We start from the raw sequence: 576,716 nt of genomic DNA, 5'->3' as shown, positions 1-576,716 counted from the left end.
GTGTTTACGTCTAGATCGAGGTAGCGATGCCTCTGTTTTCAAAGTTACGACAGATAGGAACTAGGAAAGGGATTCTTGAAGAAGCAGTTCCCATCCCACCTAGGGACACTCCTGGATATTTTATGTACCACAAGCACGGCTTAGATGCCATTCTATACTTAGACTTGTGGGTGGACTATACCAAAGACTTGGGAGAGAATCAGAGATGGCCCGTTACAGGGACATGGGATGCCGAGTGCATCATGAGAGTAGAGGAAGCGTTATGGAAAAAGAAAGCCAGACAGTCACAGAAAGATGCCATTGAATTATGGCGTAAAGAAGCACATAGACGGACAGAGAAAGCACTCAGAAAAGCAGAGATAAGTAGAGAAGATTCCGAAAAAACTAAAGAAAAAGAACTGCTAGAAGAAGGACAGCGAGTCAGAATGGAACAACACGACAGACAGAGCAATGCAATTATAACAGGACTGTACCCAGTTCTGGCCGAGGGCCTGCCCAAGGCGACCCCGGAAATACCGAAAGATCTGCCCCCTCCATTGGTTCCGACTAAATTACGTCATAAAAAGACCGCAGCAGACATTTTCCTTTCTTCTTATTTAGATGATGTAGCTCCCGCATATACCAATATACCCGTACAACCTATTAATGATAATCTGCTTCCACCTGCTAATAATCTGCAACAGCAGATTCCTGCTGATCAAGCCACGACCCCTCCACGTCAGCAGATTCCCGCACCTGTTGTCACTTCCCCTCCTGTTCCCCCTGTTATTAATCCGCTTAATCCCTTTGGGCCCGCTGCTACTCAGGGCTCAACCCCGTTACAGATACCGACCCTACAGTCAGGTTATGCTCAAGCTTCCGCCTCAGGAGATGCTACAGGAGGTTATCGCACCCCGCCACATTTACAACGAATGACAATGAGAGAATTAGCAATGCAGCGTACACCTAAAGCAACCCCAGCCGAAAAGCTTAAGGAATATCTTACAGATTGTAGATATGATACAGTGCCTGGCAAAGTAGGACCCATGATGTTAGCCTCATTACGTTTAAGACGTGTTACAGATTATTTGATGTTATTACCAGAAATGCCAGAACATCTAGACAATATATATCATTTTATCAGAACAGGAGAGAGACCAGAGAGTATTCGTGAAGCCATGGCACATCAGAAAGTTGAGACACAAGGTTTAATAATGCGATTTTTGATTAATTGTTTGATAAGGGAACAAGACCAGCCCAACTTTCCGCAAGAAGAGATGGAGGGATTGTCTAAATGGAGTCAGAATATTGCAGAGTGTAAACATGATAAAGAGAAATGTATAGAGGCTATGACTAGAAAAATCCGTAAAGTAATAGTAGCAATACATGCCCGACGAGAATCTGAAAGGCATCTCGAGTCAGACGATAAAGAAACCTCAGATGAGGAAGAACCAGAGGATACCGCAGAAACTAGAGACCTGATAGCGTACGTAGGTAGAGAGAAACTCCCTAGACAGTATCCTCTTGATAGGCCCTTCGACAGACCCATTCGTTTAGAAAACAAGAAACGTTACCTTTGTCCGATACCAGAGCGATGTTCCCTCGAACATATTTTCCAAATTACTGATAAAATCCTGAAAGAAAGAGTAGGTTATCACGAACTCAATACTTTACGAGATCAGGAACTAGCCCGGTCCGCAGTCCAATGGGCCGGGGATGACAGTATATATAAAGACGATTCAGTAGTGCAAACATTTTTAAGTCTTACTCCAGAAGAACAGCGACTAGCTGGTATATACATGACCCAACATCTCATTGTACAGTATGAAAACCAAGCATCTGATCCAGGTCCGTTATATAATCTATTACAAGACTTACTCCTGAGAAGATGGAGAGGTCTAGGTACCGATTTAATTGACATCATTTTAGAACAACGTCACAAGTACAGAACTTTCCTTACTCCACATCTTGTTACCGTTCCACCCCCAGTAAGACAACCATATCACCTAGACAAACAGAACCCTTTACGAGAAGTACATCCAGTCAGGAAACCAGATAATACATTTGAGCGTGTGTTTGTATACACGCCCATAACTAAAATGGAATTATTGGAAATGAAGAAAATAGTGCCAAGTCATGATAAAGACCCTGCAGGTTTTCACCGCGAAATAAAAGACATGTTACTAATGGGAGATTACACCTATCCCGACATTATGAAAATATTGAAAGTGTTATTGCCTGCCGGTATTTACGAGAAACTCAAAGAAAAAGAATGGGAGGTGGGAGATAAAAAGATCAATTGGGCTGAATTAGAAAACGAAGAAACTGGTCGAACCCCAGGTTTAGGTCTTGGGGACAAAACTAAAGCATTACCAGGATTATTAGTACAGGTCTTGCCAAGATTGTTGGCAACTAAAAAGGAGGACTGGGATGCAATCTCAGCCTGCAAACAGAAACACGACGAAGACACTAGTGATTTTTACTCCAGATTCGAGAAATGTTTTATTATTAACAGTGGCCTGAAAACAAGTAGCGAGTTATACCCACATCTTTTTGTAACCAAATTAGTCGAGAATTCATTGCCACAGGTTAAGAACCGTGTATTAAAGGTCGAGAGCACATGGCAAGCAAATACGCCTTCCCAAATGTTACAGATGTTACAGTATCACCAGAACAGAATCAGGGAGGAACATGATCACGAACAGAGACGTATGAAAGACACGAAAATGAAAGTGCTAGTTGCTCAGTCAGTTCCAGCTGATGGTCATAAAAGGGGTACGACACAGTCCAATAATTCAGCAGCTCCTGTTAAAGGGACATGCAACTATTGTAAACAGCCAGGTCACTATGTAAACGATTGTACAGTTTTGAAACACAACATAGCCACAGGTAAAACTAAGGAGAGACCGCGTCCTCCCAGACAGGACCAGGTCCAACAACACGTTCCGCAGAATATCCAGCCTATGCAGATCCCACAACAGACCGTAGCGGTACCACAGCCTCAGCCCATTGCCGCAACACAACATGTTACACAGCAGATGTACCAGTATGCACAATCCGACTACCCTGATTATCAGCAGTACACATGAAACAGCCTAGAGAGGGAGGTTGGCTTGCCTCTTATTGAGGTTCCTGTAGATCAAGAGGGTCCTTATGTACATAGTCAGGTATTAGGAAAGGATAGAAAGTTTTTGATTGACACAGGGGCAAGCAGAACTACCATCAGTCATGACGAGGTCCCAGGGGCACCCCTCTCAGGCTCACAGAATGTTTCCCTTGGATTTTCAGGAAAGCCTATAGTCAATGAAGTATCGAAACCAGTTCCCCTTGCAGTTGGTCCATTATCCCGTACTACAGATTTATTGCTCACGAAATCATGTCCAGAAAACTTGCTTGGTATAAAGACACTGAAAGCTCTAGGAGCTGTAATTTGTTGTTCTCCGGAAGGAGTAAGGTTGTTCCTTCGTGATTTTAAGGGACATTATGTATTGAGAGATTTTGATCCTAGGTTACAGAATGTACCTGCACATTTATGGGCAAAAGGCCCCACTGATGTAGGTTGCATGCACATTACTCCATACCGTGTCACACTCAAACCAGGAGTTGTACTACCACGTATCCGACAATACAAGTTACCACCTGATGCTGTAGAGGCTTTACTGAAAATCATTGACCAACTCATTGCACAAGGAGTGGTTGTAGAAACCGACTCCAATGTTTGTAACTCCCCTATCATTCCGATTCTTAAACGCACTGATCCAAATGCACCTCCAGTCTATCGATTAGTAATCGATTTGCGAGAGTTAAATAAATGCATTGTACCACAGTATCCAGTGGTCCCAGACATTTCGTCACTATTGACAGCTATTGATTCTGAAGCGACGTTCTTTACTGTAATAGATCTCAAGAACGCCTTCTTTAGTGTCCCCATTGATCCAGAAAGCCAATACCTTTTCGGATTCTGTTTAAATGGCCGAAGCTTCAAATTTGCACGCGCACCTCAAGGATTCACAGAAAGCCCCAGCATCTACAGCCAAGCATTGAAACGACAACTTGACAGTATTCACATGCCTGCCAACACTGCCCTACTCCAATACGTCGATGATCTATTGATCACCGCCCGTAGTGAACCAGAATGTGAACAAGCATCACTGACGGTTTTGCATTTCCTGGCGGACAAGGGACACAAGGTGTCTCCTTCGAAGCTACAATTCTGTGCCCAGCAAGTGGTGTACCTTGGGCACTTGCTGTCCAAGTGGGGTAGGCAGCTGACACCTGATCGTATTCAGTTAATTGCACAATTACCGCAACCCAGGACACAGAAAGAATTTAGAGCTTTTATTGGACTCACTTCCTACTGCAGACAATGGATTCCACAATATGCATTTCTAGCGAAACCACTTATACAGTTGACAACACAGGAGGCAGCGTCTTCGACTGTCCTCCCTTGGACTCAGGGACATACACAAGCTTTTGACGAATTAAAGAAAGCCTTATGTCAAGCACCGGTTTTAGCAACACCATGTTACAGCAAACCTTTTACACTTTTTGTCACAGAACGTGATGGCACAGCGTTGTCAGTTCTCACTTAGCTTCAAGCAGACAAACACAGACCGTGTGCTTATTTTTCGAGTACATTGGATCCAGTAGCCCAGGCCTTGCCTGCGTGCTTAAAGTCAGTTGCAGCAACAGCTCTAGCAATCAGACAAAGTGACTCCATTGTATTAGGACATCAATTGACAGTACAGGTTCCACACTCTGTGGAAGTTCTCCTAAACAGAACACAGACCTAACACTTGACTATAGCACGACTGACAGGTTATGAATTGACATTATTCCAACCACACATAGAAATCAGACGCTGCAATACACTAAATCCTGCTACACTTCTACCATCGAGCACAACAGATCCTACTCCACATGATTGCGTGGATGTCGTTGACAAAATTACGAAACCTAGACAAGACTTGACAGATGTTGCATTATCCGATCCAGACCTGACACTTTATGTGGACGGTTCATGTTTGAGAACAAGTACAGGAGAGTTAGTGGCCGCGTATGCAGTGACCACTGGAACTGAAGTGGTAGAAACACATCGCATTGACACCCTGTCAGCTCAAGCGGCAGAGCTCATCGCTCTGACCCAAGCTTGTATACGAGCCAAGAACCTGAAAGTAAATATATACACAGATTCCCGTTATGCATTCGGAGTCGTACACGACTTCGGTGTCCTCTGGCAAGAAAGAGGTTATCTGACCTCTCACGGAGCATGGCCCCCTCATTCAAGCTCTGTTGGAAGCAATACATTTGCCTACAGCCATAGCCATCATGAAGTGCAAGGCACATACGAAAGTCACAGACACTATTTCTCAGGGTAACGACTTTGCAGATCGAACTGCAAAACATACAGCATTGACTCATACTCAAACGACGGACATGACAAAGACTGACGTAACCTCACTGACACATTGCATGACAGTTAGGGACCCCACACAAGATGTCATCGACATACAGACACATGCTACTCCAGATGAAATAAAGAAATGGGCTGAACAAGGAGGGGTCCAGACAGATCAGGGATGGATGACGAAGGGAAAGACCACATGGTTTCTCCCCGACTCTATGGTTCAAGTTATCATCAACACAGCACATAGTCCAGCACATTTAGGAGAAAAAGCCATGTTAGACAGTTTACAGAACCTTTGGTTCAACAAGCATTTACGAGCAGCAGCAAAACAGAAAGTGCGTACCTGCATGATCTGTTGTCAGTTCAATCCAGGAAAAGGGATTCCCGTAGAGCAAGGTGGATTTCATCCTCCCGACCATCCTTTTGAAGTCCTCCAGATGGATTATATCCAGATGGAAAGATGCCGAGGATTCAAATATGTCCTCGTAGTTGTATGTGCCCTAACCCGATGGACAGAAGCATATCCCGTCCCAGATTACACTGCCCCGACCACTGCCAAGCAGTTGGTTCGTGAGTTTTTCCCTCGATACGGTTCACCCCGTGTCGTGTATTCAGATAACGGTCAGCCATTCTCATCTGAGCTTATGAAGCAAGTTTCACTTCTCTTGGGGTACCAGTGGAAGTTTCACTGTGTCCGACATCCCGAGGCAGCAGGTCTCGTGGAGCGACACAATCAGACTCTGAAAACTCGCCTTGCCAAAGTGTGTAAAGAGAAAGGAGTAGATTGGATTGTAGCTTTGCCAGTTGCCCTTTTTTATATGAGAATGGTAGCCCATTCTAGGACAGGGCTATCCCCGTATGAGGTGGTCTTCGGTAGACCTCCTAATATGTGGGGGACGCCTCTGCCGCGCAAAATAACCGATGTTGATAGTAATATGCTGACAGATTACCTTGCTTCCTTGATGTCTGCACTACAATCATGTCGTTCACAGGTTGCGGCAGCCTTCCCAGACAACACCGAGGTGAAGCCACATGAACTGGTCCCGGGGGACGTCGTTGTAGTCCGAAATTTCGACAGGTCAAGCCCTCTGGAGCCCCGCTGGAAGGAGCCGAAGATTGTTTTGTTAACAACCAGGACTGCAGTTAAATTAGAGGGGAGGAAGGGCTGGGTACACTCCAGTCACATGAAACGTTTTTATGGACTTCCGCCAAAGACTGACTCCCAGAACTCTCACATTCCCGAGACTGATACCAAACTCCCCCTTTTAGAGAAAACTCCCCAGGAGGAGTTTCGAATGAAATTGAGGTCTAGTAAGTCAGACAGTTTAATTGTTTAAGTCCCCTCCTGGGTGAAGCGGTAGGCAGTTTCTGACATGTACAAGTTAGACCCAAATAGAGAGAGAGATAGACAGGAGATCAAGAAACAGAAATATTGTAAAAATCTCCGAAGCAGATGCGTCTGCACACTACTTATTATGCTTTTTCTGAGTCTTACGGTTATTATTATGAGTTGGGTGTTCTACATGTATTTTCCTCTTGCACATTCTTTTTCTAATGACACTGCCGAGCACACGTTTAGTGCTCTACCTCCACACGAATTGTCTTATCGACTTGCGCTGCGCAACAATACATTCATTCGTATGTTACACCATTCTCACCAGATCAACAATGCTACTAATTGTTGGATATGTGGCCGACTCCCTCCCTATCAGAACTACGAGGGAGCTCTGCCCCTTTTTCCTTACCCATTTACACATAATGGTTCCTGTGGTGCATGGTTGAGTTTAATATCTTCTATAGACACCGAATCCAGAGTTTCCCAAGGCAATCGGATATGGGGAAATCTGAACACAGTCATGAACAAAGCATGTTTCCCAGATGAGGAGGGTCTTCCACAAATGACAGGGACAGATCTCGAAAATGAAGTGTATGGATTAGGCAATTTTACACTTAACCTTATGATTCTAAATGTCCAGTCAGAAACCAGTCCAGATTTGCCATCCATATCAGTTCTACCAGCGAAAGGTGTATTATGTGTCAGAAAGAATGGTTCAGTACATCTAGGTCACAGTGACTGTACTACAGTTGTTGAGTACAGTGATAAAGGCAAGTCTACATTCAAAGCTTCCCGACATTCCTATTTTATATGTGGTCAGACAGCTTATGTCCGTTTACCTCCAGACTGGGATGGTACCTGTTTCATTGCATTTCTATTGCCACCACTTTTCCTAGCCCCATCTGACTATCACAGGAATTCCCGCCTTGATCTCGTTAGACACAAGAGAGGTCTCCCAATAGTTGATCAGACTGAAACTACATGGGAACAATATACAGATTTCAATAAAGGATTCTTTCCTTATCTAGGCACTGTCTCCAATAGTAAACTGATACGCAAATTAACCAGAATACTTGAAGCGGTAGTGAATGAGACTACTTCTGCTTTGGGCAACTTAACAGAGGAGCAGTCTGCTATGAGACTTGTTGTTCTTCAGAACCGCCTTGTCCTTGACGTCATACTGGCCGATAGGGGCGGAGCTTGTAGAGTCATCGGATCCAGTTGTTGCGTGTTATTCCTAATAACGCGCCATCAGTCTATAAGGCCATTACCCGACTTCACAAGATTGCCCATCTGATACACCAGAATCCAGGCTCTTGGACTTGGTCCGGTTGGCTCTGGAGTGTAATCACAGCCTGGGGATGGAAGCTACTGTCATTCCTAGGAATCATATTGGCCATAGTATTCAGTTGTTGTCTATGTCTACAATGTGGGCCAGCGATTTGCGGCTTGTGCGCCACAGCTTGTATTCCCCATCCAAGTTCACGTTCCCATTCTCGAATAAAGAAAGAAGAACAGATGATGTTATATGAACAGATTGATGGTCCCATGAAAATCGACATATCCTGAAGGGTCCGTAGGGGACAAGGAGGGAATGAGGTAATTGAAATTTTTATGGTCAAATGTGTCCCCTAATGTGTACCCCAACGGCTCCATGTACGAGTTTTAAGTACATGTAATTTCCCTCTACAACCGAATCTGAAGACGCAAATACATTTGCGTCCAACGTTAACATGTCCTCTATCAGATCCGCCATGAATGGATCGATAATTCAGTTCCAAAGTATGCCGTGCCACCGTCTTTACATGGTGCACTTTCACGTTTTTTTCTGGCTCTGCCGAGCTAGGCCCTGATTTCTGCCTTCGAGCCACTTCTGTCTCTGCCTCTGAAAGCTGCAGCATGGAGATGCATCCCTGACCTCTGCCTTACTTCCTGCCAAGCGAAGCGGTGCCTGGCTCGGCCTGGCCTGCCTGCCAAAACAGTATTTTGCCTTCAAGTTATCTGTCCAGCTTCCTCGAAAACACATTCCTGTCTAGTGATTTAGGTAAACATATCCCCGGCTGCAGAGCAAAGAGCAAGTCTTCCTGTCTCCGTGCAAGTAATTTACAGTTCCCGTTGCCATAGTAGGCCCATGGCCCCGCACGTAGACACGCAGACACCTATGCACGCACTAGCATTCAGTGTAGTACAGCCTCTGCCCGAGAGACCTTTTACTCCAGATTAAACATCCTCCAAATACTAGATATCAGATATGTTATAGGAACAGGTCAATCTGACATGCCAGACTTCTGTCTCCCTTACTAGTGTTAAAGTTCTCCCCAGTTACACGTCTGTGTCACGTCATGCTAGTTGCGCGCGCATCCGCACTTCCTGCTGACTTTGCAGAATTCTCTATGCATCCACCCACTTATGACACTTGTCTGTGACGTTTCTAGTACACGCCTCTGTGCACGCCCTTGTACACGCCTTTTCTGCTACGCACATGTGTTCTTATCATATACATTTCACTTGTCATGCCTACTGTATTCACTGCCATTGTGTCATTTTACTATATATGTCATGTACTGTTAATAAATCGTTGACATCTTTCTGCCATCATTGCATACCCGACCCCTTGCATTGATGGAATTGATTTCCATGACTCGAGTCATCATTTTTGATTAAAGCCCTTATGACTCAGACACCACGGACTCTGCCTCTCATTTGATTGAGCTATTCTTTACTTGTCTGAATTATATGGCAAACTCGTATACGGTAAAATATTTACCACACACGGACTCATGCTTTCTAATTGCAAAACCTTTTGCTCATTCACTCTTGACCAAAAACCACAGAGTCTATTTAAGTTTTAAAGCTTTATTGAAAGTAAAAATATTTATTAAAATCAAGCTTATCATAAAACATAAAGTACAGTTGATTAAAAACGGAAAAGTGCTTATAGTGATTTATTTCACACATTTATTGTGGGCGAGCCGAGCCCTCACCTGGTTTGAACTTTAATTTTTCTTTTTGGTGCTAAATCGTTGGTCCCTCTGTGCTAGTGGTGATGATGATGATTTGTTCTTAGAAGTGAAGCTTCTGTCTGTTATGAGAAAAATGGTGCATGTTAAAAAGCAAGCATTCATCAGTTGTGCCAAAAAGTGCAGCAAGACAACACCCTTCCCTGGAAAAAGGGACATTTTTTACTTTAGAGTAGACAGTCACAAATTATTAGATTGGTTTCTGTATTCACATTTCTGCATTCCTAGACAAAATACTAGTGAGTGGTATATGTCTATGACATCTAACATTCTTAAATGTACTTTGTAGATTGAACATCTGGTGCTGGGCCCAGCGCGGAGGTGGAGGAGGAAAGCTCTGGGGAGGAGGCGGTGCAAGTGCCAGACCAAACTGCTGTGCAGATTGCCACTGTATTAGCACGCAGTGGTAAGCTCTTATATTCCTTACTTATTGAGATTGCAGACTGCATAGTGTGCTCCCCGTGAGAAAACGTAAGGTTTGTCCAGATGAGAGACATGAAGAAGAATGATTGACATATAGTTTGAATGGATGGATGCCTGGATCATGGTACTACTGGCTCTTGGATAGCATATGTGTATCTAGAGAGATTAGACGGTCACTGGATGAACTAGGTGTTACTTTGAAGAGCATGTAACACCGCACCCGCACGTCCGTCCCAGTGTTGAAAAGGCAAGGAAAAGAAGTTGTAATTTTGTCCGAATACTACCATGAATAGTAGCAGTAGTTTGTATTGCAAGCACAGCATATATCCGGCTATTACGATGGCCACTCACTACCTCTGTTAATAGGTTTAGTAGAACTTGGTCATTCATGTGTGGATGTATCACTGTTCACGCAATAAAAAGCAAAGCACCTAAAGTCATGCCATAGGTAAGCAAATACATACCATGTGCAGTGATAGATAATCAGATTATTTATCTTCTTCATTTTCCTTTTCTAGTATTCATTGGCACTGTAGGGTGAAAGTTAAATTAATTAAGCAGTAGCCCTTGTAACAGAGTATTCTCAGTGCCACCCATAATAGAAAAGTAAGAGCATCACCACCTGCATGTACTGGACTGGTACAGTAACGCAAGTCTGTCTCACTCATCATGGCGGGCGTCTGTTTTTCTCGGGTGCAAGTTGACTGCGCTGGCATTATGACGGCTTGCAGAAGTTAACGTACCAATTTTGCTAAACAAGAGAGAAGAAGAAGAATAAGACTGGTGTATTGTCATAGTCGACTCTAATGGAGTGAGCCCATAGTGCTCGTAGAATTGATTCCTTAAACTCCCACTAATGTTAGAGCAAGGATGAAGAAGTGGGAGGTTAGATAGATACTGGCCACAATATTTATGTACTGCGCTTGCAAGTTGCTAGTTCTACTGTGACACAACTTTCTGCTGAATCATTTTGTGTTAATGCTAAAGAGCATTGGTTACAGACTATGTCTTTCTTTCTTCATATAGATGCTCCTTCCAAACCAACACGGAAGGAGCTGGCTAAAAGGGCCCGGCAACAGAGGCTGGAGGCCACTGTCGCCGAATATCGGCGGCTGGTGGCCCAGGAGAAGGAGGACACGCAGACTAGTACGTCAACGACATCGACGGCGACACCTGCATCCTCCTCCGCGCTCCCTGGGTCAGCCAGTCTGCGCAGCAGGTCTACAGCGGTACGGAGCTGCGGTACCGCAGCCACCCGCCACCGCCGAGCAGCAAAGAAATCAGCTGCCCCCCACAGCAGTACCAAAAAAAGGATGCACCGCCTTTCCCTGAGGGTTTCCTACCTCGAGCAGGAGCTACTCAACACCAAAACCCTGCTCAAGACCCTCCGCAAGGAGCATGCCGACCTGGCCCAAAAAGTCAACAGCAGCCAGCAGTAGGAGGAGACTGTCCCTTGCCCCTTTTTTAAAGACTTCTGGGGGGTGGGAATTGGGAGTTGGGTTTTCTATTTATTTGGACTTCGTTTTCAGGGACATTCGTTGGGGTTCAGGAGGGGGGTGGGTTGGGTCTTGTGGGAGAATATTTATGTTAAGGATATATAAATATACTTTAAAATTTATCTTAGCATACGTGTTTTTTACTGCTTTTGAGGCTGGTGGGTGAAACTTAAGTGGCATCTTGATTCAAGTTGTGTAAGTACTAATGGCCCAAATGTTTTCAAAACTAAGTGCCTCTCACAGAGTAAGTGAATTCAATAGTCCTAGGACTGTCAGTCTCTCGTCTCTCCTAATACTCCATTATAGTACCTCCCCCCAAACGCTTATCTTACCTGTTATTTGTGTTTGGAAATAGGGCTAGGCACAGGGCTGGCTGCACGCGAAATGGCGATTAAGGTTTGCAATCCTTGGTGGATGAAATGTCATCATTGCGCTGGTACTTGTGGTGTTACACAGTGGCAGTTGCAGCATCTGAAAAAAAAGAAAATGAAACCTTGTTTGTCCTTACCATAGCATTAGAACGGTACGATAGAGAATATAGCAGGTGACAGTACACTAGAAGAGTGCCACAATGTAGCCTAACAAATGGTAAAGTATTGAAAGTATAACTAGTACTTGCATTGAATTTCTTTGACATTGGCTACTACTACAAGAAATAGTACCGAAGGTGAAGGACACAACAGCGTAATAATTTGCCACGTCTAGGAGGAGGATGTTCTTGATGACCAATCAAGTTGATGGCGCACATGAAAATCTGCTTTCATTTGCCAATAGTGACTGAGTGTCAAGCTGAGTAAGAATAGAATATATCCTCGGATTCCTTCACCAGCCTGTTGCTATGACCTTATCCTCCCCAGCAAGTGTGTGGAATTATTGCTGTCATTTAGTCACACATCAATCAAAACCACACAGCTCGGGGGAAGAGGGTTAGGGTTTGGAAAATGGATGGGAATGGGGGATTTTGGGAAAGTTTTGTTGAGAGAAGAAAAAAAAGCACAGCATGGACAAACAATAATTGAAGATAAAGAAATCTTTGGGTACAAAGCTAACCATAAATCTTTTAAGTGACATAAAGGAAGTGCATGCACTACTGCATGCATGGTTACTGAAAAGTAAGTAGTACTTTCGACAACCGTGAATGAAAGAATGCGACAGTACAGGTCTGCAGGGTTTTCACTTGCCTATCTCTGCACTCAGAGAAACACTTCTTACATTAAATTAGGTTTAAAAAATAGCAGAAGTAAAAGCTATAGAATGGCTGTAGGGATGAATTTAGAAGCAGAGATCAAAGAAATGCAGAGTCACACTGATAGAAGTTCACAGCAATAACATTACTTAAAAGATAATTAGAAAAGAACGGATACTGTATCTGCATGTTGTTGTAGTTGTCCTGTTGAATTTGGTAAGTTGCATGCATCAAACCATTCCTCTTATTAGCGGGACTCCTCCATTCCAGCTGACGCTCCGTCCATCAATGTTGGTGACCAGAAGACACCCTGTCCACTGCCTGCCTGGCGGATTCTGAATTGCGGCTCGCTAATGTGAAGCCTGACTTCATCCTTTTTTTCCCATTGCACAGGCTGAAACCCGGCCTGTAATTATTGATGGAAAAACAGGAAGTGATATTAGAAAACCAGTGACAAATAAATATAAGGTATGTATGCTGTGTAGTGCAAAAAGTCACACTTTGAGTTTCCTATTAGACAGTACAATACTTTTGAAAGTGTGTACTCTGTCTGAGTCTCCTTTTGAAGGATAAATAAGTATGGGCAAATTAATTTAGCGGATCTTTCCCCTTAAGCTAGGTGTACTGTAAACTGTGTTTTAGCACAAAATTAGACCTTCCCAGCAGTGCTCCCAGACCCTTACTAAACCCAGTCACAAAAATGTAGAAGACCCCCAATCAGATCTCAAAAAATGAGGCCTAGTAGAAAAATGGTGACAAAACGTACTTTGAAAGTAAAGTAGGCCCAAATCCCCCCTTACCCACCGTGGATTGTATTCAAACCACTTGCAAGCAAGGAAAAGTGTCCATACTCATCATCGCTCCAAGACTCGCAAACCCCCCACAAACAGTCCCACACCCAAACACATGCAATACAATACTGCTAACCTAACGAGCCCTAAGTTAAGAATAGTGGCAAACACTTTCTTTAACTCAGCCAAATCCCCTCTTTCCCGCCATGGATTTTCTTCAAATCACTTGTAACCAAAATTACACATTCCCACGAGTGCTCTAAGACCCCAGAACTCAGTTGCAAAAATCTAGAACACCCCGAAACACATGCAATCCTGCTGCTAGTGCTAACCCTAACGAACCCTAAGTTACAAAAAGTGCCAAAAGGCTTTTCAGCATGGATTTTCTCCAAACCACTTTTATCGGGTATTAGACCTTCCCAGCAATGCCCCAAGACCCGCCAACCCACCCGCAAAAAATCACAACACCCCCAAACAGGCAAAAAGCAAAAATGGAAAATCTCATACTTACAATATTTTTCGGCCTTCTTTCAATTCTGTCCAAACGCGCTGTGCAGCTAGGCCCTAACTCCCCTTTTCCACCATGGATTTCCTGAAAAACAAATGCAATCAAAATTAGACTGTGCCAGCAGTGCTCCCAGACCCCAAAACCCACCCACAAACACCCGGAACCCCCCCAAACAGCACCTCAAAGACAAGCAAGTCAGCAAAAACGCAAAGAAAAAAAATCGCCTCCGATTTTGTCCAAACCACTCTTATCCGGTATTAGACCTTCCCAGCAATGGCCCCAGAGCCATCAACCAAGGCGGAAACTAGAAGAAGACCCCCAAACAGCCAAAAAGCAAACCTTCAAAAATGGGCACTTAGAAATGTTCAGGCAAATTTCCAGAATCACTCCGCGCGCGCTCTGCAGCTAGGCCCTAACTCCCCTTTGCCACCATGGATTTGCTTCAAACATCTTGCAATCAAAAGTATCCATACCCAGCAGTTCTCCCAGACCCCGAAACCCACCCACAAACACCATTAAGCCCCCCAAACAGGCCCACGAAAACATGATAGTGAGCAAAAAGGCAAAAACTTTTTCAAGTCTGATTTTGTCCAAACCAGTTTTATCCGGTATTAGAACTTCCCAGCAATGCCCCAAGACCCGCCAACCCACCCGCAAAAAAGCACAACACCCCCAAACAGGCAAAAATGTAAAATGGAAAATCTCATACCTACAATATTTTTCGGCCTTCTGTCCAAAAGCGCAGTGCAGCTAGGTCATAACTCCACTTTTCCACCATGAATGTCCTAGAAAACACATGCAATCAAAATTAGACTGTGCCAGTAGTGTTCCCAGACCCCAAAACCCACCCACAAACACCCGGAACCCCCCAAACAGCACCTCAAAGACAAGCAAGTCAGCAAAAATGCAAAAAAAATTTTGCCTCCTATTTTGTCCAAACCACTTTTATCCGGTATTAGACCTTCCCAGCAATGGCCCCAGAGCCGTCAACCCAGGCGGAAACTAGTAGAAGACCCCCAAACATCCAAAAAGCAAAACTACAAAAAAGGGGACAGTAATTTTCAGGCAAATTTCCAAAATCACTCCGCGCGCGCTCTGCAGCTAGGCCCTAACTCCCCTTTGCCACCATGGACGTGCTTCAAACCACTTGCAATCAAAAGTATCCATACCCAGCGTTGCTACAAGACCCCGAAACCCACCCACAAACACCAGGAAGCCCCCAAACAGGCCCACGAAAACATGATAGTGAGCAAAAAGGCAAAAACTTTTTCAAGTCTGATTTTCGCCAAACCACTTTTATACGGTATTAGACCTTCCCAGCAATGCCCCAAGACCCACCAACACACCCGCAAAAAATCACACCACCCCCAAACAGGCAATAAGCAAAAATGGAAAATCTCATACTTACAATATTTTTCGGCCTTCTGTCCAAAAGAGCTGTGCAGCTAGGTCATAACTCCACTTTTCCACCATGGATGTCCTAGAAAACAACTGCAATCAACATTAGACTGTGCCAGGAGTGCTCCCAGACCCCAAAACCCACCCCAAACACCAGGAACTCACCCAAAAAGACCCCCGAAAACATGATAGTGAGCAAAAAGGCAAAAACTTTTTCAACTCTGATTTTCTCCAAACCACTTTTATCCAGTATTAGACCTTCCCAGCAATGGCCCCAGAGCTGCCAACTCACCCGCAAAGAAGTAGAACACCCCCACAAGTGCAGAGTCTTTCTTCATTGGGCGTAATCCAGCCATCTGCTTTGAGGGAAATAGGAGTCTGGAGGAGGATGATAGAGGAGCATGTTCTTGTGAACTTGTGAACCTGAGGAATGCAGACTGTGGCACCTTCAAATAAATAAGCAAATAAGTGAAGACAGTTCTGCTGATGAGCTTCTTTTTGTGATTAGGTGATTAAAGTTTTTATTTATATTGACTTTGCAAAACAAAGAAAGATAGACACACAGGAATAAAAGTGAATAAGGACGAAAAAGAAAGTTATTGATTCATTGGCTCAAATCACAGGGCTCGGTGTCAGGGAAGAAGAGTTCGTCCTCATACTCTGCGAATTCAGGCGGGAGTAGGTCACCTAACAGAGAAGAAATTCCCTCATCTAAGTTGGTGTCCTCCTCGTCTTCTTCCGGCGTGTATTCTCGTACTTTATAATCTGGTGGTATGAGGTGCTGATTCACCTTGATCATTGTTAAACTCTCCACATTTTTGGGCGAGAGGCGGGTCCTTTTGCAAGTTATAATGCCACCAGCAGCACTGAAAACACTTTCAGAAGACACGCTTGCGAGTGGGCAAGACAAATAATTTATAGCCAGGTTGGAGATCTCTGGCCACAATTCTTTTTTCCCATGCCAATACGCCAATGGGTCATCATGAACATAGACCTCTGTTGAGTCATTCAGATAGTCCTGCACAATCGACTCAAGGTTCTCCACGGTTCCTCCACTTTGCTTACTTTTTGCTGGGACCTTTTGAGAAGCAAACCCAAGCTGAGTTAGCCAATCCTCTTCTTCACTCAATGTTACTGTTGTGACTGGTGCAGATGATCCAGTTGCTGGTGTCTTTAACGGCTGAGAGGGAAAATCACTCACTTCTGTCACAGCCACAGGTGCAGAAGTGGATTCTTTTGACTCCGGATGGCCTGCTGATGCTGATGTACTGCCTTGTCCTTCAATTTCCTGCCGTTCTCTTTCAAACCTCATGGCTGAGAGAGCTAGCCAACGTTTTTACTTTGAAACTTCTGCGTCACCAAAAGGAAACAATTCTCTGCCTGCTTTTTTGTAGCGTGGATCCAGAATAGTAGCACAAATGTAATGCTGTTCTGCGTGGATCTTTTGAAGACGCTGTAATAATTTATCCGCCACATCAAAAGCTTCTTGCTTTTCTTCATCTATTTGAAACGTAGAAGACACCGCCTTCAGTTGGTGCTCTAGCATGCGCAACAATGGGATAGCTTTTCCCAAATGACAGTCCTCACTGCTGACTGCACGCATGAAGACCTCAAAAGGACGAAGCATGTCTGTCAGGCTTTTAACTAGCTTCCATTGCTCCGCATGTATCCTCAGGTCCTTCATAGCTGTACCCTGTGTAAAGAAATACTTATCGACTACCGCACACTGCTCATACAGACGCTCAAGCATGTAGAAGGTTGAGTTCCAACGTGTTGCCACCTCCTGGATGAGTGCTTTCCCTGCCAGTCGACGTTCATGTAGCAAGCCCCTCAGATGCTTCCGGGCCTTAAAAGAATGGCTGAAATGTGTGCACATTCTTCGGCAGGTGGTCAGTAACTCGCACACTGGACTTTCTTCACTCAAGAATTTTTTAACAACCAGGTTTATACAGTGCGCCAAACACAGCACTCTGAAATAGTTACCCATATCCATGGCTTTAACTACATTGGCGCCATTATCCGTGGAAACATAACCAATCTTGCATTTGTTTGGGGACAGCCATTGAAAGACCTCCTGCAAAATGTTTTCTCCTGTATGACTTGTCTCCATGCCAAGCATGGCTAGTGTTGCATGTTTCCGAGCAGCTTTAAAAACGTTGTCCGGGTCAACACCTGCCCTTAGCTTTGCTGTAACACCTGAAAAAAAGGGGCCCAGTGTGCAGTGATGCACATGTAATCAGTGCCTGTTCCACTGGTCCACATGTCTGTTGTGAGATATATAGTGTGAACAGCACTCTTCTGCAAAGCTGCCCCAATCACCTCCAGCACATCTTCATGTAGTGCTGGAACCGCAACTCTGGCAAAAATAGAACCGGCTAGGAATCTTCCATTTAGGGCAGAGCGTTGCCACTAATTCAAGAAAACCAACCCCTTCCACAAAAGAAAAAGGGAGAAGGTCCAGAGCTAGCATTTTAGCCAGCTTAGTGTTATACAGACGTGGCATTGGGTGGTTGCGTTCAAATGGCACATCTGAAAACAACATGTGTCTAATGGTGGGCTGGACCATGATTTTATGGGATGATGATGATGATGATGACTTCTTTGACCCAGTTACGCTCGGTGATGATGAACTTTTTCGCATTGGTGTCTCACTCTCTCCCACACTCTTAGTGTGGCTCACAGGGGGTGTGCTGCTGACAGGGTTACAGGGTGTAAGTGAAGTGTTTGATGCTTCTTCCTCCTCGTCATCATCAGATGAAACATCAACGGATAGAGTTTGTTGACTTGCAATTCGGGGTTCCTTGATCTCCTTTAGGTGCACATGCCACTGGACAGTGTGCTGTCTCTCAAGATGACCTCTCTGGCCTCCGGTACCATAGTTAGTACCAAGCTTACCACGACTAACTGCAAGTTTACAAATGCTACAAATGGCTATGTTTTTCCTTGTTGTGCAAACACTAAAGAAGTCCCAAACTGCGGACTTCAAATGTCTGTGGGGGGCGGAGGAGGCGATACTGGTCATGCTGCTAATGCCAGAAGAAGTGGAGGATGTGTGGTGCCGAACTTTACTATGTTTTGCACTTGCAGCACCACTAATTGAGGAAATGGAGGTCGAGGTGAAAGTAGGTCCCTTCTGTCGAGAAAATATGGAAGCAGTAGGTGGTGGTGTACTAGTTAACTCCAATGGTGGTGGTCCCATTGCCTCCTCGTCAACATCACGCTCAGCAGGAGTAGTATACGCCACTGCTTCAGGGTCATCATCACACCCCATAACTATGAGACCTTCGGGGACCTTCCTTTTACGCTTAGCTACCTTTGTCAGATCATGGTGTGCCTCACTCTCAGACAGCAGTGGTGGTTCCCAAGTTGGATCCATATCATCAGAAGGAAGGGGGATTGAAGAAGATGTAGACACCATCCTTGATCTTTTCTTTGCTAGGGATGTGGAAGACAATGAATGATCAGGAGGAGTGGCTTCCTCAAATGATACCTCGGCTTGAATGTCGATTTCCTGATGTGCCCCTACTTCGGGAGGAACAACTATTGTGGGCACTTGTGCCGCTCCATGCACCTCTGCTTGCGCATCTCCTTGCACTGCCTCTCCTTCCACATGTACTTGGTGTGGTTGTTGTTGCGGCTGTGGTTGTTGAACACTCGTCAGATGAGTAACAACAACCTGTGTTGATTGAGGGACATTGCTGCTACTTTCTTGCGATGAGCCAACATCACTGGTTGATGGTGATTGAACAACTAGACTGGCTGCCTCTGTAGCACTCAAGGGCTTGGACTTAAGTTGGCGTGGTGGTGGTGGCACTGAGCCCAATGGAGCGGGGTGCTGCTCCCAGCTTGGTCCCCAGCAGATCCCGCTGCTGCTGCAGGCGTACTTTTTTTTTTATTCCCCAAATATGTGGCGGGCGGCACACCAGTCTCCTTGGTAAGTGGCGCCACTTGCTTCTTCTGCTCCTTACTGGCAACTTTCTTGCTAGAGGAGCTACGGGGAATTTTTTTGGGGCCATCTTCTTCAGATGTCATAACAGCAGGCCGCAGTTGCACGAGTTGCAGAGTTGTCTTGTCTGTGGCCACACGTGATGTCGCGTGACGTTATGCTGCACACACCGCTGCAGGACTTCTTCCTGGCACTGGTCGTTCTCTTGTGCACATAAAACCAATGGAAGACAGAGGAACATCAGTTATACACCCCAAAAAGTTGAAAAACACACAAAAATCAGCAATCCCATGCCATCCATGCCCTCAATGCTGTTTAAATTCAAGACACACGACAGAAAGTCTAGGCACATGCACCACTGAGTACCCCTGGGTATATTGGATGAAAGCTAGGCTAAATGGGTGCAGGCCTGAGAACACTGCCTGCCTTCAAAATGGCCCCTTGCCCCCCAGCACATGGCCAGGGCCTGCCTGTACCAGCGCTCAAAATGGCCCCCACCCACATGGCCAGTCCCAACAACACCCCCAAAAAGTCGAAAAACACATAGAAATCACCACAATCCCATGTCATCCATGCCCTCAATGATGTTTAAATTCAAGACACCCCACAGAAAGACTAGGCCCATGCACCACTCACTACCCCTGGGCATAAAAGATGAAAGCTAGGCAAAATGGGTGCAGGCATGAGAACACTGCCTGCCTTCAAAATGGCCCCTTGCCCTTCAGCACATGGCCAGGGCCTGCCTGTACCAGCACTCAAAATGGCCCCCACCCACATGGCCAGTCCCCATCAACACCCCAAAAAATTGAAAAACACACAAAAATCAGCACAATCCCATGCCATCCATGCCCTCCATGATGTTTACATTAAAGAGACCCCACAGAAAGACTCAGTCAATGCACCACTCACTACCACTGGGCAAAAGGCCCCAACAGCAGCCAACAAAATCGAACAACACACAAAAATCAGCACAATCCCATGCCATCCATGCCCTCCATGATGTTTAAATTCAAGAAACCCCACAGAAAGACTCAGTCCATGCACCACTCACTACCCCTGGGCAAAAGGCCCCAACAGCAGCCAAATAAATCGAAAAACACACATAAATCAGCACAATCCCATGCCATCCATGCCCTCAATGATGTTTAAATTCAAGACACCCCACAGAAAGACTAGGTCCATGCACCACTCACTACCCCATCGGCATAAAGGATGAAAGCTAGGCAAAATGGGTGCAGGCCTGAGAACACTGCCTGCCTTCAAAATGGCCCCTTGCCCCCCAGCACATGGCCAGGGCCTGCCTGTACCAGCACTCAAAATGGCTCCCACCCACATGGCCAGTCTCCAACACTAGCCAAAAAAGTCGAAAAACACACAAAAATCAGCACAATCCCATGCCATCCATGCCCTCCATGATGTTTACATTAAAGAGACCCCACAGAAAGACTCAGTCCATCCACCACTCACTACCCCTGGGCAAAAGGCCCCAACAACAGCCCAAAAATCGAAAATTCCAAAATTGTAGTTGCAGCAACTGTAATGCCCCAAACAAACTTACTTGTGAAATTTCTAATCTAAAAGTGACCCAAAGAAAGTCAAAAAGGCCTCAAATCCAAATATCCAGAAGCATCCACAAAAAGTAATCCTTCCAGGTCAAGTTCCAACTGAAAGTGACCAGCACATGAAGAAAGCACTGGGAGGAGCCTGCTGGACAGGAACAGGAAGTTGGAGACTGTGGGGCACTTCCTTCCTCCCACCCCCCCAAAATGGACTCCTTGCAAAAAAAAGTGCAGGCAAATGTCAACCTGAGGAGTTATTCTGATAAAAATCATCATTTTCAGAAGGTTTATGCTGCTTGCTGGTGGATTTCTTGTGCAGAATTGCAAATTTTGCAATTTCGCGAGTGCGAGATTGTTGCTGCCTGCCGCATCTACGTGTTCGCAATTGTGAACTCTTGCGATGAGTGCTCTGCAAGGTGGCAAGCCTCGATGACGTAATCGCGGTCGCCAAACTCCCGCGGGATCCCGCAGCAAGATCCAAAATGGCGCAGCACATGCAAAATATGGAGAAAAACAACTCTGCAAACGCTGAATGACGGTAAGTGAACGCCGCGCACCGCAATATTGTATCACCAAGCAAAAAAACCTGCTGGGTACGAATTTGCGGATTTTCGGCAAATTCGCAAGAGTTCGCGGATTGCAAATTTGCCGAAAATCCGCAAATTCCGCGAGCGGAACGGATTTTACGCCCATGCTTAGAGTGGATCTCCTCGACAGGAGTCCTCAGATAAGTAGTACAATCTGCCTAACCGTGATAAAACACCGTATCAACACAACGAGCAATTTCTCAGAAAAGAACAGATTAAGTATAAATTTAGAAAAATCAAAGGTGATGATATTAAATCAAAAACTCAAAAAGCCACACCCACAGTGGTTTCTGCGAAACCAGAAGATGGAAATAGTCAAAGAATACAAATATTTGGGCATAATTTTCGACACGAAAGGCTCTTTCAAACAACAAAAAACGGTAATAAAGAACAGAGGGATATCATTGGCCATTGCACTAAAGAGTATTAAGAACAAAATAGCAGGACCAAACCTAATCCCTCTGTTAGACGTTCTACAGCAAGACTATTGCCATCGATAACCTACGCCAGCAAATGTATGAGAGGGAGAGATGAGTCCACCTTAGATAAAGTAGTAGCCAAAGCAATGCGAATACTTTCCAGTCTCCCGCCGTACACCTCGCCAGCTCAACTAAGGCTTGAGTTCGGCCTGCAGAAACAACAAATAGCACGCAAGGGTGCTTAAGTAAAATGCTGGCACAAAGTAAAGAGTGCTGAGATAGGCACCCTGAACCGTTAACTTTGGAAAGAGATGGAAAGAAACATGGACAGCCCTGCAATGGTCTATCTCCAAGCAGCAATATGCACCATTGTGCTAAAAGACCTTTGAGAAGCGAGCTGCACACATAAATGTTTTAAGCGGCTCGTTAACAAAACTGTGAAGATACAATCCCTCGAAGAAGATAAAGTAGCATTAGCCAGGAGGACTCACGGGTGGTTCGTGATCCAGAGCTACTCCAGGCTCCAACCACAGGCTTACCTAGGCACTGGCTTCTCAAGTGCGGCAAAGGAATCCTTTCTGCAGTTGAGGATGGGAGTAATACCATCAAAAGAACATCTTCCACCGTGGAGACGCTCGGAATCCAACACAAAGTGCAGACTTTGCGAAGATCCAAAGGAGGACATTCTCCATTTGCTATGCAGCTGCAAAGCCCTAGATAACGAACGAAGGAGACAATTAACACAAATTTTGGAACCAAAGACATCTGCGAACCTGCCGACAGGCACTATTGGCAAGCTTTAAGGAGGAAGACATTCAATTAGCCTGCAGACTGGTTCGCTTTATGAAATTAGCAAACACTGTGCTAAACCCAGCTGTTAGTCCATGAACTGGAAAGACTCTGATCTGTGAAAAACTCTTACCTGTAAAGAACTGGAAAAACTCTGATCGGCGAAAAACTCTTACCTGTAAAGACATTTCTCGTGCCAATGTTTGACAGAGTTTTTGCTCATTATTCCAAGAACAAAAGCATATATTGATAGTGTCTCACAAGAACCTCTGGGTTATTAACTTGTTCTATTTAACCGCATCGCTGCTGCGGTTATTTTTGCGCTGTGCGGCTGTTTTCTAATAACCGCGTCACATGACGAGCTCAGCTCGTCATCCGCACACGTCACCCGTGGCTGATGACGAGCTGAGCTCGTCATCAGCATCGAAGGGGTTAAGGAGAACATAGGATTCCTTTGGTACATATTTATATTTTCATATTTATCAATATTGCAAATTTTTAAATGCTTTTACATTAATGTGATTGTTATGAAATGTTTTCTTTTTCTTTTTTGCCTTTTTATGTGCTTTGCAAAAGTGCACAATTATGTATTTTTAGACCAATTGCAAAGATTTTTATTATTCATGCAATAAAGAATGTACTTACTTACTCGTAAATGCCCTTTGTGAATTACGACAGTCAAAAAGTTAGGACTTTGTCTCAGTTAAACTTAAGTTTTGGTCTTAAAATGCTAACTTTACAACTTTTAGTATTACAAAAGGCATTTAGGAGTAGTCAAGTTAGGATTCCTAACTTTACTACTCCTAAATGCCATTTGTGAATATCGAAAGTTGTAAAGGTAGGATTTTGTATCAGATTACTTTTGTGAATTGTCCTCACTGTCCCCAGTCACTTATATTATTTGTAACTCCAAATGGAGCGGGATATCTCACGTATCATAAATGCTCTCTTTTGGGAGAATTTGTCATTCGGCTATGACATTCTCTTGACTGAAAAGAATTGGCCATCTGAGTTTGTTATGGATTGCCCCAAAGGGGAAAAGGTCATTTTACCTGCCTTTTCTGACCTTGTTCCGGATTGAGTAAAACACACATATGCCAAGGAGTGGGCCTTAGCCCAAGCTCCAGCGTTATACCGCAACCTTGTGGTTGTAGATGCTGGATCCCCTTATCACATCATACCTGTGATGTTTCCTCACACAACCACAAAGACAATACCCCATTAAACATGGGGCTAAAAAACAAGTTAGAGAAATACTAACACAACTTGAATACCAAGGCATAATAGAAAGTTAAATCTCATATATGAATAATCCTTCATTTCCAATAATGAAACCAGACCATTCATATCATTTAGTCTTAGACTATAAACACTTGAACACTGCTACATGCACCTTCCTGTACAAAACTCACATAGTATGGCACTAATGAACAATATAGTGAGTAAAAAATACAAAACCACATTAGACATATCAAATCGATTATTCTGCCAAAATGTAGCACCTGAAAGCAGGTATTTGACTGCATTCAGCGTTCTAGGTTTTCCAAAACTGGTCTAACAATTGCCTCAAGGGTATACCAATAGCACCTATTACAAGATTTTGATGATCAGGGGCTGTCGTTTGTAGATGATATATACTTGACTGATGAAAATCTATCAATCCACTTGACTTAGGTAGATCATATAGTTTTTTAAATTTGCTCACATGGACTACAAATTTAATTTTAAAAAAATAAAAATTTGCCTATCTCAGTGTCCTTTTTTGGGATACAAGCTGTCAAGTGAAGGCAGAATCCTTGCAACACATTTTCTAGAGAAGTGTGCGCTGTTAAAACCACCAGACACATTGAAGAAACTCCAATCAATATTGGATTTCCTTAATTTTGGCAGCATTTACATTCCAGATTATGGAGAATGGGTAAAACCATTCTACCACTTGACTCATCCAGATTTTTTAAGCAAACATTGGACATCTGAACACACACAATTCTATGTTCAGTACAAGCTGAAGCATTAGCTTTAAAACATTTACACACATGTGAAAACACCACAAACCTAGTAATCAATATGTGGCAGGTGCATCAGGATATACCTCTGTCACATTCAATGAAGGAGACACTGTACCTATTTCAAATACATCACATTTACATACAAATGCAGAAATGCATTTTGCACCAACAGAAACAATTCTGATGGCAGTGCAGACAGATGCAGTGAAAGAAAGATCATTGGCTCAGGGGAAATTAATAATTGTTGTGACACCAGTTCCAGCCTTAGAGAGTGGTACAAAGACAGCGTTCCAAATGCGAAAGCTTTGCATTCGAGATGGATACAATGGGCCAACTCACTTACAGCAACAAATGTAGATTACATATTTGAATCTACATTACAAACACAAGCATATCTCCAATATTACAAGAATATCCTCTGCCCAATTAAGTCATGCCTCTAGATCAGTGTGATTACACAAATCTACACTGATGGTTCTGTTCAGTCTGCATTAGAGACAAAGCCCAAATACTCTGCTGCTTGTGCAGTAGTAAAGATTAGAATGCCGGACGCAGAATTCCAAACTTATGAAACATACATACAGTCACTTGGTCATTGCACTGCACAGCTGGCTAAACTGAAAGCTCTAATTCTGGCACTTAAGAATATGGATCCTGGATTCCCCACAATAATTATGTGGGATTCATAATATTATGTCCAGTCTTACAATGAGTACTTAGACTATTGGAGCCAGAATGGTTTCAGAGATTCCAAAGGGTCCACGATAAAGCACAAGATGCTTTGAGGACAAGTGGCCAAACTAAAAGCATGTTTGCCACAAACTCATGTGATTCACACACTTAGTCACCAGTGTGTAGAAATATACCTTAATTGGGAACTCAATGGCTGACAAAGCTGCAAAACAAACAGTGCAAACTGATTAAGTTGTTACTTGTTCTAGTACGAGGATAGATGGAGACATCATGACAGCTGTCAACACTGTGCGCAATAGTCCTAACTTGCTGAAAGGCTTTCCAAATAAATACTCCTAACAATTAAGTGCACAGAACATTCCATTTGCTCATATTCCCAGAATAAGAGATAGAGTAACACTTAATTCATATCGCACGTAAGGATTGACCCTAGTAGCACTTGAGGGTCTAGCATTTGCTCACACAGGGGTGGTTGCTACAATTTCGCTATTGCACAATGCTATTGGAGGCCAGGTCCCTACAAACAGACCAAGGACTTTGTCCTTAAATGTGACATCTGCTAGCAATTATTCTTTTCACCATAGCTCACCCACCGAAACACCGCTATTGAATGCAGACAAGCCTCTGCCTTGTTTCTATTTGGAACACTATAGACGCTTACACTCAGATGAGTCTTACAACTATGTTAAGGTAGCAGTGGATTCATGCTTTCAATTCCTATGGGTACAACCACAGCAATCAGCTGCCTCTTGAACTGTTATAAGCGACTTGCAAGCCTTCATCCGGACATATGCAGTAGCCATATTCCATTAGGACCAGGGTCTGGTTTTCGCCTCTAGTGCTTACAGAGACACCATGGGAACATTTGTGTGACTGTGCAGTATTCCTCCCTCTATCATCCTGAGGGAAATGCAGAAGTGGAGAGGAAGAACCAGGACTTAAAGCTGTCAGCTAGAGTACTAGACTCAGGTTGCAGTTGGGATTACCACCTGTATGGGGCCCAGAGAGCCCTCAATGATCTACCAAAAAATTCCTTGGGTGGTTTGACTCCCTGAGATCCTGTTCAGGGTTTAGATGTGGGTTCCAGACCTTGACAGTCCCAGTGCAGTGGTGGCTGAATACCTTTTGAAATCAGTGAATGTTTGGATGTTTTACAGGAACCAAACAACTTCTAAGACGCTCAGAGCAACGTCTAACAGAAATATTCTGCCACTGGTAAAGTAAAGGAAGCGCTAGCCACTCTTGGTTGGATTTGAAAGATCGGTGATCTGGTATGAGAGAAAACTGTGGACGATAAGGTATTTAGGCCTGTACCTGTCCTGGCTGTTAAAGGTACCAGAACTATACTTTTACCTCCCTTTGCTGGTAGCAAACACAAGAGATTTATGTCTATATATCTCATCAAACCACATCAAGAGGCTGGCTCTACAGAGTAGTCCAAAAGGGATCCTGGCAAGTTACCTGTCTCCTCTCACTACCCTACAGGAAGTCTTGTTGGAAGAAGTGACGAATGATGAAGCTTCTTCTCCTTGGGTGAGGACAACTAACACTGAAGAATCACTTCTTCCTGTTACATCAACAAATACCATACAGTCATCATGTACGGAAACACAGATTTCAATTCTGCAAACAGAAAAGGATGCTGTCTACCACAACGTACTGCCATCAGAGTCACAGAGAGTTATTTTCGGATTCATCAGACCAAGATCCACCTCCACAAAAGGGAGTACATGAATTTTACATTTGGCTCAAAATGAAATACTTTATTCCTCCAGGACTATTAATTTCGAGTATACTTTCATTGTTGTTCCTCTTCCTTTGGATTGGTTTTGAGGGCATCTTTTTTCTTGCTTTTGAACAGACACTATCTCCCAGAATGCTCTGCTGTTGAACTGATAAACAAGGTTATGAAACCCCATTCTTCATCTTATAAAGAACGAAGAGACCTTTAACTGGTGAACAGTTCAGCTGCTCCAGCTCCCAATGGAATTGTTTGGGATAAGGTATCACTTGATATATTTCGACCAACTGAAACTTTACAAATACCTTATGTATTCCTTATTTCTTTAAATTATGTTCTTACTCCTGTAACTATCTCTGATGACTGGGATATGCATACAGTACTCGAAATGCTTGCTGATGTAGAGCATTATACTGTTTTCAATATTTACAAAATGTATGCTGGTACATATAAGTATGATGAAATGGTCTATTTTCTCCATTATGGTCACCATTAGTTACATAAAATAGGTACTCCTTGTGCAGTATTTAATTACAAACAATGGGAATACTGCCCTACATCACCACAAGGTAGCTCAAAAACATTTGCATAGAAATATGCATATTTTTCTGGTCACAAACAAGCAAACTCAAAGTCATAATAATATAAACCAACACCAACTCCTGTGAGGAAAACTATGCTCACTGATACAATGTTGATTTATTCTGCATCTTTTTTTTCAAATGTCGACACAAGGTGTGACTTATGGAGAGAGACTATTTCATAAAAATATATATGGGGTCAAAAGATTGTCAGACTCAGGGGAATGAGGCTTTATTTAGAGTATGGTGTATACCACACCAACTGATTTTCCTGAATAAGACTGTGCAGTATACTTCCTGTCTTGGTCTAGCCAAGATAACGCATTTAAATACACAAAATATTCTCACATTTGCATGTTTTTAGAATTGGTCGTAGTTCACAAATTATATAGAGGATACATTTGACAACATGCTTAGGAATTGGACATAAAATTCTTTTCGTTCCAGTGCAGAGGGATGGTTATTGTGGCCGTTAGATACTAACGGATGGCAGGCATGTTTTCAACACAACACAAGGGGGTTTAGGATTAATAGGCCAGACCTACATTACATGCAGACACAACATGCATACAAACATACAGCTTTGGAAAGTTATGCCTAGAGCGGCTAAAACATTCAACATTGCCTGAGGTGAAACAACACTTGTCCATTTTTTCTGACAAGAAGTGTCTACAGTATTTTTTACTAGGACCTCGAAAAACATGTCAAAAGCGCTTTCTTTTTGCAATATACAATGAAGCATGGAAAGTTTCATAGCAGGAAGCTGCTGAGACACTGTGTGAGATTGCCAGAGCTTATTTGGAAAAAGCTCTAGCAGTAGTAGACAATTTCATGATTACCTTATCCACTAGGATATATTCTCTGGGTAACATTTTGTCATCTGCTATCCACATCATACAGAGTGACATATCCTCTTTGCAACATGAGCAATCACAACATAGGTCAATTATACTACTAACTTGGACTCCTCAGATGGTACGTACTGGTCGCGTTACGTGGAACACCTAAATGCCAGTAGCTTGTTTTCGCAATGCAATCTGACTAAAGAAAAGAAGCTATGGCTAGGAAAGAAGTAACATACAATATGTTACACATAGACAAATTAGAAAAATTACCATTCACTATTGCAGAAATTCCATCAGCAGATTTGTTAATACCCAGATTTATTTCTCTGTCAATCACAATGTTTCACTTTGAATATTGCTTACAACACCAACAATTGGGCAGATATGAAGCGCTAGGCGAGGGGTTTGTACATGATTCATGGGTCTTACCTTTCAAATACAGATGTAGGAATGGTGACACTGATATTTTTCTCAGCAGTACATACTGATAGAATACTCTAGGCCATTCTCTAGTTTGCAAGCAGGTTATAATCCACAGCACATGTAATTCATCCTAGGCAAACTTGTGTTATCTGAAGGGTTCTCCAGCTGCTGTGATTCATCCGGCATTCAGATTGCTTTCCAATGGTAGTTATTTGGTTTTGTCCTTCAACTCAGGTTTCTAATATGAATGTTGATGCTTTAAGCAGACTGAAAGCCTCTTTATTTTAGAAGGACATCTGCAAGGGAGATGTTTGATCGACAAGTTGTAAGGCTTTCCTCTGAGATACAGTTGTTACTCCCCACCAATTTCCACACCATTTTGGAGAGTTAGTGCACCACATTTTTAACATTTTAAATACTGTGGGGGTAACCCATTTTTTTAAGTCTTTGGTTCTGGGTCGGTTAGCACCTTCCAGATGGTCTTTGTAGTTATTCCATCTTTTATACACTCCATGCTTGGAAGCATTTTTGGAGACTCACAACTGGTCCTCTTCCTGTCTGTCAGGTCACTGATTTGATTTTATCTGCTCCGCAATGGCTGTTCTGTCACGCAGCCAAATGGAAATGGCACTGTTACATGTGATCCTGTGTCATGAGACAATAATACAGTCCTTTGGCGCACCCTTGCTCATGAACTAAACCACAACAGTTTTTAGTTTTTTTTCCTGTCTGGCTGCACTGCATGCATCTCATATTCTGCTGTCTGCTGTGCGCTTAAGAGTGTGCCCTGGACATATGCTTGGGAATGGAAAGCATTTTATGAGCCTTCCTGAGATGCTTCAGCTCCTGGTGATTTGAAACCTGCCTGCTTAGAGGGTGGATTTGAACATGTTTGCTCTAAGCAGCTGGTGTGATGGGTGGCACCAGGACATCATCTGCGGTTGCTGGAAATAGCAATGTTTTGTCTACTCCTCTAAACATTTAAACAATCTTGCAGTTTCGAGCAGTGCAGATTTTTTAAAATTCAGCCTTGTTTTTTTATTGACTCAATTGTTTTTACATTGTACCTTATTATTCGCTTTTATATTGATTTTACCACAATTTGTGTACTGTATGCTTTTATTATTAAAGAGCACATTAATTTTTTAGGATCCTTAGGTTTCCATGACTGTAATTAGCATATATTTTAGGAAGCTTTTTAGTCACCTTAAGTCGAAGGAGTGGGTGTCATGTGGTCCCGTTTAGGCCCGATAGGTACATCACCATTTTACATGGTTACGTTTTAAAGCTGAAATCTTTTCTTAAATGCTGACAAATACACACATTTGCTTGCGCGCCTGTGGGGGGCAATATTCCCTGAAATGGCCTTGCTTATATTTACACTTCTTCATAATAATATTATTGAGTGCCATGAATATTCTGTATAAGGGCTAAGTTCTCTACACAAAATGTTGTTTGTTATTGTCCGCTCTGTGGCTGGGCTACAACAAAAGAATCAAAATTACTGGCCTGACTGAGTCTCAAACATGATTATATGAGTGCAATTTATTATATAAACAACAACACTCCTTTGTTAAGACCGAGGAGCATTTCATTGATACTGCTGAGGTCGCCTCTATGTTAGATTTCCAGCCAAGCAGATTTCTGTTTACTTCTTGCTAGGGATGAAGCCCTACTCTCCACCAAGACAGGCTCCCTGATGATACTTTGCCACAGGTAACATGGAGTTAGATTATCTTACAGGGATTCTGGAAGATTCACCCATCCTAGACACACTAGGCTAGGTAGCGCTAGTAGAAGCACAAAATGTAACAGTACTTATATACAAGCATATATACTTGTAACAGCACAATGGTCGAATTGTTTAGTTTCTTTACCATTGTCGTAATGCTGATTACACTGTTCTGTTTCCTTCTATTGATTATTCCAGCACACATTTTTTACATAATAATCCTAATTCTTCAATAAATATTGGAAACCATGTTGTCCATTTCTTGTGGATCCCTTTGGGTATGCATCAGTTACCAAACTAAAGTGTTGTAGATCTGTTTCCATGATTTCCATAGGGAGTCAGAGTTGTCATGTTCTGAGGTTGCACAATCCACCTGCTACCTTGCCAGGTTAGGGGTGCAGATGGTGCACTGTGAGCTAGCAGGACTAAGACCAATATATATCTCGATGGTGTGCGGGGAATTAGTCTTGCACAGTTTTGACATTTATGTTGTCCAACAAACGCACAGTTGATAGAGAAAGTTTGAACCGTATGACAGTGCTATGAGTTGACATAAGCCACGGATTCCTTGGAGAGTGTGCAGATTGCTAAGCAGTCTTGGCCTTTTTCAGTAACCACAGCTGGTACTTTGATTGTGGTGTGGTAGTTTCATTTGACACAGAACCTGGGGCTTAAGTGTTTTTGACTATTGCATGTGGCTGCTACTGCATTTGTTATTTAACTTTTGGTTGACGTGAGGCCCTATTAAATTTTTTTTCAAAAAGAACATAGTCTTTGTTTTGCTCATCAGTCCTACTTCAATCACCCATGCAGGACTAATACCAGCATGTTCATCATAATAACTAGTGATAACACACTTTTTAAGGTTTCCTTTATTGATGTCTCCCATGGTTCTCAGGGAACCAAAACTGATCACAAGCATCATCATCGGAAACACGATTTGGAGATTAAGGACTTGGTGGACATCATGAAAGTGAATGACTGTCACCACTGCTCCCACAAACTCCTCTCCTGATACAACAGTCATACATTTTTATCTTGTTCTACTTAGGGTAGGCCTTTCCCGTGTCAACAAAGACTGACTCCACCACAGCTTTGTCATCAAAAAGAGGCACATTTTGCCAGGAAGTTTTGGTGATACATTTGTTCCTGCACTTTTTACTACTGATGTTCCTGATGCTGTACCAAGAGTACCACTCCCAAAGAATGCAGCAAGCATGATTCCACCCATAGTAGCATTGACGGTCTTGGAAGCTACTGGGCACTCTTGGCAAGCATGGCATTTTGTGGTACCATGAGTTTCATGGACATTTGCTAAGTTCTTCTTCTTCTACCTGCAAGTAACGCAAAATATGAGTTTAGTCTTGTTTGAGTACTGTGCTACTAACAACCTTTAATAAACATGTTAGTTATTAGAGAGTTTTATATTTTCATCCTAAAATTCCCCATAGCGGTGGATCTAGTCAGGACAACCTGAACTCATAGTTAGCTACCCAATCAGATATGCAGATGGGCATTTAAAAGCCAAGTACTACATCTACAACCCATATACCTATTCTGCTACTTAGTATCCCATTAGCCTACCCACACAAGCATCAGGTTCATGTCATCAACAGAAAAAATAAAAGGAAATGTCATAAGTAATATATCATGGCCGATAGCTTGCAGTAGCCCCCTACCCACCCTTCCTTAAGTCATATACTGTAGGAGTGAAAGTAAATTAAAGAATACATAGTGGGTGCCCTTCTCCAGTCTTTAACACTCAACCTCCCTCCCCTCCCCATGTAACCAACAACAGAGAAAATGGATGAACACCCCCCACAACCACCACCACTTGACAATAGTAAACTTCTCCTACAACCTGCCATGTCTCCAAAAACCCCTTAAATCCAAGTACAGTTACAAAGTATTGTTCCCTTCCATGCTAGTTGCAAAGAGTATAAATGTCCCTATGTTGCCTCTTTCCCATGCAATGAACAAGGGCTCTGAATGTGTACAATATGATCCGCAAAGCCATTTGGAAACTGCAACAACATTTGTGCATTACAAACTAGTAATGTCTGTTGCATAGAATATTCATATGAATCTGGCCCGATAGTAGCAGATGCTTACATGCTTCCACTCGAAAGGATGTTCTAACAATGACCAGAGATGAGGTGTTACAGAAAGTAGAATTTGTCATACTGCTTATACAAGAAAGTACCGAACTTGCGAGTCGAGATGATGCTTTTTTAATAGTCTTGAAAGGCAGTGTGATTTCAGAAGAATACAGTTTGCAAGTTTATGGAGGGGAAAACCTTAAGATAACAATATTCTGCAGAAAACTATTGCATCAGAGAACATTTTTAGAGAACAAATAGGAAGGACAATCAATTTCATGCACATCGATTTTTTTCCCATCCTGGGTTTCAGCAAATGTAAGCACCTAAAATGATGATTTTGGGAACACATTTTTATCCAGACCTATTAAAAACATATTCTTACCTATATATGTAACATAAGAGTGCTTGATTTATTATTCACCTAAATATGGCACCCCAGGTTGTTTCCAGAACGTTCTGTTCATGCAAGATCAATGTTGCTCAAGAACTACAAGATTATAACTTTGTATCTACATACCTAAGACCTAGGAATTCATTGAGACCTAGTAAATATCGTGTGAGGTATTACCTCTGAAATCTGAGTTCCTTAACTCAGAAATCGAAAAAAAAGATCAATTTCACCCGACAAAATAAAATGTGTGTAGGTGAAAAAGTGTGGTATTTTTGTACTACTTCTAATCCTAATTTGAGCACAGATTTCCAGATCAGGAGTGCCATGGCACTGGAGAGTTGAAGGCATTTTCCACAATATAAGGAGCAGATTTACAATAACTGGTGCATCCCTGCATATCAGCAGGGATGCACCAGTTATTTTGAGTGACGGTTAAAACCCCTTGCGCCACCATGGATGCGCTGTGTTTGCATGCGGCGCACCGTGCTGCAAGGATAGAGAGATGCGTGACGCATCTGACAGCGTAAAGGTGACGCAGTGCTGGAGTTGTGTCACAAGGGCGATGCAACTCCAGCACTTCTCAGGGGTGCCCTATACTTGCTGTGCTGCGTCACTCCTTATGCCTACTACAAGTAGACGTAAGGCTTTGACGCAGCAGGGTCGCAAAAGTGACTCAGTGAAATCTTGCAACAGCCTTGACCTCTGGTCCAGGCCAGCACTCTCCAGCAGCTCCAGCTTGCAGCTCGTTCCGCTTCGGTCCAGGGCCCCCCTCTGCAGGTGGTCTTTTCCTCTTCACCTACCTACCGTTTTGCGTCTGCTTTCTAAACCCCCTCACTCATTTTTATTTTATTTTTAATTGCCTGTGTGTTTTTATTGTTTAACTGTATTTACTGTATTTTACTGATTTCTTCTCTTGTGCATTCTTCCCGCCGCTGCCCCATGTGGCCCGCCCCCTGACACAACCCCGCTCCCGCCACACTACCTCTGATCCCGCCCCCCCTACTTAATGCCGACCGCTGCGTGGTTGCGCCGCTGGAGCACCGAAGGTGTGCCTAAGGCAAGCCCTTCTGCGCCCATCCACGCCTAGACTGCACCCAGCGCCCTGGCCCCCACAAGCACCACAATGCCAGACGTCACTACGACGCCCACCTCCTCCACGCACTCAACACTGGCCGATCTACCGCCTGCTCCCAGGTCACCTCAAAGCGCACCCACGGACCCTTCACCTGTCGAAACTGCAGCGTCAACAGCCAGCTTTCTCCAGCACGCCCTGCCCGCCTCACCAAGGCAGACCACAACCCTCTCAGATGCATACAGCTAAACACCTGATCCGTCCACAGGCACTCCGTCGAACTCTGGGACCTGCTCGTCTCATCCTCCCCGGACTTCGCCTTCCTGACGGAGACCTGGATGAACTCCTCATCGGCACCCGACGTTGTCATAAACATCCTGGAGGGCTACAGGATCACCCACAGGGACTGCACCAACAGACCGGGAGGAGGAATCGCCATCGCCCACAGAAATACCCTCAGAATCTCAACCAACACCAAAGACACCCTCAGCACCTCCAAACACCTGCACTTCCAGATCCAAATCGATCCCAACACCATCCTCAGAGGAACCCTCATGTACAGATCCCCCGGACACCGGCCACAGTTCATGGACTCCATCACAGACGTCAGTCCGCTCACCTTGTCCTCCACAGACTACATCCTCTTTGGAGACCTGAACTTTCACCACGAGATCACCAATGACAGCAACACCACAACATTGCTGGACAACCTCGCCAACCTAGGCCTCAAACAGCTCATCATGACACAAATCCACTCCGCCGGGCACATGCTTGACCCCATTTTCTCCGCCAGCAGCCACGTCACCCTCAGCCACACTACTAAACTCCACTGGACTGACCACCGGTGCATCCACCTCTCCTTCAAGAAAACCACCGCACACAACCACCAGCAAACACACCCCCACCACAGCTGGAACAAGGTCAACGAAGACAGCTAATCACCACCCTCGCCTGAGACCCACCAACTGACCATACCAGCACGGACACAGCCGCCCGCAACCTCAGGTAATGAATCAACAACTGCGCCAACACTCTCGCCCCGATCAAAAACCCTCGAACAGATGCGCCGACAGAAGGGCCTTCTGGTTCACCGCCGACCTCCAGACATCCAAGCAGACCTGCCAAAGACTAGAGAAGAAATGGCGCCATGAGCAAACACCTGACAACCATGCAGCCCTCAAGAACGTCAGCCGCAGACACCACCAACTCATTCAAATGGCTAAAAGAACCTCTTTCAAGGAATGCATTGACAACAGCCCACACAACAGCAAAGAGCTCTTCAACATCATGAAGGAACTCGCCAAGCCCATCTCCAGCTCCAACGACATCCCACCGCCACAAGACCTCTGCGACTCTCGAGCTACCTTCTTCCACCTCAAGATCACGGACATCCACAACAGCTTCAACACCCAGACCTCTCGATAGCCGCCGACACCCTAGACTCACCGTCCCCCAGTCACACAGGCCGCCTGATCTCCTTGGAACCACATCAACGATGGAGACACCATCAAGACCATAATCACCATCGACTTCATCTCACCATCAGACCACTGCACTCACCACATCTTCAACAAAGCAAACTCCATCATCGCACCCCAACTCCGTAAGATCTTCAACGGCTCAATTGAGAGTGCACCTTCCCGGAAAGCTGGAAACATACAGAGATCAACACCCTACTCAAGAAACCCAAGGCAGACCCACTGGACCTCAAGAACGTCCGTCCCATCTCCCTGCTCCTGTTCCCGGTGAGAGTCATCAAGAAGATCGTCAACAGACAACTGACTCAACTCCTTGAAGAGAACAACACCTTGGACTTGTCCCAATTCGGATTCCGCAGCAACCAGAGCACCGAAACAGCCCTCATGGCTGCCACCGATGACATCAGGGCCCTGCTGGACCATGGCGAAACCGCAGCCCTCATCCTCCTGGACCTTTCGGCTGCCTTCGACACCATCTGCCAACACACCCTACGCACACACCGCCACAACGCAGGGATCCACGACAAAGCCCTGGACTGGATCACCTACTTCCTCACAGACATAACTCAGAGAGTCTGCCTCCTTCAATTCCGATCAGAAGCCACCAAGATCACCTGCAAGATAACCCCAAGGATCATCCCTCAGCCGACCCTCTTCAATGTCAACATGATACCGCTCGCCAACATCGTCTGATCACACAACCTCCACATCATCTCGTACGCCGACGACACCCCGCTTATCCTCTTCCTCACCAAAAATCCCGCCACTGCCAAAACCAACTTCCACTAAGGAATGAAGGCTGTCACCAGATGGATGAAGCGCAGTCGCCTGAAACTGAACTCGGACAAGACAGAGGTCCTCATCCTCAGCTCCACCCCCTCCACCTGTGACGACTCTTATTGGTCGGCCTCGCTGGGAGCTGCGCCGACGCCCACCAACCACGCACGCAACCCAGGGTTCATCCTGGACTCTTCTCTGTCAATGACCCAGCAAGTCAACGCCGTCTCCTCCTCCTGCTTCAACACCCTCTGCATGCTTTGCAAAATCTACAGATGGATCCCCACCGGAACCAGAAGGACGGTCACCCAGGCCCTCGTCACCAGCAGGCTGGACTACCGCAATGGCCTCTATGCAGGAACCGCGGCCAAACTCCGGAAGAGACTCCACGCATACAGAATGCCTCCGCACACCTCATCCTCAACATCCCCCGCCACATCACCGCCCACCTGAGGGGCCTGCACTGGCTCCCCGTCAACAAGAGGATCACCTCCAAGCTCCTCACCCACGCTCACAAAACTCCATGACGCTGGACCAGCACACTTCAACAAGTGACTCACCTTCTACAACCCCTATCACCAGCTCCGCTCCGCTGACCTCACCCTTGCCACCGTTCCATGCACCCACCGAACGACCACCGGTGGTAGATCCTTCTCCTACCTCGCCGCAAAGACATGGAACACCCTCCCAATCCATCTACAACAGACCCAAGACATGCTGACCTTCAGGAGACTCCTCAAGACCTGGCTGTTTGATCAGTAGCTGCTCCCCTCCCCCTCAGCGCCTTGAGACCCTCACGAGTGAATAGCGTGCTTTGCAAATGATTGATTGATTGATCACTTCATCATTTTTACAGGGCTTCCTTGTGACGGAATGCCAAGCCTGCATACATTATACCTGACGCAGGTATAATGTGGCACAGGGCTTTACAACGTGACGCATCTCATTAGATGCATCACGTTGTAAATATGTCACATAGTTGCGCATTATTTTTGCTGTCGCTGTGTCACAAAAGTGACGCAAAAGCAGCGTAAAAATGTCGCAAGCGGCTTGTAAATCTGCCCCTAAATATTTTGGGTTTTGGAACAAAAAAGGTGGGGCACTGTCTTATTCATCTTCGATGTCAATTTTATAATGCACTATAAGAGTTATGCCTAACATAAAAGAAAAAAAAGGTACATTTTAGCAAAATGCAAACGAAATTGATTTATACATGACGTTTCTCTACTGAATAAGCTACTTGAAATAATTTCCAATAGAAAGTAGACCAGGGCTCCGTTTAGCTTTGCAATCTAATACCTACATCTAATACATGGATGTCTGTGTGCTGTCACAATGCCTCTCCCACAGCATTCAAGACATCTACTTTCTCCTTTGTGCAAACAACACAATACAGTGAAAGGCATCTTCTCAATGGAAGGCGTGGCGAAAGTACTTGATATTTGAGGCCAAAATAAGGAGCTTAGAAATGTTGGGAAATAGATTAAATGAAGGGCGACGCTTTAAATATCATTCTAAGAATAGTTTTCCAAAAATAGCAATGATCCAATGTGCATTGCGCGTGGTTGCAGTTTCCATTTCCGTTTCGAAGTCTAGAATTGTTTCACCTCTGCAATTTTTTTCAAATGACGAGAGATGTTCTAGAACTAATGTTATTTATTTCTAGACCAAATGAATTGATATACATACCTTACACACACAGTTGAGCTTTTGGAGTCAGAAAGAACGCTTTTTATGATAGCAGACCACCTGGATTCATGTGGTAAATATTTGAAGCAGGTGTTGTGAAAATAATTAATTACCTTAAGGAAAGGTAAGGTGGTTTAGAAAGCAAATGCCAATCAGTGGGTTTGCTATAAAAGAATTAAGTTGAGGGATTCTCTGCCATTAGTCTCCCTTCTCCTTACCAATCTGCGTGTTAGTGTGGCTTACTGAAAAGTCGGGGTCTGCTGAACACATGCAAAGTGGAGCATGTAGTACAGTTTTCATATTAACTTAATGCCTAGTTACTTAATGATCAAATAACAGAATGTCATGAAAGATTATACCACAAGGTTAGACATAATGTCCAAACAGTATGAGAGCGAGGCATCTTCAAGAAACATAGAGGGAGCTGCTGTAAAGTCAGTTAGTTGGACCTGGTATGTTTTTAGCCAACCAATTACCAAGGTTTGTATTTTTTAATATCTGGAAAACTTTCCCATCACTTCCAAGGGTCCAGGAAAGAAGGGGCATCCCTTGCACGGCCAGGATTTACTCAGGCTGTGTCCAGGTGCAGATTCAAGAAGGTTGGGCGCTTTTCTGTCCCTGATGCTCTCTCCAGGAGGCCAGCTAACTAGCCCTTGCAGTCACTCTAGTAATCAGGGCTTCAATAGGTAGAACTGGGATCAAGCAGCAGGGCAGGCTTCTGAGTGTTCAAGGCAGGCTTCATGCAACAGAGCAGTCCTTCCAGGTGCAGGAAAGCAGTCTTCTGAAGTACTCAGCAGGCCACAGCAGCAAGCAGTCCTCTGAGAGTTCTTCTACAGGTCCAGAAAGTGAGCTGAAGAGTGGCTCTGAGGGCCTTATTTTTTGCACCTGGAGCATTCATTGAAGTTGGAAAACTTCCTAGAGAATTCCCTTTGAAGTGCTTGGGGTTTCCTGCTTCCCTTGCCCTGGTTCCATGAACAATGTAGTGGTGTCAAGTCCTGTGTGTGAAGGCAAGGATCAGCCTATTGGTTTGCAAATGTGGCTGTGCCCAGCTCCGCCCCCTCATCCTTCAGAGTGATGGACCCATCATGGCACACCTAATCCCTCTATTGTGTGGATGTCTGGGAGGAATATTCAAAGTCCAACTGCCAACTACACTCAGTCGTGTGACCCAGGAACAGGCTACAGGCACCAAATAGTTAGGGCCTGAATATTCTAACTTTCTAAAAGTGCCATATTCAGAATTGTAACAACTTAAAATCTGACACACTATGAAAGAAGATTTTAAATGACGCCAAACATGAAGTCTGTACCTGTTCCCAAGATTAAGTTGTCACGAATTACATGTAATAAAACAGCCCAATGTCATCCTATGGGAGAGGTAGGCCTCACATTAGTGAAATATACATTTATGAGCTGGTCACTGCCAGGGCATGTAACACATGTCAAACCTCTTCATTACAATGTATCCACCAGACCTATGGGCTACCTAGGGCCTACCATAGGGGTGACATATATGGAATAAAAGGGGAGGTTAAGGCTTGAAAAGGAAGTTATATTGCCAAGTCAAATTGGCAGTTTAAACTTGACAAGGACATCTTTTAAGGGGCCACTTAAGTGGGTTGCAAAATATGTGCTGTAGGTCCACTAATAGGATTTCATTTACATTCCCTGAGTGTATGGGATACACTTTACTAGGGACGTATAAGTAAACTAACTAGTCCAATCATGTGCAAGCCAATTTCAAGATGTTTAGGAAGTGAGCACAAGCACTGGTTAGCAGTTGTAAAGTGCACAGAGTTCTAAAGTCAGCAAAAACAAATTCTGAATAATAGGCAGGTGAATGCAAACAGTTTGGAGAAGACCACCCTAAGGCTGACAGGTCTAACAACAGTGCATCAAAAGAGTGAGGAACTTAGACTGCTCATACAAAGCCTTGTGAGTTTTGCTCCTTGGTTACTGACACTCTGGACAGAAGTTGAATCTCAGCTAATGTAATCCCTGCAAATGTAGATGACAGTAGACATCTAGTCTTGCTCCTGAGTCATACTGTGGTGTCAGTATCACCTTTGACCTGCATAAAGTAACTGTTGATAACTCTCTGATGTTGAAACAGGTGTAGAAGCATGTACAAAATTGAGTTCTGAATCAAATTTAAAAGAACTTTATTGTTTCAGTCGAAAGAGCTATACAATAAAAATTACAATATCATTTATATAGTGCAAGTAGTTGTAACAGTTGTCACGATGCAAATGTATAAAATCCATTTAATGCTGCGCTCAAATAAATTATATAAGTACAATTCACAAAATATCTAGAAAACGCAATCTTAATTATTTAAAATCCCAAGTTCATGTTATGACCTCACAGTGTATAAAACACACTAGCATTAAATAAATTGCTCATAATTTAACAGGGACAATCATACTTTTCAAAGCACAAGCCAGGTAATCCCAGCTCATTTCAAATGTGTTCTTGATACTTTCCATGCTGAGTAAGTGCATGCTGCTACTGCGCTAGAATCTGAAATAGAATTATAGAAATAGTGCCACAGATATACTCCTTGTCAGCACAGAAGATAGCAGAATTTATTGAAGACCATCAAACAATGCAAATACGTGTGCACGGATACACCAGAATAGTTACTGAGTGTCCAAAGATGTGACATTTCTGACAGCTTTTATAGACACAAACTACAAAAGGATGCAGCATCATAATTCATGTAACACAAATTAAGCATGAGACGGAAGCCGGGAAAGATAGACACAGATTACCTTACCTGTTCTTAAATTTGTTTTTAATATTGTTATTTGCACTCCGCCTACCTATCATTTTTTAATACTGCTATTTGCACTCCGCCTTCTTACTGCTTTAGTACCCTGGTCCCTTGCAGCCGAATAGGCGCTGCCGCGGGATGCACTGGGGGTAAGCCGCCATATTAGTGGTATTTTCTGGGTGCGGACTAGTTGATTGGAACCTCCTGCCTTCATTCTGTATGAATGACATTCGTCATCCGACCGCGCAACGGGTGGCCCGTCCGTGCCCACATGGGCCCAGGGGCCATACCCCCCTGTCAAAATCTTATGATGCGGGTTACATATTCTGCTGATCGACCGTTCGCTCTCAGACCCTCTATGAAGCAGGGCTGCATCATCCTCGATATGCAAGATGAAGTCCCTAGGTAATGCCTGCACTGCACATTCTTTGTGGAGACTCCTCAGCCATGTTGATGCTGTATACCACGCACTTTTCCTTCCTCAAAGACTACTTTTATGTTCCTCAGTCTTAACTGCCGTTCCTTAGCCAAGCACAAACGTGAGATCTTCATTATTCTGGTTGAAGAGCGACCTGACGCCTTGTTTCTCACTAAACTTACTTAAAGTACATACTAGTTCATGTACAAGTAAACCACAACTAGTTAGTTTACAAGAAACAATTTATGTTTTACAATTTGGTACTCAGTTTAAAAAAGAAGAATTCACAACAAACAGAACAAAGATCACTATCAACCTCATGTCTGAGCCATATAGAAAATTCAAAACAATAAATACGAATGTGCAATGAACCCAAACATGTAGTGAACAATTAGAAAAACAGTGACTTGTAGACATATACACACATCACATTAAATACATGGACCAAGAAACTTTTTGCATTTGTGAAACAGGGGCTCTTACAAACATTTAGGAACCCGGGGAGAAAAATGGAAAACAGTGTTTACAGTATTTGAACTCCCAAAACCTGAACAGGAACTTATCAATTGAATATCAGGAATAGTCCGTTTCTACAACAAATGACAATGGCCAACCGGTCAAACAAGGAAAAGAGAGTGCCGACGCGTTTCGAATCCTGATTAACAATTTGCAGAATTCTCATCAGGGCAGACTGGATCTAGTCCATGGGCACTATTTAAAATGAAACAAAACAGAGTGTTTACTATCTAGCGGATCCTCTAGCCATTAATCTCGGGACAGTGCGATTTACAAAACAATTCGTACCTTGTGTAAATCCTGCCCACAGTCAATTCTGGATAAGGGGAAATGTCGTCTAGGCATGGAGGCCTACACTGCAACAGAGTAATGGAGTAAATAAGTACTGGCCAGGTGCACAGGAAGGGAATGCTTGAAAGCCATTATAACTCAGTTACCTGCGTTTTTAAGAAAGCTGAGCCACATCTTCGCCACATGGGGTGAAGTTCCTTTATCTGAAATATAGGTGACAGAGTGCGAATTAGTACACTGCTTGTTGGATGACTAGCTAGTCGCGTGTAGATTTTAGTGCTTAAATTGGTCCACTTACTTGGGCACCGATCCACAGTTACCTCAGGGGGGGTTCTGCTTTGTGACAACGTTTCGCCACGCAGGGAGCAATTAATTATCTGTAAGAATGAGGAAAGGGGCACCGTGTTATCGCGCTGCTATTTGGATGATAGGTGGAACACAAGTTTGCAATTTTCAAGTCTATCCGCATTCGCGCTAGTCGCGTATGGATTTTACACTTTTGCAAGTGGTCCACTTACTTGGACACCGAGTCGCGGTGACTTCAATGGGGGTTCTGATGTTAAGACCGCATTTCTCCGATCAATTAACACTTGAGTGAATGTCTGCGAGGGGAAGGAGAGGGTACACGTTGCCGCGTTGTCGTTTCTGTGCATACCAAATACAAAGTTGACAGTTATGGAAAGTGGCCGCTTCCGTGCTTACCGCAATATGTCTAAACCAAATCCGATCAGTGTGCTTGCTCCACAGCGATAACCAAGGGATGTGAATGTCCCTGGGCGTCGCCGGCATTGTAGCCCAAACCATGTAGTTGGTAACGGGCCAATCAGGAAAAAGACCAGATAATGATGCATGCTGGGACCTGTAGTGTCAAAGAACCGGTCAAGGTTACTGAGAACCCTTGAGGTGCATTATGGGACATGTAGTGTCAGCCAGATTATTTAAGCCCTGTTTATTTCACTGAGGCTATTCAGACCCTTGTTTACGCTGTCAAACTTTAAGATTAGGTACGCCTCCTTGCGCAACAGCATTGTATCCACATCTAAAAAATGTTTAGGGTCGATCCATGCCAATACGGTCCTTTTGAAGTCCGTCTCAGAATGGCCATTACTGATAAAATGTTCCACCATGGGGGCAGTGATAACTTTTTTCTTAAGCCGGGAGCGATGCTGGGTAATGCGAGCATTGATGGGCTGATTTGTTTTGCCTATATAAACTCTGTTGCATGGGCAAACCACCGCATAGACGATAATTCGAGTCTTGCAATTCGTGAAGCAGTCATGCAACAGTTATCACTGCCCCCATGGTGGAACATTTTATCAGTAATGGCCATTCTGAGACGGACTTCAAATGGACCGTATTGGCATGGATCGACCCTAAACACTTTTTAGATGTGGATACAATGCTGTTGCGCAAGGAGGCGTACCTAATCTTAAAGTTTGACAGCGTAAACAAGGGTCTGAATAGCCTCAGTGAAATAAACAGGGCTTAAATAATCTGGCTGACACTACATGTCCCATAATGCACCTCAAGGGTTCTCAGTAACCTTGACCGGTTCTTTGACACTACAGGTCCCAGCATGCATCATTATCTGGTCTTTTTTCTGATTGGCCCGTTACCAACTACATGGTTTGGGCTACAATGCCGGCGACGCCCAGGGACATTCACATCCCTTGGTTATCGCTGTGGAGCAAGCACACTGATCGGATTTGGTTTAGACATATTGCAGTAAGCACGGAAGCGGCCACTTTCCATAACTGTCAACTTTGTATTTGGTATGCACAGAAACGACAACGCGGCAACGTGTACCCTCTCCTTCCCCTCGCAGACATTCACTCAAGTGTTAATTGATCGGAGAAATGCGGTCTTAACATCAGAACCCCCATTGAAGTCACCGCGACTCGGTGTCCAAGTAAGTGGACCACTTGCAAAAGTGTAAAATCCATACGCGACTAGCGCGAATGCGGATAGACTTGAAAATTGCCAACTTGTGTTCCACCTATCATCCAAATAGCAGCGCGATAACACGGTGCCCCTTTCCTCATTCTTACAGATTATTAATTGCTCCCTGCGTGGCGAAACGTTGTCACAAAGCAGAACCCCCCCTGAGGTAACTGTGGATCGGTGCCCAAGTAAGTGGACCAATTTAAGCACTAAAATCTACACGCAACTAGCTAGTCATCCAACAAGCAGTGTACTAAGTCGCACTCTGTCACCTATATTTCAGATAAAGGAACTTCACCCCATGTGGCGAAGATGTGGCTCAGCTTCCTTAAAAACGCAGGTAACCGAGTTATATTGGCTTTCAAGCATTCCCTTCCTGTGCACCTGGCCAGTACTTATTTACTCCATTACTCTGTTGCAGTGTAGGCCTCCATGCCTAGACGACATTTCCCCTTATCCAGAATTGACTGTGGGCAGGATTTACACAAGGTACGAATTGTTTTGTAAATCGCACTGTCCCGAGATTAATGGCTAGAGGATCCGCTAGATAGTAAACACTCTGTTTTGTTTCATTTTAAATAGTGCCCATGGACTAGATCCAGTCTGCCCTGATGAGAATTCTGCAAATTGTTAATCAGGATTCGAAACGCGTCGGCACTCTCTTTTCCTTGTTTGACCGGTTGGCCATTGTTGTAGAAACGGACTATTCCTGATATTCAATTGATAAGTTCCTGTTCAGGTTTTGGGAGTTCAAATACTGTAAACACTGTTTTCCATTTTTCTCCCCGGGTTCCTAAATGTTTGTAAGAGCCCCTGTTTCACAAATGCAAAAAGTTTCTTGGTCCATGTATTTAATGTGATGTGTGTATATGTCTACAAGTCACTGTTTTTCTAATTGTTCACTACATGTTTGGGTTCATTGCACATTCGTATTTATTGTTTTGAATTTTCTATATGGCTCAGACATGAGGTTGATAGTGATCTTTGTTCTGTTTGTTGTGAATTCTTCTTTTTTAAACTGAGTACCAAATTGTAAAACATAAATTGTTTCTTGTAAACTAACTAGTTGTGGTTTACTTGTACATGAACTAGTATGTACTTTAAGTAAGTTTGGAGGCATAGGCAAACTTTCTATTTTCTTATTGTGAGGCCCTGCCTACCCTCTTTCCCATTGGGCCCAGCCACCCTTGTGTTTCTTGTTTCTCACTGAAACATGGCTTCATGACAGCTCTGGCCTGGACATTGCTGAAGTGTTGCCCTCCTGCTAGGTGCGATAGGCCTAACAGAACTGGAGGAGGCATTGCGATCATTTTTAGAACAATTTTCCGTGTCTGTTTGGCGCTATTACCTTGAGCGATTTGCAAACTTGCTCTCCATCCTCACGGGACTTTTGGTTTACCGCACTCCCCGTCCCGCAAATACTTGTTCATCAAATTTCTCAGATTACATAGCCACCATACTTTTGAACTCCAGTAATTTCCTGATTCTTGGTGACCAAAATATACACATGGAAGACTTGAATAATAGTGCTGGCAAAAACCAAATTGCTGACCTTGCGGCCATAAATGTTATATTACACAATTGTGGCCCCACACATAAATGTTGTCATTTACTTGACCCCATTTTTTCCAACCTTCCCCATGTACAGTGTCTCCCTGCATTACCTGTCCATTGGTCCGACCATTTTCTAATTAGATTCACCCTTACATCCATGGGCACTCTGTTCCTTCCTAGAGTTTCTGTGACCACCATTAAAAGGGACTGGAAAAAGCTTGATATCGCTTTTTTTTAAAAAGATTTTAGACTTACATCTCCCCACTGACTTGTACAAGTTGGAGGATATGGAAGCAGCAGCCTCTACAAATAATTTGTGGCTCTCTGAAGCCATCAATATCTGCCTTCCTTCGTCTCATAAGAAACTGGCCACCCATAAAACGCCAGCCCCGTGGTTTAGAGAACTATTAAAGGTTGATAAGTCCAACTGCAAAAAACTAGAACGGATCTGGAGAAAGCACTATTCTCTTACGGCAGGCCTCGCCTATAAAATAAAAGAACTGAAGCGTTATCATAGAACGTGCGCCCAGACTAGGGCCAACTACGTCGCTAAAACTATTACTGAAGCAAAAAACAACTCAAAAGTGCTCTTCGGTCTAGTCAAGGATCTTGCTGGTTCTTGCACCGTAGATAAAACCCCACCTCTTAATAGCAAACAGTGTGATGAACTTGCACAGTTCTTTACCACGAAAATCGAAAAGATTTATCAGGACATACTTGATCAAAATTGTGGCAGCACTTCTCCTACGCTGGCCACTAGTCTTAGTGACATGAGTCATTTTTTCATTCTCACTCATGCTCCTCTACTCTCCTGGCCAGAACTCAATCCTGTAACCCTCATGGAGACTTTGTGCAAAGTAAAATCAGGCTCACCTACTGATCCTCTCCCCATTCCTATTCTTCGACTATTAGATACACCGCAGCGCTCCATGATCTGTACAACACTCAACCTCTCTATAAACAATGCCACAGTCCCAGCTTGCTGGCAGCATGCTATGGTGACTCCCCTGCTGAAGAAGCCGGATGCCGATACTAAAGTCCTCTCAAATTTTCACCCTATTTCGCTGCTGCCTGCCTTTTCTAAAGTCTTGGAAAGGCATATTCATCATCACTTAGCTCAGTTCATTGCCACCAACAATCTTTTGCACTTCTCTCAGTCTGGTTTTCGCCCAGGCTTTTTGACTGAGACTACGCTTTTGGGCATTACTGAGAATCTTCGTCTTATGTTAGGTAGAGGAGACACAGCTGTACTGATCCTACTCGATCTTAGTGCGACTTTCGACACTATTTCTCAAAACATTCTCCTCAGATTCCTTGCTGCTATGGGCATTGGTGGCAAAGCCCTAAAATGACATCTTTCTTGACCAACCGGACCTTTCAGATTTTCTCACATTCTTCGACCTCCAAAACCTATTCTTCACCTTATGGAGTCCCCCAGGGCTCGATTCTCAGCTCTCTCCTTTTTAATCTATATGTCACACCCTTGGCTTACATCGCGGACCGTGCGGGGTTTACTCTGTTCACCTACGCTGACGATTCTCAAATCGTCTTTTCCCTATCTCAATCTGACCAGGCCTCTTCCTCCCTCCTTCAGCCAGAACTTAAGGAAATATCGACTTGGATGAACCTTAACCTACTTAAACTGAATGGAGGGAAGACTGAGGTCGTGGTCCTCGGGCAAAAGCAAGACCTTTGGAACTCCAAACACTGGCCATCTGAAATGGGCCCCCTTCCATCTCCATCCGAGCACGTGCGCAACCTGGGAGTGACTATAGATAAAGGGCTGTCAATGCAAGCGTAGGTAAACAAAGTGGCGGCCATCTGTTTCACAATTCTGCGCTGGTTGAGGAAAATTTTGGGGATGCTGCCAAAGGACACCTAGAGGTCTGTAAATAACGCCTTGGTGGCCTCTCGGCTGGACTATGGAAACATACTCTACCTGGGGGCCACCAAGTCAGTCACGAGGCGCCTCTAACTGGTTCAAAATGCTGCTGCACGTTTACTCTGCGGCTGCAAGAACACCGATCACATCTCTGGGCGCCTCCGAGATCTCCACTGGCTTAGAGTGGAGAGCCGGGTAAAATTTAAAGCTTTAAGTTATATGCATAAAATTAAGACTGGAAGTGCACCCAGCTATTAGCAACCTCTTGTATAAAACCTACTCTCCTGCCCGTCCTCTCCGCTCTTCTTCACAAGGTTTTTTCTGCGTGCCCAAATACAGACTCTCAAGAATGGGCAGCAGGTCCTTTTCCTTTCCAGGTCCCAGACTCTGGAACTTTCTACCTATTGAAATCCGTTCTGAGAGCTGTTACGGTCGTTTCCGTAAAGCCATTAAAACCTGGCTCTTTAATCAATAATTTACTGGTTCTCTGTGTCATGCAGCTCTTGTCTTTCATAGGGCCGGGAAACCCTTTTTGGGTAGCTGTCGCGCTCTACAAGCTTAATAAATAAATAAATAAATGGGCAACTTGACCAATTACCAAAGGCCTAGGCTGCACTATACCATTTATGGTCCGAAATATGCTGTTCCCGACCACGTGTCCCAAGTAGGCAACTTCTGGGACTTTCCACTGTAATGCAATGTATTAGCCTTGGCACTTTTACATGTAACAATTTGTACAAACCAGAAATATTTCTAAATGTGATATGCTGAAATACTTGTGACTAAGCTAGCATCTTCCTCTTTTCTTGTATCTTTCTTGAGCAAGCCTTGTGTTACAAAAGCAGTTTTACAGAAGCACAATGGAAGCACAATGGAAAAGTACAAGCATCTTGTGCAGTGATCCTTATGACAACTTAACAGGGCCTAAAGCTTCAAGCATTTGAATCATATAGAAAAAGGCTTCAACATTGCCCCATCGGATACCAAATCACTGCTTCGCATCCTTTCTGTACACCATCTCCTGTCCTTCCTCTCTTGGATCAGAGTCATAATTGTGACGTCCATGTCTATCGTGTTGTGGTATACAGTGTGTACAGCTGGAAGTGAAAGCTGTGTAGAATGCTGGACAAACCTGGATCTTTGTGCACCAGGTGATCAATGCTGGCATAATTACAATTATCACCTCCAATATCCATGATCCCCAGCTTCCGATGGATAGCATCAAAATTTACCACATGCCTCCTGTGTGTTTGTTGTGTACTTCGTCTTTAAATGTTATGTATCATATTGTCAATATAGCGGCTGTTGTCAGGTATCCAGGAACAGCAAACCTGGTGGATGGTGTGGCATACTCCACCCTCCTTGGCCAAGATTATGTCTAATGCAACCCTGTTATGTATCACTAAGGCTCTCATGGCAGTGAGTTCTTCAGTGATGTTTCCCAGAGCTGCTGCTGTTGAATCTGCAAGATCCTCAATCATCCTTGCTAACTTCGATATCCATATGGAGGTATATATTACTCCTACACCAGGCACTATTGCCCCTAGCCCTGTGGAGGGCAAATATTAATAGGTCAGCCAGCCAGTCCATTGTGGATGGGCTGCAAAATTGAAAAACATTTGATTAGGGCTGCAATAATTATTAAATGGACATTCAGTCAGTTGTCAGAGAGGTAGCAGCATATTAATGTCAGTCACATAATGTCTACAATACCCAAGTCAATCAGAGCCTGACAACTACAGAGAAAACCCTGCAACAATATGTCGGTGCAACCCTAACTGTATCCTACCACCATATAGGAGAGACATATCACAATAACAAAGTAAAAGAACACAATAAAACCCAAAATGATAGCCAATAAGACATAAAAACTCCCTCCCTGTTGTGCCTGGGTAGAGCCCTAGGCACAGATAGAGACCACCTCTGGCATCCAGCAGGAGGTAGCGCCCCACTGAGTACCGGTGGCCAGCAGTGCTGAGGTGAGTTGGCTGCAGCCAAACCTGAGTTCATGGATACTTAAACATCGGTGGCAACCAGTTGCAACTAAAGGAGGAGGCCACCTGGCTACAACTCCCATGAATTTTTGTCTGCACAACAACTGTGTGCGATCTCAGTGGAGCCCAAACTGCTACCACTTGTGCCAGGGGAGCAACAACTGCTGCAACTCTAAAAGGATGGGCTACCTGCTACAACCCTCTGGGCAGCAAAACTGCTGCAGCTCTAAAATGAGGGGCTACCTGCTACAACCCAACACAGAGGATGGAGATCCCCCCAACAAGACTCACTGATGGGTGCTGATTTTGGCAATGCCTACCAACCTCAGCTCCAATCACTGGGAAGTAGCTGTAAATGTACACCACCCCCATAGGCCGGGGACTCTCCGCAGACAAGGGACTGCAGAAGTTCACCCTCAGTGGTACAACATCAGCCAAGTGCTGCCTAACACCAGGGAATACTAATAACCAACAGAGGAGCCAAAACTGGGGTTCCAATAAAAGAACTGGTTTCAATGAGGGTTGTTTTGATTAAATCAAGTAACAACCGGTTGACTTGTTAAACCGAGCAAATTTTATTTATTGCAAGCGGTCTTGTTTTAAATTTTAACACATTGTTTTTTGTGCGTGGAAAATACAAAAGTTAACAATGAAATACGTTTTATATACAGCATATACAAACATATAAATGCAACATATCATACACACTTGGCCATACATTCATACACAGACAATACAAAGTGAATGAAAACACAAAAAAACGCTATGTCCAAGCAACTGGCAAGAAATCAGTAGAAGATAATATTTTCTATTTTACAATGTCGTTGTGATTATCATGAGATCCCTCATGAAACCAAATTTATGAACACTCTATTTCGACAAAATAATGGTAGCCAGAAGCGGGACAGAAAAGCTGGTCGACGCGTTTCAAACCCCTAAGAATAAGTGGGGTTCTCCTCAGGACCGGATGTTGGTTCTGAAATGTTAAAAATAACTAGCTTTAGCAAAGTGTTATAGAGCAACTATCAAGAGAATAAGACAAGGTCTCAACTACCAGAAAACAGCTGGCACTCCCTACCTCAATCCATAGGTTCAATCGACACCTTGAGAATGTCTAATCAATGTTGTATTTCCCAACAGGTTTTTAACAGCAGCTGTGTAAGACAACAAAATACGTACAACAACGTTTTAGTGTGGTGCGCAACTCTCAAACATCATTCATCTTGCTTGCAGAGGGGACGTTACCTTACCTGCGAGCGGGCGGTTTCAATGGCGCTGCTTTGTTATTTTCTTTAAGCGGCTGCTCCTAATCTGTAGGGCGGGGGCGAAAACGTATGTTAGTAAAAAGACGGTAATCCATGGGCGATTTGGTTCTGCATCAAACGGGTTGGCATACCGAGGCTGGAGCAAGGCAGACGTCCTTCTCCCTCACTGGTGTGTACGGATCCACCGTCTGGAGTCCTCGAGTAAGGGTGTGGCTTCAGTGCTTCCTGGTTGGTGTATAGGAAGGAGAGAGGCCCAGGAATTCTGGGACTTGTGGTCCAGCGACAGAGCGCTGAGAAACGGGAGTCAGAAGAAAGCTGGTTTACACAATCGGCTTATAAATTTCAGAAATTTCGTTAAGTCCTCTTGTTGCAGTGTTAAACTTCATGATGAGCATTGCTTCACGTTGTGCTAATCTTGCTTCAATGTCCCCTCCTCTAGGGTCATTTTCAATTTTGGACACAACGGTCCAGCGTAAATCAGTAATCACATGTTTGCACCTAGTCCAATGATTTACTAAGGGGGCATTCTCTACCCCTCTGCGAATACGTGATTTGTGTTGCGTGATCCTGGTCCTTATTTCCTGTGTTGTTTTGCCAATGTATACTGAAGGGCAAGGGCAGATGATTGCATAAACAACGTTTTTAGATTTACAGTTCGTAAACGTTTCATGTTTCCAGTGGGTATCCTCGAATGTAAAAACTGTGTCTTCAATAGTTTCACTGCAGCAAGTGCACGTTCCGCACTTGTGGTGCCCTTTTGGTGAAGGTAAACCAAAGATGCTTTGTAGTGTGGGAGCCCTCGTCATTGGTAATGCTGCCCTGACAACGTAGTTGGCAACACTTTTGTCCTTTTTATACGCAAAGAGTGGTGGGGCTGCAAGATCCTCATGCAGATTTTTTAATAAGTGCCAGTTAGACAAAATGAGCTTTCTGTGTGCGTTGGCTGCCGTACAGAAAGTGGTAACACACACTATCCTTTTAACTTCGGGTCTCAGTCTTTTTTCTAGCAATGTCTCTCGCGTTGTCCACCACGCTCGTTTGAGTGAGTTTTTTAGTAATTTTTTAGGGTAGCCTCTCTGGATCAAACGATTCATTAAACGTTCAGCATGAATGAAGTACTCTTCTTTACTTGAGCAATTTCGATGTATTCTTAAGAATTGTCCAAAAGGAAGGTTTTGTTTCAAGCTGCGGGGGTGGTTGCTATTAAAATGCAACGCTTTATTCCTGTCCGAAGGTTTTCGGAAAAGTGTTGTACTTAGGCCACCCTCACAGGGTGCCACTTTCACAAAAACAAATTCGCACAGACCTACACGGTCATTTTTTATTGCAACACCTTAGGTCCGGCACCATTCCGGCGGGCCTGGTGATTCGCAATATACCAGTTGTCTTTACGGACGATCCAGTATACAGAAAGGCCTTTAGCGGAGTGGAAACTAAGTGCAGCAGGGATCTCATGGTCCTTACCATTGAGACTGCTCACAGGATATCACTTAAGGAACTAGAGGAGATTGAAACACTAACAAAAGAAATTGAAACTAACCAACTAATCACAGACTCAAAATCCCTCTTGGAAAAAATTGATAAAGAAATATCAGAATTCAAGGATTTTACAGTGACCCAAAAAAACAATAAATTTGAATTAGATAAAAAGAACTTCTCATTGGAATCCATATACCCATTTCTCAATAAGGATTTCTACACATACTCTGATTCACGACGTTATTTACAGGACAACCAAGGACGATCACGCCGTAAATTTCTAACGTTTTCAGACACTACATCTTCCTCTGGTAGCGAACCTGACAACAGTAATCGCCAAAACCAAAACAGATCAGGGAGTAGACCAAACCAGTATCAACAACAAGGCCAAACTCAACAACCTTTTTTAGGACGGGGCCAACAGAAAAGAGGCCGAGTCCGTTTCACACAACCATGGCAAATGAGGACACGCCAGAAATCGTACAACAACTAGAAGTCTCACCAATCTATAACCTATCAGATAGGACACTATCGGCGGCAGAGATCTCTATTCTTACTAAAGGACTGAACTATGTCCCATCAAGACCGACGGATTTCACTCGAATGAAACTAGAAACACTGGAGTTCTGCCGTAAAATACGTCTTAAAACATTTTTTCAAGATACCATGGAAAGTACATATGAAGAAACCACAGGCCTAAGGAAAAAGTCTACATTTTGCCCCAAAGGACCCAAAATCCCAAAGGAAGTTTCAACGTTTGAAACGACTGTGCTATCAGGAATTTCAGCAATTGAAAAAAAGAAGTCATTTGTCAAATTCAATCTTTCCAAAGCGGAAAAAGATGCACTCATAGCAGTCAAGAATGACACCACCATCGTGGTCAAGCAGGCCGATAAAGGCGGGGCGGTGGTCATATGGGACATCAACAAATACAAGTCCGAAGTACACCGTCAACTTAACGATCTGAACTGCTATAGACGCATAGGGAAGAACCCTACATCTGAATTACAAAATCAATTATTTGACATCATCCAAAGGGGCTTTGCAGAAGGGTTTATAGGTCCCAAGGAGTTTGCATTCTTACAAAACAAAAACCCAAGGATGCCCGTATTTTATGTACTCCCTAAATTACATAAGGATGAGAAAAATCCTCCAGGACGACCTATCATTTCAGGCTGCGAATCTTTGTTTGAGCCTGTGGCTAAATATATTGATCATTTTTTGAAACCCTTTATTAAAACCATTCCGGCCCATCTCCAAGATACCACTGCTTTCCTTAATCGCATTTCCACCATTAAATTCGATCAAAGTAGTCAACTTCTGGTGACACTCGATGTGGTGTCTCTATATACACAGATCCCCCAAGAGCAAGCACTGGAAACTCTGACAGTTTTCTTGGACAAAAGGGAAAGACCAATGCGAGTCCCCACCAAGTTTATCCTTGACCTGGCAGGCTTTGCGCTACAGAAGAACTTTTTTTCATTTGACTCGGAGTTCTTTTATCAAATCAAAGGAGTGGCAATGGGTTGCCCCTTTGCCCCGGAGCTAGCCATCATGTTTATGGGGCTATTTGAAGAGAAATTTATCTACCAGACCAATCCTTTTGACAAGAGTATTTCGCATTATATGCGTTATATTGACGATATATTCATGGTTTGGACTGGAGGACATGAAGATCTGGGTCAATTTGTCAGCTGGCTCAATTCGAGAACAATAGACATTCAGTTCTCTGTCTCAGCATCTAATGTATCCATCAACTTTTTAGATGTGAAAGTGGCACCCTGTGAGGGTGGCCTAAGTACAACACTTTTCCGAAAACCTTCGGACAGGAATAAAGCGTTGCATTTTAATAGCAACCACCCCCGCAGCTTGAAACAAAACCTTCCTTTTGGACAATTCTTAAGAATACATCGAAATTGCTCAAGTAAAGAAGAGTACTTCATTCATGCTGAACGTTTAATGAATCGTTTGATCCAGAGAGGCTACCCTAAAAAATTACTAAAAAACTCACTCAAACGAGCGTGGTGGACACCGCGAGAGACATTGCTAGAAAAAAGACTGAGACCCGAAGTTAAAAGGATAGTGTGTGTTACCACTTTCTGTCCGGCAGCCAACGCACACAGAAAGCTCATTTTGTCTAACTGGCACTTATTAAAAAATCTGCATGAGGATCTTGCAGCCCCACCACTCTTTGCGTATAAAAAGGACAAAAGTGTTGCCAACTACGTTGTCAGGGCAGCGTTACCAATGACGAGGGCTCCCACACTACAAAGCATCTTTGGTTTACCTTCACCAAAAGGGCACCACAAGTGCGGAACGTGCACTTGCTGCAGTGAAACTATTGAAGACACAGTTTTTACATTCGAGGATACCCACTGGAAACATGAAACGTTTACGAACTGTAAATCTAAAAACGTTGTTTATGCAATCATCTGCCCTTGCCCTTCAGTATACATTGGCAAAACAACACAGGAAATAAGGACCAGGATCACGCAACACAAATCACGTATTCGCAGAGGGGTAGAGAATGCCCCCTTAGTAAATCATTGGACTAGGTGCAAACATGTGATTACTGATTTACGCTGGACCGTTGTGTCCAAAATTGAAAATGACCCTAGAGGAGGGGACATTGAAGCAAGATTAGCACAACGTGAAGCAATGCTCATCATGAAGTTTAACACTGCAACAAGAGGACTTAACGAAATTTCTGAAATTTATAAGCCGATTGTGTAAACCAGCTTTCTTCTGACTCCCGTTTCTCAGCGCTCTGTCGCTGGACCACAAGTCCCAGAATTCCTGGGCCTCTCTCCTTCCTATACACCAACCAGGAAGCACTGAAGCCACACCCTTACTCGAGGACTCCAGACGGTGGATCCGTACACACCAGTGAGGGAGAAGGACGTCTGCCTTGCTCCAGCCTCGGTATGCCAACCCGTTTGATGCAGAACCAAATCGCCCATGGATTACCGTCTTTTTACTAACATACGTTTTCGCCCCCGCCCTACAGATTAGGAGCAGCCGCTTAAAGAAAATAACAAAGCAGCGCCATTGAAACCGCCCGCTCGCAGGTAAGGTAACGTCCCCTCTGCAAGCAAGATGAATGATGTTTGAGAGTTGCGCACCACACTAAAACGTTGTTGTACGTATTTTGTTGTCTTACACAGCTGCTGTTAAAAACCTGTTGGGAAATACAACATTGATTAGACATTCTCAAGGTGTCGATTGAACCTATGGATTGAGGTAGGGAGTGCCAGCTGTTTTCTGGTAGTTGAGCCCTTGTCTTATTCTCTTGATAGTTGCTCTATAACACTTTGCTAAAGCTAGTTATTTTTAACATTTCAGAACCAACATCCGGTCCTGAGGAGAACCCCACTTATTCTTAGGGGTTTGAAACGCGTCAACCAGCTTTTCTGTCCCGCTTCTGGCTACCATTATTTTGTCGAAATAGAGTGTTCATAAATTTGGTTTCATGAGGGATCTCATGATAATCACAACGACATTGTAAAATAGAAAATATTATCTTCTACTGATTTCTTGCCAGTTGCTTGGACATAGCGTTTTTTTGTGTTTTCATTCACTTTGTATTGTCTGTGTATGAATGTATGGCCAAGTGTGTATGATATGTTGCATTTATATGTTTGTATATACTGTATATAAAACGTATTTCATTGTTAACTTTTGTATTTTCCACGCACAAAAAACAATGTGTTAAAATTTAAAACAAGACCGCTTGCAATAAATAAAATTTGCTCGGTTTAACAAGTCAACCGGTTGTTACTTGATTTAATCAAAACAACCCTCATTGAAACCAGTTCTTTTATTGGAACCCCAGTTTTGGCTCCTCTGTTGGTTATTAGTATTAGTTGGACTCAGCCTCACTGAGTAACGAGTCAAGGCCCTCTTTTGATTCTTTGCCTAACACCAGGGAGTCACTAAGTGCAGGGAAAAGTGTGGATGGTCGCCATCACCAGCCTGGCAGGGTGGGTATTAGGATCAGATACTGAAATGGTGAGCCAGAATGCACATTAGAGAAATTTAGTAGAGGTCGGCAGCAGTGCCAGAGGTCAAATACCGCGAACGGTTCAAGGAAACAAGGCACTATCAGCACCACGTAGTGAGTGCTAACCTTAAACAGAGGGACAGTCTTCAACAGAATGGTGACAGACTGAGATATGAATTATTAAAGCCACAAAGAGTAGTTAGAAGAAATTTATGAGAATGGCTGCTATGATAGCCATGTAATTTTGAAGGCAAGGGATGTATATATCTCCAGGACACAAACACACCGTCATGGGATGTGCAAAGCAGAGGGAGAAAGAGGAGCAGAACAGCTCTGTAAATTTGTCAAACAATGTCCATTCAAATGTGTTGAGAGAAAAAAAGAAAAGCAGGCCCCAGAGATATGACAAAATCAACTCACAAGCAGAGACCCCCAGCAGCCACAGAGTGGAGGAAAAGACAGAGATAAAAGTCATCAAACCTCAGGCCCCCGAACTCCGAAGGAAGCTGAAGTCCAGCTGCCCTGTGGCTGTTGAAGTCAGTGATCCTGGGGCCACATTCTCACACCAAATGTGGAATCTGAAATAGAAATATAGAAATAATACCACCGATACACTCTCTGTCAGCACAGAAGATAACAAAATTTATTGGAGTGGAGACCAACATACATTGCAAATACGTGCAGCACGGAGACACCAGTTTAGTCACTGACTGTCCAACGATGTGACGTTTCTGACAGCTTTATAGACATAAACCACAAGAGGATGCAGCATCATAATGCACGTAACACAAATTAAGCATGGGTTACTTGACCAATAAGTAAAGGCCTAGGCTGCGCTATACCATTTATGGTCCAAAATATGTGTCTCAAGTAGGCAGCTCCTGGGTCTTTCCACTGTAATGCATTGTAATAGCCTTGGTACTTTTGCATGTAACAATTTGCACGTACTAGAAATATTTCCTAATGTTATATGCTGAAATACTTGTTGCTAAGCTAGCATCTTCCTCCGTTCTCGTATCTTTCTTGAGCAAGCCTTGCGTTACAAAAGCAGTTTTACTGAAGCACAATGGAAAAGTACAAGCAACTTGTGCAGTGATCCTTATGTCAACCTAACAGGGCCTAAAGCATCAAGCATTTGGGATCTTATAAGAAAAATGGCTTCAAGTACTGCAAGGTATATTTCTCTCAAGTCCATCCTACAGCATCGTTAGACGGCTTCATTGCAGCGCCCTGTGTTAGATTTTAAAAACAAGAGACGCAAAAAATACCTTCTGTGCTGCAAGGTTTTGGTGCATAAAAGCATGAAGTGAGCTGTTGTCTCTGGACCTTCCAGGTCAGGCATACAGGTGTCTGAAATGTTGCTAGCAGTCTTCAACCATTTTTAGTGAGGGACAATACCTGCAGAGTCCCAAGTCTGAATTTGATGTATGGTTATCTGCTTTCTTCAGGAAAGTTCATATTGATGTAAAACTCAAAACTGGGCTCTAGTTTATCATTTGGATAAATATTGCAAATAGATTTTTCCCCAGCCACATGGCGCCAAAATTGATTGTTTACTATTAGTAGGGCAATCTTATTCATCTGCTCAGGTTTCATGTTCACACCTATTCGTGGTAAGCATGTTCTTTGTTTGCTCAAACCATGGTAGGGAGGTATGTTTCCTGGTTCTTTGTTCGTTCTGTATAGGCTTTCCAGAACACTAAGGGGCATATTATCAAGGGGGTTTATCTCCGCTTTTTTGGCTTTAAAAGCCAAGAAAGCGGAGATAAAATTATCTCCCTATTACCAAGCTGTCGCTAACACCAGTTAGTGACAGCTAATAGGAGATAGCGACCATCTTGGGCCCCGCTTTGCATGTCAGTGATATTTATCACTAATGACATGCAAAGTGGGCGTGCCAAGATGTTAGCGACTGGAAGCAGTCCCTAACATCGCTATCTCCTATTACCAACTTTTGGAGATATTCGCGCTAAGCGCGAATATCTCCAAAAGCTTACACCTGCCCTGAGCAGTTCTTAGCCATGTTATCCAATGGGAGGTGGATAACATGGCTAAGAGCATTTGCTCGATAATGCATGAATATCGCTGACTTTTCAGCGATATTCATGCATTGCGGCCGTTTTTTATCGCATTTGCGATAAACCTTGCTAATAGCAAGGTTTATCTGCGATAAAAATCGCCGATGTGCGGCGATAATTTTTGTCTCTAAACAAGTTAGAGACAAAAATTATCGCTAGTTGTTGGTAATATGCCCCTCTGTGAGTAGAGTTGGTCTACACACGAATCCAGTAACGAACCGGGCTAAGGTCTATGTGATCAACTACTTTAGTCATGCCAAATTCTAATGTGAATGCTGCCAAAAGCATTCCTAGCCCTGAACAGAATATTTGTCGCAAACTGAAATCTCAGTAGTTTGTTAAGTCCAACATCTTCATGTAGGCCCATAAATCTGCACCATACATACTTGCTGCCAATCCTTTTATTTATAGGTGGTTATAGCTGGATTAAATAAATGATGACCAGTTTTATTTAGAAATCTTAATACTGCACCTTCATGTTGTCTCAGGATCACTTTACTTTTTGCTAATTGATTCAACCAGTAAAGGTGGTCTTTATGGCGGATACCCCAAAAATCATAGACACGTACTCATTTGACTAGTTTCCCATATGTATTTTAAAAGTGGATATGAGCTTCACTTTGGGATTGATAATCATACACATATTCCTTTCTGTATTGATGTTTCTTATTAAAGCATAAGCATCACCCAAAGTCAGATAGTAAAAAATGCATCGAGTTTTTTGTGTGTGCGATGATTAGGATTACTATACAATAGTCCTCTATGTTTGGCACATTGACATTAAGATCAAGGGTGATTGACATATCCCAGGAATATAGATGTTGAAAAATGCTGTAGCAAGAACATATCCTTGTCTTACTCCAGAATGTATTTCAAATTAATCTGGACATACTTCCTTTATTCCATATTTTTACTCTCACTTTATTACCATTATTACCATTGTGGTAATTCAACAGTAATGTAAAATATTTGGGGCCAGATGTATTACCCATTTTTGCATGCGCAAACGGGTTTGCGACCTGTTGGCGCATGCAAAAACCTCATGGGCCATGTACAAAGCCTATTTAGCGAGTCGCAATTTATTAAACACTCGCAAATGACCACCATCTTCAAGAGGGTGGTAATGCAGTCGCAATTCGGAAGGGGTGCCCAGAAGACCCCTTCCACTTTGTGACTGTCTCAAAAAATATTTTTAAGGACAGGCAGTGGTCCCAGGGACCACCACCTACGCTTAATAAATGAAACAAAAGGTTTCATTTTTCTTTTTTTTAATGCATCCCGTTTTCCTTTAAGGAATACGGGCTGCATTTAAAAAAAATGCTTTGTTTAAAAACAGTCCCAGACATGGTGGTCTGCTGAGCCTAGCAGCCCACCATACCTGGGAAGGCCTGTCCTTCCCAATGGTCTCGCAAATTGGAAGAGGCTCATTAATTTGAATGAGCCTCGCAATTTGCGACCCCATTGGGAATCGCAAATAGTGTTAAACACGCTGTTGTACATGGCAAATTGCACCTCGCAAATTGCGACTTGCAAATGAGTCACAATTTGCGAGGCACAATTTTGCTGGTCGTACATCGGGCCCTTGGTCAATAAACTTATTTTGTTCAGGATATGCTACAATGGAGGTCTATCAACATTGTCAAAGGCAGGCTTTCCAATGAATAAAGACCATATGTAATGTAGATCTTTGCAGGACCACATACTTTATGCATATCAGGTACAGCCTCATTACCTGATCTATTGTACTTTGCTTTTCGAAGAATGCTGCCTGTTTGGGATATAATACGTTTGACATCCATCTAATCATCCAGATGCTGCAGGAGCCAGTTCTTGAAGTTTTTTCCCATGTCCTCCAGGAGCTCCTTTTTTGTGGATTGCCACTTTGATGGAGGCTTTTCATGAGTCATGAACTATTTCTTGGAACCAGGTTGCATTGAATCCAGCTGTTAGTACTGTTAGCCAGATATCTTGATTGTTTATATACACCTCAAGGAGGATTCTATCTGGGCCTGGGGCTTTATGTGATTTTGGGCCGTGATAACTCCAGCTTCTCCATTTTCCAAAAATTCTTCCTAAGTGCCATTTGGTACAGTAGTCCTAGGCTTTGCTTATTTTCTACCTCCAACTCCTCCACAACATTCTGGTTAACTGAACTGAGTTCAGACATTTTTTAGTGCATGGCAGAGAACTACTGGACCCATATTCCTTGACTCTTATATGCTTCCAAATTTCTGGACAAGCCCTCGCTGCCCCATGTTATGATTTCATAAAGTTTTCTAGTGTTTTTCCCAATAATTGTTGTTAATTGGGCTTGCCATGCCCTGTGACATTGGTTCTTTTTTTTTATTTTGAGTACACGTTCACAGGTTTTTTTGACTTTGCACAAGGCTGCTTTCTGCTTGCTCCTACATGTCAGTTTTTGTGCGCTGCAGCCGTCTCTTCTTAATTTTACACAATCCTCATCATACCAATACATGTATGAGGAATGAGCTTTTTTGCCTGCACTACCCTTCTGTTTTCTTGAGCTACAGCTAATAAATGCGAGCAGATTTTCAAAGGTTGAAACATTATAGGTCTGATCCCTTTATTAGGGATTGTCAAAATCGATAGAAGAGTTTACCATTTTGTTTTCAATGGAAAATCAATTGAATTTCAGTGTCCCTTTATTATATGGATGTTTTATCTTATTAATGTCTAGATGTGTCTTACACCAGTAAGTATCCTGGTCTGGTGGCTCAGTGGACTACTGTGTCCACTTCAGGGGGCTGTGTTTGACCTCATGTTCACAGGTTCAAATCCTGATGGGTCCACTCAGCCTTTCATCCACCTGAGGTTGGTAAAATAAGTACAATTGAGTTGGATAGCAATAAACATCTGTTATTCAGTGCTAAGATACCGACGGGTAAACGTGTGCTTTACAAATACACATGTGTAATAGTCTCTATTTTAAATCTATGGCCATGTTCCTTTTATGAGCTACTTATGTCATTATCTTAGTAATAGAACCTTACAGTTTGAATCCCAAGGACTCTGTTGTCAGTTCCTGGAAGCTGTGGAGACATACAGTCCTTAAAGTCTATGTTCCTGTATTCACCTGTGTTGGGTAATTACTTCAAATTGGCGACGAGCACTGTCCCTGTCTCCACCCACACGTGCATGTGTGAAGCATTTCCTGTGTGTCAAGTGGTTATTTAAAAAATAATCCAAAAGATATTCTTCAAAAAAAAAATTTGTCACCATTTTGGATCGACGATCTCTAGAACTTTGGGAAAATAATGGACTAAACATCTACGCTGATCTGCCTGCTTAAGCTGTGGATGTGATTTAAGTGAGCAAACTCTTTTTCTCACCATTTTTCCCGATGTATGTCTGGTGAAAGAAAAATACTGTTTAAAAGAAGTATGGGAAAATGTTTATTTCCTTACTGGGTGTTCTACACAGAGTAGATTCAGCCCAATCTTGAAAACATGTGTACATCCCTTCATTTGTGTGCACTTGTTTGTTAATCGGAACGCACTGGGTTGGTAATCGGCACAGTGTAAGTATGGGCGAAATTTGCGAATTCACGATCCGTGAATTGGTGCAAAAGCGAACTTGCAATTCGCAAACTTCACGAATTCGTGCAAATTTGTGAATTTGCTGTTTTTGCCAGTTCGCAAGAGTTTTGTACAAGTTCGGGAACGCAAACTTACTTGTGTGGTCGCAACGGTCGCGACCACGTTGTTTCTACGTTTCCAGCCTGTTTGTGACCCTGTGGTTCATCGCGGTGACCCTCCAGTTCATCACTGCCACCCTCTGGTTCACCAATGCCACCCTCTGGTTGGCCACTGCCAACCTCTGGATCATCACTGCCAACCTCTGGTTCATCACTGCCACCCTCTGGTTCATCACTGCTATCCTCTGGTTCATCACCTTGTGGTTCACCACTGCCACCCTCTGGTTCATCACTGCCACCCTCTGGTTCATTACTGCCACCCTCTGGTTCGCCACTGCCACCCTCTGGATCATCACTGACACCCTCTGGTTGATCACTGCCATCCTCTGGTTCATCCCTGCCACCCTCTGGTTCATCACTGCCATCCTCTGGTTTGCCACTGCCACCCTTTGGATCATCACTTTCCCCCTCTGGTTTACGACAGCACCCTCTGGTTCATCACTGCCACCCTCTGATTGATCACTGCCATCTTCTGGTTCATCCCTGCCTCCCCCTGGTTCATCACTGCCACCCTCTGGTTTGCCACTGCTACCCTCTGGATCATCACTGCCACCCTCAGCTTCACCAGGGCCACCCTCTGGTTCATTACTGCCACCCTCTGGTTGATCACTGCCACCCTCTGGTTCAAGGCTGTGGATTGGGGCAGGGAGGGCTGAATGAAACTAGACACTGCCTGGGGCACACAAGGTGTCCCATGCAAAGTCCAGTTCAAACCGGTGCTGGGGCTCTCCAGCCCCCAGCTCTGGCGCGAAACTGGACAAAGGGAAAGGGGTGTAACCACCCCCTTCCTGGGTCCCACCCATAGGAGGGACCTAGCAGGAGATCCAGCCCCTAGATTTGGAATAAAGGTAGGAGCTGTGCCAATGCAAACCAGATCATCCTGACTGAAACTTTTAAATGAAACTCTGGACCCTTCGACATCCCACTCGATGTGGAAGACTGAAGAATCTCCTTTGTGGTCAAGGAGTGGCCACCCTGTGCAAGCAGGCACCATCAGCGCATCAAGACTTTCTTTGCCGTTGCTCCCGCCGGAGCTCGAACGACAGAGATCAACAAGATCCAGACTCCCAGACATCCAACAGCCCGATCCACAGTCCTTGCAAAGCTGAGACCCGTGGAGTCGACGAGAGATGTGGGACCGGCCATCTTGAAGAGTGGATGAAGTGCTTCCTGTGCAGCTCCCGAGGCACCCTCGATGCTGTGCTTTGGGGTTAGAGAAGCCCTAGCCCCGAGCAGCCTGTTCTCCAAAGACCACCCCTCCACACTCACCGAGTGTCGCTTGCCCGTTGGCTAGTGGCCTCTGTGACAATGATCCATCAAAACTACACTGCTGGTCTGGTTGCTCCATACTTGCCCTAGCTCACCTGAAAAGGAGCCATCGATCTGACCTTCCCGGTCCGATTCAGAAGACATCTTCGAGTCCTGCTTGGGTTGCATTTGCCAAGGTTTGGTGACTCCAATTCGAGAACCGACACCGCAGACAGCAAGAACCTTTGTGGGACAGCTCGTGTCCACCAGCTGGTCATCTTCGATCCTTCCTGGTCCACATGGCAGCAGAGACAAACTACTCAACAGCACCTGATCGCAACCCGACACTGCCCGGTTCCGTCCTGGTACCATCCTGGTCACTGGCTAGTGACCTAGACTCTGTCCCCTCTGCTTTCAGGTACTCTACATCTTCGATCCACCCTTGGATCCAACCGGACTTTTCTCTCCTGGCTGCCTGCAGCATCTTTACCTCCAGGCTCAATAGAACTCCACGAAGAAACCTGACGCACTTTGGCACTTATGCACCCGCTTCCTGTGGGTGAGGTAACGAGATTACACTGGTGCTCCTATAGTGGTTTACACCTCTAGTATCCTACTTTTTAGTGGCTAAGTTATAGTCCAGTCGGAAGACTCCTAAACCTATAACTTTCTGATTTTTACGCACCATTGACTTGTATGGTAAACGCGGTTGCCTATAGAAACTACACCTGCATCCTGTGGGCCTCCTATGTCCTAACCTTTGTTAGTCCAGTGTAGGCCCAGTGATTCCCTAGGCCCTAGGCCTGTTCATTGTTCGTGACGTGGTACTTATACCACTTTCTTAATATATGGTTTGAGGGGCCACCCGGCCTATCCATAATTGTGCATCTTATTGTATGTTATACTGTGTTCTTTGTTTAACGCTTGTGCTTATGTTCTCATGAAGAGTCAAGGGGCTTATTCTAGAAATAAATACATATATTTTATAATATATAATTTGTGTGGTGTCCTTTCATTTTTTTTTTTTAAGTAATTTTTATTGTAGACATACAACGCACAGACCAGGATAGATACAGTTACATTGTTTCTTTGACTCATTAGCAGCAATCATTCTTTGTCGTGGTATACACAGCCTGCAGGCCCACAACCCGAAGGTCGGGCGGCAACAAATGGTCGATCTTAGTTTTGTCTGATTGCGACGTTTAGGATCCTTTGTTTTCGCATTAAAGTGTGCATGTCTACTTTTCTTTCCTAACTTAACTAATCTACGTACCCTCCCCCCTTTACCCCGTCCCTAAATAATGCTATACCCCCACCTTCCTCTCCCCCCTCCACCATCCGCTCATAGGGTCTCGTGTTAGAACAACCTAGGGTGTGAATTTCCATCTGTCAATGTCTAAGTGTGTGCTACGCTTGGTAACTCTTGGGTACTATTCCCGTCTGCGCTAAGGGTCTCCTCTTCTTCCGTTAGCATGCTATCCCTAAGGTCCTGTACTAACGCCTCCCAGGCTGTCGCCATCTCCAACGCTCTAGGGTCAGGGTTTCTACGCGCTAGCTGATATCTGTGCGTGCTGTCTCAAGCTGCCCATTTGAGGAATTCGTTGTACCATCTCCTGTGCGTTGGACCTGTTCTCGTCTTCCACTGTCTCGTGATTTCCCTTTTGGCTAACATCAGTTCCATATCCACGAACTTACTGGAGGTTTTATTTTTGGGCGTATGAGGGAACCAATGCAGAAGGCATACCGCCGAGTCGAAGTCAATGGCTATTTCCGTTACTTCATTCAGAGTCTCTCCTATGGCCTGCCAGTACTCCCGGAGGGCCGGGCAAGACCATAGCATGTGTTCCAGCTCCGCCCCGTCCATTGTACAGCGAGGGCACCCCGACTCAGCCACCCCGAAATATTTCTTAATTCATATAGGCTCTGTGTAGCACGTAGTAATGGATAAGCTGAAATCTCGCGTTTCTCGTACTATTACGGGCTCGGTGCACAAGCCGGGCCCAAGTTGTGTCAGGAATATCTTTTCCTAGGTCAGTTTCTCATTTGCTCTTCAGCGCACTGAGGGGCAACAGTTGTTCATGGAGCATTCTTGCGTACAGGCACGTCACCGCCTTAACCGTCCCAGCCGCCATCATCGAATACTGATCATGGACGTCTCGGGCTCCGTTAGGCCCCCCCCAGTGTGCCTGCATCGCTCTGACCACAGCCGAGTGCAGAAGGAATCCTCCTCGTGGCAGGTCAAAGCGCTCCAGAAGGTCCTGATATGGGAGGAGCGCCCCGTTCTCGTAGAGGTCTCCTACAACCTGTACACCCGCTTCTTCCCATTGCTGCAGCTGCGACCAGTCGCCCCGTGGGGCAGCGCCGTCAGCATGCCCAGGGGAATTTCCCGGGCATACGGATGCCTTATCCCCGCCTGCCGTTGAGAGCGGCTCGAGCAAAGCCGCAACGTCTGCTGCTCAAGTGTCCGGTCTCAGGTAGCAATCTTCTGCTGTAAGGTTATATAGGCCAGGACATGCCTTGGCGTACCTCTAGTCTCCTCACCTTCCGGGCCTCGGTACACTCACGCCACCTCCTGCGTGAATGTCTGTAGTTGGGCGGCCAGGTAATAAAGTTTAAAGTCTGGTACCGCTAACCCACCCTCATCCTTGGGGCAGGTGAGCGTCGCCAACGCCACTGTGCACCTGCCCGCCCCCCCACAAGAACGAAGTCAGCTGGGATTTAAGTTGGCGGAAAAAGGAACTGGGGATCCAGACCGGGAGTGTCTGGAAGTAATATAACAATTGCGGTAGAGAAATCATTTTTAACAGGGATAAGCGGCCAGCTACAGAAAGCGGGAGCGTAGCCCAAAAGGCCACCCTTTCGGTATCTGTTACCCAAGTCCGTCCCCGGGTCACCGTATCATGTTTGGCGGTGTTATCCAGATCTGGGGTTCTGGCTCCTTCAAGGGGAAAGGCGGATCCGTTGCTGGCCAACTATTATCACACCTCGGCCGCCATTTTGGGAGCGTCTTTGCTTCGCTCCGTTTTGAGATGGATCGGCACTCCGGCGTCAAATCTCTGGCAATCGGCTCTGTTGGCAATTCTCCGTGTGCCCCTTGAGTTCATCTGCCAGAGCCCCCGTTTCTCCGGGGTCGTCGTGGGCTTTTCTGCGCCGATTTTCAGGATTTTTGTGGGGATCGGGCACGGAGCTCCGAGCTCCGAGCTCACACCGCCATTCCCTCCGGCGTCCAAGCCACGCCCGTGGTGTCCTTTCATTTGGTATTTCAAGGATTGCATATGGTAAAACAGCTGACTTCACATGCCCTCTTGAGTTTAGCCTAAGACTGCTTTTGTCCATGCTACCAATAGGATAGCTGGTCTATAAGGTTGACTTACAACCAATCACCATAAGAGTCGTTTGGACTGGTGCAAGGTGCTCACTAGAATAGTGATCATCATATACCAGGCCAACTTTTCACATACAGCACCCTCTGGTTCGCCACTGCCACCCTCTGGATCATCACTGCCACCCTCTGTTTCATCACTGCCACCCTCTGGTTCATCACAGCACCATCTGGTTCATCACAGCACCCTCTGGATCATCACTGTCCCCCTCTAGTTCATCAATGCCACCCTCTGGTTCACCACTGCCACCCTCTGGTTCATCACTGCCACCCTCTGGTTCATCACAGCACCCTCTGGTTCACCAGTGCCACCCTCTGGATCATCACTGTCCCCCTCTGGTTCACCACTGTCACCCTCTGGTTCATCACTGCCACCCTTCTGGTTCATCACTGCCACCCTCTGGTTCACCACTGTAGATTAATGGCGGAAAGCACACCTGCCCAGCCTCAACTGAGATGAATTAATTTGGGGCTGGTTAATGTGTCACTGAATTTGTGCTTCAAGTCTGGCAACTGCCTCCTTAGCTGTAAGAGCTTCCTGTTGCAGTTATTTTTTTTACAGGAGCATTGTGCCATACTTGTAACTATTCTCTGACCCTGCTTTGAGGGTCAGAGCAGGGTCAGAGAATAGTTGCAAGTAAGCAACTGAACTCTGGAGGGGCCCCTCAGGAAGCACTACAGAGAACGGTTACAAATTAGCTTGAACTTTTGCACCTGCTAAGTGCTTTCAGTTTTCCAAAATTCATGTTTCTGCCATTTCGCGAGATTCGTGGGGCGCAAATTCATGCGGAATCGAACTTGCAATCCGCAAATTTGTGCGAATTTGCTGATTTTTTTTTTACGTGTTTGCACGTTTTTTTGCTTATTCGCGGACCGCTTGCAGCGTACCGACCCCGAGGTTGCCCATGCGGTCGTGTATGGGCGCAGCCATCTTGTTTGCGTGACGTGTTTCCGTTTCCGGGCGCTAGTTATATGCCCACGTCGTATGCGGCGCGCGATTACATGTTCGTGGGCGTTTTTGCGTGCTCGCGGGGGAAATATCGCGCAAACTTACCCACGCGGTCCTCTATGGGCGCGGCCATCTTGTTTTTCATTCACTGCTATGGTTTTGGGCATGCTACCTTTCTATCCATCTTACATCTTTGTAATCCTATGTTTTTCTGAACTTTATTTTGTTTTTTTTGCTTATTATCTCTCTCTTCAATTTCCTACATCTATATTTTGTGTTTTTTTTACTTTTTGTTACTTTATTACCTACTTTATTTCTTTCGCTCTCTCTCTTTTTTTCACACCTATTCTTCTTTCCTTCTTCTTGTGCCCAGGACCATGGCTAAGGGAGGCGACAAGGGCAAGGGGAAGGGCCCAGCACCCCGTACCCGGCTCCCTTGCGGGCGATTGAGGGGGTAGGAAGTCCAGGCCAGGGAAATCTTCTCTGTGGTGGAGGTGGCCGCCTTGATTGTTTTTGTACAAGTCCACCTCCCTAAGACCGTGGCAGCAGATGGGGGGTTTGCTCCCTGTTACGGCCTCCGGGAGCCTCGCCAGCTGTGGGAGAAGGTGTGCCGGCGCATGTATAAGGAGTCTGGGGTCCGGTGCACCTACCAGCAAGTGACGCACCTGTGGAGTGACATCTTGGACCGGGAGCATGACATGCTCGACCTGCTCATGTGGAGATCACTGGCCTTGGTAAGTAGCTATTTAATAACTACTTTTTTTCCTTCTGCTCTGTTATATTGCTAATCTATTTTTTTCCTGAAGAGTACGAATGCTGCTGATTCGATTACATTGCAGGTAAATTAATGTTTAAATAGCTTCTGTCATTGCAGGTGCTCACCTGGTTATTGGCGTTGCTACTATGCTTACTTGTTTGCAACTTTTTAGTCATTTGAGAGCATTACTGCGTAATGCTAGAGACAGTACACTCAAGTCTAGTCCTTCTTTGTACTCCTGCTGCTTCCACTTTGAAGAGATAGTGGTGGATTGATACGTTGAGTATATTATTTATTACTTGTTATAGGACATTTGTTAGTGGTCTGCAATCATGATGACGGACTGTGTCTGTCACACGACGTCTCGTGCTGCTGAGTGATGGCAGTCGTAGTAGAACCTTTTTGTTGTTGATGTAGTTAGTGAATTACATAACTTTCCTATTAGACGGTCTGCGAATCCTGCAATACTGTACTACTATCCTCCTAGTTGACAAGATCTGATGCAATTGATGTTAATTTGTTTCCCCAACATAATTTTAGATTGAGTACAAAGAAATCAAATATTTCCCAAAAAACAGTCATCCATGTTGTGTTTCTTTATTTCATGATCACCAGGACCTCCCAGGGGCAAGGCGCCGGCGGTGACAGAGACTCCGGTGGCAGAAGGTGGACGGGAGCAGTCCCTTGCAGGCTCTTCTGCTGGCCCGAGTAAGTTGTTCTATTGTTATATTAATACTTATACTTCTCTAACTTTTAATGCTCCTATTCATTACAAACTGGTTCCTATTAATTCTATGTTTTACAAAATAGTCTTTGATCTTCTTCTAATGTAGACTACTTTCTACATTCTTATCCTGCCTCTACCATCACTCTCTGTGCTACTACTATTTACAATTATGAGTCGATCTGTGTAGGTAGCTAAGCTTGCCCATTCGGCAAACGGTGTGAAACAAAACTCTGATGCAGTAATAGCTCGAGGCACTGAGTGCAGTCCTCTGGGTTGCCCTTGCTGTCTATTCCAGTCTTCTTAATGTAAGTGCTTTCACAATTTCCAACAACAAAATGTCATTGTTTACACCAAGTAAAAGGTAGCAGTTGCCTTTTTGATTTGAGAAGAGCACATCCCATACCGCTAGTGTTTCAGGGACTATTCTGCACACAAAGAAGTATGGAAAAAATGATAGGTGCAGTTCAACTTTCGACATACCTCAGTCCGAACAGAAGTTGAACCCCCAATCCCCTGACCGACTATCTAGAATGTCTGACCAATAATTTTACGACCCAGAAGAACAGAAGAAGACTACCTACGAGTCCCGGCCTATCTGAGTCACTGAAACATGACTGCCAAGTGCATTAGTTCAAACCTTTCCACTCACTCACTCGTAAACAAAAACCACACAGTGTTTGTTAGTTTTAAAGTTTTATTTTCAATTAAGATATGAAAACATTATTTCTTTATTTTTAACAGCGTAGTATTCTGATGGATGAAGATGACGTTAAAGTTTAAACAACATTCCCATGAATGAAATTATTATGACTCAAACTTAATAATAGTTAACAGACACATGAAATTATTAGAATAACTGTGCGGGAGCCCCCACCTTCTTTAAAGTACTTAAAGTACTGCTGGTGATGACTTAGTAGTAGTTGGTGAATCGTCTGGCAGAAGGACAATGGAATCCTCTTTCTGTAATGAGAAAAATGGTGCATGTTAAGCAAGCATTCATCAGTTGTCATAAGAAGAAGTATAGCATTTAATGGAATAAGCATATAAAAGGTTAACACCCTCCCCCAAACCATTACTTTTTTTCAATCCCAGTAATAAAAAAATGTGTTATGTAACATTTTCTTCCATTACGAGACAAAATAGGGGGTTGTGTATGGAATCTGAAAATATGACATGTTTTTCCTAGACGTCGCAACATCTGATGCGGCACAGATGACCACCAGTGCCGGGGCCAGCAGTGCGGAGGGGTCCACTCTGGATGCGGCGGCGCCAACAGGAGGAGCTGGGGGGGAGACTCAGCGGCGGCGGACCCTGGTAAGTTATTATACTCCTTACTTATTGAAATTTTTTTGAGTAGGCTCGCAAAGGAGTGTATGATGTACTGTCCGGTAGTACACTGTACACTAGTATAAGTACACTGTACTTTCAAGAACATTTAGTAATTTAGAACTACTCTTTGGGCTATCACGGAGAAGACAGTCAACCTTGACTTTTAATAGCATTAGCGGCGGTACTTCTCTGGTAACCAATGGCCCCCTCTATTTCACTTCAACTCAGCTGGCAAATTTTTATTGTGAAGCCAAGTCATATCAGATGTAGTTTAGGGATGTGAAGAACGAAAAGTTAAAGAAGGGTGAAACGAAGGACGAGCGAGTCTTAATATTTATGACTGTGAAGAATGGTTTTGTTGAATGCAATTCAACATAAGAAGACGGCGGTTTCCAAAATATAATGAAAAGGATGTAAGTTGGTTTTTGACAAAAATAAATGTTGGTACATTTGAGACATTAAGAAGAATCATAGACGCACTTTGGAAGCCTGGATGTTATCGTCTTTATCCTCCTCGTCGATAGCAGAGGTGTATGATGTAGTAGAGCAGACGCTGAGTGGATGAAGTATGGCCAGTGGCAGTGCCACCCCTATAGAAAAGTAAGACATTCAGATCCCCACTTGCATGCACTGTTTAAAGTACTGCGAGTCTGCACCATCATGGCCTGTGTCTGTATTTCTTGGGTGAAAGCTGAGTGAGCTGCCATTATGGCGGCTACCACAAGTTTACGTACCAGGAATTTTCTTTTGCAACACAAGAGAAAAAAGTAAAAAAGGCCTTTTTTAGTACTCTCTGACTATCTATGTAGTAGTGAGTCCACCCATAGTGCTGCTAGTGGAATTCCTGAAACTCCCAGTAATGTTACAGGCTTACAAAGACGGCAGAAAGATACATGCCAAAATGTTATACTGTTACAACAGGTATCTGTGCACACGTCGCCTTTTACAGAGTAAATGCTGTAGGTAATCAAACAACACAACCAATAGACAAACAATGTGGAAGTAGTCTTGATAGAAGTTTTTCTTGAATTCAGATTTTATCCACCACGCCAAGCCAACACATGTTTTGTCAGGGCTAGTAGCCCACGACTTCAACAGGGCTCCCGCGGGCAGCGGTTCCAAAGCTATTGCCACAATGGCTATGTGCTCTCAGCCGCTTCTAATTCCGACCCGGCTACTGGGTACTGTGGAGGTTCTCGCTGATTCGTCTCAGCCGTCCGTGTGATGGTTATTACCAAAGATGCGACACACCATAGGAGTATCCGTGTGAGCGGCAGGTTAAGCTGTACTGCTTTCCAGCGTTTCCGCGTGTAAATGCGGAAGTCATTTATACGCGGAGATGCTGGGAAGCTGAGACGGCTGAGACGAATCAGCGAGAACGTCCACAGTACCCGGTAGCCGGGTTGGAATTAGAAGCGGCTGAGAGCACATAGCCATTGTGGCAATAGCTTTGGAACCGCTGCAGCGGGAGCCCTGATGAAGTTGTGGGCTACTAGCCCTGACGAAACACGTGTTGGCTGGGCGTGGTGAATAAAATCTGAATTGAAGAAAAACTTTCATCAAGACTACTTCCACATTGTTTGTCTTTTGGTTGTGTTGTTTGATTACCTACAGCATTTACTCTGTAAAAGGCGACGTGTGCACAGATACCTGTTGTATCAATTATGTTTGGATCTTGGTCCTAATTGGAGGTTTAGGTTCTTCCTCCTATCTGGGGCACCCTCAAAATAGTGGTTAGAAATTATAAATAACGTCACACACGGGAGGCGCCAGTTGTGGATCGACAATCAAAAAAAACCTGGTCCGTTATCTTCAAAATGTTATACTGTGTTTGCTACTTGCTGGTGTTACTGATGCTGGTGTTACTGAGTGTCAACTTTCTGTTGAATTATTTTGACTTTATGTTAAAGACTATTGGCTACAGTATTTTTCTTTCTTTCTTCATAGATGCTACTCCAAAAAAGCTCACCCGTAAGGAGATTGCGGTCCGGGCCAGGGCCCGTAAGCTGGAGGCTATTTGTGTCGAGTATCGCCGGTTGTGGGCTCGGGAGCATGAAGACACTACAACAGCCACCAGTACATCCTCCTCCACGGGCCCCGGGTCCACCAGCCACTAGCCTCCAGCCAAACGGAGCCATGGCCCGACAGCCTCCCACCACCGCCACACAGCAACAAAAACAACAGCTGCCCCCCCCCCCCCAGAGCCTGGATGGCACATGTGCGCCGCCTCCGAAAGCGAGTGGACTACCTGGAGCGGCTGTGCGAGAAACATCAGCGCCAGCTCCAGGACCTCCGCAAAGAGCAGCGGACATGCAGCAACAGCTTGCCTAACTACGCCACCGGAGGAAGGGACTGTCCCTTGCCCCTTTTTAAAGACTGTTGGGGGGGGTGGGAATTGGTTGTTTGGGAAAGGGGACTTTTGGATTTTGGTCGGGTTAGGGAGGAGGGGTGAGTTTGGGTAATTTATTTTATTGTTGTGCTGAAAACAACACGAAGATATATTTCTTAATAATTATTTTTCTTACAAAAAACACAGTATACACGTTCATATATTATTTTGTGTGGGGGTTGGCAGTGGTTACTGGACGTTTGTTTTCTTCAAACTTATCAGCAGGAATGAAACATCTAGTACTGAAATCTACCAAAATGCAAGTAACCGCGTTAGTAAATTTAGAAGCCCTACTACTGTACTTTACTAGTAGTACTGTCAGTCTCTGCTCTCCTCCCAACTTAGTCCTCCTAGCCCATTATTCTACTACCTCTCCAATATGCTTATCTTACCTGTGATTTGTGTTTGAGAATCGGGGTAGCCCCAGGGCTGGCTGCATTGCAAATGGTGATTAAGGTTGGTTGTTGACTTGAATCCTCGACGGATGCAATATCATTGTTGTGCTCGTAGCAGTAGTGGTACACACTGGCAGTATCACCATATGAAAAAAAAGGAAATTAAACATTGAGTGGCCTGAGCGTAGCATTAGAAACAGTACAATAGATAGTACGGTACAGAACAGTGCCCTAAATTGTAGCCTAATCAGTGCCAACGTAAGGTAAGCATTAAGCATTTGATTGTTCACGTCATGTAGGAGGAGGATGTTCTTATCAATCCACGATGGCGCACATGAACTTCTGGTTGCTTTGACCTTATCCTCCCCAGCAAGTGTGTGGAATTTATTGTTGTTGTCAGTCACACCTCAATGAAATACCACACAGCCCGGGGGAAGAGGGTTAGGGTTTGAAAATTGGATGGGAATGGGGGTTTTTGGGAATGTTTGGTAGAGAGGAAAAAAAACACAGCATGGAAAGTCAAACAACAAATGAAGAGAAACAAATCTTTGGATTAGAAGATATTGATAAATCTTTAAAGGGACATAAAGGAAGTGCACTACTGCATGCCAGAAGTTGCTTACTAAATGGATGGTTAGGTTACTGAAAAGTAGTACTACTACTTACTGCAACTTACTAGTAACTACGAAGAAACAAGTTGACAGTACAGGGCTGCAGTCATTACGCAATTTCACTTGCCTCTCTGCCCTCAGAGAGAATAAACACTTGGAACATTAAATTAGTGTTAAACATAGCAAAGACGCATCAAATAGCTGGAGGGATGAATTTGAAGCAGAGATCAAACAAACGCACACAGTCACACTCGTAGAAGTAAGTTCAAGTTCACAAGAATATCATTTCAAAGATAAGGAGAATTGTGGATACTGTTAATGTTTTTTGTAGTTGTCCAGTTGAATTTGTGAGGTTGATGCATCCAGCCATTCCTCTTATTCCTCTTATTCGCAGTACTCATTCATTCCATCGGATGCTCCGTCGATCAATCTTGGTTACCAGACACACTGTCCACTGCCTGCCTGATGCGGATTTGCGGATCGCTAATTGTAAGCCTGAGTAGTACATCGAAGGAACAGGGTAAAAGCCTGCCTGGAATTGATGATGGAAAAACACAACAGTAAGTGTTAAAGACACCTCAGAGAAAAAAATATATAAGGTACGCTGTGTAGTGCAAATATTATACTTTCACTTTCAGAGATGACAATCCCCAAAATCTAGAACACCCCACATTGACCTTCCAAAAACGTGCAGAATACTGCTGCTACCCCGCAGAGGCTTAATTTCAAATCGTGCCAAAACGCACTCAGAAAGTATGCCCAAAACACCTCTTTCCCACCATGGATTTTCTTCAAACCACTTGCAATCAAAATTAGACATTCCAACAAGTGTTCCAAGACCCCGCCCAGTTGTAAAAATCCAGAACCCCCGCCCAAATACATGCAATACAATACTGCTAACCCTAACGAGCCCTAAGGTAAGAATAGTGGCAAACGCTGTCTTTGACTAGGCCAAATCCCCCCTTTCCCAACACGGATTTTCTACAAACCACTTGCAATCAAAATTACACATTCCCACGAGTGCTCTAAGACCCCAGAACCCAGTTGCAAAAATCTAGAACACCCCCAAACACATGCAATACTGCTGCTAACCCTAACGAGCCCCAAGTTAAAAAGTGCCAACACGCTTTTCAGCATCGATTTTCTCCTAACCACTTTTATCCATTATTTGACCTTCCCAGCAATGCCCCAAGACCCGCCAACCCACCCGCAAAAATCAAAACACCCCCAATAAGGGAAAAAGCAAAAATGGAAAATCTCATACTTAGAATATTTTCGGCCTTCTTTCAATTCTGTCCAAACGCGCTGTGCAGCTGGGTCATAACTCCACTTTTCCACTGTGGATTTCCTGAAAAACAAATACAATCAAAATTAGACAGTGCCAGCAGTGCTCCAAGACCCCAAAACCCAACCCCAAACACCAGGAACCCCCCCAAACAGCACCCCAAAGACAAGCAAGTGAGCAAAAACGCAAAACGCAAAAACTTTTTCACCTCCGATTTTCTCCAAACCACTTTTATCCGGTATTAGACCTTCACAGCAATGCCCCAAGACCCATCAACCTAGGCGAAAACAAGTAGAAGACCCCCAAACAGCCAAAAAGCAAAAATACTAAAATGGTCACTTAGAATTATTTTGCCCTCATTCCAAAATCACTCCATGCGAGCTCTGCAGCTAGGCCCTAACTCACCTTTGCCACCATGGATTTGCTTCAAACCTCTTGCAATCAAAAGTATTCATACCCAGCGTTGCTCCAAGACCCCAAAACCCACCCACAAAAACCAGGAACCCCCCCAAACAGCACCCCGAAAACGCTAAAGTGAGCAAAATTCCTGAAAATTGAAAAACTTTTTCACCTCCGATTTTCTCTAAACCAATTTAGTCCGGTATTAGACCTTCCAAGCAAAGCCTCCAGACCCGTCAACCCAGGCGAAAACAAGTAGAAGACCCCCAAACAGCCAAAAAGCAAAAATACAAAAATGGGCACATAATTATTTTGCCCTCATTCCAAAATCACTCCATGCAAGCTCTGCAGCTAGGCCCTAACTCCCCTTTGCCACCATGGATTTGCTTCAAACCTCTTGCAATCAAAATTATCCATACCCAGCGTTGCTCCAAGACCCCAAAACCCACCCACAAAAACCAGGAACCCCCCAAACAGCACCCCGAAAACGCTAAAGTGAGCGAAATTCCTGAAAATTGAAAAACTTTTTCACCTCCGATTTTCTCCAAACCAATTTAATCCGGTATTAGACCTTCCCAGCAATGCCTCCAGACCCGTCAACCCATGCGAAAACAAGTAGAAGACCCCCAAACAGCCAAAAAGCAAAAATACAAAAATGGGCACAGAATTATTTTGCCCTCATTCCAAAATCACTCCATGCGAGCTCTGCAGCTAGGCCCTAACTCCCCTTTGCCACCATGGATTTGCTTCAAACCTCTTGCAATCAAAATTATTCATACCCAGCGTTGCTCCAAGACCCCAAAACCCACCTCCAAAAACCAGGAACCCCCCAAACAGCACACCGAAAACGCTAAAGTGAGCGAAATTCCTGAAAATGGAAAATCTTTTTCACCTCCGATTTTCTCAAAAGCACTTTTATCCGGTATTAGACCATCACAGCAATGTCCCCAGACCCGTCAACCCAGGCGGAAAGAAGTTTAACCCCCCCAAACAGCCAAAAAACAAAAGCGGAAAAATGGTCACAGACAAATTTCTGCAAATTTCCCACATCACTCCGTGCACGCTCTGCAGCTAGGCCCTAACTCCCCTTTGCCACCAAGGATTTTCTCCAAACCACTTGCAAACAAAATTATCCATACCCAGCGTTGTTCCAAGACCCCCCAACCCACCCCCCTAAACACCAGGAACCCCCCCCAAGCAGGCCCCCGAAAACGTTAAAGTGAGCGAAATGCCTGAAAATGGAAAAAACTTTTTCACCTCTGATTTGGTCCAAAACACATGATTCCGAAACTGGACCTTCCGAGCTATGCCCCCATACCCCTGCAGCCACCCGCCCAAAAGCAGAACACCCCCAAACAGGCACAAAGCAAGAATGGGCCTACCTTCAATTCAGTCCAAATACGCTCTGCAGCTAGGCCCTAACTCCCCTTTTTCACCATGGATTGCATGAAAAACAAATGCAATCAACATTAGACTGTGCCAGCAGTGCTCCCAGACCCCAAAACCCACCCACAGAAACCTAGAAGCCCCCCAAACAGCCCCCCAAAAACATGCAATACTGGTATATTCAAAACATGGCAAATTGCGCTGTTTACAAAACATTGCTGTTTTCAGCACTGCCACTACTTCGATCCTCTTGAAACTCACATGGACAGTCACTTGTTCCAGCGATTCACAAGAATCTCAGCAAGGCAGAACAAAATTGAACCACTGCGCTCTTTGAAGAAGAAGAACAAGAAGGAAGGTCTACGACTAGTTTTCACTTACTTTTCACCCAAACACACGCGCCGCAAAACACCTAAAAAGGCAAAAATTCTGCCAATTCTGGACCAAAGAACATCAAACCCCCCTAAAACATTGCCAACATCATTATGAACGAGACAATGTTAGAAATGGGATCCCTGGCTGGCAAGGGCTTGCGCCAAAGTCAGTCAGAGACCACTACTTCCACGTCTGGGGCTGGGCAATGGAGTTACGCGCCAAAATAACCCGTGCTCACCCCCTTGGTAACGTAGCACGAGCAGTAAGGCTGAACTCGGAGGCAATGTGAGTTAAGTGTTTGCGCATGTACCCCCAGCAACAACACCCAAGGCCCACCACAAAGGAAACTCCACACAAGGTTATGTATAAAAATAGCCTTTGTATTACACCAAAACACATTAGATAAAAACACTCACTTCACAATGAGCCAACAGGCACAGGCAGAATTTACAGGGGATATGTACAAGAAAGGGCCACCTGTACCACTGTCAGGAATCAGCACTTTTATAACTAGAAATACTGTTAGAATTAGCACTTAGAGCATAGAGTATAAATCACTTTAGCACACAACCAGTAACTACTGGTAACCGGTAAGTACCACCTACGCAACCCTAACCATCCTTAGGAGAATATTACGCAGGGAACCAGGACCTCACAGGGAACACCTGTAGTAGGAGAAAACAAACAACCAAATATGACCATACATTTCGGGGTATAGGCCTGGGAACGAAAACACATGATGCATTAACATACATTCAGCAGTGTAAGAACAAGGCACATGATGCATAAAACACATTCAGAGGTGCAGCACAGGAGAACACATGATGCATAAACAACACATTCAGAGGTGTAAGAACAAGACACATGTTGCATCAACACATTCAGAGGTGCAGCACAGGAGAATTCGCAGAAATTACCTTAGCACAGAACTTACATCAAAGTCTAGGTTGCACCACTGCAGCAAAACCTAAACGTAGCAGCTGGCCACTACTTGCTGGGCAGCTGAGGACATGGACAGTACAGGGCCTAAACGCTGAGGGAAATGGATAGGGGGAGTCTGGAGGAGGAGTGTAAAGGAGCATGATTGAGTTGTGAACTTGTGAACCTCAGGAATGCAGTCTGAGGCACCTTCAAATCAATAAGGAATATAAGATGAAGACAGTGCTGCTGATGGACTTGTTGTGATTAGGTGAGTATAGTTTTGTTGTGGTAAAAGTTGCAAAACAAAGAAAGACACACAGAAATAAAAGCGAATAAGGACAAAAAAAGGAAGTCATTTTCAGGGCTCGGTGTCAGGGAAGTAAAGCTCGTTCTCCAACTCCATGATTTGAGACGGGAGTAGGTCAGGTAACAGAGAAGAACTTCCGTCACCTAAGTCTGTGTCCCCTTCTTCCTGCGTGCATTCACGTACTTTGTAATCTGGTGGTATCAAGTGCTGATTCATCTTGATCAGTGTTAACCTCTCCACATTTTTGGCCGAGAGCCGGGACCTTTTTGAAGTTACAATGGCACCAGCAGCACTGCAAACACGTTCAGAAGACACACTTGCGAGTGGGCAAGACAAATAATTTAGAGCCAGGTTGGCGATCAGTGGCCATTTGAGCCATTTTCCTGTACCAATACAGCAATGGGTTCGTATGAACAAAGACCTGTGTTGCCTCATCCAGATAGGCCTGCACCATCAACTCAAGGTTCTCCACGGTTGCTCCACTTTGCGTACCATCTGTGGCCTTCTCAGCACTGGAACTAGCAAACCCTTGATGAGTTAGCCAATCCGCTTCCGACAATATTATGGGTGGGCCAGGTGCAGGTGAGGATGATGATAGGGTCGCTGCTGGTGTCGTTAACGGCTGTGAGGGAAAGTGACTCCCTTCGGCCACAGATTCAGAAGTGGAACTTGCTGCTGGATCGCCTGCTGATTCAGTTAGACTTCTGATGGCTCCTTGAATTCGCTGCCGATCTTTTTCGAACCATCTGGCTGACACAGCTATCCAATGTTTGTACTTTGAAACATCTGCCTCATCAAAAGGAATGAATGCTTTGCTGGCCACTGCTTTTTTGTACCGTGGATCCAGAATAGTGGCACAAATGTAATGTTGTTGTGTATGTATCTTTTGAAGCCTTTCATTGGCAACTAGGCGGCTTAATAAGTTCTCCGCCAACAGATATGCAGCTTGCTTTCCACCATCATCTCTCAACGTTGAAGACACCGCCTTCAGTTGGTGCTCTAGCAAGCGCGACAATGGGATAGCTTTGCTTAAACAACAGTCCTCCCTGCTGACTTCACGCGTGAAGACCTCAAAAGGATGAAGCATGTCTGTCAGGCTTTTAACTAGCTGCCATTCCTCCAACTCTAGCCTCAGGTCAATAGAACCCACTCTAAAGATATAGTCATTGAATACCATGCACTGCTCATGCAGACGCTCAAGCATGTAAAAGGTTGAGTTCTAACGTGTTGCCACCTCCTGGATGAGTCCTTTGACTGGCACTTTACGTGCATGTTGAAAGCTCCTCAGCTGCTTCCGGGCCTTAAAAGAATGGCTGAAATGTGTGCAGATTCTGCGGCACATAGACAGTAACTTCTTGACTTGGGGTTCAGTTTTCAGAAATCTTGAACAACCAGGTTTATACCGTGCACCAAACACAGCACTCAGAAATAGTCACTGTCCTGCATGGCCCTAACTATATTAAAGCCATTATCCATGGAAACATAACCAACTATGCGATTTCTTGGTTCCAGGCATTCAGAGACCTTACTTTTAAACTCATCCAAAATGTTTTTTGCAGTACGACTTTTTGCCATGGCAAACATGGCTAATGTTGCATGTTTCCGAGAAGCTTGAAAAACTGTGCCCAGGTCAGCAACTGCACTTGACTTGTCTCTACCCCCTGCAAAAGACCCTGCAAGAGAGACCCAGTGTACAGTGATGCACATGTAATCAAGGGCTTGGCAACTGGTCCACATGTCTGTTATCAAGTTAATAGTGTGAACAGCACTCTTCTGCAAAGCTGCCCCAATCACCTCCAGCACATCTTGATGTAGTGCTGGAACCGCAACTCTGGCAAAATAGGACCGGCTAGGAACCTTCCATTTAGGGCAGACTGTTGCCACTATTTCTAGAAACCCCACCCCTTCCACGAAAGAAAAAGGAAGAAGGTCCAGCGCTTCGCGTTATACAGACGTACCGTTGGGTGGTTGCGTTCAAATGGCGCCTCCGACCAAAGCATGCTTCTAATGGTGGGCTGGATCATTTTACGTGATGATGATGATGATGACCTCTTCAAACCAGTTAGGCTCATTGACGTAGTTTTTCGCTTTAGTGTCTCTCCAGCACTCCTAGTGTGCCTCATAGATGTTGCAGGGGTAGAGGGTGTGAGCGATACCACTGCAGTGCTGCTGCCAGGGGTACTGGGTGTACCAGAAAAAATGTCTGTCACTTCTTCACTTCCCCCCTGCACAATCAGATTCTCGTCATCATCAGATTCAATATCAAGGGATACATTTGGATTTTTTTTTTCTTTTGGCTTCCTCGATCTTCCTCATGTGTGTTTCTCACTGGATATGGTGGTGTAACTTGAGATGACCTCTCTGGCCTCCGGTACCATAGTTGGAACCAAGCTTACCCCAACTAACTGATGTTTTACAAATCTAACAAATGACCACGTTTTCCGTCTTTGCGCTAACAGTAAAGAAGTCCCAAACTGCGGACTGGTGATGTCTGCTGGTGGTGGAGGTGCTACTGCTACTTTGACTTTCAATGCCAGTTGAAGTGGAGGATGGGCGTGGCTGAATTTGTTTCAGTTGTTCACTTACAGCACCACTACTTGAGGTCGAGCTGGATGGAGGTCCATGCTGGCCCTTCTGACTAAAAAAGATGGGAGCTGTAGGTCGTGTTGGTGTTGTAGTTAACGCTGGTGGTACCAGTGCCATGCCACCCATATCCCGCACAGCAGCGATCCGGGCTAGGGTTAAAATGTCTGTCTGCTGCATGCCTGCTGGGGCTGGAGTGACGACTGTGATGACTGGGTCATCGTCAGACTGTTCATCAGCAGCAGAACTGCTTCTTGTTCGTCGTCATCACCCATAAGTGGAAGCTTTGCGGGAGCCTTCCTTTTAGGCTTAGCTACCTTTGTCAGCTCATCATGGGGTGACTCACTCTCAGACTGCATTGGTGGGTTCCAATCAACATCAGCATCATCAGAAGGAAGGGGGCTTGAAGAAGAACTTCTAGTATCCCTCATTCACCATGTTCTTGCTGGGGATCTGGAAGACAATGGATAATCATCATCAGGAAGAGTGGCTTCGTTGGATACCTCCTCTTGAATAGCAATTTCCTGATGTGTTCCTACTTCTGGAGGAACATGCGTTGTAGGCAGTTGTGCCGCTCCATGAACCTCTAGTCGCACCTCTCCATGCGCCTCTCCTTGCGGCTCTCCTTGCGGCTGTACTTGCGCATCTACTTCTACCTCTCCTTGCGGCTGTACTTGCGCCTCTCTTTGCCCATGTACTGGCGCTTGTACTACTTGCACCTGTGTTTGTGGCTGTGGTTGTTGAACACACGTCAGCTGAGTTACACCCGGCATTGATTGGATGGTGCTTTCTTGTGATGAGCCAAGATCACTGGTCGATGGTGATTCAACAACCAAAGTGGCTGCTGCAGCAGCACTCATGGTGGTGTTGGACCTAACTTGGCGTATTGGCACTGAGCTCAATGAAGCGGAGGTGCTGCTTCCAGCTTGGTCCCCTGCGAACAACGCTGCTGCTGCAGGCGTAGTTTTTTTTCTCCCAAGAAAGGTGTCGGTGGGCACACCAGTCTCCTTGGTAGGTGGTGCCACTTGCTTCTTCTGCTCCTTCTTACTGGCAGTGGCAGTGGCAACTTTTTTCGCTGAGGCGCTACGGCCAACTTTCTTTGGGGCCATCTTCTTGAGATGTCCGAACAGCAGGCCGCAGTTGCAGGAGTTGCAAAGTTGTCTTGTCTGTGGCCACACGTGATGTTGTGCTGCACACACCGCTGCAGGACTTCCTCCTGGCACTGGTGGTTCTCTTGTGCACCTAAAAGCAATGGAAGCCAGAGAAACATCAGTTATACACCCCAAAAAGTCGAAAAACACTCAAAAATCCCACAATCCCATGCCATCCATGCCCTCAATGATGTTTAAATTCAAGACACCCAAGAGAAAGACTAGGCCCATGCACCACTGAGTACCCCTGGGCATAATGGTTGAAAGCAAGGCAAAGTGGGTGCAGGCCTGAGCACACTGCCTGCCTTCAAAATGGCCCCTTGACCCCTACCACATGGCCAGGCCCTGCCCGTACCAGGTCTCAAGATGGCCCCCACCCACATGGCCAGGCCCCAACCCCACCCCCAAAAATAAAAAAACACTCAAAAATCACCACAATCCCATGCCATCCATGCCCTCAATGATGTTTAAATTCAAGACACCCCAGAGTAAGACTAGGCCCATGCACCACTGAGTAGCCCTTGGGCATAATGGTTGAAAGCAAGGCAAAGTGGGTGCAGCCTGAGCACACTGCCTGCTTTCAAAATGGCACCTTGACCCCCACCACATGGCCAGGCCCTGCCTGTACCAGGCCTCAAGATGGCCCCCACCTCTGTGGAATCCGATACCAGGAACGCACATAGCTAAGCTACAGATGAGATATCTCGGAGTTCTCTTGACACAGGATATCTCAGAGATATCAAAAACTAACTTTAGCAAAGTGTATAAAGAGGTATGTGGGCTCTTACAGCGTTGGTCTGGCCTTCCGCTAAATATCTTTGGAAGAGCAAACCTGATAAAAATGGTTATCTTGCCTAAAGTGACCTTTCTGTTTAATTCAATACCACTGAGTTTTAGCCCAAAGGATATTGCGAACATTCAAGGGAAAATAGGTTCCTTTATATGGAATTCAAAATCGCATTTCCTGGAAAAAATTAAGGAGAAAACTGAGAATGGGAGGGCTGGCGTTGCCAGATATATTAATCTACTGTCATTCATTCCACTTGAAAAACTTTAGGTCAATGGCAGATAAAGCAGATACGTCCTCAATGGGTTGGCTATTTCAGGCGCTATTGCAGGGTATTCCCCAAGGTCATGAATATTTCCTGTTTAAATTTGGAGATCCTAGATTCTATAAAAAAGTGAGGTTGACGATATTGGACACAGCCCTGAAGAATTGGGTATTCCTCAGGAGAAAGCTAGGAATCCCGTATTATATGCCTCAGGCTCCAATATGGGATTCCCCAGGGACACCTGAATGCTTTAAAGATCAACTATCAATTCCCCTTAGAACAGCGAGCAATCTACAATGGCAAGATCTCCAAAAAACTCACAGCTCCTAGACTGGGATACCATTTCTAATTTGACAGGAGGAACCTTAACCCGATTAAGGTACTACCAGCTGTCTAGCTGGTGGGCCACAATACCATGGGCTCCGGAAGATCTAGTATGTAAGTTGGATTTGGGAAAAAGGAAGGGGAGGTGGAAAAAAGAGGTATCCTATTGGTACGAGGCCATGTTGGAGATCGAGGGAATTACACAACAAGAACTCCATAAACTTTGGGGTGGGGTAGCGGCTTTGGACTATAATAAGTTAGAAGACTTGTGGAAAGATTCATTTATTATGTTACATGCAATAGTGAAGGCCGCATCCCTTGAAAGGAATCACTTATTCACTCTATATAGAGTATACTTTTCTCCACAAAAACTTGCCAAGATCGCAAATCTAGAATATCTTTGTCCAAGATGTAAAGTCCCTGATGCAGATGACCTACATATGATTGTAGAATAGCCTAGGCTCCTAATTTTTTGGTCACAAATAGAAGGGTTCATAGCAGATGTGTTGGACATACAATTTCATTTACTACTGAGTCGGTTATGTTCGGGCTGATTCCAGAGTACCAGCTTAACGATTTGAAGACCAAATTTGTTTTCTATGTAATGGTCTTGGCAAGAAGGGAAATATGTAAGACCTGGAAAAACATCAATCCACCTGTCTTTGCTGAATGTCTAAAATATATTATTTACATCTCGGAGTTGGATATAGCTTGTGATAGCACCAGCCATGATAAAATCTGGGCAGCCCTAGTGGCGTGGCAGAATAGATGAGATAAAACTATATTCCGATGATTTCACCTGGGCTCTGTTGGTGCTTAGCCTCCAGTTAAACCGAGGGACATGGATACACGACGGACTGGAGTGGAGCAAGCAAGCAGTTGTGACGAGTGGGGTTTCCCCAATCTCTTTTTCTCCTATGTTGTGAATAGCTGAGGGCGGAACATCGTTACATTGGAGAGAGGAGAGAGGTTTCCCCATTTGGTTTGCCCATCAATGGTATATGAGGAATAAAAAAAGAAGAAAAAAAATAAAAAGAAAAAAAGATGGCCCCCACCCACATGGCCAGGCCCCAACACCACCCCCAAATATCGAAAAAGACTCAAAAATCACCACAATCCCATGCCATCCATGCCCTCAATGATGTTTAAATTCAAGACACCCCAGAGAAAGACTAGGCCCATGCACCACTGAGTATCCCTTGGGCATAATAGTTGAAAGCAAGGCAAAGTGGGTGCAGGCCTGAGCACACTGCCTGCCTTCAAAATGGCCCCTTGACCCCCACCACATGGCCAGGCCCTGTCTGTACCAGGCCTCAGGATGGCCCCCACTCACATGGCCAGGCCCCAACAACACCCCCAAAAATTGAAAAACACTCAAAAATCACCACAATCCCATGCCAGCCATGCCCTCAATGATGTTTAAATTCAAGACACCCCAGAGAAAGACTAGGCCCATGCACCACTGAGTAGCCCTTGGGCATAATGGTTGAAAGCAAGGCAAAGTGGCTGCAGGCCTGAGCACACTGCCTGCCTTCAAAATGGCCCCTTGACCCCCACCACATGGCCAGGCCCTGCCTGTCAAGGGCTCAAGATGGCCCCACCCATATGGCCAGGCCCCAACAACACCCCCAAAAATTGAAAAACACTCAAAAATCACCACAATCTCATGCCATCCATGCCCTCAATGATGTTTAAATTCAAGACACCCCAGAGAAAGACTAGGCCCATGCACCACTGAGTACCCCTGGGCCTACTGGCTAGTGAGGCTTTACAGGCACCCCAAAAATAAAACAAAAAACAACATATAACAGTGAGCTTAAATTCCATGACATAAATGAGAATTAAGTTTTTAAAAAAATCACAGAAACAGTTGTATCATGCACCCATGACTAACCCTGGGCCTACGGGATATTGTGGCTAGCTACCCACCACAATATATATTTTCTTAAAGTTGTGAAAAAAGTTTTAGAACTGGAGTTGCCTCAACTGCAATGCCCCAAACAAACAACAGCAACTTACTTGTAAACTCTCAAGTCCAAAAGTGATCCAAACTCCAAAGTCCAAAAAGTCCTCAAATACAAATATCCACCATCAGCCAGAAAAAGTAATCCTTCCAGCTCAACAGCCAAATGTAAAGCGATCAGAACATGGACAAAGCACTGGGAGGAGCCTGCTGGACAGGAACAGAAAGTTGGAGACTATGGGGCACTTCCTTCCTTCCTCCCACCCCCTCAATAAATGGACTCCTGCACCAAAAAGTGCAGCCAAATGTCAACCTCAGGACTTATTCTGATCAAAATCATCATTTTCACAAGGTTTATGCTTCCTGCGGATGATTTCTTGTGCAGAATTGCAATTTTTGCAATTTTGGGAACGTGATCTGTTCAAACCTCCTGCCGGAAGTCAGCTGCGCGCCGTCGCGGGTCTTTATGACGTACTTGCGTTGTTAAACTCTCGCCGTGCAAGATGGCAAGCCGCAATGACGTAATTGCGTTAGAAAAACTCTCACGCGATCACGCAGCAACATCAAAAATGGCGCAGCACACGCAAAACCGGGAGATAAACAACAAGGCAGGCTAAGAGTCAACGCTGCGTGCTATTTTTCAAGAGCGACCAAACAAAATAATTTGCAGCTTACGAATTTGCGGATTATTGGGTAAATTTGCGCGATTCCCGAATCGCGAAATCGTCAATAATCCACAAATTCGCCCGCAAAACGGATTTTACGCCCACGCTTAGCACAGTGAGGGTTAGATTACATGGAGAGAGAGATCCTTCCTCAGCCGTCTCCGTGTACGAATGATGACGTCTTAGAATCTTCTGTGAGATTCAGCGCAGGGTACACGTCGCGCAGGAGACAGCATCACGAAGATGAGAGTGTTTATTCAATTCCATTCTCGTGCGCATGGACGGAACAGCACTTCGAGGGGTCAAAGAACAGTCTTTCCACTTCAGCATTCTTTTGGTGCACATGCGCTAGTCGCACAGAATCTCTGTTTTCACTAGCTACTCAGGAGGTTGAAGGAAGATTTCCGCATTTGAAACAACCTTGCACAGAGCAGCTTCAAAAGAATCCGGCGCAAGAAAGGCGAATACGGTTAGCTTCGTTTTTTTTCTTTCTTTTTAGTTTCATTTACTCTTTTCTTTTAAACGCAGGAAGGTGTACCACTATACTTTGTGGAACAAGGAAAACAGTCTCTGGATTATTTTGTGCTCGGAGATATTGTAGAGTTTTCCACATATTAATCTTTCCAAGGAAATTTGAGTGCCACGTATTAACATCTAACTGAATATCTATTTTATGTACTGCAGCACATTTCTGGAGTCTTCAATTTTTATTGCAACTTCTGTGAGTAACATTTTACAATTTGGTACTTTTGAACAATTATTATATGTACTGCAGCACAGTTCTGGATTATTCAAATTTTTTTTGGTGTAGTTAATATTTTTGCAATCTGCTTGTTTTTTTTTTTTTGGGTGGTTCCCGATCCAAAGTGTATCTGCTAATTATCAAGAACGTTTATTGTATTAGTTTTACTTTTTGCTGCTGCAATTTGTAGTGTTTACTAATCTAATTTTTTTTTCAGGTACTTGTAGAAAATATTGTTGTTTTCTAAAGTTGCAGTATGCAAAATGTACAGGTCTCCCTTCTTACAACTTCCAGGTGATCCTCCAGTGAAATGAAAGGTTTGGCATAGACCATTTGAAAAGTATATAGGGGCCATAGGGGGTTTGAAGTTCAGTGCAGAGAGGAAACGTTTTATTTTGGAACACAACTTGGGTTTTGAAGCACAAGCTGTCCTGGAACACTTACCTCCTATTGTTGTAGAAGCAGGGGAGGAAGAGCTGAATGTTTATGACCAACTGGTGAAAATGTTGGAGAAACAATTTGATGTTGAGAGTAGTCTTTTAGTTTCCAGGCATAGGTTTTTCACAAGAAAACAAGAGTGTGATGAGATTAAAGTATCCTATGTTGCTCTTAGAATTTTAGCGTCTGAGTGTGAGTTTGAACATTTTTGTTCGCAACTCATTCGGGATCAAATAGTAGTGCACTGTTGGGATAGTAAAGTTCAAGAAAAACTTCTCACTTTAAAGAATCCGACTCTTGATGAAACGATTAGTATTGTAAAAAGTATAGAAATATCCCAAAAATCCAAAAAAGAGCTCAAAACAGAGAAGAACCCAGTTGGTGTGGTCAAAGAACAGAAAGAATTTGTTGAAGAAGAAACGCAAGCAGAAAAAGTCAAATCTAATGTTGAACAAAAGAGCAATACGTTTTCCACCAATGAAATAGGGGGGAAAAGTAATTACTTTAAAAATGCATGCAATAAGTGTGGTTTTCCAAAACATTTTCCAGATTCAAGAATTTGCCCAGCAAAGTTTGCAGCATGCCGGAAATGTGGGAAGCAAGTACATTTTGCGAAAATGTGTAGCTCCCGTGGTAGGGTTAATGTTGTATACTCTGAGGAATCATAGAATGATCTTGGATAGTAGTTAGTTCTCTTACTGATTTTGTAGTTGTAGTAAAGGATGAGTCAGAAGTTTGTGTTGATCCTATTATTGATATCCATGTGGATGATAAATGTTTACAACTTCTGGTAGATTCAGGGGCAAGAATGACCATGATTATGGAAGAACTCTTTGAGAATACTTGGAGAAACAAGGTTCTTAATCCTCCGGCTAGAAGTCCAGTCTCATATGAAGGCAGGCTTGTTGAATTATCTGGATTTTTTTAAGCTAGTTTAACTTTTAAAAAGAAATGTATTCAGAGGAAAGTTTATGTTACAAAAAAAGGACTTAACATTCTTGGCTGGCACCATCAAGGCCTATTTGGCATGACACTCAGGCCCGGTACTAAGGAACAGGTTTCAATTGCAAATGACCTACCCGTAGAGGAGAGTTTAGCTCATTGGTCAAAGAAATTCCCAAAAGTTTTCAGCAAAAAACTAGGGTGTATCACTGGTTTTAAACATTCGATAAAAGTTAAAGATGGAGCTTCACGAGTTAAACACAAACTAAGGAATGTAACATTTAGAATAAGGGATGACTTGTCACTAGAACTTAAAAAAATGTGTGAAAGTGGGGTTATTGAACGCATAGAGTCATCTCTCTGGTTAAGTCCCTTGGTGGTAGCAGAAATAAAATGGCAATCTTAGAGTATGCATTGATTTGCGCAGTGTTAACAGAGAGATTTGGATTGACTCACACCCCTTGCCATGAATTGATGACATCCTTTCCAAATTTGCTGATTCAAAGTATTTTTCAAAGATTGACCTAGCATCGGCATATCATCAAGTTGAGCTTGATCCTATTTGAAAAAATTTGACTGCCTTTGTATCACCAGTTAGAACTTTTCAGTTCAGAAGAATGCCTTTTGGGCTAGCCTCTGCGGCCTCAGTTTTTCAGCGCAATATGGAGAAAGGTTTGGAGGGTGTTCACAATACGGTTGTTTTCCTGGATGACATATTGGTGGCCGTAAAAACTATGCTTGAATATGACATTAATGTTGCTATTGCTTTGAAAAGTTTGGAATCTAAAGGCATTGTGGCGAACAAACTCAAGTGTGTGTTTGGAGTGGAATCTATAGAATATTTGGGTCATTGTATTTCAGGCAAAGGTATTGTGCCAAGAGAGGGTCTCATTCAGGCCACTTCAGATGCCCTGTGTCCTAATTCTAAAGAGCAGGTTTCTTCATTCTGAGGTTTGCGTGAGTTTTAAACTAAATGTATTCATAATTTTGCTGCAAAGACTGTGCACATGAGAGAGCTGCTTAAAAAGAGGACAGTATTTGTGTGGAATGAAGAATGTCAGCAGGAATTTGTTCAAATCAAAAAAGAGCTAGGTTTGTGTAAGATTCTTACTCCTTTTGATCCCTCTATTGAATGTATTCTATCTGTGGATGCTAGTATTGATGGTCTTGGGGGAATGATTTCTCAAGTGAAGCAGGGCAAGGAGTATACCGTGGGTTTAACTTCTCGTGCCTGGCGACCAAGTGAAAAAAACTACTCGGTTATTGAGAGAGAGTTGCTCGCATGTTGCTGGGCAGTAGAGCTTTTTAAGTGTTTCTTGTGGGGAAAATCTTTTTACTGATCATAAACCCCTTATTCCCATTCTGGAGGGAAGAATTGTAAAGGATCATACTCCCAGGATTGCGAGACTGAGTTTGAAGTTATTGCAGTATAATTTTCGGCTTGCTCACAAACCAGGTGGGAAACATACAAGGGCTGATTATCTTTCTAGATCTCCTTTATCGACAAGGAAGCGTGAATGTGATAATGAGATTGAAGATGAATGTCTCATTGCAACTGCGGATGCTTGTCATTTGGGTTGTTTTTCAGAATTAGATTGGTTGAATGGTATGGAATCTGATGTTTTGCTCAAAAAAGTGAAAGAGTTTATTGTGTCAGGGTGGCCAAAAGAAAAACATCTTGATGCTGATCTTCATCCTTTTGCTAAGATTGCTGAGGAACTTACGCTTGACGGAGAGGGTATGATTCATTCCTCCAGAGTCACTTAAGAGTCAAATCATTCGCTTTGGTCACGAAGGGCACCTTGGACAAACTAACACAAAGAGAATACGTGCAGTTTATTGGTGGCATTCTATGGATCGCCAAATAAATGATATTGTGGAAGGGTGTGTCACGTGTTGCATCAGTGATAAAGTTATTAAAATAATTTCACCACCTGTACAATGTGTTGATCCTCCTGAAGGTCCATGGCTGAAGTTGGCTATTGACTTTGTGGGACCCTTAAATGTTTTACCTAGTAAGTACAAGTTTGCTTTAATTGTGGCAGATTATTTCAGTAAGTGGTGGGAAGTTCATTTCATGACGGATCCCAATTCACAAGAAGTAGTTAAGTTTTTACAAAGTTTATTTGGGAGAGAAGGTTTTCCAAAAGAAATTGTGTCTGACAATGGGGTACAATTTACATCAAAGGAAATGTGTGAATTTTTGAGTCAATCTGGGATAGTCAACGGCGTGTTGCGTTATATCACCCACAGGCCAAAGTTTTTAATTGAGCGCAATAACCAGATTTTTGTTGAATGTGTCCAATGGGCTGTGTCTGCTAATTTTGACATCAAAGAAGCGGTACATAGCATGTTGTGGGCGCATCGCACAACTCCAAATACTGTCACTGGTTCAAGTCCTTTTGCACTTCAAAGAGGAAGGGAGGCATCTTTTCACATGTGTCCAGCATGGATGAAAAACTGGGGCATGTTATCTGGATTACGTGAAACCAATGTGGTCAAGAACATGCAAACTTGTTCAAATCTTGGTACGAGCAGGGAGCGTGGCCAACAACATGGCCAGATAGGACGTGCTCCTCTGCGGCTCCGAATAGCTGATCAAATCCGACATTCTAAAATGCCCCAAATGTCCCATTCTTTTGCCCGATAACTGTTGGATGGTCCTGCTACACAAGGCAGGCCAAAAATCGGACTGCTTGCTCAGCGGAAGGGGGTGAAAATCAGCTGAAAGGAGGCGGCCGGCTCTGCCCGTACCTCAAGATGGTGGCCGGGGCTCCGCGGATATGGGACACTCCAAGGTGGAAGTAGAAGTAGACGGCGAGCCGCGGATGCAAAGGGCACCAAGCGGAGACCATTGAGTGCTGGGAGAATGGGGATGTTGCTGATCCCTGTGGAGGAGTCTAGTACCAGGAGGTGAGATGCTGGTCTGGGATTCCTGCGGCCGAAACGGAGGAGACGACACGCCAAGGGCCGGAGCCCGGACGGCGCGGGAAGAGGAGGCATGTGACTGCAGGGGTGAGCTGCCCTGGGGGAGCTCTACATCGGGGGAAAACGGGGTGCGGATCTTGGCTTCGGCACCAGGTCATGGACATCCCCCTCCTTGGGGGAATCGCCAGTGAGGGCCATCGGAGCTGGACTTCGGCGTGAATGGCTGACGACGCCAGGGCAGGCTGGTACCCCCCCACGGGGTAGAGGTGAGATCAGCACCTTGCCACAACGGGAGGGCTACCCCTCCCCCATAACCGATCCACCCCAGGCTGATACAGAGGCCCGTGCGGGCAGTAGCTGGAGCCCACGTGTAGAGGGGCCAGAGATGCTGGCTTGTAGGCCGGAAGGCCCCCACGTGGAGGCAGCCCTGTCTGCGGTGCTGGGGCAGGGAGACGAAACAGACAACTGACCAGAGGAACGCGAATCGGTGGTACCTCTTCAGGCAACGAGAGCTCCTGTCCACCAAGTCACCCCCCTTCGGACGTAGCGGAGCAAAGGGGATCTCTGGGGGGTGCCGGCCCGGGAGGCTGGAAACCAGGGGCAGACAACACGGGCAAAAGGGAGGCCACCCCCAGACCGCTGCCCCAGGGGACGATAGACCGCTACGCCACCGCACAGGCTCACAAGGAGGCTGCCGTCCCGGCCCCCCAGTCGGACACAGAGCGCTTAATGGGAGCAATACAAGCCTCCAGAGAGGATATACAGGCATCACGAGCGGCCCTAGAGGTCAAGATTGGCGAGGTGGGCACGGAAGTCACACTGCTGAAAGATCGGAAGGGGAGGTTGACACAGGGGTCATTCCTCTTAGGACGAAGAGTCGGACGCCCATTCGCTACACCCTCTGGTAACAGCCATCCACAAGATGGAGCAGGACAAAACCAAGCCAACAGTAGGCTCCCAAGTTGACACGCAGGATTTGCATTCCTGGGACAGTTTGGGGAACGGTATTTCCAGTTCATATTCGGACAGCACGCAAGTAACATTCACTCCATTATTTACTGTGCCTGCATATTACCAAGTCACACTTATATGTAATATTGCTGGGAATATTGTTTTCTATGTTTCATCACTAGGTGTTTGAACTAGTTTGTTTGTGGGGGGGATAGCCAGAGTGGGCAACAGACCTTCCTTCGCTAAAAAGTCCTAAAGTCGATTTTGGTTGCTGATGGGGCCAGAAAGGGAGGGCGGTAAGGAGGGGGAAGTTGGAAAATTGCTTATGTTCTTGGGGGGGGGGGGGGAGACACGGGGAAGGGGAGGTTTGTTCTAGCATGTCCTGATGAGCATACACACGCATGTCTTGATGACCCCCAGTATAGGACACTGGATACGGATCGGTACCATCCCATTATAGGATGATGAGTAGCCCAGAGGGGGATAGTAGGTCCCATGGAGGTCTTAAGGTTCTCACCTGGAACGTAAACGGCCTGGGCTGCAAGATTAAGCGCAGACTGGTCAACACTTATGTAAAGAGAATGGGGCGGACGTAATACTTCTTCAGGAAACACATCTACAGTGTACCAAATGTGGCTTCCTTGCTAGGGGGCAATATAGAGTCCTGGCTCATGCAGGGTTTCCGAAAGGTTCTGGAGGGGTGGCAATCCTGATCAAAAAACATCCACCTATGAAAATAACGCAGACCTGGACGGACCCGCAGGGGACATATGTGGGGGTGAGGGGGCAGTGGAGATGGAATGAGTACACGATTGTCTCGTCTATGCCCCACCCAAGATACAAGCAGGCACACTTAGGGGAGTCACGGAGATCATTCTCAACACAGCGGGCACAATCCAAATTCTAGGGGGTGACTTTAATGACATGATGAACCTAGTAATGGACAGGATGGGCGACCGTGCCAGACCCCACGGTCCCACATCGCTAGACAAATCAATGACTATGACAATGATGTCTGGAGATGGCTCCATCCGGAGACCAGGGAGTACTGCTTCCTCTCCGGAGCGCACAAGGTGTTCTCTCGCTTGGACTATATATTTATGACACGACAAACGCTGCAGGTCTCAGACACCACAGAGTATCGCGCACAAGGCATATCCGATCACTCACCACTGTTATTAGAGGTAGGGGGGAGAGAGAGGAGGGGGCCCGAGACTCTCACACTGTCCTCGTGGGGCCTACAAAATACAGAGATTCTGAGAGGCTTACGAACAGATGTGAAGGTCTACCTGGCCGAAAATGTAGGGTCGCTGGAATCCCGGGTGGTCCCATGGGAGGCACTCAAAATGGTACTCCGAGATAGAGCCCCATGTAGACTTGCAGAAGAAAGGAGAGAAGTCCAGGGTGAGGTCCAAGATATGGAAAGCAGAATATTGGAGCTAGAGAGAGAACACCAGGCTACCAGAGACCCGGGGACGCTTAGATGCCTCTCCGATCTACAAGCCCACTACAAACACCTGGTGACGGGCGAAGCTAAAACCCAGGCTCTGGCGACCCTTCATCGTATATACGATATGGGGGATAAATCTGGGATGACGCTATCGTGGCTAAGCAGGAAGGAGAGGGATGAAAGATGGGTGAAAAAGGTGAGGGACGTCAAGGGGGGATGGGCCTGAACAGATGTTAGAATTGCAGATACTTTTGCAGGGCACTATGAAGCCTTCTATGACGCACAAGAGCTAGGAACAAGGGAGGACGCGTTGCAATACATGGAGCACATTAATCTCCCAAGGCTTGAGGAGATAGACCAAAGGAACTTGGAGGCTGATATCACGGAAGAAGAAATTAGAGAGGCACTGACCAAACTCCGCGCGGGGAAAGCCCCAGGCCCTAATGGCTTTCCGGTGGAATTTTTTAAGAAAACGGCGGACCTCCTGATCCGCGACCTGCTGGGCCTCTTTGTAGATGCCGAAGCAGGGGGGCAATACCGAGAAGACCTCCAACAGGCCACGATTACCCCGATTCACAAACAGGGTAGGCCACCGGATGACTGTTCGTCCTACCGACCCATCTCCCTCCTTAATGTTGAGGCGAAGCTCTACGCAACGATTCTGGCCCTCTGCCTAGGAGGGGTCATCTGATGGCTTGTCCACCTCGACCAAACGGGGTTTCTCCCGGAAAGGGCGACCAGATACAACCTACGGCGAACCCATAACTGGTTAATGGAAGTGTGTCATAGAAAGGATCCCCATTGGTTCCTCTCCCTAGATGCTGAAAAACCATTTGACGCGGTCCACTGGCCCTTTATGGAGGGGGTGCTGAAGCGTCTTGGCTTTGGACCCAAATAAAGACGTAAAATTAACCTGCTCTACACGGACCCTAGAGCGAGAGTTCGGGTCAATGGGACGCTGTCAAGGGATTTCCCTGTGAGAAGAGGCACTAGGCAGGGATACTCCCTGTCCCCCATGCTGTTTGCCCTTACTATCGAAATATTTGGCATGCGCAGTTAGGCAAAATGTGGGAATTACCGGCTTCCGGATAGAACAAGCAGACGACACCGATGAAAAACTGTCACTGTACGCAGATGACGTTCTTCTTTATATCACACAGCCAGAGGTTACTATACCGGTGCTGTTCTTGGAACTGGACCAATACGGGGCCAAGTCTGGCTACCGGATCAATTGGCACAAGTCGACGTTATATGACCCGCAGGGTGGGGACGGGTGGCCCATGCTCCCTGCAAGCTTACAGACAACTAGAGAGGGATTTATGTACCTCGGAATATTCATAACAACTGATGCAACTCTGTCCTACGAACGGAATATTAACCGCATACTACGAAACATTGCTCAGGACACAGCTAGATGGCAACTGCTCCCACTGACGATGTTGGGAAGGGAAGCAATGTTTAAAATGATCTCACTACCTAGATTTCTATATGCCTTTCAGAATTAATATTTCCCTGTGCAGAGAGGCGTCTTCCGTGACATTCATGCGGCGCTGCGGTCCTTTCTATGGCTAGGAAAACAACCTAGGGTAGCGTTATTGACCCTACAGAGACACCAATATGATGGGGGATTTCACTGCCTGACCTAGAGGCCTACTATTGGGCGGAGCACCTGGATCCTGTTAATGAGTGGACACAAACACCTGCGACACACCCTACTTATGCGCTAGAGATGTACTTCATGGGCACACGCACGTGCATATACTTCCTGAATGGGAGCAGGGGACAGGTCAGACTACTACCTTCTACAAAAACTACGCTGGGGGCATTGAAAAGGGCAACTAAGACAATTGGTTAGGAACACAAACCTACAAAACAAACCCCCCTATGGAAATGTGCCTGGATGAGGGAACTAAGCAAGTTGAGAGGGTTTCAGCATTGGGAAGCAATTGTCGTCTCTACTCTGGGAGATGTGATCAAGAGGGGGGGTGCTGCAATCCTTCCCTTCATTGCAACAGGAATATGGGCTCCACTGCTCTCAATATTTTAAATATTTACAATTGAGGCATGCATGGAGGGCAGAGGGGCCATTGATGGAGGCACTCCCAGAGTATGCTCCACTAGAGGGCCGCCTGCTACAGGAACGGATCCCTGGGAAGGCAGTGTCCCTGACATATAAAACAATAATGAATATTAGACCAGATAAACTCCGGGGCCTTAGGGCCACGTGGGAGCGGAAGGTGGAGGACCTGGATGAAGTAGACTGGGGTGTAATCCTGCTGCATCCTCGGGAGGTAGCAATTAAATCACGTCTTAGACTCGTCCAATTTAAGATACTCCATAGGACCTATTTTGATAGAGTGCGCCTGCATAAGATGGGGAGAGTGCTTGATCTATGCTGCTTACGCTGTGGGCATGAAAGGGGGGACTTCCTGCACACGCTCTGGTCCTGTCCGAACATTCAAACATATTGGAGGGCAGTCCTTTCAGAACTGGGAGAGGTGTTGGAAACGGCTATTCCGTTAGACCCAAAGTTGGTACTCCTGGGAGTGACTAATGATATAGACTTGGCCCGGCCACTGCTGATTTTTCTGGTGCTGGCCTTGGTTGTGGCCAAAAGAGACGTGGCCTGGAGATGGGGAGTGTCTGACATGCCCCAGCTGGAGGAGTGGAGGAGGGGACTGGATATATATATGGCGGCCGAATGGGTCATGTACAAAACAAGGGGGTGCCCAAAGAAGTTTGGTAGGGTGTGGGGCAAATGGCGTTGTTGCCATGGATTAGATGGAGGGATTTAAAGGGACATGGAGGTCTGAGTTTCTGATGGACATGGATGGGGCGGTGCCACAGGTCCCAGCGCTGCTACTGTTAAGGGCCTGGAAGACAATGCTAGACGAACCAATGGAATTAAGAAACTGTGTCCTGGAACAAGGGATGGGATGGAAGGGAGGGGGGTCGAAAATGGGAATGTGGAAGTGTTGCTCGATACTGACGTGCTTATTGTTTGTTTTCTGTGCTGAAAAATTTATAAAAATGTTTTTTTTTTAAAATCTTGAAACAAGCAGTGAGTTTTCTCAAGTAAACAGCAAGAGTTTAGAATGTTATGACTCTAAAATTAAAGTAGGGGATTGGGTCAGGATTAAGGGCCTGATGTAGGTGGCAAATACCGGTTGAAAACAGCCAAAATCGTCCGTTTCCGACCGGTATTTGGCACTTTGAGATGTAGGGGGCCAGTATTTACCTATTCGGTATATTTACCGAATCGGTAAATTTACACAATCTGTAAAATACCGAATCAGTATTTTTACTGATTCGGTATCTTCCAGATGTAGGTGGGACTCTTCTGAGTCCCACAGGCCTTTCAGATTCGGTATTTTAACACCCAATCCAATTGGGTGTTAAAATACCGAATCCAGGTGTGCATGCACACCTATGCCATGTGACAGACAGACATGCCCCTAGGGCATGTCTGTGTGCCACATGGCACACAAGCCAGTATTGGGGGTGCTAGAGGGTGTCAAAGTGACACCCCCTTCACCCATGCAGAAATCGGTAATTACCGAATCCGTAAATACCGATTCGGTAATGCCCATTGATTCCTATGGGCTTCAATGCCCACAGGAATCAATGGGCATTACCGATACGGTATTTACCGAATCGGTAAATACCGATTCCTTCCGATTCGGTAATTTTTAAAATAAAATTACCTACATCTGCCCTTCTCTTTTTTACCACTTCTTAAATACCGATTCGGTATGAATCGGTATTTATGAAGTGGTAAAAAAGATTTACCTACATCGGGCCCTAAATCTCCTCACAATGTCCCTAAAGGTTTGTCAAAATTTGGTCCACCTGTCAAAGTGGATGCTTCCTTGCGGTTTGCGATTAGAATCAATGGCAAGAATTGGTGGAATCTTTCGAGAGTTTATGAGATACCTTTAAAAGTTGTGTTGCTGCTGGGTCTCAATTCAGTGAAAAATATTCAGATTCAAAGTAATGAAGATAACAAAAATCCCATGAAATATGTTCCTTCAAGTAGAACTAGCAGGAATAGTGTCCCACCTGATCGTTTAAATTTGTAATTTTCTTTTATCTAGCAAAGTCTGGACTTTTGTCCTTCTTGTCTCAAGTAATGGTATTCTTTGCCGTTGTGTTATTCTGTTTTCTTGTTCACTTTCATTTCAGTGTTATTTTCTTCAGTTTCTTTTAGTTTTCATTTTTTTATTTTCTCTTTCTTATTTGTTTCTTTCAAGCTGCAAGTTTATTGAAAGATAGGAGATGTTGTAATAGTCTCTATTTTAACTCTATGGCCATGTTCCTTTCATGAGCTACTTATGATTTCATTATCTTAGTAATAGAACCTTACAGTTTGAATCCCAAGGACTCTGTTGTCAGTTCCTGGAAGCTGTGCAGACATACAGTCATTAAAGTCCATGTTCCTGTATCCACCTGTGTTGGGTAATTACTTCAACATGTTATGTTAGTATGGCCTACAGCTGGCTAAATAAGGAGTTTGGGATTCCTTTGCTAGTAAAAACTAGAGATCTATTGGGTTGTGATCACTTTCCACGCATTCCACCACCTTCGTATTGATTATTTCATGGCAGGCTTCCACGCTAAGTGTCAGATAGTCGATACTGCTTTCTCGATTCCGCACACTAAATGTGGTTTTTGGTGGAATGTCTGATTTTATGCAAACTTTTAAAGGTCCTAGTAATGTGTCAGCGAATATGTTACATAGGTACTTACCTTTGTAATTGGCTTGTAAGTCAATTGCACCATTGGTGGTTGACCTCAGCCTTCATCTTCATGCATAACTGATGGTTCTAGCAAGAGCAGGTGACGGCTGGCTTTGAAGACTCCGTAAGTCAGGATGGCTTTGTTGGAAGATGCTTTTGTTTTAAGGATTTCATTTGGCTTAAAATATTTTCTCTTTCTACTTAGATATTCTCCAATGCTAATTAAAGAGATTTATGAGCCTCTTTTTGGCCTCTTGGGGATAAGTAGACATTGAAGAGGTCCAGTTCCCAGTTTTGTTTTCTCAGCTTTAAATGCTGGATATTATTGTTTAGATTTTTATAGGTACATTCTGTTTGATCTAAAAATGTGGTTCCAACTCAAATGAATAGCCCACCGTTGGGCATACTTTTGGGCTGTCTCTAAACTGATAGTGCAATGTATGTATAGATCAAAATTATCCAAGGCTCATGTCTCCTGAAAATAATATTTATTTATTTATATATGTTGCCTAATCTTTGTTTGCCAGCTTTTTCACCAGGCCTGCTGGGATATATGACGTTACCTGCGTGGTTATGGTATTGCGTTGTAAAAAATGCGTTGTAACAGTTGTATACCGGCCTGCTGTATTGCAACTTATTAGCCTCACTTGTTCCAGGGAAGAGCAACAGCTTCAGCTCCTATCATATGGGTGGTCGATGCAGCCTTCACAGCAGCTTCTCCCCCAAGTCAGATTTTAGGTTTTAGATCCATTTTCAGCGATGTTTAGAAGTTACTGTTTGTCCTTATGTAGGGTTGTGGAGGTTTTGAAAAATACTGAAGCATTAGCCTATAGGTTGTAAGAACTTCTTTGGCTGGGAGATGAAATTCAGGACTGCATGCTGTTTTCAAACAGGAAGCCGTCTTATTTTTAGGCAATTGCTTGGAATTGGCAGAGTTACTCTCAAGGAAGATCACAGGGTATGGTTCTTGGCTGATTGCTTCAACTATTATTCTCCAGGATGCTAAAATGGTCAAATGATGAAGGGTTTTACACAGCAGATTGTTGTTGCGCCAAGATGTGATCTTTTTCTCCTTTTAGTGAGTGGTCCTTGGTGGGACAAAACATATGTTGCCTGATGTTATGTAATCTAGGCCCGGGAGAGATTTGACCAATCTGAGAATGTTACCCCTGTTTTATATATCATGATCCCCCTAGATTGGTAAACTGGGGTAAATGAGAGAACATTCTCTTTGCTTGAGGTTATTCGCCGTTTTTGGGGTTCATTGGATTCTAAGAAGCCTCTGACTGCAATAACTTTGGTTTCAGCCCAATATTGAGTATCCATTGTTGGATTAAAATGTGTTATTATATTTGGGTTATGTAGTTTCTTGGGTTCAATCTGGATTTCCTATTGGCCCTGCTGTCATAGGGTTAGCAATAGTCTTGATTAACCTCTGACCTTACATGAGGCGTAAGAAACCACTTGTCAGCAAGATAGTCACAAGGAGCTAGATGCCCCCTCCTGTCCCCCATCACATGCAGGATCGTAGGCTGAGCTCCAGTTCTCTTGTTACTTCTCCCATGGTTGCTAGGGTACACTAGCTCTGGCATCATTGTTGTCTGGGTTTTAGCTAGAATATGATTAATTTCTGATTGTTCCTTGGCCATATGCTCCTTAAAATATAGCCGATTAATGCAGGTAAACTTATCCAGTTGTAGCCATGATGGTCTCCAGGTTCAATAGCGACCACAATCCTTTCCCCAGTAGGTACTATATCTCCAATAGAGACTTGGTCTGCTGTCTCTTGGGATGCAAACTTGGGTGATTACAAGGATCTGAGTCCTGTTGATACTCTATTCCTATATGTCTGGATTAAACATTGATTGTCACTTAAAAGGCCTGCATTAATATCAGTAAAGGGAGGGGAAGATGCTTTCCTTTGCAAAAAGATTGAGGTACTTGACTGGGTTGGAGGCGCTGGTTTCATTTTTGCTAGATCTGTGTCTGAATCTGAATTTAGATGCAACCAGGATTCCTTGGTTAATTACCTTATGGTATTCTATTTATTAGATTAAATTCAGTAGGATTATTTTTTTCAATTTCTATGTCCGTATGTTTCTCTCTCAGTTTTCCCAGATTAAGTCTTCTGCTTTTTTTAGTAGATCCTTGGGACGTTCATTTGTAGACTAGTTTGCAGTCTGTGCTTCTTTCTCATCTGAGCTTTTGAGTTAAGTGTTATTTTTATGGGATACTTTTAGTCAGCTTTTGAACCAAGTTTGAAAATACTCTCACACACTAATTCCTCTTCTTTAAAGTCAGATCCATGTTGCTTCAGGGATAAACTACTTGCAATGCACACATTTTCCCCTTAGGAACTTTGTCTTAGAATTAATTAGAATTTTGTTTATTGTTTCAGGCACCCCCTGAAGTTTATTTAATATAGGCGAGCAGATGCAACGGCAGGAACAGGTGCCGTTTTGTGGCACAGACTGGCTGATTTTGTCTTTCACCAATTCTTCTACTACAGCCATTCTGTGATCAATAATACTTGTTAATAGTAAAGAGTCTCTGAGAATCCCTATCTGATCATCTAATTTCTGTGACTATAAGGTTTAACCTCCAAATATTGCATCTTAACCCCTTCGCTGCAGGGGTAATTCCCCCGCAGTGCTGGGGGCGCGCACAGCGCCCCGTGCTCGAGACACACAGCACGGTGGCGCTGTGCTCATGACGAGCTGAGCTCGTCACGGCCACACCGGTTTCCTCAGAACGTTCAGCACAGCGGGGGAATTATCCCCGTGTGCGAGCATTGCGGCCGTTATGACGAGCTCAGCTCCTCATGAGCACAGCGCAACCATGCCTCATGACGAGCTGAGCTCGTCATGAGCACGCATGAGGTTAAGTTCTACACATTACTTTCATGATTCCTAATATCGGTTGCGCTGGAGGTGTTTCAAAACGTTCGGCCATCTATTTGTTCCTTCTTTATCTGACCTTTCAATTATAAATTCTAGCACCAGAGTATTCCTTACTATGCCATCTTCTTGATGCATGTAGAGTATTGAGACATCAGTGTCAGTAGATGTTTTCATGTCTTTAAAAGCATGGGTTTCTATTGGGTAAGGACCTCTAATATAAAAGAACTCAAGAGAAGGTCATTATCTCGCTGCACCTTTTTTCATCTTCTGCTTGGCTTTAAATCTATCACTGAAAATACCACAAATTCTAAACAATATGACCATTAGTTTTGGAACCTGTTTTCTATTGCATTGGCAACCAAGACCAACATGGGTCTGTGAAACTGTGAAGAGTGGTAGTAAAAAACTACACTCTACTTACTACAATTCATTAGCATAAATGGCCTCAATAATTTCACAAAACCCCTCCCCATCTGGTTATGCGCCATTATTCTAATCAGCCTAAATTTGAGTAAAAATTGAAATTGAAATTGAAAATTGAAAATTGAGTAAATGTCAGAGGAGGATTTCGGTGGGACTTAGGGACTTTTCTTTCAAGAGGGCCTGATACTTGCTTATGTATTTGTTGAAGTCACAATTAGTTATTGCTGGCAATAATACCTAATATGAAGTAAAGATCAGTGGTGATATGTCTGTGTCCGTTTGAAGAAGTTGATCCAGACAGGCAAGGGCTTCTTGCTCTATCATCTACTTGTGGTGTGCTATCTTGTGCATCATCTTCATTCTCTTTGCTGTCAGAAGAAACACCGGGCACCCAGAATTTCTTCTTCAATTGGTGTGCATCCCATATATCTTTTTATTTGCTAAAGCATGTGAATCTTTGGGCTAATGGTTTTAGGAGTGGACATCAGCCACATTTTCCGTGCAGGGTGTAGAGATTGCTACGCTGTCTTGGCCTTCTTCAGTAACCACAGATAGTACTTTGAATGTAGTGTGGTAGTTTCATTTGCACAGAACCTGGGGTTCAAAGGTTTTTAGTCTACTGTATGTGGCTAGCACTGCATTTGTAATTTTACTTTTAGTTAGCCGGGGGACTGATTACATTTTCCTCTTCAAGAAGAGCCTACTCTTACTGAAGGTGTTGACTATCTTCAAGTTTATTTTTGTTTAACAGTCCCATTCCAATCAGCCTTACAGGACTAATACTCGGATTTCCATCTTGAGAACTAGTGATAACAACACATTTTTAAGGTTTCCTTTTCTGATGTCTCCCATGGTGCTCAGGGAACCAGAACTCGGCACAGGCATCTTCTTCTGAAACATGATTTGGAAATTGGGGGCTTGGGGACATGATGAAGGTGAATGACTCTGCATTTCCTGTCACGACTGCTCCCTCAAACTCCTCTACTGCTACTACAGCCATACATGTTCATCTTGTTCCTCTTGGGGTATGCCTTTTCTGCGTCATCAGAGATTGGAGCCACCACAGCTGTGACATCAAGAGAGACACATTTTGCCAGGAAGTGTTGATAATACATTTATTCCTGCACTTTTTACTTTTTACTTTTGTTCTACTGATGCTGTCTGTACCAAGAGAACCTCTCCATAAGAATGCAGACAGTGTGATCCAACCCACAGTAGCATTGGCAGTCTTCTTGGAAGCTACTGGGCACTTTCTTGGCAGATATGTCATCTCATGGTGGTATGGGTTTCATGGAAATGTGCTCAGATAGTCTTCTTCTACCTGTAAGTAAGGCGAAATATGTATATAGATGTAACTTATTAGAGCGTTCTGTATTTTCACCCTAAATCTCTGCATTGGCATGGCTCTAGTCAAGACAAACTGAACTCATAGTTAGCCAACCAATTTGATATGCAGATGGGCATGTAAAAGCCAGGTTCTACGTACATAGCCCATCCAGCTATTCTGCTTCTCAGTATCCCATCGGCCTACAAGTGCATCAGGCTCCTGTCCCCAACAGAAGGAATGGAAGGAAATACCAAAAGTAATATCTTGTGACCCCCCAGCTTGCAGTAGCACCCTACCCACCCTGCCTCATAAACATACAATAGAATTGAAACAATGTTAAATACATAATATTTGCCCCCCCCCAAGTCTTTAACAGTCACCTAACACCTCCGTCCAATATTACCAACAACAGAGAAAGCCCCCCAAACCCTATTCTGGGTGCCTACACACTCTCCCCACCACTTGCCAAAAGCAACCTTCTCCTATAACCTACCGTGTGTCGAAACCCCCCATTAATACAAGTAAAGTTACAAAGTATTATCTCTGTCTTGTTAGTTGCAAAGAGTAAGAAATGTCCCCACGTTGCCTCTTTACCTTGTAATTTACGAGGGTTTAGAAAGTGTATAATGTGATTCTCAAATCCAGTTAAAATTTGCAACAGACATTTGTGCATTGCAAATTAGTACAGCACATCACAATGTCAGCCCCATAGACTACTTATATGAATCTAACCTGATAGCAGCAGATACTTGCATGCCTCCATTCTAGAGTATGTTCCAACAATGACCGGAGATGAGGTGTAACAAAAAGTATAGTGTGGTACACTGTTTCTAAATTAAAGTACAGAGCCTTCTCATCTCTATGATCCTTTTGAATTGTCATAAAAAGGTTTCCGTGGGATTTCTTAAAAATAACGTTTGTAATTAGAGTTTAACAAGGGGAAAACCTTAAAATAACAATAATCTGAAGAAAGCTATTGCATCAGAGAATGTGTTTAGCAAAAAAATAATGACAATCTATTTAATGCACGTTGAAATTATTTCCATCTTGGGTTGCAACAAATTTAAGCAGCTAAAATGATGGTGTTGGAAAAAAACTTTACCCAGACATATTGAAACATATTCTGATCTTTATATATAACGTATAGGTGAGTGCTTGATTCATTATTCACCTAAATATGCCAAGCCCTCTGTGTTCCCGGAACGTTCTGTTAATACATCTGAATATATTTCTCAAGAACTACGAGATTACAACTGTGTATCTACATACCTAAGACCTAGGCCTTCATTGGCACATGACACATATCAAGACCACAGGATGCAGTCTTTATCGGGTGAGGTATTACCTCTGAATTCTGAGTTCCGTACCTCAGGTGGGGCATTGTCTTATCCATCTTCGTTTTCTGTTTTAGGTTTCACTGAGTGGATTAAGATGTATGCCTAAAATAAAAGAATATAAGGTACATTTAGCCAAATTCAAACGGAATGGATGTATACATGACTTCTCTGTACTGGATGAGATAATGAAGATCATTTCCAATAGAAAGTGGATCAGGTCACCTTTTAGCTTTGCAATCTAATACATGGATGTGTGTGTGTGTGCTGTCACAATACCGCTCTGACAGCATTTAGAGCTCCTACTTCTCTCCTTTGTGCACACAACACAATACAGTAAAAGGCTCCATCTCAATGGAAGGTGTGGCGAAAGTACTTGGACATTGGAGGCCAGGATGACAAGCTTAGAAAGGTTTGTTAATTAAATAAAGGGCAATGCTTTAAATAGCATTTTAAAAATAGTTTACCTAAAAATAGCAAGTTTCCATTAATAATGCCACAGGGTCTCTCAAAAGGGGCCTGGGTTTAAACCACTCAGGTTCATCTTTTAGGCACTGACATCATGGGGGTTCAGCTTGGTCCACAGACAGTGCATTCCTTCTGATCATGGAATATAAAACATTTCGGAGCCTATAAGTGTTCCACCTAAGATATGTTTCTTCAAAATACAGTAGATCATCTGGAAACAATCCTATCGTTGACTGGACCAAATGAATTTGTATACATACCTTACACACACAGTTGAGCTTTTGGAGTCAGAAAGAACGCTTTCTATGATAGCACAACACCTGAGTTTATTTGGGAAATATATGAAGCAGGTTTTGAAAAATAATTAAAGTCACACCGATAGTCCTGGGTTTAATTGGTGGAACAGGGCTCAAGCAGCAGGACAGGCCTCTGAGGATTCGATGAAGGCTTCAGGCAGTGGAACAGTCAGCCTTTTGTAGTACACAACAGGCAGTCACCTGAGAGCCCTTTTACAAGTCCAGAAAGTGAGGTGAAGAGTGGATCTGAGGGTCATATTTTTTATATCTGGTGCCTTATTTGAAGGAGGAGAACTTTCTAGAGAATTCCCTTTGAAGTGCTTGGAGTTTTCTGACTCCCCTGCCATGGCTCCTGCCTTACTAAATGAACAATGAAGTAGTGTCAAGTCTTTTTTGTGAAGGTAAGGCTCAGCATATTGATTGGCAAGTGTTATGAGCCACTCTCCTGAATCCCAGGCAGTTCTGATGGGACAACTCTAAGGGCCAGATGTAGGTAAATCTATTTTACCGACTCATAAATACCGAATCATACCGAATCGGTATTTATGAATCGGTAAATTAGAAGGAGGGAGATGTAGGTAATTTTTTATTTTGAATGACCGAATCTGTAAGATTGATTCCTATGGGCTTTGGAGCCCATAGGAATCAATGGGAAATACCGATTCGGTATTTACCGACTTGGTAAATACCGAATCCAGCAAGGGTGCAGGGGGTGTCACTTTGACACCCTCTAGCACCCCAAGTGCAGGCTTGTGGCACACATACATGCCCTAAGGGCATGTCTGTGTGTCACATGGCACAGGTGTGCATGCACAGATGTGCATGCACACCTGAATTCGGTATTTTTCCACCAAATAGGATTGGGTGGTAAAATACCGACTCTTAAGGGCCTGTGGCACTCTATGGAGTGCCACCTACATCTTGATTTACCAAATTCGGTAAAATTACCGATTCAGTATTTTACAGAATCGGTAAATTTACCTATTCGGTAAATTTACCGATTCTGTAAAATAATGGCCCCTACATCTCAATCACCAATTACCGGTCGGTAACGGCCGAATTCGGCCGTTACCGACCGGTAATTGGCGACCTGCATCTGGCCCTAAGTCCCTGAATTCCCCCTAGGGTCTGTCCTCAAGGGCAGAGGGTGACACTGTACTGGTGACAGGCCTCATAGGGGAAAGACGGTGGGGATTTGGAATAGCAAACGAGATGCTGTGATACTCCTCCGGGACAGCCTCAGGAAGACCAAAAGAAACCTGTCACTGATCTTATGTGTACTCCCACGGTTTGCGGAGTATCTGCGGATTGCACAACAGTGGTTTAATACACACAATGTATTTGGTACATAGCATCGACAAATCTTATTTATATACTGCTGTTCATACCCCAAACTGACAATCTCTGTGCTCAGCATGTCTCTTCATACGTGCAGTGTTGACTTCTGGTGGTTTGTTTGATGATAGTTGTTATGAAGATCAAACAAACCGACTATTGCAGCGCGATTATTAAAATTTTTCCTAGATCACTACTTTTACATGCTAAGCTAAGATGCCATCAAAGTCACTACTTGTAGTCTAGCCTAGTGATCCTTCTGAGAACATAGGGGCAAAAGTCTGGGGGATGTTAGTCCGGACATAGCCCTGCCAGTGATAGAGTCTTTAGCGCACTTTGTCAAAACAGCAGTAGGCAATTCCTACATTATTGTGTTACTGAGCTCAGAGCATGAGAGTTGTGGTACAAATACCGGCTGTTGAATTCTTCTGAAGTGTTGCCTTTTCCGTTTCTTTAGGGAATCCAGAGTGATCTTTTTGAGGACTGGAACCACACTGTGACATTGACCAGATCGGAGGCTTAATCGAGGGAATTCAGGCAAGTGAAAAGCAAAGAGTCCAAGCAGGGAACCAGGGTGGGCACGGACTTTAAATAGAGGCTGACTGAGTGCTTTTAGTGCACCTGTCAGGGTCATGGAAAGTTCACTGAGAGCCAGGAGCCAGATTAGCAAAAGCACAGAGTCATGGAAAGGTCTCTGTGAGCCAGGTGGCTGATTAGCAAATGCATCTGCCAGGGTCATGGAATGTTCAAGCAGGGTTTTTAATTTTGAAGGTGATACCTCGTGAGTTTAATTGGCAAGAACACCTGTTACTGCTGTTTGTTCTGGAACATTAGCACTAAACAGAGCAATTCGTTCTCACAGTTACTCAGCATTAGTGTGACTGAGTGGTGCAGCTGCCAAGAACTTTCACAGCGATTGTAAGGAGCTGTTTATTTTAGTAAGCAGTTAATTTCGTTGCCTGATGGGGTCAATAATTCCCCTATATCACCCCGAACGTAGCACACAGCAAACCAAATCAGAATATGGGCACACTAAATGGATGGGGGTGAAAAGGGAACAAAATGACTCAAACTTATAGGCTCCTGGAGGGTTGCGCAGCGGCTGGGACTATGGCAGTCTCTCCGCCCAAAGGCCGCCCTAGAGGCCTTGGTTTGTGGGGTTGAGAGCATGAAAATGCTGTGTGAACAAAGGAGGATGGTTCCCATGAGCGTTCCAAAGGTTTGTAGACTTTCCAGGCAATAAGAAAGTATAATGTAACTCAAGAGCGTTTGGAGTCCAGAATATGTTGGACTTGATTTTCTGTCGCCCCTTAACCAGGACTAGTGGAGGTGGGCTCTCTTTTCGAGTGGCAGAGTGATAAGGTGTGATGAGGTTAACATGAAATGCCGGGTGAATAGTCCCTCTGGGAGGTAGCTGTAATTTCACAGTGATGGTATTGATTTCATAGGGGCCCATGCCCCGTGATTGTAGCTTTCATGGATTGTCTAATAGGAGATGACATGTTGAGAACCATACGAAATCTCGGCATGCTTCTTCATGGTAAATGTATCTTTTTCTAAACTATTTCAGGCATGTTCCTGACTTTCTCTGTGCGTTCTAAGTGTGTAGTTACTGAAAGTACTGAGATTGAAGCACTCAGGTTTCTATGGCGAGAGCCCTGGGTTGGTATCCAGTAGTAAAGAAAAAAGGTGAGCATCCTATGGCCAAGTGTCGGCTGTTGTTGTAAGTAAATTCGGCCAGTGAAGGGCCTGATCCCACTGCTCAGTAAAAGTGGATAGCAAACATCTAAGTATGGTTTCTAAGGATTAGTTGACCCGCTCGGACTGACCGTTCATTTGTGGGTGCAGGGTGGAAGACAAAGAAACCTCAATTCCCAGTTTGGCACAAGTGTCTTCCAGAATTTGGAGGTTAATTTGGTCCCCGGTCCGAGATTATTTTAAATGGCAGACCATGCAACTTTACTATGTGTGTGATGAATATCTGACTGAATTCTTGTGCTGTAGGTAGTTTATTAAGTAGAATAAAATGAGTCATATTGGACAGCATATCAACTATTACTTGGAGAGTGGCGAAAAATGTTGCTGGTGGGTAGGTTTATGACAAAATCTAAACTTATGATGTGCCAAGGAGTAGGTAATATAGGTAGGGTTAGGAGGAGACCTGTGGGTGCTGTATGGGTGGGTTTATTGCAAGCACAGACTGGACATGTAGTTACGTACGCTTGTATGTCTGCACATTTTTCCACCAGAAATGTTTTTACAAATTTCTAGCATTTTTCTCGTACCAGGATGTCAAGCTAATGTGGAGTCATGGTTCCATTGTATTACTCTGTGTCAGAGTTTTGTGGTGGGACCAAAGGTCATGAAAAAAAGATCTTTGGTAGTATGTTTTGGTGTCTTAACTTACTTTGGATGATTTCGTTTTTGATGTTTTTTATGTACGTCCGCCTTGAAAGTATTCACCTCAGTGGTAGCAATCAATTTTGCTAATGAGATAATACTGTGTGTTTTAGACCATGTGATATTATCACCATTCTATAAATACTAATTTAATAGCCAAAAGCTCCATCTCTGCTAAAATGTAATATTGTTCTGTGGGAAGGAGTTCTTTTTAGAATAGAAGGCCGTAGGATTCAAATTACCAGTTTTGGAGTTCTTTTGTGATAACATTCCTTCTACTGCTATCTGTGAGCGATAGTCTCTACATGAAAAGGGTTGTCTGGATCTAGATGGTGGAGAATAGGTGCTGTGGTGAATTTTGTTTACAAGCTTGCCAGAGCACGGTCCACAGCTTGGGACCAACTAAAGGATTGACCTTTATTTAGCGGATGAGTGATAGTAGTCACTATCTCTGAGAAGTGTGGAATAAATCGTTGATAAAAGTTGACAAAGCTGTGTGCCTGTTAAACATCTTTGATAGTGGTTGGCGCTGACCAAGTCATGATTGCCTCCACCTTCGTAGGGTCCATTGTTATTCCAGCAGGTGACAAATGATAACCCAGGAATTCCACCGATGAGACATGAGAAGAGTGTTCTTTAGTTTAAGAAATAGGAAATATTCTCTGAGTCGTTGCATGATAGCACATGCATGTTCCACGTGCTTCTGTTCAGATTTAGAATAAATCATGATATTGCCTATATAGACGATTGCGCACACATTCAATAATTCACAAAGGTCCTCTTTTATGAAAAACTGAAATAACGCCTGGGCATTGCACCGCCCAATAAGCATGACATAATATTCAAATAGTCCAAATTTGGTCCTAAAGGCAGTTTTCCATTTGCTGCCTTCTTTTACTCAGATTAAGTGATAAGCTCCATGCTGGTCTACTTTAGTGTAGATGGTGGATTTCTCTACTTGGTCAAATAGGACAGGAATTAAAGGAAAAGGATATCGATTTTTAATGGTTGATTTATAGTCCACACAAGCCAGTAACCCCTGAAACAGATGAGTGGCATATAAACCCTATCTCTAGTAGTTAGTTCAAATACTTTCTCAAATATTAGATTTCAGGTTCTACTACAGGGAAGAGTTGCACTGGAAAGGAGATCTAGTCAACAATCATACACCCTTGTATGGGGGCAACTGGGTAGCTCGTACAGGGTCAAAGACATCCTGGAAATCCAGATATTCCTTGCGCAAATCTGGGGCTTCTGTTCCATGGGTTAAAATGCAATGTAGAGGTATCCTAAGTTGCTGACCTTCCTGATAACAAGTGGTTGTACAGAAAGGTGAATCTTAAGTCACTGTATGGTGTACCCAATCTATCTTTGCATTATGATGTCCCAGCCACAGGACTCCCAGAATCACACCAAACGTTGGGGTGTCAATTATATCAAAAAACAGTTTTACTATGTGCTTATTATCAGATCCAGGGTCAGAGATTTAGTGCGAAAGTAAATTAATCCTGAGATAATTCGGAGCAGACTACCAATCGTAATGGTGTGGGTTCCGGATAAGTCAAAGAAATTCCCTGTAGCACCGAGTCAATGAGCATGGGCAGAAAGTGTCTTTGTTGCATTAATTGAATTATGGTCATCCGGATGGTCAGGTGATGAGGAACTCTAGTCCCTACGTTAGTCAGGTATTGTGAGATCTGTGTACCGTCTCTCAAAAAGAGTCCTAGTTTCCCTGTTCACGCTCAGAGATCTCCACACTAGCCACGGATTTACTCTTCCTGGGTTTGCTAGTGCAATCCCGAGAGAAGTACCTGGCCTAGCCAAAATGTAGGCGTTGTTCCTATTTTTTCAGTAGAAAGGTATCCTTTTATGCCTACAATTTGCATGGGTTTAGCGTCTTGAATTTTATTATCCGGTTCTTTCTTTTCTTTCTAGGGATGGTCATTCTTTTAAGAATTACTATCCCTGCATCATTACGGGATCTATCTCCTTTCCATTTGTTTAATCAGTGTTCTAATATAACCACTAAGGGCCAGATGCATTAATAAACAGTTTTGCTATTTCCTAATTGCGAATCCTTGCAATTCGTAAATAGGAAATCGCAAAACAGCATTCTGCGATTCCTAATGGGTCGCAAATGACCCACCTCATGAATATTATTAAGGTAGGTCACAATTTGCGACTCATTAGGAAGCTCAAAAATCACAGGGATGATGGCCTGCTGAGATCAGCAGACCGCCATGTCTGTGATTGCTTCTAATTAAAGAAATCATGTTTTTGTAAAGCAGTTGTTTTCCTTAAAGGAAAATGGGATGCTTTACAAAAAGTAAAATGAAAAGTTTCCCTGGGACCACTGTCTGCTCTTAAAAAAAGTTTTTGCATACATTCACAAAGGGGAAGGGGTCCCTTGGGGACCCCTTCCTTTTTGCGAATGGGTCACCTCCAACTTTAAGTTGGTGGTAAAATGAAAATGTTATGCAATGGCATTCACGATCACAGAATATTCATACATACTGTTAGAAACGGGATCCCTGGCTGCCCAGGGCTCACGCCAAAGTCAGTCAGAGACCACCACTCCTAAGTCAGGGCAAAGGAGTCACACGCCAAGATAACCCCTGCTCACACTCTAGGCAACGTGGCGCGAGCAGCAAGGCTAAACTTGGAGGCGTTATGAGCTAAGTATTTGCACACGTATCCCAGCAACAACACCCAAGGCCCACCACAAAGGAAACTCCACACAAGGTTATATAAAAAAAAAACCTTTGTATTATAGTAAAAAACACATTAGATAACACACACAAACTTTACAATGTGCCAGAGGCACGGGCAGAATTTACAAGGGGAATTATGTACAGGACAGGGCCATATGGACCACTGTCAGGGGTAGGCACTTGTTAGAAATAATACTTGTAGGTATACAACATAAACATATAATGATTAGCACCAAAATAGTACATGTAGCACACAACCAGTAATCACTGGTACAGAGTAAATACCTCCTACGCAACCCTAAAACACTGTAGGAAAATCACGCAGGGAACTAGGACCTTATCATCAGGACCTAAGGAAGGAATACCATCACCTAAGCAGGTCACTTTTAGCAAAGGGAAGGAAACCTAAACATAAAATGGGACATCAACAATCCTCTAATCAGGTCACTCTTAGCAAAGGGGATAAACATAAAATGGGACATCAACAATCCTCTAAGCAGGTCACTCTTAGCAAAGGGGATAAACATAAAATGGGACATCAACAATTGCACATGAGGCATTAAAACACATTCAGAGGTGCAGGTTAGAACTTTTGCCCAAGAATCACATATATCAGTAACTTACAATGTGCAGGGTGCACATAGCACAACACTAGAATTGTCCCTCAGGCCAACTGGCCTCGCAAGGGGCGGAATGCCCTGAGCCTCAATGTCAGGGGGTCTGTGCAGGCAGCACAAACACAAAGCCTAAACGTAGCAACTGTCCACAAAGTGCTGGACAGTTGTGAATAATAGCTGGGCACACGTTGGAGCCTCGTGGGCTCAAGAACACAGGTGACTGGCACCTAAGAGCTTCAGCGCTCTAAACAAATGAAATGCCCCCAGAGCCTCTCTCAGGGCTCTAAATCAATGTGGCCGGGAGCCTCGTGGGCTCAAAGAATAGCCGGCTCCTCAGATCCTCGGGGCTCTGCGATAACTAATGCCCCTCGAGCCTCTGTGGGCTCGAAAACTCGTGGGGGGCGTGGAGCCTCTCGGGGCTCGCAAACTCGTGGGGGGCGTGGAGCCTCTCGGGGCTCGAAATGCATAGGTTGCCCCCAGGAGCCTCGGGTTCCAATCTCAAAGAAATGCGGCACGGTGGAGTCCCTCACAGGGGACTCGGAATCAGACAATGCCCCCAGAGCCTATCTAGGCTCTAACTCGAGAATGCAGCCTCGCTGGGGTCTCTCACTCTTGCGGGGAGGGGCGGGCACCGGCAATGTGCCCGGACGCCCTCCTCCCGACCGACTAGCACCGGGCCCCACTCACCGGATGGTAGGCTTCCTCCGGACTCTTCTGGCGGCTGGAGGCCATCTCCTTGACACGGCCGTAGGCGGGGAGCTCCTCTCACTCTCCGGGGCTCCTCGGCAAGACGAGGCAGGCTGCTTCCTGGTTCCCTGGCCTGGCCCCGTCACGCTGCAGTCCGCCTGACTTCCTCTGGGGCCGCCAATGGCAGCGCGGCCCTGGGGTTCAGGAGGCGGGACTTCCGGGTCGCACTAGGCAGCGGCCCGGCAACGGTTTTCAATGCTCCTGGGCTGCGGCGGTGATCATGGGGCAATGCCGGGTGGGCTCCGGCTTTAAATAATAAAGTAACACGGGCAGATGCGGCGTGGGCAGCCGCTAAATAATTAAACAAAACAGGGTGGGCACCTGTTCTTGGGCACAGCAAATTCGTCGAAATACCGGTACCGGCTTGGCAACCACGAGCAGGCACAGCAAGCAAAGTGCTCCTAAGCGCTATAAGGAAAATTAAAGCGCTTCCAGGCGCTCTGGCAAAAGTATATCTCCAGCAAGGGTCTGGAGGCAGGCAGGGGGGCAAGGCAGGGCCAGAGCCAGCTCACTGGGTCTTCAGGCAGGGAGACAAGCCAAGTGGCGGTCCTTCTGGCCAAAGCAGCAGCAGCAGCCCCCTCTGGCAAGGATCCACAAGCAGAATCAAGGACCAAATTGTATGGGGACACAGCCCCTTCTTATACAGTAAATTCCCTTTGTCTGTAGGTGCAGGGGGGGGGAAAACCAGTCGCAGCTGGTTTTGAAGTACCCTTGATAGCTCAACCACCCATTTCATTCACTGGCAGGGCTAGGGACATCAGTCGCACTACAGGGGGTGGAGCCAGCACTGTGTGGGGAAAGTCCAGCCCCATCAGGGACCAGGTGCACTCCTCCCAAGCCATCAACATGCTAATCTCACACTCACCACCGGGCAGACCCATCCAGCCTTCCTGGAGCCAGGCTCACCAGCCAGCTCCAGCCAATCACACGGCAGGCATATTTTACATTAATATGCCAAGTCCTAGAAGTGGCATTTCTACACATGACACACACATGCCACATACACCATTGCGAAGCATTCATTCTCACGAGCTCGCACATACCAAATTCGAGCATGCACCCCCCACGCATCAGGAACTACTAGGGACACAGACATTCCCCATGCATTCCTATGGGAGAGCAGGCCAGCCTAACTACACGCACGCACTTTACTCTGGGACACAGGGAAAAAGTGCGCACAGACCAGAAAATCATCCACATAGATCACAGATTAAAAGCAAAAAGATTAGGGGTGAACCTGCCTTAAGGGCCAAGTCCAACACATACCATTACGATTTGAAAGGGACACCTTAAACAATCCCCTACCAAATCGCAAATCCATTTTGCGATTCGGTAACAGGTTACCGAATCACAAAATAGGGTTTGATACATTTAAAAAGCAGTATTTGCGTTCACAAACAGGCCAATTCTGAGAATTTGCCAATTTGCGAAAGCAAAATTTCTTGTTACATGTGACCCTATGTCAATAAATTCTGAGCAGTCATCAGGGAGGTCTACAATGTGCAAGAAGGAATCTTTAAGATCATCCCTTAAATCTCAATAAAATAAGGATGTTTTCTTGTCTTCCCGCCAGTGCGTTCCCATTACTAAATGATTGACAGTGGTCATGTAAGTTAATATCTCTTTATAACTCTTTCATAGATTCAACAGTTCTTTGACGCTAGAGTGAATGAATACGTACTTAGCAAATAACCTAGTAATTGCTGTCTTAAAGGCAGTGAAATTATATAAAATGGGGTTGTTGTTTTCTACCAAGGGAATAGACCAATTTGCTCCTACTCATCCTAGATATGAAATTACAAAGGCAACCTTAGCTGCATTATTGGTGAAAAACTAGGGGTTTACACAAGGAGTGCAATTAGCACTAACTCATAAAGGCTGCAAATTTTGTGCCGTTGCCATGAAAGCGTTCTGCGGGGCTAAAGGCACCAGACTAGGTGTAGTGACTGATATGTGTAGATTCTGGTCGGGGAGCAAGGAGGCACTCTAGTGGAAGGGTTCCCAAATGCAGGAGGAGTTAGTACATGATGATTTTCTTTAGGTCTAACATCCCTCCACTGTGTAAACTTCAAGTTATACCTTTGTAACTCATTTTTTAAGAGTTGTATTTTCAGCTTTTAATTGTTCTATTTCTTATTTACAGATTTTACACCAACCCTATCAGATTGACAGGGTTAGCTATATGTGGTCTAAGTTGCAAATTTGACTAGCTGGTGTTTGCGGGTCAGACCCATAACATGCCCTGTGACATTTGGTGTTATGACTTTGCCGATACTTGCATGGTCATTTTAAAAGTTGCTGCATAAACCGTCTTGATCGGTTGCAGCATAATGGTGACATTGTTTACATTTAGCAGCATGATTGTGCCAACACTCACTTACTTTATGTAAACTTAGTTTAATATAAAACGTAACAGCGCAAACGTTTTTCCAACACACTGTAGCATATAGCTTGGAGATACATGCAGGGTTATTTGCTCTGCAGGGTTTGGTGACATTGATTTTATTTAGCAGCATGATTTTACTAATACTCACATAGTTTATCTTGATGATGTCATACACACAGTTTTCTGACCTATTACAATATATAGCTTGAATACAGAGATATGACTCTTTGTTTTGTAGGCTGTGGTGACGCTGCTTTCATTGATTGCCCTCTATGGGGAATGTAAGCTGTTGTAGCATACCCTCTGCTTGTCACTAAGGCCTGTTCTTTAACAACCGAAAGGACATACCTTAATTTCTCTGTCTCTGATTTGAACAATATATCAGGATCTCTTGACTTTTGTTTGCCATTTGCTATAGTCAACTGCATACTCTGTGTGAGTTCTGGACTATACTATGGCTCCACTGAACATTTGAAAATTCCACATTTGTTTAAAATTTCTTTAAATGATTTCATTACCCCCAGTACACTATCTGATGATTGGGACATTGAAACAGTAAATACTATGCTTTCAGATTTAGAGCAGTCTGCTGCATTGTCTTACGGAGAATTGTATGAAAATGCAACTGATTACGATACCATGTTTTGTTACCAGCATTATGTCCATCATTTTTTGCATAGAGCAAGTGAAGCACACACTGCTAATGTGTACCATCAATGGGAATATTGCCCGACACCACTAAATGGTAATTCTGCCACATTCACACAGAAATAGGCATACTTTTCAGGGTTCAATACATCAGACCTAGAATTGTTTTTCTACAAACTTGGACAGACTAATGCAACTGTGAAGAAGATTATGCTGACTAATACTAAACTGATATATTCTGCACCTTTTATCTCCCAACTGTCTATACAGGGTTTTGACTTCTGGAGAGAGTCCATAGACACAAAATCTATCTGGGCGATAAGAGAGTGGTAGGTTCAGGGAACTGAGGCTTTATTTCAAGCTTGCCTTATACCATTACAGATGATTTTCCTGGACAGAACAGTGCAGCAGACTGCCTGTTACGGGGTTGCAAAATTTAAAGACCTGAGAACACCGAGCATCCCCTTACCCGCACCTATTAAAGGTATCACACATAACACAATAACAAGTGAGGGGACACATGGTACAAGTTCATCAGTTCTCGATTGGAAGGGTTGGTTGGTTTGGCCCGTAGACACACATATGTGTAACTCAGAATCAAGGGTATCACCGAAGGGTTTAGTATCCATAGACCCGACTCACCCTATTTACACACAGACTACCCAGACTTCTTACATTGTCTGCAAGTTGTGCCTAGATTGGCTAAAGACCTTGACACTATCACAGGTGAAATAACACTTGACCCTTCTGTCAGACAACATGGGTCTTAGGGATTTCTTGTTAGGTCCCAAGAAACCACAGAGGAAACGATTATTATATACTATCTATAATGAGGTTTGGAAAGTCTCCCATTAGGAAGCTGCAGGTAGACTTAGAGAAATAGATAGAAGTAACATAGAAAAGGCCTTAGCTGTGGTAGACAATGGCATGACCACACTCTTGTCTCATACTTATTCACTGGGCAACATTGTGTCCTCAGCTATTGACATAATGGAACATGGGCAAACACAGCTATGCGCTATTATGCTTTTAAGCTGGATGCTTCAATGATTGCGTTCTGGCCCCGTTCCATGGTGATAGATTAAAGACACAAATTAGTTTTCGGCTTACAATCTGACTGATAGACAATTGACCATGGCGCGCAGAGATACGAAGTACAGTATGCTGCTCATTGAAAAACTAGAGAAATTACCTTTTACTGTAGCAGAGTCACCGTCTACAGAATGGTTAATCCATGGCTATATCACACTGCCAATCACAAAATTCCAATTCCAGTACTGCCTGAAATATTGCCCAGTAGGCAGGTAAGAAGTGTTGGGCGAAGGGTATAAATGAGAAACCTGGGAGTTACCATACACATATAGGTGCTGGAACAAGGAAAATAAGGTTTTACTTAAGTGGTTCAAACTGTGTGTAATGCGTCAATATCAAACTTGTCCTGCTACCTGAATCCAGCTGCTGTAATTCATCTAGTTTTTGAGGTACCTTCCAATAGGAGTTACTTGATGCTGAATGACCAAGCCTTCTGTGGTATGACTCCTGGTATTTCTTATCTAGTGATCTTCAACTCCAGGGTTATTTGTTGTAAGCAAGAATTGTTTCCCCCAGCTCACACAGTTAGGGAGGCAGCACTGTGTCCTTCACTGATTTTTCCAACATAGGGTTTGATTCTCTGAGCAGGCTGAAAACCATGCTGTTTCAGCAAAATGTGGCCTTAACTTCAACCGAGAGATCTTTGATCTCCAAGTGACAAGGTCCCCGGCAGAGATACAGGCTCTGGTCCGTACGAACTTCCCACTCCATTTCAGAGAAATGGTCCATCATATCTTTATCATGTCTGATACGCAGAGGATAGTACACTTATTTGAGAGCATTGGATCAGGTCTGTTAACCACCTTTCAAACAATTTTCGGAGTGATTCCATCATTCATATACTCCGTACTTGGAAGCATTTTTGGAGCGCTTCCTTTGGTCCTGCTTTCAGTGGCAGGCATTGTTATTGTTATTGTTATATTAGATTTATATCGCGCCAAATCACCTACAGGTCTCTAGGCGCTCGGAAATCGATGGAATTTACACAATAACTTCATGCGACACAAAGAGGCAGTGCAGCAGCCAACTTACATTGCACCCAGAACCTTTCCAAACAGCAATGTTTTTAAGGACTTTCATTCCGCGGGAGATTCGCTTCTCTGCGTAGCCCCTCAGGCAGCTTATTCCATAGCTGAGGGACCAACACTGAGAATGCTCTTCCTCCCTTGGTTACCAGTTTGTACCGAGAGCAGACCAGCAGCTGAGAATCAGAAGATCTGAGTGTTCTTTTTGGGCTATAGACTTCCAGACGGTCTCTGATGTAAGCAGGTGCATGGCCATAAATTGCCTTATGGGACGTGCATAGACTCTTAAACTCTACCCTCTCTTTTATGGGGAGCCAATGCAGGCTCTGTAGTAGGGGAGAGGCCTTGGTCCTTCTGGGGAGTCTAAAAATCAGTCGCGCCGCGTCGTTCATCACGACCTGTAGTCTATTAGTCAGAGTTTTGGGAAGACCTAGATAAAGGGCATTCCCATAATCTATTCTTGAGATAATTGTTGCTGCTACAATTGAGCGCAGCATGGACTGAGAAAGAACGGGAGCTAGCTTGCGTAACTGCCTGATGATATTCGTGAAGCTCCCAACAACAGAGGAGATTTGGCTGCCCATTGACAAGTCACAGTCCAGCTTAATCCCCAAGCTCTTTACATTTGTGCTCGACTTCGGAGTTGGCCCTAACTCCTATGGCCAATAGGGATCGCTCCAAGGTGAGGTGGTAGATGGAATTACCAGTACCTCGGTCTTGTACGGGTTGATCTTCAGCAGATTGTCAGTCATCCACCCAACTGTATACCTCAAGATATTCTGCGCTTGGGACTGCGCAGCTCCTGTGTTATCGATACTCAGCACAAGCTGAGTATCATCAGCGTAGTTAAAAACTCTGCAGCCCATGTTGGCCAGGGATGCAATCAGAGGTTGTAGGTAAAGATTAAACAGTAGTGGGGACAATGCGGAGCCCTGTGACACCCCACACTCTAAAGTCCCCACATCTGATATCAAATCCCCCAGTTGTATCCTCTGTGTCCTTCCCAAAAGAAAGAATTGCAGCCAATTAAAAGCCAAGCCTTTGACCCCAAAGTCGTCCAGTCTTTCCAGGAGCAGGGCATGGCTGACAGTATCGAACGCCGCTGACAGATCTAAAAGAATCAGGGCGCTCGATTTCTTAGTGTCAGCCATGCCTCTTAATTCATCCAGCACCGAGAGCATCACCAACTCGGTGGTGCTCGAAACCCTGCCTGTCGCTCATGGAGTAGACAATGAGACTCCAAGTGAAGGGATAGGGGCTTTAGGACATGCTGTTCTAGAATCTTAGAGAGAAAGGGCAGCTGGGAGATTGGTCTATAGTTCTTCAAGACCGCAGGGTCCGCACTGGGTTTCTTCAACAGGGGCCTAACTCGCGCTTCCTTAAATTCAACAGGTAGGTACCCCGTTTCTAGTGATCTGTTAAGGAGAGAGATAATACGCTCCTCCAAAATGGGGCGTGCCACGCGAAATACACTAGGGGGGCACGGGTCCGCTGGGGAGCCAGATTTAGTTCTACCCATCAATTGCTCCAAACTCAGCGCATCTATCTCTGGGAACTCCACAATGGTACAATCAGTGGTATCATAGGGGTCAGGGTGTAGGGCAAGTCCATTCATCGTATTACTTTTTATTTCCGAGATGATGTTCTCCACTTTCTCTAGGAAGTATCACTGAAAGGTGTTACAATTTATGGTAATTTCTGAGCTTTCCGGTTTCTTGCTCAGCTCAGATAAGATTTTAAAGGTCTCTTTCTGGATATTCCCAGCCTTGTTTAAGCGAGACTCATAATGCTCCGCCTTTGCTTGCAGTATAAGTTTTTTATACATATGAAGGGAAGCTTTATACTGATCCCTAGCTATGTCATGTTTAGTTTTCCTCCAGGATCTCTCCGAAGCCCGGAGCTTTCTTTTATGTTCTCTCAGGAGCGGGGTGAACCATGGAGCTCCTTTGCCTGGTCTTTTAATGAGCTGTGTCATTTCAGGTGCTATCTGATCGATAGCTTGACACAAGCTCCACGTTAAATCCGTGTATTCCAGGTCCAAGTTGCTTCCAGCACCAAAAGGTCGGGCCACTTTCGGAAATGTCTCAGTCATAGTTTTTAAATCAACCTCATTCCATTTACGGGTTTTCCTAACTCCCAGACACAAGTGGCTTAAATGGCCATCAATATGGACTTCACAGTTCACTAAATAATGGTCAGACCATATACATGGTAGAACATCTCTGAGGATCACGTTTGGATCCGAGGTCCATACAAGATCAAGGGTATGACCCTTGATGTGTGTGGGTACTTCCACGAGTTGTTTGAAGCTCAAAGAGGACATTATGGTATCCAATTGGCATGTAGCCAAATCCTTATGAGGATTTTCCCAATGTAGATTAAAGTCTCCAGCTACCACGATTTTTTTATATCTCGTGCAGAGGTCAGACATAATGGGAGCAAATAGATCATTGAATAGTGGGGTAGAATTAGGTGGACGATAGACCGACAAGACTACAAGGCAAGAATTGTTCAAGGTAATCTTTACCCCTAGCAGGTCAGCTAGGTCCACTGTTTCTGACAAAAATCTTCCTACTGACAGATTATTTTTGAATAGGATCGCTACTCCCTCCCCCCCGTGCACTTCCTGCACAGTTGTGCCATATCGCATCATAGTTATTTTGGAGAGCCGCAATAATGTCTGGCATGGAGTTATCACCCATCCAGGTCTCGGTGAGAGTCAGAACATCAATGTCATTATCCTGAAGCAGAGTATAAATCTCCACATGATGTTTATGGAGCGACCTAGTATTTAGACTGGCTAGCTTTAAAAGAGAGAGCTGGTCTCTAGGCTTGCCATTGTAGGGTCGTTTGATGGCATACTTATTCAGCTTTGCCAGAACTGCGGGGTCTGATAGCAGCTCACCGTTATCTAGTTGGAACAGCTCCTCCGACGAGTAAACTAGCCGGTGGCCAGAAGTCCAGGCCCCGGGGCCCGTCCATGCGCGGACGGGCGCAGACTGGCTGGACTTTGGCGTGACTTCGGCGATGCTCAGGTGAGCCCGCAGCGCGTGACCGCTGTGTGTCAACATGACCGGTTTAAGTACCGGTCTAGCGTCCTTGTGACGACTATACCGTGCAAAGCTTCTGGCCCTTCACCCCCCACCCAAGATGTCCGCCGCAGTGCTGCTCGAGGGAGAAAAGGACCCGCACCAAACGCGGTGTATTTCAAGTATTATAGTGCAAGTGAGTGGCCGATTTAAAAACAGGGTAGAGGTAGAAATGAGCACAAAGCAAAATGACAAAAAGGGAATTTAAAAAGATGCTTGCAATAGCTCCTGCAATATCGCCCCTATGAGCGCGCTACGCTCTGCGCTGCTCCTTGTAGTTGCAGAGTAGTTTCCAGTGGCAGGCTGCCTAGTTTACCCGGTTTAAGTACCGGTCTAGCGTCCTTGTGACGACTAGACCGTGCAAAGCTTCTGGGCCTTCACGCCCCACCCAAGATGTCCGCCTCAGTGCTGCTCGAGGGAGAAAAGGACCCGCACCAAACGCAGTGTATTTCAAGTATTATAGTGCAAGTGAGTGGCCGATTTAAAAACAGGGTAGAAGGTAGAAATTAGCACAAAGCAAAATGACAAAACGGGAATTTAAAAAGATGCTTGCAATATCGCCCCTATGAGCGCGCTACGCTCTGCGCTGCTCCTTGTAGTTGCAGAGTAGTTTCCAGTGGCAGGCCGCCTAGTTTACCCGGTTTAAGTACCGGTCTAGCGTCCTTGTGACGACTAGACCGTAAAAAGCTTCTGGGCCTTCACCCCCCACCCAAGATGTCCGCCGCAGTGCTGCTCGAGGGAGAAAAGGACCTGCACTAAACGCGGTGTATTTCAAATATTATAGTGCAAGTGAGTGGCCGATTTAAAAACAGGGTAGAAGGTAGAAATTAGCACAAAGCAAAATGACAAAACGGGAATTTAAAAAGATGCTTGCAATAGCTCCTGCAATATCGCCCCTATGAGCGCGCTACGCTCTGCGTTGCTCCTTGTAGTTGCAGAGTGGTTTCCAGTTTAATTCTATTGCTTCGCAATGGATGTCAGCATCACTCGAGACATGGAGAGAACACTGCTGGAGTGACGTTGTCATGACCGATTGGTGTTCTTCGTGGGTATACCTCAGCTACTAGAGTTGAGTGAGCATTGGTTCCTGTCTTTGAGACCGGCCTTGCTTGACTGCATCCTGCCAGTATTCCACTGCCTGTTTTGTGGATTCGGACGCATGTTGGACCTCTGTCTGACACTTCCATCTGTTGTGCCGCCGGACATAGAAATGATCCTGGCGTCTTTGCGGGCCCATGTGTACAGTTGTCCACAGAGTATTTCCATGTTATGGATGGCCTTCCTAGAGCCTCCACGGGACGCTTCAGCTCCTGTCGGAATGGAGATCTTCTCCACCGCGGATGTGCAGGCACCAGTGTCAGGCACACAGGCATCTAATTCTTTCATGAAAGCTGCCGTGGGAACCAGTGATGACCACCTCTGCTCACTTGATATCATACTGGAGGTGCTAGAAGAACTGCCTTTTGCAGATGAGATGTTCAGTGATGTTGAGTCTTCAGCGCAGGATCCTTAAACAATCTGGCCTCTTCTTTGCTGGGAACCATTTGGCAACTTTTTAAACATGTACCAAATTGAAGGTCGAACTGACTGTTTTTCTTCTCTGCTCTTTCTGAACATAGTGGCCTTCAAGGTACTCAGAAAAACAATAACAATATATTCAAGCACATAAAGGACTTTTTATAAATGCATTTTAGAGAATAATGCTTTCACCATGACCTAGCTTTTAAGGTCATTATTTAAGACTTTTTTACGTGCTTTTTCGTATATTTTAATATGCATGATTAATATGCCTTATTTAGTTTGGCTATCATTACCTAGCTGACCTTGTGACCTTTTGATGAGGAGTGGGTGTCCTGTCCTTTAGGATAACCCCATCATGTACATGCCAATTACATACATTTTGTCTCATCCACACAACATAACAGCCCTAACACAGGTGCCCTTTTACCTAGTGGCTTACGTTTGTCTCTCTGACATCAGGCTCCTGGTACCCTATCTAAATCCCAGTACTTGACGTACCTAAACATGTCCCGAGGCACCGCAGATTTATTCTGTGTAATGGTCACCACTTTTTTTTATCCATGGTCAACAGCCAGCTGTGCATGAGTGTTTTTGTTTAGAAAAGGATTAGCAAAGGATCAGTGAATGTTTTAAAAACCTATTGATTCTGGAAGAAACCCTGGGTGACCACTTTAGTATATAAGACCCTCACTCCCCCTTACAGACGAGAGGAGAGTTCCTTCCAGGCTGGACTGAGACTCTGCAGGCTGATCCTTTGACAGGCAGAGGCCTGACATCCCTTGCGGGGTGCCATCCTCGATTCATTCAGGATCATCAGATGAGGGGTTAGCACTTCCTCAGGGGATTCTTGGCTTCATTAGGATCTATTATGACATTTACATGCACATGCTTCACCAACATATCTAGGCCAGATACAGTTAGGTAGGTTACGCATCGTTGGAGTACACCACTGTTATTGTTTTACATAGTCTGCTTTTTTTTCATCTTATTAGCACTATAGTAGAAATGTATCTATTTTTAACGATATTGGTACTAGCGATCACATTTGTCTGCTACTGTCTTTTGATTGTGGCAGCGAATATGTTTCATACTAGACTGACACTTGATCAATAAATAAATATTGAACCATTCCAACTGTAATTCTATCTGTATTCTGAGAAAAGTAGCACGAGTGACTGAGCAAAAGATACCGTATGTTTCCACAATACCTAAGGAATTAGCGTTGCCATGTTCAGTGGTTGCCAGAAACTACCTACACCACTGTAGAAAACAGGGGTTGGTAGTGGCACAGAAGAGCTAGCTGGTCTAATGGCTGACTCATCCTGTGAGGTGTTCAGAGTCTGTCTGCACACCAAGCCCCCAGTTTAGGTCATCCAAAATGCACAGATCCTGGGGGGCCCTAGGAAGTACATGACAGTGTGACCCTGCCACACCCCGGGAAGAAGGCCTCCTGGGAAGGCCGCACCCCAAAGTGCAGCCAGCAGTCCAATACAAGGCACTGTTGGCTGCATCAGCCCACCTCACAATCGTCAGCACGCAAATGCGGCAGGTCTCCACATGGCCATGAGCACCTTGCTCCCCAGAGTCTAGCCTCACACCTCAACAACTCAGCGCCCTGGTCACAGGTTTAATCCAGGTCGGGCTGTGCTGACACCATGCCTGCATGGCCACAGGAGCCGGCCCCAGTCTTCCAGAAGCACCGGCCAGCCAGCGGCACCACACCAGCCCCAGCACCGTGAAGCCGTAAACCACTGCTACAGCTTCCTTAGAAGGCCAGGCATCGCCAAGCGCACCAAGCGCCACAGCCACATCACCGCCCACCTGAGGGACTTGCACTGGCTCCCCATCAACAAGAAGATCACCTTAAAGCTCCTCACCCACGCTCACAAAGCACTCCACGACGCTGGACCAGCATACCTCAACAAGTGACTCACCTTCTACACCCCCAACCACCAGCTCCGCTTCGCTGACCTCGCCAACGTTCCACGCATCCACCAAACGACCACCAGTGGCAGATCCTTCTCCCACTTCGCCGCCAAGACGTGGAACACCCTCCCTATCCTGCTACAACAAACCCAGGACCTGCTGATCTTCAAGAGACTCCTCAAGACCTAGCTGTTCGATCAGTAGCTGCTCCCCTCCCCCTCAGCACCTTGAGACCCTCACGAGTGAGTAGCGTGCTTTACAAATGATTGATTGATTGATTTATCACTGCGTCACTTTTACGGGACTTCCTTGCGACGGAATGCCCACCATACATACATTATACCAGACGCAGGTATAATGTAGCGCAAGGCTTTACAACGTGACACATCTCACTAGATGCATCACGTTGTAAATATGTTGCATAGTTGCACATTGTTTACACTGCCGCTGCATCGTAAACAATGCATAACATAAAAGAAAATAAGGTACATTTAGCAATATGCAAACAAATTTGATTTATGCATGACGTTTCTCTACTGAATAAGCTAATTGAAATTATTTCCAATAGAATGAAGACCAGGTCACCGTTTAGCTTTGCAATCTAATACATACATTTAATACATGGATGCCTGTGTGCTGTCACAATGCCTCTCTAACAGCATTCAAGACATCTACTTTCTCCTTTGTGCAAACAAAACAATACAGTAAAAGGCATCTTCTCAATGGAAGGCGTGGCGAAAGTACTTGATACAGATCCTGTACTATTGCGAGTGATTGATTGTACGCAAGGTGGCGATCGTGTACGCGGTACCGAACTGCAGAAGCAGCAGAGCAGCAGCACAGCAGAGCAGAGTGGAAGCAGCGCCGGAGCGCCGGAGCCAGAGCCGAAGTTGCACAGAGGTAGTGTGCAGTGCGTTGCGGGCGGGCCCCTAGGACCAGGACTAGGGGAGCCCTGACCACTTTACCAACCAACCGACCACGGCCTCCCTTCCAACTCAAGGTTGAGGTGTTTAGCCGAGTGGCCACACGGCAGAGGTTGGCTCAAGCTCCGGTCTGCATTTACGGACTCGCCCGCAGCCAGCCTGGAGCCACGTGGAGCTTGGAGCTGCAAAAGAGTGGCGAGGTGCGGCGTGGAGGGCGCCTCGTTACTGGAGTCCGGCGTCCAGCTCCAGCTCCAGCTGGGTAGGCAAGTAACGAGAGACCGCGGTGCCTGCTGCCAGAGCCGCTGGTGGTGGTGGAGACATCGGGCGATAGCTAGTGTCAAGGTCAAGCCTCCCGAAGTATTAGAAGTCTGCACAAACTCGCGGGGAGAGAATCCAAGCCCCAGGCGAGTGTGACAGGCAAAGCAGGCGAGGCGGAGGGGAACAGCGCAGGGCCGGAGCCAGAGCCGCTCGGAGACCAAAAACTGCAGCAGAGGAGAGACAGGGGGCTGAACAGAACAACTGTCTATTCCGCCTGCACCGGGGCGAGGGCGGCAGGCGAGGAGGTGCATGAGCACGGAGACCGCTGCAAGGAGAGACGCTGGGTCAGTTGAGGTCGGGTGCCAGCTGACGTCACCACTGCCATTGGTGAGTAAAGCACCATAACACAGCATAGCTATAGCCTCCCAGCCCTCTCTGTTTTTTTGCAGCGACGGGTGAGAACTGCAGATTGCAACACGAAATACATTGCCAGCCGTCCTCCTGCCTATCCTGCCCATCCGCCAATCACCTTCACCTCTTCCTCAGCACCCCCCTTGCGTGGTTACAGGCGCGGCTGTGCGGACCAGACACACAGGTCATCTTGGGGGCTGCATGGACATGATGGACACTACGGATAGGGCGGTTTAAGAGGTACAGGTGTAGCACAGGGGAGACAGCACAACGGGCAGAGGACCCACGCCTCCCTGCAGTGGGTCACGGGAGCGGTGGTGCGGTGGAGCAGTGGAGTAGCGCACCGCCAACGACACCCCCACACGATACATAGTGTCGCAAAAGAGGAGAAGGGACGAAGCGGCGAGCGGAGGAAGCAAACGCTCGAAGCCCGCCAGGAGAAAGCAAAACGGGGAGCCAGTAGAACAAAGGGACAGCGCACAAGAGCAGCTGAGGACATAGAACTTTTGGGAGCCCGAGAGAGTCCAAGAGAGCCTGTGCGCCAGGCCCAGGGAAGCAACTTGCCTAGCTAGGCTGGGCCACTCATTTAACTGAGCAGTTGTTCACACATCCCCCGACCTCGTCAAGACCACATCGTAACAATTACCACCAACCACGACCAGAGTCTCGACGGGGGGTCAAAGGGACCCAATTGGGGAAATGAGATCAGGAAAAACGCGACAACCTGTGGAGAGCAAAAAACCCCCAAAAAAGCTAAGAAAGACAACCACGGAACCCAATACGTCATCAGGTATAGGGCCTGAATTAAATCCCAGAGAGAGGCTGGTATCCGTACCAACCCCTGAGTTAAAATCAGACCCCAGAAGGAAATCCGGACTCCTAAAATTCTTTTATCTCAAGGATCCAATGGCGGCCATCTACGCACAGACTGCGGAGGCGGGAAAGTTACCAAGCCCCATTGCGCCATTGAACGCACCCTCCCCCCGGGCCAATATTCTGCAGAATACGCCATGTAGCGATACAGCGTGTGTATCCCAACCACCGTTTTTGGGCTCCAACTGTCAAGGCAAACAAGAGTTAGTCATCGCCCAGGTGCATGGCCCCAACATACCCGCAGCTACAAACGAAACAGAGGGAGGTAGTGCAGAAAAGAATACCACAGATAATTGCCTCAAGAAGGACATCAGGTCGAGCGAGAACAAAAGTGAGGCAATCAAGGAGCCAACAGAGAATAGAGATCACGGAATGGCGAGCAAGAGCGCGCAGGAGGTCAATACAGACCACAAAAATCAATCCATCACATCTGGGCAAGAAGGAGACCCATGGTTACAGCCTCTTTTTCTATCCAATGACTCCCAACTTGAGGAACTCTCAGAGAGAATTATAAAGTATATCGATTCACAAGGAAGAACGTCACGAGAAGAATACGGTTTTGATGGCCGACACCTGAGTCCGGTTATGCGGGTCTCAACCCCGCGTGGCCTAGGGCCAATAAGAGACCAACAAAAAGGAAGCGTAAATGACAGCATCATCATGCAGGCAAATCAACCATACCACGCCCATACCGACCCAATTACAATCTCATCAGGGAGCGCGTCGGACTTAGAGTCCAAGGACCCAAGTAAAATCCAAAATGCCGAGCCCGCCGCATCATGGACCCAACCTTTGTTAAGCACTCTAGAGCAAGCAATTAGGGTGCTGAACTTTCCATCAAACAAAATGGAAGTCCAGATCGACCTCATCACTTTGATGGCTGGGCATATCTCAAGCATAAACACAAAATTGGACTCCCTTTCATTGCTCCTGTCAACCCAGGGGAAATTAGAACCCAAAACCAGCTGGAGCAACCAACAACAAATCTGCGGATGTGAATGTATTATTGAAAAGCTGGCAAGCCTCCCGGCCATTTTGATGGACATTTTAGGGGAAGTAAAACTATCTCGTGGCCACAGCCAGATGACAGAAACTAAGCCAACCCCGGAGAACTCTCAGTCGCGCAAGAGAAATCTCTCAAACGGCCCAAAGAAAAGCGAACAAATAATGGATAAAGTACCATTACTAAAGGAATGTGGCCCAGATAAAGGAGACCCAAATATTGAAGAAATCGAACCATCTCACCAATCCACATTTGAGGAGCATCCCACAAAGAGACAAAGGAAAAGGGCAAGGAAGGCAAGGCTCAAATACAAGAACAATCAACATATAGATCAGGGCAAAACTTTCCCCATCTTTAACACCAATACCCTCAGAGAAAAAAAATCTAACCTTTTGAATGGGCCGTCAGTGAGTGAGGAAATCCACATAGACCGACTCGACCACTCAAACACTTCATTCATATCAAGGGGTGATGGCCCCCGGTCAGGAGCCAAATTAACCAAATCCCCTTCCACAATGGAAATTAGTAAAACGCTCACAATATTGAACCACCAATCACAAGCTCCAGAACCGGGAAAAGAACAAATAAAGCCAAAACAGGTGGTCAAACAGGGAGGCATCGAGCAACATGAGCCGACCACAGCCCGGGTAAAAAATAGTTTGGATTCTAAATGTGACTCCAAAGAGGGCCACAATGTCGGCACAAAATCTACAATTGAGCAACAACTTTCTACCATATTGGAAAGTAATGCATATGAACCTCAAGGACCAGCAGCAATACCCGAATTTCAAACAGCCTCAAGCCCCATACAAATCACAGTTCTAGCAAAGGAACGCAAATGTTCGTTATTACAAAGGGAGCAAAGAACGGCCCAAACGCAACCCTATAACTCACTACTTTGCAAAACCGGAACATCACAAATGGAGCCAACTAATTACCCAGAGTTGTTTGATTTAAAGCTAACTTTTATCCCCGAATATGTAACTAGGGGGCCACAGGATTTCTTAAATCGAGGCAACTTGTTAAAATTGTTTAGCGAACTACCGGCTTTAAAAGAAATCAGTTCCCAGGATCTCAACTCTGTTGAATTTCAACAAAATGCTAACAATGGGGCGATTGAGGAAACAATTACAACTTGGGCCTCAAAGGATCTGGTAGAAAGAATATATCTTGAAAAATCGCAGTTTGAATCATGGGGAATATCTATAATGAGGCACAAGCGCCCAAGGTACCCACATCCCCTACAATCAAATAAAACTGTTCAAGACAAGGGACAGGGGAGCAGAGGTCAAAACATCTCTTGTCTACGTGGCGCCAGGGCCTCCACGATAGAGCCATCAAGCGAAAGTTGTAAAGCGCAAAGAAACGGTTTTCACCACGCTGATAGAACGGATTGGTCATGGATACCTAATGTCCTCGGCAATAAAGCTACCTAACCCAGATCCAAACTTCCCCGTAAACCAGCAGAACGAATTGCTCCCCCAGAACCTAACAAAGAACTCATCAGTTTCAATTTGTTCATGGAACGTGCATGGTTTTCGAGAAATGGCCCATGATAGTGAAACCAGAGGCTTTTTCCAACAACAAGACATAATTCTGATTCAGGAATCTTGGAAACTGCAATCAACCCCAGTCCAAGGTTTCCATGAACATCAAATATATATGCAGAAAGACTCTCCATGCACGGCCATCCCCGTGGTGGACTATCAACTTACGTAACCCATAAATATAATTGGGTATCTGAGGAAATAGACGTTAGCCTGAAGTGGGCCCAAGTGATCAAAATCACCGAAGTATCGCCACCGGGGACTGAACCATGGAAATTGTTAATATTTAACGTCTATATCCATCCAGACAAAAAGGTACAAAAAGAAAAACACGCAACGTTATTGTCACTTATCAAGTCCATGCAAAGAACCTACTCGCAATACCCAATGGTAATTTCCGGGGACTTCAACAACGCCCTTATTGATCAAAACAAGGCAAAGGTGAAGATGATGGGAAATGATAGCGGAAAAAAATTTGCATCCAGATTAAAAGACTATGGTCTGGCGATTATGAATGGCAATACTAAGGGGGACATGCCGGCAGCAGTTACATACCTGAGTGAGCGGCAGGGTACACTCAATAATCGACTACTCCTTCGTAAGTGACGAATTAACTCCTAACATCAAATCATTCCATATAGAACATCGGGTAGAAAGCGACCACTTCCCACAAATACTAACCTTGAATATTGCACCAAGTATGGCGCTAACAACGACCGCCCTTCTGTATCAGGCATCAAAGTTCAACTTGAAAAAATTGAAATGGCACGGAGAGGGGTTGGGCAAAATTACGGACACAGTAAAATCACATATAGCCAATTTTGGAATTCAAAATGAAGAGGACCTCGTAATAAGCTGGGAGCAAATGATTCGAGTTCTGCAGCAAAAGTTCCCAGCAAGGGAAGGGAAGCACAGTAACTTTAACATCAAGAAGGAGCCCTGGTTCAATATGGACTTAAGAGCCAAAAAAAGAAAGGTCGCTAAGGAGGTTCGGGCCGTCGCAAACCAAAAAATGTCGGGGCTAGTGGTAAACAAATCCAACTTGAGGGGAGCAAGGAACATCTACAGGAAGGCATTGAGAGCCGCAAAGTATTCATACAAAGAATCTGTTTGGAATAAACTGCTAATTGCGGGAAAACAACCTAATAGCAGGGTCTTCTGGGGCATCATAAACAAGCTTAACCAAGGGGCAAAAATCCTACAAGAAGCCGGGGTTGGAGCAGAAACCTGGATCAGACATGTGCAAACCCTATATAGCAATACAAATACAGGTCTCGTTAAAGACTCAGGGGCAGTTAAAGCCAACATGGAGGAACCAAAAGGAGTGACGAAGAAGGACAATTGGAAATCCAACCAGGAAAAACCCCTTAAGGGGTCAACAGACCCGGCTGACTTAATCACCAAAACTGAATTAAGAGGTATAATTCCAAGACTAAAGTCAGAGGGTGCAGCAGGACCAAACGGTCTACCGAATGCGATATTTAAGCATGACCCGGATCTGTGGGCAGAAATTCTAACGCCACTGTTCAATCGAATATACAATCTCGCAGAGATACCCGCCTCTTGGGAGGGAAGTATCATCCACCCAATTTTTAAGCATGGCGATCATCGCAATCCTGCAAATTTTAGACTGATATCCTTACTAGATGTAGAGGCTAAACTCTACGCCTCTTGCATTCTACGTGAATTACAACTCTGGATATCAGAAACAAAGATCATGCCAAAATTTCAAACAGGCTTCAGGCAAAGAATGGGAACAACAACTAACCTAACCTGCCTGTCTATCCTAACGGACCAAGCAATAGCAAATGGCACTCGCTTGTATGCCTGTTTCATAGACATCAAGTCTGCCTTCGATCGGGTAAACAGAGTGCGCTTGTGGAGCAAACTAGAGAGTTGGGGGATGCCTTACCAACTCCTAAGAGCCATCAAAGCTCTTCATTACCATACTTGGGTAAGAGTAAAGTTGGGAAATGGTGGCAGTACCACCAGTAGCATCCAAACGCCCCAAGGCTTAAAGCAAGGCTGTGTACTAGCCCCTACCCTTTTTAACCTTTTTCTCTCTGACCTCACAAGCGGGATCGAATCAGCAGACAACCATCCTCCATTTTTGGCAAACAATCCAATATACTATTTACAATATGCCGACGATATTGTATTATTGAGCAAGACACCTATTGGCTTACAAAGAGCTATTAATAAATTAACTCTGTACCTAGAACGGGAAGGCCTAGCACTTAACAAAGAGAAAACTAAAGTGGTCCGCCTAGTTGACCGGCAAAACCTAAAGTACAAATGGATGGCCCAAGGGGCACCAGTGAAAGAACAAGAACACTATAAGTACTTGGGCATTACAATAACAAAAGGAGCAAATTATAAGGACCACAAAATAGCACTCAAAGCAAAAGTACAATCTTTAATCTTCGCGTATCGCTCTCTAAAGGAAAATATGGACTGCCCCAACTACAATCATTTATTAAAAACAATGGCTGCACAGATTATGCCCACTTTATCTTATGGCTTAGTCACGTGGTGCGGTAAGGAGGTGGACCTTTTGAATGAACTACAAATTAAAATGTATAAAGCGGTCTTCAATCTTCCCAAATCTGCTTCAGCCGCACAAGTCAGGCTCGAATTTGGACTGCAAAATCAGAAGTTCCGGAGCATGAGCGGCTTCGTGAACTTCTGCCACAAACTTAGATCTGCAGATCCAGACTCCTTGGACTGGCTAAGCTGGGAGGAAATTAAAAAACGAGGGGAAACTGAATCCATGAACAATTGGGGAAAGTATTTGACATTCTGCGTGGAAAAGTTAGAGCTAGCAGTCGCTTGGAAATCAGGGACAGATAAAGTAAGTCTAAAAAAATCAGCCAATACGGCAGCAAAATGGAAATCTTTTTTTGAGGACAAAGAGTTATTGGCAAAACGGCGGCATGCCTGGACCATCCTGAACAGCTTCACAACCCCAAAAACACACACATATCTAACATCCCACTTCAGTGGTCACCTAAAAAAGTCTTTTACAGCCTATCGGATGGGGATGCATGTCACAAAGGATTTACTACCGTCCTGGAAATCATCACACCAGACGAATCAATGTCGCCTTTGCGGGTACAACACCGAAACACTAGTCCACCTTTTCTGCTTATGTCCGGCCCTGATAAGTCAGAGACGACTCTTATTGAAACCCATCTTTAAAGCTCTCAACATTCGATCCTGCAGACACGCAGTCACAAGCTGGCTCGGTGGTTCCAACATAATCCTAGTATGCCGTGGAGTCAAATTCTTGGCAGAAGCAAGAAAACTTTTAGACCTAATAGAATATGAGGACCATCCAGTTCGTGGGCAAACAGGGCCAGCTTAACCCTAGGACCTCACAAGCCCTGCCCCCAAACAAAACAATAGCCGAGAGACAACAATTTTAGTAATTTTTTAAAATAAATTTTGTATCGTTATTTTATTATGCGAATTTTGTAATAATTTTAACTAATTATGCAAATAAAAAACCTTTGAACCTACTTGATATTTATGGCCAGAATGAGGAGCTTAGAAATGTTTGGAAATTAAATAAATGAAGGGCGACGCTTTAAATACCATTCTAAGAATAGTTTTCAAAAAATAGCAATGATCCAATGTGCATTGCGCGTGGTTGCAGTTTCCATTTCCGTTTAGAAGTCTAGAATTGTTTCACCTCCGATATTTCTTTCAAATGACAAGATGTTCTGGAACTCATGCTATTTATTTCTAGACCAAATGAACTGATATACATAACTTACACGCACAGTTGAGCTTTTGGAGTCAGAAAGAACGCTTTTATGATAGTAGACCACCTGGATTTATGTAGTAATTATTTGAAGCAGGTGTTGTGAAAAATAATTAAAGTTCCTTAAGGAAAGGTAAAGTGGTTTAGAAAGCAAGTGCCATCAGTGGGCTAGCTATAAAACAATTACGTTGAGGGATTCTCTGCCATTAGTCTCCCTTCTTCTTAATAATGAGCGTGTTAGAATGTCTTACTGAAAAGTCAGGGTCTGCTGAACACATGCAAAGAGGAGCATATAGTACAGTTTTCATATCAACTTAATGCATAGTCACTTAATGATCAAATAACAGTATTTCATGAAAGATTATACCACAAGGTTAAACATAATGTCCAAACAGTATGAGAGTGAGCCATCTTCAAGAAACATAGAGGGAGCTGCTGTGAAGTCAGTCAGTTGGACCTGGTATGCTCTCGGTTCACAGAGCACTTTATAGCCAACTAATGACCAAGTTTGGGATATTTTTATATCTTCCCACCACTTCCATGGGTCCAGGAAAGAAGGGGCATCCCTTGCACGGCCAGGATTTACTCTCTTCAGGAGGTCAGCTAACTAGCCCTTGCAGTCACTCTTGTAGTCCTGGGTTCAATTGGTAGAAATGGGATCAAGCAGCAGGGCAGGCTTCTGAGAGTTCAAGGCAGGCTTCATGCAACAGAGCAGTCCTTCCAGGTGCAGGAAAGCAGTCTTCTGAAGTACACAGCAGGCCACAGCAGCAAGCAGTCCTCTGAGAGTTCTTCTACAGGTCCAGAAAGTGAGCTGAAGAGTGTTTTTTTTTTTTGCACCTTGTGCATTTTTTTAAGTTGGAGCACTTCCTAGAGAATTTCTTTTAAAGTGCTTGGAGTTTCCTGCTTCCCTCGCCCCGGTTCCATGAACAATGTAGTGGCGTCAAGTCCTTTGTGGAAAGGCAGGGATAAGCCTATTGGTTTGCAAATGTGGCTGTGCCCAGCTCTGCCCCCTCATCCTGCCAGTGATGGACCCACCATGGCACACCTAATCCCTCTATTGTGTGGATGTCTGGGACAAATATTCAAAGTCCAACTCCCAACTACACTCATTCGTGTAATCCTGGAACAGGCTGCAGGCACCAAATAGTTAGGGCCTGAATATTCCAACTTTCTAAAAGTGCCATATTCAGAATTGTAACTTAAAATCTGACTTACCATTAAAGACAATTTAAATGACGCCAAACTTGAAGTCTGTACCTGTTCCCAATCTTAAGTTGTCACGTATTGCATGTAATAAAATAGCCCAATGTCATCCTGTGGGAGAGGTAGGGCTCACATTAGTGAAATACAAATTTATGAGCTGGTCACTGCCAGGACATGTAACAGATGTCAAACCTCTTAATTACAATGCATCTTCCAGCCCTATGGGCTACCTAGGGCCTACGATAGGGGTGACATATGCAATAAAAGGGGAGGTTAAGGCTCGAAAAGGAAGTTATAATGCCAAGTCAAATTGGCATTTTAAACTGGCCAGGGACATCTTTTAAGGGGCCACTTAAGTGGGTTGCCCAATATATGCTGTATGCCCACTAATAACATGTAATTTACATTCCCTGAGTATATGGCATACACTTTACTAGGGACTAATAACTAAATTAACTATTCCAATGAGGTGCAAGCCAATTTCAACATGTTTAGGAAGTGAGCACAAGCACTGGTTAGCAGTTGTAAAGTGCACAGAAATCTAACGCCAGCAAAACCAAATTCAGAATAATAGGCATATGAACGCAAAAAGTTTGGGGAAGACCACCCTAAGGCTGACAGGTCTAACAACAGTGCAGCAAAAGACTGTGCAACTTTTACTGCTCATACAAAGACTTGTGAGTTTTGCTCCTTGGTTATTGACACGCTGGACAGTAGTTCAATCTCAGCTACTGTAATCCCTGCAAATGTAGATGACAGGAGCAATTTAGTCTTGCTTCTGAGCCATACTGTGGTGTCAGTATCACCTTTGACCTGCATAAAGTAACTGTTGATAACTCTCTGATGTTGAAACAGGTGTAGAGGCATGTACAAAATTGAGTTCTGAATCAAATTTAAAAGAACTTTATTGTTTCAGTCGAAAGAGCCATACAATAAAAATTACATTGTAATTTATATAGTGCAAGTAGGTGTAACAGTTGCCATGGTGCAAATGTATAAAATCCATTCAATGCCGCGCTCAAAGCAATTATATAAGTACAATTCATAAAACATCTAGAAAACACAATCTTAATTATTTAAAATCCCAAGTTCATGTTATGACCTCCCAGTGTATTAAACTCACTAGCATAATTGCTCATAATTCAACAGGGACAATCATACTTTTCAAAGCAGCAGCCAAGTTATCCCGGCACATTTCTAATGTGTTTTTTATACTTTCCATGCTGAGTAAGGGCATGCTGCTACGGCTGTGGAATCTGAAATGGAAATATAGAAATAGTACCACAGATATACTCTCTGTCGGCACAGAAGATAGCAGAATTTATTGGAGACCATCAAACAATGCAAATACGTGTGCATGGAGACACCAGTATAGTCACTGAGTGTACAAAAATGTGACTTTTCTGACAACTTTTATAGACACAAACCACAAGTGGATGCAGTATCATAATGCATGTAACGCTAATTAAGCATGGGTAACTTGACCAATTACCAAAGGCCTAGGCTGCACTATACCATTTATGGTCCGAAATATGCTGTTGCTAACCACGTGTCTCAAGTGGGCAACTTCTGGGACTTTCCAATGTAATGCAATTTATTAGCCTTGGTACTTTTCCATGCAACAATTTGTTCAAATCAGAAATATTTCTAAATGTGATATGCTGAAATACTTGTGACTAAGCTAGCATCTTTCTCTTTCCTCGTATCTTTCTTGAGCAAGCCTTGCATTACAAAAGCAGTTTTACTGAAGCACAATGGAAAAGTACAAGCATCTTGTGCAGTGATCCTTATGTCAATTTAACAGAGTCTAAAGCTTCAAGCATTTGGTATCATATAAGAAAAATGGCGTCAACATTGCCCCATCTGATACCAAATCACAACTTTGCATCCTTTCTGTACACCATCTCCTGTCCTTCCTCTCTTGGATCAGAGACATAATTGTGACGTCCATGTCTTTTGTGTCATGGCATACAGTGTGCACAGCTGGAAGTGAAAGCTGTGCAGCATGCTGGACAAACCTGGATCATTATGCACCAGGTGATCAATGCTGGTATAATTATAATGATCACCTCCAATATGCATGATCCCTAGCTTCCGATGGATAGCATCACATTTTCCTACATGCTTCCTGTGTGTATGTTGTGTGCTTTGTCTTTAATTTTGTGTATGATATGTATCTCATTGTCTACATTGTGACTGTTGTCAGGTATCCACGAATGGCACACCTGGTGGATGGCGTGGCAAACTCCACCCTCCTTGGCCAGGATGATGTCTAATGCAACCCTGTTCTGTATCACAAATGCTCTCATGGCAGTGAGTTTTTCGGTGGTGTTTCCCAGAGCTGCTGTTGTTGTATCTGCAAGATCCTCAATCATCCTTGCTAACTGGTGTATCCCTATGGAGGTATATATTACTCCTACACCAGGCACTATGGCCCCTAGCCCTGTAGAGGGAAAATTTAATAGGTCAGCCAGCCAGTCTATTGTGGATGGGCTGGAATATTTTTTTTTTTTATTAGGGCTGCAATAATTAAAACGTTGTCAGAGAGGTAGCAGCATATTAATGTCAGTCACGTAATTTCTACTATACCCAAGTCAATGATAGCCTGACAACTACAGAGAAAACCCTGCAACAATATGTTGGTGAAACCCTAACAGTATTTTGCCACCATATAGGAGAGACACATCACAATAACACAGTAAAAGAACACAATAAAACCCAAAATGATAAACAATAACACAACAGAAACTCCCTCCCTGTTGTGCCTGTGTTGACCCCTAGGCACAGCTGGAGACCAACTCTGGCGTCCAGCAGGAGGCAGTGCCCCGCTGAGTACCGGTGGCCAGCAGCTCAGAGGTGAGTTGGCTGCAGCCAAACCTGAGTACATGAATACTTACACATCGACGGAAACCAGTTGCAACTAAAGAAGGAGGCCACCTGGCTACAACTCCCACAAATTTGTGTCTGCACAACAACTGTGTGCAATCTCAGTGGAGCCTAAACTGCTACCACCTGTGCCTGGGGAGCAAAAACTGCTGCAACTCTAAAACGATGGGCTACTTGCTACAACCCTCTGGGGAGTAAAACTGCTGCAACTCTAAAATGAGGGGCTACCTGCTACAACCCAACACAGAGGATGGAGATTCCCCCAACAACACTCACTGATGGGTGATGATTCTGGCAATGCCTACCAATCTCAGCTCCAGTCACTGGGAAGTAGCTGTAAATCTACACCACCCCTATAGGCCAGGGACTCTCCACAGACAAGAAAAGGTACTGCAGAAGTTCATCCTCTGTGGTACACCATCAGCTAAGTGTTGCCTAACACCAGGGAGTCCCTGCGTGCAGGGAAAGTGTGGATGGTCGCCATCACCAGCCTGGCAGGGTGGGTATATGAACCAGAAACTGAAATGGAGAGCAAAAATGCACATTAGATACATCTAGTAGAGGTCGGCAGCAGTGCCAGAGGTCAAATACCATGAATGGTGCAGGGAAACAAGGCACTATCAGCACCACATAGTGAGTGCTACGCTTAAATAGAGGTACGGTCTTCAACAGAATGGTGACAGATCGAGATATGAATTATTAAAACCACAAAGAGTAGTTAGAAGAAACTGATGAGAATGGCTGCTATGATAGCCATGTAATTTTGAAGGCAAGGGACGTATATATCTCCAGGACGCAAACACACCGTCATGGGATGTGCAAAGCAGAGGGAGAAAGAGGGGCAGAAGAGCTTTGTACATTTGTCAAACAATGTCCACACAAATGTCCTCAGAGAAAGAAAGAAAAGCAGGAGCCAGAGATATGACAAAATCAACTCACAAGCAGAGTCCCCCAGCAGCTGCAGAGGAAAGACAGAGATAAAAGTCATCAAACCTCAGAACTCCGAATGAAGCTGCAGTTCAGCTGCCCTGTGGCTGTTGAAGTCAGTGATCCTGGGGCCACATTCTCACACCAAATGTGGAATCTGAAATAGAAATATAGAAATAATACCACCGATACACTCTCTGTCAGCACAGAAGATAACAGAATTTACTGGTGTGGAGACCAACCAACATTGCAAATATGTGCAGCTCGGAGACACCAGTATTGTTTAAAGATGTGACGTTTCTGACAGCTTTATAGACACAAACCACAAGAGGATGCAGCATCATAATGCACGTAACTCAAATTAAGCATGAGTTACTAGACCAATTAGCAAAGGCCTAGGCTGCGTTATACCATTTATGGTCAAAAATATACGTGCCTCAAGTAAGCAGCTTCATGGACTTTCCACTGTAATGCAATGTATTATCCTTGGTACTAATCCATGTAACAATTTGCATGTACCAGAAATATTTCTAAATGTGATATGCTGAAATACTTGTTGCTAAGCTAGCATCTTCCTCTCGTATCTTTCTTGAGCAAGCATTGCGTTACAAAAGCAGTTTTACTGAAATAATAATAATAATTAAGGAGATTTATAAAGCGCATGGTTACGCCATCCCGGCGTGTCCCCGCGCTGAGGTGAGAGAGAGGTAACGTCCCAACCGCAGTCTAAGGCCTCCTCTAGGCTAACCGGAGAACAGATACGTTTTAAGCGCCTTCCTAAACTTAGCTTCAGAGATCTCCATCCAGAGTTTTACAGGGAGTTTGTTCCAGTTTTGAGCTGCCAAGAACCTGAAGGATCGGCCTCCGATTCTGGCCTTCTTTACCTTCGGCACTTAAAACAGACCAGTCCCACTAGATCTAAGGGACCTTCCAGGCACATAGCTGGTGACAAGGTCCCTCGGATATGAAGGACCAACGTTCTGGGTGATGCGGTTGCAGGTGCATAATACCTTAAACATCACTCTTTTCTTCACTGGAAGCCAGTGCAACATATCCAGGGCATTTTTTGAAGCAGCCCTCCTAGGCTGCATAAGTACCAGCCCTGTGGCGGCATTCTGCAAAATCTGTAATCTCCCAAGACCTTTAGCTGTGGCGCCCAGGTAGAGTATGTTGCCATAGTCTAGGCGAGATGTAATAAGAGCATGCACCAACGTCTTCCTAGCCCCTATCGGGAGGAGATCTAACGTTTTGCGTAGATTTCTGAGGACTCCGAAACATTTCCCCATCACGTGTCTGATATGTACTTCATAAGAAAGAGTGGAATCCAACCAGACCCCAAGATTTTTCGCCTGGGTGCATGGTTTGGGGGTAGGGCCCAGACTCGGAAGCCACCAAGCCGACGTCCAGCCAGACGAATCCCCCCCACCACAAGCACCTCTGTGAAGCACAATGGGAAAGTACAAGCAACTTGTGCAGTGATGCAAAAAGTACCTTCTGTGCTGCAAGGTATTGGAGCATAAAAGCATGAAGTGAGCTGTTGTCTCTGGACTTTCCAGGTCACACTTACAGGTGTCTGAAATGTTGCTCTCAGTCTTCAACCATTTTTAGCGAGGGACAATACCTGCAAAGTCCCAAGTCTGAATTTGATTTATGGTTATCTGTTTACTTCAGGAAAGTTCATATCGAGGTAAAGCTCAAAACTGGGCTCTAGTTTACCATTTGGATAAATATTGCAAAGAGATTTTTCCACAGCCACATGGCCCCAAAATTGATTGTTTACTATCTTATACATCTGCTCAGGTTTCATGTTCACACCCATTTGCGGTAAGGATGTTCTTAGTTTGCTCAAACCATGGTATGTTTCCTGGTTCTTTGTTCGTCCTGTATAGGCTTTCCAGAACACTAAGTGAGTAGAGTTGGTCTACACACAAATCCAGTAACAAACCGGGCTAAGGTCTATGTGATCAACTATTTTAGTCATGCCCAATTCTAATGTGAATGCTGCCAAAGGCATTCCTAGCCCTAAACTGAACATTTGTCGCAAACTGAAATGTCAGTAGTTTGTAAGTCCAACTTCTTCATGTAGCCCCATAAATCTGCACCATACATACTTGCTGCCAATCCTTTCATTTATAGGTGGTTAGAGCTGGGTTAAATAAATGATGACCAGTTTTATTTAGAAATCTTAAAACTGCACCTCCATGTTGTCTCAGGATCACTTTACTTTTTGCTAATTGATTCACCCAGTAAAGGTGGTCTTTATGGCGCATACCCTAAAAAATCATAAAAACGTACTTGTTTGCCTTGTTTCCCATATATATTTTAAAAATGGATATGAGCTTTACTTTGAGATTCATAATCATAAACATTTTTTCTGTGTTGATGTTTCTTAGTAAGGCAGAAGCATCACCCGAAGTCAGATAGTAAATAATGCATTGAGTTTTCTGTGTGTGCAATGATTAGGATTGCTATACAATCGGCTTTTATGTTTGGCACATTGACATTAAGATCAAGGGTGATTGACATATCCCAGGAATATAGATGTTGAATAATGCTGTAGCAAGAACATATCCTTGTCTTACTCCAGTATGTATTTGAAATTAATCTGTACATTCTCCCTTTATTCCATACTTTAGCCTCACTTTATTACCAATATTACCATTGTGCTAATTCAACAGTAATGTAAAATATTTGGGGCCAGATGTATTACCCGTTTTTGCATGCACAAACAGCTTTGCAACCTGTTTGCGCATGCAAACACCTCATGGGCCATGTACAAAACCTATTTAGCGAGTTGCAATTTATTAATCACTCACAAATTACCACCCTCTTCAAGAGGGTGGCAATCCAGTCGCAATTTGGAAGGGGTGCCCAGGGGACCCCTTCCACTTTGTGTCTGTCTCAAAAAATATTTTTAAGGGAAGGCAATGCTCCCAGGGACTACTTCTACCTACACTCCAAAAATGAAACGAAAAGTTTCATTTTTCTTTTTTTTCATGCATCCCGTTTTCTTCTAAGGAATACGGGCTGCATTTAAAAAAATGCATTATTTAAAAACAGTCCCAGACATGGTGGTTTGCTGAGCCCAGCAGGCCACCATACCTGGGAGGGCCTGTCTTTCCCAATGGGCTTGCAAATTGCAAGAGGCTCATTAATTTTAATGAACCTTGCAATTTGCGACCCCATTGGGAATCGCAAACAGTGTTAAACACACTGTTGTACATGGCAAATTGCACCTCGCAAATGAGTCGCAATTTGCGAGGCACAATCTTGCTGGTCGTACATCTGTCCCTTGGTCGGTAAACTTATTTTTTTCAGGATGTGCTACAATGGAGGTCTATCAACATTGTCAAAGGCAGGCTTTCAAATGAATAACGCCCATATATAATGTAGACCTTTGCAGGACCACATACTTTATGCATATCATGTACAGCCTCATCACCTGATCTATTGTACTTTGCTTTTTGCAGAATCCTGCCTGTTTTGGGATGTGAGAAGTTGGCCTGGCATATGATGTCCACTATTCTAGTGGGCACCAGTCCAAATGACCCTTATTGATGGTAGGTTAAAGACAACCTTAAAGAAAGCTATCCTAGCGGTAGCTGTGGAGCGCTGCCTTCAGGCTAAGTCTTGAAGGAATGTAAAGCAGCTTGTTTTACCAGTCTATAATCTCTTGAATTATCAAGGGAAAGTACACCACACAAGGTATATATATACAATATATGTATTTATTCTAAAACACATCCCTCTCGTCTCTTTATGAGGCTAGAGGCCAAAGTACAATACAAGAACTTAAAAAGCACACAGTAACCTGGCACATTATACGTTTTGCTCTAGGTGCCTCACAAACCATATACTACCATATACTAAAATCGTGGTATAAGAAGCATGTGAGGGATAGAACGGAGGCCTAGGGCCTGTAGAACCGTTGGGGCAACCAGGACCCACCGAAGGTAGGGATGCAGGAGACCCACGGGGGACGCGTGCAGTGTCTAAGCACAGCCGCAAATCACCATTGACTTCTATGGAGGAAATTAAAGTTACAGTTTTTAAAGTTTTAGGACACTTAGGAGTGGACTGCGGTGAAACCCCTTTAGAACTAGACACTTTGAGAGTCAAGACCTCACCCAGGGAAGCCGGGTGCATAGGCGTCTTTTCATGTCGTTGTTTCGTTGTCGATTCCAATGGAGAGCTGCGAAGAAGGGCTGCCGGCGACCAGAGGAAAATTGTCCGGATGGATCCAAGGGTGGATCGGAGATCAGAAGAACCTGAAAGCAGAGGAGACAGAGTCTGGGTCACTAGCCAGTGACCAGGATGGCGACAGGAAGATACCAGTCAATGTTAGGTGCTTTAAGCTGAAGTAGGTGAAGCTTGACTCTTCATCTACGAGATCCAGGAGGCGTCAACGACAACCAGAAGCTGGATACGAGCTGTACCATGTTGGATGTTGAGTGCTGCAGCGTCAGTATCCGGATTGGACCCAACAAGCCCTGGCAACAGCAACCCACGCAAGATGACAAGATTGGTTTCGGTGCAGGCCAGCAAGGTCTGATGGCCTCACCCTTTGGAGGGGAGTCAGGGCACGTCTGGAGCAACCAGGAAAGCCCACGAAACAAAGGATTGTCCTTCGTGGGGACCCACTAGCCAACAGACTAGGGATCGCAAAGGGGCCTCAAGCTGCGGTGAAGGAAGCGGGCCCACGGAACACTCGTGGAGTGTAGGCCTCTCAGCTTTGGTGCAAAAGGTGCTCGGGCGAGGGCAACAAATAGCCCAATGCACAACTTCGAGAAGCTTCGGGAAGTAGGTGCTTGCAAACTTGCAGGATGTCCAGGAGTTCCGGTCCTAAGTCTCTCATGATAGCTACATGTCTCAGCTTCGCTGGGGACTCGTGTCAGCCTCAGAGATGTCTGGAAGTCGATGTCCTGTGTCGCAGATTCTTCGGGATCCGGCGGGAGCCTTGAAAATGCAGACCTGCAAGATGCTTCTTTGGTGCCTGTTTGAACAGGGAGGTGACTCCTTGACCCCGAGGGAGATTTCTTCCGTCTTCCAGTCGATATAGAATGTTGAAGGTCCAATATTTTGTCTTCAGAGTTTTGTCCGGGGTAATCTAAAGTCCTAGTGACTGGGTTCCTATACTTATAATAAGTTTAGGGGTTGAACTAACTCTAGGGTCCCACCTATAGGGAGGGGGTGGTTACACCCCTTCCCCTTTTTCCAGTTTCGTGCCAGAGACCGGCAGGTGAGTGCCCCAGCAACCGGTTTGAACTGGGAAATGCATGGAACACCGTGTGTGCCCCAATCAGTGTCTGAAAAGCATTCACTTGAATGCAACCCACCCTGCCCCAATACACTAAAGCCTGTCTGGGGAGGTGCTGGCACCTCCCTGGACAGGAAACCTATTGTCCAGGCCTCCCCTGCCGGAGTTTCATCCAGAAACAGGAGGTCAGACTCGTGTCTGTGGCAGCAGCATCCATGTTGTGATGCTGAGGCTCTTTTAAACATTTACCTGGTACGTGTGTACATGTCATCTCCCTCTAGAAGGGTGGAATGCTACCACCGCCGCCAGACTTGGCGGGGGGGGGGGTGGTTTTCCAAAGTGTTTGACACCAAACACGAAATGTTTTGATAAAGCCAAACCAAAGTTAGCATTAACCGCAAGGATTATAATGCACTTAAGAGTATATGGTATGGCCATATCACAGAGCAGCTATATGGCAGGGATTCCGAAAGCTGAAGAGGTAGCTCATGCTAGGGCGCCCTCTCACACAAAACCAAGCACTCTGCCTTCAGGATTGTCAAGGCCTGCCATAGGAGTGACTTATAGGTTAATATGTGTCTGTTTTAAATGGTGTGCTTACATCACCTACCCAAGCTGCCAGTGCAGACCCTGGTGACATTTTGGATGGCTTCCCAGGGGTGTCATAATACATGCTTCAGCCCCTGGTAGGCCTCGGGGGTACCTATGCCCTTGGTACCTAAGGTACCATATACTAGGGACTCATAAGGGTGACCCAGTAACCAATCTGGTATGTACCTAAAGTACATGCAATCAATTTAGAGAGAGAACAGCTAGGCTGCGGTCCTAATTTGCAGGGACACAGCCAGACTAAAGTCGAAAAACCAGTGAAACACAGCAAAAAGTGGGGTTAACCATAGGAAGCAGATCCTACTCTCCTACATGGGATATAATACGTTTGACATCCATCTAATCATCCAGATGCTGCAGGAGCCAGTTCTTGAAGTCTCTACCATGCCATCCAGGAGCTCCCTTTTTTGTGGATTGGTACATTGATGGAGGCTTTCCATGAGTCATGAACGATTTCTTGGAACCAGCTTGCATTGAATCCAGCTGTTAGTACTTTAGCTAGATATCTTGATTGTTTATATACACCTCAATGAGGATTCTATCTGGGCCTGGAGCTTTATGTGATTTCTGGGATGTGATAACTCCAGCTACCCCACTTTCCAGAAATTCTTCCTTAGTGCCATTTGGTACAGTATTCCTAGGTGTTGCTTGTTTTCTAGCTCCAACTCCTTCACATCATCCTGGGTAACTGAACTGAGTTCAGACATTTTTAATGCATGGCAGAGAACTACTTGATGTATCAAAGATGAGAGGAGCACTCTAATTTTCGGTATAAAAACTCAACTGCTTTTAAATTTTTATCTTACTTTGTACAAGCGTGCTGCCGAGGTGGCACGTTTGTCCTAACCGTGCCTAAACTTGAAAAACTTATCTTAAGTGTGAGGAACACTTAACCTCTGCGCACTGTTGCTATTGCGGTTCACTGAACTGAACACCGCTGTTTTTTAAAAAACACATTTATAAACACTTCACTCACTTGTGATTTTTAGCTCAGAAGAGCTTCAAAAATTGTTTATCAAAGAAACATTCAATTGAAAATCAATCCTAACACTTTACAATTCTAATAGAGTGTTTTTACATTCAACACATAATTGAGCAGATACACAAAATCCAAATGCATAAAATCCAGAGAAACGAAATTCAAAACTTTGATGTAGACGACTTGTCTTTTATGCCCAATGCATTTCAAGCTCTATGAGCTCTTCGTCAGGGGCCTGTGGACTGAAGTAATTATCAATTAATAAACTGAAAAGTATCTACAGAACATCAAAAATCTCATATAGTACAGAGCTTAAGTATTTACAATGATTTAGTAGGCAACCTTTAAGAATAATGAAACCCAAGTTACAACACCACTGTGTATGTGAAAAAAGCGAAAAGGGGACAGACTCACTGATGTTGCTGTGAAGCAGACTCATCAGATCTAAATCATGGAAAAATCAAGTCATTGTAAACACACGCTCCAACTTGAGTGTGCTTCAATATATTTACACAGCAATAGCAACAGTGCGCAGAGGTTAAGTGTTCCTCACACTTAAGATAAGTTTTTCAAGTTTAGGCACGGTTAGGACAAACGTGCCACCTCGGCAGCACGCTTGTACAAAGTAAGATAAAAAATTTAAAGCAGTTGAGTTTTTATACTGAAAATTAGAGTGCTCCTCTCATCTTTGATACATTTTGAGTCATTGTCTACACAGAGTTTTGAGCACCAAATAATGGCTTTCGAACAAATTTCGAGTATCACAGATAATAGAGCAAAAGCGCTAGCATATACAAGTGAACAAGCTGATGATATCTATGCACTAATTTAGGATGTCAAATCTTCTAATGTACAGGGTAATACCATTATTCAACAGTTAAACAACTTGAGTATCTGGCTAAACGTGAAGTAAATCAAAAGTTGCATGCATCAACCTTGGTGCAGTACCATAGGGTGAAAAGGATTCCACGCGGCCTAAGGATGTCTATAAAACCGATGCTGTATAGATTTCACCTTAACAAGGAGTTTATGGAGAGGTGGTATTCTATCTTAAATAAATGTTCCTTGGACTTGATTCTTTTACTGATAGAGGAACTGGCAAAGGTTATTCATGAATTATCCAATGAGATAGATGAGATTAAACACAACTTGGAGTCTCGGATGGATAAGGTAGATTGGGATAAATCACTTGAAGATATCAATACAAAATTAGACAAATATTCTAAAGAGCTACAGGAAGGCAAACTACGAAAGTTTAAATGAGATACGTTAGACTATAAATTGAACGAGGTCTATACATGGGCTGAAGTCTACGCCCAGCGAAGAACATACCCAAAGAAAAAAGTAGTTACTACATCGGAGGAAACCCTAGTTTCTGATAGTGATTTGAATACCAACAGACCTTCTGCTCAGACCCAAATAGTTGAAGTTCAAACACCATCAAACTTAACCTCAACCAACTCATCAAAAACAGTAGGTACCAGACAATCTTTTTTAGCCCAGGCAGGGGATTCAAGTCAACCACCAGGGAAACAACAAAAAAAAACACCTGGACAAAAACAAGGAGAGGAGGTAGAAGGAGCTCGCATAAGGAGCATGAGATAAATTTGGTCTTGAACATTTCGAAAACCCAACTTACCAAAGAAGAACTGAGAGTCTTAAACAGAGGTTTAGGGTTTGTTCCCACGTATGATACCAACAAACTGGAGAGTGAGGTCGCTTTCTACAAATTTATGCGTGTTCTGAAACTCAAACATTTTTTACCAATGTTGTTCCACCTCAAACTGACAAAGAGGAACCAGAATTCCTGGAATTTAGACCAAAATCAAAATTTCAGGCACCAACATCACATAAAATTCTTGATGCGTTTGAAAATTCAGTCATCAATGATTTAGAAAGTCTAAAAATGAGGAAATCCAAAATGAAGAACCTATCTGTATACGATAGGTCCATTGTTAGAGGACATCAAGAGAACCAAAGCATCTTGATACAGAACGCGTATAAAGGTGGAGCCATAATAGTGATGGATAGATCTATGTACAATCAAAAAGTGGATGAACACGTGGCAGATACTTCCACCTATTTTGAGCTTGACAATGATCCAATTGGAGATTTACAAATCACTCTCAGTGAAATTCTGACAAAAGCCCATGAATTAGGCCATATTTCGGCCACGACCAAACAATTTCTCACAGTACAATATCCTAGAAGACCTCTATATGCTCCCCAAGGTGCACAAAAATCTCCAAATTCCACCCATGCGTCCTATCGTGACTGGATGTGGTACAATCTTTGAACCACTGGGTCAATACGTTGACAAATTCCTTCAGCCATTTGTTCAGAAATGGCCGTCGAAAAAAAAAAAAATGTGAAGAGTAATTTGGCGAAACACTGGAATGAGAATAATCACAGCATAGCCCAAATCAGATTTTCCATTTTGGAAGTTGTGAAACCATACGAGGGGGTAGATCTAACCAGATCCCTCCTCCAAAGAGAAATACACTGGATAAGGTACCTTGTCACACAAGAACCTAAAGGATTGAATGATAAAGTTGATCTATCGTGCTTTATTTGAGACTTTTTCACCTTTAATCTGCAAAAGATCGATGCATGCATTTTTGTAATTGTGGTATTCTGTATTAATTGGTCAGTACTTTGAGGAAGTTGGCAACATTATCTTCTTTATACTCACTAAGTGAGTTCTTTTGAGCACATCTATTCACACTTTTCATTTACACCTCGCCGAATAAACCCTTTTCAAGATGGCGCCCGTGGTTTTGTTTATTTTCCAGTCTGTTGTTAGTTTCTAGTATTCTTCGTGGCTTTGTAACGAGCATCATAGCGGCTGGTTGTTGCGGCTGGTTGTGAACCTAGCACAAGACTTTTTGCAAGAACGGGAGTGTGAGCTTTTACACGGAACTGTTGTCCTGACTTAGAGGTGAGCGCCGGGCATATTCTGTTTTGACATATGAGATCAGTAGAGGAGCGCTGAGGGGTTACAGAACCCGGTTTATAGTGCAGGAACAGGAGAGCGAGTTTGTACTCAGAACTGTTGTTCTCACTTAGAGGTGAGCGTTAGGCGCATTCTGTTTGGTAAATGGAATCAGTAGAGTAGCGCTGAGGGGTCAGAGAACCCGGATTATAGTAAGACTTTGGTTTATACATTCACAGGAGGAGGGTGAGGCACGAGGGTGCAGAAGAACCATTTCTTAGCACATACAGTTGATTCCAAGGTAAGGAGATCCAATGGGTTTCATACTGTGTAAATATATTGAAGCACACTCAAGTTGGAGCGTGTGTTTACAATGACTTGATTTTTCCATGATTTAGATCGGATGAGTCTGCTTCACAGCAACATCAGTGAGTCTGTCCCCTTTTCTTTTTTTTCACATACACAGTGGTGTTAGCACTTGGGTTTCATTATTCTTAAAGGTTGCCTACTAAATCATTGTAAATACTTAAGCTCTGTACTATATGAGATTTTTGATGTTCTGTAGATACTTTTCAGTTTATTAATTGATAATTACTTCAGTCCACAGGCCCCTGACGAAGAGCTCATAGAGCTTGAAATGCATTGGGCATAAAAGACAAGTCGTCTACATCAAAGTTTTGAATTTCGTTTCTCTGGATTTTATGCATTTGGATTTTGTGTATCTGCTCAATTATGTGTTGAATGTAAAAACACTCTATTAGAATTGTAAAGTGTTAGGATTGATTTTCAATTGAATGTTTCTTTGATAAACAATTTTTGAAGCTCGTCTGAGCTAAAAATCACAAGTGAGTGAAGTGTTTATAAATGTGTTTTTTTAAAAACAGCGGTGTTCTGTTCAGTGAACCGCAATAGCAACAGTGCGCAGAGGTTAAGTGTTCCTCACACTTAAGATAAGAGAACTACTGGACCCATATTCATGGACTCTTACATGCTTCCGAATTGCTGGCCATGCCCTTGATGCCCCATAATATGATTTCATAAAGTTTTCTTGTGTTTCTCCCAATAATTGTTGTCCATAGGGCTTACCATACCATGCGACATTGGTTCTTTTTTTTTTATTTTGAGTACACGTTTACAGACTTTTCTGGCTTTGCACAAGGCTGCTTCCTGCTTGCTCCTACATGTCAGTTTTTGTGCGCTGCAGCCGTTTCTTGTAAATTTTACGCAATCCTCATCATACCAATACATGTATGAGGAATGAGCTTTTTTGCCTGCACTACCCTTCTGTTTTCTTGAGCTACAGCTAATAAATGCGAGCAGATTTAGAAAGGTTGATAACATTATAGGTCTGATCCCTTTATTAGGGATTGTCAAAATCGATAGAAGAGTTTACCATTTTGTGTTCAATGGAAATTCAATTGAAATTCAGTGTCCCTTTGTTATATGGATGTTTTTCTTATTAATGTCCAGATTTATCTTACACCAGTAAGTAGCCGGGTCTGGTGGCTAAGTGGAATAAGGCATCCACTGGAGGGGACTGTGTTCGACCTCATGGTCACAGGTTTAAATCCTGGCGGGTTCACTCAGCCTTTCATCCATCTGAGGTCGGTAAAATGAGTACCATTGAGTTGGATAGCAATAAACATTACTTATTCAGCGCCAAGATACCTAAGGGTGAACGTGCGCTTTACAAATACACATGTTATGTAGTATTTCCTACAGCTGGCTGAATAAGGAGTTAGGGATTCCTTTGCTAGTAAAAACTAGAGATTTAGTGGGTTGTGATCACTTTCCACGCATTCCACCCCCTTCGTATTGGTTATTTGATGGCAGGCTTTCACGTTAAGTGTCAGATAGTCGATACTGCTTTGATGGAATGTCCAATTTTATGCGACCATTCAAGGGTCTTAGTAATTTGTCAGCGAATATGTTACATAGGTACTTCCGCTTGTCGTTGGCTTGTAAGTCACCTGAGCCATTAGTGGTTGACCCCACCCTTTATCTTCATGCATCACTGATGGTTCTAGCAAGAGCAGGTGCAGGCTGGCATTGAAATATCCATAACTCAGGATGGCTCTATTGGAAGTTGCTTTTTGTTTTAAGGATTTCATTTGGCTCAAAATATTTTCTGTTTCTACTTACATGATCTTCAATGCTAATTCAAGAGTTTTTAGGAGCCTATTTTTGGCCTCTTGGGGATAGGTAGAAATTGAAGAGGTCCATTTCCCAGTTTTGTTTTCTCAGCTTTAAATGCTGGATATTATTGTTAGGTACATTCTGTTTGATCTAAAGATGTGGTTCCAACCCAAATGAATAGCCCACCATTGGGCATGCTTTTGGGCTGTCTTTAGACTGATAGTGTAATCTCTGTATAGCTCTCTAGATCAAAATTATTTAAGGCTCATGTCTCCTGAAGACAACAGATATCATATTTATTTATATATGTTGCCTAATCTTTGTCTGCCAGCTTTTTCACCAGGCCTGCTGTATTGCAACCTATTAGCCTCACTAGTTCCAGGGAAGAGCAACAGCTTAGGCTCCTATCCTATGGATGGTTGATGCAGGCTTCACTGCAGTTTCTCCTCCAAGTCAGATTTTAGGTTTTAGATCCATTTTCAGCAATGTTTAGAAGATGCTTTTTGTCCTTATGTAGAGTTGTGGAGGCTTTGAAAAATACTGAAGCACCTCTTAGCCTACAGGTTGCAAGAACTTCTTTGGTTGGGAGATGAAATTCAGGACTGCATGCTGTTTTCAAGAAGGAAGGCGTCTTATTTTAGGCAATTGCTTGGAATTGGCAGAGTTACTCTCAAGGAAGATCACAGGGTATGGTTCTTGGCTGATTGCTTCAACTATTTTCTCCATGATGCTAACATTTTCAAATGATGAAGGATTTCACACAGCAGATTGTTGTTGCGCCAAGATATGATCTTTTCCTCCTTTTAGTAAGTGGTCCTTGGTGGGACAAAACATATGTTGCTTGATGTAATGTGATCTAGGCTGGGAAGAGATCTGACCAATCTGAGAATGTTCCCCCTGTTTTATATATCATGATCCCCTAGATTGGTAAACTGGGGTACATGAGAGAACGTTCTCCTCGCTTGAAGTTACTTGCCGTTTTTGGGGTTCATTGGATTCTAGGAAGCCTCTGGCTGCATTAACTTCAGCCAAATATTGAGTATCCATTGTTGGATTGAAATTTGTTATTATATTTGGGTTATGCAGTTTCTTGGGTTTAATCTGGATTTCCAATTGGCCCTGATGTCATAGGGGTAGCAATAGTCTTGATTAACCTCTGACAAGGAGCTAGATGCCTCCTCCTGTCATGCATCACATGCAGGATCGTAAGCTCCAGTTCTCTTGTAACTTCTCCCATGCTTACTAGGGTACACTAGCTCTGGCTTCATTGTTATCTGGGCTTTAGCTAAAGTATGATTACGTTCTGAGTGTTCCTTGGCCATATGCTCCTTAAAATATAGCTGATTAACGCAGGTGATTTTATCCTGTTGTAGCCATGATGGTCTCCAGGTTCAATAGCGACCATGATCCTTCCCCCAGTAGGTACTCTATCTCCAATAGAGCCTTAGTCTGCTTTCCCTTGGGATGCAAACTTGGGTGATTGCAAGGATCTGAGTCCTGTTGATACTCTATTCCTATATGTATGGATTGAACATTGATTCTCACTTAAAAGGCCTGCATTAATATTAATAAAGGGAGGGGAAGATGCTTTCTTTTGCTAAGAAGATTGAGGTACTTGACTGAGTTGGTGGTGCTGGTTTAATTTTTGCTGGATCTGTGTCTAAATCTGAATGTATTTGCAACCTGGATGTCTTGGTTAATTACCTTATGGTATTCTATTTATTAAATTACATTATTAGGATTATTGTTTTCAATTTCTATGTCCGTATGTTTCTCTCTGTTTTCCCAGAGTAAGTCTTCTGCTTTTTTTAGTAGATCCTTGGGACGTTCGTTTGTAGACTAGTTTGCAGTCTGTGCTTCTTTCTCATCTGAGCTTTGGAGGGAAAAGTTATTCTTATGGAATACTTTTAGGCAGCTTTTGAAACAAGTTGGGAAATACTCTCACACACCAATTCTCTACTTTAAAGTCAGATCCATGTTGCTTCACGGATAAACTACTTGCAAAGCACAACTTTTCCTTTAGTAACTTTGTCTTAGAATGATTATTGTTTCAGGCACACCCTGAAGTTCATTTAATATAAGCGAGCAGATGCAAGGGCAGGAACAGGTGCCCTTTTGTGGCACAGACCGACTGATTTTGTCTTTCACCAATTCTTCTACTACAGCCATTTTGAGATCAATAATACTTGTTGATAGTAAAGAGTCTCTGAGAATCCCTGTCTGATCATCTAGTTTGTGTGACTAAAGTTTAACCTCCAAATATTGCATCTTAAGTTCTGCACATAACTTTCATTATTCCTAATATCGGTTGCGCTGGAGGTATTTCAAAACTTTGGGCCATCTATTTGTTCCTTCTTTATCTGACCTTTCAATTATAAATTCTAGCACCAGAGAGTTCCTTACTGGGCCATCTTCTTGATGCATGTAGAGTATTGAGACATCAGTGTCAGTAGATGTGTTCATGTCTATAAAGGCATGGGTTTCCATTGGGTAAGGACCTCCATTATAAAAGAATTCAAGGGAAGGTCATTATCTTGCTGCACCTTTTTTAATCCTCTGCTTGGCTTTAAATCTATTGTTGAAAATACCACAGATTCTAAACAATATGACTATTAGTTTTGGTACCTGCTTTCTATTTCTGTGTAAGTGAGAACTAAAGAGATGTAGATAATATATAGGAGGACACATCAAAGTAAACTGCGTCCGTGCATTGGCAACCAAGACCAATGTCGGTCTGTGAAATTGTGAAGAGTTGCAGTAAAAAACTACACTCTACTTACTACAGTGTTGAATTACTTTATTCGATATGTTTACATCATAAAAGTACATATATTCCGAACCTAAAAACACTTTTAAAATAATATATCCAATTCAGAAATATAAAAGACAATAAAAGTACTATATACAATTTTAAAAAACCTGATAGCAGGAATTAAAGTGCAACATCAGTGGTATACATATGGACTTTCTATGCAGGCAAGATCTATGCTTTGTTTGTATTTATCAGCATAGTACGTGTGAGCCAGGCACTTGTTAGATACTTGCAACCCCACATACAATAAACAGAGATGTTGTGTCTGATGAGAGGATGCGTAGGGTAACCCTATAGTCACTGCATCCCAGCTCCCTGCATACTGGTTTTAACTATCTTGATCTAGCCCTCTTGTATGTTTTACAGGCGAACAAGAAGTGCGGTAAGGATTCAGTCACATATGAGCAGCTTGGACAGGTAGGATGTGGAACCCGCGTTTCTTTCCAGCCCTCAGTGAATTTGTTAAGGGGGAGTGATCCTCCTGATCATAGAGGAATTATCGGAAATCTTAGAGGAACTGACAAAAGAAATAGCAGAAGTATCCACAGAACTATCAGGCCTTATGACTAAAGATGAAGTAACAAAAACATTAGAGGATATACAAATACAAATGGACAAACATACCAGGGATATAAACGAGAGAAAGATTCGCAAATATAAGAGAGACACCCTGGATTACCGCTTAGGAGAAGTATATACCTGGGCAGAGGTTTATGCCCGCAAACGAGCAAATAAACCTTACACATCCCACACGGAGACTTCATCATCAGATCGTGATACTGCACAAAGAACCAGACAAACACCTCTACCAACTAAACACACTGAAAGACCCACAACCAGTGGATCACAACTAGCATCAAGAACAGAATCTGAGCTATCAGAACAACCAACCGCAAGCGCACAAACTGAACCAAGTCATTTTTTAGAACAAGGCCAAGCACAAAAAGGAGACCCAGGCGAGGACAAAACAAAAGAAAAAGAAAAAGAGAAGGAGAAGGAAGCGCCAACCACGAGGAGCGTATCTGGTGCCAACAAGGACAAGAAGAAAACACCGAAGATCAATTAGTCATCAACATCAGTGACTATCCATTAAACCACTATGAAAAACAACTACTACAAAAAGGAACATCATTTGTGCCAACACACAATACCAATAACCTTGAGCTAGAGGTCAGCTTTTTTAAGCTAATGCGTAAACTTCGGCTACGACACTTTTTTGACAATGTGCTACCCAAACCTACAACCCAAGAAGCAGAGCAATTACAAGGATTACGACCACCTAGTTCATTCCAGGCGCCCGTCAGCCATAAAACAATTGACATTTTCGAAAAAATGGTCAAACAGGACCTCACCAAAGTCAAACCCAACCAATGTGGTACAATAAATATCACACAAAAGGATCTAGAAATTATCCACCAATGAAAAAATAATCTGCACCAAAGCGGATAAAGGAGGAGCAATTGTTATAATGAATCGTAGCATGTATGAACAAAAAGTATTAGAACATATCATGGATACCAACACATACATGAGACTAGAACAGAACCCTACCAGGGAATTCATGCAGACGCTGAAGAACATTATCGAAAAGGCGTATGATATGGGTACCATCAACGAAAGAACAAAGAAATTTCTCTTAAAAGAAAATCGGAAAGGCCCAACACTACACATGGTTCCCAAGATACACAAAAATCTAAACAACCCTCCTCTACGACCAATAGTATCTACCAGGGGGAGTTTGCATGAACCTATAGGACAACTGTTAGACAAGTACTTACAACCATCGGTGAAGAGTATGGGTACCTACATTACGGACACCACATACTTCTTAACGAAACTGGAAACTATAAACATTCAGCCAGAGGAACAATTGATATTATGTACTGCTGACGTATGTTCTCTATACACCAGCATACCCCATTCGTTGGGCATTGCAGCTATAGAAAGAGCCCTAATGGACACAGACCTTGATGTTTCTTTTGAAACATTTTTAATGGAATTGATGATCTTTTCCTTATATCAAAGTTATTTCCAACACAATGACACATGGTACCAACAACTGGTGGGTGCCGCCATGGGCAATTCGGCAGCGCCGGTATACGCTAATCTCTTCATGAAAAATTATGAAGAAAGACACATATTTTCCAAAACCAGATGGAGAGACAATCTAAAACTATTCATCAGATATATCGATGATATATTCATCATTTGGACTAGCTCAAAAGAAGATCTGCACCTAGCCTTGACTGAATTTAACAACATTGATGAGAGAATCCAACTAACGTGGCAAATATCAGATACAACAATCATCTTTTTAGATGCAAAAATCAGCCGTACTAACAAAGGACTTGTAATTGATTTACATGTTAAAAGCACGGATAGAAACAACATGCTGCATTATACCAGCTTTCATGAACACAACCTCAAAAAATACCTACCTTTCTCCCAAATGGCCAGAATAAAGAGGATTACATCAGAACAAACCACAATGGAGCAAAGAACATTGGAAATTGGAAACAAATTCAGACTTAGAGGATACCCCACACATATCAATGAGGAATCCAAATCCAAACTCACACAGATAAGCAGGAGAACACTGCTACAACCAAAGGTTAAAAAAGAGCAAACCAGAATTGTGGCAATTTCAAAATTCTCAACATCAAGCAATAAGTTCAAGAAAATAATACTTAAGCATTGGTGCATGCTCACCTTAGAACCAGACTTTAATGAGTGTTTTAAGGATCCTCCTCTATTTGCCTACACTAGAGCAAGGAATTTGGGAGAAATAATCCAACCGACTACGCAAACAATGGAGATTTTCAAAGGGACAAAACCATGCCTCAACTGTGGCCATTGTAATAATATCCTCAAAGGCAACACCATTAACCATCCTATGCAAGGACATCGAATAAAATTGAAAGTAAATGCCACATGTGACACATCCAATGTCATATACGGAGTGAAATGCCCGTGCGGCAAACTTTATATAGGAAAGACTGAACGCTGCATCAAAGTTAGAATAACTGAACACAAATCTAACAATCGACTTAAAAACACCAAATCATCGCTAGCAATGCACTTTACGGAAGAAAAACATAACATTGCTCAGCTTAAATATCTGGTCTTGAAAAATGTTAAAAAAATGGAAGGAAGAGATAACACCAAACACCTCCTTCAAAGAGAGAATTTTTGGATGTATAAACTATGTACCCACAGACCGAACAGTCAAGTCAAGTCAAAACCACTTTATTCGATTTAGTTAAAAATCATAAAAGCATTCTACAATCACAAAAAAAAGGGGCAGTACAAATTCATGAGAAGTTAACGAGATCAATAGATCAGTAGTATTTACATATTCACAATATTAAAAGTAATTAAAAACATCAATAGTAATTAATATATTCACAATTTAAAAATACAACTAAAAAGGATTAAATACCTAGCAAAAAAAATTCTTTTTTTTTTTCAAATACAAAAAAAACATTTTCCATTTCAACCTTCCGTGCAAATCCCTTATGTTACATTTTAAGTCTTCTCCTCCTGACCCTAACAGCAGCAACAAGATAATTGGCCACGCTAAACATAGCCAAAGCAGAGTCCAATAATTGGAGATACAGGAGGGCAGGTTTTGCCTGATGGAAGGCTTTATCCTTCAGTAATGGAACCAGGTATTTCTGTCTGGGCTCAGTACAAAAATGACAAAACAACATAAAGTGCATATTATCTTGCGTTGAAAAGTTGTCGCAATTACAGACAGGGGCGTCCTCCTCCTTATACCAGCCTTGACTATCACAAAGAACCGTATAAATCTGATTAAACCGAAGTTTAACCAGAAGCCACCTGTGAAAGGGGATGTTGACAATGGTAAGGTACGGTTGTATAGTAAGGCGGGTAATGGTCAGGTAGTGGGCTCTGACCGTGGACTTAATCAGTTGGCGTTCCTCCCTCTCCAAATTTTTCAATTTAATAAAGTTGAGCTTAACCCAATCTAAATCAGATTTCTTTAGACCTTGAGGGACCGAAAAAATATCGGGACGTCCCAGGTCCGAAGAACACTTTTGAATGTATGATAGCCAAGCAATATTTTTAGAATTGTCCAATTTTAAACAGTCCACCAGTATTTTATGATTCAGGCCTAGATTGTTATTGGTCCAGGTCCTTATCCATAGCAAGATGGGAGCCATTGGAAGGGTGTCAGAAATATACCCTAGACCAAGTTCCTGGTGAACTGAGAACGTGGCTGTAGATTGGGGAAGCCCTAAGATGGATCGAAGGAACTTGTTTTCTTCCCTTTGAACGGATTTGCCATTCACATAACCCCACAGACCTGAGCCATACCTGGCTATTGCCACAGATTTTGCCCTGTACAAATTTAATAAAGCACCAGTTGGCTTCCCACCCAGTCTCCTGGAAAAACTTAAAATAGCATTGGCCGAGCTCCTAACCGCTTTAGTTTTAGCTATAATTTGGGGAGCCCAGCTCCCCTTGGTGTCAAAGATTACACCCAGGTAAGTAAAAATTTTGACGTTAGTGATCACGTCACCATTGCAGTAGAACTGTTTAGAATTATTTTTGACAGCCCCAAAAGCCATGACGTGAGATTTAGAGTTGTTTATCACTAAGTCAAGTGAAAACATGAAATCATTAAAAGCATTTAAAAGTCTTTGCAAACCTATGGGGGTCCGAGCTATCAGAGCTGCGTCATCCGCGTACAGGAGAACAGGAATACGAGTATCCCCTGCACGCGGAGTGTCCAAGGTAGCAGTTAAAAGAGTCTTCTCAAGTGAATTTATATATAAAGTGAACAGCATGGGAGCAAGAATGCAGCCCTGCCGCACGCCCCTACTCGATTTGAACCAAGCTGTACGGTTACCTTCTTGGTCCATTCTAATGGAAGCTTTTAAATCCTTATGTAGTTCTGCCAAAAAATATACAAGGGGAGGATCAAGACCCAATTTTAACAACATGGTCCACAGCCGGGCTCTATTAACCAAATCAAAGGCCGTGGACAGGTCCATAAAAGCAACAAAAATTGACCCCTTTTTGGCAATAGTGTATTTCGAAATTATCAAATGAAGATTTAAGCATTGGTCCTCTGTCCCTCTGCCTGCACGAAACCCGTACTGGGCATCTGCTAGAATATCATTATCTATGGACCAGGTGTTAATTCTAGCTAGCAGGACTTTGCCCAAAATCTTCATAGAAGAATCCAATAAAGAAATTGGTCGAAAACACTTGGGGTCACTTCTTTGGCCCTTTTTAAAAATGGGTACTATAATTGAACATGCCCAAGTTTTTGGCAAACCCCCCTTATGCACACAATTAAAAACATTAGCTAAAATCTCGGCCCACAACTCAGGGTTAAGTTTGTAGAGGTCTAGGGGTACCCCATCTGGGCCCGGAGCTTTGTTCGCAGCAGAGCCTAAAATTGCCAGCTCTACTTCTGATTTGCTGAAATTTAACTTAGTAGGAGAGGACGGGGAGTAGGGTATTGCAAACGCCTCAACTATTTCATTTGAGCCATAAATATTAGAAAAATGATTAATCCAGTCTGTTTCAGGGATATTTATTTCAAGATCCATGTTATTAGTATGAGCAAATAAAGGATTATTTATTATAGCCCAAAATTTGGAGCTTTGTTTAAGGGTTGTAGAATCCATCAAAGAATCCCATGCTTCGTCTTTGATGGCTTTTTTTTCGTAATTTAACCGCCAAAACATATTCTCTTCTCAACTGTGCCACCAAAGACCTGTCTCTAGGGGATTGTTTAAGGGCTTTCAGCAAAGCCGAGTGTGCCTGCGAGCAAGTGCGGTCAAACCACCTAAACACTGGTACAGGACCCCTCCTTGGTTTTGCTCTGAGCTCTATTTCTACTCAGACCGAACAGTCTTAATGACAGGACAGAATTTTCGTGTTACCTATAAACATGCTCCCCTGATGCCACTTGGCACGACTGTGACTGTTTAGAAGTCAATATCACTGTTTTTTTATGTATACATGTGAAATTGTCATTGTAATCCATACCAACCCATAGCTCACCACACTAAGGCATACATAGTATTCCGACCACAGGGTTCGAATCCACTATTTTCAACCATATTTTTTTATTTTGTATTTTGTATTTTTTATTTCACTTTATTTTTATTTCTATACCACTTGCACACTGAGTTGAGATTAACACCACCAGTCTTTCATGCAGATAAGGCTAGAACACGTTTTTTAACCACCTCAATATTGACATTACCGGCAAGCCCGAGGCAACATCTATAACACAGTCTGTTTTCTATTGTTGCGCACCACGTGAGCGCTAACAACCCCGATCGGGCTGACTTAATGACGAACACTCTACTGAGTGGTGTCTTTGAACAGAAGGAACCAGCATCGCTACAACTGAGAGATTTAACAACACGCAAGAGGTTAGTTAACCACTAAACCATATTAGAGGGGTAGCTTATATAATCTCAGTCAGTTACCAACGACTGTTTCTTTATCTTCACCCATAGCGCTTAATCAACTACGAGTGAAGGCAGGCATGTAAGTTTCACGCTGTTGAAGCGTTTTTCACTTATTTTCCGTACTCCGAATGTTTACCGAGTTCTAATTGTGCACATTCCCAGCCACGCCATGATTTAATGTTTCATCCCCCATGTAGCATGCAAAAGAGTGAACAGATGGTTATCGCAATACTATGTACATTTCTGTAATTGACACAATGACTGTAAAACATGCTATACCGTTATTTATTTATTTTTTTACAGCGTTTTTCCCTGATGAAGGGCTATGCATTAGCCCGAAATGCATTGGAAATGATAACAATATATTACATGGGGGCAAGATGGCCGCTGACCGATTGTAGGGAGAGGACGTGTTCTCTCCTCTCTCTCTGTAGCTGATTACCGTGTTAAAGGTGATGCGTTTTTTTTTTAACTGTAGACGACGGGTTCTTATTTTTTTGGCTTCTAATATCAAACATTGAGAGAAACAGGGATATGTTACAGATCTCGAAGGATATCTCCGTGATCTCCGCGATCCTTCCAATAACGGAGTACAGATTGTTTGCGAAGGCACTAACCTCCCTGTCAGTGGGTTCGGCGCTGGAGTGGACATTTGCTCACACGCGTCAGCTGATGGTGAGAGCTACTGGCTGGCGGCAGCAGCGTTATCTGCGGGTTTGGCAGTCAGTAGGCGCCGCATCTAGTCTCTGGCGTTCAATGGCTCCGAAGATTGTGAAGAGCCTGAGGGAGGAGAAAGCTGCCTGGAGCGAGTCAGATGCTCCGGCGGCCAACCTACGTACGAAGAAGCCGTTTCGCACGCATGAGGAGCGGGAGCTGTCACATACTGCCGAGCAAGGAAAGAATAACGGGAACAACGGGAGAAGCAAGGAAGCTGGCAATGCAGCAAGGGAAAAAAAACAGGAAAAAGGAAAAAAGCAAGACAGCCTCCAAAGGAAAATTACTAGAACAGACAAATATGAGGCAACCCTTGGTGTCCGAGGCATTTCTACCTGTTGCTGCCGCCAATCCTCGCGGGACATCAGCTGTTGAGGTACTCCCAGCAGTCCCCATTGTGGAAGTATTAAGTGATGGCGCTCAGCATTTGGATCAAGATTTGCTTACAACGAAGGATGCTCAGAAGGGACGCTCTGATATAAATGTACAGGTAACTGTTGGAGATAACGGGCAGGTGGTTGCTGAGACGCTGGAAGGGGTAATGTTGCAGGAGCAGGTGTACGCTGAGGGTGCAGACCAAGGGAAAGACTCTAGAGTTCCTGCTGCTCAGGTGGAACAATCAAAAAATATAATTGACTTTGACTTTGAAGAAGGGGTAGACCAACGTGAGCATGAAAAGGAGAAGGAAGTGGCAGCTGATATTGACAGTGTTAGTCAGCAGGCTGAGGAAACTACTTTAAGTGCCTTGAGAATAGGTCCTGATAAGATTTTTGAGTTGACAGAGGCACTATCAGAGGCAATAAGAGAGGAACATAGAAATGTCAATATGTATGATGTAACCACTTCAAATTTGGTAGCTACAACAGGAGAGGTTAATACTGGTTTCAAAATGAATAGTTTGATTACAAAGGAGGTTAATACGGCTACTACTATCAATGATGGTTTAATAGCTCTACCAGGCTCTCCAGCTGATGAGTGTTTTTTCTCTGTAAACGAAGGAGAGGGCGAGGACGAGGGTGAGGATGTGGCTCCGGGAGGAGATGGGGGAGGTGAGTCAGAGGATTCTTCGGATGTTGACGAGGCAGAGAGTGACCAAACAATGTCAGGTTTGGTAACGGAAACAGTAGCCACATCAGGGTCTGGAGAGGTTTCAGAACAAGAACCGTCTGTAAGGCGTAAATCCAAAGTCTTGACAAAAAAACGAAGGAAGTCAAAAGGTGTTCTGAGCCCTGTAATCTCTAACGTTGTAAAGAGACTTGACTGGGATTACTCAGCCACGTCGCAGATGTACCATGAGGCTGTTGAGGGTTCAGATAAAAACCTGGGCACTCTAGGGGTACTTGAGCAAAGGCATGGGCAAAGCCAAAGCGAAAATCAGAGCCAGAGTCAATCACAAGGGCAAGCTTCACCAATGGGGTTTGAAATGATGTTTTCAATGCTGTATCAAATTCAAACTGAGGCAAGGGTAGAAAGTCGCAGAGCCAGGCAGGAGAGCAAAAAGATACAAGGTTCTCTCCGAAAAGTGAATAAAGTATATGCAGATTTGGCAGGGAGAGTAACGGAGGTAGAAGAAAGAACTGGGGTCCTGGAAGATGAAATGAGGGGCTGGAAGGAATTTAGACAGGAACAAGAGAAGACTAACGCTGATGTGTTATGGAAATTGGAGGATTTCGAGAATAGGCAGCGCAGAAACAACATTAGGCTTTTGGGCATTGCGGAAGGAAAAGAAGGGCAGGATGTTAGAGCCTTTGTTATAGAACTCTTCAAGGGTGTATTTCATGATGCAAAAGGCTGGGATTGGGAGTCAGAGATCCAGCGTGCACACAGATTTCCATTTACGCTGAGGAAGGGGGATGTCTCAAATAAGCCTAGAGCGATCCTCATATATGTGGGTAACTATCTGCTGAGAGAGGAGATAATGGCGAAGGCTAAGCCACAGGCCAAATGTAGATATAAGGATGTCGAATTCTTTGCTAGGCCGGACTTCTGCCATACAACGGTAGAACGGAGGTGGAGACTGCGAGAACTGATATCCCCATTTCAAAAAATTGGATGCGAGGCATATCTAATGTTCCCCAGAAGATTGAAAGTGGTAAGGGATGGTCAGTTTAAAATTGTCTACTCTGAAATTAAAGCAGCAGAGTTTCTGACATGGTTAAAAGAAAAGAACCCACAGAGTCAGTCACAGGCTGACAGAGAGCGAGCAGTAGCTCTGGTTGCCAAAGGAAAATAAAAGATGAAATGTGTATACGTATACGTATAGGGTTGTATAAAGAATAGAGAAGAATAGAGAAGAAACACAAAGAATAGAAAAATGTATCTATATGGAAGTGTATATATATGTATGATGTAAGAGGTTTTCACCTTGTTTGTATAATTTGGTAAAAGGGAAGGGGGAGGGGAGGGGAGAGACACGGTGGTCCCGATCAGTCACAGCTGTCACATATAGGTCCTACGGACCTATTTGCCTGTAGGGGGGGTGGGACAGTCAGGGTGGGGGTTCAGGGGGAAAAGGGGGGGGGGGAACAACAAAAAAATTTGTACACCTGGAATAATAAATCAGAGGAAGTGTATGAGTTGTATATGGTTGTCAGCCTAATATGTTTTAAGAAACAGTTCAGCAATTGTAAAATCAAGGGTAAATTGCCTAAAAAACCAGGATGAACACTCGAATAATGACGTGGAATGTTTGCGGACTAAATGATAAATTAAAAAGGCAAAAGGTAGCTGTCCTGATCAAAAGTCTAAGACTAGACTTTTTAATCCTGCAAGAGACACACATACAGGCGTCCGAAATTCAACTGCTTGACCAGTTAGGCCTTACTGTCATAGCATACTCCAGACAGGGGGCTAGAAATAGGGGGGTAGCTGTAATGGCAAGACAAAGAGATATTACTACTAGGAAAAAATGGGAAGACGCTTGGGGAAGGTGGGCTCTAATAGAGTGCTTGATAGGAGAATGTTGGGTAACCCTTGGCTCTATCTATGGGTCTACAGGAGACGACTCGGAAATTTTTGAAGAGATCGATATTGAGTTGGCGACATGGGCCCCATATGTAGTAATAGGAGGGGATTTCAATATCAACGGAGCAGGGGGATTGGGCCTGGGGCTAGGACCTCCAGTCAAATACAAAGGAAGGAAGAAGAGAGTGTTTCAAGCTGTTTGCTCCTTAGCTAGGAATAATGGGCTAATGGATGTGTGGGATACCCTTAAACCAGGACAAGACGGGTACACGTACTACTCAGCACCACACAAAGTAAGTGCGAGATTAGATTATTTTTTAATTAGTAGTCAAGGCATTGATGATGCAGAGATTGAGAGATTACCACGGCTACTAGCGGACCATAATCCCCTAATTATCACTTTAAAGGGATTGGTAATGGCAAAGAGGGTCTCAGAGTGGACATTTGAAAAAGCAATGCTGGAGGATGAGGCATATATTCAACACATGAAAAGCTGGATAATTGAATTTATGACAATAAATAGAGATACGGCAGATGCGGGTATAGTATGGGATTGCTTTAAGGCAGGAGTGAGGGGGGAGACTATTAGTTTTGGGGCTAGGAGAAGAAAACAGGAGAAAGATAGAAGTGATGCCTTAAAGAGGGAATTGATATTAGCAGAGGAAGTAGTAAGTAGTAGACCAGATCAGATCTGGTCTACTACTCTGATCCTGCCTGTATGAAGCTCGGGAAGTTGCAAATGGAAGCAGAAGAGCATATAGCAGTGAAGGCAGCAAAACAGTTTGTGGTTAATAGGGAGAAAAGTTATGAGATGAGTGAAAGAGTTGGCAAAATGCTAGCAATTAGAGCAAGGCAAAAAGTATCATTTGGAGAGATAAAAGCGATAAAAGATAGCTCAGGAGGAACTGTAACAAATGTGCAACAAATAAGAGAAGTCTTCAGGAATTTTTATACGAATTTATACCATGAAAATGAGGTAAAAGATCCCAAAGATATAATGGAGTATCTGAATAATTATGAAGGGGTTGAGCTGAATGAAACAGAGAAGCAGAGGATAGATAATCCATTAGATCAAGAAGAAATAAAAGGAGCTTTAAAGAGTTTACCATCTGGGAAAGCGGCCGGGCCTGACAAGATTCCGTTAGAATTTTACAAGGTGTTTTGGGAGGAGATAGGGGAAGATATGGTACGCATTATGAAGCAAGCACAGAAGGGAATGTCAATACCAAACTCTTGGTCCGGGGCTGAAATAGTCGTTATTTTAAAGAAAGGAAAGATACCTACAGATCCGGGGTCGTACAGACCTATTACGCTCATGAACACCGATACAAAGGTCTATTCAAAAGCACTGGCAATAAGATTTGCCAGTGTAATAACACCATTAGTTACTCCTAGTCAACACGGATTTATACCAGGACGAGGGACCACGCACCACATACGAAAATTAATAACTCTTATAGATAAAATGGAGGTTAGTGGGGAACCGTTTTCAGTTTTACTGTTAGATGCTGAAAAAGCATTCGACCGGGTATCATGAGTATATCTGTGGGGTGTTCTGGAAAGAATGGGGTTTGGAAATGGTTTTCTCACAGCGATAAAGACTTTGTATAGAGACCCAGTAGCTAAGATTAGAATAAACTCGGGAACAACGGAACAAGTGAAAATAAATAGGGGTACTAGGCAGGGATGCCTGTGCTCCCCGCTACTTTTTGCAGTGTATTTAGATCCGTTAATATGTAGATTAGAAGGTAATGCGAGCATACCTCCACTTGCCACACCGAGGGGGGTTTGTAAGATACTTGCTTATGCCGATGACGTGGCTGTCGTAACACCAATACCCACAGAGGCTATAAGACATGTGGAGCTAGAGGCCAAAGAATTCGGTACAGTGTCAGGATACTCTTTGAATACTGGAAAAACACAAGTTATAAAAAATAATAAGGCTACATGTCAAGATCCACGGGTGGTACAGACAGGAACGTATCTGGGTATAGTTATAACTACAGAATTAGAAAAGTTAGTAGATATAAATATAGACCCCATTATACGAAAAGTAGAGAAAGAGCTAGATAGACTTAATAACTTACATCTTACATTGGTCGGCAGAGTAAATATCATAAAAATTTTGATATTGCCGAAATTTCTATATCTCTTCAGGACAATTCCGTTGGGGTTTGATAACTTTTGGTTTAAAAAAATTGAACGAATGATTAACAGATTCATTTGGTCCAAAGGTAAAACCAGGAGAGCAGCAAGATTTATGTCACTCCCACGGGAAAGAGGAGGATGGGCACTACCGGACCTAAAACTTTACTATTGGGGTGCAGCCTTACAATACATGGTAGGACTAATAGGTGGAGCAGAAGTAGAAGGAGAAGACGATTTGGGTTCATTAGCGGTATATGGCATATTGATGGGAGAAGAAATTAAAAATATATTTTTGAAACACTTTGATACAGCTTATTTTAAAAGAACACGATTTAAGACTATTTTGGGTGCACATAATATTTGGAAGATGTATATTAAGAAATTTGGATTGGGGAAATTTAATAGATACACGAGGATAAAAGACAATACGTTATTCCCTGAAGATATATTTTCTGATTTAGTGTACGCAGAATGGCACCAAAAAGGGATTTTAAAAATTGGGGATTTGATGGCCCCACAGGGGATGAAACAATTTGCAATTTTACAGGTGAAATTTGATTTGCCAACAAGGCACTTCTTCAAATATTTGCAAGTAAGAAGCTTCCTGCAAAATAAGAGGGGGGGATTGAGAGGATTTGGGAAAAATGGTATACTAGAGGCAATACATAATGGAACATACTGCACAATTAAAAGGTTTTACGCAGACTTAATTGAATTTAAAACAGATGATATGGTTAAGTGGGCGGAAAGTTGGTCGGCGAAGTTGGACATAGAGCAGGAGTGTTTTAATATCTCAGTAGAACTAGGTAAGAATATCTTGTGCTCTGCGTCTCTGCAGGCTCAGCATTATAAAACCATCTATCGGTTATACTATACTCCAGCAAAACTTGCACAATGGGGGGCGACTACTGGTATAAACTGTCCTAGATGCAGAAGTCTAGAGGCAGATGTTATCCATATTTTTGCAACTTGCCCATGTTTAGTGACAATAGTGAAAGAGATAGAAACATTTATTCAAAGGGCATTGAAATTATCTATTAATTTAACACCTGCAATCATTTTACTGGGGGTAGATCCGGGTAATGAACATGAAGAGGGTAATTACTTTATTTTTGTCGCCATGGCAGTCTTTAGATTATGTATCGCCTCAGCTTGGTTAGAACAATCTGCACCAGCATTCCAACAATGGTTAGCCAGGCTTCTTAGTATATATAATCTGGAGAAAGAAATATATTCAAGAAGAGGGAAGAATGCAAGGAAATTAGGATTGAAAATATGGGAGCCAATATTGAAATGGAAGGAAGAAGTGTAAAATGTATATAAAGTGTAGATAGTATGTAAATAGTGCATAAAAAGGCATAAGGATTAGGGGGGTATAAGGGAGGGGCAACGGTACTAATAAGAAATAAAGTGATGTATAACTTGTTTATAGTTAAATATGTAAGCTTAATGGATTACTTGTCCTTGTGTTAACTAAGGTTTGTGTAAATACTAAGGAAGGAGAGTGGATTTTCAGGGGTAATATAAGTTATAATGTGTTATATGGTGTGAACACTTCAAGATTATGTATTTGTTTTTTTACACTTCTATGGTGGAACTATTAATTTTTTTTTTTAGTAAATTCTTCCTCACCCCCTCTCAGTTCCAGAGGGGGTAAACTTTGTAAAAAACCTGCTAATAAAAAGATTTAAAAAAAAAAAAAGGAAATGATAACAATATAATGATGCCTCATGCATAAAAGTATGGAATAATTCAGTATGAACTATTTTGAAATACGAGACAAAAAATAAACAGACTTTGTTTCACATTCAAGGATTAAACAGAGTGGAATACTCTTATTTTATTGAGAGAAAAAACAGATGTTCCCCCAGGGATGGTCCCAGTGACCCACTGGAACCACGTGTATTTGTTTTAAGAGGGAGTGTCCCATACCTCATTTTCAGGAAAAGTGATCTGTCTTTTGGAATTTGGATGAAATCTAAGAATGGTTTAAGCTTCCTAGTGGGCTTATGTTCCAAAAATTGAGTAGTCAGGGTTCCCCACTTTGTGCTCTTTAATTCTTTGGCATGTACCCACTCCCAATAGATTTTTTTAACAACTTGCTTGGGAGGTGGGGACTAGGAGATCCAAAATTCAGCCAATCCCAGCTTCATGACCAGCTGCCTCAGTTTGCTGAGCCACTGTATCTTATTCGCACTATTCAGAATGATCAATTCGTCCATCACCAAGGCGTAATTTGCCAGTTCTGGTGTCCTTCTCAGGCGCACCCAGAACAGCAAAGGGTGGAGGCGAACTATATCTGAAATCGAGCGTTTGCCCATGTCATGAAAAAGAGGCTTCAATGGAGTCGAGGTAGGGAGGGAAACTAAGTACCTCAGAAACTTATTCTTGGCTCTAACCAAATCAACTGTATTCTCACAGCCCCATAGTTCAGACCCGTAAACTGCAGAGGCTAACGCCTTTCCTTCATAAACAGCAAGAGCCGGGACTATAGGCCTGCTGACAGACATTCGCTGGTTCCTCAGAATTACTCCAGATACTCTTTTAAGGTTTAGGAGCATTTTCACAACATGGGAGTCCCATTTTATTCTGTTGTTGATCGTGACTCCCAGGTAGTCAAATGCCTCCACCACCTCTAGTGGCGACCCATTGAGAGTGATATGAATTCTCTTGCTTGTTTTAATGGGATAAGAGGAAGGGGTCCCAGTAATCAAAGAACAGTTTACTAAATAATAACAAATAAATCAACCAAGAAACAAATCTGTCCACATTGTTTTAATCACAATGTGAAATGTATATAACAAATATATAATTTTGTCTCAGAACGTGAACATGGTTTCACAGTGCCCCAGGTATAGTAAAGAAACAAGGGAAGGGGGAGTGATCCTGTGAGGAGGAAGTGGAGGGAAGGAGGAAGAAATTCTCAAGTGACAGTTTAATCAAAATATATACATCATTTGTCCTCACTACACAGTGTGTGTAGAGATGGGGACCCCAAGGTTCAAATAATTATTTCCACAGAACAACATACTCCACAAGGTTCAAAAAATGAAAACAATGGGGTGTGGAGTTGGTAATGCGAATAGTTGTCGACGTTTCGACCCCCTAGTATGCAGGTAGAGTTGCTATCCTTGCTGTGGGGTCTTCATCAGGACAGGGGTGGGGACACACCACGAAGTGGTATTCAAAAGTCAAACCCTTTTAATGGGGGCAGCACCATCAACTTTGTTTTAGTGGTATTGATGGTCAGCCCACGTTCATCTCAAAACAGACTGAATCTGTCCAACAATTTCTGGAGTCCCAAGGGAGTTTTGGACATCAGGATGGTATCGTCTGCGAAGAGGAGGGTGGGTGTTTTCTCCCCTTCCAGGACCGGGGCATCGGCAGTGTCCTCCCTCAAATGGTCTACCACCCCATTAATAAAGAGGGAGAACAATGTTGGGGCCATCACACAGCCCTGGCGCACCCCCCTGTTCACAGGTACCCTCCCTGTTAACTTCCCCTGACCCCCCCAATTCTGGCGTAATTGTCCTGATGAAGTTTAACAGTAAACTCCAGGAGGTATCGCGGGAACCCCATGTCCAACAGCACCTTCCACAGTTTATCACGGGGCACCAGATCAAAAGCGCTCTTCAGGTCTATAAAGGCCAGATATAAATTCCCCTTCATGATGGTCACAGATTTCCAGTATATTGCGCAGAATCTGAAAACCTGGTCCATCGACAATTCATTAGCATAAATGGCTCGAACGATTTCACAAAATCCCTCCCTATCTGGTCATGCGCCATTATTCTAATCAGCCTATATTTGAGTAAATGTGTAAGAGGTGGATTTCGGAGGGACTTAGTGACTTTTCTTTCAAGAGGGCTTGATACTTGCTTATTTATTTGTTGAAGTCACAATTAGGTATTGCTGGCAATAATACCTAATACAAATTAAAAATCAGTGGTGATATGTCTGTGCCTGTTTGAAAAATTTGATCCAGACAGGCAAGGGCTTCTTGCCCTATCAGCTTTGTGGTGTGCTATCTTGTGCACCATCTTCATCCGCTTTGCTGTTAAAAGAAACACCGGGCACCCAACATTTCTTCTTCAATTGGGGTGCATCCTATATATCTTTTTATTTGCTAGAGCAAGTGAATCTTTGGGCTAATGGTGCTATGAGTTGACATCAGCCACATTTTACGGTCAGGGTGTGCAGAGTGCTATGCTGTCTTGGCCTTCTTCCGTAACCACAGATAGTACTTTGAATGTGGTGTGGTAGTTTCATTTGCACAGAACCTGGAGCCCAAAGGTTTATAGTCTACTGTATGTGGCTAGCACTGCATTTGTAATTTTACTTTCAGTTAGCCTGAGGCCTAATTACATTTTCCTCTTCAAGAAGAGCCTACTCTTACTGAAGGTGTTGACTATCTTCAAGTTTATTTTTGTTTATTAGTCCTATTTCAATCAATCATACAGGACTAAAACTTGCATGTTAATCTTAAGAACTAGTGATAACAACACATTTTTAAGGTTTCCTTTTCTGATGTCTCCCATGGTGTTCAGGGAACCAGAACTGGGCACAGGCATCTTCATCTGAAACATGATTTGGCAATTGGGGGCTTGGGGACATGATGAAGGTGAATGACTCTGCATTTCCTGTCACGACTGCTCCCTCAAACTCCTCTACTGCTACTACAGCCATACGTTTTTATCTTGTTCCTCTTGGGGAATGCCTTTCCTGCATCATCAGAGATTGGCGCCACCACATCTGTGACATCAAGAGAAACACATTTTGCCAGGAAGTGTTGATAATACATTTATTCCTGCACTTTTTACTTCTATGCTACTGATGCTGTCTGTACCAAAAGAACCTCTCCCTAATAATGCAGACAGTGTGATTCCACCCTTAGTAGCATTGGCAGTCTTCTTGGAAGCTACTGGACACTTTCTTGGCAGATATGTCATCTTATGGTGGCATGTGTTTCATGGAAATGTGCTCAGATATTCTTCTTCTACCTGTAAGTAAGGCGAAATATGAGTGTAGTCAAGTTTAAGTACTGTGTTACAAACAACATATAATACAGATGTAACTTATTAGAGTGTTCTGTATTTTCACCCTAAAACTCTGCATTGTCATGTCTCTAGTCAACAGTAAAAGAGGAGAGAGGAACCCCTTAAAGAGACCAGGGGAAATAGGGTATTTCTACCAACAACAAAGAAATAATTCCCTTGGCCAAAACTCACATACACATTAGTTATGAATATTCAACACAGAATGTATGCCCCAAACGTTACGTTCTGACAATGTTTATTAAAAAAAGGTTTAAAATGTTTTTGCTAAGTACACAGACTATCCTACAATACATTTAGGATTGCATGAGAAATAGCACATAATGTAAAAACATTTTTCAATGTGTTATCTTTAGGAGACACATACATGAACAAATTATCTAAAAAAACAGCCAATACATTAACAAATATTCGATTATGGCCAGCATAAAAGAGACAGATAATTGTAAGACCCAACCCTTGTCGAATTCAGTGGTACATTCAATCAGACTAAAAACACAACATTGCTACATAGATCCAATCAACTATTATGCTTGTTCGTATCAGTCCTTGAATTTAACAACAGCATCAACGCGTTTCGATGGTTTGCGTAATTTCATTCCATCTTTATCAAGACCACGTATTTTCTGTGTCTATGTTTGTGACAATAATATATTCTTTATCCCTTGTGTTTAAAAAATGTGTTCTACCATGTGTCGGCACAACCCTATTCGATCCTAAAACTGGGTATTTTCCTGGTTCTTCTGTGGCATACACTACACCCGTTTTCACGTGTCTTGCCAGTACATGTATTGCCTTGGGCGTAGGTAATCCTCTATTGAGCAGTGTTTCGGCGCATCAATCACACCGGCTTTGGTATTCCAAATCTCCCCTCTCCGGTGGAGACTTCCTTAAAATTTAATTCCCCACTTCCTTAATCTTGTGGGCTCCAGACTGCTCTCTTGGTTATTTGCCCTGTTCCCGGTTTCTTTTTGGTTCGCGTATCCTGAAATTCGTTCCGTGATGCAGAGAGTCTGGAAAAGTTACGTCCCCTGAACTCATAGTTAGCCACCCAATTGCAGATGGGCACGTGAAAGCCAGGTACTACGTCCATAGCCCATCCAGCTATTCTGCTTCTCAGTAGCCCATCGGCCTACAAATGCATCAGGCTCCTGTCGCCAACAGAAGGAATAGAAGGAAATATCAAAAGTAATATATTGTGACCCCCAGCTTGTAGTATCCCCCTACCCACCCTGTCTCATAAACATACAATAGAAGTGAAACAATATTAAATACATAATATTTGCCTTCCCCAAGTCTTTAACAGTCACCTAACACCTCCATTCAATATTACCAACAACAGAGAACTGTCCCCAACACCCTTTTCTGGTTGCCTACACACTCTCCCCACCACTTGCCAACTGCGACCTTCTCCTATAACCTACCGTGTGCCCAAACCCCCCATTAATACAAGTAAAGTTACAAAGTATTATCTCTGTCTTGTTAGTTGCAAAGAGTAAAAAATGTCCCCACGTTGCCTCTTTACCTTGTAATTTACGAGGGTTCAGAAAGTGTATAATGTGATTCGCAAATCCAGTTAAAAATTGCAACAGACATTTGTGCATTGCAAATAGGTACAGCACATCACAATGTCAGCCCCATAGACTACTTATATGAATCTAACCTGATAGCAGCAGATACTTGCATGCCTCCATTCTAGAGTATGTTCCAACAATGACCGGAGATGAGGTGTAACAAAAAGTAAAGTGTGGTACACTGTTTCTAAATTAAAGTACAGAGCCTTCTCATCTCTATGATGCTTTGAATTGTCATAAAACGTTTTCCGTGGGATTTCTTTAAAATAACGTTTGTAGAGTTTAACAAGGGAAAAACCTTAAAATAACAATAATCTGCAGAAAGCTATTGCACCAGAGAATGTGTTTAGGACAATCAATTTCATGCACGTTGAAATTATTTCCCTCTTGGGTTGCAACAAATTTAAGCAGCTAAAATGATGATGTTGGAAACAATCTTTACCCAGGCATATTGAAACATATTCTGATCTTTATATATAACGTATAGGTGGGTGCTTGATTCATTATTCACCTAAATATGGCAAGCCCTCTGTGTTCCCGAAACGTTCTGTTAATACATCTGAATATATTACTCAAGAACTACGAGATTACACCTGTGTATCTACATACCTAAGAGCTAGGCCTTCATTGGCACATGGCACAGGATGCAGTCTTTATCGGGTGAGGTATTACCTCTGAATTCTGAGTTCCGTACCTCAGAATGCGAAATAATGCAACACAAGATAGGTTTTACCTGACAACATTTGTGTAGGTGAAAAAGTGTGGTATTTTTCTACTACTTTTAGTCCAATTTTCACTCTGACTCCCAAATCTGGAGTAGCATGGCACTCAGAATGAAGCCATTACTGAAAAATAGAATGGGAAGCTGGAGAGTTGATGTAGTTCTCCACCATGTAAACCTTGTAGGGCACTGGAGCATAAGAGGTGGGGCATTGTCTTATCCATCTTCGTTTTCTGTTTTAGGATTCACTTAGTAGAATAAGATGTATGCCTAAAATAAAAGAATATAAGGTACATTTAGCCAGAAGCAAAAGGAACGGATGTATACATGACTTCTCTGTACTGGATGAGATAATGAAGATCATTTCCAATAGAAAGTGGATCAGGTCACCTTTTAGCTTTGCAATCTAATACATGGATGTGTGTGTGCTCTCGCAATACCGCTCTGACAGCATTCAGAGCTCCTACTTCTCTCCTTTGTGCACAAAACACAATACAGTAAAAGGCTCCATCTCAATGCAAGGTGTGGCGAAAGTACTTGGACATTGGAGGCCAGGATGACGAGCTTAGAAAGGTTTGTTAATTAAATAAAGGGCAATGCTTTAAATAACATTTTAAAAATGGTTTTCCTAAAAATAGCAATGATCCAGTGTGCATTGCGGATTTTAGCAGTTTTCATTAATAATGCCACAGGGTTTCTCAAAAGGAGACTGGGTTTAAACCACTCAGGTTCTTCTTTTAGGAACTGATATCATGGGTGTTTAAGATTGCTCCACAGAAAGTGCATGCCGTATGCTCATAGAATATAAAACATTTCAGAGCCTAGAATTGTTCCACCTAAGACATGTTTCTTCAAATTACAGTAGATCATCTGGAAACAATCCTATCGTTGACTGAACCAAATGAATTGGTATACAAACCTTACACACACAGTTGAGCTTTTGGAGTCAGAAAGAACGCTTTCTATGATAGCACAACACCTGGATTTATTTGGAAAATATATGAAGCAGGTGTTTTGAAAAATAAATAATTAAAGTTCCTTTAGGAAAGGTAGGGTGGTTTTGAATGTCAAGTGCCATCAGTGGTTTAGCCATAAAACAAGTAAGTGGAGAGATTTTCTGCCATTAGTGCCCCTTCCCCTTACTAATGTGCATTTTAGTATGGCTTACTAACAATTCGGGCTCTGCTGAACAAAACCAAAAGGGAGCAAGTAGGACAGTTTTCAAATTAACTTCTTGGATGATTACTTACTGCTCCAATACCAGTATTTCATAAAAGATTATACCACAAGGCCATACATAATGTCCAACCAGTAGGAGGGTGGGTCGTCTTCAGGAAACATAGAGGGAGCTGCTACGAAGTCAGGCCAATCGGCAATGTACCTTGGGGGGATAGCTGATCTGGTTGGACCTGGCTTGCTCTAGGTTCAAAGAGCAGATTTTAGTCAACTAATTCCCAAGGTTTGGATTTATTTGCTATCTGGGCACCTTTGCAACCGCTTCCAAGGGTGTAGGACTGAAGGGGCACCTCTTGAAGGGTCAGAATTTACTCAGGTTTTGTCCAGGTGGGGATTCAAGAGATTTTGGGCCTTTTCTGTCCCCGAGACGCTGATCAAGAAGGCAGCCAACAACTCCTTGGAATCACACTGATTGGGATTTGGAATAGCAAACGAGATGCTGTGATACTCCTCTGGGACAGCCTCAGGAAGACCCAAAGAAACCTGTCATTGATCTTACGTGAACACCCATGTTTTGAGGAGTATCTTCGGATTGTAAGACAGTGGTTTAATACACACAATGTATTTGGTACATAGCATCAACAAACCTTATTTATGTACTGCAGTTCATACCCCAAATTGACATCTACTGTGCTCTGCCTTTCCGGTCAAATTCAGCAGGTCTCTTCATGCTTTCGGTGTTGTCTTCCGGTGGTTTGTTTGATGATAGTTGTTACGAAGATCAAACAAACCGACTATTGCAGCGGGATTCTTTAAATTTTTCCTAGGTCACTACTTTTACATGTTGAGCTAAGATGTCATCAAAGTCACTCCTAGTAGTCTAGCCTAGTGATCCTTCTGAGAACATGAGGGCAAAAGTCTGGGGGATGTTAGTCCTGACAGAGCCCTGCCAGTGATAGAGTCCTTAGCGCGCTTTGTCAAAACAACAGTAAGCAATTCATACTTTATTGTGTTACTGAGCTTAGAGCATGCAAGATTTGTGGTACAAATACCGGGTGTTGAATTCTTCTGAAGTGTTGCCTTTTCCATTTCTTTAGGTAATCCAGAGTGATCTTTTTGAGGACAGGAACCATGCCGTGACATTGACCGGATCGGAGGCTTAATCGAGGGAATTCCGGCAAGTGAAAAGCAAAGAGACCAAGCAGGGAATCAGGTGGGCACTGATTTAAATAGAGGCTGACTGTGTGCTTTTAGTGCACCTGCCAGGGTCATGGAAAGTTCATTGAGAGCCAGGAGTCAGATTAGCAAAAGCACAGAGTCATGGAAAGGTCTCTGTGAGCCAGGTGGCTGATTAGCAAATGCATCTGCCAGGGTCATGGAATGTTCAAGCAGGGTTATTCATTTTGAAGGTGATTCCTTGTGAGTTTAATTGACAAGGACACCTGTTACTGCTGTTTGTTCTGGAACATTAGCAATAAACAGAGCAATTACTTCTCACAGTTACTCAGCCTTAGTGTGACTGAGTGGTGCAGCTGCCAAGAACTTTCACAGTGGTTGTAAGGAGCTGTTTGTTTTTGTAAGCAGTTAATTTAGTTGCCTGTGGGGTCAATAATTCCCCTATATCACCCCTAACGGAGCACACAGCAAACCAAATCAGAATATCGGCACACTAAATGGATGAGGGTGAAAAGGGAACAAACATGACTCTAACTCAAAGGCTCCTTGAGGGTTGCGCAGCGGCTGGGACCATGGCAGTCGCTACCCCAAAGACCGCCCTAGAGGCCTTGATTTGTGGGGTTTAGGGCATGAAATGGCTGCGCTAACAAAGGAGGAGGGTTCCCATGAGCGCTCCAAAGGTTTGCAGACTTTCCAGTCAATAAGACAGTATAATGTGACTCAAGAGCGTTTGGAGTCCAGAATATGTTGGACTTCATATTCTTGTTGCCCCTTAACCAGGACTAGTGGAGGTGGGCTGTCTTTTCGATTGGCAGAGTGGTAAGTTGTGATGAGGGAAACATGAAATGACGGGTGAATAGTCCCCTCTGGGAGGGAGCTGTAATTTCACAGTGACGGTATTGATCTACTCAGTGATTTCATTGGGGCCCATGCCCCGTGATTGTAGCTTTCATGGATTGTCTAATAGGAGATGACATGTTGACAACCATATGAAATCTTTTTTTCCTGTATATGAATGCTGGGATCCTGTGTTTGTCGGCATGCTTCTTCATGGTAAATGTATCTTTTTCTAAACTATGAATTTCTCTGGCCGTTCTAAGTGTTCAGTTACTGAAAGTACTGAGATTGAAGCACTCAGGTTTTTATGGCGAGAGCCCTGGGTTGGTGTCCAGTAGTAAAGAAAAAAGGTGAGCATCCTATGGCCAAGTGTCGGCTGTTGTTGTAAGTAAATTCGGCCAGTGAAGGGCCTGATCCCATTGCTCAGTAAAAGTGGATAGCAAACATCTAAGTATGGTTTCTAAGGATTGGTTGACTTGCTCGGACTGACTGTTCGTTTGTGGATGCAGGGCGGAAGACAAAGACACCTCAATTCCTAGTTTGACACAAGTGTCTTCCAAAATTTGAAGGTCAATTAGGGACCCTGGTCCGAGATTATTTTAAATGGCAGACCATGCCACTTTACTTTGTGGGTGATGAATATCTGACTGAATTCTTGTGCTGTAGGTGGTTTATTAAGCAGAATAAAATGAGCCATATTGAACAGAGTGGCGAAAGTGTTGCAGGTGGTTAGGTTTATGACAAAATCTAAACTTATGATGTGCCGAACAGTAGGTGATATAGGTAGGGTTAGGAAGAGACCTGTGGGTGCTGTATGGGTGGGTTTATTGCAAGCACAGACTGGGCATGTAGTTACGTACGCGTGTACGTCTGCACGTTTTTCCACCAGAAATGTCTTTGCAATATTCTAGCATTTTTCTCGTACCAGGATGTTAAGCTAAAGTGGAGTCATGGTCCATTGTATTACTCTGTGTCAGAATTCTGTGGTGGGAACAAAGGTCATGAAAAAAAGATTATCTTTGGTAGTATGTTTTGGTGTCTTAACTTACTTTGGATGATTTCGTTTTTGAGGTTCCATGAAAGTATTCACCTCAGTGATAGCAATCAATTTTGCTAAATAGATAATACTGTGCAGCTCTGATGGAGAACAGAGAACATTGGTGTGACCTAGTCTGGATGGAATGTCTGACTGTAATTGTTTGGCCCTGGGGCTGTAGGTGATGATAAAATTATAACTGCTGAAGAAATGGAGCCATGGTGTTTGGCACGGAGTGAGAGCTTTAAAGGGGCAGAAGCAATGCAGGTTCTTATGATCAGAGACTATTGTGACTGTGTGTTTGGCCCCTTGTAAATATTATCACCATTCTGTAAAGACTAACTTAATAGCCAAAAGCTCCATCTCTGCTAAAATGTAATATTGTTCTGTGGGAAGGGGTTCTTTTTATAATAGAAGGCCATAGAATTCAAACGACCAGTTTTGGGGTTCTTTTGTGATAACATTCCTTCTACTGCTATCTGTGAGTGATAGCCTCTACATACAAAGGGTTGTCTGGATCTAGATGGTGGAGAATAGGTGCCTTGGTGAATTTTGTTTACAAGCTTGCCAGAGCACGATCCACAGCTTGGGACCAACTAAAGGATTGACCTTTATTTAACGGATGTGTGATAGGTGTCACTATCTCTGAGAAGTGTGGAATAAATTGTTGATGAAAGTTGACAAAGCTGTGTGCCTGTTAAATCTCTTTGATAGTGGTTGGTGCTGACCAAGTCATGATTGCCTCCACCTTCTTAGTGTCCATTGTGATTCCAGAAGGTGACAAATGATAACCCAGGAATTCTACCCATGAGACATGAGAAGAGTTTTCTTTAGTTTAACAAATAGGAAATTTTCGCTGAGTCGTTGCATAATAGCACATGGATGTTCCACGTGCTCTTGTTCAGATTTAGAATAAATCAAGATATCGTCTATATAGACAATTGCGCACACATTCAAGAATTCACAAAGGACCTCTTTTATGAAAAACTGAAATAACGCCGGGACATTGCACAACCCCGATAAGCATGACAGAATATTCAAATACTCAAAATTTGGTCCTAAAGGCAGTTTTTCCATTTGTTGCCTTCTTTTACTTGGATTAAGTAATAAGCTCCATGCAGGTCTAGTTTAGTGTAAATGGTGGATTTCCCTACTTGGTCAAGTAGGACAGGAATTAAAGGAAAAGGATATCGATTTTTAATGGTTGCTTTATTTATGACTTTATAGTCCACACAAGCCAGTAACCCCCGATTCTTCTTGAGGATGAAGAACAGTGGGGAGGGAACAGAGGAGTGACATATAAACTCTATCTCTAGTAGTTAGTCCAAATACTTTCTCAAATATTGGATTTCAGGTGCCGTCAGGGCATAGACTCTACTACGGGAAAGAGTTGCACTGTGAAGGAGATCTAGTCAACAATCATATGCCCTTGTGTGGGTTAACTGGGTAGCTCGGACAGGGTCAAAGACATCCTGGAAATCCGGATATTCCTTGCGCTAATCTGGGGCTTCAGTTCCATGTATTAAAGTGCAATGTAGAGGTATCTTAAGTTGCTCAGCTTCCTGATAACAAGTAGTTGTACAGAAAGGTGAATCTTAAGTCACTGTATGGTGTACCCAATCTATCTTTGCATTATAATGTCACAGGACTCCCAGAATTATACCAAACATTGGGGTGTCAATTATATCAAAACCCAATTTTTCTATGTGCTCATTATCATTAACCAGAGTCAGAAATTTAGTGCAAAAGCAAATTAATCCTGAGGATAACTCGGAGCTGTGTACCAATCGTATTGGTTTGGGTTCCATCTTGGGGATTTTCGTAAGACCTAGTTTAGTAGGTAAGGATAAATCAAAGAAATTCCCTGTAGCACCGGAGTCAATGAGCATGGGCAGAAAGTGTCTTTGTTGCAATGATAGTATTATGGTCATCCGGATGGTTAGGTGATGAGGAACTCTAGTCCCTACGTTAGTCAGGTATTGTGAGATCTGTGTTACTTCTCTCAAAGAGACTACTAGTTTCCCTGTTCATGCTCAGAGATCTCCACACTAGCCACGGTTTTACTCTTCTTGGGTTTGCTTGTGCAATCCCGAGCGAAGTACAATATAGGCGTTGTTCCTTTTTTTCAGTAAACATGTGGCCTTTGATGCCTACAATTTGGATGTATGTCTTTAGAACGCGCGCGTTACCACGACCTACTATTACAACGCGGTCGTAACAACGAAAGTTGTTACCACGCATTGCGCTGGGGGGGGCGCAAAATTAAATAATTTAATTTACTATTCCAACACCAGTCCCCGTGGATAGTAGGGAAGGTGTTGGGATAGTAAATTAAATCATTTCCTATCCTTGAGCGCCCCCAGTGCATTGTGTGGTAACAACTTTCGTTGTTACGACCGCGTTGTAATGGTAGGTCATGGTAACGCGCGCGTTGTAAGCGTTGCATACCCTACAATTTGCATGGGTTCAGCGTCTTGAATTTTATTATCCGGTTCTTTCTCTTCTTTGCAGGGATAGTCATTCTTTTAAGAATTACTATCCCTGCATCATTACAGGATCTATCTCCTTTCCATTTGTTTAATCGGTGTTCTAATACAACCACTAAGGGCCAGATGTATAAATAAACTGCTTTGTGATTTCCGAATTGCGATTTCCTAATTGCAAATCCTTGCAATTCGTAATTAGGAAATCGCAAAACAGCATGTATGAAAGTGTGTTCAACACTTTCTGTGATTCCTAATGGGTCGCAAATGACCCGTCTCATGAATATTAATGAGGGAGGTCACAATTTGCGACTCATTAGGAATAGCAAAAATCAGAGGGATGACGGCCTGCTGAGATCAGCAGACCACCATGTCTGTGATTGCTTTTAATTAAAGAAATCTTTTTTTTGTAAAGCAGCCATTTTCTTTAAAGGAACATGGGATGCTTTACAAAAAGTAAAATGAAAAGTTTCCCTGGGACCACTGTCTGCTCTTAAAAATTATTTTTTCCTACATTCAGAAAGGGGAAGGGGTCCCTTGAGGACCTATTCCTTTTTGCGAATGGGTCACCACCAACTTTAAGTTGGTGGTAAAATGCAAATGTTATGCAATGGCATTCATGGCCACAAAATATTCATACATACCATTATGATTTGGAAGGGACACCTTAAACAATCCACTACCAAACAGGTTACCAAATCACAAAATAGGGTTTGATACATTTAAAAAGCATTTTTTGCATTTGCAAATGGGCCAATTCTTAGAATTGGCCCATTTGCGAAAGCTAAATTTCTTGTTACATGTGGCCCTATGTCAATAAATTCTGAGCAGCCATCAGGGAGGTCTACAATGTGTAAGAAGGAATCTTTAGGATTATCCGTTAAACCTCAATAAAATAAGGATGTTTTCTTTTCTTCCCGCCAGTGCGTTTCCATTACTAAATGATTGACAGTGGTCATGTAAGTTAATCGCTCTTTATAACCCTTTCATAGATTCAACAGTTCGTTGAAGCTAGATTGAATGAATACGTACTTGGCAAATAACCTTGTAATTGCTGTCTTAAAGGCGGTGAAATTATATAAAATGAGGTTGTTGTTTTCTACCAAGGGAATAGATCGATTTGCTTCTACTCATCCTAGATATGAAATTACAAAGGCAACCTTAGCTGCATTATTGGTGAAAACTTGGGGTTTACATAAGAAGTGCAATTGGCACTGACTCATAAAGGCTACACATTTTGTGCCATTGCCATGAAAGCATTCTGCGGGGCTAAAGGCACCAGACTAGGTGTACTGACTGATGTACACCTGTGGGCAAGGGGGCACTCTTGTGGGAAGGGTTCACAAATGTAGGAGGAGTTAGTACATGATGCTTTTCTTTAGGTCTAACATCTCTCCATTGTGTTAACTGAACTTTATACCTTTGTGACTCATTTTTAAGAGTTGTATTTTCAGCTTTTAATTGATCTATTTCTTTCAAGTGTTTTCCCCTAAAGCAGCTTCCACCATCTGCCCATCTACCCGCGGCGTTCCCCAAGGTTCAATCCTTAGCCCTTTATTATTTAATATTTATGTTAAACCCTTGGCAACCATAGTTGAACAGGCTGGGCTAACCTTGTTCTCTATGCAGATGACACCCAGATTGTCTTCTCCCTATCAGGGAGAGACAAGAACAATACCTCCGCACTCAAGTCTGGCCTCATCCTTGTGGCCGACTGGATGCGGAGAAATTGTCTCAAGCTGAATGGGGAGAAGACCGAGGTGGTCATTCTGGGTCAGAACAAACATCTCTGGGGCCCCCGTCATTGGCCCATTGAACTGGGAAATGCGCCGACACCATCCACTGCAGTTCGTAACCTGGGCGTCATTATTGACGACAGGCTAACTATGAAGCAACAGGCCACTAAGGTTGCAGCCATTTGCTTCTCAACGCTGCGGTGGCTTCACAAGATTCTGTGGATGCTCCCCCTCTCCTCTCGCAGAACCGTAGTCCAGGCACTTGTAACATCACGCCTGGACTATGGCAATATTCTCTACCTGGGCGCAGATAAAGCTACCATACATGTGCTTCAGGTTGTACAAAATGCGGCTGCGCGCCTGTTAAAGAACGTCCCAAGATGCACTTCAGCCGCTGCCGCCTTGCGTGACCTTCATTGGCTGAGCGTCCCCGAACGTGTTAAATTCAAGGCACTCTGTTACATGTTCAAGGCCAAGCAGGGTAGCGCTCCAGCTTACATTCAAGGTCATCGGACACTGGCAATTTCACAGTGCCAAGATGTAAGCTGACAAAAATGGGAGGCCGCTCCTTTTCTATTTTGGGCCCTAAATATTGGAACTCCCTCCCACTGGCACTAAAGTTAGAGACCAACCTACTTCGCTTCCGCAGGGCTCTGAAGACACTAATTTTCACTAAGCGTAGCCAATAGTTGGTTGTGGCCTCAAGTCAGGTGCTGCACCGTCCTTTCTTCTACAGTCTATCCCTGGCGCTGGGAAACCCACTGTGGGTAGCTGTGCGCGATAAAAGCTTAAATAAATACATTTACAGATTTTACACCAACACTATCAGATTGACAGGGTTAACTATATGTGGTCTAAGTTGCAATTTGGCTAGTTGGTGTTTGCGGGTCAGACCCAAAACATGCCCGGTGACATTTGGTGTTATTTTTCTTAAGTTTGATTTATTAAGGAAAATGATAAAATATGGGAAGGGAGGGAGGGGGGGAGGGGGAGAAGAGTTACAGTGAGTGGATGAAATAAACAATATAATAAAAAATACACATTGCATAAAAAGTAAGCATTACAAGTATGAAGAAATATGAGCACATCATAAGGGTATTAATTGCAGTAGATAATATACAAGATAATGAGATATAATAATCATAATAAGTAAAGAAAAAGGTAAAAATATGAATAAGAAAATCACGGAGGTTTGCGAACTTCAACTGTATCAGGATCAGGAGAGGAATGGGCTGGAGCAGAGGAAGAGAGGTATGTTGTTAAAGGGAGCCAAATCAGATCACGTTTGATAGCTAGGGAGATGGGGGATAAATAATTGGTGTCTAAACGATGATTAAAACAGATTGCATTCCACCAAGACTGATATGAAATATTAGTAGCCTGTTTCCAGTTTGAGGTAATAATATGGAAGGCAACAGCAATGAAAAGGTCTAGTAAAGGATAATGTTTGGGGGAGAGAGGAAGCTCTGATGAGAGGGAACCAAGAAATACTAGAGATGGTGGGAAAGGGACCTGAAAATGGAAAATCGTTTGTATTTGCCGCCAGACCAACTGCCAAAACTGAGAAGTAGGGGGGCATTCAAACAACATATGTTTAAGATCGGCAGAAAGGCAGGGACAGGACCAACATGTAGAGGGAGTGTCTGGTGAAAAGCGGGACATGATAAGTGGTGTAAATAAAGTTCTGTGACAAATGAAAAACAAAGTTTGGGTGGTGTTAGCAGCTCTAGAGGTCTTATGAAGTTTAGTCCAAAGTTTATCCCAAAGAAGTACAGGCCAATCCTGAGAAAAATCCAACTCCCATGCAAGTTCAACACGAAACTTCATTCTATTAGTGATGAAACGGAAAGAATTATATAGAGCGGATGCAGAAGGAGAAGACTCCAACAAAAGGGATGTGGATCTGCGGTCTATGGGAATCTCATTGGTGGGTAGAAGAGAGTGAAGATAAGAGATCAAGACTGGAGAAAGGGAATTGTATTGCGAACGAGCAGAAGCAGGTAGAGAGAAAAGAGATTGAAGATCCTTGAAAGGGAGAGGTGTACCTTGAGAAAGAAGTTGAGAAATCCAACAAATTCCACGAGAATGTCAAGTTTTCCGAAAAATGGTACGGTTACGGATTTTTAGAAGGTTGTTATTCCAAATTGGCTGCTCGTGTATGGAGATGAGTGATGTATAAGAAGAAGTTAAGTAAGGAGAGAGAAGAGTACGAGAATGCGAGAGAATAGGTGAACGAAAACGGGTTAGAGAGGAAGTAAAGGATAAGAATTCGCGAAAAAGTGAAGGGAGCGATGAAAAAAGATTCCATGCTTAGCCATACAGGGGGATAATGAGGCTGAGAAGACGAAAACCAACGGATCGATTGCTTAAAAGAAAAAGCACGGTGATACTGTTTGAAATCTGAAAAACGTACTCCAGAGTGATTTTTGTCTTTACGTAAAGAAGCAAGAGCTATTCGGGGACATCTACCGTTCCAGAGGAATTTGAGTATTAATGAGTCAATCTTTTTGAAGAAAGAGAGAGGGATATGTAAAGGAAGCATGGAGATAGTATAGAGAAGTAAGGGGGATAGCATCATTTTAATAGAATTGAGGCGACCCCACCAGGACAAAAAGAGCGGATGCCAGCGGGAAATAGCTGTGTCCATTTTCTTGTAAATATAGTCAAAGTTTAATTTGAGAGTGTCGGATAAAAGAGGAGCGAACCAAACCCCTAGGTATTTATTTTAGATGGTTGCCATGAAAAACCTGTAGAAGAAAAAAGATGTTTCTGACATAGAAGATTCAAAGGTAAAATTTCACACTTGTCAGTGTTCAAGCGATATCCGGAAACTGCAGAGAAAGAAGAGACCTGATGAAAAAAAGAAGGAATGGAGATGGCAGGGTCGGAGCAATAAAAAAGAATATCATCAGCGTAAACCGAAAGTATGACCTGTTGGGAACCAAAATGGAAGCCAGAGATAGTATCGTCTAATCGTATTTTAGTAAGGAAAGGTTCTAAGGCTAAAACAAAATGCAAAGGAGACAAAGGGCAACCTTGACGAACCCCTCTGTGCAAAGAAAAATAGTCCAAGGACATTCCATTAACAAAAATAGAAGCTTGAGGATTAGAGTAAAGCAAATAAATAATGGAAATGAATTTAGTAGGAATACCAATCCAACGTAAAGCCTGAAACATGAAATCCCACCCTATCCGATCAAAAGCCTTCTCCGCGTCTAGGGAAATAGCCGCAAAGGGCAGAGTCAAGGAGGAAGATTTGCTAAGAATATTAGGAAGAGAGTTATCAGAGGAGAGACGTCCTTTGACAAAGCCGGATTGTTCTGGACCAATTAAATCAGGCAAAAGAGGATCCATTCGAAGAGCTAATATCTTTGCCAACATTTTGTAATCAGTGTTAACTAAAGATATTGGCCTGTAATTTTTGCACAAAGAGTGATCTTTATCTTCTTTTGGAATTAGGCAGATTAAGGCTTGTTGAAAAGAACCGCTAGAGGAACCAGTAGCAGAGAAAGATTGAAATAAGAGTAAGAGTTTAGGAAGAAGAAGAGAAGCAAAATGACTGTAGAATTCAATGGTAAACCCATCAGGGCCCGGAGATTTACCGTGACGAAGTTTGGATACAGCATGGGAGATTTCAGAAAGTGAAATATCTTGTTCCAAAGAGTGGAAGTCAACATGTGAAACCGAGGGAGATGGAAGAGACTGAAAGTAAGAAAGAAGATCATCAGACGTTGGGACCTGTTCAGGGGTATAAAGAGAATCGTAAAATTTGACAAATTCAGAAAGAATATCCTTATCTTTAAATGTGGATTCACCGGATAAAGTCTTGATAGATTGAATCTTTGTACGTTCCTTACGAATCTTTAAATAGTCGGCTAAAAGTTTCCCTATCTTGTTCTTACCCCCATAATATCTAGAATTACATTTTAGCAAAATGTTAGATGCAGCATCTGTTGTAAATTTGTTAAACAAAATTTTGGCGTCAATAAGAGCTTTAAGGGAGGTGTCGGATTTAGAAGTATAATAAGCAAGCTCTAGAGCCTTAATGTCAGTCAAAATTTTCTCCGACTTGGCCTCTCGAAGTTTATTTCGCCGGGACACAAAATTAATAATAAAACCTCTAGAGGCTGCTTTAAATGAATCCCAAACTAAGACAAAAGAGGAGTCAGGGGATTAGTTTAAAAGAAAAAATTCTTTGGCAAAGGAGGTGAATTCGGAACAAAAGGAGGGGTCCAAAAGTAAAGTATTATTAAATCGCCACCTTCCAGAGTGAGGGAAGAATGGGAGTAGATCAAGGTCTACAAAAACTGGGGCGTGGTCAGAAAGTAAGATAGAGCCAATTTCAGAACGGATGGCATGTTGGGAAAGGGATTTACTAAGAAAAATGTGGTCAATGCGGGATTGGGACTGATGAGGAGGGGAAAAGAAACTGTACTCTCTAAGATCTGGATTGCATAGTCTCCAAATATCTACTAAGGCATTATTTTGAAGGGAGTTCACAAACTGTGTGTGCATTCTAGAGGGAACAAAAGGAGCTTTCGAGTGACAATCGAGAAAGGGATCAACAACCTGGTTGCAATCTCCTCCAAGTAGTATATAATCTCCAGGGAGGGAGGATAATTTAGAAGAGATAGCAGGCCAGAAGGATTTATCGATTCCAGTAGGAGCATATACATTAAAGAGGGTGATGGGAATGTTATCAATAAGTAAATTAACAATGAGCCAACGGCCATCAACATCACATTCAGAGGTAATCGAGGAGACATTTAACTTTTTGTGTAACAAAATAACAACACCATTCTTTCGAGAGCCTAAGGGAGAACAAAAAACATGACCCACCCAGCAACGTTTAAGTTTCAAAGCTTCTAGTTCAGCGAGGTGAGTCTCTTGAAGAAGAGCAACATCAGTTTTAAGTCTAGCTAAGTGTGAGAGAACCCTCTGTCTTTTAATTGGATTTGTTAATCCCTTAACATTCCATGTGGTTACACGGAATGGAACAATTCAGAAAAACAACTGAGTGCAACATGCACAGTAATGCATAAAAAATACAATGGAGAAAAAATAAGAAAGATGAACAGGATAAAAGAGAAAAGGAAGAGGAATATAAAGAGAGAGCAAGGGAAGAAGGAGTAGATGTATGAGGAAAAAGAAGTGCAGATGTGATAGAGAAAGAAAGGGACATCAGAAAAAGGGAAAGAAAAGAGAAGAAGAGTCCAGGGAAAAAGGTAGAGGAGAATGCAAGAAAAGAAAAAGGGAAAGAGGAAAGGGACAGAAATGAACATAAAGACAGGACAAGTTCGAAACGAATGACTGAAAGACATACTTACGAAAACGGAAAAACCCAGACAGGAATGGGGATGGTGGTTGCGGGAGATGACGACGTCAACAACCAGAGCGAGTAACCAACCAGTGATATGTAGAAATCCAATGGGCCTGACAGAGAACATTAGGAAGCATAAAGAAGGGTCGACGAGGGAAATATCTAAAGGAAGGAGATATACATTAGGGAATAATGTAGGAAATCACAGTGAAAACACGACTCGACTAAGGATAATAGTATATAAAACAGTAGAATAAAGTAACAAAACAGCTATTAGAACAAGAAACGGCAAATAAAATAGAATAAACAACATTAAGGAAGAAAAGTAGAACCATAATCAGACGTGATCAGGAAGACATATCAGACAATGGACAACAAGGCTTTCAGCCAGGTTTGGAGGTATCCATAACATCCGGATTCAGCTGAAGTAGAAAGGCTTGCAGAGCCGCAGGTTCTTCATATGTGGTGGTTTTGTCTTTATACGTAACCTTGAAGAGGCAAGGGTGTAGGAGACCGTATCTAGCATTAATAGCTCGTAACTGAGGTCTCAAGTCTAAAAACTTTTTCCTTCGATCTGTGGTGGCCTTGGAGACATCTTGCGAAAGGTAGAGACGGTGACCTTCCCATATGATTTGCTTCTTGAGTTTGGCGGCTGAGAGGACCTGCAGGAGATCAGTATACTGCAAAAATAGCATGATAACACCTCTAGGCTTGGTAGCAACCCTGGGGCCAAGACGATGCGCTCGCTGAATATTAATGGAGGATAAGGCCGGAGCATCCAGTATTTTCGCAAGGAAAGATTGGAAAAAGATGGTAGGATTGGACCCCTCTGAAAGTTCCGGAAGGCCGTACAAGCGAAGGTTGTTCCTTCGATTTCTATTTTCCAAATCCTCAGTTTGACCCCTGAGGAGAAGAATTTCAGCCTCTATTGAAGGAATGCGGGAGCAAGAAGAATGTAAAGAGTCTGAGGATTGTTCCAAAGTCGTGACACGTGAGTCCAAAGATGTCCACTTCTCCTGCATAGCCTGCATGTTTTTTGTGGTGGCTTCCATAAAGGGCTTGAAGGCACGGAGTTCTTCCAGAATGAGATCCATGGAAGAAGAAGAAGAGTTACTCCCAGGAGATGGCGGATCTTTCTTCAGACGCTTGGATGAGGTCAGCGAAGGTTTTTCCTTACCTACAGTTTGAGCTTTAGGAATAGCCCCATGGGCTGAATCAGATTTCGAGGGTTTGCCCTCCTCCATTTCTTGGGTAGGAGAATCAGAATCAGATCCAGGTGGTAGTTTCGGCAGAGAAGTGAGCTTCAAAGTACGGAGTTTCCCCATAAAAGGAAATCAAAAACCAGGAGCAAATGGAGGATAGGAGAACTCCGTAACATCAATGATGTGATGAGCAGTGGTTATACTGCGTAGGAGAAATAATCCACAGAGATAAAATCAGCCAAGAACACAGAAATGAAGGCAATTGTTGAGAAGAAGAGTCCTGACAGAATGTTCAATGCATGGAAGAACAAAAGCGTCAATTAGTGAGAAATAGCGCTGCAGGAGCGCAGCGCACAGCAGAGGTGATGGGAGCAACGACCGTTGAGGTTGAAAGGAGGCACAGTAGATCCAAATAATTCTTAAATGTGTCACTGACAGAGCATGAGAAAAGAGGGCGCCTCAGAAAAAGTCAGTAGAATGTCACCATGAAGGGCGAACACTGCAGAGGAGCATAGCTGAGCATGAGAGGACAAGGACACGTATAGTGAGCAGCCTTTGTTGAGGAAAACACTAGTGACACACAAAGTGTTGGCAGAAGCATGAACACAAGACCTCATGCAGCTTGCGCAGAAATTGGTGACTGAAGGTAAAAGATTGAAACCTTAACATAGCTTGCACCGCAATTGAAAGACTTCCTGAGAAGGCATTGGGAGAAATAGCACAATAGAGGCGTAAATGAGAGAGTTATGAAGCGCTGCTGCTGTAGGTCACATAATATATAAGTCTAAAAATGCCTCATAGAGTAATACAGGCGAAGCTTGAGGAGAAGGGCACTTCCAAAGCTTGCTGCAAATACAGAAGTCTTACCGAGGAGCGTATTTGCAAATTCAGCTCTTCTTAAGTCAGGGTTGAACTTCTTGCCAGATGAGCAGAGGAACGTCTGAGGGGAGAGATGTGCAGAGGAGCCGGCCGCCGCTGTGTTCCGCGGCCGGCGCACAAAACGGCGGCAGCCTCCACGAGACGAAACCCTTCAGCAACTCCTTCGTGAGCGTGCAAAAACGGAAACAGTGAGGGCGCCGGGCTCTGCTCACGTTCCGATTTGCGGGACGATGTTCATGATGGAAAAATTTGCTGGTGTAATGCCCTTTGTGAGGAAACGGGAGCCGGTCGGTGACGGAGCGCTCGGTTTATGCCGCCATCTTGGCCGGCATCCAAGCCACGCCCCCGACATTTGGTGTTATGACTTTGCCGATACTTGCATGGTCATTTTAACAGTTGCTGCGTAAATGGACTTGACGAGTAGCAGCACAACGGTGATATTGTTTACATTTAGCAGCATGATTGTGCCAACACTCACTTACTTTATGTAAACTTAGTTTAATGTAAAATGTAGCAGCGCAAATGTTTTCCCAACGCACTGTAGCATTTAGCATGGAAATACATGCAGGATTGTTTGCTCTGCAGGGTTTGTTGACATTGATTAGATTAAGCAGCATGATTTTGCTGATACTCACATAGTTTATCTTGAGTATGTCATACACACAGTTTTCTGACCTATTACAATATATAGCTTAAATACAAAGGTATGGCTCTTTGTTTTGTAGGCTGTGGCGACACTGCTTTCATTGATTGCTCTCTGTGGGGATTGTAAGCTGTTGTAGCATCCCCTCTGCTTGTCACTAAGGCCTGTTCTTTACCAAATGAAAAGACAAGCCTTAATTTCTCTGTCTTTGATTTGAACAATATATCAGGATCTCTTGACATTTGTTTGCCATTTGCTATAGTCAACTGCATACTCCGTGTGAGTTCTGGACTATACTTTATAGGCATATCTTTTTCACCACTTCTATGTGTTTACATAGGTATTGGATGCCACCCTGAGTCTTTTATACCGAGGTTCTAGGTACCTATGGGCACACCCAACATTTTAGGTAGGTTTTTTATACTATTTTGATATCCAATCAGATTATTTGGTGTGCAGGTCAATCAGAGTCATGCATACTCGGGTTGTGGGCTTTGCTAACTCTTGTTAAAAGCACTTATTTTTTTCTCTTCGTAGGGAGGTTCCTGACCCGTGCTACCCATGTCTGAGTGACATATCACTCCACCTACTGGTTTTGTATACACATTTTTTCAACTGTTTCAAGGCAATACAAGTGGTCACTGGTTTATTCGGACACTCTGTAGATCCTGATGAAAGCTGCTGCATCCCTACTGGGAGAGTCAAGATGAAACATTTCAACCTCTCTCAAGCTTTGACAGACAGAATCTCTACCGAAGCTATATCTTTTTAATCCTGACCTAGGAATGCAACATTAAAATCGTCAAGCATATCATAGAGTTAGTTTTAATCACTTTTACCTTTTCCACTCACCCCCTCCCACACCATGCTCTTCTAGAGGTTTAGTATATCTCGTCATCTCTATTAAAACATCCCTGAGCTCCTCCCTCTCAGAGAGGGGGTTGTAGCCCACACTACAACTAGGTTCCCCTATTATGAAGCATGCCACCTATGGGTGGGTGAGGGGAATCATCCTAAGAAAGGGATTCCCCAACACCTTCACATTAAATTAGACCCAGGGGCCATCTTTTGTGTTATTTTGTTATATCCCTGGCCACAATCTGGGCTAGATCATCCTTGCTGATCTGATCTTGGTCTGTCATGGCATCGCCTGAAGCGAACACTAAATGCTGTGGCTTGCTCTTCTCTGTTATGGGCCACTCACCTAATTCCCATGTGGTTTCTATTAGGCAACGCTAAGTCCCTGAATTTGCCCTAGGGTCTGTCCTCGAAGACAGAGGGTGACACTGTACTGGTGACAGACCCCAAGGGGAAAGGTGGTTGGAATTTGGAAAGACACACGAGATGCTGTGATGCTCCTCCGTGGCAGCCTCTGGGAGACCTCAAGAGACCCGTCACCGATCTTATGTGACACCCAAGGTTTGAGGATTATCTGCAGATTTCTCCAGTATTGTATCTTCTATACATTCCAAGCTTGATTCTTCCCCGTCATCATGGTGGGAGTCCCAATTGGGTGTGTGGCTACGGCAGCGATGGCGAAGGACGTGCCTGGGTAGAGCTCTGCCGAGGGCTTCCCTACCCAAGCCTCAAAACATCATCCACATGAATCCGGAGGGGCCATCACATATGCCTGCCCTGTCACGACTGTGACCCCCAGCTTCGTTGTGAGTCTCTGTCTGGGCTCCGCATGCAACACTGAACACCTTGGGCAGATGGGGCTGCCTGGCGGGCTGCTGCTGACCTGGGAAGACTGTAGACGCGAGGCCGTGGCTTAGCCCCGCCCACAAGGCCGCAGGCGATGGCACAGCTAGTGCGAGGTGGCGCTGTTGTCAGGGTCCTCTCTGCGGTGGAGAGGCTGGAGGACACGATCAATCAAACCAGGACCTCCTTGGAGAATAGAATAGACAAGGTGGCGATAGATCTCACCCATCTACACGCAGACCACAGGGAATAAGCTGATCGCACCACCACCTTGGAAACCATCCTAGCTGATGTCAAACCACAAGTGGTGCAAATGGACAAGCAAGTACAGAACCTACCGAACCGAGTAGAGTTGCTGGAGGATAGAGCCGAGGATGCCAAAGGGAGAGCGCGACGCAACAACGTCCGCATAGTGGGGTTGTCGGAGGGCAGAGAATGCAGAGAGCCCATCAAATATGTGGAAACTTGGCTGCACAATATCCTACCAGAAGGCACCCTCTCACCCCACTTTGTAGTCGAGCGTGCACATAGAGTTCTGGCTAGGTCCTCTCCTACAGGCTCAAACCCGCGGACCTTCCTCATCCGATTGTTCAACTATAGAGACCAGAATGCTATCTCACAGGAAGCCAGAAAGTTGCAAGATATTCAAATTGACAATCACAAAATAATGTTATTCCCGGACTACACTATACAGGTACAGAGATAGAGATTCGTTCATGGCAATGAACAAGCGTCTCCGGCAAAACAACCTCCAGTACTCCCTGCTGTTTCCTGCACGCCTTCGGGTAGCTGTCAATGGCAAAACACACTTTTTCTCTACATCTGAGGAGGTGGAGGACTGGCTGGACTCCCTCAAAATGCCTGGAGGGGGAGATCCTGGCAACAGGGTTAAGACATCGGGACTGGCAGCCCCCTCTCGATGCCGCAGAAGGGATCGGCGTTCAATGAAGAAACGCCCTCCACCTGCTCTGGGACCACACACAGATCAGATACTCAGTGGGTAACGGGAGGCCTGCACGCTGTGCTGAAATCAGTGGCTCCTTAATGACTGAAGATGCCTCCAATTCAAGTCATAATGAACAGACGAGCGATGACGACCGAGCGTATGGCCTGCCAACCTCACAAGACTCGAGTGACTTGCCGGATGTGACTCCGCAAATGGCAGATAACATAGTATGAACACAGTAAGACATGACTATCGTCCACTGCATTGCAGTCTGAGGTACCGGGGTTTGGGAACAACAAGGTACAGTTTTGAATGGCGTGGTTCCCAGTGCTGGCCAGTGGGGTGAACTTCTACGACAGATAGACCACAGGTTGTGGAAGGGGACCGGGCTGGGGGAGGGAAATTTCGCTGCAATATGACCTGTTACCCACAATGTGACCACAATAGAGCATGGTAGAATATTGTTGTTTTGTTATTGCTCATGGTCCCATATTTCTCGATACTTTGAGTGGTGAGGGGGAGCCCCTGAGCACTCATCCCCATATCTGGTCATATATTTTAGGAGCGTGCATAGTGTACCACCCCTGGTCATTCTTTAAATGTCATCTCTGTTTAAAGTTTGGACGATTGCCAGTTTCAACTACGCCCTTTTGGTATTGGTTCAAGGACTGTTATTGTTGTTTCATGGGACATCGACAAGAATAAGCCGTAACATGATGGGTACAATATTACACGACGAGCGTTCAGGCAGACCTCTGGCTCTTCCTATTCGCGCGACAGGTGTGCATACTGAATGACAGTTGTTCACTCTAGATGTCAGTGGATTACAAATGCTAAGGCTTTGTTTAAAATTGGAATGTGGAATGTGAGAGGCAAACACACTCCAACACGTAGATGCCAGATATATTCATATCTTAAGCGACACCAAGTACACATTGCCCTTCTCCAGGAGGCACATTTGGCTAGGGCTGAAATTGAACACTTACGCCGTGGATGGCGTAGCCCGCTGTATGCAACGGGGTATTCAGTCTTTGCCCAAGGGGCCCTCATATGGATCAGGCCAGGGGTTCCATTTAAACACACTGATACATTGATAGATCCTGAAGGCAGGTATGTTGCGGTCAAGGGCACACTAGATGGCAGGCAACTTGTCATTGCGTCAATCTATGCCCCTAATACAGAGCAGGCTACTTTCATAGACAACTTATCACGCGTGCTGGCGCCGTGGCATGATGCTCCCATGATCTTGGGGGGATGCTACACAGTGTGCTCTACATCTCCCTGGACCGCTCCTTTCCGCCCCTTCCAGGCACAAGAACTCATACTCTATGAAAGCGTTGAACAGCTGGGCAGCGCAGTGGCACCTAAGGGACGTGTGGAGGCATCGCAACCCCCACAATAATCTATGCTCTTATTACTCAGATGCCCATGGATTACTTGTGCGTCTGGATCACTATATGCTCTCTGAAGAGCTGCTCTCGTATACCTCTACGGTACATCACTTGGGCAGGACACACTCTGATCACAACCCACATGTGCTGGAGATGGAGTGGGCGTGCTTTAGGCCACTGATCCCCATTTAGTGATTGCAACCTGATACTCTGCTAGATGACCCGTTTCGTAACCTATAAGCCACTAATATCACACACCACTTTGAAGAAAATGTAGACACGGCCACATCTCCACAGATAGAGTGGGATGCTTTCAAAGTGATGGTTAGAGGCGATTGTCTGAGCATGCAGGTGGGTATGCGTAGACAACTGGAGGCGAACCTGACAGCAATTGAGAATGGATTGATCGAGAGAGAGGGTGAGCCACTACAGGGTTCCAAAAACTCTTTAGCAGGGGAAAGAGAGAACCATTTTAGCCTGCTGGAAAGACTTTGTCACTTAAATTACACAGCGCACTCGGCGCGGACACACCACATGGGGACAAACCGGGTAAATTACTCTTGTGGCTAATAAAACAAGAAGCCGCGACGACCCCTGAGACATCTATCTCCACGATACGGGGGCACGTGCATACACAATGGGAAATACATCACGCTTTTACAGAGCACTACACTGGGTTGTACAAGTCGCATCTGCAGACCACGGTTGCGGAGATACAGGCCTTTCTTGCTGATGTGGCGCTGCCGCAGCTGACGCTGCGGCAACAGGAGGAACTAAATAGCCCTATTCTGTCAGAGGAAATCAGAGAAAACATTTTCCCTCTTTCCAATGGCAAGACACCAGGTCCAGATGGACTACCGGCCGAATTCTAAAAGGCATTTTCGGATATATTGGCCCCACAGTTGCGACGAGTGTACGCAGCAGCAGTAGAAGACTCAGCGCTTACGCCCACGCAGAATGAGGTGCTGCTGGTCTCCCTTCTAAAACCGGGAAGAGATCCAGAATCTCTGGGCTCCTACCGCCCATTGGCGCTGCTCAATACCGATTACAAAGTATTTGCCTGCATCCTAGCCATTAGAGTAGCCCCACTGGTGAAAACCTTAAAATACATCAAGATCAAAATGGGTTTGTTCCGACCAGAAGCACCTCCCTGAACATACGGAGGCTGTTCAGAATCCAAAACAAAAAAAATGCCCTAACACAATGGCCAAGCTCTGGATGCCTGGTGTTGGATCTGGAAAAGGTCTTTGACTCTCTTAAATGGCCCTTCCTCGGTGCAGCACTATACAAGTAAACCAGCCAGAAACCGGTCCTAGGATGCTTGATTCTGGTCCAGGGAAGACATGACTTGGCAGTTCAGGCTGTACTGTTCCCATGAGGCACAGGGTCAAGGCTGATTTGCATTTGGCCATGTCTGAACTGGGTTGGTGTGGTGAGCAAAAAAACAATGGATTTAGGCCCAGATCTCTGTACTGGGGTGAATGTATGACATTGTTCTGCATTCTGTCCATCAACTGTTGTTTTTGCATTCGTCACCCCGAGTGGGATGGGTATGCTCAGACGTGAGTCCTGTGCTCTCCACACCATTGGAGTGAAGCTATCCTGGCTGTAGACGGCTGATAGCCAGAAACCGGTCTAGGATGCTTGATTCCGGTACAGGGAAGACATGGCTTGGCAGTTCGGGCTGGACTGTTCCCATGAGGCACAGGGTCAAGGCTGATTTGCATATGGCAATGTCTAAACTGGGTTGGTGTGGTGAGCAAAAAAACAATGGATTTAGGCCCAGATCTCTGTACTGGGGTGAATGTATGACATTGTTCTGCATTATGTCCATCAACTGTTGTTTTTGCATTTGTCACCCCGAGTGGGACGGGTATGCTCAGACGTGAGTCCGTGCTCTCCACACCCCTGGAGTCAAGCTATCCTGGCTGATGATGGCTGATAGCCAGAAACCAGTCCAAGGATGCTTGAGTCTGGTCCAGGGAAGACATGGCTTGGCAGTTCGGGCTGGACTGTTCCCATGAGGCACAGGGTCAGGGCTGATTTGCATATGGCCATGTCTGAACTGGGTTGGTGTGGTGAGCAAAAAATTGATGGTTTTAGCCCCAGTTCTCTGTACTGGGGTGAATGTATGACATTGTTCTGCATTCTGTCCATCAACTATTGTTTTTGCATTATGCAAGTACGCACTGGGTGACGGATATCTGCTAATGGTTCAGTTATTATATCAGTTCCCCACTGAGCGGGCTCGCATGGGTAAGCTGATCTCGGACACCATTAGGGTGAAATAGGGCACTCGGCAGGGCTGCCCGCTATCACCGTTACTTTTCTCCCTCGCAATGGAACCATTAGCAGCTCTGCTTCGAGAGAGTGGAGCAGACTGGGGCATTCCTTTGGGGGACGGGTTACACATGATCTCCCTCTACATAGATGACCTGCTTTCATATGTTAGAGATCTGCACAACATCCCTCCGACAATATCCAAGCTTTTCAGACATTTCGGGACTCAGGGTGAATTGATCTAAGTCGGGGGTCTATTCCTTTGCTGCAGATGTGGCAGAAATAGACGTTACTATCAATGTGACAGCCCTTACCTGGTATCCAACTGCATTCAGATATTTGGGTGTTTATATATACAGGTCTCCATTAGACATACTGGATGGCAATCTGATACGGGACATCTCTTCAGTTAAAGCACAACAGAAGACCCTCCCTCTGCATAACGCTTGTCAAAATGACAGTATTGCCGAGGTTGCTGTACTATTTCGCTAATCTCCCAGTATATGTCCCAGTCAAACTATTTCGGGAGTTGGAGGGCCTGATACGCAACCTGGTCTGGAACAAGGGAAGGCCCAGAGTTGCACTGCAAAAGCTGTACGCACTGGTAGAAGGGGGTGGCCTGGTGGTTCCACACCTGGAACTCTACTGTTCGGTGGCTCAACTGCAGTGGGCCACAAAATGGATGAGGGGCAATAACTTGATGGACACGGCCCCGTAGACGCAGTCCCAACTCTACACCCTGTTTCACCCACTCGCGAAACTACCTCGCCCGCAGCAGATTCATATAGAGCTTTCTCACTGATGCTACCATAGATGCTTGCAACTCACTAAAGACATGGTCCCTTACGCCCTGATATTGCAACTCACTGGGACACCCAGAGGTAAAGGTGCACTGACCGACACACTGTTGACACCCTGGCACAAGGCAGGCATAGACACAATTTGGCATCTGTATGTGGAAGGCACTCTCTCCTGATTTGAAACTCTGGCGGCTGACAGCGGCTTTCCTTTGGGCCAGTTCCTTTTACACAGGGCCATAACAAGGACTGTATCACAGGCATGGGGAGATATGACAAGTGAGCCACCGACACACCTGGTGATACAGTACATGCATGTTATGGGGGAGGGATCACATGTGATCCACTGGTTGGTGCAGGCACTGAAACCATTGACGAACCTACGCGCACGCTGGGCTGAGGACTGGGCCGACCCTGGACAGACACGGAAGGGAACCACATATTAGCTAGCTCTACTCACATCCCACACAGCTCCAAGTTCAAGCGGATACCAACATACATAACACACAGAGCGTATCTCTCGCCGGAAAAACTAGATAAGCATTTCAACATTAATACTTCCGTTTGCCCACTTTGCCAACTTAACAATGACCCCTTCCTGCACATGCTGTGGTCTTGTCCCTCACTTCTACCTTACTGGAATTTGGCCACAGTAACACTTACAAATTGCACTGACACTCAGGTGCCCAGCACATGGGAGGTCTGTATTTTGGGAGTTTTCACTTGTACCAAAGAGAACAAGGTGAACTCTAGGTTTTGCGATCTTGGCATTATCACTGCAAAGAGACTAATCACAAAGGGATGGAAACATGCCCCCCCCCCCCAGCGGTGGCTAGCTGGGTGAAATTCTTAGAGGTGTGGGTGCACAGGCGGAAAGCACGGTTCTTCATAGGGAGGAGACGGCAGGGTTACGCAAATTCCCAATAGCACAATCCTGGGACAATATTTTGAGGGCACTGATACAGTTCACTGCTGGACATCAAATACCTTCCACATAGGGGACGAGAGATGGGAATGAGATCGGTGTGCAGGGTGCTAGTCAGGTCATGACAATTGAATGATAACTTGCAATGCACCTATTGAAAAATACTCCTTATTCATAAACTATGGAGACACCTAGTGACGACGGACCCAGTAGCATCTTACAGTGTAGGCCACTAGGCCGCGAGCAGAACAGTGAGCATATTACACAGTGAATTCACACATCTGACGATGAGCCAAAATGTAGCCCTGCGGCACCTCTAATGATGTCTTCAAACATAGGTCTCACCATGATTATTTTATCTTTCTTTTTTGTTAAATATAAATGCATCTTTATTGATATTTATTTTCTTCATTGTTATTCAGTCCCAAGCTCCAGCATGATGGTACTAAGGTTCATTATTTGTGAAGATGTCCAGATATAGCAACCCCATGTCAGTATTGGAGATGATCAGATCCGTGTTACATACGAGGCACATAACTGCTAGTTGAAATGGACAATTTCAGAATTGGACTATTCACTAGCTAGTTGTAATCACATGATGCAAAAACAGGATATCTTAGAGGAAAAGGGGGGCCCCCTCTGAAACACTTACTTTCTGGGTCAGGGAGAAGAGGGGAAAAACAACACACAGACCTATAGATACTCTCCCTCACAACCCATTTATTTTAAGGATCTATGTAAAAGATTCCATCTAGGGCACTTCAAATCACGAAAAAGACCAATTATTTATTTTTACTTTCTTATTCCACACAGGATATCAACAGAGGTGGTGACTCCGCATGCAACGAGGATGGCAGTTATGTCCTGCATATGTACACAGTGTTTATCATTACAGCATAGGTTGTTACTGTTTGTGTTGGGTAAAAATGTACTTAAGCACATGTATGTTTGCTGTGATATTCTCCTTCTGTGTACGATGCTTATGCGATCATTTGTTTAAATGAATAATATCAATAAAGATATATTTTTTTTAAATGGTTGGAGTCCCAATAAGAATACACTAGCTTTTAGCAACCTATTACCATTATTATAAAATATCCAAACTCCAGTCAATCAGAGCCTAGACCATCGAGACTCCCTCCCCTGCAGGGCCACCATACCTCAGCTTTCTTAACGCACGTCGTGTGTTAGGGAGTCTCCCTGAGCTCTGCTCAGTCACAGTGTTTCTACTGTTGCCGTTTTGAACTCCAATTAGCTGTTTATCTCTTCTGTTCATGTATCTTCTGAGGTACATGCCAGGAGTGTAAGTACCTATTTTCCTTCATAATGTAAGAGTCTAAAAAAGAGTTGCCCTTTAAGACTTGTGGAAAGTCCAGACTTTAATCTGAGGACACACATAAAGAGTGTCTTTACTGTCTGTATCCAGACCACAAGCCCAGAGAATGCAAGTACAGCCATACTTTCACCTCAACAACTCTCAAGGACCGTGAAGGGTAGGCTGTTTCTCTAGATACTAAGTTAAATAAAACAGCAAAAAGACTCTAAGGACAATCCCCATACATCCTCCAGAAAGAGAAAAGAAGAAGGGTCTTCCTCATTGCTGAAGGACCCTACAAAATCCAGCCCTCAAAGTAAGGAGAGGATTGAGGTGAAAAGAGCCAAGAAAGACCAGCTCTGTCCTTCTTCTTCTCACCAGAGGTCGGGCTCTGCTCCTCCGCCTTTTTCTCCTTCCGGAGATTCTTCTGCTGACTTGTCGATGGCCCAGTCAATGATGAAATCTCTGTCTACGGCCTCCACTGCAACTGGGGCTCTGTCGAACGTTTCGCCAGTGACGCCTACCATGCTGACGGTAAAGACGATGACGGAGGCTCTGTTGATGACGGCAGTGGTGGTGTCACCGTCATTGGCTGCTGTTAGGCCATCTCCGTTAGTGAGGGTTTCTCCATCAATGGTTCAGCAGGTTTGTTCACCGTTGATGACTCTTCAGCCTCTGCAGTTGGTTGAGCCGTTGACGACCCAGTCAACAATCCTGTTGATGCCCCCGTCGAGGAGGGAAAAATTCAGTCTACTTTCAAAACAGGTGCCTTCCCTTCTGCCGGACTTTTCAAAAATGTCTCCTCCGCCACCTACTCGTCTTGTGAATTTTCAGAGTCTGAAAATGATGGGCCTTATGGTCCTGCTTACAGTCCTGCACAACTCAGGGTTAAGTGCCAGGACTCGGAGGAAGTCTATGGATGATCCTTCAACTTATTTGGAGGGGGACCATTCACGTTTGGGCACATTTTAGGAGCACTATCCTTATGAGAAACTGGAAGAACAAACTCAAGAACCCTCCGTAAATATTCCAGTGTCTTTGGTAACTAATCTTCGTTTAATGCTGAACGGTTATTATAAGTGATTTCCTGAAGTGAATTCTTATCCACAGCTGCCCCCCGTTCAGGAGGCCCCTACTCCTGTATCCCTGGCTGTACCACTGTTGCAGAAAAGCAAGACTGTTCCGCCAACCTTGGAAATTCCTACGCAAAGTCAGGATGACGATGATGAGCAACTAGAGGAGGGGGAACTGCAAGTGGGCCTGGATGTCCATGATGAGTGGGCCAACTATGTGGCCCCTACTCCACCTTCTCCTACTCCGCCTCCAGCCCAGTCTCCGCCTGCAGATATTGGCAGGTTCCATGGTCTTTGTAATGCGCTTCTAGGCGCTTTGACCTTCCTATGGCTGTCAAGCAGCCAGAATGCTTTTTATATGATTGTAAGTCTACAATGCAGCTCTCCTCTTGATCCATTCCCACTGTAGATTTCTTATGGCAAAAAGGTCTAAAATTGATGAAGACGCCAGCTTCTATTCCAGCAGTGGTGCCAAAATTGGGCATAAAGTACAGCGCACTAGAGGACTCTCCTTCATGCCTAATTGGACACCCACAACCTGATTCAGTCATTATGCAGGTGGATCAAAAAAGATCAAAGTACCCTTCCTCTCTGTGTGAGGTTTCATCTGACAAGGAAGGGCACCAATTGGACATCATTGGTAAAAGGTTCTCCGCTTTGGTGGCTACTGCCATCAGAGCCTCCAATGCAATGGATATCCTCGGAAGATATGACCTCCAGATGTTGTCTAACATCTCAGCCTTGCTGGAGCTCCTTCCGGGGGATAAGAAAAAAGAAGCAAAGGAGGGGCTGTTGGAAGGAGAGAGGTCCTCTTCTGAAATGATTGATCTAGCTCTGGACATTTGTCAACGGCCTTCAGACGGATGGCGGGAGCAGGGATATTGAGACTGCAGGGGTGACTGAAAGCTTCAACATTCCGTCCGGCAGTTCAGGCCAAGGGTTTGGACATGCTATTCAACTGCGAATTTCTCTTTGGAAAACATGTGGATGAAGCGCTGTGGTCGATCAGATTGGATACTGAGATGGCTAAGTCTTAAACTAATCTGCAGCAGAAAAAGTTTACTTCCTTTCGGGGCAGAGGTAGAGGTCAATAACTCTCTCACCCCCATCTTCAGCAGCTTTTTCAGCCGTATTACAAAGTAAGGGATTTTGTGCTCAGTACTTTTCGCAGCCCTTTCGGCAGACCTCCACTCCAGCCTACTCTAGAGCAGCAGCACCTAAAATGCCCACCATCAGGAGGAAGGGTTCACAACTCTAATAAGAGGCAAGGAGAATCCGCAGGCCCCTGCTACCGTAGTCCTGCTTCAATTCAGCCCGATTGCTCCAAATTCTTCAGTAAATGGAAGCTTATATTTTCTGACAAGTGGGTGTTAGAGGTATTTTGCCTTGGTCACACCCTGGAACTTGTTCAACAACCCCCGAATTTGCCTACGCGAAGAACCTCCCGTCGCCATCTCCAAATTCTCCAGAAGGAAATCCAATTGCTCCTCGACAAGAAGGCAATCGAAGAGGTGCCACCCGATCAGCGCAATCTGGGGTTCTATTCTCACTTCTTCTTGATAAAGAAAATGAAGGGAACATGGAGGCAGATAATGGATCTGATGTCATTGAACAAGTTAATCAAATCTCAACCCTTCAGAATGCTGTCGCTCCAGAAAATTCTCCTTCTCATGGATGCAGGGGTCTATATGTCCTCTCTGAAGCTTCTGGATGCATATTTTTTGCCTGGCGATACTCATCGTCTATCGCCCTCCTAGAACTCCCCCAACCTTTCTTGAGCCTTTTCTGGGACTGGTCCACGACCTTCGCACAAGGTATGAGGGTCTTGTGGTGATGGGAGATTTCAATCTCCACTGGGAGGAGTCTACTAGAGACGCAATGTCCAAACAGCTTGAAGAGGCTATGTAAGCTCTAGAACTAACCCAGATAGTGACAGGACCAACACACAAGAAGGGTCACACATTGGACCTGATATGGACCTCAGTCCCGGTGTTGAACCCTGTCACTATCTCGCCTTGCATATGGTCGGATCATCACCTGCTGCAGGGTAGATTAGCATTCCCGGGGCAAGGAGGAATCCCCACCACCGAATGGCGGGTGGTGAGAAGGTGGAATTCAATCAATCCTGATACTCTATTATCTATATTAGAGCAACCCTCCCACCTTAACAGACTACCACAGGATGACTTGGAGAGGGCCAGCCTCAAAATATCTCTAAAACTGAAAAATGCCATTGAGGCAGTGGCACCTGCACGAAAGTTAAAAATCAGGGACAAAGGAAAAGGGGCCCCCTGGTTCAATGATGACCTGAGACTCCTGAAACGCTCCCTGCGCCAGAGCGAGAGAGCTTGGCGAAAGGGGTATGATCCTAATTCCCAAGCCTTATATACAGAAAAGCTTACCACTTATAAACAAGCTATTAGGACTAGGAAAGGTGAGTTCTAAGAAAGCAGAATTGCGACAGCACCTAACCCCCAGAAAGAAATTTTCAAAGTCCTTACAGAACTGAGAAAAAAGAAGGAACAGCCCCCCTCCTTCACGCAAGAAGATTGCCATAAATTCCAGTCATTTTTTACCACCAAGATATCTGCCCTACTGATAGAAATCGAGACCACCCCTAGACTGGACTGCCCTGGAATCACTCAAATATCTTCCCCCACAGTCATCCAGCCCCTAACTTCACTACCCTTACTCACCAAGGAAACCCTGGAAAGAGTGATGAATCAAGTCAAATCAGGCTCACCGGCGGACCCATGTCCTCCGAGGATCTATAAACAAGCCTGGCCAGGACTGGAGGACGACATACTATCGTTCCTAAACAGTTCCCTCACTTCCGGACAGGTTCCCTCTAACCTTAAGGAAGCGCGATTAATCCCTCTCTTAAAAAAGGCCGGGGATGGTACCAAGGTCTTGAAGAATTATAGGCCCATCTCACAACTTCCTTTTTTAGCTAAAATACTGGAACAGCATGTGTTGCCCAGCCTCTATCACCACCTTGAGAGCAACTACTTGCTGGAACCCAACCAGGCCGGTTTTAGGGCCCACAATAGCACAGAACTGGTCATGCTTTCCGTACTAGACGATCTGCGACTTATTGCAGATAAAAAAGATCCTTGTGCCCTGGTGCTACTGGACATCTCCTCGGCATTTGATACGGTCAATCATGACCTACTACTGTCGCGGATGTGGGACTTTGGTATTCAGGGCACGGCCCATGCCTGGCTGACCTCGTTCCTCGGTGAACGGGTTCAGAGAGTACAACTGGATGACCTGGTATCAGAGGCAGCAAGGATCCCATGTGGAGTCCCACAGGGCTCAGCCCTGTCACCCTTGATGTTCAATGCATATCTGCAGCCCCTCATCTCAATATCGAATCAGATGGACTGCAGTATATACAATTACGCTGGTGACACTCAAATCATCATTCAAATTGGTAACTCTCCAACAGCAGATCAAAAATTGCAAAACATCCTAAAATTTACCGTCAATTGGATGACTGCAAATTTTCTAAAGATTAACCCTGATAAGATGGAGGTGCTTGCAATTACGACATCATCTAGCCCTTGGAGTGACCTCTTATGGCCTACTGAATTAGGTAACCCCCCAGTACCAGCAGAAACAGTAAAAAGCCTAGGCATAGTTATAGATGCCAATCTCACTATGTCAGCCCCGGTCTCAGCGGTAGTGGGCACGTGTGTAGGCCTAATGAGACAACTGCGCAAACTGTCTCCCATCCTGAAGGCGGATACTCTCAGGAGAGCAGTATCAGCACTAATCCTGGCACGGCTGGACTACGGCAACGTCATGTATTTCAGCACTCCAAAAAAACTAATGAACAGACTTCAGATTGTCATGAATGACGCGGCCAGACTCATTTTCAACAAACCAAGAAGGACCCATGCCACCCCCCTTCTTCGTGAACTTCATTGGTTGCCAGTGAATCTACGGGCCAAGTTCAAGGGCCTATGCATCACGCAGAAAGCCTTATATGGGCAAGCCCCTAAATACATTAAGAAACGTCTTGTCCCGTATGCCCCTAGCAGGAACCTACGATCAGCAGAGGCTGCACTATTGATCTGCCCACGGTACAAACTGTCCTCTCTAGGAGGACGTACGTTCTCCTACACAATTCCCAAAGCATGGAATCAATTGCCTGAGAACCTGCGCAAAGAAACAAATCTCTTGCCCTTCAGGAAAAAGCTAAAAACCGTGCTTTTCCAGGAGGCATGGGGTACCATCTAGCCTGCTCCCTTAACAACTTTGTGTCCACTCGTCGCTAAGCGCTTAGAGACCCCTGGGTGATAAGGCGCTCTACAAATCAAAAATACAAATACAAATACAAATATTTTCATGTTTCCATTCACCCACAACATCGTTATTTTCTCAGGTTTGAGGTGGCAGGGTGCCATTATCAATTTAGAGTACTGCCCTTTGGGTTGAAGTTCGCTCCAAGAGTGTTCGCCAAGTGCTTGGCTCCAGTGGCTGCTTTTCTACGACAAGCCGGTCACCAGGTATTCCCTTATCTGGACGACTGGTTAGTCAAGGCTCCTTCGCTCCAGGCTGCCAGAAGACGGACAGATGCTTGTGTTCAGCTCTTTCACTCCCTGGGGCTAGGAATCAACCGGGAAAATTCCTTTCTGGCTCCCTCCAGGTGAAAAGTATTTCCAGGAGCAACTCTGGACACTACGTTCTCGAAAGCATTTCCCACAAAAGAAAGGATATTACGATTGCAAAAGACAGTGCTACGCTGTCACCTAAGAATAAGACCTCTCCAAGAGGAGCTTGACGCTCAATGGATTCAATCTCGAGGGTCATTCGAGGACATAATTTCAATCACTCCGGTGATTACAAGGAAACCAAGGAAAGTATGGGCATGGCCTTGCGGTACTCCTCCCCCTATCATTCTGAGGGAAATTCGGTGGTGGAGAGGAAAAACCGAGACCTAAAGCAATCCTTAAGTGCAAGGGTATTAGGTACGGGTGGTACATGGGTCAATCATCTATATGGGGTCCAGAGGGCACTCAATAATATGCCAAGAAAATCTTTGGGAGGTCGTTCCCCTTATGAAATCCTGTTTGCGACAAGAATGTGGGTACCTGGTCTCGATTGTGCCAGCACAGTGTCAGATGCAAAACCATTTAAACTGAAGGAACTTTTAGCTGTTTTACAGGAACTCAATGAATTCAGAGTGTTACAAAGCAACCTGCAAGTCAAACGCACTGCCGCTGGGGAAGTGAAACCAATCCGGCAAGAGCTGCCTGGATCCAGAAGATTGGGTACCTGGTCAGGGGAAAGATCGTAGACAGAAGAGAGTTTGGGGGGGATTTTTCATCAGATCCAAGTGAACCTGAGCAAACGCCACCCATTTCAAAGAAAGAAAAACTTCTACAATTATATGTTTTGCTCAAAAAGACTTACTTAGTGTCACCTTGGTTGCATATTTGGTTCACAATATGGGTAGTATACCTGTTATTTTGGATTGGCACACTGACTGTCTTTTTTCTGCTTCTAAACGGACATTATCTTTCAGAACGCTCTGCAGTACAATCTGTGAACTTGGTCCTGAAACCACATACGTCATCACACCGTGAACAAAGAGACTTGTCCCTGGTGAACATTACAGCAATTCCAATACCTGATGGTATAGTTTGGCATCAAATTTCATATGATATATATGGCTCCACTGAACATTTGAAAATTCTGCATATCTTTAAAATGTCTTAAATGATTTCATTACCTCCAGTACACTCTCTGATGATTGGGACATTGAAACAGTAAATACTATGCTTTCAGATTTAAAACAGTCTGCTGCATTTTCTTACAGAGAATTCTATGAAGATGCAACTGATTACGATATCATGTTTTGTTACCAGCATTATGTCCATCAATTTTTGCATAGAGCAAGTGTAGCATGCACTGCTAATGTGTACCATCAATGGGAATATTGTCCGACGCCACCAAAGGTGAATTCTGCCACATTCACACAGAAATTTGCATACTTTTCGCGGTTCAATACATCAGACCTAGAATCGTTTTTCTACAAACTTGGACAGCACAGTGAAGCCATAATCCACTGCGGTAGCTCCCTTAGAAGGCCAGGCATCGCCGAGTGCACCACTTTCTCCACTCGTGTCAGTTGCAGGACCAGACAGCACACTTCACAGCATCAGGCCCATGAGTATCACCATCCCCGGCATGTTAGGTCTGCCGCCAGCAGGCTCCTCCAAGGCCACATCCAGGTCGGGCGCTGTCTTTCCACTCTTCAACCTTGGTGCGGTTGCCGCTGCCCAGAAGTCGATTATTGGTGCTTTGGGATAGTTGTAAAAGGACAGTTATGGAATGGATGCACCCGTGGGACAAGGATAAATGCAGGATGTTGATTATGGCCAGCAGAGCCTCTCTATAGAGTGGCCATCTTGCTGCCCGGCCAGTTACGCCCCGGCAACAAATAGTTACAGTCAGAAAATTCCAACTTTCTAAAAGTGGCATCTTCAAAATGTAACTTAATATCTGATGTTACCATTCAGGAGGACTTTAAAAAACAATTTTTCAGACACCAAACATGAAGTCTTTACCTGTTCCCAATCATAAGTTATCACTTACTAAATGTAATAACAAAACCCACTGAAATTCTTTGGGCGAGGTAGGCCTCAAAGTAGTGAAAAACAAATGTGTGAGTTGTTCACTGCCAGGACATGTAACATTTGTCCAACTTTCAAATTGCAATACACCCTCCTACCCTGTTAGCTACCAAGGGCTTACCTTAGGGGTGACATATGAAATAAAAGGGGAAATTAAGGCTTAGCATGGGGACCATATTGCAAAGTCGAATTTCCAGTTTAAACTGTATATAGGCTGCAATGGCAGACCTGCGACATCTTTTAAATGACCACTTAAGTGTGTGGCAACATCTGTGATGCAGGACCACTAATAGTATTTAATTTACATGCCCTGAGTATATGGTATACGACTTTACTATGGACTTATACGTAAAGGAAATATTCAAATGAGTTTTAGTAACTGTCACCATATTTAGGGAGTAAGCACAATCCCTTTAGCACTGGTTAGCAGCTGTAAAGTGCACATAGTCCTAAAGCTAGCAAAATCAAATTCAGAAAAAGAGGAGGATGAAGGCTAAAGGTTTGGGAGAAAACCACCTTAAGGCTGACAGATCTAACAACAGTGCATCATTGGAGTGTGCAGCATATACTGCTGATACCAAAATATGTGAGGTTTTCTCTTTGTGTGATGACACTCTGGATAGAAGTTTAATCTCAGCTGCTGTAGTTCCTGCAAATGTAGATGACAGGACCTAGTTTTGCTTCTGAGCCATACTGTGGTGTCAGTATCACCTCTGACCTGCAGAGAGTAGCTGCTGATAACTCTCTGATGTTGAAACAGGTGTAGAAGCATGTACAACATGGAGTGCTGAATCGAATTTCAAAGTACTTTATTGTTTCAGACGAAAGAGCAATACAATGGAAATTGCATTATAATTTATAATGTGCAAATAGTTGTGACAGTTGTCACAATGCAAATTTATAAAATCTATTCAATGCTGTGCTCAAAGCAATTATATAAGTACCATTCCTAAAACATTTAACAGGCAATCGCAATTTAAAAATCCAAGTTCATGTAATACCATTATGATGGATAAACTAAGTAGCGTTAAATAAATTATTGATAATTTAACTGTGACATTCCTAGTTTTCAAAGCAGCAGTCAGGTAATCCTGCCACATCTCAGATGTGATATTGTTACTTTGCATGCTGAGTACATGTATGCTGCTACTGCACGGTAAATTTCCCTCGAGTCTGTTTTATACTAATTGTACAGATCTTCCTTGCAGCTCTGTGTGGAGGGGTTTGGGGTGCAGGGCCTGCTGCAGTAGAAGGGATTGGTGTGCCGGGTCTGTTGCAGTGGATGGGGTTGGAGGCAGGTCTTGCTTCTGTAGACGGGGTTGGGATGCAGAGTCTGCTGCGGTGGAGGGAGTTGGGGTGCAGGGTCTAGTGCTGTGGATGGGGTGCTGGGTCTGGACCGGTGGGGGAGGGTCTGAGGGGGGGAACGTGGAGTAGCAGGGCTCGGGTATGACTCAGTGTTTCAGTGTTTTCCATTTGAGGGGGCTGCCGGGTCAAAGGGTCCACACATGAGTACACGGTCGATGGTGGGGGAGGGCGCAGGGCCGCTCTGGACAGTGATGCTTGCAGGGCCACCAGGGTACGGGCATGCTGTTGTGTCCCTTAGAGCAAGAGTGAACACTGCACCCACGCATGCTGGGGCCCCGGGGTGGGGGATCCCCAGAACCCTTGCTCAGGTGGTCTGTGGCTCTAGGGTGACTGTCCCTTTGCTTGTGATCCCTGTTTTGGGGATGCCAGTTCGTCCAGGGGAGGCCTTTGTTATATTCACATGCTGTCCTGGCCCTTTCTCCTGTGCCCCATAGGGTTTCTTTACATTATGACCTCCTGGTCAGTGAACTCTGCTCTCCCCTCGCACAGCTCTGTCGTTGCACCACTGCCCTCAGCACCACTCTGATCTCAGGCATGTGTTTGAGGCCCTCCTCCACCTGCAGGCTCCTGCCTGTGCCTCATTCCTGCTGGTCCACTCTTCCTTTTTTTCTGTCTGCCTCTGCCTTACTTTGACTGTCTGCCTCTGTCTGGTCTGCCTTTTTTTTGGTGCTTTTGTCTTTTTTTGTATGTTGTGTCCTTTTTATCCTCTTGGCGCTTTTCCTGCCGCTGCTGCCCCTGCGACCCCTCCCCCTACTGGTTCCTGCTTACCGCATCCCAGCTGCGTTCCCTCCCTGTTCCCTATTTAATGGCGGCTGCACGCAGTGGGCACGCCAAAGGGAAGCCTGTCTGCCCCTGTCCGCGACATGAACATGACCAGCGCCTGGGACCTAGGCTCTCCGACCTTCCCCTGCTACAACTCAGCCTCCCTTCATGCACTCAACCCCAGAAGAAACAACAACTACTCCTGCCGACACTGCCGCTGCACCTTCACCCATCTCCGGACCCAGCCCGCCCACTGGACACAGGCGCTCCCAAACCCCTGAACTGCATCCTCCTTAACATACGCTCCCTGCACAGACACGCAGCAGAAATCTGGGACCTCCTCGACGCCCTATCACCAGAAGCCGCCTTCCTCTCTGAAACTTGGTGCAATGCCACTTCCGCCCCGCCATAATGCTACCACTATCCCCTACGGATTCAAGATCCAGAGGAAAGACCACCTCAACCTCCTTGGCCCCACAGAACATCTTCATTTCCAGAACCAGACCAACCCCAGAATGACCCTACAGTGCACCCTCGCCTACAGATCCCCGGACCATGTACTGCATTCGCTGCAAACATCACTGACCTCATTGCGCCTCACGCCATCGCCTCCATGGACTAAATACTGCTCGGAGACCTGAACTTCCACCTCGACAACCTCAGCAACCCCAACTCCGCCACCCTCTTGGACAACCTCACCAACATCAGACTGAAGCTTCTCTTCACCACCTCCACCCACAAGGCAGGATAAACCCTTGACCCCATCTTCGCAGTAGGGAGCAACATCCACTTCAGCCATACCATGCAATCCCTATGGACGAACCACCACTGCATTCACTTCTCCTTCTCTCAAACCACTGCACACAAACCTACACTATGCCCCCTGCACAGGAACTGGAGCAAGGTCACCGAGGAGCACATAAACTCCACCCTCAATCATGCACCCCCACCAGCCACGCCTGATGTCAGCTCTGCAGCCCACGGACTCCACAGATGGACTCACCAACTGCGCAGACAAGCTCGCCCCCATCCAGAACTCTGACAAACAGCACCCCACAGAAGCCACCTGGTTCACCACTGACCTCTGACACCTGCAGACGTCTCTGGAAAGTTTGGAGAAACAGCAAAACACCAGAAGCACGAACCAGCTACAAGAATGACATGACAGAATGCCACCTATGCATCAGATCCACCAAAATAAACTTCATCCAGGACAAGATCCTTGCCAACTACAGCAACCCAAAAGAGCTCTTCAGCATCATACAGGAATCCACCAAACCCCCCAGCGAAGCCTCATACGTCACGTTGTCCTAGGACCTCAGCAACAAACTCGGCTCCTACTTCCATCTCAAGATCAATTCCCTCTATGACAACTTCAACAGACTGATACCGGACACAGTAACCTCTCCTATCTCCAGCAACGCCAACCAGCCTACTATCTCTGCCTGGAACCAGCTTGGTACAGAAGAAACGGCCACAACCATGAAGAGCATTCACTGAGGAGCCCCCTTGGACACCTGCCCGTCACATATCTTCCACAGACACACCGCTGCTATAGCACCCGAACTCTGATGCACCATCAACTCCTCCTTCGAAACCGGCACATTCCCCTACAACTGGAAACGTGCAGAAGTTAAGCCCCTCCTCAAGAAACCCTTTGCTGACCTGACAGGCCTCAAAAACTACAGACCCATCTTTCGCCTCCCTTTCACAGCAAAAGCAACGGAGAAGAACGACAACATCCAGCTCACGAACTTCATCAAAGCCGACTCCATCCTCGACTCCTCCCAATCCAGATTCCACAGCAACCACAGCACTGGGACCGGCCTCCTAGCCACCACAGATGACATCCGCACTCTCCTCGACCAGGGTCATATGGTTGCCCTCATCCTACTAGACCTCTTGGAAGCTTTCAACACCATCTCCTACCGCACACTAACTGCCATACTCCATGACGCAGGCATACAGTGAACCGCCCTCGACTGGATCCACTCCTTCCTCACTGGCTGAACACAAAGAATCAGACTCCCGCCCTTCCTCTCTGAACCCACAGAGATCAGCTGCAGAGTACCCCAAGGATTGTCGCTCAGCCCCACACTGTTCAACATCTACATGGCCCCCCTTGCCGCCATCGTCAGGCAGCATGGCATACTATCCTTCGTCAACGACACCTAGCTCATCCTCTCCTTCACCAAGGAATCCAACACCACCAGGCTCAGTTCACAGGAAGGTATGAAAGATGTTGCTTCCTGGATGAGTAGCAGTGCCTGAAGCTCTTCTCAGAGATACAGAAGTCCTAATCCTCGGACCTGCCCCCTCTGCATGGGACAACACCTGGTGGCCAACCCCCACACTCCTATGGACCATGCCCTCAACTTCAGCATCATACTCAACTCATCCCTCAGCATGACCTGACAGGTCAATGTGTCTCCTCCACGTACTTCAACACCTTCCGCATTCTATGCAAGACCTTCAAATGGATCCCGCAAATCCAGAAAGACCATCCCTCCCGCACTCATGACCAACAGACTGGACTAAGGAAACACCCTCTATGCTGGAATCAACAAATCCCTGCTCCAAAAACTCCAGTCCATCCAGAATACCACCTCAAGACTCGTCCTCGGCATCCCGTGACAAGACTACAACACCCTGCACCGTGACAAAGAGAACAAGTATCCCTTACCTACCACATAGTTTTAATGTAGTAATAAAAAGATTAATAAAATATTGGTGACAGAGACTGAACCATGACTTACAATATTTCAAAAAATATATATTTATTCCATGTTTATAAATATAAATTCCATAAATTTGCATCAATCAACATTCCTTTGTAAGTTCATCAAATATTATAAGATTTGCAATTTTTTATAAAGACAAAACATTTTTTCAAATATAAAAAGTGAAAACCCACGGCTTGGTTCCCGATACCTACACGGTCGTTTGCGTGCACTACACAAGAGTTTTCCATTACCGGACGCCGTACACAACTAACATCGAGTCAGTTTTTTTTCCAACATTACCATTGTTTTCATTTACATCGAGCCGCTTGGCGGCTAACTTTGTGTGCACCCGACGTTTCTACGAGCTTATCGCTCACATTGCGTTCCTGTCACCGGGGTTCACCTGCTTCCTGATCCACGGCCGGGCTTGGCTCTGCCCCAACCTCCACGGACGACTGGCCGGGCTTGGCTCCGCCGGTCGGACAAGAACTACACTACCCAGGATTCTTGGCTCCACAACACTGACGCCACCACCGAGCGCGCCAGGAGGCGCTTAAAGCTGCGTCAGGGGCATAGTCCCATGCTGTCTGTTTGTTTGTTCGTCCAGCGTTCCTGTCACCGGGGCTCACCTGCTTCCTGATCCACGGCCAGGCTTGGCTCCGCCCCAAACCTCCACGGACGACCGGCCGGGCTTGGCTCCGCCGGTCGGACAAGAACTACACTACCCAGGATTCTTGGCTCCACAACGCTGAAGCCACCACCGAGCTCGCCAGGAGGCGCTTAAAGCTGCGTTAGGGGCAGAGTCCCCTGCTGTCTGTTTGTTCGTCCAGCGTTCCTGTCACCGGGGCTCACCTGCTTCCTGATCCACGGCCAGGCTTGGCTCCGCCCCCAACCTCCACGGACGACCGGCCGGGCTGGGCTCCGCCGGTCGGACAAGAACTACACTACCCAGGATTCTTGGCTCCACAACGCTGACTCCACCACCGAGCGCGCCAGAAGGCACTTAAAGCTGCCTCAGGGCCCTCGTCCCGCGAGGACGCGCACGGGACGAGGGCCCGCACAAAGGGCGAACAGTCTTAGACAGTCCGAGACTGTCCGCGACTGGACTGGGCCAGGACTTCTGCCTATGCTGTAACAGAGGTAGATCCCTGAAGTAAGACTACATTGCCTATTTGAACCTACTGTATTAAGAGACATTATTTTTGTCACCTATTCTCTTCTATTCTGTGTGTTGATTACCCCTTGACATTAACCCCTTTGTCAATTTGTGCGACTGTAGAATATGCCCAAAATAAACTGCGGCTAACGCGACCAATACTATGGATAACTATCTGGTCCAGGTGGTAACTAAAATCAACAGCAAAAGAAGGCAGTCATTAGGACTGAGCCAATCCCCTATTCTTTACCCCCCCGAGTCAACACTCTGAATCACCCCCGATAGTCTCACCACTGCATGCTGCCAACAGTGACGCCCCTGACATTGACCTCCATGTCAATGAAATCTTCGATCAAGGCGCACTGTTGGTGCCTGATGCAGAAACTGATGCTGAAAATAACCTTGACACACAGGTGGATGTGATAATTGAGGAAGCTTCCCCCCCTGTGTCTGCAACTAGGGCAGTTAGGATGTGTAAGAAAACACAGCCTAAGCGTGGGGGATTACGGTCTGGGAGAAAAAGGGTTATACCACCACAAAAAACCAAGGACATTAGTATGGATCATGAAGAAGATAGTGCTAGGCAAACCATAGATGATGAGCTATTCAATAGGATAGCTGACATGATCGATTGTAAGATAAAGGCTATTATCAAACCGCTGGTGTGCAAAATTGACAAGCTCACTGCTGAGGTAAAAAGATTGGGTGGGGTCCAGAACAAGATAGCCGAGGAGGTGGGCAGTATGACAACTCTAGTATCAAATTTAGCACACACAAAAAATGAGCATACTGTGAGTGGGACAGAGGGCAGTGGTAACGCCGCATTGACTACCCCCCTGGGCAGGTATTAGAAAATCCTGACAATGAGGCAGTGACAAGAGAAGACCCTCTATTAAGACCAATTGTCCCAACCGCACGTGCCCGGAGAAAGATTCTCTCCAATTTATAGTAGAGGCTTCACCTTTGGTTCTGGTATTGGCCAATGTACCTGTCTTGCCACCTGGCCAGACAGAATCTGTTACATCACTGACTAGTAAGGCACTACACTAGCTGTCAAGTAACATGCAGATGGCTCCATGGGGGAAACAACAGTTAGCCGGGGAGATTAAGATGGCCAGGAGGGTAGCCTGGATAGGGAACAGACAAAAAAGTTCAAAGGTGACTGTGTAGTACTGAACTTCTCTAACTCGGCTGTATTACCTAATCTCTTGTTAAATATACTCCCCGCCCAACGTAGGAGTGGAACTATTGTTCCCCTTACTCTTGAATTTTTTTATGGTGAGAAAAAAAGTGTGACACACCCAAATACTTCAAGGCCTAGGTGGAACGCATGGGCGCACAGATGGGATGCGGGTGCTTCAGTAAATGATTGGGGGACAAGCTCAGGAAATAGATTTGGGGTGGCACACCCTTATACTCCTAGGCCCAGGTGGAATACAGGGGTACATAGATCGGATGCGGGCGCCTTAGAGCATGCGATTCTATTACCCAGAGAATTGCCTCTACAAATGATATTCCCTTGAAAGAGATAAATAGGATGGGAAATTGTAATATACCCGAGGATCTGGAAAGGTTGAACTGTGCTAGTCAAACCTCTAACTTTAATGTCTTTGACCCATACAACTACCAAGGGCAAGAATCACTAGAATTAATATCGATATTGGGTAACCCATCGGCCAGTGAAATATCTCTGCCTACGATATTGGGTACTGATACATAAACAAGAAGAATCCTACTGCTAGTGTGAGGAAAGAAGGAGAGGGGGAGCACTCAGTGTTGTGTAAAATACCCCTCACACACCAACAGGCCCCTTGGTGTCATGCTTCATCATCGGGGTCTTCGCACCCCGCTAGAGGGATGCGGCACGCTGCGACCTACGACTACGTGGGAGCGTTGACAGGTGTAAACTATGTGTGGTGTGTGTTGATTGTGAGTGATAAGAGGATTAAATGTGAGTGGGAAACGTGGTGAGGAAATTAAAAAGTACCTGGCTAGTGGGAAAAATGAAAAAAACTTTATTTCGTACCCCTAGCTGGTGCTATTAAAAGGTGTGCAGAAAAAGACGAGGTTGGTTTGTCTTAATTACGGACAAAACCTCTGGTGTGCGTCGACATGTTTCGGTACGTGTGTACCTTCTTCAGGACGGGGCACAACTCCCAACCCTACTCACGTATTTCTAAAAAAAGGGGGTAATTATATTTAATGAAAAGTGAAATCACTCGTTTCAAGTTGGCTACAATGTGCCTACAGCGGTTTGTTGGGATCATGTATTTACATGTCCTGCAAAAAAGGAAAAAACCCATTAGGTTTGGTTACCTTGAGGTATTGGCTCAGACAGGTGCAATCACCTGGAGCCCCAAACAAAGAACAATCTGTAAAGGAAAAGACATACTAGACACACAACACATAGAACACACTTAGGTTTTTGTACTCATTGTTTTTCAGACATACTCGTAGTCTTTGATGTCTACTGCATCATGAGCAAGTCCCGAGCATCAAGGTGGGTAGGTGGATCCACAATCTACAATGATAGAGAGGTGGACTCAGTGCTGTTACTTATGTTTATTTCTTACCTCATCCATCTACCTAGCGAGGCTGGATTCTGTGTGGAGAGAATACTCACGAAATCCGCCTGTATCGGCCTCCTTCTACCACCCCGTGCTGCTCCGCCGTGAATGAGTTGCGGACGTGTTTGGTGGTATTTAAAGAGGCTAGGCTAGGTGAATTGTCATTGGTTAATTGCCGGAAGTCACAGGGAACATGTATGAAGACTATCCATTTTCGCCTTTATGCATGTGATCTAATTAACTTCGACATGTGACCTATTGGTGTTTATTCATTGCCGGAATGTCCATGTATGGTCTTTCCGTTTCCTGGCCAATCATGTGCTATTCATGGGTCCGGCGCTGAACAGAGAAAGGGGAGCGCCGTTGTTTACACGACTGTGTATCATGTGTGCATGCGCTTGAGTTGTTTACCATTGGTGTCTATGCGCATGCGTAATAGCCGGTTGGAGGTAGTGCATGTTCAGAGATGTGATTTTCAGCGTTAGCCCTTGTGGGCAGGTACCAGCCGTAGTGGTCAAGTGATTTGGCTCCACGGTATGTCATCGTTTAGTCCCGTGATATGGGTACCAAGGCGGAACACCCAACGTTGTTCCTTCTGGAACAGGCCTGATTCCAAAGGCAGTCGCTCAATGACAGTCCAGCGAAGATCATTTATGCAGTGCTGTAGTGACAGGAAATGTGATGCCATTTTGGTTGTTGATTTTTTACAACGTATGTTTGATTTATGTTCACCAATTCTTGTTTTGACCGGTCGAGTGGTCATGCCTACATATTCCAATCCACATGGACAGTTGATCAAGTATACCACATTTTTTGTGTTACAGTTTGTGAACTGGCGCTGTTCCCATGTCATGCCATTCCTGAATGTGAGGTTCTTGCTTTTCTGAGTCTGGTGGCAGCAGCTGCAATCACCGCATGGGAAGTGGCCCTGTACACTGGTCGGGTTCTGTCTCGCAGCCTGGTTTTCCCGTGGTCTAGTATGGACCACGATGTCTTTTATGTTCTTGCCCCTCCGATGCGCATGCATAGGTTTCTCAAAATTGAGGTTACCACAGTTCAGGATGCCCCAATGTTTCTCGATCACCTTTGACACCTGGTTCGATATTGTGGAGTAGGTTGTCACGCAGATGGGTCTCCTGTTCATATCCTTCTCTTTGGGATTTTCCTCTATGAGAGCCTCCCTATGGTTGTTTTTTGCGCGTTTTCTCGCTTTTTCAATGGTCCTCGTTGGGTACTGCCTTTCCACGAGTTTCATTGTTAGATCCTTTGCCTGACGGTTGAATTCGCTTAGTTCCGTACAGTTCCTCCGTAATCTCAGAAACTGTCCGTACGGCAGATTTTCCCTCAGGTGTCTAGGGTGAAAGCTGTCATAGCGTAACAGGCAATTCCTGGCGGTTGGCTTGAAGTGGGTGTTACTTTTTAGCCTTCCATCCTCGCTGTAAATGTTCAAATCTAGGAAGACCATCGACTTATTTGAAAAGGTGCTAGTGAATTTCAGATATTGGTTCTGGTTGTTTAGCCAGATCACAAAACTCTTAGCACTGTTGGCATCACCATTCCAAATGATGAAAATGTCATCGATGTACCGTTTCCAGATGGCAATCTGGGAACGGTAAGGATTGTTCTCATGCAGGATTTTTTGTTCTTCAAGATGGTGGACGTATAGTCCTGCCAGGCTCGGCGCAAACGTGCTTCCCATACTTGTCCCATGGGTTTGTAGATACAGTGTCTCTTTATACTGAAAAAAATTGTCTTTCAGGGCCATACTGATACACTCCAGGACAAGGTTTCTTGGTGTTTGGTATTTCCACGGTCGGCTAAAGAGTACCTCCTCGATTATCTCCAGTGTCTCCTCGTGGGGCAAGCTTGTGTATAAACTTTCCACGTCGAGACTCACTAGGAGCTGCATGGTTGGGTCAAAAGGTAGGTCTTCCAAGAGTTGTAGGACCGACTTGGTGTCCTTGAGGTATGTATTTGTGGCTTGTACCATCGGTCTGAGGAAGGCGTCAGAGAATTTTGATAAGGGTTCCAGGATAGACCCAATGCCAGACACAATGGGTCTCCCTGGTGGGTTGTCAAGATTCTTATGTATCTTGGGGATACAATAGAAATAAGGAATCCTGGGATTGGGTTGCTGTAGGAAATCAGCTTCCTTCTTGCTGATCCAGTCGTGGGCAAGTCCTTCTTCCACCATGCCACCAATTCGTGTCCGTAGTCTCTCTGTTGGATCATTGTCCAGTTTTCTGTAGTTCCGTGGGTCGCACAGAAGACGTAGGCATTCCTTGTCATATGCTTCAAGTGTTTGCAATACGATTGCTCCCCCCTTGTCGGCAGGTTTTATGACCAGTTCACTATTAGCTGTTAGTTCTCGAAGGGCTCTCTGCTCTTCTCCACTCGTATTGTGGAAGACATTTCTTCCTTGGATGTTCAGTTTGTTAACCTCTGTAACCACCGCTTTCTCGAAGGTTAGGATCTCCACTGGAATGCATGTATCTGGAGGGGTGAAAGTTGATTTTAATCTCAGACCCGTATCGGTTTTGTCTTCAGGAAGAGGTTTATCCTTAAAAAAGGCTTGCAATTTCAATTTCCTGAAGAAATCTTGTAGCTCCACATTGAGTTTGAAGACGTCCGGTTTGTGTGTGGGGACATATCCCAGTCCTTTATTCAGGATGTTTTTCTGCATGGTGGTCAAAGTGATTGGTGTAAGGTTCACCACTAGGTCCCTTTCTTGCTGGTGGACGGTTGGTTCGGAAGTGACCCCGTCATGCTCCGGGTTGTTCGGGCGTTGGGCTGTTCTTGATCTTCCCACGCTACGTTGTTCCCTTTCCGGTTCTTCCCGCGCGAATTCTGGCGCGCCCCTAAAAAAGGCTGCTGTTGACCTCCATAGGGTTGTTGTTGTCCGTAGAAACCATCACTGTATTCCTGGTTCCACATTGGTCCGAACTGGAAAGGGTTGAATTGAGGTGGACCCATGAACGATTGGTAATGGTTTGGCGGTTGGAAACCTCGCCATCCCCTTTGTCTAGGGAATTGTTGGCGTCTTTGTCTCCATCCACCCCTCCGTTGTTTGTTCCCCTTGTTTCCACTCGAGTTGGAACCTGATGAGCCGGTATCTGAAGTGTCGCTGTCTGCGTCGCTGTAGTTGTTTTTTGAGACATAGTCCACTCTAGTGTATGGGTATGCACTCTCTGGAGTAAATTTCGCTACGTCCTTTGTCAGCTTGTTAGTTTTGCTTTGTTTCAGATTGAACTCAAATTCCGTCATCTGTTGGTTTAGTTCTTCGAGTCTGGTTTTCAATTCCTCTGGTGTGATATATGTTTGCAGCTGGATCTCAATTTTATTTATCTCAATTTTGAGTTCTTGTGTGATCCTGGCTGCTGTTTTAATTATGAGGACTAACCAATCTCTTGAACAGTGCCAGGAGATTAGTGACCACTCCTTCTTAAAAACCATGTCCTGCTGGAAAATTAGTGGCTCATTTTTCACAATCAGGCCCGGTGGTGCCATTTTGTTGCGGAGGTATTGGGTCATGAACAGTCCGTGTAAAGCGGCTTTTATCTGGTTTCTTCTGAGATTCAACAGTTCATTCCAGTCGTTTGTTTTTGGGCCTGTGTCCTGGTTGCATAGTCCCTCAAAAAGGTTGCTGTCTGCTAGAATCTTATCGATTTCTGCCTCCGCGAAAGTGAGGCCATGTTCGTCTTCCATTTTGTTGGAACCGCTGGCTTCTTTTTTACCTAAGTGTGTGTCTGTCTATGTGTGTGGAGTAGTATGTATGTGGGAAACTCCCGCAGCTGCGCGCTGCCTAGACACTATTTTAAACAAAGAAGGGAGGTAGAGTACAAAGTAGGATTCCTACTCCACGGGCACTGATACATAAACAAGAAGAATCCTACTGCTAGTGTGAGGAAAGAAGGAGAGGGGGAGCACTCAGTGTTGTGTAAAATACCCCTCACACACCAACAGGCCCCTTGGTGTCATGCTTCATCATCGGGGTCTTCGCACCCCGCTAGAGGGATGCAGCACGCTGCGACCTACGACTACGTGGGAGCGTTGACAGGTGTAAACTATGTGTGGTGTGTGTTGATTGTGAGTGATAAGAGGATTAAATGTGAGTGGGAAACGTGGTGAGGAAATTAAAAAGTACCTGGCTAGTGGGAAAAATGAAAAAAACTTTATTTCGTACCCCTAGCTGGTGCTATTAAAAGGTGTGCAGAAAAAGACGAGGTTGGTTTGTCTTAATTACGGACAAAACCTCTGGTGTGCGTCGACATGTTTCGGTACGTGTGTACCTTCTTCAAGACGGGGCACAACTCCCAACCCTACTCACGTATTTCTAAAAAAGGGGGGTAATTATATTTAATGAAAAGTGAAATCACTCGTTTCAAGTTGGCTACAATGTGCCTACAGCGGTTTGTTGGGATCATGTATTTACATGTCCTGCAAAAAAGGAAAAAACCCATTAGGTTTGGTTACCTTGAGGTATTGGCTCAGACAGGTGCAATCACCTGGAGCCCCAAACAAAGAACAATCTGTAAAGGAAAAGACATACTAGACACACAACACATAGAACACACTTAGGTTTTTGTACTCATTGTTTTTCAGACATACTCGTAGTCTTTGATGTCTACTGCATCATGAGCAAGTCCCGAGCATCAAGGTGGGTAGGTGGATCCACAATCTACAATGATAGAGAGGTGGACTCAGTGCTGTTACTTATGTTTATTTCTTACCTCATCCATCTACCTAGCGAGGCTGGATTCTGTGTGGAGAGAATACTCACGAAATCCGCCTGTATCGGCCTCCTTCTACCACCCCGTGCTGCTCCGCCGTGAATGAGTTGCGGACGTGTTTGGTGGTATTTAAAGAGGCTAGGCTAGGTGAATTGTCATTGGTTAATTGCCGGAAGTCACAGGGAACATGTATGAAGACTATGTGATCTAATTAACTTCGACATGTGACCTATTGGTGTTTATTCATTGCCGGAATGTCCATGTATGGTCTTTCCGTTTCCTGGCCAATCATGTGCTATTCATGGGTCCGGCGCTGAACAGAGAAAGGGGAGCGCCGTTGTTTACACGACTGTGTATCATGTGTGCATGCGCTTGAGTTGTTTACCATTGGTGTCTATGCGCATGCGTAATAGCCGGTTGGAGGTAGTGCATGTTCAGAGATGTGATTTTCAGCGTTAGCCCTTGTGGGCAGGTACCAGCCGTAGTGGTCAAGTGATTTGGCTCCACGGTATGTCATCGTTTAGTCCCGTGATATGGGTACCAAGGCGGAACACCCAACGTTGTTCCTTCTGGAACAGGCCTGATTCCAAAGGCAGTCGCTCAATGACAGTCCAGCGAAGATCATTTATGCAGTGCTGTAGTGACAGGAAATGTGATGCCATTTTGGTTGTTGATTTTTTACAACGTATGTTTGATTTATGTTCACCAATTCTTGTTTTGACCGGTCGAGTGGTCATGCCTACATATTCCAATCCACATGGACAGTTGATCAAGTATACCACATTTTTTGTGTTACAGTTTGTGAACTGGCGCTGTTCCCATGTCATGCCATTCCTGAATGTGAGGTTCTTGCTTTTCTGAGTCTGGTGGCAGCAGCTGCAATCACCGCATGGGAAGTGGCCCTGTACACTGGTCGGGTTCTGTCTCGCAGCCTGGTTTTCCCGTGGTCTAGTATGGACCACGATGTCTTTTATGTTCTTGCCCCTCCGATGCGCATGCATAGGTTTCTCAAAATTGAGGTTACCACAGTTCAGGATGCCCCAATGTTTCTCGATCACCTTTGACACCTGGTTCGATATTGTGGAGTAGGTTGTCACGCAGATGGGTCTCCTGTTCATATCCTTCTCTTTGGGATTTTCCTCTATGAGAGCCTCCCTATGGTTGTTTTTTGCGCGTTTTCTCGCTTTTTCAATGGTCCTCGTTGGGTACTGCCTTTCCACGAGTTTCATTGTTAGATCCTTTGCCTGACGGTTGAATTCGCTTAGTTCCGTACAGTTCCTCCGTAATCTCAGAAACTGTCCGTACGGCAGATTTTCCCTCAGGTGTCTAGGGTGAAAGCTGTCATAGCGTACCAGGCAATTCCTGGCGGTTGGCTTGAAGTGGGTGTTACTTTTTAGCCTTCCATCCTCGCTGTAAATGTTCAAATCTAGGAAGACCATCGACTTATTTGAAAAGGTGCTAGTGAATTTCAGATATTGGTTCTGGTTGTTTAGCCAGATCACAAAACTCTTAGCACTGTTGGCATCACCATTCCAAATGATGAAAATGTCATCGATGTACCGTTTCCAGATGGCAATCTGGGAACGGTAAGGATTGTTCTCATGCAGGATTTTTTGTTCTTCAAGATGGTGGACGTATAGTCCTGCCAGGCTCGGCGCAAACGTGCTTCCCATACTTGTCCCATGGGTTTGTAGATACAGTGTCTCTTTATACTGAAAAAAATTGTCTTTCAGGGCCATACTGATACACTCCAGGACAAGGTTTCTTGGTGTTTGGTATTTCCACGGTCGGCTAAAGAGTACCTCCTCGATTATCTCCAGTGTCTCCTCGTGGGGCAAGCTTGTGTATAAACTTTCCACGTCGAGACTCACTAGGAGCTGCATGGTTGGGTCAAAAGGTAGGTCTTCCAAGAGTTGTAGGACCGACTTGGTGTCCTTGAGGTATGTATTTGTGGCTTGTACCATCGGTCTGAGGAAGGCGTCAGAGAATTTTGATAAGGGTTCCAGGATAGACCCAATGCCAGACACAATGGGTCTCCCTGGTGGGTTGTCAAGATTCTTATGTATCTTGGGGATACAATAGAAATAAGGAATCCTGGGATTGGGTTGCTGTAGGAAATCAGCTTCCTTCTTGCTGATCCAGTCGTGGGCAAGTCCTTCTTCCACCATGCCACCAATTCGTGTCCGTAGTCTCTCTGTTGGATCATTGTCCAGTTTTCTGTAGTTCCGTGGGTCGCACAGAAGACGTAGGCATTCCTTGTCATATGCTTCAAGTGTTTGCAATACGATTGCTCCCCCCTTGTCGGCAGGTTTTATGACCAGTTCACTATTAGCTGTTAGTTCTCGAAGGGCTCTCTGCTCTTCTCCACTCGTATTGTGGAAGACATTTCTTCCTTGGATGTTCAGTTTGTTAACCTCTGTAACCACCGCTTTCTCGAAGGTTAGGATCTCCACTGGAATGCATGTATCTGGAGGGGTGAAAGTTGATTTTAATCTCAGACCCGTATCGGTTTTGTCTTCAGGAAGAGGTTTATCCTTAAAAAAGGCTTGCAATTTCAATTTCCTGAAGAAATCTTGTAGCTCCACATTGAGTTTGAAGACGTCCGGTTTGTGTGTGGGGACATATCCCAGTCCTTTATTCAGGATGTTTTTCTGCATGGTGGTCAAAGTGATTGGTGTAAGGTTCACCACTAGGTCCCTTTCTTGCTGGTGGACGGTTGGTTCGGAAGTGACCCCGTCATGCTCCGGGTTGTTCGGGCGTTGGGCTGTTCTTGATCTTCCCACGCTACGTTGTTCCCTTTCCGGTTCTTCCCGCGCGAATTCTGGCGCGCCCCTAAAAAAGGCTGCTGTTGACCTCCATAGGGTTGTTGTTGTCCGTAGAAACCATCACTGTATTCCTGGTTCCACATTGGTCCGAACTGGAAAGGGTTGAATTGAGGTGGACCCATGAACGATTGGTAATGGTTTGGCGGTTGGAAACCTCGCCATCCCCTTTGTCTAGGGAATTGTTGGCGTCTTTGTCTCCATCCACCCCTCCGTTGTTTGTTCCCCTTGTTTCCACTCGAGTTGGAACCTGATGAGCCGGTATCTGAAGTGTCGCTGTCTGCGTCGCTGTAGTTGTTTTTTGAGACATAGTCCACTCTAGTGTATGGGTATGCACTCTCTGGAGTAAATTTCGCTACGTCCTTTGTCAGCTTGTTAGTTTTGCTTTGTTTCAGATTGAACTCAAATTCCGTCATCTGTTGGTTTAGTTCTTCGAGTCTGGTTTTCAATTCCTCTGGTGTGATATATGTTTGCAGCTGGATCTCAATTTTATTTATCTCAATTTTGAGTTCTTGTGTGATCCTGGCTGCTGTTTTAATTATGAGGACTAACCAATCTCTTGAACAGTGCCAGGAGATTAGTGACCACTCCTTCTTAAAAACCATGTCCTGCTGGAAAATTAGTGGCTCATTTTTCACAATCAGGCCCGGTGGTGCCATTTTGTTGCGGAGGTATTGGGTCATGAACAGTCCGTGTAAAGCGGCTTTTATCTGGTTTCTTCTGAGATTCAACAGTTCATTCCAGTCGTTTGTTTTTGGGCCTGTGTCCTGGTTGCATAGTCCCTCAAAAAGGTTGCTGTCTGCTAGAATCTTATCGATTTCTGCCTCCGCGAAAGTGAGGCCATGTTCGTCTTCCATTTTGTTGGAACCGCTGGCTTCTTTTTTACCTAAGTGTGTGTCTGTCTATGTGTGTGGAGTAGTATGTATGTGGGAAACTCCCGCAGCTGCGCGCTGCCTAGACACTATTTTAAACAAAGAAGGGAGGTAGAGTACAAAGTAGGATTCCTACTCCACGGGCACTGATACATAAACAAGAAGAATCCTACTGCTAGTGTGAGGAAAGAAGGAGAGGGGGAGCACTCAGTGTTGTGTAAAATACCCCTCACACACCAACAGGCCCCTTGGTGTCATGCTTCATCATCGGGGTCTTCGCACCCCGCTAGAGGGATGCAGCACGCTGCGACCTACGACTACGTGGGAGCGTTGACAGGTGTAAACTATGTGTGGTGTGTGTTGATTGTGAGTGATAAGAGGATTAAATGTGAGTGGGAAACGTGGTGAGGAAATTAAAAAGTACCTGGCTAGTGGGAAAAATGAAAAAAACTTTATTTCGTACCCCTAGCTGGTGCTATTAAAAGGTGTGCAGAAAAAGACGAGGTTGGTTTGTCTTAATTACGGACAAAACCTCTGGTGTGCGTCGACATGTTTCGGTACGTGTGTACCTTCTTCAAGACGGGGCACAACTCCCAACCCTACTCACGTATTTCTAAAAAAGGGGGGTAATTATATTTAATGAAAAGTGAAATCACTCGTTTCAAGTTGGCTACAATGTGCCTACAGCGGTTTGTTGGGATCATGTATTTACATGTCCTGCAAAAAAGGAAAAAACCCATTAGGTTTGGTTACCTTGAGGTATTGGCTCAGACAGGTGCAATCACCTGGAGCCCCAAACAAAGAACAATCTGTAAAGGAAAAGACATACTAGACACACAACACATAGAACACACTTAGGTTTTTGTACTCATTGTTTTTCAGACATACTCGTAGTCTTTGATGTCTACTGCATCATGAGCAAGTCCCGAGCATCAAGGTGGGTAGGTGGATCCACAATCTACAATGATAGAGAGGTGGACTCAGTGCTGTTACTTATGTTTATTTCTTACCTCATCCATCTACCTAGCGAGGCTGGATTCTGTGTGGAGAGAATACTCACGAAATCCGCCTGTATCGGCCTCCTTCTACCACCCCGTGCTGCTCCGCCGTGAATGAGTTGCGGACGTGTTTGGTGGTATTTAAAGAGGCTAGGCTAGGTGAATTGTCATTGGTTAATTGCCGGAAGTCACAGGGAACATGTATGAAGACTATCCATTTTCGCCTTTATGCATGTGATCTAATTAACTTCGACATGTGACCTATTGGTGTTTATTCATTGCCGGAATGTCCATGTATGGTCTTTCCGTTTCCTGGCCAATCATGTGCTATTCATGGGTCCGGCGCTGAACAGAGAAAGGGGAGCGCCGTTGTTTACACGACTGTGTATCATGTGTGCATGCGCTTGAGTTGTTTACCATTGGTGTCTATGCGCATGCGTAATAGCCGGTTGGAGGTAGTGCATGTTCAGAGATGTGATTTTCAGCGTTAGCCCTTGTGGGCAGGTACCAGCCGTAGTGGTCAAGTGATTTGGCTCCACGGTATGTCATCGTTTAGTCCCGTGATATGGGTACCAAGGCGGAACACCCAACGTTGTTCCTTCTGGAACAGGCCTGATTCCAAAGGCAGTCGCTCAATGACAGTCCAGCGAAGATCATTTATGCAGTGCTGTAGTGACAGGAAATGTGATGCCATTTTGGTTGTTGATTTTTTACAACGTATGTTTGATTTATGTTCACCAATTCTTGTTTTGACCGGTCAAGTGGTCATGCCTACATATTCCAATCCACATGGACAGTTGATCAAGTATACCACATTTTTTGTGTTACAGTTTGTGAACTGGCGCTGTTCCCATGTCATGCCATTCCTGAATGTGAGGTTCTTGCTTTTCTGAGTCTGGTGGCAGCAGCTGCAATCACCGCATGGGAAGTGGCCCTGTACACTGGTCGGGTTCTGTCTCGCAGCCTGGTTTTCCCGTGGTCTAGTATGGACCACGATGTCTTTTATGTTCTTGCCCCTCCGATGCGCATGCATAGGTTTCTCAAAATTGAGGTTACCACAGTTCAGGATGCCCCAATGTTTCTCGATCACCTTTGACACCTGGTTCGATATTGTGGAGTAGGTTGTCACGCAGATGGGTCTCCTGTTCATATCCTTCTCTTTGGGATTTTCCTCTATGAGAGCCTCCCTATGGTTGTTTTTTGCGCGTTTTCTCGCTTTTTCAATGGTCCTCGTTGGGTACTGCCTTTCCACGAGTTTCATTGTTAGATCCTTTGCCTGACGGTTGAATTCGCTTAGTTCCGTACAGTTCCTCCGTAATCTCAGAAACTGTCCGTACGGCAGATTTTCCCTCAGGTGTCTAGGGTGAAAGCTGTCATAGCGTAACAGGCAATTCCTGGCGGTTGGCTTGAAGTGGGTGTTACTTTTTAGCCTTCCATCCTCGCTGTAAATGTTCAAATCTAGGAAGACCATCGACTTATTTGAAAAGGTGCTAGTGAATTTCAGATATTGGTTCTGGTTGTTTAGCCAGATCACAAAACACTTAGCACTGTTGGCATCACCATTCCAAATGATGAAAATGTCATCGATGTACCGTTTCCAGATGGCAATCTGGGAACGGTAAGGATTGTTCTCATGCAGGATTTTTTGTTCTTCAAGATGGTGGACGTATAGTCCTGCCAGGCTCGGCGCAAACGTGCTTCCCATACTTGTCCCATGGGTTTGTAGATACAGTGTCTCTTTATACTGAAAAAAATTGTCTTTCAGGGCCATACTGATACACTCCAGGACAAGGTTTCTTGGTGTTTGGTATTTCCACGGTCGGCTAAAGAGTACCTCCTCGATTATCTCCAGTGTCTCCTCGTGGGGCAAGCTTGTGTATAAACTTTCCACGTCGAGACTCACTAGGAGCTGCATGGTTGGGTCAAAAGGTAGGTCTTCCAAGAGTTGTAGGACCGACTTGGTGTCCTTGAGGTATGTATTTGTGGCTTGTACCATCGGTCTGAGGAAGGCGTCAGAGAATTTTGATAAGGGTTCCAGGATAGACCCAATGCCAGACACAATGGGTCTCCCTGGTGGGTTGTCAAGATTCTTATGTATCTTGGGGATACAATAGAAATAAGGAATCCTGGGATTGGGTTGCTGTAGGAAATCAGCTTCCTTCTTGCTGATCCAGTCGTGGGCAAGTCCTTCTTCCACCATGCCACCAATTCGTGTCCGTAGTCTCTCTGTTGGATCATTGTCCAGTTTTCTGTAGTTCCGTGGGTCGCACAGAAGACGTAGGCATTCCTTGTCATATGCTTCAAGTGTTTGCAATACGATTGCTCCCCCCTTGTCGGCAGGTTTTATGACCAGTTCACTATTAGCTGTTAGTTCTCGAAGGGCTCTCTGCTCTTCTCCACTCGTATTGTGGAAGACATTTCTTCCTTGGATGTTCAGTTTGTTAACCTCTGTAACCACCGCTTTCTCGAAGGTTAGGATCTCCACTGGAATGCATGTATCTGGAGGGGTGAAAGTTGATTTTAATCTCAGACCCGTATCGGTTTTGTCTTCAGGAAGAGGTTTATCCTTAAAAAAGGCTTGCAATTTCAATTTCCTGAAGAAATCTTGTAGCTCCACATTGAGTTTGAAGACGTCCGGTTTGTGTGTGGGGACATATCCCAGTCCTTTATTCAGGATGTTTTTCTGCATGGTGGTCAAAGTGATTGGTGTAAGGTTCACCACTAGGTCCCTTTCTTGCTGGTGGACGGTTGGTTCGGAAGTGACCCCGTCATGCTCCGGGTTGTTCGGGCGTTGGGCTGTTCTTGATCTTCCCACGCTACGTTGTTCCCTTTCCGGTTCTTCCCGCGCGAATTCTGGCGCGCCCCTAAAAAAGGCTGCTGTTGACCTCCATAGGGTTGTTGTTGTCCGTAGAAACCATCACTGTATTCCTGGTTCCACATTGGTCCGAACTGGAAAGGGTTGAATTGAGGTGGACCCATGAACGATTGGTAATGGTTTGGCGGTTGGAAACCTCGCCATCCCCTTTGTCTAGGGAATTGTTGGCGTCTTTGTCTCCATCCACCCCTCCGTTGTTTGTTCCCCTTGTTTCCACTCGAGTTGGAACCTGATGAGCCGGTATCTGAAGTGTCGCTGTCTGCGTCGCTGTAGTTGTTTTTTGAGACATAGTCCACTCTAGTGTATGGGTATGCACTCTCTGGAGTAAATTTCGCTACGTCCTTTGTCAGCTTGTTAGTTTTGCTTTGTTTCAGATTGAACTCAAATTCCGTCATCTGTTGGTTTAGTTCTTCGAGTCTGGTTTTCAATTCCTCTGGTGTGATATATGTTTGCAGCTGGATCTCAATTTTATTTATCTCAATTTTGAGTTCTTGTGTGATCCTGGCTGCTGTTTTAATTATGAGGACTAACCAATCTCTTGAACAGTGCCAGGAGATTAGTGACCACTCCTTCTTAAAAACCATGTCCTGCTGGAAAATTAGTGGCTCATTTTTCACAATCAGGCCCGGTGGTGCCATTTTGTTGCGGAGGTATTGGGTCATGAACAGTCCGTGTAAAGCGGCTTTTATCTGGTTTCTTCTGAGATTCAACAGTTCATTCCAGTCGTTTGTTTTTGGGCCTGTGTCCTGGTTGCATAGTCCCTCAAAAAGGTTGCTGTCTGCTAGAATCTTATCGATTTCTGCCTCCGCGAAAGTGAGGCCATGTTCGTCTTCCATTTTGTTGGAACCGCTGGCTTCTTTTTTTACCTAAGTGTGTGTCTGTCTATGTGTGTGGAGTAGTATGTATGTGGGAAACTCCCGCAGCTGCGCGCTGCCTAGACACTATTTTAAACAAAGAAGGGAGGTAGAGTACAAAGTAGGATTCCTACTCCACGGGCACTGATACATAAACAAGAAGAATCCTACTGCTAGTGTGAGGAAAGAAGGAGAGGGGGAGCACTCAGTGTTGTGTAAAATACCCCTCACACACCAACAGGCCCCTTGGTGTCATGCTTCATCATCGGGGTCTTCGCACCCCGCTAGAGGGATGCAGCACGCTGCGACCTACGACTACGTGGGAGCGTTGACAGGTGTAAACTATGTGTGGTGTGTGTTGATTGTGAGTGATAAGAGGATTAAATGTGAGTGGGAAACGTGGTGAGGAAATTAAAAAGTACCTGGCTAGTGGGAAAAATGAAAAAAACTTTATTTTGTACCCCTAGCTGGTGCTATTAAAAGGTGTGCAGAAAAAGACGAGGTTGGTTTGTCTTAATTACGGACAAAACCTCTGGTGTGCGTCGACATGTTTCGGTACGTGTGTACCTTCTTCAAGACGGGGCACAACTCCCAACCCTACTCACGTATTTCTAAAAAAGGGGGGTAATTATATTTAATGAAAAGTGAAATCACTCGTTTCAAGTTGGCTACAATGTGCCTACAGCGGTTTGTTGGGATCATGTATTTACATGTCCTGCAAAAAAGGAAAAAACCCATTAGGTTTGGTTACCTTGAGGTATTGGCTCAGACAGGTGCAATCACCTGGAGCCCCAAACAAAGAACAATCTGTAAAGGAAAAGACATACTAGACACACAACACATAGAACACACTTAGGTTTTTGTACTCATTGTTTTTCAGACATACTCGTAGTCTTTGATGTCTACTGCATCATGAGCAAGTCCCGAGCATCAAGGTGGGTAGGTGGATCCACAATCTACAATGATAGAGAGGTGGACTCAGTGCTGTTACTTATGTTTATTTCTTACCTCATCCATCTACCTAGCGAAGCTGGATTCTGTGTGGAGAGAATACTCACGAAATCCGCCTGTATCGGCCTCCTTCTACCACCCCGTGCTGCTCCGCCGTGAATGAGTTGCGGACGTGTTTGGTGGTATTTAAAGAGGCTAGGTGAATTGTCATTGGTTAATTGCCGGAAGTCACAGGGAACATGTATGAAGACTATCCATTTTCACCTTTATGCATGTGATCTAATTAACTTCGACATGTGACCTATTGGTGTTTATTCATTGCCGGAATGTCCATGTATGGTCTTTCCGTTTCCTGGCCAATCATGTGCTATTCATGGGTCCGGCGCTGAACAGAGAAAGGGGAGCGCCGTTGTTTACACGACTGTGTATCATGTGTGCATGCGCATGAGTTGTTTACCATTGGTGTCTATGCGCATGCGTAATAGCCGGTTGGAGGTAGTGCATGTTCAGAGATGTGATTTTCAGCGTTAGCCCTTGTGGGCAGGTACCAGCCGTAGTGGTCAAGTGATTTGGCTCCACGGTATGTCATCGTTTAGTCCCGTGATATGGGTACCAAGGCGGAACACCCAACGTTGTTCCTTCTGGAACAGGCCTGATTCCGAAGGCAGTCGCTCAATGACAGTCCAGCGAAGATCATTTATGCAGTGCTGTAGTGACAGGAAATGTGATGCCATTTTGGTTGTTGATTTTTTACAACGTATGTTTGATTTATGTTCACCAATTCTTGTTTTGACCGGTCGAGTGGTCATGCCTACATATTCCAATCCACATGGACAGTTGATCAAGTATACCACATTTTTTGTGTTACAGTTTGTGAACTGGCACTGTTCCCATGTCATGCCATTCCTGAATGTGAGGTTCTTGCTTTTCTGAGTCTGGTGGCAGCAGCTGCAATCACCGCATGGGAAGTGGCCCTGTACACTGGTCGGGTTCTGTCTCGCAGCCTGGTTTTCCCGTGGTCTAGTATGGACCACGATGTCTTTTATGTTCTTGCCCCTCCGATGCGCATGCATAGGTTTCTCAAAATTGAGGTTACCACAGTTCAGGATGCCCCAATGTTTCTCGATCACCTTTGACACCTGGTTCGATATTGTGGAGTAGGTTGTCACGCAGATGGGTCTCCTGTTCATATCCTTCTCTTTGGGATTTTCCTCTATGAGAGCCTCCCTATGGTTGTTTTTTGCGCGTTTTCTCGCTTTTTCAATGGTCCTCGTTGGGTACTGCCTTTCCACGAGTTTCATTGTTAGATCCTTTGCCTGACGGTTGAATTCGCTTAGTTCCGTACAGTTCCTCCGTAATCTCAGAAACTGTCCGTACGGCAGATTTTCCCTCAGGTGTCTAGGGTGAAAGCTGTCATAGCGTAACAGGCAATTCCTGGCGGTTGGCTTGAAGTGGGTGTTACTTTTTAGCCTTCCATCCTCGCTGTAAATGTTCAAATCTAGGAAGACCATCGACTTATTTGAAAAGGTGCTAGTGAATTTCAGATATTGGTTCTGGTTGTTTAGCCAGATCACAAAACTCTTAGCACTGTTGGCATCACCGTTCCAAATGATGAAAATGTCATCGATGTACCGTTTCCAGATGGCAATCTGGGAACGGTAAGGATTGTTCTCATGCAGGATTTTTTGTTCTTCAAGATGGTGGACGTATAGTCCTGCCAGGCTCGGCGCAAACGTGCTTCCCATACTTGTCCCATGGGTTTGTAGATACAGTGTCTCTTTATACTGAAAAAAATTGTCTTTCAGGGCCATACTGATACACTCCAGGACAAGGTTTCTTGGTGTTTGGTATTTCCACGGTCGGCTAAAGAGTACCTCCTCGATTATCTCCAGTGTCTCCTCGTGGGGCAAGCTTGTGTATAAACTTTCCACGTCGAGACTCACTAGGAGCTGCATGGTTGGGTCAAAAGGTAGGTCTTCCAAGAGTTGTAGGACCGACTTGGTGTCCTTGAGGTATGTATTTGTGGCTTGTACCATCGGTCTGAGGAAGGCGTCAGAGAATTTTGATAAGGGTTCCAGGATAGACCCAATGCCAGACACAATGGGTCTCCCTGGTGGGTTGTCAAGATTCTTATGTATCTTGGGGATACAATAGAAATAAGGAATCCTGGGATTGGGTTGCTGTAGGAAATCAGCTTCCTTCTTGCTGATCCAGTCGTGGGCAAGTCCTTCTTCCACCATGCCACCAATTCGTGTCCGTAGTCTCTCTGTTGGATCATTGTCCAGTTTTCTGTAGTTCCGTGGGTCGCACAGAAGACGTAGGCATTCCTTGTCATATGCTTCAAGTGTTTGCAATACGATTGCTCCCCCCTTGTCGGCAGGTTTTATGACCAGTTCACTATTAGCTGTTAGTTCTCGAAGGGCTCTCTGCTCTTCTCCACTCGTATTGTGGAAGACATTTCTTCCTTGGATGTTCAGTTTGTTAACCTCTGTAACCACCGCTTTCTCGAAGGTTAGGATCTCCACTGGAATGCATGTATCTGGAGGGGTGAAAGTTGATTTTAATCTCAGACCCGTATCGGTTTTGTCTTCAGGAAGAGGTTTATCCTTAAAAAAGGCTTGCAATTTCAATTTCCTGAAGAAATCTTGTAGCTCCACATTGAGTTTGAAGACGTCCGGTTTGTGTGTGGGGACATATCCCAGTCCAAACCGGACGTCTTCAAACTCAATGTGGAGCTACAAGATTTCTTCAGGAAATTGAAATTGCAAGCCTTTTTTAAGGATAAACCTCTTCCTGAAGACAAAACCGATACGGGTCTGAGATTAAAATCAACTTTCACCCCTCCAGATACATGCATTCCAGTGGAGATCCTAACCTTCGAGAAAGCGGTGGTTACAGAGGTTAACAAACTGAACATCCAAGGAAGAAATGTCTTCCACAATACGAGTGGAGAAGAGCAGAGAGCCCTTCGAGAACTAACAGCTAATAGTGAACTGGTCATAAAACCTGCCGACAAGGGGGGAGCAATCGTATTGCAAACACTTGAAGCATATGACAAGGAATGCCTACGTCTTCTGTGCGACCCACGGAACTACAGAAAACTGGACAATGATCCAACAGAGAGACTACGGACACGAATTGGTGGCATGGTGGAAGAAGGACTTGCCCACGACTGGATCAGCAAGAAGGAAGCTGATTTCCTACAGCAACCCAATCCCAGGATTCCTTATTTCTATTGTATCCCCAAGATACATAAGAATCTTGACAACCCACCAGGGAGACCCATTGTGTCTGGCATTGGGTCTATCCTGGAACCCTTATCAAAATTCTCTGACGCCTTCCTCAGACCGATGGTACAAGCCACAAATACATACCTCAAGGACACCAAGTCGGTCCTACAACTCTTGGAAGACCTACCTTTTGACCCAACCATGCAGCTCCTAGTGAGTCTCGACGTGGAAAGTTTATACACAAGCTTGCCCCACGAGGAGACACTGGAGATAATCGAGGAGGTACTCTTTAGCCGACCGTGGAAATACCAAACACCAAGAAACCTTGTCCTGGAGTGTATCAGTATGGCCCTGAAAGACAATTTTTTTCAGTATAAAGAGACACTGTATCTACAAACCCATGGGACAAGTATGGGAAGCACGTTTGCGCCGAGCCTGGCAGGACTATACGTCCACCATCTTGAAGAACAAAAAATCCTGCATGAGAACAATCCTTACCGTTCCCAGATTGCCATCTGGAAACGGTACATCGATGACATTTTCATCATTTGGAACGGTGATGCCAACAGTGCTAAGAGTTTTGTGATCTGGCTAAGCAACCAGAACCAATATCTGAAATTCACTAGCACCTTTTCAAATAAGTCGATGGTCTTCCTAGATTTGAACATTTACAGCGAGGATGGAAGACTAAAAAGTAACACCCACTTCAAGCCAACCGCCAGGAATTGCCTGTTACGCTATGACAGCTTTCACCCTAGACACCTGAGGGAAAATCTGCCGTACGGACAGTTTCTGAGATTACGGAGGAACTGTACGGAACTAAGCGAATTCAACCGTCAGGCAAAGGATCTAACAATGAAACTCGTGGAAAGGCAGTACCCAACGAGGACCATTGAAAAAGCGAGAAAACGCGCAAAAAACAACCATAGGGAGGCTCTTATAGAGGAAAATCCCAAAGAGAAGGATATGAACAGGAGACCCATCTGCGTGACAACCTACTCCACAATATCGAACCAGGTGTCAAAGGTGATCGAGAAACATTGGGGCATCCTGAACTGTGGTAACCTCAATTTTGAGAAACCTATGCATGCGCATCGGAGGGGCAAGAACATAAAAGACATCGTGGTCCATACTAGACCACGGGAAAACCAGGCTGCGAGACAGAACCCGACCAGTGTACAGGGCCACTTCCCATGCGGTGATTGCAGCTGCTGCCACCAGACTCAGAAAAGCAAGAACCTCACATTCAGGAATGGCATGACATGGGAACAGCGCCAGTTCACAAACTGTAACACAAAAAATGTGGTATACTTGATCAACTGTCCATGTGGATTGGAATATGTAGGCATGACCACTCGACCGGTCAAAACAAGAATTGGTGAACATAAATCAAACATACGTTGTAAAAAATCAACAACCAAAATGGCATCACATTTCCTGCCACTACAGCACTGCATAAATGATCTTCGCTGGACTGTCATTGAGCGACTGCCTTCGGAATCAGGCCTGTTCCAGAAGGAACAACGTTGGGTGTTCCGCCTTGGTACCCATATCACGGGACTAAACGATGACATACCGTGGAGCCAAATCACTTGACCACTACGGCTGGTACCTGCCCACAAGGGCTAACGCTGAAAATCACATCTCTGAACATGCACTACCTCCAACCGGCTATTACGCATGCGCATAGACACCAATGGTAAACAACTCATGCGCATGCACACATGATACACAGTCGTGTAAACAACGGCGCTCCCCTTCCTCTGTTCAGCGCCGGACCCATGAATAGCACATGATTGGCCAGGAAACGGAAAGACCATACATGGACATTCCGGCAATGAATAAACACCAATAGGTCACATGTCGAAGTTAATTAGATCACATGCATAAAGGCGAAAATGGATAGTCTTCATACATGTTCCCTGTGACTTCCGGCAATTAACCAATGACAATTCACCTAGCCTCTTTAAATACCACCAAACACGTCCGCAACTCATTCACGGCGGAGCAGCACGGGGTGGTAGAAGGAGGCCGATACAGGCGGATTTCGTGAGTATTCTCTCCACACAGAATCCAGCCTCGCTAGGTAGATGGATGAGGTAAGAAATAAACATAAGTAACAGCACTGAGTCCACCTCTCTATCATTGTAGATTGTGGATCCACCTACCCACCTTGATGCTCGGGACTTGCTCATGATGCAGTAGACATCAAAGACTACGAGTATGTCTGAAAAACAATGAGTACAAAAACCTAAGTGTGTTCTATGTGTTGTGTGTCTAGTATGTCTTTTCCTTTACAGATTGTTCTTTGTTTGGGGCTCCAGGTGATTGCACCTGTCTGAGCCAATACCTCAAGGTAACCAAACCTAATGGGTTTTTTCCTTTTTTGCAGGACATGTAAATACATGATCCCAACAAACCGCTGTAGGCACATTGTAGCCAACTTGAAACGAGTGATTTCACTTTTCATTAAATATAATTACCCCCTTTTTTTAGAAATACGTGAGTAGGGTTGGGAGTTGTGCCCCGTCCTGAAGAAGGTACACACGTACCGAAACATGTCGACGCACACCAGAGGTTTTGTCCGTAATTAAGACAAACCAACCTCGTCTTTTTCTGCACACCTTTTAATAGCACCAGCTAGGGGTACAAAATAAAGTTTTTTTCATTTTTCCCACTAGCCAGGTACTTTTTAATTTCCTCACCACGTTTCCCACTCACATTTAATCCTCTTATCACTCACAATCAACACACACCACACATAGTTTACACCTGTCAACGCTCCCACGTAGTCGTAGGTCGCAGCGTGCCGCATCCCTCTAGCGGGGTGCGAAGACCCCGATGATGAAGCATGACACCAAGGGGCCTGTTGGTGTGTGAGGGGTATTTTACACAACACTGAGTGCTCCCCCTCTCCTTCTTTCCTCACACTAGCAGTAGGATTCTTCTTGTTTATGTATCAGTGCCCGTGGAGTAGGAATCCTACTTTGTACTCTACCTCCCTTCTTTGTTTAAAATAATACGATATTGGGTAACCCATCGGCCAGTGAAATATCTCTGCCTACACTAGATGATGGGACCCAATGTAATCCTAGGGCTATGTATCCATCTACTTTAATAGCTTGCCCAGTAGATACAGATTTACCAATAGCAGTTGCTCCTGAGAGTACTATTAGGGCCTCTGGGCATGTGACCTGTAATGGAACAAGGGAGGCTAGGCTAATCTCCTGGAACACTGCAGGAATAAAAAAGAATCTGCCTGATCCAGCTTGGCACCAATATCTTGATAGCGGGGACCTCATCTTATTCCAAGAAACTCGGGGGCTAGAAAACTATTATAAAATTGGATATAGGTCCTTCTTTACCCCAGCTGTTAACATACATGGTGGTAGACCATCTGGTGGCTTGATGATCTGGGCCAGAATCACAATGGGGGTTACCTTCAAACAAATAGATTCAAACAACCCCGATATATTGATCATAGAATTAAAGAAACCTAAAGGACCCACACTTTATGTGATCAATATATATAGTAGACCACATAACTCATGGAAGGAATCATCTGTAATAACGCAGTTATGTAATATCATTTTGGAGCTTGGTCACAACCCTATGCTAATTATAGGTGGTGATTTCAATAGGAACTTTGAGCCTATACTGGACCTGGAAGATGTCCAGAGGGACGAGGATAGTGCTAACAACATTCCTTATGTTGATGCAGAGCATAAAGTAACCTGCACAACAAGTGCCCTACAGATTTTAAGCATGACACTGGAATATAGATTACGTGCATGTAATGGGCGATTTCCCTCTGACTGTCTTACCCAACCAACATTTGCTAGAGGGGACTGCACAAGCCACCTAGACTACCTCCTAGTCTCCTTGGCTTTATGGCCAATGTTAGTGGATATAAAGGTGGATAAGCGTACCGAAAGTGATCACTTTCCACTCTCTTTATTTGCTCAAAAGTCACTTTTTACTTCCTCCAGCGCAAAAGGTAATATGGATTCTATACCCTCACATGAACCTATAGAATCCAACAATCGCAGACGTTTGAAGTGGCCAGCAGTGCTGGGCAATGGGGATACTGTTAGGAAGATTTATCAACTTTTTGTTAAACATATGACTCCACTAGCTAATGCTGATGCTGTCATTGATAATTCCTCCGTCATGGAGACCCATGGCCGATTAATTACTGAACTTGGTATTACTTTGACAAAGGCGATAAAAAGGAAGGATCTCGGTCGCCAGCCCCCTTCACAGGAAAATCTTTGGTATAATCAAGCTTACAGACGAGCCAAAACAGATCTCATCAAAGCCATGAAAGGGAACCAACTAGATATTGTCAGAGCTAAGAGGACACACTACAAAAAAACTGTCCAGTTAGCTAAGATGGAATGGGACGAGAGAGTCTGGTCGGATTTGCTTGAGGCCTGTAAACTAAATGATCAGACCTCTTTCTGGAGCCTTATTGCAAGAGGTACGAAAGGGGCTACAGTGGCAAAAGATAGATTTCTTGAAGAAAGTATCTGGGTTAAACACTTTTCCTTGCTTTATTATTATAAGGGAGAAGAGGAAGATTGTGTAATAAAACAAATTAGGCTAGCTCCATATGAGAACCCTTTAACCTTTAATTTAACAGAGACCATCTCAGCAATTAAGGCAGTGAAACCGGGCAAAGCTCCAGGTCCAGATAGAATACCAGGGGACCTTTGGAAGCATGAGGATTTTATTTGGGCCCCCTACATTAATCTACTTACAAATAAAATAACTCGAGGGGCCCCAATCCCGGAGACCTGGAGGGGCGCAGAAATCGTGACTATATTTAAGAAAGGCGATAGGTCTAATCCATCCCACTATCGACCTATTAGCTTGATCGATGTGCTGCAAAAAATCTTTGCCCGCCAACTCCTTAGCAGGCTTAGTGCATGGGTCGAGGATCATTTTATTCTTACAAAGTACCAGGCTGGTTTTAGATCTAGAATTAGCACAGTGGACCAGGTTTTTAGGTTTTTATGTTTAGTATGGAAATATATCAACATAAGGAACTCCCATATATATGTGGCCTTCGTCGACCTAAGAGCAGCCTTTGATCTTGTTCCAAGGGGAAAACTTTGGAGAACACTAAATGATATGGGTGTCCCCGGGAACATTCTCCAACAACTGATCAGACTGCACGAGAATAACTTTGCAAGAGTCAGATGGGGGCCCACTGGAGAGTTGAGTGAGAAAATAGATATAGCGAAAGGAGTTAGGCAAAGATGTGTTATGGCGCCTACCTTATTTTCCCTTTATGTTAATGACATCCCAGACACCCTCTTGGGCTGCGAGCATGACTCTCCCAAGTTGTGTGGTCAAGCCGTTCCGGCATTATTATTTGCGGATGATACTATTTTGATTTCCCAAACCCCCAAAGGACTCCAGAACCTTCTTAATTAATTTAGGCTGTATTGTCTGGACAAGAAGCTTGAAATTAATTCGTCCAAAACTAAGGTCATGACAATCAACCCACATAAAGGTTTTAATAACATTTTTACCATAAATAATGAAAAAATTTAAGAATTCCCAAGTTTTAAGTACCTGGGTATCACTCTAGATAGCAAAATATCATGGAAATCCCAACTAGAAATCTCAAAGATCAGACTAGTTCAGAATCAAGCCCCTATTTTGAGGAAACACAAAAATAGTTACTATAAATCAGTCTCTCCTGCAATTAGTTTGTTCAAATACAAAGCACAATCTGCCTCCCTTTATGGTGCAGAACTTTGGGGACATGTTTCGAAAAGCACGTTTTTAGTTCAGGAAAATAAATTTATTAGACAGCTTTTAGGTGTACCTGCCTCTACTCCCCTTACCCCGGTTTTATGGGACCTTAATTTCCACCGAACAGATGACCACGCTGCATTGCGCCCACTGTTATACTGGGTTCGTCTTTGGTCCACTGATGAGCTAGTGGACTATAGAGAGGCGTTAAAAGAGATAATGGCAATAAAAAATTCCACACGTTTAGCATGGCTGGCCTACATTGAAAAGTGGTTTACAAAGCTGGGGTTAAGTAGCTTTTGGTCAGACCCGGATTCGATTACCAATAATTCTAAGAAACTGCTTAAGAATAGGTATTGGGAATATATCAAAGACTCTGTGTTGGGAAATTCCAACCTAGGGACTTTGAACTTCAGGTTCTTTGAATTAAAAATGGAAATGAAATTAGAATCCTTTATGGACGAAATTTACCCACCTATGGCCAAATCGTTATATCTAAAATTTCGCTATAGTGCCCTTCAAATTAAATCTAGGACTTCGAAATGGCACTGAAATAAAGGACCAAGAGGTAGTACTGGACCTGATTTATGCGAATTATGTGAAATGGGCCTAAGGGAAGATGAGTCCCATGTACTATTTATATGCCCCGCTTATTTACAGGCAAGGAAAAAATGGCTAAAACCCATATGCCAACTTTTGGGTCTTCGCCACATTAAAGATGGCGAAAGAGTCTTTAAAGGAGATACTGCACGCCCAATAGTATTTAGTTTGAGCCGCTTCCTCCTATCAGGAGCGATAGTTAGGAAGAGAAATGGCTATAAAATGTAACCAGAATAATTGGTATGATTGCAGTATAGCAGCCGAAATGCACCCTGATTGTACTCTAGTCTACCCGAACTAATTGTCTGTATGTAATGCCCATTGGAACGTGTGTGCAATATGTAACTATAAACGCAATTGGCCTGATAATATTACTATTAAGTGGTGCATGTAATTGAATTTGATTTAGATTTATATTGCACTTAAATAGAGTGACTTAAACTAGAATAATGATAATATGAACTGGCCTGATCTTAGTGTACTTGGTGCTCTGTTTTTTTTTCTTTTTTTTTTTTCTCTTCAACTGTTTTTATAGTACTTTTTAAAAAAATTGTCATCTATCATGTGTTCCTCGATGTGTGCTAATCTAACTACGAAGGACCTGCTGCTAGTATCCTCTTAATTTTAACCCGGGACTGTGTTGATATTTATATTGTACTGTAGTGTTTTAAAACTGTATTGTACTGTATTCTTTTAAGGTTGTTTAACCGAAATAAAGAACAATGAAATGAAATCAAGAAAAAGCATAATAAAGTGCAATTAAGTCAGACATATATATCAAATTGAATGACTACAAATTAGTACATAATTCAGTAAACCCCTGGAAAAAGGAAATAATACTAACATCTACATACATTCATAGCAATCTCTACATTCTCACTCACACTCCACAAACTCCCACACCATTTGAAACAAGGAAGTAAAATCATGAATACAGGTCTCCAAGATAATGTGAGACCCCGCACTTGGTCGACGCGCGTTTCGGCGGCTTAAGGCCACCTTCTTCAGGACCACTTCCAATAGAACAACACAGTCCAGGGGGTCTGCAATATATAAAAGATTACATTGTCACCAAACGGTAAAAGACCATATTTACATTTCACATTGTTGAAAGCAACAGATAGACATCCCGATAATATCGACCAGAAGAACAGTTTAGAGAAGACAACAAAAGTAACACATAGTAACAGTGCTAATACGCATAGGAACAACAACACTAACAAATTAAAAAACATTTACTATCTTGCTTGATCAGATATTCAGTGGTCCTACCGTTACTATCACAAATCTAACCTCAGTATAGAGAACAAGGTCTCCCTGTTATGAGTTATACATGCGTGGATACTTACACAGAGAAGCAAGTGTTGGCGATACAGAAGGAATTCTGATGGAATAATCCAAATATAAGGTTTCAGATGTTCACTTTATATCTATCTTCCAAATAATAATCTGAAAGTAGAATATGCAAAGAACCATGCCACCATAAGCCTAAAGCGTAATAGGACTATCATGTCAACAAAAGATGAACAAAATATGCACAGATAACTCTTACCCCTATGTAAGTAGATGTTTAAGTAAGTTGAAATCACCGTAGTTACTGCATGCAACACGATCCTTGACTTTCTATTTTTTTTAAAAACCAATAATTGGTTCCCAGCTAAAAACAAAAATAAAAGAGGACTAAATTGAAGGGTCTTTGTTGATTTCTGACTTTCTAAGCTGGTCTACGAATATCTTGTAGTACTTACCTCTGGTAGGTAACAAATATGTCCACAGGGTATTTATAAGTCCTTGTTCTACTCATAGTCCTGAAGGTACGCCAACAAGACCTTTAAACGTCCTAATGAATAAAGGTACAGATCTCAGTGGACTAAAAATCTCATATAAAGTGATACCCTCCCTTCATATTGTAGAGGTAACCTCTATAGATTGTCAATTAATAAGCAAAAAAAGGGCTCTGAGCGACTGTTACCAACACCGGCAGCTTCCTAATTCTAATTGTGTACTGATAACTCATCTCTTACTGCGACTGTGTAGTTAGAAATATCTTACCTACTTGTGCCTTGCCAATAAGTGAATATACTATTTTCAAGGAATGGACCACAGAGTACCCGTGCAGCGTTGAGCAAAGAAAGGTAACTAGATGTAAACCTATTCGACAGCTACCTAGTTCTAACTGTGAACTATTAACTCATCTATTACTGAAACTGTATGATTAAAAATTCCTTAACTCATTTTGCCTTGCCAGTACACAAATATACTATTTAACACGGAAGGGACCGCAAACTGACCGTGCAGCATTGAACAAAGGATAGCAACTAGATGTAAACCTATTATGTCATTTACTAAATATCAACAAAAACGTAGCCCACATAGCTATTGATTACTTAATAAATCATGCCATTCCGATTTAAAGATAAGTGACGTTGGTAAATGAAAACACAAAAACCTATCCCAGGGGAGAGCGGCTACATATACAGTTATACAGTTATAAAAGCAATCGGAACATTAGTATAGACGACGCCCGTTGTCAGTAAGATTTACTGCCGCCCTAGAACCCGGAGTTCCTATGCTCACCTGAAACGCAAAAACCCGTCCCAGGGTAGAGCGGCTTCATAAACAGTTATAAAAGTAATCAGGAAATTAGTATAGACGGCGCCCGTCGTCAGTAGGATTTACTACCGCCCTGGAACCCAGAGTTCTTGTCTCCCCTGAATCGAATAAGACCTCAGTTCTGGTGTATCCATAGTCCGTTGCAACAGAGGGAAAGAATATCGGGCATATAGATTCCGTTTTTAAACATACGCGTTCACAGCGTAATATCGCGATATGTGGTATGATCCCGGGAGAGGATGACGCGAGGCACGCTGAATAAAAATAAAAAACGCACTAGGGTGCCGGAGTGGATCATGAACACGATTCAGCATACCTAGCAAGTGCACGAAATAAGCAGTAATTCCCCAAGGTTATATGATTGAGAAGCCACTAATATAAGTGGCGCTCACAGCATAATGTCACGCTTGTTTATATGAGCCCGGCAGGGATTAACAAAGGACACAATGAATAGAAGTGAAAAACGTACTAGGGTGCCGCCATAATGGAGTGGGCACCGAAGTGAATAATACTATGGTACAGCATACCACATAAGGTTCATAAAAAGAGAAATAGTCAGTGCCATAAATATATAACTGGACAGCCATTTAGAGTAAGTGGCCTCAGTGATACAAAAAGGAAGAAAGTAAAAATAAAAAGATATGAGAATATTGAAAATGAATGATTGATCCTATATATAGATAATGTACATGTGAAAATTTACAAAACAGATTCCTGAAAGACAAAATCTATAAGTAGTCAACCACTTTATGGAGAAAGTGACAGGTAGAATCAAAGTCACATAGCATGATAAAGATGTGACTCCAACAGATAGCATTGTAAGTGTAGACTGCGAAACCGCAGTTATCTAGTGACATACCAGTTTATTTCTTCGTTGAGGCCACGTTTTACGCAATCAAGATGGAAAATCCAGAACGTTTCTCGTTTTTTGCGAGTGACTTCCACTGGTTGTCCTGGTAGAGATTGAACCTTTTCCAGAATTGACTATCTTAGTTCTTGTTCATTATGGTTCATGTCTACGCAGTGTTGCACTAGTGGTGCTGACAGCTTCCTAGTTCTAACTGCAGACTTATGCTCACTAAAGCGTAGACGGAATTCCCGACCAGTTTCTACTATATAGGCTAATCCACAATTGCAAAACAGAATGTATATAACATTATTACTGCGACAGTTGGAGAGATGACGTAGCTTGATTTCCTTTCCATTGTATGAGATACCATCTGATACAATGGCTGCCTCACAAGCCTGGCAGGAGCCACACCTATGATTGCCTAGTATTATTGGTAGGCCTGTTATGGATGGTTGGTTCACGTATAGTGGTTTCTTACTGGGGCGTGTATAAACCAACATATCTTTAAGGTTCTTATTACGTCTATATGCCAACCAGGGCAATGGTAACGCTGGAACATTGTCATCATAGTTCAGGATCTTCCAATTTTTGTTGATAACATTCCTCATTTTGAAATTGAGCGTAGAATGGTTAATTATGCATGTTATCCTATCTTGTCTGGGGCGTTTCGACCCATGTAGTAATGCTCGGCGGTCATAATATTTAGCTCTCTTTTAGGAATGCCTTACAAGCCTATGGGGATAGCCCCTCCTCAGTAGCCGCTCCTTTAGTGCATCTCCATGTATGTGAAAAGAAGTCATATCTGTACAGTTACGGCGGATCCGTAAGAATTCGCCAAACAGGATAGATTCCCGTTGGCAATTCGTGTGGTAGCTGTTGAATTCTAAGATCGTATTCTTGGCCGTCTTTTTCCTAAACAGACTTACCTTTAAGTGTCCACTAGTGCCATCGATCTTTATGTCTAGGAAATCCACCTGAACCTAGCTATAATTCACCGTGAACTTCAAATTGGGGTCACTGGCATTAGGCCAAAGGATAAACGATTGCAGCATCTCAACAGAACCACTCCAGATAAAAAAAATGTAATCTATAAAGCGTTTCCATATAGAAACATTTTCAAAAAATGGTGCCATTTCATTATAGATGTTTTGTATCTCCCACAACACCCTGCACCTACAAGACCTCCACTGGCTCCCCATTGAGAAGACAGTGACCTTCAAGCTACTCATTTACGCCTACAAATCCCTCCACAACAACGGACACCATTACTTCAACGAAAGAGTTTCCTTCTACGCATCTAAGAGAAGCCTCCGCTCGACCGACCTCGACCTGACCGAAACCCCTTGCATCCCCAGAGCCAGAATGGATGAAAGAGCCTGCTCCTACATCACAGCTAAGACATGGAACAATCTCCCACTTAGCATCAGATGTTCCCCCACTCTGCATGCCTTCAGGAAGAGCCTCAAGACCTGGCATGTTGAATACGACGTTGCTGCATGAACATCCCCCCCCCCCCCCGCCGCATTGAGACCCTCACGGATGAGTAGCACGTTTCACAAATACCTGATTGATTGATTGTGCTATATTTTAAAAACACAGGACATAAAAAGTACTTTCTGTGCTGCAAGGTATTGGTACATAAAAGCATGAAGTGAGCCATTGTCTCTGGACCTTCGAAGGCACATTTACAGATGTCTGCACTGTTGATTGCAGTCTATGACTATTTTTAGTGAGGGATAATCCTTGCAGACTACCAAGTCTGAATTTGATGTATAGGTATATTTTTTCTGCAGGAAAGTTTATATCGATATATGGCTCAAAACCTGGCTCTTGTTTATCATTTAGAAAAAGAATGTAAAGATATTTTTCCCAGCTCCATCTTCTAGCTTCACATGGCCCCAAAATAGTTGTTTTTTCCATTGGCAGGGCATCCTTATTGATCTGCTCATGTTTCAGCCATAGGTGTTCATACCCATTCGCTGTAAGAGTGTTCTTAGTTTCGTTAGAGTCCCTCACACGCTGAAAAAAGCTGCAAATACTTGACTTTCCGTCTCCCTTAAGGAGGCCTGGTGCGGCCGCCTTGCGCCCCCTCCTAAGCTCCAGGGCGGCTTCCAGGAGACGTGGAGGCGTAAAAAAACATATCCCCGCCTCCTCTCCGCACATCAGTGGCGTCCCGCGCCACTCGTCTCCCCCGCGTCTCGAGCGGGCAGGAGGGAGAATCGCGCTGCTTACTGCAGACACCGGTAAAATCTTCACCCTGGACGCCGACAACTGAGAAACGGGCCCTTCAGTGCTCCTCCGGGGGATCAAGGTCAGTTCTCTCCCCTGGGGGTAAAATCATTCGGTGGCTGGTGCGGGAGCTCCAGGAGCTAACGGCTAGCAGCTAACGTGCAGCCTAGAATGGATAGGATAATACAGTATCTTCAAGATTTGAAGGCTCAGATTCTGATCCTTCAGGAAACACATCTCCTGAAGGAAGAGCTATTTTCTCTTCTTAAAAATAAAAGATGGGTGGGTTCATATGTATGCACGAACCAGACAGCTAACATCAGAGTGTAGTGTAGTTCCTATTTTCACAATAGGCTCTGCGCATTGGAATAACATAAACGATAGTTTAGACGTAGGACTGAGGTCGACTAGGTCTCTATTGAATATGTTAGACTTAATTAGGTTTGCCAGCTAGCTCAGAGGTCACTAGAAACTTTCTTGAATGAACAGGGAGGAGTAAACTTCCCTGATTAGACAAGAAGGGATTCGCTTCTGACAACCACATAAACATGACAACTTTGCTCCCCCAGAATAAGGAGTATATCTCCAGAGTCGTGTGAAAACAATATATAGCTATTTCACTCAGTCAATCGTGCATACTTAGTTTCACCAGAGTGCAGAGAAATAGAGAGACGGGCGTTTTCAATAAAAGGTGTTATTTTTTGAGCAGTCTTCTTTCTTATGCAAGAGAAGTGAATTGCTACAATTGCAATACTTGTCATAAAGTAAAGTGCGTACAGTAAAAGGAGTATTATGAAATAATACTGTAAAAGCATTGATATGGTTTCTGAGCCATATGATACTTTAAAGGTATAAAATATGTACAATTACATACAATGATAAAAGTTGACTAAGCGTACTCAGCTGATGTTTCTAAATACGCCTACCCCAGTGTACCTAACCTAAGCCTAGTACGTGGGAAGGAGTAAAGGAGTTTTTAAGTTAAGTTAGTTTGGCCAAGAATCTGACTCAAGAATTCTCTAAGGATCTAATCAGCTCCGTACCTTGATTTTAGAATGAAGGAGGTCTTGTATCTCACTCGCAGGACTCGATCTCCCAGTAACCCGCAAGGGTGACTGGAAACACTGGAGCTCGATTTTCTTGGCAGGAGAAAAAGACAGCGTCTCTTTCAGTGCGTCAAATGGGAGGGACGGCTTCCTTCGGCACTCGCATCAGCGGGGCTTCGGATAAGTAGATAGCCACTCTGCTCCAAACCACCGTGTGTTGCTTAAGGCAAACGCTGGTATATTTATACCTGGAAGGTGCCGTGTTTGACGTAAGGTTGGACAGAAGACGTCAATAAAAGATGTCACTAAGAACTGGCCGTTCTTTCGGACTCGCAGGAGTTCTAGGACAAATCAAAACAAAAGCATGGGGAATTCCCAGGTTGCTGGAGGTTTGGTTTGTTAAAAGAACTTGTTGTACTTTCTAGGAGTCTAAGGAAGTAGCCTTGCCGTAATTGGATTGCATTGGCTATTACTAAATATGGATATGATTCTTATGCCTTTATAAGGGTATGATTTGTTATAACCACATAAGGGCATAAATCGGGAATTTTTAATTAGGGTCCTAGATATGTTCACAACACCTACTCCACGTATATTGTCCATCGTTACTAAATACTAAGCAATATATAAACATATAGGTATGCATGTGTTTTCCAGCCCACCCCAAAATACATCAAATGCATTTGAAATGGTATAGATACACGAAAATGAGTATTATACTGTACGCTTTCAAGCAGTGGTATCCTTCAGATTATGCAAAAATAAATATCAGCCTTTAAAAAATTTCCAAAATTCATACTTGATAGTGTCTTCATCAGAGGAAGGAATTGTTTGATCATCCGGGATAATACTTTCCACTTTGTTTTTAGCTAGATCCGATTTAAGCTTCCACGCTAGCCATTTTCCGCAACCTTCACCAAACTCATGTTTCGCCAGTTTGCTAGAATCCCATTTTTTCTGTAACCTCTCTTCCAAAATTTGATCTATTTTATCTTTTTGAGTCTGTCTTTTGTTAAGAAGATCTTGTTTCTTTTCCTCCTCTTGTTCTGTGGATATATCGATGTCTAAGAATCTGATTTCTGATTCCAAATCTAAGATCTCTTGTTTTGCTTGTTTGTTTTTATGTGCCCCTAAGCTCAGGAGTTTACCCCTTATGACAGCTTTATAGGTATCCCAGGTTATTTGTTCTGTGGTACCTAACGCATTTAACTCAAAGAAGATGTTTGTTTCAGTTTCCAGCTCCTTTACGATCTCTTCATCTTCCAGCAAAACTCTTTCGACCGTGAATCTTCTTTCAGATATGCTGTCTATAATTTGTAGTTCTAGCTGTACTGCTGAGTGATCTGAGAGGTGAGCTGGTAAATGAGATACTCTTTTCACTTTCTTTGATAGTTCGTTGCTAACCAAAAAGAAGTCGATCCTGGATTTGTGTCCCAGTTTTTTGTTGTATAAAGTGAACGGTTGTGACTTTTCTCCTTTGTTTTTCCAGATGTCTACCAAATTTAGATCTCTTTTATAAGTCCCAATCCATTGTCTCATTTTCTTTAAGTTAGTATGTCTACCCGGTGGTGATCTATCTAGTTTTAGGTCCATCACTAAGTTAAAATCACCTCCCAATATTATGGGAGAGGTAGCTAGTAATAGATGTGAGTACAATTTTCGCAGCGGATCAGCATCATCCAAATTCGGACCATAGTACCCTGTGATAGTAATGGGAGAATTTCCTATTCTAACATTATCTATGGCCCATCGTCCTTTACTGTCTACTTCTGAACTGGTTATAGTGGCTTTTAATGACTTTTTAAAGATTATCGCTATTCCCTTTATATTACATTGTTGCGTTGTGCATATTAGAGTGTCTACCCACCATAGGTTCTTAATTATTTGATCCGATTCTTCTTTTAACAGGTGGGTTTCTTGTAATATTATTATCTCGCTTTTCCCAGTTCTGATATACTCTAAGATTTTATTCCTTCTGCTTTTTGTTCTCAAACCATTTACATTCCAGGATAGAATATTTACATCCCTACATGCACTCCCCATTTATTCTGTTCTCTTTTTGTAAATTATGTTTCACTCCCATTTGTTCTAATTTTCCGAGTATTCGCAGATGAGGAATTTTTTTGTTTTTTTTCCCTATTTTGCTCCCCACCCTTTTTCGTGTAGTTTTATACTTGCTAAGTCGTGCTTTAAAGTTACCCTCCCCGGGGAAGCCTCCATCTTCTTCTCCTTCGGTTATCTTCGTAACCCTTTTGGCTTCCCGATCCCCTCCCCGTGATTTTTATCTATATACAGTTAAAATAATGAAATTAGTTGGTTAGATTATAGCTCTTTCATACTTATTTTTATGTTTTGTCCTTAAGTGTAGTTTAGATCTATTTCTCTTATACTCCTGTTATATATATACATATGCATTATTATTATTATTATTTTTTTTTTTGTATTTCGAAGTTTATACAGGATTATATGTGTTACAGGCTACATTTAACTCAGAGGTTCTTCTGCGCGTATTTGATCTTTGATTAGCTCTATCAAGTTTTTCACCTCTTCAGGTTCTCTTAAATTACGCATTTTATTTCTCCACATAATCCGTAATGAGGGTGGAAATTTCATTTGCACCGTGGCACCTAGTTGATGCAGTTCGGACATCAGATTACCCAATTCCCATTGTCTTGTCTGAGAAGCTTTTGACATATCTGATCTTATTTTAAAGTTCCAACTATCTTTGTTGTACGTCCCTTTTTTCAATGCCTCTCCCAAGATCCTATCCTTCAGTATATAAGTTTTGAAGTTTACTAGGATCTTTCTACACGGAAGACATAAATCCCTCAGCTCAAATGATAGACTCTTACTTGAAAGATGCAGCACTTCTAAAACTTGAAGAGAACGAAAGAGAAGCTCTGGATAAGGAAGTTCAAGAAGAAGAAGTGGCAGAAGCCATTAAAAGTTTGAAAAGGGGAAAAGCCGCAGGGCCAGACGCCTTACCAAACGAACTATACATGAAGCTGAAAAATTCTATACTCCCTCATATAACCAAACTAATTAACCTAATTCTAACACAACGGAAAACCATACCAGACTCCTGGAATGATGCTATAATTACAATCATTTTGAAACCCGGCAAGAACCCTCTTAAATGCGAGTCATATCATCCAATTTCGTTATTAAACACAGACTATAAAATATTTACTAAAATAATGGCAGTACGACTAGGGAGAGTACTATCAAAATTATTACATCGAGATCAAAAAGGTTTCATAAAAAGAAGATATCTACATGAATTAACTCAAGAACTTTTGACTTCAATAGATATCGCAACAAATGAGAAATCCCCACTTACCATACTCGCCGTTGATGCCGCAAAGGCTTTTGATAGGGTCAATTGGGCTTTTCTTGAGAATGTCTTGGTTAAGAACAATTTCGGACCTTACTTTATTAATATGGTAAACCAGATCTATAAAAATCCAAGATCAAAGGGCCTAATTAATGGTGCTTAACAGAAAATATAAAGATAACCAGAGGAACGAGACAGGGATGTCCACTCTCCCCTTTACTATTTAATTTATATATCGAACCGCTGGCAAATAAGCTAAGAAACAACAATAATATCATTCCATTCAAATACGGTTCATGGGAGAAAAAAAACGCTCTTTACGCGGATGATCTAATGATTTTTACTGAGGATTATCCAAAAGCCAAGGCAAGTATCGAGAAAACCTTAAAGGCATTCGGGAAAATATCAGGATACCTGGTAAATCAAACCAAGACAGAAGTCATGACATGGAACACGACCTTTCAAAGCAATTTTATAAAAAGCGAAATAAGGTATTTAGGAATTTTAATAAATCATGATATAGCGAAGATTGCAAATAGAAACCTAAACAAAGTTGCCGGAGAGGTAAGGAAACTGCTTGAGACATGGACCTCTCTACCGTTGAGCTTGATTGGGAGATCGAATATAATCAAGATGACCGTCCTGCCAAACTTTACTTTCCTATTCAACGCGATACCAATGGAATTCGGAAAGACAGAATTAGTTCGAGCACAAAGAAACATAACAAGCTTCATATGGGCAGCAAAAGGATCAAGAATTGCATTGAAAAAGATCAGGAGCAAGAAAGATGGTGGATTGGCCAGCCCAGACCTGGTGGAATATTGTAGAGCTTTCCAATTCAAAAATATCAAAGTACTACTAAAAAACCACAAACACTACCCTGACTATTTTAAAGCAATCACAAAATCAGAGGATCATGTGTTGTTCAAGTTTGGACACCCCAAATACTTTAAAAAAATAAAGCTTAAGATATTAAGGGATGCAGCAAAGATGTGGACACAAATCAGAGGCAGTCTAAAAATACCGTACTATAGCAAGTGGGCTCCAATCTGGGAATCTCCTGGAACCCCAGAATGCTTAAAAGATACTCTTGTATTGGCACTGAAAAAAGTCAACATCAAAAATTGGGGACAAATACTAAATGGTTCAAACCTAAAAACATGGTTAGAACTGCAAGAAATGACAAATAATACTATATCCAGATTCAAATACTATCAAATGTTAAGCTGGTCTAGAACTTTGCCCAGTATAAACGGCAATGAAAAATTGGAAGATGACATGATCAAATTAACGCGACAACCAAAAGAAGTGGCAAAGTGGTACTGGGCTCTGATTATGTCCAACAACACTAACGTTAACATGGAAACCCAAATATGGGGGAAAGACTTTGCAATAACGGATTTGGATTTAATTTGGGAAAAATCAGTGGACAAATGCTGGTCCAACTTGAAATCCGCGGCTCTGAAGAGAAATCATTTATATACAATTCATAGGGCGTATTGGACACCAAAAAAACTCTCCAAATTTAAAAATGCTGGAATAAAGAAATGCCCCAAATGTGGAGAGGAAAAATCAGACGACATCCACATGTTTAAAAACTGCCCTCAATTGAAAGAGTTTTGGGATCAAGTCGGTAAGACCCTGTGCACTATCCTGTCCAAACAACTAACTGTGAGTATTACTCTTGTTCTTTTTGGGATATTAGACTCAGGTAATGAAGGGGGGGCTTACCAAGGAGCAGGAGAATCTCTTCTTTGTGTTAATAGTTCTTGCTAGGAGAGAGATTTGTATCAAGTGGATAGGATCTACCTGTCCGACTCATGCAGAATGGCTGAACTCGGCAATAAGAATCAATAAACTGGATAAGTTAAGCAATGTAAGCAAAAGATTTAAGTTCTGGGATAGTTTTGAAACCTTCTTAAACCCCAAATAAGTACCACACTTAAGTCCTATGATTAAAGCGATACATTTTCTGGTGGACAAGTATGGTACTTGTCGAGTAGTCAAGTTGGCTAGCTCCCCTCGATCCAAGCCAGAAGCATTGTTATATAACGAGTAAAGGAAACTCCTCAAACTAACAAGAGGTCAAAACTCCCCAGCCAAGAGAGATCAAGGGGCAGTGTCGGAAAAGATCAAAGAGGCAGACACCTGATACTCCGTAAGCATACAGTAATCGCAAGATGAGGACAAAAAATAAATAAATAAATAAATAAATATCAGCTGAATGAATTGCGAAAATTACATTTATGAAATGGCTCTTACTACAGAAGAGAAGGTTGAGACCATTTCATCACATATTTATACAAGATTGTACATGTGCTAGAGGCTGATGCAAAATATTGTCTCTAGAGTCTCTAGGAATAGAAGCTCTGTTCTCTAAGAATAGTTCTACTTTAAGCAGAGTACCTTGTGCCTAAAAAAATAGGTAAATATTTTGGAAGTTGCGAAAAATAATTTTGCTTTCAAGGGAAAAAAATTGTTCCAAATGTTTTCATCAGGGCTGTTTAAAAAACTGAAGGCTGAATTCAGAGTTCAGGGAACGCTGTGTGCTCGCTATTTCAATTGTTATTCTCATTGTTAGGAGAGAACATTACCTCAGCTAGACCGGCAAAAAATGTGTCTACAACAGTAGGTGAAAGTTGGGCCAACGCTGAAAAATCAGAAATAATGCATATATGCGATGCATTGCCATCATCGGTGTTTAGATCAGCAATGTTCACAGAAGGTTGTACCTGTGTGCTGCCGCTTTCATCTCGTACTTCACCGCCACCTAATCGTAATGGTGAAATCTCAACGAATGCCGTCATCAGAATCGGTAGCCGCTGGGGACAACACGTTGCATGAGTCGTTACCGGACAAAGCAAAGCGTCGATATCCATTGGTACTGCTGATGGTAGTGTAAGACAGACGTCCAACACGCATTCTTCTCCGCATAGCCGACATCGAAGCACAGGTAATTTTGCCAGATCGGTCTGAATGAAAGAAACCAGGTAGTATTCAGATCTCTTAGCCGGGCCAATCCGTGGACGTTAGTGATACGGTCTTGGTATCGGATTGCTAGGATCGTTTCTTCCATCGTAGCCTGAGTTTTGTCTGTGACTTGGCTTGCCATATCGGAGCAGAAGGAACAAAAATAAAATTCCTGCTACAAGTCCCAAAATAAGAGGCAGGCCACCGAAAGGAGAATGCACAAAATTCAGGAAGATGCCCAGAACTGTTTCAAAGGGTGCTAACAGTCCTGAAAAAATGGTCTTAAATACATGTGCGATGCCACTGGTATCTGACATGTTTAAAATTTGGCTTAACATTTCTACGAAATGCACGGGTAATTTGTTGATAATAGGGTATGTAACTCTCCCGTTGTCCCTGCAGCTTGCGGGTCATACGTCTCTTTGGACGAGGTTAAAGGCACAGTTGTCTGTAAAAGAATAGACTTCATTCTGCTTAAAGTATCAATTCGAATAGAAGAGATATTCACAGAAGGCCATAATGCCGCCTCCATGTCTGGATTGCTGTTTGGATACAATACTTGCATACAACAAATGACCCTGGAAGTAACGCTCACGAGATAGGGTTTTCCTGGCATCATGCCACTACAGCTGTGGTCACTTGATATAACGTAGCTACCGTTGGAAAGTTGTCTAAAAAAGGGCTCTATCTGTGTAGCTGGGGTGCCGTGCAGATGACATTAAAGGTTGTTTGATGAACCTTCGCAGGCTCCATGCAAGTTTATACCTTGACATAGAAGTGTACCGCTCAGTGATGTTTTACAATTATTCCCACTAAGAAATACCTCTTTCTTGCCCCCACTCCAACATCTATGCGTATAAGGTAAATTCCAGGTTGATTTGATGTATCCTTTACCCAACCTTTCATACAGGCCTGCTGGTATATACTTTTGGCAGTATTGAAACTGAAAAGATGAACAAAATATGCACAGATAACTCTTACCCCTATGTAAGTAGATGTTTAAGTAAGTTGAAATCACCGTAGTTACTGCATGCAACACGATCCTTGACTTTCTATTTTTTTTAAAAACCAATAATTGGTTCCCAGCTAAAAACAAAAATAAAAGAGGACTAAATTGAAGGGTCTTTGTTGATTTCTGACTTTCTAAGCTGGTCTACGAATATCTTGTAGTACTTACCTCTGGTAGGTAACAAATATATCCACAGGGTATTTATAAGTCCTTGTTCTACTCATAATCCTGAAGGTACGCCAACAAGACCTTTAAACGTCCTAATGAATAAAGGTACAGATCTCAGTGGACTAAAAATCTCATATAAAGTGATACCCTCCCTTCATATTGTAGAGGTAACCTCTATAGATTGTCAATTAATAAGCAAAAAAAGGGCTCTGAGCGACTGTTACCAACACCGGCAGCTTCCTAATTCTAATTGTGTACTGATAACTCATCTCTTACTGCGACTGTGTAGTTAGAAATATCTTACCTACTTGTGCCTTGCCAATAAGTGAATATACTATTTTCAAGGAATGGACCACAGAGCACCCGTGCAGCGTTGAGCAATGAAAGGTAACTAGATGTAAACCTATTCGACAGCTACCTAGTTCTAACTGTGAACTATTAACTCATCTATTACTGAAACTGTATGATTAAAAGTTCCTTAACTCATTTTGCCTTGCCAGTACACAAATATACTATTTAACACGGAAGGGACCGCAAACTGACCGTGCAGCATTGAACAAAGGATAGCAACTAGATGTAAACCTATTATGTCATTTACTAAATATCAGCAAAAACGTAGCCCACATAGCTATTGATTACTTAATAAATCGTGCCATTCCGATTTAAAGATAAGTGACGTTGGTAAATGAAAACGCAAAAGCCTATCCCAGGGGAGAGCGGCTACATATACAGTTATACAGTTATAAAAGCAATCGGAACATTAGTATAGACGACGCCCGTTGTCAGATAGATTTACTGCCGCCCTAGAACCCGGAGTTCCTATGCTCACCTGAAACGCAAAAACCCGTCCCAGGGTAGAGCGGCTTCATAAACAGTTATAAAAGTAATCAGGAAATTAGTATAGACGGCGCCCGTCGTCAGTAGGATTTACTACCGCCCTGGAAACCAGAGTTCTTGTCTCCCCTGAATCGAATAACACCTCAGTTCTGGTGTATCCATAGTCCGTTGCAACAGAGGGAAAGAATATCGGGCACATAGATTCCATTTTTAAACATACGCGTTCACAGCGTAATATCGCAATATGTGGTATGATCCCGGGAGAGGATGACGCGAGGCACGCTGAATAAAAATAAAAAACGCACTAGGGTGCCGGAGTGGATCATAAACACGATTCAGCATACCTAGCAAGTGCACGAAATAAGCAGTAAGTCCCCAAGGTTATATGATTGAGAAGCCACTAATATAAGTGGTGCTCACAGCATAATGTCACGCTTGTTTATATGAGCCCGGCAGGGATTAACAAAGGACACAATGAATAGAAGTGAAAAACGTACTAGGGTGCCGCCATAATGGAGTGGGCACCGAAGTGAATAATACTATGGTACAGCATACCACATAAGGTTCACAAAAAGAGAAATAGTCAGTGCCATAAATATATAACTGGACAGCCATTTAGAGTAAGTGGCCTCAGTGATACAAAAAAAGAAGAAAGTAAAAATAAAAAGATATGAGATAATTGAAAATGAATGATTGATCCTATATATAGATAATGTACATGTGAAAATTTACAAAACAGATTCCTGAAAGACAACATCTATAAGTAGTCAACCACTTTATGGAGAAAGTGTCAGGTAGAATCAAAGTCACATAGCATGATAAAGATGTGACTCCAACAGATAGCATTGTAAGTGTAGACTGCGAAACCGCAGTTATCTAGTGACATACCAGTTTATTTCTTCGTTGAGGCCACGTTTTACGCAATCAAGATGGAAAATCCAGAACGTTTCTCGTTTTTTGCGAGTGACTTCCACTGGTTGTCCTGGTAGAGATTGAACCTTTTCCAGAATTGACTATCTTAGTTCTTGTTCATTATGGTTCATGTCTACGCAGTGTTGCACTAGTGGTGCTGACAGCTTCCTAGTTCTAACTGCAGACTTATGCTCACTAAAGCGTAGACGGAATTCCCGACCAGTTTCTCCTATATAGGCTAATCCACAATTGCAAAACAGAATGTATATAACATTATTACTGCGACAGTTGGAGAGATGACGTAGCTTGATTTCCTTTCCATTGTATGAGATACCATCTGATACAATGGCTGCCTCACAAGCGTGGCAGGAGCCACACCTATGATTGCCTAGTATTATTGGTAGGCCTGTTATGGATGGTTGGTTCACGTATAGTGGTTTCTTACTGGGGCGTGTATGAACCAACATATCTTTAAGGTTCTTATTACGTCTATATGCCAACAAGGGCAATGGTAACGCTGGAACATTGTCATCATAGTTCAGGATCTTCCAATTTTTGTTGATAACGTTCCTCATTTTGAAATTGAGCGTAGAATGGTTAATTATGCATGTTATCCTATCTTGTCTGGGGCGTTTCGACCCATGTAGTAATGCTCGGCGGTCATAATATTTAGCTCTCTTTTAGGAATGTCTTACAAGCCTATGGGGATAGCCCCTCCTCAGTAGCCGCTCCTTTAGTGCATCTCCATGTATTTGAAAAGAAGTCATATCTGTACAGTTACGGCGGATCCGTAAGAATTCGCCAAACAGGATAGATTCCCGTTGGCAATTCGTGTGGTAGCTGTTGAATTCTAAGATCGTATTCTTGGCCGTACTTTTCCTAAACAGACTTACCTTTAAGTGTCCACTAGTGCCATTGATCTTTATATCTAGGAAATCCACCTGAACCTGGCTATAATTCACCGTGAACTTCAAATTGGGGTCACTGGCATTAAGCCAAAGGATAAACGATTGCAGCATCTCAACAGAACCACTCCAGATAAAAAAAATGTAATCTATAAAGCGTTTCCATATAGAAACATTTTCAAAAAATGGTGCCATTTCATTATAGATGTTTTGTATCTCCCACAACACCCTGCACCTACAAGACCTCCGCTGGCTCCCCATTGAGAAGAGAGTGACCTTCAAGCTACTCATTTACGCCTACAAATCCCTCCACAACAACGGACACCATTACTTCAACGAAAGAGTTTCCTTCTACGCATCTAAGAGAAGCCTCCGCTCTACCGACCTCGATCTGACCGAAACCCCTTGCATCCGCAGAGCCAGAATGGATGAAAGAGCCTGCTCCTACATCACAGCTAAGACATGGAACAATCTCCCACTTAGCATCTGATGTTCCCCCACTCTGCATGCCTTCAGGAAGAGCCTCAAGACCTGGCTCGTTGAATACGACGTTGCTGCACGAACATCCCCCGCCCCGGCGCCTTGAGACCCTCACGGATGAGTAGCACGTTTCACAAATACCTGATTGATTGATTGTGCTATATTTTAAAAACACAGGACATAAAAAGTACTCTCTGTGCTGCAAGGTATTGGTACATAAAAGCATGAACTGAGCCATTGTCTCTGGACCTTCGAAGGCACAGTTACAGATGTCTGCACTGTTGATTGCAGTCTATGACTATTTTTAGTGAGGGATAATCCTTGCAGACTACCAAGTCTGAATTTGATGTATAGGTATATTTTTTCTGCAGGAAATTTTATATCGATATAAGGCTCAAAACCTGGCTCTTGTTTATCATTTAGAAAAAGAATGTAAAGATATTTTTCCCAGCTCCATCTTCTAGCTTCACATGGCCCCAAAATAGTTGTTTTTTCCATTGGCAGGGCATCCTTATTGATCTGCTCATGTTTCAGCCATAGGTGTTCATACCCATTCACTGTAAGAGTGTTCTTAGTCCCTCACACGCTGAAAAAAGCTGCAAATACTTGACTTTCCGTCTCCCTTAAGGAGGCCTGGTGCGGCCGCCTTGCGCCCCCTCCTAAGCTCCAGGACGGCTTCCAGGAGACGTAGAGGCCTAAAAAAACGTATCCCCGCCTCCTCTCCGCACATCAGTGGCGTCCCGCGCCACTCGTCTCCCCCGCGTCTCGAGCGGGCAGGAGGGAGAATCGCGCTGCTTACTGCAGACACCGGTAAAATCTTCACCCTGGACGCCGACAACTGAGAAACGGGCCCTTCAGTGCTCTTCCGGGGGATCAAGGTCAGTTCTCTCCCCTGGGGGTAAAATCATTCGGTGGCTGGTGCGGAAGCTCCAGGAGCTAACGGCTAGCAGCTAGCCTGCAGCCGAGAATGGATAGGATAATACAGTATCTTCAAGATTTGACGGCTCAGATTCTGATCCTTCAGGAAACACATCTCCTGAAGGAAGAGCTATTTTCTCCTCTTAAAAATAAAAGATGGGTGGGTTCATATATATGCACGAACCAGACAGCTAACATCAGAGTGTAGTGTAGTTCCTATTTTCACAATAGGCTCTGCGCATTGGAATAACATAAACTATAGTTTAGACGTAGGACTGAGGTCGACTAGGTCTCTATTGAATATGTTAGACTTAATTAGGTTTGCCAGCTAGCTCAGAGGTCACTAGAAACTTTCTTGAATGAACAGGGAGGAGTTAACTTCCCTGATTAGACAAGAAGGGATTCGCTTCTGACAACCGCATAAACATGACAACTTTGCTCCCCCAGAATAAGGAGTATATCTCCAGAGTCGTGTGAAAACAATATATAGCTATTTCACTCAGTCAATCGTGCATACTTAGTTTCACCAGAGTGCAGAGAAATAGAGAGACGGGCGTTTTCAATAAAAGGTGTTATTTATTGAGCAGTCTTCTTTCTTATGCAAGAGAAGTGAATTGCTACAATTGCAATACTTGTCATAAAGTAAAGTGCGTACAGTAAAAGGAGTATTATGAAATAATACTGTAAAAGCATTGATATGGTTTCTGAGCCATATGATACTTTAAAGGTATAAAATATGTACAATTACATACAATGATAAAAGTTGACTAAACGTACTCAACTGATGTTTCTAAATACGCCTACCCCAGTGTACCTAACCTAAGCCTAGTACGTGGGAAGGAGTAAAGGAGTTTTTAAGTTAAGTTAGTTTTGCCAAGAATCTGACTCAAGAATTCTCTAAGGATCTAATCAGCTCCATACCTTGATTTTAGAATGAAGGAGGTCTTGTATCTCACTCGCAGGACTCGATCTCCCAGTAACCCGCAAGGGTGACTGGAAACACTGGAGCTCGATTTTCTTGGCAGGAGAAAAAGACAGCGTCTCTTTCAGTGCGTCAAATGGGAGGGACGGCTTCCTTCGGCACTCGCATCAGCGGGGCTTCGGATAAGTAGATAGCCGCTCTGCTCCAAACCACCGTGTGTTGCTTAAGGCAAACGCTGGTATATTTATACCTGGAAGGTGCCGTGTTTGACGTAAGGTTGGACAGAAGACGTCAATAAAAGATGTCACTAAGAACTGGCCGTTCTTTAGGACTCGCAGGAGTTCTAGGACAAATCAAAACAAAAGCATGGGGAATTCCCAGGTTGCTGGAGGTTTGGTTTGTTAAAAGAACTTGTTGTACTTTCTAGGAGTCTAAGGAAGTAGCCTTGCTGTATTTGGATTGCATTGGCTATTACTAAATATGGATATGATTCTTTTGCCTTTATAAGGGTATGATTTGTTATAACCACATAAGGGCATAAATCGGGAATATTTAATTAGGGTCCTAGATATGTTCACAACACCTACTCCACGTATATTGTCCATCATTACTAAATACTAAGCAATATATAAACATATAGGTATGCATGTGTTTTCCAGCCCACCCCAAAATACATCAAATGCATTTGAAATGGTATAGATACACGAAAATGAGTATTATACTGTACGCTTTCAAGCAGTGGTATCCTTCAGATTATGCAAAAATAAATATCAGCTGAATGAATTGCGAAAATTACATTTATGAAATGGCTCTTACTACAGAAGAGAAGGTTGAGACCATTTCATCACATATTTATACAAGATTGTACATGTGCTAGAGGCTGATGCAAAATATTGTCTCTAGAGTCTCTAGGAATAGAAGCTCTGTTCTCTAAGAATAGTTCTACTTTAAGCAGAGTACCTTGTGCCAAAAAAAATAGGTAAATATTTTGGAAGTTGCGAAAAATAATTTTGCTTTCAAGGGAAAAAAATTGTTCCAAATGTTTTCATCAGGGCTGTTTATAAAAACTGAAGGCTGAATTCAGAGTTCAGGGAACGCTGTGTGCTCGCTATTTCAATTGTTATTCTCGTTGTTAGGAGAGAACATTACCTCAGCTAGACCGGCAAAAAATGTGTCTACAACAGTAGGTGAAAGTTGGGCCAACGCTGAAAAATCAGAAATAATGCATATATGCGATGCATTGCCATCATCGGTGTTTAGATCAGCAATGTTCACAGAAGGTTGTACCTGTGTGCTGCCGCTTTCATCTCGTACTTCACCGCCACCTAATCGTAATGGTGAAGTCTCAACGAATGCCGTCATCAGAATCGGTAGCCGCTGGGGACAACACGTTGCATGAGTCGTTACCGGACAAAGCAAAGCGTCGATATCCATTGGTACTGCTGATGGTAGTGTAAGACAGACGTCCAACACGCATTCTTCTCCGCATAGCCGACATCGAAGCACAGGTAATTTTGCCAGATCGGTCTGAATGAAAGAAACCAGGTAGTATTCAGATCTCTTAGCCGGGCCACTCCGTGGACGTTAGTGATACGGTCTTGGTATCGTATTGCTAGGATCGTTTCTTCCATTGTAGCCTGAGTTTTGTCTGTGACTTGGCTTGCCATATCGGAGCAGAAGGAACAAAAATAAAATTCCTGCTACAAGTCCCAAAATAAGAGGCAGGCCACCGAAAAGAGAATGCACAAAATTCAGGAAGATGCCCAGAACTGTTTCAAAGGGTGCTAACAGTCCTGAAAAAATGGTCTTAAATACGTGTGCGATGCCACTGGTATCTGACATGTTTAAAATTTGGCTTAACATTTCTACGAAATGCACGGGTAATTTGTTGATAATAGGGTATGTAACTCTCCCGTTGTACCTGCAGCTTGCAGGTCATACGTCTCTTTGGACGAGGTTAAAGGCACAGTTGTCTGTAAAAGAATAGACTTCATTCTGCTTAAAGTATCAATTCGAATAGAAGAGATATTCACAGAAGGCCATAATGCCGCCTCCATGTCTGGATTGCTGTTTGGATACAATACTTGCATACAACAAATGACCCTGGAAGTAACACTCACGAGATAGGGTTTTCCTGGCATCATGCCACTACAGCTGTGGTCACTTGATATAACGTAGCTACTGTTGGAAAGTTGTCTGAAAAAGGGCTCTATCTGTGTAGCTGGGGTGCCGTGCAGATGACATTAAAGGTTGTTTGATGAACCTTCGCAGGCTCCATGCAAGTTTATACCTTGACATAGAAGTGTACCGCTCAGTGATGTTTTACAATTATTCCCACTAAGAAATACCTCTTTCTTGCCCCCACTCCAACATCTATGCGTATAAGGTAAATTCCAGGTTGATTTGATGTATCCTTTACCCAACCTTTCATACAGGCCTGCTGGTATATACTTTTGGCAGTATTGAAACTGAAAAGTTGTTATCTGGATTGTAATGGTGCCATGTATTATCCATGCAATGACAGGTCTTTCTGACATTGTCAATGGTAATCTCTCAAGATTTTTAATGCTCAGCACCGTATAGTCTGCTCCTTTTTGTGCCAACGAGATTTGTCTATCAGTAAGGTTAAAGATAGAAAATAATGACGTTATGTTGATTAGACGCCATGGCACGTGACCTGAACGCAGGTTTTGTAATGTCCAGCCTAGCTGTATAATAGAACGCAATTGGGACTGAACATGTTGTAACATTATCATATCCTGTTCTATTATATCAATAGCAGATGATACAATGCTGTCAAGTGAATAGATTCGTTAACCCATTGTCCACTACAGAAAGTGTTTTTTCCAAATTAATACAATCAATTTCTCGTATTTTTTCTGCAGTTTCAATTTGATTTAATTTCCTAGCTTCATTGCAAGCTGCGTATATACCGGCGTAATTGAAACATTTTTGACGCTGTTTGCGAGGTCCCAGTATGAAATCTCGCAAGTCAGCACCTTCTTTAAGTAAAGTTAAGTGTTGCTTAATTTCGGGACGTGTGGATCTCTGTAGCCAGTGGAGGCATAGTTTTCCTACACTGTATGTTGTAACTATCCCTGGATGTTGTCTCTGGGAATATCTTGGGTCTGGCCTGTTCTGTTTGAACCCCTGTATTTTGTTCAGGAATCTATCTTGACAGTTACTAGTGTCTGTGGGCCAGATCAACCATTTGTTCCAGTCAGGAAGTGTTCTGTTTTGTTTTAAAATATAGGCCACGTCTAACCCCTCATCTATAGTGGTGTTTCTATCAGGCATAGGCTTTGGTATAGACGGGTTGTTTAAATCTTTTATCTTGGCTAAACCAAGACAGGTTGTTTGCTGAATTGTGTCATTCGGGAACATTATTTGTTCTGGGATCATGCAGGCTCTAAACAATGCTTCTAAACCTTGTACCTGCAATTCTTTTGTACCCCAGATGGCTTTTGTCTCAATGTTGTTTTTCCAAAATTCAAAACCAAATGTAAACATTTTTTTATAACATTTTTCAGAATAAATCAATTTACTATTTGTCAACATGTTTTTAACTTCTGTCTTATTTAACATTTTGAAATAGAATGTTTCAGGATCAGTGACATTAAACCCTGAGAAGTATGGGAATTTCTCATAAAATGTTTTTGAACTGCCTTTTGGTGGAGTTGGACAATGTTCCCATTGATTATAACTGAAAATATTTCTAGGATTTGCAGATTTATGCAGATAATGATGCCCAAAGTGATTGTAACAATACATTTCCTCATAATTCTGTAAATAATCATGTTCTGTAAATTTTGCTGACATTTCTAAATCTGACATCATATTATTTATAATGTTATCAAAGTCCCAATCATCAGAGAAAATACTAGGTGATACAAAGTCACTTAAGTAGATTTTAAATTGGTGTGGATATTTCAAGACCTCAACCGGGCCATAGATTTCATAATCAGTTTTGCCCCATGCTATACCACCAGGTATAGGCTTTGCTGTGATGTTGACTGATGACAGTTCTCTTTTTTCGATGTGTGAGGATCTGTGTGGTTTCAGGACAAGTTGATGTTCTGACTTGCTGTGTCCATTGTACTATATTTTCCATCAATAAATCTACCCAAACTTAAAACCAAGATGAGCCATAGAAGGAGGAAAAGTACACCTAACACAATCCATAATTTAATCCATGGTGAAGTTAGATATGTTTCTCTGAGTTGATGAAAGAGCTCTGTGATTTTATTTTTGAAAGTTTTTGTTGCTGGCTTGTCTCCATGTTTACTTGGATAATCGGAAAAGTCATCAAAGTTGATAAAGTAGCCAGATGCAGTTCTGTCAATTGGTGAGATTGCTTCCGGATTTCCATTGATCTTTGCATTTTCTTTTGTTACATTTGTATAGTCCGAGGCTACATCGTTGTAGACTGGTGTTTCTTGATGAACTGTTGCAATTTGGGTTTCAAGAGGCACAAGTTCCATGGCTTTGTTGCATAGTCCTTTTTTAATCACTGCAGGTTTGTCAAATGTGATTAGTCTCTCAGTTTGAACCTCTTGGATTGTAGCAAGATTTGGTCTTCTGCTATTTCTTGGGAGTCCACTGGGCCTACTACTTATTATTGGCCACATGGTTGTGGTTTCACCAGGTCGATTGATACAACTCGGTTCTCCTTTTTACCAGCAAGGGGCGGTAGTACAACTGATCTTGTTCCACTGACAGCTAAGACAGGTACTGCTTTTCTGTAAGATGGCCCAAATTCCTTCTTCACCACGATCTTTTCTCTGACCAGATCCCCAATCTTTGGAATCCAGACAGGTCTTGCTGGGACAGGTGGTTTTTCTTCAGTGGTAGTTGGCTTTAGCTTTTCGTTACTCAGACTTTTTCTTGTTTCATTTAAGTCCTGTAAAACAGCCAAACGATCTTGATATCAAAGGCTTTTTGTTGCACCACTGAAGTCTGACAATCCAAGTCCTGGATGATCATTCTAGTACCAAATAAAAGTTCATACGGACTGATTCCTTCTAGAGAATTTCTTGGCATGTTATTAAGACTACGTTGGACACTAATTAGATGTTTGACCCACCCGTCACCCGAACCTAATACCCTCGCTGTTAAAGATTGCTTTATGTCCCGTTTTTTTCTCTTCACTACCGCATTTCCCTCGGGATGGAATGGACTAGAATACTGCAATGCAATGCCCATGCTGGCCATGGCCTCCTTGTAAGCCCGAGAGCTAAACGCAGGACCCTGGTCAGAATGCAGCATGCCAATTGCATATGTGCCGATAAAGACTCGCAAATCTTTCATAACAGTTCTGGCGTCCACCGTGCGCTGGGGGTCTCATCTAAATGAATCACGTCTTAATATTTATGGGACCGCATTTTTCCGTCTGGATGTCTGCGCATAGATAGCCTGATGCTGTCTAATAGTGGTGTCTGGGCTGGTGTCTGGTCCAGTTCACAACTGAGATCTCTGTTGCAGTCCTGACCATTCATTGCAAAGTTTTAAATTTCTACACTCATCCACCAGTATTGTGATTGTAATTCTATTAGAGATTTCAGGATCTCTTGGTGCCTCAGACCCAATCCCATGTGTGCTTCTTGTATCAAGAAGACCCTCCGGTTTATGTTTGGAATTACTCTATCCCCCACTCCAGGGATTTGAGCAAACGGAACGGAGTTCGCATCAATTATGTATGTATTGCCGAGTGAATAGTTTAGAGGTAACGCCGCATAATTGCCTTCCATTGAGGCTTTTACTGCAAGCAGCGTTTTGCCATCTATTTGTTTTTTCGTACGCTTTTTTGTGGCTACGGAAGCCGAGTGATCAGCTGCCGCTATGGCTTTGTCAGCCAATGAATTCCCTGCAACGTGAATGCCATCACGTTGAAGACTGCGTATGTACCACGTGAGTCTTTTGTAGTTCTTTCTGCAAAAGAACTACTTGTTCCCATAGTTTTTTATGCTTTATTGTGGCACCTGTCTCATCTTTGTCACCGGTTTTTATCCAGGTCTACATGGAAATATTGTAAGATCGGACGCAGTAATGCGAATTGCACACTATTAGTGTCTGGAATTCACGATCGGCATTTTCAAGCGCCATCTTTAGAGATCTTATTTCAGCTCGCTGAGCTGTACAGTTTCTGAGAGATTCAGTTTTAGTGACCATCGGTCTGAAATTACCTAAGCGCCCGCGACCTATAACAATCGCGCACGCTGCATTGTAAATCTGTTTTTCCACAACGTAGTGTTGTGCAAATCTGTCTGTGTAGATTACACAGGTGTACTGTTCGAAAGGCAGAATTTAGATCGGCAGAGGACATTCATTTTCATATTCCAGATATTCTAGTATTTTCATTTTCGGATCAAATGCATGTGTCACGTCTTCTGTTGCAAGAGAAGTTTCCCATTTTATCCATTTTGGATCTAGAGCTTTAGCATTAAGATTGCCTGGTATTGTTACTGCCTCAAGGGCTGATACTGTTGTTAAAACAGATATCCTTTTTCCTTGGGCTAGGGCTCTTTCTTTTGCTACAGCAGTTTGAACCGCAGTTAGAATTTTTTCAGTAGAACTGAATTTCATTTCAGCTGGTTTGTACAAATGTGATTTGTAAGCTATTGGTACCGTTTCACCCTCATTAGAGGTCAGGTATGTGAATCCGCATCTTCCTGGGATGACTCGGATTACAAGGTTGCGTTCGTTTGCGCATGTTTGCAGTTTTGTTTTAGTTAACATGTCTGTCTGTAATGATCTTAAAATTTCTGTGTGTTTTTGAGTCCAATTAATTGGTTTAAAATCAGGCTTTATTAGTTCGTAGAGAGGTTTAACCCTCTCCGCATAATTTAGAATGTATGTTCTTCCAAAATTCAGGAAACCTAGTATTGATTGTAAGTTCTTCAGCGTTTTTGGAGCTTGGAGTACTGCACACTTCTCTAAGAAGCTGTATGCTAGGCTTTTGCCTTCACTTGATAATTCATATCCTAAAAATAGGACAGTTAGATGGGCAATTCGTGATTTTTTAAAGTTAAATTTGTACCCGTCAGCTGTTTACCCAAGTATTATGCTGTTCACTCTTTTCAAGTGAGTCTCCAGGTCATCGTCTGTAAGATAGATGTCATTGACATAGGATAATGACTCATCATCATACATTTGTAGTAACTCTGTTACCCTGGCTGAAAATAATCCTGGGCTGTTCTTGAATCCCTGTGGGAGACGACAAAATTGTGTTTGGGTCCCCATGCTGGAGAAAGCGGTCAAATGTCTGCTTTCAGGTGCTATGTTTTGACAGAAGAAACCATTTGAAATATCTAATGTTGTTTTATATTTCTTGCGCACAATGTTATTCATTAGTGCTGCACTGTGTGAGTTTTGTACTGCAAAAGTTTTACAGCAGGAGTTTTGATGTCTGTAGTCCAAAACTAGACGATATGAATCGTCTGGCTTGGAGACAGGAAACAAAGGATTGTTCATTTGTGAGGTGCATGTTTCAATCACCCCCTGATATTCAAGTTGATCTAAAATTTCTTTTACTTGTTTTTTAGATTCTTGCTTAACAGGATACTGCCTCTGTGCAGTAGGTTGATTTTTTACCTGGATTTTATGGTGAGGAGAATCCTCATCCCATCCTACATGATTTTTTATATAATGCAGGGGCTTGGGCCACAGCCCATTTTCTAGCAAGTGTGTATTTTTTATGTATTGGAATGTGATTCGAGAAAGCAGGCATAATCATTTCTTCGCCATGTGCGCACTCCCTGACAAACTCTGATGGCCAGTCTTTCTCTGCTAGAAGGATATCATAGCCTTTAGATAGATTCTCCCAAAAAAGACCTTTTATTTTTATAGTTTTATCTCCCTCTATACGTAATGTTATTTCATATAGTTTATGGGGCACGCTCACTCGGGTGTCTGCAGTTTTCACTTGAATGTATTCATTCGTGTCCACTGTCTCCAGAAGATTCATCAGGATCTTGCGAGCTATGCTCACTTCTGCTGCGTTGTCTAGCATTGTCTGGGCCCAATCTCCGTTTTTCAGTTGTGTCCTCAAGATTCTCGGCATGTTTTATTTTAATACTGGCTACCTTCTTTCTGGGAAATTGTAATTTTTTACTTTGATGAGCAGGTTCCTTGTCTTTGGACTTGACGTGCTCTTCTTTATGTTCTGACTGTCCTCTTCTTTCGGATTTCTTTGATGAAGTCTGAAAAGATCGAGAGGGACGTGTATCAATATCTTGATATCTGTCAGGTTTTCTCAAATTGTCCCTATTTCTAAGGTTGTATCTTTTTTCAGAGGGCTCCCTTTGGGAAGACTTGCCCCTCCATTCTGGAGATTTATCTCTTTGTTGGGGAGACCTTCCTCTGGTCTGAAACAGTTTTTCTCTGGGAGTGGTTTGTTTATTACCCTCCCACTTCTTCTTTTGAGAATTGAGATTATTTTTAATAAAAGTTTTTCAGGATTTTTAATTAGTTGGGGTTTTACTGGTTTACCACCCAAACTATATCTGCCTAATTCTTCATAGGATTTTTGAATTATTTTAACAAGCTCAAATGTTTGGTCTGCTATATCTGTCTCTTTCAATTTTTGGCGGATTGCCACACATGCTGCTTCTCCTTTTATGTTGGCTCATAATATAGCAGAGACCTGCTTAAAGTCTTTCAGTAATTTCATACCTAGAGTTAAAGCAGGTTCTGGACCGTATTCATTTTGAATCTGTCTTAGTACGTCTGGTATCACTGCCATAGACGGAACACCATGTGTTTTTGTGTAGATAGAAGCAAAGACTGTGCCCCAAGTGTCACAGTCCTCCACATGTGGTGCAATCCCCATTGGGAGACAGATTGTCAATATTCTGTGTTTTTCGTGAGCGGTGGTATCAGGAAATACTGCCTCTGAGTGATTTTTTGAGCTAACCAGAATGGAATTTGTTCCCATTTTGCAGGTGTTTTACCAAGACATGATTGTATATTCTGTGGTGTAATCTTGTTTGTGTTCCCCTGTTGAAGGGTGTTTTGTGGAATTTTAATTGCAGGTTGGACTGTTGAAGTCCGCATGACATATTGGATCAATTGTCTATGAATTTTAATTAGTTGTTTTAGCTGAACTAAAATTTCTCTGTCTGACATTGCTTCAATGTCCGGATGTGGTGTGTAGCTGGCTAGAACCGGCCCTGTGGCTCCTGGTCTACCTAGTGGACCGAGCCTGGTAATGTGATTTTGATGTTTTAGGGCGCCATTAAACCAGAGCAGGTGCTCTTGGTATGTTAGTGGAATTTCAACTTCCTCGAAAGGAGAGTATTCCGCTGGAGCTTCCGCTATTTTGATTTTGTAGTAGTGGAACTCCTGTGTTACAGCATGTGCTGCTGGAAAATGTATCCAGGAATAGAATACCTCTGTCTGCCGAAATTCATGTGTCTCTACCACAAATATGACTGTACCACCTCTTGATGTTACTCCATTTTCTATAAGTTTTATAGTTATGGTTTTTCTTATATTGACCGGGATGAGTATTGCATCATGGTCGTTATCTCGGACAAGTGTGTCGTCCGATGCGAGTTGAGCTGCCAAAGCAGCTCTCTCCCTTTCGTCGTCACTCTCTGTCATTTTACTGACTGAAAGTTTGTAGATCAAGTTTCAAGGAAACGAATGGAAAGGGGCGATACTCGGTCCCCCCGAACGTATGGTTGGGTGCCTCGATCCCCCCGGGAAACCATTTTGGGCGGGGGCGTGGCCCGGCTGGTATGCCCGAAGTGGCGTAGCCGGGGTGCGCCTTCTCCCGCCCAAGAGGGGTTGTCCTAGACACCTCCAAAGAAGACCACGCCCGAAGGCGTACAGGAGGAGGGTACACGCCCTCCCGCAGAAGAATAAATAGAGCGGGAATCCGAAGAAGCGTCCTCTTGTTCCTCGGCTTGGAAGGCTGCACCCACTCGTTGCTCGTGAGCCCTCGATGGAACAAGCAGCAATTTTGAGAACTTGTAATCTTGTTTTTTCTCTTTCAGTTATCTGGAGTTCGAAGGGTTCAGGACCTCGTAGATCGACTAAAGGCGGAATACTCGAAACCATGGCCGGCAAGAAAGCAGAAAAGGGTTCCGAGACGGATAAGGTGTTACGCCTATTGTCGAACCGGATGGCTAGCATGGACCGAAAACTCGGACAAGTCCAATCGATCGGTAGAAGTTTGGCAGAGGTAAAGAAGCAACTGGCCGCACTAAGCGACCCGGGTCACCCTAAAAAGGTAATAGGCCCGGCCTTGCCGGGAGTCGTCCCCGAGGGTAGAGGGAAACAGGTTAGGCAGAGGGCGGTTTCGGGGGATGTCCCGGTTCCAGAGGTACCCCCAGTCGCCCCCCTCATGCCAGCAGACAACCCGGTACAAAACCCAGATATAGGTCAGCCGATACCGGTTGTGATCACTCCTGCTGATGATGAGGAAATTCCTCCCAAATTGGCCATCCAGTTGGCAGCATGGCTCAAGAAAAAGGCTGGGGGCACAGTGGCCCCTGGGGACCCGGCCGAAGAGGCCAGAATACTAATCAAGCAATTGCGGCAGTCGAGAGATGTCGCAAAGGCGAGTGTTCCTCTTGTTCCCCCACAGGTGGCACCGGTAGGACCAGCAGTTGGTCAGGAGAAGACGGCAGGAACAACGGCCGATCCGGGTAAGCTCGCATTGCCAATGGCGGGGGAGGTTGCACAGTACATTCCCATGGCCACGAAAGAGTTAATATGGGGGAACAAGTATGTCAACATGTTTTCATTATTAACTGACCATCGCAAGATGGAATACGCTAAAACACAGAAGGATTTGTGGCACCCGAGCGTCTGGCGCGCCAAGATGGCGGAATTTAGGGTGGATGAGACAGTAACGAACTGGGTTAAGGCCTTCTCTATATTCACAGCAGTTATGGGGGAACGTAAACCCGAGGTTATGACTGAGTTGATTTGCTACCAAAATCGCATTATGAATTTTATTTAATGTATGAGGGGGAGGAATGGAAAGGTTATGACATGAAATTCCGAAAAGCAAAAGAATATGATGCTACTTTGACTTGGGATTGTCTGGACTCGGTGTCATGGCACAAGCAGCTCTTGCCAGGGGCGGCAGGTACGTCCTCGCCAGGCGGGAGCGGGTCAGGAATTGTCCGCCAAAAGCCCGCGGTGCCCTTTCGAGCGGGCACCGGTGGGGATTACCAGCCTAAGACCGGCGGGAATGGCGGCAAACGTGGGGTCTGTTGGGGCTTCAATCGAGGCAACTGTAACAGACCGCAGAGAACATGTAGGTTTAAGCATGTGTGTGCCGGCTGTGGGAATTCCTCACACCCGGAGAGTTCATGTAGATCAAAAAATAGCGGGACGGGAGGAAAAGGGGGGTCTAAGCAGGAATGAGGTAGACCATTGTGACCGATTGCCTACACCCGTTGATCTCATGGCTACGACTCCTTGGTTGAACAAATACCCTCATCATGTATCCGCTGTGGTGTTGAGGAAGGGATTCTTACATGGCTTCCACATCCCGGCGGGGGATTTTCGGGGGGACTCCTTTTGTAAGAACCAGTTATCGGTACAGCGCAACCCAGGCGTGGCAGAGAAGAAAATAGCAAAAGAAGTCAATTTAGGGCGAGTGGCAGGGCCTTTTCATCGCCCGCCGGTGGCGGGGTTCATCTGTTCCCCATTGGGGGTTGTCCCGAAGAAAGACCCGGGGGAGTTTAGACTTATACATAACCTTTCTGCTCCAAAGGGTTCCTCGGTGAATGATGCCATTGACCCAGAAGTTTGTTCGGTACGGTATGCATCGTTCGATGACGCCGTGGCCATGTTAAACCACCTAGGCCCCGGGGCGCTGATGGCGAAATCAGATATCGAATCGGCGTTCCGGTTGCTTCCGGTGCACCCGCAGGATCTGCGCTTGCTAGGTTTTGCATTTCAAGGGAGTTATTACATGGATAAATGCATGCCTATGGGTTGCTCCATTTCTTGTGCCTATTTTGAAATGTTCAGCTGTTTTTTAGAGTGATTATTAAGGAAGTGAGCAACCCGGAATACCCTTGAGGGCTTGGGTAAGTAAATATAGAAAGGTAAAGATGCCTTCAAGGGACTTTGTTCAATCTAAGTTTTGTTATTTAAAATTAATATGAGAAGAGCCAATTTATCGTCCTTACAATGAGTGAATCAAAACTGATCAAATTGTGTTGTCAACATGAAACATATAAACAAAGACACAGGGTGTATACGAAAAAAGTGTTTTTATCAAATAATTCATTAAGAAAAATCAGCTTCATATACAGACAAATAAGCGAATAAGATTTTAGGACTGTGGGTACACATAAAGATAAATTGCTAAGTGACTCAACAGAACCTAAAAGACACCTATCCCAAAACACATTGAGTAAAACAAAGCAAGGGATGAAGTGCAAAGTCGACGTTTCGGTTTCTTAGCAGTTATTTGATGAAACCATCCTCAGGACTGTAATCAGTTCAGATCTGTATAGAAATATTGTAGTCTGCAAGTTAAAAGATATTTACAGTTACAATATTACATTGGCTATATTCAACACACCCTGGTGACAAAACAATTACACTAAACTGTAGCGACAAAATACATTATATTTACAACATATACGTGAACATAAAGTTCATGCTTCTAAAGACAATATCACTTTGTGGTTCATTAATTTAAAAGACAACAAGCATTGCATTGGTTTAATCTGTCCACAATAAACATTTACTTCTCATGTTCTATTTGTAGTAAAATCAAAAACATTCTAGAACCATTTTGTGTTCAAACAAACCATTTAACTCTTGGGTTGAAAGACCTATATTACATCAGGGTCATTGTATCCATATCAAACAAATGGGCGCATACATTAAATCATTGCTATGACGACTTCATAGTTGCAAATCTATATGTACAGCATTAATGCGAAATCATTCAGTTAAAGAAATTATATATAGGATGTTATATGAAACCCTTTATGAATCAGTAGTAGGGTCCATCTATTAGTCTAGGTCTGTATGCTTTGTAAATACCTGTTTGCGGATTATCGTCATCCGCAAGAAGATCTTGGAAGGATCACAGTATCCTAGGGACCTGACTGGAAATTAAGAACTTATATTTTAGATCTGTGTATTAGTGGTCACAAGAAAAAAACCTATTTAGATGTTAAAGGACATACCTATCGAATGCGGAGATCGCTCATCCAAGTTGGATGTAGCGTCTGAACTTCACTCACATAGGGTTCACGTATTCATACACAGTAGAATTCATCTAGAAAAAGTAATGGTAAATATTTTCACGATGTATTCAGTTTTTATAGAGAGAGCCCATTACTACTTAGAGGTAGATCTTACCCAGTGTATGTTAGGTGAATTATTATCAAATTTCTGAGACAAATCAGGGGTCGATGCACATAATTTGCGCTTAAACGAGCCTGTGAGCAGTCAGAGATCCTGCAGTGTCTGTCAGAGGGTACAAGAAAGGGTGCACATTAGATGCTAAAGTTTCTTAAATCTATTGGCATTATAATACTTGTAATAGCCTGTGGAGCATCCCACGATATACAATAGTCTTGGGTTTAAGCTTTAGGTGGATCACTATCATTTGTGCTGCGCAGACAGTATTTTAAGCGGGAGCGACCTAGTTATAGGTGCATATAGGTACGAAATGATGTACACGCTGCTCACGTTGTGTTCATTAATCCCAGCAAAACGCTATCAAAAATGCAAGCACGCGTTACTAACGTTGTGTGCGTTTGTGGCAATTGGACGCTGTTAAAATTATGGGCAACTTAAAGCACAGAAGTTAAAATAAAAATGAAACTGGGCAGCCTAACCACAAGCGAATTTCAATTACAAAAGGCGACAAATTTCGTCTGCTACCTTACTCTATAAAGAGCGCAGCATAGTTTTAAGCGCATTTAGTTTCAGCTGGGCGGCCGTATGATTCTTACCTTAAGATGCAGCGAGGTGAAGTCAATAACGCGTGTCATCAGAGTGAAGCCACGGTTTGGTATCGGTCTCGCTGACATTTAAAGTCAGTGTTTGGAGATCGAAATGGGACTAAGTGTTTGGAAATCGAAATGGGACTAAGTGTTTGGAAATCGAAAAGGGACTAAGTTTGTCAGCCATTTTGAACTAGTCAAATGAATGCTGAGGACATATATGTGTCACGTTGGAATAAAACAAGGGAAATTATTCTGGAATTACTCATAGAACATCCGTATTTTCATTTTATGAAAGCAGTACACTTATTTTACAGAAAATAGATTACATTTATGGCATACAAAATTTTTTTTTTAACTGCATAAACATATCGATATGTACAGCTGTTATTTCAGTGTTGGATATGTATTATACAGAGGCATAGTGGGAAACTCAGTCTAAATCGAGGATTATCCTAATTAGTAACTAAAGAACCTACATCATAGATTGTTGGATGGTTCACGTAAGGCATGCAAGAGAATGCCATTCTGTGGCTGAGTTTAATCCTCGTTTTACAGTGTCAGTCAGGCAAATCAGCTTGCCTTCTCGCAATGTCAGCACTTTGTTGACATTGTTTTGCCTTTTGTTAGGTTTTATAACTTCCAGCACCCACCATGTCATGTCAGTTTCTTTGTGTCCGAGTCGCAGGAAATGTTCCACTAGGGGAGCAGTTTCCTTCTTGCAGCGAATGCGCGACTGGTGTTGTAAGATGCGCTTCTTTATAGGTTGAATTGTTTTTCCCAGGTAATGTAGCAGACAGGGGCACTGAATGCAATAAACCACATTGGTGGTATTGCAATTCGAGAAACTTTTGTTTGTAAACTGGATGTTATTGATTGTGCAGTTCTTGACCGTCATAGTAGTAGCACAAGCAGCACAGTTATTACATTTAAAGTGGCCAACTACAGGGCTGAGTTGCCTCATGTTATCTACAATGTTGTCTGTCAAAGGATGGTCATATGCATGGATCAGCCTGTCTTGTAAATTAGTGCCTCTTTTAAAGGCAAATAGTGGTTTCTGTGTAAATTCTGGGAAGGAATAGAGTAGATTCCATTGTTTTGACACGATTTTCTTAATCGCATTGGAATGCGTGCCAAAGGTGGTAACACAAACTATATTGGGTTCATTTGTCCGGTTCTTCACTGTCAGTAAGGCCTCACGGTCTTGGTACCAGGCCCTTTTCATTGATCTCCTTAGTAGTTTTCCTGGGTAACCACGGGTAAATAGTTTGTCTTTTAGTTTTTTAGCTTCCTGAAAATAATCATCTTTATATGTACAGTTTCTCCTAAGGCGAAGAAACTGTCCAAAGGGTAGACCGTCTTTCAACGCCTGCGGATGATGGCTGGTATACTTAAGTAGCGTGTTTCTGGCAGTTTTTTTAGTCCCTTGCTTTGTTTTACTCAATGTGTTTTGGGATAGGTGTCTTTTAGGTTCTGTTGAGTCACTTAGCAATTTATCTTTATGTGTACCCACAGTCCTAAAATCTTATTCGCTTATTTGTCTGTATATGAAGCTGATTTTTCTTAATGAATTATTTGATAAAAACACTTTTTTCGTATACACCCTGTGTCTTTGTTTATATGTTTCATGTTGACAACACAATTTGATCAGTTTTGATTCACTCATTGTAAGGACGATAAATTGGTTCTTCTCATATTAATTTTAAATAACAAAACTTAGATTGAACAAAGTCCCTTGAAGGCATCTTTACCTTTCTATATTTACTTACCCAAGCCCTCAAGGGTATTCCGGGTTGCTCACTTCCTTAATAATTACTTTTTGCACAGACGACTGTCTGGTGTGAGCCGCTTTAATCAGTGGTTTTCTCTATATTGTTTCTCAAAAATCTCATCAATCAATGTCTGAGGCTGAAACCTTAGCCTATACTGATGAGTATATGTTAAAAATTGCGTCTGGTCCCTCTCTTCTAGGGAATAAAGGTCCAGTCATCACTTCACCTTACGAGTCAGATCTAAACCAACTAGAGAGACTTAAAAAGAAATTGGTACGCACGGAACTTCATTCAAAATTCTTAACTGACTGTCTCAACGCCAATATCATACCGGCGGGCCTACAGATTCGTAATGTTCCAATAATTTTTGTGGATGACGAAGAATTTAAAATTGGTTTCAGCTTTTCTGCCAACCGGTGCTCGCGCACCTGGATGGTGTTAAGCATTGAAACTGCCCTTCGCCAAATCCAAAAATTGACTAAAGAAATAGAGGCTTTAGAGAAAAAGATCTCTGGTGACAGTACCATCACCAATAGTAAACTTCTATTGGATAAAATACAACAGACCATCAAAGAATTTGAGACATTTAACTCCCACAAAAAAACTGAAAAACTCCAGAACGACATAAAAAGATATAATAAAGAAAACACCTATCCATATCTAAGAAAGGACTTTTATACATCACAAGGTCCCACCAACCAGTCCTCCAAAAGAGTCACATTTTCTGAAAGTGGTTCAGAATCTGGGGGTGACAGATCATTCAACTCCAACTGTCGTCACAACGACCAAGAACCCTCAACATCTCACCAATCCCCTTTTTTAGGACAGGGCCAACAAGGCTCCAGGCCTCCAGGGAGACATCAACCACCGAAACGGGGATGGTACCGGAAACAATACACTCCGGGCTTTCGCCAAACCCGGAACCGGTACTACGAATGGTAAATCAGAACCTTACAATTCCCATTTTTAATCTATCAACTTACAAACTGTCTGAACAAGAAATTGCAGTTCTTTCAAACGGCCTCAGTTTCGTGCCAACCTACAAGAACGATCTTTTCCAAACAAAATTGGAACTTTACCGCTTCTTTCGAACAGTCAGGTTAAAAAACTTTTTCGCAAGTAACACATCCGATCCAAAACCAGGCTACACAGGACTCAGGAATCCCTCTACCTTTTATCCACCCAATGCCATGGTCAATAAAGACATCATCACCTTTGAGAACGCAACATTACTGGAGATAGAAAATCTTTTTAAAACTCCACGAAAATACACCTCCAACTTACCCAAAGAACAACAAATAGCCCTTCAAAATCTTCAGAGGTTACCGGATGCACTACTCAAACCGGCTGATAAGGGGGGTGGCATAGTCTTATGGCAGAAATCAAAATATGACGATGAAATGCTCAAACAACTTTCCGTCCCTGCTCATTACAAAAAACTTACTTGTGACCCGACCAAAAGACTAACTACAGAAATTACAAATCTAAGTCAAAAAGGTTTGAAAGGGGGATGGCTTAATGAGAAGGAGGCTTCATTCCTAGTCAATAAAACACCCACTACACCAGTGATTTATATGCTCCCGAAGGTACATAAGGACCAAAACAACCCTCCGGGACGTCCAATTGTCTCGGGGTGCAATTCAGTCCTTAAACCATTGGCGCAATACGCAGATTTTTTCATTAGGCCATTTGCTGTTGAACGCTCTACATACATCAGGGACACAACAGCAGTAATAAATCAAATTGAGAAATTCCACTTTGACTCAACAACCAGTATACTTGCTTCTATGGACATAGAAAGTCTGTATACTAATATTCCACAGATTGAAGCCCTAGATTTACTTCACAAACTTTTGGAATCTAGACCCAGACCCCACTCTGTTCCAACTGAATTTATCATAGAATGCACAAGATTACCTCTGTGTGAAAACTTTTTTCTATATCAAAACACATTTTACCAACAGCAGAAAGGGGTAGCCATGGGCGCAGTTTTTGCCCCAGATATTGCGAATATCTATGTTGCCCAATTTGAGGACGATTACATCTGGCATCCCTCTAACCCTTTTTCATCAAGAATTCTTAAATGGCTACGTTATATTGATGACGTGTTTTTAATTTGGGAAGGTACTGTTGACCAATTGAAAGAATTTCACACCTGGCTTAACACCAGAAATACTAATCTCCTATTCACTCTGGAATACAACAATACTGAGATGCCATTTCTGGACATTACAATTAAGGTGGATATGAATAATCAACTTTTCACCACCTTATTTACTAAAAAAACTGCCAGAAACACGCTACTTAAGTATACCAGCCATCATCCGCAGGCGTTGAAAGACGGTCTACCCTTTGGACAGTTTCTTCGCCTTAGGAGAAACTGTACATATAAAGATGATTATTTTCAGGAAGCTAAAAAACTAAAAGACAAACTATTTACCCGTGGTTACCCAGGAAAACTACTAAGGAGATCAATGAAAAGGGCCTGGTACCAAGACCGTGAGGCCTTACTGACAGTGAAGAACCGGACAAATGAACCCAATATAGTTTGTGTCACCACCTTTGGCACGCATTCCAATGCGATTAAGAAAATCGTGTCAAAACAATGGAATCTACTCCATTCTTTCCCAGAATTTACACAGAAACCACTATTTGCCTTTAAAAGAGGCACTAATTTACAAGACAGGCTGATCCATGCATATGACCATCCTTTGACAGACAACATTGTAGATAACATGAGGCAACTCAGCCCTGTAGTTGGCCACTTTAAATGTAATAACTGTGCTGCTTGTGCTACTACTATGACGGTCAAGAACTGCACAATCAATAACATCCAGTTTACAAACAAAAGTTTCTCGAATTGCAATACCACCAATGTGGTTTATTGCATTCAGTGCCCCTGTCTGCTACATTACCTGGGAAAAACAATTCAACCTATAAAGAAGCGCATCTTACAACACCAGTCGCGCATTCGCTGCAAGAAGGAAACTGCTCCCCTAGTGGAACATTTCCTGCGACTCGGACACAAAGAAACTGACATGACATGGTGGGTGCTGGAAGTTATAAAACCTAACAAAAGGCAAAACAATGTCAACAAAGTGCTGACATTGCGAGAAGGCAAACTGATTTGCCTGACTGACACTGTAAAACGAGGATTAAACTCAGCCACAGAATGGCATTCTCTTGCATGCCTTACGTGACCTATCCAACAATCTATGATGTAGGTTCTTTAGTTACTAATTAGGATAATCCTCGATTTAGACTGAGTTTCCCACTATGCCTCTGTATAATACATATCCAACACTGAAATAACAGCTGTACATATCGATATGTTTATGCAGTTAAAAAATAAAAAATAAAAAAAATTTGTATGCCATAAATGTAATCTATTTTCTGTAAAATATGTGTACTGCTTTCATAAAATGAAAATACGGATGTTCTATGAGTAATTCCAGAATAATTTCCCTTGTTTTATTCCAACGTGACACATATATGTCCTCAGCATTCATTTGACTAGTTCAAAATGGCTGACAAACTTAGTCCCTTTTCGATTTCCAAACACTTAGTCCCATTTCGATTTCCAAACACTTAGTCCCATTTCGATCCCCAAACTCTGACTTTAAATGTCAGCGAGACCGATACCAAACCGTGGCTTCACTCTGATGACACGCGTTATTGACTTCACCTCGCTGCATCTTAAGGTAAGAATCATACGGCCGCCCTGCTGAAACTAAATGCGCTTAAAACTATGCTGCGCTCTTTATAGAGTAAGGTAGCAGACGAAATTTGTCGCCTTTTGTAATTGAAATTCGCTTGTGGTTAGGCTGCCCAGTTTCATTTTTATTTTAACTTCTGTGCTTTAAGTTGCCCATAATTTTAACAGCGTTCAATTGCCACAAACGCACACAACGTTAGTAACGCGTGCTTGCATTTTTGATAGCGTTTTGCTGGGATTAATGAACACAACGTGAGCAGCGTGTACATAATTTCGTACCTATATGCACCTATAACTAGGTCGCTCCCGCTTAAAATACTGTCTGCGCAGCACAAATGATAGTGATCCACCTAAAGCTTAAACCCAAGACTATTGTATATCGTGGGATGCTCCACAGGCTATTACAAGTATTATAATGCCAATAGATTTAAGAAACTTTACCATCTAATGTGCACCCTTTCTTGTACCCTCTGACAGACACTGCAGGATCTCTGACTGCTCACAGGCTCGTTTAAGCGCAAATTATGTGCATCGACCCCTGATTTGTCTCAGAAATTTGATAATAATTCACCTAACATACACTGGGTAAGATCTACCTCTAAGTAGTAATGGGCTCTCTCTATAAAAACTGAATACATCGTGAAAATATTTACCATTACTTTTTCTAGATGAATTCTACTGTGTATGAATACGTGAACCCTATGTGAGTGAAGTTCAGACGCTACATCCAACTTGGATGAGCGATCTCCGCATTCGATAGGTATGTCCTTTAACATCTAAATAGGTTTTTTTCTTGTGACCACTAATACACAGATCTAAAATATAAGTTCTTAATTTCCAGTCAGGTCCCTAGGATACTGTGATCCTTCCAAGATCTTCTTGCGGATGACGATAATCCGCAAACAGGTATTTACAAAGCATACAGACCTAGACTAATAGATGGACCCTACTACTGATTCATAAAGGGTTTCATATAACATCCTATATATAATTTCTTTAACTGAATGATTTCGCATTAATGCTGTACATATAGATTTGCAACTATGAAGTCGTCATAGCAATGATTTAATGTATGCGCCCATTTGTTTGATATGGATACAATGACCCTGATGTAATATAGGTCTTTCAACCCAAGAGTTAAATGGTTTGTTTGAACACAAAATGGTTCTAGAATGTTTTTGATTTTACTACAAATAGAACATGAGAAGTAAATGTTTATTGTGGACAGATTAAACCAATGCAATGCTTGTTGTCTTTTAAATTAATGAACCACAAAGTGATATTGTCTTTAGAAGCATGAACTTTATGTTCACGTATATGTTGTAAATATAATGTCTTTTGTCGCTACAGTTTAGTGTAATTGTTTTGTCACCAGGGTGTGTTGAATATAGCCAATGTAATGTTGTAACTGTAAATATCTTTTAACTTGCAGACTACAATATTTCTATACAGATCTGAACTGATTACAGTCCTGAGGATGGTTTCATCAAATAACTGCTAAGAAACCGAAACGTCGACTTTGCACTTCATCCCTTGCTTTGTTTTACTCAATGTGTTTTGGGATAGGTGTCTTTTACGTTCTGTTGAGTCACTTAGCAATTTATCTTTATGTGTACCCACAGTCCTAAAATCTTATTCGCTTATTTGTCTGTATATGAAGCTGATTTTTCTTAATGAATTATTTGATAAAAACACTTTTTTCGTATACACCCTGTGTCTTTGTTTATATGTTTCATGTTGACAACACAATTTGATCAGTTTTGATTCACTCATTGTAAGGACGATAAATTGGTTCTTCTCATATTAATTTTAAATAACAAAACTTAGATTGAACAAAGTCCCTTGAAGGCATCTTTACCGTTTTTTAGAGTGGGCATTCACCGAGGCTACAGGGCATAGGCATGTTATGCACTATCTTGATGACTTCCTGTTTTTGGGGGCAGCCGGCGATACGAACTGTGCTCAGGCGCTGCACGACTTCTGCATCCTCATGAGGGAGTTTGGAGTCCCATTGGCACCAGGTAAGACGGTGGGACCATCTACTTCACTGGAGTTTCTGGGAATTGAACTCGACTCTGTGGAGGGATGTTTCCGTTTACCGATGGCAAAGGTGGACAAGTTTAGGGCTTCCTTGACGCAATGCCTGGGCAGGGAGAAAGTGACCCTGCACCAGTTGCAACAAACAGTGGGTCAGCTTAATTTTGCTTTGAGGGTGATGCCTATGGCCCGCCCCTTCTCGCGCTCTATCGCACAAGCTATGGTTGGTCTCAAAGAGGGTCACCACCGTACGAGACTGTCGGCAGAGGTTCGCCAGGATATGCCCATTTGGTTGGCATTTCTGGCGGACTTCAACGGTCGAGTCGTGTGGAACTCCCCGCCAGCGTCTTCAGATGAACTAGGCCTATGGACTGACTCAGCGGGGAGCGTGGGATTTGGCGCCATCTTAGGTAATCGATGGTCGGCGCAAACATGGCCGACGTGGTGGCACTCCAACGGTCTCACAGGTAACATTGGGTTCTTGGAGTTATTCCCCATTTGGGTCGCTCTGATGGCATGGCCTGACGACTTCAGGAACTGCTCAGTGGTGTTTTGGTCTGATAATATGACTGTTGTCGACTGCATTAACCAACAGGCAGCACGCTGCAAATCGATCTTGAGATTGTTGAAAGAAATTGTGCTGCTTTGCATGAGATTGAATGTACAGTTCAGGGCGAAACATGTGCCAGGCGTACTGAATCATGCGGCTGATGCACTCTCTCGTTCACATGTGCAGGCATTCAGGGGTTATCTACCTACAGCGGACCTAGAGACGGCACCATTCCCCGAAGCACTATGGCTAATCGGTGCCCCCGATTACAGGACCTCATGGCAGCGAGCTTAGCCCCCAGGACAAGGAAGGCATACGAAGGAGCGTTTCGTTCCTATTGCACATTTTTGGGTCCCACAGGGAGTCAGAACTGGGGTCAGGAGGAATCCTTCCTGGGGTTCCTGGTAGCGCTGCACAGGGAGGGCCGATCAGCGGCAACGGCCAGTAGGCATAGAGCGGCCATTTCATTCATGGCTCAGGTGCATGGCATAAAAGACCCGACGGGTTCCTTTTTGGTTAAGAAAGCCCTTCGCGGCTGGCAGCGCCTTGAGGGTCACAAGCAAGATACGAGGCGCCCGATTGGCTTGGACAGACTGTCTCTGCTTTTAGCAAAGCTGGATGAGACGTATTCCTCCCATTTCGAAGCAGTTCTGTTCCGGGCAGCTTTCGCATTGGCATTCCATGGGGCTATGCGGGTGAGCGAACTTGTCGCAAGGAACAAGAAAGATATGGAGGGAGGCTTGTCCAGGGATCACGTCCAAATAAGGGGTGATTCGATGGTGATCTCGATAGCCAGGTCTAAGACTCACCAGGGAGCTATGGGAAATAGTGTTATCGTGCTGCGCGCGAGAGGGTCCCCCATCTGCCCGTTGAAGTATGTAGAGGAATATTTGGCGCTACGAACGGCTGCATAGGGGGGGGAGAGTTTGCTTCGGCACAAGGATGGCACCCCACTGACGAGATTTCAGTTTCAGAGGGTGCTAGCACTGTCAATCGCTGCCGCGGGCATGGACCCGTGCGATTTTGGGACCCGCTCCTTTAGGATAGGGGCTGCTACTGAGGCTACAGCCAGGGGTCAGAGTGCGGAGGAAGTGAAACAGCTGGGCCGTTGGTCCTCGAATTGCTTCAGAAGGTATGTGTGATTGCACATGTTGTAAAGATTAATTGACATGCACTCACGCTTCTTGTCTTTTGTTTGCTTGCAGTTTCGCGAGCCTGTCACGCGGGGCGGAATTTGAAGTCGATCCAACATCGGGAGACCAGCGGTCAAGTATCACCGACTGGAGAGAGGATGGTATGGGTCGTGGGCCACTCATACGTAAGGCGCGCCGGGGACGTATTCAGGGCAGGTGACGCGATTCACGCACCTGGGGAATACGGGTACAGAGTGGCCTTCCATGGGAAGGGCGGGCTCTGTTTTGACCAATTTGAATCATTTTTTGAGGGTCTTTTAGGGCGGCTTAGGTCACCGCCATCTGTAGTACACCTGAGGGGCAACGACTTGGTGACACTGGGTAGACAAGTGTTATTGGAACACATTTTGTCGGCTGCTAGCTGGTTGGCTAAAAGAGTCCCGGGGTGCACAATTGCCTGGTCCCACATGATTCCAAGGAAGGTATGGCGGGGGGGCCTTTCGGTGTCAGCACTGAACCATTCAGTGAAACGAGTCAATAATAAAATTGGTAAATTGTTCCGCTCTGCGCAGTTGCATAGCATTCCTCATGGGTGTCTTCGGGGTGATCACATGTATCTGAACGAATGGGTTCACCTGTCCAGGGAGGGGAATGACTTACTCATAGGAGACTTCATAGCATGGCTAAGGGGTTTCAGGAAGCATGACCTTTAGGAGGAGTAGGGGGGACCGGATAGTCGGTCAACTATCCGGTCTGTGGCGGTAAGGTCATGATCGGTGAGCAGTAATTTCAAGGTCCCTAGAGGGGGGCGTCACCCAGAATGGATGGGAGCGCCCGGGGGGAGGCGGCCATTGGCCCCTTCCACGGGGAGGCGGCACCCACTAAGGATGGGTCGCCTATGGGGAGACGGCCATAGGCCCCTCCCAGGGGGGGAGGCGGTTAGATGCCCCTCCTACTAATTTCCCGGGGGCCGGATATCCGCAACGGCGGATAGAGAGTGTGGGGATGGGGGGGAGTCCACGCTGTCCTTCCTACAGATACCTCACACGGGAACTCGGACGACCTTTCAGATGGCGTCGAGTAGAAAGGGGGCCCCCACCATGACAAGGGAAGTTACAGTTGGCAATGAGGGTAGAGTCCTCTGCGCATGCGCCGCTCACACCGTGAGGGCGAGAGTCTGGTAGTAGGGATCTGACACCGGTTAAGACCTTGCCGTTGGCCCTTAATGCTAGGATGTACAATTTTAATTTAGAATGTATGCATTTTCAGGATGTTAGACTCGGCTAGGAAACCTTTGTATTAGAGATCTGTTAAGGTTAGCCAAAGTACATGTCTTCATCGAAATGTAATAAATGTAAAATTGTACATAACGCATAATGATGAAACTTTTATTTAATGTTTTAAATTTTGTTTCATATTTTAATAAATACGGCCGGGAGGGTGACTCCCTCCCGCCTTCCAAAAGTTCAACCAGTGTCCGACTTCCCATCCTTGGGGACAGGTGTTGGGAGGGGGTGGCGGGCATCCCGGCCATAGATTAGGTGCACAATATTTTGGAACACTGTATCCTTCAACGTTGACTGAACCAAAAACTAATACATAGGATTCTCATCCTACTAAGTTTCGGCGGATATTACCCTTTCACCCACTCCAGACGTCTATTGGAGTTTTTACGGGAAAAAGGGGTCTGTGTGAAAAAGCACGACTGAGTTACTCTAGTATCTTGCGTTAGATTATCGCCTTACCAAATGTTGGGCGCCATGTAGTGTAGTTTCTATTTTCCCAATAGGCTCTGCGCATTGGAATAACATAAACGATAGTTTAGACGTAGGACTGAGGTGGACTAGGTCTCTATTGAATATGTTAGACTTAATTTGGTTTGCCAGTTAGCTCAGAGGTCACTAGAAACTTTCTCGAATGAACAGGGAGGAGTTAACTTCCCTGATTAGACAAGAAGGGATTAGCTTCTGACAACCGCATAAACATGACAACTTTGCTCCCCCAGAATAAGGAGTATATCTCCAGAGTCGTGGGAAAACAATAGATAGCTATTTCACTCAGTCAATCGTGCATACTTAGTTTCACCAGAGTGCAGAGAAATAGAGAGACGGGCATTTTCAATAAAAAATGTTATTTATTGAGCAGTCTTCTTTCTCATGCAAGAGAAGTGAATTGCTACAATTCCAATACTTGTCATAAAGTAAAGTGCGTACAGTAAAAGGAGTATTATGAAATAATACTGTAAAAGCATTGATATGGTTTCTGAGCCATATGATACTTAAAAGGTATAAAATATATACAATTAAATACAATGATAAAAGTTGACTAAACGTACTCAACTGATGTTTCTAAATACGCCTACCCCAGTTTACCTAACCTAAGCCTAGTACGTGGGAAGGAGTAAAGGATTTTTTAAGTTAAGTTAGTTTTGCCAAGAATCTGACTCAAGAATTCTCTAAGGATCTAATCAGCTCGCTACCTTGGTTTTAGAATGAAGGAAGTCTTGTATCTCGCTCTCAGGACTCGATCTCCCAGTAACCCGCAAGGGTGACTGGAAACACTGGAGCAGGATTTTCTCGGCAGGAGAAAAAGACAGCGTCTCTTTCAGTGCGTCAAATGGGAGGGACGGCTTCCTTCGGCACTCGCATCAGCTGGGCTTTGGATAAGTAGATAGCCGCTCTGCTCCAAACCACCGTGTGTTGCTTAAGGCAAACTCTGGTATATTTATACCTGGAAGGTGCTGTGTTTGAAGTAAGGTTGGACATAAGACGTCAATAAAAGATGTCACTAAGAACTGGCCGTTCTTTGGTCTCGCAGGAGTTCTAGGACAAATCGAAACAAAAGCATGGGGAATTCCCAGGTTGCTGGAGGTTTGGTTTGTTGAAAGAACTCGTTGTACTTTCTAGGAGTCTAAGGAAGTAGCCTTGCTGTATTTGGATTGCATTGGCTATTACTAAATATGGATATGATTCTTATGCCTTTATAAGGGTATGATTTGTTATAACCACATAAGGGCATAAATCGGGAATATTTAATTAGGGTCCTAGATACGTTCACAACAAGAGGAGTCCCTATAATTTTTAAGAAATCAGCCAAAGCGCATGTTTTACAGCAATTGGTAGACCCAGGTGGCAGATGGGTGATTGTCGGTCATATAGACCCATCTCGCTTTTAAATGTAGACTATAAAATCTTTACCTCCATTTTGGCAGCAAGATTGGGTCTTATGGTGGGAGATGTTCTCCATTTAGATCAGAAGGGCTTTGTTAGGAACCGGCAGCGTTCAGGTCTTTTCTCTGTTTATTTACAGTCAGCCTTCCCAGCAGTCATCAATTTAGCCCAGGAGTTTGGTTCTGTCTCTGGATATGAGATTAACGCCGCAAAAACGGAAATCATGACCTGGAATCTGACAGAGACACATCAGTGCCACCAGCCCAGCTCCAAAATGAGATATTTGGGAGTCCATTTGGTGCAGGATATCACAAAAATCACCAAGATCAACCTAGATATAGTGGTAAAGGAATGTAAAAGGTGAATGAAATCTTGGGCCATACTTCCTTTGTCTATCTTGGAAAGAATTCATCTGATCAAGATGACTATACTACCAAAGATTACATTTCTTTTTAATTGTAACCCCCTTTATTTTGAAAAATCTACGATTGATAAGCTTCAGAGTGAAATTAATTCATTTGTCTGGGCATCTAAATCATCTAGGATTACATGGAAAAAGCTGAGGCGGAGAAGAGAAAAGGGGGGCCTGGTGCTACCGGACCTCCAGTTGTATGGCTGGGCCTTTCAACTCTCACACTCACGCTTGTTACTGAGAATGCCCGTGAATACTGGTGCCGGAGGGATGTTCTTGGCTGTGCTTAGGGGTGCTAAACTGTCAGAGGAGGGCTTTTTGTTTAAATTCAGGGATCCGAAGTTTTAAAAAAAAGTCAATCTGAGGTTTCTTCAGGGGGTAGCCAAAACTTGGGCCAAAGTGAGAGGGGCAGTGGGGCTCGATTATTTTTCCAGCTTGGCTCCCCTTTGGGATTCCCCTGGTACCCCAGAGTACCTAAAGGATAGACTGGCAAAACCTTTGAGGGATGCAGGGTTGGCGGTTTGGGGAGACCTACTTCTTGGAGGCACCCTTATTCCCTGGGAATATCTCCAGGATCGGGTGGTGGGAGGACTCTCCCGGTTCAAACATTATCAACTGGCAAGCTGGGTTCAATCTTGCCCACAAAGAAATGCTGTGGGTAGCGGTAGCATTTTAGAACACCAGCTTGTGACCAAGACCTCAGGGAGGAAAGAAGTCTCCTTTTGGTATCAAACCCTCTTGGAAGAGGTAGATGGCGAATTTAAGCTGGCTGAGAAACTGTGGGGGGGGGGCATTACCCACACAGGACTGTGCCACATTATGGAAGACATCATGTAAGATTTGACACGAAGTTGTAAAACCAGCTTGGTTAAAAAGAAACCACCTATTTACCATCATTAGGGCCTACTTTACTCCTTACAAATTGACAAAAATTTCCAATGGGCCACCGGTTAGCTGTAAAAAATGTGGGCAGATTTCTGCCTCAGATATACATATGTTCATGGAATGTCCTTCTCTTGCCACTTTCTAGGGGGAGGTCGGTGATTTCCTGACAAATGTTTTGGGCTGTACTATCAATATGGACCTACCCGTAATAATATTTGGCCTTGCAGAACAAGTTGCTGCCCTCCCTGGAGTGCTGCTTTTCTACTCTATTCTACTAGCGAGGAGGCAAATCTGTATAAAGTAGACAGAATCAAGCCCTCCCACTTTTGCAGATTGGCAGTCTTCAGTCTTGGCAGTCTCTAAATTGGACCTGGCCAGACAAGGAAGTGACAAGAAGAAGGCATTCTGAAGCCTTTGCAACTTAGATGGGCGGCTCTGATGACGAAGTAAAATCGTGCAAATTTCAAGTGATGTTTTTTTTCGCCCTTTTCGCTGAGTCCTATGATTATGCAATTAAACTCTTTGGGCTAAGTTGTGTATTGCCAGGTATGATGGCAGTCTATCGGCGAAAGTCATCTTACTCTTAGAACTTGGCAGAAGAGGTATCTCAGTGGTTTCTTCATTGATCCCTAAGGTATTTCCGGTACCAGTAGGCTGGGCGCCACAACCAACAGCCTATATCCCTCAGATCTTGAGAGAGAGTACAGACGCCTAGAGAGTGATTTGAAGTGAGATTGATGGCGAATGAGGACAAAAAAAAGAAAAAAAAAGGAGTGTTCTTAGTTTGCTCAAACTATGGTAAGGGGGTATGTTTACTGCTATTTCATTAGTCCTTGAAGGTTTTCCGGAACAATGTGTGAGTAGAGTTGGTCTACACACGATCCTTGTTACAAACTGGGGTAGGGGCTATGTGTGCTTCTAGTGTAGCCATGCCTATTTCTAATCTCTATGCTGCCAGTGGTGTTCCTTGGCCTAAATGTAGCATTCGTCACAAAATGATATTCTCAGTAGTTTGTAAGGCCGACAACTTTATTTAGCCCCATATTTCTGCACCATACATACTTGATATCAATGTTTTTGATTTATAGGCGGTCAGTGCCGGGTTAACTAAATTATTACCAGTTTTATTTAGAAATCATAAAACTGAACCTCCATGTTGGCTCAGGGCCACCTTACTTTTTGCTAATTGCTCCGCCCAGTTAAGGTGGTCATCAAGGCAGATGCCCAAGTAGTCATGGAAACCTACTTGCTTGAGTGGTTTCCCATATATTTTAAAAGTGTATGTGAGCTTTACTTTGGGATTGATAATCATACACTTGTTTTTTTCCCTATTGATTGTTAGTTTCTTATTATGGCAGAAATGCTCGTAGCCAGATAGTAAACAATGCATTGAGTTTTCTGTGCTTGCGAAGAATACCGCATCATCGGTGAAAAGTTGAATTGGTATACAATTGTTCTCTATTTTTGGCATATCGATATTAAGACTGATGAGGTATTGACATATCCCATTTATATAGATGATGAATAATGCCGGAGCAAGAAGATGATGCCACTCTTCTTTACCTCATCGTTTGCCCCCTTCTTAGCCCGATATGTATTAGTTGTTGTATTTTTCTCCTTTGACCCCTTTGTACTGCAATGATTCATGTTTATTATGCTTTTTTGATGACAATATTGGTTTATTACCTTCCTTCATTCTTTTGTAAAGCGCTCTGATATCCTTCGGGATCTTGTTTGCGCTATATAAAACTTTATAAATAAATAAATAGGAAACACATCCTTGTCTTACTCCAGCATAAATGTTTTACTCATATGCACATTCTCCCTTTATTGCGTACTTTACTCTCACTTTATTACCATTGTGCAAATCCATCAGTTATGTAAAGTATTTGGTCGGTAAAATAATTTTTTTCCTGTATATTCTACAATGTAGGTCTATCTACACTGTCAAAAGCACTCATTAAATCAATAAAAATCATATATAATGTAGACCTTTGCAGGACCACATACTTTAAGTATATCAGGTCAGCCTCATCACCTGATTCAATGTCCTTTGCCTTTTGCGTAATCCTGCCTGTGGTGGGATATAATATTTTTATCATCCATCCAGTCCTCCAGACGCTGTAAGAGCGCGTGTCCAAAGAGTTTGCCCTCGTCATCCTGGAGCCAGAGCATCACACCTCCCTTTCTTGTGGATTGGCACAATGATGGAGGTTTTCTATGAATCAAGAACCATCTCTTGGGACCAGATTGCATTAAAGTCAGCTGTTAGTACTTTTAGCAACATATCTTAATAGGTCTTAAACACCTCAAAGGGGATTCTATCTGGGCCTAGGGCTTTATGTGATTTTTGGGGCATGACAGCTCCAGATACCTTACTTTCCCGAAATTCTTCCTCATCGTCCTTTATTTACCATGCTCCCAGATTTTGCTTGTTTTCTGCTCTCCAACTCTTCTGCAACATCCTGGTACACTGAATTGAGTACAGTCATTGTTGGGCGCATGGCAGAGAAGTACGGGTAAGAAAACAAATAGGAGAGTAAGGGTATATCACGTAAATGTGATGAGGGAACTCCTGGTCCCCAATACTAGTGTAATCAAAAAACAAATGGAGGAGTGCCCCCTGAAGGCAAATTAGAGAAAATCTCTGCGCCTAAAGCTTAAGGCATGATTCAGCCCTTGAGCCCAACCTTACTAATGGACATAGCATGTCCTTTTTGAAGACCCCTCACTCACCAACCTGGTTGGTGACATGCTTCATCATCGGGGTCCCACCCCGAAGGCCGAGTGCCAACAGGGTGTGCTGCGACACCTGACTACAGTGGAGCGGGTATTTTTTCTCTTTTTATATGTGCAGTGATAAAAAGGGGTTAGTGAATTAAAAAGGCGGCCAGACCTACTCACTTCAAGACTTTATTCCTGAGTGACTGGTCACCTGGATAAAAGAACTTATAAGAGGTTGAAACATGTAGACCTAAGCCTTTAATTTTAACTCACATAGCACACTTAGCTATTTTTATTAAACACTACACGTCTCTAACACCAAAGTCTACTTAATTAGGCAAAGGTGCCTTCAGGGGGCACTCCTCCATTTGTTTTTTGATTAGAGAAGTACTGGTCCCATGTTCCTGTACTTAGATTTTCTTCCAAGTCTTTGGCCATGCCGTCGCTGTCCTATTTTATGATTTCCCACAACGTTCTTCTGATTTCCCCATTAATTGCTGTTTGAAGGGCTTGCCACGGACTTTAACATTGATAGCTTTTTGGGATTTTGAGTAGATGGTTATGGGCTTCTCTGGCTTTGTTCAGGGTGGCTTTTCCGCTCGCTTTAACATGTCAGTTTCTGTGAGCTGCAGCCAAGTCTCTTTTTAATTTGTCTTAATCCTCATCATACCAATCCACTTATGAGGAATGAGCTTTATTGCCTGCCCACCCCTTCTGTTTTCTTAAGGTAGAGCTAGTAACTGCGAGCACATTTACAAAGGTTGATAACATTATAAGTCCGGTCCATTTATTAGAAATTGTCAAAATCGATTGAATGTCAATTGTAATACAGTGTCCCTTTGTTATATGGATGTTTTTCTTATTAATGTTCAGATGTATCTATGAGTTTGGAATTCCTTTGCTAGGGAAAACTGGAGTTCCCTGGGGTCGTGGTCACTTTACAGTCTTTCCTCCGCCTTCATATCGATTTTTTGATGGTAGGCGTCTACGTTCAGTATCAGATAGTCAAGAATGCTTTCTCGGTTCCTCCCTCCAAATGTAGGATTTAGAGGAATGTCCAATTTTACGCGACCATTCAAGGGCATAAGTAATGTGTCAGCTAATACTTGACATAGGTACTTCCCCTTATGGTTGGCTTGGAAGTTAACTGCGCCGGTGGACCCCATCCATTATTTCCATCTAACACTGATTCGTCTAGCAAGAGCAGGTGCAGGCTGTTATTATAGTCTCAGCACGTCATGATGGCTCTGCTTAAAGATGCTTTTTGTTTTGAAGATTTTAATCGGCTCAAAATATTTTGAAGGCTTGGGGGACATGATGAAGGTGAATGACTCTGCATATCCTGTCACCACTGCTCCCTCAAACTCCTCTCCTGCTACTACAACCATCATTTGTTTTATCTTGTTCCACTTTGGGTAGACCTATCCTCAAAGATTAGCTCCAACACAGCTCTGACATCAAGAAAAGACACATTTAGCCAGGAAGTGTTGATAATGCATTTGTTCCTGCACTTTTGTCTTCTGTGCTACTGACGCTGTCTGTACCAAGAGTTCCTCTCCCAGTAACATTGACGATCTTCTTGGAAGCCGCTGGACACTTTTTTGGCAGGTATGGCATCTTGTGGTGCCATGTGTTTCATGGAATTGTGCTCTGGTTTTGCTCTTCTACCTGTAAGTAAGCAAAATATGAGAGTGGTCAAGTTTGAGGACTGTGCTACAAACAACATATAATATAGATGCAACTTATTAGAGAGTTCTATCTTTTCACCCTAAAACTCCACATAGCCATGCCTCTAGTTAGGACAACCTGAACTCATAGTAAGCCAACCAAGGTTGTCCTCATAGTAAACCAACCTATCAGATATGCAGATTGTTATGTAAAAGCCAGGTACTATGCCTACAGCCCATCCAGCTATTCTGCTACTCAGTATCCCATCAGTCTACCCCACACATCCATCAGGCTCCTGTCGCCACCAGAAGGAATAGAATGAATTGCCACAAGTAATATAATGTGACTTCCAGCCCGAAGTAGCCCCCCTACCCACCCTGCCTTATGAACATACAATAGAAGTGAAACAATATTAAATACATTATGGGAAACCGATCAGGTTCTTCTTTTAGGCACTGATATCATGGTGGTTCAGCTTGCATCCCGCCAGCTCATAGAACATAATAAATGCAGGAGTCTAGAATTGTTCCACCTCATATATTTTTCTTCAAATTACAAAAGATTATCTGGAAATATTTCTTTGATGGGACCAATTGAAATGGTATACATACCTTACACATATATTTGAGCTTTAGGAGTCAGATGGAATGCTTTTTTGAAAGCACACCACCTGGACTTATTTGGTAAATATTTGAAGCAGGTGTTAGGAAAACTAATTAAAGTTCCTTAAAAAAAGGTAAGGCGGTTTAGAAGTCAAGTGCCTTCAGTGGTTTAGCCATAACATGATTAACATGATTAAGTAGAGCGATTCTCTGCTGCTTGCCACCTCCCATTACCAATGTACGCTTTACATTGATTCAACTTGGCCAAGTAAATTGAACTACATTTTCTGTTGTGATGAATTAGAAAAATCCTCTTCATAAAAACCATCTTGTTAAGAACTCAATAACTCTACTACACTCTTCGTGGTAGACTCCTTAATCAGCCATTTTGCATGAAACATACTACACACGTAAAAACATTGGGCCTCATTTAATGTGTGTTGGATATCTTACTGCTCTGCCAGGCCAGAGGATGGCTATCTTTGCTGACCAGGTGGAAGTATGCCCTCCATAGGTAGAGATCGCTCCTAGATAGGCATGCCCTTTGATCCTTCAGGTGAGCCACTGCTGTGGTACCTCTGTTTAAATAACTGAAGCTTTGTTTTGTGTTTACCATGTTTAATACAACCACTGAGTAAATATGTTTATTTTTCAAAATAATCTCCCACTGCGGGAGTTTGTTATTGAAATTGAAAAGTTCCATAATAAACTGGAAGTTTTTTCCAGCACCTGGGGGTAATTTTCTTTGGTTTTTTGATTGAGAATCTGCAATTCCCTAGCAGCAACAAACAGGAATTATTTGCAACAAAACAACAACCATAAATAGCTCAAATGTTTTGTCATGAAACTACTGATGGCTCAGTCATTGTCAGCTATTTGTGAAAGGTTCCCGCCAGCAGAGACTTGACTGTTGGAAACATGGCTCTTACCTGACTCTATATGGAGTTGGATACACAGCACTTTTTGGGGGATGTCCGATAGTCTCCAAACTTTAAATTAGTCCACATATCATTATGCATAGATTTCAGCCATGCTTCTTGACTAATATCATGTTCACATGACTCAATGGCATCTATTAGATAGACTAAGACATAGTCATCCACCACACCCAACCACCATTCCTTGGTAAATAGACAGTGACCACATTAATGGACCTCTGAAGATATGTTCCCATTCCACAAGGGACTTTTTACATGTATTTCGAACATGGGAATACTCTGCCAGACTAAAAAACTACATATCCCATGAGCCCCTGACCTGCAAACCGGAAATGAATAGGAGTAAATAGAGGGACTTCCGCCCAACCGGCATCGCGCTTCTCAAACCATTCGCGACCCATATTGGAGGAGAATCATGAAGCCTCAAGGTAAACAAAATCCGCGATCGAACTAAGACACGCGAGCAGAGCTGCACCGCACTGACTCTCTGACTCGCTCTTTAGACTGGTCTAGTGAAGACAACGGAATAACTATCTCCGTTGCTTTTTAATTTTAGATTGAGTCCACGAGGCGACCCCGACCCCTCGTTTCAAAACAAAACATCAACCTATTGGATATATAATTAGGAGGGAGGTCTCTTCCGAAGGAATATGTAAGTACGAATTCAATCGCCACGCAGGTGTTTCACTAACTCATGTGCACAACAACTTACTGAAACACAATGTTTCGATTTTTTGCAGTTAATTCATCACGCTTGTGTAAAAGGTCGAAAGGATGACAGGTAATTTATTGAGTACGGTTGGATGTTGAATGTGACATGAGAGTCTTTCTTTAGTTTTCACTGACACAAGTTTTTCTCACTTATTTTTCACAGATTGAGTTGGTTTGGTCCTGAAGAGAATCCTACATAATTAATTAGGATTCGAAACGCGTCGACCTATGAATTATTGACTTGTATATCATTACGGTGGTAGATGTATGATGGCGCCAGTATGATGGCTGTTTTGTGAATATGAAGGCCAATTGTGGGCATATAAAAAACTTGATTTTCTGCTGAAACTTTATTCAGACTACCCATATATTGAGTGACAAGAAAAGTATCAATGTGCTTTATCTATTCCAATGAACAAACTTGCATCTAGGGGAATATAACCACAGCTGCTTTTGTATAAAGTTGTAAATAATGCCATTTGCCTCTACCAACCCTAATTTCTATGTATCACTTATATATGTTGTCTAGTGTCTAAATGTACGTTAAGTGTCTAAGTGTTACTCTAATTGTGCCACTGCCCTTTCCCTAGAACTTTCAATTGGTTCTCCTCCCAACTGACGGTTCATTGTATATGCTGTATGATATTGTGAATAAGACGATCTGAAAAAATAAATGACAAAAAAACATAATCTAAAAATAAAAAATAGATTTATATACTGAATCCAAACAAACCTTGATTCTGAAATTCATTTTGGTTGAACTTGTTGTGACGGAAAAAGAGGTCAGCTTGAGAGAGCGATTGGTAGCTCTTCAAATGTAATCCAGCCAATTCAGTTCACAGTACTGGCAAACTGTTTTGTTCATTCCACATTAATGGACCGGGCATGCATTTAACCTCAAAATTGTTGTCATATAACTCTGAAAGAATACACACTAGTTTTGCATATACTTTTCTTGATCAGTTAATAATAGTTGTAACAGTTTATGATCCAGTCTAATGTAAATGTAAGTACCCTATCACTAAACTTTTTAATGCACTTCAGTATAAGCACATGCTACTGATTCGTTTTAAAAGGTGGAATTTCTACACTAGACAAAGCTCTGGCTATCTATACAATGATTTCATACTCTTCTTGATAATTCTGGCTAGGTACAGCTCCCGCAGCCTGGGAGCATATTTAGTAGAATGTCAATTATGACTCAGAGTGAGAGCTCTCAAATTTATCAGCTAAACATATTTCACACTTTTTTAAGAAACTGCCGAAGCAGTACATAGACCTATACAACATTTTTAACAAACTTTAAATAAAACTCACTTGGGACTAAATATGATCTCAGCTGGCCCTTGTAATGTGGAACAGGACTGACCCAATGGCTTATAACACATTTTGTTTTGTTGGATTCCCATCTCTGAGATCTTATTTCCATGTTTCCAGACAAAAGATTAATGAATAAGCTGTTGTGTTAAGGCCTGAAGATGCCCTGAGATCATATCTCCCTGTCCCTTGTTTTCATGTCTTAACGTCCTCCATCCTGAGGCACATTTGACTGCTTTAATGACAATGGACTTTGAGTTCAATAATGCAGTCTTCTGCACATCATCAACCGAGTTGGTTCCTGTCTCTGAATTTAGCTAGGGCAAGGGTCTTTCGTATAAAGATATTGAAAAGCTCTGTGCAGGGGAAGCATTCCTTTGGCTCAGCCAGACCAAGGATGAGCCCTTCTGTGACACATCAGAGGGTGGGATGGCTCCCCTCTCCTAGCTCTGTCATTTCGAGGGCAAAACTTAATGGGACAGGTGGGACACTGGTGTAGGATTGCTGAAACCAATACAAAGGTTGTTTTGAAATACATCCATTACAATGTCCCATTGTACCACGATGTCTACAACCTCTATGAGTCAATCACCTGCATTTCTCTGCGAAAAAGGTGAGCCTTTACTTCCATGGAAGCGTTGGCAGAAACTTTTTGATTGTTATCTGGTAGCAATAGGTGAAGAAAGAATTTCTGCCATTAGGAATCAAGCCATACTTCTTCACAATTTGGGCGTTGAAGGTCGCAATATATATGATAGCATTGATGAACTACCTATTGGTGAGGGAACTGGGGAACCTGCTGATGTCTTTGAGATGTCTACGAAGATGTTGGAAAAATATTTTGCTCCACGCATCAATGTGGTACTTGAAAGTCATAAATTTTTCATGAGGATCCAAGAACCTAATGAAAAGGTTTGAAACTATGTGGCATCTTTAAAGACATTAGCTCGTACCTGTGAGTTTAGGGATTTAACTGAAGCTTTCATTCGTGATCAGTTGGTACGATGTACGAACAGTTCTAGTGTCCAAGAGAAACAGTTGTCAAAAACTCCCTCTCTAAAAGAAGCCATTTCAATTGTCGAAGGTGTAGAGAATATCTCAGGATGGATGAAAGAAATGAAAGGACACAAATCTACCACGGAAAATGCTCTTACACCTACTAATATTCATGAACTCTCTGATACTTACGTCCAACACTAGTGACAATATATGTTAAGTCATTTCAAACCCTAAAACAAAAACCCACATTGAACGTGGTAAAGTGAAGTGTAATAGATGCAGGACTGTTAACCATTCTTCTAACTTTCCTACGGTCACTATGCTAAAGTCTGTAGATCTAGTGGGAAAGTTCATAGTATTGAAAATTTTGAAACCGTAATTATCAATTCAAGAATGGTGGTATCTAGTGTAAGAAGTGATGGGGTTGTGGATGCTGAACCCATTTTATGCCTGAATGTGATATGGAAATTGTGGGAAAGTTCTTGTTGTATTAGCGGATTCAGGATCTCCCTTCACAATGGTTGGCAATGAATTGTGAGACAAAACTTTTCCTGACATTCAGTTGCTTCCGCCAGATATTAATCCAATCAGTAATGGGGGAGCACACATTGATGTTTCTGGTTACACAGTCATGAGAATAAACTTTAAAGGCAGAGAACCCATCAGAAAGTTATAAGTGGCACATCCTGGGGACAATCTCTTGGGATGGAGGCATCAAAGAGACTTGGGCATAATTCTTAATCCCAATGCTCTTAAGTCTTCTGACCGAGTGATGCTAATTGATTACAATTCAAGTTCCAACAAATTCTTTGATGAATTTCCTCAGGTCTTTTCAGATAAGCTTGGATTGTTAAAAAACTTTGGACATCATATTATCCTCAAGAAAAATGAAGTGCCATGTATAGTAGGGGTGGGCGGAATTTGCGTAATCGCGTTACCCAAATCGGTAAAAAATCTCCGCGAACACGCAGAAATTCCACGAACACGTGGAATTGCTTGTTCGTGATGCTTTTTTACTGTTTGCAATCGCTGTTGCGGAACGCAGAATTTTGGGCAATTTCACATTCTCCGCAGAACGCGAAATTACCCAAATTTTGCAAATTCCGCAAGCAGAACGGAATTTGCCGCCCAGGCCTAATGTATACACAAGGTCAGGAAAGTTCCAAATATGATGATGGCTCCTCTGAAAGTTGAGCTTGACAGATTGATCAGTTTAAATGTGATTGAAGAAATCGAATCATCTGAATGGTTGGCCCCAGTGGTTTTGGCCACTAAGGATGGTGGAAAAAGCATTACGATGTGAGTGTACCTAAGAGGTCTCAATAAATGTATATATGGGTGGATTCGACAACCAATTCCCATCATTGCTGAATCAATCACTTTGCTCAATGGGGCTAAGGTTTTCTCTGTACTCGATTTTTCTTCGGCTTATCACCAGGTGCCACTTCATCAGGACTCTAAACATCTGATGTCTTCCGTAACACAACTGGGGGCGTTCCGTTTTGTTAGAATGCCCTTCGGTTTAGCGTCAGCCACAGCGTATTTTCAACAAATTATGAAGATGGTTTGGGGTGATATGTCGAATATCATATTCTTTCAAGATGATATTCTTGTTTATGGTAGTGAACATGATGCTACATTAATAAAAGTTCTGGAAAGATGATCTAATAAAGTTTTCACTGTTAAAAAACAGAAATGCAAGATTGGTGTGTCCTCTGTCACATATCTTGGTCATGTAATTTCAGGTGAAGGCATCCAACTGAAATTTGAGCTTGCTAAAAGTATTGTTGATGCACCTACTCCTCGTGACAAGGAACAAGTTAGGTCCTTCCTTGGCCTACCTGAATTTTATGCAAAATTCATTAAAGGATTTGCATCTGTTGTTGAACCAATTAGGAATCTACTGAAGAAGGGAACCCAGTTTCAATGGAATAATGATTGCAATGATGCTTTTGCTTCTGTCAAACATGCAGTCAATTACCCAGTTTTGGCCACTTTGATGCTAAAAAAAAAACCTCTGCTCACTACTAAAGCTAGATCATCTGGTCTTGGTACGGTTCTCACCCAAATTGATGCTGGAGTGGAGAAAGTAGTTGCGTTTGCATCAAGAGCTTTGAAAAAAACTGAGCAGCAGTATTTGTGCATAGAAAGAGAGGCACTTGCAATTGTGTGGACTGTTAAACACTTTAAATTCTACCTTTGGGGCATTCCCTTTATTGTAAGATCTGATCATCCCCAACTTGTGCAAGTGTTCTCCTGCATGGAAAGTGAAAGATTAACCCCAAGATTGAAACGATGGAGTGAGGGTTTAGAAGAATTCAATTTTGAAGTACATTATCTTCTCAGTTCTTCTAACAAAACTGCTGATTGTTTGTCTAGACTACCTTTAGAGGTTCAAGAGAATTATGATGATGTTGAATCCCCCAGTGTTTGTTGGGTTAGAGAAACTGCCATCACTCAAGAAGAATGGGTAGATGCCAAATCTCATGATTCTTTTCTACCTCTTGTTAAGGAGTTTGTAATAAAGGGTTGGCCTACACACAGTAAGGGTGTTTATCCTGAACTTATCCCTTTTTGGTCTGTTAAAGATGAGTTGGCTCTCTTAAATGATGATTTGATGCATGTGAAAGATTAATACCTCCTTTTGATTTGAGGTCCAAATTAATTAATCTTGCACATGACGGAAACACCTGGGAAGGAGTCTTACCAAGATGCAACTAGGTGAAAGTTATTGGTGGCCAAATATGGATCATCAGGTTGAGGAAGTAGTCAAAGACTGTTATCAATGCTCTTCCTATGACAAATCCAAAGCTGTCAGTCCTGCTCCTTTATCACCAGTTGAAATTCCAAGTCAACCGTGGATGAAGTTGGGTTTGGACCTCATGGCCCCTTTTGAGTTGTTAACAAACAAAACAGGTGATGGACAGAATGTGGATCAATGTCACACATTCACCCCAGTCCAAAGATCTGGGCCCAAATCCATCGTTTTTTTGCACTCCACACCACCCTGGGTTAGACAATGGCGATATGCAAATCAGCTCTGACCCTGTGCCCCATGGGAACAGTCCAGTCCGAACTACAAAAGCCATGTCCTTCCCAGAACGGAATCAAGCATCCAAGGACCGGACCGGTTTCGAGGTAACACCTCTCATCAGCCCGGCTAGCTTGACTCCAGTGGTGTGGAGTGCCTGGGACCCACGTCTGGGCATCCCCAGCGCACTTATGGCGGTAATTGCAAACAAAACAGGTGATGGACAGAATGTGGATCAATGTCACACATTCACCCCAGTCCAAAGATCTGGGCCCAAATCCATCGTTTTTTTGCACTCCACACCACCCTGGGTTAGACAATGGCGATATGCAAATCAGCTCTGACCCTGTGCCCCATGGGAACAGTCCAGTCCAAACTACAAAAGCCATGTCCTTCCCAGAACGGAATCAAGCATCCGAGGACCGGACCGGTTTCGAGGTAACACCTCTCATCAGCCCGGCTAGCTTGACTCCAGTGGTGTGGAGTGCCTGGGACCCACGTCTGGGCATCCCCAGCGCACTTATGGCGGTAATTGCAAACAAAACAGGTGATGGACAGAATGTGGATCAATGTCACACATTCACCCCAGTCCAAAGATCTGGGCCCAAATCCATCGTTTTTTTGCACTCCACACCACCCTGGGTTAGACAATGGCGATATGCAAATCAGCTCTGACCCTGTGCCCCATGGGAACAGTCCAGTCCGAACTACAAAAGCCATGTCCTTCCCAGAACGGAATCAAGCATCCGAGGACCGGACCGGTTTTGAGGTAACACCTCTCATCAGCCCGGCTAGCTTGACTCCAGTGGTGTGAAGTGCCTGGGACCCACGTCTGGGCATCCCCAGCGCACTTGTTAACACCTTCTGAAAGATTTGTATTTCTGTTGGTTGATTACACTTCCAAATGGGTCTCTACCAAATGTGTGAACACTGTTAACACTAAAGTCATCTTAGACTTTCCTAAAGATGAGTTTACTTGTGATGGTATTCCGAGATACCTTATTACAGACAATGGGGTACAATTTACCACTAATGATATGGAAACTTTTCTGAATGACCTTGAAATAACCCACCTCAAAACAGCTCTTTATTCTCCACAAGCCAATGGTCTTGCAGAACCAGGTTGTTAAGAGTTGTGTACAAAGAGCTCTAGAAACCAAGACTCCTCTCAAAGACGTACTGCGAGATACTTGGTTGGCTCATCGTACCACTGTTAAATACATCATGCAGAGTTATCCTTTCCAAGTGTTACACGGGAGGCAAGCTCACTCCAAATTGAATCCTGGATGGTTACATCCTTAAAATGTTACTCCTTTAGATAGAAAGGAGGTGGATTACAGATTTCAATCCTATCAAAGAAAATACAAAGAACGGTATGATTTGAAGAATTCTGTAATAGTCAAGCTATGGAATATTGGTGATTGGGTTTTAGTCAAGAAACCGAGATTGCATAAAAAAGGTGTCACAGAATATATGGGTCCTTTTATAATTACTTCAATTCACAAAAATGTTGTAACAATGCAGAATGGATATAAGTGGAATATGTCTAGACTTGTGAAATTCAATGGTGATAAGTCTTCACTTTCTTCAAGTTTTGACTCTAATTCTCCTGGTTCTGACTTATCCAGTTCTTATGAGGGTTCTTCCAGAAGATTTCCTCAAAGACCACATTGTGTTCTTACACGTTTTAAAGATTTTGAGTTAAATGTATCCTAATTCTGAGCTAAGTGTATTATCATTGTTTACCTGATTTCTTTCATTTATTTATTTCTTTTATTCCATTGCTTTCATTCTTTCCCTTTAGTATACAGGATGTGCTATATTTATTGACTGTGTTTAGAACTGTCTCATGCTAATATTCTGCTCGCTCCAGTATTCCAGTCTCCATGGGGATGCCTGTGCTCAGGCAGTTAGAGACTGTGGACTGGAGATCCGGCAGCATCTGTTGGTGGTGCTACATTAAATAAACTCACCTGCAAATCTACACAGTGTTTGTCCTATTTAACAGAGAACTCAGGGATCTTCCCTATGGTAAGGCAGTGGGAATCAATCAGATACCCTTTGAATTCCATAAAACCTTTCTTACCACTTTAGGGCCAGATCTGGTGAAAACACTCTCCCAGGCACAGCTTGGAATCTCAGTTCCAGAGTTGTGGGCTTGGGCTTCCATTACTATTTTTCTAAAATAGGGGAAGACACCTAGGGAAGCAGGCTCCTACAGACCCATTACCCTATTATAGTGATGCGAAAATATTTTCAAAGTTTCTAGTGACACAGTTAAGCCTCATAATTGGTAAAGTGACCTACCCCCGTCGGCATGGGTTTATATCAGGCAGAGGCACCAATGATAAAATCTGAAGGGTGACAACATTGTTTGATGCTGCGGCAGTCTTAGGAGACCCTATGGCCTTGATCCTATTGGACGCCAAGAAAGCGTTTGATAGGGTCTTCTGGGACTATCAGTGGGCTGTACTCGAACGGTTTGGTATTGGGAAAGGGCTTTATTAATGCATTTTGGGGATTAAATAGGACCCCAGTAGCCCGATTAAGACAAAATGGGGGTCATACAGAACCATTATTGACTAGAAAGGGAATAAGCAGGGATGTCCTTGTTCTCCCCTTCTTTTTGCCCTATATATTGAAACCTTGATCTGGAAGATCGATGCTAACAGGAGCATAAGACCAATGAGGTTTCAAGGGCAGGAAACCAACATTTTGGCCTACGCCGTTGAACTGGTGGTGGTAACCCCTCAATCCTCAATCAGCACTGGTGGCAATAAAGGAGGAAGCCCGGGCATTAGGAAGGATCTCAGGGTACATTCTAAACTAGCAGAAAACACAGATAGTTATAAATAGAACATTTGACCCGGAGGATCCTCGGGGTTCGCAGGCAGCCATCTGCCTGGGGATACATATTACCTCAGAGCTGGGGCAAATGGTGGAGGCAAATATAGTTCCAGTTATTTAAAAAGGAAAGAAGGACTTTAACAGGATGCATCATTTCCACTTATCCATTATTGGCCGGTGTAACATAATCAAGATCGTTTTCCTACCTGAAGTGCTCTATCTTGTCAGGGCTATACCCTTAGAATTTTAAAAACTATGGTTTAAGGTGCTGGGAAATAAGTTTAATAGGTATGTTTGGGCCCACAGAAAGACCAGAAGAGCAATGAGATATATGACACTGACAAGAGAGAGAGGAGGGTGGGCAGTGCCAGGCCTCACACTGTATTATTGGGCCACAGGTCTACAATGTATGCAGGTTTAATGGGAGGTGATGATGAAGACCGTTGGAGCAGAGTAGGGTAACCAGATGTATACGAATTACTATTGGGAGATGAGGCTCAGACCTGCTGCCTGAAATACAGCAAATACAGCTTTTATAAAAAAAACTAGATCTAAAACTTTGTCAGCTGCATTTAAAATCTGGGCACCTTTCAAAAGGAAAATGGGCTTGGTAGAATACATTTTAATACGCAGCTTTTTAGAAATCAAATGTTCTCAGAAATCTTTCAAGATAACACTATGGCAAGTTGCGAAGAAGAAAGGGGGACTAAAGTGTTTCAGCAAAGATCACATTATGGAGGTGGTTAGGGACAATGAAGGCTGTACCATCAGACATATTTATTTGGAACTGCCCTAGCTGAAACAGGATTATCTCGAGAAGCAGGGGGAAAAATGGGAGAATAAGTTAAATATAGACGGGCAGATTTCTAGACTCCCTGGAACTAGGAAAGACCATTCTCTGTTCAGCTGGGCTGTAAGCACAACACTTTAAAACAATATTTTCACTTTATCATACCACAGCCAAAATAGCATAAAGGGAGGGGGTCCAGGAAGGGATCAGATGCCCTCGCAGTAGCAGCACAGAAGCAGATAAAATACATATGTTGTGAACTGTCCCCTTTTAGAAACCCCGATGAAGGAAATAGAAAGGCTTTTAGACCAATCCCTGAAATTAAAGGTAGTGTTGACACCAGAATTAATGCTGCTAAGGGTTAGCAATAATGAAGCATATGAGGCACAACAATACTTTTTATTTCTGGCTATGTCTGTTGCAAGAATCTGCATATCCTCAGCGTGGCTGAACCCGCCGGCTCCTGCGTTTGAGCAATGGCTAGGGAGGCTGCTAAATATCTTTTACCTGGAAATGGGGAGGTACGAAAGAAAGGGGTGGAGAGCAAGAAGACTAGGCAAGTTCTATCTGGGCCCTGATTTAGAGGTGGAAGTAAGAAAGATCAGACAATAGATTCCAGCCGATTATTTAATGGCGAATGCTGCTTTTATGGTTTTAACATCTAGTATTAAATCAAACTGCTACTTTCAAATTGCTGGTTTATTAACTTCTATAGATATATTATTATGTAGTATTCTATGTATTTATTGTCTCTTTCTGTGGAAATTATTTAAAGGTGAATGCTGTTTTCATGGCTGTAGGATCTAGTATTGTAACAAACTGTTGCTCTTAAGATGCTGGTCTATTAACTTTTAAGGACATCTCATTATGTAATATTGTATGGTATTTATTTCTTCTTTTTGTGGAAATTCCTCCTGAATTATTTGTATTTTCCTTGATGGTGATGAAATACAAATAAAAAAATAAAATAAATAAAAAAGGTAAAATAGTATATGTGCTCACAGAATCAAAACACAACTGCTGAGACGGTGTTTAGATGAAATGTTGACCAGTTGATTTATTGGACCACCACAATAACCAGCCTCCTTTCCAAAATATTTTGTTCCATAGAAAGGAGGTGAATAAAGCCCAAAGATAGATTATAGAGCACCCAACAGCATCACAGTTAAAAACTGATACCCAGTGCTTCTGATACTTGATTTGTTAGGTCACATAAGAAACATATACATCAGGGGTCTCCAAACCGGTCCTGGAGGGCCGGATCCATGCCAGATTTTTGGGATATCCCCATTGAGATACATGTAGTAATTTTAAAAATCTGGCATGGATCCGGCCCTCCAGGACCGGTTTGGAGACCCCTGATATACATTTTCACTAAACTAGATCTAAGAGGAGCATACCATTTAGTCAGAGTCTGGGAGCGTGATGAATTAAAAACAGATTGTGCACAACATTTGAGTTGTTGAATACCAAATCAAGTTATTCAGACTCTGCAGTGCTGCTATTTGTTTTATTACCTCACATATGAAGGTTTGAGAGGATACTTAGATCTATGATGTTGAGTTTATTTGGATGATATTGCAATTTAATCAGAGTCTTTGGCGATACATACACATCAAGCCACTCTCACAGCGGTTCAGAGATCCTCCTAATTTCCTTAGATGCTGGAGTGTCTTTCTTACTACTACTGTAGAGTTTCTGGCTTTTATAATTATACATACAGGTGTTAAGATAGATTAAAAGAAAGTGTCAGCAATTGTTAAGTTGACAAACTAACTACTATCATGGTTTATGAAGTGTTTTGTATCTGCCAACTTTTATAGATGGTTAATTCATCCCTATATATGAGACGTTTTTGTATGGACATTTTTTCCAGTGTAGAAAGAACATCTTGTGCAACATCCCACTGCACAGCATTGGTTGTTGTTTTTTTTTAACTGGATACTTTTTTTTTATCACGCTATTGGAGTTGTTTTAACTCCGATAAGGTTCATCCAGTAGCTTAGTGTTCTCAAATATTTACTCCAGCAGGATTAAATGATACCATGACTGACAAAGAGCTTTTGGTTAGTAAGAGGTCCTTTGATGAGTGGAGGCATTATATATTGGTAGCTAAATATACTGTAGAGGTAAATACACATCACATAAATGTATAATTTTTTTAAACCTCCATAGCATTGAGTCAAGACAACTTAGATTTTGTTCTTTTCCAATTATGATTTTTGAATTAATTACAGAGCAGGAGCCATATCGTGATGCCACTCTTTGTGCTTCTGTAATGCAGAAGAGGTCTATGGGCTTCTTTTTTCTATCTTCAGTGCAGTTTGTGCATGTGCTGGTGCCAGCAGAGTTCATAAACATGAAGTGACAAATAGTGCCCTGTGTTTCCGAGCTGCCGACTCTCTGCAACCCAGGGCCTAACCCAGAGATTCTTAGAGTTAATGTACGCATTTAAGATGAGGAAAAGAAATGCACAGGCTCCTCCTGAATCATTATGAAGGCCCAGGTCCCGATTAATGGTAAAGCTGATTCTTTCAGCCTGATTCATCAAAGACCCGTTTTGCGAGTCTTTAATAGCGATTCATAAGGAATCGCTATTAACGACTCGCAAAACGGGATTCATGTAGGAATCGCAAAATAAAATGCAATTTCTACATATTCCTTATTTGCGATTAGCAAATTGCTAATCGCAAATAAGGAATAACTCCCCATTCATTTCTATGGGCCAAAAGGCCAATAGGAATGAATGGGGAGTATTCCTCATTTGCGATTAGCAATTAGCTAATCGCAAATAAGATAGCGATTTAAAGGGTGCCAGGGGGTGTCCAAAGGACACCCTGTAGCACCCCTTAAATGCAAATTTAAACAGGTGTTGCGCACACACATGTCCAAAGGACATGTGTGTGTGCAACATGCAACTTAGAAAAATGCTTTTAAAAGCATTTTTCTAAGTTTTCGCTATTTACCACGAGGTTTGACCTCGCGGTAAATAGTGGGCCGAAATTGTGAATTCGCAATTTAAAAATGGATGATGAATTGCATTTAAGGAATCTCAAATAGAGATTCCTTAAATGTAAATCGCTATTACCGATTTTTGCATTTAGGATGATAAATCCCAAATGCAAAAATCGCACTCGCAAAGGGCCAGATTCTCAGAATCTGGCCCTTTGCGAGCGCAATTCAGCTTGATGAATCAGGCTGTTTGTCTCAGCAGAATCAGTCTGAAATGAGAATAAACTGATGAATGATCCCCATTAATTTTGTCATCCAAAATTAAGAACAGTCATTGATCACTTTAATTATTGTAGAACCACTCTTGATAACAGTGCGTACAGAAGCCCAGTCTGTAAATAAAAAAGCTATGATTAAAGAACAGGAAGCTTAAAATGAGATTGATGGATTACTATATCAAGTGAAGGCCATGTGTTTGACAGTAGCTCAGTGAAGACAGCAGTCTAGGAGTTGGCTCATTATTTAAAAACTGTAGGGCATCCTGGAATAGCTAAAATATTAGCAGCAGTTAGGAAATATTGTCGGTGGTCAAGCCTATTGGCTAATGTGAAGCTGTTGGACTTGGCCGTTTTTGCAGGGTCATCCCTGAACTTTTTGCCTTCCTCCTGTATTTTGTCTGACCTGTTTTTTTTGGTTTGATGACTCTCATCAGTGCTAAAGTGCATATGCTCTCCCTATTATAAATTAATGTATGAATTAGTGATTCCATGATTAGCTGGTTCGGTTTACCTGTCAGACCCAGGAGTGCCCAGGGTTGGTAATCCAATTACTGCTAGTGGGGTTACAGCACTGGTTGCAGCCTATAAAAGTGTGTCAAAGGCCTGCCATTGCAGAGCCTGTGTGCAGTCTAGTACTGCCATGCTGACTGGGCAAGTGACCCACATGCCAGTCCCTAAAACCTCCCTTTTCTTCATATCAGACACCCCTATGGTAGGCCCAAGGGCAGGGCGCATTGTAAGTATAAGGCAGGAAATGCCCTGGTGTGTGTGGCATGTCCTAATAGTGAATTACAGCCATTTTCGTTTTTCACTGTTGCAAGGCTACCAGTTTTCTATAGGCCAGAATGGGCAGTTAGATTATTACATCTTATAATCCTAACTGACTCGTGAATACTGTAGAAATTTGAGTTTAGTATGCCTGAACTCAGAATGATAAAATACATCTTTTAGTGAAGTTGATTTTAACACTCTGTGTTTGAAAATACCACTTTTAGAAAGTAGGTATTTTCTTGTCTAACTTGCCAAGCCTGCCTCTGCTAGGTTGTGTATTCCTTGTCTGAAGTTTGAGTGACAGGGCTGGGGGATTCCAGGAGACAGAATGAGTCAGCCCAGTGGTGAATAGAGAGATCTGGATCTAGATGGCTGGGAGGAGTTGCACCTGGGACCTCAAAAGGACTGTGCCTGCCCCCCGCAGTGCTGGCTCCGTCCCCTGTGGTGCATCTGACATCTCTGCCCTGCACTGTGAAAGGAGAGAAGGAATCATGTCAACAAAGTGCTCCAGGGCTGTGCTTTCCCTCCACAATGCTGGCTCCACCTCCTGAGGGGCGATTTGATGTTTCTACCCTGCACTGTGAAAGGAAATAAGGAGTCTTGTCAACTGAGTGCTCCAGAACTGGTTTGGACTGGGCAAAGGCCCCTCTGCCCTCAGAGGACAAAGGATTTTGGGGTATACATATTGGGACACTGATCCCAAGAAATTAGATCACTTTTGGACAAACAAGAAGAAACCTTTACTGCGGAGAGAAACCTGAAGAAACTGAGGAGAGACTATCCCTAAGCTAAAGTGCTGCTTGGGGAATTGGCCTGCAGTGGGTGCCTTACTGCCAAAGAGAGAGGAAAGGGACTTTGTGAACTTTCCTCAACTTGTAAGGATCTCCAAGGACTTGGAACAGAGCTTGCCTCCTGCTGAAGTCTCAGGGACAACAGACTTCAACCGCCAGCTCCCCAGAGTTCCCTGCTGCTGTTTTGGGCCTTCTGAGGGACTGCGTATCGCAAGGAGTTGGAAGCGCGACTCAAGAGGAAGAAGCGTGCTGCCGTCGCTGCTGCTGCCGTTGCATCTTGGATGTCGCCGCTGTAGCTGTCGTATTGCACCGCATTGAGGGAAGCATCTCGCAACGAAGAGGAAGCATGTTGCTGTTGCTGAGGTCGCATCTTGGATGTCGCTGCTGTAGCTGTCTTATTGCACCGCTTCGAGAGAAGCGTCTAGCAACAAGGAAGAAGCGTATCACCGTCGTTGCTGCTGCCGTCACATCGTGGATGTCACGGCTGTAGCTGTTGTGTTGCACCACATCAAGAAAAGAGCCTTGCATCCACGGAGAAGCGTGCCGCTGTCGGAGCTGCTGCTGTCGCATCTTGGATGTTGCTGCTGTAGTTGTCGCATTGAGTGGAAGTATCTCGCAACATCAGAGAAGAGTGCCACAGCCGAGGCTGTTGGCGTCACATCGCTGAACAAGGGTGTCGCCGCTGCAGCCGACTCATCCAATCGAGACTTCTCGCATCATAGGAGAAGCGTGTCGCAACTGGAAGATCTTCACGTCTTTATTTCTTTGCACCTGAACTTTGCCTCATCTCCATTGCTGCAACTCTTTTGTTGTGGAAGCATCATGCATCGGAAGGTACATTGACTTAAAGTGTTGCATTTTAAAAACTGAACAGAACTAAGCTAAAACTACCATTTTAAGTACAGTATTGTGGATTTTTGTTGTTTGTGGTCTTGTGTTAAGTCTATATAAAGAATACTTATTTTTAATATAAAACCTGTGTGGTGCCCATTTGTAGTGTTGTCACTTGATTACTGTATGTGGTCACAAATGCTTTACACACTGCCTCTGAGATAAGCCTGTCTGCTCATGTCAAGCTACCAAGGGGGTGAGCAGGGGTTATTTTAGGAGTGTACCCCCTTACCCTGACTAGAAGCAAGGGTCCCTATTTGTCACAAGTACCTACCTGTGCCAACTAGAGACCCCAAATCTAACAAAAGCAATATGTTCTGACGTCATCTAGAGATTCTACAGCGTATATGTATTCTGGAGGTCTATCTTTTGCAGCTGAGTATAGAAAACTCAATGCAGAGATCATGCATTAAAATCATAAATCGTATCTTTAGACATCTACCATGAACCAGCTGAATCAGAAATTGCAGAGTACTCATCAGCATCCAGCAGAGTGACAAGTCTAAGTGGTGCTATTCTGTGTCTCTTTTGCTTTCTCTTGTATCATTCGCATTCCCCTGGGTCTACTACAAACCAACTAATTACTATTGTATATGGTTGGCTATGGAAACAGTGTGGAACAGTATATAACATCTGTTAGATTCAGAATTCAGGTTAATGCATTCTGAGTTCTGCCTAGTAAACTGTAGCTGGTCACTGTCCATTGGTTATACCCTAGGTGGGGACTTATTATTGGGTATTCACAATTTAGTGATTTTGTGATAACGTATGGTTACAGATCACTGAATGTAAGGCTAGTGCCTGACAACTCAGCCAAACCATACACTGATAGGGATAGTGAAACATTCTAGTCCAAATTGTAATCATTTTACAGAGGCATGAGGCAAAATCAAATATATTTCATTGCTATGCTATCTTGAAAGTGATCACAGTGCCCTAATAATACATTTCTCTCTCTTTCACTAGATATGCAATCAACTTTACCTCGCTTGAGATCAGTTCGCGCATCTTTGTGGTGTCAGGGCTCAGCAACAGCTAAAGTTGAAGAAAATTGAATGATCTGAGGGAGTAAGATGGGAGGGCTAAGGGTGGGGTGGGGGGATGTACGCATTGGTATTAAGTAAAATATCACCAAACTTACATGACATGAAGGTGCAGGATAAGGGGGAAACTGAGAGATAAGGAGTTGGAATTGCTGTTGGGGATTTCAGACCAGGAACTCAAAACCAGTTCTTTAAAGGTGTGCTAAACCACCATTGGGCTAATTTGATCAAGGTTTGAAGGGGTCCAAGTAATACCGATTTGAGACCACAAGAGACAAATCTCAATATACATGCCCATGCACAGCCTTAGCACTGAAAAGGTAGGAATATAAGGAAGTAGTCAGCAGGAAAAGAAGTTACACAAAGAGTGAGGCTGGGAACTATTGTGAATTTAATATTAATTGTGGTGTTTAATGACTGTAAGCATTATGGGAGGAAACAACAGAAGTGAAGTTAATATCCTCAAAAAGAGATAGTAGGCTCATTTCTATAAGTTATAATTTGTAAAACCTTGTTTGTAGTGTTAAACATAATATCTATTTGGGAGGTTAGACAGATTGATAACATATAGGAGGGTCTATATATCTTATTTGAGATCTGGGATGAACTCTTGCATCAGAAATAAAGGAAAAAGAGTAGACACAAACCTGGTTCCTGCAAATATTTGGAAGCTTGGTATACTCCATTAACACTGTTCTTTAGTCACATAATAGAAGCACATAGTATTCCTGAGTCTTGGTCCAAAGCTCCAATAGTACAGAGGGAGTTAGATTTAACCTTCTAAATATTTGTATTTGGAAAATTATTGTGTAAATGCCTAAATACAGTTTTCCTTGTGAATTTTAATATGAAAGTTTGCCCAGCAGGATTTAAGCAATAGGGATTACAGAGAAGTATATAATTTATCTCTGGCTATATGAAATATGTTATAACCTGCCTGGGGAGGTCTTTAACGTTTGCAGACCAAGAAAAAGTTTTTGATTATATTGATAGGGCAACCCTGTTAGCATATCTGTCTATAGTAAAGATTCCACTATTCTTACTGGAGCTTATTTTCCTGCAGTATACTGGTTACTCAGCTAATGTAAGAATTGGCGGCAAAGAAGACATATAAAAGGGATTCAGCAGGGATGTCCTATATCAATATTCGTACTGCAATATTTTTGTAGCATGATATTTTAAACAGAATATTTTGGTACCTTACTATCTTCTGTCACTAGGGATGTCCATTAGCTGAATGAGAAGGCTACATTAAGACTCTTAATATTGTCCTACATACCCAGAATACGCTACAGAAATTGCTACATCTTTTGAAGTATATTATCAGCAATGGGAAATTAGAATAAGTGAAAAGAAATGTAAGGTGCTGATATGATGACTACATCCTACAAAAAAGTATTTTAGGTTAAATGAAGGTGCACATGTTCGCTACCTGGGATACCTTTTTAGTACTAAAACATTTTTAGGGAACACTACAGATTTTGTCTTTGTTTGTATAATGTTAAAATCAACTTCATACGTAGAATTTGTCATCTTCTCAAATCAACTCTGCTTTTAATGCCTCCAGAAGAAGAATGAGTCAGGAACATAATGCAGTATAACACTTTCAAACCTGTGAACTTTTGTGTTCTTTGTTCTTTTTTGGCCAAAACCAGTAGCTAAGTTTTACCAAGAGGTGCGTTGATGCATTTTAAAATGCAAACCAGCTCTTCAGCTACCCTGGAAAGGACATATCTAAATCAGCTTGATAAATATTGGCATTATCCATATGTGGTACTAGTCCAGAGGCTGTAAGGTGAGAGTAAAATCGCCTTACTGGGATATGGTTAACCTTCATAACTGGTATGTGCTGTTAAAGTCCTCTATGGATCAAGTCTACTTCCAAATGAAAACCATCTCTGGTAGATAATTGTATTGGAAACATTTTAGGTGGTCAGCGTTTGTGTCGCCACAACAAACCACAGAATTCTTGTTCGGTGATTATAGTGTCCCCGGTGTGCTCCAACAAGTTGGGAGAGCAGCCTCCCAAAATCCCCTTGAAGTCAAGAGAATACCCAACACGTCAATGTAAAGTCCTTGCAAACACAATCAAGGAGCAAATGTAGAGAGTCTTGTGTGTTGTATCCAAGGTCATTTTCTTTATTCTCCTTCTTTCTGTAAACCATCTAGCCATCAATTGTTTCATCTGGCACCATTGTCAAGATTTCCTCAGGGCTAGGAAACATATATAATAAATACAAGACATACAATGTCTCCAGTATCATCAAGAGCATCCATTACCGTCACCACAGTCCCAAACAAGATTCATCTCTCAAATTTCTTAGTTAGTCCAGAAAACGTGTTTTCAAAAGTTGTGAATAACGTATATTCATTTATACACAAATGTTTACACAATAATTTCACCTTGTGGGTATTCCACGGTATCTTTAAGTAACACTGAGAAAGTAGCTGATGACCGAAGCTCTATCCCACTCTAATACAAACAGTCTTATGCTAAATGGAATCATTTCATAAAAGAGTCTTTACAACATATTACTGAGTCAGGAAAATAAACCACCATACAAACAAGGTGCATTCAGAGTGAATTATCCAAATAGTAAAAGGATAGTGAATCTTAAAGTCGCGAAAACAAAAGGAAAGAAAGACTCAATACAAGCAAACTTCTCACTTTGGCAATCAAGATTCTCACATGAATCATTGACCACAACTATGTAACCATTATCTTAAGGGAGTTAAGGGGCTGTAGGAACAGATCAGATATTCAGCTCCACGTCATCAACTATAAAGCATGTGCCACTCTTACTATTTCGTTTGATCTTCTTTTATTCACATAACCTGCTTTAACAGGTGTGCAAGTCCACCAAAACAACATTACCAACAGAGACTCACCCCGAATAACTGTTCTTTTCAAAAGCCATCCTTTGAATATATACTCTACCACTGTGTTCAAACAACGTGAAAGTAAATTTGAATTCCGAAAGTCAAATAAAAACATCAACAAAAACAGTCACTCACATTAATGATCCCAATAGGTATAACGGTTGTTATATAGAGTCAGATCAGTGTTACAGCAGCCATAATGAGGGCCGGAATCCAGAGGATCACTGCAAAAGAAGTAACTCATTGGCATATTAAATCAATAAGCTGGCTGAGCTGGTAAAGTCACATCTACTATCATTCTTGTAGGTGTTTACCGATTTCCGTCATGCTATTGGTTCCCGCATCCTGAGTAAAAGTCCACCGATCCTGCAGTTCAAAGACCGATCGAAAATGTTATTTCATTTTCAAAACATAAAAACAAGGATCAAAAATATATATTAGAAGCCAGTCCCTATTAATCAAAATACATAGATAAAACCCAGCTATTTCAGCATATGTATGAATAGATAAAACCCAACAGTTCCAGAATTGCTAAAACACTAAAGGATGTGGTCACAATACACATTAACCCCTTCGATGCGTGTGACAAGGTCAGCTAGTAATGGGCGTTACCTGCGCTGTGCGTGTGACGAGTTGACCTTGTCAGTAACGCGGGATTTTTGAAATCGCAGCGCTCAGTGGGAAAACCGCTAGCGCGCATGCGGTTAAACATATCTGATCAAGCTAACCAGTTGTGCCCAATAAGCCAATGCACGTGAAGGAACTTGGACACATCCACTACAATCACAATCGAAGAATCGCTTTTTGCGGAATCTAAGGGAGTCTGTTTAATTTGTGAAGCCCAAGAGCCGACATGGGCGTTCAATTTACCTGGCTCTGGGTTTAGCCTTTTTTGGACTGAAGAACAACAAATGCTCCTCAGTTTCATCCAAGAGTGTAGGTGATTGGCACAGAGTAAACCCAGATGATACAGAGACCCAAAATAAAGTGTAGACAGCAATTGGGAGGCGGGTACCATACCTGACCTGCAAAAACAATTAACAAGCATGCACAAGTTGAATGTAAGTCAGAAATTCCTCAGCCCTAGACACAAATCTGTGCAACAAAACGCGTCTTCTAAGGCTACCTGTGTGGCTGGACAATTCATGCTGGGCAGCAACTCTCTCCCAAAATCTTGATTTAACCACTGCTAGCACTGCGGCTGTGATGGGGAATGGGTAATCCTAAAAGTTGGCTAGGCCTACCTCATTCCATTTTTTTTTCACGTAGGCCGGCCACTAAATCCTCGTAGAGCATTGTAATTTAATAATGTCAGTAAGGCTCTCTCTGAAGGGTTGTAATTCTTCAGTGACTCAAATACGCACCCAATAGAGTAGCGACCTTAGAACAATCAAATCAGAGATGGGATCAAGGTTGAGATTCAGTGCTAGTGGCACCTAGGGTGTTCCCCTCCGTAGACCAGCTAGGGCTCTGATGAAATTATTTTCACTAGTACCCAAAGCACCCGTAGAGCAATGTCCCTATAGTTCAGTACCATATAGTGCTGCACCCCTTGCTTAAGTCTTGTAGATCTCCATTGCAAAAGAATCAGGAACCCAGAGGACTGTTTTGCAAACCTGAGAATTGCACCTGCTCAATAGTTTAGCAAGTGTCAGCTTTTAAGTATCTACTGGGCCCAGGAGCCAGAATTAGCCAGATGAATCCCCAAGTAATCAAATTCCCTGGCCCTTTCTAATGCTTCCTCACCCAGGTTTACCATACTCTTCACTCTTTTCTTCTTAGAGTAAGTCTTTATTTTTTTTAGAAGCATTTATTTCAAAATCATATTTGTAACAAAATAAATTAAAGTTAACGACAAGACTTTGGATACCCGCTCTAATTTTAGCAAATAAAAACATATCCTCTGCAAAAAAGGGGCTTTCTGTCATGTGAGGGAAGGGGAATTGTTGGCACAATTAGTCAGGCAATTATTGATATAAAGGAGGAAAAGAGTAGGAGCCAAAACACAGCCCTCCTGCACTCCTTTGGCAATGGGAACTGTCTGGGTTAACTTTCCTTTTGTGCCACAATGTTAGGGGCATGATGATGTTTAACAAGTTACAGGCAGGGCCGTTTCTAGGATTTGCGAGGCCCTGGGCTAAAAGAGAAGGTGCGAGGCCCCTTCTAATTTACATAAGTGGCCCCTTGCAAGGAGACCATTCACAGACACTGTGGGGGCCCCATTGTTCAGCATTTTGGCGCCCCCACAGTTTTAACTTTTACTCCACAAGCATTTCTCACACCTTCATAGGTGTGAGAATTGATTGTGGTCTAAAAGTTAAAACTGTGCCCCGCCAAAATGTTGGACAATGGGCCCCCCACAGTGTCTGTGAATGGTCTCCTTGCAATTGAGGGAGCGTCTCCGGCTCCCTCCCCTATGCTACCTGACACCATCCATGAGAGACCCAGGGAGGGGGCCCCCTCCAATGGACCTTAATTGCAGGCGACACCTTTCTTTGTATAGATCGCCAGGGTAACAAAAGGACACATCACCAGTGCGTGGCCCCATGCTGGTGGGCTGAGTGCGAGGCCCTGTGCAGCCGCCCACGCTGCCCATGCCTAGCGCCGGCCCTGGTTACAGGGAACCCCCAGCCCGGGTAACCAGTGTCTAACTTGTGCACCATCTTTAAACAATAAAGCATTCTCATTGAAAGAGGACAGATTAAACTCATCATAGAAATTGTATGGCTGCCATTTTTAAGTGAAGTGCCACATTAATAGTAAACCAAATTGGTAAGTAGACAAAACAAGAAAAGTTATATCAGCTGCCATTTTCCTAGGCGCCCACCCATTTTCATCAAGCCCTCTGTTAGCCTTAGCTCTACGGAGGTTATGTTCTTTGTTCTCACACTTTCTAGAGGGATGTCTTGTATACTATACAACTCCATGTAATTACCTTGACAGGACCGACAGTGTAGGGCTACTGGGTCTCTCCTTTAGTCTAATTGCCCTGATATGTTCCAAAATCAGTTCCCTCAATGGTATTGCAGTGCTACCAATGTATATCAGCCCACATTTACATACAATTGCACAGACAACATGTTTAGTGGAGCTGATATATTGGTGAGTATCTTGTAGGTGACAGCGGTGTTCTAATGAAAAGTCAGCTTCTTAACACCTGCATATTTACATGCCCTGCAATTTCCAAATTTTAAAAAATCCCTTCTTTTTTGAGGGAGACAGTTAGTTGACTTCTTAACTGGTGGAAAACTGGTGCTCATTGTGTTATGTAGTGCTAAACCAGGGTTAAATGTAATGCTAGGTGTCTTTCTAGCCTAATCATCGATCCTGGAAATACTTGTAAGTATATTTCAGTGTCTTGGATGGATACAGCTACATTTACCAGTATCAGAACCAAAATATGTCATTAGTATCATGGTAGTATCTTTACCAACATGCCCCCTCCGATAATCGCTCAGTATATCTTCTCTTTTCAGGCTTTAAACTCCCTAAAGGGCATGTTTGATCATTTGTTCATCATATCCTCTCCTTCTCAATCTGGTTTCATATCCCTGATGGTATAAAGAAATCCCTGTATCTTGCTGCAGTTTACCTTGGCCCTGACTATTTCTCCATAGGGAATGGATTTTAATTGGGTCCTAGGGTGGGTCCTAGGGTGAGCACTACTGCCATAAAGCAATGTATTATACGTTGTTTCTTTTGTAATCTACTTTCCATTCCATTTTCTTTAATGTTGATCTCCACATCTAGAAAACAGATTATCTCAGTGCTTTAACTCAGGGTAAACTTCAGGTTGTGAGGAATTTCATTCAAATATGTAGAGAAGTGGATCAATTGTTTGATGGAGCCCATTCATATTATTAGGATGGCATTAATATGTTTCCTGTAATATTCGTATAGGACAATCTCTCTGTAGTTGATATTCTGACATCCAACCATGAGCACATTAAGTATGCGGGGGTGTTAAGGGTATCTGTGCCAAACCCCCTTTTAATGACCTCCTTTGCTACCCAGTTTTACAATTAGCTGAGCTTCCTATATACTGAAGAAAAATACGTTTTAGAGTAAAAATTATAAAATCTTTTGCTTAGACAAGTCTGCTTTCACAATTGCCCTATTAATATTATAACATATTTCGTCCAGGTCTACAAATCCTACAGACAACCTCCTGGATGATTTCATTATAACCAGGGTTCAATTTAGATACTTCTTGGTTATCCATATTTATTGCTTAAATCCTGTATATCTATTGATTGGAAAAGTGGATTTTCGCTGGAGGATCCTCGTGTTTACAATGCACCAAACTGCTACTATGGTGATGTATTATAAAAATAAATGTTTATTGAGGAAATGCACCTATATGCATCTCAAACATCGACTCACCTCAACTTACACAACCATCAAGGCTGGATTTAAGACATGTAAGCCCTGAACACATAAACAAACTTTTGGAAGGGATAAACAATGGTGAATTAAAAAACATAAAAAATATAGCAAACAAGAAACATTACAGCCTAAAAAAAGAAAGAAAAATCAAGTACATCATGGTCACTCCTGCATACATGGACCCCGCCACCGCCAGAGCCAACCTCCAAGAAGGGATGAAAGAGGTAGCCGAATGGATGAAGAACAGCCGCCTGAAACTGAACTCGGACAAGACGGAAGTCCTCATCCTGGGATCCTCAACCTCCGCCTGGGACAACTCCTGGTGGCCCCCCGCCCTGGGCAGCGCACCCAAACCAACAGACCACGCACGCAACCTGGGCTTCATCCTGGACTCCACCCTCTCCATGACCAGACAAGTCAACGCCGTCTCCTCGTCGTGCTTCAACATCCTGCGCATGCTACGAAAGATCTTCCGGTGGATCCCCACCGAGACTGGACTACGGCAACTCCCTCTACACCGGCACCACCGCCAAACTCCAGAAAAGACATCAGCGGATCCAGAACGCCTCAGCACGACTCATCCTGGACATCCCCCGCCGCAGCCACATCTCCGGACACCTGAGAGACCTGCACTGGCTCCCGGTCACAAAGAGAATCACCTTCCGACTCCTCACCCACATACACAAAGCCCTACACAACCAAGGACCAGGATACCTCAACAGCCGCCTCAACTTCTACGCTCCCAAACGCCAACTTCGATCGACCGGCCACGCCCTCGCCACCGTCCCACGCATCCGAAGAGCCACCACAGGGGGACGGTCCTTATCCTACCTCGCCGCCAAGACATGGAACTCCCTCCCGACTCACCTCCGCCTGACCCAGGACCACCTCGCCTTCTGGAAGCAACTCAAGACCTGGCTGTTCGAGCAGTAGCGGACCCCCCTCCCCTAGCGCCTTGAGACCCTCTGGGTGAGTAGTGCGCTATATAAATGCTTTGATTGATTGATTGATTTGCCTATTTCTGAGTTACCGTATGTTCAGAGCCCATTTGGCATTTTTTCACTTTTGGAGACATTTAAGTCTGTTTGTACAGGGAAACAGCCATTACAACACGGCCGTTACCACGCATAGCCTTTATAATGCGGTTATTACAATGTGTTTACCATTCTCAGGTTTAGCCTTTACCATGATTTATTTTACAATGCATATGCCTTTGCAATGAATTACGTTGAAAGGTATGAACAGTAAGGGCATATGCGTGGTAGTAGTGGTAAGGGCATATGTGTGGTAACGGTTGCAAAGGCAAATGTGTGGCAATTGGGGTTGTTAGAGGAGGCGAAGAGACCATTCTGCCTCCTCTTTAGGGAAAAACGACCTGCATATTAAGCCTTGGGAAGATCTGCCTCGACACGAGGTAAGGGGAATTGTACCGGAGGTCATGGGGTGGAGGGCCGGCTCTGGCTTTAGGGTTTTTGCCTGGGGCGGGTATTTTTTAAGGACTGGGGACCTGGGTGGGAGTTACGCCGAGGGCCTGTTTTAGGGCTTTGGGTTAGCACCAGCTTTTTTTATAAGAGCAGGGAGCCGATGGGGTTGTGCTTGGGGGCCAGAGGCGGTTGCTCCAGGCTCCAGTTTTAGGGCTCAGAGCTGGGGCCAGGCAGTTTTTTTAATGGCTGTGGGCCAGGGGGTTGCGCCAGGGGGCAGGTTTTAGGGCTCAGGGCTAGGATCAGATTAAACCTTTACGGTGCATATGCCTTTAACATTCATGCACAAAATGTGTTAGAAAGGCATGCGTGGTAAAAGCATAATCCTTGTACAAATATGTGTGGTAAAGGTTATGCATGGTAATGGCATCTGCATTGTAACTGCCACGTTATAACTGCATGTGTTATAAAGGAATGCATTGTTTGTACTTTATGGCCCAGTGACTTTATAGTTTCTGTTTCAGTTATGAGACCTGCAGATTTGTCATAATATTGTCCGGAAAAATAATGAAATGCAGATGCGGTTTGGGAGTAGGTTTGGCATAGGAAATACTGTCACAGTGCAGTCTTTCACGTCATCTGAAGAAGCATCTGCAGGTGGGTAATGAGACTCACATCTGGAAGTTCCTCTGACACCTCAGGAGGTTTTTTCTGACACAAAGCGTACCTGTCGCTGCAAATTCCAATATGTTTGCAATATTTTTAGTCTGTGCACATTGTGAGTTGACAGAGTTGTCCTTCTATCACTGATGAAAGTCCTGTTTGCTTTAATATTTATTTGGACATGGCAAATCCTTTGTTACCATTGTGCTTTTGCCCTGCTCTGCACAGTGGTGTTTTCAGTGATGTCATTTTAGATGTCATCAGTGATGTTATCGTTAGTGATGTAATATGTGAAGTCATAAGCAGTGCACTGCAAAGGGGTGATTTATAGTTACTTCAATTAACTATAACTGGTGAATTTCAGTGTTTTTTCAATTGAAAATGTTGGGGGGGTTTCAGTGAAGTCCAGGGTTTCTTAGCCTAAAGTAAGATATTATCATCATACGTGCCTATGCCAATCCTCAGGTGCTCACTGTCTTTGGTTCTGCAAGGTGCCGGGTTGCCCACAGGGCCACACCAGGGCCCGGCACCCAATCCCTCTCAGTCAGCCAACCCTCTGCCATGCACAAATTAGGCCAGGCCCTGTACCCAACCCGCCCCATCAGGCAGCCACCCTCACCTCAGCTCACAGCCCCCAGCGAGGCCCAGTGCCACACCTCACAGGTCACCAACACCTTAACACCTGGCCTACCCCAAAGGACACCCACTCCACTTAATAATACACAATAATAATGTGATTTGTAGAGCGCATATCTAATCCTTGTAGTTGTCCTAGTGCTAGGGTACTGACCCAGTGGATGAGAGGTTGCCCATTCAGATGGGAGAAATCACTCTAGGCCAAAAAGCCAGGTCTTTAACTTTTTCCTGAATAGGAGTTCAGATGAGGCTTTCCAAAGTTCATAAAGCGTTCCCTTTAGTTTAGGAACGACCCTCTTAGGAGCTAGGAGACCAAAATAGCTGCCTTCTGCTCTTGCCCTTTTGAATTTCAGAATTTCAGAATAATGGCCGGTTTAGCTTCAGGTGATCTAAGGTTTTTGGTAGGTGCAAAGGGTTTCCCCGTTAGCTGGAGGTAGCTGGAGGTAGTGAGGGCCTTGGGAGGAAAGAGCCTTAAATCAATAAAAGATTGCTTTCAAAAGGATTCTATGCCTTATCGAAAGCCAGTGGTGTTTTCACAGTGCAGGTCCAATAGAGCTTCAACAATGCCTGAGTCACCGCATACTGGACCCGTTGTAGTCTGTTCAGACAGGCCTGGAAGACACCCAGATACAGAACAATATAATAGTCCAGTCCTGATATCACCAGTAAGCATGGGCGGAAAATCCGTTCCGCTCGTGGATCGTGGATTTTGCGGATTTTCGGTAAATTCGCGATCCGCGAACGCTCGCGAATTTTACCGAAAATCCGCAAATTCGCACGCAGCAGATTTTTTTTTCTTGGTGATACAATTTTGCGGCGTCCGGCGTAAGTTCGCAATTGCGAACATGTAGGTGCGGCGGGCAGCAACAATCTCGCACTCGCGAAATTACAAAATTTGCAATTCTGCACAAGAAATCTACTAGCAAGCAGCATAGACCTTCTGAAAATGATGATTTTTATCAGAATAACTCCTCAGGTTGACATTTGCCTGCACTTTTTTGGATTTGAGGCCTTTTGACTTTCTTTGGATCACTTTTGGATTCGAAATCAACTTTCACAAGTAAGCTTGTTTGGGGCATTACAGTTGCTGTAATGCTGTTCTGCAGAAAAACGAGTTTTTCAAAAGTGAAAGCATTCAGCAAGTGCAAAAGTTCAAACTCATCATTAGTAACCATTCCCTGTAGTGCTTCCTGACTGGGGCCCCTCCAGAGTTCAGTTGCTAGTTGCAACAATTGTATGACCCTGCTCTGACCCTCACAGCAGGCTCATAGAATAGCTACAAGTAGGCCACAAAGGTCCTGTGAAAAAAATTGCACTGCAACAGAAAGCAAATAACAGATAAGGAAGCAGGTGCCAGACTGGAATTTTAAAACAGTGACACATTAATAAATCAACCCCAAATTAATTCATGTCAGTTGAAGCAGGGCAGGTGTGCTTGCTTTTTCCCCCCATAATCTACAGTTATGATGAACCAGAGGGTGGCCTTGATGTACCAGAGGGTGGCATGGGTGAAACAGAGGGTGGCAGTGGTGAAACAGAGGGTGCTGGGAACCTGTGATGATGAACCAGACGTAGAAACAACATAATCGCGACCGATGCGAGCCGACATGTAAGTTCGCAATTGCGAACTGGTACAAAACCCTTGCGAACTGGCAGAAATCCTTGCGAACACACAAAAAAAAAATCCGCTAATTCGCGAGAATTCGCGGATTTTGCGGATTGCGAGTTCGCAAATCCGCAAATTCGCGAACGCCAGATTCGCAAAATTCGCCCATGCTTAATCACCAGTCATAAACAACCACAAGGCCAGAATCACTGTTAGGCATCTAACAGTGGTATGCATATATAGCATCTTATGCTGTTTTTTAATTTGAGTGGGTTCACTGAGTAGAAGAATAAAAGTGTTGTGCATTTTAACCACTATTTCCCACACTGTGAGGTGTGATTTACATTTTCACTTCACTGCACGCACCTTTACACCTTTGATATTTTTCTTTGGACACTTTTCTGTTGGGCTTAATGACTGCCAATGATGATAAAAATGGGCTTATCTGGTGAGTACCTGCCAGTTACCCGCTTGGTGTTGCACCCGTGAGGGGTCATTTCGCCTTCTTGCACATTTTTTACACGAATTAGTGTGTGTAAGGGACTGGAATATTTGTGAATGTTTTCTTAAGAGTCCCTGACATCTTAAAAACTGTCAACAAAGTGTTGATAGGGGGCTTTATGTTATATACAAATACTACTGATTAGAGTACAAAGAGGGTTATGTAGAAAACTACAAGTCTTCTGTTGGACTACATTAGGAAATATGATAAACTAGGATTCCTGTAGTCGCTTGATTCTGGCCTTGTGGTTGTTTATGACTTTTTGAGTGGAGGGCGACCAGAATCCATATTCCCTCTGTGCTCCGTGTTGTTGGTGGATATCACCAGTGCCTGGATCACAGTTTTTCCTGTGGCTTCTGGTAGGAGATGGAGGACTTTCGTTAGAGATCTCATTATTCTGAAGCATTCCCCTGTGAGGGCGTTGACCTGAGTATCAAAAGGTAGGTCAGCATCAAACCAGATGCCTAGGTTTTTAACCTTTGCAAAAACAATAATTAATGGACGGAATGTTGCACAATGGCAAAACAGCTTGGTGGCTTGGTGAGCAAAATAACGATGGATTAAACCCAGATCTGTGACTGGGGGTGAATGTTTTGCCATTGTGCAACATTCCGTCCATCATCTCGTGTGTTTTGCTGTTCACCCTATGTGGAAAGGATATGCCCAGACGTGGGTCCCGTGCTCACTATGCCACTGGAGTCAAGCTATCCTGGCTGAAGACGGCTGGTAGCCAGAAACCGGTCCTAGGATGCTTGATTCCGGTTCAGGGTAGACATGGCTTGGCAGTTTGGGCTGGACTGTTCCCATGAGGCACAGGGTCAAGACTGATTTGCATATGGCCATGTCTGAACTGGGGTGGCTTGGTGAGCAAAATAACGATGGATTAAACCCAGATCTGTGACTGGGGGTGAATGTTTTGCCATTGTGCAACATTCCGTCCATCATCTTGTGTGTTTTGCTAGGTTTTTTAACCTTAGCCTTAGACACAGGTAGAGGACCTAGGTCACCAGGCCAGTAGGCATTGGATCAGATGTTGATGTGGTTGCCTAGAAAACTATCTCTGGCTTCCTAGCACTAAGTTTCAGACAGTTTGAGTGCATTTGTGCCGCTACGTCTAACAGGCACCCACAGAGGGAGGAGACACAATGTTGCTGTTCTGTGACATGATGATGACAATTTGTGTGTCATCAGCGTATGAGATAATAGAAAACCCATGCCGCTCAATGACCTCCACCATAGGGTGAACATATACATTGAAAAGAGTCAGGCTAAGTGAGGAGCTCTGTGGAACTCCCTGCTGCAGCAGGTGCACTGTGGACTTGAAAGGTTTCTGAGAGACCTAGAAGGTGTGTCCTGACAGGAAAGAGGACAATCAACACAATGCATTGCCACCAATTTCACAGTTCAAAAGCCTCTTCAGCAGACTATTGTGTGAACTGTGTGAAAGGCGGCACTCAGATCCAGCATCAGGATGGCCGCTTTGTGCTCCTCATTCATAATCCAATGAGCGGATTCAGAGGCCAGCAGCTGTGGTGATTCAGTGCTATGTAAGAGCTGGAAACCAGATTGAGTCCTGTGCAATAAGTTATTATCTGCCAGATAGCTTGACAACTGCCTATTCACATGCTTCTGGTGACTTCTGAAAGTAGGGGTGTCAGTGATATGGGCTGGTAGTTTTCCTGTTTGGATGGGTTGAGTAATGTTTTTTTGAGAAGAGGTACCACCATAGCATGCTTCCAGTGCTGGGGAACACACCTGGAGACCAGGGACAGATTAATAAGTTTACATAAGCCGGTATGGATAGTTTCACAACCCTGCTCCAGGATAGCAGGGGAAATGAGGTCAGCTGGGGACCCCGATTTAACAGTGGAGCAGAGAGACGTGAGTTCCTCGATTTGGATATCGCAGAAAGGATGATGTTTATTACCTTCGCCTATCAGGTCAAACCATGTCCGAAGTTGTGGGTGGGGTGAGTCTGTTGAGAAGGAGGGGTAGAAGTTTCCTACCTTTTCAGAGAAAAGGAGGACCGGGCGTCACAACTCTCTACCAATAGACATAAGATGGATGAAACAGCTGGTAATGATGTAAGGGATTTAATGATCCGGAAGATTTCATTAGAAGAGTTCTTGGAAGCAGAGATTTTCTTGGAATAGTGCTCTCGATGTGACTAGTTAATGTACAGATTTTGGGTTTCCCAGCTACCTTATTGTTCCCTCTGCTACATTGATCATAGGATTTACGCCAGGAATGTTCAAGCTTCTTACATTTCTATTTAGGAGCCAGGAGTTCAGCTGAAAACCATGCAACTGACAGTTTACTTCTGTGGATGACTAGTTTTGTGGTGGCAGCAATCTGGTCTAATGCACCCCGGAGTCCGTCATCAAGTTGACTGCCTACTTTGTCGCCACAGCTATGGAAAGTCTGATAATTGTTATCCAGTGCCTGGTTAAGCCTCTCTGGAGTCACTTTTGACCGTATTTGCGCCCATACACGGTGGAGTGGTTCGACAGAATTCCTTGATTTCCCACCATAAGATATACTAATGGGAATTGCCTGATTATTTGACCAAACCATTGGGATGTGGGAAGGTTTGCTACACAAATTATGTTGGTATACACTGGGTCAAGAGTGTGCCCTAAACTATGCATGGGTGCAAACACGTGCTGGGAGAGCTGAAAACTCTCCATTAACTCAACTAGGGCTTTTACAGGAGGACAGCAAGCATCAGCAAAATAAACATTGAAATCAACTAAAACTAACAGATTTCAGTAGCGCATGGCTAGAGAGGACAATGTATCGGCTAGTAAAGTGGAAACGTTCAGCAGCGTCCCTGGGTAAACCAGATAAGAGATTCTGATTTAGCAAAATTGTTAGAGAAGGCAAGTGAGAAGAAGGCGCTTTGCAGCCTTTGATAGAGCATTTAGAAAAGTAGCATTGAAACTCTTTCTTAAAAATTATTGCAATTCTGTCCCCTCTTTTAGAGAACCTGTCCTGCCTGATTATGGAAACACTTTGCGGGATGGCCAGTAGTCTGGAAGCCATGTCTCCATTAGAAACAAAGTTATGTAATTCAAAACTGTGCTTGGCCAGTGATCTAAAGTTTGATGACATCAGTATGAAGGAAGTACATGATCTAGAGACAGGGCACTTTTCAATATTTATAATTATTAGTTTTTTTAATTGTATTTTTATGGGACTCTGGCTTGAGTAATTTTTAAAATGCTAAAAATACATAGGTATGTATAGAATTACTTTGCTTAATTTTACATATATTTATCTTGAAGATATAAATATATATATATTTTATAATAAATATATATGTATAAATATACATATATATATATATATATATATATATATTTTTTTTATATACATATATCCGAACAGGGGATAGTATACTAGAATACACTCTGCTGTAGGATAGACTCCTGCTGGACAATATGGTGCCCAAATTAGTTTCGCTGACATTTAAGAAAATCATCAATATTTCACAGGACCCACTGGTCCAATTGCAAGGGACATGGGAAACGGAAGCAGGAATTCTAGAGGATGATGATTGGGCAGAGGCATTTCAGGGACAGAGGGAGGTGGCCATAAGATCGCGTTTCAGGTTAGTGCAGCTAAGAATATTGCAAAGATCCTACCTCTCTAGTTCACTCTTATGTAGGCTGGGACAAGAGGAAACAGACAAGTGTAGAAGGGGATGTGGGATCATTCTTTCTCGTTCTGTGGGAATGCCCAATTATCCCGAGCTACTGGACAGAAGTCACCAAAGTTATGTTGGTAGTAGTAGTTAGGGCAGTCCCGCTTTAGCCGAGATGGTTGATAATATGTGTATCAGGGGAGGAGCTGTGGCCCAAATATCAGAGATCGCGGCTTATGATGGTGGCAGCAGTGGCCAAAAGAAATGTGGCTAGGGAGTGGGCGCGACTCTCCCACCAAGGCTGGAGGCATGGGAACAAGATCTAGACTGGTGCAGCCAGGCGGAGAAGCTTATCTATCAGAGTTGGGTTTGCCCAGGGAAATGGATGAAGATATGGAGTGGGTGGGCTATAGGGGACACAGTAGGGACTCTCCAGTTCCTTAGTACGATGCGAGAGAAGATGGGGGCTCGACTAGGCAGACTTCAAAAGGCGATATGAGTTAACAGCGAGCCTTTGTTGTCCATGTACGGGGACGATAAAAGGGGGGTGTAAAATCTGTGTTTAATTAATTGAAATGAATAAGTGTATTGTATCTGAGCAAATATTTAAATAAACAGATGTGCAAAAAAAATAGAGTATGGCGCTGCGTAGGGACGACACACTGGGACTTCACAAGATCCCTGTAGCCGCACACTGGGACACAATATTGCAGGACCTCCAAAATGGGCCACCCCTAGCCCACAACGACCCGGACCACACATCCGTATTGGTGGGGGGAAATGTGGAGATGTGGACACACTGCCCAACAGCGAACACGAGAAAATATAGCTAAGACCAATATGTCCATCTTGGAGGGAGGACACTGATGAGCAGATGCAATGATGATTTGAAAGAATGCACGTTGCTGACATGGCGGTTGGGATAGCGAGAGGGGTGGAGAGAGATGGATTTTGAGGTTAGACCCTGTTACCCTTTTAAATCTTATTTGCCCCTACCTTTTCACCTCCACCTCTCAGCGTTAATAACACTGTACCTTGCGGACCCGTTGTTAACACAAAAAGTTGGAGCTCCCGCAGGAAAACCCAAGATGGAGCTCCCACAGGACCTTTACAGAATGAAAGACATCTAACTTGCCCATATGCAGGGAAGAAATCATTGAAACCAAATGTATGTCCTGATGTTAATACTGAAACACGCAATGACATGATCCCATTGGAAACCATTTTATTACGTTAACAGGTATTGCCGAGCTGTTATTGTGTAAATCGGATTCTTGAATGCAATGTTATTGTACTTTGCATAGACATGTCAATCTCTGTACTAAGGAAAGGTTTGTAAACTGCGTATTAGAAAAAAAGATTTAAAAAAAAAGTACATGTGAAGTTAAGTAAAGTAAACCTATAATACTTACCTATGCATACTTCTCTGGTAGCTATTTTGCTAATACATATTTCTGCTATTGTGTTTTGGCAGCCAAATACTTAACATTCTGACACCATACCCATTTCGAGAAATGTTGGGCCTTATTTAGAGTTTGGGTGAGAGGCATGAGTACCCTGTCTTCCAAAATCCTGGTTCCCGAAAACTCCGTTTTGAGAGTTAAGTGAATCCACATGTTTTGTCTGCCAGAGCCTTTTCTGGCGAAGTGCCCTGTCTGTCAAACTTCCACTTTGCATGCTTTTTTTAGGGTCAGGTGAACTACCATGTTTCTGCACAATGCACTAGGTGATGGAGTACCTGGAAGAAGTATATAATATTTTGCATTTATTTAATGTTATTACTTTTTCGTAGAATAATAGTAGTACGATTTTAAGGCCTAAGGGAGGAAGAGGAGGAAAAAAGTGTTAAATGACCCAGATGTTCAACAGGCTAGAGTTTGTAGGCAGAGGGAAGCGGATGATAATGTAGTCGCCTTTGTCCTTCGTATTATGAGGATGGATGCAGAGAAAGTTGCAATGTGAGGTGTCTTGTAACAACGGCTCTTCCCACTGATGTTTGCATTTTGACAGATAGGCCACAGGCTAAGGGAGAATATAATTACCTGAAATATTGTACCCTAAATATCGTTCCCTTAAATGTAGCTTTTCTATTGTCATCTCTAATCATATGATATGTTTTAAAACAATATTTAAGACGCAATATTCCTTCCTGATGATAGATTGCCCACGATATGATGGTACCTTAATGATCCATGGTAGGTTGCTGGTCATGGAAGAAGTTATCTGATGATATACCTATGGACAAGGTCATAATGTAGTGCTGTGTGTCAGACAGTCTTGAACTGGATGCATTCTTTCTTTGCCCACAAATTCCAAGATTTCAAAGCTTTAAAAATAGAATAGTTTTCAGCCAAAGATGGCGCGATAAGTCCACCTCTATATAAGCTGCACTTTCTTTAGGGCTTTAGCAAGGAGTCCAATGTAGAGTGCATTGCAGTAGTCAGGAAGGGACAATATAATGGCCGGAATCAGCATTATTTTGTTCAAAATTTGCAAGAAGACATCCCTCCAAATTCATTACATTGTAAAGTGATGCATTTCATTTGCAATGCAATGAGTTTAAGCCCGTGGGCTTAAGTTAAGGGACACCTCTTGATTGTGGAACACGTGCTTTGGGATGGTGGTGACAGTGTGCGCTATCGCTTCAATTGTGTCATTTGGCGTTTGGGGATGAGACCCTAGCAGAAGACCCTCGACCTTTAATGCGGTTAGGCATAGATGGCTTGCTCTTTCTATTCATTAGGCGTTTAGTTATCACGTTGGCCCCTCCTACTCGTTTAAAGGCTGATGCATAGCTGGATGACACCAGTAAATATTTAACAACTCATTGAACATTTCTGAGGACATGGCCCAGTTGTGCCATGTAGACATTGAGGAGGAGCATATTTAAGGCAGCTCCCTAGGGTACTATTAATGCAACATTTGTGGGGGTATTCAATAAATCTCTGTGCATGTGCACTGTAGGGTGTGATACATGAATTGTGCCTGCCAATTGGTACTCACGGCCATCAATTTTGGTTATTATATGGAGCTGAAGGGCTCTGTTTTCTTTTCAGCGTGGTTTCAAAACTGTGTGCTTACTCTTGTGTACTGTTGAGACTATTTGGGAGGCTGCCATATCCAGGTATTCATCGAGGTCTGCCTAGCAACCGATAATTGGAAATCTTGCTTTTAATGTAGAATTGCAGTATAATTCATACAAAGCAATTTTATTACAAATGAACATCAATGTCCTGAGCTCCCTTCTGAATTTTTATGAATGCCACAATAATACCTTTACTGAGACAAAGGAGGACCATGAATTGAGGGTAGAATTTAACTTGATCATATTTAATACCCGGTCATGGTGCAAAAAACTGCTTTGATGACGCTTTCCTTCCTATTATATTTCTATTCTATTTTTAGCAGACCGCTTTAGTCTATTCTTTCCACCAAGCATGTTTCCGATGTCTACAATTTCATCTTCCATTTGTTATTGTGATAATAGTGTCATATAGGAAGCCTGAAGACATGGAAACAAAGGTTATGCACCTGGAAAAGAAATGCTGAGTGAACCTGTGTGAAACCTATATCAGTCCAAAGAAAGCACTGAAATGTCGTCATCGAATGAAAGGGACAATGAGCTTTTGCAACCCTCTACCAAGATCCTGCTTTATTAGGATCGCGTTCAGAAAATGCGTTCCTATTATCTATAACAAACTGCATGAATTCATAAGTATTACATCTCAGAAACATCATTAGTTTGTATATACTGGAGTTTGACCTTCTTGTCAATATCTAAGCTGTGACGAAATTAAAGACAGTACATTTATCACTTAGTTGGTGAGTGGAGCCGTCCAGATCCAGGACCCAGTAAATGTGTGCCCGGTACATAGGTTGCTTCATAGGGTGCTGCTAGCCGAACGCTATGCTGAACTCCCTATCCTTCATGACTCCATGTTTTCCTCTCCTTCGTTAACTGCAGCAGTCATAGTATGTCTGGTTTTCAACCACATTCACTTCAATGGAGCAGGAACATGGTTTCAAATTGGCAGAAAACCTTGGACAGAGATTAGTTATAGGCACTTGACCGGAAGGCATAACTGCCCAAACTTAATTACAACACTACATGTAGTGGTCTATAATCCACTGCTCTCTTTGGACGGAGGGCTCAGAGTCCCCTCAGAAGGAGTGCTAGTGCCTGAGGTTGGGCAGGACAGGAGGCAAGCTATTAAACTTCAAATTATTTTCAAAAACTATGATGAGCTGGAGCCTGTCTTGGTTTATGACACCAATGTAAACGCCATGCAAGCCAAAGATGCTAGTCAGGTTATGTTTCACTCACGGTCATTCCCATAGTCTACTGCCTTGGAGGTATTGCAAATTGCAGGTGTGCCCATTACCAAACAATCGATTAGAAGTTGGACATAGTTGGCAAGGCTGGGCAAACTGGCTCAAAAGAAGATCTTATCATGAATTACTTGTTGAAGAAATACATTAGGTGTTGGGATCGATTAAAGGGTGTGTTAAAAAAGGTAAAGACCACTACTAGACCAGACTCGATTGAAAATGAGATGGTTCAGGGATGCATACATCGAGAAAATCAGAGAAACAAGAAACAGCCTGTGAACCTGATCTTTACTTAGCATTCCGTTGTTTTATGTGTACATTCTTCAATTAGCTACCATAAGTCAGATTGGACAATGAGTGAGTGTTTGCTCAAGCACATTTTAGAACCTGCATTGAAGTGGTGGTTTGTTGAATGTACGGTAATACTCTAAAATTAAATTAAAGTAATACTTAGGTCCTTCTTGGTGGCCACTCTTATTAATGTTCAGATACCTTGTGGACTGCCACTATGGGCAAGCACCTGAACCAGTCAACACTGAGTTTAATTTCAGCATCCCGGTAGACAAATCGTGTTTCTTTCAAACCTCATATTATTAAGCTGGCTGCCTCACCATTCCTCATAGTGAAGACTTCGAAAATACATACTTCCTCTCCTGCTGCTTGACTTACACAAAATGTTTGTATTGGTGGCAGTGGCCCCATGCTCGGACTATGGTGTCTCACTTTTCCTCTGCTTTACTAAATACCTTATTAACAACCTTCAAATAAGTGAAAATGTGGCAGCGAAACAGATCCTTGTTATCTTGCTCAGAACTTCTATTTCACATCATATGAAGCTTGGATCCAGTTTTTTCTGGACCCGCTCGCTTACACTTGGTCCACCGATGGACCCTTTATTTCTTTACTTTTCACTTGAGAAGTGATGGGAGTTAACATTTCCATCAATCAAAATCAATTAACAGTGTTACCCATTTGGAATCAGTAGATGGGGTTAAGAAGGTTTTTTACACATTTAGAATCAAATTAAGTTACACGACTCTTAACACTTTATTATAAAGATAGAGAATAACAACAGGATGGCCCAACATCTGGAAGAAATGGAGGGGGACCAATATGAGGCAAACTAAATGATGAGTCACAGTAATACACAAGATGAGTAAAAGAAACTGATGCCCAGAGAAAAGTCTCAGATTTGGTTGTCTATACATTTTTTTTTTTTTAACATCATTTTTATTGCATCACCAATAGAAATGTACAGACAAAATAATCATCAGTAGATATACAGCATGTACAAGATCAGTATGGTCCAGTCCTTCTTCATCCGGTGGGTGCACCTCGTCCTCAGTGTGGGTAACCTCATCCCTGATCACTTCTCGTAACTCCTTACAATGTCTGACCGCTATATTAGGCAAATATCTCTGGGTTGCTTTTGTGATTTTCACCCCTCCCCAAATTTCGGTACCCCAACACCTCTCCAAACCAGCCTCCTACCCCCCCTCCCCCGTGGTCGCTCTGCGCTGGGTTAACAGTGTAAAAGTGTCCGGTGTGTCGCAGGAGGAAGTAGTCATTTACTAAGGTGTGTTCTCCTGTGTAGTGATAGGGTCTGCCCGGTCCAGTTCGCTCTCGCCTTCCTGCCCCTCATCATCCATATCCCGGAGCGCCTGCACCATCACTTCCCATGCAGTCGCCCTTTCCAGAGCCTTCTCGTCATTCAACCTCCAAGCCATCTGGTACCGTAGAGTACTTTCACACGCGGCCCATCTCAGGCATTCCCCATACCATCTTTTATAAGTGGGTCCCACTCTGGACTTCCAATTTCGCGTGATCTCCCGCTTGGCCAGGATAAGCCCCAAATCCATAAATTTGCTAGTCGTCTTGTTCCTAGGCGTGTGAGGGAACCAATGAAGGACGCCAACCGCTTTAGTGAACTGGATATCCCTATCTGTCGCGCCGTTAAGGGCCCGCCCAACTTCCTGCCAATAATCTCCCAGTGAGGGGCAATCCCACAGCATATGGCCCAAATCCGCCCCAATTGTGTTACATCTAGGGCAAGCAGCGTCGGCCACCCCAAAATACTGTTGGATTTTCCCGGGGGTGAGGTATGCCCTGTGGATGACATAGAAGTGAATTAATTGAAACCTGGCATTTCTCGAGCTCCTTCGTGCCCGCCTTAGCAACTGGCCCCAGGTCGCGTCAGGTATCTCTACTTGAAGGTCCAGCTCCCACTTGGCCTTCAGGGCCGCCAAAGGCTGCAAGGCCTCCCGCTGCATCCTGGAGTACAAGCACGTGACAGCCTTAAAAGTTCCCGCCGCCATCATAGTGTATTGGCAGGCCATCGAGGCGCCCGGTTCCTGCAGCCCTTCCCCCCAGTGGGCTTGCATAGCACCCGTGACTGCTGCGTGCAGCAAGTAGTCGCCCCTCGGAAGGTCAAATCGCTCCTGCAGGTCCTGGAACGGCAGCAACACCCCATCTTCATAGAGATCACCCAGCATTTGTATTCCCGCCTCCTCCCATCCTAACAAGCGTGACCAGTCGTCTCCATGTGGGAGGGCGGTGACCATTCCCAACGGAATTTCGGGGGCATACATAAGGCGGACACCCGCCCGCTTACGGGCCCGGTCCCAGCATAGCCGGAACGTCTGCTCCTCGACCGTCAGGTCTCCCACCCGGAGCTTCTGGTGTAGCGTAATGTACGCCAGGACGTGCCGCGGGGTGCCTTCCACTCTCGCGTCCTCGGGGCCTCTATATACTCTCGCCACCTCCTGAGTAAAAATCTGCAGCTGCGCGGCCAGGTAATACCCTTCAAAATCCGGCACCGCCATACCTCCTTCATCCTTGGGGCGCAACAGGGTGTCGAGCGCTATGCGCCTCCTTCCCGCGCCCCACAAGAAAGCTATGACCAACGACCTCAGGCGTTTGAAAACAGAGCTCGGGACCCATACCGGGAGTGTCCTAAAATAGTACAAAAGCCTGGGCAGGGCTATCATTTTAAGCAGGGAGATTCTGCCAGCCAGAGATAGCGGCAGAATCGCCCAGAAGTCCATGGACCCCCGCAGGGCATTAATACAACGCGTGATGTTGCCGTCCAGTAAGTCGGTCGGGGTATGATAAACATAGACCCCCAAATAATGCAGACAACGCGGCTCCCACCGGAGTTCCTGAGGAGTGAGTGGGCACGGTTCTCCCGGCCTCAGGGGGAACAGGCAGGATTTAGGCCAGTTGACCCTCAGGCCCGACAACCGGCCGAACTGTCCCAGTAGCTGCCGCGCCCCCTGGAGCTCGGGGCCCGCATCGGCCAGAAACATAAGCAGGTCATCTGCATACAGGGAGATGAAGTGCGGCCTTCCCCTGAATGATAAACCTGCGTAGTGGCGGCCCAGTCTGGCCTCCGCAGCGAAGGGTTCCATCGCCAATGCGAAGAGGAGCGGGGATAAGGAGCAACCCTGCCTAGTGCCACGCCTGATCGGGTATTGTCTCGAGATCAGTGTGCCCACCCGAACCCTCGCTACCGCCTCGGTGTACAGGACCTTGGTCCATTTTATGTATCCGTCCCCCAGCCCGAAGCGGCGCATCACCTCATACAAGTATCCCCATTCAAGGCTGTCAAATGCCTTCTCAATATCAATGGAGAGGACAAATGGGGAGACGGCACTCGGCCAGTCCGCACCCATCAGTCTCGTAAGTCTACGAATGTTATGAGTGGTGTTGCGCGTCGGTATGAAACCACACTGGTCACCGTGAACCAGGCTTGTCATGTGTATCAGCAGTCTGTTGGCCAGAATTTTACTGAGGATCTTGTAGTCCGTCGTCAACATGGACAACGGACGGTACGAGGATAAAGCCGCACCCTCTCTGCCCGGTTTCAAGAGCGGGATCATGAGGGCCTCGCACATGGAGCCCGGGAGTCGACCCCTCGCCTGTGCCTCATTGTACACCTCGCGCAGCCGTGGGGCAAGGAATTCTAGGTATTTACTATAAAATTCGATCGGCAGCCCGTCAAGTCCCGGTGTCTTATTTCTGGCCATCTGTTTTACTGCACAGCCTATTTCTCCAAGAGAGATGGGCCGACCCAGCTCTTCCGCCTCCGAGTCCTCCACCCGTGGTAACTGTAACTCGTCCAAGAACTCTTCAAGCTCCTCCGCCCCTCCCGTTTCACCACTCTCATAGAGCCCCTCATAATAAGCACGAAACTTATTCAGGATCCCGGGTTGAGTGTGGCAGGGCTCCTCCCCTGTTCCCTGGATCCCCATGATCGGCACTCCCCTCCGAACTGGGTTAGCGAGCCAGGCCAGCATCGACCCCGCCTTATCACCTTCCGCATGCGCCCTCGTCATGTACGCCTTGTGATCGAAACTACGCAGCCGCTCCAACTCTACCGCCAGCCCCTCCCGTGCCCCGCTAAGCTCCTCCTGCAACTCAGGGTGACTCGGGCGCCTCTGCTCTAATTCCCTCAACCGTGCCTCAGCCTTATCTAAGTCATCCAACAGAGTTTTCCGAGCCCCAGCCGTGTGCCCAATACAGTGTCCCCGAACCACCACCTTAAACGCATCCCATTCTACCGCCCTCGTGGAGGCCGAGCCACTGTTCTCCTCAAAGTACTTCTCAATGCGCTCACCCAGGGCCTCCCTGAACAACAAGTCATCTAGGGTGTCAGGTTGCAGGCGCCATGTTGGCACGCAGTTAACAGTCACCATCCAGTCCAGAGACATCAACAAAGGGTTGTGGTCCGATAGCGTCCTGGCCAAGTATTCCGCCCCTCCAACCGCGGGGAGCACACACGCCGAACAAAGAAACGCATCCAGCCTCACATGCAGGTCATGTAGGTGCGAGTGAAAGGAGTAGTCCCTAGTGGTGGGGTGCAACGCCCGCCATGCATCCGTGAGGGCCCAGCTCTCCTGCCATTCCATCCTACGCTTGGCGACCCTATGCACTGGGGACGCGCGCAGCGGGGGATGGGACCTATCTAGTAACACATCCTCAACCGAGTTGAAGTCCCCCCCCAAGAGGACCGGCCCTGCCAAATAACTCGCCAATTTGCCCGAGATGGTAGACAAGAAGGCGGGCAGGTCTACATTAGGAGCATACACATTACAGAGAGATATCACCCTGCCTCTCAGCCTCCCCTCCACCGCCACATATCTGCCCTCCGGGTCCACCAATGACTTTGTGACCTGGAAAGGGACCCCCGCCCGTATCCAAATCAGTGTCCCCCTTGCAAAAGCTGAGAATGTCGTGTAAAATAGCTGCCCCCTCCAGCGCCTTTGCAGAGCAGCCCCTTCCTGCTTATTTAGATGTGTCTCCTGCAGGAACGCTATGTTCACCCCCCTACGCTTGAGGTACGCCTGGACTTTATGTCTGCGCGTCATAGACTGCATACCCCGCACATTCCAGGTCACACATTTCAACGCCCCGGTACTAGCCATCCCCCCCTACACAGCCGGACCAGATAACAAAGAACAATGTCCTCACAAGTCCCGCGACCACGGGCCCACCCACCCACCCTCTCCGAACAGGAAGCCGAACCCCCCCAACAACAACTACCCCCGAGCAACCCCAACTGCTCGCAACTCCCACCCCCCCAGGACAGGCCCCCCCGCAACTGGAAGTACTCCCATCCAAACCAACACTCCCGACCACCCCTCAAGGAAAGGTGGTAATGGTCGCAGTCCCCACTGCGGTGACCTTAGGGGCCAGTAAGGCGTGGCTCGATGCGATAGAACTTCAAAACAAATCAGCCCCGCGCACTCCACCCCACAATCCCCACATTACAGCTCCCCAAAACCTCAAGCAATAGCGTTCCACTGCCACGGGCCCAGTGCCCCGGTGTCCAACCAACGAGTTCACTCCACCAGTTCAGTTCAACACGCCTCTAGTATCACCTCCGAAGTCTGCGGTGTCACAATAGGGCCCCGGGCTCCACCAAATTCCGATTGTCCCATCTCCGAGCCCGTGCCCGGGTCCTCTGATTCCGTGCCCTTCCCGGACTGACTCCTGGTGGCCTTGGATAATTCCACTACCGCCTGCAGCGCCGCCTGCCTCTCCGCCTCCGTCTGCGACACCGAAGGTTTTCCGGTCCTCCTGCGGTTCCTCCTGATCCGTTGGGATTGCCTAATCGGTTGCGCCATCTTAGCCTCTTCCTCCCTGGCCTTAGCACCGTCCGTACCTGCTTTATAAGTGTCCCACCAGTCCCAAGCGTCCGCGGAGGTCGTGAAGAATAGTGATTGCTCGTCCACCACCACTCTCAGCTTGGCGGGGAACAACAGGGAGTACTTGATGCCTCCGTACTTGAAGCACCGTCCGTACCTGCTTTATAAGTGTCCCACCAGTCCCAAGCGTCCGCGGAGGTCGTGAAGAATAGTGATTGCTCGTCCACCACCACTCTCAGCTTGGCGGGGAACAACAGGGAGTACTTGATGCCTTCCTTGCGGAGCTCCCGCTCGAGGGACAGAAAGTTCGCCCGGAGCCGCTGCGTCTCAAACGTATAGTCCGGGAACATGGTGACTTTGTTGTTGTCCACCTGAAAGGGCCCTGCCTCTCTCGCCCTCTGTAAAAGCCAGTCTCTGTCCCGGTAATGAAGCAACTTGAACACCACTGGGCGAGGAGGAAGGCCCAGGGCGGGCGGGCGCGCTGGAACTCTATGGGCCCGTTCCAGGGAGAAGAAGGGGGACAATCCTTCCGGTGCCACCTCCGTCCGCAGCCAGTTATCAAGGTAGCCCACCATGTCGTCGCCTTCGATTTTTTCCGGCAGGCCCACCAGGCGTACGTTATTGCGCCTGTTCCGGTTTTCCGCATCTTCGGCCCTCCGTTCCAGCACCTTCAAGCGGTCCATCACATCCGTCATCTGGGCCTTCATCGTTGCTTGGCCCGGGGCTAATTCCTTAACCGTGATCTCCACGGACTTCACCCTGTCCTTAAGTTTATCATGGTCGGCCTTCAGGAGGCCTAAGCCCGTCGCCACCTGAGCTATATCTTGTTGTAGGGCGTCCTTTGTGGTGGCGATGGCCTCCAGGATACGATCTTGCATCCGCTGTAATGCCGCTTGGTCTCGCTCCGCTCCCTCCGCAGCCTCAGTATCGGTCGCGCCATCTCCCTTCCCCTTCGTCTTCCCCATCTGGGCCGGCCTGAGCGGTGGCCTCCGATTATGTTCCTGGCGTTCTCCGAGCGTCGCTGGGTTTCGCCCTTCGGCAGGGTCCCCGGACCCAAGATTGTCTCCAAGAAGCAGGAACTCTGAACGACCGTCAGCCCGGCTGGCGCCAGTCGTGCCAGGGCCCGGGGCTTCCGTCACTGGGTCACTGCCGCACTATCGTCGCCACTACCAGGGGGCGGTCCCCAGCCACCGTCCTAGGGTGCGCCCAAGGTCCACTCCGGCACCTAGGGAGAGGCGCGATACAATCACCAGTGCCTCTGATTTGTCAGGGAGCAGCCCTCAGCGGGTCTTCGGGCAGATGTCTCCGTCGTCTTCGAGTCTCATGCCACCGCCGCCATTTTAGGGTCTGCGACTTTCCGCCTGGGTTCAACTTTCAAAGTCGAAATACTGCTGTGGAATGGCTCGGCGTCGTCCACCGTGGGCACCGGACCCTCCGCAGTACCTTCCAGTACCGGATGATGTCGATTACATCGGGGTCCGATCAGATTTTCAGGATATTTACCGGGATCGGGCACGGAGCTCCGAGCTCACGCTGCCTACCTCCTCGGCATCCAAGCCACGCCCCCGGTTGTCTATACATGGGTACATTTAAACCACCTAAAGTAAAGTCCCACTTAGAAGGATTCTTCTAAAAATCTAAAGGATCTTAAAACCAGGAATTTCCATAAAGGAAATTTGAACTAAGCAAGAGAAAAATAGATAGGATGGTGTCAGCATTTCAGAAGGTCAGACAAGGGTTTTCTTGGGTCAGGGAAGTAAGTGTTGGCCTAAGTCACACTCATCAAAGAATCAAGTAAAGAATAGAGGTCTAAACCTCTCAAAGTCCAGGGAAATGTGCTCTGAAGGGATCTGAAAGGATTTGCAAAGAATCTGAAAGGCATCTGGGAAGAGTCTGAATCTCCAATGGTGTGAACACTATGTTATAACACACAAGAGTCTCCTGGGAAACACACCTTTGAATGCATCGTCAGGGGTTTGTTTGTCTTCCTTCACTGCTCACATCGTAGCCTGCAACCATTTCTAAGTATCCCACACTGAACATAGGAACACCATCTTCTTCTCACACACAGGGCAGGTTGTAGCATTGCTGAATAGGCCTTTCATGTACTGTCCTGACTCCCCTTGTTCTTTTGTCAAAGACCTCTTCTCAGGCTCTTACTATCTATCACTATTACAGTAATGTATCTATTCTTCAACTAACAATGTGCGTGAATACCTTCAAAAAATGTCTTGTTAACAGAAAATGAAACCCAGTATTTATGTAGCATGAAGAATTATAGGCCTTAAATGTCAACTTAAAGTATTAGCAAGAGTGGATACTTAATATGCATGTGCATATTTAAACATAAATGAATATGAATATTAGTACATTGGATTCAGATTACATAGGGTATATGTTAGAAATGGGATTTCTGGCAGGCTAGGGCACGGGCCAAAGCCAGGCACAAATCTCCACTCTAGTCAGGATAAGGGAGTTACACTCCTAAAATAGCCCAGCTCACCCCCTTGGTAGTTTGGCACGAGCACTCAGGCTTATCTTAGAGGCAGTGTGTAAAGCATTTGCACATAACCCACAGAAATACAGTGTACGCACTACAAAAGGACACCACACCAGTTTAGAAAAATATCCAATATTTTTATATAATTAAAACAAGACCAACAACAACAAAAATCCACAATACTATATGTAAAAAAGTCTGTAGTTATCAAAATAAGTTTCAAACTAAGTTCCTCGATGTCGATAGCTCCGCCCGGGGCTACCAGAGCATCGTAAACAACAAATCCAACAGTTCTGGCTGGTCGCGGGCCAGCTGCGGTGTCTGGAAGACCCACAAACATTGCCTGTGAGAAATGCAGGGTGAAGAGGCCCTAGATGTCACTCACGTTGCAGGTCGAGCTCCTCTCTGATGGAATTAGGAACTCTGGTGTCGGGTGCTCCGATGTGACGTGCAGCAGTGCGGCATGCAGTGACCCCAGGTCGCGGTGCGAGCAGTGGCTCGGTGGCGGCGTCTGATGGCGCCGTCGGTGAGACCAGGGTCGCGCTGCGAGATGAAGGCGGTGCTCGTCACAGTGCTAGCAGGTCATGATGCAAGCAGTTGCGTCATCGTTGCTGAAGCGCTGTCGTCGGCTGACAGGCGAGAGTTGATAGTGCCGGCGCCATTGGCCAAGGCTGCGGTGCAAAATGAGGGCAGTGCTTCATGTGACTTACGAGCGGTGCCCTCGAACCATGGTGCAAGCAGTGGCGTTGATTTTGGCATGGAATGGTGGCATCGGGGAGGCCAAGGCGTCTTCGTGAAGCAAGGCAGTGCGGAGTGCGGTGCCCACTGGTCGCGGTGCGAGCAGCGGCTTGCTGGCGGCATCAACAGGCGTCGGTGAGACCAAGGTTGCGGTGCGGTGTTGCGGCGGTGCCCTCTGCGGTGCCAAGGCTTCGGCGGGATATGAGGCGGTGCGGAATGCAGTGCCCACAGGTCGCGGTGCAAACAGTGGCTTGGTGGCAGCATCGGCAGGCGTCGTAGGTGAGACCAAGGTTGCGGTGCGGCATTGTGGCGGTGCCCTCTGAGGTGCCTTCAGGACACGGAATCGACAATAGCATGGTAGACGGCATTGAGTGGCTTTTCCTCTGATACAGCACAAAACACACAGTTCCCAGTGCTGCGGGCAGAAGAGCTTGAAGTATTTGGTGTTCCTGAGACTTTGTGAACAGAGGGCAAGCTCTACTTCAAACCCTTGGAGAGACTCACAAAATAGGTTGCAGAAAGTCCAGTCCAGGCCTTTCACTGCCCACGACGGAAGCAGCCACTGCAGAGAAGCCCAGTAAAGCACACAGCAAAGTGGTAGTTCCTCCTCACAGCTTCTCCAGCTCTTATTCTTGGCAGTCTTCTTGATCCAGATGAGTTCCAAAATTCAGGGGTCTGGGCCCCAGTATTTTGTATCCAAAAATCCTTTGATCCTCTAGGCCAGGGGTACTCAAAGTATGGCCCGCGGGCCAGTGGCGGCCCAGCAAGCCTTCAGTGGCGGCCCGCGGAGCTTGAGCCACATCACACCTGTGTGTGTTTTTTTTTTTAACTTCAGCAAACACCTCGGGGAGCAGCAGTGTGGAATCCGAGAGACTGCTCTGTGGGGGCGGGGCGATTTCAGCCAGTCAAGAGTGGAGCTGCAGGGGTGCTAAGAGGTGAACAAAGCCTCATTAACAAACAAATGGTCGTTCAAAGACCTGTGAAGTACTGGGGTGCCCGGGACGCTGTGTCAGCCAGGCTGACACGCAGGGGAGAGGGGGAAGGACAGCAGGAACTGAGATCCGGGTGAGGTGGGAGGGCAGAGCAGGGAGTGAGAGCCCGGGTGAGGGAGGTGGGAGGGCAGAAGGGATTGAGAGTCGGGTGAGGGAGGTGGGAGGGCAGAGGAGGGAGTGAGAGCCCAGGTGAGGGAGGTGGGAGGGCAGAGCAGGGAGTGAGAGCCCGGGTGAGGGAGGTGGGAGGGCAGCAGGGAGTGAGGCCAGGTGAGGTAGGAGGGCAGAGTAGGGAGTGAGAGCCCTGTGAGGTGGGAGGGCAGAGCAGGGAGTGAGAGCCCGGTGAGGTGGGAGGGCAGAGCAGGGAGTGAGAGCCCTGTGAGGTGGGAGGGCAGAGCAGGGAGTGAGAGCCCGGGTGAGGGAGGTGGGAGGGCACCAGGGAGTGAGAGCCCTGTGAGGTGGGAGGGCAGAGCAGGGAGTGAGAGCCAGGTGAGGTGGGAGGGCAGAGCAGGGAGTGAGAGCCCGGGTGAGGGAGGTGGGAGGGCAGCAGGGAGTGAGAGCCAGGTGGGGTGGGAGGGCAGAGCAGGGAGTGAGAGCCCGGGTGAGGGAGGTGGGAGGGCAGTAGGGAGTGAGAGCCAGGTGAGGTGGGAGGGCAGAGCAGGGAGTGAGAGCCTGGGTGAGGAAGGTGGGAGGGCAGAGCAGGGAGTGAGAGCCTGGTGAGGGAGGTGGGAGGGCAGCTGGGAGTGAGAGCCGGGTGAGGGAGGTGGGAGGGCAGAGCAGGGAGTGAGAGCCCGGGTTAGGGAGGTGGGAGGTCAGAGCAGGGAGTGAGAGCCCGGGTGAGGGAGGTGGGAGGGCAGAGCAGGGAGTGAGAGCCCGGGAGAGGGACGTGGGAGGGCAGAGCAGGGAGTGAGAGCCCGGTGAGGTGGGAGGGCAGCAGGGACTTACAGCCGGGTGAGGTGACAGAGGGCAGCAGGGAGTGAGAGCCGGGTGAGGTGGGAGGGCAGCAGGGAGTGATAGCCTGGGTGAGGGAGGTGGTCAGGGAAGACCAGGGAGTGATAGCCCGGGTGTGGGAGGTGGGAGGGCAGTAGTGAGTGAGAGCCCCGTGAGGTGGGAGGGCAGCATCGAGTTAGAGCCGGGTGAGGGTGGTGGGAGGGCAGAGCAGGGAGTGATAGCCCAGGTGTGGGAGGTGGGAGGGCAAGCAGGGAGTGAGAGCTGGGTGAGGTGACTGAGGGCAGCAGGGAGTTAGAGCCGGGTGAGGTGACTGAGGGCAGCAGGGAGTGAGAGCCCTGTGAGGTGACAGAGGGCAGCAGGGAGTTAGAGCCAGGTGAGGTGACGGAGGGCAGAGCAGGGAGCGAGAGCCGCCTGAGGTGACGGAGGGCAGCATGGAGTGAGAGCCGGGTGAAGTGACGGAGGGCATCAGGGAGTTAGAGCCGGGTGAGGTGACAGAGGGCAGCAGGGAGTGAGAGCCGGGTGAGGTGAGACAGATAGAGATAGAGACAGATAAAGACAGGGACAGACAGAGCTAGATAGGGTCAGAGACAGGGACACACAGAGACAGTTAGAGGCAGAGACAGATAGAGGCAGAGACAGATAGAGGTAGAGACAGACAGCGATGACAGACAGAGAGTGAGACAGACAGACAGACAGAGAGAGAGACAGACAGAGAGAGAGACAGAGGGAGAGAGGGAGACAGACATAGGGAGGGATGGAGATAGACAGAGAGACAGACAGAGGGAGACAGACAGAGGGAGAGAGGGAGACAGACAGACAGAGGGAGGGAGACAGACATACAGAGGGAGGGAGACAGACAGAGTGAGGGAGACAGACAGAGGGAGGGAGACAGACAGAGGGAGGGAGACAGACAAAGGGAGATAGACAGAGGGAGGGAGACACACAGAGGGAGGGAGACAGACAGGGAGAGAGGGAGACAGACAGAGGGAGGAAGGGAGACAGACAGAGGGAGGAAGAGAGACAGAGGGGCAGAGGGAGGGAGGGAGACAGAGGGAGGTAGGGAGACAGACAGACAGAGGGAGGGAGACAGAAAGACAAAGGGAGACAGACAGAGGGAGGGAGGGAGACAGACAGACAGAGGGAGGGAGGGAGACAGACAGAGGGAGGAAGGGAGAGGGAGGGAGGGAGACGGAGGGAGGGAGACAGACAGAGGGCAGATGGAGGGAGGGAGACAGAGGGAGATGGACAGTGGGACACAGATAGAGGGAGACAGATGAAGGGAGAGGGAGAGAGGGAAGGAAAGAGAGGGAGGGAGACAGAGAGAGAAAGAGAGGTAAGACAGAGAGAGACAGAGGGAGACAAAGATAGAGGGAAGGAGGGAGCGAGAGAGAGAGATAGAAGGAGGGAGACAGAGAGAGGGAGGGAGAGATAGGGAGAGAGAGAGAGAGAGAAAGAGAAAGAGAGATATGTGTGTATGCTGGGTCTGTTGGTTCAGTGGATGAACGCGTCAGCTACAGGAGCCTGTGTTCAACTTCATGGTCACAGTTTTTTCTTTCTAGCCCCTTCCTCCTCCCCCACTGACCCCGCCTCCACCGATGCGGCCCTCGGCCACAAACCACACTGTAAATTTGGCCCCGAGAGAAAGTTTGTGAGTACCCATGCTCTAGGCAGAGGGTGTCTGTGCCCAGCCAGAACCAGTTCTGCCTTCTCTGGTGTGAATTCCTGGCAGGAGGGGGAGACGGTATTCTCAGAGGCAGACCAGGCCCTTTGAGGTGCAAGAAAATCTCCTCCCCCATCCCCCATTGCAGCCCAGGTCAATTCAGCCCTTTCCGGACCCTACCTAGACTATCTGGATCCCTCCTGCTCCCCAGCCTTCTGTCATCCGAAACCCAGACATGCAATCCACATTCCAGCAGAGGCACACAGGATGACTGAGCAAGAAAATACTTACTTTCTAAAAGTGGTATTTTCAAACACTGAATGTAAAAATCATCTTCACTAAAAGATGTATTTTAACATTCTGAGTTCAGGCATACTAAACTAAAACTTCTACCTTGCTCCCTGGGTCCGTTTAGGATTATAAGATGTTATCATCAAACTGCTGTATCTGGCCTATGAGAACAGATAGCCTTGCAATAGTTAAAAACGAAATTGGCTGTTATTCACTATCAGGACATGCCACACACACCCGGGCATGTCCTACCTTTCACATACACTGCACCCTGCCCACAGAGGTACCTTAGGCCTACCTTGGGGGTGCCTAACATGTAGGAAAAGGGAAGGTTAGGGACTGGCAAGTGTGTGCACTGGCCAAGTCGACATGGCAGTTACAAAGTGCGTGCAGACTCTGCAATGGCAGGTCTGAGGTACCTTTTCAGGGCTACTCACGTGGGTGGCACAATCAGTCCTGCAGGCCCAAAAGAAGCATTTGATTCCCAGGCCCTGGCACACTCAGTGCACTTTACTAGGGACTAACAAGTAAATCAAATATCTAATTGTGGAAACACCAATCCATAACAATTGACACAGAGAGCGCCTGCACTTTACCACTGATCAGCAGTGCAAGAAGTGTACAGAAACGTTACGCCAGCAAAATCAAAGTCAAAACCGGGAGGTCAGAAAGCAAAAACTCAGGGGAAACACGCCAAAAGATGCCAAGCCTAACAGTATACATCAACATCTTACATGTATATGTGTCAGTATGTCTAAAAGCTACATTTTAGTGCAATATGAGAAACAATAGTGCAATCATTACATAAATATTTGTGGTTTATAGAGTAATCACATTCTACATATATGAGGATGGTTCTTATCCAGTTATCTAAACAGTAAATGTTATTCAACATATTAAGGCACATATTATGAATATTGAATTTCATCTTTCTAGTGAGTATATGTCTAGTAAAGGGAGGATAGTTTATTAATTTCCCATTTAATACAGTTAAACAAATAGTTTGAGTAAATTCACTAGTCCTACAATATTAATGTAGTAATATTGTTAAATGCAACACTTATCTCAATATCATTAGACCAAATAAGAATCAAGTTCTAAGTGCACATTCATTTTATGTATGTTATGAAAGTGTAAAATATTTGTGACTTGTAAACGATGGAAACGTGTGTGCTACACCAATCTCCCCTCTGATGGCAAATCAAGCTATCAGATCAATGTCTTATTAGATGGATAAATCCCAATCTGGTGGTTTTCATCATCTTTCTCCTGGAATCCTCCAGAAAGTTCATATCATCATAGTATCTGCTCTGACTATCTCCTAGTTCTACATCTGCTGTTTTCCTCTTCCCTCCTTTTTTATTTGGGCACATTTGTATCCCTTATAGATTACAAACAAGATTAATACACTAAGAGTGATTATCACTAAAGGTTTATTATTAAGGTCACATTGCACTTCACAAACTTATTTTCCATTTTCCATTACACCCCATTCCATTCTCATTTTCCCAAGAGAGGAGAGGGATTAATAAGTAAGGTAGGAAACAGTTCAAGAACCTCTGGCATGGACCTTATTGCCTGTCCAAGGACCACTTCCTCCTCTCAGTGCCATTCCTCAGCGTGGCTGAAATGTGCAGGTTCTCCTTCATCTGACTTTTTTTTCCAGTGATGCCCAAAGCTGCTGACCTTGACTGCAATTAGCATAGTCCTTTCCTTGCATTCACCTTCCTCATGTGGGAAACCTGGAACTGCTAACCCCGACCACAATGGCGATCTCTTCTACGCTATTGTATGAACCTCTTGTGTGATATTGACTGGCCCTTGTGTCCTCACTTACTTCTGATGTTCTCTGAAGCCTTTGGGCACCCTGTGACTGCAGTCCTGCCAAGCTCCATGCATTGAGGGCTACAATAATGCATTTAGGTGCGTGTCCCCCCATTACTGCATTGAAATGTAGTCATGGTAATTAGAGCTCTTCTTGCCTAGTAATTGATCGAGGCACTCACTGTGGTGCTAAAAAATAATTATACACTTACAGCCTGCTACTGGGGTGCTCATGTAGAGCACATGGTTGAGGAGAGGTGAGGTTGTCTTCGATACGCAACTCAGCTGCACTTACCCAGTTACAAAGATCTTGGCCTGGGGCTGTCAACTTCAAATTAGACCAGGAAGGACAGCTGAAGGAAGGTATAAAGGAACTAGAGGGACAAAACATTTTTTTCCAAACTTGCTCAGTTAGAAGGCAAGAAAGATGGCAAAGGTATAAGGGCAGGACACTCGCAGTGCACAATGTTACATAGCTTCAAGTAGTAGGAGACAGGACAAGCTCCATGTCACCAGCTTCCAGGTTGGCTTGGGGAGGCCTAATTGGGATTGTTGGACTCTGGCTCTCAAAGAGCCCTAGCAAATATGAGGAGTTTTTCAGGCCAAGGACCTCAGATTTTCAACACATCTGGTGAGCCTTTCTTGTAACTGCACTGAAACATGGGGTGGTTTGGTATCTCCTAGAATGTCTATTTAGCCTTTAATATGCCCAAGAAGTGTTCTAAGCACTTTATATAATACTAGCAGCCCGTCCCGACGTTATCCGGGAGCAAAAGGCTGCTTCAGGGCCCCCGCCCGCCCCGCAGAAGAGTTGTCTGTGCAAGTCCTGGCCCTGTTCAACTGATTTGGCCCACTTGTGTTATTTTTTTAATTCGTATGTATTGTTTTCCGCATTTTATGTTGTCCGCAAGATGTGAGGAAAGTGTCGTGTCACCTGTTTAATGTTTTTTTTCTTTCAAAGGCTCTTTCCGTGTGTTTGTTTTTGTATCCCTTCAAAGAAGTTTCCCTTTCGTTTTGTCAATTGTGTGGTGAAGTCCTGGCAGTGCTCGAGTGATTATGGGCAGTTGTGTTATTTTCGCTATTCGTATGTCTTATTGTAAGCATTTTATAATGTCCGCAAGATGTGAGGAAAGTCTCGTGAATGCGCAGTCGATTGCGTTTCTCCGTTAAGAAATGTCGGCTTTTTTTGTTCGTGTTTACCCCCCTGTGACGTCGTTGGTCAATGGCCAATGGCCAATGGTTAAAGACTTTTTTTTGTTGGTAAGCCGAAGTCGTGTGTGTGTTTTCTTTAGTGCGTTGTGATTGGTGTAGTATGCGATTAATCCTGCCCCCTGTGTGGCGTCATTTGACACTCCTCGTCGTTGGAAGGCCCGCCCGGTTTTTAATGCGAAGGCATCATAGTTGTCTGGGTAACTGCAACGAATGTGTGTATATTTCTTATAGCGCTTTCTGCTGTTTTTGTATATTGGTGTTACCGCGCTGTATGTGTGAATTTAAATTCATTGAAAGCGCATTTCCGCTGTATGTTTTGGGATTTGCAAATGTTTGTTAGAAATTCATTGAAAGCGCATTTCCGCTCCATGTCTGCATATTGTGCGTTCTAAATTCAGTGAAAGTGCATTTCCGCTCTATGTGTACATATGTAAGTGTGTTGTGAAGTCGCTTGGCCTATGTTTGTTATTTGCACCTGGCACAGCCCTGTAAACGCCCACATTTGTTGTTTGAGACGCCCACTGCCACGACCATGCCCCCAAGGGACTACTTTACCACTTTTGGTGTTTTTGCTTTTTTAATGTATATGGAGTACATATCTATAGCCTATGTCCTTCTGCCACATCTCCCCTTTCAAATGGTGTATTGGGTGTAGTGATTGGTGCATTACTTTTGTAGTGTACCTGGCTCAAAGGTTTGTGTTCTCTCTTTATAATAGTAGTATAGAAAATCTACAAGTGATATATCTGCACCATGGGATTATATAGTTATTCTATTATATGTTTGTGTACATGTGCATGCAATGCTCTTAGCATAAAGTGCTTGCATTAAGTGGAGATCAAACACTGCATGACTAGCTCATCCTCTCCTTTTTTCCTTTCTTTTATGATTCCTAGGTTTTTCCATTTCAAAAATAGAATTAAGTGTCACAATAAAAAGAAAAAATCTAAACTGGAAAAATATGAGAGGGGCCCTACACTCCAAGGGGATAGGGTGCCACTAAACAGTAACTTAGACAGAATTCCCTTGGGGAACAATATACAAACCAACTCAGACACTCTGATACCTGAAACTCTACAGCCTTTCAACCTGTATCCACAATCACTTATTCCTCATAAACGAATACCACAACAGATTGTGAAAAAATACACATGATTTTGATGGTACATGTCTCTACCATATAAAAAAAAGTTTTTCTCCATCAAGGAGAAGGGGGGGGGGGGGAGTAGCAACAGCCATTTTAGGCCTCTGGGACTCAGTGTATAAATGAAACCTTTAGGGGGCAGGGTAGGTATACCCTGAAACCCTAGGCCTGATGGACCAAATTGGCAGGTCCTAGAGGAACCCCCTTTGGGTGCAAAATGGCATATAATTTTTTAGGGGACCACGGCTCCTGCTCTTTTCAATTTTATCTATCCACCCCCCAGGTAGATGAGGGCTGGCAGGGTTCCTTTTTTAGGTCTCGCCTACGCAGCGCGTATGTGCTGCATAGTCAAAAAGACCTTTTGTTATCGGTATGGCTTTTCAGCCAAAAACATGCACGCGTTCCATTGCCTTTAATGGCAACGCGTGCACGTGTGGCTATTCACTTGCGAGAGCGAGCGCCACCATAAGCAGCAATTATCGCTCCCGCAAGGGAATCGCGAAGGCCCCCCTCATGGCCCCTGCTGCTGCGCGAGGCGCGTGTGCGCCTCCTCCTGCTGCCGCGCGAGCTTGTTGCATTTGTCACCCCCCCAAGCCCGCAGCTCCCTGGCTCTGGACTGCTGCAGTGCTTAGCTCAGCCCCGAGTGGCCATGCAATGTCCCTCATGACGCGCTCCTCTGCAGACTGCTGCTGGGAACCCTGTAACCTACTTTTATATGATGACATTTCTTGACACACTACTAAACCTACTTTCGCTTTCATTTACAAGTGACTGCATAACACAAGAACGTGCTTCCCGGCCCCCTTCCCCCGGCAGCCTGCGGCTCCCTGGCTCTAGATTGCTGCAGTGCTTAGCTCAGGCCCGAGTGGCCTTGCGGTGTCCCTCACGATGCGCTCCTCACCAGACTGCCGCAGAGAACCCTGTAAGTTCTAGGGCAGTACCTACTTTTATATGATGACATTTCTTGACACCCCTTTAACAATATGTTATTCTGACTAAACTGTACTTAGGAAATGTTGCTGAATACATTTAGCAATTCCTCCACAATTGCCTTCATTTGCGTGACTCCATACTGGCAGCCGTGCATTTTAGCCTGCCCGCGGACCGTACACAAATACACAAGTAAAAAGCCTTGCTTAACCCTCCCGAGTGACTCTCTGCAGGAGGAGGATGAGGCGACAGCAAGGTGCATGCAGGGCAGGAGGAGCAGGGTGAGGGTCTGCAGCAGGCAGAGAGAGTACAGGGCAGCCCGGTACAGCTTCATGGCAAAACGAGCACAAATGCCAGCCCGACTCCTGAAGCTTCTGCAACTTCTATGAAAGAGCATTCCTCTGCCTCGTGTCCGGGCTGGGATTTTTTTTTAACTGGAGAAGGAAGTGAAGTTGGACGGATGTGAGCGGGGCCAGCATGCCCCTGGATTTTTAAGCCAAAATAACAGCCTGGCTAGCGTACCAGGCTAGTGAGTCTCTTTCAGTGCTGGTACCTTTGAGTTCTGGATGATTAGCAGGACCACCAGTAGATTTCTGGGACCAACGAGGCTGCCACAAGATGTGGAGGCGACGGGGAGGGTTGTTTGCCTCTCACGCCGCAAATACACCTAAACTAAAAAGTGGAGACCAGAGGGGTAGCCAATTGCAATATCCCCCACTGGGGGCGCAGCAGGCTACATCGGCATTCTTATCTAAAGCTGGTTTTGGGGGTTTCTGTCTCTGATCAACTTGACATTTGCAGGATGCATTCCGTCCTAGCTAGGCCATACCTCTGACCTACTTAGCAAGGGAGCAGCTCAGACGTCCTCCGAGTAGGGGATGAGCGGGTCCTGTATGCCAACCTTTGAAAAGGGGAAGAGGGATATTTACAAAAATAAATCATGGGATTGTATTTTCTGCATTAACTTGTACTTAAGTGAGGGCAACTCCAGGCGTCTGGAAGCAGGCAGGTTAAGAAAAACACGCATTGGCATAGCCAATAGGTCTCGCCTATGGGATCCTATAAGTGTTTAGCCATGCAACAGTTGATGTTGCTGCACCAAGGATATTGTGTTGGGTAACTAAACACTTATAAGGTCAGACCTACTGGCTATGCCAATGCTTGTTTATTATGTCCAATCCCCTTTCCCGAGCCATTATGAGGACCTGGGGACCCCATCAACTTGGACTGCATCATATTATTAAAGGGTCTGTGGCATGCAGCCCCCTCCTCGAGTCATTGCGAGGCCCTGGCAACCTATCCCCTTGGACCACATAATATTATTAAAGAGGAGGGAGCGTGACTCCCTCTCTGACCCATTATGACACCTTGGGGATCCCAAACCCTGGCGCAACAGCAAATATAAAAATACCCTAGGTGCCCTGATCCCACCTGGGACACCCACAGCATTTGCAGGCAGTGAGGCTGCAGTGGGAGCCCACTATATTGTCTAGCTCCTGCTGACAGTGGCAGTCTTTCTCTCTGAACCCACTGGGTGGGAGTAAACCTGTGTTCCCTGCCTGTAGGAACACGAACAGGGAGTTGACGTTCTCCTTTCTCACACTCTTGCAGGCAGGGAACAGTGATGTCCCAGGGGATGAAGTCCCTCCCTACAAAAAAAACGTGTCCCCTTTTTTTGAGCATTTGGATGGTGCAATTGGAATTTGTGAAATAATTGCAAATCTGGGCTATATTTACCAATACAGGGACAGTGTGTTTCATTCAGCCATAAGGATCTGTTACGGATTGAGGCTGCCAAAATAGAGTGCTGCCCTTGAAGACTCCATTACATTATGATTAGAGCAGGCCACATTTAAGTTAAGGTTGTGGTTTTAAAGAAATTATTACTGATCAATTCAGTACCCTATAAACACATAATCTTCATCAAGTCCTCAGGATGGTCCCTTGGAATGATATGAGTGGGACCGAAATGTCAACAGATTAAAAGCTCTGTAGGGCATTGTAGAGTTACTATCTAAAGCAGAATGGATCAATATATCGCAAGTCATGAAAGGTTTTTCTCCCTTCTGTTTCAATCAAACAATCATATTTATATAGCTTGACAAATCGGCCATGAGGGGCTCAAGGTGATGGGGTTGCTGATAACTTGGTGGTAGACTGCTTATTCAAACAGCCTGGCCTTGAGTCCTTTCCGGAACTCATAAAGCAATGAGGTGGTCCTAAGGTTCAGGGGAAAGTCGTTCCAAGCTTTTGCCGCTAGGTGAGAGAAGGAGCATCCTCCATTGTTGCTTCTCTGGATCCAGGAGCTGTCAGCGAGGGAGAGGGAGGCAGATTGTAATGATCTAGCTAGTTAGTGGAAGGTGATGCATTTGTTGATGTATGCTGGGCCTGTGTTGTGCAGGGCTTTGTAAGCGTGGGTCAGCATCTTGAATTGGCACCTCTTCAGGATTAGGAGCCAGTGCAGTTTTTTGTGGTGTGGTGTGTGTCCATCTGGGTGGTCGAGGAGGAGGCTTGCTGATGAGTTTTGCATTGTATGTTGCCTCTTCAGGAGGCGTGTGGTAAAACCTACGTACAACATGTTCCGGCAGTCCAACCTGCTGGAGATGAGAGTCTGCGTAATGGTCTTTCTGATTTTGACAGGGAGCCAACTGAAGATTTTGCGGAGCATGTTAAGTGTATCAAAACAGGCAGAGGAGACAGTCAGGTTTTGTTCTGAAATGTCCTTGAGTTATGAGCCAGTCTCTTGTGCTCTGTTGCTATTCACTAGCCTTGTGCTCTTCCGCCTCGTGTAATAATGACAGTAAGGCTATGTTGTTCAAGTGCGTGCGCAAGGATAGCTGCAGTATAGACAAAAGAGACTCACATTTGTATGTCCTGTAGTTCTGAAACACTCGCATTCTTAAATTTTGTGCCTGACTGTCACAACTGTGTAAACTGACAACACATGCTGGAGTGATGCTCTGCTCTATTTGAACGCTGTCAGTTTAATATATTGCATATGCATTTCAGGAGTGTGACAGCAGGTTTAGGATACTTTCTAGACCATTAATTAGCATAAACAGGTGTACTTTTGTAGGCTTATCTCATTAGATAGACTTAACTACTTTGCACTCATCATGATTAAGTATCTCTCAAAATGTCACATATGCAGCATTGAGATGTCACACATAGGAAAACTGCAGACACAGAAATGTTATATATAATCTAACCGAAAACTTAGCAGCTATATAACTGCTGGGGCCACCTCTCACTTAATGCTCTCACTGAAATCTCCAAATCAGCAACTGACTGCTAGCTGTTATGCGGCTAGGAGATATTGACAAAGCAAGAGTGTGAAGTACCTGAATAAGAATAAATTACTGCATCAAATCAAAAAGAGGGAAAAGGAAGTCGTTGTGATCCATTCAGCTTCCTTGGTACATGATTAAAAAAATCAGAGAGGGAACGGATCACTGGTCCTGGGTCACCAGGGTTTTCTGCTTTTCGGTTCACGATACCGATAAAAACCCTCAATTACATGCCAAGATTCAAATGGCTGTATATCTTGGTTCTCCGCCTTTAAAAGGTATATGGCAGCATCATCATTGGGTTAGTTGTTATGCTTCCTCCCCCCGGAGGTAAACCACTGGTTACAACAGTAGTGATCAGTAATCAACAATGGTGAGTTATAAAGTGACTTTGAAAAAGAAAAAGAAAGTGTTCTGATTAAAAAGCTTGAGTGACCAGAAAGAACAGAAATGTATTAAGTCTGGGTTCAGGCTCTGTTAAAATCTTTGGGCGTGCATAGGAAGAGGAGTTAGGGGTCTTCCACACTGATCTTTAGTCCATAAAAAAGGTCGACATGTTTCAGCCCTAGAATCGACAATGGGGTCGGTTAGGCTTTCTTCAGGACCTAAAATTAGTGAGAGGGATTCAGACCCTTAATTTAATAGTCTTTGTTTGTCTAGGTATGATAACCTGACTCAGGTGAGGTCAAGAGTACCTACATAGAAGGGGATAGAAAGCAGGACACACAAACATAGATTGTGTTAAAATCCTGCATCTGTGGCAAAATTATTGTTCTTGTACCAATAAACAGCAGGTTCTGCATATGGGAACAAACTAGAAAATGGCAATTCTCCACTCACTACCATGACAAAAAATGTTTCATTCCATATGGCAAATAATCTCTCATTGTTCAATTTTTGCAGAAAGAATAATGTCGTTGATATATGGCTCTCATGTCAAATTAGGTTGCTAATATTAGAAAATATACACGACAGTTGGTCGCTAAATGTTGTAGGTTGCTTCGTGTTGGTGGCATTGAGACACATCTACTAGTTCAATGTGGTGTGATCTGAAAAGGTGCCTCCTGTGATTGATTCTCGGATATAAATAGTAAGGATACTTGTAGTGTGTCCTACAGAGAACATGTGTCTATTATGTCACTCACGCCCAAACAGATGTGACAAGATGTGGTTGGTTGAAAAATGCCGTGGATCTATGTAACGGGGAATATTAAACCCAGCAGCAAGGGTTCGGTGGCATCAATACAGCTGTACTCGTGTTAATCTTCTGTATGTCGCTAATTTCTACATAAAATATGGACTCATGGTGACTAAACAAAGGAGGCGGTTCCCTGTAATGTAAATGGCCGCTAGCACATTTGCCCGTACCTATTGGTCAATGTGTTATGTTGAGGTGCCTGTAATTTATCTTCCAGAGAATATGTATTTAACGCACGCCCGACTCGATTTAACAAGATACGGTGTGCAAATAATGGCATGGATCTATGTGGTGTTTTCTCGAAACTACCCTCTTTGAACTCTGGTTCGAGTAAATTGAAAAATTGTAAAAAAAAAAAAAAAAAAAAACTAGCTGGTATCCACTGTAATTAGCTCAATCATTATTTTGGTCTACAGTTCATAAGGAAGAAGAATCCCTATAGATCAGCAAGTCTTTGTCTGAAATACATGAATGGTCTTAAAGTAAGTCTATTTTCTGTACCATTTATGTTGACTGTTCCACGGGCCTGGGGCTCCCATGTGGTTAACTTGACGTTCAGTGAAAGCAAGTTGGTGATTAGGGTGTATTTAGTTATGATCTTGATCAGAGCATTTTACTTTTAGATAATAGTGTTAGATATGAATTATCCCTCATATATCATGATCTTTTGATCAGAGAGTGGTTTAAGGGCAATGTACTAGGTTTGATGCTAGTGAATGGGGTTAGTCCATGGTCAAGGTAGACCTAGTTATTTCATCATAGATCATAACTTTATGAATCGTGGGGTCGTTATTCTCAGCGAGTGATGTGTGGTGAATGTTCTGGTATCTTTGTGATCATAGTTGGACCATATTCACTATTGGTTTTTGTTCTGAGGGGGCAACTGGTGTTGATTGGGTTCACATTAGGTTACGGATGTCTATTGGTTAAGACTTAACCAGATAATGTCGTCGTTGAGTCCGCATTCATTGGTTCGCAAGCGATGGACCCATCTCTGTGCTTTCTCGAAAAGTACTCTTTCTGCATTGTGTGTCTTTGTGTCTAAGGTTTCCAGGATCACCCATCTTAGGTCATTTGTCGTATGTTTTGCTTCTATCAAGTGACCACTTAATTTGGTAGTTACTCTTTGGCATCTGACATTGCTCCTGTGCTCACCTATCCTTTGTTTAACTTTGCAACAAGTCATCCTGATGTAGCGTAAGCCACACGGGCAGGTGATCATGTAAATCACATGGGTAGTGTTGCAGTTTGTATGGTGTATGGTCAACTTGAGGTCTGGTAAAAGTTGTAGAGTCTTTGTTTCTTTGGTTAGGTCGCACACCGAGCAGGAACCGCTGGGGTAATGCCCTACAACTGGGGGGTTGCCCCACAGTAGTGGTCTTTGGTCACCTCGTTTTTGTGGTGGTGGTTGAGTGTGGACCAGGATGCCTTTAAGGTTTCTCGTCTTTTTGTTTGCAAACCTTGGTTTTGGCCAGTTTAGTGCTCATGGTACGATGATCCTCTAGTTTTTAATCCCTATTTTCTTTATTTTGTTCGAGGCTACATTGCAGGTGGTCACACAAGTAGTCAAGTCCTTCTCTGTCATTCTTGGTGTGGTTTCCAATAGGCTCTCTCTGGGTTGGTTCATAGCTCTTTTCTTACATTTTTTGATGGTCTTCTCAGGATAGTCTCGAAGTCTTAACTTGGTGCAAAGATCTTTTGTTTGGAGCTTATAATCTTGGGTTTTGCTACAGTTTCGTCATAAGCGTACGAATTGACTACACAGAAGATTTTCCCTTAAAGGACGGGGATGGAAACTCTTGTATGAGAGCAAAATGTACTTTGTGGTGGGCTTGAAGTAAGTTTTTGTTTGGAGAGTCCCATTTTCTGCAAAGATGTTTATGTCTAGGAAGTCAAGGTTTTTGCTGTCGGCTGTATAGGTGAATTTGAGCAACTGGTCTCTGGTATTCAGCCAGTTGTGAAATTGTTCCAAGGTGATTTTATTGCCATCCCAGATCATGATGACATCGTCGATATAACGCTTCCAAAACACAATTTTATTTTGGTTGGGGTTCGCAATGTTCTGTATGTGGGTCTCTTCAAAGTCACTCACATAGAGCCCCGCCACACTTGGGGCGAAAGTGCTCCCCATGGAAGTTTCGTGGCATTGTTGGTACAGTATTTTGTCATATTCAAATTAATTCTCTGTGAGGGCAAGTCAATGACATTATAAGATAAAATGTCTAGGGGTCTTATGTTCCCAATGTATGTTAAAGATTAGCTTTTCCAAAGTGTCCAGGGTCTTCTGTTGGGGAAGGCTTGTGTAGAGACTGCCTACATCAAGTCCTACAAGTAACATGTTCTCTTCAGAATATGTCTTATCTGCCAAGAGATTCAATAAATCTCTGGTATCTTTTAGATAAGTGGGGGTACTTTGGACCAATGGTTTCAAATATTGGTTGGCATATTGGGATAACGGTTCAAGTACTGATCCTATCCCGGAGACGATGGGTCTGCCCGTGGGTGGAGTGCAGTTTTTATATGTCCTTGGAAGTGAGTAGAAGTTTGGGATCCTCGGTGATGTTGCTTGGAGGAATTCTGCCTCATTTTTGGACACCCAATCATTCACTTCCGCCTCTTCCACCATAAGTCCTATAGTTCTTTCTAGACGTTCAGTTGGATCAGTTGTGATTTTTTTGTAGACTTTTTGGTCTGATAGTAACTTTAGGCATTGCGAGTCATATCCCTCTTTACTGAGTAGAACGATCCCTCCGCCTTTTACAGCCGGTTTGATCACAATGTTGGCATTTTCTCGTAGTTCATTCAATGCTTTCTATTCCGCATTGGAGATGTTTTTGAATGGTTGGAACGTTTGGTTCTTCAGGTCATCTATTTCTTTCATTACGGCCTTCTCGAAAGTCAGTATTTTGATGAGAATTTGGTGGTTCATAGGGCAGAACCTTGATTTCTGGCGTAATGCTGTGTCTCCATCTGTGTTATAATCTTCTTGGTCATATAAGAAGGCTTTGAGTTTTAATTTTCGACATAACTCTGTCATCTTACACTGTAATTTGAAGGTGTCTAATGGAGGTGTGGGTACAAAACCCAATCCTTTATTGAGGATTTTGATTTGTTCTTCTGTTAGTGTTTGGTCTGTTAGGTTGACGATGAGGCTGCAGCACTCGTTCCTGGTTTCGTGCCTGTCATGCTCCTTGTGTGAACCTGTCGTTTATGGTCCGTCCAGGTTACCCCTTTTCGCCTGGTTCCCTGATTCTGTCGGCCTCTCCCTAAAAAAGGAATCCTCGGTGTGTACTCCTGTCCCATCTGTGGTGCTATTGGGGGTCCCATTGGTGGTGGGCCGTGGAAGTATGGGTTCATCCAGCCTTGGAAGTTAGGATTGAATGCTTGAAATTATATCCCTTGGTGTTGATTCCCCTGGTAATGGGTGTGCCACATGTCTGGTCTTCGGCGACTCATGCATCGGCTCTGGCCTCTGTTCCTTCTTGGGGTGTAAGTATCATCACCACTCCAGTCAGAGCCATCTGTAGAATTTCCAGTGCTCGAGTTGTTGTCAGATCCATTGTCTGGGGCTTTGTAGTCATCTTGACTGTAGGGATGCATGCGCTCCATTGAGAATTTTTTCAAATCTTTACCAAGTTTTTGTATCTTATTTTGTGTCAATTATTCCTTTGTTTCACTCATTTCTCGGTTTATTTCTTCGAGTTTCTTTTTGTAGACGGTAATATGTACCATGTTCTTCAATTTGGCTTCGCTTAACTGGATCTTGACAGTGAGTTCTTCTGTCAGTCTTGTGGCTGTCTTTATGATCAACACTAAGTAGTCCCTTGTACACTTCCACGAGATCGCAAACCAATCTTTTCTGAACAGGATATCATCGAGAAATATGCGGGGGCGTTACTCACCCATAGACCTCTAGGTGCCGCATTGGCACGTAAGTACTCTGTCATAATAATACCATGGATGGCTGTTCTCACTTGTTCTCTTTTAGTTTCTGTAAGTTCATCCCAACCAGAGTTATGGGCTATGGTCTGTGAAAGATCCTTGTCTAGTAGTAGTGATGGTAGAGAAAGGATTGCATTAATTTCTTCCGTTGTGTAGCTGAGTCCAAAGTTTTCAGCCATTGCACTCTCCCTATTTGGGGTGCTCATTTCTGTGAATTGTGAAGTTCTTTACCTGAGAAAAATGCTCCCACAGCTGTCCGCTGCTACTACTGCATCAAATAAAAAAGAGGGAGAAGGAAGTCGTTGTGATCCATTCAGCTTCCTTGGTACATGATTCAAAAAATCAGAGAGGGAACGGATCACTGGTCCTGGGTCACCAGGGTTTTCTGCTTTTCGGTTCATGATACCAATAAAAACCCTCAATCACGTGCCAAGATTCAAATGGCAATATATCTTGGTTCTCCGCCTTTAAAAGGTACGCGGCAGCATCATCATCGGGTTAGTTGTTATGCTTCCTCCACCCGGAGGTAAACCACTGGTTACAACAGTAGTGATCAGTAATCAACAATGGTGAGTTATAAAGTGACTTTGAAAAAGAAAAAGAAAGTGTTCTGATTTAAAAGCTTTTAGTGACCAGATTGAACAGAAATGTATTAAGTCTGGGTTCCGCTCTTTTAAAATCTTTGGGTGTGCGTAGGAAGAGGAGTTAGGGGTCTTCCACACTGATCTTTAGTCCATAAAAAAGGTTGACATGCTTCAGCCCTAGAATCGCCCAGGTGGGGTTGGTTAGGCTTTCTTCAGGACCTAAAATTAGTGAGAGTGATTCATACCCTAATTTAAAAGTCTTTGTTTGTCTAGGTATGATAACCTGACTCAGGTGAGGTCAAGAGTATCCACATAGAAGGGGATAGAAAGCAATACACACAAACATAGATTGTGTTAATATTTGCATCTGTGGCAAAATTATTGTTCTTGTACCAATAAACAGCAGGTTCTGCATATGGGAAGAAACTAGAAAATGGCAATTCTCCGCTCACTACCATGACAACATTTTTCTCATTCCTTATGGCAAATAATCTCTCGTTGTTCAATTTTTGCAGAAAGAATATTGTCGTTAATAGATAGCTCTCATGTCGAATTAGGTTGCTAAAAATATACACAACAGTTGTTCGCTAAATGTTGTTGGTTGCTTCGTGTTGGTGGCATTGAGACACATCTACTAGCTCAATGTGGTGTGATCTGTAAAGGCGCCTCCCGTGATTGATTCACAGATATAAATAGTAAGGATACCTGTAGTGTGTCCTACAGAGAACATGTGTCTATTATGTCACTCACGCCCAAACAGATGTGACAAGATGTGGTTGGTGTGAAAAAATGGCGTGGATCTATGTAACGGGGAATATTAAACCCAGCTGCAAGGGTTCGGTGGCATCAATACAGCGATACTCGTGTTAATCTTCTGTATGTCGCTAATTTCTACATAAAAGATGGACTCATGGTGACTAAACAAAGGAGGCGGTTCCCTGTAATGTAAATGGCGCTAGCACATTTGCCCGTACCTATTGGTCAATGTGTTATGTTGAGATGCTTGTAATTTATCTTCCAGAGAATATATATTTATTGCACGCCCGACTAGATTTAATAAGATACGGTGTGCAAAAAATGGCATGGATCTATGTAACAGGGAATAGTAAACTCAGCCGTAAAGGTTCTGTGGCGACAAATGAGCGGTACCCGTGTTAATCTCTTGTACGTCACTAATCTCTACATTACTGTATGAACTCATGGTGACTAAACAATTGAAGCGGTTCCCTGTCGTATAAATGGCCGTGAGCACATTAGCCCGTACCTCTTGGTCAATGTGTTATGACCTCTTCGGGTGAGCCCAGAGGGAAGTACACCGGTTGAGGAAGTTGCAAAAAAACACATTTCAGAAACATTTGGGGGATTTATGCAATATGTTACGGTTCAGTTGCTGTTGCTCCGGAGAGGTGCTGCGTCTACCTCGTGTACTGAAAAGCACGACTTGTGCTGTCTCTCCATTCTGGTCCCCGGAAGCACTCAAGGATTGTGTCCTGTTCTCTTAAGAAGATATAATGTCAATCATGAAGGCTGTAGACAGACTCAGTTTTCTTGAAACTACCCTCTAAGAACTCTGGTTTGAGTAAATAGAAATTGTTTAATAAACAATACAAAAAAACTAGCTGGTATCCACTGTAATTAGCTCAATCATTATTTTGGTCTACAGTCATAAGGAAAAAGAATCCCTATAGATCAGAAAGTCTTTGTCTGAATTACATGAATGGTCTTAAAGTAAGTCTATTTTCTGTACCATTTATGCTGACTATTCCGCGGTCCTGGGGCAAGTTGGTGATTAGGGTGTATTTAGTTATGATCTTGATCAGAGCTCTATACTTTTAGATAATAGTGTTAGATATGAATTATCCCTCATATATCATGTCTTTTTTATCAGAGAGTGGTTTAAGGGCAATGTACTAGGTTTGATGCTAGTGAATGGGGTTAGTCCATGGTCAAGGTAGACCTAGTTATTTCACGATAGATCATAACTTTATGAATCGTGGGGTCTTTATTCTAAGAGAGTAATGTGTGGTGAATGTTCTGGTATCTTTGTGATCATAGTAGATCAAGTAGTTAGACAGCAAATTAAGCGTACACCTGACTGCATTAGGAGTGTGGGTGTCTGCAGTATCATTCTAATACACCCACCGAAAGGGCCAGAAAAAAACATAATATGGGTTCAGACTAACCCGCCTGGAATTTGGTTTGGGGGCTTCTCGACGTGGGTGTCTCCGTTGTATCGGGTATTGGTCCTGTAACCATCATGAGGTTTTCCCAATATGATCTCTAAGTGTTGGATTCTATATATTTTTGAGTCCAACCTGTCTCTGTAATTCCCTAAAGTTAAAATGTCCCTGAGTTCTCACTACTTCAGTGTTTTCCTCAGCATGAGCTTTGCAGTCTGTCACAAAATACAGAGCACAAAGCTTTGTGTTCCTCTGGATTCCATGTTGACAAAGCTGCCAGGATTCGCTGAAGATCCAATTTTTTTCCAGGGTCAATGTCCTGGTTTACAGAGATGGTAAACAGAACAAATAGGGTGGCACATTTTGATGTGTTCCAGCACATGACTGGTTAAATCGGATATCAATTAGTCAAAACAGATGATGAACCACGGGACGGGGAGGTGAAGCCGAACCCCGTAGGGGCCAGTGGCAAACGCCTCCCAGTGGCTGGAACCCCCCATGAAAGCCTGTGAAAATAGGGCGCACCAGATTGGGTGGCTAGCAGTTGGCTTATGGGGCGACTAATCAGCAAAGGAGGTGGCTAGAGGTCTTGGTGTTCAAAAAGGGGTTGCAAACCCCGAATAGGCACTTGAACCCCAATAGGAATAGGAATACATGCGCCGGAAGGGGACTGCTGAGGACAACATGGACGTATTGGTGGAGCAGCATCGTGGCTGCGATGCCGGACGGATTCCGAGGACACCGGACAGCTTGACCTCCCTCCCCACTTGGCAGTGGATCGAGTGGCCGGATGAGTGGCAAGAAAGCAGCGTGGACCCAACTGTGACAGATTGGAACTGGTCCTTGCATTGCCGGCGGATTTCGGAGGAGCGACCCGACATCGGAGCTGGAGTTAATCGGCAGCGGAGAGAGAGCAGAGCAACCCGGACAGCAAGCTGCCGCCAGCCAAAATCAAAGCGAGTCAATGGGGCGGCCAGCAGGAGCAGATACTGCAACGGGCTACGGCCCCGGTGAGCAAAAGAGCAGTGGGATTCAAAAAGGAGGCGGGGTTGTTCTCAGCAAGGCGTGAGCGAGTCTGCCGGGTTGCTGTAAAGGCTACATCTCGAAGGGACAGTCAGGCTTGGGCTAAGGAAATCAGTCAGATTTAAGAGAAAGAGGATTAGGGAGCGTGGCCCATGCTCAGCAACACAGATTAAAAAACAGGGGGAAGGGCGTGAATCGGAGGAAAGGACTGCAAAGGAGCAGGACTCGCCCCTACACCGGAACTAGCAAATTTGTTTGAAAACCAAGGGAAAGAACTAAGGACACAGAACCCACAAGGTTACTCATTTTCTGGCACATTACAACCGAGTCTACTGGGGTTATAAAAGCACAGCAAGGAGCATGGCTGGCAAACGTGGGGCTTCCTCAATGGACAAAAGGTTGCCAACATGCTACAGGAAAGTGCCAACAAACGGCGAGCCCCCAGGAAGGATATGAGGAGGCACAGGGAAAACTCTGGGCCAGAACTACACAGGGATTTAGAGGAGCTACTGCAGACGATGAGGGCATTGGTGGCCTTAAAAGGAAACACTTGGATGGACACTCACGTTACGGAAGCGCCAGCCAAGAAAAGGTTCCAAGTCAACACAGGTACCAGCGCCCCCCACACGGCCAGGCAAGAAGGGGCTTGCAGCCAACACAGTGGCCCAGCTAAACCTGGAAAAAGGGTGCCAAAGAATGAACCACAGTGGTCCAATGCAGCTCCAAGACGGAAGGCGAGAGGCCTCCAACCGACAGATGGAGGCAGGGGAAGAAGCAGGAGGAACACATCACCAGAGGTGTTGACCGACTCAGAGACCTAGGGGGACTGCAGCGAGAAAGAGGGGTATGAGGCCAAAACGCCCCCTCAGGAAACAAACGGCGAGCCCTGATCTGGTGAGCATCAAGCGCTGAGTTCACAGTCCGGGCAGGCAGCTTGAAAAAGGGCAAGGGAAGTCTGGTACTCATTGGGGGATCCAGCAATAACATAAAACTATGGCACTGTCAGAAACGTAAAGGATACACTGGTTCGGCCCCCTCAGGAACAGACGCTAATTCCTCAGTCCCCTTCTAGCCAAGACCCAAGACCGCTTAGATATACAGTCTTCAGTCCTCACCAGCAAGGGAAAGGGGAAGTGGACAGACAAAACAAGAGAGACTTCTTCCTCGTCAGGTTTGCTTCGATAGCCCTCAGGTTGGACTCGCTGCAAAGGAAAAGACAATTCTTTAGCCCTCTCTACTTAACATATTTTAGTTACTCTGTCTTATTATTATTATTATGCCCTCTATGTCTTACCTAAGCAAACTAGGAAGATAGCCACTCTCTATAAGTGATGTCTGAGAATTACTACTGGTTCACTGGAAGAATAAACTCTGGTCTTTGGAATTTTCGTGACTAGAACAATGCTTCGAATACACTCTGTGATCTGTGAAACTCAAGTCTATAACTCTGAATGTACAGTCTTTCAACTCTGAGACTATTTCGGAAACTCCACAGGGAGTAGTCTTTCATCACATGTTTTTGCTCTCTGGACACGTTTTGAAGATTCACGTTCTTAATCAAAGTCTTTCTCCTCAAGATGTCTCTGTAAGGCTCTTGACGCAATGCTCATCAGCTTCTTTGCCAAAGTGAGTCCAAAAGCGTCTTTAGTTCATTGCCTTGAGACTTCTCTCAGATAACTCAAGAATACTCCACTACTTGAAGGTCTTTGAGGGAACTTCTCTTGACTGAAGTTTTTCCCCAGCTCTGACTCCTCCACACAACTTCTCTCCTGAACTCCGACGACGGAATTCTTCCTGCTTTGACAATACTGAAGGGAAAAAGGCGAATTAGGAAAAGTCTTTTTCTATAATACAAAGCGTAACTTGTTACTTTCCTTAAGGTTTCAGTTCAGCCGCCTTGTACACAAAAACTCTGGTCAAAAGAACTTTCTCTGAAGAGAGCGTGAGGTAAGCACGCGTCTCCGGTATTTTCCTCAGTTGAAGTGCGCAGCGCGAATTGCGCGCGTGCGCGATATGCAGACACTCTCGAATCAACTGCAAAGTAAACCGCCACGCAGGAAACGGAATGACTTCCGCACTCCCAAGATGGCGGACCTCCGCAGCGCTGTCACTAGGAATCTCAATGAAGTTTTCCAACAAGGGTTTTTTAGCTTGCACCTTCTGCTCGATCCACCCTTCTGGCGAGGGGGTGGACGGATCCTGACAGTACCTCCCACCAAGGATGCTCTCCCCAGCCGGGGTTTAGAAGGATGAAGTTTATGGAAGTCTCTGAGCAACCTGGGGCATGGATATTGTCACTTGGCTCCCAAGATCTTTCCTCTGGACCAAAATTCTTCCAGTCAACCAGATAGTATAGTGTGCCTCTTCTGAACCTTGAGTCTAGGATTTTGTGTACTTCAAACTCTTCCTCACCATCTACCTGCACTGACTTAGGAGTTAAGCCTACTCTCAAATGCTCTGGACTTTTCTTAATTAAAGAGACATGAAAGGTGGGGTGAATTTTCAGAGAAGAGGGCAGGTGTAGCCTAACCGTTACAGGTCCTAACATTTTCTCCACTGTAAAGGGCCCTAAAAAACGGGGTTGGAATTTTCGATTAGCTTTTAACCTCAATTTTTTTGTGGACAACCACACCTTTTCTCCTGGGCAAAAAACCGGATCTTCTCTCCTCCCTTTATCTGCATGTTTTTTATAAGATTCCTTGGCCTTGGACAGGTTTTCTTTAACTTGGGCAAGGGACCTCTGCACTCTAGAGACTATATCATCCACTGCAGGGACTGAACTCTCTTCTTTTTCTACAATCAAAGTAGGGTGTCTACCATAATTTATGTAGAAAGGCGAATAACCAGTGGAAGAGTGAACGGAGTTATTATAAGCAAACTCTGCTGCCCACACCATCTCAGACCATTCCATCTTTTGATCCAATAGGTATAGTCGCAAGTACTGCTCCAGTTCCTGATTCACTCTTTCCGTTTGGCCATCTGTTTCTGGATGGTAGCTTGTAGAAAACCGAGTGTCTATTCCTAATCTGTGGGTAAAGGCCTTCCAGAAATGCGAAACAAACTGAGTTCCCCTATTCGAAACCAGGACCTTGGGAATTCCATGCAACCGCACAACATGTTGGGAAAAAAGCTGTGCCAAAGTGGGTGCATTTGGAACCTTCTTCAAAGGGATAAAATGTGCCATTTTAGAGAATACATCGACAAACACTAAAACTACGGTGAAACCTAAACTAGAGGGTAGCTCCACTATCAAATCCATTGACACTGTATGCCAGGGGTGAGGTGGCACCGGTAATGGTCTTAACTTCCCCTGAGGTGATCTCCTATCAGCTTTTCCTCGCAAACACCTCTCACAAGAAGTTACATATTGCCGGATCTGCGGTCTCATGTCAGGCCACCAAAAGTTCCTCTCCACCAAATCTGTGGTCTTGAGAATTCCTTTATGTCCTGCCAATAGATGATCATGACAAGATTCTAACGCCTTTTCTCGGAGCTCTGATGTCGGTAGAAACAAACGCTGATCCTGATATGGCAACCCATCTCTGATTTCTCGACCCTGCTCTTCCTGAGACCAATCTTGCATTTCTTGAATGGACATACTTTCCTGCACCTTGTCCCGCAGATCACTTGCCGTGGTTACCATAACAATCTTTTCCTCCGGAATGATGCTCTGTTCCTCTCTTCCAGTTTTCTCTGAGGTGGTTGAATCTATCCTTGACAACGCATCCGCCTTGGCATTACTCTTTCCAGGGCGAAAGGTAATGACGAAATCAAAATCCGCAAAAAACAATGACCATCGTAATTGTCTGGCGGTTAAGGTTCGTGCTGACTTGAGGAACTGTAAATTTCTGTGATCCGTAAAAACAGTTACTTTATGTCTCGCTCCCCTCAAATAATGGCGCCATTCCACAAAGGCACTCTTTACAGCCAAAAGCTCCTTGTCAGCGATTGAATAATTACACTCAGGAGGATTGAGCTTGCGAGAGTAATACGCCACCGAATGTAACTGACCAGTATCAGAATGCCGCTGTGACAAAATTCCTCCAATGGCAAGATCAGAAGCATCTGCTTCTATATAGAAGGGGTCTTCGGTTCGTGGATGCAACAGTATGGGAGCTTGAGTAAATGAATTCTTCAGAAATTGAAAAGCCTCCTCTGCTTCTTCCTTCCATTCAAACTGGACTCCCTTTTTTAAGAGTCGAGTAATGGGGGTCTCCTTCTGTGAAAAATCTGAGATAAATCTCCTGTAAAAGTTCGAGAATCCCAAGAAACTCTGCACTTCTTTTACCGACTTGGGAGAGGGCCAGTCCTGGACTGCTTTGATTTTCGTGACATCCATGCTCACTCCTTCAGGGGATAACACAAAACCCAAAAACTCTACTCTGGTGACATGGAAGGCACACTTTTCCAGCTTGACGTAAAGGTGATTCTCCAATAACTTACTCAAGATTGCTCTTACATGAGGAATGTGCTCTTCCATACTGTTGGAGAAGATCAAAATATCATCAATGTAAACCACTGCCACTCGATCCAAAAACTCCCCCAACACGTCATTCACGAAATGTTGGAAGGCAGCAGGAGCATTACAAAGGCCATATGGCATCACCTGATATTCGAATAATCCATATCGAGTCCGAAACGCTGTCTTCCACTCATCTCCTGAAGCCACTATAATGAGAGGTATGCTCCCCTAAGGTCCAACTTGGTATAGACTTTAGCATTCTTGACCTGGTCCAACAGCACTGAGATTAAGGGGAGCGGGTATCGATTATTGACAGTTACTTGATTTAAGGCTCGGTAATCAATACAAGCCCGCAGATCTCCATCCCGTTTCGGAATAAAAAAAAGAGGCGAGGAGACCGGGGACTGCGAGGGTCGAATAAATCCATTGGCCAAGTATTTGTCTAGATATTCCTTCAGGAAACGATTCTCCGTCTCTGTGAGCGCATAGATTCGACTGCAGGGCAAAATTGCTCCAGGCTCGATGTCAATCTTGCAGTCGTAGGGTCGATGCGGAGGAAGGGTTTCTGCTTTCTTTTTATCGAACACCGTTGCTAAGTCTTGATACTCAGCTGGAATTGACTTAACTTCCACTGCACAGATTTGGGCCGGGTGAACAGAAGCTAAAATCTTGACCTGTGACTCCTCTTCTGGAACCTTCTCCTTACCAAAGCAATGTTCGACACAATAAGGTGAAGCCATTTCAATTGTTCTTCGACTCCAATCGATTCTTGGATTGTGTTCTGTTAGCCAAGGAAGTCCCAATATCAACTGGAACTGTGGTGCGTCAATCAAGTTAAAGGTGATATACTCTGAATGCCCTTGTAAACCTGTTAATCGAAGTAGCTCTGTTTCATGAGTGATAGGCCCCGAGGACAAGTTGGTGCCATCCACTGCTCGCACAGGCTCTGGAGTAACCTTCTTCACAAACTGAATGCCATGCCGTCTGGCATACTTTAAATCACAAAAATTGCCTGTCGCTCCTGAGTCGATCATGACAGACACCTCTTTGATTTCTTGATCTCGAAATTTCACCACAAAAGTCGCGATTAAATGTGGAGCAGCCGACTGGAGGGTATTCATAATATGCTGAGATTCTGGAGTTGACTTTTCTGACGCTTCGACCCGTGCAACTCTCTCTACGGGCGAAGCCGATTTTTTACTGGCTGCGATGTCTTTAATCTTTTCGGACACTCTCTGACAAAATGCCCAGAACCTCCACAATAAATACACAACAGGGAGTTCCTCCGTCTCTCCTTTTCTTCCTTTGACAACGGACCTCGAACGGATCCAATTTGCATGGGCTCTTCTACGGACGTTGTCTCAGAACTCTTTTGAGAATCACTTCTCATTCGATCGAATCGAGGAGGTATGGGTCGAAAGTCCTTCCTTTTTTCATGTTTCCGCTCATTTAATCTGTGATCCAATTGTAACACCAAGTCTATGAGAGCGGAAACCTCTGTGGGACGCTGTGTTATTTGAGCAAGAGCATCTTTCAACTCGTCTCGAAGGCCTCTGTAAAAAATTGCCGCTCTTTTCTCCTCTGGCCAATTAGTTTCCACTACCAACTTATTAAAGTTAGCCAAATATCCCACCAAATCTCGATTTCCTTGCTTAAGGTCCAACAGCTCATTATCAGTGGATTGAGCACAAGATCGTCGATCGAAAATTCGAGCAAACTCCACCTTGAAGTTTTCGTAATTGGTTAGGATCGGATCTTTTTTGGTGACCAATGACATTGACCAAGCAGCCGCATCTCCCGTCAGATAAGACAATATGAATGCTACCATAGCCTGATCGTCTGTGAATATTACAGGACGACACAAAAAGTGTAGGGAACACTGCGTCAGAAAAATTTGGGCCTTCATCGGATCCCCCCCATACCTCTCTGGGGCTGCCAAAGGAATGACTGGGGAAATAGAGTGAATTACTTGAGTCGAAACCCCCGACGGGGATGACTGCTGTGGTGTAGCGGTTCTAGGTAACGGCCCTGTCGTTGCTAGACCTTCTAACCTCTGACGAATTTGCATGGTTTCTAAACTAGATCTTTTAACTTCCTCTCTTAAAGATTTATTCTCCTCTAAGGCACTATTTAACTGCACCTGCATACTTCCTAGAACTTCACTCAAGGTTTTTAAATCGAAGCCTTCCGTCATTCTGTCCGGGAGGGGACCTGATTCCTCAATAGAGGCAGGCACTTCAATCTGTCAGAAACGTAAAGGATACACTGGTTCGGCCCCCTCAGGAACAGACGCTAATTCCTCAGTCCCCTTCTAGCCAAGACCCAAGACCGCTTAGATATACAGTCTTCAGTCCTCACCAGCAAGGGAAAGGGGAAGTGGACAGACAAAACAAGAGAGACTTCTTCCTCGTCAGGTTTGCTTCGATAGCCCTCAGGTTGGACTCGCTGCAAAGGAAAAGACAATTCTTTAGCCCTCTCTACTTAACATATTTTAGTTACTCTGTCTTATTATTATTATTATGCCCTCTATGTCTTACCTAAGCAAACTAGGAAGATAGCCACTCTCTATAAGTGATGTCTGAGAATTACTACTGGTTCACTGGAAGAATAAACTCTGGTCTTTGGAATTTTCGTGACTAGAACAATGCTTCGAATACACTCTGTGATCTGTGAAACTCAAGTCTATAACTCTGAATGTACAGTCTTTCAACTCTGAGACTATTTCGGAAACTCCACAGGGAGTAGTCTTTCATCACATGTTTTTGCTCTCTGGACACGTTTTGAAGATTCACATTCTTAATCAAAGTCTTTCTCCTCAAGATGTCTCTGTAAGGCTCTTGACGCAACGCTCATCAGCTTCTTTGCCAAAGTGAGTCCAAAAGCGTCTTTAGTTCATTGCCTTGAGACTTCTCTCAGATAACTCAAGAATAATACTCTTACTTGAAGGTCTTTGAGGGAACTTCTCTTGACTGAAGTTTTTCCCCAGCTCTGACTCCTCCACACAACTTCTCTCCTGAACTCCGACGACGGGATTCTTCCAGCTTTGACAATACTGAAGGGAAAAAGGCGAATTAGGAAAAGTCTTTTTCTATAATATAAAGCATAACTTGTTACTTTCCTTAAGGTTTCAGTTCAGCCGCCTTGTACACAAAAACTCTGGTCAAAAGAACTTTCTCTGAAGAGAGCGTGAGGTAAGCACGCGTCTCCGGTATTTTCCTCAGTTGAAGTGCGCAGCGCGAATTGCGCGCGTGCGCGATATGCAGACACTCTCGAATCAACTGCAAAGTAAACCGCCACGCAGGAAACGGAATGACTTCCGCACTCCCAAGATGGCGGACCTCCGCAGCGCTGTCACTAGGAATCTCAATGAAGTTTTCCAACAAGGGTTTTTTAGCTTGCACCTTCTGCTCGATCCACCCTTCTGGCGAGGGGGTGGACGGATCCTGACAGGCACACAGCTAGGGGTAAGCAATTAGGAAGCTCAGGGACCAAGGTCGTTTCAGCCCCCCTGGCCAGATCACCCAAGGGGGGTACAAACTGAATTCAAGGGCAAAGCATGGGTCCGACACAGCCCTATGGGGCTCCGACATACGCCCCTCCCCCAGTAATCCACCCACCACCACAAAACTACTGGGTCTAGCAAACCTTATCCCACTAGCGGTGAAGGAGAACATATGGCACAAAGAATACATAGATATTTTCTCTGTGCTGGAAGTATGCCAAGCAGGATTAGACCTCACAGTACAGGATAAAAAGGATGAGGACAGAAGGGATAGACGCTAGCCCAGGGTGGAGAAAACAATAGACCATTGGCTAAGAGCATTCAGGACTCTGGCATGCGTGTTTATAGTAAAGTTACCCCAGAGTGCAGCAGCACTAATATTGTATGAGCAGAAAGTGCATGCGGCATACCAGAAGTATCAGGGCGAGGCCTGGTTGAGGTACGGTGAAGGTGTGGACACCAACTCTATTTCGGGATACTTAGAGTAATCTTCTATGATTATGATGGCCATCATGTATCTCCCATCTGGGACACTTCCAAAGTCCTTGCTGCATGAACTCATGGTTGGTGAGGCCCTTCCTCAGTGATGGTCTTCCGGGCACTTGACATGGTATGTAGTTTCTAACAGTGGCTTCTATCATCTCATCCATGCTTGGAAACCACGCCTTGTTATGGTGATGGCTCTATGTCATCTCCTGGTGCCCTGCATGGGCATGATGCACAGCCCGCCAAACAATGCTTTCCATTATTATTAAATGGTGGCCTCTCAATGAGCATCCTTCAGGTCCACGTGTCAGTTCTTGTCACACATTGTGAAAGGCTTGTAGTCTCTTTTTGTAATCCTCTTTCCTCTGACCCCAGTGGGTCCTTAGGAACTCCCATAAGCTGGTCCTGACTGCTGCTAAGGCTATCTGGCTGAAGTCATCCTGTTGGTTTGCTGTGACTATGTGGTCAAGTGTAATTGGACGCGATACAGCTCTCTCTTGTATGTACTGCACCTGGGTTTCCTGTTCTTTCATTTGAGTCACTGCGCTTGGATTCCTCAAGAGGTAATCGTCAGGGTTCTGGGACGCCGGCTTGTACATGAGAGAGAACGAGCATTCTTCCAGCTGGAGAATCCATTTCTCTATACTCGGTGGTGATGATGATGATGAGCCCTGGAACAGGGGGACTAGACACTTGTGATCTGTTCCTATCACAAAAGGGTGTTCGTAGACATACAAATGTCACCCCAATGTATTGCAATTGCAACTTGCTCAATATCAGATTATCGTTATTTGGTAGGGATGAGTGCTCTGCTTGCAAATGCAATGGGTACACGTTCCCCACTGTCTAGTTGCTGGGATAGCACAACCCCTAACTCAGTGGGGCTGGCATCCGCTACCAGTTCTGTGACCTTCAGAGGGTCAAAGTATGCAGGGGTTGGCTGATGGTAGGGCGGCTTTGGTCTTTTGGAATGTCTCTTCATGATGAGACCTCAGGTTGGTTTGCTTTTGTGAGGTCATATAACAGCTGGGTGAGGGATGTGAGGTCCCAAACGAATTGTCTGCAATAGTTCGCTATCTCTAGGAAACTACGTATTTCTGGCACACTCTATGGGTATGGGCAGGTATTTATAACCTGCACTTTTGTCGGGTCTAGGGCTTCCCCTGCAACCGAGAACTGATAGCCGAAGAAGATGATGCTGCTTCCTAAAAATTCCCACTTCTCTTTGTGTAGCATCAGTCCCCATTCTCGTAGCCAACACAATACCTTTTACAGCTACTCATAGCCACGGACTGTGTGTAGACCAGAATGTAATCACTGACATTTATTACACCCTGAAGTCCTGCCAACACTTCCCAGATGGCAACACCTCTTCAGAACTTGAAATGAAAAAGTGCAGCCGCTTATGCCAGTGGAAGCCCATGTGCGTCGGGAAGGTAGTGATGTATCTGGAGCTAGGATGCAGGAGCAACTAATTGTATCTAGAAGGGAGGCCCATTTTGGAAAACCACCCTTTCCACTGAGCTCCCTAACGATGTCATGCACTGTGGGGGTGCGTGGCGTTCTTGTTCATTTTCCATATTTGTCAGGGACATGTCAACACAGAGGGGTATATTGTCTGGCTGCTTGGACTTCTGTATGAACAACACCGGGGACACACAAGCCGCTCCACTATCTCGATTATGTCAGCCAGTTCAGGTTTCCGGAGTTCCGCTTCCACCTTCTGGCCAAGGTGAAACTCCACTATGTGATGCAAGAGAGCCACTGACTGTTCAGAGTTATCGATATGGAGCCTTGCATTTCAGACATTGAATGACCTTGAACAGGTCCTGGTGTTAGCTTAATATGCTGTCTAATCTGGTTGTGTGGACCATCCATGTGAAGTGTATCAGGCGCCGTTGCTCTGCTGCCCTTCAGCTCAAAAGTAACCCTGATCCCTCCCTGGTTACATATATGGTTGCGTTGATGCTGCACCTTTCATAGGAGATTGTGATGTCAAACTTCCCTTTATTTATTTATTTATTTATTTAACGACTTGTAAAGCGCCTGGTGACCCAAGGGCATCCCCGCGCTATAAAGATTTGTTATCCAGATGAGAGGGAGGAAAAGAGGGGGGTGACGTTATTTAGGGAATAGAAGTGTTTTCAATTTTTTTCTGAAAATCAAATAATTGGGTTCCAGTCTAAGGGTACGTGGGAGGGAGTTCCATCCAGTGGAAGCTTTCACGGAGAAGCGTCGGCCTCCAGTGCGTGTCCTTTTAAATTTGGGGATGTTGGCTAGGTGCTCATTCTCGGACCGCAGGGATCTGGGTGCTTTATAAGGAGTAACCAGGTCGCTGAGAATCGAAGGGCCACCTCCGTTGATCAGTTTATATGCCGTGCACATGGCTTTGAATTCCACCCTTTGGCGCACAGGGAGCCAGTGCAGGGCCTTGATGGCAGGTTTCGCTGACACTCTGGAGGGAAGGTTCATGAGTAGACGGGCTGCTGCATTCTGTGTTCGTTGCAGTTTCGCCAGGGTGGCCTCAGGGGCTCCCAGGTAGACCATGTTACTATAGTCCAATCGTGACAGTATGAGCCCTTGGACTAGTAGTTTCCTGGATGCGGGGGGGAGTAGGGGGAGAACCCTGCGGGTGGTGCGCATAAGCCCAAAACAGGTTCCTGCAGTTTTGGCCGCTTGCGTTTTCATTGAAAGCTCGGGTTCTAGCCATACACCTAGGGTCTTAATTTCATGTTTCGGGGTGGGAATTTCCCCGAACACGTCTGGCCAGACCACTGGGGGGATGGTCACCCATTGCTTTCCCATGAGCATCACTTCGGTCTTTGACCCATTTAATTTTAGTGATGAATCACACATCCAACCGTGGATTTCCGTAAGGCAGTTTGCCAGGTTGTCTGGGTGGTCGTCTAGTTGGGATAGGGAGACGACCAGCTGTGTGTCATCGGCGTAGCTCACTATTTTTATACCGAATGGTGTCACCACGTCTTCAAGGGGGGCCATGTAGGCATTAAAAAGCGTCGGGCTCAGGGACGATCCCTGAGGGACCCCGCTCGTGAGGGGGAGGGTGGACGAGCGGTGATTGCCGTCCCATACCTGGAACGTGTGCCCGGCAAGGAAGGACTCTATCCATCTGAGTGCCGTCCCGGTGAGCCCTGCTGCCGCCAGCCGATGGAGACGGACACGATGGTTGACTGTGTCGAAGGCTGCACTAAGATCCAGGAGGATCACTGCCACTGACCCTCCTGAATCTAAAATGCGCCTTGCTTCCTCGATGACGGCAAGAAGGGCAGTATCTGTGCCATGGCCCGGGCGGAACCCAGTTTGGGATTGCCGTAAGATGTTATTTGCCTCGAGAAACTGAGACAATTGTCCGTTGACCAATTTCTCGGCTACCTTGCTAATGCCAGGGAGGAGTGAGATTGGCCGGTAGTTTGCCATATCTGCTGGGTCTAGCTGGGGTTTTTTAAGGAGTGCCTTCACCACTGCGCTCTTCCAGCTAGCGGGAACAGATCCCTTTGCGAGCCTGTGGTTTGCTTTGTCCATAGGCTTAGACCCTGACCTTCGCTGCTGTGAGGTGTGGCCATGGCTGAATGCCAGCGAACACCCCTTGGGCTATTAGGTTAGTTGATATACACACGTCTATGATGGCTGAGTGGAATTGACGTAAACATCACACCTGGCCAAGGTGCCAGCCACCCTTGATGACTGCTCAACTTTCAGCTCTGACTGTACTGTCCCTTCTATCTCATCATTGTCCATGTCATCAGCTTCATCCCCTCTCATGGACTGGTCAACCATTTTTATAGCCTGATGTGGGGCTCTCTTGGTGCTATATAATGACCGACAGCCCTTTACAAAGTGATTGTTTTTTTTTCTGGCAGAGCAGGTCTTGCCTCAGCCCAGGCATTCTGTTGGACTGTGAACTGGTCCAAGACAATACCCAGAGTGGCCTCTGAAGGTCACTTTTGGTTTCGGTTTGCCGCCTGTCAATTGGGGTCTACGAGGTTTACTGCTTCTGCTTTGATGAGGATTTGCAGAACTGCCTCGATAATAGGAGCTTGGACCGTTGCCATTTCTTTGGACCGGACCAGAGTGAGTATGTCATTCAGCGTCATCCTGGGTACTTGAAGTATGTGCTCTCGCAGTTTGGAAGAGGGGCAGCCTAGTGTTATTTGTGAACAAACCTCTTCTGTCTCATCCCGAACATGCAGGTGCTAGCTTATTCCTTGAGCCTGACATGAAAGGCTTCCAGCTACTCCTCCACCCCTTCCCTCGCTTGGTGGAACACAAAGCGTGCATAATAGGTGTTCACCATGGTTTCAACGTAGGCTGGTAGTGTTGCAACAAGAGTGTCATAAGTATGAGAGGGTCCCAATTCCTCCATGGTGCAAGACAGCTTGTAGATGTCTGAGCCTGCAAGGGGGAGGAGCAGAGCCCTTTGGTGTTCTTCAACCACTCCTGTGGGCATCATGTACAGGTTCAGCCTATCAATCCATGCTTTCCAGTTGGAGGCTTGTGAAGCTGTGGGCCCTGTGATGGAGAAAGATTCAATAGTTAGTATTACAGCCATGATGGCACTAGTAACCCTCTCTCCTTGGGCTGAGATGCCTCTTCTTGGGGTCCCCCGGTCAGCTAAGCAGTCTCTACTCCAAGGCACTGAAAACAGAAGAGGCTCACAGAGGCAGGTGACTGAGATGTGGATGGCCAGGGAGGGAACAGCAGGATCCTCGCAGAAGGTATCTCAGTGGGCCTGACCGACAGATTCATGTCACACCAGAGTGCCCTCTCGCTCAAGATGCGGTGAGAGGAGTCCAGCAATATTGCGCTGAGTCTGTTGGGAGGTGTATGTAAGGGGGTTCTCTGGTAGCGGCAGGAAAACACTACACTCTGGTGCCGTTTGTCATCGTGACATCGCACGCATCTGTCGTGCCCTACCACTCCTCCTTGCCCCAAATAAGACTGCAGGGTATCGCGGCAGGCTGCCGTGCATGTCAGCCTGAGGGCATGGGGGTTGAGAACAGTGCCGCCGATCACAACGAGGGCCACGCCATGCGGCTGATAGCAGAAGTTGGTCCCTTGTGATGGTGCAGGCAGCCACTGCAGTCAGACTGGGGTGCTGATGGATTAAACACCAGCTCTGGACCTAGGTGCAGGACAACAAATCACTTGGACTTCATGTGGCTTGTAACTTACTTCCCGGAAGCCGGGCTTCTTTATTAACTCCATCTTGTCACCCTCAACCATTCCTTGATTGCTCACCACCCTGTTGTATAGCATTTTAGGACCCTAGTGTAATTTTCCCGATTCATGCCCTTATATAGGTAGAAATCACCATATCCTTATATAGGCATAGAAATGATAACCATATTTAGACATAGCTCATGCAGTTCAAATACGGCATGGCTATCTCCATTAGTTCCGAAAATATGCAACGATTTCGTGGAAAACTCGGCTTCAGCAGTTAGGGACTTCCCCTTGCATGAATATTGATTTGTCCAAGAACTCATGGAGTTTTCAAAGAACTGAGACTCTTTGATGACATTATGTGCACCTTTACGTCAAACTCGGCACCTTCAAGGTATAAATATGCCCACATTTGCCCAAGCAAACACACGGTGGTTTGGAGCAGTTCGACTATCTACTTGCTCGATGCATCCTGCTACAGCAAGTGCCGAAGGAAGCCGACCCTCCAGCTGAGGCACTGAGAGAGACGCTGTCTTTTCTCTTGACGAGAAATCCAGCTCCAGTGTTTCCAAGCTCCCTTTGCGGGGTGTTGGGAAATCGAGACCTGAGACAGAGAGATACCTCCTTCATTATAAACCAAGGTACAGAGCTGATTAGACCCTAAGAGAACTCTTGGATAGATTCTTGGCAAAAGAATACTAAACTTATGCTACATCACACTTACTTCTTCCCTCGTACTCAGGTTAGGTACATCGGGGTAGGCGTATTTTAGAAGCACCAGTTGAGTACTTTTAGTCTTTATTCATTAATGTATGTATTGTATGGTTTAGAAACCATACCATGCTTTTACAGTATTATTTTATAATACTCTTCTTGCTGTACGCATTATACTTTGCAGCCAGTATTACGATTGTAACAGTTCATTTCTTCTGCATGAGAAAGAAGACTGTTCAATAAATACTCTTTTATTGAAAACGGACTTCTATTTCTCTGCTCCTCTGGTCAAACAAAGCATGCACGAATGACTGAGTAAAATATCTATCTATTGTTTCCACGACTCTGAAGATACGTATTATCTTGGGGAAACAAAGTTGTCATGTTTATGCAGTTGTCAGAAACTAAATCCCTTCTTGTGAATTCGAGAAAGTTTCTAGTGACCTCTGAGCAAGCTGGCACTCACAATTAAGTCTAATATATTTGATAGCGACCTAGTAGACATTAGTCCTACGTCACCTCTATAGGATATATTATTCAAATGCGCAGAGCCTATTGGGATTATAGGAACTACACTACATGGCGCCCAACGTTTGGTAAGCCACTAATTTAATGCTAGATACTAGAGTAACTCAGTCGTGCTTTTCACAGAGACCCATTTTTCCCATAAAATACTCCAATAGACGTCTGGAGTGGGTGAAAGGATAATATCCGCCATAACTAAGTGGGACGAAAATCCAATGTATTCCTTTTTGGTTTTGTTCAACGTTGAAGGATACAGTGTTCCAAAATATTGTGCACCTTATCTTTGTTTCCTTGAAACTTGCTCTGCAAACTTTCAGTCAAACAAAATGACTGAAAACGCAACCGGTGGAGCTGCAGTAAATGCAAACCAACCGGGTTTAGACGTTACAGGTTTCCAACAAGATGACCCGGATGCTATAATCATCCCGGAGAACTTAAAGAAAACTATAGCGATAAAGCTTATAGAAAATGGCCTATCACCGATAGGTGGTAGAGTAATATTTGTCATAGAGGCACATGAATATCGGCAGACAGAGGTATTCTATTCATGGATTATCTTTCCACAAGCGAATCCAACAACACATGTGTTCCACTTCTATAAGATAGAGGAACATCCTGCGGAATACGCTCCTTTAGAGGACGTTGAAATTCCACTAACTTACCAAGAGCATCAGCTTTGGTTTAAAGGCACCCTACAACATCAAAATCACATTACCAGGCTCGGTCCATTAGGTGGACCAGGAGTAACATGGCCGGTACTAGCCAACTATACACCACATCCTGACATTGAAAGAATGACAGGTCCAGAACTGTTAGCTCAGCTAAAGCAATTAATTAAAATACATAGACAATTGTTACAATATGTCATGCAGACTCTAACAGTCCAACCTGCTATAAGAATTCCACAGCATACCCCTCATCAGGGAAACACAAACAAAATAACACCACAGACCATACCATCCGTCATTGGTAAATTACCCACAAAAAGGGAACAAATTCCATTCTGGTTTGCTCAAAGAATTACTCAGATTGAGGCAGTATTTCCGAATGTACACATCATGAGAAACACAGGATTCTTACAATCTGTTTACCATTGGGGATTGCACCACACCTGGAGGACTGTGACACTTGGGGTACAGTCTTTGCTGCAATCTACACCAAAACACATGGTGTTCCTTCCATGGCGGTAATACCAGACGTCCTGAAACAGATTCATAATGAATACGGGACAGAACCTGCTTTAAATCTCGGTATGGAATTAATGAAGGATTTCAGGCAGGTCTCAGCTATAAGATTAGCTAATATTAAAGGTGAAGCAGCATCAGTGGCAATCCGCCAAAAACTAAAAGAACTTGATGTAACTGAGCAACCATATGAACTGGCCAGAATAATAGAAAATCGTATGAAGAACTAGGTAGAGATAGTTTGGGAGGGAAACCAGTAAAACACGAACTAACAGAAAATCCTGAAAAAGTTTTTAGCAAAAACACACTCCCTACTCCTAAAAAGAAGTGGGAAAATACTGACACTTCCTAAAGAGAAGCGTTCCCAATCCAGGAGAAGGTCTCCTCAAAAGGAGCCCTCTGAAAAGAGATATAACCTCATAAATAGGGATAATTTGAGAAAACCTGATAGATATCAGGATACTGATACACGTTCCTCTTGTACCTTTCAGACTTCCTCGCAGAAATCCGAAAGAAGAGGACGATCAGAACACAAGGAAGAGCGCGCAAAGTCCGAAGATGATCAACATGTTCCAAAAAATAAGAAAACTCAATTTACCAAAAAGAAGGTAGCAAGTCTTAAAATAAGACATGCCGTGAGGACACAACTCAAAAAGGGGGGAGTGGGCCCAGACAATGCTGAACAGCACAGCAGAAGTTACCATAGCTTGCAGGATCCTGAAGGATCATCTGGAGACAGTGCACCTGAATGAATGCATTCAGATTGAAACTGCAGATACCAGGGTTAGCGTACCCCATAAGTTATATGAAGTAACACTCCAGATAGAGGGGGACATAACTAGAAAAATAAAAGCACTCTTTTGGGAAAAACTATCTAAGGGTTATGATATCCTTCTGGCTGAAAAAGACTGGCACCTTGAATTTGTCAGGGAGTGCCCACATGGCGAAGAGATCATTATGCCAGCCTTCTCAAACCATATTCCTATTCATAAAAAATACACCTATGCCAGAAAATGGGCTGTGGCCCAAGATTCAGCATTATATGAAAACCATGTGGGTTGGGATGAGGATTATCCTCACCATAAGATCCAGTTCAAAAATCAACCTACTGCTCAGAGGCAGTATCCAGTTAAGCAAGAAGCTAAAAAAGAGGTCAGGGAGATCCTGTCAAAGCCCAGCTCACCTGAGTTTCTATTCAGTTCTGATGGATGTTGAAGACAGTCCGACCCCACCCTGAAACTGCTTGTTCCAGCACACTAGTTTTAAAACAGTGCACTAAGAACCAGAAGCACAAGGGAAGGGGGTAAGTGGATAAAATAAAAAAGAGACAACACCGTTCTTGCGTTTCCACTGTAGAAGAGCTGCTAAAATCTGCAGCCCTCTCTGACTTCTGTAGAAACTGGTGCCTAATGAAACATAAACAAAGAACATATAAGTGCAACCTATCCCTAAATGTGTTCCTGACTAAACTTTAATCTTATTAGAAATTCTCTTCTAAAAATACCTCTTGGATCCTGGTCTCATGCTTCCAGGTTTGGAATGTGTTACTGTTCTGGGATGTGCTTTCTATTACTGTAAAACTTCTGTAAAATCAAACGAATTTCATTATCAGAATTACCAACGTCTAACATTCACCTTAATATAACTAAAGCCTAAATTCCTAATAGCAAACTCACTTTTCACAAATTTCCAGACTTTTTATAAAACAAATACTGTAATTTTACATCAAACTACAGCAGGTAATTTGTGCAAGTCCTTGATTTACTGTTTGCCTTGCTGTCAAGGGTTTCCTCTGTTTGATTCTTAAAAAAGTTCCATGTAAAATAATGTTTATTTCACAAAGTTCCACAAAGTATTCTTGTAACAAAGGGTTTGAACCACAAAGTTCGTGGGAGATATCTTGTTCCAAATTGTCTTTACATGAATCCAGAAATCGCTGATAAAGTTCTTTCAGGTAATAAAAGGTTTTGCACTTACTTGTTGCTGAAAGGGGATACTGATCAGTCTAACCTTGACCTCTTTCTCTTTTGCAGGTCGATTGCAGTGGACAGAATAGGGGCTGAGGCAAGAAGTAGCCGGAAACCAGGAGAAAGGAAGAGCCAGAAGCCGCGCCCGTTGAAGTCAATGAAGGTCTGGAGAGAGCAGGAGTGCCAGCGCCGAAGAATCTGTTCTCAGGTAATTGGGAGGTAGACGAGCACAAGCACTGGGTGAGGCTCAGGGGCTGCCTTTTATAGACAGGGCTGGGTGTGGTTCAAAGAGCTGGGTGTGGTTCGAAGAACTGGGTGTGGTTCTCACAGCAGGTGTGCAGAGCTTCAGTTATTATGCTAATGAGTTGAAGTAACACATGGCCTAGGGAGGAGTGTTCTAAATAAGCCTTGGTAAAAGCAAGGTCCAATGTTTTCTAAATAAGCCTTGGTAAAAGCAAGGCCCAATGTGCAAACAAGACAGCAATGTCCAAACTTGTGAATACATTGAGCAACATACACAGAAGTCTTAGGGAGGGGCTGAGATAACAAGAAGGCTTTCAGTAGTATGCTTAAAGAGAGCTATTACAGAGACCACTTGTGCAATGAGAGGGGACATGCTCTTTGCTGTGCACAAACCCTAACAGTCGCCCCCCTCAAAGGCCCTCCTACTCGACGAGGTTTCCCTGGATTTTTTAGATAAAACTGTCTAATCAACCGTGAGGCATGTACATAGGATGCTGGTTCCCATGAATTCTCAGTTTCGTCATATCCTTTCCATTCTACTAAATAAAACAGACGTCCATGAATTCTTTTTGCGTCTTTTATGCTTTTCACTTCATATTCTAGATTTCCCTTAATTGGTATGGGTGGAGGTGGTGGTTCGGGTCGGGTATTTGGGTTGTACGGCTTAATGCAAGAACACATGGAATGTAGCATATACTGGGTATTCTTTTGGTAAGTCCAATTTTACTGTTACCGGGTTTACTATGGCAGTTATACTAAAGGGTCCAATGAAACGTGGTTGCAGCTTTTGGGATCCCTCTATATTTAGGTTCTTTGTGGAGTGCCATACTTTGTCACCAATTTTATACATTGGGGCCTCAGATCTGTGTTTGTCTGCTTCTCTTTTCATGCTTTCTTTGTACTTTAATAAATGTTTCCTGGCCTTGTCTTGTATGTCACCTAATCTCGTTAGTCTGTCTGTTACTGTAGGCAACAGGGAATCTTCTAATAAACGGGTATAGCTCTCGGATGATACCCCTGTATGAAATAGAATGGTGAGCAAAGTAGAGCTGCATGCTCAGTATTATTATAAACAAACTCCGCTACAGGGAGAGCTTCCAACCATTCACTAGAATAATCAGCCAATAAACAATGTAGCGTTTGAAGTAAGGTTTGGTTCAGTCGTTCAGTTTGTCCATCTGTTTCTGGATGGAAAGCAGTGGATAATGCCACATCTATTTTCAATTTTTTCCAAAATCTAGAGTTGAACTGGCTGCCTCGGTCTGACACCACTTTACTTGGCAAACCATGTAAACGCACAATTTCTCTTATAAAAATTTCTCTTATAAAAATATCAAATTCTGCCGCAGTTGGCAATTTCCGTAATGGTACAAAATGTGCCATTTTAGACAAAAAATCCACTATCACTAATACTGTTGTGAAGGATTTTACTGGTGGTAAACCTACAATAAAGTCTACACTCACAGTGTGCCAAGGTTGTTTGGTGATGGCATTGGTATTAACACACCGTCAGGGGCCTAATGAGAAGATTTATGTCTTGCACAAACTGGACAGGTAGTGACAAATTGCTTAATGTCCTTACTCATATTGTTTCTAATTATTTCTAATTTAGCAAAGAGATGATTTTCTTTTAACTTTGATAACTCTGCACGAACATGTTGGGTATGTTCTTTCGGGTTCTTAGAGTAAATGAGGATGTCGTCTTTGTATACTATGATACAAACATCCAGGAATTCGTGTAGGACCTCATTTATAAAGAATTGAAAGGCCGCAGGGGCATTACACAACCCAAGCGCAGAATATCCTGAGGTATACGGTTGGGTGGATGACGAGTATTCTGCTGAAGATCAACCCAGATAAGACTGAGGTATTGGTAATTCCATCTACCGCCTCACCTTGGAGCGATCTCTACTGGCCACAGGAGTTAGGTCCAACTCCAAAGCCAAGTGCAAATGTAAAGAGCTCTGGGATTAAGCTGGACTGTGATTTGTCAATGGGCAGCCAAATCTCCGCTGTTGTTGGGAGCTGCACGAACATCATCAGGCAGCTACGTAAACTAGTACCCGTTCTTTCTCAGGCCATGTTGCGAACAATTGTAGCGGCGACCATCATGTCAAGAATAGACTATGGGAATGCCCTTTATTTAGGCCTCCCTAAAACCCTGATGAACAGACTGCAGGTTGTGATGAACGATGCGGCGCGAATGATCTTTAGACTCCCCAGAAGGACCAAGGCTTCTCTCCTATTACAGAGCTTATATTGGCTCCCCATAAAAGAGAGGGTAGAGTTTAAGAGTCTATGCACGGCCCATAAGGCAATTTATGGCCATGCACCTGACTATATTAGAGACCGTCTGGAAGTGTATAGTCCAAAAAGAACACTTAGATCTTCTGATTCTCAGTTGTTGATCTGCCCTCGGTACAAACTGGTAACCAAGGGTGGGAGAGCCTTCTCTGTGTTGGTCCCTCAACTATGGAATAAGCTGCCTGAGGGGCTATGCAGAGAGGTGAATCTCCTGCGGTTCAGAAAGTCTTTAAAGACATTACTGTTTGGGAGGGTCGTGGGTGCAATGTAGGTTGGTTGCTGCACTACCTCCTTGTGGGATACGTAGTTATTGTATGAATTCCATTGATTTCCGAGCCCCTAGAGACCTGTGGGTGATTGGCGCGATATAAATCCAACATAACAATAACAATAACAATAACATAGGGCATTACTGTGTACTCAAATAGACCAAACTTTGTCTTGAAAGCTGTCTTCCACTCATCCCCCTCTTTTATTCGGACCAGGTGGTAAGCTCCCCGCAGATCTAGTTTAGTGTATACAGTAGAATGTCCTAATTGATCCAACAACACAGGTATTAGAGGAAGAGGATATTTATTTTTTATTGTAGCCTTATTTAGTTCTCTATAGTAGATACACGCGCGCAGAGATTTATCCGGCTTCGGGATAAAAAAAAGTGGAGATGACACCGGAGATGTGGAATGTCGGATGAACCCAGACTGTAGTCGGTCGTCTAGGTAGGATCTTAAATATTTGGTCTCTTCATCAGTCAAAGCATATACTCTGTTATTAGGTAAAGGGGCCCCTGGGATGAGATCTATACAGCAGTCATATGACCGATGTGGAGGTAACACACTAGCCTTCACTAGATCAAAAACGTCTTTAAAGTCAGAATATTCAGGAGGGAGACTTGGTTCGTCATGTATAACACTAGCACAGTGTATTACTGAGCTCTGTTCTGTACCTGCTTCTTGATAGCAATTGGTTCTACAGAATGAGGAATCCAAAGTAACTGTTCTGTTCACCCAATCAATTTTTGGGTTATGAGTTGTTAACCAGGGTACCCCGAGAATCAAGCCAAAATTAGGGGTATCTATCAGATCAAAGCTAATCATCTCTGTGGGCCCGCTTTGACAGTCCATGACAAGGGGACTTGTTTGTTTTGTGATTAATCCAGAGGTCAATTCTGACCCATCCACTGCACATACTGCTTCTGGACAAGGCTTTAGGCAAATAGGAAGACGTAATGTGTTAGCTAACTTATTATCCACAAAATGTCCTGTTGCTCCTGAGTCCAGTAGGACAGGGAGAGAATGTCTATCTTGGGTATTAACAATTAAAAAGATCTGAATTATGAAATGTCTAGGTATGTGCGGTACCATGAAGGCTGCAGAATTAGAGGTTTGATTAAGATGTTTTCTCGAACAAGTAACCTCCCCCCTTGTCAAGCTTAATTGTTTCCCGACTCAGTTGAGGAGATAGAGGAAACAGTACCCTTTCTCTCTGACAAAATGTCCTGCCTTGCCACAATATAAACATAATTGAATTTTTCTCCTTCTTTCTTTTTCCTCTGACGTGAGTGGACCTCTGAGTGTCCCTATTTGTATAGGCTCAGATTCAGGGAGTTTATTATCTGTGTCTTTCGTCTCATGTCTAATAAAAGTTAACTGCGATTCCAGTTTGGATTCATCTCCCTTTCTTTCTCCTAGTCTGTGTTCCAATTTCACGACTAAATCTACAAAGTCAGAATAGTCTTCTGGCAAATCAACGATATGAGCCAGCGCGTCTTTTAACTCGTCTCTCAAACCTTTATAGAAAAGGGAGACACGCTTTTCTTCTGGCCAACGTGTCTCGGTGAGTAAACGATTAAAACTAGTGAGATAGGTCAATAAATACTTGTTACCTTGTTTAAGATTTAAAAGCTCATTATCGCTTGCCTGCATAAAAGTGTGTTTTGCAAAAAGGCTGGTCATAGTACGTTTAAATTGATTGCAATTATGGAGGATGGGATCATCTCTATCCACGAAAAGAATTGACCAATTTGCTGCTGTACCGCCCAAATACGACAAGACGAATGCCACTTTCGTAGCATCAGTAGGGAACTGTTGTGGTTTACAAACAAAGTGTAATTGACATTGATTGATAAAAACATGGAATTTGTTACTATCTCCATGAAAACGTTCAGGTGCTGCTTAAGGCACAGCATTAGGAACATTAACAGTAACCTCAACTGGGGGCGGGGGGGAAGTTGCATGTTTTGCTCGCACCCCTGTCTCTGAGGAGGTTTTAAACAAAGGCATAAAAGCTGTGTTCCACTGAGATTCCCTAGGTTTATACCTGCTTAAATCCTGTTTTAAAAAGGTGTTTCCCAACTTTAATTTCTCTATTTCCTCTTGCATATGTTGCAAGATGCCAGACACTGATTCATTATGGGCCAAATCCTTGTTTAGGGCCTGCGCCATATCCGTGGCGTCAATGCCCTCTGTTTCTTCCCCGGCATTCATCGTCCAACAGAACTGAATATTTTAAAGGCTTGTGCTTCTGTCAAAGCCCAGCTCACCTGAGTTTCTGTTCAGTTCTGATGGAGGTTGAAGACAGTCCGACCCCACCCTGAAACTGCTTGTTCCAGCACACTAGTTTTAAAACAGTGCACTAAGAACCAGAAGCTCAAGGGAAGGGGGGAAGTGGATAAAATAAAAAAGAGACAACACCATTTTTGCGTTTCCACTGTAGAAGAGCTGCTAAAATCTGCAGCCCTCTCTGACTTCTGTAGAAACTGGTGCCTAATGAAACATAAACAAAGAACAGATAAGTGCAACCTATCCCTAAATGTGTTCCTGACTAAACCTTAATCTTATTAGAAATTCTCTTCTCTTGGATCCTGGTCTCAAGCTTCCATGTTTGGAATGTGTTAATGTTCTGGGATGTGCTTTCTATTACTGTAAAACTTCTGTAAAATCAAACGAATATCATTATCCGAATTACCAACGTCTAACATTCACCTTAATATAACTAAAGCCTAAATTCTTAATAGCAAACTCACTTTTCGCACATTTCCAGACTTTTTATAAAACAAATACTGTACTTTTACATCAAAATACAGCAGGTAATTTGTGCAAGTCCTTGATTTACTGTTTGCCTTGCTGTTAATGGTTTCCTCTGTTCGATTCTTTAAAAAGTTCCATGTAGAACAATGTTTATTTCACAAAGTTCCACAAAGTATTCTTGGAACAAAGGGTTTGAACCACAAAGTTCGTGGGAGATATCTTGTTCCAAAATGTCTTTACATGAATCCAGAAATCGCCGATAAAGTTCTTTCAGGTAATAAAAGGTTTTGCACTTACTTGTTGCTGAAAAGGGATACTGATCAGTCTAACCTTGACCTCTTCCTCTTTTGCAGGTTGATTGCAGTGGACAGAAGAGGGGCTGAGGCAAGAAGTAGTCAGAAACCAGAGCCAGAAGCCGCGCCCGTTGAAGTCAATGAAGGTCTGGAGAGAGCAGGAGTGCCAGCGCCGAAGGATCTGTTCTCAGGTAAGTGGGAGGTAGAGGAGTACAAGCACTGGGTGAGGCTATGGGGCTGCCTTTTATAGACAGGGCTGGGTGTGGTTCGAAGAGCTGGGTGTGGTTCGAAGAACTGGGAATGGTTCTCTGTGGTTCGAAGAGCTGGGTGTGGTTCGAAGAACTGGGTGTGGTTCTCACAAGCAGGTGTGAAGAGCTTCAGTTATTATGCTAATGAGTTGAAGTAACACATGGCCTAGGGAGGAGTGTTCTAAATAAGCCTTGGTAAAAGCAAGGTCCAATGTTTTCTAAATAAGCTTTGGTAAAAGCAAGGTCCAATGTGCAAACAAGACAGTAATGTCCAAACTTGTGAATACATTGAGCAACATACACAGAAGTCTTAGGGAGGGGCTGAGATAACAAGAAAGGGTTTCAGTAGTATGTTTAAAGAGAGCTATTACAGAGACCACTAGTGCAATGAGAGGGGACATGCTCTTTGCTTTGCACAAGCCCTAACAGATCCTAGATCAACTTGAATACCAAGGGGTGATTGAAACATGCACCTTGTCCATGAACAATCCTTTGTTTCCTGTCTCCAAACAAGACAATACATATCGTCTAGTTTTGGACTACAGACATTAAACTCTTGTTGCAAAACATTTGCAGTACAAAATGCACACAGTGCAGCACTGATGAATAACATTGTGCGCAAAAAAAATAAAACCACATTAGATATTTCAAATGTTTTTTCTGTCAAAACATTGCACCTGAAAGCAGGTACTTGACTGCTTTCTCAATAATTGGGACACAACAATACTTTTGTAGTCTCCCCCAGGGATTCAAGAATAGTCTGGGGTTATTTTCAGCCAGAGTAACAGAGTTACTACAAACGTATGATGACGAGGCATTATCTTATGCTGATGACATCTATCTTACAGATAATGACTTGGACAGGCACTTATAGAGGGTGAACACCATAATTCTTGGCTCGCCTCTGAAGGGTACAAATTCAACTTTAAGAAATCAAGAAGTGCCCACCTCAACGTCCTATTCTTAGGATACAAACTTTCAAGTGAAGGCAAAAGCCTGGCAGCAAACTTTTTAGAGAAATCCGCCCAGCTCCAACCTCCAAAAACGCTGAAAAACTTACAGTCAGTTCTAGGAATCCTGCATTTCGGACGGACTAACATTCTAAATTACGCAGAAAGGGTTAAACCTCTCTACGAACTAATCAAACCTGATTTCAAACAAACTAATTGGACTCAAAAACACACAGAAAGATTGCGTTCAGTGCAAACAGACATGTTAGCAACAACACATTTACAGACACACTGTAAATGAACGCAACCTTGTAATCCGGATCATCCCAGGGAGATGCGGATTCACATACCTAACAAGCTAAAATGAAATTTACTTCAACAGAAAAAATTCTGACGGCGGGTCAAACAGCAGTAGCAAAAGAGAGAGCTCTCGCACAGGGAAAGTGCATAAAGGCCGTTACTCCTGTACCTGCCTTAGAGGCAGTAACAAAAGCAAGCATTCCAAATGCAAAGGCTTTACATCCAGGATGGATCCAATGGGTTAGTTCTCTTGCTACAACAGACTTTGAATACGTTTTTGATCCGTACTTGAAGACACAAGAATTTCTCCAATATGAACAAGAATGTCCTCTGCCCACTGAGATTCTGCCTCTAGAACATTACGGATGTATAATCTATACAGACGGACCAGCACAGCCCGCAATTGGGGGTAAACAAGCTTATAGTGCTGCATGCACGATTGTTAAAGGTCGCTGGCGCGATGATAAATTCAGACCTATGGTCACAAAAACTCAGTCCTTAGGAGATTGCACAGCTCAGCGAGCTGAACTCCAGGCTTTCAAGATGGCGTTTGAGAATACCGATCGTGAATTCCCCACACTCATAGTGTGCGATTTGTATTACTTTGTCCAGTCTTACGATGAATACTTGCAGAACTGGATTCAAAACGGATTCAAAGACGCAAAAGGTGGCACAATCAAGCATAAATTGCTCTGGGAACAAGTAGTTCAATTACAGAAAGAACTACAAAAGACTCACATGATCCATACACTGAGTCATCAGCGTGATAGCGTTCACCTTGAAGGGAATTAATTGGCCGATGAAGCCGCGAAGGCAGCTGTGCAAACGGCTTCCATAGCTGCAATCACTCGTTCCAACAAAGACAGCGGGAAAACGTTACCAAAAGGCTTTCCACTCAAGTACTCCTATATAGCTTGTCTTAAATTGTACTTCTCTTTCGCCAGTTTGTCTTAACTTGCAATTTTTCTTTTTAAATTTCTGTTTAAATTCATTTTGTGCCTTTTGTTAGGATTGCACCCTCTGCTATGTGCCCCCCCGCTCCCCGCTTCCCGCCGCTGCTCCCTCGCAGCCCCGCCCCCTTTCTTCTTTCTGTAAACCCCATTAGCTGCCCCGCTCCCGCCTCCCAGCTGCTCCTCCCTCCCACTTGGCCTTACATGGAGGCCGCGCGGCGTAGGCGAGTGTGACCTGACCCCAGGACACCCCCACGGAGCACGGCCCTCCAGCTGTTGTCGCCCCCCTGCCCTGTGCCACAGGTTCGTCCCTGAGCTTGGTGCCCCCTCGCTTCCACTCGTTCTTCCTCCCTCGTAGTTCTCCGCATTTTCCGCCAGCTTGTCTTAAATTGTACTTCTGTTTCGCCAGTTTGTCTTAACTTGTAATTTTTCTTCTGTTTAAATTCATTCTGTGCCTTTTGTTAGGATTGTACCCTCTGCTGTGTGCCCCCCGCTTCCCGCCGCTGCTCCCTCGCGTCCCCGCCCCCTTTCTCCTTTCTGTAAACCCCATTGGCCGCCCGCTCCCGCCTCCCAGCTCCTCCTCCCTCCCACTTGGCCTCATATGGAGGCCGCGCGGCGTAGGCGAGTGCGACCTGACCCCAGGACACCCCCACGCCGCACTGCCCTCCAGCTGTTGTCGCTCCCCTGCCCTGCACCACAGGTTTTTCCCTGACCTTGGTGCCCCCTCGCTGCCACTCGTTCTTCCTCCCTCGTAGTTCTCCGCATTTTTCGCCAGCTTGTCTTAAATTGTACTTCTGTTTCGCCAGTTTGTCTTAACTTGTAATTTTTCTTCTGTTTAAATTCATTTTGTGCCTTTTGTTAGGATTGTACCCTCTGCTGTGTGCCCCCCCGCTCCCCGCTTCCCGCCGCTGCTCCCTCGCGGCCCCGCCCCCTTTCTCCTTTCTGTAAACCCCATTGGCCGCCCCGCTCCCGCCTCCCACCTGCTCCTCCCTCCCACTTTGCCTCATATGGAGCCCGCGTGTACGTGCAGCGGTCACGCGCAGCGGGCGCGCCGATTGTGCACCAAAGGCGCGCCAAAGGGAAGCCCGTCTACGCCCATCCGTACCTGGACTGCGCCCAGCACCAGGACCCCTGGCCCACGACGATGCCAGCGCACCCGACGAACGTACGACACCGCCATCCTCCATGCACTCAATGCCGGACAAAACACCGCCTGCCACCAAGCCACCCCAAGGCGCACACACGGACCCTTCACCTGCCAAGCCTGCCAATTCACCTGCCTCCGGACCTGCACCGCACACACCAAGCCGAGCACCAGCAACAACCACCTCAAGTGCATCCTGCTCAACACCCGCTCCGTCCACAGGCACGCCGTGAAACTCTGGAACTTCCTTGACACAACATCACCAGACGTCGCCTTCCTCACAGAAACCTGGATGAACGCCTCCTCAGCCCCGGACATCGCCATAGCCATCCCGGATGGCTACAAGATCACCCGGAGGGACCGCGTCAACCAAACCGGAGGAGGCATCGCCATCGTCCACAGAAACACCATCCGCATCACAACCAACTCCGACGACACCCTCACCACCGCCGAACACCTTCACTTCCAGATCCACACAGACCCCAAGACCACCCTCAGAGGCACCCTCATCTACAGACCCCTGGGACCACGCACACAATTCAGCGAAGCCATCGCGGACTTCGTCAGTCCATACGCCATCACCTCCACAGACTACATCCTCCTAGGGGACCTCAACTTCCACCTGGAGAACAAAAAGGACTGCAACACCCCCGCCCTGCTGGACAACCTCGCCAACCTTGGACTCAAGCAACTGGTGAACACCCCCACCCACTACGCCGGCCACACGCTTGACCCCGTCTTCTTCTCCAGCAAGCACATCTCCTTCAGCCACTCAACAGGACTACACTGGACAGACCACAGCTGCGTCCACTTCAACTTCAGGAGAACCATGACCCACCACCACCCGCAACAGGCTCCCCACAGAAGCTGGAGCAAGACCTCCTCCGACCAGCTCGCCACCTCCCTCAGCCAAAACCCGCCCACCAACACGATGGACCCCGACGAAGCAGCCCGCAACCTCACACAATGGCTCACCGACTGCGCCGATGAACTCGCACCACTGAAGAACCCTCCCAGCAGACCCGGCAGCAGGAAAGCCTCTTGGTTTACCAACGACCTCAAAAACTTCAAGAAAACCTGCCGCACCATCGAGAAAGCCTGGCGCCATGACCAGACAGCAGAACACATGACCGCCCTCAAGAACGCCACCCGCAAACACCACCAGCTGATCCGCACCACCAAAAGGACAACATTCAAAGAACGACTGGACAACAACACCCACAACAGCAAGGAACTCTTCAGCATCGTGAAAGAACTCTCCAACCCCAGTGCCTGCAACAATGATATCACACCCTCGCAAGACCTCTGCGACTCACTCGCCTCGTTCTTCCACCGCAAGATCGTCAACATACACAACAGCTTCAGCGCACAAACCACACACCCAACCACCGAAACCGCGCCCCCCACCACCACCCTCTGCACCTGGACCCCGGTCAGCACTGAAGACACCACCCGCCTGATGAACACCATCCACTCCGTCTCCCCCACCAACCCCTGCCCACACCACATCTTCAACAAAGTCGACTCCATCATCGCACCCCAACTCCGGAACATCATCAACAGCTCCTTCGCATCCGCCACCTTTCCGGAAAGCTGAAAACATGCCGAGCTGAGCGCCCTCCTGAAGAAACCCACCGTGGACCCACGGACCTCAAGAACTTCCGCCCCATCTCGCTCCTCCCGTTTCCAGCCAAAGTCATCGAGAAGACCGTCCACAGACAACTCTCCCCCTTCCTCGAGACCAACGGATCCCTCAACCCCTCACAGTCCGGCTTCCATGCAAACCACAGCACCGAGACCACCTTCATCGCAGCCACCGACGACATCAGGTCCCTGCTCGACAATGGGGAAACGGCTGCCCTCATCCTCCTGGACCTCTCAGCAGCCTTCGACACCGTATGCCACCGCACCCTGATACAGCGCCTCAGCAACACCGGAATCCAAGGATCGGCACTGGAGTGGATCATCTCGTTCCTCGCCGGAAGAACCCACAGAGTCCGCCTCCTCCCGTTCCGATCCGCGGCCACCAAAGTCATCTGCGGCGTCCCGCAAGGATCCTCACTCAGCCCCACCCTCTTCAACGTCTACATGAGCCCCCTCGCAGCCATCGCCCGCCAACACAACCTCAATATCATCTCCTACGCCAACGACACCCAGCTGATCCTCTCCCTCACCAACGACCCCGCCACCGCCAAAGCCAACCTCCAGGAAGGAATGAGAGACGTCGCAGAATGGATGAAGATCAGCCGTCTGAAACTGAATCAGACAAGACGGAAGTCCTCATCCTCGGACCATCTCCCTCCGCCTGGGACGACTCATGGGGCCCCCTGCCCTGGGCATCGCACCCAAACCAACGGACCACGCACGCAACCTGGGCTTCATCCTGGACTCTTCCCTCGCGATGACCTACCAAGTGAACGCCGTCTCATCATCCTGCTTCAACACCCTGCGCATGCTCCGAAAGATCTTCCGATGGATCCCCACCGAAACCAGGAAGACGGTCACCCAGGCCCTCGTCACCAGCCGTCTGGACTACGGGAACACACTCTACGCTGGAACCACAGCCAAACTCCAGAAAAGACTCCAGCGCATTCAGAACGCCTCAGCAAGATTCATTCTGGACATCCCTCGCCGCAGCCACATCTCTGCCCACCTGAAAAACCTGCACTGGCTCCCCATCAACAAGAGGATCACGTTCAGACTCCTCACCCACGCACACAAGGCTCTCCACGAAATGGGCCCGAAGTACCTCAACATCCGCCTCACATTCTACACACCCACCCGCCAGCTCCGATCCACCAGCCTCGCCCTCGCCTCCGTCCCACGATTTCGGAAATCCACCGTCGGAGGAAGGTCCTTCTCCTACCTGGCAGCTAAGACATGGAACTCCCTCTCCACTCACCTACGGCTAACCCTGGACCATCTCTCCTTCAGGAAACAACTCAAGACCTGGCTGTTCGAGCAGTAGCGACCCCCTCCCCCCCCCTCAGCGCCTTAAAACCCTTACGGGTGAGTAGCGCGCTATACAAACTCCATTGATTGATTGATTGATTGATTGATATAACTGATGCAAATAATGTTCCTTTTGCTCGAATCCCTGGCGTGGGGGATAGAGTAATTCCAAACATGGAACACAGATTAGGACTAATCTTAGTAGCACATGAAAGACTCGTCTCTGCGCACGCAGGTGTTTCTGCCACAGTTTCGTTACTAAAGCAAAGAAACTGGTGGCCACGCATGAGGAAATAGACCAGAAACTACATTTTGGAATGTGAAATCTGCCAGAAAATGAAAGTTTCAACAGTGAAACGCCCCGCGCAGACAGCCCTTCCTTCTTCGGATAAACCTTTAGCATGTGTTTACCTGGACCACTGTGGTCCCTTACAAAGGGATGGCAACTATAAATATATCATGGTCATAGTGGATTCATGCTCAAGATTCATTTGGATGTGCCTCAGCGCTCGGCTGACGCCCAAACTGTTATAAAAGATTTGTGAGTCTTTATCGGCACATACGCAATCAGCATGCTACATTCTGACCAGGGTCCTACGTTTAGCTCTAGGGCTTCAAGGAGGCGATGGCCAGCTTGGGCATTGCATTGCGATTTTTGAGTCTATTCCATCCTGAGGGAAATTCGGTTGTGGAGAGAAAAAAACCTGACATAAAGCAATCTATAACAGCTAGGGTATTAGGTTCAGGTGATGGGTGGGTCAAACATCTAATAAATGTCCAACGTAGTCTTAATAACCTGCCAAGAAAATCGTTGGGTGGAATCACTCCATATGAACTCCTTTTTGGTATTAGAATGATGGTTGAAGACCTCGATCGTCACCTTTCAGTGGTGGAACAAAAAATAATTGATATCAAAGATCGTTTGGCTGTTTTACAGGACTTAAATGAAACAAGAAGAAGTCTAAGCAACACCAGTGAAAAGCCATCGACCACTGAAGAAAAACCACCTGTCCCAGCAGGACCTGTCTGGATTCCAAAGGTTGGGGATCTAGTCAGGGAGAAAATAGCAGACAAGAAGGAATTTGAGCATTCTTTCAGAAAAAACAGTACCTGTTCTAGCAATCCACGGATCAAGAACCGTGCTACTGCCGCACCTTGCTGGAAGAAAGGAGAACCGGTCTGTATCGTACACCATGTGGCCGATAATAAGTAGTTGGCCCAGTGGGCTCCCAAGATGTAGCAGACAACCAAATCTTGCTACTATCCAAGAGGTTCAAACTGAAAGACTCATCACGTTTGAAGATTCTAATGTGAGAAAAGAAGGATTATGCAACAAAGCCATGGAACTTGTGCCTCTTGAAACCCAAATAACAGTTTGTCAAGAAACTCCCGTCTACAATGATGTAGCATCTGACTATACAAACAAGTCAAGGGAACAAGCAACTTCAGTGATTTAAATAATCTGGATGCAATACCAACTATTGACAGTACTGCCTCTGGCTATTTTATCAACTTTGATAACTTTTCTGAGGATCCCAGTGAACCTGAAACTATGCCAGCAAATAAAACCTTCAAGGAAAAATTTACGGAACTTGGTCAAGAGCTTGGAGTTTCACCATGGGTTGAATTTTGGATTGGGTTAGGTGTATTTTATCTCCTGCTATGGCTCATTCTTGTAATACATCCACAGATGAGGAGGTAGACGTAAACTACATTTTCCAACAGAACAGAACTGATCCTGATTGGAAAAAAAGGTTAATCTGGCCCACAGACACTAATAACTGTCAAGATAGATTCCTGAACAAGACACAAGTGTTTACAGTAATTAGGTCAGATCCAAGATATGTCCAGAGACAACATCCAGGTATAATAACAACTTACAGTGTAGGAAAACTATGCCTTGAGTGGCTACAGAAATCCACACTTCCGTATATAAAAGAACACTTAACTTTACTTAAAGATGGCGTTGATTTGAGATACTTCTTACAAGGGCCTCGTAAACCACGTCATAAATGTTTCATATTAGCCGGTATTTACGCTGCTTACAATGAAGCATGGAAAGTCACGCAAATGGAAACTGCAGAACGAATACGAGAAATTGATGATATTAATTTAGAGAAAGCTCTCTCTGTGGTCAACAATGGTTTAACAACTCTGTCATCCAGAATTTATTCTTTGAACAGCATTGTATCCTGTGCCATAGACATAATGGAGCAGGACATGCTTGTGTTACAACATGGGCACTCTCAATTGCGTTCTATAATGCTGCTAGGTTGGACGTTACAAAACCTTCGTTCAGGCTATGTGCCTTGGCGTCTAATCAACACCACCTCATTGTTTACTGGATTTAACCTTACAGATAAACAAATCTCTTTAGCACAGAGGGGAGCAGACTATACGGTGCTGAGCATAGAAAAACTGGAAAGATTACCATTAACCATTTCTGAGAAACCAACAGTTGAAAGGATAATACATGGCACTATCATGATACCAGTTTCGATTTTCCAGTTTCAGTATTCCTTAAAACACATACCAGCAGGCCTGTATGAAAGGTTGAGTAAAGAGTACATAAAGTCGACCTGGGATTTAACATACACACACAAATGTTGGAGTGGGGAAAAGGAGGTATTTCTTAGTGGTAAAAATTGCGAAACCACATTAAGCGGTACACTTCTATGTCAGGGCATTAATTTGCATGGAACCTGCAATGGTTCTTCAAACAACTTATCATGCCACCTGCAGGGTTCCCCGGCAGCAGTGATAGATCCAATTTTTAGGCAGCTTTCTAATGGGAGCTACATAATGTTGAATGATCACAGCTGTTGTGGAATGATGCCAGGAATAGCCTATCTCGTTAGTGTGTCAGCCAGGGTCACTTGTTGTATGCAAGTATTGTTTCCTAAAACTAAGACAGACGGGGAGTCGCCATTATGGCCTTCACTGAACATCTCTTCCATACGAATTGATACTTTAAGCAGAAGGAAAGCCATTCTTTTACAAAAAACTGTACCACTGACCTCGTCCAAAGAGACGTATGATCTGCAAGTTGAAAGGTCTTCTGCATAGATACATGCCCTATTATCAACAAACTACCCAATACATTTTGCAGAAATGTTAGGTTGTATCTTAAACATGTCTGATACCAGTGGTATTGTACATGTATTTAAGACGATTCTTTCAGGGCTATTAGCACCCTTTCAAGCAGTTCTAGGCATTTTTCCAAACTTCTTGCACTCTGTGTTCAGCGGCCTGCCTCTCATCTTGGGACTCGTAGCAGGAATACTATATTTATTCCTTCTGCTCCATTATGGCAAGTCCAGTCACCAGCGATACCCAGATTACCATGGAGAACGCTCTTCTGGCAATGCAGTACAGTGAAAGAATACCACAGATTCTTGGCTTGGCTCATTTGAGAGTTCTGAATACCACGTGGTTCCTGTCATTCAGACCAATCTGGCAAGATTGCATCTTACCTGTTCTACGATGCCTGCTTTGTGGAGAGGAATGCGTGTTGGATATCTGTCTGACACTCCATCGGCAATGCCAAAGGATGTTGACGCTTTGCTTGGTTCGGTAACGGCTCATGCATTGTGTTGCCCCCAACGGCTACCAATCCTGATGACGGCATTCATAAACACATGCTGTAAACACATGCTTTAGATATGTTTAGTGCTTAGAATTTAGTAATGTCGAACATAATAAAGTGCAGTGGGTGTTGTATAGCATTTTAGGACCCTAGTGTAATGTTCCCGATTCATGCCCTTATATAGGTATAAATCACCATATCCATATATAGGCATAGAAATCATAACAATATTTAGACATAGCTCATGCAGTCCAAATACGGCATGGCTACTTCCACTAGTTCCGACAATCAACAACGATTTCTTGGAAAACTCAGCTGCAGCAGTTAGGGACTTCCCCTTGCATGAATATGGATTTGTCCAAGAACTCATGGAGTTTTCAAAGAACTTAGAGTTTTGATTATGTTATTATGTCCACCTTTACGTCAAACTCGGCACCTTCAAGGTATAAATATGCCCACATTTGCACAAGCAAACACACGTGGTTTGGAGCAGTTCGACTATCTACTTGCTCGACGCATCCTGCAACAGCAAATGCAGAAGGAAGCCTACCCTCCAGCTGAAGCACTGAGAGAGACCCTGTATTTTCTCTTGCCGAGAAATCCAGCTCCTGTGTTTCCAAGCTCCCCTTGCGGGGTGTTGGGAAATCAAGTCCTGAGACAGAGAGATACCAGAAATCCTTCATTCTAAACCAAGGTATGGAGCTGATTAGACCCTAAGAGAAATCTTGGATAGATTCTTGCCAAAAGAATACTAAACTTATGCTATACCACACTTACTTCTTCCCTCGTACTCAGGTTAGGTACATCGGGGTAGGCATATTTTAGAAGCACCAGTTGAGTACTTTTAGTCTTTATTCATTAATGTATGTATTTTATGGTTTAAAAACGATACCATGCTTTTACAGTATTATTTTATAATACTCTTCTTGCTGTACGCATTATACTTTGCAGCCAGTATTACGATTGTAGCAGTTCATTTCTACTGCATGAGAAAGAAGACTGTTCAATAAATACTCTTTTATTGAAAACGCCCGTCTATCTATTTCCCTGCACCTCTGGTGAAACGAAGCATGCACAAATGACTGAGTAAAATATCTATCTATTGTTTCCAGGACTCTGAAGATACGTTTTATCTTGGGGAAACAAAGTTCTCATGTTTATGCGGTTGTCAGAAACTACGGGCCCGATTCACAGAATGAACTTAAGACTCAATCCTAAACTTACTACTATTTTGGTATTCACAGAATGCACTTACTACTTTTGGCATTCACAGATTGCACTTACTACTTTTGGTATTCACAGAATGAACTTACTACTTTTGGTATTCACAGAAGTTAGGATTTTGTCTTAAGTCTGTCTTAAGTCTGTCTTAAGTTTGTCTTAAGTCTGTCTTAAGTCTGTCTTAAGACAAACTTAAGACAAAATCCTAACTTCTGTGAATACCAAAAGTAGTAAGTTCATTCTGTGAATGCCAAAAGTAGTAAGTGCATTCTGTGAATGCCAAAAGTAGTAAGTGCATTCTGTGAATATCAAAATAGTAGTAAATTTAGGATTGAGTCTTAAGTTCATTCTGTGAATCGGGCCCTAAATCCCTTCTTGTGAATTTGAGAAAGTTTCTAGTGACCTCTGAGCTAGCTGGCACTCACAATTAAGTCTAATATATTCGATAGCGACCTAGTAGACATAAGTCCTACGTCACATGTATAGCATATATTATTCCAATGCGCAGAGCCTATTGGAAATATGGGAACTACACTACAACCCAGGGGAGAAATGTTAGGCCCTCATAAGAGAAAATGCACTTCCCTTCATTCTGAGAGCACCACCCACTACGTTAAATCACTGTCAGAGAGAGAGAGAGAGAGAGAGAGAGAGAGAGAGAAAGAGAAAGAGAGAAAGAGATGTGAAGCTGAGGCATGGGTGTACAAAACACCCTGCAGGCCCCACTGGGAGGTGGGCACTCGCTGTTCACTGAACCACAAGTTGAAAAGTAACTTTAAAAAGGAATCAGAACTCAAGCTGCTTATCTAGGCTTACTTAATGAGACAGGACTTGAGGGTTCCCTACACAGCTACCTGTAACCCATCATGGGCACTGTGCGCCCCCTACGAACGTGGGGTGGACTTTCCTATGTGCAGGAAAGATCATTGTGTGTCAAGTGCAAAATTACTTTTGGCTTGTATGCTGCATCCCTTGCTTATCTGTGATCATTTAGGAACTCTTGTCTGAAGACTGAAGGAGAAACGGTCTCAGTGAGTCGTCTGTTCTGGAGTGGGACAGACTGCTAATGACCCTAAACCCTCCAACAAGCACCCGCATGGGTCCTAGTGACCTCATTGTGATGCTAGCATCCATACTGCAAGTTGTAATTTTATACTTTCCTTCAGTATAATATCATGACTTGGGGAGAAATGCTACAAAAATCTATCATCTGCTTTTGCATTGGCCCTGCTCGCAATTTGATTTCCGTTGCAAACTTATATTGTACTTTAATATTTGTGTAGTGGTTTCCTAACCCTGAAAAGCCCCACTCATTTCAATAAAATAAAATTAAAATATAGGATTTTTCAGACACATTTAGTCAATCATGTTGAGAAAGCTATAATTTAAATCTCTCAAAGCCTTTGCACAGTTCTAAAAAGCTCGCAATCCAGCTGCATCTAGTTTAGATTAGACACTAACTGGGCACACAGTTGCAGGTGAATGATTTAATAAATGTGTCCCTAAAATGTTTTGACAGAGTTGCATGAACCTACACATAGTTATCAAAGTTGACCCCCGTCACATGTTACACCTTCAGACAGTCCTAGCTTTTAGCAAAAATGCTCCACATTTGGTCACTCATGGTATTATTTTTGCCTTTGTAAATATGGGCTAGGTGGGTTGTTACTTGGCAGCTATGTGCAGCCATCTCCTCGCAGTTGCACATACTGTCCCTTTTGTGAGGTACACTTGCATTTTATCTACCTTGCCCATGCCAATTTCCTCTGACTGAGGCGAGCATAGCTCTTGCTATCCTATCCTTGATTCGTGCGGGCAGCTATCTCTGCTCCTTGCTTACCATGCTTTACGTATTCAGTGAGGTACTCTTACACAGCTACTTCATAAAGGAGAACACTTCACACTAGATTATGTGGGCAGAACACTACACACCTCCTCCCTTTATGAAAATTCAAAAAAAGTAAAAAGAAAAGTCAGAGTAAAAGGAAAGAAAGAAAAAAGAAACACCATGACAGAAAAAAAAACATAATAACAGTCACTATATAATACAACAAAGCCAAAAAACATAACAAAATCATTAAATTTCGTAGGTAAAGAAATATATTTTCTGGGACGATCAAAATTGATCACTTCCCCCAAACATGGCTCATTTTTGGTCTCATGGATGACAACATTGGAATCCTCCTAAAGCTCATCCAGATCCAATGTAACAAAATCATCCACAAAAGAATCAACATTACTTGATTTCCAGAGACAATATCTTGTTTAGAAAAGTCCTCATTAGAGGATGAGTGAGAATTCCACAAATCATCTGATAAAGAAGAAAATTGTGAGCAAAAATCCAGGATGAGAATCCTGAACATACAATTTGTTCAAAACATCTTTCCGAACATTAGCAAGTTTACTAAGACTCCACCAAGAATTGTTGTTAAGTTTGGCACAAGTTTTCCCATTTACCACAATTTAAACAATGTTGCAATAAAACTTGGAGTCCCCTTTCTTGACATGAAATGGTAAATTGACTTTAACATAATCACCTAGAGATAAATTAACAACATTGCCATCAGAAAGAATATCAAAACCAGCACATCTGGATTTAGAAACCGAATCGTGCTTTATGGAAGATTGAAAACATTTAAATGATCTTGATTGTTAACTACATTGCGAGCTTTAACATATACATCCTTGAGATCAATAACCTGTATTGTCTCCTTAATCCATGAAGGGGTAAAACTCAACCAGGGAATTCTACCCTTTAACAATAGAAAAAGAGAAAAACCTGTAGCAGTAGGAGGAGACGTATGGTAAGCCAAGACTTTTTCAGCAATTTTTTTTTAACTTCCCCCTATTGGCCTGTGCTGCTTGAATGGATTCTACAATAACTCTATCAAACCTTTCGACTTGAACATTCATATGTGGTGAGTATAATGCAGTTTTGATGTGTTTAATACCACCAGCACGCAAGAAACTTCCAAACTCATGCGATGTGAACTGCACACTGCCTGTTGTGTGAAGGGCTTTATTAAGGCGTGGTCGGAGTCAATATTCGTACCCATTTTTAAGAAGGGGGATTGGGAAAATCCTGCCTGCTTCCGCCCAATATCGTTATTAGACTCTCTGATGAAGGTAGCAGGGAGGACTGTTTTGAACCGACTTCAAACTTGGGCAGAGGAAACTAATATTTAAAGGGATGTGCAATATGGTTTCAGGCAGGGGCTGGGAACTACGGAGCAGGTTCTTAATCTAAGCATTTTAATAGGAAAATATATCCAGGCTAAAGTAGGGACATTTTATTTAGCTTTTGTAGACCTCACATCCGCTTTTGACTGTGTTATACACAGTAAATTATTGGATATTCTGGCAGAATTGAAGGTAGATCTACTACTGGTTCAGCTTCTGTGACAATTGTATAGCGGGGCGACGGCTAAGGTTGGATATGGAACCAAAGGGGAAGGTACTACCTCGTTTAAAGTAGAGAGGGGAGTTAGACAGGGCTGCCTCCTGCCACCATTCTTGTTTACCCTTTATACAAACACCTTGGAACAAGAATTGGTGGAAAAGGCGAGGGACCCACCGTATATTAACAAACACCCGATAGTCTCTCTTCTCTACGCAGACGACACAGTACTGATGGCCCGCACTCAGATGGGCCTACAAATAGTTCTCGCCTCTTTTACCATTTTATGGACAATTTGGGCCTACAACTGAATGCTAAAAAAACATATGTCATGACTTGTGGCAAAGGGAGACAGAAATGTAGGAGCCTACCCCTTGGGGGAAGTAGTGTAGGATCCACAAACATGTTCACGTATTTAGGTATTTTATTTGATTGCACTGGTTCTTGGCGCCAGGCCGTCAAAAGTAGGAGGCTTATTTTTATGAAGTCGACTGCTGCTGTGGTCAAAGTTGGGAAAAAGGCCCCCTGAGTTATTTCCTAAGATCTACCAGGTAAAATGTGTGAGCATTGCTACCTTCGGTGCGGGTGTGTGGGGTTTTTATGATTTATGGTTTTTATGATTTATATCCTATTCTGTTGAAAATGCTTTTTTAACGTTTATTTTAGCAGTACCTGGCAGCACTCCTGTTTACAACTGTCATAGTGAGTTGGGCATTCCATATATCGCGGATATTATTAAAGCCCAGCGCATGTTAATTTGGCACAGGATTTTGACTTCTAGTAGCACAGGTTTGTATCAAGAAATAATTAAAGATTCAATGAAGCTGGACTATGCTACTAAGATTACATGGTTGAAAAACATACAAAATGTCATGTATGACTTTAGGCAGCCTGATTATTATAATTATCCTGAGTCAATGAACTCTATTTCCAGGAAGGAGTTTAAAGAAACCTGTATGAGTCATTTGGATGCACATAGATTTGCTCTGGAGGTATATAAACCAACAGTTGTACAGCATCAATCGATTTTCACAACATATGATATTCAACCTTATCTATTATGTAGCTTAAGTGGATATGACAGATATGTTTAATTTATTTTAGATTTGGGAACTTTCACCGATTAATTAGTTACCCAGAAGTGAATGACTGGCCTAGAGAATTATGCTGCTGCCCTTGTGATGACTTATCTCCACAATCAACAATACATATGGTTCTTTTCTGTAAATTTTATACAAAGGAGAGATCGAGATGGATTTTGCCTCTACTAAGGTCAGGGGATTGGAGGCAATGTCGACCAGCTTTCTTATATGTGCAGTTTTTAAACAGTGATTGTTGTATTGAAGCAATGGCCGTTTTTAAAAAAAACTGTACTCAGAGCAAGAAAAAGTATAAATGTTTAACCCCTGTTGAGAGCTGGAACTAATCAAAAATATGCGGGACTGAATTATTTGTGATACAAGTTTTGCATAATAATCTCCCCTTTTAACTTTTTGAGCTATGTGTACTTTTAAAATGTTATGAAAAATTAATTTTTTAGGATTTATTTTATATTTACAGCTATACTTAATACTGTCTAAATAATCTTTTTCTTTTGTCTGTTATGTCTGCTTATGTGATTTCATATGACTAAAATCGAAAAAAGGTTATAATGATTCTGATTTTGATTCTGATTCTGAGCTACACACTTTTGTCAGAAATAATGCAGTCAGGTAACCCTTCCTTGTGAAAACAATCTCTAAATAAATCTGTAATACCCTTAGTGGTGGGTAGAGAAATCCACCTGTACTCTACCCCTTTTGAAAAATTATCAGTGAGTAAAATAACATACAACTTGCATGATGAAATGTTATTACATGGACAAAAAAGATCCACAGCCAACTTCTCCCAAGACTTGGCAGGAAATTCAGAAACATTGTAACCAACCTTGGAAGTAATGAAAGATTTGTCAGAATTGGCAAACAAAGAACATTGCCTGATAAAAGAAGAAATGGGAACATCCATGTAGGGCAGCCAAAAACAAATCTCTAACCCTCCATTTAGTGCAAGTTTCCCCTAAATGCCCCACATGACAAAGTTCTAAAATAGACTGTCTTGGATCTTTGAGGGGCACAACACAATCTTCTTTGGTGACACTTTCTACAACAGACACAGCATTCCTAACCTTCCAAAACATTTGCCTCTCTGAAGATAGCAGTTTCTCCCTAGGTTAACCTTTATTGATAAAATCCACAACCTGTACCAAGTCTTTGTCCTGTTGGGTAGCTTTCAACCAATTTTGCATGGATAATTTTCCGGACCATTCACACAAAATATCCTCCACAGTAGCAACTACACACTCCTCGATCAAATCAGGCATATTTATGTGACCTGGCTCAGGCAACCTAGACAAGCAATCAGCAATAACATTAGATGGACCCAGAACATAATTGGTCGTAAATTTGTATTCATACATTTTGGACAAAATCTCTACTAACTGAGTTGAGTCTTTACCAGTGACATTACCATTCAACAACAACAGAAGGGATTTGTGATCAGTCTTTACAGTGAAATGTTTCCCCAGAGACATCTTAAAATGTTCGATACCCAGGCATAAGAGAAAGCTTCACGCTCAATGATGGAGTACTTATTCTCTGCCACAGAAAGAGGTCTAGAAACAAATGCAATAGTTTGATAACATTGTCACATTTCTGGCTCAACATGGAACCCAACCCATCCAAACTGGCATCCACATTCAATGCACACCGTTCTTTGTTATTAAAAGGAGACAAGGGAGCAGCATTGTGAATAGATGACTTGATTTTCTGAAAAGAGACCTGTTGCTCATTTGACCAATGAAACCGTTCACCATTCTTAAGTAACACCCATAGAGGTGCAGCAATCTGAGATAACTGGTTAAAAAATCTAGAATAAATTTCACACAGACCTAAAAATAACCTTAACTGATCTTTGTCTTTGGAAGTAGGCATGGACTCAATAGAATCAAGCAATCTGCGATTGGGACACATACCTTTACAAGAAATAGCATGGCCCAAGTACTCAACCTCCTGGGTGAGAAAGTTGCATTTCTCCAACTGCAGAGTCATCCCTTTGTTATGAAGAGCTTGCAACACATTAGATAACTTGACATTGTGTGTCCTCACGTTTTCGGTGAAAATCAAAATGTCATCTTGTAACGCGACAACACCCTCCATTTCACTAAAATGAGAAAACATGAGCTTTGGAAAGACGTAGGCTGTGGATGCTAAACCAAAAGGCATACGATTATACCTAAAGGCCCCATCCAGAGTTATAACGTGGTCAAATGTCTACAATGCTTTTCCAATTCTATCTGATGGTAGGCAGACATGAGATCTAACATAGTAAAATCTTGGCTCCACTAATCTGAGTAAACAAATCTTGAATCTTGAGGAGAGTGTGACAATCCACAAGGATGTTTGTTGAGAGATCTCAAATCAGCACATAATCTCAACAAGCCAGATGTATTCCTTACAAGAACAATGGGAGACACCCACTAAGGGGCATCAACCTCTTCAATAACATACTCAATAAGCAACTGTTTGAGTAAGGAACTAAGCTCCTTCCTGGCACTTAATGGAACATCCCTAAATTTGTGTCTTGCTTGAAACAATTCAGGATTGAGAACGATTCTATGAGAAAAACCCATAACCTTCCCCAATTCTTGTAGAACACATCTTGAAACTGATAATTCTCTCTATACCTTGATGAACTGTCATACACTAAACCGGTAACTCTGCTGATGAATTCAAAATTAGGCCCAAATTTCCTTGGTGTCTCCACTAAAGAACATGTTGACCATCTTCAGCAGCGTATATCTTTCCCAATATGGTGCGACCCTGAAAATAAATAGCTGCAATAAAATAACCTAAAATGTTGATATTAGAATTTGCATAGCCAAAAGCCTTAACGTCACAGTCTTGTAACTTCCTGTTAAACCAGTATTTGCTAACAAATTTGTTGGAAATCAATGAAAAAGAAGACCCAGAATCAACCAACATAACAGACTTCATCCCGCTGATGAAGACCTCACATGAAGGTGACTTGCATGGCTCCTTGTCAATACAAAGAAGGAGTTCCAGTTTCTCCTATCATTAGAACCGCATTAGCAGCTTCCACCCCATCAGATCGAGATTCTGACATATTCTACTGAAAGGCATTGATAACCCGTTGAAATCTGCATACATTAGTGGCCTACTTTACCACACTTGAAACAACTTTTGCTACTAGCTGGATTTGTTGGTATGCGCAAAAGACCCACACTTAAAACATTTTCCTTTACTTCCATTGGAAAAAGACTTGTTTTTGAACAACTTGTTTTTTTAACATTTGTGTATCAACGCAACATCAAGATGCCCCTCTTACTCATCATTAAATCATTTTTATGATCTGGTAGCTCTTTCAATTCCTTTCACAACCTCAATGACTTCCCTGAGAGAATGATTCTTGTGTCTAAGGAGCTATTCCTGTACCTTTTTATTAAAGCAGTGCATAATGACCTGATCACATAAATACTGATCAATGATAACTCCAAATTCACGATTAGCAGTAAAACTCTAAACACTGCTACGGAATTTTCAATGGGTTCTGTAGCCATTTGTTGTCTGGAATAAGAATTAAAACGCTCCATAACAATATGTGGTTCCACAGTAAAATGGAATCTCAATCTGTCCATTGCCTCAGTAAACTCATCATAATCCTCAATAGCTTGTGGTTCAGGAAGACAAGGCAAACTATCAAATATTTCCTGAGCTTCAGTGCCAATAGAATTAAGCAACAAAGCCTTCTTCCTTGCAACACTAAACGAATCCCCATCAATAGCCACCATAAAATTATTGAAAAGCCCCATCCACATACTCCACTTCATAGGAATGTCACAAGCATTCTGAAGTAAAGGTGGTGGTGGGTTACAGCACTGTTGCATACTGAAAGCGAGTAAGTCCCAAAAACCCCCCAAAGAATAACGTCCTGAAAAAAAACACTGAACAGCTCACAAGGGTGCTGACAAGCCAATACTAAGCCTGATCTTGAAGGTGCGGCTCGCAAAATGGAGGCACGTAGAACATGTTGGGGTCCGGTGGCTAGCAGTGCAGGAAGGTGCTCAAAGGCACAGAAACGCGGGTGTCCAAAGCGCAGAGCTGTAGAGAGGAGTGCAGGCCCCAGGGTGACGTCAGAAGCTGCAGTTCTTTTCCCCAAATGCTAGTGACAGAGAAAAGTCTTGGCGGAGGATGATGAAGTGAAGCAGAAGAAGCTTGTGAAATATAGAAGTCGTGGCACAGCTATGGTGCTTCCTGGAAACTTCCTGGATGGTTATGGTGGTTGCATGAAAAATGATAAAAATGATAAAAATGCCACAGCTGGGCATCAGACAAAAATCATTGCCAAAAAGAAGTAAACACGGAGGCGGAAGAAGGTAAGGCTGACGTGCCTATTCACTTCAAGGTCTCCAGCAACCAAGACGTGCACTCACAACAGAACAGAGGCATGAACAACTGATGCTTTATTTAAATTAGAGCAACAAAGTCAAATGGAACATTCGCATGAGTAGCCCAAGGTGGACAATGGAGAACATCTCGCACTAGAGCACTTGGGCAAAATCCAACAGATCTCTCTTTCTTAACTCTAAACTTGATGGAGGGGTTAACTTTCCAGATTTAGGTCGCTCTAATAAATCTTTTGACTTTAATCTCTAATTCCCCTTTCCTTCTTCTTTAGTTAGATATTGAGAAGAAATTACTTCACCCCTTTACCCCACAGGAGATTCTATCTTTTTACTCTAAATCTTCTTTGAGTCTCTCTCTCCTTTTTCAACACACTTGTCCTTTGCTACGTTTAATTGATCCTCCTGCTACTCTTTCCCAGACTGCCTTCTAGGCAATGCCTATATGGTACAATAGACCTATCTTTTGGAAATCGTGGAAAGAAAAAGGTATATGTGGATAACACAATTGTCTGAAGGGGATGCGTCTATCACTTTTCCTTTCTTTAGGCACTTATTTCAATGTTTAAAATCCTTTCAGGTTTGCTTCTCGCTCCTTATTACTACTATGCTAGATGTTTTTTCCACTCTACTGGATAATCTACCCTCTGTAACTTTGCAATTTGGAGCTATCTAGTCTCCTCCCTTCTTGCCATAAAGCAAGCAGTGTCTTTTTACCTCCAAATCCTATTTGTACCAAGTCCAAGACTGAATTCCTCTGGGAGCTTGAGGTGGGAATCGCTTGGAACATTATGTTCTGGAATAAGATATGGCTTCGTATTTATAAAATCACCAGATCAACTAGCACAACTGAAACATTATTTTTTATTTATTACAGACTATATATGACTCCACATAACTGTGCTAAGTTCTCTACAAACAAATCAACCCAATGTTAGTCTTGTAATTTGTCAGGTAGTGACATTATGCATATATCATTTTGGTGTTCTAATATATTATAATGTTGACATTAGGTATAGGTCCAAATTATATAGGCATTTCTATCAACCTTTTAATATTCTTAACCTCTTTTTGAGGACTTTAATGAGTTGTATCTTTGTTTTCTTACAACCAAATTAATTAATGTATTTTTAGCAATAGCTTTTCAACTAATTGCTATTTCTTGGAAGTACTCAATTTAAGTCTTGTACTTGGTGGGACTGTGCTTGTAAACATGACAATTGGATATTATTTACGTATCCTTTTGAAACAATATAGACACTTTATGGTTACCATGGGCTATTTTACTTCAAAACAATGTTAAGGATGTTACTGCTACTTCCCGCACTATCTCTGAAAATTTCCAACCACCATGAATACTCTGTCTTTTTCAATATTATTGGATATTGTTTGATTGTGAATTATTGTTTATGTTATATCAGATTTATAGTATATGTACACAAGTGAAACCAAAAGATTTTAAAGGACCAAGGGTACTTGAGTAATTCTAGAGACAACAGCCTGTAACAACAAAAAGAATTACATTCATTCTGGGTACAAAAATCAGTTCCATAAACAAATTCAATTTCATTACTACAATTCAAACACAAATTAGAATTAACCAAGACAGAATAATTTCAAAAGCCAACAATCAAGAGAGAAAAAAACAATGAACTGAAGAAAACAATGAGCAAAAATACAATAATGCACAGAAAACCAGGTGTTAAAAACTGACTACAGAAAACATAAAGACATATATAGGCAAGCAAACAGTGCCCAACATTAATATAACACCTCTAGGTCACTTCTTATTAAAAGCAAAACAGTTTTGCACCCAAAACGCAAATACTACAAATCATAGTGTAACAGTTCAGATTGTATGTCAATGAGGTTTCAATCCTGTAAAAAAATATGGAATCATCATCAGGACTGAGGATCAGTTGCCTGGCATGGTATCAACTGATATATTGCATGAAGCACCTGATTTTACAACAATATGTACCTAAGCAAACTACAGGCTTTTTCAACACAATTAGTGCCTGGTCATGAATACCATACAAAGATGAAGCACGAAGGTAGGGCACTGTTGTATCCAAATATTGCGGCGGATTTGGGAAAAATCCAATTATACACCCATATAACCATACAATCAATTTTAGTGATGCTTCTATTAACACACATTTTCAATACAATGCAAGAGTAAGCCACAAGTAGGAATCAATGCCTTGATAGGGAAAGAAGTGGTCCTGAATGAGAATCTATTTGTGTCATGCTGAACTGACAGCAATGTGCAAAGCAGATAAATCCTGCATTGTATTGATTGTTGAAAAATCACGTGCCTCATGTAATATATTAATTGATACCATGCCAGTCCTGATGATAATCTCATATATTTATGGGATTAAACCATTGACAAACACTCTGACCTGCTACACTATGCTTTGTAGTATTTTTATTTTGGGTACAGTAGTGTTTTGCTTTTAATAAGAAGTGACCTAAAGGACTGCGACACGACGACGACACGACACACACCTCGTGTTCTGGTGTGAGGGCCGAGGCTGCCTGCTACTACTGCTCGTCGTGGCTGAGACTCACTGCTTGCCGAGACTTTACCACATAATAAGCTTCAATATCATGTGCACTAAACTGGAATAATACAGAAACTGAGAGAAACTGAAGTTATCCCGCCACTGAATATAAGATTACCTGTGAGACGAGATTTCCATATAAAAGAAAAGTATGCAGACTATGATATATATATAATATGGGGAGCGATTGGTCAAAAATTGAGTCGAGATAAAGACATTGCCAATGAGATTTCACATTAGGATTATCTACCTATTCTACTGCTGGTTGAAAACCGAGACAAAGATCCTTCCCAAAATTGTTGTTACGATACCCATACAGAGTCCAAAAATTGTTGAGAAGAGCTTTGTTCTGCTAAAGGTCCTGAGGAAGGTGGTCCCATCCCACCGAAATGCGTCGACCTAGCGTGATAGTTCACATAATTATCTGTGACTCCTTAGACACAGAATAAAGATCGAATGTGGAGTGTAAGAGAGTGTATGTATGAGGCACTGATAAGAGTGAGTTAGACATGTTCTCTGTATGGTGTTTTTATTGTTCATACATATATTGTTAATTAAATGAATGTATCACCTTCTATGTGAAATGATCATGATGAATTTTGAGAAATACAGTAAAAAATAATAATTTTGTAAAAAGAATATAAAAAGAAAAAATAAAAGTTATAAATATGAAAAAAACACATGTGATCACCATGTTTTCGAAGGATTTTCTTGCAAATAGAAATGATGACAATTGTAAAGTAATTCAGGCCACGAGGGAATTATTCTCTGTTTTTGGATTAAACCGTTGACATACACTCTGACCTGTTACACTATGCTTTGTAGTTTTTTTTATTTTGGGTACAGTAGTGTTTTGCTTTTAATAAGAAGTGACCTAAAGGTGTTATATTAATGTTGATCACTGTTTGCTTGCCTGTATATGTTTATATGTTTTCTGTTGTCAGTTTTTAACACCTGTTTTTCTGTGCATTATTGTTTTTTTGCTCATTGTTTATTTCAGTTCATTGTTTTTTTGCTCTCTTGATCTTTGGTTTTTGAAATTATTCCGGCTGGGGTTATTACAATTTTTGTTTGAAATGTAGCAATAAAACTGAAAACTTTGATCATTGAATCTGTTTATGGAACTGATTTTTGTATCCAGAATGACTGTAATTTATTTTTTTGTTAAGGGGCCATTGTCTCTAGAATTATATGTAATTTATATGAATTATTAGTACAGGTTGTGAGGAATTTATTCATTGTTGACATACTGTTAGAATTGAAGGTCTCTGGTTGGCACAGGTAGGTACTTGTGCCCAGCGGGGACCCTCTCCTCTAGTCAGGGCAAGGGAATTACCCTCTTAAAATAACCCCTGCTCACCCTCTAGGCGGCGTGGCGCAAGCAGTCAAGGCAAGTTAAGAGGCGATGTAAGTTAATCAATTGTGACCACATACAGTAACCCGGTGACAAAACTACACATGGACACCACACAAGGTTTTGTATCAAAAAAAAGTTATACTTTATATAGAGTTACCACAAGACCAATAAACGACAAAAAGAATCCACAGTACTATCAAATTTCAAGAGTTCTGGTTAAAATGGTGTAAATCAAAGTTCTGTGAGAGTCGGTAGCCTTGTCCGGCTACAGCGTGCTGAAAGAACACAGAGTCTAACAAATCCAGCAGACCGCGGCGGTCCGGGCCCACTCAAATGTTGACAGACTCAAACACAGTACCTTTTCCTTGGGGCGGCCGGCACGGATGTACGAGCTGGTTCCGGTGATCATCGCGGTGCAGGAAAAGAAAGCGTTGCAGGTCACAGTGTCCCTTCCATCGCGGTGCAGGCTACAGCTCGTTAACGTGTCGAGACGGAGTCGGTGAGCGCAGAGCTTGCGTTGTTCGAGGCGGACGTTGCTCAGTGCGGTGCCAACAGGACACCGGGCCGGTCGTGAGAGTTGGTCACAGCTCCCTGCCTCTGTAGCCACTGGTACAGTAGCAATTCACAAAGGCTGGTGAAGTCCACTGGTCCTGGGACTTCGGTCTGGGGGCAAGCTCTCTTCCAAGCCCTGGAGATCTTTTTAGCACAAGTTGAAAAGCAAAGGTAAAATCCACAAAGTCCTTTCTCCTCTCTAGACAGCCAGGCAACCACTGCAGGCCAATCCCCCAAGCAGCACTTCAGCTTGGGAATAGTTTCTCCTCAGTTTCTTCATGTTCCTTCTCCTCAGCAGAGGTTTCTTCTTGTCAGTTCCAGGAGTGATCTAATTTCATGGGCTCAGGGTCCCAATACTTATACCCCCAAATCCTTTGTTCTCTGAGGGGAGAGGGGCCTGTGCCCAGTTCAAGCCAGTTCTGAAGCACTCTGTTTACCAGACTTCTCATTTCCTTTCACAGCACAGGGCAGGCACATCAGACGCCCCACAGGAGGTAAAGCCAGCATTGTGGAAGGCAAGTACAGGCCAGGATCACTTTGTTGACAGTCTTCCTTCTCTTCTTTCAGTGTGCAGGGCAGAGACATCAGACACATCACAGGGGGTGGAGCCAGCATTGTGGAGGGAAGGCCTAGCCCTGTTCGGGTCCCAGGTGCAACTCCTCCCTCCCATCTTAGATGCAGATCTCCCTATTCACCACCGGGCAGCCCCAGCCTGTCTCCTGGAATTCCCCAGTCCTGTCACACACAAACCCAGACAAGGAATCCACAACCTAGCAGAGGCGGGCTCAAATGGTTAGACCATCAAATACCTACTTTCTAAAAGTGTTATTTGCAAACACAGAATATTAAAATTACCTGTACTAAAATATGTATTTTATTATTCTGAGCCCAGGCATACTAAACTCGAATTTCTACCATGTTCCATGAGTCTGCTAGGATTATAAACATGTAACAATCCAGCAGCCCATTCTATCCTATGGGGAACAGGTAGCCTTGCAATAGTGAAAAATGAAAATGGCTGTAATTCACTATTAGGACATGCCACACACATCAGGGCTTGTCCTACCTTATACTTACAATGCACCCTGCCCTTGGGCCTACCATAGGGGTGACTAATATGAAGACGAGGAAACGTTTAGGGACTGGCAAGTGGGTGTACTTGCCCAGTCAGCATGACAGTACCAGACTGCACGCAGGCTCTGCAATGGCAGACCTTAGACACATTTTACAAGGCTGCTGCTGTGGGTGACACAACCAGTGCTGCAAGCCCACTAGCAGCATTTGGATTTACACGCCCTGGGCACTCTCAGTGCACTGTACTAGGGTCTGACAAGTAAACCAAATATCCAATCATGGAACCACTAATCAATACATCAATTTACAGTAGGGAGCACTCGCACTGTGGCACTGAACAGCAGTGGCACAGTGCCCAAAGCATCTAACACCAGAAAAACACATGAGGCAACAGCAAAAATGGAAGGCAGACCAACACCAATGGTGCCAGGTCTAACACATACTGACATTTCCTCTCCATTGTTTTTTTCTCCCACTTCCCTTCCATTCCTCCCTTTTGAAAAATTCTATAAAATAGCTTTTTCTTTATCACATTCACTATGCTCTTGCTTCTCTCACTACTGACACCAACCGCCACAACTGATTTAATGAAGCTGGGCAGTCCTGTGGCAACTGGGTCAAAAGTAGTTGGTAAATATGCCACAGGTCTTCGAGAGTCTCAATGTAACTGAGTGACCACTGAGGGAGTGCATTCCTTCCTTTCATAGCAAAACAATGTGAACATTTTATTGTAATCAGGCATTCCCTGTGATGGGACACGACAGAGACTTTCTCTCAGCTCTAGTAATGTTTTGAAGCAGTCGTTGTCTCCTGGAAGTGGATTAGGCACATCCTTGTTGCCCTAGCCTGGGTAAAAGCTTGGCCATTAGGAAAAGGTTGGGTATCCACTGTCTACAGTGGCCCACCATTCCCAGGAACATCCTGACTTCCCTCTGTGTTCTGGGTAGGTTAATTTTGAAAATTGTTGTGATTCTCTCTTGTGATATCTTTCTCATTACTTTTTCAATCACTTGTCCTAAATATAGGACCTCTTTCTGGCAGTATTGCAATTTGGTTAGGGACACCCTGTACCTATTTTCTGCCATCTGGTTCGGAAAAGCAATTGTGCCTTGTTTACAAGCTTCTTGTATTTTTGACACCACAAGTAGGTCATCAATGTATTGCACAAGAACTAAATTACTTGGTATTTGTAAAGACTTGCGATTTGTTTCCAATATTTGTTTAAAGATTGAAGGGCTCTCTGTATGCCCTTGTAGAACTCGGCACAATTCCAGGATTCTATTTCTGAATAAAAAGGAGAACAAAAATTGATTGTCCTCATGTAATGGGATGGCAAAAAGGCCTGGCAGAGATCCACAACAGTAAACCCTTGTGCATCACAGGAAATCTGAAATAGTATTGTAGCTGGAATTGGTAACACAGGACAACATAAAACAACGAGATTCTGTATAATTTTATACCTAAAATGGGCGAATTTCAAGGACTTCAAACAATTTCACTCAAAATCCCTTATTTCAGAATTGTTTCTATCAGATGAGCCACTGTTTCAGTTGTGCAATTAAATGGTGGCGTTCTGTGAGCACTACATTCTGCTTTACAGTAATTTAGACTGGTTTTCACCTTTGATTATTCCAATGCCTTTTCCTGAAAAATTCCATATTTCAGATTTTATAGTATCTTATAAATTGCGAGGCAAATCCTCTACTGTTGTCACATGGCCGGTGGGGACAATGTCGACATCACTAAATTAGCATGAGGCTTTTAGCCATTGTTCAGCTTTGCACACGTTATTAACTGCTTTTATTTTGCAATTACTTTGTCCCTGCCTTTCACATGGGAACTTTTCACTGTGTTCATTCTCTGCCTCTTCCTGGAGTTTAGTCTGAACATTGTGAGCAAGGTCGATAAACAATGCCCCTTCTTCTGTTCTGGTCAGGCCCTATCACTTAGACACAACATACCAATGCAGCTGGTGGGTGACTAGCATTTCGATATTACGGGGATGCACAAATGAAAAACACACACTTGAAGAGGGATCTTTCCAGGGAGAAGAGCAATGCAGGCCCTATGATGTAAATATACCATCTAGGCACCAAGTTATAGGGTCTGCTGGCAAAACCCAGAGATCTTCTGTTATATAATAATACCTATTCTTAGCAAGGGTAGGGAGGTTAGGCTGAACTGTCTGTGCTCTATTGTCTTTTCATTATGACATCTCGCTTCATGATATATGGCCTTGTTGCTATGCTGACAATATTTGTATTATGCATTTTTCTGCCTGCTGTGGTATGTATACTGCATTATAGAGCAGATAGTTCAAATAAATATTCTAAACTATTTCATGTCTTTGTCAGACTTTATTGTGGACAAAAGCAAGAGTGCGAGCAAAAGGGTTTTGCCTTGTTTCCACGATTCCTGAGAGAGTCGGGAGTGTTGTGTTCTTGGGTGTCTAATCATTTGCTTCTTTGAGTGTAGGAGAGCGAGTGAGACACTATAGCTAGTCGGTCCTGGGCTCGTGGACACTAAGGTGGTGGGAAGGCTTAGCCCCTATACGCCGAGGTCCCATAATCCTGCGCATAGTTCTGTGTTTGTGCAGAATCCCTACAACACTGTTCTTACAGGGTACAATCTTACAGCTGCTCCTTGCGTGGCCTTTTTAAATTTAACACAATCAGGTGTATAGTAATTAGTGCAATTTAACTTTAACAGATTCACAGGACTTGAGTCACACACAACAAATTAACGGTCTTCTGCAAATGAACCTATTTTTATGGGAACTTTCTTTGAAACAGGGTTGAATACTTGGTTATTTGTGACACCTACAACGTCCATCTAATTTCCATAAAGGTGTAGGTCAGGGACTTCCACTGTTCCAACAGTAGAATGGGTTGCACCTATGTCGATGAGAAACAACACCTGGTGGCCATTTGCCTCTCCTTCTACACATGGCCCATTCTGATCTACCAAAACAAAACCAAAGGGGATGATAGACTGAGTGTTGAACTTTGCAAGCACTCACCCCCAGTCAACTGATCTGGGTTTAATCCATCATGATTCTTTAGCTGACTCCGCCACCCCAGTTCAGACATGGCCATATGCAAATCATTCTGACCCTGTGCCTCATGGAAACAGTCCAGCCTGAACTGCCAAGCCATGTCTTCCCTGGACCATAAACAAGCATCCTGGGACCGGTTTCTGGTTAATCAGCCGTCATCAGCCAGGCTAGCTTGAATCCAGTGGCAAAAAGAGCAAAGGACCCATGTCTGGGCATTCCCTGCCAACTTAGGGCGAATAAAGCAAAACCCAAGGGATGATGAATGGAGTGTTGAACATTGCAAGCACTCACCCCCAGTCAACTGATCTGGGTTTAATCCATCATCATTCTTTAGCTCACTCTGCCACCCCAGTTCGGGCATGGCCATATGCAAATCAGTCTGACCCTGTGCCTCATGCGAACAGCCAACGTGTATCAAGAGGGAGAGAGAGGACCAGATAGCTAGTCCAAATCCCCGGGTTTTTATGAAGTAAATCAAAAGAAGACTAGCTTGAAAGAAGGTGGGGGTTTTAAACAAATTAAATTAATTTAAGTTCAAAGGACTCAAGTATGCTTTGTCAAGGGGTAGTGGCACCTTGTGAGTGTGCTCATGAAGCCCTCACCCACCAACCTAGTTGGTGGCATGCTTCATCATCGGGCCCAGCCAGTGACACCTAGCGTGTCCCGCGTGTGCTTCGACGCCTGATTACAGCGGAGCAGGTATGTCGCTGAGTGTGCGGTGAAGAGTGTTATGAAAATGAGATTAAAACGGCTTGGCGGAGGTCCCAGTACCCGAAGGTAAATTAGACTTTAATACCTGGGCCACCGTCAGTGGTTAAAAATAAGGCTGTGGGATGTTAGAGGCGAGTTACAACCTCCTACATCCTTGGTGGGTCAACATGTTTCAGCCAGTGCCTTATGAATAATCTGGCTTTCTTCAGGACGGATTAAAATTATGTGAGTGTAATTAAAATTAGTGGGTGTGTAATTCAGACTATGTGTTTACACGCCCTAAAGTGTTTTTCTATGTGTGAGAGGGGGATTCCCTTCTCAAAAAAACGCTAGTTTAAGCAATAGTCTACTTCAAGGTTGTGAAGTGGCAAGGGTTGGCCAGAATTACTGGGCAGAGCCTGCTTTAGACCTGTAGTGCCTCCTTCGCAGAACCGAACTGCCAAGCCATGTCTTCCCTGGTCCGGAAATAAGCATCTTTGACCGGTTTCTGGCTAATCAGCCGTCATCAGCCAGGCTAGCTTGAATCCAGTGGCAAAGTGAGCAAGGGACCCACGTCTGGGTATACCCTGCCAACTTAGGGCGAACAAAGCAAAACCAAAGCAGATGATAAACGGAGTGTTAAACATTGCAAGCACTCACCCCAAGTCAACTGATCTGGGTTTAATCCATCCTCATTCTTTAGCTCACTCCGACACCCCAGTTCAGACATGGCCATATGCAAATTAGTCTGACCCTGTGCCTCATGGGAACAGTCCAGCCCTGTGATGAACTAAAGGGGCCTGGAGTGCCTGATTATATGCGTGTCTGGACCGCTGTCCCAATGGCTTTGTTCCTCGCTGAGAGCGGGGGAGAGTCCGGCTGCGATCTGGCCTTTATGCGTGAAGCGCAGGGATTGCATGCACTGATTTGGGGATCGCGTGGCTGGGGAAGCTTTAAATGCTGTGTCATTAAGCCTCAGCCTGCAATACGAGCTACAGTGAGGAAAAGTGGACACCTACAGCTACGAGCCACTCTATTAAATGAGTGACTGAGGCATTTCTATTAGGGCAGGGGTCTGAGGCTGGTTTGCAAGGAGAGAGCAGACTGACCACTTTGCGACTTGACGTGTCCGCTCCATAGTTCAAGATTGTTCGCTTGCCCTGAATCCTAAGAGGGGATAGACATTGGTGCAACACCGTGGGCATTGGCCCCTTCAAGGTGCATTGCAGAGTAACTATGTGGGGGTGTCCGGACACTGATAATCTTTGCCAGGAAATACTGTCTACTCCTGTTGCTCATCACTTTCTATAGGTGTTGTTGTTGTGCTATATGTGCCAGAGGTGGCAGTGGGGTCAGCGGAGGTATCAGGACCCTTGAGTTGTGTGTGGAGTGGAAGGAGGAACGAGGTGAAGCTGCCATACTGAAGTGTCTCTTTGAACTAGTAATTGCCATCTGTCGCATGTGATCTTCAGCTGCGCACGCTTACTTTAGCTTCAACCCCTATCTGCCACATGGGACGAAGTGCATCTGCCATTTCGGTTGGCATCTTCTGCTTAACATGTAAAATTTCAACTGGCTCTCACCCTGTCCTGTAGTTAAACACACGCACGGCTCCACAATGGGCAGCCCGAAGGGAGGCAAACTCCAAGAAACTGACGATGCTGGATCATCCTCTGTTACTGCACCCACAAATGTTGTTTCCATACTGTACAACCTGCATCTCCAGACACGTTAGACATTATTCTTCGGGAAATAAGGCAATCTCGTGCTTCATTGGAGCAACAGCTGGGCTCCATGGGAGCGGATATGATGTTAATTAGGGTCGACCACAGGAAACTCTTGGATAGAGTGGCTCCTAATAAGGCGAAGCTACAGAAGCTCCTTCCTAAGCAAAAGGAGCACTCTGCAGACTTAAAATGCTTGCAGCACCAAATCCCGATCTTGCAGGACCGCGTCAAGGACGTGGAGGGCCATTCACGCCATAATAATGTTTGCATCGGGGGAATGCCTGAGAATGCTGAGGGACAAAATACTACGTCAGTCATTGAATCATGGCTGTGAACTTGGCTGCTGACAGGCAATGACGAGCACTTTCTGCAAAGAGAGGGCTAACATATTCCTCACAAGGCGGGGAGTACCCAGTGAGCCACCTTGCCGAATTGTGGCCGGGGTGCTTAATTGTAGAGATTGATACCTCCTACTGCAAGCGGCGCATGAGAAAGCCCTGATTCTGAAGGACAATATGCAAATTTTCTTATTTCCGGATTACACTCTCCTGGTCCAGAAGCAGAGAGCAGCTGATCAGGGCATCAAGAAGCACATGCAGAACATAAACCTAAAATATGCCCTGCTCTATCCTGCCCGGATTAAAATCCAGCATGACCAAAAAAGTCATTTTTTTGACACCCTGGACGAGGCGTGGGAATGACTGCAGTACCCATTTCCTGATTTTCCTATTGACTCCACCCAGCGTAGAAATGAGGAGCCGCAGCCCAGAAGGTGAACGCAACAGCAGAGACGTAGGAGTACTAAGAAACCAGAGGACAACCCGATGCCGACACCGGAGCAGGTTCTGAATGGTCAACGACTAGCCATCATATCTGCAGCCACTTTCCACGAGTATAGGATGAGGATGAGGAACTTTCATCAGCGGACACAATCCATATGGAACGGGGCGCTAGTCACTTGCTTTTGTCCTGTATTTCCTCACAGACAAACACTCACTTACTTAATTGAAGACACTGTCTTGCATATATTGGTGTTTGTTGTAGAAGTCTTGGACGGTTCCTGGCAAGCAGTGTTTGATCTGCCGGGGTCTGGGACGGTGGCAGCATTACAGATCTCTGATGGGTCTCTTGGGCAGTTGAAGAGGAGGTGAGGCAATTGATCAGGCTTAACAGCGGACTGAACAGTGGACATCGCTGGGGGTCCCGATGTCCATAAGAGACAGATGTAAGCCTGTTGCCAATATGGCCCACAGGACAAAGACATTGATATGGAATGTCTGCAAACTACTATGCTACATGGCCTGCACATTTGCACTTTGCCAACTGACAGGGTTCAGGCGGGTACCCGGGTTGGGGGCCGATGATTTTCCAACAAGGTGCCTATGGGGCTTATTCAGCTCTCACAGTGCTATGTTAACACCATGTCCCCTATTGCAGTAGCACAATGTTTTTTTGCAGGAATGCTAGTAATTGCTTTTGGTTTTGTTTTGGTTTATTTGCCAAACACAGTTTTGAAGTTGGGTTGGAAGCTGACGTGTACCGGAGTAATATTTGAGGGGCAGAATGTTTTACAAGTGCAATGTCTTGACAATATCAATGAACCATGTACAGCAATATAAATGCCTCACTTGGAATGTTCGGGCATGGGCTCTCCACATAAGCGCCAAGGAATTCATGCGCAATTGGTTAGACGTAAAACACAAAAAGCTTTACTGCAAGAAACACACATGACTGCTTTAGAAATGCCTAGGTTCCAGAAAAAGTGGAGGGGACAAATATATAGTATGACCTACTCCGCTTTTGCCCGAGGGGTGACAGTTTGGATACGTTCAGGAGTTCCATTTGTAGTGCAAGAAAAGTGTATAGATAACGAAGGGAGATTTGTGTTGCTGCAGGACCACTTTTACAGTCAGGTGAATGCAGAATTGGTGAACTGGTCAGACCAAGCATGGATATTGGGAGGTGATTACAATGCAGTACTAGACGTAGTATTGGAACATTCGCATACCCATATAAATGAAGCTCATACAAAGCGACTAGCAGCCTCTCTGAACCATTGGTCACAAGGGTGGTCTCTTATGGAGGTATGACGGAAACACAATAAGGGGATCCGAGAGTACTCCTATTACTCGGCAGTACATAACTTACATACTAGAATTGATCATATTTTTTGCAGTACATCACTTATAACGCAAACTACATATTCCATTTATGTGGGTAAAACAATATCTGACCACAATGCACTGGAAATTACATTTGAATGGGGTTGGGTTACCACCCCAGTACCCACATGGAGGCTGAATCCACTGTGTTGGACGGGCCCCATGAAGGGCTCGCGCCCTCCCCGCATGACCGGGCCCGGATACCGGCTCTCCCAGTGCTACCCACAGAAGCACCCCGCAACCCGCCTCCTGCGGGACGCCTGCTCCCGGATATCTATGTATCACTGGCCCGGGCCACCGTCAGCACCATTGCCCGGACCAGCCGCCATCTTGGACACTGCACCATGAGGCCGCGTGGCCTCAGCTCGACCCTAACCCTGGGCCTGGCCAGGCCCCGACATCCCGGCACCACCATCCACCCAGGAGGAGAACGGACCACTTGGCAGGTCAATGGGAGGAAGAAGTGTTGATGGCTCTCCCCCGCCAGGTGCCGATCGCCCCCAGCCTCCCCGGGCGCTGGCTCCACCCCCCTGCTGGGTGTCTGGACTCCCTCATCCCGGACCTCCCGACCCCCAAGTGCGAGGGTCCGGACATCAAAGGACGCCAGACATATAACTGAGGCAGCCCCAGAGCAGGAAGGCAGTTGTATCCTGCAGTCGAGAGACACCGTGAAGAACTCATCCTTGACGGACTACTGGCGCTGCCGTAGCCCTGCCTTGTGAACTGTCGTCCTACCTGCTGGCGCTGCCGTGGCCTTCTGCAACCTTCATCCTCGTGGGACCTGATGGCGCTGCCGCGGCCCGTTGTAACCTTCATCCTCGTGGGGACCTGCTGGCGCTGCCGCGGCCTCTTGCAACCATCATCTTCGTCGGGACCTGCTGGCGCTGCCGCGGCCCGTTGCTACCTACGACCTACTCGGGACCTGCTGGCGCTGCCGCGGCCCGACCTGCCCAATGCCGAGCTCGAGGATTGTGAGCTACCATCGTCTCCTCCCAACACCAGATTGGTAACAAGACTGTCCCGCTACCCCCTTGCCCTGCTAGAGACTAGAATTGAGAGGATCCTCGTGTCCTGATCTCACTGTACCGTACCACCTTACATCAAGAATTGCATATAAAGAGCGTTAACCTTATCCTTGTGTGGTGTCCATCTGTGGGGGGGAAGTTACTTGTCTGTACGATCGCTGGAGACGGCCCTCACCGGAGGCCTCTCCCCTTGTACTCGGCCGTCCCTCCAGGTCCCCGTCTAACATTGGAGGCCAGCGGCGCGATCCGAACCAACGCGTAATCGTACAGAGAGTAACTCACCCTACGACTAAACCACAATGACGACCAAAGAGAGCGGATCTACAGAGAAATTCCAGATGGAAAAACTGGAGGAGTACAACCACCAAGAGCTAAAACAATTTTGTATGGAACTAGGCATTGCTACCACCGGTCTGAGCACAAAAGATGACTTTAAGCACGCCCTAGAATCCTGGGCAGAAACAAGTGCCGCCGGACCCCGGGTCCAAAACATCGAAACACCAGAGACCAACACCACGCTGACGGAAGAAAGGAGAACGGGTCTCTCCCGGGAAGAGATTCAAGAACGAGAAAAAAGTAGACTACACGAATTAGAGTTGGCACGGCTCCGGTTGGACGGAGAGCTGAAACTGGCGGAACAAAAGATAAACTTGGAACACTTACGGCTCCGAGAAGAGCGGGAAGAAAAGCAAAGACAGAGAGAACTTGAAGAAAAAAGACTGGCATACGAACACGAGTGCAAGCTCGCAGAGATAGAACTGCGGAAACGGAACAAAGAACTAGGGGTGCCCAAACAACCGCGCACCCCGGGCGCTACCGAACAAAAGGTCCACATCCCCAAAGATGTGGTCCGTGAATACTATCGGAACGACGACATACAGCAGTGGTTCAAGGCCTACGAGATCACCATGACCTCCCACCGGATCGATCGAAGTGACTGGGGAGCCGGTCTATGGGGGAGGTTCGTCAATGAAGGCCGCAATGCCGTGCTACAGCTCCCGGACCATCAAATGACGTCCTATGACCACATGAAGGCCGCCCTCCTCACTCGATATGGGCTTACGCCCGAGATGTACCGCCAGAGGTTCCGCGACTGCACCCGGATCCCGGGTACAACTCGGGTAGAATATGTGAACTATTTCAGCCGAGCCTTCGAGGGGTGGATCAAGGGTAGCCACGTAACAACCTACGAGCAGCTCTTCAACCTCATTGTGTGGGAGCACCTCTCCAACAACTGCTTCGTCGAGCTCAGGCAGCACCTCCTCGACAGTAAATTGACTGAGCCACGGCAGCTCGCCGCTGAGGCTGACTGATGGGAAAGCACCCGAGTGTCCCGGAGTGGGCCAACCGAGCAGAACAGAACCAACCAAGGTCATCATCGTCCCTGAGGAGGAGGAGGAGGCCAGGGCCGGGGCAGAGACGCCATCCCGGCCGCTCCCGCTACCAACACCCCGCCCCCGGCCGGCCGGGGCAACCCCCCGATGCGTCCGGGGTTCCGAGCCAATGTTACTTGTCACCGATGCCAGCGAGTCGGCCACTATGCCAGTGACCCGAACTGCCCGAAGAACCAGACTCCCGGGCCCCGCCAGGTAGCTCCCGCCGCCCTAGGAGAAGAGCAAATCTCCAAAGAGCATGAGGAGTACGAGCAGGAGCAGCCCGAGTGGGAACCCGCCGCCATGGTCCTGGCTTGCCTCGGGGGAAGAGACATGGTCCCGCGGGATCCCCTACCCGCCAACACCAGAAAATACTTACAACAAGGGGTGGTGAGGGACAGAGTCTCTGAATTAAACAGAATACTCTCACCCAGTCAAGAGATCAGGGCTAGATCCAACACCGTTTTTTAGCTCACTGCACCATCCCAGTTTCAGAACCTGGCTGTATGCAAATTAGTCTGTTCCTGTCCCAGTGCATGATGGGAACAGGGCAAACCAAACTACAAAAGCCAATTCTTACACTGGGAAGGAAACAAGCTACCGGGGACCGGTTTCTGGCATTTCAGCCTCTTCGGCCCGGCTTGCTTGAATCCTGATGGTGCAATGAGCAAGGGACTCACATCTGAGTATACCCTTCCACGCTTAGGGTGGACAAAAATATTTACAACAAGGGGTGGTGAGGGACAGAGTCTCTGAATTAAACAGAATACTCTCACCCAGTCAAGAGATCAGGGCTAGATCCAACACCGTTTTTTAGCTCACTGCACCATCCCAGTTTCAGAACCTGGCTGTATGCAAATTAGTCTGTTCCTGTCCCAGTGCATGATGGGAACAGGGCAAACCAAACTACAAAAGCCAATTCTTACACTGGGAAGGAAACAAGCTACCGGGGACCGGTTTCTGGCATTTCAGCCTCTTCGGCCCGGCTTGCTTGAATCCTGATGGTGCAATGAGCAAGGGACTCACATCTGAGTATACCCTTCCACGCTTAGGGTGGACAAAAATATTTACAACAAGGGGTGGTGAGGGACAGAGTCTCTGAATTAAACAGAATACTCTCACCCAGTCAAGAGATCAGGGCTAGATCCAACACCGTTTTTTAGCTCACTGCACCATCCCAGTTTCAGAACCTGGCTGTATGCAAATTAGTCTGTTCCTGTCCCAGTGCATGATGGGAACAGGGCAAACCAAACTACAAAAGCCAATTCTTACACTGGGAAGGAAACAAGCTACCGGGGACCGGTTTCTGGCATTTCAGCCTCTTCGGCCCGGCTTGCTTGAATCCTGATGGTGCAATGAGCAAGGGACTCACATCTGAGTATACCCTTCCACGCTTAGGGTGGACAAAAATATTTACAACAAGGGGTGGTGAGGGACAGAGTCTCTGAATTAAACAGAATACTCTCACCCAGTCAAGAGATCAGGGCTAGATCCAACACCGTTTTTTAGCTCACTGCACCATCCCAGTTTCAGAACCTGGCTGTATGCAAATTAGTCTGTTCCTGTCCCAGTGCATGATGGGAACAGGGCAAACCAAACTACAAAAGCCAATTCTTACACTGGGAAGGAAACAAGCTACCGGGGACCGGTTTCTGGCATTTCAGCCTCTTCGGCCCGGCTTGCTTGAATCCTGATGGTGCAATGAGCAAGGGACTCACATCTGAGTATACCCTTCCACGCTTAGGGTGGACAAAAATATTTACAACAAGGGGTGGTGAGGGACAGAGTCTCTGAATTAAACAGAATACTCTCACCCAGTCAAGAGATCAGGGCTAGATCCAACACCGTTTTTTAGCTCACTGCACCATCCCAGTTTCAGAACCTGGCTGTATGCAAATTAGTCTGTTCCTGTCTCAGTGCATGATGGGAACAGGGCAAACCAAACTACAAAAGCCAATTCTTACACTGGGAAGGAAACAAGCTACCGGGGACCGGTTTCTGGCATTTCAGCCTCTTCGGCCCGGCTTGCTTGAATCCTGATGGTGCAATGAGCAAGGGACTCACATCTGAGTATACCCTTCCACGCTTAGGGTGGACAAAAATATTTACAACAAGGGGTGGTGAGGGACAGAGTCTCTGAATTAAACAGAATACTCTCACCCAGTCAAGAGATCAGGGCTAGATCCAACACCGTTTTTTAGCTCACTGCACCATCCCAGTTTCAGAACCTGGCTGTATGCAAATTAGTCTGTTCCTGTCCCAGTGCATGATGGGAACAGGGCAAACCAAACTACAAAAGCCAATTCTTACACTGGGAAGGAAACAAGCTACCGGGGACCGGTTTCTGGCATTTCAGCCTCTTCGGCCCGGCTTGCTTGAATCCTGATGGTGCAATGAGCAAGGGACTCACATCTGAGTATACCCTTCCACGCTTAGGGTGGACAAAAATATTTACAACAAGGGGTGGTGAGGGACAGAGTCTCTGAATTAAACAGAATACTCTCACCCAGTCAAGAGATCAGGGCTAGATCCAACACCGTTTTTTAGCTCACTGCACCATCCCAGTTTCAGAACCTGGCTGTATGCAAATTAGTCTGTTCCTGTCCCAGTGCATGATGGGAACAGGGCAAACCAAACTACAAAAGCCAATTCTTACACTGGGAAGGAAACAAGCTACCGGGGACCGGTTTCTGGCATTTCAGCCTCTTCGGCCCGGCTTGCTTGAATCCTGATGGTGCAATGAGCAAGGGACTCACATCTGAGTATACCCTTCCACGCTTAGGGTGGACAAAAATATTTACAACAAGGGGTGGTGAGGGACAGAGTCTCTGAATTAAACAGAATACTCTCACCCAGTCAAGAGATCAGGGCTAGATCCAACACCGTTTTTTAGCTCACTGCACCATCCCAGTTTCAGAACCTGGCTGTATGCAAATTAGTCTGTTCCTGTCCCAGTGCATGATGGGAACAGGGCAAACCAAACTACAAAAGCCAATTCTTACACTGGGAAGGAAACAAGCTACCGGGGACCGGTTTCTGGCATTTCAGCCTCTTCGGCCCGGCTTGCTTGAATCCTGATGGTGCAATGAGCAAGGGACTCACATCTGAGTATACCCTTCCACGCTTAGGGTGGACAAAAATATTTACAACAAGGGGTGGTGAGGGACAGAGTCTCTGAATTAAACAGAATACTCTCACCCAGTCAAGAGATCAGGGCTAGATCCAACACCGTTTTTTAGCTCACTGCACCATCCCAGTTTCAGAACCTGGCTGTATGCAAATTAGTCTGTTCCTGTCCCAGTGCATGATGGGAACAGGGCAAACCAAACTACAAAAGCCAATTCTTACACTGGGAAGGAAACAAGCTACCGGGGACCGGTTTCTGGCATTTCAGCCTCTTCGGCCCGGCTTGCTTGAATCCTGATGGTGCAATGAGCAAGGGACTCACATCTGAGTATACCCTTCCACGCTTAGGGTGGACAAAAATATTTACAACAAGGGGTGGTGAGGGACAGAGTCTCTGAATTAAACAGAATACTCTCACCCAGTCAAGAGATCAGGGCTAGATCCAACACCGTTTTTTAGCTCACTGCACCATCCCAGTTTCAGAACCTGGCTGTATGCAAATTAGTCTGTTCCTGTCCCAGTGCATGATGGGAACAGGGCAAACCAAACTACAAAAGCCAATTCTTACACTGGGAAGGAAACAAGCTACCGGGGACCGGTTTCTGGCATTTCAGCCTCTTCGGCCCGGCTTGCTTGAATCCTGATGGTGCAATGAGCAAGGGACTCACATCTGAGTATACCCTTCCACGCTTAGGGTGGACAAAAATATTTACAACAAGGGGTGGTGAGGGACAGAGTCTCTGAATTAAACAGAATACTCTCACCCAGTCAAGAGATCAGGGCTAGATCCAACACCGTTTTTTAGCTCACTGCACCATCCCAGTTTCAGAACCTGGCTGTATGCAAATTAGTCTGTTCCTGTCCCAGTGCATGATGGGAACAGGGCAAACCAAACTACAAAAGCCAATTCTTACACTGGGAAGGAAACAAGCTACCGGGGACCGGTTTCTGGCATTTCAGCCTCTTCGGCCCGGCTTGCTTGAATCCTGATGGTGCAATGAGCAAGGGACTCACATCTGAGTATACCCTTCCACGCTTAGGGTGGACAAAAATATTTACAACAAGGGGTGGTGAGGGACAGAGTCTCTGAATTAAACAGAATACTCTCACCCAGTCAAGAGATCAGGGCTAGATCCAACACCGTTTTTTAGCTCACTGCACCATCCCAGTTTCAGAACCTGGCTGTATGCAAATTAGTCTGTTCCTGTCCCAGTGCATGATGGGAACAGGGCAAACCAAACTACAAAAGCCAATTCTTACACTGGGAAGGAAACAAGCTACCGGGGACCGGTTTCTGGCATTTCAGCCTCTTCGGCCCGGCTTGCTTGAATCCTGATGGTGCAATGAGCAAGGGACTCACATCTGAGTATACCCTTCCACGCTTAGGGTGGACAAAAATATTTACAACAAGGGGTGGTGAGGGACAGAGTCTCTGAATTAAACAGAATACTCTCACCCAGTCAAGAGATCAGGGCTAGATCCAACACCGTTTTTTAGCTCACTGCACCATCCCAGTTTCAGAACCTGGCTGTATGCAAATTAGTCTGTTCCTGTCCCAGTGCATGATGGGAACAGGGCAAACCAAACTACAAAAGCCAATTCTTACACTGGGAAGGAAACAAGCTACCGGGGACCGGTTTCTGGCATTTCAGCCTCTTCGGCCCGGCTTGCTTGAATCCTGATGGTGCAATGAGCAAGGGACTCACATCTGAGTATACCCTTCCACGCTTAGGGTGGACAAAAATATTTACAACAAGGGGTGGTGAGGGACAGAGTCTCTGAATTAAACAGAATACTCTCACCCAGTCAAGAGATCAGGGCTAGATCCAACACCGTTTTTTAGCTCACTGCACCATCCCAGTTTCAGAACCTGGCTGTATGCAAATTAGTCTGTTCCTGTCCCAGTGCATGATGGGAACAGGGCAAACCAAACTACAAAAGCCAATTCTTACACTGGGAAGGAAACAAGCTACCGGGGACCGGTTTCTGGCATTTCAGCCTCTTCGGCCCGGCTTGCTTGAATCCTGATGGTGCAATGAGCAAGGGACTCACATCTGAGTATACCCTTCCACGCTTAGGGTGGACAAAAATATTTACAACAAGGGGTGGTGAGGGACAGAGTCTCTGAATTAAACAGAATACTCTCACCCAGTCAAGAGATCAGGGCTAGATCCAACACCGTTTTTTAGCTCACTGCACCATCCCAGTTTCAGAACCTGGCTGTATGCAAATTAGTCTGTTCCTGTCCCAGTGCATGATGGGAACAGGGCAAACCAAACTACAAAAGCCAATTCTTACACTGGGAAGGAAACAAGCTACCGGGGACCGGTTTCTGGCATTTCAGCCTCTTCGGCCCGGCTTGCTTGAATCCTGATGGTGCAATGAGCAAGGGACTCACATCTGAGTATACCCTTCCACGCTTAGGGTGGACAAAAATATTTACAACAAGGGGTGGTGAGGGACAGAGTCTCTGAATTAAACAGAATACTCTCACCCAGTCAAGAGATCAGGGCTAGATCCAACACCGTTTTTTAGCTCACTGCACCATCCCAGTTTCAGAACCTGGCTGTATGCAAATTAGTCTGTTCCTGTCCCAGTGCATGATGGGAACAGGGCAAACCAAACTACAAAAGCCAATTCTTACACTGGGAAGGAAACAAGCTACCGGGGACCGACTCACATCTGAGTATACCCTTCCACGCTTAGGGTGGACAAAAATATTTACAACAAGGGGTGGTGAGGGACAGAGTCTCTGAATTAAACAGAATACTCTCACCCAGTCAAGAGATCAGGGCTAGATCCAACACCGTTTTTTAGCTCACTGCACCATCCCAGTTTCAGAACCTGGCTGTATGCAAATTAGTCTGTTCCTGTCCCAGTGCATGATGGGAACAGGGCAAACCAAACTACAAAAGCCAATTCTTACACTGGGAAGGAAACAAGCTACCGGGGACCGGTTTCTGGCATTTCAGCCTCTTCGGCCCGGCTTGCTTGAATCCTGATGGTGCAATGAGCAAGGGACTCACATCTGAGTATACCCTTCCACGCTTAGGGTGGACAAAAATATTTACAACAAGGGGTGGTGAGGGACAGAGTCTCTGAATTAAACAGAATACTCTCACCCAGTCAAGAGATCAGGGCTAGATCCAACACCGTTTTTTAGCTCACTGCACCATCCCAGTTTCAGAACCTGGCTGTATGCAAATTAGTCTGTTCCTGTCCCAGTGCATGATGGGAACAGGGCAAACCAAACTACAAAAGCCAATTCTTACACTGGGAAGGAAACAAGCTACCGGGGACCGGTTTCTGGCATTTCAGCCTCTTCGGCCCGGCTTGCTTGAATCCTGATGGTGCAATGAGCAAGGGACTCACATCTGAGTATACCCTTCCACGCTTAGGGTGGACAAAAATATTTACAACAAGGGGTGGTGAGGGACAGAGTCTCTGAATTAAACAGAATACTCTCACCCAGTCAAGAGATCAGGGCTAGATCCAACACCGTTTTTTAGCTCACTGCACCATCCCAGTTTCAGAACCTGGCTGTATGCAAATTAGTCTGTTCCTGTCCCAGTGCATGATGGGAACAGGGCAAACCAAACTACAAAAGCCAATTCTTACACTGGGAAGGAAACAAGCTACCGGGGACCGGTTTCTGGCATTTCAGCCTCTTCGGCCCGGCTTGCTTGAATCCTGATGGTGCAATGAGCAAGGGACTCACATCTGAGTATACCCTTCCACGCTTAGGGTGGACAAAAATATTTACAACAAGGGGTGGTGAGGGACAGAGTCTCTGAATTAAACAGAATACTCTCACCCAGTCAAGAGATCAGGGCTAGATCCAACACCGTTTTTTAGCTCACTGCACCATCCCAGTTTCAGAACCTGGCTGTATGCAAATTAGTCTGTTCCTGTCCCAGTGCATGATGGGAACAGGGCAAACCAAACTACAAAAGCCAATTCTTACACTGGGAAGGAAACAAGCTACCGGGGACCGGTTTCTGGCATTTCAGCCTCTTCGGCCCGGCTTGCTTGAATCCTGATGGTGCAATGAGCAAGGGACTCACATCTGAGTATACCCTTCCACGCTTAGGGTGGACAAAAATATTTACAACAAGGGGTGGTGAGGGACAGAGTCTCTGAATTAAACAGAATACTCTCACCCAGTCAAGAGATCAGGGCTAGATCCAACACCGTTTTTTAGCTCACTGCACCATCCCAGTTTCAGAACCTGGCTGTATGCAAATTAGTCTGTTCCTGTCCCAGTGCATGATGGGAACAGGGCAAACCAAACTACAAAAGCCAATTCTTTACCTTTCTGGTAAAGAATTGGCTTGGTAGTTTAGTCTGCCCTGTTCCCATGATGCACTGGGCCAGGGACAGACTGATTTGCATATAGCCAGATTCTGAGCTGGGATGGGGCAGTGAGATAAATAACGGTGATGGATCAAGCCCTGATCTTTGGACTGGGTAAGAGTGGTCTGCTCAATTCAGACACTCTGTTCATCACCACCCCCTTTTGTAAATCGATTTTGGCCACTATAGGTGTGGCAGGGTATACTCAGACATGAGTCCCTTTCTCACTGCTCCATCAGGATTCAAGCAAGCCGGGCCGAAGAGGCTGAAATGCCAGAAACCGGTCCCCGGTAGCTTGTCTCCTTTCTGGTAAAGAATTGGCTTGGTAGTTTAGTCTGCCCTGTTCCCATGATGCACTGGGCCAGGGACAGACTGATTTGCATATAGCCAGATTCTGAGCTGGGATGGGGCAGTGAGATAAATAACGGTGATGGATCAAGCCCTGATCTTTGGACTGGGTAAGAGTGGTCTGCTCAATTCAGACACTCTGTTCATCACCACCCCCTTTTGTAAATCGATTTTGGCCACTATAGGTGTGGCAGGGTATACTCAGACATGAGTCCCTTTCTCACTGCTCCATCAGGATTCAAGCAAGCCGGGCCGAAGAGGCTGAAATGCCAGAAACCGGTCCCCGGTAGCTTGTCTCCTTTCTGGTAAAGAATTGGCTTGGTAGTTTAGTCTGCCCTGTTCCCATGATGCACTGGGCCAGGGACAGACTGATTTGCATATAGCCAGATTCTGAGCTGGGATGGGGCAGTGAGATAAATAACGGTGATGGATCAAGCCCTGATCTTTGGACTGGGTAAGAGTGGTCTGCTCAATTCAGACACTCTGTTCATCACCACCCCCTTTTGTAAATCGATTTTGGCCACTATAGGTGTGGCAGGGTATACTCAGACATGAGTCCCTTTCTCACTGCTCCATCAGGATTCAAGCAAGCCGGGCCGAAGAGGCTGAAATGCCAGAAACCGGTCCCCGGTAGCTTGTCTCCTTTCTGGTAAAGAATTGGCTTGGTAGTTTAGTCTGCCCTGTTCCCATGATGCACTGGGCCAGGGACAGACTGATTTGCATATAGCCAGATTCTGAGCTGGGATGGGGCAGTGAGATAAATAACGGTGATGGATCAAGCCCTGATCTTTGGACTGGGTAAGAGTGGTCTGCTCAATTCAGACACTCTGTTCATCACCACCCCCTTTTGTAAATCGATTTTGGCCACTATAGGTGTGGCAGGGTATACTCAGACATGAGTCCCTTTCTCACTGCTCCATCAGGATTCAAGCAAGCCGGGCCGAAGAGGCTGAAATGCCAGAAACCGGTCCCCGGTAGCTTGTCTCCTTTCTGGTAAAGAATTGGCTTGGTAGTTTAGTCTGCCCTGTTCCCATGATGCACTGGGCCAGGGACAGACTGATTTGCATATAGCCAGATTCTGAGCTGGGATGGGGCAGTGAGATAAATAACGGTGATGGATCAAGCCCTGATCTTTGGACTGGGTAAGAGTGGTCTGCTCAATTCAGACACTCTGTTCATCACCACCCCCTTTTGTAAATCGATTTTGGCCACTATAGGTGTGGCAGGGTATACTCAGACATGAGTCCCTTTCTCACTGCTCCATCAGGATTCAAGCAAGCCGGGCCGAAGAGGCTGAAATGCCAGAAACCGGTCCCCGGTAGCTTGTCTCCTTTCTGGTAAAGAATTGGCTTGGTAGTTTAGTCTGCCCTGTTCCCATGATGCACTGGGCCAGGGACAGACTGATTTGCATATAGCCAGATTCTGAGCTGGGATGGGGCAGTGAGATAAATAACGGTGATGGATCAAGCCCTGATCTTTGGACTGGGTAAGAGTGGTCTGCTCAATTCAGACACTCTGTTCATCACCACCCCCTTTTGTAAATCGATTTTGGCCACTATAGGTGTGGCAGGGTATACTCAGACATGAGTCCCTTTCTCACTGCTCCATCAGGATTCAAGCAAGCCGGGCCGAAGAGGCTGAAATGCCAGAAACCGGTCCCCGGTAGCTTGTCTCCTTTCTGGTAAAGAATTGGCTTGGTAGTTTAGTCTGCCCTGTTCCCATGATGCACTGGGCCAGGGACAGACTGATTTGCATATAGCCAGATTCTGAGCTGGGATGGGGCAGTGAGATAAATAACGGTGATGGATCAAGCCCTGATCTTTGGACTGGGTAAGAGTGGTCTGCTCAATTCAGACACTCTGTTCATCACCACCCCCTTTTGTAAATCGATTTTGGCCACTATAGGTGTGGCAGGGTATACTCAGACATGAGTCCCTTTCTCACTGCTCCATCAGGATTCAAGCAAGCCGGGCCGAAGAGGCTGAAATGCCAGAAACCGGTCCCCGGTAGCTTGTCTCCTTTCTGGTAAAGAATTGGCTTGGTAGTTTAGTCTGCCCTGTTCCCATGATGCACTGGGCCAGGGACAGACTGATTTGCATATAGCCAGATTCTGAGCTGGGATGGGGCAGTGAGATAAATAACGGTGATGGATCAAGCCCTGATCTTTGGACTGGGTAAGAGTGGTCTGCTCAATTCAGACACTCTGTTCATCACCACCCCCTTTTGTAAATCGATTTTGGCCACTATAGGTGTGGCAGGGTATACTCAGACATGAGTCCCTTTCTCACTGCTCCATCAGGATTCAAGCAAGCCGGGCCGAAGAGGCTGAAATGCCAGAAACCGGTCCCCGGTAGCTTGTCTCCTTTCTGGTAAAGAATTGGCTTGGTAGTTTAGTCTGCCCTGTTCCCATGATGCACTGGGCCAGGGACAGACTGATTTGCATATAGCCAGATTCTGAGCTGGGATGGGGCAGTGAGATAAATAACGGTGATGGATCAAGCCCTGATCTTTGGACTGGGTAAGAGTGGTCTGCTCAATTCAGACACTCTGTTCATCACCACCCCCTTTTGTAAATCGATTTTGGCCACTATAGGTGTGGCAGGGTATACTCAGACATGAGTCCCTTTCTCACTGCTCCATCAGGATTCAAGCAAGCCGGGCCGAAGAGGCTGAAATGCCAGAAACCGGTCCCCGGTAGCTTGTCTCCTTTCTGGTAAAGAATTGGCTTGGTAGTTTAGTCTGCCCTGTTCCCATGATGCACTGGGCCAGGGACAGACTGATTTGCATATAGCCAGATTCTGAGCTGGGATGGGGCAGTGAGATAAATAACGGTGATGGATCAAGCCCTGATCTTTGGACTGGGTAAGAGTGGTCTGCTCAATTCAGACACTCTGTTCATCACCACCCCCTTTTGTAAATCGATTTTGGCCACTATAGGTGTGGCAGGGTATACTCAGACATGAGTCCCTTTCTCACTGCTCCATCAGGATTCAAGCAAGCCGGGCCGAAGAGGCTGAAATGCCAGAAACCGGTCCCCGGTAGCTTGTCTCCTTTCTGGTAAAGAATTGGCTTGGTAGTTTAGTCTGCCCTGTTCCCATGATGCACTGGGCCAGGGACAGACTGATTTGCATATAGCCAGATTCTGAGCTGGGATGGGGCAGTGAGATAAATAACGGTGATGGATCAAGCCCTGATCTTTGGACTGGGTAAGAGTGGTCTGCTCAATTCAGACACTCTGTTCATCACCACCCCCTTTTGTAAATCGATTTTGGCCACTATAGGTGTGGCAGGGTATACTCAGACATGAGTCCCTTTCTCACTGCTCCATCAGGATTCAAGCAAGCCGGGCCGAAGAGGCTGAAATGCCAGAAACCGGTCCCCGGTAGCTTGTCTCCTTTCTGGTAAAGAATTGGCTTGGTAGTTTAGTCTGCCCTGTTCCCATGATGCACTGGGCCAGGGACAGACTGATTTGCATATAGCCAGATTCTGAGCTGGGATGGGGCAGTGAGATAGATAACGGTGATGGATCAAGCCCTGATCTTTGGACTGGGTAAGAGTGGTCTGCTCAATTCAGACACTCTGTTCATCACCACCCCCTTTTGTAAATCGATTTTGGCCACTATAGGTGTGGCAGGGTATACTCAGACATGAGTCCCTTTCTCACTGCTCCATCAGGATTCAAGCAAGCTGGGCCGAAGAGGCTGAAATGCCAGAAACCGGTCCCCGGTAGCTTGTCTCCTTTCTGGTAAAGAATTGGCTTGGTAGTTTAGTCTGCCCTGTTCCCATGATGCACTGGGCCAGGGACAGACTGATTTGCATATAGCCAGATTCTGAGCTGGGATGGGGCAGTGAGATAAATAACGGTGATGGATCAAGCCCTGATCTTTGGACTGGGTAAGAGTGGTCTGCTCAATTCAGACACTCTGTTCATCACCACCCCCTTTTGTAAATCGATTTTGGCCACTATAGGTGTGGCAGGGTATACTCAGACATGAGTCCCTTTCTCACTGCTCCATCAGGATTCAAGCAAGCCGGGCCGAAGAGGCTGAAATGCCAGAAACCGGTCCCCGGTAGCTTGTCTCCTTTCTGGTAAAGAATTGGCTTGGTAGTTTAGTCTGCCCTGTTCCCATGATGCACTGGGCCAGGGACAGACTGATTTGCATATAGCCAGATTCTGAGCTGGGATGGGGCAGTGAGATAAATAACGGTGATGGATCAAGCCCTGATCTTTGGACTGGGTAAGAGTGGTCTGCTCAATTCAGACACTCTGTTCATCACCACCCCCTTTTGTAAATCGAACACCAGAAAATACAGCCAGTGGGGGAACATAAATGGGCGCAGGGCCGAAGCCCTGTGGGACACGGGGGCCAGTGTGACGGCCGTCCGCTGTCACCTGGTGACCCCAGAACAAATCCTGCCAAACGTTCTTTGCCCCGTCCGATCGGCCGACAATTCCGAGAGCCTGTGTCGGATGGCCTGCGTCCCCTTCGAATGGGGAGGAGTGTCCGGTATGCTAAAAGTGACTGTCCGAGACGATGCCCCCGTGGACTGCCTCCTGGGAAATGATCTCGAGAGTTCCCCGTGGGCAGCCGTTGAAAGAAGAGAGCACCTGGGGATGTTGGGCCTCCCGGACTGGGCGTGCGTAACAACCCGGTCCATGGCCGCCCGCACCATCCCCCGACCTGAAGAACCCGAATGGCCGGCACCTCCTCCCCGATCGCTCCAGAGGAGGACACCCTCCAGACCGTCCCCCCGGGACAAATTCAAGAAGGGCCCGCTCAGCCCCAAGACCTTCCAGACCTGGCTCAGTGGCGTCAAGAAGGGGGACCCACCCAGGAGCAATTCCGGCAAGAGCAAAAGACCTGTCCCTCCCTCGAGGGACTGCGACAGCAAGCACTCGCCCAGAGCGCGGGAGACCCCGCAGGGGCCCACTGGATCTATTGGGACAATGACCTACTATACAGCGAGCAAAGAATCGCGGAGTTGGGGGCCAGTCGAGTGTTGGGGGTGCCCCTCCGCTTCAGAGACTTTCTTTTAAACTTGGCACATGATGTCCCCCTGGCTGGACACTTGGGGCAAGACAAGACATACAACCGCCTGGTAACCCACTTTTACTGGCCAAAAATGAGAAATGACGTCTCCAACCACTGCCGGTCCTGCCCCACCTGCCAGGCCAGCGGGAAGAGCGGCCGCAAACTCAAGGCACCCCTGCAATCATTTCCCGTGGTCACCACCCCGTTCGAACGGGTGGGAATAGACATTGTGGGGCCCCTGGACCCCCGAACAGCACAAGGGCACCGATTCATCCTGGTCCTGGTGGACCACGCCACCCGCTATCCAGAGGCTGTTCCCCTTCGAACTGTAACAGCACCAGTGGTAGGCCGAGCCTTAATGGGGATCTTCTCTCGAGTGGGCTTCCCCCGGGAGGTCGTCAGCGACAGGGGCACGAACTTTATTTCGAAGTACATGAAATCCCTCTGGCAGCAGTGCGGAGTCACCTACCAATTCACAACCCCCTAGCACCCGCAAGGAAACGGACTGGTCGAGCGGTTCAACCGCACTCTCAAGGGAATGATCATGGGGCTGGAAGAACCCCTACGCCGCCAGTGGGACGTGCTACTCCCGTGCCTCCTCTTCGCCTACCGAGAAGTCCCCCTGAAGTCCCTCGGCTTCAGCCCCTTCGAACTCCTGTACGGACACCCCGTTCGAGGGCCCCTCAGCCTAGTGAAAGAAGAATGGGAAATGGCCCCCCTGAAGACCCCTCCAGACATCTACAAGTACCTCCTGACCCTCCGCAATCAGACCAGGCGATTCAGAGAGATCGCCAAAGCCAATCTTGAAGCCAGTCAGGAGGACATGAAGAAATGGTACGATCAGCATGCCTCCTCCATCGAGTTCAAGCCTGGACAGCAGGTATGGGTGATGTCCCCCACCGAACCTTGTGCCTTGCAGGACAAATGGACGGGGCCCTTCAAAGTGGTTGAGCGCAAGAGCCCCGTCACCTATCTCATCAACATGGAATCCCCTCGGAACCCCCTCCGGGTCCTCCACGCCAACAGACTCAAACCGCACTTCGTGCGCTCGGAGCTCAGCCTGCTGATGGCTACAGACAGTGGGGCGGAAGAGGACTCTGAGCCCCTCCCTGACCTGCTGAGGAACCGGGAAAAAGATGGTTCAGTGGACGGGGTCCGCCTCTCCGATGCCCTGACCCCGGAGCAGCGCCAAGACTGTCGGACCCTCCTGCTGCAGTTTGCAACCCTGTTTTCCCTCACCCCCGGAGTCACCCCCTGGTGCCTTCACGATGTGGACACTGGGGACAGTCCCCCTATCCGACACCGGGCGTACCGAGTACCAGATCGGGTGCGCACCTGCATCCAAGAAGAAGTCGCCAAGATGCTCGCCCTCGGAGTCATCGAACCTTCGGACAGCCCCTGGGCCAGCCCAGTCGTACTAGTCCCCAAAGCTGCTGCCCCGGGCACCACCCCCGAGCTCCGATTCTGCGTCGACTATCGGGGCCTGAACGCTGTCACCCGAACCGACGCTCACCCCATTCCCCGAGCAGATGAACTGGTTGACCGCATGGGGGCTGCCCGCTACCTGAGCATCTTCGATCTGACAGCGGGCTACTGGCAGATCGGCCTCACCCCCAGAGCCCAAGAGCGATCCGCTTTCTCCACCCCGGATGGACACTACCATTTCACGGTGATGCCATTCGGCATGAAAAACGCTCCAGCCACCTTTCAACGGCTGGTGAACCAGGTATTGGCGGGGGTCGAAGAGTTCAGCGCCGCCTACCTGGACGATATCGCGGTGTACAGCCGCCACTGGTCAGACCACCTCCGCCACCTCCAAGAGGTCCTGCAGGCCCTCCAACAGGCCGGCCTCGCAATCAAGGCCAGCAAGTGCCAAATTGGCCAGGGGTCCGTGACCTCCCTCGGACACCAAGTGGGGAGCGGTCTGGTGGCCCCCCTCCAGCTCAAGATCGCTGCCATCCAGTCCTGGCAGCCCCCCGTAACCCAAACCGAGGTCCGAGCCTTCTTGGGGCTCACCGGATACTACCGGCGGTTTGTGAAGGACTACAGCAGCATTGTGGGGCCCCTCACGGAACTCACATCCAAGAACTGCCCAAAGACAGTCAACTGGACTCCCGAATGTCAAGCGGCCTTCGAAAAGCTGAAGGCCGCCATGTGCACCGCCCCTGTGCTCCAGGCCCCCGACTACAGCCGCGAGTTCATCGTTCAGACTGATGCCTCGGACCATGGCATTGGGGCCATCCTCTCCCAACTGAACCCTGAGGGAGTCGACCAGCCAGTGGCCTTCATCAACAGACGCCTACTGGCCAGAGAACAGCGCTGGAGCACCATCGAGCGGGAGGCCTTTGCAGTAGTGTGGGCCCTTAAGAAACTCCGGCCCTACCTCTTCGGTACCCACTTTCGGGTGCAAACAGATCATCGCCCCCTGCAATGGTTGATGCAGATGCGGGGGGAGAATCCCAAACTATTGCGATGGTCCATCTCCCTGCAGGGGATGGACTTCACTGTGGAGCATCGCCCTGGCCAAGACCACGCCAACGCGGATGGCCTGTCCCGCTTTTTCCGCCTCGACGAGGAGAGTCCCCAAGAGGATGGGTGACTCTCCCCGCCTTCAGCTGGGGGGGAAGCATGTTGGACAGGCCCCATGAATGGCTCGCGCCCTCCCCGCATGACCGGGCCCGGATACCGGCTCTCCCAGTGCTACCCACAGAAGCACCCAGCAACCCGCCTCCTGCGGGACGCCTGCTCCCGGATATCTATGTATCACTGGCCCGGGCCACCGTCAGCACCATTGCCCGGACCAGCCGCCATCTTGGACACTGCACCACGAGGCCGCGTGGCCTCAGCTCGACCCTAACCCTGGGCCTGGCCAGGCCCCGACATCCCGGCACCACCATCCACCCAGGAGGTGAACGGACCACTTGACAGGTCAATGGGAGGAAGAAGTGTCGATGGCTCTCCCCCGCCAGGTGCCGATCGCCCCAGCCTCCCCGGGAGCTGGCTCCACCCCCTGCTGGGTGTCTGGACTCCCTCATCCCAGACCTCCCGACCCCCAAGTGCGAGGGTCCGGACATCAAAGGACGCCAGACCTATAACTGAGGCAGCCCCAGAGCAGGAAGGCAGTTGTATCCTGGAGTCGAGAGACACCGTGAAGAACTCATCCTTGACGGACTACTGGCGCTGCCGTAGCCCTGCCTTGTGAACTGTCGTCCTGCCTGCTGGCGCTGCCGCGGCCTTCTGCAACCTTCATCCTTGTGGGACCTGCTGGCGCTGCCGCGGCCCGTTGTAACCTTCATCCTCGTGGGGACCTGCTGGCGCTGCCGCGGCCTCTTGCAACCATCATCTTCGTCGGGACCTGCTGGCGCTGCCGCGGCCCGTTGCTACCTACGACCTACTCGGGACCTGCTGGCGCTGCCGCGGCCCGACCTGCCCAACGCCGAGCTCGAGGATTGTGAGCTACCATCGTCTCCTCCCAACACCAGATTGGTAACAAGACTGTCCCGCTACCCCCTTGCCCTGCTAGACACTAGAATTGCGAGGATCCTCGTGTCCTGATCTCACTGTACCGTACCACCTTACATCAAGAATTGCATATAAAGAGCGTTAACCTTATCCTTGTGTGGTGTCCATCTGTGGGGGGGAAGTTACTTGTCTGTACGATCACTGGAGACGGCCCTCACCGGAGGCCTCTCCCCTTGTACTCGGCCGACCCTCCAGGTCCCCGTCTAACACACTGCATTTAGAGGACGCAGTATTCAAAGATACATTATCTAGCACAATAACACATTATTTTATTGAAAACCATGAGTACTGCAACAGAGTGGGAAGCATTTAAAGTGGTGGTTAGAGGAGCAGCTATAAATGCCATTACTGGAGCTAGACACCAAACCAACAGAGACCTATGCCAAGTAGAGGACCGGCTGGGGGCACTAGAAATGTTGGGTGGAATTAGATTCGGCCAAAATACCGGCATTACATGAAGCCCGTACTAAATATGCGGAATTATTAGAAGACTTGAGAATTCTTGACTACAGGTCATATATGCAGAGAATACACGTCGAAGCGGACCGACCAGGTGCACTGTTGGTACGAATCATTAGAGACGATCCCACACCTACACTAATAGTAGAAATAATCACGCTACATAACACTCGAGTGAATTCTCAGGTTGAAATAAAATATACGTTTTAGCGCCATTACCAAGCTCTGTACAGAGCACCGGGCCGACCCCCTTGAATTGTTTTCCTTTTTAAGTAATGCACAGTTACCCCGAATTCCTGATGCAGCTAAGGAAGTACTTGCTAGCTCCATATTACTGCATGAAAAACATGCAACAATAAAAAATCTTCCCAAAAACAAAACTCCTGGGTTAGACGAACTCCCTGCGGAGTTCTATTCCACCTATGCTCAGCAGCTATCCCCACATCTTAAAAAATTATATGAGACAGTTTACGCTACTGGCATGTTACCGCCATCAACAGCACAAGCATTGATTACTTCCCTTCCGAAACCAGGTTGGGACCCTTCAACACTGAACGCATATCGCCCATTATCATTATTTAAAAACTGAATATAAAATCCACAGTAAAAATCTGGCAACCTGGTTGAAGCCACTTCTGAGAACTTAATACACATTGACCAACGTGGATTTATACCTGCACGCAATACTTCTCTCAATATGCAAAGACTCTGCTCTATATTGTTCTACTGTTCTGGCAAACTAACGAATGCCAGTGTTTGTCATAGGACATCACTTAAGCATTTGATACACTGACCTGGGAATATATGTTAGCTACATTGCAGAAGTTTGGGATCCCCCAGGAATACATTACGAGGGTGCAGGCGCTATATAATCTAACTACCGCCAGAGTGTGTACAGGCAGAAATATATCTAAACCTTTGGATTTACAGAGAGGCACAAGGCAGGGATGTCCCCTTTCACTCATGTTGTTTGTGTTAGCAGTGGAACCTTTAGCTTGTATGATTCGGTCACATGCAATTGACTGGGGTATTTTAATGTCTAATACGCTTCACGCCATTTCGTTATATGCAGACAACATTATATTGTACGTCCGTAACCTGCAGGAGAATATCCAAAGTGTTGTGTGGGCATTCAGACAGTTTAAAACTGTTGTGGGTCTGGCGATAAATTATGATAAATCCTGTGCATTCTTTTTTAATGATGTGACAGATGCATTAGAGATCCCATTTGGCACACAATATATACCAATAGCGCAATCTGCTTTTTGATACTTGGGGATACAATTGTATCGAACTATACAGGATCTCATTGACGGCAATCTTCAGAAGGCGATCGCGTTTTTGAGATTGTTGAAAACATTCTGGACATCTCTGCCCATGTTGATTGCGACTAGGCTTGCGATCTCCAAGATGGTGCCTCAACTGTTATACTTTTTTACTAATCTACTACCTGTGAGATTTCCTGCCACTATCTTTCAAACTCTTAATACATTATTGACTAGTTTAAGTTGGGGAGCAGGCAGGCGCCGGCTGAGTTAAAAAACATAACAACTTCCGTCGAATGCAAGGGGATTAGGTATGCCTGATTTATGTGCCTACTGCTTGGCTGCTCAGCTTCAGTAGCTATCTTATTGGTTGGCGGGCCGAAACCTACAGGAGATTGCGTACACACCTCAAATGGTAGCACAAGGCATACTACACCGATGGTTGTGCTCGAATGCTCCTCCCCCTCCTGCATTTAATGCATTAGTTAGGACAGCTCTGGACTACTGGAGAAGAGCGCTCCGCTATATGGCAGTTGCCTCTGCATATGCACCCAATATCCCATTATTAGGTATACACACAAACATTGGAACTTTAACAACTCAGCAGTTGGATCCCTGGGTACAATCTGGAGTGGACACAATAGGTGATCTGTTTGGGGGTGGGACGTTACTCTCACATACTGATTTTGTTAATGAAAAGAGGGGTACCAGAACCGTTGTTTCTGGTGCATGCTAGCCTAGCAGCTCGTGTAAAGGAGAAATGGTCACCCCAGCGAATAAGGCCTATTATGAATGAGTATGTTCACCTGATGTATCTTATGGAAACAGGCATTCATCTTGTACGCTGGATGTACCAAGGAATATGTACGCACCAACTGTCCCCACTGGCTAATGTGTGTGATAAATGGGAGCGAGATCTGGTCTGATCTTTATCGGATAGGGAATGGATGACTGTATTAGAATATCTGAAACAGGTGTTTCATAACCGATTAAAATTTATTCAATATATGGTTACCCTGAGGGCGTATTTAACACCATATATTATTAACACTATATAAGCGGGCGCAAATGCACTATGTCCTAGATACAATGACCAAGATGCAGACCTGGTACATATGCTGTGGACCTGTAACAAAATAAAAGGGTATTGGGAGGAAATAGCACAAACACTAACAGATACACTAGGTAACATGGGACCTGAAACGATTGAAGTTTATATTTTAGGGTTGTACAAAAGGCGGAAGGGCAGTGAAGTCCAAGATAAATTTCTTGATTTGGCCTTGCTGCTGGCTAAACATGGTATAACTAGGAGGTGGAAATTCCCAACAGCACCTACTTTTTTGACCTGGAGGGACAAGATAATTAAATGGGGATTGGCGGAAAGCGTGGCTCTCCGTGCTGAGGAAAAAAGGGGTCTAGTTAAAGTCCCATATCCATGAGCTGGGACGCCATTATGGATTTGTTCAGGGTGGCTGATGTCCCTATTTCTGGAAATGCATAACACGAATCCTATCAATGGCTGATTATATAAAATAATTGCACATACTAGCACTGCTTATAATGATTGGTTCGGAGGTCCTTATCAAGGTAAATTTCAAAGCTGTGATGTAGTTCGTAAGATATATTCCACTGTATGGTAGAGATAGCTTGCCACACGTAAATTGATTTTGTATTCTTTCCTTCTTTCCATATGTTAAATGTATGTCAGGTCACGTCAGCAAATGGGGTGTGGGGATAGGTTTGCAGTTTTTGTTTTAGTTATAAACAAAGTGCATTTTCCACAACAAATTCTTGCTGCTATTTAAGTGGGGACAAAAACAAAGGGTTCAACAACAAGACAAACAGAATTACTTGCTGGATTGGTTGGACTATAGAATTACTTGCTTTCTAACTCTAATGAAGACCACCATATTGTTTCACCTAAATGACATTTGTCTGAAAATGCTGATTAACTGGATGATCTGTTTTCATGTGGAAAATGAATAAAACATTTTTAATCACTCGCCTAGACACACTTGAACCTATATCAGATCGTTCACAAACCCACACAAATCACTGAATACACCCTAGATGTAATTTTTGCAAAGCCAGAACTAATTACCTTTCACAGGATTACTCCAGTCACATGGTCATCCCATCATCTGGTAGTTTTCCAACACAAAACACCACAAATCAACATACATGGGTCCACCTATCAAACATAGAACAAACTCAGCTTTGAATACCTAGAAACACATCTAGGGTAGAGGTGTGACACCGCGGCCAGGGTGACTGACTCCGGAATCTGGGGATCACGGTTCGATTCCAGGGCCGGCAGCAGATTAGCCCAGCACCATGTGACTCTGGGCAATAGCTTGCTTAATCTTCCCGACGGCCCCCAGCGCCTATAGACCCTTACGGGTGATTGTTCGCGCTTTACAAATGTGGAATGTGGATTATTATCATCTAATGTCCAACCCAGATCTAGACACAATAAATTCCATTATAAAACGTTGAGTGGCTCCAGGAAGCGTTTGATATCCTAATACCACTGAGAACAACAAAACAGGACAAAAGAAAACAAGAACCTTCACAGAATGCTGTGCTAAAAAAGATAAAACAACAAATGTCAAAGCTGAAACACACCTAGCTCAAAACAAGTAGTAATCAAGACAAATTTTACCTACAGAAACTTAACAGAATATATGTCCACAATTAAAAAAGCTAAAGAAATGTACTATTGAGACACAATTCAAAGTGCTAAATGTGCAATTAAAGAATTATATAAAAAACTTCCCATAGAAGTTCATCATTCTAAATGCACAGAAGAAACTCAACCTCTGATTCAAGAGTTTACTAACTATCTGGCAAATCATTACATAATTAAAGCAGACACGTTGGACTCCTGAAAACCCAACACTCCACTCCAAATCCCACCCTCCACCTTCCTTCAAACAACTATCACAAAGTGAGTTTCTGGATCTGGTCAAAGCAATCAGGCCAGCCACCTGTTCTTCTGACCCTTGTCCACTACGTGCTGCTTTTAAACAGGAAACTCTATAATTGGATGTTTGTATTACGCATGTCTGAGGTGCGTAGTTCAGCTATGATCCCATCACACAGACACAATCCATTTTATTTAGCAGACATACTGCTTGTGCCTCAGGCAGAAAAGTATATATGCTAGATATGGCTATCAAGGCACCCATCAGTGTATTCTTGAGTCTAATGAGAAGCCACACAGCATCAGAGCAAGATCGACAACAATGCCCAAACTTCTCATAGGGCTGTGCTTCCAGTCCTATCAAGAAGACAGAAGAGGGATTGAGGCATGTCTTCCACTTTTCAAACCTGGCCTTGCTGGTTTGTTTGGCTCCTCACTGTGAATCATGGCTTGCTGGTTTCAATGTCCAGTGCCAGATTCCTGCTCTACTGCTTCCTTGGAGCCTCCTAGTAGCCAGCAATAGAAGACAAGTAATTAATAAATGTTTTTCTATGTATGTGTGTGTATGATTTTGGGAGTGTTTTTGATTGATAGAGAGTGAATGGGATTGAGTAAGAGTGTGTGTAAGTATGTTTAAGACATTCAATGAGAGTGCAAGTGGGGGAGCAGCTGAATTTGAGACAGTGAATGAATAAGTGAAAGTGAGTCAGAGTGTGAATGCATTAGAAGGAGTGAGTGATTGGAGATTGTAAGAGGGAGTGGCAGCGAGTCTGAGAAGTAGCTATGAATGGTACAACCAGTGCAGTAGCACCAGGGCCCAGAGTCAGTGAGTTAAAAAGGATGAGTATGTGTGAGAGTGATAACCAGTGGGTGTGCATATATTTGTGTGTGAGGAATGTATGACGTTACAGCGCATACATTTACAACGCATATCTTTACAAAGCCGTTTTTACATCGCAACATCCTTTACAACGCATTCCATTACATCGCATGACACTACATTGCATTTTTAGAAACTACCTTTACAACGCATTCTATTACATCGTATAATACCTTTACAATGCATACCATTACAAGGCATACCATTACATTGCATTTAAGGTCAGTATTGGATAGTATAGGGGTAACAATTACTATTCTAACTCCAGTGGGTGCAACAGTAGGGTAAGTGTTGGATAGTGGAGGGATAAAAATTACTATTCTAACTCCAGTGGGTGCAACAGCAGGGTAAGTGTTGGATAGTGTACGGGTACTATGCGTTGTAATGGTATGCATTGTAATGGTATGTGTTGTAATGCCTGCGTTGTAGTAACATGCGATGTAAAGGATGTTGTGATGTAATGACTGCGTTGTAAGTGTAGTGCGATGTAATGACAGCGTTGTAAAGGTTGTTTCCCGTGTGTGAGTAACAGTGAATGTAAGTAAGCATAAGTGAGAACGAGTAAGAGAGAGAATGTGAGTTAGATTGAGTGAGATAGGAGAGGGTGAATTTGAGAAAGTGTACGTAGCAGGGAGAGTGAGAAAAGGTGAGTGAGTAGGAGTGTGCATGCTTGCATGTTTCATGATTGTGAGTCTGTCGCTAGCCATAGCATTCTCAATATAATTCTGGGCTCAGGGCGGTACTAAAGTCAACATGCATCTGCTGACATACTGGAGATCATTCTTGCCATAAGGTACGGCCTCTGTGGCAAAATACAGGACCTTGCATACTAGATGTAATTCTTAAGATAGGGGTCCCAGTGGAAAAAGGGCAGAATGTGCATACTCCAAGAAATTCTTGGCATAAGTGCACCCATGGCAAAATTAAAATTATTTGCATAAGGAAGGGCAAACTGAAGACCCTTAAATAAGGAAGTAGCGCTTGACATAAGGGGACATATGTTTTGCAGAATACTGGTGCTGGCGTACTGGAGGTAATTATTTGCCTCAGAGAGGGTAGCCATGGCATTATGGGGCTGAGGGAACATGGCATATTGGGGTTGATGGAGCAAACCATGATCAAATGTTGGCTCTGAAATACTGGAGGTAATTTTTGACATATTGGTCACCCATGGTATATGGACAGTTTCAATGGCAAACTTCTCGTACTGGAATATTTTATATAATTCATGGCATAAGGTGGTACGCCTAACAAAATGCTGGCATTGGCACAATAAAGGTAATTCTTAACAGATGAAGAACTTACATGGCAATTTTTTTTTATGGGATTAACCCCTAACAAGATCACCAGTCGCCACTGAGGGTGTGCAAAAATGGAGCCACATTGCAGAGAAGAGCAGCAAAAACAATCTTTTGGTTATTTGGAATCATAAAAATGATATTTTTTCTGAGGCGTCAGATAACCGACCAGCGTTCATGCCTGGTTTGATTTCCTTCAAAACTGGAGTCCCCTGGAGTTAGAAGTGTCAGAAACATCACAACCAGTGGTGTAGCATGGGTGGGGCCAAAGTGGCGGTTGCCCCGGGTGCAAAATTCTTAGGGGACCATCATTTAGTTATCAGAAGTGTGGCTCGCATGTGGAATCCAAAACGTACTCCTGCAGAGCGATAACTGTGAAAATGAAGGAGGGAGTAGGTGTGCCAGTCACACTCACCACAAACTTGGTGGCCTAACTTGTCAAAGAGGTAGAGTGGGCAATAAGGAAGAGGCAGGGTAAACAGTAGAAAGACGCAAGCGTGACGCGACATCTGACTGAGTGGCTCTGGGTAGAGGACTGCACCTCAAAAACTTATATAGGCGGAGTTTAAATTCAGTCAGCCTAAGGCTGGTTTATTAGGGGGGACTCACTGAGAGTGCCCGTTGAAAGTCACTTTGTGTAGAGAGAGGACAACCACCTACTGACAGAAGAACAGGGTCGCCCAGCATGTAACTACTGTATTCGGACCACACATTGCTTGTGCTGATAATGGCCACACCCCCTGCGTTACTAGCTCAACAGAAGGCTCCTCCCTGCCCGGAAGCAGCATGTGTTGTGACGCTGGAGGAAGACACAGCAGCTTGTCTCAGTGACAGGCCGGCCTGTGAGTCCTGCTAGCTGCTGCCCTGCTGGTAGGGGAGACCCGGGAGCATGAAGCACCAGTGAGCACCCCCATGCCAGCTGAGCTCACAGGGTATCCGGGTGAGACGATGGTTGGGTGGCATAGAGAAAGGCAGGTATGGTGAAAGGCATTTCTTGGTAACAAAGACGTCTTCTTAATAGCAGATATATGCTCAGATAAATTGGCAAATTGGAAGGCGTGTTGTGAAGTGGGAGGGGAGCGCAGGGGTCAGAGAAACACATTAGTCATTAATTGCTCTACACTGCTGGAATGTACCAACTGGCAGCAACCTTTTTTAAATTGCAATCTTTGGTAGCCTACTACATGCGGCTAAATTGCCTCGTATTCCTTTTTCTGCTTTATTGTTTTGAATGTGGTGAAGTGAAGCCCGCCTTTTTATTATAGTAGATGTTTCATCTTCTGTAACGTTTGCTCGCTCCATTGACTTTGAAAATGTCTTAATATATTGTTTAGGCCATGCTATTTGATCTATAACAAACACGGTTTCCTTCAGTGTTGTTATGGTGGGCACACAATAGAGGAACCTGCTTCTAAATTTGCAAGGGGCGGGGGTTGAGCGAAAGGGCATGACCTGTCTAACATAAGACTGGAGAGCAGAACTATGCTTGCCTTGCCCCGGGCGCTGGCAACCCGCGCTATGCCGCACATCCCAACAACTGACAATAAGCCACTGTAGTATGAAATGAATCTACTGCTGCACATATATCATTCAGAACAAAAAAAACACAGGACAAATCAGGGCTCTCGTTTTCAATTAAGGGAGAATGTTATGATAACCTTTATCCAAAGAGCATATGAAGAAACAAAATGCACACATGCAAGTCAAGCCATAAACACCACTACTGAGACGGTGTCACAAAAAATAAACTGCTTCTTTTTTTATCTCACTATCGCTATTCAACACATTTCAGACGTCACTAAACTTGAAACGTTCTTTACAAGGATAATTTACCAGATGTTTGTTAGTTGAACCAGATGTTAAATATTCCATTGGTCAATAGGAGTGGCACATGCACACAAGGTGTAATGCATTACAACAATCCAGTGTTACAACAGACATCCAGTGACATCTAGTTTTGGTAAGAAAACAGAAACTGTCTTCGAAACAGGCGAGATCAGTCGGATATCTGAATCAACAAAGGGGCATGGAAGAATCATGCTAATATTTCGCCCTAATGCGGAGGGAATGGAGGTGACGTGGTGACACATCAATTAAAACGCAGGTCTCCTTCTTCAGGCTGTGCTCGACACTTTTAGGTAGCCTCTTCCCAATATTTAAAGTTTATCTGCTGGTGTCAGCTAAACAAGTATATTACCCGCATGATTAAAACCTGGCTAGCAATAGGCAGACATTCATTTGTACCTGAAAAGTTGGAAAATCTTGGGGGACATGAATATAGGCTCACATTTACTACTATTTGAGAAGCCAGTGGACAATTATGAAGTGCTGCAGGGCTCGTTCTTGTTGCAGGCATTGCTCATGCGCCAATTCCTACAGAGATGGAACAACGATCGTACTGAACCTCCCGCGTCACATCTTTTGCAAACGCTGCCGACGCATGGGCGGGGGAGACATGCTGTAACAGCCACTTACACCTCTTTTAGAATGGACGACCCACCCACACTGATGGCTCTTTGCACGTACTGGGACATGGCGCTAGCCACAACTATTACTAACAAACAATGGTCGCAATGCATTCGACACCCAAAAAGCATATTGACTAATGCCAGGTTGAAGTACACTCAATTTAATTATATTGCATCATACGTACGTCACACCAGGGGGGTTCCACGCAGGTGGACAGCGTCCCCCCACTTATTTTACCGGGTGGACGCCGTCCCCCCTGCCAAACAGCTGGACTTCACTCTTTGGCCTCTCTGGGATGAGATCGGAGCTCACAGCACGCTGCTCATGTGCTGACTTCTCAGATGCATTCGCATCTAAGGGGTGAGTGTGGGGAGGCAATGAGCCCGACGATGGTTCAAGCCACCTTTCGTGACGTCACTTCCGGTGACATCGTCCCCCCACTTATTTTTTTAGGACTTGTGCCCTGCTTCTCCCCTTATAGGTTGGCACATATGTACCCTACAACCAGTGGTAGAAGTGGGCGGGATCGGAAGGGCACGGTGTGCCCTTACTTAAACAAAAATATTTCAGTCTGTTCCCCCACTTCTTTCTTTCAAAAAAGCATCCCGGGACGGCAAGAATAGTTCTACTTTAAAACAATAACTTTTTCATTCAGCTTGTGTGGTGGCCCAGGGGCGGCTCACACTTCTCTGTTGAACTCCAGAGGCTGCAGCAGCCCCTCCCTGAGCTCTCACAGATTGTGGGCAGGCCCATTGTCATTCTGATTGAGGCTGATTATCCCCTTTTTAATAACAATGGGCCGCTGTCTGCCTTTAGCATATCATGTGCCAGTGAGATATTAGTTAGTGATTACAGAGGAGGTTTCCCCAAACAGAGTACTGTGGGGAACTTGCCACCTCGTGTAATTTGTCAATGTTGTACACAGAGTGAACTGGGGAGGAGCAGTGATGGGACAGAAGAGGTAAAAGGAAAGGAGAGGTGATGGGGCAGGAGAGGTGACCGGGTAGGAGAAGTGAGAGGGCAGGAGAAGTGACAGGGCAGAGAAGTGACAAGGCAGGAGAGGTGACCGGGCAGGAGAATTAACGGGCAGGAGAATTAATGAGCAGGAGAAGTGACAGGGCAGGAGAAGTGATGGGGCAGGAGAAGTAACAGCAAGAGAAGTGACAGTGCAAGAGAAGTGGTGGGGCAGAAGAGGTGACCGGGCAGGAGAAATACCGGGCAGGAGAAGTGACAGGGCAGGAGAAGTGACAGAGCAGGAGAAGTGACTGGGCAGGAGCGGTGACGGGGCAGGAGCGGTGACAGGGCAGGAGCGGTGACGTGACAGGAGAGGCGACAGGAAAGGAGAGGTGAAGGAGCAGGAGAAGTGATGGGGCAGGAGAAGTGACGGGGCAGGAGCGGTGATTAGTCATGAGCAGGGGCGGTAACCGGGCAGGAGCTGTGAATGGATAGGGGCAGTAAACGGATAGGAGCAGTTAACGGGGCAGGAGAAGTGATGGGGCAGGATCGGTGATCGGGCAAGAGTGCTGACCGGGCAGGAGCAGTGAACAGGCAGGAGCAGTGAACGGGCAGGAGCGGTGATGGGGCAGGAAATGTGATGGGCAGGAAAAGTGATGGGGCAGGAGCAGTGAAGGGGCTGGAGAGGCAACAGGAAAGGAGAGGTGACTGGGCAGGAGAGGTGACTGGGCAGGAGAGGTGACCGGGCAGGAGTGGTGACTGGGCAGGAGAAGTGACGGGGCAGGAGAAATGATAGGACAGGAGAAGTGACGGGGCAGGAGAAGTGACGGGGCAGGAGAGGTGACGGGCAGGAGAGGTGAGGAGAGGCGACAGGGCAGGAGAGGTGACCGGACAGGAAAAGTGACCGGGCAGAAGAAATGACAGGCAGGAGAAGTGACGGGCAGGTGATGTGACGTGCAGGAGAGGTGACGGGGCAGGACAGGTGACGGGGCAGGAGAGGTGATGGGCAGGAGAGGTGACGGCGGGGCAGGAGAAGTGACAAAGAAGGAGAAGTGATGGGGCAGGAGCAGTGATTAGGCACGAGCAGGAGCGGTAACCAGGCAGGAACAGTGAACGGATAGGGGCAATGAACGGATAGGAGCAGTGAGCGGGGCAGGAGAAGTGATGGGACAAGAGAAGTGATGGGGCAGGAGTGGGGATGGGGCAGGAGCGGTGATGGGGCAGGAGCAGTGAACGGGCAGGAATAGTGAACAGACAGAAGCAGTGAAAGGGCAGGAGCGGTGATGGGGCAGGAAAAGTGATGGGGCAAACAAAGTGATGGAGCAAGAAAAGTGATGGGGCAGGAAAAGTGATGGGGCAGGGGCAGTGACGAGGCAGGAGCAGTAACGGGGCAGGAGAGGCAACAGGAAAGGATAGGTGACTGGGTAAGAGAGGTGACTGGGCAGGAGAGGGGACCGGGCAGGAGTGGTGGCAGGGCAGGAGTGGTGAGCAGGCAGAAGTGACGGGTCAGGAGAAGTGATGGGGCAGGAGAAGTGACGGGGCAGGAGAAGTGACGGAGCAGGAGAAGTGACAGGGCAGGAGAGGTGACAGGGAAGGAGAGGTGACGAGCAGGTGAAGTGACGGTGCAGGAGTGGTGATTAGGCATGAGAAGGAGAGGTAACCGGGCGGGAGCGGTGCAAGGACAGGAGCAGTGAATGGGACAGGAGCAGTGAATGGGACAGGAGCAGTGAACGGGACAGGAGCAGTGAACAGAGCAAGAGCAGTGAACAGGGTAGGAGCAGTGAACAGGGCAGGAGCAGTGACGGGGCAGGAGAAGTGACAGGGCAGGAGAAGGGAAGGGGCAGGAGAAGTGATGGGGCATGAGAAGTGACGGGGCAGGAGAGGTGACAGGGCAGGAAAGGGAACTGGGCAGTAAAAGTGAATGGGCAGGAAAAGTGACCAGGCTGGAAAAGTGACCGGGCAGGAGAGGCGACCGGGCAGGAGAAGTGACCGGGCAGGAGAAGTGATGGACAGGAGAAGTGACGGGCAGGTGGCGTGAAATGCAGGAGAGGTGACGGGGCAGGAGAGGTGATGGGGCATGAGAGGTGACGGGGCAGGAGAGGCGATGGCGGGGCCGGAGAAGTGACAAAGCAGGAGAAGTGATGGGGCAGCAGCGGTGATTACGCATTAGCAGGAGCAGTAACCGGGCAGGAGCGGAGAACTGACAGGAGCGGTGAACGGACAGGAGCGGTGAACAAAAAAAACAATGGATTTAGGCCCATATCTTTGTACTGGGATGAATATATAATATTGTTTTGCATTCTGTCCATCAGTTGTTCTTTTTGCTATTGTCACCCCGAGTGGGACGGGTATGCCCAGATGTGGGTCCTGTGCTCTCTATGCCACTGGAATCAAGCTATCCTGGCTAATGGGGGCTGAAAGCCCGAAACCGGTCCTAGGATGCTTGTTTCCAGTCGAGGGAGGACGTGGCCTGGCAGTTCAGGCTGGACTGTTCCTATTGGGCACAGGATCAAGACTGATTTGCATATGGCTGGGTCCAAACTGGAATGGCATGGTGAGCAAAAAAACGATAGATTTATGCCCACATCTCTGTACTGGGGTGAAAGTGTGACATTGTTCTACATTCTGTCCATCAGTTGTTTTTTTTACTTTTGTCACCCCGAGTGGGACGGGTATGCCCAGACGTGTGTCCCGTGCTCTCGATACCACTGGAATCAAGCTATCCCGGATGATGAGGGCTGAAAGTCCGAAACGGGTCCTAGGATGCTTGTTTCCAGTCCAGGGAGGGCCTGGCCTGGCAGTTCGGCCTGGATTGTTCCCATTGGGCGCAGAATCAAGACTGATTTGCATATGGCTGGGTCCAAACTGGAATGGCATGATGAGCAAAAAACGATGGATTTAGACCCAGATCTCTGTACTGGGGTAAATGTATGGCATTGTTCTGCATTCTGCCCACCAGTTGTTCATTTTGCTATATTATGATTGAGCAGCTATCTGGCTGACATGAATATGATGGAGCCTTTGTGGGTTTCCTTGAGTCTAGATTCTGCTGAAGAGTCCCTTTTTCTTCAGAGCCCTGCTTCACACATGTGTACAGGAGGAGCCCTGTATTCATGTCCTCAATGTTTGAGACAACAAATACTCATAGATTTCTGAACAATGGGAGTAAAACCATTAAGGTAACATGTTGTTCCTACTTATATTTCGCACGATTTACATAAACCCGTATTCCCTATGAGTGTTTGCTTTTTCCTGAATTAAACATCAAATACACATGTTTATCCATTGTTTGAATGAAATAACGTTAAAAGCTGTATCTGGTCAGTGAAATGCTAAACGTACAAAAAATTGGCATGTTTTGCTATTTCTCGCCACACCCCTAACTCCCCCCACGGATCCAATCTTCGGTTATTCACGCCCCATGATTCTCCACCCACAGCTCCCCTACTTTTCTTTCCCCACTTCGACCACTGCCAACAGCAGTGGATAGATGCCCCAGGTGCCATGACTCAGGGGCCACATTTACACATATGGTGTGGACATGTGCGGTGTCCAGACATATTAGGCTGAGGGAGCCACTATTCTTACTAGTCCAGCTGCCGCCAAGGTGAAGGTACAACCCAATCATTTCCTACTGGGCATCACGAGGCACACAGCTTCACATAAGGGCCTGAACAAATTCCTAGATTTGGCTCAGGGTTTCGCCAAACGTACAATAGCCATGGCATGGAAGGAGCGTTTGGGCCCCAACATATACTCATGGCTATGTGACCTCTGTGGGGCGCTAGTGTCGGAACATATGAACCAGATGGCAGTGGTGGCACGGGTGTCGGCGCCTCCGAGATCGAGTCCTGCTTGATGGCAGGAGTACCTAACACTAATCGAGGCCAGGCTGGCTGCGGCGCGCCCTCCCCCTTAAACCGGGACATTTTCGTAGGGCTTTGTCCCTCTCAACTTTGTGAGACTCCCACCCTCATACATGTACATAGCCATACGCTTGCCCACCTCCCCCCTCCTCTCCTGCTCTTCTTCCCCTTCCCCCCACCCCAACATCTGCATCCCCGGCCGCCCCCACTGGGTGAGCTGTTGTGAATAACCAACCACATATGTAAAACCCACTGCAGTGCTACACCTGTACATACACTTTGACCTGTGCCTACATATAGAGATCGACCATTAGTTCTTAGATTTTTCTTTCATGATTATTACACTTTGTTGTTTGTAGATGGTTTAATGTTAGAACTGACCTGTGTAATAATTACAGGTTTTTCCTTTTGCTGTTATGACTCATGTAACAGTTAGTAAATGAACCATGTCACGAAAAAGTGTGAAGATACAGATGACAGGGTGACTTTATTTGTTATTGTACTGGATTCTCCGAACACCCTGCCTACAATATTCAATTCATTGTCATTGTAATGTCAATGTGGGATTATGTTATCATGCAGATGTTAATGATATCATTATGTCAAAATTAATAAAAATCATTTACAACAAAAAAATAGGAAAATCTTCTATGCTATGGCTAGTTTGCTGTGATTTACTTTTCTTGTCTTCTCTGTCATGCAGGCTGCACCTGATCCACCGGGAGCCTTTTCTTAGCCCTTAGCCCTTTGATGTCCCCATCATAAACACCACAATGGTGTAGAAGGAACCAAGAAGGAAGGATTACTTCCGCTCCTGGATAAAGTGCTTAATTTGAGCCGGCGGTTGCAGGTGGGGCCTACCAGCACTCATTTTTGGGAACCGGCACTTATTTTTCCTCAACAGACTTTGATCCAGAGCAAGAGAGAGGAAAACGCAAAAGTTAAGTAGGAGGAAGAGAAAGATGGAAAAACAATAACAAATGGAGAAAGCAGGAATTAAAAAGAACAAGCAAGAGTGAGATAAAGAGGCAGAGGGTGACAGGTGATGGATTAAAGAGGCATGAGGTAAACTGGTATTTAGCACCCCAACCTTTGATAGCACAGGCTACAGGCGTCAGAACAAAACGTTAGGCCTCAGCATGTTTTCTTTTCCTAATTATGCACTGCCTAGCTAATAATCACAATAAAACTTCAAAGTCTCAATTCTACGTGCCTTGGCAATATAGATGCGATACTCCTGTATACAGAATTACCAATACTGCTGGTAGCATTGGTATCGCTAGTTCCAAAGTGAGGTAATTCTGCAGCATTGCAGTCAATGACGGCCAAGGAGATGCTTAACACAGTTTCAACTACAAGCATTGGGAGGGATGAAGGGGGCAATCAAGACCGACTACCATTTGTGTATAAAAGGCCGCTTTATTTGAAACAGGTGCACATCACATGTACTAAAACTGCCAACCACCTCACAAAACTAACACCTCGCTAAACATCGAGTTACCTGACCCCTTAGGTTTTTGTCTCCCTCCACCCCTACGATCCCCACATGATACAATCCCCCCACCCTGCATATACAAATATACAATTCCATAACATCCTCATGTATCCATTTTCCTCCCCTACATCTTAACTCCAAAACCTGTCAATACCTACAGCCCTATCTTCCTTATTGCAACTGTAACTAAGCCCCTCTAATGTAACTCCAAAACTGTTTTCCCTTTCCCCGCTCCCGCTTCCCAAATCCCCAAACATCATGATAAAGACCCGAACTCCAGCCAAACTTGGCCAACATCAACCCAAACTCCGCCTGCACCTGCTCAAAGCGACAAATACATACAGCAAAACTCCCCTGTGCACCTGTCCCAAACGCCGCCACCCAACCAGATAGTAAACACCAAATTTCTCCCCCCCGTAGCCCCCTCTTAAGGGTGGGAGGGTGGGACAAACTGCAAACTTCACACCCAGCCACCAGGTTACAGTACCTAAAATGGTGGCTGGGGGGAAGTGAAGCCCCCCTATATAGCCCTTTTTGGGCTTGTTGGTATACTTTGGGCTGCCTTTGGGCTATCTCAGGCAGCCCAATCGGCGGCAAAATGGCCGCGCCCATGAAACCCCTTCCCCCTCCCAAACCTGCCCGAGGGCAGACCTCGAGGCTCGGCTGCCCCCCAAATCCCCCTTATGAGTTTTGTTTATTATTCTTTCGAGAGTGTTTATACATCGCTTAGGCAACTAACAAACATGATACTATTTTACCAGGATCCTTAAAATTATATTTTTATTACAGTGCTCTAGTTAGTCTTTTCAGAAGACGATTAGTTTATTTTTCGCTACTCGAATACAGTTTATGGACATCGTTTTGTATTTTTGTAGTGATATAGATAGACTTCATATCATTTTGTTACTAACTGTCTTACACTGCTCATCATATTTTTTGATTAACCATCAAACCTACTGCCAAAAACAAATATGTTTGGTGCCGAGCAGCTGAGCGTTCTTGCTCAAGCATAGCCTAAAATGTACGACATGCTTGGGACTGGAATTTTGATTTCATGTCCAAAAAGCGCCACCAGCAGGGTGATTCCGGGTGTGCAGAGGTGGCTCCTTATCAGGGGCTCCAGGGCACAGCCCTACCTCACGTGAAGCTCCAATTGCTGCCCCTTGCCACAACTGCTATTTATTTAACTAAAAGATTCCCATGAAAGCATGACTTTCGTGCTTTAATGAACATTGCAGGACACAGGTCAGTCCTCTCAGCCTCGCCTCAAGGCTCCAAATGACAGGAGAACGAGGTGGGATGAAAGGGCTAAGACACACTCATCTACATCTTGCTGTTTAAAAACAGGGCACTCTATAGGTTGATGTTTGTATTATGCATATCTGAGGGGCATAGTTCAAGTAGGATACCATCACACAGACGCAGTCCATTTCATTTAGCAGACTGCATATGCCTCAGGCAGAAAAGTATATATGCTCAATGTTCCTGTCAAAGCATACATCAGTGCATCCCTGAGGCCAACAAGAAGCCACACGGAGCAGCATCGGAGGATACCCAACCATGTCCCAACTTCTCAGAGGGTTGTGCTTCCAGTCCTATCAGGAACCTGAAAGAGGGATTGAGGTGTGTCTTCCCTTTTTTAAACCCGGCCTTGCTGCCCTATCTAGCTCCTCGTTAGGAATCAGGGCTTCCTGAGTTCTAAGTCCAGTGCCAGATTCCTTGTCTGCTGCTGCTATGGAGCCTCTGAGGGGCCAGCAAAAGAAGAGAGGTAAGTGAAAAATGTTTCCCTTTGTATGTGTGTGTATGTTTTTGTGAGCATGTTTGTGGGTGATTGTCGAGAAAGAATTAGATTGAGATCACTGGAACGGCAAGGACGGACCGCCCCATCGGCCCCCAACACCTACCTCCCCCACCCCCTCACCCCTGCTCCCGGTCCAGAGAGGTGGAGAGCGGAGACTCTCTGTGAGCTACCAGCGAGTCCTGGACTGAGTCATCGCCAATTGGCCCCCCGCGGTGTCATTCCTCATGCGTGGCTAACCGGAGCACTGAGCCTGAGAAGCTTCTTTTTCAGAGCAACACCAAACACTCTAAGATCTACCATGCACCGCCACAGTTACCTGGTGAGTGCCCCCATATTCCACTGGTGTAGCAGATAAATGTATGGAGCATTACCATAGGAGGGGAGAAGCATGGCATAGCGCAAGTTGGAGTCCAGTAGGGTCGATTAGCGCTTGATGTGGCAATGCAGTCAACACAACGGCCATCTCCCTAGTCCATGATCACAAACATTGAGAAGCTCAGTCAGCCATTCTGGGATTGCCTCCTGTGGGAGACAGATCGTGTGGGAGCCGGGAGCATGTCTCGGAAGAGGTTCCGCATAGCGCAACTGGGCTGTTTGAAGACCCTGGCGATTGTTGGAAATGGTGCAAAAAAAAACATAAGCAGAAACAATTGCCCTTCGAAGTCCTTACGTAAACGGACAGCCGAAAAACTGCAGCGATAGCTGCAGAGGCTGCCGCTGGAGCTACCGGTGACATTGTACCCCCAGACAACTCTGCCTTATTGTTGGAGCCACGATTTGGGTTTAAGACATTGGATACCAGATTCGATTCGCTCGATCAGCCCCTCAATGGATTGGGAGAGAGAATTTGATCGTCATGACATCAGACTGAACACTGTGGAAGCGCTGGGACGCTTGAGGGTAGCAACACGCTCTATAAATCCGCAATCAAATCAAATCAAATCAAATCAAGGCCGCACGTCGGATCTCGAGGGCGGAGCAGCTCAAACTACCAAGTGGGTTGATCAAAAGTACATGCCGGAAGACCTAGAAACAAGGCGTTGGCAAGGGATAAACCCAAAAAAATCAATCCTGTTTGTGCAAGCACAGACTCCGTGATAGATCCCTCGTCCTCGACTTTAAATTCACCAAAGAAGGCAGTGATGTTTAACAGAGAAGAGTTTGTGCCAGTGAGCCTGTCACCACGGCTGGGGAAGCCCCCATCTTCTAGTGGATAAATAAAAAGAACTGTGGTGTATCCCACAGATGAGGATGACATGGAGTTCAGTGAGCTGGTGATCACGTTGGGACATGTACTTTCTGAACTTTCCCTCGACCGTGGAGACCCTGCCATTTGACCAATGCCCGGTGGAGCTACGTGCTAGCTGTAGAGGAGACAGGGTGTGGATCCCTCCTCGGCCATCACCTACCCAGCCAGACATTGGGCAGACGTTCCTTCGTCTCTCTGTCGTATTTCCCTCCTACCCCTCCACCCTATCCGCTTCCCCCTTTACATTCCCTTCTTCTTGCCTTCTATCCCTTTAATGTTTCTGTTGAGACCTAGATATTTGACCGATGCCGGTGGAGCTACCTGATAGCTGTAGAGGAGATGGGCTGCGGATTCCCCCTCAGCCATCACCTACCCAGCCGGACCTTTAGCAGACTTTCCCTTCGTCTCTCTGTTATATCTATACCCTACCCCTTATCCTTCTCACTCCAGCCGGACCTTAGGCAGACTTTCCCTTCGTCTCTCCGTTGTATCTATACCCTACCCCTTAATCTCCTACCCCCTTACCCTTCCTACTTCATTTTCCTTTCCTGTTCCTGTATGCTCCTTAAATGTTTTTATTGGTATTATTGTTAATATGTAACTGATGTAATTTTGCTAATATGTGGAACCTTATGTAAAGTGCTCTGATACCTTCGGGTCTAGCCAGCACTATATAAAACTCTTTAAATAAATAAATAAATGAGTGTGTTTGAGAGAGCCAATGAGAGTGAAAGTGGGTGAGGATCTGAGTTTGGTAAGAGTGTATGAATAAGTGAAAGTGAGTGAGTGAGAGTATGAGTGCATTAGAACGAGTGAGTTATTGGAGATTGTGAGAGGGAGAGGATGTGAGTCAGAGGTGAAGCAACGAATGGTACAACAGGTGCAATTGCACCAGGGCCCAGATTCAGTGAGTTTAAAAGGATGAGTGTGCGTGAGAGTGACAACCAGTGAGTATAAATATGTTTGTGTGTGAGTAACAGTGAATGGGAGCGAGTATAAGTGAGAATGAGTAAGTGAGAGAATGGGAGTTAGAGTAAGTGAGAGGAGAGAGTGAATGTGCGGGTGCAAGTTTGAGTGAGAGAGAGTGAGTAAGAGTGGGTATGTTTGCATGTTTTATGATTGTGAGTCTGCCGCTAGCCATGGTATTTTCAATATAATACTAGGCTCATGGGCGCACCCATGTTAACATGCTGCTGCTGGCATACTGGAGCTAATTATTGACATAAGTAAGAGCCTCCATGGGAAAATACAGGCCTTAGCATACAAGAAGTAATTCTTATGATAGGGGCCTCTGTGGAAAAACGCCATAACTTGCAGAAATTCTTGGCATGGAGCACCCATGGCAAAATGCAGATTCTTGGCATAAGGAAGGGCAAAATGAAGACCCTGAAATATGGGAAGTAATGCTTGACATAATGGGAAACTTATGGTACAATGCTGGTGCTGGCATACTGGAGGCAAGAATTTGCCTCAGAGATGGCAGCCATGTTAACATGTGGGGAACTCTCATGGCAAATTTTCAAAAAACGGGATACACTCATAGCAAGTATTACAGACCACCACTTTCAAAGATCATCAGTTGCCACTGAGGGTGTGCTAAAATGAAGCCGCATTGCAGGCAGAAGCAGCAACATCGATTTTCTAGCCATATGGAAGAATCATAAAGAATTATATTTTGTATGAGGCGTCAAAAATCCCAGCAGCTTTAATGTTATGATAACCTTTATGCAAAGAGAATATGAAGAAACAAATTGCACACTTGCAAGTCAAGCCATAAACACCACTACTGACACTGAGTCACAAAAAAATACCTGTTTTAGTTTTTTTCTCATGACACTGTTCCCTGAAAAGGATAATTGCCAGGTGTTTGTTAGTTAAACCAGATGTAGCAGGACATTTCGAGCTTAAATATTTCATTGGTCAACAAGGAGTGATGCATTACAACAATTCAGTGTTCCAGCAGGCATCCTGTGACATCTAGTTTTGGTAAGAAAATAGAAACTGTCTTGAAAACAAGGGCAGCTAGTTGGATATCTGAAACAAAAAAGGGAGAGGCCAGAAGCATGCCAATATTTTGCTTAATGCTGGGGCGGTGGTGACATGTTGGCACATCAATCAAAAAGCATGTCTCCATCTAGAAAAATATGCCCCAATATATAAAGTCTATCTGCTGGTGGCGACTAAAAAGGTACTTTAACCACATATAACATGATCAAAACCTGGCGAGCAATAGGCATACATGCATTTGTACCTGAAAAATAGGAAAATCTCCTATGCTACGCTGCATAGCTGTGATTTACTACTTTTGATTTCCCTTTCACAGTCAGAGTCCATTGATGAGAAGTTGTAATTCCGTTTGAGACCATCTGCCTTCTGTTGAGATATGTTGGCACCCAAACCCCATCTGCTGGGGTCAAACTCTATGGCAACCTCTGGTTGGTTGCCAAAAATGATCCAGCCATTCCTGGCCTGCACTTGTTCTAACCAACATGTTAATTCCACTCTTGCTTCGTCTGAAATCTTAATTAAGTCTGAGTAAGCTAGACCTTCCGACAAATGTTGGATCTTTAGCTGTTGTAGGGCCCTTTATCAAAGAGTTCTAAGGAAAATTACTGGAATAGGGAATGCCAGAAGTCCCATTATGCAAGCCTTTACACACGAGGACACTGTCTGTCTGTTTAGAGTCGGCTTCAGCTCTTTTTTGATATCCTTCATTTTCTGTTTCAGATCTTGTAATTGCACCGTGCAGGATTATACTTGGACGTTTATGGACTGCATTGAAACTAAAATGGACTTGAAACCTAGTTCCTACAACAAGTGGGTCGTCCACGTGAGATGCAGTACTACCTTTGCCTACTCCTGTTCCGTGATAATTAAATCGTCTAGGCAAACTATTAAAAGTATTCTGTTTGCTTTCAACCTTTCTATTACTGCCTTGATCACCTTCATGAAAATGCCAGGGGCCGAGGAGAGTCTGAAATGCAGCACTAAAAGCTCATTTAATTTTTCTCTCTACTGGAACTGAAGGAAATAAATGTATGTTGGGAACAAAGATGGGTGTTCATCAAATAAGCATCCTTTAGGTCCAATGGACAATCCAGTCTCTCTATTTGGAGTAGTTCCTTACCAAATGGCTCTCTTCCATTTTGAAATGTCTGTATACAACCCAATAATTAAACTCTTTTGATGTTCAATACCAACCTGTAACCACCTCTGTGTTTGTCCTCAAGGAATAGGTTGCTGCAGAAGGCCCTGGGATGAGGAGTGATAAGACGTGGCTTACTTGTGCACCAGTTCTTTGATTTCGGTCTCTATTAAGATAGCTTCTTTTTGTGAAAAAAAGAAGTCTGGTAACTCTTTCTGGTGTAGTGTGCCCTAGAGTTCTAATTAGGATCTCTCAATGGTATGTAGTGCCCAAGGGTCTTGAATTATTTTCTGCCAATTGTGGAGAAAGAGTCTCAATTTGTTGGTTTTGAAGGTGCCCTGGAGTCTCTGATACAGCCTCTTCTCGATCTGACGGGAAAGTATGTGCTTCCCTGGAGCCTTGATGCCAACTTCCTCTCTTGCAAACTTCATACCCTCTTTGAGAACCTTCGAAGTATGTTCCCCGGATGAATATCCCCTGCTTTCCCTATCCCTGTTAAAAAGGACAGACTGGAACATTTCCTTTAGGGATGATTGAATGTTTTTACAAATTTCCCTAGATGTTTAAAAAAACCAATCCCCATATAGAAGGCCTTCCGCTATAGAACCTGCTTCAGCTGAAGCCAGGTTTGCTAGCTTGGGATCAATTTTCATCAATATTGATTTGTGCCTCTCAGCTGAGAAAGAAAAGTTAGCGTTCCCCAGTTGGCATATGGCTCATGGGTCCATTCTGCCAAGATGTGAGTGTTCACTGTTGTTCCTGTTTTCTTTGATTCTTGGACAAGCTCCAATATGCTAGTAGGGGCTCAAGATATTTTATCACTTGTCTTGGCATGCTTGCCAAGAGCAACCTATACACTTTTTATGGTCTCATGATTACTTTTTGAGGAATGTGAGTATGTTGGGATCGGTATCTGAGGTATCTGCTACTTTGCCTGGAAATCAAGTTGCAGAAACTCTGCTCTCAAATGGTTCCGGACTTCTTTAACAAAGCCTTTTCGTAGGCATGATTGAACATATTGTGCCACTGCTGGGGATGGAAAACAATTTGAGGACCTCAGATGTATTAACTTTTATGGGTCAAAGGGAAGGTAGAAGCAGCATCATCTACTGTATGTCTCGGTTCCCAAGATCTGGTTCTTTTCTGGGTCTTGGCCTTAGTGAAAGCAGTCTGATCCATTTGATCAGTTTCAGTACGTGCGTCGGCATCGGGGTCTGCTTATAATATTCAAAAAATCATATCAAGGGTTTGTTGCACTATACCCAGTGTCTTGAAAGTAATTTTTGGAGAATTTACGAGTGTTTCATTATGGAGCCATTTATCTGATTTGTCTTTAGTCTTTGTTGGTTAATGGTGGGATCTCTCCCTGTGATGTATTGGAGGTAGAAGCGTAGCTGCTATCTTGCCTCTGTGAGTACCTCAACAGATGCTTGTTGAATGGTTTTAGCGTGATAACTGCCAGTACTTTATTCACTGATTGATGAACAGAGTGGCCCAGTGCTTCAACCAGATAGAATTCAGAATCCTCATCCTGATCGAAAAACATATATTCTGCCATGTCAAAAGGCTTACAATCTGACATGGTATCCTAACTGTATCGGGTAGACTAGACAGAAAGTTCTCCAAACATGAAGAAGAAAGGGAGACAGCTCTTATTGACAGTATCAAATACAAGGATTAACTTATGTGTCCCTTAAGTGGGGCCTGTGATCCTGGTTATTGCAGGCCCAAATGACTCTGTGGGAGCGAGCATGATGGGATCTTAATAGGCCGTCAGACTGAGCGCTTTAGCTATCTCAGTACTCTAATACTGCCACCCAGTTCCAACTGTTGTGGAGCTTATACTTAGTCTGAACTTTATGGTAATTTGCACTTGTTTTCACTAACTTGAGAATGTGCCCGCACTCATTTATTCTGGTAGGCATTGTCACCTTGTTGTCTGTACATTCAGTTCCAGGGTCACACATATTGAGAGCAAAATGCTTGTTTTATATTCTGTGCTCGTAGGAGATGACTCATCTGCTACAGACTAACTAACGATATTGCTCAGCACCTCTGGTACAGCGTAATAAGGCACGCATTTGGTTATTTAAACAGCATCTGTGCTGAACTTGGTGAGAGGTGTTTCACTTCAAACTGAAGTCATCATGGAAGCTGCTGCGGGCTGTGACTGAGATGCAGCTGTGCAGTCCCCAACCTTCATCCTGAGAAGAAAGACAGCCTGCACACTCAGACAGACTGCATTCGTTAATGAACTAAGGCCAGCTTCCTGACACACTGTACCAGGTAGTATAGGTTAGATCATTCCAACAGGTCTGCCAGAAGGATACTCCAAATAGGCTCTTGTTAGTATAGAGGTATTAGTGATAGATAGGAGTAATCTTAGTGATATTAGGAACAAATAACATGGGTGAATTGTTTGTGTTTTTCACCATTCTAATAATGCTTATAACAATGATGTGTCTCCTCTGTTTAATAATCACTGTTCATGTTTTATTTTCAAAGATTAGAGCTTTTGGATAAACATTTAATAATGGATTTACATATCTTTTTATTGGTACACCTTGGGCATGTTAAAGTGACAAACATAAGGTTTAGATTTATTTCCACAAATTCCTTGAGAGTCTGAGTGGTCATGTTCGAGGTTACCAACATCATCTAGAACTCTGTAAGATTAGGAATTTACTTTACATGTGGTACAGTGAGTTGCCAACCATACCAAGTTTACTGATTATATAAGACTCATTCTCTGTATTATGAAGTTTTGTTGATCTAAATACACAGACCTCCTAACTTTAAAGGAGCCATATAACAAAATCTCATCTGCCTCTCACAGCTTATGGATAAGTGCCTTCAAACTTAATTTTTTTATATTGTGTTGCTCAATGTCTGTTATTACAGCTGAGAGCACACATACTCTCTATGATTCAAACTGCATAGTCTTCTCAGGGCAATTAACAGAGCACTCGCGGCAATGGAGATAGAAATGAGATTACTCTCATCAGCCTTATGAGGATCGGGCATGTCTCATGCTTCCACACTATTCGGACAGAAAGGTTGAAGCATTCAGCTTGTCTGGAAACAGCACAATTGCACTTGCAATGCCTGCCTTTGAGGTCCACTAAAGAGTACTTTATTGATTATGCTTTAAACAATGAAAAAAAAACAGCAATAGGTCTGCTAATGAAACAAAATCTTCAACCACCGAATAAAAAACAGATTATACATATAACTCAAATTATCTTAACTGAGCAGTCACAAAGAAAGATGAAACAAGATGGTTTCTGCAAGTTTTGGAGAAGAGGGACCACAGGGATTGGTAAATATACTGATGTTGATTATTTGCGATATTCATGGGAGATGAATTTTGTTTGTTTAATTGTTTGTTATTGGCTACTGTTCAAAGTCAGTAAAGAACGAGAAGCATATCCAGAGCCTCAGGCCCTGACATAGAATCAGGAATTCTGGAATTAACCCCTTCCATGCTCATGACAAGCTCAGCTCGTCATGCAGTACACTGCTCGTGTGCTCATGACGAGCTGAGCTCGTCATGAACAATGATAAATCCCACTTTGCAGCACAGGAGGGGAAAACCTCTAGCAGCCAAGGTGTTAAGGCAATTGAGAAATGGCATGAAACTGTTTAAAAGAGAAATATTCTGTTCCCCAAATGCTAAAAAAATATTCCTCTGAGCTGAGTGAACACATTTTATTTTCCATGCCAGGGTGTTATTCTACAGCACACCAGGCCTCCCTTAGCGAGCCTAATTCACAAGAAATTGGACATTTGACTGTCAGATTTGCTTCTAGCCCTCCTTTTTTGCATTCTCAGGTTAAAATATTTTTCTCTGGGAGAAAACCTTTCCCCTGCACTTTCACCAACTTTGGGTGTGTTCCATCTATTTAATCAAGATGAAAACATATTTCCTATTATCCTTGACTGGACTAAATTTGCAACTGTAAGTGATGATCCTAAAAAATATATTTTTTTCATCAAGCTTTACGAGTATCTTTGCCCTGAAATGCCCTGAGCATTTTCCAGACATACTCACACTAAAATGTTTACATTTACATAGTTTAATTAAATGAAAAGGTTTGCTTTCACCGTAGCTGATAGAGAAGAGAGGAGGCACATACAGTGTCCCGAAGGAGGTTGTTTTTGACACAGGTACCACTCCCAACGACATCTTGTCGATGTGCGGCTAAGATGGCGACTGAGTGAGGTCAGCTGCTGGTGGCCTCCCCAGTGGTGGCGACTTTCAGCTAAGTTCAGGAGACAGAGAACTTGAATGGAGTTCCGCCCGAACAGAATTACCATTACAAAGAAGCTCGCATTGACAGAGCTGTGCTTACCTGAGATTCGGCATGGGGCTTTGGTGCTGGCGAAGATCGCAGACCAGCTGATTGATGGCTGCCGCCGTCTGGAGCAGGAATTGGCCCGGATTCAGCGCTTGAGTGGGAGCTGTGGAATCCGGCTGACTGCGAGCGTGGAAACGTACGTTATGGCTCCAAAGACGGGTCCAAAGGGAAAAGGGGGGCCAGTGCAGCCGCTCCGGCGGAATCGCCAAGGCTGCCCCTGCAGCAGAGTATGACGGATCCAGATCCAGTGCCTGCCACGGTGGCTCAGGGTCGACGGCAGCATGTGAGGCCAGAGAATGCTCAGGATGGGAAGGGTTCGTGGTGCGAGCGTGCAGCCCCAGCCACCCCGGCCCGCTACAATAATGGACATGTTCCGGGGCACAGGGAGCAGTTCAGCTCATGGTGTATCTAAGGAGCAGCACTGCAGTACTATCCCGGAAAAAGAAGCTGGCTTTAAGGGGCCAAATGTATCAAATGTAATTGGTAAGCCCCCACTGGGTCAGGGGGAAATACCGGAACATGAGGGAATAGAGACGACTACACTACAGACACAAGGTACTATTTTGACTAATACGGAAAACGAGGATGTGGATGTGGGTGAATCAGGACTCACCGGGGGCTTAAAACACATGGACTTACTGAATGTAACGGTGATACAGCAGGAGGAAAGCCCAGGGAAGCACTTAAATTTAAGGGGGGAAAGTAAAAGAACGCAAGGGTCCATTTAGTCGCGCAGGATCCTGCAGGTAGGCAGGGAGAAGGATGTAGATTCGGAAGCAAATTACTTTCATTCACTTTTGGATGCTACTTGGTCTGGTTTGGTCTCAGGGCATGGGACTAACTCAGAATCAAGTGAGGAAGATAGTATCTTGGGTATGGATACGGAAGGGAGAGGTAGGGATAGGATTACACCTAATAAAAAAACACATCTTCGTTCCGGGAGAACGGGTAACCCCAAACAATATGATCTTAGATGGGACTATTCTACTGGAGATCAATTGGTGGGGGGTCGGAATCAGCCTAATTTAGAAGAAGGGCCGGCAGGCTCCCTGGCACTCTCCCCCACTCTAGAATCCATACTGCAGTGCGTCATGGCACACAGGGAAGAAGCCCTAGTGGAAAGCAAGCGCTCCCAGAATGCTAACCGGAAACTTCAGGGTGCAATTAGTAAAATATTCAGAAACTGTATTGATATAAGCCACCGGAAGACGGAGCTTGAAACAAGGACAGCTGCACTAGAAAAGGATATCGTTGGTTCAAGAGGTCAAGCTACTGCACATGAGGAGCAACTCACTGACTTTCAGTGGAAACTTGAGGAAGACGAAAATCGCCAAAGCAGGAATAACCTGCGTTTCCTTGGAATTCCGGAGGGGAAGGAAGGCTCCGATGCACGCATTTTTATGGTCCAGCTTCTGGAGAAATCTTTTCCGGAGCTGGTAAGGTGGAACTGGGCTCAAGAAATACAAAGAGCACATTGAGTTCCCTCTAACGTTCGACAGCCAGTTCGCCAAGATGCCAAACCTCGAGCTTTTCTGGTGTATTTTGGGAATTTTTTGTTGAGACTGAATGTGTTTGAAAAGGCAAGACCAGAGGCACAGCGGGCGGCACATGGATTCACTTTTTTTACCAGGCCAGATTTCTGCCACGTTAAAGTGAAGCGAAGATGGCGCTTAGGTCAAATGATTACCCAGTTCCAGGAGAAGAGGGCGCAGGCCTTTCTTCTTAACCCGGCTCGGCTGAAAGTCATCTGGAAAGATCAAACCCGTTTTTTTATATCAGAAATTAAGGCCAAGGAATTTTTTAATACAGGGGGGTTAATCCTGGTTGTCTTTTTTGCCCCTTATCGTCTATTGACAGAACAGCTTCAATATTGTCTAGAGTGTAGTTTAATGATTTTTTTTTCTCCAAAATGTGTCTTTTTCTTTGTTTTCCCCTCTCTAGAAATCAGGATTAAATAGAGCAATTCTTGTGGGGTGGGGTGTTCATATGGGTCTAGGTATAATATTTAGGCGAGATTAAAACACATAACGGTGCAGTACGGTATGCCTGCACAAGGGAAGGGAAGGGACCACCATGCATCACATACAGACCTAGAGAGGTCTGTTGCCTTGCTTAGCAGGGAGGGGGGATGGGAGGGTAGGGAAGAGGGTACAGGGGGAGTGGGGTTGGAGGGGAGGGTGGGTGAGAAGGGGTGGGGGGGGGGGGAAAGGGGAAAATCCAGGAAAGCAAGGTAGTTGGACAGAAGATAATATGTACCAGTGGTAGCAGCTATACTAGAAGGAGGGCAAGAGAGAGGTTGAAAGTGCAATATAGGAAGCAAGGAAGCCACACGTATGGGTAGGCTGACAATATCCACAATTAATGTTGGTGGACTGAAAGATAGGGGTAAAGGAAACAGGGCTGGGGAAATGCTCCGAGCACTTAGGGCTGACATTATATGTCAGCAAGAGACACACATTCCTTGGTACAAAAGAGGGGTTATTATTATACCGGGGTACTCTCAAGTTATTTGCTCATCTCAAACCACCAACACTAGAGGCGTGGCTATACATGTCTCCTCGCAACTATTACCTATTAATCGAGTTAAGGCAGATAAATGGGGCCGGTGGGCCGTTACTCTCATACCTAATGAATGCACTATTTGTACAGTATATAGCTCCAATATTGACGATGCAGAATTGTGGGTAAAGCTGGAGACTGAATTAGCATCCTGGCCAACACCTTTAGTTATATGCGGGGACCTGAATATTCATTTAGATATTGGGGAGTGGGGTAGGGGAGGGTATACATGGAGGAAACCTCAGGTCTATAAAGCCCTAAAAGCTCTTACTGAAAGCCATGGTCTGGTAGATATGTGGGCATGTAAAAGAATGGGGGATCCAGGTTTTACTTATTTTTCATGTCCACATAGGAAATATGTCAGACTCAATTACTTTTTGGCTTCAGCCCCTCTCGTAGAGGGAGCACAGATCAAAAGACTCCCTAAGGCCTTCTTGTACCATAACCCACTGATAATGAGCATAGAGGTCCCGACACACATAAAGGGCCTTATGAAATGGACGTTCGATAAAAAACTATTAGCTGCAGAAGGTTGTATAGAGCACATCAGGGGGTGGACTAAAGAGTTTTATGATATGAATAGATATAGTGCATCCAGAGAAACGGTTTGGGATGTATATAAGGCAGGGCTTAGGGGTGAAATAACAAGCTTTGGGGTATTCCATCAGAAACAACAAAAGACGAAATACAGGCATTGACAGAAGAATTGAGTTTGAATGAGAGACAACATATGGCTGCCATAGTACAGAGGCAGAAAGATTTACAAACTAGCCTAGAGCTAAAAGTAATCAAGGTTAAGGCTAAAAATTAATGGAATTTATAACAAAAAAGTGGCTGAAAGATTTCAAATGGCAACACGGGATAACTACGAGTATGGGGAGATGATGGGGAAACATCTGGCATTGGGAATGAAACAAAGGACGGTGGCAAATAATATTTTACAATTAAGAGGGAAGGATGGAACAATAGCTACAGACTTATCATGAGTATTAAAAATACTTACCGATTTCTATCAGGATCTCTATCGCTCCAGGGATTCCATATCTGATGGAAAGGGGTAGCAGTGGAGAGAGACTCCTCAGCTGCTTGAGCTAGAAGCCAATATTACTATGAATGATGTCCTTAAGGCGTTAGGGACAATGGCTTCAGGTAAGGCATCGGGCTCGGACTGGATCCCAATGGAGATTTATAAAGCTCTACAGACAGAACTAATCCCAATATTGCTGGATCTGTGTTTATCGGTAGAACATAAGGGGATCCCGCCATGATCTCTGCAGGAAACTAACATTGTGATATTTCTGAAGAAGGGAAAGGACCCGGAAGACCCCGCTGCATACAGACCAATATCTTTAATTAATGCTGATGAGAAACTGTATTCCAAGATATTAGCTCTGAGAATGTCCATGGTAATAGGGACTCTAGTGAGCCCAGGCAGCATGGCTTCATCCCTGGCTGAAGTACCATGAATCACGTTAGAAGGGTTATCTCTTTATTTGATATTGCCACAGCCACACTGACACAGATGTCTTTGATATTGCTGGATGCACAAAAAGCATTTGATCAAGTAGAGTGGGTGTACCTGTGGCAACATTTAAGGTCTAAGGGATTTGGTATAAGAATAATACCTGCCATTCAGGCGATGTATGTTGAGGCACACGCTAAAATTCAGCTAATGTGGAAGGAGTCAGGCAGGATTAAGATCACTCGGGGGACGAGGCAGGGGTGCCCATGCTCCCCTATTTTATTTGCCCTCTACATAAACCCTTTGATCAGATCCATGCTGGAGGATCATGCAATTAAACCTATAGTGACCCTGGGCTATTACACAAAAGTACTAGCCTATGCAGACAACATCGCAGTTGTTACTCCAGACCCGCAAAGCGCTACAGACAAGATTGAAAGGCTTGCATTAGAATTTGGCAAACAATCAGGCTATAGCCTCAACACCGACAAGACTCTAATTGTATGTACTGGAAATACGCAATTCGAGGATCCATGTAGGACAGATGCAGCTACATATTTAGGGGTAGCCATAACAGCGGAGGTCGGCTTGACTTGGAGAATAAATTTGGCTCCTCTCTCTAAAAAAGATGGAGGGGGACCTCAAAAGACTGGATAACTTACACCTATCTATTATTGGAAGAGCAAATGTCATTCCCCAAGGTGTTCTATTTATGTCGATGCATACCCGTGGAACCGGAGAATTCAATATTTAAAAAGGCAGAGGGAATGTTTTCTTAATTTATATGGGGCTATAAGAAAATTAGGAGATCATTAAAATGTATGACCTTACCCCAACACCGGGGGGCTGGCAGTCCCTAATCTTCTATATTATTTATGGGCAGTAACGTTGCAACACATGACTATTTTCTTAAGGCCTCAAAGCTGAGATCCGGTGGGGGTAGTGGAAGTGGACAAGAAGACTCCGCCATCTATCGTTTAGCTAGCAGTTGGTAAACTTGCTCCAGGGTTAGTGTTAAGGCAGCTGGAAGGCAGCTATTATAAGAAAACACGCTTTAAGATTATAAGAGCTGCCTGGAATATATGGTGAAAGATTAGCAAAAACATGGAAATACCTTGAATTCAAAGATATACATTGCTGTGGCATTCATCGGCCTTCCCGGCCCCATTTTATGACAATACAAGTAAAATTTGGGGAAAGGCAGGAATTAAACAAATAGGAGATATTGCCGACCAGAATGGGGTTGCGTCATTTGAGGAACTCCAGATACAATATGGGCTAAACTCGAGCACTATTTTTAAATATATACAAGCAAGGGAACTGATAAATAAGCTGGTCTTGCAACTCACTAACTTGGCTTGAATCCCGGTGTTAGAACTTTTAACGAAAAAACAGATTTGGGTCAAGGATGTGTATACAATATTGTTGGAGGCCACCCTGGATGACATCTGCAAAGTAGATAGTTAACACACACCTAATATCGATAAGGTATATTCTTCTGATCTTTACGCTGAGACATATTTTTAGACATAACTTAAATTACTTTTTTCCTTGTTTCCTGTTTCCTTTGGATGTCAATGATTTATGGATATGGACAAATTACCCCAGGCCCGGACAAATTACCTGGGGATTTATTTACTCATAACATCCAAGTATGGTGCCCTTATATAAACTTTCTGTGCAACTCCATCCTGTTGGGAACTCCGATCCCCGAAACATGGAAGGGGGCAGAAATAGTTACTATTTACAAAAAAGGGGACTTCTATAATCCAGGTAATTACAGACCTATTAGTTTAATTGACATTTTACAAAAAATCTTTGCCAGACATATTTTAAATCGACTTTTAACTTGGATAGAGGAATCTAAAATCCTCTCAAAATATCAAGCAGGATTTAGAATTAAGACAAGCACTGTGGACCAGGTGTACAGGTTTATGTGTATTTGCTGGAAATATATCCAAATAAAGAAGTGTAGCATATATGTAGCATTCATGGATTTACGCTCAGCGTTTGATCTTGTCCCCCGTTCCCTATTATGGGATACTTTAAGGAAGATGGGTGTCCCGGATGAATTGCTGGACAATCTTATAAAGCTTCCACTGATAATTTTGCTAAAGTAAGGTGGGGAAGAAATGGCGAACTCACCCAAGCCATACCAGTAAAAAGGGGGGTACGGCAAGGGTGCGTGTTGGCCCCAACCCTTTTCTCCCTATTTGTAAATGATATCCCCCTTTACCTGGCACAATGTAATCATGATTCCCCCAAACTGTGTAATGAGGCAATTACAGCATTGTTATTTGCGGATGACACCATTTTAATATCACAAACACCTAAAGGTTTGCAAAATTTAATAAACCAATTCCATAGTTACTGCGAGCTAAAGGGGTTAGAAATGAATTCATCTAAAACCAAGTACATGGCCTTTACTCCCCCTAAAACTTTTAAGAAGAAACTGGCCCTAAATAACACTAAATTAGAGTACGTGGAATTTTTTGACTATCTGGGTATCAGGCTTGACAGCAAAATGTCTTGGACAAATCAATTAGAAAAAAGTAGACTAACACTTAAACACAACTCTCTCCCCATCTTAAAAATCCACGGAGGGAGTACCACAAAAGCTATAACTCCCGCGATTGAAGTGTTTAAAGCCAAATCGCAATCTGCCGCCTTGTATGGGGCCGAGATTTGGGGGCCTTATTCAAATAAAACATTTGATACTGACGAGAATGCGTTCTTTAGGCGCCTACTAAAATTACCAGTAAGAACGCCTTTAGTGCCTGTTTATTTAGATATTAGTCTAAAACGTACAGATAATTTGTGTTGGTTGAGGCCATTGCTTTATTGGGTAAGATTATGGTCTACCCCGGAACTCGCTGACTATAGAGCGGGTTTGTTGGAAATTAGGGAACTGGACACTTTTAATTCAATCAAGTGGCTGAGACATATATCCATTTGGCTTATAAAAATAGGTCTTTCACACTTCTGGAAAACCCCAATCACGTCAATCACCTCGCTAACTATCTGCAAAGAACAAGTAAAATCTGCTTACTGGAATTACGTGAATATCAACGCATATGAACGTGCCACTGGTTCTTTAACACACAAGTTTTTGCAATTTAAGGACACCCCCATATTTGAACAATTTATGGATGAAGTTGAACCACCCTTGGCTAAAACCGTATATCTACAATATAGATATAGATAACACTTGTCGGTGGGGAAACTCCAAAGGAAATGACCCTTTTTGCAAATTGTGTGATTTGAAACAAAAAGAAGACGAGGCCCATATCCTCTTCTTTTGTCCGTTATACAAATTACAATGTACGAAATGGATCAGACCCCTCTGTAAAATCTGGGCACACGTTCGTATAAAGAGGCAGAAAGGTTACTTAGATCTTCAACCACTAGGTTGATAACATTTGGAGTGAGCAGGTATCTCCATAGTGTCTGCTTGATTAGTAAGAAATGTGGACTGAAAATATAGAATATAAGTGTGTTTTAACTGCTGGCATTTTTAATTATTTATAAACTGTATTTAGCTGTTTTAATATCTGGTCTTGTAATTAAATGGAAGAAAGCTCGATTGTATGTCATAAATAGTGAACTAGTAATGCATCACCCTAAAACAGCAAATAATTTGTGATAATGGTCTGGGACCTGCAAATATTGCACTTTATTGTTCTATGAATGTTTTGTCAAATGTAATTTACTTTTTAAAATTATGATTATGTATGTATTTTATGTGTTGGCTAATTGTTCACAAATTTTTTTAAAAATTGTTCTATATTTTATTGGGAGCGTTTTTAATACCCCTGATACCCCCTACAGCGAGCCCACTTCGCTGAGGCACCCCCTTTCCACAGCATCACTGGAGGTGCAGGAAAGCTTTGAACACCACTTTGGCAGCCATCTTTGATTGGGCAGGCTCGCCGGAGAGCTCGGCGCCCCTCCCACCCTCCCTGGGTATTTAACTGGATCTAAATCGGTTTTCTGTGTTTAATGACTGTTGATTCCCTCTGAGGCGGAAGCCGGAGGTCTATTGTGCTCTCTTGCACCCCCGTTTTAAAAAAACGATCGACTTGCTAATTGTTCACAATTTTTTTTAAAAATTGTTCTATATTTTATTGGGAGCGTTTTTAATACCCCTGATACCCCCTACAGCGAGCCCACTTCGCTGAGGCACCCCCTTTCCACAGCATCACTCTAGTGAGGTGCAGGAAAGCTTCGAACACCACTTTGGCAGCCATCTTTGATTGGGCAGGCTCGCCGGAGAGCTCGGCGCCCCTCCCACCCTCCCTGGGTATTTAACTGGATCTAAATCGGTTTCCTGTGTTTAATGACTGTTGATTCCCTCTGAGGCGGAAGCCGGAGGTCTATTGTGCTCTCTTGCACCCCCGTTTTAAAAAACGATCGACTTGCTAATTGTTCACAAATTTTTTTAAAAATTGTTCTATATTTTATTGGGAGCGTTTTTAATACCCCTGATACCCCCTACAGCGAGCCCACTTCGCTGAGGCACCCCCTTTCCACAGCATCACTCTAGTGAGGTGCAGGAAAGCTTCGAACACCACTTTGGCAGCCATCTTTGATTGGGCAGGCTCGCCGGAGAGCTCGGCGCCCCTCCCACCCTCCTCCCGCCCCGCCCAAAGTATGTATAAAAACAACAGTACTGCCCGTCCGCGCAGCGGGCGGGCGCAGCGGGCGCGCGGGCGGCGCGCCGCAGGCGCGCCAGAGGCAAGCCCGTCTGCGCCCGTCCGCGCCGGGCCTAGGGCCACAACCCCTGGCCCTCCTCTTTCATACAACCGGAGCACTCTGCTGGAGATTGGTCCCTCCTACGCTCCTCTCTGTACTAAATACGATCTCTCCATAATGTCACCAGAGATGCAAATACAATGCCAACATTGTAATACTACACTCGCGTTTACGAATCCAACCAGCCCAGTTCAAAACCTAGGATCTGATAAAGACACTCAAGTGACCATGGCGCTTATTAATGTGCGTTCCCTGAGCAAGCACTGCCAGGAAATAGCCGATCTCATCAATGATCTCAATTTAGATGTTCTCTACATCACAGAGACCTGGTCAGATGAGGCATCTGCCCCAGACTATGTTACGGCGGTTCCCTCAGGCTTTAGTGCCTATCGCCAGGACAGGCCCAAAGGGAAAGGTGGTGGGCTAGCCATCATTGCGCGAGACCATTTGGAAGTTCGCTTCGCGCCTATACCCACTACCTCATGCGAAGCCATGCATTTTAATATAAAGCTGTCCCCGACTTACAACTTCAAGGGAGTGCTCCTCTATAGGCCCCCTGGGAACAGAACTGCGTTCCTTGATAATCTTAGTAATTTCACTGAGTCTATAGTGACAGAAGAGTCTACCACAATCTTAGGGGACTTCAACTTCTATCTGGAGCAAAGCAGCGATAAGGACACTATCTCCCTTATATCCGACCTAGAAATAATGGGCCTCAGCCAACTGGTCACGACCCCCACCCATCAAGCAGGCCATACGCTAGATGGAATTTTTTCTAACGTGGAAGGTTTGTGCATAGCCTCAGTTCTCCCCATGACATGGACTGATCACTCAGTCATTCTTAGCCACCTTACTATTAAAGCCTCGTCGAGAAAAAAGGCTGCTCACATGAATAGTGGCACTTTTAAAGCATGGAAGGACATCAACTCCAATGACCTTACGATGCTGTTAAACAACACCATCCCGGATCTATCCACTGATCCCAATACTGCCACCAACCAATTTCAGACATGGTTGGCTGAAGCCACCACTCAGCTGGCACCTACCAAATCTCTGTCAAAAAACAGAAATTTGCCTAAAGCTCAGTGGTATACTAAAGAACTGAAAATTCAAAAACAATTAACTAGGAATAGAGAACGGCATTGGCGAAGAACTTATGATAGCGAAAATAAGGAAAAATATAAACAAGCTCTTGCTTCCTATAAAGCTATGATAGTAGCTGCAAAAAAACACTATTTCACCACCAATATAGAGACTGCGAAAAATTCCAGCAGACAGCTATATAATATTGCTAAAACCCTTTCTGGAAATACCCCAGATCTCAACCCCCCCCATCACAAGTACTATGTGATGCCTTATCTAAGTTCTTTTTCACGAAGGTCAATGACATTTACCAAGCTTTTAATTCAGACCCCGCCAGCAGTCCTGCCACGTCCTCAATGATCACACCGAAAAACACCATGACCAATTTTAAACCCCTCACCACCGACCAAATTAAGGGTATAGTAAAATCGATCAAAGCTGGGTCAGCTCTGGATCCCTGCCCAACCTCGGTAATTGCAACCGTACCAGACACAGTCATTCCCATTATCACACATGTCTGTAATACTATACTGACATCTGGAATCTATCCTGCTTCATTAAAAAACACACTGATAAAACCCCTGCTAAAAAAGCCTGGTCTAGATAAAGGTGAATTAAAAAACTATCGCCCTATCGCAAGCCTCCCTTTTCTAGCAAAAGTCACCGAAAAGGCCATGAACCAGCAACTCTCGGAATTCATTGAGAGTCACAATCTGCTGGATGATACACAGTTCGGTTTCCGCAAACACCACGGAACGGAAACCGCTCTCATCAAGGCAGCTGACGACATAAGAACCATCCGTGATCAGGGAGGTACAGCATTGCTTGTCCTTCTGGATCTTTCAGCTGCCTTCGACACGGTCGACCATAAGATCTTGGTCGACCGTGTCGAAAGGATGGGTATTCAGCTAACTGCCAAGGATCTTCTTGCCTCTTTTCTGGCCAACAGAACCCAGGCAGTCACCATGGGCCTTTTCCAATCAGCGGAACTGTCGTTGCCGTGTGGGGTCCCTCAAGGCTCATCCCTCAGTCCGACACTATTTAATATCTATGTGTCGGACCTTGCTAGTGTCATCAAAGCACACGGGATGAGCCTCACCTCATACGCTGACGACACCCAGCTGGTCTTGGCCATAAAGGGCGATGGACAGGAGGTAGCAGAAAGATTCCAAAGGGGGATGATTGCTATCGGTGAGTGGATGGCAAGAAATTGCCTGAAGCTCAATTCCGATAAAACGGAAGTGGTCATCTTTGGTAACCTTCAGCCAGCCTGGTCGGCAGCTTGGTGGCCATCGGTTCTTGGTGTCCCTCCTACCCCCACCGCTAAGGTTAGAAACCTAGGAGTGACATTTGATGACAAGCTATGTTTCATGGCCCATGCAAACAAGGTGGCAGCTAACGCCCATTTTAAGCTCAAAGTAATAAAAAAGATCATTCCTTACTTACCAGATTCAGCAGCCAAGACGTTAGTCACCTCCTTGGTCCTGACATCGTTGGACTACCGCAACGGTCTTCTGCTTAATGCACAAAGCAGAGTCACGAAAAAGCTTCAGACTGTGCAGAATGCAGCGGCACGCGTGCTATCCAAAAAACCCAAGTTTACTCCCATCTCGGACACCCTGAAAGATTACCACTGGCTAACCATTCAAAATAGGGCTAAATTCAAAGCATTATGCATAGTTTATAAGACCCTGCAAGATCAAGGACCGCGCTTCCTCAAAAAACTACTAATTCCTTATAACCCGTCTAGAACACTTCGGTCCTTCTCACTGAACCAACTTGTGGTTCAACGAAGTAGAACAGTCTCATGGGGTGATCGCCGCTTTTCTATCGCAGCCCCTAAAATCTGGAACTCCTTACCGAACCACATTAAAATAAGTTCCACGCTCCTCCAGTTCAGAAAGAAACTGAAGACGTGGTTATTCAACCAGTAAACCCAGATACCAATCTGCTGATCAGGAATACACAGCATTGCATACCAGCGCCGAGACGCCTACGGGTATTTGCACGCGCTCTATAAATATCATTAAATAAATAAATGACAAATTGTCGAATAAAAGCTTCTACAACCAACCATATGGATACTGAACATTCTTTTCTTATGGCATTATTTGCAGCCTTGAAAAAGTTTCAAAGAAACAAAACATGTGTCAGCTGTCAGTTCAACGCCTAAAAGGAGGACTGTTACATTAAGCTGCCTATTGACATAGCAAGAACTGAATGGATTTCCTGCTGGTATTTTGAATTGGTTTTTGCTAAACAGCTAGATGAATTGACATTTGAATTATACTAGAGTGCCGAAGTTTATGCATTCATTTCACATTTTCACTGGGACCAAATTGGCTCTAGTGTTCTTGCAACTTAGGTAGTAGGGTGCGTTTTCGTAACCTTGAGGGGCACCACTACTTGGCTGTATACATTAAATGCATAAAAAGAATAGGTGTGCTACCAACTAGACCACCACCACCATCTGTAAATATTGATATATTCATTATATTGTTTCGCATTCTTTGCCTCTCACTTTCCCTGTACACAAGCTCTCCTTGGTGCTAGCACAATTTTCAGACTGCCATCAATGTTAAATCACTGTGTAGGGATTGTGAAAGGTCCAAGTGTCTCACAAAGTACAAGTGTAGGAAATGCATTCAGTAGGAGAGTGGCAAGGATGTATTGTGTAGGTGGTGGTGCATTTTGGAGAAAATATATTGCTAAAGTATGGTGTGGTAGCACACTGTCGCTTGCAGACAGCACTTTTTCCTTTGAAATGGCCACTAAATGGGCAAAGACACAGCTTTGCTGCTGAAACTACACAGCACACAAACAATAATGTATGGAACTTGAGATTCAGTGAGTATTTCATGTTTACATGACCAAGTGTATGTTTGTGTTTTGATGATATTGAAAAATGTAGTTTACACTTTAGAATTACAAAAAAGTGCTTTATTTGTGCTATGCTAACTTCGGATATTTTCTGAAACCTCTGTATAGTTCATTTGCAGCTTTTTAAGTTTTGTTGTGTGCTAGGAAAGCAATGACACCCAGCAGCCTTTCCTTTAAAGCTCACTGTACACTACGAAATTGTGGAATAGGTCTAAAAATACTCTACCTTTGCAGTCAGAGAAAGAAAAGTAAACACTGAGTAAAGACTTACCTCATATTTGACCTTTGTTTGTGTCAGGCTTTGTGACAAAATGTAAACACAATTTAAAGGCATCTTTATTTCCTATTCTTCTTCTGACCTCCAGCATGGCTATTGTGATAGTGCTGCAGCACCTTCCCGCACCCCTACTTCCAGCCTATTCTTCAAGCTCCGTGTCTTGGCTGGACATCTGATTCCGGGTTGTGATATAATCATGCCATGTAAACAGGAGAATTTACTTGCTGCCTCTGCCTTCATGTTATTTATGATCGTAGTCACATTTTATTTTGTTGCATTTCACCCAAAGAGTATTGGCGGCTTGAATATAACCATGAAAATGCTATCAGTGCAAAAACCACAGCGACATTACAACTTGATGCATTGAAAAGATGAGTGACACTGAAAACGCAAGATCACATTATATGTAAATCGGCAAAGGGCCCCGGTAGAAGTAGAATGGATAAATTCAGAATTAAGGAAGACAATGGTGTGTTTTGAGGCATGAGAGGAGGAAGATGGAGTACTTGTGACGAGAAGAAACAAAGGTGCCAATTCAACAGATAATTCTAAATAACATCAATGAGACAGAAGGGCAAGAATATGTACATGTTAGACTTGGCACTTTTTGCAGGTTTATCCCCAGACTTTTTGACTTTTGCCTCCTATTTGTCTGACCTGTTTATATTGGTGTTAGGATTCTGGGCACTTTACCACTGCTGATCAGTGCTAAAGTGAATATGCTCTCCTTGTAAATTGTGATTGTGATTGATTATCAATGATTGGCACATCTGATATATTGGTAAGTCCCTAGTAATGTGCATTGTGTGTGCCAAAAGCCTGTAAACCAAATACTACTAGTGTGCCTGCAGCACCGATTGTGCCACCCACACAAGTAGCCTTTCAAAGGTTACTCAAACCTGCCACTGCAGTGTCTGCATGCGCAGTTGTTAACTGCCCTGTCGACCTGGCAAGTGCACCCACTTACCAGGCCCTAACCTTCCTTTTTCTTACATGTAAGGCACCCATCAGGTAGGGCCGAGATACCACCCTCATGGGCAGGGTACCATGTATGTGAAAGGCAGTACATGTGCTGGTGTGTTTAGTAGTCCCAATAGTGAAATACTGTGCATGTCGTTGCTCACTGTTGAAAGGCTGTCTGCCCCATAGGTTAACATGGGAGCCGCCTTGTAACGTCATAAAAGTGTAAGGTACCATTGGGACAAGATGGACAAATGGAGTTTAGACTTCCTGAGCTCAAAATTTAATAACATACCTTTTAGTAAAGGTGTTTTTTAGATTGTGTGTTTGAAAATGCCCAGCTACAACCCCGCCACCCCCCCACCACCCTGCAGCACGCCCACCACGAGCCGCTACTGCACAGGTCGAGTCCAGTGCACCAACCTGCGAAGTCTGAGATCACTGCACTGACACCAACGCAGGCCCTGCTGTGCAGCTGCAAGAATTGATGCACCATGAGACCACGGATGAAGAAAATGACACAGCGCCTATTTGTCACCACCGCATTGACCTCCAGCACATCCCAGATCTCCGCGCATTGAACCTGTGCAGCAAGTTTTTCAATGCATCACCCACAGACCATAACCTTCATGGAATGGACGCATCACTTCCGCCTACATGATTCAACACATTAGTTCTCCTGTGTGCAGCAGAACTGTCGCATCACCTTCCCAAGGACACAGTAACTGGCGCATCACTGTGTTTCTTGACACTTCCCTTCTCTTCTAATTTTGATGCACTTAAAAGTATATTGTGAAAAATCAGGCATCCATAGATTTCTATGGACAGAGTTGCTTGAAACCTTTTAAAAGTCATTTATTTAATTGTGTATGTTGGATTTTTGTTGTTTTGATCTTGTTTAGTGTAGATAAAGGTACTTTATTTTTCTAAACTGGTGTGGAATCCATTTATAATGTTTTCACTGTGTTACTGTGCATCTGGGAATTAATATTTTACATATTGCCTTTGGATTAGCCTGTCTGCTCATGCAAAACTACTGTAGTGTAGTTCCTATATTCCCAATAGGCTCTGCGCATTGGAATAACATAAACGGCAGGTTAGACGTAGGACTGAGGTCGACTACGTCTCTACTAAATATGTTAGACTTAATTAGGTATGCCAGCTAGCTCAGAGGTCACTAGAAACTTTCTCGAATGAACAGGGAGGAGTTAACTTCCCTGATTAGACAAGAAGGGATTAGCTTCTGACAACCGCATAAACATGACAACTTTGCTCCCTCCAGAATAAGGAGTATATCTCCAGATTCGTGTGAAAACAATAGATAGCTATTTCACTCAGTCAATCGTGCATACTTAGTTTCACCAGAGTGCAGAGAAATAGAGAGACGGGCGTTTTCAATAAAAGGTGTTATTTTTTGAGCAGTCTACTTTCTCATGCAAGAGAAAGGAATTGCCACAATTGCAATACTTGTCATAAAGTAAAGTGCGTACAGTAAAAGGAGTATTATGAAATAATAATGTAAAAGCATTGATATGGTTTCTGAGCCAAATGATACTTAAAACGGATAAAATATATACAATGTCATACAATGATAAAAGTTGACTAAACGTACTCAACTGGTGCTTCTAAGATATGCCTACCCCAGTGTACCTAACCTAAGCCTAGTAAGTGGGAAGGAGTAGGGGAGTCGCAGTTTAAGTTAAGTTAGTTTTGCCAAGAATCTGATTCAAGAATTCTCTAAGGATCTAATCAGCTCCATACCTTGGTTTTAGAATGAAGGAGGTCTTGTATCTCGTTCTCAGGACTCGATCTCCCAGTAACCCGCAAGGGTGACTGGAAACACTGGAGCTGGATTTTCGCGGCAGGAGAAAAGACAGCGTCTTTTGCAGTGCGTCAAATGGGAGGGACGGCTTCCTTCGGCACTCGCATCAGCTGGGCTTTGGGTAAGTAGATAGCCGCTCTGCTTCAAACCACTGTGTGTTGCTTAAGGCAAATGCTGGTATATTTATACCTGGAAGGTGCCGTGTTTGACGTAAGGTTGGAAATAAGACGTCAATAAGAACCGTCACTAGGAACTGGCAGTTCTTTCAGGACTCGCAGGAGTTCTAGGACAAATCAAAACAAAAGCAGGGGGAATTCCCAGGTTGCTGGAGGTTTGGTTTGTTTAAAGAACTCGTTGTACTTTCTAGGAGTCTAAGGAAGTAGCCTTGCCGTATTTGGACTGCATTGGCTATTACTAAATATGGATATGATTCTTATGCCTTTATAAGGATATGATTTGTTATAACCACATAAGGGCATAAATCAGTGATATTTAATTAGGGTCCTAGATACGTTTACAACACCCACTCCAAGTATAATGTCCATCATTACTAAATACGAAGCAATATATAAACATATAAATATGCATGTGTTTTCCAGCCCACCCCAAAATACATCAAATGCATATGAAATGGTATAGATACACGAAAAATGAGTATTATACTGTACGCTTTCAAGCAGTGGTATAATTCAGATAACATTTTGTTCATTTAGAATGTTTGACTGAATGTATCACGAAATTTACATTCATGAAATGGCTCTTAATACAGAAAAAAGAGGTCGAGACCATTTCATCACATATTCATACAAGATTGTACATGCGCTAGAGGCTCATTCAAAATATTGTCTCTAGAGTCTCTAAAAATAGAATTTCTGTTCTCTAAGAATAGTTCTACTTTAAGCAGAGTATCATGTGCCAAAAAAAGGTAAATATTTTGGAAATTGGGAAAAAATTATTTTGCTTTCATGGGAAAAAAATAGTTCCAAATGTTTTCAGCAGTGTTGTTTATAAAAAAAACTGAAGGCCGAATTCAGAGTTCAGGGAACACTGTGTGCTCGCTATTTCAAATATTATTCTCGTTGTTAGGAGTGAACATTACCTCAGATAGGCCAGCAAAAAAACGCGTCTACCACAGTAGGTGAAAGTTGGGCCAACTCCGAAAAGGTTGAAATAGTGCATATATATGCGATGCATTGCCATCATCGGTGTCTAGATCAGCAATGGTCACGGAAGGTTGTTCCATTTGTGGTGCCGCTTTCATCTTGTACTTCACCCCCACCTAATCGTAATGGTGAAGTCTCAACGAATGTCGTCATCAGAATAGGTAGCCGCTGGGGACAACACGTTGCATGAGTCGTTACCGGACAAAGCAAAGCATCGATATCCATTGGTACTGCTGATGGTAGTGTAAGACAGACGTCCAACACGCATTCTTCTCCGCATAGCAGACATCGAAGCACAGGTAAGTTGCAATTATTTTGCCAAATTGGTCTGAACGAAAGAAACCAGGTAGTATTCAGATCTCTTAGCCAGGCCAATCCGAGGACCTTAGTGATACGGTCTCTGTATCGTATTGTTAGGATCGTTTCTTCCATCGTAGCCTGAGTTTTGTCTGTGACTTGGCTTGCCATATCGGAGCAGAAGGAACAAAAATAAAATTCCTGCTACGAGTCCCAAAATAAGAGGCAGGCCACCGAAAAGAGAATGCACAAAATTCGGGAAGATGCCCAGAACTGTTTCAAAGGGTGCTAACAGTCCCGAAAAAATTGTCTTAAATACATGTGCAATGCCACTGGTATCTGACATGTTTAAGATTTGGCTTAACATTTCTGCGAAATGCACGGGGCAATTTGTCGATAATAGGGTATGTATCTCTGCCGCTGTCCTTGCAACTTGCAGTTCATACGTCTCTTTGGACGAGGTTAAAGGCACAGTTGTTTGTAAAAGAATAGACTTCTTTCTGCTTAAAGTATCAATTCGAATAGAAGAGATATTCACAGAAGGCCATATTGCTGCCTCCATGTCTGAATTGCTGTTTGGATACAATACTTGCATACAACAAATGACCCTGGAAGTAACGCTCACGAGATAGGCTTTTCCTGGCATCATGCCACAACAGCTGTGGTCACTTAATATAAAGTAGCTACCGTGGGAAAGTTGTCTGAAAAAGGGCTCTATCTGTGTAGCAGGGGTGCCGTGCAGATGACATGAAAGGTTGTTTGATGAATCTTCGCAGGCTCCATGCAAGTTAATACCTTGACACAGAAGTGTACCGCTTAGTGATTTTTTACAATTGTTACCAATAAGAAATACCTCTTTTTTCCCTTCATTATAACATTTATGTGTAAAAGGTAAATTCCAGGTTGATTTGATGTATCCTTTACCCAACCTTTCATACAGGCCTGCTGGTATATATTTTTGGCAGTATTGAAACTGAAAAGTTGTTATCGGGATTGTAATGGTGCCATGTACTATCCATTCAATGACAGGTCTTTCTGACATTGTCAATGGTAATCATTCTAGTTTTTCAATGCTCAGCACCGTATAGTCTGCTCCTTTTTGTGCCAACGAGATTTGTCTATCAGTAAGGTTAAAGATAGAAATAATGACGTTATATTGACTAGACGCCATGGCACGTAGCCTGAACGGAGGTTTTGTAACGTCCAGCCTAGCTGTACAATAGAACGCAATTGGGACTGACCATGTTGTAACATTAGCATATCCTGTTCTATTATATCAATAGCAGATGATATAATGCTGTCCAGTGAATAAATTCTGGTGGGCAGAGTCGTTAACCCATTGTCCACTACAGAAAGTGATTTTTCCAAATTAATAGGATCAATTTCTCGTATTTTTTCTGCAGTTTCAATTTGTGTTACTTTCCAAGCTTCATTGTAAGCTGCGTATATGAAACATTTTTTACGCTGTTTGCGAGGTCCCATTATGAAATCTCGCAAGTCATCACGTTCTTTAAGTAAAGTTAAGTGTTGCTTAATTTCGAGAAGTGTGGATCTTTATAGCCAATCGAGGCATAATTTTCCTACCCTGTATGTTGTAACTATCCCTGGATGTTGTCTCTGGGAATATCTCGGGTGTGGCCTGTTCTGTTTGAACCCCTGTATTTTCTTCAGGAATCTATCTTGACAGTTATTAGTGTCTGTGGGCCAGATCAACCATTTGTTCCAATCAGGAAGTGTTCTGTTTTGTTTCAAAATATAGGGCACGTCTAACCCCTCATCTGTAGTTGTGTTTCTAACAGGCATATGCTTTGGTATAGATGGGTTGATTAAATCTTTTATCTTAGCTAAACCAATACAGGTTGTTTGTTGAATGGTGTCATTCAGGAACATAATTTGTTCTGGGATCATGCAGGCTCTAAACAATGATTCTAGACCTTGTACCTGCCACTCTTTTGTACCCCAGATGGTTTTTGTCTCAATGTTGTTTTTCCAAAATTCAAAACCAAATGTTGAAATTTTTTCATAAAACTTTTCAGAATAAATAAGTTTAGTATTTGTCAACATGTTTTTCACTCCTGTCTTATTTAACATTTTGAAATAAAACGTTTCTGGATTAGTGTAATTAAACCCTGAGAAGTATGGAAATTTCTCATAAAATGTTTTCGAACTGTCTTTTGGCGGAGTTGGACAATGTTCCTATTGATTATAACTGAAAACATTTCTAAGATTTGCAGATTTATACAGATAGTGATGCCCAAAGTGATTGTAACAATACAATTCGACGAACCCTGTAAATATTCATGTTCTGTAAATGTTGCTGACATTTCTAAATCTATTTAGAAAAGGGGGTTCAGAAAAGACATTTCTAAATCTGACATCATATTATTAATATTTTCAAAGTCCCAATCATCAGAGAAAGTACCAGGTGATACAAAGTCACTTAAGGAGATTTTAAATTGGTGTGGATATTTCAAGAGCTCAACCGGGCCATAGATTTCATAGTCAGTTTTGTCCCATGCTATACCACCAGGTATAGGGATGGCTGTGATGTTCACTGATAATAGTTCTCTTTTTTCGATGTGAGAGGATCTGTGTTGTTTCAGGACCAAGTTGATGTTCTGACTTGCTGTGTCCATTGTACTATATTTTCCATCAATAAATCTACCCAAACTTAAAACCAACATGAGCCACAGAAAGGAGGAAAAGTACACCTAACACAATCCATAATTTAATACATGGTGAAGTTAGATATGTTTCTCTGAGTTGATGAAAGAGCTCTGTAATTTTCTTTTTGAAAATTTGCTGGCTTGTCTCCATGTTCACTTGGATCATCGGAAAAGTAATCAAAGTTGATAAAGTAGCCAGATGCAGTTCTGTCAATTGGTGGAATTGCTTCCGGATTTCCATTGATCTTTGGATTTTCTTTTGTTACATTTGTATAGTCCAAGGCTACATCATTGTAGACAGGTGTTTCTTGACGAACTGTTGCGATTTGGGTTTCAAGAGGCACAAGTTCCATGGCTTTGTTGCATAGTCCTTTATTATTGCTGAAGGTTTATCAAATGTGATTTGTCTCTCAGTTTGAACCTCTTGGATAGTAGCAAGATTTGGTCTTCTGCTATTTCTTGGGAGTCCACTGGGCCTACTACTTATTATCGGCCACATGGTTGTGGTTTCACCAGGTCGATTGATACAACTCAGTTCTCCTTTATTCCAGAAAGCGGCGGTAGTACTACTGATCTTGTTCCGCTGACAGCTAAGACAGGTACTGCTTTTCTGTAAGAAGGCCCAAATTCCTTCTTCACCGCAATCTTTTCTCTGACCAGATCCCCAATCTTTGGAATCCAGACAGGTCTTGCTGGGACAGGTGGTTTTTCTTCAGTGGTCGTTGGCTTCAGCTTTTCATTACTTAGACTTTTTCTTGTTTCCTTTAAGTCCTGTAAAACAGCCAAACGATCTTTGATATCAAAGGTTTTTTGTTTCACCACTGAAGTCTGACAATCCAAATCCTGGATGATCATTCTAGTACCAAATAAAAGTTCGTACGGACTGATACCTCCTAGAGAATTTCTTGGCAAGTCATTAAGACAACGTTGGACACTTATTAGATGTTTGACCCACCCATCACCCGAACCTAATACCCTCGCTGTTATAGATTGCTTTATGTCACGTTTTTTTCTCTCCACTGCCGCATTTCCCTCGGGATGGAATGGACTAGAATACCGCAATGCAAAGCCCATGCTGGCCATGGCCTCCTTGTAAGCCAGAGAGGTAAACACAGGACCCTGGTCAGAATGTAGCACGCCAATTGCGTATGTGCCGATAAAGACTCGCAAATATTTTATAACAGTTCTGGCATCAACCGAGCACTGGGGCCACATCCAAATGAATCTCGTACAGGAATCCACTGCGACCATGATATATTTATAGTTGCCGTCCCTTTGTAAGGGACCACAGTGGTCCAGGTGAACACATGCTAATGATTTGTCTTAGATTAGAAGGGGCGTCTGCGCTGGTCGTTTTACTGTTGATGCTTTCATTTTTTGGCATATTTCACATTCTAGAACATAGTTCCTAGTCTGTTTTCTCATGCATGGCCACCAAAATCTCTGTTTTAATAATGATACTGTGGCGGAAACACCAGCCTGTGCAGAAGCAAGCCCTTCGTGTGCCGCCAAAATGAGTCCTAATCTGTGTACCGTGTTTGGAATTGCTCTATATCCCACTCCAGGGATTTGAGTAAACAGAACGTTGTTTGCATCAGTTTTGTATGAGTACTTTACTGGAAAGCCTTTCGGGAGTGTCTTACCACTGTCTTTTACTGAAGCACTGACAGCTTGCATTATCTCGCTGTCTATTTTTGTTTTTGACCGAGTAATGGCAGCTACGGAAGCCGTTTGTACAGCTGCTTTCGCGTCCTCATCAGCCAATGAATTCCCCGCAACGTGAACGCCATCACGTTGATGACTCAGTGTATGAATCCAATGAGTCTTCTGTAGTTCTTTCTGTAAAAGAACAATTGTTCCCAAAGCATTTTATGCTTGATTGTGCCACCTTTTGAATCTTTGTAGTTGTTTTGAACCCAGTTCTGCAAGTATTAATTGTAAGACTGGACACAGTAATATGAATCGCACACTATTAGTGTGGGGAATTCGCAATCGGTATTTTCAAGTGCCATCTTAAAAGCCTGTAGTTCAGCTCGCTGGGCTGTACAGTCTCCGAGTGATTGAGTTTTAGTGACCAAAGGTTTAAATTTCCCTTCGTGCCAACGACCTTTAACAATCGCGCACGTAGCACTATAGGCTTGTTTACCCCCAACTGCGGGTTGTGCCGAGCCGTCCGTATATATTATACAGCTGTAATGTTCCAGAGGCAGAATCTCGGTCGGCAGAGGACATTCATATTCATATTGTAGAAATTCTTGTGTTTTTAAGTTAGGATCAAATTCGTATACTACGTCTGGTGCAGCAAGAGAATTAACCCATTGTATCCATCTCGGATGTAAAGCTTTAGCATTGGGGATGCTTGCTTCTAGGGCAGGTATCGGTTATTATTCGTTTACCTTGTGCGAGGGCTCTTTCTTTTGCTACAGCAGTTTGCATCGCAGTTAGACTTTTTTCAGTAGAACTGAATTTCATCTCAGCTTGTGTGTACAAGTGTGATTTGTACGCTATTGGTACCGTTTCTCCCTCATTAGAGGTCAGGTATGTGAATCTGCATCTTCCTGGGATGACTCGGATTACGAGGTTGTGTTCGTTTGCACGTGTTTGCAGTTTTGTTTTAGTTAACATGTCTGCCTGTAATGATCTTAAATTTTCTGTGTGTTTTCGAGTCTAATTAATTGGTTTAAAATTGGGTTTTATTAATTTGTAGATAGGTTTAACCCTCTCTGCATAATTTAGAATGTATGTTCTTCCGAAATTCAGGAAACCTAGCATTGATTGTAAGTTTTTCAGCGTTTTTGGAGCTTGGAGTACAGCACACTTCTCCAAGAAGTTGTCTGCTAGGCTTTTGCCTTCACTTGATAATTCATATCCTAAAAATAGGACAGTTAGATGGGCAATTCGTGATTTTTTAAAGTTGAATTTGTACCCTTCAGCTGCGAACCCAAGTATTATGGTGTTCACTCTTTTCAAGTGAGTCTCCAGGTCATCGTCTGTAAGATAGATGTCATCGACATAGGATAATGCCTCATCATAATATATTTGTAGTAACTCTGTTACCCTGGCTTAAAATAATCCTGGGCTATTCTTGAGTCCCTGTGGGAGACTACAACATTGTTTTTGGGTCCCCATGCTGGAGAAAGCGGTCAAATATCTGCTTTCAGGTGCTATGTTTTGACAGAAGAAACCATTTGAGATATCTAATGTCGTTTTATATTTCTTGTGCACAATGTTATAGATTAGTGCTGCACTGTGTGAATTGTGTACTGCAAATGTTTTACAGCAGGAGTTTAGGTGTCTGTAGTCCAAAACTAGACAATATGAATCGTCTGGCTTGGAGACAGGAAACAAAGCATTTTTCATTTGTGAGGTGCATGTTTCAATCACCCCCTGATATTCAAGTTGATCTAAAATTTCTCTTACTTGTTTTTTAGCTTCTTGCTTGACAGGATACTGCCTCTGTGCAGTAGGGTCATTTTTTAACTGGAGTCTATGGTGAGGAGAATCCTCATCCCATCCTACATGATTTTTATATAATACAGGGGCTTGGGCCACTGCCCATTTTCTAGCAAATGTGTATTTTTTATGGATTGGAATGTGATTTGAGAAGGCAGGCATAATCATTTCTTCGCCATGTGGGCACTCCCTGACAAACTCTGGTGGCCAGTCCCTTTCTGCTAGAAGGATAGCATAGCCTTTAGATAGAGTCTCCCAAAAGAGACCTTTTATTTTCCTAGTTTTATCTCCCTCTATATGTAATGTTATTTCATATAGTTTATGGGGCACGCTCACTCGGGTGTCTGCAGTTTCCACTTGAATGTATTCATTCGTGTCCACTGTCTCCAGAAGATTCATCAGGATCTTGCGAGCTATGGTCACTTCTGCTGCGCTGTCTAACATTGTCTGGGCCCACTCTCCGTTTTTCAGTTGTGTCCTCAGGATTCTCTGCATGTTTTATTTTAATACTGGCTACCTTCTTTCTGGGAAATTGTTTTCTTTTTTACTTTGATGAGCAGGTTCCTTGTCTTTGCACTTGACGTGCTCTTCTTTATGTTCTGACCATCCTCTTCTTTCCGATTTGTTTGAGGAAGTCTGAAATGATCGAGAGGGACGTGTATCAATATCTTGATATCTGTCAGGTTTTTTCAAATTGTCCCTATTTCTAAGGTTGTATCTTTTTTCAGAGGGCTCCCGTTGTGGAGACTTGCCCCCCCCTTCTGGAGACCTATTTCTTCGTTGGAGAGACCTTCCTCTGGACTGAAATTGTTTTTCTCTGGGAGAGGTTTGTTTATTACCCTCCCACTTCTTCTTTTGAGAATTGAGATTATTTTTAATGAAAGTCTTTTCAGGATTTTCAATTAGTTGGGGTTTTACTGGTTTACCACCCAAGCTATCTCTAGCTAATTCTTCATAGGATTTTTCAATTATTTTACCAAGTTCAAAAGGTTGGTCTGCTATATCTGTCTCTTTCAATTTTTGGCGGATAGCCACACATGCTGCTTCTCCTTTTATGTTGGCTAATAATATAGCCGAGACCTGCTTAAAGTCTTTCAGTAATTTCATACCCAGAGTAAAAGCAGGTTCTGGAACGTATTCATTTTGAATCTGTCTTAGTACATCTGGTATAACCGCCATAGATGGAACACCATGTGTTTTTGTATAGATAGAAGCAAATACTTTGCCCCAAGTGTCACAGTCCCCCACATGTGGTGCGATCCCCATTGGGAGACAGATAGTCAGAATTCTGTGTTTTTCGTGAGGGGTAGTATCTGGAAATACTGCTTCTATTTGAGTGATTTTTTGAGCTAACGAGAATGGAATTTGTTCCCGTTTTGCAGGTGTTTTACCAAGACATGATTGTATATTCTGTTGTGTAATTTTATTTGTGTTCCCCTGTTGAGGTGAATTTTGTGGAATTTTAATTGCAGGTTGGACTGTTGAAGTCCGCATGACATATTAGACCAATTGTCTATGTATTTTAATTAGTTGTTTTAACTGAGTAAACGTTCTCTGTCCGACATTGTTTCAATATCCGGGTGTGGTGTGTAGCTGGCTAGAACCGGCCATGTGGCTCCTGGTCTACCTAGTGGACCGAGCCTGGTATTGTGATTTTGATATTTTAGCGCGCCATTAAACCAGAGCAGGTGCTCTTGGTATGTTAGTGGAATTTCAACTTCCTCAAAAGGAGAGTATTCCTCCGGAGCTTCCACTATTTTGTAGTAGTGTAACTCATGTGTTACAGCATGTGCTGCTGGAAAATTTATCCAGGAATAGAATACCTTTGTCTGCCGAAATTCATGTGCCTCTACCACAAATACGACCATACCACCTCTTGATGTTACTCCATTTTCTATAAGTTTTATAGTTATGGTTTTTCTTATATTGACCGCGATGAATATTGTATCCAGGTCGTTATTTTGGACAGTTGTGTCGTCCGCTAAGAGTTGAGCTGCTAGTCTAGCTCTATCCCTTTCGTCCTCACTGTCTGACATTTTTACTGACAAAAAGTTTGCAGAGCAAGTTTTGAGGAAACAAAGATTAGGTGCACAATATTTTGGAACACTGTATCCTTCAACGTTGACTAAACCGAAAACTAATACATAGGAATCTCTTCCTACTAAGTTTCGGCGGATATTAACCTTTCACCCACTCCAGACGTCTATTGGAGTTTTTACTGGAAAAAGGGGTCTGTGTGAAAAAGCACGACTGAGTTACTCTAGTATCTTGCGTTAGATTATCGCCTTACCAAATGTTGGGCGCCATGTAGTGTAGTTCCTATATTCCCAATAGGCTCTGCGCATTGGAATAACATAAACGGCAGTTTAGACGTAGGACTGAGGTCGACTAGGTCTCTACTGAATATGTTAGACTTGATTAGGTATGCCAGCTAGCTCAGAGGTCACTAGAAACTTTCTCGAATGAACAGGGAGGAGTTAACTTCCCTGATTAGACAAGAAGGGATTAGCTTCTGACAACCGCATAAACATGACAACTTTGCTCCCTCCAGAATAAGGAGTATATCTCCAGAGTTGTGTGAAAACAATAGATAGCTATTTCACTCAGTCAATCGTGCATACTTAGTTTCACCAGAGTGCAGAGAAATAGAGAGACGGGCGTTTTCAATAAAAGGTGTTATTTTTTGAGCAGTCTACTTTCTCATGCAAGAGAAATGAATTGCCACAATTGCAATACTTGTCATAAAGTAAAGTGCGTACAGTAAAAGGAGTATTATGAAATAATACTGTAAAAGCATTGATATGGTTTCTGAGCCATATGATACTTAAAACGGATAAAATATATACAATTTCATACAATGATAAAAGTTGACTAAACGTACTCAACTGGTGCTTCTAAGATACGCCTACCCCAGTGTACCTAACCTAAGCCTAGTACGTGGGAAGGAGTAAGGGAGTCACAGTTTAAGTTAAGTTAGTTTTGCCAAGAATCTGAATCAGGAATTCTCTAAGGATCTAATCAGCTCCGTACCTTGGTTTTAGAATGAAGGAGGTCTTGTATCTCGTTCTGAGGACTCGATCTCCCAGTAACCCGTAAGGGTGACTGGAAACACTGGAGCTGGATTTTCTCGGCAGGAGAAAAGACAGCATCTTTCCCAGTGCGTCAAATGGGAGGGACGGCTTCCTTCGGCACTCGCATCAGCTGGGCTTTGGGTAAGTAGATAGCCGCTCTGCTCCAAACCACTGTGTGTTGCTTAAGGCAAATGCTGGTATATTTATACCTGGAAGGTGCCGTGTTTGAAGTAAGGTTGGACATAAGACGTCAATAAGAACCGTCACTAGGAACTGGCAGTTCTTTCAGGACTCGCAGGAGTTCTAGGACAAATCAAAACAAAAGCAGGGGGAATTCCCAGGTTGCTGGTGGTTTGGTTTGTTTAAAGAACTTGTTGTACTTTCTTGGAGTCTAAGGAAGTAGCCTTGCCGTATTTGGACTGCATTGGCTATTACTAAATATGGATAGGATTCTAATGCCTTTATAAGTATATGATTTGCTATAACCACATAGGGGCATAAATCAGGGATATTTAATTAGGGTCCTAGATACGTTTACAACACTACTAAGGGGGTGAGCAGGGGTTATCTAAAGTGTGTAACTTCCTTAACCTGACTAGAAGCAAGGGTCCCTACTTGGATATAGTGAATACCTCTGCCCACAAGAGACCCCCATTTATAACAGTACACATTTACAGAGCAGGGTAGAAATTGAACAGGCATGCAAGGTGAGTGTCAACTGTAAATAAAAAAGAAATAGCTGCTTACCTTGCTTGCTTCCTGACATCCTGGCTCCAGTCTGTGTTCTCATCTGTCTCCTCTAGGCACTGCGGGCTCCACCAAATTCCCCTAACCAGGTAACCAGCATGAGAGCAGCACCAGGATTGGAGGGTGTGGCATCTCCCAGTGCGCTCTCAAGAGCACTGAAGGCATGTGCTTTCTCTAACCCAACTGTCTGAGACAGCTGCGTTAGAGAGGTTTAAAATGTGGATGTCTGGCTGGCCATCGCAAGACGGACAGCCAAAGAGACATGCATACTTTAAACTATGCACAGGCAGCCTACCACTCCTCCCTGCTGCCACTCAGCAGGCCCCACCCCATCCTGACACTTGGGGGCCCATTAGGATGGCAGGCGGATCGCCCCCGCCAGGCTGGCGGTAGCCACCGCCATCCTTGCTGCAATGACCCCCGCCAATATTAGGATGACTGGGGGGTCTGGGGCGGACGGAAAAACCATCCGCCGCTTTTCCTCCTCGGTCGCCTTGCGACCGGGGCGGAAAAGGTTCAATATGGTGGCGGTGTCTATCAGACACCGCCAGCCATATTAGTATGGGCATTTGCGGAAAGGCATGCGGTGACTCCCTGTGGGGGCCCGTTGCTGGCCCCCAGGGACTCCAGGGGGGTGGGGGGTGCACATGGGGGGTACCTAAGGTACCCCCCTGCATTTCAAAGAACACCACGTGGTGCCTGTCACGTTGTGCTTTGAAATGCACAACATGTATCTTTACCATTGCACCAGGCGGTGCTTTTAGCACCGCCCGCCGCAATGGTAAAGATACAGGATGCGCCCGCCACTGTGGCGGGCGCATCCTAATCCCATGCCCAGGACCCCCGTCCTGATGGCGGGCGGTCCCTAGTGCCGTGAGGATGGCGGGCGGGCAAAGTCCGCCCGCCATCCTAATGGGGGCCTTGGTTCGGGACAGGTTGACGAAAAATAAAATGGCAATGAATTACCTTTGTTAACATTTTATGTTTGTATCTTGGGCTTTTCTTGTGACATTTCAGTGGGACGATGCTCCTCAACTTGGGGAGCCACCTCTGCTGTGGAGCCTTTTCACGATACCTGAAAGAAGAGAGAGATTGATTGAAATATTATTAATAAACAGAAGATGATACATGATATATGGAGAGGAACAAAAAAATACAATGGTGAAGACACATCTAACTGCAAAATCTGTCTACAGTCACCAAACTACTAAATTACCTGACTTTCACTCACAGTTATAGGAGAATCTCCCCTCCACCTCCTGCCACCAATGACCTGTACATGAACTTAAGTCAGAAAGACATTCCTTTTGCCCTTATCACCCCCATTTATTGACTGATACTGGTAGTAACTCACTCTGATTGTGCCTTGGCTCAACTAACCAGACCCAAGACCTCTGATCTGTGTAAAAGGTATATGGTAATTAGGTGTAATTACAATTGGTATGACAACCTACCTGGAAGCCCCTAGTATATGGTAGAGCATGTAGGTTTTGAAGCATAGCAGATGTAATGCAATTAAGTGTACACTACTGTGTTGCCTGCTGTCATTTTAAATACATCCCTGCTTTTCAAGCTGCTTTAAAAATTAAATCATATGCAAATTCGACTTTAAAATTAAAGGTAGTTCCGACGCGTTAAACTACCTTATTAATACAGATAAGTCACCCCTAAGGTCTCCCCTAAGTGCCCCTGGTTAGAGAGACTTGTAACTATAAGCAGTGACAATTTCATCTTTCCCCATTGTAGCGTGTTGGTTTCATAGCTAACATGAGAATACTTTAATAAAGTATAAATATTGACAGGGGTGGGCTAAGAATATACTGTAATATTAACATGATAGAATAAATCCAATAACATGTCAAGGTTGAATTTATTATAACTATCACAGAAAATATGTATAGAACTTTCGTTTCTGATGTGCCAAAGTCCAGCCATCCACCAACCTCTCTTGATTGACCTGCCTTTGATAGGTTGAGACAAACTGCTCTGATGAGGTGTAAAGTGGCCTACATAGAGACAAGGGAAATCTGGTAGTAGGTTTGCAGGTGCAGAGCAAAATGCAAGATGGGGTAGGGTAACCAAACTGGTCTTCAAAGCGGGAATGATGCCTGGGACATGATATAGGCTCACCCCCACATCCTTGGTGGGTTTCAAAATCTTTGGGTGAGGGTAAGGCCTGCCTGTAACAGTACCAAGGTTTTGGATAATTTTATTACTAACCCTTCTGCAACTATGAATTTTCAGTCAATTTATTTGAAAACTGTGCTACAAAATACACCTTTTGACCCTGTTTTAAAAATATTTTCGGGGTCAGAAATCCCTCTGTTCCCAAAACTTCCTGAAGACAGTTAGATTTGCAAGATTCACTTTGTTCACTTTAGGGCCTGATTACGAGTTTGGCAGAGTGGGAGCGGACCGCCACGCTGGTGGTCGCCCCTGCACCCCCAAACCCGTGGTTGCACCGCCTGCCAGATTACAAGTTTCCTCGTGTCTGGCGGGCGGGTTATGCTGGTCCCACAGCAGTGCCTTTGAAAATAGGCACTGCAAAGGTAACGCCAAAAACAGTTCCTGCATGGCTTGGACTCTTTTGTTCCTGCTGGGGTGCATGCTTCAAGTGGGCACATGTTGTATCCCCATGCATGCATCCCAATGCACATAGGCAATAAGTTTCAAGGCAGCCAGCCTTTTCAATGGAGAAAAGACCTCCATGACACTGCTGGTGGTCCTGAAACTCGTATTATGTATTGGGGGGCCCTTGGCGTCACCATCAACTTATTAGTGAGGACCTGACCACCATGCAAGCACCAGGGTGTGGCAGTTCCCTGGTGTCTGTGGCCGTGCAATTGTAGTCCGACCGACCAACTTGTAATGGGGCAGTCGGCCTGCCGGTGCGACCGTGGCTGCCACCACAATGCCTCACCGAGTCTGGCGGTCCTCAAACCACCAGACTCGTAATTAGATCCTTAGTGATGTTCATGGTCAGTAGTTAAGCCCCAACACTTGAAAAGATCACTAGCCGCTACTGATATGTACATCATTTTTAATAGTTTTGTGGTTGTCATTAAGTTTTATCGATTTTTGTCAGCTATTTTGTAAAGGATTCCGTGCAATTCGAGAATAGGTTTCAATAGTAAGCTACCCTGTCCATGCATCGAGACACAAAATAGTGCCTGATGCTTTGCACTGTCTTACTAAGGTATAAAATCTAATGTGAGGTACTCTGTATCCGTTTTTGTTAGGGAGTATGATGGTAAATTTGGTCTGGTGTTGGCATATGTTTCATTAGTGTTGCTATTTGTTGTCCAGAATACTATTGGCCTCTTCAATGGATCTGTATGGAAATAAGCCTTATTTCAAGCTGGCCTTGGCTGTTCTCTCATTAGTTCCAAATTAGAACACTAAATAGTCTCTGGCAGCCTGGCTCCCATCAATCATTGATTTAGGAGCTGACCAAACATGCCACATGTCACTGTATAAACTATAGCTTGTTGTGAAAAGAAGTTTAGTTAGACCGGATGTTTCATAATGATTCAGTGACCGTAAACATCTACAAACTTGCTCTTTGACATGCTATGAGCGAGACTGCAACGAAGGCAGGTTTTTTCTATCACAAAGCAACGTCATTTATGCACAGTATTGTGACTAATATGTTTGTGGTGATCCACCATGCTAGTATGGGGACTCTGTCAACTGCCCTTATGCTCGAAAAAAAGTGTTTTCTTTGTTTCTGATTTGGTCAGTTCAGCACTTTATGGCGGATTGGTGCCTGTACACCTATACCTAGAGGACGAACAATAAGAAGGTTCTGCTGCCTCGGAAGGGAAGCTGCACCCCCCGTTTTATTTCATTGTATGTTATTTGCAATGTAAGGAAATGTCTGTGAGGTTGGAAGGTAGCTCATGTGGTAAAGACAGTGCGAGAACAAATTATAAGGCATTAAACGATTAGGTTTCTCCTCAGCATTTTAAGGTGTATTGTTTCGGTGATCTCTCAATGGCAGTTTGAAAACTAATTTATTGGTGAGACGAAGTGCTTGCCTCTGCCATCTTGGCTGAAGATTGAGATATTTGTAGGCGGGACATAGGCAGGTGGGTGAAGAATAGGCAAGTTGTGTGAAGAGAAAGTGAATGATTTAAGAAACAGTGCAGATTATAGAAATGCCAAGAGGAACGCCAGCAAATGACGCAAAACAATAACCCATTTAATTCCGAGGCCTACTGATCCCCGTCATCCGAGCCATGGGAATCACCGTGATACTTTATTCTGTGCTCTGCTGGAGTTCATGGCTGTTTTGCTTTCTTCTTGCCAACAACTGTTAATTGAAGGACGTGACAGGGGGAGGTGAGGAGATTGAGCAATACATACACACAGCATAATAGTTGTCAGGTCATACGAAAAAGAGTCCTCTTGTCACATTTGCTTGGCAATGAGAATTCTTGGCAATAATTCTATACTGCCAGAGGCACTTAATTACGATCTTTAAGCCCCCTGCTTTTACAGTTTTATCAGTCCTATTCCGAGGTTGACATCTCTTTAATTAAGGAGGGACATTTGAAGTTTGCTGGTAAAAAGCTAAAATGATTATGTATTGAGTTTGATGGGTTACACTAATTTGTGGGTTGATATGGGTTTGTGGTTTCCCTCAGGGAAACCACAAAAAAGCTAATTATTTGAGCGTGAGTTGGCAATCACAATACCTGCGTTCACTGCTGAAGGTCTGACTGTGTTGGTGGAGCCAGAGGCTTCTCATACATCTTTCTTTGGAAAGCCGATCAGTGCTAGCCAGGCTTGTATACCTTTATTCACAGTAAAACCTGAACTTAGTTGGGTCACGTCAGTATCCAGAAAATAAAATACTCCCCACTTTGTATCCGGTGTTTTTAAAGCGCGAACTAATCACCCGCAAGGTTCCGAAGGCGAGAGGGGCCATCTGGGAGATTAAGTGAGCTATTACCCAGAGGTACATGATGCTGAGCTGATCTGCCTGCAGTGCTCGGGATCGAACCATAAGTCCTACATTGCAAAGTCAGCCACACTGGTCGCTGCACCACACTTCTCCCTGACCAACCAAAGCTTTGATGGCACTAAGCAAGTGAAGCACGTGAGCATGACCCTCCCCAGAAGAGCTCCCTTGTCTCTTCTATCCTAGCATCTATCCATGTATCCTTTCACCTTTCCATCCACCTGCTGATATTCTCCATTTCACTTTTACGTTCTATCATTGATTTATTGCTTTATCCATCATTCAGTCTTTCACCATTCCCATCCATCCATCCATGAAATTAACTGAATTTTATAAAGTGCTTGAATGCCCGGGGGTGTCTTGGCGCTGGTAGCTATGAGTTAAAAAGCCAGGTCTTAAGATTCTTTCTAAAAACTAACGGGAAGGGACTGGTCTTTAATTTGGTGTGTAGTGCATCCTACTATTTGGCTGTGCCATACATGAAACTTGTACCCCCCCCCCAGCGCATTTTTCTAAACATGGGCACTTCAACGTTAATTGCTGAGGAGGACCGAAGTGGCCTAGTGGGAATATATGTGGTCAGTTTATTTTTAAAATACTCTGGGCCTTCTCCATGTAAGGCATTGAAGGTGATACACAACACCTTAAAGTCTATCCTCTTAACAACTGGCAGCCAATAAAGTTCCTCAAGAGCCTTAGCTGCTGAGCTTTGTCTAGGTATTTCCAGCAATAGGCGAGCTGCAGAGTTCTGCAAATTTGTAGTTTGTTAAGAATTTGTTTCTGTAAATTAATAAATAGGCCATTGCAATAGTCTACTTTGGGTAAAGTGAGAGCAGTTACCACTAGTTTCTTTAGCTCCAAAGGAATAAAAGGTAAGATCTTGCTCAAAATTCTTTAAAAAAAAGTTTTTTTAAATAGCTTTTTGAGAAATGAAACATACAATTGAAAAAAGAAATCATTAATGCACGATATGGGCTCAATAGTGGCCAGCAAGATACAAAGGTGGGCAGAAGATGTTGCAGCAGATTCTCCAATAAGGAACACATGGTTAAATCAACATCACATATATACAGATACATGGGTCATTTCCAATACAATCATTCTTGACAAGAGTGGGCTAATTATCACAGTTATTAATGTCCATCCAGTTAGATAGACGGCGTAAATTAAAACGCGCTTCGGCATAGATCCTGACTGATCCCTATGTATCAGGGGGATAATAACTGCCAGGAGACGCCTAGCAAGTATTGTGGCCAGAATCATCATCTCGATATTGAGCAGAGATATGGGGCGATATGACCCACAATCATCTGGGGGCTTCCTGCCTTAGGAATGACCACCACCATGGCTACACGGAGGTCCCTTGTTCCTTTGACGCCTTGAACATCTTAAGCAGGTGTGGCGCAAGCCAAATACTATTTAGTTTAAAAAATTAACTCGGAAGACCATTAGGACCCGGAGTTTTGCCCGCCCTCTGCCGGCTTATAGCCTCGATCACTTCTGCCAGCGTCAAATCGCCCTCTAGACCATCTCCCTCCTCTTGTGAGAGTGAGGCAGGTTAATTGTATTTAAGAATTTGTGTATTTGTGACTCCTACGTCTGGGGTTTGGCTGCATATAGTGCTGTATAGTATCTTGCAAATGCCCCTGCTATAGCCTCAGGTTTGGTATGCGTGACAGTGCTTTCCTTAATAGACATTACCCATCGTGTCTCTAGCCGATGTTGAGTAGCCAGTTGTTGTGCCCTCACCTCGTTGGCCGCAAGTGCTAGATAGTCTCTTTTAGTTATTTCAATTTGGCGAAGGGTATGATCAGTTAGTGTGGTAGGGTCGCTTTCCTCTAGGCTTAAGAGAGTGTGTTCTAAATCTTCAATCCCCTGGGCTTCGCTTTTTTTTGTGGGCTACTATATTTTGCGCTCTATCGCGCAGTATCATCTTGTATGCCTCCCACAAAATGACCGCCGACTGTACCGAGCCTTCATTCTCTCTAAAATAAAGCTTGGAGTCTACCCGAAGCTCCTTAGTAACTGTCTCGTCCGGCAATGCCCATGAGTTCAATCGCCACTCTGCTACTTGGTGACCACCCTCCCATCCACCTTCATTAGAAGAGGCGAGTGGTCAGAGATGCCCCTAGCTAGGTATTCTATGGTGTCCACCTGTCGGACCTCTGCCGCCGGGGCGAGGAGGTAGTCCAATTATGAAAACACTCTATGGGCCCCCAAAAAATAAGAGCACGCTCATTGATGTGGGTTGTGTCGCAGATACAGGTCAGTCAGTCTCAGGGTGTCTAAGAATCGAGCCAACGTTGTAGGCCCATGGGATCCAGGTCGGATTTGGGTTTGGTCCAAAGAGGGATCATGCACATCGTTAAAATCTCCCCCTATTATCCCATTATATGTATGGCAGGGCCAGAATGCAAGAGGAGTTCAGTTAATTTATCCAAAGTACGCTGCTGCAGTCGTGGGGGTGCACATTCACTAATATGTAAAAATGTCTTGCGGTTCCAAATGCCCTGTACTGCAACGTATGTCCCGTCTGCGTCTACCCATTGCTGTGTGACATGGAAGGGAGGAGACTGTTTAATGAGAATTGCCTCCCCTTACCTTTGGTAAATCCAGCATGTGCCAAAGTGGTATATTGTCCCCTTCCCAGGAAGGAACAGCTCGAGCCCAAAAGATTTGTTTCCTGTAAAATTATATCTGGTTTAAGCCTTTTGAGATACCAGGTCACCAACCCCCTCTTGACTTTATTACCTAATCCGTTAACATTCCATGTCAGCACTGTGTATGTGTCTGTCTACTGCCATTGTGAAATGTCTCTCGGTTCGCCACCTGCCCTGTGGCCCACCAGAGGTCCTCCCCTCCTGCCCCCACCCTCCCCAGCCCCAGCATTGTGTCAAATTGAGCCAAACAATCTATTTTCCCATAGAACAGTCTCAACTCTCTACGCAAAACAGTGTTCAGATCACCCCACCCCACACTCTTCAGGTACCCACACCACCCCCTAATTCGTCAACATGACAACTCAGGCACTGGTAATCCACTAAGAGGTCTGTAGCCCTTCCTTCCCCCACTCAATTAACTACACAATAGTAAAACAGAAACACTCAAGGTATTTCCCCGGCATGGGCCCAAGTCCTGTAACGCCCACTAATCCTTAGGGTAGTCCTACTGTCTGTTGGTGGCCATCTGGCCCCGTTTCTCAGTCCTCTTCGCCATTGCTAGGCAGTTGTTTGCTGCTGCAGGCAGGGTCCGCTCTGATGCTTCTAGTCGTTGAATGCGTTCAAGCAGCTGGTGCTCACTGTCCACATCCGTTGAATCCTCTGTCTCCGACAGTTTGTTGTGGCTGGCGTCATCTGATCTAATCAGTGTCTGTGACGGGAGTGATCGAACCACCTCCTCCTCAGACTCCGACTCAGTGTGTCTGGATTTCAATGCTCTTCCTGGTGGACCCCCAGCTGAAATCCGGATTCTTAACACTCGTCTCCAACGCTTTTCTTTGGGTCTTTCCTGACTTGGGCCCCCTCGTTTCGCCGGGAGTTGGCTCGAGGCATGTGGTGTCGCCCGTCGCAACTGTGGCCGCTCCTCAATCCAGGACCATGCCTCATCTGGAGTTTGAAAAAACAACGTGGAGCCTTGAAAGATAACCTTCAGTTTGGTCGGGAACAGTAACATATACTGAAGTCCAAGTTCCCTTAACTTCACCTTTACCGGGTTAAAAGTCTGTCGCTGCTTCTGCAGCTCACATGAGTAGTTCGAGAAAACCATCACTCAGGTGTTTTCGTACTGGACCTCTCCTTTCTTTCGGAGTTCCCGCAATATCAATTCTCTGTCTTGAAAGTCCAGAAAACGAGCTATCAGGGATCGAGGAGGAGCTCCTGGAGGCAGAGGGACATTTGGCATTCTATGCGTCCGTTCTATGACAAACCAGGTCGAGAATGGTGCCTGTGGTAGGGTGTCTTTCAGGAATGTCAAAAGAAATTGTCCCGGATCTGACCCCTCTGCTTTTTCCGGAAAACCAATAAATTGCAGGTTGTTCCTTCGGACCTTATTTTTCCACATCATTCACCCTCCAGGCCACCTCAGCTATAGAAGCCAAGAGTCCCGTTACATCCTTCTGCGTGGTGTGGGAGACATCCTCAAGTACAGAGATGCAGTGCTCTGCCTTGGTCATAAGTTCAGAGACTTTGCGGAGGTCGTGATGAAGCAGCGTCACCTCTGAACGGATCTCCGCTATCTTCCCCTCCAAGCTTTCTCTTGACTCATATGTGGCTTGCAATATGGTTGCATTGTCTCGGTGGGGGGGAGCAGAGCCGCCCTCCGCACCCGACATTTTGGGAAGCACCTAGGCATAGCGGTCCAGTTTCCCTTGTTGCGATGTTTTAAGTTCTTTATCCTTCTCCATTGTGGGTGACCTTGCGCCAGTGTAAGTCCCAATGTATTTTCTCATGACTTCTGCCTTCGGCGCTTTATCAACAACTCCACCACTCCTCATCCCCCGGGTGTCCCAGCGTCCCCGGGTCAATTAGCACCGGGCTGGCCGTGGAAACCAGTGTAGGTCTTTTAGGGCGCCCTCAAAGTTGTGCCTGTCCACAGAGAGAGTCACAAACTCTAGCGCTGGATATGCCCACAATAGACAGCGGCTGCACTCTTGCTCCGGGTGGGTGTGGGGATTATGATCAGGTGCCCCCGGCTGAGCGGGCAAAGTAGCATAGTTTTCCCAGTGGTTACTGCATGCGACACGAGGATGCGCAAGATCCAGGTATCAAGCGACTCACCACCAACTCACCCCCATAAGCATGTTCAGCTGTGTAGGTTGGTGAATTCCATGGTACAGGTTTAGGCAAGGGCAGGAGGTGGACGAAGCACAGCCACGTGTCGAAGCATTCAACAGGAGAGAGAAGTACAAGCCTCCACATGGGTTACTACCCCCTGATCCCCTCCTCTAGTGTTGTATTCTGTTCTTTATCCGCAAAAGTGAAGATTGAATGGAGGGGGGTAATGTGTTAGTGGCCCGGGCGGTCCTCACCCCTCGGTGTCACTCCTTCCTCAGTCCCAACACCGGGCCGCACCGCGGGCAGGAGCAGGAAGGGCCATCACAACCCCATTGAGCAGGGCACCGACACACGCATCAGATTAGCAGGCACTGCGGGATATGCTGTGGCCACGTTTGGTAACAAGCCACCCCTCATGTTTGGTTTAATGGTCGGCACTCAGGGGTTCTTCGCAGCCTTGCATGAGCTGAGCTGTGACAGTCATACCAACTAAGCATGGGCGGAAAATCCGTTCCGCTCGCGGATTTTACACATTTTCGGTAAATTCGCAATCCGCGAACTCTCGCAAATTTACCGAAAATCCGCAAATTCGCACGCAGCGGATTTTTTTTCTTGGTGATACAATATTGCGGCGTGCGGCGTTCACTTACCGTCATTCAGCGTTTGCCGAGTTGTTTTTCTCGATATTTTGCGAGTGCTGTGCCATTTTGGATCTTGCTGCAGGAGTTTGGCGACGCATCGCGAGAATTCACAATTGCGAACATGTAGATGCGGCGGGCAGCAACAATCTCGCACTCGCGAAATTGCAAAATTTGCAATTCTGCACAAGAAAACCACTAGCAAGCAGCATAAGCCTTCTGAAAATGATGATTTTTATCAGAATAACTCCTCAGGTTGACATTTGCCTGCACTTTTTTGGATTTGAGGCCTTTTTGACTTTCTTTGGATCACTTTTGGATTAGAAATCAACTTTCACAAGTAAGTTTGTTTGGGCATTACAGTTGCTGTTCTGCAGAAAAACGAGTTTTGCAAAACTGAAAGCACTCAGCAGGTGCAAAAGTTCACTCATTATTAGTAACCATTCCCTGTAGTGCTTCCTGAGGGGCCCCTCCAGAGTTCAGTTGCCTATGTTTGGTTGGGGCATTACAGTTGCTGTTCTGCAGAAAAACGAGTTTTGCAAAACTGAAAGCAAAGTTCAAACTCATCATTAGTAACCATTCACTGTAGTGCTAATCTATGACCCTGCTCTGACCCTCCCAGCAGGCTCATAGAATAGCTACAAGTAGGCCACAAGGGTCCTGGGAAAAAAAATTGCACTGCAACAGAAAGAAAATTACAGATAAGGAAGCAGGTGCCAGACTGGAATTTTAAAACAGTGACACATTAATAAATCAACCCCAAATTAATTCATGTCAGTTGAAGCAGGGCAAGTGTGCTTGCTTTCCCCCCCCCATAATCTACAGTGATGAACCAGAGGGTGGCATTGATGTACAAGAGGGTGGCATGGGTGAAACAGAGCATGGCAGTGGTGAAACAGAGGGTGCTGTGAACCTGTGATGATGAACCAGACGTAGAAACAACATAGTCGCGACCGTTGCGAGCCGACAAGTAAGTTCGCAATTGCATACTGGTACAAAACCCTCGCGAACTGGAAGAAACCCTTGCGAACACACAAAAAAAACCCCCGCAAATTTGCGAGAATTCGCAGATTTTGCAGATTGCTAGTACGCAAATACGCAAATTCGCGAACACCAGATTCGCAAAATTCACCCATGCTTAATACCAACACAGAGCGGCCGGGACCAACGGATGGGGCACCTTCAAGGGGCCCTACGCCAAGTCTCACCGCCAAACTATCAGCAGGGTACAGTCCACATCAGAGGGAAGGGCAGGTGATGCAGGGTCCTGCTGCTCCAGTCACCGAGCTTCAAGTTCGGGCCTCGATCCCTCCGACATGGAACTCCGTGAGGCCGTCTCCCCACCTCAATGTCCACCGCGGGGCTCCAGGAGACGGGCGGCGACCCGATGTCGATCGCTCCTGCTGCAGAGACTCTCCGTTCAGCAGCGCAGGGCTGGCAGTCGCTCGACAGTGCCGCCGGAGTCCCAGAGGGGCGGTTAAAGACCGCCAATAGCACCGCCGGGGTTGAAACCTGATGCAGCCACAGCCACCTCAATCACCATCGGAGTTTGTGCTAGCGGTGCTTTGTGGTTTTTGGAGCCCGGAGTTTGGAGCTGCGGCGTTTTAGCTTAAGCTCGAGCTTGAGCGGGATTCCCTGCCATAGGCGAAACCCTGCTCGCCCACTCGCTCATTCCTGTCTGCTCACCCTCCGTCTGCAGGAGCTTCCGAGTTTGTTGGTGGAGGAGTTTGGGCTTACGGAGCCTGGAGCGTGGAGCCTGGAGTGAAGCCTGGAGTGTGGAGTGTGGATTGTGGAGTGGTGGCGGTGGCAGTCGGAGCTTGAGCGGGACTTGCTATTACAGGTAAATCCCGCTCGCTCGATTACCCCTGTGTAGCTGACAGCGCTAGTTGCAGAGCCTCCTCCCCGCAGTAAGGTGCACATTCGCCCATTCATCGGCTGATTGAGATCAGCATTTGGAGGCAGCAGCAGCGGGCTCAGGGACTAACACAATAAGACAAATATTATATTTTTTCATAGGAGCTTCAAAAATGTTGCAATTTGTCAATTCGGGAAAAAATTGCTGCCTTAAAACCCACAAATGGTTAAATTAACTCTAGAGTAACAGCAACATACCTGCCCCCAGTTCTGTGCACTGTGCATTAAACAAATCGAAAGATCGTGTGAAATCTGTTGCCCCGAGCAGTCGAAGTTTGTGCTGGGTTATAGCACCTGTTTCACACCCAGCCGTTAGCACCCTTGGCTCCCCTGGCTCTCCTGGTCCCTAACTCTGCCCGAGGAGGCTGTGTTGTGCCCGGGAATTGAGGCGGTCAGGGATAGGCGGACAGAGTGCGTAGAGAACACCCGGCGACGACGTCCCTGTGGCCAGAGTCTGGTGTGTGGCAGTCCTGTCCTGGGTCAAGTGATCAAGTGAACAGTGGCGCAATCAAGCAGAAACTGAGAGCCCCAGAGTACCAGGGAGATACCTGAGCCTGCAGCTACAAGGAAGGTGAGCGTGACCGCTCCGAGGCTGGACTAACAGTTGCCGGGCTCGCCCGGTTTTTTTCTGAATATTAAGGAGGGGTGTCCCGGTGTGGACAAAAGAGCCCGTGACTTACAGGCAGGGAGAGGTTAGATTGCTTGCCTGCCTGGTATCTCGCTTAATTTAGTCTGTAGATAATGAGATCAGGCCGAAAGCGAGGGGCCTAAACTTCAATTGAAACAACGTCAAAAGAGCGAGGAAAGCATTGATGTTTGTGTCTCTACAAAGGAGTGTATGAATGATCCAGCTAAAATGGCAGTTACCCCTATAAATTCTGGTCGAGACTATGAAAATCAAGTTCACATTAATCAGCTGTCTATTAAGAGTTTTTTTAAGTATCACCAAAAACAGTACCAAAAACAATAAAAATAATAAGACTGACAATGACCGTTTCACCTTCGTCACCCTCATCGTCAATAAGTGTGAAAAGAGTTTGCCCATGTGCAATATTACAATCTAAGTTGACATCAGAAATAGAGGAGTTAAAAGATTGAGGTAATTCTCAAGTTAAGACCAAAAACTCAGGCTGAGAAAAGGATGAAGTGTCGCCAACCACCAAATCATTTCTAACAACAAAAGCCAAATTCGTTTGTAAGACTCTGCTATACAATCCGTTGTGATATCTACGGCTGACAAATCTTTTGCAACTAGGTGGGAGGAGCTTTTTAAATTGCTAGTTAGTAGCCAAAGAGAGATCGGACCAGTGATCAACATCTCCTCAGGCCTGGACCAGAACGTAAGCGATGAGGTCTTTATGTTAGGCTAGAGGGTGTCAAATATCAATACCAGTGATAGCTGAATTAGCATCTAGTCCAAATGGCCTAACTGATACATTTGGTAATGGAAGGCCTTTTAATTTGGACCAGTCAAGTATAATTTTGGAGAACAGCTTTATCAATAACAAATCATTACTGGTACCAGGTACTCCTGGTGCTGAGAATGTTCCCATCTCAAATGAGCAAAGTAAATCATTACAAATAGTTCTAAACAATCAGTTTAATTCAGTAGACTTATCTTTATTAACAAAAATTGATAGGAATTTCCAAGTTAGATCTGGTGACATAGAAAATAACCCTTCTAGCCCTTACCATGGAATATGGGAGTGTTAACTCCACACTATGGATTCAATTACAAATGCTCTTAATTTTCACTCAGATAAATTAAATATCCAGGTAGAAATTTTAAACACATTGGCTTCCCACGTAGTAGGGATAGACGCAAAACTTCTCCAATTGACCAAATTGATAACCAAAGTCCAATCGAATAAAGAGAATCAGTTAATAACCTGTACTTCTGCACAACTATTGACAACATTTCAAATCTACTGTCAATCGTTAGCTCTATGGTACAGGAAGTAAAACTGATGTCGGGTAGAACAGCCCAAGGTAAATTAATTACCAATGAAGATAAAATTAATTTAACTGTGGCGAAAAATAAATCAAATTATCCAGTTCAATCGGGAATGACCACCATAAAAAAATCAGTGAATTCACAAGAAAATGTGAATAGCGGAAATAGCAAAATTACCGATAAGAAATAACAATCTGCCAATGATACCATCAATTTGAAAATGTCTAAGCTATCTCAAGATAGTCCTAAAAGTACTGAATCTAAGGATCATTTGATAGTGGATGAGGCGAATACGATCTGTCCCGAAGCAAATCAGGCATGAAGTGCTACTACAAACTCTGAGGGCCCGATTCACAGAACTAACTTAAGACAAAATCCTAAACTTACTACTTTTGGTATTCACAGAAGTTAGGATTTTGTCTTAAGACAGACTTAAGACAGACTTAAGACAGAATCCTAACTTAAGTCTGTCTAAAGTCTGTCTTAAGACAAAATCCTAACTTCTGTGAATACCAAAAGTAGTAAGTTTAGGATTTTGTCTTGAGTTAGTTCTGTGAATCAGCCCCTGAGATTCTGTCCAAACGGGCAAGAGAAAGGTTAAGGAAAACCCACAATAAAATATCACAGGGGAAAAAAACTCTGAAGGCGGTTGTAATCAAAGAATCTAGGGGCATATTACCAAGCAATAGCGATAATTATCGCTATTGCTTGGTTAGAGACAAAAATTTACCGCTGAGCTGCGGCGATTTTACCAAGGTTTATCGCAAATGCGATAAAAATCGGCCGCAATGCATTAATATCGCTGAAAAGTCAGCGATATTCATGCATTACCGAGCCATGTTATCCACCTCCCATTGGATAACATGGCTAAGAACTTCTCAGGGCAGGTGTTAGCTTTTGGAGATATTCGCACTTAGCGCGAATATCTCCATAAGTTGGTAATAGGAGATAGCGATGTTAGCGACTGTTTCCAGTCGCTAACATCTTGGCACGCCCACTTTGCATGTCATTAGTGATAAATATCACTGACATGCAAAGTGGGGCCCAAGATGGTCGCTATCTCCTACTAGCTGTCGCTAACTGGTGTTAGCGACAGCTAGGTAATAGGGAGATAATATTATCTCCGCTTTCTTGGCTTTTAAAGCCAAAAAAGCGGAGATATACCCCCTTGATAATATGCCCCTCATGAGCCTAAAGAGTCCGATATGATAGCCCTATTTCCGATTTTTATATCTGGGAAAGCACTTCTGGTTAAACCGACGGTTAAACAAAACGGACAAACCCTCGATAGTCCCACCCCCGACGTGTCTAATGTCAGTATATGGTCTAAAATTTCTGTTCCATCGAAGTCAGGGGTCATTAGGCAAGAACAGTTTCCTAAAGAATTGATGATCAATGTGGAGAACAAAATACCTTCACTCAGAAAATTGTAAGTAATGTTAACCATCAAAGTCATAATGAGATTCATATTGAACAACCACGTATTCATGACCAAAAGACATTAGAAGCCTATGTATCAAGACAGTCGATAGTCCCTGTTTCGGCTCATATCATTGGGAAGAGGGATCCAATTGGTTTCATAAATAAGGAGGAAACAGAAGCTATAGATTACTTGTATGAACTGTAGAAAGTAGTCTTTTGCCTCAGTATACTACAAGAGGCCCTTATAATATCTTTAACCTGGAAACATTCTGAAAATATTGAATGCAATTGCAGATTTGAAGGATGTAACATCAGATTATTTGGAATCAGTGTAGTTTAAGAAAGATTGTAATAACTTTTATAATGAAATAACTGTTACAACTTGGCAAAGTGATGAAATTGTCAGTAAAATATTCACTAACAATAATCAATTTGAGAAATGGGGCATCAAAGTTTGGAGAATTTATGGGTCTCAATATCCGACTCTGTTGATTCCGAGTAGGTCACCTTGTAGCCCGAACTTAAAGATCTGCGAACAAAAAATAGGTCAGGAACCTCATGTTAGAGTTCTGAAAGGTGCCTCTGGTCCATCAACAAAGTTGAATTTGTCGTTCGGTATTAAGATCAGGAGTTGTCAACCAGGTCTTCAAATATGTGAAGAGTTTAAGAAAGAAACCAATCTGGTTGAAGATTGGAGTTGGCTTCCATCAACACTGGCAAATGGAAACCCAGTGAAGAACGATTGATGCCCGAACTCTCTTGAAAAAGTATTAAAACCTTTTAAAATCTGTTCTTGGAACACAAATGGTCTTAAATCACTTCTTGAAGATCTAGATGTAATATGTTTTCTTAAAACCTTTGACATTTTAATGCTCCAGGAAACTTGGAATATTTTTAGTGAACCCCTTTTTGGTTATTTTGAATGTTCGAATGTGGCTATTTGTAAGGCCTCTACTGGTCGTCCTAGTGGCGTCCTCTCCATTTATGTCTCTGTGAACTTGAATGTTAAACATTTTGAGATTGACCTTCAGGCAAAATGGATACAGTGTATTAAATTAATTTCCAAGCAATCTATTATTTTTGTAAATGTCTATATAAGTTAAAAAAATAAGGTTAAATCCACTCAACTTTCGTGCTTATGGGAAATAGTAAAAGTGTTATATGACCATTTAGATTCGATGATAATCATTTCTGATGATTTCAACATGCACCTTTTTACTTGTAAAAAGCTGAATATACATTCGAAAATGTTATCCCAATGGATTAATTCCCAGTTTATAAAATTTAATTTTAAGATTATGCAAGACGTAGATAATACACCAACATTTAATAAAACGTGTAGTCCCTCTATTATTGATAACTCCATAATTTCTGAGAAACTTTTTAATTCGCTCCAAAGTTATCATGTATTACCAAGGATTGAGAGTGTTCATAATCCAGAAGTTTTTTCTCTTGCTTTTTCTTTTGATTATTTACCAGAAACAAGAATATTCAAAACTGTTCCTATTCCATTTAACCTTAAAAGGTTAATATGGAATGATACAACTGAAAAGGATGTATTGGAAGTCTTTTCCCGTTTAGTTTTAAATGTCCAGGATGCTATTGCTGAAGGAAAATCTATGGTTGCTCTTTGGCCTTGTTTGTGTTCCGCTCTTTTGGCTACTTTTTCTAATTCTAAACCATCACAAGGTGTAATCGTTTGCTATACCTTAAAAGAAGTCTTAATAAAGCAATAGGAGCATTGTATAGGAAAGCGAAAGGAACATCCCAACAAATTAGACAATTGGAATAGGGATACAAGAACGAAATATGGAAGGCTAAACATGCGTTTAGCCTTCCATATTTCTCACCTTAGTGACTGGGGTTGGAAGGGACCCAAGCTCCTCTGGCCATCAGTCCGGTGACCAGAATGAAGTATTACTTCACAATAGGAGCACCTCAGTTTTATCAGCATTCAACTTCAGACAGTTGCAAGTCAACCAGTTGCTGATTTGCTGCTTGCAATTGCTGTAGGTGGGCGCTGGCTCTTTATGATTGCCAGCAGCTGAGACAATAATTTGGGTGTTGTCAGCATAGCAGTTGACTGAAAAACCCAAATTTCTAATCATTGTGGATAACTGAGCCACATAAAGATTAAGCAGGGTTAGGGTCTCGATGATGCCGGCGGAACTCTACGCGGGAGACAAAATTAGTCTGAGCAACTGCCATTCAAAGACACTGACTGCATGATGTCTGTGAGAAAGGATGCTAGTAGTGATAGAACTGAGCTATGAATAGCCAGAGATTCAACACGGTCAATCAGGATCTTCCGATTGACTGTTCAAATGCAGCTGAATGGTCAATAAGGATAAGCACTGCGGAGTTCCCACCATTGAGTGATGCCGTTAATTCCTCAGGGGATGTAATTGGAGCCAGTTCCATACTGTGTTGGGAACAAAACCTAAACTGTGAATTATACAGTAGATTGTTTGATTCCAGGAATAAGGTAAGATCTTTATTAACTGCCTTTTCTGCAAATGTGGCAATGAAAGGAAGCCTGGAAATAGGGTGATTATTATTAGCAATGAAAAGATCTCCAAATTTTTTTTTAACAGTGGGAGCGCTGAGTCAACTTTCAGCTTTCCCATCTATACACCCGCCCACCCATCCATCCATCTGTACTTTCACCAATCCATCCTTTCAACCACCCACTCACCCTTTCATCCATCCACCCTTTCACTGACCCATGCATCCTTTCACCCATACACCTACCCATGCATCCTTTCATCCATCAACCCTTTTGCCCACCTACATATTCTTTCAGCCACTCACTCATCCTTTCACCCATTCATCCATCCTTTCACTCACTCATGCATCCACTCACCCATCCTTTTACCCACCTATGCTTCTTTCACTCAACATCCGTTTACCTTGCCATGGATGCTTTCACCCATTCACCCTTTCCTCTTTTTGCCCACCCAGGCATCCTTTCATCATTCAAAGATCCTTTAACCCAACCACGCATCTTTTCACCCATCCTTTTACCCACCCATTAAATCTTTCACCCATCCACCCTTTCACCCATTCTTTCACCCACCCACCCTCTCATTCATCCCTTTACTCACCCATGCATCCTTTCACTAATTCACTCTTTAACCGATCCTTCCTTTTAACATTACATCCTTCTTCCCCTTTTCTGTCTTTGCATAAATATCACTGACATGTAAAGTGGGGCCCAAGATGGTAGCTAGCTCCTACTAGCTGTCGCTAACTGGTGTTAGCCACAGCTAGGTAATAGGGAGATCATTTTTTTCTCCGCTTTCTTGGCTTTTAAAGCCAAAACAGCGGAGATAAACCCCCTTGATAATATGCCCCACTGTGCTCAGATAGCTAGCTATGGAGAAATATTTTGCCAGCTAGTGAAGTCTATGAGTCTTTATTAGGACAGAACACGTATCAGTTCAGCTCAGGTGTTATACACCAACACTAGACCTAATTTGTCCTAAGTTAAAAGAAACGTGAATTCCTAAGCACTATGCATTGCAAGAAAACAATTTAGGCAATCCGCTAAACTAAACTAACTTATAACTAAAATTAGAGCCATCCATAGTGTTCATTTTACAGTAAGACGTTTCAGATAAACACTGACCATGGCATTACTGGAGTATGCGTGCAGTACATTTGCAAAGACCTATTTGTTGCTCAATGACCATGCAATTTGTTTTCTTTGCTGAGTAAGACAGTGTCCTCTAGTTCACGATTCTCAGAGGTTTGACAGAGTAAAGAAAACGCCACAAAATCCTTCGAGGCAATATCAATGTGCTTTTCACATAGGCATCCTTTGGTGCGGTGATAATAATGGCATCAAATCAGTCACCTCTTGTTAGCATATGGCCCCATATACCACACATAAATTGCGATGAACCTGGATATATCACTACACAACAAGCAGTGAAGTATCTTTAAAGAGCCCCTTTGTTACGTGAGGAGGCCAGTTGTTCATTTGGGTCCTGCACTCTCAAGTATCATCATAGCGCTGTTGTGCTATAATAGACTGTTTTACACAGAGAATCACACTGTGTAATTTCACTTTTATCTGAAAAACACTGTTTAATTGAGTAGGTATGGTTTTTGTGAGCTTACACAAGCAAACAAAGGCTAAGGACACATTAAAGCATTAAACAAACATTAGACAGACATTGTAAGCTTATTAAAAACCAACAGCCTGATTCATGAAGTAAAATTGCGCCCGCAATCGCTGCGAAAATGCAATTGCGGGCGCAATTTCCGTAATCGGCATTCAACATCAAAATAGCGAATTCGCAAACACAGAATAGCGAATTCGCTATTATATTCGCAGAATCCCAGCAGGTGAGCATTAGCGATTCGGAAAATGTGAGAAACCACGGATTCTGCGAAATAAATAGCGAATTCGCTATAGATTCGCAATCGGTATTCAAGAAAAATCGCTATTAGCGAAAAACCCAAAAATCGCATTTTGCGCCGCGCAAAATAAGGACAACTCAAAGCAGGTGGTAACCTTAAAAGCCATGCAAAAATTACTTTTAAAAAACCGTTGTCCAATCACTCATTGAGAGTGCTGACCGTAAAACTACCAAATTACAATTAGAAATCTCCACTGTAGAACAGGAGATCAAAGATCTAAACAAACCTGAAGCCACAGTCAAGAACTATACTCTACTAGATGAGATTCTTCTCAAACATCAAGCCGAAATCAAAAATAGGAAAGCACGTCAGATCAAGAGAGATGAGGCAGACTATAAAAATGGCAGAATTTACACTTTTGATCGGAAATATGACTCTCTGATCCCCAAGCCCAAAGCAGGCTCACAGACAGGTAGATCAACAACCACCAGTTCTGTCAATTCCAGCACCACTTCACTGAGCTCTACCGGACTCAGCGAAATTGAGAATGAAATTCTAGCCAAAACGTGTCAGGAAGGACAACAGGACACAACCACCAAGGGTCGTTGCAGACCCAAACCCCACAGGGGCCAACGTAGAAACAAGCGAAGATTATCGCAGGAAACTGAGATCAGGGACACAGAGGAACTAACCACACTAGTTGACACAGTACAAGTCATTAATCTTTCCTCACTTCCTCTCACACCGGACATGATCTCCTTACTTAGTAGAGGCCTGAACTTTAATCCCTATGCTACTGGTGACATGTGCCAAACTAAGATTGATATTTTCAGATTCATACGCAATCTTAAACTTAAGAAACATTTTGCTGGACAACAGGACACTCAGAGACAATCCAGACACATTCCGAATGTTTTTGATGATGTATCTTTGACCATTAAAGATGTACAATCTACACACTTGCTTCTTTCTTTAACAGACAGGGAGGATAGTCCCCTTGAAATGGAAAGGTTACTTGAGAAGCTTGATGTTGCAACTGACTACAGTATGGCGAGTGGTTTGAAAAGTAAATCCAAATGGACCCCCACGTTATCAGGGGGCAATGTGATTGATAACTTTCATAGACATGTTCTTGAAGATTTAAATAGAACTAACACCAAGAACTTAAATACTAAATTCAAATACAAGGACAATTTGACTAAAGGGGAACGGCTAGCACTTTCCACTTTAAGCAATAATTCCAACATCATCATCAGGGAGGCAGACAAAGGGGGCAATGTGGTGGTCATGGATCTGGCCGACTATAACAACGAGATCCAGGGCCAACTTAATGATGACTCATGTTATGAGTTATTCACCCATAACCCCATGGGTCCTTTAACACTTCTACTTAATGGACTTCTACTGAATTGGAAACAATCTGGTCTTCTGGATGACAATGAGTACCTTTACCTTAAAGTCTTCAGACCCACGTATTCCTGGCTGTACACACTGCCGAAAGTTCACAAGAATTTACCGTTTCCTCCTGGGAGACCGATAGTATCGGGAATTGGGGGTCCCACTGAAAGAATCGCTGAATATGGTGATCTTTTCTTGGGACCTCTAGTCAAGAACCTGCCATCGTATATGCAAGATTCCAAACACATACTGAGCATCATGTCAGACATGGAATGGCAACAAGACACTATACTAGTCACCATGGATGTGGTGTCTTTGTACACCAGTATCAACCCTGAACTGGGTATATCAGCCACTACGAAACTATTATCTAACAGACCGGCCTCACTCTGGGCACATACCAACATGCTATTACATATGATGACTATTATCTTAGAGAACAATTTCTTCATCTTTGATCGTAAGTGGTATCGACAGAAAAAGGGAGTAGCCATGGGCTTCAAATTTTCACCCTCCTTCGCTAATCTCTTCATGGGGGCTTTGGAGGCTGACATGATTTGGGGCACCAAAGGAATGAAATACGTCGACTCCATAGTCTTTTGGGAACGATACATCGACGATTGTTTTCTCTTATGGTCAGGTTCTGAGGAACTACTCTTTTCCTTCTTTGAACATCTGAACAATAATACGTGGGAAATTAGCTTTACCATGCGACACAGCCTTACAAATATGGAGTTTCTAGACCTCGAATTCTATGTGAAGGATAACCTACTACACTCCAAACTGTTCAGGAAACCCACTTCCTGCAATTCTATACTCCATGCGTCTAGTTTCCACCCCGAGCACCAGATACGATCCATCCCATATGGCGAATTTCTAAGAGCCAAACGTAACTGTAGCGAATCCACTGAGTTTGAAAATTGCATCTCCAACATGAAAGACAGATTCCGAAAGAGAGGATACTCACATGCATCCCTCAAGAAAGCAGAACAAAGGACCAGAATCATCCCAAAACCAGATTGTTTAAAGACACGCACTGAGCCAGATTCCTCCGGCCAGCAAATTAGACTGATAACAGAATTCAACGCACTCAACCAAACCACTAGAAAGAGCTTTAATAAACACTGGAAACTCCTAACAGAAGATCCTGTTCTTAAAGAATTTCTTCCAGACAAACCTTCCATTACATACAGAAAGGGCTTTACTCTGAGAAACAAATTGAGCCCTACAGTTCCCCCAAATACCACAGCTCGGGACTGGCTGACCACACGAGGCCTAGAATTCCACAAATGTGGTTTTTGTTCCATGTGTATTTGGGGTAAACATGGCACTAAAACGTTCAAGGGTCCTGAAGGTACAATATACAAAATTAAACACAACATCACTTGCCTAACGAAATTCGTAGTATACATAATCGAGTGCCAATGCGGCAAGATTTATGTAGGCAGCACCATCAGGGCTCTTAAAGAAAGAATTGCAGAACATATGAGAGCCATTCAAAAAAGAGATCCCAGATACCCAGTAGCTTCACACATAGCTGAATGTCAACCATTGGAGGATGACATCAAAGTGCGTGTCTTTGGGATTGACATGATTCCCCTTAACATTAGAGGGGGTAACCGAGAACTGACACTCAGACGTAGGGAAGCTACATGGATCATGCGCCTACAAAGCGTGGAACATGGGCTTAACTACGACCCTGAGTTACAATACTTTTTGGGTGACTAAGTATTACCCCTTGGGATCCTCTGAATGAGACGTTCTTTCTGTAATCCTGGTAAATACCATTCACCGATTCACATTACCATATGTAATACATTTAACATGGAACTATGCCTTTTGGAATGTAGATCAAGCTTATATAGTATGTACTGCCAAATGCACATTTCATGATGTACTGTATTGATTTGTATTTTACTTGTTTTATGTTCTTTTACATGTTATCAACCACACCTTTTGCTAAACATCACAGAATGAAATGCTGTTGATAATGTAATGAGCATGGTCACAGATGTTTTGGTTGATGTGGCACCTTCACCCTTCAAGTAGCTATCTCACACATTTGCTTCTCTATCAGTATCACAATGTCTATGGGTACTGGGTCACATTGGCCGTTGGCAACCACAATAGCTCTTTACCGACCCAATCACTTTCGACTCATCTACAGTACACTCAGACCGAGATTCGTATATACAGTGAAAAAACACTGTGGTCTCAACGACTTTGTTTTCAACTGACCACTATTCAAGCTGAGATATTTCACATATACCATTCCCATACTCGCTACTTTCTCCTTTCATTAGGTGTGGCTCTTCTACACACTACCATTCGTCTCACATTCACAGGATTACTCGATTACCGAGCATTTCGCCTTATCGGCTCCCCTCTCAAACATGGCGGCTCTGTTTTAATAGCACACAATCGGCATTTTCTATGGTGAAACTCCAATAAATAGACACCTCCCTTCCGGTCACGTGTCCGTTTACGAAAGACGGCGACCGGGAAACAACAGACGAGGGATACCGCACTACTGGTAAGTTGTTTTACCTTCTCCACGACTACCGGATACCCTTTCAATTTGTCTGATAAGTCTACACGATCAGGCTAAAACCGCCTTTGGCAACTAACCGAAACCAGCCATGACCGCGTTTTTCTCTGCCCTTTTCTTTTTTTTAAAATTTCAACTCAATTCCTCGCATTTCTAATGCGTGCGCACACACTTATGTTTTCCCTCCACAGCACACCGCGATTGAGAAAACGCACCCGTTTTCATAAGCGTCTCAACAGATGGATCCCCTCCCGGTACAGCCTAATACATACCCGTATTAAGGTACATTTATATTCCAAATTTGCTTTCTATCTTTTGTTAACTCTACCCTAAACATGAATCAGAGCGACGCAACATACTCCGTCTCCAGCCTGATGGCATATGCACTCTATGTTTTTCCTTTTATCTATAGTGCTATTTCTGGATATTTTGACCTAACCTACTGGGCGGAGCATAGCAGCAAGACTATCTCATGCACCTAACATAACTGGATGTACCATTCCAATTTACCATTATATATGAGGACATAAACACTCAGTGGTAAGAACACTCTCCACTAGAATTCGTTTCTTTTCCGTTTTCTTTGATTAACATAGGTGTCCTCGGACATTTCCCCTTTGCTATGTCTTCCTCATGATCTTCTCATTCTCCCTCCACCCTCTCTCTAATCTACCTATACAGAATGCCACTACGAGTACCAGACTGTTCTCAACTCACTTTATCTGAGTTGAGTCTAAAGGTAATGACTCTACCTTTCATACAGAGAGTATTTTTCTTTACTTCACTTCTGGCACCACCGATACTCTAAATCGTCCACCTCGTCCACACGCCCCAATTTGAACTTATCACCACCACTCTCACATACAAGCTGCACTTTAGACTGCTCACACACGCATGTTATGTTATTCACGTCTGCAACCTTCATAGTGCAGGATTACCGTGTGCTTGCTAACACTTGTTATACACATAATCGCTATCATGACTTCCCATCACTTCCAGTGCACTACCATTCGAGGATAGCCACACACATCCTTGTAGTGGAACACGCCAAATATATTTAACGTCATCACGAACCACACCCACTACGTGTAAAAGGATACGCACGTCACAACTGCATGTGTGATGCACCCTTGTCACCAATGCAGTATGTTAAAGTGATAAGATGCGCAACTTAATATACATACGTCAATTTTGTATCACCAGCCCTGAAGAGTCGTGTTGACTCACCGGTACACGACGAAACACGTGTCGGCTAACTGTGATTGTTCTTCAAGTCTGGATACATTAAACCGTCATCTTGCTGTGACAAGAAAAACACTAAAGAATCTGCTTCTGTCTATTTAATTACATTTGTCATTGTACTATTTTGTTGACACCCTATTGTAGTTGCGAGAGCACAGCTGTTGTATTGTTGTTAAGTCATTGACTTTTTTAGACGGTTAAGGGCCATTTCCGTCTGCTCTTCATGCACAACCCATTGACTAACTTATACTACACACTGTAACGTAGAATTTGAGGCAGAGCGCCCCTAGTATCTGAATTCTCTTAAAAAACCCCTGAACAGCTGTTTCCATTATTTGTGTCAGATTGGGTGCCTCCACGTTACTACTTAACTTCCTTTCTCACATACCTCTCATACTTGTCCAGCACACCATGGACAGAGATAAAGCAGCGGTAGATCTCTTTGATAATCTAGCCAAAGGCATGCCCACACACCAGGCATCGGCCACGACAGGTCCTGCACGTATAGAGGGTCTGAGAGATAAGTTCATTAAACTTGAGAAACTCAAAAAGCAAGAGAATTCCCATTGGTGGGATGGAGCAACCCTGAAACACTACCTAAGGCTCAAACTAGTTCCTAGAGGACTACGGTCCCACATTTTCCCAACTTATGACGATCTGGACCTAGATCTCATGACCAAATGGGAAGACTCGCTCAACCAGAATTCCATACACTTATGGATATTCTCATTGAGAGTGCTGACCGTAAAACTACCAAATTACAATTAGAAATCTCCACTGTAGAACAGGAGATCAAAGATCTAAACAAACCTGAAGCCACCGTCAAGAACTATACTCTACTAGATGAGATTCTTCTCAAACATCAAGCCGAAATCAAAAATAGGAAAGCACGTCAGATCAAGAGAGATGAGGCAGACTATAAAAATGGCAGAATTTACACTTTTGATCGGAAATATGACTCTCTGATCCCCAAGCCCAAAGCAGGCTCACAGACAGGTAGATCAACAACCACCAGTTCTGTCAATTCCAGCACCACTTCACTGAGCTCTACCGGACTCAGCGAAATTGAGAATGAAATTCTAGCCAATACAGAGGCCAACAGCTCAACCTTTTTTTTAGAAATGGAACGTGTCAGGAAGGACAACAGACGATTCAGAAAAGGGGGTGGTGATGAACAGAGTGTCTGAATTAAGCAGACCACTCTTACCCAGTCCAAAGATCAGGGCTTGATCCATCACCGTTATTTATCTCACTGCACCATCCCAGCTCAGAACCTGGCTATATGCAAATCAGTCTGTCCCTGGCCCAGTGCATCATGGGAACAGGGCAGACTAAACTACCAAGCCAATTCTTCACCAGAACGAAGGACAACAGGACACAACCACCAAGGGTCGTTGCAGACCCAAACCCCACAGGGGCCAACGTAGAAACAAGCGAAGATTATCGCAGGAAACTGAGATCAGGGACACAGAGGAACTAACCACACTAGTTGACACAGTACAAGTCATTAATCTTTCCTCACTTCCTCTCACACCGGACATGATCTCCTTACTTAGTAGAGGCCTGAACTTTAATCCCTATGCTACTGGTGACATGTGCCAAACTAAGATTGATATTTTCAGATTCATACGCAATCTTAAACTTAAGAAACATTTTGCTGGACAACAGGACACTCAGAGACAGTCCAGACACATTCCGAATGTTTTTGATGATGTATCTTTGACCAATAAAGATGTACAATCTACACACTTGCTTCTTTCTTTAACAGACAGGGAGGATAGTCTCCTTGAAATGGAAAGGTTACTTGAGTAGCTTGATGTTGCAACTGACTACAGTATGGCGAGTGGTTTGAAAAGTAAATCCAAATGGACCCCCACGTTATCAGGGGGCAATGTGATTGATAACTTTCATAGACATGTTCTTGAAGATTTAAATAGAACTAACACCAAGAACTTAAATACTAAATTCAAATACAAGGACAATTTGACTAAAGGGGAACGGCTAGCACTTTCCACTTTAAGCAATAATTCCAACATCATCATCAGGGAGGCAGACAAAGGGGGCAATGTGGTGGTCATGGATCTGGCCGACTCTAACAATGAGATCCAGGGCCAACTTAATGATGACTCATGTTATGAGTTATTCACCCATAACCCCATGGGTCCTTTAACACTTCTACTTAATGGACTTCTACTGAATTGGAAACAATCTGGTCTTCTGGATGACAATGAGTACCTTTACCTTAAAGTCTTCAGACCCACGTATTCCTGGCTGTACACACTGCCGAAAGTTCACAAGAATTTACCGTTTCCTCCTGGGAGACCGATAGTATCGGGAATTGGGGGTCCCACTGAAAGAATCGCTGAATATGTTGATCTTTTCTTGGGACCTCTAGTCAAGAACCTGCCATCGTATATACAAGATTCCAAACACATACTGAGCATCATGTCAGACATGGAATGGCAACAAGACACTATACTAGTCACCATGGATGTGGTGTCTTTGTACACCAGTATCAACCCTGAACTGGGTATATCAACCATTACGAAACTATTATCTAACAGACCGGGCTCACTCTGGGCACATACCAACATGCTATTACATATGATGACTATTATCTTAGAGAACAATTTCTTCATCTTTGATCGTAAGTGGTATCGACAGAAAAAGGGAGTAGCCATGGGCTCCAAATTTTCACCCTCCTTCGCTAATCTCTTCATGGGGGCTTTGGAGGCTGACATGATTTGGGGCACCAAAGGAATGAAATACGTCGACTCCATAGTCTTTTGGGGACGATACATCGACGGTTGTTTTCTCTTATGGTCAGGTTCTGAGGAACTACTCTTTTCCTTCTTTGAACATCTGAACAATAATACGTGGGAAATTAGCTTTACCATGCGACACAGCCTTACAAATATGGAGTTTCTAGACCTCGAATTCTATGTGAAGGATAACCTACTACACTCCAAACTGTTCAGGAAACCCACTTCCTGCAATTCTATACTCCATGCGTCTAGTTTCCACCCCGAGCACCAGATACGATCCATCCCATATGGCGAATTTCTAAGAGCCAAACGTAACTGTAGCGAATCCACTGAGTTTGAAAATTGCATCTCCAACATGAAAGACAGATTCCGAAAGAGAGGATACTCACATGCATCCCTCAAGAAAGCAGAACAAAGGACCAGAATCATCCCAAAACCAGATTGTTTAAAGACACGCACTGAGCCAGATTCCTCCGGCCAGCAAATTAGACTGATAACAGAATTCAACGCACTCAACCAAACCACTAGAAAGAGCTTTAATAAACACTGGAAACTCCTAACAGAAGATCCTGTTCTTAAAGAATTTCTTCCAGACAAACCTTCCATTACATACAGAAAGGGCTTTACTCTGAGAAACAAATTGAGCCCTACAGTTCCCCCAAATACCACAGCTCGGGACTGGCTGACCACACGAGGCCTAGGATTCCACAAATGTGGTTTTTGTTCCATGTGTATTTGGGGTAAACATGGCACTAAAACGTTCAAGGGTCCTGAAGGTACAATATACAAAATTAAACACAACATCACTTGCCTAACGAAATTCGTAGTATACATAATCGAGTGCCAATGCGGCAAGATTTATGTAGGCAGCACCATCAGGGCTCTTAAAGAAAGAATTGCAGAACATATGAGAGCCATTCAAAAAAGAGATCCCAGATAACCAGTACCTTTACACATAGCTGAATGTCAACCATTGGAGGATGACATCAAAGTGCGTTTCTTTGGGATTGGCATGATTCTCCTCAACATTAGAGGGGGTAACCGAGAACTGACACTCAGACGTAGGGAAGCTACATGGATCATGTGCCTACAAAGCGTGGAACATGGGCTTAACTACGACCCTGAGTTACAATACTTTTTGGGTGACTAAGTATTACCCCTTGGGATCCACTGAATGAGACGTTCTTACTGTAATCCTGGTAATTACCATTCACCGATTCACATTACCATATGTAATACATTTAACAGAGAACTATGCCTTTTGGAATGTAGATCAAGCTTATATAGTATGTACTGCCAAATGCACATTTCATGATGTACTGTATTGATTTGTATTTTACTTGTTTTATGTTCTTTTACATGTTATCAACCACACCTTTTGCTAAACATCACAGAATGAAATGCTGTTGATAATGTAATGAGCATGGTCACAGATGTTTTGGTTGATGTGGCACCTTCACCCTTCAAGTAGCTATCTCACACATTTGCTTCTCTATCAGTATCACAATGTCTATGGGTACCGGGTCACATTGGCCGTTGGCAACCACAATAGCTCTTTACCGACCCAATCACTTTCGACTCATCTACAGTACACTCAGACCGAGATTCGTATATACAGTGAAAAAACACTGTGGTCTCAACGACTTTGTTTTCAACTGACCACTATTCAAGCTGAGATATTTCACATATACCATTCCCATACTCGCTACTTTCTCCTTTCATTAGGTGTGGCTCTTCTACACACTACCATTCGTCTCACATTCACAGGATTACTCGATTACCGAGCATTTCGCCTTATCGGCTCCCCTCTCAAACATGGCGGCTCTGTTTTAATAGCACACAATCGGCATTTTCTATGGTGAAACTCCAATAAATAGACACCTCCCTTCCGGTCACGTGTCCGTTTACGAAAGACGGCGACCGGGAATCAACAGAGGAGGGATACCGCTCTACTGGTAAGTTGTTTTACCTTCTCCACGACTACCGGATACCCTTTCAATTTGTCTGATAAGTCTACACGATCAGGCTAAAACCGCCTTTGGCAACTAACCGAAACCGGCCATGACCACGTTTTTCTCTGCCCTTTTCTTTCTTTTTTAAATTTCAACTCAATTCCTCGCATTTCTAATGCGTGCGCACACACTTATGTTTTCCCTCCACAGCACACCGCGATTGAGAAAACGCACCCGTTTTCATAAGCGTCTCAACAGATGGATCCCCTCCCGGTACAGCCTAATACATACCCGTATTAAGGTACATTTATATTCCAAATTTGCTTTCTATCTTTTGTTAACTCTACCGTAAACATGAATCAGAGCGACGCGACATACTCCGTCTCCAGCCTGATGGCATATGCACTCTACGTTTTTCCTTTTATCTATAGTGCTATTTCTGGATATTTTGACCTAACCTACTGGGCGGAGCATAGCAGCAAGACTATCTCATGCACCTAACATAACTGGATGTACCATTCCAATTTACCATTATATATGAGGACATAAACACTCAGTGGTAAGAACACTCTCCACTAGAATTCGTTTCTTTTCCGTTTTCTTTGATTAACATAGGTGTCCTCGGACATTTCCCCTTTTCTATGTCTTCCTCATGATCTTCTCATTCTCCCTCCACCCTCTCTCTAATCTACCTATACAGAATGCCACTATGAGTACCAGACTGTTCTCAACTCACTTTATCTGAGTTGAGTCTAAAGGTAATGACTCTACCTTTCATAGAGAGAGTATTTTTCTTTACTTCACTTCTGGCACCACCGATACTCTAAATCGTCCACCTCGTCCACACGCCCCAATTTGAACTTATCACCACCACTCTCACATACAAGCTGCACTTTAGACTGATCACACACGCATGTTATGTTATTCACGTCTGCAACCTTCATAGTGCAGGATTACCGTGTGCTTGCTAATACTTGTTATACACATAATCGCTATCATGACTTCCCATCACTTCCAGTGCACTACCACTCGAGGATAGCCACACACATCCTTGTAGTGGAACACGCCAAATATATTTAACGTCTTCACGAACCACACCCACTACGTGTAAAAGGATACGCACGTCACAACTGCATGTGTGATGCACCCTTGTCACCAATGCAGTATGTTAAAGTGATAAGACGCGCAACTTAATATACATACGTCAATTTTGTATCACCAGCCCTGAAGAGTCGTGTTGACTCACCGGTACACGACGAAACACGTGTCGGCTAACTGTGATTGTTCTTCAAGTCTGGATACATTAAACCGTCATCTTGCTGTGACAAGAAAAACACTGAAGAATCTGCTTCTGTTTATTTAATTACATTTGTCATTGTACTATTTTGTTGACACCCTATTGTAGTTGCGAGAGCACAGCTGTTGTATTCCAATCACCAACAGGTTCTGGCCTGACCAATCACACATAAGGACAATCATCATCAGCAGCATTAGGAGTCCCACAATGCCAGGAATGTACATGGTGGTGAGGCGTCGAAGGCTACAGCGATTAGCACGGAGGAGACGCAGGATCCAGGACAGGATATTCCGCCAGCGGGTCACCTTGCTGGGCCAAACCAGAGAGCAGATATGTGCTAAATACAGGTTGAATGGGGAAATGATAATGCAGCTAATACAGGACCTTGACCCCCTGATGCAGCACCCAACAAGCCGTACCAATGCGGTGCCTACACATGTGCAGGTATTGTGTAGCCTGCACCTCCTGGCCTCCGGGAGTTTCCAGGGGATAGTAGCGGCTGCTGGGGGATATCCCAGCCCACCATGTCACGCTGCCTCCACACTTTTGTTGACGCCATGCTCACCCAGCTACACCGTCACATCAAATTCCCCACCAGCCAACAGGAATTGGACATTATCAAGCTACAATTCTACAATGTAGCCCATTTTCCACATGTGCTCGGATGCATTGACTGTACCCACGTCGCCATCTGCCCACCAGCTGCCATGGAGTATATGTTCCGCAATAGATAGTCCTACCACTCCCTCAACATCCAGATGGTCTGCAATGCTAAGACATACATCACTGACATTGTCGCACAGTACCCAGGGAGTACCCATGACTCCTTCATATTCCGGCACAGCGGCCTCCACACACGACTGGTCAGGGGAGAGTTTGGGTAAGGACACCTACTTGGTAAGTACACTTTGTCGAAAATGTCACATTGCTAAGATGTAACAGCGCAGCACAGGCAATCACCATCTGCTCCTCTCATTCAGGTGACAGTGGCTACGCCCTCCGTGAATACCTCCTGACCCCATACCTCAACCCTGCTACACACCAGCAACGGCGCTACAATATTGCACACATACGGACAAGGAATTGCATCGAAAGGACATTTGGCCTGCTCAAGAGCAGGGTCCGCATACTGCACAAGACAGGTGGGGCCATGTATTACAGTCCTGCAGTGTGCTGCCGCATTGTGGCTGTCTGCGCAATACTACATAACATTGCAACCAAGCGCCGGATACCTGTTGACATCTCTGGCAGTGAATCTGAAGGGGACAACCGGCCACCTGCACATGCGCGCCATGCACGTGGGGAGAACCCAGCAGAAGGGCACAGACGTCGCAACCACATCACAGTGAACAGTTTCTAGTACAACCTCTTCCATCACCCCACAAATCAACAATGCATGCAAAATGTAATGATGACACAACGCTAATGTGTGTAGCAAAATAAATGTATTTGTTCAAATCACAAAAAAATAAGGTTTCAGTACAAATATCTCCCACTAACAGTATTACAGCATACTGCTGTGTCATAGGACATGGCAGGCTTAACGTCAGCCTATGCCAATGAAAGTCAAATGTTCTCAAGTGCGCCTACTGCGCGTTGCGCCCAAGCGCCTCTGAGGGGCATCCTCCTCCGGGGCTTCAGGACCTGGCGTGGGCCTGGTGCTGTGGCTGTGTGGTGGGATTTGTGAGGCTGAGTGGCTGCTGACGCTGGACGCCCCCTCACTAGCATCATCACCCCCCACAGTGGATGGTATTGCTGGAGGGTGTAGTGCCGTAACGGCCATGGTGAGGTGCTCCAGGACCCTGGTCATGTCCTCACTGCACTGGACTAGTTGGTGCTGCTGTGTTAGGGAGCGCCACGCCAACACACAGTGGAGAAGTGTGGCTCACCGGTTAGAGGAGGCAGACCCAGAAGCAGAGGTCGGCCCGGGACCAGGGTTCAATTCCCGACGCGGCATGGTTTGGAGCCCAAATGTCCACGGACCTGATAATTCTAGCTTCGGTGCCTACTTGAATCAGGGGTTCACACTCTGCAACTCTGGGCAATAGCTTGCTCAATCTCCACTACGGCCCCCGCGGCGGGATGCCTGGCTTTCACCTTGGGGGTGCCCAGCTGGGCTATTCCACAGGGAAAAACCAGGACGGGTTCCCAAAGCAAGCGCAGAGATACCCTTTGTGGTGATACGTGCGCTATATAAGAAACTGCATTTAACAGAGAAGTTGCATTTGCAGCTACATAATTTGCCCTGCTGTATGAGGCCAGCCGGCTCATGAGTTGACGGTGGCGGCGGCGTGCTGCACTGCGCTGTGTGGACATCGCAGCGGTGTTGGCCTCCATGGCTGCAGCCATGCGGGCCATTCCCTCACCCACACCTGCCATGGCTGCAGTCATGTTGTCTAGGCGCTCCCCCACACCTGCCATGGCCGCCCTCATGCCGTCCATGTGGTCTGCGACTGTGGCCACATTGCGCCCTATCTTATGGAGCTGCAGCTGAATGGCTCCTTGCTGTCGTGCCTGGCGCTGGTGTATCCGCAACATGCGTCTTTCAACGCTCAGACGCGGCATTCCCTGTCCATTGCCCCTCCTGCTAGCTGGAGTGGTGCGCTGGCGAGACCTGCCACGCCTGCCCTGCTGGCCTGAGTCTGTGGCTGGCCGCTGTGTCACAACTGGCGCGGGCCCAGATGTTGTGGCGACAGCTGCTGGGGGTGTGACAGCTGGTGTTGCTGGTGCGGCAGATGCAGGGGGTGTGACAGCTGGCGTTTCTGGTGTGCCAGATGCAGGGGGCACAATGGTAGCCTGGCTGCGGCTCTAGGTGGTGCAGCAGTAGCAGGGGGCACAATGGTAGCTGGCCTGGCAGCGGCTGTAGGTGCTGCACCAGTCGCAGGGGGAACACTACAGGTGGATCTGGCTGCTGGTGTTGTAGCAGCGGCAGTGGCTGGTGCCTGGGTTGGGGGTGGCACCTCCTCCTCCTGGGCCTCCTCATCAATATGCAGCCTTTCACTATCGCTGCTTTCGCCACCTGTGGGGGTAAGTGGAGGATCATTAGTTGCATGTATCTGGCAGACGTGCAGTTGCTACATGCATGCTGGGTAACATTCCCTGAATGGCTGTGGCTTTGTGTGCTTTGGGACCTGTCTGGCTGCATTGTGGTCCTACTACATTGTGGCCACACTACATCTCCCACAATGCATCAGGACATTCCTTGATGTGCAACTATGGCATGCCTATGGGACATTAGGGGAGCCTATTTGGTCATGGACATTCATGGGGGCAGGGTCGCAGTCGCATGCCACTTACCCTGGGTGTCTTGGGTGGTGCGGGATGAGTCGAGTCGTGTGACGCCTATACAGGCCTCCCTCTCTAGGGTGTTCTCCACCTGGTCCTCCAGAGCTGTGTTGGGAGGGACTGTTGGTCCGCCACCTCCAGTGCCCGAGGACTCTCCAAGGCGCGCCGCCACCTTCTCCTTGGCACAGCCTCGGAGGTCGTACCACCGTTTCTTTAACTCCTCTAGGGACCTGTCGGCCACTCCCACAGAGTTAACAGTGGAGGCAATCCCCTGCCATATCCTACGTTTCTCTTGCTCAGGGACCCTCCTGGAATCTTTTCCGAAGAGTTTCTCGTGGTTGGCCACCACCCCCTCAATCAAGTGTTCGAGCTCCTGCTCGGAAAATTTGAGTTTCCTTTTGCGCCCAGAGGAAATGCTGGTGCCAGGAACAGGTTCCTCTGCCATTGTAGCAAAAATATGGATGTGTACTAATCTCCTGTATTGCAGCAGCTCTCCAACTTGCTCCCTCTCAGTCAGCCTCACTGTGGAGAATGGGGGTGGGAACTGGCAGCTTCCTGGTTGTGATGTCATCACTGGGCTCGAAATGCGACTTCCCGTTTTCCCGATCTCGCGAGTTTGCGATCTCGCAAATAGCGATATCGCTAATAGCGATATCGCTATTTGCGAGTTCGCAATCCCGGCACGGGGAGCCGAAAATAGCGATTTTTCTACGATTATCGGTAATCGGTAACGGAATTTGCGATCGCGTGCGAATCGCTTTTTTTAATCGCAAATCTTCATGAATTCGGATTTGCGATTTCTGAATAGCGATTCGCTTTTTTCGCTATTACAGAATCGCAAATGCCGTTTTTCATGAATCAGGCGGCAAGTCTATTCGCGTTTGCTTCTAAATTACTGATTAACTGTGAAGGAGCCTTGAGTAATGTGAATAAGAATTTGTAAGCCAACTTACCAAGAAAAGAACAGGGGTTTCCAGTGTAACAAAACCATCAATACACAAGCGTGCTTTAATTTCACCCACCCATTCCTTAACTCCGTAACTGCTCAGCCTCCTCCCCCCCCCCCCCAAAAAAACAGTGCTAAGCACTTATTTGGGCTATTTGGGGTAGTTTGCACTTAAGGCTCCATAACTTTTTTTCCACGTATGGTATCCACACCAAATTTGCCTCCTTTTTAGGTCGAGCAGACCTTACTCTCAATGCGTGAGCATTGAGAGTGTCTGCTTCAGACCTTTTGTGGCCCGTAGGCCCGTGTTATTGGGAATGAGGACACCAATCTGTCACAAGCGTTTTTCCTCGCAGTTTTCACCGCGGGAGCGAGCGTCTGACCTGCGCATGCGCAGAGTTCCCGCGCATGCGCAGAGTAACTCAGCCCTTGCTCACACAGACGCAGGCAGGCAGCCCCCACCCCTCTGCATGCACGCACGCACACACAGGCGAGCGCATGCACACGCAGGCACACACATACAGGCACACAGACACTCGCTCACACACACACACCTTCCCCACAGTCACACGCACGCACACATACATACAAAGCCCGCCCGCCCCCGCCCGCACTCGCGCACATGCTCTCCCCCCCCCCTGGTCAGCAACCCACTCACCAGCTTTCTTCTTGCGGCGGCTCTTCTCAGCTGCAGGGCCCGGCAGCATGACTCTTCTTCCCTCCTTCGGCACCGGGGCGCAGGGTAGGCTCCTGCCTGCTCCGGTGCTCCAAACACGGCCCCATCCAATCGCGGCTCTTCCGTGGGAGGCGGGGTAGGCTCCCGCCCTCCTACTTCCTGTTGTCGCGCCGGCCTGCCTGACTTCCTGGTCGCAGGCCGGCAGAGATTTGCGGTATTTATTTATTTATTTATGCATTTTTCTCTTCTGGGGTGCATTAGTTGTCTGTGTTTTACGTCGCACTTCTTGCTGTTTTTGAATAAGTATAAGTGCGCTAGGTTGCAAAGATGTTTTTGAAGTTACTATGAATGGAAAAGGAATTGCATTTGTGGGCATTTTATTTTGGGGAGTCTTTCAGAATAGGAGGATCCCATTTTTTTCTGGCTGAGGGACACACGTGTCGCAGGCCCCACATTTTGAAGGCGTTATCGCCTGTCCCGTTGGCTGGTATGTGAAGCGAGGTTCTTCTCCGAGACTGCCATGGGGAGAGGCTGCCTTACGGCCAGAGCTGCCGACTTCGAAGCTGTTGAACCAGGTTTGAGCTCGGCGTCTACTCAGCTTCTCCCCGAATGTGTCCCTGTGTAACTGGTGCTCATGTAGGCTCTCCGATAACTCCGGGTCGAGTTCCTGCTGTATAAATCTAGAAAAAAACAAAGCTGCCACCAGCAAAAAGAAAGGGCGGGGTGGAAGTCAGCATCTCCGAGGGGAGTTCAATCTCTAAAGAAACTTTTCTCTCCGATTTAACTTCCTTTGCGTCAAAAACGTGTCATTACTGTCGATATCGCCGGCAGCAACAGCGGCTCTTATCTTTCCACTGCAGCTGCTAAAACGTTGACTTTTCCATACGTGGGTCAGTGTTCCTTGACGTCAAATGCTCGTTTCCAATGGTAAGGTAAACCCCATTTCGAAACAGCTCTCCATATCGACGTCACAGATGACCTTAGAGTACACGTCACGCCGATGAAGTCGATGCTCCCGCCCCGCACATCAGAAGTCTACCTACACATGAAGATGTAGATGACGAACCCTCCAGGGGGCCTAACGAGTGTTGATGTCATTAGCCGACTAGAGCGGGGAACCCTGCGGAGCTAAGTCACACTTTGGGGAGGACAGGCTTCCCCTGACGCGGTGTCCAGTGTGGGGATATTATAGAGAGAGCTGTGGCACCAGTTTATATTCCCTCAGATAATGAGGCCGATTGAAAGGCCCCTTGCCCTGAAAGAAGCCAGTCGCCTTAACTGCTCTACGCTCAGGACTTAGTGACGTTTTCTGGACTCTGCTGCCCTGTGACCTAAACTGAACATAGAGTCCTGTCGAGCTGTGACTTTGTCCAAATTACGGTTTTGCTCATTGCAGCACTGCAGGCATTTAGCCCCACTCTCTCGCCTCCGTGTATGAGTGCGAATGTTGTGCTAGGCAGGGCAGTGTCACTGGGCACAGGCACCGTAGCATCTCTTGCTGCCCGTACGGCCTCGCGCTAGTCACCAAGGTTGCGGGCTGGCAGACACGGGGACAGAAGGTCTGATCTTAAGTAGTGCCTGCAAGGAGAGCATCCTTCTTCAAGGCACCAGCGCAGCACTGTGTCTGAGGCGCCATGGAGACAGACAGCTTCTGAACCCATCCCTCCTAGTCTGCCATGGATCACGACCGGAAGTCCTGGGAATAACACGGAGCACGGGTGGTAACATTCCGTACCTTGGAATCTCCCCGTGCAGATTCATCACACTTAAAATGTACATATGTTTAAGAGAACCTGTAAAACTCACACTGTGCACAGCACTGTTATTAGAACACTGACTCGTAGGGTAATCACATGCCTGTGCCACACCTGTTTTTCACCCCAGCAGTTGTGTAACAGTGTGTTTACTTACTGTAATAATAACTGATTCATTAGAATCGCTGAAAGATTAGTATCTCTAACGCTGAACCACCCGCTGCCAACAGGTAGGGTCACCTGAGCCTCTGTTGACCAGCCCCTCCTGCTCTATGACAAGCGTAGAGATCTTTATATTTTCATGTGCTGTGAAGACTAAACTAAGACTGAAACACTGTTATTTCTGATATTTTGCTTTGAGAAAGACCTGGGTGTGCCAGCTACTTTGGACGAAACATGTGTCGGCTGCATTTCCTGTTACATCAGGCTTGAACCATGATCCTCATAATAAAAACCAACCAAAATCATAGAGAACTATTTTCTGGGCATTTATGCCTTGAAAAAAACGAGACACTCCCCTGTTTCTTGAACTGCTCAATGACAATGTCTGACCACATTGAAAAAATGTAGGAAACATCTTTAGACCGGCGTCGTTCAGCAATGCAACTTGGCATCTTCTTGGTCACAGTTGTGTATTTAGTTGGGTATATCTTGAACGGTAGCACTCACACTCCGGTCTCTCCCCTGTACATGATTATCTTGCTGTGGCTGGTTCGCATTCATGTCTTCATATAGCTTCACAACATGTAAGTGATGGGTTTCACTCTTGCAGTATGTTTGCAGGACAGCGTGGGCTCATAGTGAATGAGACAAAAGGCAGTCTGCATCCATATCAAAGCGGAAAGATTTTTAGAGCCACATAATTGCTTTAGAAGCACATGTGAGTTTGACCCACACCCACCCACACCCACACTGCACACACTGTACCCACACACACACACACCGCACCCACACACACACCGCACCCACACACATACTCTGCACCCTCACACACACACACTCTGCATCCTCACACACTCTGCACCCTCACACACAGCTTATCTGTTATTTTCTTCATTAATTAGAAAGTTTACTCCCTTTAAGATCTGAACACAGCTGCCTGGTCCTGTTTATGGCTAATAGATCATGTCTGTAGCCACACTGCACCCTCACACACACCGCACCCTCACACACCGCACACTTACACACCGCAACCTTACACACACTGCACCCTCACAGACCATGCACCCTCACACACCGCACCCTCGCACACACTATTCCCTCACGCACAAACTGCACCCTCACACACACACTGCACCTTCACACACCGCAGCCTCACATACCGCACCCTTACACACCGCACCCTCACACACATTGAACACTCACACACTCACACACCACACACACACCGCACCCACACCCACACACACACACACACCGCACCCACACACACCGCACCCACACACACCGCACCCACACACACCGCACCCACACACACTCTGCGCCCTCACACACTCTGCACCTTCACACACTCTGCGCCCTCACACACTCTGCGCCTGGTCCTGTTTATGGCTGATAGATCATGTCTATAGCCAAACTGCACCCTCACACACACTGCACCCTCATACACACTGCACCCTCACACCACACCCTCACACACACCACACCCTCACACACACCCTCACACACACTGCACCCTCACACACCCTCTCACACACTGCACCCTCACACACTGCACCCTCACACACTGCACCCTCACACACTGCAACCTCACACACTGCAACCTCACACACTGCAACTTCTCACACTGCACCCTCACACTGCACCCTCACACACCGCACCCTCACACACCACACCCTCACACACCGCCCCCCCACACACACCGCACCCTCACACACACCACACCCTCACACACACCGCACCCTCACACACACCGCACCCACACACCGCACCCACACACACCGCACCCACACACACCGCACCCTCACACAACGCACCCATACACACACACTGCACCCTCACACACACTACCCCCTCACATGCCACACCCTCACACACCGCACACACCGCACCCTCACACCCCGCACCCTCTCACCCCGCACCCTCACACCCCGCACCCTCACACCCCGCACCCTCACACCCCGCACCCTCACACACCGCACCCTCACACAACGCACCCATACACACACACTGCACCCTCACACACACTACCCCCTCACATGCCACACCCTCACACACCGCACACACCGCACCCTCACACCCCGCACCCTCACACCCCGCACCCTCACACCCCGCACCCTCACACCCCGCACCCTCACACCCCGCACCCTCACACCCCGCACCCGAACACACTGCACCCGAACACACACACTGCACCCGAACACACACACTGCACCCGAACACACACACTGCACCCGAACACACACACTGCACCCGCACACACACTGCACCTGCACACACACTGCACCCTGACACACATTGCACCCTGACACACATTGCACCCTGACACACATTGCACCCTGACACACATTGCACCGTGACACACACTGCACCCTGACACACACTGCACCCTGACACACACTGCACCCTGACACACACTGCACCCTGACACACACTGCACCCTGACACACGCTGCACCCTGACACACGCTGCACCCTCACACACGCTGCACCCTCACACACGCTGCACCCTCACACACGCCGCACCCTCACACGCCGCACCCTCACACGCCGCACCCTCACACGCCGCTCACACGCCGCACCCTCACACGCCCTGCACCCGCACACACACTGCACCCGCACACACACTGCACCCGCACACACACTGCACCCGCACACACTCTGCACCCGCACACACTCTGCACCCGCACACACTCTGCACCCTCACACACTCTGCACCCTCACACACTCTGCACCCTCACACACTCTGCACCCTCACACACTCTGCACCCTCACACACTCTGCACCCTCACACACTCTGTAATGGAACATACACTCCAAATACCACTCAGTGCCACATAATTATATGCAACATAATTGCACACCTCATACTTACACTCTACTCAATGCAACATAAATTCACTTTATCTGTCTATCTATCTATCGCCCTCCCTCTATCTATCTATTGCACTTACTCTATCTATCGCACTCACTCTATCTAGCTAGCGCATCACTACAGCATCACTCAGGGCCACCACAGCATCACTCAGGGCCACCACAACATCACTATGCGCTACCACAGCATCACTGAATGCCACAGCATCACTCGTCACCACCACAACATCACTGAGCGCCACCACAGCATCAATATGTGCAACCATTCAACAACAACTGGTTCAAATATGTTCTCTCAATGTTTCAAGCTTTATTACAAATGTCACAAAAAGATGTTAATATTTCACTTCTGTTCTTGGATTTCCGTCACAATAAAATACAATGAACATAATCGTTAAATATTTACAAAAGCTATTGCCATTATAAATTACAATAACTTTTATTTAAGTATTAATTCTTAAAAAATTAAAAGCCATTTTTATTTGTAATATCAATACATGTAGGTCACGTAAATACAACACATATTGCATTACAAATGCTATAGGTGTCACATTTGCGAAAGTTAAAACTATTGGCATTGTAAATGACAAAGCTATTAATTACGCTATTTTCAAAACCAACACATAAATAAAAAATTTGTCATTTACAGTACCAATAGCTCAAACTTTCCTAATGCGAGACCTATTGCATTGCAAATGCTTGTTTCACGTAGTCCTCAGGATTCTAAAGGTATCCAGGGTTTGTAAATTCCCATGGAGGGGATCGAGAAATCAGGCAACATCTATCAAATGTTTGAGTTTTTGGAGAAAAATAGTAAGAAAGTGCTCCAGGTAAAATTGTTTTTTCTCTAAAAATGGCATCAGCGAACGGTTTGCTATGCTAAAGCCACCATCTTCACAGGAACATGCAGCGCTGCATCAAAAAACGACTCAAGGGTTATCCAGGAAAGCTAGAAATTACTGAGCAGTAGACAACATTTTGAATTCATCAAGGGGGTCATATGTGTAGATTACTCAAGTTTTTCCAAGGAAAATAACTGTTGAAAGAAAGAAATATTGAAAATGAGTAGGAATAAAAATCCATTTGTGACAACGTTTTCATGTGTAACTTTTTGTAACAATGGTTGATTCACAAACGCAATATGTCATTAACTGCGCTAGACTTTTTTAGTTGTGGGGGTATATAGCGTTTGTAGGTTCTACAAGAACCCAAAGTAGCCAGAGCCAGCTACTGAGCTACTGAGCTACCCCGTACAATGGTTTTTCATTGAGTGCAGAGTATAGACCAATTCATATAGCAAAATAGGCAGGGTGAAACATTATTATCAAGGATCCCAATGTATTTCTGAAATGAGCACACAATATGGATATTTGTACAGCCCTGAGTATGTGGGTACCCATATTGGTGTATGATTTAAAGGTTCTTTTAAAAAATGCCTTCTTCCCTAGAGATTAGCTTATATTTGAAAGGCACAAATGCAGCAAAATCCAATTGGTAATAACAAATATTTGTGAGTAGGCCTAGTGCCTGTGACAAGAAATGGGAAAAAATACAACATGGTAGCATCACATTTTTCCATTGAAAACTGACACTTTTCTTTCAATGTGGGTAGCTATAGATTTTGGTCCCTACCTCATTCAGTATATAGAGAAGCTTAGCAAACCTGTACATTTATAAAAACTAGACACCTAGGGGTGTCCAGGGTGGGATGACATGCATGGCTCTCACCTGGTTGTTTTACCCAGAATCCCTTGCAAACCTTAAACATTGTATGAAAAAACACATTTTTCTCATGTTTGCGTGATGACAAATTCTGGAAGATATTGACAGCCACAAACTTCTTTCCATCTAGCATTCTCCCAAATCTTCCAATAAAAATGGTACCTCATTTGTGTGGGTATGCTTAGTGCCGGTGACAGGAAATGGGCCAAAATCCAGCATGAGCACATCACATTTTCCCCACTCAAACTGACCTTTTTGCAAAGTTGGTAGCTGTGGATTTTTTGCCATAGCTCAGCAGGCACCAAGGAAAAACTAGCAAACTTGCAAGTTATTGAAAACTAGACACGTGGGGGAATCCAGAGTGGGGTGACTTGGGTGACTCTCATCAGGTTTTGTTAACCAGAATCCCTTACAAACTTCAAACTTTGATTAAAAAAACACATTTTGCTCATACTTCTGTGATGGAAAGTTCTGGAATCTGCTGGGAGCCATACATTTCCTCCCACCCAGTATTCCCCCAAGTATCTAGATGAAAATGGTATCTCACTTGTGTGGGTAGGCCCAGTGCCCGCTATAAGGAATGGCCCAAAATATAATATGAATGCATCACATTTTTCCACTCAAAACATTTTTGGGCAAAGTGGGTTGCTATGGATTTTGGGCCCTAGCCCAGCCAGTAACTAGAATAAGCTAGAAAACGCACACATTTTTGTAAACTAGACACCTGGGGTAATCAGGATGGAGTGTCTTATGTGGAACTCCGCAGGTTTTTCACCAGAATCCCTCAAAAATCTCAAACATTGACTAAAAAGCACAGTTATGGAAAGTTCTAGAATCTGCAGGGAGCCATAAACTTCCCTCCACCCGGCATTCCACAAGCCTCCAGATAAAAATAGTACCTCACTTGTGTGGGTTGGCCTAGTGCCCGCAACAGGAAATGACCCAAAATACAACATGGATGTGTCACATTTTTCCACTCAAAACTGACCCTATTTTTGTAAAGAAGGTAGCTGTGGATTTTGAGGCCAAGCTCAGTCGGCACAGAGGGAAACCTAGCAAAATTGCATGTTTTTGAAAACTATACACCTGGGGGAATCCGGGGTTGGATGACTTGCATGGCTCTCACCAGGTTTTTTTTTTACCCACAATCCGTTGCAAGCTTTGATTGAAAAAACAAGTCTTCTAATTTCTGTGATGGAAAATTCTGGAATCTGTAGGGAGCCAAAAACACACTTCCATTCGGCATTCTCCAAAGTCTCCCAATAAAAATGGTACCTCCCATGTGTGCGTAGGCTTCGTGGCCACGACAGAAAACGGGACAGAACACAACATGGACGCTTCACATTTTTTCACTTAAACCTGCCCCAATGTTTGCAATGCGAGTAGCTGTAGATTTTGTACTCAAGCTCAGCTGGCACATAGGGAAATCTAGCAAACTTGTACATTTTTTATAATTAGACACCTAGGGGAACCCAGGATGGGATGCCTTGCATGGCTCTCACCAGATTTGTTTTGCAAACCTCAAACTCTGTCTAAAAACACATTTTCCTCACATTTCTAATGATGCAAAGTTCTGGAATCTGCAGGGATCCACAAATGTCCTTCCACCGGCATTCTCTTAACTTTCTCAATAAAAATGGAACCCCACTTGTGTGGGTAGGTTTGGTGCCCGCCACAGGAAACTGTTAAAAACACAACATGAATGCATCACATTTTTCCACTGAAAACAGACCCTTTTTTCTCATGTAGGAACTGTAAATTTTGCACCCTAGCTCAGCCGGCGCCTAGGGAACACTTACAAAACTTTACATTTTTTAAAACAAAACACCTGGGGGTATCCAGGGTGGGGTGTCTTACGTGGCTCTCATCGGGTTTTATTTTACCTAGAATCCTTGCAAACGTCACTCCTTTTACAAAAAAAACACATTTTCCTCACTTTTCTGTGATGGAAAGTTCTGGAATCTGTGGGGTGCCACAAACGTCCTTCCATCCAGCATTCCTCCAAGCCTCCTAATAAAATGGTACCTCAATGTGTGGGTACGCCTAGTGCTCGCCACAGGAAATGGGCCAAAACACAAGATGGATGCATCACATTTTTCCACTGAAAACTGACCCCTTTTTTCCAGTGGGGATAGCCAGGCCCAGACTGGGCGCAGCAAGCACCAGACATTTTCCCGGTAGGCCAGAGGGGAGGAGGGGAGGTGTTTTTTGTGTGGTGGGGGCTTTTTTTGTTACTAGGGGCTGTTTTTGTTACTGGGGGCTGGTGTGTGTAAATGCTACAATATTGGCCCCTTGTAACAAAAGCAGCAGCAGTGCTATTCACTAACACTAACCTTCATGCTCCCTCCCCCCGGGCCAGTCCAACTGACTTGCCAGTGCTGGATTGTGTTCCCTCTCTGCCCATGTGGTAGCTGTATATTTTAGATCCTAGCTTCGCCTACAATTAGGCAAACCAAGCAAACATGAACATTTTTGAAATCTAGACAAGTTGGGGACTTCCGGAGTGTGTGACGTGTGCGGCTATTACCTGTTAATTTTAGCCAGAAGCCCTTGCAAACGTCAAAAACACATTTTTCTCACATATCTATGATGGAAAATTCAGAAATTTTTGGGAAGCCACAAATTTTCTACCACATTGAGTTTCCGCACATCTGCTGAGAATAACGGTACCCCACTTGTGAGGGTGGGGCAAGAAACCACAACACAAAAGGCCCTAAATCCGGGTATCTGCTTTATTTGGGGGTGCTCTGTGGCACCAACCATGCAAACCTCCAAACCTCAATTTTTTTTAAAACTAGACATCTAGTGGCAAAGTGAGCAAGGGACCCACGTCTGACATAAATCTGCCAACTTCGGGCGAACAAAGCATACCGACAAGGAGATGATGGATGGAGCACTGAAACTTTTCAGACACTCACCCCCAGTTACAAATCTGGGTTAAATCCATCATCGTTCTTTATCTCACTTCACCACCTCAAATCAGACCCAGCCATATGCAAATCAATCTTAACCCAGTTCCATATGGGAACAGTCCAGCCCGAACTGCCATGCCAGATCTTCCCCGGACCAGAAACAAGCATCCTGGGACTGGTTTCAGTGCCTCCATGTTCCCTCAGAACTTGCTTGGCACACATCCTTGCTCCACAAACTTGCTTGCTGCACAATTTGCTCAAGGAAGTCAACATCCAAAAAGTGTAGTTCATTCGCGTGCTTAAGATTAGTTTTGCCGCTCGAGAGCATTAAAATAATCTATGGCCGTTATCAAGCTCCTGCAATACTTCATGTACGTAAGACCACTTCCGGCCACAACAGCGTCAATTTAGTGCCAATAGCGGTCATGAACGAACCGCTTGGGCAGCTTTTGTGCTCGAGAAGTGGCTAAAGGCTTTTCAAGTGGATTGTCTTCTCCAACCGGCCATTGGAGCTGGGTTTTTTTGTGCGAAAAGCCTTTTTTAAAACTTTTTTTTTCCCAACAGGAAGGAAGTGCTCAGAGACTCCAACTTCCTGTTCCTATCCAGCAGGCTCCTCCCAGTGGTTTTTATGTCCCTGGGTCACTTTTCATTGGAATTTGGAGCTGGGAGGATCACTTTCCTTTTCTGCTGCATATATACCATTTGATTTAAGGACTTTGGATTTGAGATTTCACAAGTGAGTTGAAAAACTTGTGTGTAAGAATGTTGTTGTTTTTTAATGGGGACTAGCACGATTTTTTTTTAGTACTTTTAGTCAATTTTTAAAATGTATTGTGTAACCCTGGGCGGAGTTGGCGGAGTGGGGCTTCGCGGAGCTACGCGAAGTGGGCGAGAAACTACGCCCACCTCCGCACTCCGCGTAGCCCCACTCCGCAAACACCACTGGCCGCCAGCCCCGCCACCCGCCTCCCTCCCGCCCTCCCTAAATACTTTCAAATAAAGTAATGAAATAATTTAAAAAGCACTTACCTTGCCGCCGCTGCCCGCCGCGTCCCCGGGGCTCGCTGTCTTTCGTCTTCTTTAGTAATGCGCATGCGCGGGCGGCCGCGCATGCGCATTTTCTCGTGAAAATGCGCATGCGCGGCCGCCCGCGCATGCGCATTACTAAAGAAGACGGAAGACGGAAGATAGCGAGCCCCGGGGATGCGGCGGGCAGCGGCGGCAAGGTAAGTGCTTTTTAAATTATTTCATTCCTTTATTTGAAAGTATTTAGGGAGGGCGGGAGGGAGGCGGGTGGCGGCCAGCTACGCTCCGTCTGCGGAGCGTGCGTAGTGCCGCCTGGCTACGCCAGCTCCGCAAAATGCGGAGTAGGCGGCACTACGCACACTCCGTGCACGGAGCGTAGCTGGCCGCCCACCCCTAGTATTGTGGTGGGTGACCTGCAGTTTCAGTAGGGGCCTAGTTATTTTTTTGCATATACATTTTTCTCTTTTTCAAAGGAAAAATGTTTCACAGTTTAGTAAATTTCCTCCATGTTTTTAACAAATTTGCTAAATTCATTTAATTCATTATGTGGCCTAGTCTACCAATGGGCCTTCCAACCAGTAGTTCCAGTAGCAGTTGAGGGTGCATACAACAACTGTTTCTGTGGTGTCTGTTGAATTGAAACATCATTTAGGTCTTTTCCTGCAAACATGTATAGCTGGGGTAATTATATTTGATGCCTTTGGAGGATATGTGTTGTTGTGAATTTGTTTAGCCCAGTTAATATTAATTTTTGGCATTGCTGAATTAACACAGTTTTTTCTGTGGTACCATGCTTCCTTTGAGTGGCCAGTGTGTGAGTATGTTTGCATAGGCCAGCATTTGTTTTTGTTCCCCACTCCATGTGGCAAGGGGCCATTTTTTGAATAGTTAGTGTCCATAGGCCTCTATGTGTTCTTTTTTTCATGCCTCCTACTAGTTGTTGTTTGACCATGAGGCTGGTGGCCATTTTGTGCAGGCAGACAGTTTGATTTTGCCATAGGCCTGCATGTGTTCTTTGTTGTGTGCATGCCTCCTTACTGGTTATTGTTGTGATCATGTGGCTGGCAGACATTTTGTGTAGGCAGCCAGTGTGCTTTGGCCATAGGCCTGCATGTGTTCTTTATTGTGACCATGCCTCCTTGCTGGTTGTTGTAGCTATAACTGACCATGTGACTGGCAGTCATTTTGTGTAGGTAGCCAGTGTGCTTTTGACACAGGGCGGCATGTATTCTTTGTTTTCCAGGCCTCCTTCTTGTTGTTGGACCATGTGGCTGGCAGACATTTTGTGTAGGCAGCCAGTATGCTTTTGCCATAGGCCTGCATGTGTTCTTTGTTCCCCATGCTTTCTTGCTCACTGTTGTTGTTGACCATGTGCCACTGGCTGGCAGCCATTTTGTGCACCCAGCCAGTGTACCTTTGTCATAGGCTTGCATGAGAAAGATAAGATATCAGTTTAATAATATGTTTGAGGATAAATTCACGTATTGTTACTTTTTTAATATTCATTTTTTAATTTTAATTTTTTTAATTTTAATTTTTACTTTTTTCAACTTTTTATATTTATTTAATTTAAAAAAGGAATTTTCATTTTTTATTTACATTTTTGGGGAAACATTTATAATTCTAATATTTTTAAATCTTTTTTTAATCGTAAATTATTTTTTACTGTTTAGACTTTTGCCTTGGTTGATCCATCATCCATCTATCCACCCATCCATCCACCATAAGCACACAGTTCCGCTGCAGCAGTCAGTTTTTTTGGAATATAATTTAATTCCCTTCTGGACACCCTGGCTGAGGTACACTTTAGACTCTAGCATCATTCATTTGTGTAATGTTGATGATTATTATTCCGTTCCACCGGACCACATTGCCTGCCATCTGTGCACACTAACCTGCTACATTTAGATCATATGAACATAAAGGAAAGAGCTCTATCATTCTGTATATTGTGTGCTATTCTGATGGGGAATTATGGTATGGTAGTTTGGTGTGACTTTAACGTGGTTACCTAAGTTAACAAAGCAACCACACTAATATTGCCTTTGTGTGTACTAATTCAAACGGCAAACAATGCCATATTTCACACTAAAAGATTTTCTTGCTTGTTTGCTTTTAGGTGCCCGAGAGAAGAGACATCACCCTTAGTACTGCCAAACTGAAGACCTGTGCAAACGCACGTCAGTCTTCCAATCACTTCTGCTTGTGTAGTTTGGTGCAACTGCTAACTGAGAACTTTAAGATGGCACCAAAGAAAGATGCTTTGAAGAAAGTGGCCAGTGAGAAGAAGCAGCATCCAGTGGGATGTCGCCCCAAACATTTTTTGGACCACCACATCATGTGCCTGCTGCATCAGCCTGCGGGATCAAGCTGAGAGCAGCACTCCTACATCAACAGCACCTCCCCGACCTAATCCTAGGACCATGTCTGTCAGTGAGGCAGCCACTGTAATTATGTTGATGAGTAGTGACTAGGCCTGGGCAGAGCTCGAGGACTTTCACTCTGTTAAATTCCGTGGAGTCACAGAAAAACTCATCAGAATTCCACAGAGTTCCATGGGCGAACGGAGTATTGCTCGCCTATCCATCCCTGTCCTGCAGACTGCGGGGTGGGACTCTTCACATCGGGGTGAAGCCAAGGAATGTGTAGACGGCAGGCTGACCTCTGGAGAAAGGGCGGATGTACTGACAGTTCAAGGGGAGTGTGAGCTGTGAGCAGAAGAACAGCACAAGAAAACGGCAGCCGACCATTTGAAGAGGACAGTGCATTGACGGGCAGACAGCAATCACTTCTGTTAATGGAGATGTGAGGGCATGCTGCGTGTGCAATATGATCTGGGTCCCTCTCTATGGGAGCCATGGCCGTGGCCGGGCTGTGGCGCCTGGAGCACTTTGGGATGCAGTCTTGAGGTTCGCCACTGCCGATAGCCACCTTCAGGCAGGAGGAAAGCGAGCAAGATGGCGAGTGTGCATGTGCTCTACTGCCACAGCAGGATCAGAGCAGAAGTGAAAGAGGGCGGAACGGGCTCATCGATAGGAAAATATGCAGAATATTAGCAAAGCATCAACTGCCTGTCAAACTATACTCTGTCTCCTGGACTCTAAACTGTAAACACTGCTGCAAGCCTAATCATCTGTACAGTACACATGGAAGACGGGTGTCACCTTGCGTTGTTCTCAAAAAGAAAGGGCATGAGAAAATGTCCAGTCTGACCGGACAGACGCGACCTTCGCTGGGACTCTAGACACACAGGAGCGGGAGAGGCCACAGTGTGCGCTATATGCAAAGTCAGATATAAGTGAAGTATGAATAATTATTATTATAGTCCTACTGGTGAGAAAGAGAGAATCCACATTTGTAAAGCGCACAATCACCCGTAAGGGTCTCTAGGCGCTGGGGGCCATCGGGAAGATTAAGCAAGCTACTGCCCAGAGTCACATAGTGCTGGGCTAATCTGCCGCCGGTGCCGGGGATCGAACAGTGACCCTAGAATCCAGAGTCAGTCGCCCTAGCCGCGGCACCACACCTCTTCCAATAAGAGGTAATATGGCTAAATGTGATGCTTGTAAGTGCTTTTGTTACCTCCTTCATCACCACCCCCGGTGTAGGTTGCACGCTCAACTGTCTAGTATTTTTCACTCCGAAATTTGCCCTGATGATGTATTGTTTTTTATTTCAGCATTTATGTAGTGCTTCCTACTACAGATTGAGTCACAAGGTGTCATGATTTGCATCAAAATCATGTGTGCCTTTTGGGGTACATGATTGAAAAGTGAGTAACTTGTAGACTGACCTGTGTGGGAGGAGTCCATGAGATGGGTGTGATTTGCCTTAAAGAAGGTGCAACAGTGTTTTTGTGTTTCAATGACCAGTGTCAGATGGCCAGAAATGCACCAATAAGGTTCGAGCCCACCAAGCAGGAAAAGGAAAAAAAGACAGGATAGCAAGGAGTGGAGGCTGCCACTTTCGCATCTGTCTATATGCGGAATAATGCTGAGAGCTACAGTCCAACCCACATTATGATTTTTCGCTTAACCCTCAGGGTGGGTGGAGCACAGAGTAGCAAAAACTCTATAAACTCCATGGGCGGAGCATAGTTGACCCCTCACCCCTAGTAGTAACGTTGAATTGGATTTGTCCCTGTTGCAAAGTAGTACACAATCATTTGAGGAAACAGAGAAAAGTGGACAGCAGCTGCAGCCACTAATACTAAATGTTCTCGATGTTGGAGCTGAACAGGAAGTTGAGCTTCCTTTGGAGCAAGAAACTCTTCTTTTAGAATCATTGGCTCCCAGACCTCCAGCAAGGAACAGGAAGGGTACAACTCCACCATCTTCTCCAAGCAACACTACTGATGATGATGATAGGGGCATGGAGTGGACCCCGGCAGAGACAAGTAGACAACAGGAGAGGCAAGGGAAAAGAAAAGTTCCTTAAAGACTTAAACTTATGGAAGGGGATGATCTGGAGAATGATGATGATGAGGCAGTCACTGAGGAAGGTGACACAGAGAAGTCTGACATTAAAATTCAACCTGCTCTGAAGCATGTGGCACAAGTAGTACCACCAGCACCCATATTTGCAAAGGCCCAGCTGAGACCGGCACCAAGTACTACCTCAGGAGAAGCAGACAGGCAGTCGACAACACATGCATTGGCACAGTAAAAAAGTATTCTTCTCCAGTTTCAGACTTTTTTATGGTTAGCAACGAGGGGGAGCACATTGCAGTTTGTACCATTTGCCACACAAATGTTCGTCAAGGTAAGCCTGGTACACATTATGGTACTGAAGGCCAAACGACCCATATGAAAACACCACACAATCAAGTGGGAAGAGCACCTTCAAATAATTGCTAAATATGGCTGTGGTGGTGGGAAGAGCCAGGGAACATCAGCTTCAAGTTCAATCACGGTGGAATGCGATGATGACGAAGAAAAGAGTGACATCTTCATGCAAAGAAGCCTTGTCCCCAGCAGTGTGCCAGCAGAATCACTCACCTCTGAAACTTCAAAATAGACTCGGAGTTAGATGGAGACACCACGGCATACAGTGACTGCCCCACCACTATGCACATTGAGTCTACCACCACCATCTACATCTCAAGAGATGCCTGTGTCAGTGGACCCAGAAAACAAGAAAATTTAGGCTACTATTACAGGCATGTTTAGGCAGGAGGGGTCTCACGAGTGGCACCATTCAATTGCACTTTTGTACAATGGGAAGCAGAGAAAAATGTTAGCGCTGGACCTCCTCCCATTTTCTTTTGTGGAAGAAGTGGGATTCTTAGAATTTGTGGCAGCCATCTGCCCAAATTGGAATTTCTATGTCAGACCTATTTTGGCAGAGTTGTTGTTATGGTGGTGCATCAAGATGTGCTGCAGTTGGTTTGACGAGCTCTGCAGCAAAGTGGTGATCACACTATCCACCTGACAACAGACATGTGGACCAGTTGTCAGGCGACTGATTACATGTGCACCACTCCACACTGGATCTCTTTTGGGGGGGTAAACAAAAGATATTTGTAGGCCTTGGCCCTGAAGGACGTTTCAAGAGCATTCGGTGGAATGCAACAGTGGCCATGTTCGTCATGGAGAAATCACATACAGCTATAAATATCTTGGATGAATTTAACAGCAACGTCTGTGAATGGCTGCAACCAAGAGGTCTCAGAATAGGATTTGTTGCCACAGAGTTAAGGCCATTTTAGACGGGAATATATGACGTTACAGTGCAAACAATTACAACGCATGTTTTTACAATGCAGTTTTTACATCGCAACTACCAAAACATTGCATGATTTTATAACGCACGCCATTACAACGCATTTTTTAAAACTATCATTACAACGCATTCCAGTACAATGCATACGACTACATTGCATAATACCAGTAGGGTAATTATTAGATAGTGTAGGGGTAAACGTTACTATTCCCAATCCAGTGAGTGCAACAGTAGGGTAAGTGTTGGATGGTGCAGGGGTAAAAATTACTATTCCCATGGGCCCCAAAACCCATGCCCACCCTAAAAACTAAAAAATCTCCATTACTTACCTTATAATGCATTGTAATGGCATGTGCTGTATTGATATGCATTTCAATGGCATGCGTTGTAGTAACATGCACTGTAATGGCATGGGTTGTAATGACCTGTGATGTAAAGGCAGTTGCATTGTAACAGTTGCATTGTAAAGGTAGTGCATTGTAATGACTGCATTGTAATGGATGTTTCCAGTTAGACTGAGGCTATTTCAGGGTTCTGTGTTTATCCCATTGCATTAACCAGGTGGTACAAGACTTTCTCAAAAAAGAAGACATAGTCAGAAACATACTGACTACCTGCAGAAGAATCTGCACTCATTTCAACCATTCTTTTAAAGCCCCCAAGCAGTTGCGGTTTATTCAGCTTAATTATAGAGGACCAGTTAAAACCCTGATACAGGAGGTGCCAACATGTTGCAGCCCGACCTATTACATGTTGCAATGTCTCTTTGAACAGTAAAAACAGATCAATGACTATGTCATTCTAAGAGGAGGGGATGCAGTTGGAAAACCTATGAGCATGGATGTGGAGAAATGGGGCATCGTCAAATGCCTGATACAAATGCTACTCCCTTTTGAGGTTTTCACACGGGAAGTTAGTAAGGGGGACAGTACGATGGGCCAAACTATCCCATTGTTGCATCTATTACAGGACCAGGTAAAGAAGGGTCTGAAAGGTTGGCCACCACCGGTGTGAATGAAAGCACAGAAGCATTTGCCTCGGTTAAGAGCTTAATCCTTTGCTTGGCTTGTGTTTGACTTGGCATCTTTGGCGTGGTTTCCACTAACTTTTTGCCTCTACCTTCTGTATTTTTGAAGCTGTGCTGAATTTCATTTGCTGGCTTAGATGCTTTGGGTTCTTTGCCTATGCTGATTAGTGTCAAAGTGCAAATGCTCCCTGTGTAAATTATTATTACAATTGATTGACATTTGATTTACTGGTAAGTCCCTAGTAAAGTGCACTGAGTGTGCCTGGGCCTGTAAATCAAATGCTACTAGTGGGCATGCAACACTGATTGTGCCACCTACATGAGTAGCCCTGAAAAGGGTAAGCAGACAAAATATTGATTTTTAAATATCGACATACAAAAATGTAGATGTTTAAATATCGAAGGGACAGAATATCGAAGGTAAGTAATATCAATATTTTTAATATCGATGGGACAGAATTTTGAAGGTAAGTAATATCAATTTTGTTAATAACGATGTTAGTAATATCGATGTTACTAATATCGTTGTTAGTAATATTGATGATACTAATATCGATTTTTATATTATTTTTATGTATATTAGTATGTATTTAATATGTAATTTTTTTAATGTAATTTGAGTGAATTTTGTATTTTAAAACCGTAGCAGGTTGTGGGTTTATAGGGGAAAAGGGTGGGAAGTAATTTAAATGTAACTAAGTAATATTTTTTTGAATTAATTGTTTTTGTTAATTATATTATTGTTAATGAATTATTAATTGGTAATTCTTTTTTATTAATTGATAATTATGTTCTGTAGCGGAATATGAGTTTATAGGGGAGTAGGGTGGGAAGTAATTTAAATGTAATTAAGTAAAAATGTATTTTACTTAATTGTTTTTGTTAATTATATTATTGTTAATTAATTATTAATTGGTATTTAATAATTTATTTTTACTTAATTATTCATTGGTAATTATGTTTTTTATAATTATGTATTGATATTTGTAAATAGTTTAGATTTATGTATTTATTATGTTTTTTAATATTTTAAAATATTAATTTATTTATAAGTATGTTATTTTTAACTTCTACACTATCCAACACTTTCCCTCCTGTTGCACTCTCTGGAGTGGGAATAGTAATTTTTACCCCTACGCTATCCAACACTTTCCCTACTGTTTCACTCTATGGAGTGGGAACAGTAATTTTTACCCCTAGGCTATCCAACATTTTCCCTACTGTTGCACTCTCTGGAGTTGGAATAGTAATTTTTACCTCTAGGCTATCCAACACTTTCCCTACTGTTGCACTCTCTGGAGTTGGAATAGTAATTTTTACCCCTACGCTATCCAACAGTTTCTCTACTGTTGCACTCTCTGGAGTGGGAATAGTAATTTTTACCCCTACGCTATCCAACACTTTCCCTACTGTTGCACTCTCTGGAGTGGGAATAGTAATTTTTACCCCTACGCTATCCAACACTTTACCTACTGTTGCACTCTCTGGAGTTGGAATAGAAATTTTTACCCTTACACTATCCAACACTTTCTCTACTGTTGCACTCTCTGGAGTGGGAATAGTAAATTTTACCATTACGCTATCCAACACTTTCCCTACTGTTGCACTCTCTGGAGTTGGAATAGAAATGTTTACCCTTACACTATCCAACACTTTCCCTACTGTTGCACTCACTGGAGTGGGAATAGTCATTTTTATCCCTACGCTATCCAACATTTACTTACTTTTTTAAATTTGTTTTACATTTTTATTAATTTTTATTTATATTATTATTTTATGTGTATAGATGTGTTTGTACTTGATAATATTTTTATTTATTTATAAGTTATCAAACTAATTGTTTAAAGTTATTATTAAGGAAGTAAATTTTATGTATTATATGTATATGTTTAATTAATTCTTTATTAAATTATGTATATTATTTATTATTTTTAAATATTATAACATATTTTAACTATGTTTATTACATTTAGAAGTATTATTTAATTTATTTTACACTTTTTTTTAACAATATTTGTTAATTACGATATTTTTGACATTTATATATTTTTTTCGATATTTTTGTACCTACCTTGTTAGAGATAGGATGTCGATATTCTTGACATCGATATTTTTGTTGCGATATTTTTGTAGGTCGATGTTTTGTATATCGACATTTTGTCAGACATTCCCTGAAAAGGTATCTCAGACCTGCCACTGCAGGGTTTGTGCACAGATTTAAACTGCCATGATAACCTGACAAGTGCACCCACTTGCCAGGCCCTAATCTTCCCTTTTCTTACATGTAAGGAACTCCTATGGTAGTCCCAAGGTATCCCATGGGCAGGGTGCAGGGTATGTAAAAGCCAGGACATGTACTGCCAATTTAGTTTTCCACTATTGAAGGCCTATCTGTCACATGGGATAGAATGGGAGACACTTTGTAATATCTGACAAGTATTGCTTCCCATTGGGACAAGACAGAGAAATAAAGTTTAGGCTCTCTGTGCTCAGAAATTAATAACACATCTTTTAGTAAAGATGTTTTTTAAATTGTGTGTTGGAAAATGTCACTTTTAAATAGTGAAAGAATCAAAAGAGGGCCTTGACTCGTTACTCAGTGAGGCTGAGTCCAACTAATACTAATAACCAACAGAGGAGCCAAAACTGGGGTTCAAATAAAAGAACGGTTTCAATGAGGGTTGTTTTGATTAAATCAAGTAACAACCGGTTGACTTGTTAAACCGAGCAAATTTTATTTATTGCAAGCGGTCTTGTTTTCAAATTTTAACACATTGTTTTTTGTGCGTGGAAAATACAAAAGTTAACAATGAAATACGTTTTATATACAATATATACAAACATATAAATGCAACATATCATACACACTTGGCCATACATTCATACACAGACAATACAAAGTGAATGAAAATACAAAAAAACGCTATGTCCAAGCAACTGGCAAGAAATCAGTAGAAGATAATATTATCTATTTTACAATGTCGTTGTGATTATCATGAGATCCCTCATGAAACCAAATTAATGAACACTCTGTTTCGACAAAATAATGGTAGCCAGAAGCGGGACAGAAAAGCTGGTCGACGCGTTTCAAACCCCTAAGAATACGTGGGGTTCTCCTCAGGACCGGGTGTTGGTTCTGAAATGTTAAAAATAACTAGCTTTAGCAAAGTGTTATAGAGCGACTATCAAGGGAATAAGACAAGGGCTCAACTACCAGAAAACAGCTGGCACTCCCTACCTCAATCCATAGGTTCAATCGACACCTTGAGAATGTCTAATCAATGTTGTATTTCCCAACAGGTTTTTAACAGCAGCTGTGTAAGACAACAAAATACGTACAACAACGTTTTAGTGTGGTGCGCAACTCTCAAACATCGTTCATCTTGCTTGCAGAGCGATCGTTACCTTACCTGCGAGCGGGCGGTTTCAATGGCGCTGCTTTGTTATTTTCTTTAAGCGGCTGCTCCTAATCTGTAGGGCGGGGGCAAAAACGTATGTTAGTAAAGAGGCGGTAATCCATGGGCGATATGGTTCTGCATCAAACGGGTTGGCATACCGAGGCTGGAGCAAGGCAGACGTCCTTCTCCCTCACTGGTGTGTACGGATCCACCGTCTGGAGACCTCGAGTAAGGGTGTGGCTTCAGTGCTTCCTGGTTGGTGTATAGGAAGGGAGAGGCCCGGGAATTCTGGGACTTGTAGTCCAGCGACAGAGCGCTGAGAAACGGGAGTCAGAATAAAGCTGGTTTACACAATCGGCTTATAAATTTCAGAAATTTTGTTAAGTCCTCTTGTGGCAGTATTAAACTTCATGATGAGCATTGCTTCACGTTGTGCTAGTCTTGCTTCAATCTCCCCTCCTCTAGGGTCATTTTCAATTTTGGACACAACGGTCCAGCGTAAATCAGTAATCACATGTTTGCACCTCGTCCAATGATTTACTAAGGGGGCATTCTCTACCCCTCTGCGAATACGTGATTTGTGTTGCGTGATTCTGGTCCTTATTTCCTGTGTTGTTTTGCCAATGTATACTGAAGGGCAAGGGCAGATGATTGCATAAACAACGTTTTTAGATTTACAGTTCGTAAACGTTTCATGTTTCCAGGGGGTATCCTCGAATGTAAAAACTGTGTCTTCAATAGTTTCACTGCAGCAAGTGCACGTTCCGCACTTGTGGTGCCCTTTTGGTGAAGGTAAACCAAAGATACTTTGTAGTGTGGGAGCCCTCGTCATTGGTAACGCTGCCCTGACAACGTAGTTGGCAACACTTTTGTCCTTTTTATACGCAAAGAGTGGTGGGGCTGCAAGATCCTCATGCAGATTTTTTAATAAGTGCCAGTTAGACAAAATGAGCTTTCTGTGTGCGTTGGCTGCCGGACAGAAAGTGGTAACACACACTATTCTTTTAACTTCGGGTCTCAGTCTTTTCTCTAACAATGTCTCTCGCGGTGTCCACCACGCTCGTTTGAGTGAGTTTTTTAGTAATTTTTTAGGGTAGCCTCTCTGGATCAAACGATTCATTAAACGTTCAGCATGAATGAAGTACTCTTCTTTACTTGAGCAATTTCGATGTATTCTTAAGAATTGTCCAAAAGGAAGGTTTTGTTTCAAGCTGCGGGGATGGTTGCTACTAAAATGCAACGCTTTATTCCTGTCCGAAGGTTTTCGGAAAAGTGTTGTACTTAGGCCACCCTCACAGGGTGCCACTTTCACATCTAAAAAGTTGATGGATACATTAGATGCTGAGACAGAGAACTGAATGTCTATTGTTCTCGAATTGAGCCAGCTGACAAATTGACCCAGATCTTCATGTCCTCCAGTCCAAACCATGAATATATTGTCAATATAACGCATATAATGCGAAATACTCTTGTCAAACGGATTGGTCTGGTAGATAAATTTCTCTTCGAATAGCCCCATAAACATGATGGCTAGCTCCGGGGCAAAGGGGCAACCCATTGCCACTCCTTTGATTTGATAAAAGAACTCCGAGTCAAATGAAAAAAAGTTCTTCTGTAGCGCAAAGCCTGCCAGGTCAAGGATAAACTTGGTGGGGACTCGCATTGGTCTTTCTCTTTTGTCCAAGAAAACTGTCAGAGTTTCCAGTGCTTGTTCTTGGGGGATCTGTGTGTATAGAGACACCACATCGAGTGTCACCAGAAGTTGACTACTTTGATCGAATTTAATGGTGGAAATGCGATTAAGGAAAGCAGTGGTATCTTGGAGATGGGCCGGAATGGTTTCAATAAAGGGTTTCAAAAAATGATCAATATATTTAGCCACAGGCTCAAACAAAGATTCGCAGCCCGAAATGATAGGTCGTCCTGGAGGATTTTTCTCATCCTTATGTAATTTAGGGAGTACATAAAATACGGGCGTCCTTGGGTTTTTGTTTTGTAAGAATGCGAACTCCTTGGGACCTATAATCCCTTCTGCAAAGCCCCTTTGGATGATGTCAAATAATTGATTTTGTAATTCAGAAGTAGGGTTCTTCCCTATGCGTCTATAGCAGTTCAGATCGTTAAGTTGACGGTGTACTTCGGACTTGTATTTGTTAGTGTCCCATATGACCACCGCCCCGCCTTTATCGGCCTGCTTGACCACGATGGTAGTGTCATTCTTGACTGCTATGAGTGCATCTTTTTCCGCTTTGGAAAGATTGAATTTGACAAATGACTTCCTTTTTTCAATTGCTGAAATTCCTGATAGCACAGTCGTTTCAAACGTTGAAACTTCCTTTGGGATTTTGGGTCCTTTAGGGCAAAATGTAGACTTATTCCTTAGGCCTGTGGTTTCTTCATATGTACTTTCCATGGTATCTTGAAAAAATGTTTTAAGACGTATTTTACGGCAGAACTCCAGTGTTTCTAGTTTCATTCGAGTGAAATCCGTAGGTCTTGATGGGACATAGTTAAGTCCTTTAGTAAGAATAGAGATCTCTGCCGCCGATAGTGTCCTATCTGATAGGTTATAGATTGGCGAGACTTCTAATTGTTGTACGATTTCTGGCGTGTCCTCATTTGCCATGGTTGTGTGAAACGGACTCGGCCTCTTTTCTGTTGGCCCCGTCCTAAAAAAGGTTGTTGAGTTTGGCCTTGTTGTTGATACTGGTTTGGTCTACTCCCTGATCTGTTTTGGTTTTGGCGATTGCTGTTGTCAGGTTCGCTACCAGAGGAAGATGTAGTGTCTGAAAAAGTTAGAAATTTACGGCGTGATCGTCCTTGATTGTCCTGTAAATAACGTCGTGAATCAGAGTATGTGTAGAAATCCTTGTTAAGAAATGGGTATATGGATTCCAATGAGAAGTTCTTTTTATCTAATTCGAATTTATTGTTTTTTTGGGTCACTGTGAAATCCTTGAATTCTGATATTTCTTTATCAATTTTTTCCAAGAGGGATTTTGAGTCTGTGATTAGTTGGTTAGTTTCAATTTCTTTTGTTAGTGTTTCAATCTCCTCTAGTTCCTTAAGTGATATCCTGTGAGCAGTCTCAATGGTAAGGACCATGAGATCCCTGCTGCACTTAGTTTCCACTCCGCTAAAGGCCTTTCTGTATACTGGATCGTCCGTGAAGACAACTGGTATATTGCGAATCACCAGGCCCGCCGGAATGGTGCCGGACCTAAGGTGTTGCAATAAAAAATGACCGTGTAGGTCTGTGCGAATTTGTTTTTTCCGTAACCGAGTAAGTTTGTCAGACTCGTTCTGAGTGCTGGCTGTGAGACTGAGAGTCGCCGAGGCGAAAACTGGAGGATCCGTAATCAAATTCTTAATGTGCTCTTCGCTAAAAGATACTGCATCACTTTCAGCCATATCAAACAAGTGAAACACTTAGACACGACACACATGGACTATGTGACAAAAAGTGAGAAGGTTAAGACCATAGAGAAAATAACCCACTAAGTGCACACACACAATGACCCAAACTGGGCCAAACTCAATCTAAACAAACAATAATACCCTGTGGTAGGAGCTACTACCTTAACAGGACCTCGCGGGTGTCTACCCGCTCAAAAGTCAAAGAATCAAAAGAGGGCCTTGACTCGTTACTCAGTGAGGCTGAGTCCAACTAATACTAATAACCAACAGAGGAGCCAAAACTGGGGTTCAAATAAAAGAACGGTTTCAATGAGGGTTGTTTTGATTAAATCAAGTAACAACCGGTTGACTTGTTAAACCGAGCAAATTTTATTTATTGCAAGCGGTCTTGTTTTCAAATTTTAACACATTGTTTTTTGTGCGTGGAAAATACAAAAGTTAACAATGAAATACGTTTTATATACAATATATACAAACATATAAATGCAACATATCATACACACTTGGCCATACATTCATACACAGACAATACAAAGTGAATGAAAATACAAAAAAACGCTATGTCCAAGCAACTGGCAAGAAATCAGTAGAAGATAATATTATCTATTTTACAATGTCGTTGTGATTATCATGAGATCCCTCATGAAACCAAATTAATGAACACTCTGTTTCGACAAAATAATGGTAGCCAGAAGCGGGACAGAAAAGCTGGTCGACGCGTTTCAAACCCCTAAGAATACGTGGGGTTCTCCTCAGGACCGGGTGTTGGTTCTGAAATGTTAAAAATAACTAGCTTTAGCAAAGTGTTATAGAGCGACTATCAAGGGAATAAGACAAGGGCTCAACTACCAGAAAACAGCTGGCACTCCCTACCTCAATCCATAGGTTCAATCGACACCTTGAGAATGTCTAATCAATGTTGTATTTCCCAACAGGTTTTTAACAGCAGCTGTGTAAGACAACAAAATACGTACAACAACGTTTTAGTGTGGTGCGCAACTCTCAAACATCGTTCATCTTGCTTGCAGAGCGATCGTTACCTTACCTGCGAGCGGGCGGTTTCAATGGCGCTGCTTTGTTATTTTCTTTAAGCGGCTGCTCCTAATCTGTAGGGCGGGGGCAAAAACGTATGTTAGTAAAGAGGCGGTAATCCATGGGCGATATGGTTCTGCATCAAACGGGTTGGCATACCGAGGCTGGAGCAAGGCAGACGTCCTTCTCCCTCACTGGTGTGTACGGATCCACCGTCTGGAGACCTCGAGTAAGGGTGTGGCTTCAGTGCTTCCTGGTTGGTGTATAGGAAGGGAGAGGCCCGGGAATTCTGGGACTTGTAGTCCAGCGACAGAGCGCTGAGAAACGGGAGTCAGAATAAAGCTGGTTTACACAATCGGCTTATAAATTTCAGAAATTTCGTTAAGTCCTCTTGTGGCAGTATTAAACTTCATGATGAGCATTGCTTCACGTTGTGCTAGTCTTGCTTCAATGTCCCCTCCTCTAGGGTCATTTTCAATTTTGGACACAACGGTCCAGCGTAAATCAGTAATCACATGTTTGCACCTAGTCCAATGATTTACTAAGGGGGCATTCTCTACCCCTCTGCGAATACGTGATTTGTGTTGCGTGATTCTGGTCCTTATTTCCTGTGTTGTTTTGCCAATGTATACTGAAGGGCAAGGGCAGATGATTGCATAAACAACGTTTTTAGATTTACAGTTCGTAAACGTTTCATGTTTCCAGTGGGTATCCTCGAATGTAAAAACTGTGTCTTCAATAGTTTCACTGCAGCAAGTGCACGTTCCGCACTTGTGGTGCCCTTTTGGTGAAGGTAAACCAAAGATACTTTGTAGTGTGGGAGCCCTCGTCATTGGTAACGCTGCCCTGACAACGTAGTTGGCAACACTTTTGTCCTTTTTATACGCAAAGAGTGGTGGGGCTGCAAGATCCTCATGCAGATTTTTTAATAAGTGCCAGTTAGACAAAATGAGCTTTCTGTGTGCGTTGGCTGCCGGACAGAAAGTGGTAACACACACTATTCTTTTAACTTCGGGTCTCAGTCTTTTCTCTAACAATGTCTCTCGCGGTGTCCACCACGCTCGTTTGAGTGAGTTTTTTAGTAATTTTTTAGGGTAGCCTCTCTGGATCAAACGATTCATTAAACGTTCAGCATGAATGAAGTACTCTTCTTTACTTGAGCAATTTCGATGTATTCTTAAGAATTGTCCAAAAGGAAGGTTTTGTTTCAAGCTGCGGGGATGGTTGCTACTAAAATGCAACGCTTTATTCCTGTCCGAAGGTTTTCGGAAAAGTGTTGTACTTAGGCCACCCTCACAGGGTGCCACTTTCACATCTAAAAAGTTGATGGATACATTAGATGCTGAGACAGAGAACTGAATGTCTATTGTTCTCGAATTGAGCCAGCTGACAAATTGACCCAGATCTTCATGTCCTCCAGTCCAAACCATGAATATATCGTCAATATAACGCATATAATGCGAAATACTCTTGTCAAACGGATTGGTCTGGTAGATAAATTTCTCTTCGAATAGCCCCATAAACATGATGGCTAGCTCCGGGGCAAAGGGGCAACCCATTGCCACTCCTTTGATTTGATAAAAGAACTCCGAGTCAAATGAAAAAAAGTTCTTCTGTAGCGCAAAGCCTGCCAGGTCAAGGATAAACTTGGTGGGGACTCGCATTGGTCTTTCTCTTTTGTCCAAGAAAACTGTCAGAGTTTCCAGTGCTTGTTCTTGGGGGATCTGTGTGTATAGAGACACCACATCGAGTGTCACCAGAAGTTGACTACTTTGATCGAATTTAATGGTGGAAATGCGATTAAGGAAAGCAGTGGTATCTTGGAGATGGGCCGGAATGGTTTCAATAAAGGGTTTCAAAAAATGATCAATATATTTAGCCACAGGCTCAAACAAAGATTCGCAGCCCGAAATGATAGGTCGTCCTGGAGGATTTTTTTCATCCTTATGTAATTTAGGGAGTACATAAAATACGGGCGTCCTTGGGTTTTTGTTTTGTAAGAATGCGAACTCCTTGGGACCTATAATCCCTTCTGCAAAGCCCCTTTGGATGATGTCAAATAATTGATTTTGTAATTCAGAAGTAGGGTTCTTCCCTATGCGTCTATAGCAGTTCAGATCGTTAAGTTGACGGTGTACTTCGGACTTGTATTTGTTAGTGTCCCATATGACCACCGCCCCGCCTTTATCGGCCTGCTTGACCACGATGGTAGTGTCATTCTTTACTGCTATGAGTGCATCTTTTTCCGCTTTGGAAAGATTGAATTTGACAAATGACTTCCTTTTTTCAATTGCTGAAATTCCTGATAGCACAGTCGTTTCAAACGTTGAAACTTCCTTTGGGATTTTGGGTCCTTTAGGGCAAAATGTAGACTTATTCCTTAGGCCTGTGGTTTCTTCATATGTACTTTCCATGGTATCTTGAAAAAATGTTTTAAGACGTATTTTACGGCAGAACTCCAGTGTTTCTAGTTTCATTCGAGTGAAATCCGTAGGTCTTGATGGGACATAGTTAAGTCCTTTAGTAAGAATAGAGATCTCTGCCGCCGATAGTGTCCTATCTGATAGGTTATAGATTGGCGAGACTTCTAATTGTTGTACGATTTCTGGCGTGTCCTCATTTGCCATGGTTGTGTGAAACGGACTCGGCCTCTTTTCTGTTGGCCCCGTCCTAAAAAAGGTTGTTGAGTTTGGCCTTGTTGTTGATACTGGTTTGGTCTACTCCCTGATCTGTTTTGGTTTTGGCGATTGCTGTTGTCAGGTTCGCTACCAGAGGAAGATGTAGTGTCTGAAAAAGTTAGAAATTTACGGCGTGATCGTCCTTGATTGTCCTGTAAATAACGTCGTGAATCAGAGTATGTGTAGAAATCCTTGTTAAGAAATGGGTATATGGATTCCAATGAGAAGTTCTTTTTATCTAATTCGAATTTATTGTTTTTTTGGGTCACTGTGAAATCCTTGAATTCTGATATTTCTTTATCAATTTTTTCCAAGAGGGATTTTGAGTCTGTGATTAGTTGGTTAGTTTCAATTTCTTTTGTTAGTGTTTCAATCTCCTCTAGTTCCTTAAGTGATATCCTGTGAGCAGTCTCAATGGTAAGGACCATGAGATCCCTGCTGCACTTAGTTTCCACTCCGCTAAAGGCCTTTCTGTATACTGGATCGTCCGTGAAGACAACTGGTATATTGCGAATCACCAGGCCGTAAATTTCTAACTTTTTCAGACACTACATCTTCCTCTGGTAGCGAACCTGACAACAGCAATCGCCAAAACCAAAACAGATCAGGGAGTAGACCAAACCAGTATCAACAACAAGGCCAAACTCAACAACCTTTTTTAGGACGGGGCCAACAGAAAAGAGGCCGAGTCCGTTTCACACAACCATGGCAAATGAGGACACGCCAGAAATCGTACAACAATTAGAAGTCTCACCAATCTATAACCTATCAGATAGGACACTATCGGCGGCAGAGATCTCTATTCTTACTAAAGGACTTAACTATGTCCCATCAAGACCTACGGATTTCACTCGAATGAAACTAGAAACACTGGAGTTCTGCCGTAAAATACGTCTTAAAACATTTTTTCAAGATACCATGGAAAGTACATATGAAGAAACCACAGGCCTAAGGAATAAGTCTACATTTTGCCCTAAAGGACCCAAAATCCCAAAGGAAGTTTCAACGTTTGAAACGACTGTGCTATCAGGAATTTCAGCAATTGAAAAAAGGAAGTCATTTGTCAAATTCAATCTTTCCAAAGCGGAAAAAGATGCACTCATAGCAGTCAAGAATGACACTACCATCGTGGTCAAGCAGGCCGATAAAGGCGGGGCGGTGGTCATATGGGACACTAACAAATACAAGTCCGAAGTACACCGTCAACTTAACGATCTGAACTGCTATAGACGCATAGGGAAGAACCCTACTTCTGAATTACAAAATCAATTATTTGACATCATCCAAAGGGGCTTTGCAGAAGGGATTATAGGTCCCAAGGAGTTCGCATTCTTACAAAACAAAAACCCAAGGACGCCCGTATTTTATGTACTCCCTAAATTACATAAGGATGAGAAAAATCCTCCAGGACGACCTATCATTTCGGGCTGCGAATCTTTGTTTGAGCCTGTGGCTAAATATATTGATCATTTTTTGAAACCCTTTATTGAAACCATTCCGGCCCATCTCCAAGATACCACTGCTTTCCTTAATCGCATTTCCACCATTAAATTCGATCAAAGTAGTCAACTTCTGGTGACACTCGATGTGTCTCTATACACACAGATCCCCCAAGAACAAGCACTGGAAACTCTGACAGTTTTCTTGGACAAAAGAGAAAGACCAATGCGGGTCCCCACCAAGTTTATCCTTGACCTGGCAGGCTTTGCGCTACAGAAGAACTTTTTTTCATTTGACTCGGAGTTCTTTTATCAAATCAAAGGAGTGGCAATGGGTTGCCCCTTTGCCCCGGAGCTAGCCATCATGTTTATGGGGCTATTCGAAGAGAAATTTATCTACCAGACCAATCCGTTTGACAAGAGTATTTCGCATTATATGCGTTATATTGACGATATATTCATGGTTTGGACTGGAGGACATGAAGATCAGGGTCAATTTGTCAGCTGGCTCAATTCGAGAACAATAGACATTCAGTTCTCTGTCTCAGCATCTAATGTATCCATCAACTTTTTAGATGTGAAAGTGGCACCCTGTGAGGGTGGCCTAAGTACAACACTTTTCCGAAAACCTTCGGACAGGAATAAAGCGTTGCATTTTAGTAGCAACCATCCCCGCAGCTTGAAACAAAACCTTCCTTTTGGACAATTCTTAAGAATACATCGAAATTGCTCAAGTAAAGAAGAGTACTTCATTCATGCTGAACGTTTAATGAATCGTTTGATCCAGAGAGGCTACCCTAAAAAATTACTAAAAAACTCACTCAAACGAGCGTGGTGGACACCGCGAGAGACATTGTTAGAGAAAAGACTGAGACCCGAAGTTAAAAGAATAGTGTGTGTTACCACTTTCTGTCCGGCAGCCAACGCACACAGAAAGCTCATTTTGTCTAACTGGCACTTATTAAAAAATCTGCATGAGGATCTTGCAGCCCCACCACTCTTTGCGTATAAAAAGGACAAAAGTGTTGCCAACTACGTTGTCAGGGCAGCGTTACCAATGACGAGGGCTCCCACACTACAAAGTATCTTTGGTTTACCTTCACCAAAAGGGCACCACAAGTGCGGAACGTGCACTTGCTGCAGTGAAACTATTGAAGACACAGTTTTTACATTCGAGGATACCCACTGGAAACATGAAACGTTTACGAACTGTAAATCTAAAAACGTTGTTTATGCAATCATCTGCCCTTGCCCTTCAGTATACATTGGCAAAACAACACAGGAAATAAGGACCAGAATCACGCAACACAAATCACGTATTCGCAGAGGGGTAGAGAATGCCCCCTTAGTAAATCATTGGACTAGGTGCAAACATGTGATTACTGATTTACGCTGGACCGTTGTGTCCAAAATTGAAAATGACCCTAGAGGAGGGGACATTGAAGCAAGACTAGCACAACGTGAAGCAATGCTCATCATGAAGTTTAATACTGCCACAAGAGGACTTAACGAAATTTCTGAAATTTATAAGCCGATTGTGTAAACCAGCTTTATTCTGACTCCCGTTTCTCAGCGCTCTGTCGCTGGACTACAAGTCCCAGAATTCCCGGGCCTCTCCCTTCCTATACACCAACCAGGAAGCACTGAAGCCACACCCTTACTCGAGGTCTCCAGACGGTGGATCCGTACACACCAGTGAGGGAGAAGGACGTCTGCCTTGCTCCAGCCTCGGTATGCCAACCCGTTTGATGCAGAACCATATCGCCCATGGATTACCGCCTCTTTACTAACATACGTTTTTGCCCCCGCCCTACAGATTAGGAGCAGCCGCTTAAAGAAAATAACAAAGCAGCGCCATTGAAACCGCCCGCTCGCAGGTAAGGTAACGATCGCTCTGCAAGCAAGATGAACGATGTTTGAGAGTTGCGCACCACACTAAAACGTTGTTGTACGTATTTTGTTGTCTTACACAGCTGCTGTTAAAAACCTGTTGGGAAATACAACATTGATTAGACATTCTCAAGGTGTCGATTGAACCTATGGATTGAGGTAGGGAGTGCCAGCTGTTTTCTGGTAGTTGAGCCCTTGTCTTATTCCCTTGATAGTCGCTCTATAACACTTTGCTAAAGCTAGTTATTTTTAACATTTCAGAACCAACACCCGGTCCTGAGGAGAACCCCACGTATTCTTAGGGGTTTGAAACGCGTCGACCAGCTTTTCTGTCCCGCTTCTGGCTACCATTATTTTGTCGAAACAGAGTGTTCATTAATTTGGTTTCATGAGGGATCTCATGATAATCACAACGACATTGTAAAATAGATAATATTATCTTCTACTGATTTCTTGCCAGTTGCTTGGACATAGCGTTTTTTTGTATTTTCATTCACTTTGTATTGTCTGTGTATGAATGTATGGCCAAGTGTGTATGATATGTTGCATTTATATGTTTGTATATATTGTATATAAAACGTATTTCATTGTTAACTTTTGTATTTTCCACGCACAAAAAACAATGTGTTAAAATTTGAAAACAAGACCGCTTGCAATAAATAAAATTTGCTCGGTTTAACAAGTCAACCGGTTGTTACTTGATTTAATCAAAACAACCCTCATTGAAACCGTTCTTTTATTTGAACCCCAGTTTTGGCTCCTCTGTTGGTTATTAGTATTAGTTGGACTCAGCCTCACTGAGTAACGAGTCAAGGCCCTCTTTTGATTCTTTGACTTTTGAGCGGGTAGACACCCGCGAGGTCCTGTTAAGGTAGTAGCTCCTACCACAGGGTATTATTGTTTGTTTAGATTGAGTTTGGCCCAGTTTGGGTCATTGTGTGTGTGCACTTAGTGGGTTATTTTCTCTATGGTCTTAACCTTCTCACTTTTTGTCACATAGTCCATGTGTGTCGTGTCTAAGTGTTTCACTTGTTTGATATGGCTGAAAGTGATGCAGTATCTTTTAGCGAAGAGCACATTAAGAATTTGATTAGGGATCCTCCAGTTTTCGCCTCGGCGACTCTCAGTCTCACAGCCAGCACTCAGAACGAGTCTGACAAACTTACTCGGTTACGGAAAAAACAAATTCGCACAGACCTACACGGTCATTTTTTATTGCAACACCTTAGGTCCGGCACCATTCCGGCGGGCCTGGTGATTCGCAATATACCAGTTGTCTTCACGGACGATCCAGTATACAGAAAGGCCTTTAGCGGAGTGGAAACTAAGTGCAGCAGGGATCTCATGGTCCTTACCATTGAGACTGCTCACAGGATATCACTTAAGGAACTAGAGGAGATTGAAACACTAACAAAAGAAATTGAAACTAACCAACTAATCACAGACTCAAAATCCCTCTTGGAAAAAATTGATAAAGAAATATCAGAATTCAAGGATTTCACAGTGACCCAAAAAAACAATAAATTCGAATTAGATAAAAAGAACTTCTCATTGGAATCCATATACCCATTTCTTAACAAGGATTTCTACACATACTCTGATTCACGACGTTATTTACAGGACAATCAAGGACGATCACGCCGTAAATTTCTAACTTTTTCAGACACTACATCTTCCTCTGGTAGCGAACCTGACAACAGCAATCGCCAAAACCAAAACAGATCAGGGAGTAGACCAAACCAATATCAACAACAAGGCCAAACTCAACAACCTTTTTTAGGACGGGGCCAACAGAAAAGAGGCCGAGTCCGTTTCACACAACCATGGCAAATGAGGACACGCCAGAAATCGTACAACAATTAGAAGTCTCGCCAATCTATAACCTATCAGATAGGACACTATCGGCGGCAGAGATCTCTATTCTTACTAAAGGACTTAACTATGTCCCATCAAGACCTACGGATTTCACTCGAATGAAACTAGAAACACTGGAGTTCTGCCGTAAAATACGTCTTAAAACATTTTTTCAAGATACCATGGAAAGTACATATGAAGAAACCACAGGCCTAAGGAATAAGTCTACATTTTGCCCTAAAGGACCCAAAATCCCAAAGGAAGTTTCAACGTTTGAAACGACTGTGCTATCAGGAATTTCAGCAATTGAAAAAAGGAAGTCATTTGTCAAATTCAATCTTTCCAAAGCGGAAAAAGATGCACTCATAGCAGTCAAGAATGACACTACCATCGTGGTCAAGCAGGCCGATAAAGGCGGGGCGGTGGTCATATGGGACACTAACAAATACAAGTCCGAAGTACACCGTCAACTTAACGATCTGAACTGCTATAGACGCATAGGGAAGAACCCTACTTCTGAATTACAAAATCAATTATTTGACATCATCCAAAGGGGCTTTGCAGAAGGGATTATAGGTCCCAAGGAGTTCGCATTCTTACAAAACAAAAACCCAAGGACGCCCGTATTTTATGTACTCCCTAAATTACATAAGGATGAGAAAAATCCTCCAGGACGACCTATCATTTCGGGCTGCGAATCTTTGTTTGAGCCTGTGGCTAAATATATTGATCATTTTTTGAAACCCTTTATTGAAACCATTCCGGCCCATCTCCAAGATACCACTGCTTTCCTTAATCGCATTTCCACCATTAAATTCGATCAAAGTAGTCAACTTCTGGTGACACTCGATGTGGTGTCTCTATACACACAGATCCCCCAAGAACAAGCACTGGAAACTCTGACAGTTTTCTTGGACAAAAGAGAAAGACCAATGCGAGTCCCCACCAAGTTTATCCTTGACCTGGCAGGCTTTGCGCTACAGAAGAACTTTTTTTCATTTGACTCGGAGTTCTTTTATCAAATCAAAGGAGTGGCAATGGGTTGCCCCTTTGCCCCGGAGCTAGCCATCATGTTTATGGGGCTATTCGAAGAGAAATTTATCTACCAGACCAATCCGTTTGACAAGAGTATTTCGCATTATATGCGTTATATTGACGATATATTCATGGTTTGGACTGGAGGACATGAAGATCTGGGTCAATTTGTCAGCTGGCTCAATTCGAGAACAATAGACATTCAGTTCTCTGTCTCAGCATCTAATGTATCCATCAACTTTTTAGATGTGAAAGTGGCACCCTGTGAGGGTGGCCTAAGTACAACACTTTTCCGAAAACCTTCGGACAGGAATAAAGCGTTGCATTTTAGTAGCAACCATCCCCGCAGCTTGAAACAAAACCTTCCTTTTGGACAATTCTTAAGAATACATCGAAATTGCTCAAGTAAAGAAGAGTACTTCATTCATGCTGAACGTTTAATGAATCGTTTGATCCAGAGAGGCTACCCTAAAAAATTACTAAAAAACTCACTCAAACGAGCGTGGTGGACACCGCGAGAGACATTGTTAGAGAAAAGACTGAGACCCGAAGTTAAAAGAATAGTGTGTGTTACCACTTTCTGTCCGGCAGCCAACGCACACAGAAAGCTCATTTTGTCTAACTGGCACTTATTAAAAAATCTGCATGAGGATCTTGCAGCCCCACCACTCTTTGCGTATAAAAAGGACAAAAGTGTTGCCAACTACGTTGTCAGGGCAGCGTTACCAATGACGAGGGCTCCCACACTACAAAGTATCTTTGGTTTACCTTCACCAAAAGGGCACCACAAGTGCGGAACGTGCACTTGCTGCAGTGAAACTATTGAAGACACAGTTTTTACATTCGAGGATACCCACTGGAAACATGAAACGTTTACGAACTGTAAATCTAAAAACGTTGTTTATGCAATCATCTGCCCTTGCCCTTCAGTATACATTGGCAAAACAACACAGGAAATAAGGACCAGAATCACGCAACACAAATCACGTATTCGCAGAGGGGTAGAGAATGCCCCCTTAGTAAATCATTGGACTAGGTGCAAACATGTGATTACTGATTTACGCTGGACCGTTGTGTCCAAAATTGAAAATGACCCTAGAGGAGGGGACATTGAAGCAAGACTAGCACAACGTGAAGCAATGCTCATCATGAAGTTTAATACTGCCACAAGAGGACTTAACGAAATTTCTGAAATTTATAAGCCGATTGTGTAAACCAGCTTTATTCTGACTCCCGTTTCTCAGCGCTCTGTCGCTGGACTACAAGTCCCAGAATTCCCGGGCCTCTCCCTTCCTATACACCAACCAGGAAGCACTGAAGCCACACCCTTACTCGAGGTCTCCAGACGGTGGATCCGTACACACCAGTGAGGGAGAAGGACGTCTGCCTTGCTCCAGCCTCGGTATGCCAACCCGTTTGATGCAGAACCATATCGCCCATGGATTACCGCCTCTTTACTAACATACGTTTTTGCCCCCGCCCTACAGATTAGGAGCAGCCGCTTAAAGAAAATAACAAAGCAGCGCCATTGAAACCGCCCGCTCGCAGGTAAGGTAACGATCGCTCTGCAAGCAAGATGAACGATGTTTGAGAGTTGCGCACCACACTAAAACGTTGTTGTACGTATTTTGTTGTCTTACACAGCTGCTGTTAAAAACCTGTTGGGAAATACAACATTGATTAGACATTCTCAAGGTGTCGATTGAACCTATGGATTGAGGTAGGGAGTGCCAGCTGTTTTCTGGTAGTTGAGACCTTGTCTTATTCCCTTGATAGTCGCTCTATAACACTTTGCTAAAGCTAGTTATTTTTAACATTTCAGAACCAACACCCGGTCCTGAGGAGAACCCCACGTATTCTTAGGGGTTTGAAACGCGTCGACCAGCTTTTCTGTCCCGCTTCTGGCTACCATTATTTTGTCGAAACAGAGTGTTCATTAATTTGGTTTCATGAGGGATCTCATGATAATCACAACGACATTGTAAAATAGATAATATTATCTTCTACTGATTTCTCGCCAGTTGCTTGGACATAGCGTTTTTTTTATTTTCATTCACTTTGTATTGTCTGTGTATGAATGTATGGCCAAGTTTGTATGATATGTTGCATTTATATGTTTGTATATATTGTATATAAAACGTATTTCATTGTTAACTTTTGTATTTTCCACGCACAAAAAACAATGTGTTAAAATTTGAAAACAAGACCGCTTGCAATAAATAAAATTTGCTCGGTTTAACAAGTCAACCGGTTGTTACTTGATTTAATCAAAACAACCCTCATTGAAACCGTTCTTTTATTTGAACCCCAGTTTTGGCTCCTCTGTTGGTTATTACTTTTAAATAGTGGGCATATTTTATTGTTTAACGATTCTGTGCGCCTCTGCCTGTTTGTGGATTGACTGTCTGGTTAAGGAGTGACAGGGGTTGGGGATGTGCATTAAATGTAGACAGCCACTTGGGGGGAATGGGGTTGAGGTGTGTCTGGCCCCTCCTGAATGAATGAATGAATGAATTTGGAATTTGTATTGCGCGACTTAACCCGAAGGCATCAAGGCGCATGGATGACTCAGAGCTGAGCTGAACCGACTGTGGCTGCATTTAGAGTAGTGTGAGGAGTTTTCCTTCCACCTGAATAGGGCTTTTCTCCCTTGCAAAATGCTGTCTCCACCCCCTGTGGTCATACTGCACCAGTGAGGACATAACTAGTTTGGACTGGGCTCAGAGACCCTTGCAGGAAGAGAACAAAGACAACATGGGATATAAGTAGTTGAGCTTAAACCCCAGTATTTTGGATCACTTCTGGACTCAAGAGGTACCTTTGCAAAGGAGAAGAGCTGGAGAGCTGTGAAGAGGAGTACTTCCCCTTTGCTGTGTGCTGTGTGGGGTTGGCCTGCAGCGACTGTTTCTGCCAAGGAAAGGACATAGACTGGAACTTTGCTGTGAACCTGCTTGAAGAAGAATCTCCAAGGGCCTGTGTGTGCTGGCCTCCTGTTCTGAAGTCTCAGTGACACAAAGACTTCACCCCCAGCTCCCCTGAACTCTTCTGCTGAAAGTTCAGACATACCAGGAGCAGTCTGTTCCAGTTGTGGACCTCTGGAGGTTATTACTTCTGTTGGGAGTTGGAAGAACCCGAAGAAACTGAAGAAATTGATGCATCGCCCTTGTTGTGGCTCATTTTTCCGATGCAGCACCGCCATGCGGGGAGAATCCGATGCACCACTGCCACACCATTGCAGAGATGACAGAGCACCTGCAACTGCAAGAACCAATGCATTGTGGATTTGGGGCTGAAGAATCCGGCGCAGCGCCGCTTGCTGCCATCGCGTTGATTGTCATTGCATTCTGGTTTTTCCACGCATCACACCTGTGTGGCAAGTTTCCCAACGCATCGCCCACGGCCCAGAACCATCATGAAGTTGACGTATCACTTCCCCATACAGTCCGGATTCGATGAATCACTTCTCCTGCGTGCAGCAGAACTGTTGCACCGCCTCACCAAGGACTCAGTAACTGATGCATTACTTTGTTCCTAGAAGCTTCCTTTCTTAAAGACTGTTCAGCTGTGTCAATTTTGATGCATCTACAGGCACTTTGTGTAAAATCACACATCCATTGTTTCCTATTGATCCAGTTGCTTGAAACCTTTTAAAAGTCATATTCTTATTACATATGAGTTTGATTTTTGTAGTTTTGGTCTTGTTGAGTTTAGATAAAGATACTTTATTTTTCCTAAACTTGTGTGGTGTCCATTTGTGTTGTTATCACTGTATTATTGTGTGTTTTGGGTACAAATACTTTACACATTTCCTTTGGGACAAGCCTGTCTGCTCGTGCTAAGGTACCCAGGGGGTACGCAGAGGTTATCTAAAGTGTGTATCCCCCTTACCCTGACCAGAAGCAAAGGTCTCTGTTTGTACAAAGGTACTTACCTCTGTCAACTAGAGACCCCCATTTCTAACAGCTTGTAATACAAGGCTGCAACATGAAACCACTGAGTCCAAAGAGAACATCTCTGCCTCTATACTTGATCCACAGTACAAACAAATTCTGCCCACTTTCATTCCTTTTTCTCAAGGAGATGTTTCGAAATACAAGAGGGGGATTGTAAAGCAAGCTGGAGACCTGAAAGAAGAATGGCTGGAATGTAGAGTCCCACCCTGCAGTTCTGGGGTGCCGCCTTCAACTTCCAGAGAGGGTAGTTGTGTCTCACAGCAGCCAACAACACCAATCATCAGAACACCAACAACAACAGCAACAGAAGTACCGGACGCAACCTCTGCACTGCATTGGTTTCAATCGGCAGGGCTTAAGTTCAGTGCAGAGGCAATGGCGAAAGTGTGTGTTCTGTGCAGCTGGTGTGGTTGTTACAGGAAGAAAAACCAGCCTCTCACCTCAAAACATGAAGAGATTGACTATGACCAAAATGAACAAACATTTCATACCACACAATTATACTGTTACTTAAACAGCACAGGAGGAAGAAGATGATTGGTAAAAATCAAGTGTGTTAGCTGACCAACATTTGGGTGAGCCACCTGAGTGTGAGGACAAGCTCTACTTCCCATACTAAGTATGCCATTGCCCCGATAGAACTTTTTAACTATTTCTCATTGAACTTTTATCTTTTCCGAAAAAAAAGTAGCTAGTGGAATACTATTATTTTTGTGTCGGATTTATGCTGCTTCACCATTTTTTTATCACATATATTGCTAGATTGAAGTTGGACCAGGGTACATTGAAGAAGCCTCCACAATTCCTTTATAACATTGGAGACAATCCTTGTGCCCCTTGCATGCCTATTGCCTATCCTTTTTTGCATCACTTAGCACTAGCAGGTGTGCCCCAGGAGATCGTTGATTACAACAGTGCCTTGATGCAGCACTTTGACTGATCACTGGGACCTCGGGGTGCTCTTGGTTCCCAGACTAGGCAACGCTCTGGGTTGGTCACCCAGTGGCCTGTGCCCCTTGTATGGAGACCTTAGGAAGGCCCCAGGTAACTCGAGATGAGGCGGGAATATCTCTTTGATGACCAGATGGGACCTGGCGCCTTCCCCCCCATCGCCTTCTTTTGCATTTCCTGATTGAATTGGGGCCTAAGGTCCCAAGCCTGGCTCAGGAGGAGTACAGTCCTTCCTCCGTGTCCCATCTGGCTTCTCCTGTGATCTGAGGGGGCTGTGGTGCTGAGGTGATGAGCCATGAGGTGAGAGTGTGTGACCCCGCCAGAAAATTAGCTGCTTGGATGACGGTGTGTGCCTCAGACTCTTTTCCCCCCTTCTTGGCACCTGGGGCCCTGCTGGGGTAGGTGTTGTGGGAGCCATGTGTACTGTTTTGGGCTGATCCTCCCTCTCATGGGGGGTTCCTTCCTCTGCTGACTGTTTGACCTACTGGGGGCACCAGATCTGTTATGGATTCAGCTGCTGATTTTTGGGGTACAATGCCTGATGCATCCAGGTATATTTTACCTATGTAAGTTGGCCCTCGAATGGGGGCCAGGAAGCCTGGATTGTGACATTGGGGCTCAACAACACCCCACAACTGGGAGAGACTCCTGCCCAGGGCCCCTGATTCTGGTTGGGGTCTAGGGTGCCTCGGACCTGGGGGTTGCATTCGAACGGATTGGCGCAGAGTGGAGAAACCAAACTGAATGCTATTTCCCCTGACCACAGTCTTGGGGGGCAAGTGGGCAGGGACTATTCATTGTGTTCCTGGATGCTACTTGTTTGGGGACTCCTCCCCCAGCTAACCCTGAGGCTTCGACTGCGCATGCTGCCTGGACCGGTTGATTGGGAAAGTGGGCTGAGTTTGACTATTATACCCACCCCTTGCTGGACCTGCTGGCCCATGATTCACGTTGACTCTGTTCACCCTGACACCACTTCCTTGCTCTGTGCTGAATCTCTCATTCCTATCAATACTCTACTGCTAGTTATGACATTCATGCCAGGTCATGAGGTGGCCGTGGGGAAAGACAGGGTCCCAGGCACCGGGGCTCAATTCAAGATCAACAGATACACCACCGGCCATGCTGAACCCGTCACACAACAGGGGTTCTGAAGCCCTTCTGAATACCAATGTGGCTCAGATCCTACAAACTATCCAAACCTCCCAAGAAGCTCCTGAGACCAAGATATCGGCGGTGGGATTGGATGACATACTCCTGAAACAAGATCTCCGTAACATGGAGGGAAGGGTCATGGGGTGGAGGTCCAAGTATCCACGCTCGAAGACGACACATCAGACCTTAAGGCTAAAGTCAATGTACTTATGTCAACTGTTCGCTGCCTTGAGTCCAGGGTGGAGAATGATGAAAATTGCTCCTGTTGGCTCAATCTGTGCTTCGTCGGCTTCCTGGAGGGTGTTAAGGCCCATCACTCAGAGACATTTAACGAATCATGGATTAAATTGTGGATCCCTGAACAGACCTTGTCACCTCTGACATGGAGCAGGCACAGCGAGTGTTGTCGCAGAGGCCCCCCGGGCACCACCGTGCCCGATCATTAGCAGAATCTTGAATTACCGGGATGCTATCTTGTGGCAGGCCCGTTCCCAGGGTAAACTTCAATTTGAATCTACTCACGTTTTAATTTTCCGTGACTAAACTTAGGATGGACATTGGGGATGATTCACCTATCCTCCCATATACGTCTCATTGCTTCGTTGTTGCCCAGGGCGTATTTTAACATTGATTTTTTACCCCCAACGGTTCCATCCTTCCTCAGGAGTAGGTTGCACTTCGAATACCCCATTATGTGTGCTCTGTGTTTAGTTAGTGGGTGTTGGATGATCGATTCTTCTGGGTTGGAAGTCTGAGGCAGTGGGTGGTAATGTTATGAGGTTCACGGGTGGTTTACTATGTGTTATTTGTTGTTGTTGTTTTTAGCTTATGTTTTTATTGCTTCCAGACATTACTCATGTCCCTTTTCTCACTAAGGGCCTCATTATGATGGCGAGCAGACCGGCACCGACAGGCTGTCAGTGGCAGCCCACCTGGCATCCAGGTCATTGTTCCAACCACCTGATTATTATGGGGAAAGACCGCCCTCTGTAAGATCCCGTCAGGGCAGCAGTTAGACTCATATCCCTACAATGGAGGTGATGAGTGCGCAGGCCCTGCTGTTTGCATTAGGATGACCCTTTCTATCTGCCCTTTAATGGTGGTCCCACTGCCATGAAAAGGCAGGCAGATTCTGACCTGGGGGGCACATGTGGTGCCCCCCCACATATCCATGCACTGTGTGCCAGGCACCACATGGAGCCTGGCACACGGTGCATGGAGTGTTAATAGTGCCATCTTCTACTGTGGCTAATGCTGCAGCCCTTTTACTGGGTTGCAGCACAAGCTGAAGTAGAAAAAAGCATTTTATGCCCACCTATCCTAATCGAGCTGTTGGGACCACTGACTCATTATCGGACGGTCGTCTGCCCGAAACGATGATGATTGGCGGTCCAACGGACCGCCAACATACTAAAGGCCGATTTGTGGTCTATCTACTCATTGACACTTAACATTTCACACTCTCCTCATGGTCCCCTTTAGCCTCCTTTCCTGGAATGTCAAAAGCCTCCTGGACTGTATCAAGAGCACAGCAGCCCTCTAGTCCCTCAATTGCTATCAGCAGAGCATGCTACTTCAGGAAAACATCCTCATGGGGACCCAGGGTCCGTTCCTTCATAGGTTTGGGTATGACCGAGTGCATCTTTCTAGCTTTGGACAGGGCTCTAGGGCGGAGGCTATTATACGCCACAAACATTTCCCGACTAGTCAACTGCTCCATGACACTCAAGGTCTCCAGGTCGGGGTGGTTGGTTCCCTGGAAGGGAAACCCAACAATTTCCTCAGTGTATATATTCCCCCGCAACTAAACAGACAAACCTTTAAGGATCTTACAGCTGTCATTGCATCATTTTCTTATGGGGCTCTTCTGATTGGGGGGTTAATGCTGTCCCTGTCCCTGTGCTGACTGTCTCCTGCCCCCCAACTAGTGGGTGCTATGGGCTATCTGGGAGGCTGGTCTGTTGGATGGACTCCATGGGACTCTGTGACATCTGGCAGTTCTGACAATCCCAAGAGAGGGCTTACACTCATGTCTCTGGGTAAACCCAATCACGCATAGACCATATCTTCATCCTTGCTACTGACGTTCCAGCCACTTTCGTTTCATAGAAGGTATATCAGGGCATTCTCCTCCCCTCCTCCAAAGGGCTGCACTATCGCAGTGCTGCCATCTTCACCTTATGTGGCAGCTCAGTGCCTGCTTCCTTACCAACAAGCAGTTTCTTGTTTACCTAGAAGTTGGGCTCCAGGCCTACAATTTAAAGGGCGAGCACTCTTTTCCTTTGGGCGGCGAGTAAGGTCATGCTAAGGGGTGTAGCCGGGAACCACCTTAAGCATGTCTATTGTGAACTCTACCGCTGCTTGCCTGAACTCAAAGCTAGTATACTCTCCTTGAAAACTGCAGCGGTGGCTCAAGCCACTGAATCCCTGAGCCACCAATTGGAGTTGGATTGGCCTCCCTATGGCAACTGACCTTCCACGAGGCTCGGCAGTGCAGTGTGCATCTGTCCAGAGAGGACTTGACCATGGAGCCAAGAGCAGTACTCTCCTCTATAGACTTGTTACCCGCAATGCCACTTATTGGCTCATTCCCTCTATATTGGATGCTGCGGGGACCCTGGTGACCACCTTATAGGCCATTACCAATATGTTCACAGACTACTAGGTGGATTTTATGCCCAACAGCCACAACCTACCTGTGAGATTTCATTGGCCCACCTATTGTATATTCCCCTGCATTGCACCTGGTCAGCGTGACACCGGACTACTCCATCGCAGAGGACAAAATTCTCAAAGCATCCATGATTTGAAATCCAGGAAGACTCCGGGCCCTGATGCCTTTCCCTTTGAGTGTTATTCTAAATTCGGAGACATCGTTAGCCCACACCTTCTGCAGCTTTACAAAGAGGCCTGTGGCAGCGGCACCTTCTCCTCAGACCTTGTTTTGGCCCACATTGTCATTCTTCCTAAGTCTGATTGGCCTGCTCAGGAGTGTCATCAATACCAATGAAACCCTGTCTTGTGGACGCAGATCATGTCAGTGTGCCATGCAACAGATCAGTCTCGTATCAGTGTTTGCCTTGGCATTACCCTCTTAGCTATAATTTTTTCATGTGTATCTACTGCAATGCGTCCAACACCTAAAGTATTTTTTAGAAAAAACTATATTTGTTTAAAAAACGGGGAAGAAGATTTGGTATATTGATTAACATTTCTTAACAGTCGCACAGAACGCCACAAAGTGACTGAAAATTCAGTCTAAGTAGTGCATACACAAAATACTATTGACAATGTGTTAAAGCAAATTCTGCAAAAAAATAAAAAGAAAGGGGACAAGACACCACACGGACAACACAATTAACAATACTTGTTGTCAGACTGTTAAAAACAAACTGGACACATTTCCATGGTCACAGAGGATCGACTCCTTTCTCTGCAGTCTCACAATAGTATTATGGCTCACTCATAGGTTACAGGACAGCCAAATCACTAATGAGGGGTATTTCTTACAACTAGTTGAATCACAAATTGTCTAAGTCATTGCTGTTAATAGACGACCATGCTCGAGTAAATACCAGTCCATAGTCCTCATGTACACTATGCACCATGTTTAATGTAGGTATACCGGGGGCTCGTGAGTACTTCAAAAAAATGTGAGCCCGCCTGCCTCCTTCGTGAAAAATACTTGTATATCCATTTTGAACACACACAAGACCACGCAGCACTTATAATGTATCATATTAAAGCGCAGGGAGCAAACTCGTTTATCTCCTGTATTCTACGTAAGCTAGATAGCACAGATATGCAATGTCCACTGCTCAGGAGTGTGCCTGCTACCGCTCGATCTCCCTACTTAACGCAGACATCAAAATATATGCCATATTCTTAGCGAATACATTGCAGCTGGTCCTTACCTTGATTCACCCCAATCAATGCAGCTTCATTCCCAAGTGAAACACTGCATACGGCCCTGACGAACCCCCGTGATGCTGGGGGGGGGGAGGGGAGACAGTTCTGATGCAGATCGACTTCAAAAAGGCGTTCAACACATCGAGCTGGGATTACCTCAGGGCGGTCCTGCTCCACATGGATTTCGGCATTTGCTTTCAAAGGATGATCAATATTCGTTATGCATAACACATGGTGCAATCCCTGGTTAATGGGGTGTTTTCCCAGGAATGTTTGGTTAGACGTGGCACCCGGCAGGGGTGCCCCCATCTCCTCTCCTCTTCGGGATGGCAATTGAGCCCATAGCCCATCTGGTGTGGTGTGATGTCCAGTGGTGGGGGTGGAGACGGTGTTTGATACACATGGCCCCATAAAGAAAAGAAATCCCACTGCTCCTGCTGTGCGGTCCTCCTTTCACTTTCAAGACCGCGCTTGTTTTCTCTGCCTCTGGAAAAGGAGTCAAGGGTTGTGGACTGCGGAAGACGGCGGAGCAGTGCAAACCCCTTCCCCTCACTTGTAGCATTCGCAGGATGCTGAAAACAAAACGTAAAGGATTCTTACACACAGATTTGCTCCCGGTAGAGTTCATGTCAAAATACACGCCTTGCCACTTTCTCTATGAGTCCCTGTAGTTTACATGAACAAAACACTATACACCCAAAACAGATTGCACATCACCGTGCACTCCTCGTCCCTTAGGACAGACCCCTAGTTTCCCTCCATTGCGATGTATGGAAAATATCTGTTGAAACTTAGTAGAACGGAAGTGTCAGGACAAGAGGGCAAGATGGTAGCTGCATGACCCGTGCAAAAGTCACTCCCTGACCATTGTGTTACTTGATGGAAATTTTGTGAGTTAATGCCCATAGCCGAACCATAGTTGAACTGAAGCCTGAGACGTGATCCTGAATGATTTCCCAACAAGGTTTACACTCCTTACTACATCGTGCATCTGCGGTGTTTGTTATCAGTGCTCTAAGAAGCCGGACATACCTGTGGTCCTTGCGGGCGTTGTTGGCCGGAAGCCGGCGGTTGAGCGGAGGCGGGATGCCTCCGCGGAGACCCGATCCGAGGGTAGGAGCTACTGGCGCTGGTGCTAAGACCGCTGCGGCGCCCACGGAGCTGGCTACCCCTATGCAATCAGAGGCCACTCACACACCCACCCAGGTAAAGGGGATGAGTGCAGAAAGTAAAGATAGAACCCCCGGCAGGGAAAGGCGTTTTCCTGATGGTGCTACGAAGGCGAGGACGCAGACGGTTCCCAGGATGTTTTCGGGGAAAGGGGTAAGCGGAAGACAAAATACCAAGTGAAGTGGTGGTGAGAGAGACAGACATTGCTAGTAATATTGTCAGCCATAATGTATTGAATATAGCTGGAGGGATGCCCCTGAGGCACACAATGTGTCTAATGTTGCTAATGCATCTAATGCTTTGAATGCTCAAATGAGGGAGATAGAAGCGGTGGAAGGCAATGAGGAACAGGATGATAAAATGGATAAAGTTGTTTCTCCAGCGCACAAAGATTATATCAGCAATCAGCAGGAGGCAGGGGATAAAGTGCCTGGCACCCCAGATGGAGAGAACTTTTTTCTTTAACAGAGGAATCTGATCTCAACAATGTTAGTGACCCTGATAATACAGATGTGGATGTCCCGGGGGAGGATAGTGACAGCCTCCCACGACAACAGACACTCTGAAGAGGGTTATCAGTCGGTCTAAAAGAAAGAGTACTGAAGGTCTGGAGCATAGAAGCTCTCAGTTGGAAACCAGTGAGCATCTTCAATGGGATTACTCCACCACACAGCTGGGAGACAAGTTAGGAGCAGTGCACGGTCTTCAGGATAATGATCCAAGAGCTTCCAGCAGCAAATCTTAACCTGTCCCTTCTATAGGCTTAATTTATGCTACACGTAAGGCTTTGCAGGTAGAGGCTCGTCAGGAACATAAAAGAGCACAACTTGCGGCCAAAAAAAAACAGGGCGCAATTCGCAAAGCAACCAAAGCATGCATCGAAATTGCAGCACAAACTACTGCTCTGGAGGAACGTGTGGTGGGGCTAGAGGCTGACTTAGAAAGCACAGAGCAAAAAACTACTGCAAACAACTTTAGAATGATAGACATTCTGTGGAAACTTGAAGAATCCGAGAATAGGCAGCGAAGAAATAACTTACGTCTGCTAGGCATCTAGGAGGAAGTCAAAGGGAATGACATACGTGGATTTGTGCTGAAGCTCTTTAAAGCTGCCTTTCCTGAATTATCGCATTGGAACTGGGAGGCAGAGATCCAGCGTGTGCATAGATTTCCCTTATTGTTCAAAAGTAACTCTAGTCCTAATCCCAAACCCCGAGCAATTCTAATTTTTTTTGGGAACTTTTTATTGCGCTAGGCGATATTTGAAAAGGCAAGACCAGGCACGAAGAAAACTGCTGAGGGGCAGACATTTTTTGTGCAACCAGATTTCTGCCACACAACAGTTGAAACAAGATGGCAGTTGCGGCAGATGATTAGCCCCTTCCAAAAACTGGGGTGTCAAGTATATTTAATGAATCCTGTTTGGCTGAAAGTTATCTGCCAGGGGAAGGTTAGGCTTTTCACCTCCGAGATTCAGCCTCAGAACTACCTGCAGGAATTAACTGATGGCTGATTCAGTCTGTGATCTACTGTTTTTGATTTTTTCTTTCTCAAAAAGATATGGGCTTATTGTTTATTGTATTCTAAGTTGTTCCAAATTGGCTAAGGCTTTTCTTATATAGGTCATGGAGTGACAGTCACAGTGGAATGCGGGAGGCATCACAACGGTCTGAGGACCTTTTTTGCCTTAGTTAGGGGCGGGGGGGGGTGGTGTGGTGGGGAGGGGGGAATGGGGTGGATCCAAACTGGGAAAAGGGGGTTTCATACGGTGTTGCCCTTAATTGTTTAGAGGTGTTTGTTTTGACTGTAATGGCTTTATTGTATTTAAAATTGTCTGTCATCTATAATGAGGAGAATTAGGATAGCTTCTATGAATATATGTGGATTGAACAAACCTGTAAAAAGGCGCAGGATAAGTGAGGAGGTTTGAATCCTGATGGCAGATATTATCTGCCTTCAAGAAACGCATATAGAAGCAGGTAGAAATACAATTATGAATCTGGACGGGTATCAATTAATTTCATGAACAATGCAAGAGGTTAGAACTAAAGGTGTTGCAATATTTGCACGGGGTGGTTTACTAATTTTATACGGTCTCTTTCGGACAAATTTTGCAAACGGCTAATTGTACAATGCTCAATCGACAGTAATATGTTTACACTATGCTCTGTCTATGGACCGCTATTAGACGACCCTGAGATACATAACTGGTTGAGTTTAGAATTGGTGAGTTGGCCGTCCCCATTCATACTATGCAGTGATTTTAATATAAATCTGGGCTGTGCCTTATCTAATCATTCTGAGATAGTGTATCAGGGGCGAAAACCGAAAGTTTATAAATCCTTATCCCAATTAAAGGATTTGCATGGATTGGTAGATATATGGGGACAATTGGACAGAAACGATCCAGGGTTCACTTATTTTTCTGCCCCACACAGAACTCATGCAAGGCTGAATTATTTTTTTATTTCTCAATGTACGGTGCAGGGTAGTAAGATCACCAAATTTCAAAGAGTTATGTCCGACCACAATCCCCTGGTACTTGAAATTAATATTCAATATAAAATTCAAGCAACTAATTGGACTTTTAATAGGGCCTTGTTAAACGATAATTCGTACATTCATCATATGCGAAAATGGATTCCTAGGTTTTTAGACGAAAATTTGGGAAGTACGAGTATTCAAAATGTTTGGGATACTCTCAAAGTGGGTATTAGTGGAGAGACGATGAAGTTTGCTTGGGAAACTCAAAAGAAAGAGAAGAAGAAGATCAATGAGTTGTACAAAGTGTTGGGAAAAGCTGAGACTAATCTTGTTAAGGTGTTATCAGAGGGCGGGGAGGCCGATGTAGCACAAACAAAGATTACAATTGCGAAGTCTGCCATAACCGAAATCTCACTTGCCAAATCAGCTGGTAGATATCTAGCCTGCTGGTCTAAATTATATGAGAGTAATGAAAGGGTGGGTCATATGTTGGCTGTCCGGGCTAGAGTAAAAGAGGCACAAGCATGTATCACAGGAATTTTAGATCCCGATATTGGTTTGGTAACTGATGCAGGGGCAATACTCTCTGCATTATATTCGGAGGATATACATGATAATTGTGGGACCCAAGATGAAATTAAGAGGTACCTCAACGAGGTCAAATTGGATCAGCTGACTTCTCTAGATCAGAGTATGTTAGACGCTCCGATAAGGCTGAAAGAAATACAAACGGCCATAGATTCACTTCCACCTGGTAAAGCGGTCAGGACAGATTCCCTACCAGGCGAATTTTATAAGATATTTTGGACCCAATTGATGTTAATATTGTTTGAGATGTTTAGTTTAGTACAGAGTGGGGATACACCTCCAGAGTCGTGAAAGGCAGCAAAGATCGTAATATTTTTTTAAAAAAAGGTAAAGTGGCGACAGACTCTGGGCGTATAGGCCTATTACTTTGATAAATAGCGACGTAAAAATGGCCGGCCGGGAAACTATTGACCATATCCGGCTGACAATAGCCCTATTTGATTATACCAAGGTTACAGGAGACCCTATGGCCTTAATACTGCTGGATGCAGAAAAGGCATACAATAGGGTCTCCTGGCCTTTTTTATGGGCCGCCATGAGGCATAATGGTATAGGGGATGGATTTATAAGAGCTATCCAAAGCATGTATAAAGAGCCAACCGCTAGGATTGTATTGATGGGAGCTCAGTCGGGGATAATTAATATAGCACGTGACACAAGACAAGGATGTCCGTGCTCCCCTTTATTATTTGCCATCTACATTGATCCTTTAATTAGGAAAATTTGAGAAGATCAAAGAATTCAACCTGTCTATGCCAGAGGGGGGGGAGGGGTCAAAATGTTGGCATATGCTGACGACTTAGCCATTATAACATCTGCTCCCCACACTGCTCTCGAAGAAATAAATAATTTAACATTGCAATTTGGTACTATATCTGGATATCATCTGAATGAACATAAAACTCAAATTGTTATTAATGAAAAAATTACATTAGTAGATCAGCGGATAGCACAGAGTGCCAGATATTTAGGTATACAAATAAGCTCTAAACCAGAGGACATCGTTGAAATCAATTTGAAACCACTGTTACAGAAAATCAAATCAGACTCTCATAATCTTTATTTGACAGTAATAGGGAGAAGTAACGTTATCAAAAGGATATTCTTGCCTAAAATGTTATATTATTTTAGAGCGATTCCTCTAGAGATAAACAAAACTTGGCTCCAGAAGATAAATCAGCTAGTTTTGTGGTTCTTATAGGCTGGGCAGCGCCCACAACGGGCTCTGAAATATATGATCTTAACTAGAGACAGGGGAGGGTGGTCTGTGCCTAATTTTCAAATGTATTATTGGGCAACAGCTCTGAAACAGATGATTGAATTGCTGAAAGGGGGAAATTTGGGATGTGTGGAAATTTCAATTTATAATTTGATCTATGGGGTAAAAAGCTAGAGGAATCCTTATGTGTCATATAGATTACACCTTTTTTATGAGGGTTACATTTAAGGTGCTGCTCGGTGCCTTTAGGGTCTGAACAGCCGTTAGGAAAAAGTTTGGGATTCGGAGGATACACAGATATTCCCCTCTAGCAAATAATAAATTACTTCCCAAGATATTTCAAGATACTTATTTTAAATACTGGAAGGAGAAATGAATTCTGTTTATAGGTAAATTGTAACAAATAGAGTTTGCCTCTGACACCATAGATTAAACATTTAATTTTCTCCAATGTCGTAGTTTATTGACATTGTCAGCAATTTTATACTTTTGCGTTTTCTTCAAAACTATTCAGTGATACACAATTGGGTGTTAGCACATTGCTTATCATCATCTACTGTGTTAGAAAAACATTCAACATATATCAACAAATAAAAGACAATAAATTCACTACGTGGACATTTTACATTACTCTACACAACATTGAAACAGTGTTTTACCATATATACAAAACGTTAAAGAGACCTTTTGGCCTGATGTTTTTACTCCTAAACATACAAAATCTTTCAGATTTGCTACTCTTCCAAGCTGGCTGCAGGAAGAGGGAAAAGTCCTACTTGAAAACAATAAATTAACTTGTCTTTGGGATGTAAATACTTTTCCTCAAAGAAACAATCAATGTGGTCCTGTGTAAGGTCGGAGAGTTCTTTGCAAAGTTTTCTGTTTATAGGTGACCTTATATCTAATACTGAAATACTCACGCTTTAGGTAATCAAAGAGAAATTTGGGATCAAGAATAAATATTTTTTTAAATATTTGCAGATTAGGGATATTCTCACCAAAAAACTCAGCTTGCGGAGTAGAATTCCTTTATTTGATCTGATCTTGGGGGGGTCAATCTACTACATCAACTTTATATAAACTTATAAATAAAAGGATGGGTGATGATCTATCAAAGCATTTTGATAGATGGCAAACGAAGTTAAAAGCTGGGCAGAGAAAATGTGAAGATTCCCTCCTGTTCAGTCAAACGGCATGCATCTCAGCAAGCCTACAGGTACAATGCTATAAGACAAGGTGTAACTTATATCTCACTCCGGGTCGTATTCATAGATGGGAGGGAATTAGGGGATACACTGTTCTCGGTGTGGGCTGCTAGCAGCAGACAGTATACACATGTTTGCCACCTGCCCTAGCCTTTTTCAATTGCTGGTTAAAATTGAACATCGTCTCAAAACTATTGGGTTATCTCATTATACTGACCCCCCAGGTTATAGTGTTAGGGATTAGTAATCAGGAAATGGAGAATTCTGTTAGGAAATTGGTTTATATAGCAATGGCAGTATTTAAGCTTTGTCTTGCTAGTGTTTGGCTTGATCAGAATCCTCCCTCTATACATGTATGGTTTGCCAAACTATTGTCTATCTATAACTGGGAGATGTCTTTGTTTAAGAGATGGGGAATCAGGACAAGGGTTAAGGGCAAAATGATTTGGGAATTATTAACAAACGGCTCAATAAGGATTCATTGGTTATTGTGGTGTGAATAACCCCTATGCTTGTAGTTTATTAGTTACTAGCTTACCCGTCGCGCGTTGCACCGATCTCAGAAGAAAGGAAATTTAAGGAAACTTGTTATGATAACATTCAATTTATATTGTGTCATTTTTATTGAAACTTATTCATTTTAATATGGAAAACATTTTAAAGTGTTGTTTTAATTCTGTTTACTTACTCGAGTGCTTGTGGATACACAGTATTTTTTGTTTTTCCGTCTGGTGTGTACACAAATAAATCAGAAGGTTTTGCGACGTGTGAGCTGGCCACATACAGTTGTTCATGTGAGAAGCACGGATTCTCCAAATGTAGTCCACACACTTGCAGCGATTGTCCTTGTGCTTTGTTGATGGTCATTGCAAAAGCGAGTCGCACCGTAAACTGTACACGTTCAGTATTGGAAAGATTATGAGGGCCCCGGGGGAACGATATTTAACAAATTTTTCTTTTTTCTTTTTTCTTTTTTTCTTTGCCAGAAACCTTTGCGGGAGTGTACTCAACAACTTCCCAAACTTTCATTGCGATCGGAAGAATGGTGTAGTAATGCATAAAGGACAAACAGAGATACTTTTGTTTTTATATATATAGATTGTTTATTAGTTATTTATTTTTTAAGGGATCCACTGGGGTGGGGTGGGATAAAATTAGAAACTTGGACATCAGGTATATTTTTTGTTCATGCCATGAAACCTTGTGTAATATTTTATTTTTCTGATGTCCTAATAAAAATCTTAAAAAAAAAAAAAGATAAATAGAATCTTAGTAGAAAACAGAGTTTCCCTCAGCACATTGGCAATGCCTCCCTGACTGCACGCGCACACAGGCTAGGAAGGAGGGGCAGACACTTACACTGCTGCACAGTCGTAGGTCCAGCCTCACAAGCCACGTGGGCTCAAGTTGGGGTACCACGCGGGTGGACAGCGTCCCCCCACTTATTTTACCGCAAGCTTGATAACTGCTTCAAATGGAGCCACACATTCACCCTTTGGCCTCTCTGGGTCGAGATCGGAGCCCATTCAGAACGCTGCTCACGTGCTGGCTTCTCTGATGCAATCCCATCTAAGGGGTGAGCGTGGGGAGGCAATGAGTTTGATGGTACAAGCCACCTTTCGTGACGTCACTTTCTGTTGTGACGTCAGCGTCCCCCCACTTCTTTTTTTAGGACTTGTGTCCTGCAAACCACCCAAGAGTAAATTTTTGCTTTATCCACGCTCTGATGTTCTCGCGGCTGTGACTTTCAGGCATATGGTCAAGTTGCATTCAGCTCCTCTCTCAGTGCGGCTCGGGAGTGGTTTCTCTAGTCTCTCTCCAGCAGATTAGCAGCAATGTTTCTGCTCACATAGCCTTCCCTCCCCTCAGCTCCGATAGTTGCATTATCTTTGAC

At 44.3% G+C, this 576,716-nt stretch overlaps 1 pseudogene; it reads right to left on the bottom strand.

The window, feature by feature from the left end:
• Positions 1-119,557: 119,557 nt before the first annotated feature.
• On the bottom strand, positions 119,558-120,808 carry LOC147728715 (uncharacterized; annotated as a pseudogene).
• Between the last annotated feature and the right edge of the window lie 455,908 nt (positions 120,809-576,716).

This window comes from Lissotriton vulgaris, chromosome 3_1 (assembly GCF_964263255.1).
Source record: "Lissotriton vulgaris chromosome 3_1, aLisVul1.2, whole genome shotgun sequence".
NCBI classification, from domain to species: domain Eukaryota; kingdom Metazoa; phylum Chordata; class Amphibia; order Caudata; family Salamandridae; genus Lissotriton; species Lissotriton vulgaris.
Note: the sequence above shows the minus strand (reverse complement) of the source record. Positions and strands in the feature narration are given on the sequence as shown.